Here is a 576,716-nt window from a genome sequence, read left to right on the forward strand (position 1 = left end):
CCCGAGCTGTGGTTACAGGGTGGTCCTCATGCCCAGAATGCTTTAGGTTTTTGATTTTCATGCTCATTTCCTTGTACTGCCCTAAGCATTTTTCTTTTCTTTGTTTTGTTTGCCTGTTTTAGCTTGTACTGTAAAGGCACATAGGAATAGAAACAGTATAGGTGACAATCTTTCTCTTGGTGATTATTGTCTAAGAATAATGAGAAATGCCATGTTTCATCAGCTAAGTCAAGTCTTCTTGGAAACTTCTCTTACCTTACACTGCTTTTCATCTTTCCAATCAGAAACCATTGTACCCCAATTCCCAAATTCTTATATCCCAATCCAGCTGCCTGCACACTATCACCTATAGGCAAAACACATCTTCTATTTTCGCATGCCTCAGTATTTCTTGCATAAATGTTATGTTCTGGTTCGTGTACCTTGTACAGAACACTCCCTTGTTTGCCCACCATTGCTTTCTCTCTCATTTCTTCCCTGTATTAGCTTCTCAAAACTCATCTCCCATCCTTCCTTTCTTCCTCCCTCCCGTCTGTTTCCAGCTAAGGAAAGCTTTTGGGACCTCTGTTTCTAGATTTTCTCACCTGCCTTCTCTCTTCTTTACAACTGGTGAATCAATGTGCTCAGCTTTAGTATTTCTTGGTGTCAATAGTTGCTTTCCAAAAGGCCCTCAGATGCCCACTTAAGAACTACTTCAGTTTTCCACCCTAAACTAAAGTTTTACTGGGCCACCCTGATCTGACGGTGCTGCCATGTTCTGCCCGTTCCACCCCAGGGAATGCTTTGGTGTCCCCACCTATGCCCCATTCCTGCCTGGCATCACTCTTGGCTTCCCATCCACACTTCAGCCTTCCCCCCCACAAACCCCAGTGCTGTACTCCTGAAGAAACACAGCTTTTCTAGCATTTCTTCTGTAAATGTATTTGCTGAAGGATCACAGGTGGTTCTTGTGGTAGAGGAAGTCCAATCTGTCTTCATTTGACATAGGCAGGAAGGAGCAAAGCAGGCAGACCTCTAGAGCTTTGACAGCTTTGTAGTAGCCCAAAATCTTCCTCTTATCTCCACAACAATTGTAAAAACGACACTGCTCTGGTAAGCCAGATGTATTTATTTTCAGTATGAATAAATGTACATTTCCTAACCTTCTTTTCAGAAGCAGCTGAACTATCTAGTCTGGTGCTTCTCTCCACCAAAAGTGCTTGCTTGCAGCAATATTCACATAGCAAATTCAGCCTGAACAACTGTCTTTTAGCAAGTACATTACCTTGGGAATGCACTCACAGTGTCAGACAACCTTGCCAAGCATCGATAATACCAGGTCAGCCCAGAATACACGTTTTGAATAGCTGGGACAGCTTGTCTTTGTACACACCGATGGGTACAGATAAGGCAGGAGACAGGACAGGGAGAAAAGGAGTGTCCCATACAAACATCTGGAGACAGGGTGGACTCCAAGGACCTCATTGTCATCTTCAAAAGCGGTAAAATAATGTCTGCTAAGCTGTAATTGTTGCGTGCTTCAGCGTTTCCCTCTCTCTGCCCTGGGCTGGTTGCACCTCCTCGTCCAGCGCTTTGCTCAAGGCAGCTCCGCAGGCTCCCATCCGCGGCGAGCCTCCACCCGAACCGGCCGCTAACGCCCTGAGCGGGGTGACCACAGCTTTTGTGTTGTGGCATCCCCTGCACAGAACAGCTCAGCACTGAGCACCTTCCCTTGGAGCCTCTGCCATTGTTCTGTGTGCCACTGCTCTCCCAGCGCCAGCAGGGACCGGCTGATCCTGGCAGGGCAGCTCTGAGTGGGGACCATTTCCCTGTCGCCAGGCTGGCTTCTTGCACTGTGCTCTAACACTCCCTGCTTTTTCGCTCGCCTACCAGCAACGACGGGAATGAGACATCTGTAATTGTTCTGCCCTTGGCAGGTGGAAAACTGCTGCTAATCTAGGCCTTAATTAATTTTTTTTTTTTGCCTTCTTAGGCATAAGTAGTATATGGAGAAAAGTTACAGTGGGTTTTCAGATAGGAAAATGGATGTCCTTTAACCACTTTACAGGGAAAAAGAGAAAAAATAAATTATTTTTCATCAGTGGTTAATTAGTATACAGCCATTATCTGTAGCAGCTCCAATGCTTTTCACCATGTCTGGATGTCACCAGAAAATCTGGTATCAGACTGATGTGTATCTGTGTGGGCATACATGTTGTGCAGCAAAGACTTAACATTAACAGGATAAGAATATTTAGATAACGTAAGTTTGAAAACAGAAAATATGGCTGTTGCCTTGTAGAGAACCTTTTAACTCTCTTTTGTTTACTTTCTTCACTCATATTTGGCACAGCTATACTCTACTTGGCAGGCAAGTGTAAGAATTCTGCAGTGCATTTAGAGGATAGTAGAGAAAAAAAAATAACTTCTTACATGGGTGAGGTTTTCACTTATTATAAACTGGTCAGTGTTTCCTCTACCATCACACACCACCTCCTTTTTGTGCATGTCTGCCCTTGCCAGACTGCCTGCCCTGGGATGAACCTTTACCAGACTGCAGCTAGAATTCACTAACTAGCACCTGTAAAGTTGGTAGCAGCAGAGCTGCTAGCATTGTTAGTTTCCTAGAATATTTTTCGGGCTACTTCATGTCATCCAAAGCGACTGTATTCTGGTGATCAAAGTCCAGCAGGCGAGGATATAAATAAACACGGTTCACAAACACTGTCATTTCTCTTATCAAACTACTCTGAATGTTCAGGAGGGTAGTGGGTACAGTACAGTCAACAGACCCCACAGATGCAGCACTGACCTTTCATTTTCTAGCTGTGGAAACTGTGCTTTGGCATTACTCAGGTCTTAGAAGAAAGATGTATAGACTTGATTGGTCGTGCTTTCTCAAATATATTATTAGCATACCCTCTTCTAAAAAGTCTGTCATTGTCTTTACATAAGCATATATTTAATTTTACTCTGCAGTAATAATACATATTTGCTAGTGTGATAATTAATGAGGAAGTAACAGATTTGCACTTGCCTATACAAACACTATTTTCCCATGTTGTACATAAGCACTAAGATATGTATTATTACTAGGGTTTCTTGCAGTTTGTGTCTATCCCTCTCTGTAACACAAAAATCTCATTTATCCAGTCTCAATACATTTTCAATCTGCCCTTCATATGCTTTCTCAAAATTGACATTATGTGGAAAGAGAGGAAACGTGGTATCTCAACTTCGTGTAGGACTTCAGATTTTAAAAATATGCTCCTTTACATAAAGAAGTTAATGAATAAGGCAAATGGAAGTATCAAAATAATTACCTAGTTAAAAATTGATGCAGAAACTACTAGTCCTTTATTAAGTTCTATTAGTCTGTTTCTTTTACAGGAAACTCTCTTTTTAACTTTGCTGAATGTTTTCCAATAGTATTAAAAGTAGTATCCAAGTATCAAAATACCCAGCATTTAGTCCTGCTATTTTGTACCATGTTAATTTTCAGTAGCAATCATTTTTTGCCATGTTCCTCTATAGGGGAGAAGAGCTATCAGGTGCATTTGTGGAGAGTTGACAATCTGATAATGGCTTTTTTTTTTTTTTCTTTAAATGTCATCACATTAGTCTCCTCTCAGTATAAAAGTCTGTAAAACACAATAAGCTGCAGGACACTAATACACTAATTTCTCAGGTATTTTCCCCCTCATCCTTTTCCATTTCTCTGTAAATACACACTTCGATGCAGCTGGACAAGTGTAGTGTTTAGTAAATAGAACAACACAAAGGCCAATATGTCAATAAAACTATTTAGAACAGGAAACTAATGGTGAAACTATTACTGATCATTTTGAGAGCTGAGCAGCACCATGTTAGTACCATAGTAACTGAGTTTAGAAACAGTGCATTCCCTTCAGTTGTGGATTTAGTTAAACTCTGGGTGTTTTTTAAGAATTTCTGTAAACTTCCTCATTTTCTGATCCCTCTACTAGTTTCAGGCAAATTTGACAAAGAAGATTGTAATACAGCATTAAGCTTCGTATCTGACACAAAAAGCTCCACTAAGTAAAAAAAAAACCGAGAAAAGTGTCTGAACACTTCCCTGTAGTGTGGGAAAAGCAGGGAGAAGATGATGTTCAAACAAACCAATTGGGACAAGGTCCAGGCCACACAGCAGCTATGCACCAGCCTGTCCAGTCAAGTCTGCTCATGTGCAGCTTCTGCCCAGCCACAGCACACAACACCTCTTTCCATCCCACAGGTGAAATGGGGAGGGGAAGAGGAGGGAAAACAATGGCATTGGAATATTGGGAAGGAAGAAACGGTAAGGATTACCATATTGCAGACATTTAAGGAAGTAGAAGAGATGGAGACTGAAGCACTGGGGAAGACAATACACACAACTCAGCACAAGACCAGCTTACTGAAAACTTGGCTTTATTTGGTTAACAGCTTACAGAATTGTACAAAATTCATCACACCTCAGCAGATTGCCTGCATACCTAGGGAGAAAGGGAATGGCCCAGATCAGAAGAGGGAGAGCCTGCCCTGCAGAAGTTATCACTGACAAAGCTGCCTGAAAAGGCTGCAAAATGTTCCAGTAAATTCCCTACTTCAGGATTTTTGTGCAACACCCAACACAGCAATGCATGCCTCTGAGGTACCACCCTGTTGAGGGGCAGAAGGGATACTAATGAGCTGTGACAGTGGAGGTGACACCACCACAGTCCAGCAACTTCCCTGTGGTATCTAGCAGGCACACTGATGGGCCACACTTCACATTTAACTTCATAAACAGTACATAGAATATCTTCCCACTAGTTTGTCCTACTTTTCTTGTTTTAGCCAGGGTGGGTCAAAACACACACCACATTAGTAACAAGGTTTGTCATTCAGTTCCTTATCTTGCATCTCATTATTTCTTTGGCAACAGGAGTTACAGCATTTCCTTTATAAATCAGATATGCTGGAGGGATTGCTAGCCAACATCCATGGCACAGGTTACTGACAGCCAAAGCAAGCCCTTCATGTCCAGGGAAGGGTCTGGGAGGCTGAGAGCCTGTGGAAGTCTGGTCAGCATCTATGGCAGAGAACAGGAATAAAAGCAGAAACAGCTCCTTGCTGTGCAGCAGCATTACCACAGACAAACTCACAGCAGTGGGGTAAATTGCTCTCCCCCAGCTCCACCATCAGATGCCAGGCCTGCCCACCCCTAACCCTGCATCAGAGATGTCCTAGGTTAGAGGCTTATTTTAAAAACTTACATAGCATTGGAAAGATCAGTCTATGCATACCTGAAATGACTGCATTCTCAGCCTGTTGATTTTTTATACAACAATCTGTATATTATCATTTTACTCTTGTTGAGTACTTTTCACAGCTTTAAGAAAAAATATCATGCTGTTGAGTTACTAGATGGCTGATAAAAATTGCTAATTTGAGTTCTAGAATATTTTCAACTATGCTGAGGTTCCTTGCTTTACGGAATCAAATTACAAATTTGTAAGCATGATAATTCAGCAGACTATCATTTCATTATGGAAGAATTAGAAGCCTGTTTCAAAGTTTTATTAATTCAAGTCATAAAAAAGTTACAGCAACTTCAAATATGTACAAACTGTCATAAAAACGCTGTGTTCAGTTATACAGGAGACAGTCTCGTTATAACATGGCTACAAAATCATTACTTTCAATAAAACCCACAAGGGTAAAATAACCATTTAGGTATGTATGCTCCAAAACCCTAGTAACAGCAGTTGTCAACTCATTTCACCATTATAAAAAAAAAAAAAAACTAAATCAGGGAGCAATAGTTAAGTTTCACTTGAGTAAGATGGGGCATTTAACTCTCAAAAAATAGTAAAAGTAGTTGAATGGTTACCAGTCGTGGTTGTTAAGAGTTTTAACATTCAATAAGTGAGCACAATTACCTCCCTTTCAGGAGGAAAGCTTTAAGAGTTAAGATTCATGCCGCCAATGTTTTTTGTTGTCTTCTGGCTTGTCTTCAGTTGATTCAGTTAAGCATTCAGTCCTCTATGCATTTCATTCATTTCCTTCACCTGGAGGGGAGGAGGTAGAGGGAGATCAACATCTAAACTTTAAGACTCAATAAATCATTGGGATTTAACCCAGATTTCAGCCCAGATTTTCATTAGCAAATGGATTTGATGCAACACTAACAGAACCAACCATGACAAACCCACCAGATTAAAAAAAAAAAAAAGCAAAAGCACTAATTAGGGTACATGCAGGAAGCAGACAATACTATTTAGCTACAACATTGTTTGGATTCCTTCACAAAAGGCTCCACACTTGGTGTGAAGTATCATTTGCTATTCCATTGGAAAGCAGCTCCTCAATGGAAACTGCAAGATTCATGCAAATACCTCAGTAAAGAGCTTGTCACAGAACAAGACTATCAGCACTTCCTGTGGATTGCACAGCCCTTTGCTATACATATGTAAAATAGAATTTGCAGTAAAACCGTACCCCACCTCCTCAGCCCTGGGAAAAGCAGCAGATCACCAGCTGCCTTTGAAACTAGTGCAAAACTACACAGAGGTGAAAACTAGCTACAGAATTTGAATATTTTCAGTCTCCTTGAACACATCTGAAACACCCAAAGAGAGCTTTTAACCTACAGCAAACTTTAGGATTTTCTGGATTCTGGTTAACCTCCACCCCACATATGTACCACGAACAGAAATAATTACCTCAGCTTTCACGTACTTCCCTTTCCTCCTCCTTGTGAGGACCTGTAAGAGAAAAACACAATATTTTTTAGAGTCTTGATAAACAAGTAACTTCATCTGTTTTTGACTTGAAAAACAGAAATTCAAAGCTGTCCATTCCCCATCCTTCCAAAGTGAGGTAGGTAGATACAAAAGAGGTTGTCATTCTCAACTGCTTTAAACCAGGAAGCACTTTGTTCACCTCTGTGAATTGTTCCCAGTACTTGTTTTCCGGGTGACACCCTTCAGTTGTAACCTGAAACAGTGACAGTGTCCCCATCACCAGTTCCCCACCTCCAAAGGCTGAAGAAGCAAGCCAATTTACAAAGGAAGACTTTCCGTCAGAGTCCAAACTCTGTATGTCCAAAACATGTATGCTGTTACTTCCCAAATAGTACCACAGCACTGTTCTGCTTGCCAGCTTTTCTAGAACTTACCAGAACAACAATTGCAGACACTATTGCTATTACTACCACTACAATGACAGCAATAAGGCCGGGAGTCAGAGACTTCATAGAAAACTCTGGTGCTATCTCATCAACATAGTAGACCACTGTCTTCTCAAGCTTCACCGGTTCGTTGTCAATACTGATGTTTAGCCCCACGTTATTATGAAAGATGGATTGACCTTTTACCTAAAACATAGGAAAAGAGAGACTTGCCACTTCACATTGTAGCAGGCACTTAGCTTGTCACAAGAATAATTCAGCCTTGCTTCAGCCAGACTCCCGAATGCAAAGCAAGACACCCACCCAGCCTCTGGCAGACAGACTTAGACTGACACAAGTGACACACTTACATCTTTTTCAAAGTAGTAGGCCACATCAGCTATATCCACATCTTCAGACGATTTTTCTAAGGAATTTTGCTTCAAATCAATAGTAATGTAAGGCTTTTCATACTGCAATAAAAATATAGTCTGTTATTAAGAAGGAGGTACTTTAAATCCAACTATCAAATATTCACAAAAACATTATGATCCAGTTTATGAACTTGCATACTAGATCAAGGTTATGGTTTTTAAACTCAAGCCAACTGTTTACAGTAGGATTCAAATTCCACTTTTTAAGTGAAGCAAAGGAGTTATCTACAGACTAAGGAGAGCAGTATAGTTTCTCAGCATTTCTGTTCAGATACAGCTATTTGCTAACTGCTCACTGTTTTGAGAGCTTCTACTAGAACTCTTGCTGTACTGCATTAGTCAAATCAGAGTTTTCATAGTTACTCACAACAAAAGAAAGTTCTGATACTTTACTAAACATTATGTGCCTCTTACCAGAACATTGGTTATGTAGCGGCCTTTCAGCAGATAACGACTGGTGATAGTCTCATTGAAAAACCTGCAAGGATATGGAAGCCGTAGCTGTTAAAAACAGTATTATTTCACACAGATCATCTGAGAAGTAGAGAAGACCAGTGTAATTGTTTTCTCCAGCAGTCTCTGTGGTGGGTGAACCTCAGCTAACAGCTAAATCCTCACCTAGTCTCTCACTCACTTCCCCCTAACACGATTGGGAAAAGAATCAAAGGGCAAAAGCAAGGGAAAAAAAAAACCCTGTCATCAGTTAAAATAAAGAGTCTGGTAAGTGAAAGGGCTGGGTGGGGGAAATATAAAACCTCAAGTGATCAGTCATCACTGGCAGATCAATGTCCAGCCAACCTCTGAGCAATAGCTACTTGGGAGAAGACTTTCCCCCAGATTTATTGCTGAACAAGTCATTACACAGTATAGGCTACCTGTTCTGTTAATTCAGGTCATCCCTGTCTCCTTCCCAGCCTCTTGCCCATCTCCACCCTACTCACTGGGGCAGCACAGTGAGAGTCTGAGAAGGCCTTAACATTATTTAAGTGTTGTTCAGTAGCAGCTAAAACACTAGTGAATTAATCAACACCATTTTGGTCACTGGTCTAAAACGCAGCACCACACCAACTGCTACTGAGAAAATTAACTCTGCCCCAACCAAACCCACTCTCTTCATACTAGAGTTCAATTAACTCCTAACAGTGAAGATACACTTACTGTAAAATAAACACCTGTGTTAGACAAAAGAGTTTCACCAGTCTGAAGAGTTCAGAAGAGCTAGAGGGCAGCAGCTTTTGTTCTGGAAAGGAGGTGATCTAATAGCTACAAGTAGGGTTTTGTTTTAACAAAATGAAAAAAAAAAAAAAAAAGCCTAAACTCTCATTTTCCTCTTGCTGCTTCTTTGCAGTCCTGCCATTTTTGTCAGTTTGCTTTTCTAACAGTTTCACCTATTACCTTCCATTTCTTTTAGTATATTGATTTGGGGGGGGGACTAGCAATCAATTTTAAATGGAAGGGAATGTCTTTAGCAGTTAATTTGTTTCCAGTACAAATTAAAGCAGTTCTATGGAGAATCTGCAGCCTGAAATGTCTTACAAACGAGTTCACAGGTCTGACACCTTTAGCAACTGATCAGAAATACACTAGATATCTAGTAGGACATGCATACACTACCATGACATGTTACTATCATCACTTACCTCTTTAAAGATTCAGCATTCAGAGGAGTATCTCTCTCAGCATGTTTCATCTCAATGATGATCCACCTGAAGTACAATGAATATTCTTGAAGTTCACAGATATAAAACATACCAAAAAATCTAACCCCAGGCTAAAAAATCAGAACAATGAGACAAAATCAAAGCAAAGCCTCTTCCAAGCCCATTCAAAGTATCCTTATTTCTGTAGAAGAATACCCAGCAGTAACCCAAATGTTGATTGCTCCATCTTCATTCATCCCTAGTGCATCACTCACACAAGGCAGCCTTATACAGGAATGTTTTCATGTCACAGCACACCCTGTTGAAAGACTTACGTCGTTCTGACTAATTGATTGCACTTCAAGTCTGTATCATGTTTGTCAGTTCTTCTAACTCCAGCTGTATTCACACACCAACAGGTGGTTCCATTGCACTGCTTCGCTTTGAAAGCGCCACTATTTTCACACTCAGGATCATAAAGGCCATCAGTATCTTCAAATGCATCTTTTGGTTTCTCACGACGACCAGATTTTGAGCCCATCACTTCTGCTTTCATCAACAGGCATTTTGAAGTCACTAAAAATAACCAGAAAGTCACGTTATGCATCATCAGACCACACATGTCCAAAACAGAGCTCCGAGTCAGTACAAACACAAGGTCACATCAGCAGCAACCAGATAGTACATAAAATTAATACAATGGGGGTATGTCAGCCTCTCAAGGCAAAAGCCTAACAAGTCCAACCTTAGGACTTAAGAGCTTCCATTTCTCACAGCTAGAGGCTTGTTCCCAGCTTAGCTGAGCTTGAGCCCAGAGTGAAATCTTGTCACAAGGCTCTTTCCCCTTTAGATTGGTAGGAAAAGTGAGGATATGTGCTTGCAAGGAAGCTAAACATTCATCTTCAAGAAATTCTTGCCACAGGATAACAGATATTGAAGAGGAGGCGTGAGCCTACATCGGTACAAGCAGGGAAACCTTAAACGCTTATCTTCCAAGACCTTGGCGACAAGGAAGAAGAACTCCTTCCTCTCCCCCATTATTTGCCTGGAACTAATCGGTCATTCTCACATATTCCCCAGCACTCTGCGGGTACATCTCATTTCCACCCACCCGGCCGTGCCCTTTTACTCACGGGTATTACAGTCCACGATGGCGCCGGAGCCGATGGCGTCGCAGCGGCATTGACCACTTTCCATCCTGCAGTTGGTGACACGCTTGTTCTTCAGGCAGACACACGCTGTAAGGGAAACACAGCCGTGAGCCGGGCACCGGGGGGCACCGGGGACAGGGAGCCGGGCACCGGGGGGCACCAACACCCGCGCTCCGCCTCCGGTCAGGATGGACAAAGCCGCCTCTCACCGGCCGGGCGTGGCGTGCCCGCGGCCGCCGCTTCCCCCCCGCCACCGCCCTCGCTCGCTTCCCGAACGCGGGACGAGGGCTCCCTGCGCAGCCCTGGGGGTCCCCTCGAGGCGCGGACAAAGAGGCGCGATTTGGGCCGGCCGCTCCTGTCCCCTCCGAGCCCAAGGCGAAAGGGTGGGGGAGAATGGTCTCGCCATTTGGCGGCTCAGGGCGCCCAGCAGAGCGGCCCTACGGAGAGCGGGGGACGGGAAGGGGTCCCGGGGAGGGGGAGCTCGGTCAGGAGCGAGGAGGCCAGAGGGGTGCGGGCACTCACAGTTCTGGGCAGCGGCGGCAGCGCAGAGCAGCAGCAGCAGGAGCGCAGCCCCGCAGAGCGGCTTCATGGCTGGGGCGGGCGGTGGGGCGCGGACAGGCCGGGGGAAAAGTCCTCGGGGACGCGGGCAGAGAGGGAGCGGTGCGTGCGCGGCAGCGGCGGCGGAGCGGTGTGAGCCGCCCGACAGGTTCCGCAGGTGGTGGCGGCCGCGCCGCGCCCTCCCGGCTCCGGTTACACCTGGGACGCGCGGGGGGAGCGGCGGCAGCTCCTCCCCCGGGCCCGCCGGGCGCGCTCTTAAACCACCGCCGCCCCCTCCTCCCCCCGCACCTGGGCGAAACTGGATGGGGAAGGGCGGGACCCGCTCCCGGCCCGGCCCCGACAGCGCATCTGCTGCGGAAGGGGGAGGGGGAGCGGCGGTGCGAGGAGCGTCCCGAGGCGCGGCCGTGCCCGCTCTTTACCTGGGCTGTGAAACCGAGCCGGCTGTGAAACCGCCCCGCCTGGGCGGAGGGGCGGCGGGCTGGGGCCGCGGCGGGGAGCCGGGGGACAGCTGCCCCCGCCGTCGAGGGGAAAGTGTTAGTCACCGTCGGGAGCTCCCGGGTGTGTTTGCCCCGTGACACACGGGCAGGGGGAGCAGGGTCCCCGTCCCTCCCGGCTCGGGGCTTCCCGCGCCCGCCGCCGACCTTCGGAGCGCCGGGGCAGTCCCGAGGTCTTCGCCCTGGCCTGGGATCCCCGGGCTCTTCCCTCGGGACAGGCGGAGAGTGTTTTCACTCTGCTCTTGGCGAGCTGAGAGCAAGCAGGGAATACTCACACTTTATAGTGAACTTTGTTCGCATCCGGGGCTGCCGTGTGAGCTACTGTGTAGCTGTGCTTGACATAAATTCTGTACTGTGCTTGACATAAATTCTGATAATTCCTCAGTAAACTGAAAAACAGAACGCTTACCTGTGCAGAATGAACACTTTTGTAAGGACCTTTACTGATTATGTGTTTTGTTTTTATTTTCGGTTTCCGTTCCTTTCCAGAATACATAGTAGATGTCTCTACCTCAGGGTTACTCTGAAGATTCGCTCCTGGCGCTACAGTATCCTCATTTCCTCGCTCAGGAAAAAGTAGTCCTGAGTGCTTTGTCTCTGAGAAGCGCAGCTTTGTGGGAACCTACAAAATGGGAGGTAGTGCCAGAGCCTGCCAGGTTGCCGAGGAGGAAACACGGGAAAGCCGGCTGCAGGTTTTAAGATGGCTTTCCAAAGTGTAAAAGCAATGCCAAAATGGAAGACAAAAGATAGGTATGGTACACCGGAAATGCTTGATGAACCTTGAGTTTATTTATTCAGTTAAAAAATCTGCACAGATCTTTCTAAAAGATATATTAGCACCCTAGAAAAACAAGTTCTTTTAGTACGGGATAAGACCAGAATGACATTCTGCTCAAAGACTTGAAGCTTATTCTTACCAGTTTGCTGTACAATAAAAACATGTTCCTGCTTTTGTACTTGCAGACATTAAGTGCAGACAGTAAGTGCAACTGAAAACTTTTTATGTTCGGAGGGAAGTTGCAGTTGAACTATCATAGTGTTTTTTTCTCTGTGCACAGCTGTGTTTGTGTTGTACCCGGTTTTTACCTCTATGTTGTTTTTGTCTCTAGTGCCCTGCTGCTGACTCAGATGGGTCCAAGTTAAAGGACTGCTCCTTGGATTTGCCCGTGGTACAGTCACAATCAGCTTTGCGGCATTTTTCTTGATTCTTTTTGTGGTTTTTGCACAGTTTCTGATTGATAAGTATATTCTTCTGATACACTTGTCAGAGACTCAGAAGGAAAGCCTGGCCTAGCAGTATGAAAACTTGAGAAGACTAAAGTCTCAGATATGGATTTCTTGCATCACTTTCATCAAGTGATGGCATTTTCCAGGAAGCTGACTAGGAGCAATAAGCTCAAAAATGCCTGCCTTCCTATAAACCTCTTATTCCATGTTAAAGTACTGGTTGGTTTGAGATGAGAGGAGCTCTCTTGTCATTATCAAATTGCCAAGCTGACCTACGTAAGCCTTGATAATGACCAATAAATTTTATGATGGGCTTTTGCCTTTATTTTATTTATTTTAATGTGTAAATGTTGAAGAATAGAACAGGCTGTGTACGTCTAGTCCTCTTTCTTCTCCTGATCCGTGTTCTGGGTAGGTAAACCCCTGTGCCTAGTTTTACAAATCCAAGCAGTCTTGAAATCTTGGAGTGACTGCTACTGAAAGTTGCCCTGCTTCTCCACAACCAGCTTCAAATATCACATAGATATCTTGTCAAAAAATAGCTATAACCTTTAGTATCTAGGGACTGAATTGTCTTAGGGTATTTGTGTGGACTAGTGCCTCTCACAGTGTGTTTTGGCACTGTCGTGTTGTGACATGTAGCAAAATGTGAGTAAGCGCCTGTAGAAAGTACTGTGATAACTCTTTTGCAAACACAGGTGCATCATGCTACTTTTTTGTGGTGTAGCATTTAATTTGGCTCCAGTTTGCAGGGGCTAAAAAGGACCTGCTACCTGTGATCTCAACAGATTTCTAAATGTGAAGAAATTATTGTTGAAGTGTTGCTCATTGTTTTTGAAGGAGAGGTGCTTTACATGAGGTCATTCACCAGTAAGGCAGTGGAAATGAGGGACCATTCACAGCAGAGTTAATCTTACCCTCTTTCCAGGTTATTTTGCGGGCAGCTTCTCAGTAGAAACAAAGCCAGTGGAGCAGACATGAGGCTAAACAGGTACAAGGGCCTGAGTGTTGAAGTTTTACACAGGTACCTTGGTGTCTGGGGGGTTGGAAGTGTCATTTCTGTACTTTTTGTGATGCTTGTACCCCTTTGTGCTGAAATACATGATGTATTCAATGGCTATTTTATATTAAAATTCCTCAGCATACAGCTGTATAGGTAAAGCCTTGCCTATTGGTTATAAACAGCATAATTTTATCAACGGTTGGAGATACCCCCTCTTATCAAACAGCTGACTGCTGATTAGGCAGTGCAGTGTAGGCTAGTTGTGGTTTACTCTTATTAAAGCATAATTACAGCTCAGACAAATTGTAATTTAAATGCTACAAGTGCATTACTGGCACTACTATATAGCAAAAAGAAAAAGAAGTTTTGGTCACCAAATTCTAAATTAAGGAAGTATGTAAGCTTACTTTAGGAAAACTCATGTGATCATGTATTTTTCTACTTTTGCTCTGTAATTTACATTGGATCCAGAACTATTTGTAGAATAAAGTATTAGTTCACTAAAACACTCAAGAGGCATTGACTCCAGGGGAAGATTTTCTATTGACTTGAGTGAATTGTGAATCAGATCCAAGGAGATAAATCCAGCTCTTTCTGAAGCCAGTAAGAATTAGCGTGATATTGGGATATGATGTGAGGTCATTTCCAGGTCTTCACTAGGAATTAGGTAAGTGGGCTTTGTGAAACTCCCAAGGGACAGAATCTGCTTTCAGGGAAAGTCGCAAGGATGTCTGAGTCACTCCCGAAGTATCAGGAAATGATGCGAGGTGGGGCTGTGACATGCACTGTGGTCAGCAGATCAGAGAGTTGAGTGGAGAGAGCATGATCAATGCCACTGGGGTATTTGGCAATCTCTGTCTAACTGGGATTCTTCAGAGGCTGCAAGCCTGATTGGTTTTGGGTGTACCCTCCTAAAGATAACCAATCTCATCCCTAGAAAATAGGTCATGTATGATACCAAATTGTGAAGCATAGTCTTATTAGTCTTTTTCTAACAAAATTAATGACTTTTGAAAATTTATAACTTTTAACAGGTTAAGGCTGACAAAAATAGAAACAACCAGAGACATTGATGCTCAAAAGTGCCAGCAGGTATTTTGGACAGCAGACATAGCTACATATATCATTATATTATAGACTTGCTCAGGATCTTTTTATTAGGTCAGCTTCAGAATGTTTGCATTCAACTTCTTTTGTCAAGCTTCATTATCTGCATTGAATGAAACCTTAAAAGAACTGTAGGAAGAGGACAATATTGAGAAATTGTGTGCAGTACCTTGTCCACTATGTGTTTCTGAAGATTCCATGTTGTCACAAATTGACACATACTGCTGCTCAAAGGACTGATAAAACTGGTGCTTCTGTGTATTTTATTTTTCCTGCCTGTTTGAAAACCACCAGAAAACAGGTAAGTCTTGTTACACTGATTTGAATAATGAGAACATTTGGAGTCCTGGAGAACTTAAATGTCTTGGCAGGCAAGAGGTGGTCAAGTATAGAGCCAATAAAAAAAAATAAATGAGCAGTCATGCCTTTATGCTAGACTAACTACTGCCAAACACTGTAAAAAAACAAAAAAACCCCAAAAAACCAAAAAAACAAAACCAGAATAAAAAGCTATTTTAGACATTTGGGTCTTTTTGATCTGTTTCTAGATCATGACTTATTTTTTTTAATAATAACATAGTGTTTGTGCATTTTGACAAAACTATCATGCGCACTGAAGATGGAAATTAGTTCAGAGGCAGTGGCAATCTCCACAAACCTGTCCTTGGCTTCAGAAGCCCACAACTTGGGTCTCTACCAGGTTGGAGACCTTTGAAAGTAAGAGTAGCTATGAAGAGGCACAGAGCTGTTGGTTCATAATTTCATAAAACTAGACAGGGTGTAGCCACAGGAGAGAAGTGCTCATGCAATTAATGTATGTTCTATTTGTGTCTTTGAGGATTATAGAAACCAACCTGTCTGATATGTTGTGGCATCCTCACCTCTCTGCCAGGGTTTAGTCTTACCTCTAGAGGGTGGGGTCAGTAACAGGTTTGTCACCCTCATCTTTACACACCTGAAAATGCATCTCCATGGCTCTAATGCTGATAGCATTTTTAGAACATCTATTGTCAGCATTCAAAGCTGCTTAAAATAAACAGCATTAGACGTAAAAACTAATAACTTCTCATCCAGACTACTGCCTTCAAATTTCATACTGTGCCTAATCCCTCAAATTTGTAGCATTTGGAAGGGCTCAGAAGAAAACATGAAATCACAAGTTGTAGTAAAAGAAGCTCTGTTTACATTAAAATTGTTTCAGTTTTGGCATCCAAGATATTCCCCGCCCCCTTTAGCTATTCTCTGTGAAAGAAGATACAGACGGAACTTTGTCAAAACGCTTGTTGAAAACTGTTTGAGAGAGCCCTAAGTTGTTTTTAACATGCTTTTTATCGTGTGACAACATCTCTGGGCTGTAGGCAGAATTGAAGCAGATGGTTATACAGACAGAGAGTTGTCCTGTCTCTCAGTGTGGTGTTATCAGAAGGCACATTGACAAAATCTGCCACTGAATTTGCTTGTGCTGGACTTGTGCAGTTGCTACGGGGCTGTGAGGGTGTGGATTTGCAGTTTGTCAGGTAACCGCCTGTAGCAACCCGCGGACACGGCTGTACCTGGCAGCGAGCAGAAGCCATGTATTCCTCAGCAAAAACAGGGTCACAGCATGCACACAGCACGCAGTTTCCAGGGAGCAGTTAACATGCTGTAAATCCCCACCCACTCTTGCTTCACTCTAATTTGTGTGCATAGTCATACCCCAAGCAAAGGTGAATAAATACACCCATGAGCTGGGCAGGAAAGTCTCATCCCACAAACGCCGACACAGGGGACAGCAGAGTGGGGTTCAAAGAGATGGGCATGCCATTAGTGGTTTTGCTTTTTTTGTCCCTCGCTGAAATAAATTGCTTTTGTGTTGTGATTGCTTTCATAGTTCATGAATTTCCCTTATTTGTTTCAGTTAGCCATAGCTGTTACCAAAGTTCATCTCTTTCTCTTTGCACTTTAATTTACAGCTCTTGTACTAGTCATTTTATTGCTTCAACCTCTGAGAGAGAGAACTTTTACAACTTGTGATTACTGAACTTAGTGAAACAAGAAAGCTTTTTGACCTGTTGTGGAGTAATTACAGACTCCATTGCTTCTTGGGAGGGGCATTCAATGTTTAACAAACTCTGGCAATTCTAATTTAACTGTGTGGAGCCTGGACCATTGGATGGGAGTTAAAAAAAGTAAATACTGGACTTTTTCCAGGTCACATTTTAACTTGTCTGGTTTTAGTCTCTAAAGGGCTGTCCTTGAAGTTCTGCCTTCCCACTACTGAACTTGATGCTGCTCCTTTCCTAGCAGTACAAGAGCATGTGAGCCAAATTATTTGCATATGAAAACAATTTCCTCTTGCTTCAGGAATTATAGCTACACTACTTTGGATTAATCCTTTCATGAGGTGAGTCTTTTGAGTGCCATGCCATGCAAATATGGCTCTTGACAACAGAAAAATTGTCCTAATTACCACTATTGTTTCATATTATAGGAGCTGTAGTCATGGACAAAGACTCAATTGTGTTCAATAGTATAAAAACAGAGAATAAATAGATACTGTGCTTGAAAGAGTTTGTGACCTGAATTATGTGACCAGTAAACTTTGAAACTGGAAAACAAGGTGAGAAAAGTTGGTGAAATTTACACATTTTGCCCAATTATAGAATCATAAGCTAACTAGCTTAAAGTTTGAAGGCTCCCACCTATTCTTTAGCCACTCAAACAGCTACTGTTTAGGAAACTTGCCTTCAGGAAAATAATTAGTATGCTATTTTGAAAGCACCACTGATTTCTACTTTTGATGTCTTTAGATAATAATATAAGATATATTTCCTGGATAATGGGTTCCTTGGATGTTTTGTAGTTAGTATATTAATGTGTATGTAAACATTACATCAGTGAGGCAAAGCATTTGTGCTATTTGCCAGATGGAATAAAACACTTTTTAGCTAATGCCATTTTATAAAATTGATTTCTTAGGTCAAATTCTTGAAACTTTCTCTGTTCAGCTACATTTTCACCTGGAAGATTTTGGAAGTCTGGTGTTTGTTAGTTCTTTCTGAGAGGAAAGAGGAGTAAAGGGAAAAGTGGAAAGTTCCCATTTTCCAGTGTGAACGTAGGCAATCCAGTCCCTGTGCGCATGGGCAGCGCCCTGGGCACAGTTGTACACGCGTGCTCCTTGCTCCTGCACCTGCCTCTTGGGAAGCCTGCTGCTCTTGGCATCGGGAACAAATGGCTCCAGGGCCATGGAGGTAGAGAAGAGGTCCTTTTTATTAGGGCTCTTTGCACAATTCAGCATGAAGAAACAGCATGGGCACAACAGGGTAACAGATATAGCTATGGTTATTGAATACTTGCAAATCCAAAATGCAATCTTCAGTGGCTAAAAAAGACTTAGAATATGGCAGATGATGTCAGAAGATTCAAAAAAGACTTAGAGGAAAACGCTGCAGATAATTTCCTTTCCCTTTAATGTAAAATATGCATGGCTAGTTTTGAGTTACTGATGTTGACAGATTTCATTCAACTTTTGTGACATGATGGTGAAGACCTAATGTAGTCTATCTCATCTATTTATTTTTACAGAGAAACTGGAACTCTCCAGATCAGACTACCTTGTTTCATACAACCAGTGCACAGGTGCCAATCCTTAAAAATAAATCTTAAAGGCTTCCCCTGTCTGTTTTGAATTAGTTAAGTTCATACAGGATATATGTCAGTCTATTTACAGTAGGAATGAACAAGTTCAAACTCATGCCCCAGGCACTTTATGGAGATTTGTTGCTGCAGAGTGCTTGGCTGTTTTGAAGTATGCAGGAGCAGCATGTTTAAACATGCACTGTGTTTGCTGGCAGCCTCCACTTTCCTTCACCATTTGCTCTATTAGTCTAGTCGTTACACTTCTTGTTCACTGCATAATTTCCAAATAATTTTTTTCCTCCTAGCTCCTGAATTTCTCAGTACCTAAGAATAACTACAGCTGTTTTGGGACTTAAATATTAGAAAACACTGCTGTATGCCTAGATGTTCTTTTCTAGTAAACAAAGCTGGAAACAATTTTCTTGCCCATTCATCCATCAGTGACATACACTTAAGTGGCACTGAGCCATTTTTAATTTTAATCATACTGTAACATTTGTCAAAAGCAAGGATTTAACTGCAAGGCACCTTTCCAGTATCCTTGCTTACTACCCCCAATAGCAAACTGGTAAGCTGTGTTCAGTCTGTTATGCTTAGTCCTAGTCGAGGCACCATGATGCCCTAAAAATTTGTTTCACACAAATCATCTAAATCTTTTCTCTCTCTTCCCACATATAAAACAGGTTTCTGGTGACAGATGTGGGTTCAGGCAGTTCATCTGTTCCACTTTAACTTACTTTAATTTACTTCTGTGACTTGCTACACCCTTTACTCTGAAAGAATTAACCTCACATCCAAAGTGTACTTTTCAGATGTTTCAGTTTCACTATGGGTCTTTAGCTCTCAATCCATGAGCCTTTCATTTAGAATGTATTTGATTGAGAGGCCAGGTTCGTCCAGCAGGGACAGCAGCCATCTCTACTGATGGGCAGAGAGACTTTTTTTTCCTATTTCATGCGCTGTAGGAAGTAGGAAAAACCTCTAACTGAAAAATACATATTTTATTGTGGATAATGATCCGTATTTAAAAGAATCAATGGTGGTTCTTCATGACTTTGTTTGAAAAGAAATACCAGATGTTTTACCTATGGTGTATTATCTTAGGCAAAACAAAGTTCATTGTAAAGGATAGCAGAGGCCAAAGACATCTCAAAAATGCCAAAATCTGAAAAAAAATATTTATATATATATATATATCCTAAATGTGATTTATAAAAATACTATCCCAGTGTTTTTCCTCAGTGATGCTTCCTAATCTATCTGTAAACAACTCATTCACTGAAAAATTTTAAGTTCTTTTTTCATTTAAAGGTATCAAACTGCTCTGCAGCTGCCTTTTTGGACCAAATTCTGGATAGCTATATAACTATATATATATATCATATAATGGAGTTCCAGTGTATAGATGGAATTATTTTTTTCCTCCAGAAATAAGATTTTGTAAGGAATCCCAGGTTTTTCAAGCCCATGTCTTAGTAATTTTATTCATATAAATCTTATATAAAATAGAAAAAAATTATACACAAATTTATATAAAAGTGATTTATGGATCTGTATATTAAAAATGTAATTTAAAACTTTGATTACATATAGAAATGAAGAGTGGTTAAACAGATTTAATGACCACCTACAGGAAGGGTTAGGAAAGAGGTACGACATGAACAACGCTGCATTGTCTCGGTTCTAGTCGCTGGTGGTGAAACAGCGCTCCCTGATGCCCAACAAGCGACTTGGAAGTCCAAAAGCTCCTTTCTTCCCGATATTCTTGGATGACTTGTTCAACAGCCTTCTGAAAACTGTGGTTAATAAAAAGCAAAGTTGAGAACCAGTTAATTCCTCTGTCTCATTCAGAAGACTTAGAGTCAGGTAAAGTTCTGTTTCCTTGTTGGGTTCAGGGATCAGCCCTTCCATGTTGATGTTTTTCCTTAATGCTTCCAAGCCGAATCCTTGAGTCATCCCCATCTCAGTCCTACCTCAGGCTGCAGAGTCCTGCAAGGAAAGAAAGGTAGAGTTGTAGAGATTTTCACAGCTCTCTCTCTCTCACAAAAGTTCAATTTCCTCAAGAGTCTGATCCAATGTTGTGCAATGAGTCTGAATCAGAGCAGAGACCTGAGTCCTGGCAGGTTGAGGGAAGTACACTGGTGGAAGAGTCACAATACCTGTTCAATAACTTGATTGTGACAGATTTTTGAGTGAAAAAATTAAATCTTTTAGTATTTTGTTGCAGAACCACCAGCCCAAAAATTATATTAGAAGTGGGAGACCTACAGGAAGCCCCGTGTGGATAAAGATTGACATTGTAAGTCACTTTTTATTGTAAAGGTGTAAAGAATAAGGAAGCATGCATGTCACAATTATCATTGCAGCTTCATGTTTTGCAATAGGGAAAAAAAAAGAAGATTTTTTTCTGGTCTTAAAGATTCAGATGGTTATATGGAAGTTTATGTAACTTGCCATTCCTCTGTTTTTCACAGGTATCAAATGAACAGTAGTTAATTGATGAGTACTTTGAATTCCTTAGATGAAAAGTTATATGGGAAAAAGTGAACAATTAATGCAGGGTAACTCAGTGCGAATATGCGTCCAAGAAGACAGAACCTCAAAGAAACAGACTTTTTCCCTGCTGCTGTACTTGGTATTATCTCCACCCTGCTGCCAAGTTTCCTGATTTCAGCCTGTTCCATACAGAGATGTTGTTAGTTGGTACATTTACCACTTAGTATGTTTTTTTTATCTCTGTCCCTGATCAGAAACTTAGCATGATCTTTCCCTAAATATGCTCACTAACTCAGAGCATGTAAATAATTCAGCAAATTATTAATAGAGGATGAGGAAGGTGTAAAGAGGTCTCTCTTATTACCATAACAAATAAGGCCAGGTACACTCTAATTGACCTGCACAGGGGGAAACAATGAAAATGAATGTATGTCTTGCCATCTTCTTAGGAGAAATCTTTAGCTCTTATAAGAAAAGGCAACAGTAGGATTTCACACTGAATCTTACTAGCAAAGGTTGTTGTTTTTTCTTTCCATTCTTGTTACATTTCAATAGACTGGCTTAGACTAATTACATACTACTACTTGTATTAATTGCCTCTGTGGAAAGGTAGCAGTAGGGTATCCTGCACCTATATGTTTAATGATCTCTAGAGTCAGGTATCTCTCCTCCTTCGTGTCCCACGTCTCCTGGGGAGACATTCATCATCCTGGGGAGATGTTTCAGTCATAGAATGATTTGGGTTTCAAAGGACCTTAAAGACCGTCTCGTTCCAACCCCCAGCCATGGGCAGGGACACCTTTCACTAGACCAGTTTGCTCAGAGCTCCATCCGTCCTGGTCTTGAACACTTCCAGGGATGAGGCATCCACAGCTGCTCTGGGAAACTTGTCACTACTCTCACACTAAAGAATTTCTACCTAATGTCTAATCCAAGCCCATTCCCCCTTATCCTGTCACTGCATCCCCTTATAAAAAGCCAGGGGAGGGAGCGACCAAGCAAGCAACAAGCAAGCAGCTGAGAGACCCCAGCCAGGTTTGAGACCGGCCCACGGACGAGGCGAGCAGGGGCCGACACCGCCATGCCCAGCTGCCGCCGTGCCCCGCTCCCATTGGCTGCCGCGGCCTGGGCGGCAACGGGCGGGAGGAGAGAGCGTTCGATTGGTCGAAGCGGGTGCCCCGCGCACGCTGATTGGCGGGAGGCGCCACTCGAGGTGCGGAGGCGTGAGGGGGAGGCCGCTGAGGAGGGCGGGGAGGAGCGGGCGCGGGCGGCTTTGGGCTGTGGCGCCGGGAGCCAAAACCACAGCCTCGCCTCAGGGGCCTTTCGCGTCCGTGCGGCAGCCGCCCCGGGGCTGGGGAGCCTCGTAGGCTGCTGTGAGCTAGCTTATCCCTGCCGAGAGACCTACTGAAGGCGTAAATACATTTAATCCCGCCAAAAATAACCTTCCTCACTCTCCATTTGGTATCCCCTTAAATTTTGCGGTTACAAACACCCCAGGTCTGTTTCCTTGTTTGTGCCTTCAGGGTTTGTCCAGCTTGAGGGATAAGTTTAATTCCCAATGGCAACTTGGAGCTCAAGACTTGATTTTAATGTTACACTGCTCAATCACAGTTCTGCTGCATTAATTCTATTAACATACCTTTTTAAAAAAGACACAGTCACAAATTGGAGGGGAAGAACATAGGTTTCTTTTGATAGGTCTAAGTGTGTGGAGCTACAAGGACCTGACAAACAGCAACCTTTCCTGGAAAGTCTCTTTTCCCATTTTCCAAAGTTGACTGGAAAAAGCAAAATTGAAGGCTCCTTCTACTGGATTAAAAAACAAAAACAAACAAAAAAAAGCACCTTATAAGGTTTGAACTAAATGAAAGAACTCTAGGCTGTCTTAGGGCATTAGATTAAGATCATCAGTACTGATAAAATTAATTTTCTATCATCTGACATACAAGCTCTACTGAAACATTTCATGTGAACAAAAGAAATGTACTAGTGCTGAAACTGACTATTTTTGTAGTTAATTTCTTCTTATTTTTTTAACAGGAACCTTTGCTTAGCGAAATGAAACACAATCTGGTGTGTCAGACACCTCCCACTGTCACTGTTCATGTAAAATCGAGTGCATCCAGATCACATCAGCAAAAAAAACTTACTAGACTAAAGCGACCTGCTTTCAAAGACCATCAAGAAAATTGTGAAAAAGGGGTTCCTAGTCAGAAATATAAATGTCCAAAGGGACCGTGTCTAGTTATACAGCGTCAGGAAATGACAGCTTTCTTTAAATTATTTGGTAGGTTAAGAATGTGAGATATGAATGAATTGACTGAACACAATGTTTTCAAAGCTCAGTAATTTTGAGAATGCTTTTCATATCTAAACTAATAGCAATTCTTTATCAAAATGTTTTGTTGTTATATTTTGGTATATGTATATTTAATGCTTAAGTTGAAAATACAAGGACTACCAAACTGATGAAAAATATCTTTTGTAAATTACAAATGAAACCAAGGTGCTTTCCTACTTTTTATTTTATGATAATTTTCCTTCCTATTTTCTCTTATATTTCAACAAATACATGTAAAACAATGTGCATCTTGTATTACATACAGCTTTAAAAAAGGGCTCCTTGTCTCTTAAATGTGTTATTTACTGTGGGAATAAACTTCTGGGGTGAGAAGTGGAATGGGAAGTTGATCTAAGGAGCTGGAACATCTTTATTTCTCTTTCATATAAAATTTTGCATTTATTTAATTTAGCAAAGACATTAAGTAATAGTGGAAGATTACAGCTGGTTTTTACTTGACCCTTAAATACAGAAGTGAATGAGAGTTCGTTTGTGGTAGCTACTGTACATGGCCATGGACGATGAAGCACTGACCAAAAATAAGCAAGTATTGCCCTATAAAGGCTGCCATGTAATCAAAGTGCAGGATCTCAGCTGTCTGTAGGTCCTCTGAAATAATGGTGTGCTATCACCTGGAAGCATGTAACACAGGAAGAAATTATGCAAATAGAAAAAAATACTGGTTATTTTTCACTTTCACCTGCTGTTGCTGTTACTGAGAATGAATGTAATGCAGTCACCAGATTTTCCACCTTGCCTTATTGGTAGAGCTGTTGTCTTTTGTGATGTAAGCTTTTTTCATATCTGACCTCTCCTCTGCCTCAATTCCTCTGTTCCCTCCTGCTGGGTCTAGCTTTTTTTCTTTTATTTGGCTTAATGAAAGACCATCTGTTATTTATTTATAAATACCTTCTAACATAAACAGTTTTGGTGTTTGAAATGCTACAGCTTTCTCTTGTTATAGATGATGATCTAATCCAAGACTTCCTTTGGATGGACTGTTGCTGTGAAATTGCAGACAAGGTAAGTGTATTTCCTTCTTAGTTAATAAATATACATTGAATAAGAAATCTGCCCTTAATTACTTGATACTTTAATGCAATACAGAACACCATCTTTTTCTAATAGTTTCACATGGCAGTTTCAAGAAACTTAATTCATGCTTTCCTCATTGTTGAAAATGATGAAAATATCTTGGTGTGAGACGTGTAAATCAATTTAGGAAGTACTATGCCTAAATAACACATTGATACTTTATTTTACATTTTAAAACAGTATCTCTTGGCAATGACTTTCGTTTATTTCAAGAGAGCTAACTTCACACCAAGTGAGCATACCAGAATCAATTTCTTTGTGGCTCTGTAAGTACTTTAAAATTATCTAGTTTTATTAGGAAAAACTTTGCATTATTTCTTTATGACACTGATAATTATGTGATGAGACTTCCTTGAGGGAGTATCTAAACCTGATCTAGGGGGTGGCACCCCTAGGGGATGGCAGAGGGGGCTGGGACTAGCTGGTCTTTAAAGTCCCTTCCAACTCAAACCATTCTGTGGTTCTATGACAATCTACATACAGTACATAAATAGTGCAAATTCACCATTCCTCCTGTGATGGAACCAAGCTTGAGCAGCAGACAGGGGTTGCTTGCATTGGTGTAATGATACAGAAAGTGGCATTCTGCCTACCAAACTGAATCTGGGAGCTTTTTAAAGCTTTACAAGAAATATATGCAGGACACAGCAACATATATGTGGCTCACAGGTGCTCGTATAAAACCTTATTTCATATCTCTGCCAGCCTTTAAGGCATTTGTATCAAAACATTTAACCCTGACAGGCATCTCAGGAGTAACTTGTTATTAAAGTTTATGTCAACATGATTTAAATCAACTGTAAAAACATTGCTAGAGAATTTCTGAAAACTCTTTTTAACAATTATAAAATGCCTATATTATACTTTGAATCAACAATCCATCTTTACCAGGCCTACCTGACCCTCTGTATTAGGCTATACCTGCAGAGGGTTCTGTGTTTTCTGTTACAATGTTATGGTGCTCTGGTCATCTTTTCCTGTAACATCACTTCTCAGATGCTCTGATTTGCACACTACTGCAGGGGCAAAGGTGTCTGCTCCTTCTCCTGTCACTGATACTGGGGGTGACACCCACAGAGCACAGAAGAGGGAGCCCTCTGACTCCAATGAAGGGGGAAAAGCCAGGCCAGAACAGTGAAAGGATTAGAAGGGGACAAAGGGTCTGGTGAGACTGGACTAGAGAGAATACTGGGGTCAGAAGCAAGTGAGAAAACTGGGGAGGAGACTAAAAGTCCTAATTTTTTCAAGTGTGTTTAGTATCAGGCTTCAGAGGAAGTAAACATTTTCACGTTGTCTGAGAAGACAACCCAGAACTAAAAGCAACAGATCTGTCAACAAAGGGAAGAACAGAGACATTAAAAAAAGTAATTTAAGTTTTTCATTTATAACTGAAGCTAGACCTGTATTTAGCTGTTTGCTCCTAATTTAATGTGAGCAATGTAATTTTCCAAGCATAGCTAAAACCCTTAAAATATAAAAAGGTAAAGTTTAAGATTTCACAGGTTAGTTTTAAGCCTTATTTAAAGAATCAAACAGAAACTGTTCATTTTAGTTCAAGGGTTTCTTGCCAGCTTGGAGAAATGTGTCAGAATGTGTTAGATAAAAACTCTAGGGTAAAATAATTTTTATAAAAGCTTAGGCTTTTTTACCCAAAGGATGCCTATGGAACTAATTAAGAAAATACTGTGTTCCAGAGAGAAGGCTGTATTTTGTTAGTGTTTTTTCCTCACAATACTAGGAAAAAAGAACCACTGCAATATGTCTGTTATTTTATGTTAGAAATCATTATAGTATAGTAGTTTAAGATTGTAAATATTCAAACATAAACATATAAATATATATTTGAAGGTATCTGGCAAACACAGTTGAAGAAGACAATGAAGAAGCAAAGTATGACATTTTCCCTTGGGCTTTGGGCAAAGCCTGGAGAAAGCTCTTCCCTGATTTCTTAAATTTAAGAGATCAGCTGTGGAGTAGAATTGACTACAGGGCTATTGTAAGCAGACGCTGCTGTGAAGAGGTAGGGAGGGAGATTTCATATTGTAGATGCTGAAATCACAACAATTAACACCAGCTAGCACTTTAACTCTGTACAGTTTCTTCCCTAAAGTAACCAGACAATCCATGGGAAAGCAAAGATGCTGTTAAAATGTAATGGTCCATTTATCCTCCATGATATTTTTTCCTTCTCCATTTGAAATACATTGTTTGAAATTATGTTTTTTAAGTAAACTAAAAATTTTCTATTGCATTACTATTAAAAGTGAAGTTTCTATTGGCCAGAATCTGCTTCATGCAAGTATTTATTTTAAATCTACCTTCATTTGTTTCACTTCATCTACTTTAGAAATAATTTTGTGTGCTTTACAATTTATAAGGAAAACATATATTCCTCACTTTTCAGGTGAAGTGTTTACCTGGAAAAACCCTTGTCATGCTTTAAGTACATAGTGTTTACTTCCAGATGGTGGAAAAAATTTACTCTCTAGGCCCATTTCTGGGGATGAGATTAGATGCTATGGGAAAAGCACAAGGAACAAGGCCAAGTGCAGGATGCTTTTCCTTGCATACCCTCCCCGCTTCCCACTGTCATTATTTCAGTGATGATGAGCTCTGTCAGCTGATGTTCAGTCACTGGCTGAAGACGTCACCTTGTGTCCAACATGTTTGTGATGACTCATGTGAACATACAGGGCTGGAAGCTGGGATGTTTCCACACCTGACTGGTATCGGGATTACTTACTCCTGCCTAAGGGAGCAAACTTTGCAATGGGACAGTCTGAGACAGATAAGAGATGATGCCCATGTCAGCTACATGAATTCCCTGCCACACACTTATTGGATCTCTTGTTTTTAGCCATATGTTTTCCCATTATTTTTACTCTTCCTGATCCCATGGCTGTTCCCACAGGTGATGGCCATTGCTCCAACACATTACATCTGGCAGCGAGAGCGCTCTGAGCACCACAGTGGAGCTCTGAGGAATTACAACAATGAAGTGCAGCTGCCCCGAGGACCCAGCGCTACTCCTACAGACTGCCAGCTCTGCGGTAAGAAAGGCAGATTTGTACGACTCGGATTATCATCCTCCTCCTCATCTACTGACACCTTGGAGATGATGGAATTACGTTCATCCCAAAAATTGAAGGACACCTTTTCAAATGAAAAAATGCTCATCGACTCTCCTTCTAACAAAGCCCAAGGTATGGTTTAATGTTGTGGATAATTTTCCATTAGTTCAGGCAATGAGGGGCCGTATTTGCCCTTCAGAGTGCTGAAGGGACAGCTGTCTCTCCTTCTCACACATGCAGGTACCTTGGCAGAACTGTGCTTTTACCCTCACAGATTAATTTTCATTTTCACATATTGTATCTTGACTTCCTGGAAGTACCAATTGCTTTACATTTAGTCTCTTCATATTACTTTCATCTGCTACTACTAGATTTTGGGTTGCATTCCAGTCTATTTAGGCATTTATTACTACTCTTCCATTATAAATGAAATTGAGAGTCCTGATTAAACACTTATGATTTGCTGGAACAATAAAAATACTGGTGTGTATAGAGTGCAACCAGGCAACCTGCAGCATGAGTGCTGGAAGGGGACCAAAGCTCTGCCTGTCAACAACTGTTTTGATTTTGAAATAAGCACAGCTTTATCAAGTGAACACATTAACTGAATTTCAGTATCTCTTAAAGGTATGCTTTAAGAACTTTGTTCTTAGAAAAACCTATAGTCAGCAGTTGGAAGCCAGCAAGTATACATTTCAAAAGGCAGCCTTTGATCCCTTATTTTCTTACTAGAATTTTTTTCTCCTTATTTCTGGTAGACTGTCAGAGCCAGTCCAGCAAAAGGCAACCATGGAGCACCCTGAATCAAGATAAATCCATGGACTGGTTTACATGCAATGGAGAATGAAATGCACCTGATAAGACAGAAACAGATACTGTGATCTGCAGAACAGTCTGGGCTGCATCACAACACCAGATGTGAGGATTCACTTCAAATTTTTCCCTTTACATAGCGGGATAAGGGAATTTCAAACTTGTTGCAAGGTAGAAATCGGAGTACTCATTACTCAAGAGTTACACAATTTGCAAAATGTAGCATCTGCTTTGTTATGTTTTATTTTATTCTGATACAATACACAAATTAGAAGCTATGGAGGCAGCAGCATCAAGAAAGCAGTGGTCGAAACTTTCTCAGCTTGGTAAGGAATGCTAATTAAAAAACAAAAGTTACTACTTTAGTATTTCATTACACAACAATTATTTTATTATTATACGTTTTATTGTTTTATTATATAGGTACATAACAAATGCTAGTACAAAAAAAACCCAAACCAACAACAAACAAAAAACCCCCAAACCAAAAACAACAAAAAATAGGTTTCTTTGAAATAAAAATACCCCTAAACATTTAAGATAAACTTTTTCCAAATGTCTCACCTGAATGAGCTTCCTGACAGTGGGCTGGTCGGGCAATGTAAGGCACAGAGTGGTTTGTTTCACCAGCATCACTGAGTGATTCTGTGACAAGGACATTTTTTTTTTTTTACTTCATTCCCACAAGTTAAAGACCTACATGCAGACTACAGTAGACAAAGTGCATGTGATATTTTTCCCTGACGTTTTCTTTTTTTTGTTGTCACCTATCGTTATATTCAGAACTCTTTGCTCTAGTATGCATTTTGCAGATCTGTATACTGTATATTTATTTACACCTGTCATATAAATATATATATATATGGCATAATTTTTTGATTTGCCAAAATAGCTTAATTTTAAAACAGATCACACTGGCCACCATTTCTCCTAAGTCCATCAGGGTCCTCTAAAGCAGCTATAAGATGACTATAAAGAACTGAATTGTCTTAAAACTCAAAAATTTGAAAACAGTAGTAGAAGAGCAGTCATTCTTTTTTGCAAATTGAAATTTATTTTCTATTTAGCCCAGATTTTAAATATGATATTTAAACTTAAATAACAATTAATAGTCTTTTTTAAACCTGACAAGGTGTATCCTGTCTAAAACCTTGCCTATTCTCAGCTGACCTAAGAAAAAACACTGCCTTCTCCTACCCTGGATTATCAAAATGCAGTAATAGAGTATCTCATCAGCAGTAAAGTTCTTACCATTGTATTTGCTTTCTTTAAGAACTGCTTGATCCTGAGTGTGGATTTCTTTGTATTCATTTTGAGGTGATTCTTCAATATTTTCTTGAGTTTCCACCATTTGGCTTGATTTATAATGCTTGAGTTTAGCAGGGAGTACTGACCAGCTTCTGTGAGTTACCTCAATTATCCTTTCACACAAAAAAGGAAGTTTGCAGCTCCGTATTCTGTCTAAAAGCTCAATGACCTGTGTGATACTTTTGAAGAAATGCAAACAAAAAGTAGTATTTTGAAAACTCAAATCACAAAATCTCAGCTCTACTGACTTTGGCACATTCTTTCCCTTTGAAGTTACACAGGTCCTTCAGTTTTAGGGTAAAGGAGCAACCTGACTATTGCATTGGAGAACAGTACGGTTACTTTGAGGATGCCGTAAGCCCAAACTTCACTGACCAGAATGAGAACACTCCCCAGGTAGATGCCAAAGGATTTGGCCAAGTGTAATTTATACTGAGTACAGCTCCCAAAGAAAGTTACATGGGGAAAAAACCCAACTTTGTTAACCATTTCATTAATGCTGGGTGTGTATTTCAGAAGATACTTGGTTTTGTGCCAAGGCCAGGTAATGCCTGCATAAAGGTGCCAGAAAGAAACACTTACTTTGCTAAGTACACAGCACACACCCCACCTTGTTTGAGGCTTGGGTGTACAACAGGCAGAGCACACTGAGGGTTCAGCATATCCAAAACTACCTGCAAGAAAAAAAAATATATTAATGTTTACTGGGAAAACATATGTACATCTATCAGTGTAATACACAACATTGGGAAGAAAAAAGGTTATGGAAAAGAGATGCATACAACCACTTTTATTGCTGTCTCTCAAAACCTGAGGTGCACACTTACGCAAAATGAAACCCTCTCTACTTCCAAATGAATTTCTGTTGAAACAGCAACTAGCATTTGACCAACTAAATAGGTCTGTAGGAAGTTAAGCCTCCCAGTAATTAAATCCCATAATCCTGACAGTAAAAAAAAAATTTAGACAACTACATTTACTAACACATTTGAATACGTATTTCTCAAATGTGAAAAAAAAAAAAAAGAAGATTGTTCAAATGCATAAAAAGAGCACATTATCATCACAATGTCTAACTTGTCAGTTTCAAAATTAAAAAAACTGTCTTTGGCAATTTATCCATCTTCTGCTAGGAAGCTAATCAGATTGTAGAACAATGGGATATACAATATCTGATCCCTTCTGCAGGACGGTTACTTAAAATGTTTTTTGCAATGGTATTTTTATGCTATGTATTATATTCCTTTGCTTGTACCAATTTAAAAATTGGTATTTGTTTAAGCATTTCGTAAATAAGTAGTTCTAAGTAATTTGTCAGCTCGACAGAGAAGAGTGATTAACATGAAGCTGTTTTCCCCAGCATGACTCCTTTTTTAGGAACTCTAGATACAAAGAAGCAGAACAGGCTAGCAAGACACAGCATATTCAAAATTACAAAGTAGTTACATTGTGCATTCTATATAGCTGATAGCAAAGTGGTCACACAGTTACGTATTTAATAAGGTTTTGTATTCTTCTAAAATTTAATGCTGGAAATATGTACCTCATAAAAGTATCAGTTTCTCAAAATGAGTTGGTCTTCGCTTACAAGACAGGAGTAATTAATTGTAGCACTTCTATAGTACAGCTTTATCAGTGTTTCATTTGACAACCTGTAACTGAAACCTTGAAAACATTTGTATCTGACAAAAAATTACAATGTTTCTTTCACTGATGAGGAAGTGGATTATTATTTCTCATGTTACATTTCATATGGGAATCCTGTTGTGAGTGTGAGCACAAGATGTTTCCATTTGTGGAGAAAAGACGTGTCAAATGGGGGAGTTGTTTGGATTCACTCACTGCATCAAGTGTTACAGATTTCATATCTGCAGCAGCTGTTGAAATGTCTTTAAGAATGAACTCCACGTTATCTGGCCATTCGTCCACGTGTCCTATTTCCCATGCAGAACGCCAGCGCCTGTAATTCTTCTTAGCTAAACTATGATGATCATCTCTGATTTCATAACTTAGAACACGTCCTTTGGGCCCAACTGAAAACAAACAGAAGACACTCCACTCACCACTTTACACTGCTGTTTTAAAGACTTGGGAAAAACAAAACAAAACAAAAGCAAAACCCAGTCTATAACATAAGTACACCTTTCCATCTCCACTTTAGGAAATTATATCATATGAAACAATCAATGACAATCTATGTTTCCTTTAAATTTAAAACAAACATATGCAGAAAAAGTGCTGTGTTAGTATTCTTCTGCTAGAGCAGCCAGAGGTACCAGCTGAGAATGCTGCACCAGTGCTCATGGCTCACAGGCTAAGGAAACCTGCTCACTGACCTCAGCCCCACAGAGAAGTTTTCCAGCGTACTCTTTGATTTACCCATGTTTGTGTAATTTTCCTGTTACTGTCTGCAACAGTAATAAATTATTAAGTCTATATTTACTATTCTAAAATTTACCGTGAGTCCAATGTACAATGTTTCTCAAAAAGGAAGCATTTCCAGGCTGTGCAGGCAGACAGCAATGCACTGCTGTATTATTCCATATTTGTATTACTCCAATTCTTCAAGCCTATTCCACCACTCGCTCCTGTCTCCCTGCTACTTTGGAATGGCTGCAGGGAGCTTTCAGAAAGCAGCAGCTCCCTGGGTGAGTTCTGTGCCTTTCTAAGCCATTTCACTTTGCAGTCACCAGGCTCCTTCCCTCACCTATGTGATCCCACTGTGAATCCATTCAGACCACTGAGTAAAAGACGAGATGAATTTCCGAACAGTCGCTCCTTGATCCTGCATAAGAAAAAGGCTAGAACCAGCTTGTAAGAAGAAATGGAAGGTTTCAGCATGTTACCTTTGATCACCTGAATCAGTTGTAGAGTCACAGTGCCAACTCCTTGTTACTTCAGATTATCATTTAGAAACATCAGAAAAATAAAATTCTTCACACTGGGGGTGTCAGTCATACCCCCACTCATTCAAAGTAATTCCTTCTTTTTGAAACTGCTTTTTTTTAAAATAACAACAAGGTGAAATAGCTAAGCAAAACTTAATTACTGTGAAACTACAGTATGTCAAGTTTGCAGACATCGTATTTTCCAGTTCTCAAAGATTTTAAAGTCATGGCAAATACCACTCTCTTAACTTTATCCTGTTTCATGTCAGTAGTTTCTGGGAATGATTAAAGAAAGAATGGAAAAGAAAACATCAAATTAATAACAAGAGATGAATGAAATCTGTTAAATCAACAAGAATTTTGGAAATTAAATAATTCCATGCACATTGGTAATGTGTCCACTAGGTCTGAATTCCAGCATTTACCCACATAGCAGCTGTTTTCCTTGTTGGGTATCACTGGTGTGTATTTAATGGTGGCAAAATCAGCCACCATTAGGAAACAGCAAATCAAATTTATTTACTTCTGTCTCAGCACCGAAGTATGTTCAGCTGTGACTAAAAGTGGCTGTATTTGGTGCCAATTTAAATTCAATAAATTTGAAAATATCAATGCAATTTCAAAGCTTTTTCCCACTCCTCAAAATAGAGCTGATCTGGCACGCAACAACTGAATTCTTCCCCTGGACAGGGTTAACAGCCTGGTAATGCCAATGATTTTACCAGCTTGGCCCATTTACAGCTGAATTAAAGTGTTGGACAAGATTGAAAAATGAGAAGAATAATTGGCAAGTTCAGGTGTGCTTATAGAAAACAGCAGAATACCTAAGGCAGAAAAATCAGTTGCTGTATTTAGTGAGAGCTAACTTTTGCCTTAGCCAGTTACAGGTATTCCATCTCTTTGGGTTTTGGGTCTTCCTGTAGGGCAAGGTGAGGAAAGCTAATGACTCCTACTTTCCCTTTCTCTAAATGAAAAGAGAAGCACTGATATTTATCTTCTGTTTGGTCAGCTTCTAGCTCCTACAGCAGCAATGGTTGCTTTGAGGATAATCCCACATTAGTTTCAAAATCCCAATGGAATTAAAAACCCTAAACACTAGTTTATTCCATAAAAATGATAAGAAGAAACCAAGCAATAGCAATAATAGGAGGTAGGAGAGAGGGAGCACAGGTACAACTGCTGACCTTGAAATTTGGGCCCAAAATATCAAGACCAGCTGCAGTTGAGAGATCTTAAGGCATGGCTGAAACGGAGCTTTCTGTGAGGCCTTCAATAACCACTTACACTACAGCCCCCTAAGCACAGTCAGAATGGTTTGAATATAACTCTCTCTCAAGTCAACGAACTACATGTGAACGTGTGAACTGCAGTAAAGATTTTATGAGCTGAGTAGTAAGGACCATAAGAAAGCCATAAGCATCTAGACAAAAAAAAAAAAGCCTTCCAAGTTGTGGTAAAGAAATAAATTCTGTGTTGTCTAAAGCCAGTTTCTCACCTGCTCTTGACAGAAACAAGCTCATTGCACCCGACCCGCTACCACTTTCCAACACGGTGTCTCCTGGGTGGATATCCATCATCATTAATATAGCGCTTATATCCTGCGAGTGAGAAAAACGCGGCACATTACTATTGGCGAAAAATTAAAGGTGAGATTCGGCCAGCGACCTCCCAGCCCCGGCCGATACCTTGGGGTAGGCGATGGTGGGTCCCCGCGGCATGAGGAGTACGTATTCGTCCAGCGAGGGCCGCCTCAGCAGCAGCCGCGCCCCGCCCGACGCGAGCAGCACCTGTCCAGGCAGCTGCCCGATGATGTCGCGGTGGGGCAGGACACCGCCGGGGCTGCTCAGCACCGCCTCCGCCGCCAGCCGGCACAGCAGCTTCAGCGTCGTGTTGTGCTTCCTCCGCACCACCGCCAGCGCCAGCTCCCCGGCGCGGAAAGGGCCAGAACGGGGACACACCGCCTCAACCCGCGCTTGACAGGAGGCGGCCGCCGCCACCTGCTCCTTCTTCTCCTCCTCGGGGGGAGCCTGAGGAGGCGGCACTGCCGCCGCTGCGCACCGCGCCACCGCCGCCGCTTCCTCGGGCGGCAGCAGCCGCCTCAGCCGCTCCAGCGGCGACAGTGAAGTCTCCCATGCCCGCCTCCGAGGCTTCCCGTCGGCAGGAAAAGATGAGGAGGAGGAGGATGAGGAGGAGGAGGGGGAGGAGGAGGAGGAGGGGGCGGCCGCCCGCCGCAGCGCGCGCCAGGCTCTCATGGAGCGGCCGGAGGCGGGAAAAGGGGGCGCGCCTCGCGGTCGCGACTATCGCCACGCGCGCCTGCGCCGCCCGCCCCGATGACGCCGCACGACGTCATCGGGGCGGGCGGCGCAGGCGCGCGTGGCGAGCACGCGGGCGGTGCATGCGCCGCGCGGGGCGGGCCGGGCAGAGCCGAGGGGAGCGCGCGCCATGGCGGGCCCTCCGTGCGCCTTCTCCCCCCGCGGGTGCCGCTTGTTCGCTTCGTGCGGGCCCGATGGGCGGCTGCGCGTGTGGGACACGGCCGGTAGCCGCCTGCAGCACGAGTACGTGCCCTCCGCCCACCTCAGCGCCGCCTGCACATGCCTGGCCTGGGCCCCGGCGGGGGCGCGGCAGCCCCCCAGCAAGGTGCGTAAGGGGAGGGAGCGGGGACGCCGGGAGGACACGCGTGAGGGGTGGGATGGGGATGGGGATGGCGGCGACCCGAGCAGTCCTGACGCGTGGCCGCGGCCCGCTCGGCTTCACCCCGCCCTCCCGGCGCCATGTGGCCGGGCGGGCCGGGGAGCGGGGGCTCGGCGAGCGGGGTGAGGGTCCCGTGGGCTCCGCGGGGTTCGGGCACCGTCCCGTCCCGTCTCCCTATGGCCCCGGGGTTATGGGGTATGTCCACGTGTGTCGCGCTTCGGGATGAGGGGGCGCGGGGGGAGCCGCTCCCCCTCCCAGGATTGCGCTGCTGAAGGTAAATTTCACGTGTCGGTGGGGGAGGCGGCTCTGGAGGCTTTGTATTGTGTTTTTTTAAAACAAAAATTCGGCAGAAGCACTGACTGTTAAAAACCATTTGTCTCTCATTATCTGCGTGGAAGAAGCCTTCCTTGAAGGAGCGAGGTATGTTACTTGATGGCACGTCTTGCCGTAATTGAAAAGGTGATGCTACAGAGCAGGTCAGCTGCTGGGCACCCACTTAGTTCACCTTCCGATAAAGGTAGTACCTCTCCACACTTCCTTACCCTTGGAAGTACTCCCATGCAAGCTGCTACACTGTGATTCATCTTCCTGAGTCCAAGAATCTTCCAAGGTGTTCAGTAGTGCTACTCACAGCATTCACCAGGAGCGCTTGGATGTTCTCCACCTTGATCAAGTTTCAGTTAACATCAGCTCAGGTGAACACCAAACCTGAAAATATCTAGAATATATACTGAGGTACCTTTTGGTCCTCTTCATGCTGAAGTAATTCTTTAGCTGGAACATACCATTTCCTGAGAAAAAAGAGTGCAAAACCTGAATAAAGTATGTGAAAAGCACCCCCTTTATCATTAGAAATAAGGAGTGCTTTTTAAAGGGTGTCTTGGTATATCAGCAATTCAGTGTATTTGAGCTGCTGTTAAGGCTGTTTCAAAATGCTTAAAGCACAGATTATCAACCTGAAGGAGGCCAACATTGTTTTGCTCAGTTGAACAGCTTAGTCCCTGAACTTTGAAAACTCACAGGACATGCAAAGAATGAAGTAGAAAGAGTCAGTTTTAGATGGCCTGAACGTGTTCCTTTGTCATGTAACTTTGAAGTAAAAGGGATCTGTTCATGAGTTGCAAAGCTGTATAGTTTCTTTGCTCTTAAATTCACTGAAACTGCCATATGGAAATGGGCTTGATCTGTCCTGTGTGAAATAAAATTAAAGTAGATAGTAGATGCACTGTGCTGCTGTGGTACTGTAAGTGAAGCACAGGAAGTTTCTGAGGGGCTTTTAAAATTTTTTTTAATATAACCTTTTTTAAAGACACACTCCTAAGCCCCACAGGTCTTTGAATTTAACCTGGTTTGAGGTTATATGAAAATAACCATAGCTACCTCTCAGTGCTTTCTAGTTATTCCAGTAGTTTGAATCCTGTCCCCTGCTTGAAAGCTAGTCCTTTTTAAAATGGAGCTGGGAAACTTACTGTTTCTTGCAATAATTGTCCCATAAAGCCTTTATAGACTGAGTTGTAGAACTAAAATTGGGGTGGTTATGCCAAAAATATTTCATTAAATGTGTTTTTTCTGGCGTTATTTAGTCTTTTTGTTCCTGGAGAGTTGACATCTCTCTAGGCAGTTCGAGTATCTGGTGTTCAGGGTAGAACTCTGCTAGTAGGTAACTATAAATGGTGTTTGGCCAGATTGCACTTAAACTCAGTTTTGGACTGGTGCCATGTTAATGGAGGCCATGTGTTACAGGGGAATATTAAAAATCACATTTTGAACTGCAGGCTCTGGAATTGCTGATGCAGGGGGGTGGCTTTACTGGGATGCTCCCTGCCCACGTGCTTCCGGTGAAGTATCCATCACCTCCTGTTCCACAAGGTGCCTTGTGCAAGAGTGGACCTCCAACATTCGAAACACCTTCTTCCACTTCCTTCCTAACAAGCTGCAACTGCGCTGTCACCGTCAACTGTGAAGACCTTTAAGTTTCTCCCCATTTCAGTGTTCTAAGTGCTTTTTTTCATATGTGAGCAGCAGATTTCTGTTTAGAAAGTCTCAGTGGCTTATCAAGTCAAGGAAGAACATTATGGGAAAATGTATGCACAGTTCCTTTTCAAATGACATCTTTTAACCATCTCTACTAATTAAAATGTTGTGCTTTTTCAGGCAAAGTTGAAGAATTTCTAAATAAGCTTGAGTTTCCATAAATCTGCAAAATAAATCGAATGACAAGGAATCTGATACTTAGCCTGTCCTGCCCATGACAACAGAGTGATCTTCTGTTTAAGACCCTGATCCACAAGTGAATCCCACATGGATATTAAGTGCAGTTGTTATTCTCTCTGGGTACTAATCTAATGTAGGGTAGGGACATTAGGTTTTTTTTTTAAGTTCTTAGAGTTTTTTCAAATAATCTCAAACATTAACAGGTGTCTGAATTTGCTACTGGTATTTCTTGAGGCAGAACTTTCTGACAAAATGTTCCACTCAGATTGCTGATAAGGGGTGGGCAGTAAAGAAATGCACGTTGAAACAAATCTGGAGAAACCTTTATTGCCCCTTGCTTTCTCTTGACCTTGGAAATAACTGTATTTGTGAGAATTCTGTTGTGCCTTTGAGTTATTCCAAGGAAATTTGCCATAGCAAACTGATATGTAGGGTGAAAAAAAATTTAGTTGAAAGATTTATTCAGGGGAAGAGAATAAAAGTTTGGTTTTGCTTTGCAGCAGGGGTGTGTGGGGTAGCTAGTAAAACTGTTTAAAGAGATCGAAAAGTACCAGAAAACACATGAGTTGTACTTGCATTTCCATTCTGTGGCCTTTGTCTTTGCATGTCAGACAGCAGTTTCACTTAATTTCTTAATTATTAAAATATAATACTAAATTAATAAAAATAAATTCAGTTAATTCTCAGTTAATTGCCATTAGTTTTTCAGCATCTTTTTTTTTTATATTTTATAAATACTTTTATTTCCCAGGAAAGATAAAGCCTGCTTTTTTGCCTACTTGCAAAAAGCCCTAATTGTAATCTCTTTTCTGAAGAGTCTGCTTTTTATGTAAAAGTTAGCTTTACAGCAATTTTGTATTTCTTAGCCTAAACTAAAACACTATTCTTTGCAGAAGATGCTAGCTCTGTTAAATACAGAGCAGCAGAAAATCCTGCTTCAAAGAGACAAAGTATTTGTCCTTCACTATCAAACTTTTAGTTGTGGTGAAAACTGCCACATCCTGATTGTCATATTCCTGGACCTGAGTAGAAATTTCTTGTATTCACTGTGTCATGTCTGCTGTAAAGCAGATCAGCTACACTACATGGAACTTGAACAGAGTTGGTTTCTCACATTTTATTTGTCTCCTCAGGCTTCTTCAGGGTGCTTGTCAGTGCAAATAGATCTGTTGTATAGAGGAAGCATTAACATGTGTGTAATTTTTAAATTGGAGAGAATGCTTTTTACATCATGTTTATGATGTAACAAATGTAAGGAGACTTACCAGGGTCCAATTTAAAAACTATTCAGTGGCATTAGTGATTTTTTTTCACATCCTTGAACAGGTTTTTTATTTTTGCTTTTTTTGTGTGTGTGTGCGATTAGTGATTAACCCAGTGAGAATAAATATGATGACTTCTTCTGCCCTCTTTATTTTAGTTTCATGTGTTTAAGAACCAGTTTTATTCCTTCTCCCCTTCATAGTGATCTGCATTCTCAAGTTTTTGGTTAAGGGAAACAAAGTGAAATCCCTCCTTGAGGTGGCTGATGGCACTTGCAGAGCAGGAGAGTGAAGACTTATGAATTACCTGATCGTATGAGGACCCCCTGGTGCAGACAGCAGGTCTTGGGCAGAGCCCTTTCCTTTGAATCCCAGTCACTTCCCTCTGTGGAATGGGGTAGTACTTTCTTAAGATGCATTATGAATGCTTCAAATTTGCAAGACTCTTGATTACCTTTTGAGAAAAAATAAACTGATCAATCAAGTGTTTCCATTTTTTGGATGAAGTATTCTAAACATGTTACTCTTCTGTCTCTGGGACAGGAAACTTGTGAAAAACTTAAATGTGTTTTTTTCCACATGCATATGATTGGGATGGTAGCAAAATGGCCTCCACCAGGTGTTTCCAAGTGACTCATAGCAAGTTTGTTACCCTGTACACGGAGGTACAAGATGAGTTTCTAGGTACACTTCAGTGTTCATTTTGTGTCTTAGCGGTGTTTGTGCTGGCTGTCTCAAACTTCTCTTAAGGTTTTTCTTCCCTCTGCTTTAACACTGAGATTAGCCAGTCAGACTGATTAATTTCATGATTTCTCTCTTTTGGTTTTCCAGGATGGTCCCCAGAGGAAAAAACGGAAGTCTGAAGTTGGAGAAGTGGACAAGCAGTTAGATATCTTGGCTATTGGTACAGCAGTTGGTAGCATTTTGTTGTACAGCACAGTAAAAGGAGAATTACAGAGCAAGCTAGTAAGTAATGCATTCTTTAACACATACTACCAAATACTGTTTCAGTCAGTTTAGGCCTAAAAATCTTGGTTTCTAAGTTAGTGCAAAATTCTAATACCATCCATGGATTTTCTACTTTACATTAAAAATAACAGTAATGATGAAAATCCTCACTGGACAGTTAAATCCTTGATGGGACTGTCATACCCTCAGTTCCTGCATGGCATTGTGGGAGGGAAGGGCAGAGAACTCATCAGCACTTGGACGGCTGTCACACTGATGGACTCTGCTGTAAATTTACCTCCCTTGTGGAAGCTCTTGAGCTCTCTCAGCACATGATCTTTTTTGAATGATACAGTGTCTTTAATTTTGCCTTTCCAAGCTCCCAAGCACCTCTGTTTTAGTTGTGGGTTACATAACAAGCAAAATAAATCCATATGAATGTCTGTGCAATACTTTTGAGATACCTGGGTGTACTTTTGCTTCTAAACTCAAAGTTATTGGTAGGGTGATAAACACATGGATTTAGAGAAAGCAGTAATTTCTGAGAATTATGATGCATGCAAGTGACAGTAACTAACAAATATCAACTCTATTGTGTGGTAAAACTATGCTTGAAAAGTGTAGCTGTTTGTTTTAAAATACTCTTTTTCCATAGAAGACAGCAGGTTTTATGAACACTTCGTTTTTTACATAAAAGTTGAATTAAAAGATTATTCCTGTTAAAATAATACATACTTTAAGCTATTTTTACTGAACAGTATATCTTATTACAATGTAGTTTGTCTTGTTTAAAGCTCATTTGCAGCAGTACCTTTGGGAGTAATTTGAGCAGGTTGTTGCAATCCAAATAGTGAAATAGGCTCCATTAAGTATTTTCATAAATAATTTAAGGTTATATTTAGAGTTGCAGAGATTTTGGTTGTTAAGAGAAGTGATACTGCTTAAAGGGTCTTCTAGTCTGATAATATTGTGCTCCTGAATGCTGATACAAAAGGAAGACTACTCACCTCTGAGTGCCCTTAAGGAAGGAGGCACTTAGGTGACTTCAGCAAGACACCTGTGGCTATTCTGCTTTGAGCAGATTTCATACAGTTCACCTTGTTGGGCTGTGTGTATAAAAATAGCAGGCAAAACATTTTTTTTTTTTTCCTTAATTTTGAAGTGCTAGAAAAATTGTCGAAACAGAATATCAATATCCTCAGTTGGAAGGGATCATCACAGCCCAACTCCTCTCTGGTGGCATCCCACCCTGAAACTGAAGGAAGCATGCAGGTGTGTAGATGCTTGTGGTCAAAAAGGAATGACAGAAGGCACAGGCTCCACAAAAATCTACAAAATTTTATCAGTAAATTATACACTTGGCATGGAAATTGGTGTCTTCTAATATAAATGCATAGCAGTGGATTTTGAAGAAGGGGTAGGGCAAAAGAGAGAGAAAGAAAGGAATGAGGAAAGAAGAGTCCTGGCTCCAGCATCAAACAAACTGATGAGGTATCCAGTGTCTCGGGGCATCCATCACTCAAGCTTTGTGGGAGCACCTTTTTATAGACACCTGGAGCAAAGTTACCGTGTGCAGTTTGTTCTAGACCTTTCTGGAAATGGACTGGAGGGCTTTGCAGGGGAGATCTTGGGTGGTCTTGATCCCCCCCCTTCTGGGGGGTACCTTTTGTCAACAGTACATGCCCACTTCTTGAGTCTTTTCTGCACTTGTGCTGTGCTGATCACCTGGAGGCAGAATAAGGGTGGACCAGGGAAGTGGTGTCCTACCTTCATGTGGCCCCCTCCTCCAGCTACATCCTGTTCTTTCTCACACACTGTTCTTACCAACAGTCCTTGGTTGGTTACATGGCTGTCTGGCTATCAGTGTTTGAGACACACATGTTAAACTATCTTCTAGGCTTCTGCATGGCACAGGACAGTCCCAGGAATCACACCATGTGCCTGAGAGCATGGTCCAAATGCTTCTTGAACTCTGGCAGGCTTGGGGCTGTGACTGCTTCCTTGGGGAGGTTGTGCCCTGTGGATATTATTTTCATAATATCCACCCTAACTCTTCTCTCTCCCAGCACTTCTTCCTAATTCTTGCCATTCCCTTTGGTTCTGTCACTGTCCACAGGAGAAATCAGTGCCTGTCCCTCTGCTTCCCTGTGTGAGGAAGCTGTAGACAACATCTCCTCTTCTCTCGGCTGTATAAGCCAAGCCAAAATACTTACGTGTATGTACCAAAATATGAAATACCTTTAATTTATATATCTGTCATATATGTTCTTTAAAACCACACACACTCTTCAAGATGCCAGTGATTGGAATTTAGTTCTTGAAAGAGCACCTTGTTCACATTGTTGGTGTGGGGAAGACTCAGTCGTCAAGACTACTCCAGTGAGTTGACCCTCTGTTATCTTTTGTAGGATGGTGGTCACGACAGTAGAGTAAACTGTGTGAGATGGCATCAAGACAACTCCTGCTTGTATAGCTGTTCAGACGATAAACACATCGTGGAATGGAGCACACAGACCTGCAAAGTAAAGTGGTGAGTGTAGTGCTGCTTTTTGCTTGCTTTTTTTTACACTTGCTTTTGTGTATTTTCTTTCTTGCAGGTTTTGGAAATGCTGCATTCTGCTTTCCAGGCTTCATGCCCACAAAGTGACTGTTGGCTGTTATTTTTCTGAGGTCGGAAGTAGTTTTAAGGGATGAAAGCATGATTGTCATAGTTGGGTATCTTCCTCTGTGTATTGGAAAGGCTACATGAAATTGTTATGAGAGGGGTTTGGATCCCTTCATGCCAGCTTCTAGAGAGACTGAAATACTAAAAGACTTACTAAATTCTGAAAAATCTAAATTGTAGAAAAAAGTCCTTGAGCAGATGCTGGGTGATCTCATTCCAGTAAAACCTGCTGTTTGCACCCAGCTTTTCTCAAAAGGCCTTGCTGTGATGATAACCCACTTGGTTTCGCTTGCTGCTGATGTGCAGTGGGGACACTTCCACTTGGCTGTCTGAGCAGGCTGCTACCGTTAAAAGTAGTGTTGAGCAAAATTGAGCTTAGTGCAGAGTAGCAAAACATCTGCTGTAGGCATCTATTTTCTTTTGCAATGAAGTCAAATTGTTTTTAAACTTTAAAGAAGAAACAAAGTTTTCTGTTAACAATCTTCATTACCTTTCTTCAATAAAAGCCTACTGTATGATGGCTGATTGATTCTTCTCTTGATGTTCCTTTTTCTGTGACATTTCCCACTGTTGCACTCTTGGTTTTATTAAGGTTGGCATGGGCACTGCAGGCAGCCCATCATCAGTAGCCTCTTTGGTGTCCCTAGGCAAGAGATGCCTCCTTAGGCTGTATTATGTTGGGACCCTGTGTAAAGTAGCAGAAGGTGCTAAATCTCCCGCTAGCCTTCTCTATTAGAACTGAACACACCCAGTTCCCTCACCTTTCCCTCTTCCATTATGTGCTCTGGTCCTGAAGGTGCCTTCATGGCCCTCCGCTGGATTTACTCCGCCATGTCAGTGACTTTGTTGTCCTGTCCCACTGAAGGCAGTGCTTGGGTGGAGTTTCAAGAGTTGCACAGAGCCCAGGAGTCCCATTCCTTGACCTGCTGACAGCACTTGGCTAATGCAGATAATAGACAGCTCACCTCATTGTCACAAGGATTCCCTGCTTGCTTGTGCTAAGCTTTACTGTGAGGACTGCAAGTCCCTTTTCTGCAAAGCTACTTTCTAGTTATTTGTCCCCAACCTGTACCAGAGTTTTTCCATCTCACCTGCAGAATTTTACATTTTCCTCTTCAGCTTTGAGATTCTGACAGCCTGTTTCTTCTCAAGCCTGCTGAGATGCCCCTGAACAGCAGCCCTGTCCTCCAGGATATCAACTGCTCTCCCTAATTTGGGATTGAGTGTGAAGTTGTTATGTGTGCATTCTTTCCTGTTTTGAGATTATTAATGAAGACTAGGGCAGTTATGGAGGATATTAAATAGTATTGGGATGTTCTTAGAGGGAGTTACACCAGTGACCAGTGACTGGCCAGTGGCCGTCAGCTGGACTTCGTACCAGTGATCACAACTGTTTGAACTCAGCAGTGCAGCCAGATTTTACTCTCCCTAGAGACCATCTATTCAGACTATATAGCTCTAATTTGGCTGCAAGGATACTATGACAGACCTTGTCAGAAGCATTGCTGAAGTCAACTTAAATGTGTCTCCCCTCATCAACCAAGGCAATCTTATTAAGGCAATCAGGTTGGTTAAGCACGATTTGCTATTTGTAATTCTACACTGGATGTGCTCAGAACCTTTTTTACGTTAATAAGTGGTTTAAATTCTTAGTCATGGCCTTGTCTTTGGATGAGAATACATAATCTTGTCATACTCTCTGTGAAGTGCAATGTTGTTTTTCAGGTTTGAGGGCTGTAAAATGTTCAGCTTCTATCAAAAATGATCCTTGTTTTAGAAAATAGAAGAGGTATTGCTTGGGCACGTGAAAGTTATTTTGAAGTATTTCCAGGAAGGCTGTTTACAGTCAAACTGTGGTGTGTTGCAGGGTACTTCCTATCTGTAAAGGATTTGTGTTAGTGCTTTCCTTGCAATTTTGTCCTGTAAGAACCACATAAGTATCAATAAAGCACATTCAGGCTTTTCATGACAGCATCTTTTTTTTTTTTTTTTTTTTTTTTAAAGTACTGCTTTGAACTGTAGACCGTTAAGGTGAAGCTTATGATTGTCAGTGACATTCACAGACTTGGGAGGAGGGCCAGTAGCTGAATTGGCTTTGAAACTCAGAATTTTAGTGTTGAGAAGGCCTTTTTGAATGGCTTGGTAAATAGAGATGTCTTGAAAATGGTATGGCTCTTCTTGCCCTATTTTCAGAAGTAGAAAACTTTGAGAGGAATTCAGAATAAGCAAGTATTTAAAAAGAAGGCAACAGTTCACTATTGAATAGCTTCATATTTTTGAGTTGTGGTTTTCTTGTAAACTAATTTGAAGGCAAAGTCCAGAAGCAGAATAGTTTTGACCTCTTGACTACTTAAATCACTGGTTTTTAAATTTTGCCTTAAATTTTCCATCACAGTGGTTTTGAGATTATCCTGATGAATACTGTTTTTTCTATTTCTCCATCTTTCTCCTTTTGTACAAAAACTTTCCATCCAAATTCTAGTAAGTGGAAAGGCGACAATAGCAGTGTCACCTGTCTATGCATCAGTCCAGATGGAAAAATGCTGCTGTCAGCCGGTAGAACTATAAAACTGTGGGACTTGGAGACCAAAGAAGTCTACAGAGTAAGTAATTCTGTACCTCTGTTAAACTAGATGCAAAAAAATACCCTTCTTGATTGGTGACACTACCTATCTAGTGTTTCCTGATCAGACATCTAAAACATTTCACTGTGTGTGAGGATACAATTAGCAGTTTTGGGATTGCTGGACGTTTTTTGCTGTGATGGTACCCTAAGCTGTGGTTTCCATGTGCTGAGAATTGAATGAGAACATTAAATTTTTGTTTCTGAGCATGCTGCCAGCATCCTTTCCCAAGGCTGTAGGAGAAAGATGGATGCTGTTCTTTTTAATTGGGTCCCTGTCTGATACCCTTCTGTCAGGAGAACTCAGTTCACCACCGTATCAGTTACTGCTGGCATGGGTTTTAATATGAGTCCCTCCACAAAGCCTTCGAGTTTCCTTTCTAAACTTGGTGTAACTGATGGCATTATCAGTTTTGCTGTTGAAACAGTTGGAAGGCATAGGAGCAACTCCTTATTGTTCCCTGAGCAGGGCTCAGACATTGAGCAAATGGCCATGCTTTAGCTGATCCGTGAATGCTGCCGTGTTCTCTTGCCTGCTAGCAGACAGGACAGGGATAGTCTCTGAATCTCCTGTCAGGTGAGTGTGTACACATGTGCTGTTACTGCGGGCTTGCTGGCACATGGCAGCTACCATGTATGTCTGCATTCTGTAGTGACCAAAACCACTATATGCAAAAGTAGATTGAAGAGCCAATTTTTGGGGGGTGGCCTTGGGGGTGGTGTGTTGCCCAGATTCAGTGTCAGCAAACGTGTCCATTGTTAAAGATGAGAATGATCTAGTTCCATTGGAAAGGTTGAGGTGTAAAATTGGGGAGGCAGAGGGGAGTGCTTTGTGACAGTAACAGCAGTACTGATGGATGTGATTTCTTTTGCATGGATTTAGCCTCTGTGAATTTGCCTTTGATTCCCCCTTTAAGTTTTAAATGTTGCTAGGTATCTGGCAGGTTAGCAAAAAACCTCCTTGATGTACAGAAATGAAAGGAAGGTGATCACTAGTTAAAAACCACTGAGCTGTCCTTGTTGACTTAGTAACGCTTGAATCTTCCTAATGTTCTTTGTTAACTAATGTTTTGATTTTTGCCGTATGACTGCTTATGACAATCATGGAAAGATCTTGTTTCTTCTCTTAGCATTTCACAGGCCATGCTACATCAGTGTCATCATTAATGTTTACCACAGTGAAACCTATGAATGAAAGTAAACCCTTTGATGGAATTACAGGACTTTATTTCTTGTCTGGAGCCATACACGACCGATTATTGAGTGTGTGGTATGTAAGCTTTTCATAATTTGTGACTGTGATCAGTTTGTGCATAGACTCATCAAGTGATTGTGATTAGACAAGGTAAAGCAGAAGGGGCACTCTGGAAAAATGCAGTGATGATCTCTTTAATGGTGGTTTCGACTCACTGATTGTTGAGTGAAGACGAGATTTTCCTTGGCTGTGTCTGAGCATGCTTCCAGTTGCCATTTGTATCACTAGTGTCTGCGAGAACATAGTGTGTAATAAACTTCCTTGTTCCTTGCGCTTCTTCTAAGGTTTATTCAAAGTTTTCTTGCTCAGTTGCACTTGGGAGTTACTTTGCTCTTGGAAGTCAAAACATTTTCTAAACTGAAATTTCTGACTAAAATGTCAGTGTGGTGCTTTTGGATATGGTAGATACCACCACATTTACTAGTGATTTATAGGCTGTATAACGCTTTTCTGGTGCAGAGGATGCTTTTTGTACTGTGGTAAATAATTTGTACTTTTTGTGTCTTCCAGGCAGATCAGATCAGATAGGAAAGAAAAGAATGCTGTGATGTTTTTCACAGTAACAGATGAACCAACTTTTGTTGACCTGACTGTATCAGAAGTCAAAGAAGAGGTAGGAGCAATAGTTTATAAACAAATCTGTTCAACAATTTTCACTTAACACATCAGTTTCCTTTTAAGGGTGTAAAGAAAGAGGCTTGGTTTGCATTTGGGTTCTGTTATGCAGAGATGAGATCCAAATGCCAAATCATGGGTGTAAGGTTACGTATATTACAGGTGCATTTATAAAGCTGCTAGTTTGAAATGCGCCTTTTCAAAGCTACTGAGTGCAAACTCAGTGGGTTTTTTCAGAAATTTTGTTTGTGATGGTGGAAATGTCAGTTGCTTCCTATTTAGAGCAAGTTAGTAATCAAAATGGTTGTTAGAACTTGGCAGCAAAGAAAAACACAAAATGATTTCTAAAAATCTGGTTTGGGTGTGGTCCTGTTTTTTTTCTGATTTCAAGTGTTTCTGGCAGTATAACTTCATTTGGAAGTAAGTAGCCGTGAATGAGTTAAAGTAGCAGTGTACATTTGCCAAGTCTCTCAGTTTTAGCAAGCACAAGTTTTTCAAAGTAGTTGCCTTGTGAAAAATGTGTGAATGTGAAACATGTTCACAAACTGTTCCCATAATTATTTAAAACATTTTTCTCCTGCTGCTTTTAAATTCCATTTCTCAGAGCAGTATTTCATGCTATATTTTTCTAATATTTCCAGTTCCCTCTTCCTGCATGTATTGGAGAGTATTCTGTAATGTACCCCGTCATTTAGTTTCTCAGAGGAGTCATCTCAGTTTGTTTCCTCAAGCATATTCACAGCATCAGCACCTTTGCAGAGCTGTGCCTCCAGACATGGGCCTGCTACTGTGCAAATAGTTTAACTCAGGATATATTACTAGTGACACACTATAGTTGAGAGTTATCATACTAATCTTCTAACACTTGTACTGCATGTTCCTGAGTGATTACATCTTTGATCTTCCTTTCAGATTTAGTGTAATGTTCTTAAATACTGAAAAAATTCAAATTGTAGCCATACAACTGTCTCTTGATGTCTTGAACTTCCAGGAGGGTTTTCCTTTGATCTAATGAAACTCTCTTACTGTGCCTTCTTGCAGCCTGTGAAGTTAGCAGTTGTGTGCAGAGATGGGCAGTTGCATTTATTTGAACATATCTTGAATGGGTAAGTTAGGATTCATCTTGAGGGTGTCTTTGGGAAAGGTCTGGGGTTACTGCAAGGCAAAGCTCAGTTTTGTTATGCTGTTGCCATTTAGCTCTTGTATATTCTCATGAAAAAGGTTCCAGCTGCTTCTTTGTCCTGGGTTACTGGACACGTTTTTGAAGAACTCACTTGTTGGGGACTGTGTTGCACTTTGGTATCACGTGTGGCTTTAACCCAGGTTTTGTCTGTCTGTGCCTCATCTTAGCCATCCATAAAAGGTGTAAAATGGCTGAGTTTGTTGAGGACCTGCTAATGAAAGATGCTTAGATGTGCAAGATATTGAAGTGTTCAAGCTAAACATCTTGGAATTTTTTAATTTTTTTTCCAGTTATTGCAAAAAACCCTTAACATCAAACTGTACTATTCAGATAGCAACACCTGGGAATGATGGAGACTCCACACCGAAACCTGTCCCTATTCTAGCAGCTGCATTTTGCACAGACAAACAGTCTCTGCTGCTGGTGTATGGAAACACCTTACAGCCCGTCATAGAGAAAGTGGTATGTAAAACTTAACAGAGAGGGTTGGATTCTGTAATATGGACCGCATGCTGCTTTCAGTTGAAGAAATTTTTAAGTTAATTATTTTTATTTTTACTGTTTTGAAATGATATAACAATACAAAACATATTTCTTGTCCTTGGTTTGGGAGCTGTGACTGTTGCCCCAGAGCTGTTTGGAAAGGCGATTTGTATTCCATTTTTTCAGTTTGAGTACAGGTTGATGTCATTGCTGGCTGTTTCTTGCCATTTCAGCTGTCACTGAATTAGGCCATTGAAACTGGTTTTAATACAGTTCCAGTTTACCTGTGTAAATGTCCTTGGAGGGTATAGACATCTTGTAACAAAAGGCAGATATGCAAAGGAGCTGCTATTCTAGAGTGAAAAAAACTTAAATTCTAATTTATACCATTTGAATTTATTCTCATCTTTCAGTAACATAATGAATCATAGTGTGAAATATAGTGTGTCATAGTGTGAATGTCAAATATATTAACTGGTTTTGTTCTTGTCCTAGTCTTTGAACAGCAGTGAATCCCACATATGTTTGGTACGGGACATCCAGAAAGTGTTGTCACTTAAAACAGATGCTGCTCTAACAAAGGTGAGCTCTGCATGAAATGTGATTTTGTTGCTTCTCTTGTTTTACTTCAGAAATGAAGTAGGTAACATTCACTGGTCTCTTAAAATGAGATTGGATTTTTGGATGGACCTGTTCAGAGCTGCAGAGGTAGCTATAGATGTCCATAGCACTCTAGCAGTTGTGGGTAGAGTTCTTCATGGCTGCTTTGTGTGATGGCATGTGTGAGAGCACACAGTGGCCCTCTCTTAACTCAGTAGGTCTGCTTCAGAGACAGGACTCATTGGTGGGGTTTTTCTGTATAAGATCAGCCCTTCCCTTAGAGTCTGTTGCTTTGTACAACCTTTTTGACCCCAATAGTTTGAGGTGAATGTGGTGTGACATTGTATTAGAGTCTAAATAAAATGTAGTGGAACCTTGAGGGGCAAGTCCTTTTTGCTCTTTCTTCCTGTGTTCCTGCTCACAGGGACCTGGGAATGTGAGCTTGGCACTTGGAGGGCAGCAGTGTCCTCTCTTGCAGGATCCCCTGGGTGTTTAGAGAGTGGATGTCAAGTTCTTAATCATTGTGTATATTCAAGGTCTTGAAGATACGAAATGCTTGGAGCATCAGTGAAGTGAGCAGACAGCACTGTTTTCTGACCCTTTAGTTATCTACTGGATCTGGTGCTCTATCAGCCAGGCAGGGTTTTATGCTGATTCCCCAGTCTTAGAGCTGGTGGGTAGCAGGGCTGAACTGCAGGGACAGGTGCAGGGCCTCTGTGGCATGCAGTGATGATACCCATCTTGGTTTCGCTTTTTGCTGAATTCCAGTGAAGACGCATTTCTCTTGGCTGTCTGAGCATGCCGTGTGTGGAGAAGGTCAGAGATGTGTGGTGAGCAAAGGGGATAGTATTTTATCACCACTGGTGTTCTGTTATAAAATTCTTGATGCAGAAAATCAACTCTTTGGAAATTGGAAGTTGCTTTGCTCAGTGTAGTAGATTATACTTTTATCACTTCAGAGGTACTTAAAAAAATGGGCCTGGATAGAAAGTCCTATGGTTTAAAGCAGTGTTCTGGAAGTAGCAAAAAATGCATTTTTGATACTCTGGAAGTGGCATACTGCCCTACATTCTCTGTGAGCCAGGGGAGCATTTGGTTGTTAAATACAAAATTCCATCTCCTTTGTGTTCATTGAAGATGATACCATAGCTTGTTCAGTATAAACTAAGGTGTCTCTTTGTCACTGTGGTCACAGCCTAATTCAGACAACTGAGTGCTGTGTCTGAGCAATCCCTAGAAGAAAAGAGTTGGGATTGGAGGGAATAGTGACTACCTTTTGCTGTTACATTGTGCTGCTTTTCTTGGTCAGTTATTGCCTTCCAGTGGATGCTCAATTAATCTGCATGTGTGGTTTCTGGAGCTGACTGTTAGCACAGGTGATACCTATTGCCAACAAACATCCAAATATTTGCTGTTGAATACAAACAGTTCTGTTAATGTTAAGGCAAAAGCTTGTAAGAAAGGTGGTTCACAGGTGATTCCAAAGAGACCACTGCTTTAGTTAATTGTGAAAATTAGCTCTTTGTTTCTTGAGGTTATTCATTCTCTTAAATATTTGTCTGATTTGCCTAATTATGTCAAGAAAGTGGGTTGTGTCAGGCTGGTGAGAGTCTCAGAATAAATTATATTTTAAAGTGAAAGAAATCTCAAGATACTAGCAATTCATGTAAATGTGGTTTTCTCTGTGTACTAGGTAAAGACACCTGTTGTGAACTCGGACACCAAAGTTCTAGTGCCTGGCATTCCAGGACATAGTACAGCTGTCAAAACTCCAGCCTCGGGAAAGGAGAAAAAGAAAAACAAGAGGAAACCAGGAGAGACAGAGGTAATGGGCTCCTTCTTTCAAACTCAGTGAGAATGGAGAAACTAGAATTATAAATCATTGCTATACCTTCTTTAGGTGAACTTGAATTTGCTTTGTTTGCTGTGGAAGAAAGGTTAATGATACCATGGTTCTGTATGAAAGAGACTTAACCCTGCTCAAAACATTTCCTTCATTCAGGCCCTCTGTGCCTTACCTGTGGTTTTGCCAGGTTGTTGCACAACTTTGTCACACACTTGTTGCTGCCTATGCCAAGATGGATTAGTGCTTTTCAGCCAAAACTTCATCTGCTTTTGTTTTCTCATGCTGTCTTCTGTCAGTGCATTTAAAATACCCAAAATTTGTGTTCTTTTGCAGCAGAATTATCAGGAATGCTCAAAGTTGGGTACTTTGCTTTCAGCTGATATTTGTGAGAAAATGACACTAACGTAGCACTGCCCTTATTTCCCCTCTGTAGGAGAGCATTGAGGAGCGCCTTGGGGCATTGGATATTGATGTTAGCAAAGTCAAAACTCCAGGTGGCCTTCCCCAAACAGACAGCTTTGCCGTGCTGCTGGTTCAGGGCTTGGAAAGCAATGATGCAGAAATCTTAAATGTAAGTTTTGCAAGCTCAGTGTGTGCTGTTGGATCTGTTCACTTGGGCTGGTGGGAAGCCTTCCTGAAAGCTGGGAAGGCTTAACAGTTCAGAACCTGTTATTTCTCCCAGCTGCTTTTAGCTGATTTGCTGCTCAAGACAGTGCTAGTCTGAATTATAGTAGTGGTGTTACTTTTCTCTTTTTACCTGCCTTGCTTTCTGAGTCAGTCCCTGAACTTTGAGGCATTTTGTTTATGGTAAATCTGTTGTGTCACAGTTCAGATGTTTTACAAGTGATGCTACCAATGCAGCTGTGTTCCCTTTAGCTTAGACTGGAGCATAATCTGTGCTTAGTCTCCTGAGGGTACATTTTTCAAGCAGGTACTGTTTGAAAAATGGATTGATGACAAGTTTCATTTGAAAAGCTTGTCTTTGCATTTGGACTAGGAGGACATAATAGTGCTGGGGCAGGGAACTGTTAAGAATTTGATGCTGAATAGAAATTTCTTGTCACAAATGACTGGTGAAAGGCAGTTCTTTATGGAAGTCAAACAGAAAACATCAAGGGAGATTTTAATGTGTCTGCAATGCATCATTTCTAACATGGGGCAGGTGGGCTAGAGGCAATACCAGATTGTTTTAGATGAGTTTGAGTGTCTTGACTTTGTTAATTGTACCTGACTTAGAAAATTTTCTTTGCAAATCTTTTGCTCGTTATCCTCAGTGTACAAAAGTAGTGGAGTAGGAAGAGATTAACAGGCAGGAATTTCTGATTTTGCTGATTGTTCATACACCTGTTGAAGCTGAATTATTCTCTGATCTTTTTTTTTCATTCTAACAGAAAGTGCTTAACACAAGGAAAGAAAATATAGTAAAGAACACAGTAGCCAGAATGCCTATACATGCTGTCATTCCACTGCTCCATGAGGTAAGAGAGCCTGCGCTTGTACTGTCATACAAGCCACGTGTGATTTGCCTGCTAGCTACTAAAATCCAGGATATGTTTGAAATTGGTTTGGTGCCATAAGAGGACTGAAATGTTTCTTAATTTATCCTAGATACACTTTTATATTTTCTGGCTGAAGCTTAGCCAAAGGACCAAGTGTCACTGTCAAAGCTAGGAAGAGTATTAGATTATGTACTACTATCTTAAATGATTGTGTGGGAAAAGAAAGGGAAGAGATGAGGCAAAAGCTTGTTTAGTCCAAGGCAAACAATCACCATTACATCTTCTTTTCAGCTACTAACATGGATGATAATTTGAAGCATCAGTAAGTCCATTTGCTGTATTTTATCTTCAAACCTCACAAAGTAGTAATTTTAAAATGGATTTGGCTTCTGAATGGCTTATACAGTGATATTAAATATAACTCTATTTAGACAGAAATACTTTAATGATTAGCCTTGACTGGACATTACTTTTTTAAACCAAACATTGGTTAGTAGCTCTTGTTATGTGAATGATATTCTATTACATAAGTGAATGGTTCAGTTTCTTTTGTATTTTAATGTGCTGACCATAAATGCAATCAAATTTTTTTATTGAATTTTAATTACCTGATTTTAATTGAATTATGCAGATGGCCTGGTGCTCAAAGTTTGGTCTTATAGCACCTCCTTAGGCTTATGTTAATGAGATGCTGCGTTTCTTCCCTGGGACCTTTGCTGGGGAATCTAAGTGCAAGTGTTTAGCTCTATAATCCTAGTGGATGGTCAGACCTTTGTGTCTTCTCCCAAGCTTGTTGTGTGAAGTGGCCTTTACCTGATACTTCCTTCACTTATTTCCCCAACTTGTCCACCCTGTAACAACTGCTCTACTAAGCAGATAAACGGAGATGATAGAGGTTTCCTCCCACTTATTCCTGCCAGGTTTAAGCTTCAGTGGATATTTTGCATGTTAAGAGTTCCAGCTTGCTTGTAATACTGAAACCCAGGTTCTGCAAGTTACCAGCCTGTGTAGAGGGTGGTAGAGCCAGCATTGTAATTTTCTGGAGCCTGGCAGTGGTTGAGCCTAGAAAACCTCAAATGCCTGGAGAACTTTCTGCCCCAGTATTGGGGCTGTCAGGTGATCTCATGTTGGGGTTTTAAACTCATTGTATTTGTTACTTATTGCTGGTTTTTGTTGTTGTTCTTTTAGCTTACAAAGAGATTGCAGGGCAACCCATACAGGTAAGAGACAATTCAACTACAGTTCAATTCATCAAAAACTGTTCACATGTGTGTGTTATGGTCCCTCCTCCCATGTACGTGATAGATCTCCATTCTAACTGCAATTAAACTGCAGAATCTGGAGGTAATAACTCATCTCATTGAGAGTGGAAAGAGGAACTTAAAACACTTAAAACAGTGCTTTGTCAGGGTGGCTAAAGTGAAATTAAAAAGGGAAAAGGATACCTAAAATGAGGGTGTAACTCTCTGTATGTAACTGAAGGCCCCAGATGTTTACATTATGGATCTGGTCAATAAATAAAATAACTCTCAGGTGTAGAGCTAGTTTAATTATCAAATGTATTTAGACATCTCTTAATGTCTAATAACAGAACCAGCTTCCCCTCCTCCATCTTATGGTTGCCATAAGGACAGCTTTGTTGACATGGGCTGTGCTGAGTTATGGGGGTTAGATTGGTTTGGGTTTGACTTTATTTTTTCTAAATATAAATTCCCTCATTGTAAGTAGAGAAGAAAGTAGCATGCTTTGATCTTTTATTCATTGAGACCATCCATAAAAAATTTCAGAAGCATACCCTGAGCTTGCCTAGTTTAGTCCCTCACGGAAATGTCTGTTCCTTTCCTAATGAATAACTTGCATACTTCATATAGGTAGCCAAACTTTACATTTCCATCTGTAGGGAGCGTTTATCTTGCCCTCTAATTAAAAAAGATCACTTTATATAGAACTATTTAGCATCTAGAATGTAAAATGTGTGTCTCTCAGCCAGTACTTCTTGGATATAATTTATTTCTCTTTTCTAGTGCCTCACTAATGGTTCGATGGCTGAAGTCTGTTTTTACCCTACATGCATCCTACCTTTCCACAGTAAGTATATTTCATTCATGCCAATGCACTTAAGTAAAAGTACATTTAAATGCTTAAATAAACGTATTTTCTTCAGGAATCCTTTTCCTACTCTCTGCATATGGCAGTGCCGAAATCAATGTATAGAGAGCTTTGCTTACACCACTTGAGCTGAACTCACTGCACATTGCTGATAAATTGTTGGCCTCAGTCATTCCTGACATAATTATAGCCATCCCAAAGTCATACCAAAATAAGTTATGTCACACCTGTGAGAGGGAACAAAATTACTGCCAAGAGTAATCTAGCCTGTGTCACTAGATCTTATAGAACTGCTTTCTTTGTTCTTGTAATGCTCATATTGAGGCTGTCTTGGGCATGGCCAGATATATAGGGTAAGGGCTGTGCCAAAGTTGTCAGGATAAGAAGGAATGCTGTAGCTTCTGGATTGAAGTCTAGCCTTGCCTTAAAAGTGATGGATACAGCACTCTTGGTGGGTTAAGGAAAAGATGTTTGGGCAGTGTCTGTCCTTTCTGCCATTTGTTACAGGATTGCTGAGCAGCAGAACTTGCACACGTTGCTGAGGCTGCATTCAGACACCGGTGTATGTTCAGTTCCCACTTACACAGGTGCTCCACCCCTGCATGTGGCAGAGACTGGAAAGGAAAAGGAGTCTAAGAACCGCCATGCTTTAAACGTAGATGATACTTCTAAGCATGGCTAAGCGTTAATTGATCAGGCTGCAGGTGGTTCCTGTGAACCCTCAGTTCTCCATTCTGCCTAGGATAATGTAAGCAAGCATTGCTTGCTCCAAACAAAACAAAAGTAGTTTAAAAAACCAAAAACATTTGGGATGTGTTTGTTAACAGCTTCATTTTTCTTTCATTTGTTTCTTCTCTTAAGTTGCCAGACCTTATTCCTCAGCTGGGAATGCTGTACCAGTTGATGGAGAGCAGAGTAAAAACTTTGCAAAAGCTTTCCCGTCTGCATGGAAGACTCTTCATTCTTGTCACCCAGGTGAGCTTCAACTACATAACATGGGATGTGCGGGGGGGTACTGTTTGCAGACTTTGCTTCATCTTGGGATTGCATCTGATGTGATCTGTCCTGGGCGCTTTAATGCAGCTGCTGTTCAGGGACAATGATAACACTCAGAGCAGGCCATTAATTGACTGTCCTGTCAGTCCCTGCTCAATGGGACTGTTTTGTCCTGCCAGATATGTCTGCTCACCCACAGAGTTTTAAAGAGGAATAAATAGGAGGCACTGGGACACTTTGGAACAGATGCCTCTCTGATTTTACCTTGCCATTTTTACTTTTCTGGCTGTTAAACCAGCACTGTAAGTGAATTAATGTGTACTACCCTTAATGTAGATTTAATTTACATTGTTAGGAGTTTTGTTGTCTTTCAAGGTTGAAATATATGATTTAATCTAAGGCTAATCTGCAAATTCCATTCAGGTTGCAGCATCACAAACAGTTCAGGATGTACCCGAGGTTAATCAGACTGCAAAGCTGGTCTATGAGGATGGTAAGTGTTGTATGCTAAGTGTAGCTCAGCTCTTGAATTCACATGACAGCCTACACTTGATGGCTGTTCATCATGCACCTGTGCTTATCTACCAGCATACACTCTGCAGATAGAGGGGTTTTGTGAAATGTCCATGGCAGGAAAATCAGCGGAGAATGATGTAGACATCTTGTAGTTAGTTACTCCTTCCTTGCCTTCCTTTTATCTCCTTTAATTTCCTCCCAGCCTTGCTGTACAAATGAAGAAATCAGCAAATTAGAAGTTTGGTGTGCTGCTTTAACTTACCTGGCAACCTAAAATTTTTAGTGTTACCTGCCCTTGTGGTAAGGTAGATACAGTGAAGGCACTGCTATGTTTGAGTCAGCAGGACATCAGTGTAGGGGACGTCCATGTGTGTGAGTGCATACTTCCAGTTTGGCTTTTTTCCTGCTGCATCTTCACCCTGTGTATTGGTAATGGAAGTGACCTGGTCTTAACTGATGTTGGTTACCTCATCTCAAGGTAGAATCAGTTTTGGTATGGAAATAGAACAGCTTGAAGACTTGGCAGCATGTGGGACTGGACTTTGTTTGCACAATGATATTTTAAAGCCTGTTCCCCAGACTGAAAGATTGTTTTCTCTTTACAGACTCCTCGGAGGAGGAAGGCTCAGATGATGAGATGATTGCAGATAAAGACTCTGATGTAAGTGGAGTTGGACCAGATCTCCCATTTGCTTGTAGCAGAAATGGTGTGACTAACAAAGGTTCAAACATTTCTGTTTTATTTTTCCCCCAGGAAAACTGGGATGAAGATGAAGAAAAAGAGGAGCAATCTGATGAACAAGACATGACTGTTGAAAAGGAAATTAATGGTGATTCTGATTTGGAACCAGAAAATGAAAGTGAAGAAGAATAACAGCACGAAAGAGTAATTTAGTGGTTTGAACAAGTGGGCCACCAAGCTCTTTGATTCTGGATCCTGTTGCTGAAAGGTGCTGTATTTGCATATCAGGAGTGCAGAGCATTGCACAGCCTGTGTGCAGAGGCACCTGTGGGGCACTGCATTTCTGAATCCAGAATGTTTAACCGTGCCAGCCTTCTCTCGCCCTCCTTCCCTGCGCTTACTTAGAGAAACATTTCCTCCACCTCCTGGTCAGATTATGCCTGTCATGTGGACATGCATTTGTATCTCAAGTGAAATAAATCTGCCACCGCTGTTTGTGTGGGAAACTTGGTTCAGCTTTATATTGAATTTGTTTCAAATATTCAAGGATCAAAGACATCTGGTCTATACCTTCTTTCCATGCTTCAGTTAGCAATAGCAAGTGGGCATCCTTCTGATTTTTGTTTTTTAAAAAAGGAAACAGAAAAAAGAAAAAAAAAGATATTTTTGTAATATTTAAATTCTGTCCTGAAATTCTTTTCTCCCCCCCCTTTCATTGGCTTAGCCATACTTTGGCAATGTGTAAATGCCGACTCGACTTAAAAATGGATTTTTCCTTTTTTTTTTTTAACAAATTTGAACTCAAGACTTTTATATGTACAAATCAATGACTTTTCTTGTGCTTTAAAAGGACATTAGTACTATTACTGGCTCCTAATTCTGTTTTAATGGAGGCTGTATATAAATTTAATGCTAACCCAGAGGACAGACCATGTTGAATTGGGTGGGGAGAGGGGAGTGACACAAGGGAAGGAGAAGTTGAATACTTGTGAATACACAGCACAGAGCTATACCTTTCTTATGGATTTTTAATCTCAGTGGCAGAACAAGGACAGCTATTTGCTCAGCTAATGGAAGCTGAAGTGGTGCAAACACGTTTTTAAGAGCAAAACAAGGTAAAGGTTTGAGCCATTCACCACTATAATGTACAATAATATATTTGTCTATAAATGGAGCTGTTGCAACTAAATACCACCCTCTTTGTAAAGTGAATAAATATACATCTCTTTTACCAAATACCTGTCCTGTGGTGTTTGTTGAGAGAGACCTTAGGTAGCTTCAGGTGGTGGTTAAAGATGAAATGCTGCTTGTAGAAAGCGGATTTCTAGTGGAGGAGCAAAGCTCAGTCGTCACAGACTTCTTGTCTGCCTCTCTTTTAGTCGTCTCCATTGGTGTGTCCGCAGCTTGGCTTGCACTGGGGGTTGCAGCGCTGCCTGGAAGTGCAGGGAATCGTGTCATGGACAAAGCTGGAAGAGGCGTTCTTGGGTTTGAAGAGCTGGAGGTAGAAGGGCAGCAGGTGGAGGCTTTCACAGCCTTCAGAGGGTTTTAACTGACAGTAAATCAGTCTTACTACTGTATAAAGCTGGGCTTTGTTTTCAGTTCTGACATTCTGTGAAAATAAGTGCCAACACTTGTACATTGTCTGTACTCAAGCCACCAAATGAGGCTGAACTGATGTGTCAGTTTTTAAGGCAATCATCCTGTCACTGCATGCAGGCAGGCTTTGGGAAGCAGAAGCCCTGGACTGGGGTGAAAGCAAGCAGAGTATCCTGTTTGCACTGTTGGGGTGTGGGGAATGGTGGCATCAGGAACTTGCCACCACTGCCCCTTGTTACCTGTAAGGTTTGCATAGCCTCTGTCCATCATTGCTATGCACCAAAAACTTCCAGGAGTAGGGCTGGGAGAGAACATGGCAGCAGGAAAAGCAGGGGGATCTTAAGAGCGTTTTGTTCATTCTCGATTCTCACGGACATTTAGATTCTGTGAATCTGTTCCAATGCCGGCCAGCTGGTGGCAGGGGGTGAGTTCTGGTCTCTTGCTTTGGGGTTTGAACAGCCAGTTCACCCTGTCCTCAGCCCTCAAGCAGCTGCTCTGTGTGACACTGGCTGTAGCAGCTGCAAACAGTTGGGCTCCTTGGTCAAATACTGTCCTCATCTGAGCTGCTAAGTGACAATGCAGTTCACTTTCTAATCCTTAAAACTTTATCTGCAAAGCCAAGGTTTTAAGACAGTTGAGGACTAAACTGTGTGTCTCCTCCTTTGTCTAGAGAGGCTGGAAATGGGATAGGTCCTCCCTTCTAAGCTAATCATGGTAGTTTGGGAGCAATGAAGAGAATGAGGAGGACAGAACAGCTGCTCATTTGGAGCAGTGGAGGTTGGATGAGAATTTCTATGAAGTCCAGTGCAAACCTCTCCAGTTAACTAGCCAAGAAATCAATAGGATGGAAACCCTCAGGTGTAACTTCTGGTTTTATTTGCCCAGCTATTACCGTGTCTCATTTATAGGTGTGTGTTTAATGTCTGTCCAGGCACCACTGCAGGGCCTCTGGGATTTTTGTTCGATGTGTTTCATGCGGTGGCCTTCCCAGCTACAGAAGTAGATAAAGTGACTGGTAAGGAGCAATACCAGAGGTGGCCAGCGGGTGCCAGACCAGCTCCACAAAATTCCTTACATCACTGGACAGCAGGAACAACCTGTGACTCGCCTTTGAGGATGGCCTACGTGCATAGTTACTAAATGCACCCTGCTGTAAAGTGGGGTGGTTCATGTTCTTGCCTCTTGTTATGCTTCTGCTTCCAAAGGGACTTAGTACCTCACCAGCACTTGGGACAAGAAGTGTTTGTTGCCTCTCTTCTTAAGTATTTCAGTGTTCTGTGTGATTCTTAGACGTTTCATAGGGGAATAAGAGCTGCCTGTGTGGGACATGCACCTGTGTCTGTTAAACACTGTGTAGTGTCAGAGTTATGGATGTTCTGCTTTTGGCCTCCCTCTGTGCTGTGGGAAGTGATTTACTTGTTTTTAAAAAAAACCCAACAAAACAAACACGTTTTTGGGTTCATCCAAAATGACTTTTGCTGATGACTTCTCTGTCCCAAATCAAGTATCTCAATGACCTTGGTTAAGTAGAAACAAACAAAAGCAAAATGTGCTGTTGGAAAGGAGGATGACATGGAAAGGGAGAAAATAAGGAAAGGTTTAGGATGCACAACTAGTTCTTAAAGAATTCCTGATTCCTGGCAACATCAGCATGTAGATGTTTGAGAAATGCACCCAAAAACTATGGAGATGGCACACAGCCTGATAGCCAAGTTCTTGTTTGGGCTGTCTTGCAATGAAACATCAGCTTGGTACTGTATTCACCCTTCTTTGCATGGAAGAGAACTGCTTGGTTCTCACTTTCTGTGCAGTCTTGCCCTTTGCCCCTTTTGCTTTTGCATAAACCAAGATTAAGTCTTCTGGAAACTGATCTGTGGCCTTTGGGGTGTTGGTTCCCTGCTCCCTGAAAGGAGGGGACAGGAGAGAGAAGCTTAGTGCAGACTCTGTTTCCTTGCAGGAAAACTGGCATCACCAGGACTCTCTTCATGTCCACATCAACGAAAATATTGAAAATCTTCCTGCTCACAATTGGATGAGACTATTTGTGACTCTCCAAAAAGGTGGTGTAGAGCTGAGCCAAATCGGAATGATCTTAAACAGACTGTCTGGTACAGGAATGGATGACCCTTTCAGCTCCTTCAAGTTAAAAGTTCCTGCCATCAAATCAAGGCTTCTGCCCTTAGTGAATCTGGCTTTCTGGAAAGGGGGGCTAATAGAGAAGGTTGGTAGACTCTGCTTTTGCTGGAGCTGCAGTGTGATTTCTGTAATGCAAAAAATCCCATGGTGTGAACTCCGGAATTGCAGGAGCATGGGCAGTTGTAGTGATTGTTTCATCTGACTGCCAGAACATGTAAGTTGGAAGGAGCTTGGGTCCCCTCCAAACCCGTGGTTCTCTGAAGCCTATGCTGTGTTCAGACTCCTCAAAATAAGGTGTACAGCTGAAATGGAGTTTGTAGCTACAATTAAATATTTGGGAAAGGGGTACATTTCATGAAGGAAGCTAATAGGACGAAGGGAGGGCTGTTCTGGAAAATGTGAGCTCTGGTGGATTCTTCAAGCTAAATTGCCTTTAAATAAAAGGAGTTTCAAAGTGAAAGTTCTTGTTCTACAGTTCCCTGCTTCCAGTGAAATATGCTTATGGGGAAGATTTTTCCCTTTCTCTGTAAATCAATTACTCTCCAAGGTAATTCCACAGAAGATTCCCTTTGTAAGGCACTGAAACCTTTGCTTGCTTGTTGCTTCATGAAGGGGTCTGATAACCGTTTTGGTGCTTCCAAGGGCTGTCTCATCCCCTTTCCCAGTTTCATAAATTCTGACTTGGTTTGCCATTCTTTGCTCATTCAAGATGGTTTTTTAATGTGTAGTGCTGTGCATCTGCTCAGCACCCAGCGTGCTTGTGAGTGCACAGTGGGATTTGGGCACGCATCCCTGGATCTTCCAAAGGTGCCTGCTGGAAGCATGATAAGCCAGTCTGAGGCATGGTGTGCTGAACCTGTAAAAGTTAGGTATAATTAGCCTTTGCATTTCTGTACAATTAATGTCTGAGTAAAACAGCACTAGGTGGCACCCAGGTCCTTTTTGGTGCTTCCAAAATGTTGCCAGTAGGAAACTCCACTGTGCATGCTAGTGGGACAATGAATGTCCTCTAGTGTCATGGGCAGGCCCATCCTTTGTCTCCTCACCATGGGCCAGACCCACAGCCCTCACTGGTCTTTGTGGGTCATCTCCTTTTAGTCCCACCATCTTTAAGGAAAAGTTATTTTGGTGTTGGTGTAAGATGACTCTTAGCTCAGAAGTGGGGTATTTTGCTCCCCTGGAAGCTTGAAGTTTAAATGAGATTCAATTCAACTTAGAAATTATATATTTGTGGAAAGACAAAATGTATTTTGAGCAGACTAATAGTTTCATGCACAGAAGAGAGAGGGGAGTGAAATGAATGATAAGGGAGGGGAAAATTGAAGAAATGTTGAAGGGTTTTGGCTCTTTTTATTGTGGAGAGGCTGAAGCATTTTAACAGAATTTAAGCTCACCTTTTCTTTAGAATTGTTTGGTTTTAAAGTGCCTTTAATATGTTAATTTTATCTCTTTTAGGTACTCACAAAAGAATCCCCAGTTTTGGGCATTATGTCAGTTTTGTCTCTTGGTGTTTTTGTTGCTGTAGTATTTGTTTTTAAATGCAAACCCATTGAATTCATCCATCTTGAATTCAGACTTCAGCCTGAACATTTTGTTTCCCTCTCAGTCCTGGCCAGGAGAGCTGCTGAGGTTTGGTACAGTGGAGTAAAGCAGCAGTGTGAGTGAAATCCTGCTCCAGAGCCACTCAGCAGATGTTCAGGAGTGCTCTGGGAAGCAGTGGTTTTCCCAGGACTTGTCAAAGTCCAGCATTTAAAGAGGGATGGATTGATAGCAAGGCTGCAACCCAAACTATTTTGAAAAGGTGACCAAATTCCAGATTGCTTCTGTTATTCAGCCAGGCTACAAAATACCTCAAGTACCCTCCCAAAGAGGGAATCTAAATTTTGGCGACTGGGAGAAATAAAATGATTGTCAAGGCAGGTTCTTCTTCTTGTCTTTCAGTCTGCAGTTCCAAGGCGTTGATTGCTTTGCAGAATGGTGGAGGACATGCAGAAGACATAAATCTGCTGTAGTATTCCTGCTCCATCCATGCTGCCTGGGACCTGTTCCCAGGCCTTGGTGGGCCATCACATGGACAAGCCTCAGTGTGTGCTCCTTTGAATGTGACCCTTTTTCTCACCCTGCATGGGTTCTCTGTGGGAAAGGATGCTGCAGTGTTCTGGAAATGTCGGAATGGCAACAAAAAAAAGGACAAACCTTCATGATCACTTTTTAAGTAAGGCAGAGATAGCGTTTCTGGAGTTCAACAGCACGCAGGGGCCATGAAGGATGCCATACAGTCCTTGTGAGAAGATGTGGAAATGGAAGATAAATAAGTACACTTTGTGCTTCCCAACTTGTTTGTACAGTGTGTTTTTCTGGTGCAGGAAGCTTTGCTGGTGTGAGCAGAATCTCATCTTTCATTGATTCCTTTTTTTAGGTGTACTTTCAGTTTTCATGGCTTCTAAAAGCACTTCCCAAGAGCACCAAACTCTTATTCCTCTCAGCATAATTTTATTTGTCAGACCTGTTGGCTATCACCTCTCACTTGTCAGAGTCAAATAAACAGAACTGTTTCAAAAAAACAGCATTCAAAGAGCTAGTGCTCTGTTATCTTGGCGAGAGGGAAGGTTTGCAGGGTTTCGCCTACTCCAGTCTGAACTTCAACATTCTGCATGTCTATACTCTCAAAGGTTTAAAGGCTGATTTCATGGGGAACAATTCTAGCTTAGTATGTGAAGAGTGGAAAAGCTGACAGAGTGGGTGGGAGCTGTGTGTGTTTTTGCAAGAAATCTGCGTTCAATAGAGATGGTGGGGAAACAAAACTGATCCACCGTGCAAGTTCAACTCTGTTGTGTGCCTCAAGGGAAGAACTCAAGAGCAGCCCTGTACTTTCCTTTTAGAAACAGCAATTCAGCTGCAAACGAGAAGCCTTAGAACAGCTGCAGCTCTCTTCCCATGCTTTCCAGACCCTGCTAAAGGCAGCCTCCTGGAGTTATCAGTGTTTTATGCTGGTGTCTCTTGCCTTTCTTTGTATTGGAGCTATCTTGTAGCAACCAGAGTGGGCTGTGTGAAGTCTGGTCCCTGCCATGTTTCTCTTGGAACTGACATGGAGATGCTTCATTGTTCATCTCTCTTGTCAATCCAGTGGAGCAATGTCATCCATGGTGGTTGACTCCGGCCAGCTACAAGCTGCCCACCCAGCTGCTCTCTTGCTCCTCCTCCTCCTCCTCAATGGGACAGCAGGGGAGGAAGACGGAAAAAAGCTCATGGGCTGAGGTAACGACAGGGAGATCACACCCCAATTCCCTTTAGAACTGTGGCAGGACTGGCCCTGACCAGCATGGGCCTCTTCTTACAGAAGCCCTGCTGTGCCACCCACCTCTGCCCATGGAGGGTGGACCTGGTTGTGGAGCTGTGACTTTCAGCTGCCAGCACTGTGTAGGAAGCCTGAGCACGTATTTATAGATCAGCTCCTGGCTGAGGGCTGGGCAAGCTGGGGTTCTGGTGCAGACTGCTGCATGACCATGGTAGCCATTCCTATTCCTGTATTATTTATCACCTCAGGGCCTTTGAGAGCTTTGCAAAGCTTCCCAATCATCATTTATATTTTCAGGGGGAGATAGTGCCCTGTCAGAAACTGAGGTTCACTTACTCAAAATCTGTGGCCTGCAGAGGTCCTAAACATTTTTTCTGGCCTTAGGATTTGTACTTCTCTGCAGGCCAGGCAATGAATTGGCAGCAAAGCTGGCCCAGCTTCTGCAGACTTCCACTTTTCATGCCCCTCTTTGGCTTTGTTCACTTTTGGACAGTGGAAGTGAATGTAATAGGGAAACATAGTGTTTTCTGTCAGGTCAGTGAGCCAAACCACCACAAGGTTTCATCAGCCAGCTCCAATGTGTTGCGTGCTCACATCTGGAGGCTCTTTTATTGTTTTCCTCCCTGTAAGCACTACAGTTTGCTGCAGAGACAGACTACTATTACTCCTTTGCCTCTTTGTGACCTCCAGCTCGCCCAAGGCAGATGCTGCCAGCTGGCTGGTACTGACTGGAACATCAGTATTTTGTCATGTGCTGGGTCCTCTTGGCACCATGGTGTGGGGTTCTGAGCATCAGGGCAGATGCACCACTGCTCTGCAGGCATCAGCCCATGGACACTTAGGCTCTCTAGGGACTTCAGTGCCTCTGGAGTTAGGTGATACCTTGTAACCTGGGTGAATGGAGGCTTTAAACGTGTCAGGGATGCCTGAATGGCGGACCTAGGCCCTGAAAAAGACAGAGGTGCTAACTGCTGTAAAGAGCAGGGAACTGTTGTATTTTAAGGCTCCTAAAGCAGTAAGAACAGTACCGGTACTTGAGTGGAATAAATAGAAGAGTAATAAAATGGACAATCAAACTAGTCACTTTGGAGGATATGCTCATGCTTTTGCATGATGTACCCTGTACCTCATGCTCTTGTCATTCATCATGAAACATTTCAATACAAAACTCACTTCTTGTGTTACATCTGAATGAAATTGCTTCAGATCATTGAGAATTCTGCTGTCAGAACAAGACAAAACCTTTTGTATGCTCATTTGCAAGTTGTCCTGGATTTCTGCAGGAAATCCTTTGTGAAAAGCTGCTGTAGGCAGTGTTTGGAGTTGGTTTTACGGCCTTTATGAAAGATGTGTGGAACAGTATGCAGGGCTCTCCTAGCAGAAAGCGCCTGGCCAGCAATCATATTTAGTAGTCCCCTGTGATGGCTTCAAACAGCAACAACCCCAAGGCTGCTGAGAGGAAGGCCCAGAGGAAGACAAACCCAGTATTTCTGAGGGAAATTACTTGACACCAAACCAACCTGAGTTGTCAAACAGCTGACCTGACATTTCCAGCCATGGGCCAAAGGGGAAAGCTTTCAGTGTGTTTGGGCAAGGCCGGGTTATGCTCAAGGCAAAGGTGTGTCAGTGCACTTGGCTCCTTCTCTCCTCCTTGTGTCTGGCACACTCCGGAGCCCACAGCTCCTGCAGAAACCATCACAGCACTCAGCGGGAGCAGCCTTGTGTCCAGTCCTCACAGGGAGCTGTGGTGTCCAGCACTCCACCTCACTGGAATGAGGAACTGTTGCAGCCCCTTTAGAAGGAGCTGAGGAGGTTTGGCCTTCAGATCAGCTCCTTCCCACCTCTTGATTTGCTGCCCTGGCCAAGCTGCTGCTTGTGGCAGCACTTGTTTCACAGCTGAGAGCCCTGCTCTGCTGGCGTGCAGCCATTGCAGGAGCTTTTGCTAGGGACATTGAGCCTTTCAGATCCTCCTAAGGAAAGCTCGGGGCAGAATTTGTCAAAAGAGCATTGCCTGGGTGATGCTTTTAACATTGTCTTTTCTCTGTGCTCCTTGCCTCACACAGTAAATATTTTAGGAAGCAAGATTGCTGCTCCAGAAATTTCTCAAATCAGTCAGTTTGACAGTAGGGGAACAAAGATTTGGGATGTGTAATCTCACTTTAATTCATTGTACAGAAAGTTACAGGAACACTTCTTGTGATCTGTGTGTCTAACCTAAGTGACCTTGCCACCAAGAACTTAGAAAAGTGGGGAGAGATGGAATCGGTAGCACAAGGATCTGCAGTGTGATTCTCCCGCAGGCCTGAGGTCCCTGATTTGATTTACTGGGTGCTAATGATCCTAAGAAGCTGAAAATTCCAGATAATTAATTTCTGTTTGATGAAACCAGCAGAAGGGTGACAAGGCATTGAGTTCCTGCCTACTGAAACATCACCAGAGTCTGAAGCTGTTCAGGTGCAGCTGTGTTTGGTTTTCCTTCAGAAAGTGATTTTGTAACACCTTTTTTTCACTCAGCAGTGGATGGCTGCCACTGGCCTCCTCTGTACCAAGAACGGCCCCAGCTCATTTTCCATGTTCCAACCAGCACAGGCAGAAGGTGAATCCTGCACATCCAGGGCTCCCCCAGACTGCAGGCATATTGCTTTGCCATGGTCATTCCAGCTGCAGGGGTCTCATTGCAAGTGAGAAAGAGGTACATAGCTTTACTTTTGGTGTTTTCCATATCACTTAGCTGGCCTCCATTAGGTTCTGTGTGCTGAATTTAGGCAATAAATTCTTTGGGCACCATGAGGGGAGGTGCCATAAGTAATGCCCTTCCTGGTGCCACTGTACAACAGGCTTGTTTGGAGGTAGAACTGCCTGGGAGAGATAAAAACTGGAAGCATGTGGAAGCTGGCCTACTGTAAGCCAATGGCAGAGGCAGATATAGGATGCACTAATTTCTGGTATTTAACTTTCACTTGGTCATTTTTAATACCTTAGGCAAGAGGGCATGGTCCTCCTCATGTAGGAGATGAACTTAACCAGCCAAGAATTGCCATTGAGATATTTCCTAGCTATTGTTCCTATGAAATGAGACCTAGGAAGACAGACCTGACTCCGTGCTTTCTGTACGAGTCCCACTGGCAATGGGTCCCACAGAGAGCTCTGGCTGGAACACAGGAGAATGGGAGAGTTGATCGTCTTTGGAGAAAGGGGCAGGCAACTCGGGAGGACTCTAAGTGTCATGAGGTTATGCAGAGACAAAAATTAGAAGGGACAAAGCCAAAGTTTAATCTGGCTACTGCAGTGAAATCATAGAACCACAGAATGATTTAGATTGGAAAGGGCTTGAAAGATCCTATACTTCCAAACCCCTGGCTGCGGGCAGGGACACCTTCCACTAGACCAGGTTGCTCAGGACGCCTTTCAAACTGGCCTTGAATGCTTCCAGGCTTGAGGTGTCCACAGCTTCTCTGGGTAACCTGTTCCCAGTGCCTCACCAGCTTCACAGGACAGAATTTGTTCCTAGAAACCTGCAAAAGAGAATAAAAATATTTCTGTAAATACATCAGCAACAAAAGGAGGGCTAAGGAGAATTTCTGCCTTCTATTGGATGTGGGGGGAAACATAGAACAAAGGATGAGGAAAAGACTGAAGTACTTAATGCCTTCTGTGTACCAGTCTTTAAAAGTAAGATCAGTTGTTCTCCAGGTACCCAGCTCTGTGAGCTGGAAGACAGGGTAAGGAGCAGAATGAACCGCCCCTAATCCAAAGGGAAATAGTAACTTACTGTGCCACTTAGACACAAGATAGTCTATGGGTCCGGATGGGATCCACTCAGGAATACTGAGTGGCTGGTGGATGTGCTCATCAAGCCACTTTCAGTCATTGCTCATCAGTCTTGGTTAGCTGGGGAGGTCCCAGGTGTCTGGAAGATAGCAGGTAGGACACCCATCGACAAGAAGGGTCAGAAGGAGGATCTGAGGAAATCTACAGGCTTGTCAGTATGAACCCAGTGACAGGGAAGGTTATGGAGGAGATCACCTTGAGTGCCATCCCACAGCACATGCAGGAAAACCTGGGCAGTGGAGCCAGCCCACAAGGTTTTATGGAAGGCAGGTCCTGCTTGGCCAAGCTGATCTCAGATGACAAGGTGACCCTCTCAGTGGATGAGGGAAAAGCTGAGGATATTGCCTGCTCAACTTTAGTAAAGCCTTTGACAGTGTTTCCCACAGCATTCTCTTGGAGGAACTGGCTACTCTTGGCTTGGACAAGTGCACTCGTACCTGGGTAAAAACTGTCAGGATGGGCAGGCCCAGAGACTGGTGGAATTCAATGGAATTAAATCCAGCTGGTGCCTGGTCACAAGTGGTATTCTCCAGGGCTCAGGACTGGGGCCAGTTGTGTTCATATCTTTATCAGTGATGTGGAGGAGAGGATCAAGGGCACCTCAGGCAGTTTGCAGACAACCCACTGCTGGGTGGGAGTGTTGATCTGCTGGAGGGCAGAAGGTCTCTGCAGAGAGATCTGGACAGGCTGGATCATGGGCTGAGGCCACTTGTTTGAGGTTCAACAAGGTGAAGTGCCCTGTCCTGCTTTTGGGCCACAACAACCCCATGGAAGGCTAGAGGCTGGGGGCAGCGTGGCTGGAAAGCCGCCCAGCAGAAAAGGACCTGGGGGTGCTGGTTGGCAGTGGCTGAAGGTGAGCCTGCGCATGCCCAGGTGGCCTGGAAGGCCAATAGCATCCCTTCCTGGGATATGCTGCAGTGGTGGCCTTGGCAGGGTTAGCGGTCTCAGGTTATTGGGGGGGGACTCATTATGATCTTCAAAGTCTTTTCCAGTGGAAACAGTTCTACAATTCTAAACCTCCACTCCTTGTTTTGAAGGATGCAGTCCCAAATACACTTGCATTAGCGTTTTTAAGGAATTTAGCATCTACTTTTCCTTGAGAGTAATAGGAGTCAGGCTTTAAATGCTCTTGAAACACCTTTATTCCTTGATCTTAAGCTGTGTGTTTTAACTGAGGTGCTTTTGCCAAGAAAGGTTGGCTCAGAGGATAAATGCAGGCATTTTAGCTGCAATGGCACTTGGTTCATCTGCTTTTCTGCTTCCTTTTCCCATGAGTAGCAGATTTGGGAGTATTTGTCTTGTGCTTTGAGTTCTGGCTCAGACTTGCTCATGAATGTGTTGTAAAATCTTATCTATTCCTTTCTACTGAAAAAATCTTGCAGACTGGTGGGAATTGCTAGAGACAAGGCTTACAAACCAGTCCCCAGTATGATCAGCCCAGTGTCCCTGCTAAAGTCCAGTTATGCTTGTATTAAGGAGCGAACTATTGTAATTCTCCTGCCCCTCCCTTTTTTGGTTTTTTTTTTTTTATGGCTCTTGGGGCAAGTCCTGTGTGCCATTCCAACTCTCTGTTATCAAATGTGTGAAGTGATGTTGCTGCTGTAGCAGCAGCCTGAGTTGAGCGGGAGCAACTCCAAAGCACGGGGACCCACAGCAGTGGGCACGGTGAGAGACTTGCCTCTGCTGCCGTGGCCATCCAGCCGTGGGGAGAGCAGCTGCTGGGGCTTCCCCCGTTCTGCCGAGAGCAGTCTGCCTCCACCATGTGCACTGTGTGGCCATGATTTTGCCTGAATGTGGAAAAGGCATCGTTTGAACGTATTTTGATGTTGGCCACCATCACCTGACTGGAGCAGTTTGGTAGGCAGGACGCCCTGTGGGCAGGGCCATGGCCGGGATGGGTGGCTGTCACATGCACTTGGCAGTGTTACTTTTCCAGGCAGGCTCCTGATACAGCTGTGGGGGAAGGCACCAGCAGCTGTTTCAGGCCCAGCGAGCAGCAGCACATGGAGGAGACCCTCATCTGCCAAGAGCCCTCCACCCCTTTACTCCCCCCATGGCAGCGCAAGGTGATTCTGCCGCAGGTGAAGGGCTGCAGCAGACTGGAGACGCCTTCAGCCAGGACTTGTTGCAATCTCGTTCCTGCAGCTGTGCCTGGAGGATGTTGGCCCGCAGAGGCAGTGCAGATGCCCAGGAATGCTGCTCGGCTCAGGGAGGCAGAGTGTGTACAAAAGCCGCATTCAAAGCGCTGATCGCGAGACCCTGGTGCTGCTGAATACTGGGGGCATCTAATGCAGACTGCAAAGCTTCTTTGAATAGATTGAATAATTTTGCTAATGCAGTAAAAGGGGTAAGAGCCACTGGACCCTTGGCTCAGGCTTACTTCTGCTAAATCCTGGGCATGGCCCCTTTGGAATGATTTCTTTATTACTGATATGCAGCTGGAATACTGAATGCAGCTAGGGAGAAGTATTGCTTAGTAATTTAGGTGACATTTTTGCTGGATAAATTCTGGACTAGAAATGAGCTATACCATTAAACCTTACCTGTCACTCTTTTATTATTGACCTGACTGTTCTAGAGGGGATTAAGAATCCTGATTTAAGAAAGGTATTCTTTTTTTTACTGCTTGGCTGCAACATTATTTTATTCTCTGTGAAGCCATGTAAAGAATGATTAGTTCTCTGAGTTCCAACAGCTGCTGGAGAGTATTTCAGAATGACCTGCCCTATGCTATTTCCATTAAGAAAATTTTGAATTGTTAGGAACTGCCAAGATCAGAAATGTTTTGAGGCAGGTCATGTTTATGTTTGGTTTGGGTGTCTCTGCAGCAAAGAAAGCAGAGAATAAACTCCTGGAACAATGAAGCAGAGCAAAAGTGGAACATTTAGATGGCTATCTGTTCCTGCATATACAGGCTCCCTGAGTACTTGGGACATCTAATAGGAGTGCAGAGCTTCTTTTACTTCTAACGTGGCATGCCATTGTTCATGTGCCAGCACATGAACAATGTGCTTCACTGTTGTGAAGAGAAATAAAAAATCCCAAAAGTGCAAAACCCAACCCAGAACTGAGTGGGAATTACAGAAATAAAGGCCTTGAAAAGCAGCTTAGGAAAGCATCTACTTCCTAGACAGTGTGAAGCCCTCCGGCCTAGCCTGGCTGGGCCCAGGGCTGGCTGTCCTTGGGAAGGGAAAGGGATGGAGTTGGGGTGGGGGTTTTGTAGCCATGGAAACAGAACCGTGGGCGAGCGCATCACAAAGGGGCAGCCACGCGCTGGGGTTGTGACGGTTGTGGTTGACACGGACACAGCGGCAGGAGACGCGTCTGGCTCTGCCTCTCTGTGCCGACTGCTGGCGATTGGAGTCACGAGACCTTGCTCTACGGCTGGGTACCAAGCTCCATTCGCTGTCTACTCGGAGACCGTTCTCAAATTCAAACCCAGATACTTCTGCGAGGCAGAAGCACGGGTTCAAACATGAACTTCACTGGAAGAGGAAAGAGCACTGAAGGAAAAGGTGGGGAAAGAAAGGAGCTGAAAGGTCTGAGCTAAATGGGAGAAAGTTCCATCAGATTTCAGGGAAAACTGGTCCATGGTGGTCAGTTCTGGCTCTGTGTCAGAGTAGGTGGCTGACAGCTACAGATGACCACGCAAGGATGCCCATGGCATCACAACATTCTGTCATTAGTTTACTCTGTTTCTCCTTTCTGACAGTAGCCAAATCATTCATCCTGTCAGCCAAGACAGAGATTGTGGCCACAGCTGACCACAAATTGGACATGGCCATGAGATGCAAATCCTGTTTCTATGTGTGGGCCTGCCTGCTTGCTGAGAGGTCTTTCTGGTTTGCAGAAAGAGCTTTCACAATTGTGTGGATCTTTACAGGGTGTTCACAGAAGCCAAAAGAAGGAATCTTTTTTACCCTCTTATCATTGGACCCTTCCCCCTTTCTCTTCTGACTTGTTAACTCAATACTGTTAAGAGGAATTAAACGCATGCCAGTTTCATGAAAAATAAAGTAATCTTCTGATTAATTAAAAAGCCTTTTTACCCATGGTGCGTGACCCATTAGATGGGTTGACTGTAAAGGTGGGATTCCTGAGCCTCTGCCACTCCCAAGGACCTTCCCTCCCCTGCCTGACTGCGAGGATGGTGTGTGGAACCATGGAGGTCTCGGCTCCCGGCCGGCTCAGGGGGCCTTGGCCCAGGAGCCCCGGCAGAGGCAGCGGAGCAGCGCTGACCCCAGGGTCACTGCCAGGGAGGACAAGGTGAAGGCTGAGCACAGCTCAACCTCACACAGAGGTAAGGTGGGAGCTGGGCTGCTCTCTGGCAGGAGGAAGGGTCTTGTGCCAGCCTAGAGAGCCTGTGCTCATCCCCAGGGAACAGTTCTGCCCTGCATGTGCCCCCTGCAATGAGCTGTGCTGCTGCCAGTGCCCCGTGTAGCTGTAGGGCTGCTCAGCTGTGGGGCAGGGCCAGGAGCAGGAGGCTGCATGTGCAGCTGAGCCATGGCTGCAAAGCCCAGGGCTCTGGGCTCCCTGCTGTCCCAGGCCAGCCCAGAGGCCAGGCTGTTCCTGTGGTAGCTCTGTGCAAGTGGGGCAGGGTGTTCCCCTGGCCTGCCTCAAGGGGCTGCTGGCAGGAGCATGTTTCCTTGTGCAGCTATTTAGAAGTTTGCAGCTAGTCTGTCCCATGAAATATGTAGCTTCATGTGAGAAAAGAAGCCCATGCCTCAGTTAAAATTTAAAGAAAATTTAATAACAGACACTAGAGGACAAAGCCAATAAAGCAAAAAGAACAGCCCTGAACACTTAGGAGCAGCCAGAGGCACACAAGTCATCACATCAACACCTCTTTTATACAATTTTGGATGGGTATTGCATCAGCCAAACACACATTCATAAAAAATCATATATATTCAAACATTTTAACATAGTTCCTCCTCCGTCCCTCCCCATCAGAGCAGGTGCAGTCATTCTCCTGGTGGTCATCTGCTACAGGCTTTGCTTCTTTCATTGGTTAAATGTTAACATTATCACAGCACAACAGTCTGATTAAAAGAACTCTAAGCTTTAGCAAAACTTCTTTTACAAAAGTCAACATTACATAAACACATTGCATTTACTCCAACCTTTGTGAAAGCCAACACTGTAATATATTTATCACACATCAGATGCTTTAGGTTTGCACTGTGGCCTCTGTTACACTTTGTGTCTCCGTTTTGCAGGCCTGACTGGCTAGTCTACCATGATGTTTTCCCTGCACACATTCTGTGTTCCCTGACTCACAAAGTCCTTGCCTCCCATCCAGAAGAATTCTTTTTCCTCCAAGCTCAGCAAGAACCTGCCACATGTTTGAAGAGTATTTGAAGAACAGGATTTATGTGTTAGGCTTCATGGTTATAGATGATCATATGTTCCGTTATTTAGATGTAGTTCTGAATAAATGTGTTTCGAGTGTATCTTTTAAATTTTGATGATATATTTTTAATTGTATGTATTTTATTTTGATTATTTAAAAAAATTAAATAAAATAAATTTAAATAAACCAAGCAGACAATTTGAGACCAGGACCTGCTAGCCTAGAGGTTATCAGAGTGCAGCTCACTTGATGTGTCAGTGTCTCACCATATCCTTTCCTTGCTGGGCCTCTCTCTCTCTTGCCATCTTTTCTCTTTTTGCATAATTTGTGCTGCTCTTTATTATTTTGCATTACAATGGGACCACCTATTGATATGTTTGGGGGACAACGGACCCAAAAGGTCCTGTATAGTCTAATACATCCTAGATGTATTCTGTGCTCAAAAAAGTACTGAGCAAAGAAAGAGAAGTGTGCCCAAATCCCAGAGCTTTGCTCTTTTGCAATCTCCCAGAGACCTGGCTTAGATCTTGGATTCAATCACACTTTAACAAGTGAAAAGAGGACATGAGAAAAGATCCACAGCTTTGGAAGTCATCTGTATTTACCCAGGACAGCAGTTCAACAGTGCTGTTTGCAACTTGTTTGCAGAAGGATGAGTGAACTGTGGGGCCAATAACAGGTGACAAGAGTTTCTCAAATCTATTTATACTCCAGCCTGGGTGCCATTCAGCCCAGGGGTATGGGAGTATTTGTTACCATGGACCAGTGCTTGCCAGTGTAATGAATTCCTGCATAGCTAGAACAAGCAATTCTGGATTCAGCTCCAGCTCTTGATGGGCTGCATGATCATTGACAATGCTGCCTTTCCAGAAATTATTTTGCTGATTCCTTTCATAGTCTTTTGAAGCTTTTAAAAGTCACATTTCAATTTGCTCTGCCTTAAAGAAAAACACTTCTGGGCCCAGTGCAAACTGGAACCTTTTGAGTTACAAACTCCTCATGGTTGCCAGCTTCTGGTGTTACAGAAGAAAATGCATGAGAATGTGTCAAGTAGGTTTTCTGAAGGAAAAACTCTATGTCACATGACTGTGTGTTTGCTTAGCTATGGGTCTAGTCCTGGCCTAGTAAAGCCCAGGCAAGGTGGAAAGTTGCAGGGAAAACTAGTCTGTGAGCTTATGGGGTTGCCATCACCAGCAGAGTGAACGTGTCCTTCAGGGATTTCTCTGGAGACAAAATGAGGGACCAGTTCCCTCTTGCAATATTCTCTCAGTTCTTTCTAAAATATCCTAGAAAAGGCAGTGAAACTTCACATCTCCTTGCACACCCACTGTTTGAATAGGGGCATTTTTGTCCCTCCTCAAAGTCATTGCTCTTGCACACCACAAACATGAACATCCATCCACAAACGGGAATGATGTATGGTCCTCCTGCTGGTGCTTCAGAGTTCTGGTAAGTGCTTGGCTTACAAAACTAAAGTCAGGTATTGCTTGGGTCTTGGCTCAGTTTTGTGCAAGTTTAGAAGGAAAAGAAAATCTGAGATAAGAAGCTTAGGATAATTGGACACATTGGCTGCCGTGTTAGCTTTCTGCCTACTTTTTTGTAGTACTGGCTTCTCATCCCCGAATGAGTGAATGGGAAGTAGTCACCCCCAGAGCTGTTGCTTTGTACTTATGGAGCGTGTCAGACTTATGGGAATTATCATCCAAAGAGAAGAGAAACTCACACAGGTCCTAGTCTCCTTTTTGCTGCAAGGAGTCTAAGTTAAACCTATTAACAGACTCTTAAAATTATTAAGAATTTATTTAAGAGGCTTTAAGAGCTATTAAGCTTATTTGATGACTACTTTTCTATTTTTACTGTTTTGTAAATAGCCTTTGAAAAGGTCACAATCTTCATTTAGTGTTGGGGGAAGACAGGTTGCAGAGCCACTCATCAGTCCAGGAAAACTGGGAATACACCAAGCATCTAAATGCCTGCTGCAGTCCTTTGCTGTGGTGTTTGCAGTGGCTGTTCTTCTGTGGAAAAGCTTAATACAGTTATTTGGCTGTCAAGGGAACTCTGTGGGGCTGGAAATAGGACATCTTATACTTGCCTGGGGTAGCAGAGCTCAGAGGTGCAGTGCATGCTTTCTTCATCTCTTGGCTCTTGGTGGGATAAATAGTTCTGAAGTACTGAGTTTTCAACATAAAGAACATAGTATTTCTTGTGGGTTTTAAAAAATTGTCAGTGGTATATTCTACATTCTTTCTTCCTTTTGTACCTTAGAGGGTTTTTGCTTTGTATTTTTTTTGCACCCTATTTCAAGATGTTGTTGAAATGTTATTTGGAATAATATGAAATCTGTTTAAGATTCATAATTAGGTAACTACTTACCAGGAGTCCTTTCTAACTAGATGCTCAACTGCTGAGCACTGTGGTAGTAAGGGTGTCCTTGATGCTCCCTGTTTCCTGACTTACTCACATGAGAAATCATGCTATGAGAGCCTACTTGCAATCCAGGTCACTTACAATAGTTAACATGTGCATGTATATGTATGTGTTTTCCCTGAAATATAAAGGTAAAAGGATCTGCATGGATATCTAGTTATTGATGAGACATTCACTATTCAAAAAGATCCAAAAGATGCATTGCCTTGTGCCCTGGTTGTCCATGTTAACTATATTTACTATCAAAGACACACAGAGCTTCCAAGAGGAGTAAAACATTCCAAAACTAAGGCCATTGTATTGTACTGGCAGGATGAATTTCTAGTTTGGCTGTTAGAGATATTAAACTTCTACTAATTGTGATGGGGGTAAGGCTGCAATGGTCCCATAAGGTTGGCAGAGTCACACTTAAAAGCCAAGCAGCTGGTAAATTTTTTTGGGTTAGATTTTAACTGCAGAATCATCTCTGCCTTGCCACACATCTGTGTGTCTGCTGGAATGCCTGGAAAGTTTTGTTCACAGCTTTATAGCTACTGCTCTGGGGAAGGATGGTCTTTGTTAGCATCCTCAGGCTTTGACTTGGGTTCACTCATATCCTAAGGAGCCAATGGTTCAGTAGTATTAATGAATGAAGGGCAGCCTGCTGCACTGAAAGCTTTCAGTTTCTCCTTAATTGCTGTACAATCAATCTGTGTCTTGAGGAAATCTTTACTAAAGCAGGAGGGAATAGATATGGAGTAAGATAGACATATCACCCCTTTTTCCTTTGAAATAACCTTGAGAAAGGGTGTGTTCTATACAGTCCTACTTCAGAAATTCTCACACTATTACTTAATGCAATCACAGAGTTGTATGTTAGTAAAGAAAAAGAATAAAGGAAGAGACTTAAGAGGCCAGATTTTGAAAATCAGAATGTCACTGAGAGGAGAACAATTAGGGGCTGTGAGGACTGTAGGTAATTTTGTGCTTGAAGTGGTGGAACAGGTTAGGTGCAGGGCAGGTATATGTGAGATGAATGGAAGTGGGATCAGAGGGATAATGTGATCCTGGGCCTTGATCACCTTGCCCTGCTGAGCATCTACTGTCTCTATCTGCACATGTTTTCTTTTGACATTAACATTTTCATTTTTCATCCAAAAAAGGCTGTGGGTGAGAAATGAGAAAATGAGGTCTCCCCTCAGTCTTTTCTTCTCCAGGCTATCTGAGGTAGTTCTTGAAGTCAGAAAAAAGAAACTGGAGTGTGAGTAGTGCCTTAGTGTCCTAGTCATCTCAGATGCCAAGGGAATGAAATGACAACCCCCTTAAGGGTCTGAGATTTGAGCAGCGTCATTGGAAACAAGGGCAGCTGCCAACTTTTTAAAGGTCTACAGATCAAGTGCAGCACAGAGCTGTTTGTTGTCTGCTCTTTTCACAGCTATGAAGAAGCCCTGGCTGGAAACCTGATCCTGCTTCACTCTGTGCTCAATCCCTCTGCAATCTGACTCCACTGCAGCGAGTACAATCCGATTTTTACCCTTAGGACCAAGCCACTGCCCCCTGAGTTAGCTGTGATTTTACACAGCAACTCAACTGAACTGCATACAAGACTGCCAAGTAGCTCAGGCTTAAATCAGGGCAGGGGAGAGGTGAAAGTGCAGCTGACCTATGCTCTGGTCTGTCAGTGCCCAGGCTGGATCTTGTAGCCTAAAAAAAGACATTATTTGCTGAATGGAAATGCAATTTAAGTTAATTGATGTACCAGCGAAACACAAAACAAGACAAGCTTGTTCTGGGGTGGGGGAAGAGGAAGCAAATGGACTTTTTATAGTTCAGGGCACTAGTTAGTGCACTAAGGAATACATCAATAGTATACCATTGGGCTAAGATTGAAACTGGTTGCATACAGAATATGGGAGATCAAACTCATACCTTGTATACAAAACCTCTGCTTTATTTACATCAGTAAAAAATAAATGTTAAAGTTGAGCCTGGTCTTATAAAACAGATGTGTTCCAGAAATGTCGTATTTGTGAAAAACTGAACTGTTGACTAAAAAACCTGTTAAAAAATTATTTTTTTAAAAAAAAATGGTGAGGCAAACTATCATTTCCTGAATACTAGAGTTACTCTCAACTTCATGCTTGCAATACAAATCAAAGGTAAACATATTTTTTGTAAGAGTCCTGTACATTACTGGACTAAAGAGAATTTCTTAATGACATGTAATCATGAGTTCATGTTACAAACTTGCAGATGTCTCCCCCAGAAGCTGTGTCTTGCATACAATGAATGAGCAGATTGCTGCAGCATCCTTTGGGCAGCATCAGAATCCTTCAGCAGCTACAGTCTTTAGGTGGGACTGTGTTTGCCAGGAGCCTCCTGATGACCAGAGCCTCAGTCAGAGCCGGGAGGGATGAGGTGCTAGGATGCCAGCTCATGTGCACATCTCCAAGGGAGCCTGGCTTTGGGCAAAGATGCGTTGGCTGACTCCATGTCCAGAGAGCACACATGGGAGGAGGTTTCCAGCTTGACTGCTCAAGTGTTTCCCCATGTGCTGCTGTAGCAGAATCTGCTGCTTGAGGGATGTAAAGAAATACTTTCTTTTATTCCCCATCAGGGGTGCTGAGAAGTTCCAGCATGAAGCCAGAAAGAGTTGAACTGATTGTAGTTGCTGAGGAGAAGCTGTCCTCCCACTCTGCTCTGTTTTCCTCTGCAAAGCTGCATTTAGGCATGCAAAGTGCCAATTTCCTGCTGTCACGTTTCTGGTTTGCTTCTATTCAGGAGGGGTTACTGCCAGCAGAAAAAACCAACCCAAAATGCATGCATGCAAAAATGCATCTGTATTCTTACCCAGGGGGGAGAGGATTGCATTTCTGATGAGGGTGAGGACTAACTTGCAGAGTTACAGCTCACTACTGGTGAGTTTTCTGTATCCCCCTGGTGATTTTCCAGCTTGACAGGGGATGGTGCATCTGCCTTTATGATTACACAGGGGTTTGGTTGATGTCTGTATGGGTATGGCTGCTTGGCCTCTTTAAGCTCACAAATCCCTGACCATCTAAAGTATCTATTCACTGCGAGCTGCTTCTCTGTATTCAAACCCACACTTTAAACATAATAATTAAGGTTTCCTCTGGTGCAAAATGATGCTGTACTTGGTGAAAGATGCTTGTGGTTAAGGCACGGGACTAAAGCTCAGGAATTCAGTATCCAGAGAGAAACCCTTGTACTGGAGAGGGTGAAGCTCTGTTCCCCCATCATGCAGGTGGGCAGGAAAGGTAAAAATGCTGTGTGAAGGTGAAGTTTCCAGACACCACCTTGATGAAAACTGTAGGAAAAATTTAAACTATTCCTAACAAAGTATGATACAAATGGCTTTGGTTTTTTTTTATTGTTTTTTCTTTTTTTTTTAAATGAATCTTATTCTGTACTAAAGTTGTAGATGAAAACATGTCAAATGTAATTAAACTACATTAATTAAAAGTTGCATCTTAGCCATGATGATATATGTTAGGTGAGGAAGATCCAGTAATTTATGAGACCTTATTCCAGTGAATGCTGTAAAAGCTTAGGATTAATTCACTGTAAATAACTTGTGTTTTTATTAACAAGAATCTGTTTAGACTATCCAGTGAAATTGCAATAAATACTCTCAAACTGCATAAATCAGAAAAAAAAAATCAAAACAAACTTTTTCAGGGAGAACAGGATTGTCTATGGTGGCATTTTTTTCTTTTACAAAAAGAAAAAGAAAAAGAAGAAACCCAAACAAAACCTCCAAATGCGTCCTTAGATGCCTTGTGATTTATAATGTTGTTTGGTTGGGCTATTGCAAAACTACTCTAATCAGGATTAAGCCTTGTACCCTGGAAACTAGAAGTGATGAGATTATCTGGTAATCAAAGGTGATTTAGAAGATCAAAGGCTTTTTTGAGGAAGTAAGATCCCTAATTTTTTTCCTTCAAAAGGGGTTGCTTTAACTTGTATATGACACTATTCTCTCCCTGCATGTTGATAAACACCTAGTAAAAATGTGGCTTTGATGAAGCCACGGATGTTTAGTTGCAGTAACACTCAATTGGTTCAGGGTTTTACCTCCCTCCTAGAAAAGTCACAGCAGCCCTTTTTACATAGACTGTGATGCCTACTGAATAAATAACAAGCTGAATAATGATAATTTGTGTTAGCTTTTTAAACTCTTGTCTAAACTGGGGAAAAAAGGACTTGGCTATAGGTCCCGTCTTCATCTACCAAATTTGCCTCAGACTCACCCAGCAACAAAGTGTTTTGTTTGCTCCATGCACATCTCTGAGCAAAACCATGGAATGAAAGGAGAAGAAGCCGGCGGGTATTTCATTGGATTGTGGAGCCCAGTTTGGGGTTTTTGATGCAACGCCATCATATAGTTTCCTTGCAAGAGAAGGTGAAGCTGTGTTTTGGAGACTTGGGTAAGGCTGTTTCCTCCCTCCAGGGCCTCTGGCCTTTCTTGTGGCTCTGGGGGTGCTTCTGCTGTCAGTCTCTCTGCAGCCCCTGGCCCACGACATAGAGCTCGGGGTGGGATGCAGATCTGTTGGACTCTTTGTTTTCAGGAACGCCAGAGCTGCTCCAAGAGCCACCTGCTTTTCTAAGGCTCTTCTCCAAGCTGCAGAAGGAAAGATGCTTAAGAGGCTAATGAATAGTGACTTTTTAAAACAGCACTGATTAGACCACGTTAACCCACAAAGCACAAATGCTGCACGATAACCCGTCATTCCCTGCCACCTCCTGAACACACGCTCCTTATGTGCACCATCCAGATTTTACTCTTGTCATGCTAAATGCACTGTACTCTTCCCTCCTAGACCTCTCTTGGGCAGAAAACATTTTGTATGTTTAACAGAGGATCAGTGTGAGACTGGGTTTCCTTGCAGATAGGGGAAGATTTGAGTGAAAAGTTTTGTTTCAGACTGCTGAAGGAAAGGAAAGGTCTTGCCTCTGATGTGCATCTGCTTAGCCTGGTAACAGTGATCTCTGAGCACACCAGCATGACTGTGGGAGGGGAATTCTGGCATTATAAATCTTCTACTCTCACTCTGGTGACAGGACCACTTAGACACAGAAAGTGTAAATGGTCTTCTTGAGGTTGCAGGAGGGCTTATTTGGGCTACTTGCTTTGATCCATTCTCAACTGCTCATTGAACAGTATGTTAAAGACATAGCATTTTATCTTCTCTCTCTGCTCTACCACTTGGAAGAGGAAGTCTCTCAAATGAAATATTATTTTGTTAAGGTGCATACACAGAAACTGTGTTACAGATTAACAGAATTTCTATGAGCAGACCAACTGTACATGTTGTGCCTTACTGAAATGCCATACAGTGCTGATTGCTGTCAAATGACCAGTCTTAGAAACCAGCCAAGTTATCTCAGTCTATCCAAGCACGGGCTGTTCAAATAGGAACCAGCTGAACTGACTTGAGAACTGAAGTTCTTGTCAGGTACCCTAAGACTAAATGCAAAAGCTCCAGCTCCAGCCCTAGTTAGGGCTACTAATGTTTTAAGTCCTGATACTCCTTACAACATGGGATGGGCAGAAGACATGCTTGGAAAAAAGAGTGGGTTTTGCCTTCCAGGGGAGCAATGAGTGTGCAGGTGACACACGAATCTGTGCCCAATGCTGACATTTAATGCCCATCAATGCCAGCGTGCAAAACAAGATGGAAGTTGCCTCTTTTTAGTGTGTGTCTCTGTTAAAAGGGGGTGTGTGGGAGAGGCAACTCAGCTGCCTCTTTTTGCTTGTACAAGCTTTGCCAGATTATCTTTGGCAACCCACTTCTCAGCAAGCGGATGTTTTAATTTGGTATGGGAAAAGTGGGGGGATGTATCTCTTACATCCCTGAGTTTGTGAGCATGGGAGAAACTGGATAACTCACTGGCCTTCAGAATGTTTTACCTATAAAAGATAGTGTCTCAGGTTTGACTCGGTGTCCTCTCCCTTCTACTAATGAAGCTGCTAATAACACAGAAAAATAACACAGGAAAACACCACACAGGCCAAAAAAAGGCATTGTTATATTTGGAAAGAAGCAGCAAAGCAAGGGACAGAATGAAGGAAAGGAGACTGACAGCTGTGTGATAATGGCTTGTGAATTTGAGACCTGATGCAAACATCGCTGGAATGAGGAGGTTTAGGTTTAGACATTTAGAGATTTTCCTCTGTCAGCTGGATGAATTACAAAGCAAAGAAAGTCCTGGCTGTTTAATGAACTTGGGGGAGATAGATGGATCAGAGTGTGGTGCTTTGTCTATTAGGGCACCTGCTAAAAGTGTGGGGCTCAGCATCTGCACAGGGTGATGTGGTGCTCACAGCTGTGGCACCCATCCCAGTCCTGAGGAGGAGGAGAGGACCTGCAGTGATGTGAAGAGCTCTCAGAGCTTTTTGGTCCTTCTCTGCTCATTGGCACATTGGCTGCGGTGTTCATTTTAGGCCATTCAGTGCAAGGTCCATAAAATATACTCCAGGCAGTTTATTTTGGCTGTAAGAAAACACATAGTTGTGTATTGCATCTTAAATCAGTGTGTGTGGTAATTAATGGCCTAAATTTGCCTTTTGCTTATGTTGATATAAATTTGGCATAACTGACTAGTACTACTGGTGATGTTCACTGGGATAAATGATAAGCTGAAGTTGAGCCAGGATATATTTCGTTCTTCCAAAATACTTGTAGATCATGATGCTAGAATATATGACTTTTTTCATGAAAGTGATGATTTTATTTACAGTTTTTTTTATATTACTCACTATAGTCTGACAGACTATGATAGAAAGATAATACATCCCATTGAAGTATAAATTAGCTAGCAATTTATAATAGACTGATTTTAAAATGCATCCATAAAACTGCTGGGGCTTTTGTCTTGTAAGGTTTTACATAAAATCTCTTTTGAAAACATTTATTTCTGCTGGAAGGCACCAGAGTAGACAAAGCTAACTTCACACAGGACATAAAAATCCAGAAAACCCAGCAACACTGCACAGAAATTTTAGGAAATATTCAAATGTCAGACTACAATGCAATATTAGAACTGGGAATGCAAAATGGTTTTCATTTCCCAGTGTTTTTTACATGTTTTGTTCAACGTGTTCCTCTACTGCCAGCATGGGATACTCAGTCCTTATTCTGTCTTTGGGCTAGAAATGCCTGGACATCTGTCTTCAGTGCCCATAACAATTCCTGTGCTCACAATGCCCTGCGTGCTTGTGCACCTACGAGTGCCATTTCATCCTGCTGGGGTTGACCTTGCAATCCCTATCCCTCCTCATGGGAATGAGTCATGTGACTGCAGCTCTTCTGGGGCAAGAGCAAAAATAAATACTGCTCATGTGTGGAAAGGTCACTGGAGAAGCTTAAAGCTTAATTGACTTACACATGCTAAGATGCTAAGAAACTAGAATAACAACACTGTACTTCCAGGCTGTTACACATCTTTGAGTATTCCCAAATCCTCACTTCTATTTCCTGGCTGGTTTTATGATTTTTTTTTTTCTTAGGTGATAGACAAAATTTAAAACTAAGCCCATTTTTTTAATAAGAGGCCACCACTTTTTGCAAACATGGAACTGGCATGTGTTGATGTTTCGATTTTTTTTTCAGAGCAAGGACTCTCCAGTAGCCATAGGATGCTTTTCCTCTTTGAAAACTGGGCTTGGACCTAGCAGACTTGACATCAGCACCTAGGTCTGAGAGTGTGCACAGGAAGCTCAAAATTCCAGTCTATAATTATGGCCACACAGATCCTTGCCTACATACTATCTGTCTCTCATTCTTGGCAGCTGACTTGAAACATTCTCCCACAGCTTTCAGATGAACAATTTATACTGAATTAGAAGCTGATAATAGAACAACACCCCTCCTCTTGGCTCAAGACTATCTTCTCATAAATATTTATGTTTATAACCTGAGGGCTACTTCAAAGCTTCTAAGAATTGAAAGTGGATGCCATTAGTCCCCACAGAAATAAGGGGAGTTCTGTGCCATGAAACCAATACTGAGTTTTCCCCAGGGTGCCTGTTACAGCTTTTGTGTAAGGGTAAGGCTTGAGCAAGCCACGGAAAGTTAACTCTTCCTTTTGTTCAGACTGGTAGTCTACTGAAATCTGAGGCAAGAAAACAGAACAGATTATTTCAGTTGGAAGGGACCGACAGTGATCATACAGTGCTATCTTTAGGCAGGGCACTTTTCTGGGAAACCTCTCAACAACATTAAATCAGAAGTTTAGAAAGCCAACACGGCACTATAGGTCCGCTTTTCTGGCATGAAGTTCCTTACCTTGCTTGGTTAAGTGCGGGTTCACTGCCAGCTGTTAGAGGAGCTGGAAGATGAGGCTGGACCCCTGGTCGGCGGTCAGAGAAACTTCTCCTGACGAACGGCTGAGGATTGGTGGTGCTCAGGGACAGCTTCCTGGTCCGGTCTCCGGGCTGCCGGAACAGCAGACTGCCCTTTTGGGAATGTGATGCAGCTTCAGGCTGGCTGGTCACCTCAGCAGTGCATTTGCTGGGTACCACTGGAGGTCTAGCTTCGAATAAGGAAGAGGTGGCTGGGCAAAATATGGAACGGACATTGCTGCCTCTCTTGGAGGAGGAGAGCTGGTGCTCTTCCCCAGCATCCAGCCCAGCTCTTGGTCCCTTGTAGGAGCGAGATGGGGAGGCTGGTGGGGAGGGGGTGGTGGGGAATGGAGTGGGGGAGCCCACCAGCCGCTGGGCTGCTGGTGAGCTTTGCTTGTGCCCCACAGGAGGGCTGAGTGGTTTTCGCTGTGGTGGCGGAGAGGGCAGCTTCTTCTGCAAAGGTGGGCTGGGCATCCTGGGGCTAGAGGGGGGACTGGGTTTCCTCTGCATGGTGGGTGAGCTTGGCTGTGTGTTGCTAAAAGCCTGCAGAGAATGTCTGTGATGCACTGGGGGACTGAAAAGCCGCTTCTCAGTTGGTGAAGAAGGAGGAGTTCTTGTTGGGGAGACCCTCCTGGCAAACAGTGAGCCTTTTTCATTGCTCCGGAGCGGATCAGGAGAGCCGTGCTTCTGACATGGCACTGAATGCCCAGGTGGGTTGGGCCCCTTGCTCTCTGAGCTGTTGCTGTGTGGGTCTGAAACCCCACTGGGATTTCGAAGAGGAATAATTTTATGGGTTTGCTTGTATAAATCCGCAGCCTCTTTCCTCTGGGTTGCTAATATCTCCTCCTGACTAGGGATGTGCACGCTGGTAGGGTTCAGCTCCAGAGAGTACCTGTGAAGTTTCTCATCCCCTGGCCTGGTATTCCTTAGACCTTTATTAGTCACAGCACTGGGGCTGCTGATATTTTTGCTTGGCAGTAAGTCGATGGACTGAAGGGAGGCTTTCATTTTTGGGGAAACTTGTGATCTCTTAGCAGCATGCAATTCTGGTTTGGTGGTCTTTTTGGCATCTTCTGAAGAATTTCCTTCTATTCTTGCAGTATCTTCAGGCTCGGATAAATTTTCAGAAGAAGTGTCCATTAACATTTCAGGTGGTGGTGGTGGCAGGTTCTCTGTGTCTTCATCAGGCTCTTCCTTTGTGTCCTTCTTGCTTAATTCTGCAGGTGGTGCAGGAAGAAAGGCATTTGGAAAGCTAGAAGAAACATCATTGGTGTTTGTGTCTTCTACTGGTGAAATACGATGCTTGAGATTTAAAGGTGCCAGGCTTCTCTGAAAGGGAGTGGTGGGTGGCATGGCTGGAAGTCCAAATTTTCGGATGCACTTTATTGGTCCTAAGGATCTTAGAGGTGTAGCTTTTGCAAGATCATCAGTAGGACTGAAGGTTTCAATCAATTTTTTGACAGACTGCCGGGGAGTACAGCTGCTGCCACTCCACATTTGTGCTCCAGGAGGCTCATTTTCTTTGCCTCCTGATGTCTCCTGGGTAGGCACAGTAGCTCTTACAGGCTTCCTGACCCTCTTGTCATTCAGTGGAAGGACAGGATTTTGATCAGATGTGAACAAAGGGACTTTATCCTGGTTAGGCAGGATGCTGAAATTCTTTGAGAGGCCTGCCTTCAGCTTGCGGGAGGACCTAGATGTAATTTGCTCATCCTGCAAAGAAGGTGCTATTCTTGATTTCCAAAGCTCCAGGTTGTTAGCTATATCCTTTCCATACAACATTTCCAGCCTTTTGCTGAGCTCCTTTTGAGTCCTCTGAAGCTCTAGAAGTGTTGGGTCCTCTGCCTGGCTTCTGAGGGACTCCTCTGACCTGGAGCGTCGCTGTTTCCCAAACCTTCTCTGTCTGCCTGTTGCCGTACTGGGCCTTTTTGCAAGGACTGCTCTTCCACTCTCATCCTCTATCCATTCTCTATGCCTGGATTTAGCTGGGACAAACTTGATTTTTTCACTGATGGCATCTTTCATCTTCAAAATGATTTCTTCTGTGTCTGCATTCTCTGTCCTTTTGATGGACTGCCTTTGAATGTTATCAGTGAGTGCAGGTGAAGACAGGGACCTTGGCAGAGCATCCTTCCCCATTTCTGATAAACTTGTGCTGTCGTCATCCTCCCCCAGCGTGCTCTCTTCTTCATCGTCATCATCCTCATCCTCATCAGAAGGAAAATCTGTTGATTCGCAGATTTTGAAATGTTCACCTTCCTGAGTAGAATCAGACTGCAAGGAGTTGTAGGAATGGCTTTTGCTCAAGTTTGCATATTGGGGCATGGTAGAAGTGCCTTCTGCTACTCCACCCTGACAAGAAGTCGCTTCCCTACTTTGCACGGACGAATGAAACACGTCTTTAAAACGCCTTTCAAGAGCACAGCCACGAGATGCAGCTGTGCCCACTGATGCTGTCCCACCTTTCACACGCTCTGCTGCTCCGGCATGCTTTCGGGATGGATGTCTGTGCGCACAGGAATCACTTGGATGTCCTCCATGCTGGCCCAGAGCACTGAACTCTTTGAGGGATTCGTTGTCCACACCAATGCCACTGTCCTCAGAACAGAGAGTCCTGTCATCACCGTGGGACTTAGAGGGTCCCACAGTTGAGGCTTCGAGCAGCTTTACTGTCCGTAGCAGGTGCTCATCGAAGCTTTGCTTTGCTTTCAGTTTGCCTTCCAAGTTGCTTGCAGCAGACTGTAGGTAGCTGCACGTCTCCTGCAGGGCGTTGGATGTGAGGGAGGCCAGCATCCCACTCACCACCTGCATTTTGTTGACTGTATATTGCAGCAGCTGCTGCAGAAGATCAGGGTGCTCCTTCAAATTGTCCTTTTCTGCTGGCCATGCCAGATTCCCACCTACATCTTTGAGAAGATTTTCCCCATCATTGGCAATTTCCTCCAAGAGCTGGTTGATTTCATCAAAGCGAAGCACAAGGAAGCTGATCATCTGCTGTAGGAAGAGCTGAGTTTGGGTGGCCTGGTTGGCCATGTGCAGAATAGTTTCATACTTGGAGAGGTTGGGATGTAAGTAGGCGTACGCACTCTGGTGAGCCTTGACGAGCAGTTCTGGGAAGTCCACCTTCTCCTCTGTCTCAGACAGGGCCAGAATGGACTTTTCCTTACTTTTGTTGGGCTGACCTTGCTTTGCCAGCTTATGGGTTTTCTTCTTCTTTCCTTTCTTTGGGATTTGCTTTGCATTGCTTTCATTCTTGTCATCCCAGATGAAAGCCGATGCTTCTGATTCGCAGGAGGTTTGCTTTCTGATCTCTATGGACTCGGTGATGTGCTTTTGAGACTCAATCAGTTCAGACATAACAGCTTCAGCATCTGTGGCTGTCCTCTCAATTTTCTGCTCTTCCCTGGAAATCTGAGAATCTGAATGAGCCTTGGAAAATAACTGCAAATTATCATTTTTGTCCAGCTCTGACAGTCTATCCTCCTCCTCCTCTTCTTCCAGGTAGTCCTTCCTATGAATCCCATACTCATCAATATTGTAGCAAGATGAACCTTTAACCAGCAGAGGGATTCCTTTATCTCTTGAATCAATAGGCAAAACACTTTTGGGTTTATTCAAAGACTTAAGACCACTTCTTGCAGCAGTATCAGCAGTCTCACTGTGAGAAGGTGTGCAGCCCATCTTTTCTTCGTCTTTATTTTTGATCAAAAATCCAGAAGAACTAGGGAAAACACAAGTAAAAATCAAACTCACTGTGTCATCCTGAGCTGTGGACTGGCCTGTTTCTCAGGAGTTTTCCAGCATGATCCCAGTTTTGTTGTCAGTTTCCTTTGCTGTTCGTCTTAAAATCCCATGTGCTTATTGCATAGGATCTGCTGTTGAAGTTGTTCCCTGTTCCATTGTACATTCCCACTTGGGTTTTCTTCTTTGATTCAAAAAGAAGAGTGTGAGAGTGAGCTCGGCTGGATTTAGAGCTAATGGATTAAAATCACTTGCGTACCTCATTTCTGCCGTGACAGATGTCCTCTGCAAATAAGATTTTAAGCTCATTAGGGTAAGCAGGCTCCAGCCAGTCAGCAATAGTGTTGTATTTATAAAGGCAGATTTTTTTTCTGCATATTTGGGGGCAGAAGGACTTGGTACCTGTCCCTGCTTTTTTCCCTTGTTGCAAAAACATAACATGCAATTGAATGGAGAGATCCAAAGGAAGAGGCTGTATTTGAAGCCTTTTTGGAGGGAGACTATTTGAACATGGCATGCAGGCATCATTAGATACTCCTTAACTATGAGAAAGGTGACCTTGACCATGGATGTACCCGCTGGAGAGAAAAAGACAGGAAATCAAATGGGCCAGAAATGCTTGTTAAGACTTCTGCCTTGAGAGTCTTCAAAATTTTCCCCTACTTGCAGGTGACAAGCTGCTCATGACAAGCTTTTTCCTTCTAAGACTTCCAAAAAAGATTTTGGTTTTTTTTCCTTCCTCTCAGGTGATCAGTCTCGAAAATTATTTTTTTTCCCTTCTAGATAGTTTCCCAACCTGATAATCCTAACTGCACAACAACAGTATTTGAATTAAGTGATTCAGTAAAATAAGTTTTGCATATCTTGTTAGGACAGCATCTGAATCTAGTGGATCCAACATTTAGTGGATGTTTATCCAACATCAAAACATCTAGTGGATGTTTATTTTCAAATTCAAATTAAAAGTTAAATGAAAGTTAATTTTTTTCCGTTGTCTGAGTATCTTGAGATAAAATCTGACTTCACAAAAGTGACTTGCTTACCTTAATTTCTTTTTCATTTGCCAGGGTTTAGTTCTCTTAAATTCAAGGGTTTGTGGGCTAAAACTCTAAGGAAAAAAAACCAAACTAATAAATTTAAAAAAATATAGACCCATATCTGAAACAGAAAAGGGAAGGGAAATAAAAATCTGTTGTTTGAATCACTTCTAAGGTCAGGATGGTATAATACTACTCTGAAAGAGAAACTAGGAAAGCCAAAATAGGAATTGGATGAGGCAGAAGATACTTGTCTTTTCCACATATTTATTTATTATGAAAGTTGGCATGTGGATGGCAACTACTCCCAGCTTCCCTCTTCACTAGTCAGACTGGCCTAAATGGATTTGATTTTTAATTTCCAGACACAACTTTTATACTGAAAGTGGCCCTTGCTCTGTGTTGTGGGGGTTCCAGAAAACAGTGGCCAACTCCAAAGCTGACTAGAAGCCTACAGCTCCTCTCTAGCAATTTCCACCTGCGTGGTCATGTGTATCTTGCCCAATTCCCAAAAATCTTTACGTGCTGCCAAGCCTATGAAACATTCTCAGACTTTAAGTAACTTCTTACATGATTGATTCCTCAGGGCTGGACTGCAATCTGCGTGGGAAGTTGTTATTCTCTGTAGCCCTATTGTTCAAATCTTTTTATCTTTTCAGCAGAGACAGCAAAATTACCTTGTTTTACAGGGAAGAAGGCGCTACAGTGATTCCCAGGATGATTTTTCAAACTCCATGTGCTTTCTCCAAAATCATTTTTCAGGAACACATACTTAATATTCATGATGACAGAGTAATTTCCCACAAGGCTTTTCTGGGAAGCATCAGGTAATAACCTCCTGGCTCTGCTTCTGGCCAGTCATTTAGCTCAGGCTCTGGCTGCTTCAGTGTCTCACCACAATGTGTTTTCTACAGAACTGTCCCAACACTTTTTGTATTCCATTTCAGGCATGTATCTGAGGTGTTCAAAGTGGAGAAGTGGAGCAGATTGAGGCAGCTGATTCATCCTGGTGATGCTAATGGTCAGGATGCTGTAGTCCTCCTCAGTCTAGGAAAATGCAGGAGAACAAGCAAATAGATACCCCTCTTCTGCTTACAGACTTGAGAGACGTCTCTATGTACCCCCCAAGTATTTGTGCTATGAAATCTCTGGTGTCTTTTTTCCAAAAAGCAGCTCCAACAACATTGTTCACACTGGGAATTTGAACAATTAACTCTTTGTGAGTTGGTCATCATATTTAGGAAGTTCTTTTTCTTCCCTTTGCCTTTGATCGGTCATGTTACTTTTGTTCGAATTTTTGTTCTGCTTATTTTCACACCATGCATTAACCTCTTACAGGAAATAAATGTACTGTTAAAAATACAAAATCCTGGTTCATGATTATGAATTATGCAGTCATTCGTTATTTTAAATACTAATAGTAAACCAATACACATTTTATTATTTATTTATCACTAGATCCAGACTCATATAAAATGTGTTTTAACAAGGACTCTGTTTTATCCTAGCTTTCATTGCTGTCTGCGTGTATACGCAATATGACTATTTTATTAGCTTCTGTGAGATCTTTGATGTGCCCGTTTCCAAACACTCATGTAGCTGTATTTTTCTTACCAATACTCTTATTACCAAGTAGGTATATATTCCTTTGTACTTCTGAGGCACTTCAGAAAAATCCCAATGCTTTACATCATGAAAAATTATAAGGAAAATACTTTATCTCATGATCATAAAACAGAAGAGAGGATAAAATAGGCAATGCACATGAATGATTATGCCAAGTCTTAAAAATCTAAGGTTCGTATTTGTGGAAGACAGCTCACTGAGGAATTATGGAGAACTTGAGTGATAACAACAATTTTAAAGAGTTATTTTACTCTCAAAGAAATGCCCTGTTTTCTTCTTTTGTGTGAACAAGTTGAATATGACCTGGGAGCTGTTCATATTGTTGGCCTAGATAGCATTAAGTAAATAATAAATAGTCTCTTTTTTTCCAGCTTTTCCTGCAGAGCTGACACTAATTTGGGATAGAGAGTAGGTTCTCTCCTTTCTGAAATCACTAGCAGAGATACATGTGAAGCTTCATTTTGTTTCCCCTGTGGAGATCTATTGACAATGGTAAAGAATAGAAATACCATGGTTTGAAGGAAATGTAGTTGCAAATAATTGAATAGAATCAGTGAGTCTATACAGAGCCTTTACTAGTGGTGATGATGCAAGTGAAAAACAAAATTCCTCTTGATTCTGGGCCAGTGATAAACTCAGAATTGGCTTTTTAAATTTTTTTTTTTCATTTTTTTATTATTCTAACTTCTGAGTGAAGTGGTTCAGTCTGATTGCATGAGGCAATAAATGTGACCCCAATGCTTTCAAAAAACTGTTTTGCAAAAACACCTGGATTTTTTAAACAGCAGAAGGAAAAGGAAAAAAAGTTGGAAACAGCTAGAAAACTGGTTTCCCCCTCCAGCAAAATTACTTTATAAAGGAATTGATGAAGGAAGAAATAAAGTAGAAGAATAAAGACAGTAATTTGGGGGGATTTGTCTGCACAGGGCTATTGGTACACTCAGGTGACCCAAAGGGGTCAAGAAGAGTTGTATGACTAGTGTCAGCAGGAGTTTTGTGAGATATATTTACATTTCTCTGTTATTTCTGGAATGTGTGTTCTGGTCAGTTAGTCACAGTTTCTCTTTGCTAGGCATTCCATCAGTATTTTAGGTGCTTGGTATCTGCCCCAACCAAGGCATTCACTGCTGGGTTCAGTGCGTAAGACAGCGACTGCCAAAAGACAAGAGTTAGGACAAAGAACAGTGTGAAACAGCTTTAAGTTTTAAGCATAGATTTCCAGAGCTATGCAAATCTAGAAAATAAAAAGGAAAGGGCTCCACTGGCCTTGGCAACTGTTAATTAGTTCACAGGAGTGAAAGCAGGTTTGTGGTTGTGGAGCAATTTCAAGGTGAGTTCCTTTCAGGTGAGGGACTGGCAGTTTAACTGGTTGGCAAGGGCTTCAGCACTTTCTAATGGAAGGCAATAGTATTGATTTTGGATCTATAAGTGAGGTCCATGAATTTGTATTCCAGAAAAATATCCCAAGATGCTATAGAAAAGAGTGCAGCTATTTAGCCTTACGCCTTTTCTACTTCCCAATGAGCTCTCTTACCTAAAAACTGAGGTAAACACAGGATTCCTCCTCCTGGCTTTCTCTCAGGGAGTGTCTCCAACCACAATTTGTGTGCACACTCACTGTCAGAGCCTCCCTGCTGCCCTAAGCCTTGCTCCAGAGTAGCTCTACTTGAAGCTGCAATGTCTTCCTAAGCCATTTTAATGATTGCTTTCCTCTGCTACGTAAATCTGTGAGGATGAACAGCTTAGTAATGCTCTATTTCTGCCCAAAGGAGAAACAAAAACTGAAATAATATTTCAGTTGAAACTGGCTTGTTGCTCACAAGCATTGTTTTCCCGTCTTCCTCCCAAGGTGGCCAGAGCTGGTGCAGCCCATTGTTTTGAGTTCTCCAGGTGCTCAGCAGCCTTGCTGCCCATGGCAGCACCAAATGAGTCAGACAGGATAGGCTGAACAGGCTTTTTATTTTCACTCACATCCTGGCTTGTAGGACTGACTGAAAAAGACAATGTGCTAAGTTACAGAAAGTGGTTTAAATATGTATTCTTTGAAAATTTCCATTACAGGGTCCAGAGGTGGAAGTCCAGACAGGCAAGGGGTTTTGTCTGGCAGTGACATCCAGTCTCCTCTGTAGCTGCAGCACTCAGGACTCACTTTGAGCTAAGATGTTTGGGGTTCTGCCATTGCTGGCCTGATCAGGACATTCTAGAACCTGAGATGCTTTGTTAGGTCCTTGCTTTCATTATCTAGCATAAAAAATAATCACAGTTTTGTCCTCATATTCAACTCCACCTTTGAATTCACACCCCATTTTCTGTGGTTTATGGCAGATGGCAACTACATCCTTTTTCTCCGCTTTCATTCTGCTGCATCAAACAAGCCATGCTCTGGTTACCTCCTAAAAGAGACTGCTCTTTTCCTTGGCTGTGCTGACAAACTCTCTCTAGACACACTGGATTTAATTGCTGCTCGCTGAAGAAGGCAGCTCACACCGAAATGTGATCCCTCAAGGCGATGGCCAGACCTGCTGGCATGAACACTTCACTTCCCTGCCACAACTCTCCATTTACACATCCTAAGTAAGTGATTTTTGTGCCATTGCTTCATTTTGGTAATGATGCTCCTTGTGTAGCTGTCTTGCATTGTTCGGTTCCTCAGTCACTTCCATACAATGACCCCATACCTCACTCTTATACCAGTTCATTCCTTTCTAACAGCAATTCTTTCCTTTTTGCTTTTTTTAATCTCATTGGTTTGCTGTTTTTTGTTTCTTTTAAAAAAAAAAAAAAATTAAAGGAAAATATGAAACAAAGACTAGTTCCAAGGATAATATCCCAGGATGTCATCGGTAGCCTCCCTCAGCTCAGGACTTTGCATTTATCACTACTTAACACTGTTTCCCCTTGTGTTTGTGCTTTGTCTTCATTGAAGTTCCCCTAAATTCTAGTCTTCTCCAGAACTGCTAATAATTCCATTCTAGGCTCTACACTAAAGTCTGTTATTCAGCATCAGCAATAAAACATTTCCTTTGCCCAGAGCACCAAGAATCTCAAAAAAGGCAAACGTCGACTGCCAGTACAAAACTCACACTTAATCTTGCTTTCATGATTGACTTTTTATAGAGTTTGAACCTAAGTAGCTTTGAGATCAAAATAGCGGCCTGCATTTTCCTGGAACATTTTTTTCTTTGCCGTTTCCATGGTATGGAACATTCTAAGAAGTGGAAGAATTTCCTTTTTCGTAGCCATCTGTTACCACGTTCACTTTCACAACTGCAATTCAATGCTCTCTCCTTCTTTCAGTTTTGGAGTCTCTGGGAACTGAGAGAATTTGCAAGTCTTGACCTTTCCAGCACTTCACTTGAGGAAATTTCTACTTACCATTACTATTATTTGTCCTGCCCCCATCCCTTTTAATATCATCACTGGAAAAACACCACCAGAAAACCTGACTGTAAACACCAGTTATGTTTATTTAATAGTGACCCACGTAGAGCATAAAAATATAGCTGGACTTGGCTGAGGTTTTATCCAGGTCAAATTCCCTTCATGCAGCCTGGGCTCAAATACGAAGCTGGGTTTATTACCGTAGGCGTTTCCCGGAGAGCGCCAATCTTTGGATTTAACTCCTCATTAGATTTTACACCATGGGACGGGCATCCTTTGAAAACCCTTATGGGGAGCCGCTCCTTTCGTTCCTCCACCTGGCTACTGAGACAACCAGCAGTCCCGACAGCCGAACCGAGTGCTGAACCATGCCAGGCTGTGCGGCCGCTCCCACCGCCGATCCCATCCCCGCATCCCGCAGGTGCGCGCGCCCCGCGCCCCTTCCCGCCGCGGGGGGCGTGGCCGGAGGGACGGAGCCCGCCCATTGGCCGGAGGCGTAGGAAGGGGCGTGGTTTACCCGCGATGGGCGGGGCCTGAGCCTCGCTCGGCTCTCTGTGCTGCGGGCTGGCGCGGGAGGCCCGGGCGGCGGGCGCTGCGCTCGGCCGAGAGCAGGTAGGGCTGGGGCAGGGCTGCCGCTTCCCGGGGGTCTCCCGGCGCTTCCCGGGGCTCTCCCGGCGCTCTCCATCCTCCCTCGGCGCGTAGTGGGGGCCGCCGTGGCGGCGCAGGGACCGGCGCAGCGGGCGGGCCGCGGCTGGCCTGGCCCCCCCCGCCCGGCTGCGGCACACGGGCAGGGGGGACGGGCGCGGCCCGGGCGGTGTCACCGCGGCTCCGGGAGGGTCTGCTCTGGTCCCTCCCCGTGAGAGAGAGAGGAGCTGGGGAGGTGGCCAGGGAGAATCTGCCTGGAGAGTGCGGGACCTGAGCTCCCTGGAACTTCCAGCTTGTCAAAGCGCTTGGCCGGTGGAGGTCACAAAGGTGCGGGACTGGAGCATCTTTCTTATGAGGAGAGACTGTGGGAGCTGGGCCTTTGTAGTCCGGAGAAGGCAGACGGAGTCTTATTAATGCATGTAAATATCTCAAAGTGCCAAGGGGATGGTGCCAGACTCTTTTCAGTGGTGCCCAGTGTCAGGACGAGGAGCAATGTCTGTAAACTAAAACACAAGAAGTTCCACCTCAGCATGAGGAGGAATTTCTTTACATTGAAGATGGCAGAGCACTGGCACAGCTGCCCAGGGAAGTTAAGGACTCTCCATCCCTGGAGACATTCAAACCCCACCTGGACACGTTCCTGTGTCACCTGCTGCAGGTGACTCTGCCTTGGCAGGGGTTGGACTGGATGATTTCCAGAGGTCCCTTCCAACCCTGACAATTCAGTGAATCTGTGAAAACACTGCCATGTTGAAAGAGGGCCGTGCAAACCATCCAGATTATGGTTTTACCTACATGTGTATAGCATGTCTATCACTCGTGCTGTGTGTTCTGGGGTGGGCAGGCGGTGTATATGCAAGAAACTTGTTCTCTGAACTTTATTTTTCTTGAGCAAATCTAAGTACATGATAAGGAGTCCATTATACATAGTTGTCAAAAATAGCATCACATTTGTGGCAGGTTCAGCTATCAAAGTCAAGAGCAACTGTATGTTGTGGCTTGAAGTGCTTTAGCATTTGTGAGTTCTTACAGCACTTGCAGAAAAGCTTTGTGCTTTAACACAAGTTACAAACTAAAGTACCTGAAAAAGTTGGGTCCTCTGTTATGGAACTTTTTTTATGTGTATATGCAGAGCTACCGTGCATTCCTGTGTAATGTGTGGATATCAAGAAATCTGTAGTTGCTGTTCAGTTTTGTCAACAAAAGGGTGTGTGCATCTGATGAGTCTTTGACTTTTTTTCCCTGATATTTCTGTGTTTTTGTTTTCAGATATAATTCAGTTGGAAGAACATATGGCTGGCAAATAGTAAGTATGATAGTCTCTGCTGTGCTAAACTGTGCTCCGTGGTTGTTTGGCAGTGCTGTGAACAGAAAAATTCTCTTTTCTTTCATGTAATTTCTCTAATAGTTTCTGCTCTTAAGCTCTTTTACTAATACAGGAAAGTTACTGCTCTTTTGGAAGGCCTCCCATTCCACTGCACCAGGACTTTCCAGATGAATCTTGGTGGAAAGTATGTGTTGGGTATTGTTAATACCTCAGGCAGTTTTGATATTGCTTACAACAGAAGTCATCATGAGGATGGTGTGGTGATGCCTTTTTACTTCCTTTGAAATACTTTCCAGCCTTTTCCTTTCCCTTTGCCTTTCCAGGGGTGGTGTATGTGTGTGATGTTAGCTAGCTGGGAAGCTTTTTCACCTGAGCTGGCAGCCTCTGGAGGTGGCAGTGGGTGCAGAATGTGTTGTCTTGACATTGTGTGGTTCAGTGCAGTGTCACGTGCTACATTTCTAGAGCCAGGTGAAAACCCTGCACTGTGAGGATGTGCACACTTCCACTGGAGGTGTTGGCACTCCTGTGGACATATAAATTCATTCTTTATGGAGTTGGGTCAGCATCTGCATTGTCGCCTCTGGGTCCTTGTGCCACCTACCTGACAGCATGGGTTGTTTCCCTGCCTGCTTTGCTTTGGCAGAATACAGATGGTGTTCTTGTCTCTGGTCCTGCAGAATAAAAGATGCCCTGGCTACTTGCACAGGTTATGTTGTGTTTGGTCTGCTTTTCTCTGTGCCACGAACACTCTTTCTTGTATTAATTTTGAAACGTCTCCGTTGATTTCAAGTTCCAACAGCTTACGTTGTCCTACTTCACAAAATCTCACCTTTTCCTGCTGCCATCTGCTCTGTCAGGTCTGGCTACTTTTCACTGTGTTTCCTCTGTTCCTTCAGCGTAGGGCTGTGCAAAAAGCTTTTAATTTCTTTTGTGTCTTTTTCTAGCTTAAGAGGCTCAGCTAATATGTCTTCTTTACTCATATACTCCTTTGTGCATTTAATGAGAGCTTTGAGGTGCTGCCTGTGACAAACTTCTGAATTCATGTGTGTTACAAAGCTTTGTTTTATTTTGCCGTAGCCTCTAAAGAAATATCAGATGGTAGCAGATTTATTTCACTGTTGCACTTCAAAAGCAATTTAATTAGGTATTTGCAGCTTAAGGGACTTTCTAGTCTGTCACACAAGAAAGCTGTTGTCATCTTTATGACAGCTATTAAGCCATTGAAATGTAAACTCTTAACTTTTCCTGACTGTAAGAAAATATTAATTGAAATAATTAGAGATATTTTTGGCCTTGTTGAATGAAAGAACATGTAAGCCAATGCAATTTGATAATGCTGTGGGGAAAAAATAGTCATGTCCTTCCAGTGGCCTCCTCCTTGATCTTCATGCCAGAACAGGAGTTTGTACAGCTGTATAAGACTAAGGAAATGAACTAGTTGGGAGAAAAATGAGCATTTTTCACATGGATTTTTATTTCCAACTTGAGCACAAGGTGAACTGTGTATGATGGGCAGGAAAAGGAGGCTTTAATTTATTTACTTCAGGATTAGCATCTGTAATGCACTGCTAAAATTTCTTTTATATTAGCATGTAGATTGTGAGGTCCCAAGTACTGTGACAGATTTATTTGGGGAAATACCAGACTGAATCTATGCATATAGCTTGTTGTGGGTTAGATACAAAACCCAAAATAAGTCTTTTTTTTAGTTTTTCATATTTACTTGGGTATAAATTAAATATAATAAAAACAAACATTCCTTGAAGCTCCACAACGTCTTTCTGTCAAGCCGGCTGGCTAAACAAATTCCTGAGAAAAGAGCACTATATAGTAATCTCCAGAATTATATAATCTCCAGAATACTGAACAACCTACAAAAATGTAGGTTGTTTAGTAGAAATGTTGCTTTTACCCCAAGTGTTTAATAATGATCATTCAAGATGCAGGATTTCAATTTTTCAACAGAGATGTAGCCTCTGATGGTGCAATCATGTCTGTTTCTCTTAAGAAAAGTGATTTTTTTGTTATTTGTTAATGAATTTGCCTGATAAAATGTCTTACAAGTGGTAGCCATCTATCCTCTGATCTTAACCTGTGAACCATAACTAGGATGTAACTTGGGCTGGTGGTTAAATTTTGTCACTATAACTCTACAACCATTTAGTCTTGGTTCTCTCTCCTAGATTGCTGTAAGGCCTGGGAAGTTGGCTGGAAACAACACGAGGGTGAAGGTTACAACGCTGTGGTAAGTGTGCTATTTTAAAACATCGAGGAGAAGAGCTGGGAAAGGAGCTGATATGGAATCGTGAGTCCAGGAGTGAATCACTTGGTGATGAATTGTCTGCAGCTGTGTGTGGGAAGATGAAAGAGCTGAGAATTTAAAAAGAGGCAGCAGTAGCTGGCAGCATGTTCTTGTTCATGGTGAAGGGAGGGAATGTGCATGCAGAGTATGAGGGCAGGTACTTGATGCTTTACATTTCCATAAAGCTGTGAAACACACTAATCCATTTATCCTCAGTGTGTGTTTGCTAATTAGAGAATTAATATTTTCTTTACTGCTCAAGTGGGAAATTGGGGAGAAATATGATGTTTTCCATTAGTTATGTGCAGGTTTAGTGGTAGAACTCCAAACTAGAAGCTGGCTAATCTTGACAGCATGATAACCATTAATAACCTTTATGAGCTTGGTTAATTTATTAGTTTGTAAGAATGTAATGGCAGTAATAGGTTGTTTGCAGATTTAAAATTTTAGTCTCATTGCATATTATATCTTACTATGACAGAACCAATCCAAAGTTTTTCCAATGAGGTTATTTATTGATTTTTGTCCTCCTAAAGTAACTTTCTAGAAGATGACCATAGAGGATCTCCCAGAATCTTCCTTCGAAGGAGGTTCCCTTATTGGAAGAGAACAATTCTTATTCCCAAACTCTGAAACGTCTGTTACTTTTTCAGTTGCTGCAGCACCAATGCCTTCAGACTGTGGTATGTACTTTAAACAAAAAATGAATTTGTGATCAGCAGAAAATAAATTTGAATAATAAATTTTAAGAAAAGCTGTCAACTCTTAGTTATTTCTTTGCAGAAAAAGCTTTCTTATTAAATGGATTCTCTGTTAAATGAAAGATGAAGACCCATGGTTTTTGCATTTTTCTTATTGCATACACTATAAATTATATCTTTTCCTTTATATAGTAATGTGCATGTGTGGTCATATTTGTAGTTCTTTCACATCTCAATGTGGAATTGGATATTGTGTTAAAATGTAAAATTGGAGTAAATAAGGGAAGTTAATCTACACCACATTTAAAACATCTTGAGTTACACTTTTTCTTATGTAAATGATGTACTAGAAGAGGATATTTCTGTTGGAAGTGTACATTTTTGTAGTGGTAAGGACCATAAAGTGAGCAGTAGAAAATTAGTATCAGTGTCAGGTATCACTGATATCTGTCAGAATAATGTTTGTCTTCAGTAACTGTCTTCACATGTATAAATTATGATAAAATTTCTAACAGTATATAATGTGTCAAAATGTCACCATAGGTAAGGAGCTTTACTGATAGCTACAATTACAATGCCTTTGAATTTAATCCCTCCACCTGTGTTTCCCATGCATTGATCAGAGCAATCAGCTGCATTCAGGAAAAAAAAATTATAAATATATGCAATGTTCTGTCTTTGACAGACTCAGTATTCTTGAGACCCATTTTATAAGTTAGCTCAGGTTGGGAGTGTAAGTGTTCCATATGATATATTTCAGTACATGAACATGTGTTCTAGCATGGTTTGGCCCTGTTCTCATCACTTATGTCTCCTAGTCTGCTCTAAGTACTGCCATGATTTATTCCACTCTGCTTTCTTATCCATTAGATAAAGTTTCAAGTTGCCTTCTTTAAATATTGTTTTGTTGTGGTATCTTCTAATAACTCTATGATTTCACTGCTGTCTGTTGTACCTGGCTTCTGCCTACTCATTTAATAAAAAAAAATCCTTTTATAGGAGATTGCTATGTAACACTAACATTGCTGATCTGGGTGAAGGAAGTTAAACCATTACAGAGAGAGATTCTCAGTCTTTACATTCAGTGCATTTATTTTTCCTTAATGCAGTTGAGCACTGTAATTAATACTTGGGAAAGAGAGGGGGAGAACGTAATATTTTAAAGTATCCACATACCATTGCCATCCCTTCATGGGATTCATTGCTTCAGCATATTTTCTGTAGCATTGCTTTGGTTTGCAAAGACTACAGCTGATCACCTGTTAAGCACTTAGGGTGGTTGTTATTAATACTTGATACAGTCTCACATTTTTTTCCTACCATGCTGATTGTAAGAGTTGATCTCTGATAGACAATTTGGATCAGGTTTGTGGCTAGAAATCTTCCTGGCAGAGTAAGAACTGTGAATATCGTGCAGGGTCATTAATCTTGTAGCCTAGTTGTCTTCATAGCTTTCATCTGTAGATCAACTGTGGTTTATGTGGAAGGTAAATATTGGTGGTAAATCTGGAGATGTGTTGATACATGGGATGTAGGGAAGAAGCACACTTCATGTAGTGCTGGGAGATAAAGGATTTGGGTTTTTTTTATATGCTAGGTGCAAATAAAAATTCATGTTAAATGTCAGTGAAGTTGTCCTCCTTTTCCATTCTTGTTGGATCAGGGCAATGCAGTTTGAGGAACTCTAAATAACCAGGAAGCAAACTCTATGTGTGCTTTTATCTGTTAATCCAATCTAGAGGTCAGGTATGCTGGTTTTGGGGAAAGGTTGGGATGATTCACCCAGGGGTGGTTTATGTCATGTCACACACCCAGCTGGCTTATGGTATTTGTTGCTTAACTTGTCTGTCCTGTCTGAGAGTGGTGAATCTGTGAGGGATGTGAGCTGAGTTGTGCATTTATCCAAAACCTGTTTAAAAGGCAACTCCCTGATAGCTGCAGCAGGGGTAAAAGTTAAGTGTATGGCATGATTCATTTGCTGATGGCAGTGAACTCTGCTTCCATTCCCTCTCCTCATAGCCATTGCTATCCAGATTCTTTCATATAATTTTCCAGAGTTGTAAGAAATTCCGCAGATTTAAAATAGAGGATGTGTATAACATACACATACACCTGTGAGTAATGTGATGTATACTTTTATAATAAGGTGTGTGTTATATACAGTTTGGGTTGCCTGAAAGAACATGAGGCTTAAAATCCTTAAAAGTGTCTTTTTTTTTTTTCTGGTCTTGGTTTGGTGCCTTAATTTTTGAAGGTGTTTGTTTCCTGCAGCTGCCACCAGCTGGGATTGATGCATTCATAAAACACTGAAAATAGCAGAGGTCACAGAATGTCTTCCTGATTAGAGTGTGTATGTTTATATTTTAGTATGTTCTATGTAAATTGTGATGGAGGAAGAAGAAGGAAGACATTTTCTCTTTGCTATTCTTTGCCCCTGAGTTTGAAAAACTAGATGAGTGTTAAATGCCAAGATTTTACATAAGGATTCTTCTTCTTTAAACAGAGTTTTCCTTCTTCGATCCAAATGATGCAGCATGCCAAGAAATACTCTTCGACCCCAAAACATCAGTTTCTGAATTGTTTGCTATCTTAAGGCAGTGGGTTCCACAGGTTCAGCAAAATATTGATATTATTGGGAATGAGGTGAGATACAAATGAAGATCCTTGAGTGCTCTCAATGTTAAATACTGTCTTGATAGTGAATAAAGCCGTTTAATTCAGAAGCAGAATTAATCATAAATGCAGATACAGTTTCTGCCTCTTATCAGGTAGTGACTGATCATACCTTGTATTCTACATGTTGTCAGCTTTTATTTGGAAAAAGAAAGATTGATGGATAAAATTCAGTACATTTGCAGAGATGGTATAAACAACGTTTCTCTCAAGACAATTGTGTTGAGTGAGACCCTTCACGTTGGTGTTTCAGTTTCCTACTTAGCAGTAATCCCAAACTCCCAATATATGAAGTTACTGTTGAAGCTTGACCTTAAGGGCAATCTTTCCTAGGCACAAAATATGTTTCTAGTATTTCCATCCTACTTATTTTTCTTCTGGACATGTGGGGTTTTCTGGACATGTGGGGAAGTGTAGTGAAGATAAACCCTACCATATTATAACTGGGGGCTTCCTTTGAGAGATGTGTGGGAGTGAGGTGGGTAATTGTTGAGAGATCAAAGAACAAGGGAAGAGCTTCATAAATCATCTTCCTATGCAGTTAACTGCTTAACTTTTTAGCATGTGAAGTACATGTTAGAAGGAGCAATATAAAGAATTTTTTTAATCTGTAAATAATGAAGGTTCATTATGATGCTGTTTATTACATTTGTGTATGTTGCTCTGTTTTGCAATTAGAGTTTTTTCTGGCAGGCTTCTTTGTTACTAGCCATTGCAATGAATCTAGGAGTCAATATATCTGAAATAACTTAGGAAATAGCAGTGATGTCAGAGATATGCCAGAGCTAAAATGTACTTGTTTTCCACTTGCCTGTCAGATCATTAAAAGGGGTTGCAATGTGAATGACAGAGATGGACTGACTGATATGACCCTCCTGCATTATACTTGCAAATCAGGGGCTCATGGCATTGGTGAGTAAAAAAAAAAGTCAGAGATGTAAAAACCTGATTGACTCACATAAGCTTATCCTACTGACTGTTACAGAATTTTTCCTTACAGTAGATTTTTTTTTTTTTTGTGTTTGCTTTTCTTTCTTCTAGTGGCCATAAGCAAGGAAAGTGCAGAACTGCAGCAATAGCCATGGGGAGCAAGAGTTAGTAGTTCTAGGTATTAGAGACAGTGGTGCCAGCTTAAACAGATACTTCATGTAGCAAAGGCAGTTTCAGACTGGTGCAAACTGCAAGTTCGCTGTAGTTTTTGGTGTAGTTTTCTTACAGCAGAACATTTAGGTGTCTGGCTGTTCTCTTTGTTTTGTTTCTTTCACCCTGTTCATGTCAGAAGAGAACAATAGACTTCGTTTGCCTTATTATGGTCATAAATACTGGAAATGAGAGCACATTTAACTCTGTTTGAACACCCCTATTAACTTTTCTATATTGTGTTACTTCTTCATTGACCTGGGCTCACTTCTCCTCTGAGTTTGAGAGAAGTCTGGCATAGGTCGTCTTCCCTGGTGTTGGCAGATCTTTTAACATAAAATTCAGCATTGTGACGTGCAATTCTTTTTCTTCCATCAGATACTAAAACTTCTGGATTTGATGGCTGACCCAGTACTTATATTAGTGAAAAACAGATGGTGTTATTAAACACTAGAGATCTCAGCTCTTTATGATAAAGGGCAAAGATTTTTGTATCCTAATCCTAAAAAGAAAGGCATAGTTATAGTTCTGTTGTGAGCTTGAAGGGCCTAATGTACATTTTGTATTACACATAGACATGTGTGTTTTTTCAGGTAAAAAAAAAAAAAAATCGCTAATACGTTCTTTACAAAAATTACCCTGCAGGTGATGTTGAAACTGCTGTAAAATTTGCAACACAGCTTATTGATTTGGGTGCTGACAGCAGCTTACGCAGCCGCTGGACAAATATGAATGCCTTGCATTATGCTGCCTATTTTGATGTTCCAGAACTGATTAGTGTTATTTTGAAAAATGCAAAGCCAAAAGGTAAGCATTGTGACCTTTGTTTCATGTAGTTGTCCATATTTTGTACATTCTAAGCTGATATATAGTGGTCTGTAAGTGTGGTGTTCACTTATCCATGATACATAAATAATTTTATATTCTTCTATTCAGCCTCATTGGTTCATTTTTCTCTTAACCTATTTTTAGTGGTTTACTGTACTGTTTCTATTGCTGGTTTTTAAATTTAAGCTTTGTACTTCTATTGTACAAGGGAATAGAAGTTTCAAATAGACTGGAAAGCAAACAGGTTAATCTTAAATTATTGAGAACTAAAAGAATGTTTACAGAAAACCAAAGATACAACTATTCCAGTAAAATCTTGTGGTGTTTAAGGTTGCTTAAACATTGAGAAGAATATTTGAAATGTAGGGAGAAGGTTAAAGGAATAGTGGAGATTTGGCAATTTCATGTGGCAAACCTGTGACTGTGACAATTTCGACATGCTCTTTTTCCCCATTTCTGAGCTGTTTAGAAGGTTTAAGGAACAATTTGACTTTAGTGTTCGGTGTAAATAGGTAACACCTTTTGCAAAGATACTGTGAAGTATTGGTAATTGGAGCCCTACGTATACTAATGCAAATACAGAAATGGTGTTAAACCAGAACTGTGTTTCTAATTTGGTCAGGACAGCAAAACCAGTAAGCATCTTTATCACTAAAATTGTACAAATGTGAATTTGTTTGACTGAGCAGCCTTCTGATTGCCTCAGTTTGCAAAAGGATTTTTAATCTAGGGACTCTGTCTTAACAGTTTGAAAAGCTGGTAGGTTTTTGGAGTATCCAGGGCTTGCTTACCACATCTTGAATCTCCATGCAAGTAGTTGTTAGGCAGTGCTGTTACTGGTGTGACTTGCTTGGGAGGTGACGAGTGTGGTTTGGTAACAAAAGACAAAATCACAGTACAGTAAAGTCCACATCGCATTTCAATAGCCTGGCGTCCATAACTTGCATCAGCAGTTTTTAGGTCTGCTTTCAGACCTTATTTGCATTTGGTGTTCTCCTCCTGTGCAGTTCCTACAGAAGGGTTGGGATTTTGCTCAGATTTCCAAGGAAACCACTCTGGTTAAATGTCTCGGCAGTTGGCAATTCTTGGATAAGCAGCTGATGTTCTTTACCTCAGGAAATAGATAAAATTATTTGCCCTGTGATATGGAAACAATGGATAGTCTGAGTTAATAAAATAATTTAAGCTTCATACTTCATCAGGGAGTTTGCAGAGAAGGACGAACATACATAGAAGGCGAACATGCTTTGGATGGATCCATAACTGAACTGGAGAAAAAATGGTTGTTAATATATTAATAGCTTTTCAAGACAGCGGTATGCTGGCTCTGAGACACCCATTGTGAAGCACAGGGGTTTCCTTTTGATTTAGTGCTAAACTACTTTCTTTACAACACTTCATAGTTCACTTCTTCATACAGATTTACTTCTCAGTTGTTACAGGAGAGAGCTAGTTTGATCTTGGATTTTTAGAGGTTTTTAAATACAAAAATTGTATATTATTTTTTTCTAGATAGTTTGGGGGTAGTTACCAGGTAACATTTGCTATTTGTCTTTTTTTCTGTCACCTCTGCTCTGCCCACAAGAGAACTGTTCAAAAAATCGAAGTATGAAATTTGCAAGTCTGAGGAAGTCACACAGTCTAACTCAAAAAAAACGAACCACGCATTTTGTTTTTCAAAATAGAAATACATGCAACTGTTGCTGGCTCAGTAGCTGATGCTACTGGCTAGTATTTCTGCAAATTGGCTCCTATGTGTGCAGAAGATGTTTGGCTGTAAACTTCCATGGAAGTTTCAGTGGCTGTATACAGCTCCTCAGCTTCTAGCTAGTTTTAAACTGGTAATGTCTCCTGACCTTTGGTATATAAAGTGTACATCTGCATACGTAGCTCTCATTATGACTGAGGCATGTGAATGCAGTCTTTTTTCACATTTTTGTTCAATCAGTGCAGTTGCAAAACTCTTAAATTCTGATTGCAAATTTGTTACCTTTGCTATTTATAAATTGAGGCAATTTTATTAGTATGTATGAACTCAGCATGTCTATACAGACATATATAACTCTGTATCTTCTATATATATATATATTGATGTTTCACTTGTTCATTTAGTGTAACTATATAAGGATTTTGATGAAGTTGGGATATACTTTGTTTATGGCATTGTGAGAAGGGCTAGTGTTTTTTGGGATGGAGACTAATACTGGAAATTATGAGGAGATTTTTCAGCCCTGAGGTGGAAAGTTTTATGTTCCTCACTGGTATTTCAAATTGGAATGTGATTGCTAATACTTGTGGTCTTTTGGTTTGTGTATGAAATCAACTGGTATTTTTAATTAACAGTCCCATATCTAATTGACTCAAAATGACATCTCTCTTGTATAATTTAAGAGAGGAGCCTCAGACTAAACAGACATTTAAACTCCAATCTTCTAGAACAGTGATAACTTCATAGCAGATTGAAAGATAAATTGGGAACAACTGATAGAAATATATATTGTGCTAAATCGCTTCCAGTCAAATGCGGTGCTCCATTTTCCAAACTGCCAGTGTGAGACCCTTCAGAGTGCAATTCCTTGAAAACAAAGAAATTATAACAATCACCAGCTCTTACTTCATTCTTGGCCATTAGTAATTAAATCAATGTAAAGCAGATGCATAATCAGTTTTCCCTTGCCCTACTGCATGCTCACAAAGGAAAACAACTGTTTGAAGATGCATCTCATTTTAACGTTTGACGCCTAGAAGCAATAAAATATAAATGTTTCTGAAACATTAAAACTTTAATTTACTTGCAAAGCTGAAGTTACTCACTTGTTAATCTTGGCACAGTAGCAGCAATTTTGCAGTTGAGCCATCAGTATTAAAAAGTGAGTGAAAGTACATGCTCATCTTCCAGGTTGGTTCATGGTATGAATAAACAGATGCAAATAAGGTTGATATTCTATGTAGAATTACTTCTCATATGCATTTGGTACATAAATAATGGTGTGTCTGTGTAAATGCTAACATAAACTATAAAAATGAATGTCCTCGCAAGGAATCTGTAGTGGGAAATGTTCGTGTAAGAGACTTGCATACCTCACATGTGATGTTTAATTGCAGATGTGGATGCCACCTGTAGTGATTTTGATTTTGGAACAGCTTTGCATATTGCTGCATTTAACCTATGCACAGGAGCTGTCAAGTGTTTACTGGAACATGGAGCAAATCCTGCCTTTAGGGTAAGGAGTTAGGTTGTAGATTCACCAGAAGGTGAAAAAAGTACCTGGAAAAACTGAACAGTCTGTCCAGGATTTTGATTAGCTAAAAGTGTGCTACGTGGAGTGAGAGTGCCTCAGAAAAAGATACTTGCAACTCATAGTGGATGATTTTGTGTGCTTTGTCTTACTTGTGTGTTGAAGTTTGTATTTTTGTGTCATGGTCTAGTTCATTAGTTCAAATAACTTTCAGGAGATTTGTTGTCTGTTGTTTAAGCTTTCATTTATTAATACTCCTGGGTGTCTTGCAACAGCTGAGACCCATGGCAGTGGGGGATCTTTTCAGAAATGGAGGAGTGCAGTCCTTGCCCTCCAGAAATGCAGTATTGTGCTTAGCATTGAGCCTGGTGTTAGCATGAGTAACTGAGAATGCATAAACATCACCTGCTCTGCTTAGTAACCTAATAATAAGCATAGGTTATAGTGCAAAGTGTTGCTATATGTGTCTAGCCACTATCTGGGGTTTTGACTGTGTTTTCTGTTTGATTTTGTATTTGTTGTTTTGTGTGGGGTTTTTTTGGTTTGTTTTTTTTTTAGGGGGAGGGCTTGGAAGGTTTTCTTATTTTAGCAAAACCAGTATCTCAGTTCTCCTTTTTCAAATGTGGAGGGTTATTTTAAATGAGAAATCATAGTTGTTTTAAGGGTACTCAAAAGTCATTATTTTATGTAGTACTGTTTGTGTGAAATCTTCTGAAACATTATTGTCCATACAGTTCATGATATTCAATCTAGATCTCTTAAAAAATGATGGGTTTCTTCTTTGTCCCTTTATTCAGTCTGAATGTATGTGTCTCAAGTTCTCTGTCAGCTGTATGTTTAGGAGCCTGTTGTCACAGTGAACGCTGCTTTGTAGTTGCATAAGCATTCTGAGCTGGCAGAGGTGGCTGTGTCCTTGAGAAGAGAAATCCTGGGCTTCCCCTGAGCTTCCACTTTGCCTTCTTGCCACTGCTCTGCCCCTGCTTTATGTTGGCACAGAGGTTTGCAAGGCACCTTGTGGGCTGAATTGTGGGACTGATGTGACCAAAATAATCTCTAATGTCATGACTACAAACTCAAACTCCCCAATCAACTTTAACCCAGCCATATCCTGTTTTTAAGGTAGTGTGATTTTTACTTACAGAGTAATTGGAGATTTTTAAGGAATGGTGGGTGTTGAATTGCTCAAACCTGCAATAAAGTTTTGACTAGAGACAGTGTGTAGAGTTTGATTATTTGGGAATAGCAGTGTAAATTCTGAGTAAGGATTATACTTTTCTAGCTCTGAGATGGATTGAGAGCAGGCTCAGGAAACAATGAACTTCTAGTTTGTTTTGAAGGGACTAAAACAAGTACAGTCGTACTCTGCATCGTTCCTTCTGGTAATGTCTGAGTCCAGGGGCTCAGTTGAGAAGAAATTTGGAGGACTGAGACGATAATTTTTCCGCAGACATTGTGAAAATGGGCAGACAGCCGAAGCTCCACGCCAATGGCTTTGCTAAAGAGTGTAGACAGAACTGTCCCTGGAGCAGCCTGACAGTACCTGCTGTCTGAGCAACTGGCCTGGAGTTGAGGTTAACTCCAGGGGAGCTGGTACTCCAACAACTTGTCCTGTCGTGTAGGAATCACAGTCACGGCTCTTTGGGAAGGGGGCTTGTTTTGGAAAGGACTCTGTCTTTAATTCATCTCTTGTAGGATGGTCTGTGTCTAAATAAATCTGAACAGATTTATTCAGGTACTCATGTGAGCCATCACATTTGCATATTCTATATATGCAACATACATTAATTAAATTAATCTCTTACATTTGGAATAAGCATCACCAAGGAGCAAGCTATATGCTGGGTAAAGATAGAATCTTTGGGAGGAGTTGGCATTTTGGTATTGGCATTACAGACCAGAAGTCTGCCTTGCTTTCCTAACTCTTTGTTCAGGTACACAGATACAAGTGTTTTGTTTCAGGTATTCTGAGTCCTAATAATGTTCTTAAATTTGAAAACATTGGCTACTTGTTGGTTTCTAAAATGAGATGTTGTCATGCTAGCTGATCTATTGAAGGATGTTTTGGCGAACTTATTTGAAAATGTGGATTTTTTCATAGCTGTTTATATTCTAGGAAAAATACCTAATAAAGAGGATTAAACACTTCATAAAATGCTGTGGTTTCACCTGATCAGATTTGTCTTGTAATAACATTAAATCCTGTGCTATGTTATGTTTCTACAGAATGACAAAGGGCAGATTCCAGCAGATGTGGTTCCTGATCCTGTAGATATGCCGCTGGAAATGGCAGACGCAGCAGCCAGTGCCAAGGAAATCAAGCAGATCCTGCTGGATGCAGTGCCTCTCGCGTGTGACATCTCCAAAGCCATGATTCCAACCTACGACCACGTCACTGGCAGGGCCATGCTTTTATCACTTGGCTTGAAGCTGGGAGATCGTGTTGTTATTGCAGGACAGAAGGTATGGCCACCAACCTGGCACTACTGCCATAATTCCTGCAGAGTCCATTCATTTACCACTTTTGAGACATACCTCAATTTGGGGGTCTGAAATGCTTTCTGGAAGGTGTGACATCTGGATCGCAGCAAGGAACTGGTTATGGAAAGTAATAAGCTGAAGAGTTGTGTGATAAAGTCATTATTATGAAAAGCAGTTTTGACAGGCATAGGCTGCATTTTGTGTCTTTAAATGATTAACAGTCTCCTATAGTACATCAGCATGGTTCAGCTTTTATTAATGTTTTGGGTGTCACATCAAAGTGATGGTAAAACTCATCAATTTGTGAGTTGCCCAGCTTTGTTAGGAGTGTGCATTTGTGAAGTACTCCTGGTAGTTTCCAGAAGGCAGGGAAAAAACCCTTCAGTTCTGCTTAGCCTAGAGTAACCCAATTTCACTGGTGCAATGCAGCTAAAATCTTTGAAGCAGTGCTGTGCCAACAAGGTTGTTACATGGTTCTGTGGAAATATAAGGATGTAGCTAATAGAGGCCCAGCTCAAATGTGAATAGCTTTTTAAAAGCTACCATGATAGCCACCTTTCTAAAAATATATTTGAAAACTGTAACATTAATATTGCATTTGGTATTCAGACTTCTTATTTGCTCTGATGGCAAGGGATCTAAGTGCTAGAACTCTTTTAAAGAAGTTCTTTTTTCCTGGTAAATATTGAAAGCATTTGTGAGAAAAAATTTATATTTGAATAGCTTTTGCTTTAATAGCTTTCCTAATATAACTTCAGACTTGTAACTGTCACAACTGAAATGTTCTAAAGTGATCTCCAGCAAGAGTGTGAAGCAGCTTCCATTGTGTATTTTAATTTGGTGTATTCTTGAAATTGGGTCAGGGAAAGCAAAGGAATCACTAGCTATGCAGAAAGCATTTTAACTGAAGTATGTACAGAAAGCCACTTATTCTTTAAAGACAGAAGTTTCTTTATCAGAAATCACAGTGGCAGCAAGGGGAGATAATGTAAGTGCAAGTTAATGGAAGCTTTAGAGCAAGAAAGTGATGAAATTGGTGTTCTTGTGTATCTTTCCTCTAAGTATGGTCCACAGAATGGTTCATGCTGTAACGTGCTCATTGTGTGTGGATAGAGCTGCCTGGGTTTGGCTACTTTTAGTCTTCTAATTGATTATGCTGTTGCAGTTTTTTTTAAGTTGTTGGAAGCTGTTTTTGTACTGCCAAAGGCCAGCAGGGCTTTGCCACTAGCTTATTTTTCTTTAAGGGAGCCAAATCTGTTCTAGAGCAGGTGGGAAGAAGGAATGTGATTGTTCTTTTTGAACTTCCATTTCCATGACAGCTTTCCTCCCTTCCTTCCTTTGTGTGCGAAGAGCTGTTGTGCATTACTCCCACATTGCTTCCCACCCCTTTTCCCCATTTGCCTGAATGGAGAAGCTGTTCTCAGCCCTGCCTTCCCCTCCCCCTCGATACTCGTAAATTCCTGCAGGGTGGAGCAAAAGTGACAGGATGATGAAAATGGTGCCCTGTTTTTAACCTTCTCCTGGATCCGTTCTCATTCTGGAATATGGAAGCTGGGATGAGGGCGCTTGGAACAGCAGCATTTTTTGGAGCTATATTTACAGGTTCCTGTTGTCTTTCCTGCTTCTGGAGTCTCTTAATATGTCAACTTTAATGAAATTTGAAAGCCAAGCACAGCAGATGCCAGAGGGAGAATGGATTCCTCTCTTGACTCCTACTGCTGTCATTCCAGTTGTCTTACAGGGGAGGAAGCTGTGTAAGCAGGTGTTTATGTGTACGTGATTTGGGGCCCCACAGCTCCACCAGCTCCTGCTCTGCTAGACTGAGTGTCCATTTAGATCACATCTGATGAAATGGGAGTGCAGGGACACCAGCAACAGGGAGAAAACTGCTCCTGCCCTGTCTCATGTGAGGGAGGTCCCCTGCTTGTTGCTTGCACAGGTCCTAGGGCAAGATTGGAGGCACAGTTTTTCAATCTCCGACCTCTGTTTTAGGATGCTGGTTGATCTCTCTGCTCAGTAAGTGTCCTTAGCTGGTGCCTGGAAAGTAAGTGGAGAAATTGTAGGAATCTCTGGGGCTGCTTGGCCAAACTTCCCCTGGCTGAATTGGATCCCTGTGTCAGTAGCTAACAGGTCTCAGTCTAGATTAGTGTGACATACCTGCCTATAACAATCAAGTTTAAAGGAGATCTTCAGCACAAGAGAAGAGGCTCTGGGTCATGTTTATTTCTTTACAGACATTAGGAAAGAGTAGCTAGAAGGTTTTATAGTAAAAAAAATAAATTTCTATCTGTTTACTCCGAGGGCTGGATTAAACAGTGGAGTCATAGTGTAAAATGAACTAATATTAAGGTCACATGAGATGAGGAAAATGGAGCAACTGAAAGATCAAAGGTTTTTATTACTAAAACTAATTTAAAAATCAAATATGAAAAGGAATTTAAATCAATGTTAAATGCATCTCTTGTAGTTATTCCTCCCCTGTTTGGTTGAAGCGTGTGCGTTTATAATGTATATTTGTGGAGAATGACGTCCACCAGCAAGGCTGGTCTGTCTTGGTAGTCTTCATATGCTTATCTGTTAAGAGTTTATATATATATTGAAGCAACAGCAAATGTTTAAAACATTTGCTGGCTTTTAAAATTTTGTTTAATCATAAGGAGGGAATAGAAGAGCTACGAATCTTTTCCAAAGAAAAAATTAATTATGCTCTGAAGTTTGCCCTGGAACCTTTGCCAGTTACATATATACGCACATACTTGTATGTATATGTTTATGTGCACACAGATTTATTTAATCAAATATTTCTATGGAACCTCCAGGAAGATACCTAGCCCTGATTCTGGAATTCTTGTTGTATAAACAGTGAAAGTAAAACCTTTCATTGGGCGTGTGCTCCTGTACCATGACCTGGAGCTGTGTTTACAGTGGTCCTTACTGTCTAATTCATGTCTGTTGTGACATCTGTCATAACCATGGCTGCTGTTTAATGCAAAATACAGAAGGACTAAGATCTTCTGGAAAATGTATTGAGTGATGTAGTGAAAGGTAGGAATGTGAATAAGTGAGGGAAATGATGTTTGCATTTTTGTGATGAAAAGCTTGGAGATGACTTGCTGTCTCTTTCATAACTGATACTATTTTCTCGTGAACAAAACTTGTTTAACAAACCCATTCTGTGTTGATGCTTTCTCTCCTAGGTTGGTACCTTAAGATTTTGTGGCACAACGGAATTTGCCAGTGGCCAGTGGGCTGGTGTAGAACTGGATGAACCAGAAGGAAAGAACAATGGAAGTGTTGGAAAAGTCCAGTACTTCAAGTGTGCACCAAAACGTGGTATAGCCTTTATTTCTTTTTCCTTCAATTTTTAAACCCCAAAATTTTGAAGAGTACTGGTAAATATGAACCATTTGGGAGGATAAAAACAGGTAGCAGATTCTGTTGCTTTTACTTGTAGTGCTTTGTTTGATTTATTGGCTCTTTAGCTGGTCCTCAAGTTTTGACTGCAACTATTTGCAAAATGACTGAAACAGCCAACCAGTCAAAATTTCCTTGAAGCTGAGATTTCCTGGTTTTTCACCTATACTGTTGAAACTACTTGTTTGTACTGTAGCAATAATAGCCATGTTTCTTTACCTGCTTAGTCTTCCTTGGTAAAATACTCGTGCTTGTAGTTGTTTTCTAACTTAGAGCTTGAGGTATTTTAATTGAGGTGCCATGGCCACACAGGACATACAAAGGTGTTGTGTTTTTGTAGTGTGGGAGACTGAGCATTACTGTTAGGACAAAAAGGGGATTCTAATTGATAATTCTAATTGAGTGTTTCCAACTTACTCTGTCCAAGTTGCTTGAAAAGGATTTTATTTTCACTGTCCACTTGAGCTTGTCCTTCCTACCCTGCAAGTGCTTTCTCAGCATAGGAGGTTATGATGGCTAAAAAAAACCTCTGAATTAATTGATGTGAGAGACAGTAGCTGCAGAGTTTTACTACTTTTCCATTATCCATGGTTTTTTGTTGGCACATGCAATTTTCTCTCCAGGTATCTTTGCACCTCTTTCCAAAATAAGCAAGGCTTCTGATCACAAAAAAAGCTCCGTACGAAGCTCTTCCGTGCGGTCTTCACCTTTGGTCAAATCCAAGAAAGTAGATGTGACACACATAACTTCCAAAGTGAATTCTGGTGAGTGTTTCCTTGCATGTTGACACAGGATGGAGAGATACTTATCTTCAAGGATTAGTAAATCTTGGTATTAAAATAATTGTTTGGAACCAATTCATAACCTGGGATGAGGTGATAAGGTATTTATTAACTCCACATTGTTGTGGTTGGAAGTTCATTGGCCACTGGAAGTGGTACTGGAAGGATGTTGTGTGTAGCTCTGGAGTAATTATGGTGATTTGATGTACTGTGACAGTTTCTACTCTTTACATACTCTATAAAGAAAACCTCTCACCACAACATTTATTCTCGAGCCATTAAAGTAATTTCTAATTGGCTGTGATAAAGTTAAGTGTCTTAACTCAATGAGGTTCCATTTACTAAGATGTTCCTGGAGAATTTGCAAGGAATGAAAATCTAGTAAATAATCTGTACACCTGTATGCCTAGAAATTGAAGAGATTTATTATCTGGCAACATGATAAAGGAACTATTTAACTCATTGTGTTTTATCTGCTAATTAAATTATCTGAGTAAAACCAATGCCAAATTAGAAGAAAAAGTTTGTCCTTATAATAAGGCCTCAGTCTACAGACTGGAGTTAAGGGCTCAGTCTCTGGCTCTGGTTTAGTTTCTTAGTAATTTGGTCGAATTACTTAATCCTTCTGTGTAAGTTCCCTCCCTGTGGAGGGAATGATCCATGTTTTCTAACTGTTCAGGTTCCAAGTTGATTGGAGAACAGGCTCTTCACTGCTGTGTGCAGTGCTGACCATGCATAATTGGGCCCCCTGTGCTTGGCTGCCTTTGTAATAATGTCATTAAATATTGTATTGGCATTTCTTCTGCCTTTTGAGCCCTGTTTAGGTGACTCACACTAAGGCAGCACAGCTTAAGAGATGGAAGAGAACTCACATTCTCATTGAATTTCCCCAAGCACCCTAAACCACTGCACACTTTACCCTTAATATGCAGGGTGTAGAAACCATGCAGCAAGCTGGTGCCAGGAAAATACGCATATTGACAGCTTTATGGATTACTTATATAACTTTTCTCTGCATAGATTGAGGGGGGAGTAAGTTTTAAGTGTCTGTATTTACAATTAGCACAAGATTCAAGCTATTTATAAATGGGCATCTTACATGAAAAGCTTCTTGGGATAAGCAGTTTGTTAGGAGTATTGCTCAGTAGCAGATCCAAGTTGACTTCTGTTCAATATTTTCAAGTGTTTGATTCACTTTGCTGTGAACTGTTTGTAACCCATTAAACTATAATAGGAGGGACTTTTCCTTTGTCTGGAATGAAGCTGTCTGTGACAGTTTAGTCATAATCCACCTTTTCTGTCCCAAAGGTGCCGTTGTGTCTTTGTAAAATCTAAACTTTTGATACCTTGCTTTAAAGTAGAAATCAGAGTGAGTTAAGCATCATATACCCAGGAGAGCATACATCCACTGGAAGCTGCTGTGTGCAGGGAGTCCTTGCACAGAATTCCATTGGAATTAATGGAATTAATCAGCCTGGCTGATTGGCTGGCTGGACTTGGGGAAGGACAAAGCTGCAGAGGCAGAACTTTGGTTTGCAATGTTTATGTGCATCACCAGGTCATGTTTCTTTCCTTTAAACTTCTTCCCTGCAGTACATTGGTTTGTAATGATTCAAGAAAAATTAATATGCTTTTTATAGATAAGGTTATAAGCTGAAAAGTAAAATATAATATTGTATAGGGATTTTGAAATTCTATTTGGTTCTGCTGCATTTGAGTAATCTGTCAGATTGATGAGAAAAGATCTTTTTCAAGTTTATAGGAAAAGGATTACTGAGATAAAATTAAGAAATGTGTTATCAGTCACAAACTGCTAGTTTTTTGATCTGATGCCTTAATGGCTAAGCCATAAAATTTTGGGAAATACACTACACTCACAAACTAGTTCAGTCCCTGTGGCTGAATTACACTGAGAGATGTAGTTAAATAAAAAAGATGTGATTTTTCTTTCATGACAAGGAGAGATTATATCATAGATGAGCTTGTTCTTCATTGAGTTAGGGTAGGAAACTGTCAGAAATGCAAAATGACTCTTTGCAAATTGTAACTTGGGTGAGAGTACAAGTTCCTATACACATCTCAACCTTGCTGCTCTGACAGGCTCTTAAAAATCATATTGGCATGCTTACTTCATTATTTGTAGTATGAATGACGATTTGATCTCAAATCTCTTTCAAAACATTGATGTGTAATCTTTAAAGCAGAAATTGTGAAATTAATACTGGTGAATAGTGGACCTGTTAAAGTGGATGTTATAGATATGAATGTTTGAAAGATTTAAATAAAACTCCTTCAATATAAAAATAGTATTTTATAGACCATTTGTTTGTTTGGCAAGACAGTTTGGACTGGTTTAATATGTTAAGGTTTAGTTTAGTATCTGTGCTTATCCATCAAAACAATTCTGCAGTTCTCGTTTTGTCTGTTTATCAAGTGTCTAAGGAACTGTACAGTTTTATCCATTTTTTCTTGCATCCAGCAATCCGCAAATGTGTCAAATTTTTTTTGTCCATGACTTGCCTGTAAAATTATTGTTACTTGTTAGGATGTGTATGTTTAATTGTATGTGTTCTTTTTATAGGCCTAAATATGGCAAAAAGAGACAGTGCTTCTGAAAACAACTTTCTGACTGCTAACAGGGGAAAAACTGTACCTGCAAAAGATGGTAATGAAATAATTTAGAATTTTTTTATTTAACATCTTAAGAAAAATTCTGTGTATGGTAGAGGCAGTATTATTGTTGCCCTACCTCTGTAAAAGCCCTGTATCTACACTATAGAAATAGTTGTCATGCTTGTTTAATTCAAGTCCCAAGCAGGCTGTAGGTATTTAATTTTCCAGGAGCAAAGTAACTTGTGTGGATGTTTGCCTGGTGTTCTGTGTTGGTTTGGTAACCACTTCTGTCTGAATACTTGGGCAAGAACATAGAAAAGCCCTTAAAACTGCCTCTTAGTAAATGATCTGCAGAGGAACTGCAGAATTACCAGCTGAGGTTTCGGAGGAAGACTTTTTGCCTGGTATTGTTGCTGCCTAGATTGTAATATTCTGTTGGCATTTTTTTTTTCTCTCCTCTGTCTGTATGTTTATGCTTCTGTAATAAAGTGTTACCATCCAAAAGTGCTTAACAGTCTTGGCATTGTATCATGGTAGACTCACAATAACAGGCTTCATATATAAAAAATGAAAATAGCTTTTGAAGGGTGTCTTTTGCATGTGAATCATTCTCTGCAATTACCTCGTTTCACAATTGGATAACAACTTCTACCACAGCAGTACTTTGCTGAACTTGAAACACAGAGGGACTTCACTTTCAGCTGTCTCAAACTCTAAAAGTTGTGTCTCCTTTGAGGTTTTGGCTATAAAATCATACTTTAAGTGTTGGTAAAAGCAGTGTTTCTTTGGAATAATTTCAAGTGTGAATTTGAATATGCCTTCTTTAAGTCACAGAATCACAGAATAGTTTGACTTGGAAGGGATGTTAAAGATCATCAAAGAGCACACACAGCTTCTCTGGGTAACCTGTTCCAGGGTCTCCCACCCTGACAGTAAAGAATTTCTTCCTAATATCTGATCTAGGCCTCTTTTATGTCAGTCTGAAGCCTCTACCCCTTGTCCTGTCACTGTTTCCACTCATGAAAAGTCTGTCCATCTTTCTTGGAGGCCCCCCCTAGGCACTGAAAGGCCCCAATGGGGCTTCTTTGGGGCTGACCAACCCCAAATCTCTCAGCCTTTCCATATAGAAGAGGTGCTTCATCTTTCTAAACATCTTCATGGCTTCCTTTGGATTTGCTCCAGCAGGTCTGTGAAGGAAAGCTTCTTTTTATATCTTCTGTGAGTGAACAGTTGTGAATTCAGAGGGAATTCAGAAAAGACAACAACTGGATTTTTAAAATGGGACTTAGGAATAGAGACCTGAAATTTGTGATTGGTTTGTTATTAAAAAGACAGAAGATGAAAGGCATGAAACTGGAAGCTTTGGAATACAAGGGATAGTATAACCCACTCTGCATGTGTAGTGAGAGTAAAAATCCTTGTTCTAAGCCGATGGTGATATGTTTGGGGGGAAAAACCCTAGAGATAATTATGTGGTGAAATACACTGCTGAGGAAGTGTTGAGATCTCTCTGGTCGGAGAGAGAGAGGTTTTTAAGAGCAGGCCAAATACTCACCTGTCAGGAGTGTTATAACAAATAATTGCTTTGCCTGAAGGAAAACTAATCAATTATATGGCCTGCTGAAGTTCTTTCTGCTTTTCCTTCTCCTATCCTGTGATTTCCCACAAAATGAAGTATCTTGATGACAGGTTTAGTTGGAGCAGTTTTTGTTGCATCCCTGTATAAATGGTGATCTGTCCTCCAGTGAATCCATCCCTGGACTGGCTTCTAAATAAGGATTTGTAGCATGTGTTTGCAAATGCACATGTGTGTTTATACATTGGACATGGAGTTGAAGTTAGCCTGTTTAGTCACTATTTAGTCAGTAATTTGCCTTTTCTTCATTGTAGCGTCTCTGCACTGCGTATCTCTTCAGATTTCTGTCCTTAGTTTTTGTTTGGAACCACTGCCTTTGCCTTTCCTCAGTTCTTTACTGTTTTGCAAAATTGGATAATTAAATTACATTGAACAAACTAACCCTGCGTTGATATCAAGCTGTTCGTGAAAACTAATGGTTTAAGCTTCTCAAAAGTCTTGATAAGCAATATTATCTTAATTTTTCACATTGATAAGCTGAGGCGTAGATGTGTCTTGCTGTACCCTGCCCCATTTTGGGCAGAAGGGGTTAAGAAAGGGAAGAAGAGGAAGAGCCTTGAAAAAGAAGCACGAAAGATAAACATAAGTCTGATTGGTCAGTTTAGACTTTAGGGTTTGCAAATGGAGGTAAGTGATTTATTTCCCATTCTTGTTTTATAGTACAGATTTTAATATTAATACAGTATGTAATAGAATATAGTAGGCTTTAATCCAGGCAATTATTCACTCACATATCACCTTCCTTCCACTTTTCATCAAATCTTTAGTAGGTTGGATGCTGAAAGGCTGGTGGTATGATCTCTTATTACTAAAGCTTATGTATTTTAATAAATATGCTTGGGACTCTTTAGATGAACTTTGATAGAATAATAAAGATGGGCTTTTGGAGACGTCTTCTAGCACACAGCTATCACCATATTCCCAAGGCAGGGTCATGTGAACCTGTGTCATTCCTGACAGGTGTTTGTGCAGATGCTGCATAACAAGTTCTAACTTTGATTTTTTACTTAGTATTTTGCCCTCCATGGAGAGCAGGTAACTTCCACATTACAAAAGCTTTCTTTTCTGCTTAATCTTGTCATTTTCCGAAATACAATCCCTGAAGGGCAACTTTCATTTATGTCTTCAGGTTTTCCTGGGTACAGCAGCTCTTCCTCTTCTACTACCTCCTTGGAAGGCAAACGGAATTACTCCAAGAAGAGGAACTCAACGAGCAGCAGTAAAAAGGCCCTGACTAGAGTGTCTTCTGCCTCATCTAAGATTAGTGCTGGTATGGTCTGTTGTACTGGGGTGTATTTTCACAGTTCACTGCTGCATTACGTACTGCTGTAGAACTACTTGTGTTGTTTCAGAATCTGAGATAGTTCGAGAAAGACACTTGTGAAGTAGTTTCACCATAAACCTAAGTATGGCAACTTTGAGATTTTTGTAACATCTTCAAGATGTAAAGTGTTTTTATAGTTGGTCACTGTACCTTTTCAGAGCAGAAAAAAGGCTGTAGTCCAGGTTTTATGCTGGCACAAAGCACATTTTTGTCTAAGCAAAATTTGTGTTGCCATGTGTTGAAGGTAGGCTGCGTTAGAGATAAATACTCCGTTCACTAATCAGTTGGCTTGCTTTTGAAAACTTTCTTAAAGATTTAATCTCACTAATTTCAGATCTTGTTCTTCTCTTGACCAGGGCTGTATAGCTCCCCAACCATGAGGAAAAATGCTCTTGAGGGAGAAATCCAGGTTGGAGACAGAGTACTGGTGGTGGGACAGAGAACAGGCACTGTTAGATTTTGTGGGACAACAAAATTTGCACCAGGTATGTGCAATACTCTGTGTATGTTGTCAAATCAGTGTGGAGTAGCTTACATGTGAGCACATGAATGGAAATCCATCTTTTCCCTCACTCCTTCCAAAAGAATTTTAAATTTGAATTGGTTTGTTTTCCAATTTCTTTCTTTCTCTCTCTCTCTCCCCCTCTCTCTCTCCCCCTCTCCCTCTTATGTTTCTCTGAATATTTTTTACTTTAATACAACTATGAGGAAAAGATAATGGTTTAAAATGTGACTTTTACTTGTCCACTATCATGATTTAAGTAGGAGAGTTACTTTGGTGTAAATATTACAGAATCACAGAATATTCTGAGTTAGAAGGGACCCACAAGGATCACAGAGTCCAACTTCTTAAAGTTTTCTGAAAATCCTCAGTTTAGTCTTCAGAGGGGTATGTAGTTTGAGATCACATGTATTTACTCTTTACTTTCTGTATTGAGGCTTTTTGACACAGCTTATCTCTTGCAATAGTGGAACTCTTACGTCATGTACCAGTCTAATTTCTTGACTTATTGGCATCTTTAAGAGGGTAATTGTGAACATTAAAATTTTAACTAACAAACATTTAGATCACAAGATCAATAAAGTTACAAATACCTCAGAAAGCCCCAACCCCTACCACCATTTCTCATCCTTGTCCCTTTCAGCTTCTCCCTTCCCCTTGCTAGAAAGCCCTTTGCAGTGAAAGCAAATGCTGTCAAAGGCAGCCAGTTGTTCTACATTGTGGAAATTAATTTCTGAATCCTATATTGTAACCAAATTTATCTGCTCTATGGCCCTATCTGTAACCTTACTGCAAGAGCGATGCAGAAGCAGTTGGCAAGTGTTGGTGTGAGCAGTGGTCTGGGTGAGGGCTGTGTTTTTGGTAGGTGATTGGCAATACTCCGTGGTGACACTGGGTGGCATCAGCATTTAAAAAACCCCGTCAGGCTGCAAGGCCGTGGTACAAGCTCTGTACTTGTTTCATGCCTGCCCTGTTCCCCAGCTGTACTGTAGGCAGCCCTTGCTCAGGTACTGCAGTTACCTGAGGGACACTTCAATGTCATCACTCTTTGTATTGTTGCTGAAAAGGTGATCAGTGAGAAAAGGACTGTTTCCCACATACACTGACAACTGTGAAATCAGAAAGCTGTTTGACAGTGTTAAGTCTTCTCCCTCTCTGCTTTAAATCAGGAACATAATTTTTTAGAGGAAAACATGCTATTGTAAGAAGTGAAGATGGAAAGATGACAAATCATCACCACTTGCTAACCCAGTAGTTTATAGAAAATGTAACAGATGCAAGTTTAAGTGTTTCAGTTCTAATGTGTATCAAAGCTCTGGAAGTTATCCAAGGTTTGTTCCTTTTGCTGCAATGCAGATCTTTATTTAATTCTAAGAATGGGAAGGGGAGAACTTCTGATATATGGAGCCCTTCTAATTCATAAGCTGTCATTCTTGAGTTTCTTGAGCTGATAATTAGAATTACAGTTTTATCCAGTGCCTTAGTACCAAGTGACTTGAAATAAATTCTGAATCTTCTGGGGATGGATAGCATAAGGACTACTAATGGAGTATGAAATTTAGCACCTTTATGTAATTAGTTCTCATTTATCACAGGTTATGAATGATCAAACTCATTAATATCTTGCTGCCTATTCAGTGTTCTGTACAAGATTAATTGATGGCCAGTTCCAATTCTTGCACCCTTCTCTTGACACCACACTACCAGCTTTGCAATTTGTATTAATTATAACTTGCTAGATGGAGAGAAAGAATGAATTAATATCAAAATTTTAATTTTACTGTTGATGATCTCAGATGAGGCATAAACCATGTGGTCAGAGGACTGAAGAGGGAAATGTGAAACAGCAGCGCTGTTCTTTGCTATCTCCTTGTTGTCCAATAGCCAGTTATGCTCAGTAACATTCTATTTGACTTTAGTATATATATACACACACAAATATATTTCTCAAATGTTTTACTTTTTTTGTATTAATTAAAATAATTTTATTGAAAGCATATAAAAATGCTGAGATAATTATAATTATTAGGGTGTAATTTCCGCATAATTTCATAGATAGCTATTTTATAATATTCATATTTACTATTAGCATATTTTCTGACTAGAAACCATTTTCCTTGATGTGGGTGAATGCCACCTGTGCCAGTGGTCTAGATGAAGAAAAGCCTGTAATGTTTTGTTCAAAATGCCCTGATTTTACTGTTTTGCAATGTAGGGTTCTGGTGTGGAATTGAATTGGACAAGCCCCATGGGAAGAATGATGGCTCTGTGGGAGGAGTGCAGTACTTCAGTTGCCTTCCCAGATACGGCATATTTGCACCCCCATCTCGTGTACAGAGGTGAGCACTGAAGCTCTTGCCATGTTTGGGTTGCCAAATGATTTCTTAATACATTTCTAGTGTGAAACAAAATTTTGAACAGATACAGAAGATGCAAATATTTTCTTCTTCAAACTTCAAATGGAAGTTTGTAACCTCCATTAAAAACCTGGTGGTATTAAATCAGCTATTTGAAAACAGGGTGTAAAACTGGAAATGCATCTCCTCCTGTTTCTCTTGCACCTCCCCGGCGTATTTTTATTCTAGGGCCTCTGATAGTCTGTGTTCATTAAACCTTACTTTCATAACCCAGTCCTGATGTGTTGTGCTAAATTCAGTCATAAAAATAAATTGCCCTTGGACATGAGTGGAAATTCTCTTTTTGTCCCAGCTAACCACAGAGGATCCAAAGCATGCTTTGTAGTCGCCGCTTGCTTATAGTCTCTTCCTTAGGTTCCAGGAAGAGCATCCAAGGAGTTCTGTGCTCTTTCCTCCTATATTTGTTTGTAGTTACTCTGCCAGACATGATCTTGCTTTTATTTCTCTGAATAAGCCAGCTCAGGCAAACTGTTAGGAACTTTCCTCAGAATCATACCTGCTGTCTCAATGAGTGAGAGGCAAGTAACTCAGATACACTGACTTGCTCCAGGCACTTTTTGCACAGCAGCCTGAGTGCAGCAGGAATGCTGGTGTCTCTTGGGAGGCAGATGGAGAAGGAGAGAATCAAAACCTCATCAATATTTGACAAGAAGCCAGTAGGTTTGTTCAGAGTTGAGTTGAAATGACATCTTTGTGTTCTTGCTTTTCAGACTAACAGGTTCTCTGGATTCTCTCACAGAGACTTCATGGAGTAAAGTAACTCACACTTTTCCAGGTAGGAGTGTGAGGAATTTGGGCGAGGCAGCCCCTGCAGGCCCCGTTCTGCAGCCAGAACCATCTGCACAAAGCCAACTTCTCCAAAAGCACAAGAGATTTTCAGGGACCCCAAATTCCAACCAATAGTCTGGCTGTTCCTTTCCTAAAAACGTAGCCTGCAGAAGGAACTGTGGAGTACTATATTGTTCTTAACACTCTACCGGCAGAAAGAATTATGTCAAATACGATTGCTGGCAGCCATCCCTTGCAGCTAATATTGCAGTCTAATCAGAGAGAAAGGGAAATGGAACCTGCTCCTTAATACAAATTGAGATTGATGAAGGGATCAGTAGGGGGACGTCCCTGTGAAATTACTAGAACCTGTGACATACTTGAAGTAGTTGGTTTTCTTTTCCTCTACTTAAGCTTTTTGTGAAATGACCTTCAAATTACGCTTGTTTGGTTTGTTTGATTTCTCTTCCCTATGAAAAGCCAAACATATTATAGGCATATATGTTCATGAGAAGTTTCATTGTTTAATTTCCAAATTAGAGGGGAGAATGTGCAGCAAATGTAGTGGAAGCAGTATAAAAGAAAACACAAGGAGTATGTGTTCATAAAGGTGTTTTTTTTTCTTAAGAAGTCCTACACAGCTTATTAATCTTTCCACTCAGGTTTTAGACGCAGTCTAAGCACTACTTCTGCATCTTCACAAAAGGAGATAAACAGAAGAAATGCCTTTGTTAGGTGAGTGTTAAGAGTTTCAAGTGTTTGGGTGAGCTGGCTGTTAGCTTGCTCAAAAAAAACTCTTCTTGCTTATAGGATGTCTAGAGCTTTGCATGTTCATTTTTTTTCATTCCAAAATGGACCAGTAGCACACTGTTTTTCCATGGGCTTCCAGGACTACAGTCCTAGAATTCAGGTTGGCATTGAAATTGTTTTCCAATCATTCATCACTGCATATTCTCCAAATTCTTGTATTTTCACACAACTGGGTGAAGTTCAGAGGTTTTTGTAAAGGACTTGACTTTGTTCTGGTGATTCTGACTGACACCTGTATGTTAAAAGTTGTTTTGGTTAAACTGTTTTAAGCCCCAAATAAAATGTTTTGTATGGCTTTATTTACCAGTACTATCACCTGCTGTAAATACTGTAGATCCTAGCACTGGGGAAGGAAATTGCTTTTCCAATACTTCAGTGTGCTGAGTGTAGCAGCCTGTTACTGCTACTTCATGGTTTGTTAGTGACACCAGATTGAACCCAGTTTTTCTAAAAAGGGATTTGAGAGTGTGTTTTTTCCTCCATGCACTTCCTTGAATTACAGATTTGCCCTGTATGTTTTATAACAAAAAAAAAAAAAAAAGACTTTTTTTTTGTTGCCTTTCTTTTCTCCCTAGATCCAAGAGCTCTGTGTTGCGGCGCAGCTGGAGCAGCAGCACTACGGCTCCCTCTGAGGGGCCTGTGAAGCTGCACGAGGGCTCCCAGGTTCTCCTGACCAGCTCCAATGAAATGGGCACCATCAGGTACATCGGCCCCACAGACTTTGCCCCAGGGGTCTGGCTGGGGCTGGAGCTCCGCAGCGCCAAGGGAAAGAACGACGGCTCCGTGGGGGAAAAGCGCTACTTCACCTGCAAGCTGAACCACGGCGTCCTGGTGCGCCCCAGCAGGGTCACCTACCGTGGGATCAACGGGGCAAAGCTGGTGGATGATATTTGCTGAGCCACACTGTGCTCACAGAGTGGGGAAGGAGTCTCTTAAAGCACAAAACAACCCTGCCTAGTAAGCAAACTTATTTTGGAATCTTTAAATCTGCATTTGTGTTTTACGTATATAAGTATATATGTATGTGTATGTATATAATATATATATATTTTATATAAAAATATATATATATAAAAATAGAGAGATAAAAAAAAGAGTTCAGTCATGTTAAGAAGTAAAACCACTGTTGAGTTTATCTTACCTTAATGACCCTTGCCTGGAAGGTTATTAAAGCATTTTGGGTTTAAGATGCTGCCTCATTTGAAAACTGTTCCAGTTGGAGAACAGAGTGTCTGTTCTTCTCTAAACTTCTCTAAAGTTTCTGTGTGGTTCATGGAGGGGTTTTCTCCATGTAGCAATGAACTGGAAATGCTTGTGCATTGCCCATGGAGGTGGTTGCTGGGTGACATTATCTGGTTCCTGGGCACTTTGTCAATTCTAATACCAGCAGCTAGCAATGAGAAGGAAGAAAAAAAAAAAAAAGCCAAACCCTCTCCCCTTTTTCAAACAATTGTGGAGTATTTTTGCATTTTTTCATTTGGATCTCTCTTCTTTCCCCCCCTCCTCTTCTCCTCTCCATAAAGCAAAAGGGCTGATAAATGCAAAGATTTGCCCCTCTCCTAGTGAAGAGCAGCAATTAAATAAAAAGCCTTTAAAAAGCACAAATATGCTGCATGTCAGTCTGTACAGTAACAAGCACTTTTTGCTCTGCATTTGTAGAAGGAGCCACATACAAGATGCACTCTTTAAAATAATGCACTTTGCACTCTTCTGGAGAGCTTTCCCTCACTTTTAGAGATTGCTTTTTTTGTTTGGGGTGCTGCAGGCAATGAGTATCACTGCTGTAAAATGTAAATAAACCCAGAGTGGAATACATAATACCGTTGTCATAAATACTAAGTCTGTATAAATACAGCAAGGTAATTTCTGCCAATGGTATGGAACCAATACAGGGTATTCAAGCAAGCTGTTGCCATGGTTTGATTAGTTTGTGATACATGTTTCTTTTTGTTTGCTTTGGAACAGTTTCCAGTATAAATTTTTTGTGAGATCTTACAATGAATTAAGGATAATTTTGGGTACAGCATTGTAATGGGCCTTATGTGACATCATTTGTGTATCAGCCTTTTAGAACAGCTCATCTTTTGTCCATGTTTTAAACATAGAATGTATTTTAATTGCTCAGCATATGTAGACATTATCTTAACTGGATGGGTGTGTGTTCCAGAACAGTCATTTTACTCTTAAATGATTTGCTTGCTCTTGCCTACTTGAACAAGTGACACTTTAAATAGTAATATCCTATTTTTAGACAGAATCCTGCTGGTGTAACCTTCTTTTAAATGTTGCTGTAGCTATTTTTCCTGACCTGTATTTAAAATAATGCCTATTGTATTCTAACTTATGGGAATTTTTAATTTAATATAAAAGCTGTAAATTTTGAATGTAAAAAATTAATGCTTTACATTTAGAGATGCAGATATTCAGTGCCGTAATGAACTTTAGTTTGTCTAATATCTGTTTCCTGCTGGTATTAATAAAATTAAACCCTGTTAAATAGTACAGCAAAAAGAATTTTCTGTGTGTTATTACAGAATGTACAGAAGGACAGCTCTTACTTCTTCTGTACAAATGAAGAGCAGGAGTTCAGCATGGAACAGCAGCTGCCAACTGTGAACCAGAAGCTTTTCTCTCTTCTGGTTGTTCAGCACAGAACTGCCGGTTCCAAACAAAGCCTTTGCATGTTCTGTCACAGCGTGCTGCTCCCGGGCGGGCAGTGGAGTTTCTGTGAGGAGACACTCATTATCAGGAATGCTCTTTTTTTCCTGCCTAACCAAATGGAATGGGTGGAACTGCTTTATCTGAGGGGTAGCTGGAGCTCTCCTGGAGGTGGGTATGGGAAGAAGAGTGTGGGTGAGGCAGCTCGTTAAGAGTCAAACCACTTCTGTGTGGTCTGTCTTGCACAGATGATTCAGCATGAGCTTGTTTTTCCTGCAGGGGTGTCAGGCTGCTCCTTCCACAGCTCTCCAGCTCCACACAGTGCAGCTGGAAGCAGGGTCTTGGCCTGGGCCTCACTGAAGCTGCCTGATGGGTGCAGGAGAGGGCACAGATACCATCTGGCAGTGGTTTATTGTGCTCTGCCTTCCATTTCAGCGTCAGCCAGCAGCACATCTCTCCTGGAAGCTCTGGCTACTGTAATTGGTTTGTGCGCTGTAGGTTAGAGGAGCAAGTCTCACTGTTATCAGGTTGGGGCTATTTTGGTAGCTCTCAGCATCTTCTGCCAGGAAGCAAGCACTGTAAATTTATGCTTAAAAATAAGAAGTAAATCAGTCCATTCCAGAAAGGATTACTGATGGCTCTCTTCAAGATGATGCTGGGAAGGGATTTGTCCTTTCCTAAACCCAAGGTAAGTTGCCATAATCCTTTACTCCAACTCTTGAAGGAGGACACCGTGTCATAAAAAAAATTCTGAAAATGAGTGGCAGTGAAGTTTGAAATTAGGTGCTGTGCAGAGGACTGTACTATCACAGCCCCTGACTGGTTAGAAAAAAAGCCAAACGATCCTCAAAGTCCCAATAAACTACATAAATAAAACATTATCTGTAGCTTATAAATAAATAAACAGATGGTCCTCAGCAAGTCTGTGCTCTCTGTGCAGGCTCAGAGGCCGGTCCTTGTCCCACAGTATGTCTCAGGTCCCAGTACAGAAAATGTCCTTCCTCAGTACTCTGCAATTAAATCTTTCAAACTTTCTTGAACACTGGCTGGAGAGACCCACAGGTGCATGTAACAGGAGGATGAGAATTTTCTTGAGGTGTCTGAGGATGAGGAATTAATTTCTAGGGAGTTCAGCTCAGCTGGATTCAGTGACTGTGTTGCAGATGGTGACAGTAATGGTTTTCCAGGCAGGGAGCCTGCGCTTTCAGAGAGCTGCTGGTCAGCAACATTTGAGACACATGGATCCAAGGCTGGCTCTGCAGATCTGCAAGATCTGGCAAGTTAACTCTGTTACCTGTGAGAGGTGGCAAATCCAGCATTTCTGTCATGGCTTTGTCAGAGTTTGCAGAAGCCTTGACAAGGGCCAGGTGGAAAATGAAACTGTCCATGAAAGCCACATAGCAGAGTACCCACCTGCATCCTTTTCCCTGGCTGGCTGCAGACAGACAGCTCTGGAAGAAAGGGGAATTAGAGCAGAGATTTCCAGCCAGTGCCAGATCCAAACCAGGCTGTGGTGGCTGGCTGCTGACCAGCCCTGTTCCTGGAAGAGCATAGGAGAGCTCCTTCTTGAGTTAAGGCAGGGAAGAAAACAAAGGAGGGAGGGGAGAGGTGCCTACTGGAAAAGTCTTGTTAACCAAACCACAGCACTATCCTGCAGTAGAATGAGCACGTGAAGGAGAAAGTTTATAATTCAAGGAGGATTCAAGTTTATAATTTCAAGGAGGATTTCTTGAGAATGCAGCTACCTGGGCCATAGCAGTGGTATGGGACAGGATAAAAAGTGAGTGTTTCAGGGCAGGAGCTACCTCCTTGTCGCAAGATTCAATACTGCCATTTTCAATATTGAAAATGTATTAAAATACAGCTTATAGGTAGACCTACCCTCAGTCCAGACTCAAAGGCTTAGATATATACATTTAGAAAAACACCCAAATGCTATCTTCAGCCATATCCTTCGTTCTCTTTTCATACTGGCCAGTTTGCTGTGGGTAAAAGCCTGCCTTCCTTGTGACAGAGGGAAGGGCACCTTCCCCCATAAAAAATACTTGGTGTGCAGCATCTGCAATGTGAAGTCTGGAACAGCTGCTGCGAGCCCAAAAGGTGGCTTGGGGTACCACCAAACGTGCTCCTTAGGGTGTTCATCACTTTAATACCTCTGCAATTTTGCCAAATAAAAATGGATGTCCAGAGACCTCCCTCTGATGTTGATCCAATCATTGCACAGCCCAACACGGAGAAATCCAGCTACTGTCACTTTATTTGTCTTCATGCCTTGTGGTTCACTACACTTGTTTACAATACAAATACACTATTCAATACAAAATACTCAATGACCATATATTAGTATTTTTCTTCATAGTATCCCTGAAGTGCACAGGCCCTTCCTTTATAAACAATGTTGCATAAACGGCTGTACATGAGACAGACACTCCTCTAATGAAGCTCGGTACTAAAAGAAGCCAGATGTGGACACTTGGGACGTTTCCCTGTGGTGGGTTTAATTCTGGGACAGACAAATGGCGATGTCTGTGCTGCTGTGGAAGGCTGTTTTATGCTATTCCCTTGTCAAGGTTCTCATGGCCCAGAAGCCAGGTGCAGTACCAGGAGCAGATGTGCAAAGTGGCACCTGTCATTCCCTGTTCCAGCCCTCCTGTGCCTTGCTGGGGCTGCTCCCGCCGAGCCAGTGCAGGGGAACCGGAGCACCCACGGTCCAACACCGCTGTCTGAGACAGACTTGGCCAAATTACCACAGCCCTGGGGCTTCCCACCCACGGTCCCTGCACCTCCTCTGGCTGTGGCCAAGCCCCTCTCCCACCCTGCTCCCTCACTGCGCCTCAGGGCAGCAGAACCACCCTCGCTCCTGCCCTCGCTTCATTCCCAGGCACATGGTGGAGAAACAAGGTTCAGGGGCACAAAGGGAAGATGATGGGACAACTGGAAAGGTAGAGACAGGCATCCCAACCTAGTTTACCTCCAGCAACTCACGGAATCAGAAACCTACTTATCTTCTATAGGAAACCAGGTAACATCCAGATGGAAATAAGCCATTTTCAGAGCATAAGAGGGGTAGCACAGGGTTTTTTCCCTGCTGTCCTTTACGTCCTGTAGATCATACTGCTTCCTGCTTTTCCACTGCAGAATGAGGAAGACATAAGTGAGAACTTCATTATTACCAACACAAAATATTAATGGTCTTAAAACAAGTTCCTTAAAAATAGACAGTGTGTCAATAAACTATAATTTAAAAAATAAGTCATAGACAAAAATGGGTAAGAGGGTTAAAATAACTTGAATTTGTTTTTCTCCTAGCATGGAGGGGTTTGATAGAGGAATTTGGGATTTACGGACTGTTTTGGTCTGGTGAGCCCATGGTGACTTAAATCCCTTCTGGTCCCTGCAGCTCTGAGTACTGAACAGGTGAATTGTCCTAGACACACAAATTAAAATTTCTGGTTCATGCTCATGGCAACTGCAGCCTGAACACAAGAAACAGAGCACCCTTTGGTTCAAGCACTTAATGGTAGTATTTGTTTTCTAAGAAAGAGGACAGGCTCCAGTTCTTGTTTCTAAGAGAGAAGATTTGATTAGCACCAATATTTACAGAACAGGTTTTGCAATCTGGGGTGCAGTGCTTGGGCAGCACACAGGGATACCAAACTAAATGCTTGCTGTGGAAGAGTCAGAAATGCTATGGTTTTAACATTAAAAATAAACCCAAACTGGATTGCTGAATTCCAAGAGTTAAGAGAGAGGGATGAAAAAAAAACCCAACCCAATAATACAAACAAACCTCAAAACTCCAACCAACCAAGAGAATCAAAACCATTAAAGAACCCACAACAAAGCATTTTGCACTGGAGACACTGGAGGGAAGCTCACTTAGAAGCAGCTGCCAGTGTTGAACAGTATTTATCTCAGTGCACTGTACTGGAGAATACTGCTGTCTCAGTGCAGAGCAGACTGGAGAATTTCGGCAGTAATTCACTATTTCCCCAGTCAGAATTCTCTCTTGACATATTCCTTTGGTAAGAAGAAGGAAAGTGTTTAGCTCCTTCAATTTTTACAACTCCCATTCTGTTAGAGTATTTCAGTGGAAATTCTATGATCAAATAACTGCACAGCACAAGCCCAGAGCAGCAACCACACTCTCACCATGGCTGGGAGAGCCTGCCTTTCACACCTACAGACTTGAAATCCTCTCTTGTTGCTTGTGCTTTTTAAGTTTCTTTAGAAATGCCACCTTTAACATCATAACCTGGCAGCTTATCTGCATTTGTGCAGCATTGAAGCTGCTGTCCCAGATCCAAGAATTAAAAATTTCAGCTAGTCAAAGATCATTAACTTAGCAACTTTTTGTTCTTGTGCATTCTTTTGAAAACACTCATCAGTAAACAGGTCAGCTTCTGCCCTCAGTAACTTTGTAAGGCAGCAAAAACTCAGTGTTTTTTGTTGGCTTGCAAAGAAAAGCCAAAGAAAAGAACGAGGAGGTTCAGCTCTTCTGAAAATGAGAAAGCTGGAATACTTAAATGAAAACGCTACTAGTACATTATTCACATACATTATATGTGAATAATGTACTAGTGTAATAAATTGTTCAGATAGTGCTTGCCTCCTGAATTAATCAGCTTTCTTGAGACTCGAGAAACAACCCCACTGAGTTTACTGAGCTAGAGAGAGAGACTGGTGTGACACTAACACAGTCCTAAGCTAGAGAGAATCCCTCCCCAGTGGCTATTTCACAGCAAGAGATGTGAGCCTAATAACCTTGGAGATGACAAATACCCTCTTAGCAGAGCCTAAAGAAGCCTGTAAGTATAACCCTTGTTATCTCCCCTAACCCATGCAGCAGCAGTGGGATGGATCTCTAGCAGATGAACATGAAATTCAGAGCAGCCCCGGAACCAAGATTCCCAACACATGAGCGCAGCCCATTAACCAGTCACCACATCTGCTTTTGGCTTTGGTCTAAAAAAAGGATTTAATTCTGTGTATCAGAGACATCAGAAAGGCAGATTAAGAGAGCACACTAATGCACCCCCTGCAATGTGTTTTTTACGTGGGGGGTGGCCCAAGCCAAATCCTCCAATTTCAGTCTGCCCATCCCAAATTTTAGGATATACAGGGACTCTGGTTTGTTCCCTTATGAAGACATGAAGCTTACCTCAATGTTTGGATCCAGGGCCAGACTCTGGGTCACGTCACTGAAACGAAGAGTCTCAGACTGAAGAACACCTTCCCATTCCTTTGCTGATGCTCCAGTACTCCCATTTCTATGGAAATAAGCACCCCTTTTTTGGATAGTGTTCATGCTAAAACAGCTCCTCCCAACCCTAAGGTGAAGTTACTAATGCACATCTTTACACATGAATTATTTCCTACATCTATGTTTTGACAATACACTTAACTGGAATATTTTTCATGCACAGGGTGTACAAAGTGAGTCAATGGAGTTTTTGTCCTTAAACCACTATCATACATGTATTTTGTCGAAGGAAAAAGGGCTCTAAACCCTTCAATACAGAGAGTATCTGGCTTCCAGACAGTGGCACGATGCAGTCTTCTGCCTTTATGGTGTTGTTTGTACAGGGTATGTCAAAGGCTATTTCAAACCTTCAGTGTATGAAGGTGGCTGTCCATTTTCAGGGCATGGTGAAAGTCTCTCTCATGATCATGGTCCTTTAAAGCTTCACCTTGATTCCACTTGACACTCACATGTTCCTGATGAAGGGCATTCCTTCTTTTGTAGGACAGAAGGAATTTTAAAGGGTTTTACTCGGTTCTGGTGCTTAAGCATAGGTAAACAAAAACAAACCAAAGAAAACCCCAGCCAAACAATGCCTGCCCCCTGAATGCCTCATAGTATCTACACCCCATCCTCTGCCTCCTCTCCTCTCCCCTTCAAGTGATGCAGTGTGACCAGGGTTTTTCCATTGCCCTGCCAGCACCCCCACAACACTGTGCATTCAAGGACTTTCAAAGACTGGACTGTAGCTGGAACAAGACTTGAGAACGTGCCATCGTGTCACCATTCAGTGCTGTCGTATTTTTATTTTTTGGTTTGGCTAGAGGACGCTCTTCCCAAACCCACTACAAGCTCTGCCAGCAGCAGGAGACCTCCAAGTCTTCCACAGCAACGACAAGTTTGGCACGGAAAAGCCCAGACATGAAAAACACTCATGGCAGTGAGCCGCGGCTTGACACGGAAGCAGAGGACGCACAACTGGGAAAAGCTCACAGGAAGGGCATGACGACAACCATGCGGATGAGTTGATGCAACAGCAGCTGGGCCTTGCAGTTAACAACAGTTCCCTGCATCCTCCCTCCCCCTTGTTCCTTTGACTCTACTGGGGCTCCGGTGGTTTGAAGCCTCTTGGGTTAGTAGAAATTACAGCGTCAAGGGTGGCACTTTTGGAGCAAGTTTACACAAAATAGGAGGTGATGCTGTCAGATGCCTTGCTCGTGGTGTGTTGGGTAACAGGACATCTCTTCAAGGCTCAGGGGCCACAGGGGGGGAAAAGTCAAGAGAGGGTGGAGGGCTCTCAGGGCCCCTGCTGAGTTATGTGGCTCTTGTTTCTAAGGACAGGGTCCTCGTAACTGCTAGCGCAAGGTGGTGTGGAGTTTTCCAAGGGTAAGCCCTGCTGTTGGTATCCGTAGTTGACGTTCCCACAGGGGAAGTGGCGGAGCCTAAAGAGAGGCACTTCTTTAACACTTGCAGTTAGGGAAGATGGCTCTAAGAGCAGGGAGGAGCCTGGCAGCCTGCCAGTCACAATGTTGGGCCCCACAGTACAGTTTCCTTCCTGTCCCAAATTCTCCCTCTCGGGCCTCTCCTTCTCCAGCAGAGAACTGTTTTTGCTGGCCTGCTTCTCTGCAAACCAGGAACCGTAGGTTGGATTCCAGAGGTTGGTGGGCTTGTTTCTGGAGCCCCGGCTTTTGTGAAGCTCGGAAGGGGGATTGGACTGAGCATAGGCCATGTTGATGTGTCCTCCCCCTGTGGCTGACTGCACCTTCCCCGGCACTGGCTGTTCCAAGGCTCCCACTTTCCCTAGAGATTTTCCAGCAGTGATGGCTGACGGCAGGGGTGGTGGAGATGGCAGGGTTTGCTTATCATCCTTTCTGTCTTGGTGTGTTGAGACCAAGAGAGGAGGAATTCCTTCTGGATCGTCAGGGCGCATCGCCACCTTCTCCTCCTCCTCAGCCGATGGGCCGTATTCTACCGGCAAGGCCGTGTTGATGACATCGGGGTCCTGGGATCAGAGGAAAACAATCAAAGATCAAAGGGAGCAATGGGAATTGCTCAAAGTCTGCAGCCACCAGACATTGAATGACACATCTAGCAGCTGTCATGCTGTGATCTCTACACATGCCACCACCCAGAGCTCACATTCCATGAGGAGGGGATGCAGACAAAGTACAGTTAGGTGTGAGACTCAACAGGATATCCTTAAAATCCAACTCTTTAAAAGAAAGTAACCCTTAAACTCACCATAGAACAGCGGAGGCACAAAACCAATGAAAAGCATTTTTTATGTCCAGCAAAATTTCCTGTGGGAATGTTTTTTGGAATCTATATCCTCTCAGAGTTCATAACACTCTCAGATAATATTGAGAAAGTTGGAGCCATGTAAGTATTGCTATTGCCTCCACACAACAAGGGAGGAATGGGAATGCAGAGTGAAGACAATACTGTCAGACCCTTGAAGCCCAAATCCATAGGGACTGCGGCTCTGAGCTAGTTAAGCAGTTTTGAAAATTAAACTGAGAGAAAATGTGGTGATCCTGGCAACCTTTACTTATTGCTATATGGCATGGCAAGCTACAGATAGCAGAAAAAAATGCCTCCCAATCCCAGGATCCAATCACACACAAAAAACAGATCAAGCTTCCCAAATAGCAAGGGAAAGCAAACCGACTGAAGCGAACAACAGTGACATCATACAAGAGGAGCCTGCACTGATGCAGGTAGGAGAACATTTTCCAGACTGCTCTATTCCTCACAAGCTAAAGTGGTGGTAAAAAAATAAGTAAATCAGATTTTGGCCTGGAAATCCAGCCACATCTTTTCCCTGTTGCCCAACCTAAGAATCCCCATTCCTTTAGCCTAGCCATCTCTACCTGCCTTCTCCAGTGCTGTCAGATTCAAAAAAAATGCCAACAGCTGCTGAAACCACCTGCAAAGGGTGCTCTGAGCTGGGGCCAGTTCTGTGCAGTGCTGACTATGCTTTAAGGGCTGGAGTGGCTGGGATGAGGAATGTGAAAGCAGTGTAGGTGCTGGCCTGTCTTTGCTCTTTTGCTTGTTGGAATCTATGCCTCTGTAAGCAGAATCAGTGCTACAGTGTGCTCTTTGTAAAGCTGCGTAAGCCTTTGTCAGCCTGTGTCTTTCAGCAGCAAAAGACAAAAAGGGTCAAGCACCTGATGAGGTCAATATCCCAGCCAGGGTCCCAGGCTGACACTAGTCTCCCTGGACTGCTGACTGCAGTATTGCAGTGCTGCCTCCTCATCTCTTGTCTAGAGACAAGACAAGCTTGTCTGGCTTGTCTAGACAGCTCCTCAAGAAGAACCCTCTCCACCCCCGCATTCGAGGTGAATGAACAGCGATACCTGAGTGCAGTACTCAATCCTCTCCAGGATTATGGCAAAGTTTGGCCGGTCTTCAGGCTGGTGCTGCCAACACTGGGTCATAATGCGGTAGCTGGAAGGGCAGAACAGGAGGCATTCATGAACGGCAGATCCCATGGGATGTGACAGCTCATGGCAGCTTAGGAATCACAGACAGACATTCATCACCATTCTCACTTCTAACAAATAAGAGTTCTCTGCCTTCCCTGGAGTTAGGCAACTGATGCACTGGTAGCCACTGGAATGTGACCACCAGTGGGGTGAAATCCACAGTCTTTCAGAGAAATTACTCATCCACCTGAAATCCCTTGGACAATATACTAAAGGTAGGCAGGGCTACAAGATAAAGGAGCCCAGTTTTCCCTGCCTGTGAACAGTCTGATGCATTGAAGTTTCACAGCTAACCTAAGATAGAGAAATATTGTGTCACTTTTACAAAAAAAGCAGTGGCCAGGACTTCTCAAATGGGCCCTGAATTACTCTCCAAAACAACAGAAAATTTAAATATTAGAGAAATCACTGGCACTAAAGTTTAATAAAGCAAATTAGCCATGATTAGGTCAATCTTAAAAGTCATTGACTTTTGAGTAGAGAAAAAGCATTTGAAACAGAAACTTAGTTGCATGAATATATGAAAATTATAAATCTCATACACAGGGCCAGGGCAGTTTTTAGGTGGATCCATCCTTCCTCCATTGGTGACAAACTCCAGAACCTCCTGGTTGCTTTTGCTGGGGTAGGGCATATATCCCAAAGAGAATATCTCCCACAGTAATACACCAAAGGACCTGAGTACAGAAGCAAAGGAAAATGAAGTGAGGGATACTGGAATGACCATCAGCAGTGGGCAATGCCCTTAGGTTCAATACTATCAGCATTGCTCTTTGCAACCTTTGATCAGGCAGCTGGTGGAAATCCTGATGTAGGATTCAGACATAAATAAGCTGCACAGTTGTAACAGTGAACTTTAAAACTTTTAACAAATACCAGTAGCTGACTGTTAGGTGAGTGAAGCCTGTGATGTAGGCAGGTAAATATGGCTGCTTTACCCTTGTACTCAGCACTGCTAAGCTGGAGGTAACAAAAGTTTCCTTTTCTGAGACTGACCACTGCTGGAGACAGGAGTTATGACAAACTTTTCCTCTGGAATAGCTACCCTGCATGAAATATCACACTGGTGAATCCCCACTGATGCTCTGAGGTCCACAGGCCCCACCTGTGAATCAGAGTACAATAAAAACACTCCCTAGCAAACACAGCCCTGGGCCTGGGTGCTGTGGCCTACAAAGCCCTAGGGATAGTGGCTGGGACAGGACCTGCTGGGACTGTTCCTCCAAAGCATTCACCTGGTCAGTGGAAACCACGAGCTCATTGGTTAAAATCATAGAAGAGATGTGCAGCGATGGGAAACTCCTCTGCCTGGTGCTGAGACAGGCAGAGCTCAGCTGTACAAGAGTGTGGACCTGGTCCCTCTGCCAGGGCTTGTTCAGGAGCTGTATCCTGGCCACCAGCCCCTTGCCCCTCCACAGGCTCCCTGAGCTCTTGCCTCCTGCTCACCTGATTTTCCTCCCCACCTCTGGCCACTCTGGAACTCCAAGTGCTGCTGTAGGCCAGGAGAAAGGCAAACCCCAGAATGTATGACACCCTTCTCCCTGACTGATAGGATGGATCGTGCCTGTAGCCTCCCATGCTGCTTTCCTCAGTGTGGGACTAATGCCTTCCTCCCTGGAGCAGCACCTGCATCTGCTTTGATCTCCCTTCCCTGCTTGCTCATCTGCCCTGCAGCACCCACCTCTGCACAGGTCTGACCTTTCTGCTCCCTTGTCTCAAACACTGCTGGCTCTGAAAGACCCAGCTTATCTTTTTAGTATGGCAGTAGTGAACAAGAACGTGTGATTTTTACAAAGCATTGACAGTTTACAAAAGAGGTTACAACAGAGACAGACAGGACAGCGGAGGAAAGGAAGCGCACCATGTGTCTGTTTTTGATGTAAATATCCCTTCCATGAAAGCCTCAGGAGGCATCCATTTGACAGGCAACATTGCACACCCACCCTTACGATAGTAGCTGGCTCTGCAAAGAATAAACAAAACAAAAGAGTCAGCCAAGAATTCAGAAAATTCCATTAATATGGGATTCTTGTAATTACAAATATTAAAATTATGAGCCAGAAGAGAGACTAATTTAGGTGGAACAATCTAAGTGCTGAAATGACCTGTTTCTTCTCATAAAAGTAGTGGAAAAGAGCAAACCATGGAAGTGCAGTTTAATCTACATCACTTCAGGCCTGATCTGGTAAACCAGTTATCCTCATCCTCCTAGGGAATTACAAACAGAGTAACTGCTGCTGGCAGAGCCTCCTCCTGCCCTTTTCAACCACAGCAAGATCTCCTCATCTCACACATAGTCGGTCATCTTGGGCATACCCAGCAAGAAAAACTAAACCTATGCTATACATACCCAGTCTAAAGCACTGAAGTAAAATCCAAACCCCTTTGTAGGAGCTTGTTGAGGAGGATGCCAGGTTATTACAGTTAGGACAGTAGCACAAAAATGTTCCTGAGACAGGAGTTACAAGAGTCCTTTAAAGTCATTGACATTTAAAATAAAACCTGAAAGCCCCAAATCGCATCCTGGCAGTTGCAGGGGGCTGTTCATGCAAGCTGGTATCACTGATCATAACTGCACAGCCTGAGCATCCAAAGGATGTTCCTGGACCAAGAAATGCATGCAGGCTTCAAAGGCCCCTTTGAAAACTCAGCACCAAAGTGTTCATCTTGGCAGTCAGTTCTGCCAATTGTGTGAGGGTGACAGATGCTACTTTGTCCCAGCAGAGCTCCATCTGACAGTGGGACAGCATGGGGGCTCTTTGTGCAGGAAAAAAGCCCAAGAAGCTCTGTTTCACTTGGGTTTTTGAAGGTAGCACTCTGTTTGCATCACCTCAGGCTGTGATACTGTCAGAACTCAAGCTAAGCAGAGCCAAGCCTGGCTTAGTAATTGCACAGGAGAATCCCCAAGCAGGAAAAAAAGAGGGCAAGGCACTGGAATAAACTGTGTGGGTGACTGAGCACAAGGCATTCCTTCTTCCAAATCAGGGCAAATCAATTCCTCAGCACAGCAGGGTATGGAGCTGCACTTCTAGAGGTGCTCTATGGAAGATGAGACATCAAACTGCAGCCCTGACTGCTTATGGTCATTAAAGATTTTTTGGCACTTCTTGCAAAGAGCAGAGGTATTTAACCCCATGTCCTGGCTGAATTCCAGTTTGGGTGATTACATTTTTCTGACTTTCTTCTGCACCTTCCTCCTTTAGCTGCAGTAAATTGAGGAGATTTACTGATGCCACCGAACCAAAGGTGCAGGGGTAGCGTCAAGGAGAGAGATTAAACTCAGAATGATTTGGGATCACAAAACAAAAGGGCACATCAATGCCATTCAGTGTGGAGAAGGTAAGGAATAGAAACTGAGGACAGGGTCTAAGAGGGAGGAAAAACACCTTCCATGACCATTAGACTGATGGCAGGAGAAAACTGTCAGGAGTGGGAAAAGTCTCCAGGACAGTTTAAGGTGAACACGAGGAAGGCATCAGCTGGGATTCACCAGGATGGGACCTCTCCACTCTCACCTCACCAAGGTTACACAGAGCAGCACAAGAGCCTGCACAAACACTGCTCCTCCCTCATTTCAGTGACCTCCCACTTGCAGGTACCCAGGACTTGGCTCTGCTACCTGTATATATCCCGGGCCATTCCAAAGTCTCCAATCTTAGCCACTCTCCCAGGCCCTCGACAGGTAAGGAGGCAGTTTCTGGCAGCAATATCCCTAAAAGGAAAGGGAAGAAAAGAAACAGAAAGAGAAGAACCACTTAATCATTTGACAGTTTTGCAAGTCAAGAAGAAAACAAAAAGTAGTACCTACTTTCCTGAGCTGCAGAGAACCTAGAACAGCCAGAAAAGTCAGTGTTTATGGATAATTGCAATGTCCCCAATTCCAATCTATCCCCACAGCAGGAACAGTTTTGTTGTTTAACATTTTCTCTTTAAACTTCACATAACATTTCTAGTTGAAAGAGTAGGCCTCCTGTAATCCTCCCTTCACTCCAGGAGCTATTTTTATGTCTCTAAGGAGTGCAAGAAGAGGAGCTGATTTCAGCTAGTCCCAACATCAAGGTGTCTAGGGAATGATCCACTGATCTGTTCCTACTGTGCTTGTTGTCAGAAGGCTGTTGTACTGCCAGAGACAGGTAGAACAACAACGTGCAGGTGTTGCTCTGAATACTCTGAAGCTGTGGGCTTGAATCTGTGTATGCAGGTAAAACTCCAAGCTCCACCTCTGCTGGGCTGGAGTAAACTTTGAGGTCTGAGTAACACAATGGCACAACTTGTGTGTGACTATTAGAACTGTGATCTGCTACCTCTCTACCCATCTCTACCCAGCAGGCAGATTTTAGATGCTTGCCAAACACCCTGTTTTGCAGGAGCAATGATCACCTGATGTTGCCCTTGTGGCTGGGCTTGTACAGATGTTCTTTGGGAGAAAGAAGAAAAAGCTTCCAAAATGAGCAGACAGGCACTAAATAAAATTCATTACAGGGAGAGCTTTAAAGACTTCTGTCACAAGATGTTGTCCATTTGCAGAGTAGCCAAATAGGCTACTGAGACAGGGCTCAGGATCTCTGGCAAAACTACAGAACTTTGTCAGCCTGATTTATAGCAGCTCTTCTATTGTTTCTATGACCCTGATTTTGTCTACCTTGTTGAAAGGTATCCAGCCACTAGAGTGCAGCAGGACATAAACATACAGCGCAGGGCATTACGAGCCCCTGCTGGTCTGTCTGCAAGCCCTGCCCAGGCTGTGCTCACCCACCTGTGGATGAAGTGGTTTTCCTCCAGGTACTGACACCCACAAGCAATGTCACGGGCCACGTGCAGCAAGTCCAGCATGGAAAGGGAGGAGGGCTGATTCTGCCAAAAGACAAGGGACACACATGGGTTAAAAGCAGAAACATGGTGCGAGACATTGCTGATACAGCGCTGGGAGCTCTCCAGCAAGTGATGTACCTCTGATGTTACCACACAAAGGGATTAGGGAAATGCACAAGAGAGAGTTCATTCCCATGAGCTGTGAAAGGATGTGCAGACACAACGTTATACAGATCCCAGAGACAGAATCAGAACAGACAGAATCAGCTGGATCTGACTTTCCAGCTCCATTGGGATGTCCCTGTAAGAATTTCCCCCAGTTCTCATGGCAGATTCTTCTGAATTTTCAGCATGATTTTTGAACTCTGTAGCCTGAACTGTTCTTCCCTGAGTTTCTTTGTATTATTGCCAGCTCCTCTCTAAAGTCACCTTGAACCACGGGAATGACATTTTGTATAATGGCATGAGTCACATTTGCTCTTTCCCTCCTCCACATCTGTGTAGGTTTTATCTTGCCCCTTAGAGCACTGGCACAGTTTTGTGTAGCCAATGGCTGTGGAAGACTAAGGCTGCCAACTCCTTGTTCCTGTCCCTCTGATGGAGTCCACAGCCCTTGCCAGGAGGAGCCAGATGCTTTAGTGGAAAGGACAGGATTTGCACTGGCACTTCTCAGCCCCTGAAGCCAAGCCATCAGCTGCTGCCCCAAGGTGTGAATCAGTGATGCCCGAGGTGTGAATCAGTGATTCCTGTGGTGAGATTCAGTGATCCCTGTGGCCAGTCCTATGGGAGAGCAGGAAAGTGCTGCTGCCAGTGGAGTGATGAGAAACAACTGGGCGGCAGTGACTGCTCATGCTGCGACAACCATTACATAGCTAAATGTTTATCAGCCTTAGTTACTGGATCACACAAGCTCATCACACTCCTTAGTGCTCTCTTCGGACACCAACCAATCAGCCAAAGTCCCCAAAGGGCACAGCTGCCCTTGGGGCTCTCACACTGGTGCACAAATCAGCATCGCTTCTCCAGTGACAGGGACTGCTGGCTCTCCAACCCATCTGTTGTAATGAAACGTGTCTCCAGATGGATGCAATGCTGTGCTGGCCATCTCTGATCTAAACCACTGCAAACTGGGACTGGAAACAAGTCCAGGCTATGCAGCAGCCAGTAGCTAAACAGTGGTCATAGGCTGATAAAACTAAAATACAATAAACTAACAAACAAACAAACAACAACAACAAAAACCTCCAAACCCAAACGTAAAAAAAACCCAATAAACAATTTAATGTCCTCTGAAGATATTAGGAAAAAAAAATCTGGCCTTAATAATTGACTGATGAAATAATTGAAAAATGGTGCATCTCTGTGTGAACAAAGCCTGTTTTGTTCAATGCAGGGCCATAAACCAAAATGTGATCTTGTTCCACCTGCCCATATTTTATTATTTACACAATATAGTTCATTGCATATATATACTTCACCGATTTTTTAAAACACTGGACTCCATCACCCCTTATATACTTTCCTCTTTACAGAATATCTATTTTCTGCAAACATAAAGCAGCTCTTTCCCTGCCATTTTGTGGGGAAGGGGGAATAATCTCTTTTACCTCTGTGAGTTAGTGACTCACCAGCTAAACAAGACGGCTACAGTAAGAAAGAATGCATGTCTTCTTTTTCCCTTGCAGGGCATAACCAAGGGGAAATTAATATCTCAATCTACCCATTCCCTGCTCTTTCAAGCCAGGGTCAGAAACCTGAAGTGAAAGAAAACTGAGTAAAAAGCCCAATTCTTTACTCTACAATCGATTTCAGACTCAAGCTATACTGCAAAACAGTCAGTAGGTTGAAGCCACAAGCTGATTTGAACTGTATAGCTTTTTTCTCTTTTGCCTTTTCTTTTTTTTTTTTTTTCTTTTCTTTCCTTTCCCTCCTTGGATGAATTCCTTCCACCTTTTATTTGGCTAAATACAATCCTAAAACAGATGTGACTGCCCAGCCAAGGACAATTTAGCCATGTAATTTGTTTGAAAAATGGAGGTTTGGGATTCATTTTGCAAGGGGGCAGCCTTGAGACACACCAAAGGATTCGCTTTACAGCTTTTGCTCCCCAGATGAATGGATGATGCCAGCTGCAATGCTCTGCTGCTCAGGGCAGTGGGCATGCTGGAAGCACTGGTGTGACACCTCCCAGGTGAGGCTGAATCTTGCTAGAGGTGAATGAAATTCTGTGTATTGTTCAGTGTAATCACTGCTCTGTGCAACAGGCTGCACAGCACAAAGGAGGGGAATCATTTATCCGTCTACGATTTCTCTCCCAGAGCTGGGCTTTGATTGCTGTGCTGTGTGTGAGAAAGATCAGCACTGAACCTCCCAAAATGGACAATTCTGCAATGTTCACACTGAGCTAAGGCTCTGATTTCAGGTGTCTCTGAATGTACCAGGTTGCCTCTCTGCAGATGAGGGGGAAGAGGTAATCCTGTAATAGATGTGAAACTCTATTAGAAATGGAACAGAGAAAGCCTTCAGGGCTGTCAGCCATGGACTCATGGGGAATTATGAGTCTGAACCTTATGGAGTCGACCTGGATGGTATAAATCGACATATTCCACTAGAATCACTGGTATTGTGTCAGTGATGTTGGATGGATATATGATCATTCTTGCTTAGAGTCCAGAAAAATCATTATGTGTTGGCTGAACTGAAACTTCATTTTTTACATGAAGAACATAGATAAACAACAGTGCTGACAGCATCTCCATCTCTCATTAAGGTGTATCCCGTGTTCTGATACCTCCTGCAGTTGCTTTAGCTTTCATTTCATGTCCCTTGCAATGCCTTAAGTCCCCCCTTCACCTTCTCCTTCACCATTCCCTCTGCTCCCTTTCCTGCTTTCCAATGTCCAAGTGCACAGCAGCATGCTGCATGTGTATTGTTCCAAGCCACACAGGTCACAGCTGGCCAGTGGCAACTGGTGATCTCTCCAGCATGGTGCTTTCTTTTTCCATAAGCCCTGGAATTAGTGCCAAGTTAATGCCTTTCACACCTCTGTTAAGTCTATCCAAACCTAGCAAATGAATTTGATGTTTGTTATGGGCAAGGCAGTGCAAAGAGCAACTGGGGCATGAAGGTAGAGACTGAATATGTAAATCTCTTTTTTGTGATTAGGCTGAAAGCAAAAGTAGGTGGGAAAGACAAGGTAGTAAAAGAAATTAGCTGGAAAGTACAAAAGTGTAAAGAAAATAAGGGGAAAGGCAGTAATTTATATGGTGCTTACTGCAGAGTGAGAAGTGCACCTCTGCCACCCAGTCAGTCAGATAGGGCTTGTGTGTTCAATTAATTCCTTTTGGAAGCAAAGCTCATCAAAGCCTCTTTACTCTGCACTGTCCCTTGTCTTTTCCTTCCTTTAACAGCCCTGAAAAGCTAGACATCCAGCCTGCTATGCCTACCTTCTGCCTGTCTTCCCTGAATGAGCAATAGGAGGAACAAAGCAGCTCAGGGTTCATTAGGAGCAGTGCAAAGACACATCCACTAGCACTGAGCCTTGTATGTACAGAGGCTCTGTCACATCTCAAGTGTATGCAGAGGTAAATCCACTTCCAGGGTGGGATCCCATACTTCACAGAGCACAGTGCCCTGCACACATCTCACTTCCCATCAGTCACAGTCTCCTTGCCTTGTAGTTTGTGAGCCAGCAGAGGCTGATTTCTCAGCACTCACAGGTGCCATTGGCCCCTCAGAAGCTGCCCCAGCAGCCAGATAATGAATTACCCTGTCATTCTTGCCAGGCAGACACCACATGGGATGGCTGCAGAAGCAGGGCAAGGCAAGGGGAAAGAAGGTATTAGAATGGAGCAAAATTGTGTGGATCTGTGTCTGCACAGAGTCAGGCTGTCCACGTTCACCCAGCTGGTAAAGAGGGAATGAAAACTGCTTTTCTGAATCAGTTCCAGCTTGCAGCTAGCCATCTGCATTTGAAGCTCTCAGCCTTCCCAAAGTGTGGAAGAAATGGGACAAAGCAGAAAACAGAGGCATCAATCTGAGGTCTGTTTCTTTCCTGGGAACAAGTTAAATGCAGAAACCAGGGAGAATATTCAAGCTGAAGGGAACAGGCCTTGTGCATGGCGATTGTTATGGTCAGTCTCAGGTAACCTCCAACAGTTCAGGAAAGACAAGAAAAGAAGAGGACTAGAAGGGGCAACTGTGAGGGCAGAAAGAGAAATACTAAGGAAGCAATGGAGTGAATCATCAGCCCCTTCTGACATGGGCTTTCACAGGGGTTGCACAGAGCTACTGCTGGCAGGAACAGAAGGCATGGTAAGGAAGAACTCATGACTGAGGTAGGGCCAAACAGATAAAAACTCCTCAGATCAGAAGGCTCCTATGACTTCATGCTGTCAAGATTAAGGGCTCTTTCTTCTACAAAAGCAGCTGGCTCATTTTACTGCAAGCAGGTAAAAAATTCCTGCTGTGCAGGACTAGTGTTCTTGGTAGTTCCTCACAAGATCTGTACCATCACTGAGCTGGCTTCTCTAATTTAAGCAGCCAAACCCCATAGTGCTTCACCTGCCCCTTCACACACCTTGCACAGCCTGGACTGGCAGTTTTGAACAAAGCACTTACCTGGCAGCAGATCTTGTCCGTGCCCTGGCTGAGACCACGCTGCAGAACATGAATTTCCTCATGCACCCACCATGCACCAAGTTCAGCCCATTTATAGGAGCATCTCTAGGTGCTTCAGAAAAACAACCTGTATTTATGAAGTCTGCTTGCTCAGATTTCAGACTTTCCTTTCTGGGTATTTAGCCTCCTTATCCAGGAAGGAGCCAGTTTATTGCAACCTATTCAAGACCGCAGTGCTTCTGAGTATCACAGACCATTTTATATGTCTGAAAAGCATACTGCATGGAAAAATAAAAAAGTTGATCTGTTTCCAGACCCCTCAAGGAATAATCCTACTGATATCTGTTAGAGCGAATTTGTGTCTTTCTTGTAGTGATGAAATGCAGCATTTTGTCCTCCGTCGAACTTAGAGACAAAGTATGAAACTGGATCCTGGTCTTAAACTTCAGCAATATCTCTGTGACTTTCTGACCCAGGGACTCAGAGAAAACTTTGTTCTTCCACAATACTGAATTCTCTCTAGAAATCATAATTTGCTTCTTCCACATTTCTAGCTGACTGTCTCTTTCTATTGATGATGATTTCAGTGGGGAAAATCTTTAAAACTCTGGACTAAAGATATTTTCTATTAAGCTGACAGCTCCAGGCCGGATTGTCTCCTTGCCTGTGCCAAATTTGAACTGACAGATATCCACAGAACTGCATCTGATCAGCAGTTTAAATAATGGATTTTTTTTTTAATATTCCTAGCTCAATGTTTTTCCCCAGCCTGCCCCCAGCTGGTGAGAGGAAGGTAAGAGTTGAGTTTAACATTTTATTAGACTTTGCTTTTGCTCTTTCTTTAGGTAGTATCTGCGATGTTATCTAGCAAAGTCCAGGGATACCCCAGCAGCATGTGTTTTCTATCCTCCTGGCTCCTGCCTCCACAGTCGTCTTACAGCAAGAGAAATTTTGTGAGAATCTAAAATACTGGGAAATAGAATCCACATAGATCAGCTCTTTTGTAGCTAAGTGTTTGCCTTGTGGCAGCAGCCCTCTAAATAAAATAGAATTTACTCTTTCCTTACTGGTCTAGGCCGTGTCTCCCTCAGGAAGGATTTCAGGTCTCCTCCAGCCATGAGCTCCAGCAGGATGAAGCGGGGCAGGGCCTGCAAGCTCACCCCGATACAGCGCACGATGTTCTGGTGGTTGAACTTGCTGTGGAGACAGGGACACCCAGTTGTGAAGTAACTTAACTTTGACCCAAAAAGCACAGTAGCAGAAAACATTCAAACCTTTTTGCTGCATGATATGTTGTTGTTGTTGTTTTTCCCTCCCCAGGAAATAACAAATCTCAAAGGTAAGACAACTGGATAAAACTAAAGCACCCTTGTACTCTGTGTCTGTCTGGATAGTGCAGAGACAGACAGAGGTGGGGAATCAGTGGCTTTTGGCTGCTTTTCCTCTCCCTGTTTTCTACATTCTTTTTGGGTTATGGCAAGACTTGTGGGGCAGAGGAAACAGAACATGATAACAGAGAAAAGTCTGTTCTTAATTTTCCCATCCAAGAGGCAGAAGATGGGCTAGGGCAATGTTGTTCTAAGTAACACACTGACATGGGGATCTGCTTGTGGGGGATGTTTCCTGGGGTTTAGTCTGTAATACTTCCTTATTTCCCTGCCTCTCAAATATGATGGGAAGGTAGTTCCATGGATTCTGGGATTCAGACACTGAAACATGACATGATAGCAGCAAAGTCAATGCCATCTGTTAGTTTTGACTAGTCAAATCCAAATTCCTAAGGTATGTTCTCCTCTCTAGGAGAAATAAAAAAAAAAAAGATCTTATTATCCATTCTAACATCTGGGCTTTAAGTTTCTCACTTTGGGTAACAAAAACCAATGTGGATCCTTTTGAAAAATTTAACCTTTACTCATTTGGTGCCTCTTCATTTGTAATTGGAACAGAAAAGGATGGTAATTCCTATTCTTTTTGTGCTAAAACTACTGTATTGATGTGCTGAGAGGACATCACCTATGAAGAGCCCTTTTTTCTTTATTTTGTTGGGCTTTTCAAGCCTACACAAGTGGTGATCATATGATTCATACACACCTAATAATGAGAGCTTCCATGAGGAAGTCAAGCTCATCTTGCTCTGAACACACTTCTGGTAATGTCTGGAAAAGAAAGAACAGGTTGACAAGGAGAACATACTTCAGTTCACAGATTAGAACACCTGGCACTAACAATGTCTGCAGCAATCCTTCTTTCTCAAAAGAAACCTCACTCTAAGACAGCCATTAGAGCATTGCTAAACTAGACTGTGAAGCCTGTGGAAAGGCAAATATCAGAACTCCTGGCCCACCAATGCCACTGTCATTCTCCTCCCAGCAAAGGAAATAGCCCAGAGTGCACAGAAAAGTGTTCAACATATGGGACTCTGCTGTACAGAGGATGAGGAATGAGATCCTCTTCCTAAGTTCTCCGCAGTTCAATGATCTTACTTTCCAGCAAGACTGGGATCTATAACCAGCAGCAGAACTGTGCTGCCATGTAATCTCTAACAGAAAGCAAGCCAGCTAGACTGCTGAAGGCCTGGAGAACTCTACCAGGGTCTCTTAGGATTTAGCTTCACACCCAATGCATATCCATCCGGTAAGGGAGTGGTGATATCCCTGGAAAACCAGCCATCTCCTACTTGCAGGGTCTTTGATATATGTGCCAGCAGCTTTTGGCCCTGTGAAGACTTTTGGCCTCTGACTCACAAGGCTTTGGACAGATTACCAGCCAGGTGGATGGAGAGGATGGACAGAGGATGGATTTAGCTCAGTCCTACGGTCTACTGTGGCTCTATGGGAAATCTTTGCCCGTTTACTATTCACAGCCCTCTTTTAGTAGTCTCACGTAGCCATATGCTACAAGCTGTACCATTGCTGTGATGGATTAAAGTGTTGCAACACAGCACCAACATTTCTAGCCATGTCCTTCAGGACTTATAGCAACGCTTCACTCGTCTTCATTGTTATAATGCATTGGGACTCTTGTGAAAGGTGCATGAAATCATCATGATAACTCATACACTGTCACTTACTTTCACAGCCACCTGCAAGGGAGTGGGGTCGCTGGGGATCCCTGTCACCTGACCTTCATATACCTCACCAAAGGCTCCGTGGCCCAAACCCCTGGACAGACCAGAGAAGACAAGAAGGTTTTACTACAGAGAACACACATTATAACACTGAGGACACAGCTCACAGAACGGGCTCACAATTTTCATGGCAGTGTAACAGAAAGAACTGGATATGGACAATATGCAGGGAACCAGACCTCGGCGAGGTCTTTCATGGACCTACATTTTATTTAATTGGAAGGGAAAGCAATCCATGGAAGTGAACATTCCCCAGTGAAATCGAGCTTCTGGCATTGCAGCACGTAACAGAGAGCACTCATCTATGGCTTTGGTATCAGTGCTCAGTGGGGGGTGCTCCAAAACAGACCAATAAAGAAAGGACTTTAGTCTTGGTGTTTACACACCCTAAACACATTAACAGTTCCCCTGATATTTCTGCATCACCATTAAACAAAACATTGAGAAAGAAACTAGGAGGCACAATGATTCTCAAAAGAACTGAATTCTACACCAAATAACTTTTCCTGATTTATTGTGTGATTCTGGGCAAGTACCTTAGCCAGTAAATGGTGATGACAGTGCTTTGTAAAGCACTCAGCTCTAGGAATTTGTGCTGAGAATTGTTTCTGGCAGTGATCATATTATGAAACTTACAGTTTTATTTTGAATAAGATTACAAGAAAAAGAAAGGAATAAGAGTAATCATACAATAGATCTTGTCCCATGTTTTTGTGATACAGATTTTACATACCTGTATATTAAGTCCTCACTCTCTTAATGTTAAGTCAGCTAGTACAACAATAGCTATTTCACATCAGTGGCCTGTCATAATCACATGGTGAAATGTAGCAGAGGATGAGGCTACACCCCAAGTCCTGAGTCCCTCTTAACCCTGCATGGGCTGCACATTGGGCAGTAGTATTTCCAGCCTCTAAGAGGCATTCCTGCATCTCAATCTGGAGAAAAGGCTCTCAATAAAGCTCTCTGCTACAGCATGCACTCTCCTGTTAGAGCCAGGTTTGGACTGAGAGCTGCATTGATTCTGTTCTCTGCTGCATCAGTGGACTGCTTTTGCATGGGCTGTTGTCCTCCCGTCCATATGAACAAGGAAGAACAATCTGCTCTGCTGTTCCATAAGTTCTGTCTGTAGTTTTGTCAGGATAGAACCAGTCTGGGCAGTGAAACCACACTGAGGACTCATGTTGCCTGTGACTCAACCACTTTGTGTAATAAGATTTTGTTAGGTGTTAGCCGGAGACACCATTCTTGGCTCTGCCTGACCAACCTATTACAAACTGAGGGGATAAACCAGATCTTTATAGCTCATAACTCACGGCCTTCCAAAAAGTCCACTTTCCCTCCCCTTGCCAATTCCCAGCTGTATCCTCTGCTATCTGCTTTCCACACTTCAAAAATCCTTTCAAAGTCCAAGTGACAAAGGAAGCAGCAGCACAGGGTACACTGGAAACCCCCAGGTGCAGTCCAGCAAGATGTGCAGGTGAGGGGGAACAAGATAAGAGACAGCAAAACATTGCAGACTGCTTAGACTGCTCTGAGCATAATTTTTTTTCAGCACCTTAAGCTTCCTGGTTTTCCAAGGACTCCTGCTTCCACTTTTTGTTTTTTTGTGTAACACTGCATGGTGCCAGGGTACTGTCACATTCACAAGTATCCTGCAGTAGAGCAAAGTGTGCAACAACTCTGAATTTTCAAGTTTTTCTTAGGAGACACTTTTAAGCTTTCCAGAAGTTCTCATGTAGAAGTGATTATCTTGCTGGCTTTTTATCCATGTCTTTTTACTACTGTCTGGCATTTTCAAATCCATTGCTTTCCTTGCTATTGCACTTAAGGATGTCATTGTCTTTACCAAAGATCCCATCAAAGATATAAAAGAGCCTCCTACAAGCTTCAGTCATCCCAGAATTTCATCAGCTCATGGCCATGGGCCATTCACTGCATAGCCTGTAAAAGATGTCACTGAATTACTGGTGATGGCTATTCAGTTCTCCTGACAATCCCAGGAGATGAACACGGCACCTCTAGAAGGTCAAGGTTGAAACTTGCCAAAAATGCCAAAATCTAGTCCCTGCCACACAAGCCTAATTACTGCAGCTTTACATTGTATGAAAAGGGGTATGAACCTCAAAGTACACAAGAATTTGCATGTGCCTGTACAAAGCTGTGTGTTCACACCTCTCTAGGAGAGCGAGGATATGTGGGTGTACAACGTGAACACTGATGGGGAAGGCAAAGATGAATTTACCGGATGAGGGAGATGTTTTTTCGAGGCACCTCTTTAAGGTCACTAATGGATGTGGTCTTTCCTGCAAAGCAGTAGTTGGGGTTGTAGTCTGTCATGATGGTGGAGGTACGCAGCTTGCTCAGTTTGTATTCTGGGCTCTGCAGCTCCATCTGCATGGCTTGCAGCTCCTGGTGCTTGCGGCGATACACTAAACACGGAGAACACAGTTAACTACGTACAGAGACTGGATTTGGGATTTTGGTGCTTCTCACTGGGGTTTGCCATGGTGTGGCCAGACTGCAGGGAATCAAACCAGCCAGTGACACTGGTATATTTCTGTATGTCAAAAAATTACAGATAGAAAATCGGATCTGAAGATACCGAGGAACCTTTGATTTACACATCTTATGAAGAAATAGACTTGCTCATGGACCGTCTGGAAAAAGTAAAATTAATTTCACCTGGAGATTTCAGAGTTCACAGTTCTGATTATTTTGTTTTGCTCTATTTAGTTTTACCAGACCTTCCAAATACAACTCCAGTTTGAGATTTGAGGAAGCTGGGTCATAACCAACTTTCTTCACACAGAAGAGACTAAGGTCTGAAATAAATTATTGCATCATATTGCTCAAAATGGATAGCCTACGCAGTTTCCTCAGAATAACACATTGTACATAAAAATTAGCTAATTTTCTAAAATTTCCTCTGTTTCTAAACTACAGAGTAGGACTACATTTGAAGTCAGTTTATGGTGTGCTATATTCCTTGCACTGCTTCACTGATATCTCTGCAACGCCATTAAAAACCACACCTTGAAAGAAGACATCCTGAGGATATTCCTTGAAATAGTAACTGACATTGCAGGATTTTTTCCAAAAGAAGATGACAATCATGAGCAGGTTAAATCACTATTGATTTCTGTGGGAGCTGGATTGAGCCCAAAGACTGTGACAGTAATAGTTATTGCATCTTCTCCAGCAGATGTTGCTCAGGGGAAAAATTTAAGGGGTAAACATGAACTTGCAAAGGCAGATGGATGTAATGACCTATCCACAAATCCTTTCTGTCCTCCATTTTCCTCCTCATTGCCTTTGCTTTGATTTTTTAAATCGTTGCCCTTTCCTGAGATGGAAATGATAGGCTTGTTGGATGGAAAGAGGATTACTCTTCCACTCCTGAGAAGTATTTAGTCATTGTAAAAAGGCACTGTCAGGACAGACATCATAGATGTAGGACCATGTGTGTGCAACTGATAACTCCTGAAATTCTTAAAACTGAAACAGCTGGGCAAATCTAATTTCCTGCTCTAGGTTCATCCCTCTCCTCCCCCAGACCATAAACAGTGTGGACAAAGAAAGGTGGCAAAATCATAGTTTGAATCCCTGAGTGCTCTTCATTGATTCAAATGTATTCTGCTTGCACCAAAAGCAGCCAAGTGATTGTTTAAAATAAGAACATGAAAAGATGAAAAATACCTTTCAGAATTTCAAATAAAAATGCCAAGAATACCCACATCCTACTAAGTGGGCAGTTTGTGAAAGGGGAACCTACGTGACAGTTTAAGCTTAAATGTCATATATTAAGAGGTGAAATCTGTACATGGGCACACAAATAAAGAAGCTTTTAGGCATTAAACAGCACCAGATCTCACAAAACCAGAAGCAGCTGTATTCTGGCAGCTCCACAGTAGAATACAAACAATGTCTCTTTTGAGATGCAGTCAGCAACTGAAGCCTCCTCGAATTGGTCATCGTGGTTAGAAACAACTACAGAAATCTGAAGTTAAGATGTGTGTGGGAAGGTGTCATTAAATACAGCAGTAGCTGAAAACCTGAATCCTTTTGCCTCTCAGGGCCCAATTATCCCTGGCTCAGATCCAGCCCTCATATGAAAATATCTTTTGCAGAGAAAAACTCACCTATCATGATTCCTGAAAAAGCCAAAATTAAAGCAGCCACCAACGCTGAAGTCACTACAGACAAGACCAAGGAGAAAGGGAGACGAACCACTGGCTCAGCTGCAACAAAAAGGAGAAGGAATTACATGTTTGAAATTATCTTCCAGGAGCCATTTTTTGCAATCAAATTTTTTTCTGCTCTTCTTTCCAGTTACTAATCTGCTGCTCCTGTAGTGTAGGAGCAACCTCTGGCACAACCAGTTCTCAGGATCTGTGACTTCTCATACCTCATTGTTTCACTTTCCTCAATTAATATAGAGCCACTAAAACAGATTATTTGTTATCAATGAATTAACATGTGAATTCCCTGGGTGTGAAAACAAGACAATAAAAAAGAGGGGCAGGAAGTTGGGGGGGTGGAAAGAACATTACATTGTCAGGGTTAAAGTGCTGCTATCAATGCCAAATCACACCAAAAGCAGGAGGAGGACTGCAATATATCATCTCCTAAATGCATGTAATTCAGGCAGAAAAGCCTGATAACAGTGTAGTGAAGCTGCATCCTCATGTGGGATCATGCTATTAAGGTTTACTTCACCTTGACAAAATAACCATACTTTTTACCCATCTTACAGGCAGGAATGGTAGAAACACAACAATTTTCCCATGCCAGTGACAAAGCTGAAAGCAGGATCCCAAACCCCTGGGGTGACCTGCCCTCACTGCTGCATGAAAGTATGAAGCAAACCTAGTAATGGAGCTCTGTGCACCTGGTTTTGAAAGAAAGGCAAGTACAGGCACTGTATTTGGTCTTTCTCAGAGAAATTTTGCACAGAATTTGTCATGGTTTCTGAAGTTTTAGCTTAAATGTCCAAATCCACAAGAATCATATTTTTCTTCACCTTGCACTTTTTTCTTTTTTTTTCTTTAGAGTACTGGGCTGGAATTTAAGTTCAGCTGAGAAAATCCTTTCAGCAAGCAAACTTTCAGGATTTCAGAGCGGACTTTGAACACCAGCACAAGTAGGTACAAACTCTGACTCTGCTCAGACTTGCCCAGTATGCCAAACACATACTGTAGAGCAAAGCAGCACTGCTGCTCAGTGCCCCAGTTCTCAGGGCTGATGAGGCTATATCCTGGCAAAATGGCTCTGCAGCACACACCAGCAGGAAAGAAGGCAACATTCAACTGCAGCCAGGTTTAAGAAAGATTAGGGTACACTTTCAGGACATCTTACAGTCCAAACTACAGCTTTTGGCCATGCATTTTCTGTTCCACATGTTAGCAGTACCCCACACACCTACTTACCTGTGCAAGAGACACCATCCTCTGCCAACTCTGTGCCTGGCTCACAAAAGCAAATGACTTTTTGAGTCTCAAGATCAACATGGCACTCGTCCATCTCACAGTGACTGCAGTTAAGGTGCAGCCTAATTTCCACCTCTCCATGCCCCTCTGTCACTAGGGAGTGGATGAAGAAGCTGAGTTAATCGCTGTAAAGACCATTATTAAAATTTCCTTGGGCTCACCCTTTTCTTTCCCAGCCTTTATGCCCTCCAAGATCAATCACTGCAATATCTTCAAAACTTTCTGGCTGAATCTACCAGGCTAGAGCGCATCTGTATTTGAAAATAATTCTGGCTGTTCTAAAGCAAACATTTTTTTTTTTAACAAGTCGATTTTTTGTGGTTTTCTGAACACATTGCAAACATATTAAAGACACTGACTTCTGGGAAAACACAGGTTGGAGTGGCAGTATTTATCACTCCCACGCACTGCTGGGCAGCACCTGGATATTTTACCAAGGGATGCTCTAAGGAACTTGCTTGTTAGTGAATAGTCAGGTGTTTTGTCTGTTTCTTTCCTAAAGTATCTGAGCTGTGAGATTCTGTTATCACTTTCCTTGTCCAAAATGATTCTGTAGGCTGGTAGACTGTACTGCTGGGAGTGTTTCCTAATAGGCCTGATGCTTCCTCTCCCTGTTTTTTTGCTGCTACTTCTGTCTATCCTCTGCTATACTTTATATACTGTACTTTCTATACTTTCTGCCTCCTCATGTTCATGACACTGAGCTGTACTCCAACAGGTTGTAAGGGGTCCTACTCTTTTTAAAATTAAATAAGCCCATGAGAAGACTTCTGACCAATATGAATACCTTTAAGTGCTGGAGTGTATAAAGTACCAATTGGATTAATAAAGGACACACCATCCTCCCCATCCATCTCTGGGTCATTGTCCACTGCAGCATTGCCACCTATGTCAAACCAGAAGTTACCTTAACAGACTGAGGCTCATAAAACAATAAAACACAGATAAATATGGCAACATGCATGAATTCAGCACATTTAGGGAGGCATCCGAATGAAAAAAGAGAAAAATCAAAGCATTGAATATATAGGGAATATTTAGCAAGTTGTGGCATGAACTACTGGACTTTAGTACATCAATTTAATAATAGAAGCTTGTGACAATAAATTAATTAGCTCTGTTTAGGTAGACTGTTGCAAACTAAGGTACGAACTTCATCTTTAACCATTTGGATGCTGTGAAACATACTAGCCCTTCTTAAAATTTATGTAGCCAAGGGACTGGAAAGGGCCAGTACTCCAGGGCTAAGTTAGTACCCTTGCTGATCAAGGTATGTACTGTATCAGCAGGGGGAATGAATAATCTGATATCCTTCCTCTCCTTTGCACCCTTGAAGCAGGGTGGTCCACCAGAAGTGGGAATTGAAGGAATTTATTAATTGCTCTTTTGCATCTGAGCATATAGAACATACCAGAAGCAAAGTATGAGCAATACGTAAGAAATATTAGAAACACAGTATAGGCCATATATTTTGTACTTCAAGCATGCAATGATTCCCTCACCCCACCCAAAAATAGCTTTTTCCCTTTAATTGTCTTCAGTGAAATAAAAAAATGTCATGTGAGTCATTCTGTTGGAAAAAGAAGCATTACACAGGAACATTGGTACAAAACATGCACTTAATCATTTAAACTCATTACTTCCTCTCAAGATTTCTAGTCTACTATTTACTTAATTTAAGCTGTGGAGAACCAGGGGTTAAACAGTCCACCACAGTGCAGATGGCTGCAGAAACTATGTGGCCCAGGAGACTATGGGTTAGTAGAGATCTTGAATCTGGCCCACACCAGTTGTAATCAACATAATGCCATCTGACAGCTGCCCTGAGACACAGAGGCACATGAAATTAGCTCCTTGCTGTCTGAAGTCATATTAAGAGGGGTGCTGGCTGGTAGCCTGAGCCTCTTCCCCCAGAGACCACCTGTGCAGGACCAAGGCCCTCCCACAGCAGGGCAGGGGAGAAGCCGCGTCTTTCCCCGGCATAAAGCCTGGCTGCCAGTCTCCAGGACCAAAGTCCTCCAGACACAGGTGCTGGCAACGGGAGCACATAGCTGTGGCTCCTCCTTCTCCAGCACTGTCACCCCAACATGAAAGGCTCAGGAATCACAGCAGGATCTTAATGTCACATTTTGCAGAGCGCAAAGCCAGGGTTGCAGCTGGAGGACTGGCATCTGGCTCTTTGCTCAAAGACTAAATGCCATCAGTTCATCTAGTGCTAAAAAAGCAACACACAGACATACTAGTACATAACAATCAAATATGCTAGCTACAGGAGAGTTATCATCAGCATTTTGCTGATCATTAGCACTAAAGGAGGGGAAGGGACACCTTGAACACGAAGCCACTTTACCTATATATCCTCCGCCTCCTCCACCTGAGGAGCACCCCCCTCCACCCCCTCCGAAACCCCCTCTTGTCTCCCACCCCCACTTCTTCATGGCCTGGGGGCAGGATCTTCCTCCAGTAGCACCTTCCAGCAAGGATTTTCCTGACCACAGGAAGGAAGTGTTATCATTCCAGCCACCTCCACCACCTGCAGTTGAGAGAAGAGAAAAAGCACAGCCAGGGGTTACTTTTTGTGTAAAAAACACCGCAGGGATCTGCAGCACAAGCATCCATTCAAAACACAGAAAATCATCATCTGCACCTCTTTTCACCTACCATACAAGGGCGGGCATTTTCTATTGTAAATGTAAAAATATATCCCTACCTACCCTCCAACCAGTCCTTTCTGGTTTACAGAGCCTTCCCCTTCTCTTTGACTAAAACACTTTTGGAAAAAAACAATGTCGGTTCTAAAGTAGAACAAACCAAATTTATTGAAAGGGGTGTAAAAACATATCCCACTCCTGCGCTCTACACAACACTTGTGACTCACTTTCAGCTCTGCTGGTTGCTCAGTCCAAGGTCTCTTCACAGAGACTTCTACACATGGTGCAATTATGCTCTTTCTGCATAAGACAGAGAAACTCAGTACATCCACATGCCACAAAACAGTGCAGGGAGCAGGACAGCCACATTGGCACTGCAAACTCCCACATCAAATGAGAGGTACTGCATTATTTTGGGAGAATGTTGCCATTGCTATGGCTATACCATCTCTGACACCCTTATTTATGCCAAGTATCTAGCACTGTAAGTAGCTTCTATTTCCATCTGTTATAATCCTCTGTTCCCCCTGAACTGTATTTTCATGAGTTTTGCCTCACCTTCTTGTGAGGAGGAGGAATCTGGGAGTACCACATATTCACAAAGGTTTTCTTAAAAGGAATAAAATTTCCTTACCTGCAGCTCCTGAATTTCCATTCAACCCTGGAATAGAGGAATCATTCTCCAGTCTTTCTGGATGAAATGTGTCCGTTTTGGCCCTGTAGGCCCTGCCACCACCCCCTGCTGCAATTATCAAGGGGACTGGCTCTCCGTTCTCCATCTTAACAAATTCAGAAATAAAGGCAATGTTCAAACTGAGTCAGACATATAAATGGATGTTCAGCCACATGATAGTTACTGCAGGTTGCACCAAGCAGGCATCTAGGGCTGCTCAGCACTGCACACTCTCATTGCATTATTTATGCACCCACACCCAGAAAATTAATGAATAGAAAAATCAAGAATAGTCCTACAAAGTTCTGCTACAGGAAACAGCAGTGTCAGTAGCTCTATGAATTTTATCTGCCATGGTGTTGGCTCTTAGAAAGCCTGTAATGTCCCATGTGGTGACTCATACCAAATTAAACAGCTAAGGAGCACTGCTCTGCACGGTGTCTCCTGTGGCAAAGGACTGCCTGAAACCAGTGTTTGGAATAAGTACTGTCTCAGCTAGCACAGGACAGGAAACATCAGTGGTCCATAGCTACAGCATACTGGCAAAAACATACTGGCTATCCTCAACTTTCCTTGTCAGGCCAAATGTATAGCTCAAGTCTCACATTCTACAATGACAGAGTCGAAGTCAGTCCTGCAGAATTTACCCTTTGCTGTAGAACTATGCTTCAGCATCTCAGTTTTTATTGTAAAAAAACCAACCCACTTCAACCCATTATGTTTGCAAGGGATACTCCAAGGCACTGAAGCAAGTGTGGCTATATTGCACAGCAGTTCAAAGAAGTGTGAAGGGCAAACCCAGATCCCTACATTTCTCAAGTGGAAATTAGGGATACCTGGAGGTCGCTCTGTGGACCCTCTCCCTGAGGTGTATAAAGGACTTTTCAGAGGCAGGTGGCAGGATGTGTTGATGCTGAAGGTGTACCTTACCTTAAATATGTAAGTGGCACCACCCCCGCCTCCACCTCCTCCTGCCCATTCATTGACACTTCTGTTCACACGAATCTCTTCTTCGATCACGTTGTTCTCTCCAATGCAGACTTTCTGGATAACATCATTAGTCTGCAAACAGAAGACCAGGTCTGAATTCAGGTAAGAAACCTCCATTCTCTTGTACACATGGAGGCCTCATGAACCCTTCACCATCCCAAAGCAAGAAATTATCCTCCAGTGATACAACATGACCAGAATCAAGTGAATGCTCTTCTAGAAGAATCTGGCTTTTTGCTTCAACCTTTACCAGAACAATTTGTTGCCATTTTTAACTGAATTATTTTGAAACAAGCTCAGTGCTGATACCTATTATCACATAAAACAGCTCCATAAACTTCTAACATACAAAATTTAGCAGAATTTGCTGTAAATATCTCCCAGCATTAACAGTCTGTATTTCACAAGTGGAGGAAGAGAGTAACTTGGTAAGGATGTGTCTTGTCCAATGTCACCTGACAGCCAAATGCAGAGACAGAGAGAACCCAAGTTTTGTTACTTCATTTCCAGTCCCCCTTTGGTTGGGGCCAAGCAGCCAATGTGCTGTTGATTTTAGTAGCAATTTTACTGCAACTACCAGTACCTACCAAAACAGCAGCAATCCCACCTTTGATTGCAATATTCACCTGATGTTAGTAAAAGTACCTCACAAAAAATCCTCCACATTTCCTGCTTAGCATTTTTTCCCTTCCATCAATTATAACCAAACATGGTAAACTTTCTATATTAGGCTAATCCCTGCATTCACTAATTAATTTAAATCACAACATTAAACCACCATTTATACCTACTCAGGACTGTGACCTAACTCTTGTTTTGGTTTAAAACTGGAGCACTAAAGTGTATGACAAGCAGGACCTTGCTGTGAGTGTTTTCAAGTTGCAAACTTTGCTTCTAGCTTATTTTACTTTGCAAGACACTTTGTCTCAGTAACACTACCTTGTTACATTGCACACATAATGCACACTGAACTTACTAAACCAACACTTTTAGGGGAAAATGCACAAACCTTTGTTATAGTAGGACTGACCATCTGCTTCCTTCTACTTTCATATATGTATTTTCTTTTGGAAGAAGAACCTGATAAAAGCATGTTCAAATTCCAAATTGTTCTGCTGACCACAAAGTATCTTCTCAGTTGTGCCAGTGAACGAGTGGCATTCATTTTGTGTGTGCAGACTTGCTTAAAGAACTTACAGTCCTCCTTTCCCTGTTTTTTCTGCTCTCCTTAATTGATTTGGAGTTGGGTGGGAATGATTAATAAAATGACAAAGTCAATGACCCAAAGGAACCACTAGATTACAAAAAAATATAATCCTTCATGGCAAAGACATAACTGATTACAATCCAATCTAGTAAAAGTCCCCTCTATGAGTCAATGCAATCTCTTTGCCTCAATGAAAGAATTACATTAGCACTCAATAAATTCTCACTAAGATTACAGTGGCCTGCAATTTAATGAGTTCATATATTACCCTCAGCAGGAATGTCCTAGTTAAAGACATTGGATGGACGTTTGAGTTAGGCCATTTCTCATTTCAAAAAGGCTTGGTATTAATGGTTTGTTTGTAGATATGTGTAATTCTAGTTTTAACATTATTTACTTTAGCAGCCAGCCTTGAGAACCCCTCTAACTTGTCTATATCCTTCAACCTTTCTCTGCTCTAGCAGACTCGTAAGCTTTCATCTCTTGGATACCAGCCATTATCAGCTGAGAAATGCACATCATTTAAATGTCCAGCTCAAACCTGTAGGTGAAATTTCATCAGATAGTGCTTAGTTTGCTCCATGAGGGTTTTTTATTCCCACATCCTCCTCCAAAGAATACTAAACTATTAATAAACTACTGTGCACACAAATAGTGCCCATTTTCCTGTCATTTGCAGCAAGGGTTTGCTAGTAACATAAAAATCAGGACTGACCCAACAATGATTGGTTTGTCTTTCCTATTCCCATATGGAGAATAACCAAGCAAGCCCTGTGACATGGGTATCTTGAGAGGTGCAGAGTCTGTGATAATGGCAGGGCTGGCCTTAACAGTGGAACAAGGCCAAAATCCTGCAAAGTCAGCCTTGAAGACTGATCTCCAGAGGAACGGAAGGCAGGGTTGTCTTTTGTCTCCACACCCCAACAGAGGTGCTCTGAGATATTCAGATCAGTCAGGAACCTGTTATGCATTATCAATGGGGCCAACATGTTGAAAAGGAGCAAGCACAGGGACATGGTGCTTCATGTTCTCATGCTCTCCCAGTAAAAATGTACCTATTCCTTGACTTCTATAGCCCCACACCCCTTGAGGACAACATTATTCTGTGTGAAAAGACAGAACTCCATGGATTGCTAGAAGGGATGAAGGCAAAAAAGAACTGCAATCACTTACACTAGGACAAGCATCTTCTCCTTGCTGTCCCACCAAGATATACAGTGTATCATCCTTCTGGAGATCAAAAATTCCCAGCACAGACACTCCGTGGGATCGCACCATGGTGTTCTTCCCTCCTTTCCCACCTGCAGCTCCATAGCCTGAGATGCTGCAGAAAAAAGAAAACGAGAGGCTGCCACCTGAGTTGTCTCAGGCGGGTGGGAGGAAGTACAAACGGCTTCTGAGCACTGAGAATTGTGCACATCTGAGCATGGTGTCACAAAGACCAGCTCTGAAGACCTGACATTCTAAATAAATCTAAACCCAAAGCCTGAAGAATGTTTTTTCTGCTCTGTTTGAATCTGTGAGCTTGGGTAGCTACTAAACAGATTCTTTCACATTGATTATTGGGCAAACACTGCTGAGAACAGAGTGAGCAAGTCCTTATAGTTTCCAGCTTTAATATATGAAACACATCTTGTTTCCCAGAAGGCACATCTTTGAGAAGTTTGCAGCAAGGAAGAGAAGGAACAGAAACAGGAGAACTGGTAAAAACAGGACATATGGCTAAAGAGAACATTAAGCATGAGGCTGACAGAGGGAGATTTGAGAAAGCAGACAGCATAACTGGTCTTAGTAATATGGACCAGATGGAAAACAGCTCTCTTATTCCCAGGACCAGAGGAATACAGAAAGAAAAGTAGATGGAGGTGACACTACCTGCAGTAAACAAGGAAGGCAAAAGCCCCCTGGCCAAACTCATGGTGGTCAGGAACATCTCACTGTCTCCAGCCAGGAGTGGGCAGGTTACACACAGGCTGCTGCAGTCTCAGTAAAGGCTCTGGGATTTTTATTTCAAACAGTCAAGACTGAGAGGTGCTTACTGTTACCAGTGTACCCAAAAATGTGGCCGTAACTCTGTATTTCTCAGCTCCTCCCTCTCCCTTTCTAACAATGGACATACTTAAAGCAGCTTCCAGCAAAGGATTTCAAAGCACTTTTTAGAGATCATGATAAAACACACAGTTGTGCTGCAAAAAATCACAGAGTTACTCAACTTTCTGAGCAGGTGAATGACAGTGCAGCAGCTCAGTTTAGACCTGAAATAAGCAGGTAATTCTCCACTGACATTAGTAGCTTTCCATCTGTTTCTGTAAGAGCAAAATTCCACCTGGAGCATGTAACCAGAGACTACAGAACTCAGAACTCAAAAACTGCTTCCTGCCAGGCACAGCTTAGGTGCTCTGCTTTAACATCTCCTTTCCTCCAGCACCTGGCTGCTATCTGCCCAGCACAGTCCTGCCTGCAAACAGGCAGTGTCTCATAAAGCACATTAGATCCTGGCAATGTGACATGATTATGTTCATGCCACAGATGATAACCAAAGCAATCAGTCCTCAGTTAGGCTGTACCAGAGCCAGCAGAAAAAGTGATGGACACAGCACTGGGCCACCCTGAACAGATGCTGCATGAATCTGAAGACTGAGTTGATTTGCTGTAGAATTTTGCAATGGCTAATGAGGTCCACTACCAGGCACAGTAAGCTGGCAGGGCTAATTGGCTGCCAGTAGGAGCCATACTTTTCCGTGTAAGAACAGATTTTGCATACAAGCAGTGATGTCACAAAGTTCAGGAAACCCAGTCTGGCCTCATTCAAAGGCTGAAGACAAATAAAACCCAGTATATTCAGGTAACAGTGATTCCCTATTCAAAATGGGTGTCACTATTTGAACACTTATCTTGACTTCAAACTTTAAGAGGATCCCTGTCTTTAGGAACACCTTTCTTTTACAGAAGGAAGGAAGACTTTTAACCATATTGGCCCTGAAGAAGGGTTCAGCCCATCCTGAGCAAGAACACAGGGTACCTTCCACTGCCTTCCTTCTTTTCTGTTACTATGACACCTGTGGGATCTTAAAAAGAAGCCCACACCTTCAGGAAGGGTCAGGATGCGCAGAGTGCAAACCAGGCTGCGCAAACCAGGGTTGGAGAAAAACATGCAACCCAACATCCAGGTTATGGGAAACACTGGAGCTAGTCTTGAGAGTATGAGAAAATGCTGTGCCTAGGTTGGCTGACTCAGAATGACATTTTTTTTGAGCACCACTGGGCTGTGTTCTTGTGCCACCTTACATGATGGGACCTTAGAGAAGAGAGGACAGTGCAAGCGACCACAAATGAGGCACTCAGCAAAATGGACCTAAACCTCTTCCTTTAAAAATGGAGAGAAGTCAGATAAAGGATAGTAATGTGTAATTTATTACAATCCACTTCTCTCATACTTGGTCATAAGACCTAGATGACCAGACCTTCTGAATGCTTAGAAGGAAATCTGAAACAAAAAATATTCTTTCATAATGTTTAACTTCATTGTTACACAATGTGAAGTCCCATGGGAGTGAACCAGATATCAAATGTGGGCACTACTCACACCTTCACAGGTGGTGAGGTTTTCTGGGTGTGGTTGGTTTGTGCTGGCAGAGTTTTGTGCAAAATTGAGCTGTCTGTATTTTAGTAATGCATATTCTGCCTCATGTTCAGAAAATCGATATCCTTCTTGAGCAATTACCAGGAGTGTACATTACACGGTGTAAAACACACTGATATGGCAGAGCAACAGCCTTCTTGAGAGCCCAGCAGCCAGCAGAAGGGTTTTCTCCCTGGTCAGGTGTTTCAGCAGTGCCCATCAGGAAAACTTACAGGACCCACACCGCAGCAGGACTGCGGGGCAGAGCTAAACACAGGCAGTAAGTCCAGACTCTGGGAAGCCCTGGAATTGATATTGTAACTTGACATTTTCCTAGGGCTATGCTATGCTGGCGGACTCTGCTGCCCCTTCAGCAGACCAGAATCAGGAAGATGTCAAGTTAAGTTAAGCCCACAATTGCCTCCTGCTTTCCCCAGGCTGTGAATTTTCTACCATAGCCTTAAGAGGTGCAGAAAAGAATGTCATCCCTTTATATGTATGTTATGCACAACATTATACATCTATTATCTATACAGAACCTAGAAGTCTGCTAGGTCATTTATAGGACTTAAATAGACAGGTCATCCCTGCAGGGCCCAGGGTTTGTACTGAGCAGCAAAAAAATCAGCCTACAGCTGCACAGGAATTCTGGCTCTTCTTGGACTCTGATATTAAAGAAATGACAGTGCTTTTGGGCTGTTTTGCCTGTTCATTTTTGGGCTGTACTTTATAACCATATTTACTGGATGCTGGTTCTGAAAAATTCTATTCACCTCAGGCAACTCCTTGTTGATAGCTGGGTAAAATACCATTAATGCTTTTTGCATCACCATCAATCCTTGTAGGAATAGGCACTCAGGCAGAACTTGTGCCTAGCCAAGCCAGTTTCTCAAAACTGCTTTGCCCTAGACCTCTATTAGAGACTGACATCTAGCCTCAACATTAACATTCTTTTTCAATATAAAGGAAAGAAAAAAAAAAAAATGGGATCAGAGAATTGTAACTGAAATTTGTTCAAAGCCTTTAATGGAATATTTTGCTTTGAAATCCAAGATACCATCATTGCTTTCAATATGGAATGCTGCATAAAAAACCATCACTAGACTGGTTCAAACTGACAGTTCTGCTTACAAAATGATGCATGTAATGGCTTCATGTTACCATTCAGATACAGTGAACTACACTTTGATTGTACTTCTTTCCTCAGCAAGAGCAAAAAGAAAAAATGGTTGGTAAAAATCTGATTAAGTAGCATTGAACCATATCTGATCACCTCTCTTTGAAAATAACTCCAAGGGGAATTTAAATGTTAGAACCCTCAGTATCACAGAGCCTACCATTTAGGTGGCTGGCTTCCAAAATCAATTCTACTGTGGTAAGCCAGGCTTACAAGCTCAACTTGCTGTGTCTAGATTCAAAAAAGTGAAGATGCTGAGCAGAGGTTGATGCAAGCTGTCCTGTAAGAAATGCTGACACATGATTGTGCTTTCCACACCAAGTGAGGGGTGGGAAAACTCATTCTGTTCCCAGGGCTCAATGAATGACAAATGGGAAACGTATTCCTCTTGGTCTGGGGAGGTGAAAATGCTTCACTTGCAACTACTGATAGAGCTCTCCCAACCTGTAACCATTAGGCTAAAGATCTGCCTGCCTCAGAAAGTTTCTTCTCTCTCGCCAAAAAAGTTACATCTTCCAGGGAATAAATCTGAGAAGGGAGAGGCTGGAAATTACAGGCTCAGGGATAAGTAAAACCCCAGTAGATGTGGCCAAACCTCTGAATGTAACACTTAAAGATGCCTAGCGTGTATCTGCAGCTTGGGTAGTTTCGAACACAGATACATCACGACCGTCAGAGACAGCTCCCTTACCTGTATGTGTTGGTTGCTGGTACTCTCCAGATCTGAATGCCTTGGAGAATGCCTTCAGCTCCCACCACCACTCTGAGCTTGGAGTTCCTGTAGGCATCATTGCACTGGCTCTGTGTGGGGCCATAGGGTCCACTGGCACCACAGGTTGTGAACAACCACTGATCTGAAAGGAGGACACATGCCAAGCATGACCCCAACATCCAAAGACCAAGTAGTTCTTCTGCTCTTCAGCTTCTCTGCTTCTTGGACCAAGAGCAGAACCTGGCCCTGAGGTTTTTACCCAAACAAATACCCACAGAATTCTTTTAAAAGTCTTATAGTTCTGGGTATCTAAGTATTTCACGGTTTTTCATCAACATCTCCAGAAATCTGTCACAATAATAAACATAGTTCTACTTTTCCTAGTGCTCAAAAAGGCAAATAGCACAGAGTAGAGAAAAATCCAAGAGTCCTCCCAGTTTCAAGATCTGCTCTCAGGGCTGTTAAGTGTTCATTTGTAATCTCAAGGCTGGTGCATTTCAGCCCTTTCAGTTTCTAGAGACATTTGGTTATTGAATTTATTTTAAATTGGAAAGTAGCTGTTAATGAGATAAAAACCTGTAAATAAAACACCATCACAGTGATTAAAACATAACAATAGATTAATTGCATTTTGAATAATTATTTGCTCATAGGAGACTCAAATTAAGCTCCTGAAAGCAAACCACCTGACTGTAAAACAAGCATCCAGCTCTGCATTTTCTAGGCCCGATCTGTGGGTGTAAATCAGTGCCTCCCTATTACAGCCATTTCCATCAATTGGAAGAACTAATCCAGTACAAATAGATTTCTAGAAAAGACTTTGCTAATTTGTTTCTCAAAAAAGTCTTATTTTTAAAATTTGAATTTGAATACATGACAAAAATTTGAATACTGTGACAATTATGTCCTTTTCCTTAAAGATTTATTTTAGGGGCACTGCAGTCCCAAGACCACAATGTTTTTGTAAAACTCACCTTGTCCTATTTTCTAGTATATCAGGAAATACTTAATACATAATCAGAACTAAGATTTAGATGCTTAATAAGCAGACAAAGCATTTTTTGTGAACATGACATGATTTATCAAACATACTTATTAATAATCTAATATACACAATCTAATAAACTCCATTAGGTAGTTCTACTGCCATTAAAGATAAAAGATTTGCAATTCATCTGGAGTGTTTTCTACAAATTATGTTGGTCCAGCTAGCCTTCCATATGGCCCTCTCTAAGGGCACCATTCCTCCACCAGCTTTCACAAAAGCAGCACCACGCATGCAGATTCCTCCAGTGGTGATACTAATTAAATCAGACAGGGCATTAATTGGGCTCAATGTCCAGGCCTCAATGATCCTTGCAGATCCCCTCCAACTTAGGGTGTTCTATGATTAGCTTGACCTGCTTCTTGGAATTCAGAGCTATTGTCTAAGCTGATGTGGTCTAGAAGAGATGGTCTGCATGTGCCTGGATGAGCACGGCCAAAAGTTCTACCATTACTATAACTGGAGAGGTTCACCCTCCAGAAATATGAGAAAACACATTAGTTTCGCCAGAAAAAATGTCTGAATTACCTTTTCACAAACTAATCCTGAAGATGAGCTAAATTCCTTCTTACAAAAAAAGTTCAGTGAATGAAATGGATCAAAGAATTTGACAGAACTTTAAGAAATAAAATAACCAGTATTTCTGAAAAATGTTGATAATACAGCATTGTGCAAAGCTACCACTCTGTAAGAAAACTTCCCAATCTAAGCACTGTTGAGAAAATAATCCTTATTGAAAAATCTACACCACCCCTCCTCAAAAATCCCCTGCAAGGGTCCTCTACAGATTTTGTCACTGTTACTTGTTTCATTTGCATACTAATTTCACTTATTTCTCCAATCCTTCTTCAGTGGGTGGCAGTATGAAATCTTAAAATTATTAGACAGCAAATGGAAGAATTTCCCTCTCCTCCTTTGCTTCTGATGTACCCTCCAAAAGCCCCCAAAACAACAGGTAAGAGGGTAAATGTGCCTCAGGAAGAAAGGTCTAGAAGTTAGTAAAGCAAAATGCTTCAGTAGCTTTGAACAGTCTGGCACCAGAAGTTACTTGTTTATCCTTGCAAAACCCACCCCAAACCCAAAGGAAAATCTCACACTAACTGGAAGATGAGAGACTCATTCTGTCACCTATCACAGTGATTTAACACTGCAATACCCCAGTGGGCTTAGCCACCTGCACTGAAACATATGTTTAGTAAAGCAGGCAGGTAAGTGGAACAGTACAAAGCCACTTGTATGTCTCCAGTGAAATATCAAACATGTTCCCAAAGGTAGATGCAGGTGACCTTCAAGGGTACAATAAGCCCAAAACATGAGAGAATCAAAATGGGAAACTGGAAGTGATAAACCTAGGACAGACCACAGCATGTGCAGACAGCTGCTATGGTTAAGCTTCACATTTCTGATTTAGCCCCCTGAAATAAAACTCGTTCCTTAGATATCTGCCAACCTGACCTTGGCAAACTTATCTCCAGATGATTCCACATGTAATACACAGCACAGCTGGACCTGAAACTGGCAGCCCTTGGCTCCCACTGGGTTTTAGGGACTAGGGATCAGTGAAGTACATCTTATTCCAAAATGCTTAGAAATGGCTCTATGGTTCATCGAAACCCCTGGTGGAACAGGAGAATGGCCTTCTGCTGTAGACCCTATGCTTTCAGACTCTGAACTGAAGCAACCAGAATGGCTTTTGTATTTTCTGCCTTTAGGGCAGACTAGAGGGGGCTCACTTCCAGTGCAGAGGCAGTATCAGAGTAAAGGCAAACACTGCTGGCAATTTGAGATTGGTCAATCTGCACTAAGATTTTATAATCTGGTTTTTCAGAGCTTGACAGGGTGGGGAATTAAAAATCACAGATATCTATCTTATGCCAGGGAGTACAATGGAAGGAACCTGGAGATGACTGAGTACAGGAGATGGTATCTTGGATTTTTAAGGTAGTCCTGCTGTAATGGATGGTGGTGTATACAAGATTGTCTGTAAAGCCTCCCAGGTTGTGCAGCTACTGCAGCCAGTGCTAGCAAGAATATCTATTTGCTTTATTCGGTAGATGGTAGACAAGAACAGGAAAACATGTGTTTCAGAACTAGCAGAGCTGGGTAGGGATCTTTGCCCAACACATTGCAGGAGGAAGTCTGGCCCAAGTGAAGTCCATGGAGAGACTGCACCTGATTTAAACCAGCAGGGATTTTAATAAAACCTACAGCCAGGTGTTGCACGATCTCCTCATTTGTCATTGCTGCTCTGATGTGCAAACAGCCCTACTCCTGTTTATAAATACTGGAAGCCAGTCCAACATGGAACAGTTTTTTCATCTGAATTTTTTGTCTTTGTCACTATATTAAATGGGATATAATATGACACAGGGAGAAGTTGCCCCTCATTTCAAGATAATTAGGACAGCTGGATCTTAGTTACAATTCTGGATACAGACTAAAACCCCCACACTTCCCCCCTTACACGTTTCACAAAACCAACCCTCAGTGTGCAGATGTAACAGCAGCCCAAGATCTGAAACCACTAACCCAGTAGCAAAACAGAGTACTGCCTGCCTTAACTCACCACTGCTTTTTTAAAAGTAAGATTTCACTCCCTTTAAAGTATTGATTTTCTCTTGATTCTAGAAATGACTGCAGCATGTCTTATGAGCTTGGAGATAGCATTTCTACAGGTTGCTGCATGCCACAGCAGTTTACAGTAATTCAGTTTGAAACATTATTTTGATCTCCAAAGACTAAAGCAGCAGCACTGAATCGAAAATCCTTAAGTAGCTTGGTGAGAAGCATAGATTTTTTCCATCTGTGAATAACTGTGGTCTGTTGCATAGTGCACAGCACATCCCTCCTTCCTTCTGCAGTGTGTGGCAGGATAACACTGCCAGCATCTCACACACCGGGGGAAGAGCAGCAGGATCTCCAGGCTAAACCTCCCCCAAAAACTAGCAGATTGTGGAATTCTGCCCAGCTTCACACAGGGTACATGTACCCAGTGGCCAGAAACAGCTGAGCATTCCCATGACAAAAAACAACAGGTAGTTTAATGTGGGGTCCCATATATTCTGCCATTGGTAGCTACAAGATGCTACCCAGGTTCAAAAAATGGAAATCTCTGTTTAAGTTGGGGGGGGGAAAGGAGGAGATCACAGTGAGATTCAGGTTGGGATGCTTCATTTCAGTGAATAATTTATCCATCAGTTCAATTTGATAAAATCCTCCCTTTTAAAAGAAACATGGCAGAGGAAACATTAAGTTTCTGCCTGCTCACCCACTCACTTGCCCTCCTGCTCCCTGGCAAGCTCCCCAATACATTGGCAAGGTCCCAGAAACAGCATTTTGCAAAAAATGTCTTTTTGGCTCTATTAAAACAATTGAAAAAAAAAATTCTTCCTTCATAACTTTTCTTTCCATAATGAATTCACTGACTGATATATTTACACACACAGTCGCTCATCCTTTTGCACAGCAGAAATTCTAGGTTTCACACAGTTTGTCTAGATACATGAAATGCACAGCAATCAAGGTGCTGGATTTCAGCCACAGCCAAAGGGGAGTGATGTCCTGCTCTTGGAAAACAAAATGAACAAAACCCCACAAGACTTAAAATGACTAATTTGTTTGAAGCTCTGATACTACTTGCGGCCTGAGGCACTGCTGCTGCAGGCACTGTTGCAAATAACAACCAGCAACACCGAAGAGAAAACCATGGAGCAAAGCCTAAGGCACATTTGTACTTCTAACACAGAAAGCAATTTCATTGGCACATGTACAACACACAAACTGCATGCCACAAAACAGACAAGAGGCATTTTGGCTATGCCTCAAGGGCCTAAATGTATTAACTGGCATTTGTCAAATCAAGCTGGTTTGAACCTAGTTTAAGCTCATTGCCAACCAAAACTTTAGTGATTTGAGCAAATTGCCAACCAAGCACCATGGTACTTGGCTTATTTTGGAACCTAGAGTAACATGTCACTGAAATGCATCAGTGCTTTCAAACAATATGTAGACAGTTTGTGTAATTTGCTGTGACGACCTCTATTCAGACCAAAAGTCTATTCCTACTTCCAATAGAGTAAAAATCCACATTAATAAGGGCTACAAATTTTCATGTTTCAGGGCCATAAGAACCCCAGTGGCTAAACTTTTGGATGTAGTTAATTCTTCCTCAGAGAGTTCATTTTACCTCTTCCTCTCAGGCAGATGTCATCAAACTTGATGCCATGAACAAGTGGAATGTTTGCTTCACCTGTTTGTAAAAACTTCCATAAGCTTCCCTTGCCTGGCAATATTTGGCTAATATGGGAAATCAGAGGCTTACGGAAAACTGCCCACTGTAATCTTGACTAACATCTGGCTGCCACTGGCACCATGGGTTGTGTGGAGAGCTGTAGATTTCACTCAGTGCATGAGCAAACTCAGTTATGCATTACCAATAATTCCAGGGCTGGTCCATGCTGGAAGCCTGTAGGCAAAATACACTACAAGCATATATAAGAAACATGATCAGTGAGGTAAGGATTTCAATTTTGCTCTGGGTTCTGCAGTTTAACAGTGTTCTGTGAGCAGTAATTGGAGATTATTACCTTTCCCAGGATTGAATTTGCCAGAGATTAATGGGGCAGAGGGTTGAAAGATGAGGGTAAATGGCAAAACTAGGTTGTGCTCACAATCACAGTCCCATACCTGTTAAGTGTGTCTACAAAATGGTATTAAGGGGATATAAAATGATCATAGAAATTAGTGGGTCTTGCCAGCAATACGAGAACCAGTTACTGAGGTATGGCTAGACTAAGAGAGATTGGCTTTTCCACTCTTTCTGGAGTTATTATTTCTGTCTTTATTTTCTAAATGAGGGCAGCAATGAAAGACTTGGATGTCTTTCAGTTCAACAGGAAGAGCATCTACAGTGATGACAAATGCATGCTAGATCCATCCTGAGTAACATTTCAAAGAAATACTCAAAAGCTTCACTCATGCTTTAGATTTTTCTTAAGTGTTTATAAATAGGGAACACTATTGGGCATTCTTGTAAGAAATTGTGGTCAGTGTAAGAGGGTGAGAGCACCACTGACTTTGGACAGCAATGACAACACCTTGTTTTTTCCCACACTCTGAAACCAGGCACTAACAAAGCAGCATGAAGAAAACTAATTTCTTTTGCCTTTTATGTTTCACAAAGGATCTTCCATAAAGGGTGTTAAGTGATACATGCTACCAACTTTTTGGAATTTCTTTTTGTTCATAATTACAAAGGATGGTAGAAACGCATGTTAGATAACAAAGACCAAGTTGGATGGAAGTGGGAAAATTATTTAAAAACATTTTCTGAGGTTTACAGCAGTTTCTGTACAATTTAAACCCCTATTCTTAAGAGTGAGCAGCTTTGAAATGTAGGTCTGAAACCTGTGAATTGCTCTGTTTATTTCAAGTGCATGATTAACTCTAGAGAGCAATTATGCCAATTCAACTTTGCTAGGTTTTATCTGGTTGCATGCTGATTTTCAGTATTGCACAGTTGCTATTTTCAATCCTACAGAGAAAGCAAGTGTAAACACTGCAATAAAGAAATTCATACCTACATATTGTGAGATCCCACTGTTGTGTCCGAACATCTCCATCACTGTTCAGAATGTTACTTTTCTTGTGAGGGAGGGCACTGGGCTGTTATTCACTGTGTTAATTGGTGCATAATACAAAAATACAATTCTGCAGATACCTTTATTGCATTATACCAACAGTTCAGTTAGTATAATTGCACACAAAGAACAACCAAATGTAATTTTCTTTTACTTAATACTTGCTCCACTGTCCCTTTCAGCTCCTTCATCTGATTAACTAATGTGACTGAGAGTTCTTCCGAGAAACAGCTGTGGAAGTACTCAAAACAGGACTCTCCCTGATGGAAAACACAAAATCTGTGCAACCACTAAATGCTGTGGGGAAGAGACTGGGGGAAAGCAGGAACCCAGTCTGGGTGAGAAAGTGATTTGATGGCAGTTTCCATGCAAGAAACCAGGGCTGCACAATGGCTGGTGGATATGCAGAGCAGAAGGGATAAAACAATGCAAGATTTGAGGGGAAAAAGGGTTAAAGTTTTTGCACATTTCACAACGCACCATTTTTGTACTGTGTGCCCTGACACAAATAAGTTATCAGTGGGACAGAAGAGAAGCTGAAACATCAAAAGAGAGGCTATCCTCATGGTATTTAAAGCCTATTCAGAAGCACCAGAAATCTTTAATTAAAGCTTGATTGCTCTGTGTCTTGTTATCTCCTTTTGCCTACTGAGAATCCTATTTTGTCTCCTTCAGCTTCTGTGATAGTAATTTGTTTACCTCGAGTTCCTCATTATTGCTCACTGTATCTTTATATGCCCGAATTTCCCATATTCTAGCCTTGTGTATAAAAGGAAATTGCATTGGTTTGATATAAATTGACTTTTTAATTGGTAGTTGAATGATAGTATGGCTTGAGAAGCTTTCAGTTTTACTCAAACTAATACCTAACCAATTTAAAACCAAAGCCAAAGTAAGTCTGGGTTTACAACAGAATAAAGAGCACTCAGCTTTTTGTACACATTTAACCATCTCAATGAAAAATCCTGATTCCATTAAGGCTGTTTCAATGTTCTGGCATATGCAGACCTTGTTACAATTGTTTTTCCGGGCTTCTTCTAGAATCAAGTTTCACCTGCAACCTTTCAGCAAGTAGCTGGTATTCCAGCAAATAACACATCATTAGTTAATTGAAAAGGAAAGCATTTGCAGTGCCCTGTGAACATCTATCTAATGGCCACCTTGCACTGCAAGCAACTGTGTGATTTGAAAACCACAGGAATTTTTCTGTGCTGGTCATCACGAAATTTGAGAGAGTAACAGCACCACATTAGTTGTAGACATTTCAGGTCTTATTCTACCCAGCATGTTCATTATCCCAGGTGTGACACTACAGTGGGTAACACATTTCTAGAAGCTTTAGGATATTTGATAGTGTGGCTGTATTGGGTGTTTTGAATCTCATGACTCAGATGTGCATGACCTGGAGGTGCTCTGACCATGACCAACAGCGGCAAGCCTGAAGAAGCAAGTTGGTAGGTACCTGGCCTGAGAACAGAGAGGACAGGGGGGCTGGAGGTGCCAACCACCACTTCTGCTGAAAATGGATCTCCAAGCACAAGCAAAAACAGCAGGTGTGTACAAGAGGTAGTGCTCAGGTACAAAGGAGCAAGTGGAGGGCCCATGCCCTTGAAAACAACTGAGCTTCCTTGGATTTAATGTTGTGTAAACACAGTGCTACCTGTCTTGCAGACTAGCTCCTGCTGCGAAGGCTGAGTTGGCTTGGGGACTTAGGGAGGGCATTTTATTATCCTGTTGGCTCATCAGCTTTAGGAACACAGCTCTTAGTTTTAGTAAGATTTCTTAAAAAGGAAATATTATAGTATGTGATCCATCACACAAGTCAAAGATCCTATTAACTGTAATTACTTTTAGCTGAGCTCATGTTGGTCAGTGCAGTCTTTGGGACTTCAGGGTGGTGCTGATGCTGTTGGTTCACTCACACAACAGTAAATATGTGCCCATCAAAGGAAAGGCCTTGACAGACTCAGCCTGAGGTTTCTTAAATGCATTACGGGATGCAGAAAGAAACAAGATTAAAGCCGGGTAAAACGCATAGCCCAGGGACCAAACAAGCATTTGCAGTGTTTCCTGACAGCAAGCTGGGGCTCAGCAGCACAAAGGAAAAAGGGGATTTGGTGCTGCAGAGACCCTCAGAAATGCAATGACTTTCACTGCTAGAAGCTGCCACTCAGCTTCTCTGTTTCTGCCCTGTCTACTCTGAGGGCACAAGGGGACAAAATTGCTGTAGGAGTAATTTCAAACCCCAAGGGCTAGAGACAATTTTAGACAGCATATGAACAAGACCAAGGATACAACCCAGAAAATAGGCAAGCTGTTTTAGATTGGAGTTGCCTTGAATTTTCACCCCAAGGTCATCACAAATTATTTTAATTGCTCGAAGTACCTCAGTGACCTTCTCTTCTACTCTCATGCAATCTGATTCCCTTTATTTCTACTATCCAAGCCTTTCTTTAAATTGAATTCCTCAGATAGGACAGGGAGCAGAAGAGCTAGATGGTGTCAGGTCTAGCAAGGAGTAGAAAATAACAAAATTCTCAAAAAAATTTGCAGTCAGGATTTCTAGCCCACGCATGCTTTACATTAACTTTGCATCTAAAATAGAATGTTTTTTTCCTGTTGCTAAAACAGTAGGTACTCTGGAAGGAAATGTACAGCTGCCTTGGGAAACTACATCACCACCTACAGAAAGTCAGGCAGAAATCCATAATCTACACCTGCCTACGGATCCTACCATGAGCTCGTTGACCCAAGGGCAATACTGAGAGCACTTAAAAGACAACTCTGCTTACAGGCAGGAAACAGAGATACAGATATTGAAGGGAGGACTTCAAAGGATCTTCAAAGAGAACATATAAAGGCACTTTTGTAAATTATACCTTTGTGACAGCCTAAGCTCACACACAACATCTGTAATAGAGCTAAACACAACCTTTATTGCTGAAGTGCAGCCTCACCCAGCCCAGCATCCTCTCACACGGGCTCATTGCCTCTGTCTCGCTCCCTCAAGGCTCCTGACAGTGCTTCTGCATCTTTCTTGCTGTATGATGCTCAGGACATAAAATATCAGTAAACTCCATGTGATGGCAACTCAGCTGACCCTGCAGGCTGTCCCCTCAGCCTCTGCTGCCAGAGCTCACCTCCCAGGAGAGCTCAGGCAGCAGCAGCAGCTGCCCTGCTGTGGCAGCACTGAGGGGGCTCATGGATCCAGCTTTTCAGGGAGACTGAAGGTTGTGTAGGGTTTTTTGGCCACACTGCCCAGACTGCTGTCAGCATCAGACCTAACACCATTAGTTCGTGCACCTCAACAGAACACTGCAGGCAGCAAAGTGAAATACAGCCTAGAAAAGAACAGATGCAAAAGAACTCTTCTTAGGCAGAAGAGTGGGAGAGAAGGAGGCAGCAGGAACAAATCCCTAGGCTTACTGACAGAGCAAAGGAGGCATATATCAACCCTGCTCTCTAACTTAAGAGGGGTGGTATTTCAAATTGGCAGGTAAGTAGCTGGCCCCAAGTGAGGAGAAACAGCTGCACATAGTGCTGAGGTTTGCAGCTGTAACAAGAGCTTGTCTCTCCTGCAGCTACCCCTCACTTCCATGGTCAGCCCTGCTGCCCCAGGTAGGCTGGAGGTTGTGGCTGCTTGAACCAGTTCAGGAAGAGAGGCTGGCAAAGAGGAGGGAAGGAAGCAGAATCAAACAGAAATGCACCTTTGAGGCCCAAACCAAATATTGTGAATATGTGGGAAAGCCTGGGAGAGGAAAGAGGGAAACATTTGGGAGACAGCAATGGGAGGGTGAAGGCAGGGAAGGGAACTCTTGCATCTATCTGGCCCACACCATTACAGTTAGACTGGAAAGAGGAGCTGAAGGGTAGGGGAGAATAAAGTAACATGAACATACAAGACTGACATTTCATAAGTCCAATGCTGTACTGTTTCAAATGGACAATGAATATTTACTGAAAAAGTGAGGCTCTGTTAGTTCAAACCAAGTCTGTGTTAACTAGAATTGGGTGTTCAGGTAACAAATGCTAAACTCAGTCAATTTGGACACTTCACTTTGATTTCTGCCAATGACACCAAACACACTTATCTTACAGTTTAAATCCACATTTTACTTCAAGCAGCCCCCTCTGGTTCTTCCACCAGCTTGCAGTCTGTTACAGTTAAATCCAGGTTACAGCTAGCAGCCAAAGGTAATTACTTTCTAATGCATGTTTTGTTTTATTTGTAAGGGACTTGGGAAAAGCTCTAAACAATGGCTTTGGGGAAAAAAATTGCATTCAGACACATCTAAATGATATCTGTGCTAGTTGGATGTCTCTCCTATCTGATGATGCTTCTCAGACTTGATATTTACCTGCTGGATCAGAAAAGGGGGCACTGCTGAGCTGGAGATTTCCCAGGAGCTTTTGTTCCCATCCAAACTTCTTCTGGCCACCTCTACTGATGAGTAAATTGCTTGAGTCTGGAGCAGTACCTCGAGGTGTCTTCTCTCCACTGACTAGAAAACAAGAAATCTCAGGTTGGTTTATGGCTGAGGGGGACTGAGTCAGTATGTAATCCAAAACTGAAGCTAAAATAAGGGCTGCAGACTTCTGTGCTGAGAGTAAGAGCCTGCAGTCACAGGATATAACATTATTAAAAGAAATTGGCAGATTTACTTCCCATTGTTGGCATGGAACTGAGACAAAAGGAAAATAAACAGGAATAAGGGGTAGGCAAAACATTAAGTGAATGAAGACACAAAGCAGAAATGCAGAATAAAATCTTTACCGGTAAACTATTATGAAATTTTTTAGCCAGTAAAAGTATGAGGAATTTTCTTTAATTCTATCCTAATTTTAAGGTCTCTTTGAATACTGGAACTTGAGGTATATTGTACTTATGCACAGAAATCAAGAGGTATTACTGCATAATACTCATTATGAGAGACTCATGCCCCAGGCAATGCAAATTAACGTAACACAGAGCAGATGAAACATTCTGACTGCAGAAGTGGTTTGGAGGTTTTCAGTCTGAGCAGGGCTACAGAGGTCACAGCTTCAAGTGCAGGAGAAGAAAGGACACACTTAAATTCTGGTGCTCAGCCCAAGGCAGAAGTTTAATTTGTTCAGAGCAGCAATTCTCCAGCCCTCATGTAAGTTGTTGGTCTGAGGTACAGAGTAACAGATCATTGAACACATTTACAAATTAAGCAATTCACTATGCATGAGATTATGAAAGATGAGTCAGACACAAACGCTTAATAAAAGTCTACATGTGGCATCAGAGGTATAGACTGGGCATGTTCTAGAGGCCAGTCAGTCACAAAGCCAGGATCAGAATCCAAATTTTTCCCCAGAGCAGTAGAGTGTGAAGATCCTAGTTTCTGATTCAGACTTAAATGCATGTCAGTCTAAATAAAATAACCTTGTTCTAATTTAACTGGAGTATTGTGCCCAATGTTATTGCAAAGTTAGTGTCAATCACAGGATGCCTGTCTTTTCCCAGGCAGTGTCCAACTGTCATTCATTTTGATAACTGTCACACAGCAAACCAGGTCATGTGGAAATCTGTAATCACAGACTGGCTTCTGCATCAGCCTGCCTGGATGGGTGATGGTTCTGCCTCAGCTGGAAGCTGATCTCCCACACCCTGTGTCTCACTACCCACTTATGCCAAACTGGGAACCCATTCCCCGCTCGGCTCCACCAGTAAGGGGTGCACCTGAATGGCGTCCTCTGCCTGAGCACAGTCATTTCTGACACAGACCTTTACCTTTAAGGAGTCTTTTGAAGATGATGATACCCAGCCCATTCCCCACAGTTTCCAAATTTCAATTACATGGCAAATAAAAGACTAGTTGCTTGCACAAAAAAGGAAAACTTACTTGTTAAATAACAGTCCAGACTAAGGGAGACATTGTCAAAAGCAATAATGGCATCAGAACCTTCTTCCCATGATGCGGTGATCTGAAACCAAAACCTGCACAAATTAGAAAAAATGGGATTAAATTCTGCTAAAGAACATGAAATTGAGAGCTCTTCACAATTAAAACAGTTTTTGAATGGTGGAGAAAAACTTTGCACATATAAAAATATTAACTCGATAGAGAAAGTATCGTCACTCCTAACAAGGAAAGATGATCTGAGGAGGGGAGAGAGGAGATATACAGTAATATAGGTGGACAGAATAAGAGAATATTGCCCCTCTTCCCTCCAAACAAATAGCCTGAAGGAAGCAGAAGAGTGCATGTGTGTTGTCATAAAACGAAGTCCCCTTGATTCTGGCACAAAAATACCCCCAACCAAACAAATAGACCCCTAAGTGATTTTATTTTCCCAAGCCATTTACACCCTAAAGCGTTAAGAAAAATAAGTAGGCAGGGCTCCTGAATTTGGAGCTCCTAAAAGGAGCTAGCAATCAAAGGCTGGAACCATTTTAGAAAGTATTTGGTGTTGATGCACTCTGTAGGAAGCAAAGGATATCTAACAGCCCTGGCAGTCACAAAATAGAGGAACTGACACTGGGTAGTCCACAGGAAGAGCAGAACTTATTATCTCCTTATAGAAACTGAGGAGGTTTGCCTTAAATCACTTCCTGATTTAAGGAAAGCTGTCTTTTGCCAGGAAGTTATGCCACTCTTACCTTTCCAGAAGAAAGATCCCTATAAATTCACCCTCAGTGATATTAAAAGTCAACAGGAAGAGCAAAAATTACCCACAATGAAATACTTCAAATCTGACAGTATATTGACCATGTGTTAATTTTGTGTACTCATGGATTTAGGTTTCCTCTTAGCTTAGCAAGTTCATGTTCTCTCAATGCATATCTGCCACATAAAATCATAATACTCTGCTTAGGAAAGAGAACAATTTCTGAAAGCAGCCAACCATAGCTCAGCAGTCAGATACAATGCTCAGAGGTTGCATCAAGACTATAAAAACATGAAACTATCACATGATGTAGAACAAGCTGCAAGTGAATACAAAATATTATTTAAACCTAATTCTCTGTTGTAGCTTGATGTTTTATGCCAGCAGAAGTTAAACCATTTGTGGGTCTCTTTAATGTAGATCTATTGCTGGTGCTTCCTGCTCTTTTAGAGATAAATGTTCAGACAGAATGTGGATTCTTGCAGGTGTTTCAGTTTAGACAAGAAAATTATGACAGAACAAGTTATTTTTGAGGAGCAGCACTATTTATTTCGAAAGGCTTTAGAAATGCTGTCTCTTCCTTACAGCAAGGATCTAAACACCTGCAGAATTTTTTTCTTCTCACAGACTCTAGTCCTTCCTGCATGTCACTGGGTGTAAAATATTTTTTCTCAGCTTTGTGTATGTTAGCATTCTTACATTAGTCCTGGTGATTCCTATTGCTTTTAAATACTACCTCTCCTTTACCAGCAGGCCAACCTCAAAACCAAAATTTCAGTGAAGTTGCCATAGTCATGTTCATATTTGCTGTGGGACAGCATATTCCTGTGTTTTCAATGTAGATTTTGACTGAGCTCCCTCTGTCAACAAATGTAACCAACTTCCACGTTGATCTCAAGCACACGGCAGCTTTCTAGAGGGGACAGTGAGGTCTGACAAAAGCTAAAACAGGCCCCAGAGATATGTGTGACCTTGAGGATATGTAGATTGGAGTGTCATGGTCTTCTACAACTGGTATTCTTGCTAAGCTACAGGTGAGGACAGCGTCAGAAAAGCTGACACAACCAAAGCAAAAACCTCATAACAGAAATAAACTCCTGTCAGCCTCCCAAAGGTGCAAAGGGTTTATAACAGACCACAACCCATTCACTACAGAAAAGATTTATATAGTTACTATGTTCCTCCTCCTCCTTTATTTCTGGTAAAAAAAGCAACCATGTTCCGACACTGAAATTTCTCATTCCTTGGAGATATGCATTGTACATATGGAGATTTCTTCAAAACGGACTTTTATGTTCTAAAGACACGAGCAGCTGCCGTGAAAGAGCAGGTGACTGACACAAATAATAGTGGATATGGTGAAGAAAGAGCATCCCTAGCATCAAAGGAAACTCCAAATTGCAAGACACAATTTTCCTTGCTAAATGATCCACCTTTATCACCTCAAAAGGTGGCAGCACCAACCATACAAGCCTGAATATCACAAAAGCATATTTTTATCCTTCCCAAATCCATAAAAAGGGCAACTTCAGTCTGATGCTGACAGCAGTCTCACAGTTCTTAGCTGGGATACCTGAAAGCCCTTGTGGATATGTCCAGGAAGAGAACACAAGGGAACATAAAATCCTTGGATATTAAACTGGCTTCTGACTGAATTTTGCCCTCCCCCTGCCTCCCTCCTTCATTTGCTCTACAGCTGATATCCCACAACATTTCAAGCGCAATTACAAGCTCTAGCATAAACATAAGCTGTTCAGTTTGAGAAATGCCATACAAGACTTAAACAAAAGCTGTTGGACAGACACAGTGGGCTCTGATCTTTCTCCTGCAAGTCACAGTGCCAGCAGCAGAGATGACTGAACTGTGGTCCTAAAGCACCAGAGGTCACATTCTGCTGTATAATGGAGAACCAGCACCTACCTCAGGCTGTAAAATACTGACTCAGCAGAAGCTTCTCCTTCCCTGTTGTGGGCTGCTGAAATGCCCAGGAAGAGGTAGGGGTGGAACCTTAGCAAATCAGTGCACTGCACACAGTGACCACTGGTGATGCATGGAAGGGACCAGGTCTGGTGCATTTGAGCCTCAGTCTATTTCCTCAGGATGCACACTAAACACCACTTGGAAACAGGGACTCTTTGATGTCAATTTATGTTTGTAAGGTGTTAAACTGAGGCTGCAAAATTAATTACAAAGACAAATAAGCAATTCCACTCTGTCAGCTTTTCCCTCCAGTACTGCAGACTTTATCTCAGGCAGCATAAGAGACAGATACTTTTGCAAGGACTACAATGCACCTTCTTTCTGCCTCTAGGCAATGAAGCACTTCTAAAAATATCTTCAGGCAATTTCCTTGGCAGAACCTAAGGTTCATGCCCCAAGGTGTTATGCTTTGATGCACTTTTCATGTCGTGCCTCTTCAGTCAATAAAGGGTTGTTCTTAGGAGAATTATCAAATGTTCAGCTCCTAGGACCTTGAAGGCATGATACAAACCAGTATTTCTGTTGTTGAAGGGAGTGCTGTGTAATGTGCCCATATCAGAACACAATAGGTTGCTTTTTATTTATAGTTCACTCAAGTTAAGAGACAGCCTTGCTGATTTCACTTGCTGGACCACTGGGACCACAACTCTTGAGAAATTTTCACAAGTTCACCAGGGATGAAAAGAAATTACAGAAATGCCTCCAAAATACGAAAATTCTGTGAATGATAAACAGTATTAGGACCATCAGTGCTGCTTTGGTTGCCTATTAATCTTATTTTTTGCTAACATGAAAGCAGTTTCAGTACAAACCTTCTCTTGAGACCTGCATTTCTGCAACAAATAGTTCATCATTTTATCTGCTCTAGTTTAATGCCACTATTAATTTAGAAATATGATGTCTTTCAAATTCCATTGAAACAAGATCATCAGTTAACCAACATTTCAATCATTAGCTTTGGTGGCTTTAGCTTAATGGGCTAATTAAGGAAAATTTAATCAAAACTCAAGATGGAAATGTCACACATCAGTGAGATGGAAAAAACTCCACAGACAAACTCATTCCCTTGCTCCCTCTTTTTTTTTTTTTTTCCTTTCTGTTTGATCCCTGAAATCAATGAAATAATGAAATAACTCCCTCTGACTTTGGTGGGAGCTGATAATGAAGCAGCAATGTTACTGCAGTGACTCAGAACAATGCTGGAGGTGACAATGTCTCACGGGTGTTTGTGCACAGATCAAAGAGGAGTGATGCTGACTGCACACCCACTATCTCCACTGGCCCCAGCACAGATACTGGTCCACAGCCATGCACACACACCCACTGCAAACACTGATGCTGCAGTGAATGGTTAGGAAAGAATATTCCTGAAGGCAATTTTACAGGAGCAGCCAAATTACTGCTGGCAAGTTTGTCACGACTTTGTTGCTTAATAAATCCCAGCAGCTTCTTCACATGGAAGCCAGATCCTCATCAGATAAATGTGTGTTTGTAAGCTAGATTTCTTCATAGGAATGAAGGTATGGCAGCCATGAAACACTTTAATGACTTGGATATTAGAAAATTATGACTTGAGGACTGGTGGAAATTACTTCTTAACTGCATCCTTTTGCCCTACTCAACCTGGAATGCAGCTAGAAAGAGGATTCCTTAGATGTATGACAATTGGGAAGTACAAGTTACATCCTGTAGAGCTGAGTGTTAGCTGAGCTGCAAAAGCAAACATACAAAGGCCTTTAAAAAAGAAATTCTGTTTGAGGCAAATAGGAAATGCTGTACCAGGGGGACACCCTCCCCTCCTTGTTTCAATCTCCTCTCTGGGGAACATCAGCTCCTCTGTTTGAAGGATACAAATTTTACATAAATTCAAAAACTGCTCAAGGGTGACCACTGCTCAAATATTTCAGTCACAAATAAGAAACGGTACAAAATGAAATTCTTTTGGTTTGTACCTTTGGCCCCATGTGTGAAATATCAATCCAGATGTGCAGTTCTTTGAAAGCGTATTTTTACTCAGTTAAATCTGACCAAAACAGGACACCAAAGCTTCTAGTCTGTAACCTTCCCATTCCTCATGTGTTTTGAATCTTGGGTTTTATTTCAGTGTGGTCAGTGTTTGAGTTTGAGTTTAACTCAGTTTGTCTCATCACCCTGCGTTTTCTGTTCAGCTCCTTCTTTTTGATTACTTTTTTTTTCTTGATTCTCACAGAAGGCTGGTTCTCCCCCAAAATATTTGGGGCTTGTTAGAGAGGGAAATGCAGAACTAAAAGTGTGAAAATATATTTATAGTTATGTTGGTATAGCCTCCATGAGGACAAACTCTTTTGCTCACATCACCTATCTCTAGATCTTCATTGCATGTAAATGTTAGGTTTTGCACATATTTTATCTTTTCCTGATGAAAGGGAAATAAAAAACCCATTCTTATTGCATTGAAAACCTCTGCAAGCTGATTTTGTGCAAATGCTGCAGCTCTGTCCCTTCAGTAACTACTCTGAATTTCACCTAAATATTGTCCCTGGCTCCTACAGACATTCAGGTTTTCATTATCCAGACTCAGGCAGCTGCCTTCATGCCATTAATTTAGAAAGGCTCATAATAATTATTTTTTTTTCTTTTTATCATAAAAGACAGGGATTATTAACCAAGATTGAACGTTAATCTCCTCTGTACTCAATCCCCCATGCAGTGACACGAACACAGCATGTCTGTACGTACAGATCTCATTTCATAACTGGGAATGTTTTGCCTCTGATGGAGCTGATTTCTCTCTCTACCTAGCTCAAATAATTATGGCTGAACCTGCTTGAGACCGAGGTAGTCACAGAATGGAGAAATTTCAGGTCACTAACCCTTATTACATTTGGGTTCCCATTAACTTCTCTGTTAGAAATGATGCATTGTTAGCTCACTTCACAAAGGAATGCTTACTATTTGGGATAAAAGACACATTTAGATGAAATTAGGTGATTTGGAGAAATATAAGCATGTTAACCAAACTCAGTTAGAGGCAGAATTACCATGCAGGAAGTTACTTAATAGCTAGTAATAAAGATTAAGATTCAAAGGTGTTGTTAAAGACAACCATGCATGTACAAAATCTGTCACAGGCACTCTGCACACTCTGTCACCAAAACCCTCTTTTCAGATGCACAGAACAACATTTTCAGAATAATTCTTTCAGAAGGAGGACAGTCACAGACAGACATAATTAATGCTAGAGAGCAGAAGAGCAGTGATCTGGTTGTTAAGGTCTCACTGCTTTTAACAAAACAATGTGTGGCCACCTCGGGGCAGCACAGCCTAGGCTTGTTGGGTGGATTCAAGACAGACTGAAGAGATCTGGGGGCAGATTGAGCAGTTAATGTATATGTGGTAATGTGTAGGCAGACATATGACTAGCTAGGGTCCCCGTTTCTTCTTAGAGAATGGGTAGAAAATTTAGGAATAACATGAGATAAACAGGCCCCTGGGTTAAAAATATTGCCAAGAGCCTTCCTTTTCCTTTTCTTTCCAAATGGGAAACCTGACGCTCAGAAACTTATAAATAAATTCTGAAAAGAGTGAGAGGGAAAGACAGAGCATTGCAGGAAAAATTCCTGCACAAGAAGAGTGTTTAGCCACAGCTGGTGGAGACACAGGGGTATGAAATGAGACTTCTTTTTACTGCTGCAGTGAGTGAGAGGGTCCCCAGGTGCTGTGGCTGCCTCTGAGACCGGAGCTGCTGAGGGAGCCAGACAGAACAGACAATCTCACTCCCAAGGACCAAAAGAGAATCTCACATGGATGTGGAAACCCAAACCTAATGAGAGCCAGTGTAGTTTGTAAAAATCCAGCAAGTCAGAAAAATTGGAATAGGTAATGAAGGCAGTCAAAACAAAATAGAAAGTGTAGTTGTTGGGACTTGAATTCTGACTTCTTGCAACAGAATATGACCCTCTGAGGTAACTGCTGTCTGTAGGTATTTCTGCTTTCTTCCTCAGCAAGCTCTCATCCTTACCCAGCCTTCCAGGTAAGTCACCTCACTGATCCCTTCCAACATAATAAAATTCTCAGTCAGTGCTCAGGAGAAGGTCACCAGCAAGAAAATAATTTTGAAGCCCTCTGAGTACTATGGGACCAAAAGAAAATTGGTTTTTCACTTCCTGAACATGCTTCCCTGCTAGAAGGACATGGCCTGGCCTTGCTACCAGTGACAAGGCAAATGGTACTGATATTAATGACTGAAAATTTAATTTCTAGGGACCTCAAGTAAACTCCTCCTATTCCATCCTCCATCTGGCCACTACTAATAAAGACTGGCTAAAAATTTAGATGTTGTAATGCCAAAAAAATTTAAGAAGAAAGGAAACCAAAGAAACCTTTCTAACCAGTAAACACATTTAAATTCCTTTTATATTTCTACAGTCTTCTTCTGTCATGGGACTGCACTGAGGTGGGACCGGCTACTATTAATATTAGCCAATTTTACCAAATTCCCCTTACAGAGGTTAAAGTGAAATATTTTCAACGAAAAGGAAAGGGTTAGCAGAGAATATAGGCCTTAAAAAATCATAGCTGGGCTGGTCTGGCTCACATGGAATCCACTTCCAAGCAACTTCAGCCAGGTGGTAGAGGGACCCAGAGAACTTTTAGTCTACTTCCTGCTCTACATGGCTGGTCTCAGCTTCATCAAGGGAGCAAAAATTGAGATTTAGAATCTGTTTCCTAAAGCATTAATTTTCCAGTCAGGCTTCAGCCTATTAGAGTTAATCCTTTTCCACCTCTCACACTGCGTAGCAAACAGTTGCTAAGTGTTGGTGATAATGAACATCAGCCTATAGCAAGCTCCAGAGAATCACTTAGCTACATGTGATTGTATTTTATCTATGTACTGTACCTTGACCACACTGTTTAACTAACACAATGTCTAAATATTAGCTACACAAATCACTCATCTTCAATTACATCAGGCTTATGTTTGCTCTTGCTGCCACATTCACACAACATTATCATTACTAAAATTTAAATTCACATGTACTAACTAAAAGAAAATATATAAAAAAAGCAAGCTCAAACTACCAACTACAATATAGTTTTCAAGACTGTTTCCTACTTGCATTTCTGTGAAGTTAAAAATGAACAGCCCTTGACAGACTTATCACTTTTCACTGGAAAACAAATTTTCCATCAAGGAAAACAATCTTACAATAAAGTGGTTCTCTATTCCACTCTCAATCCAAATGTTGCAGTATTGCACTAATGTGTAAATCCCAGTAAGTAAAATTAACCATTTCTCTATCTTTCACTAATCTGTGCAGATTATTTGATTTGATTAAAAGATAATGAATCTTTTAGAAAGAGACAAGTGGCTCTACAGGGGATAACAAATCACAGCAAGGATTGCTCATTCATGTTGAGTACATCTCACTGGCAACTTAAAACGCAGTGCCTCTGTTTCCTTTTGCCTCTGGTAGGCACAACCTGTTCCTCCAACAGCTTAAGGAGCTCTTGGCCACAGCTGTCCTCTTTAATGACACATCCTTGACCAGGCTCTTGGCCCTTCCTCCCCCATGCACAGGGATCCTGAGCATTTGTAACTGGGTTACAACTCTGTTATCGACACAACATGAGCTCTCAGGATTGTTCTGCTAACATCTTCCAGAGCAAAAGCAGGTAGATAACCTCAGGACGATGTAAAGTGCCAGCACTACTTCAGCCTCTTCCAAGTCCATGCAGAAGAGGTAAGACCTCACACAGGGTGAAATTGTGTTTGCACGTGTCCAAGGTTGCCCAGGCTAACACAGAGCTAGAATTCTACTGTCCCTCAGTCACAATTTAACTTCTTTGTCTTACTCCTCCCTCTTTTCTGTTATTGCCAATTCACCTGAAATGTTCTAGCTGTGATTTTCTGCCAAAGTATAATTTCTCCCAACAGCCTGAGGCATATCAAACATTTAAGAAATGTCTGTTTCTAAAGATAGAGCTGATCTAATTTCTTGGAAGTCTTCCTAATGATTGTTTGAAGTGCTGTAAGCCAAACATGGAAATTATGGCTAAGCAGCTTTTAAACAAGCATGCTTTTGAGCAGTTTTAGAGCATATTATCTTGTTATTAATAACACTTTCCATTCAGTTTCCCAGTCACAATGGAATGTGCTTTAATTTTGTGTGAAACTGGTACACTGGTGTGCTTTACTTGAGAGCTTTACTTCTGTAAGGTGATTGAAACTTTCAGCTCCTCCTGTAGGAATATCTGCAATATCGTGGTTCTAACACAGACCCTCACAGCTTCTGACACAGGAACCAATTAGAAAAAGACAGACACAGCAAGCTTTCTGCAGCACCATCACTGTGTTCACATCAATTAACTACTTCTTACAGTTCAATAAAACTGTCATTTACCTCCATTTATATACTGGAGTCTCACTAGTACCATTTTGGTGTATACTTCCATAGAATTCCTTCCTAATCTGTACAGCAGTCCATATTTCCTAAGAAACAGGTTTTGAGATGGTAAGAAAGATGCTGGCAGTATTTTCAAGTCTTACAGGAGAGAGACTTGGAAATATGATCTTTCTTCCCAGGAAAGAAGCCTTTCTTCCCAGGAAGGACTGGTTTCAATTAAATCAATCTTAGAAGAAAAATTCATTAACATAGCACAGTTTCTGTGAATAAATAAGGACAAAAACTTTTCAAGAGACACCAAAACTTCAAAGTGTTCCATGCTTATGTCCTAACCTACAACAAACTCCATTCCTTCAGGGAACCCATCTGTCTTTCTCTGTAAGCAATGGGGAAGTAAGCGTGTCAGCACCTTATACATAATAGTCAGCACCGTGTTATCAGCTGAATCCATGATTTCTCATGAACCACTGCTAGCCTGACTCCTAAGATCAAAGTGTTCTCTGCCTGACTCTGCAACCAGAGAGAATTTAAAGGAAAGCAATAGTACAAGGGTACAGAATAATTCAGGTACAAAACATTCCCCTGGCAACATTAGGAAATAAATCACATAAATAATAATGGCAAAATATACCATTCTTCAAAGGAAACACAGCTGAAGGGAATGAAGCAACCAGGTATTTTTACAAATGGTGCTTCACCAGTGACTGCACAATAAGCTTAATGCTGGCATTTTTTACACCTTTGACGCACTCATATTAATTATACATTCAGGACCAAAGCATTGGCAATGTCCTTGTATTTGCAGCCTACATGCATCCCCAAGTGCCAGGAAGATAAAAGACATATTCATATAATGTTTGTTCAAAGTTCTTAGAAGACAAACTACCCCTTAATGAAATCCGTTAGTTCTAGGGCACAGGTTTCCAAAAAGACAAGGGACACCAGTGTTCACAACACAGATGGTAGATGCAGATCTTGCAGCCTAAGGGCCAGGGCAGCAGGAGGTGAAATATGTCTGTGCCTTCTCTGGAAACATCACACGTTAAAAGTAAACAATGAACAAGAGTATTCCCTTAAACATCACTGGCAAGAAACAGCTAAAACAACACTCTAAATAAGCATATGCTACCAGATAAACCTTCTGTGCTTCAAGCCAGAACAGAGCCATGATTGGCACAGCCCTTTATCAAGGTGAGCTTCTGCTAGAGCTAACAGAAAGATGTTCAGATGGATCCCTGTCTGATTTTGCAGCAGGCTCTTTTCCTACCTCTTCACCCTCAGATCTAGACACATAGAACACCAGGGGCTTTGATACCCAGAAAAAATATCTATGGAGCTTACATCCAACTCTCACAAACCATGAGAGAGCACTAAACATGCAACATAGAACAGCATGCAAAGAGAGTGGTTCCCAGTCAATGAAAAGGAGACACAAGTTTAAGCACCTTGCTGTAGACTACCCATGGAATCAGTTTTTGAACCAAAACTCAGACTCGGGAATTGCAAAACTGTGTGCTTTGCCCAAAATACTCAGTTATTCCCCTTGCCTGCTTCTAACAGAAGATGCCTCACAGAGGACAAAGCACTTCTACCCGAGGGAACAGCTTCCAGGAGCAATGCTGGCCATATTCATTGCCAGGTAGCTAGTGCTGACAGGATTGATCATCATGCAGGAGAATGAGGAGACTCATACCTATCCAGTATGTCTGGGAGAGGTAAGATCATCCACTGCCATATTCCCAAACCTTCGCTGTTCTCTGAATGCCAGAACATCCAGCTCTGCTCCTTTCCTGTCTTGTTCTCCACCAGCATCAGGGATACATTTCCCAGCAAGACACCATGGATGAGCCATGACATTCGTAGCTAGAAGAAATAGAACATATGAGATTAAGCATCACAAACGTTATTCAAAAGTGAACAAAGTTCTCAATTCTTCTTTCCTTGCTTTCCAATTACCAAAAAGGTGATTCTCCCATACTTAAACTCATGTCATCCCTATAGGAAACTCCACAGATATGGAAGCCTGTGATACTTAGTATATGCTATTAAACATTGAAATGACTGGCCTTTTTTTTTTTTCAGTCTAAACAGTCTGTTTTAGCTTTCACATATGAGACTAATTTTACAGGGATAAGATTGTACCTCTGTTTTGAGCAGTACAAAGACTACACACCCCTAAGATGCCACCTAAGAGATTCACGTAAAGACTAACAACTTATTCAGTAATAAACTTTTATATTCCAGCAGCAGTAGCAGCAAAAAACACAGGGAGAAGACTGCAATAAGCAGGCATCACTAGTAATCACATCCTCATCCCCCAGATACTCTTCACAAAAATCAGTTTTTACTTTCCATCCAAGTTTCTACAGATTTTTCAATCAAAGCTCAGTAATAATTTGGTGGGGTTTTTATTAATTAAAATACTGCAGGGAACCATTTTTCTAACATTTTTGTTATGATAATGTAATTGAATCAATTTCTATGCATTTATCCCTGTATATAAAATTATTTCATGTAGTTTTCTCATTTTATGACTTTCTCTCTCTCACTGTATAAAAAGAAAAACAATTCCTTCCACATTAGGCTAGCTTCACAATCCATACTATATGAATATAGTCTTATTTTCTTGGGAAAAAGATGAGGAGCTAGCCTTTGTTGATAAAGATCATAAGTAAAATACCACATATATTGTATTCAGGAGCTGGGTTTCATCTCAATAACCAATAGAGGTGAGAATGCTGAAAGAATGAGTTTATTAAAGCTACATTAACGATGGATGTTTTGGACACAAGAAAGTGTTCAGCACAGTATCTAGTATCCATACATATTAAATAAAGCACTCTATTTTTTAGCACTTCAAAGCCACAACCAAAGTCAGGAGGCTCGGAATTAAGTTTGTATTTTACAAAGGAACACCTGATAACATTACTTCCTTGCATTGATAGCACAGAACATCCATATCCATTTCTCAGCATAAAACAAAACTGATAAATTTTGCTTGCTGTTCCTATGTCATGGTGTAAGTTTGCTCTGGCAGCCAAATCAGATGTAGGCATCAAAATGACAGAAGTGTTGCTATTATTCCTAGTTTATGATCACAATTTTGGAGTGGGTGGAACAAAATTCTGGATATCCATTGTATTAATTATCAGTACTGAATTTGGGTAAACACTACAGCTCATCTGCCTGTCTCCAAAGTTACAAAGAAAAAAGTGTCTTTGTACTGAAAAACTGACAGAGACTGAATAATCTAGATGGGGGTCTTCTCTTTCTTCAGTCGAAAAATTACTGGATTTGCCTGGAATCAATTGTACTGTATAACCCAAGGATTGATAGATGTACAAACAGATATGACAGTTTGTGTTTGCGAAACCATTTTGTTACATTACTTTGGCCATACACCCAAAATTGATGTGTAGGATTTTGAGTGGTTCAGCAAACCATCACAGGTGCCCACAGCACTTCTGGGGACAAGCTGGTCAAGCCTGGACACTGGTCAAGCCTAATTTCCAGTTCACTCCTACCCCAGTTCCAGGATAGGATTCATGGAGTCCCATGGCTATTTCCACAGTCAGAAAGTGGAAATCACAGCAGCAAGTGTGAGAATTTTCACCTCCCAGACACTACAGAGAAAAAGCAGTTGAGCAGGATGGCCAGGAGCTATTTCAGATTCACAACATGATGGCCATGGAGGCAGCTGAGGAGGGCTGAGCTCATACCCAGCAACCAGAACCAGCACTGGTGAGAGAGGCTGCTGACAAATGTTTGTGGTGTAGGAGGCTAATGCTTTCAAACTTGGTGTCTGCATGGTTACTCCTAACAGGTGACAATCAAGATGAAAGAACTTGTTGGGTATTCTATATTTTCAAATGCCTACAAAGTGAGGCCTTTTTTTGTGTGAATTTAGGTGAAAATTTGTACCTTTCTGACCCAATAACGTAATTTCCCTGGAGAGAAAACTGATCAGGACTAAACTATTTGTTCAAATAAGTTTGGAATACCGGTAGACATTTAAAACCTTCCACTTATACCAGGGAAAGCAACACCTCTTACTGAGAGTCCACACGTCCTCTTTTAGGACTTAAGTGCCAACTCCCTGTGCAATCCACTATGTGACATTTTTAAATACAGGTGAGTTGGAACTTCACTGTGCCATTTTGATAGTTTAAAATTTGAGAGGTAAAGCTCCCACTAGGCAGAGGCTTTGAGACTTCTGTCTCTTCTGGAGACCTGCCAGAAAGTAAGAGGCAACATCTACATGGTCAGAAGTGAGGGAAGAACAAGCCTTTGATAGCTGTTAACGTAACACTAGAGCAAAAGCTGAAGCAACTGATGAATTGGAATGAATGCCTTTGCACACATGTCAGCTGTTTGAAGGAAAGAAGTAGCTGGCAATAGATGTGGGAGATCAGCTCATTGGCAAAGTGCAATATGCAAACTCTAATGAACTGGCTCTGAGTGAATCGACTGGCACTGTGTCCAAATGGGCATTTTTGGCTGTGATTTCCATGGTTTCTAATCCTCACAGCAGGGCAGTCCAGGTCTTTTCACACCTGCTGAAGTGAACCAGAGCAGATGATGAGCTGGATACCATAGTAAAGACTTCTGAATGGGGCTGGCATTCATTCGGTTGAATACAGCATCAATGATGGCAGATGGCACTACACACACAGTGCACCCTGCAAGCAGAGCAGTGGCACATTTGGAAAAATCTAAAGCTGGGCTGTTGGTGGAATACCCCAACATTATGCATCAAACATCTCCCTCCGTGTTAAACTAGCAGTAAAATATTCAGAAGCTAGAAACATCACTGAGAAATTAATTAAGCATAGAAGGTAAGCACTGGCTCAATGGCACCTTGCTTTCTGGCTTTAGAACCCACCAGAGCTGGTGATCAGCTGTTCATATGCAAACCCACTGACTCAGTAAATGAAATGGTCTAAACTGATCTGGGGAAAATTAACAGGAGGGAGAGCCCATGGTAAATACACAGCATATTGAGGCAAAACTCAGGTTGGATGGCTACATGCACTGTACTGCGAGCACCATCTGGAAAGATGCCTTCTGAGCATCCCCTTAGCCTCTGAGTTGGTGGAGTTTCTGAACTGACGAACAGGAGACTCAATTCATCCCAGAAAGAAAAAAAAACAACCCAAAAACTAATTCTTATCAATATCAACAGGGCTTGTCGGGTGAAGAAAAACAAGGAAGGTAGATTTTCCAGCACAAGCCTCATAACTTCACCACCACTTGAGAACTGAGACTTCCATTTTACTTCCTTTTGCAAAAAAAGAGAAATAAAATACCAAGAACCTTCTGGGTGAAGTTTGAACTTGCTGACACCTCTGAATCTACTTTAATGGCTAGAAACATTCCAGCATAAACTATCTCCGAGATGCCTGACCGAGGACCAATGACACACACTTGCAGCAGCATAAATAAAACATTCTGCAGTGACACCCTGGAGAGCTGCTGTTTCTTTTTCCTCCCTTTCTGCATGGCAATGATGCTGACTATTAGCATTATGGTCCTACCTGGCAGGAATAGATAGATACTTGGCTGTCTTTAACACAAGTGAAAAAGAAACTGGAAAATAAAAACATACTTCAACCAGGACTTGGAGTAAAGTAGTTTTAAGAAAACAGAGAAGAATCTACAGGCATTTTGCTCCCAAGGAACTGCAGTAGTTGGATCTCACTGGTGGCTCTCTTGGCCAGCAACACCTCAACTCTAGAACACAGGTTTTCATCTTCTCAGACAGCACATTACTTAGTAGTGATGCCCCCAAGTCCTTGCTCCTTCCCTCCATGATGCTTGCTCAAAGGAATTGCCCAAAATTTGCCTGACAAGGAACAGTGGATTCTTGAAATGCAGACATTTAGTCTCCTGAAAAATGTTACTGTTTCCTTGGGTCTTCTTCACTGGAAGGGAAACAGTAGAAATTGTTTTCAGCGGTGAATGCGCTGACCCAGTGAATGTAACTCAGGTATTAAAGAAGCTTGGAAAACATTTCATTATTGACGAGACGCTGAAGCTGCAAGCTGGAATATGATTTGCACAAAATTAGGCAATAGCTGCAGACACTTTTGCCAAGTCTCAGTAAGATTTGTACATGAATATGAGCTACCTTTGACATGTGAAGTTTATCACACTGATGATATTTTTTTTTCTTACTAGAAATGAGAAATGGTTGCACACAACAGTACAAGCAAAGACATCTATTAGTAGTGTTCAGCAATTCAGACTTGGACTCTTATGAATAATAAAGAGGATCAAAAGGTCTTGTTTCTGGTTTTTGGCCAGATCTACAACAATGCATGATCAGGCTCTCTTGAAGTCTGCAGACTATTCTGCTTTAGATGAGGACTCAGGTGTATAAGCAAAAACCTTTTGTAAATTATAGAATTCTAATTAACTGATCTGATTATGTAGCTTTAAAATACCCAGGCAGGCTCATGTTTATAGGAACAGATTCTCCCACTATTTATTCTCACATTATTTCTTTATTTCAGAAAATGGACAAAGAGAAAAATAAAAGCAATAACAAAAGAGAAAGTGTTCAGAATTCTGATGTCAGAGTACTGTGGAATGACCAGCATTCAAGAGACTTCAGATGCTATAGATCCTCTGATCCTGTGACACAAAAGCCAGTTGGGAAAGGGAGCAAGAGAAGACACATGACAGTGAATAAGCTGTACAAATTTTAAAAACAACATTTTAAAATAAAAAAGTATGCTAAGAATATTCTGCCAAATAAAGCACATGAAAGGCTGAGCTAGAGGCATATCTGTGTTGCATTTTTCATGCTCGTAAATTTTCAGTGTCAATGTTATTACCATGTATGCTTCTAAGTTATTTAAAGCTCAAGGAGTAGAGGAGAAAAGGAGACAATGCAGGTGTAAGCATGGGGCTCAGAAGGCACTCAAGGAATGATTTATATTATTGACTTACATGCCTTGAAAATATGCAGCACTTCTGCATAGAAAAGAGAACTGAATTAATAAACAGAGAGGATGAAAACATCTTTATATCTGTAAATCTGACTGAGAAGGCAAACTTCAACTATACTGTTGTACATCAATATGTTATATTTATTTTCAAGCAAGAGTACATTTACATTCAAAAAGTAATTTCAGGTGTTAAAGAAATCTGGCCCAGTTTAGTACTAACTTACATAACATAATGGTGGCTTTCAACAAACAGCTAGTTGAAATGTCAAAATAGAATCAGAAAAATATTTTCATTATTTTAAACACAGCCAAAAGCACAAAACACATTTACTATCATAGGAATCTGTTTTCACTGTTTCCCAGCACAACTATACCCTTTAAAAAGTTTGACCTAGGGCCTACCAGGAAAATGAATTAATCTGGTTCCTAATCACAAAGCAGTCCCTCTTGCAGAGTCACCTTACTCTGAGGAGATGCATGCAATAACATTTAAGGCTAATTTCAAATTCACCCCATGCAGGCAACAGCAGCTCTGCTGTTACTCTCCTTCTCTGTAACAGCCCACACCAGAGCTGCACGCTGGGCTTTTACTTATCAGGCGTGGCGCTGAGATACTGTCACAGATTCCCTTGAGCTGAGCAAAGCACAGCCTGTCTAAAAATCGTTCTCCAGACTGCTCATGTTTCTGGAGTGACTTCCAAGCAGAAGGAGTAGTAACAACCCACCACAAAATGAAATCTTGCAGGATAGATGCAAGACTGCAGCCCAGGCAGGTACAACTGTACCAGCCTCTTGGATGTCTTGATGAGACATGAAACCCACAAACATGTGTGTTTCTTATGACCTACAGGTACCACAACATCCTTCAAGGCCTGAGGATGCAGACATCAGGGAACATCTCTAAAAAAAGGAAGGAAAAGCCAATCAGCACATGTGACTGCACCTGTACAGCAATAATGCTGGACTGAGGGAGATGGGATTGCTTTGTCTAGACAGGGGGGTCAAAACTGAGTCTCCAGCTTTCACACAAAGGTGAGTAATCCCTGGGCACCTGCAACACTTCTGTCAGCTCTCTGACTTCTTTGTGAAGTACTGAGAAGAAGGTAGCCATGATAGTTTGGAAACTGTGCCCACCTAGGGGCTATCAACTGTGGTAAAGCAATTAGTTTTGCCATGGTGGTGTCTGAGATGACAGCACTTCCCTTGGATTTAATTGCAATGTTGTTTCCTAGGTTCCCAAACACCAGTACAGCTTCTAATGACATGCATATGGATTTCTTCTTCAAAATGAGGAAATGCCTATCCATCCCATGCTCCTCTTTGCCCTGTCAGCCTTGCACATGCCAATTGATTCCCACTTAGAGGAGGGGAATCTCAGTGTGACAGAAGGGAAAGTAAAGCTGTGCTTTACTGCTCAAGCTCTAAAAATTCTGCCTTTAAATCAGGCCACTATTTGGCTTAATTCTTTGTACTTCATGTGCATTCCTATGCTCAATTACATCTGCTTTACTTCCAGTGAACTTTTATGTGTGGGTTAAAAGGTTTTCACTCTTGATTATTGTGACTGTTTGGTTCCAGAAGCATTTCCTGAGCTTTTTGTTGCATCTCCCCTCTCTGGCTACTTCAGGGTAACGAAGCATCACTTCACGGACTATGTGAACCACTTCCTGCACTCACCCAAGATTTAGTAGAAGTACCACAGCTTCCCTCTTCAATAAAGAGTGGGTTTTAAACACAGACTTAAAGGGGTCAATAAGCAAAGGGCTCTACTGAAAGTGCAACGTGAAAAAGATAACAAAGGCTGTCTGGACTGCAAACAAGAGAGATTCTTTGAAGCCAGGATACTCCAGCCAAGATTTAATAAAACAACAAAAGAAAAGAGAAAAACTAACTGAACCAAGAATAAAGCGCAGCATCACAAACGGACTACTCTGACCTGCCAAAAGCACTGAAGAACAAAGAAAATGAAAATATAAGGCTGCTCAAAACAAATAGGAGTGAAGTGCAATACAAAGCTGTACACAAAGTGCAAGGCACATTAGGGCCAATCCCAAAAGTGTGGGAAAGTACAGGCTATGTTTATTACAGTATCTCCTGTGTGCATTTTTATCTTTTTCCCATCTTTTGATGCATGTGGGGCAGTGCAGAGTAGGTGAGGCTGATGTTTCCTTTCCTGAGTTAACAAGGAGCCTCCCACAGGGCATGGAAAGGGCAGCACTGCATGCTCCTGGTGACTGAGCTCAGGCTGCAGCGAGCACAGAGATGAGTGTCACACCAGTCCCATGCTCAGTGACAGCTCATGTGCCAAGCTCATCCATGCTGTGGTGTCTCCAAGTGCTAACACCAACACCACTGCAAACAGCTGCCCGGAACTCAGCAGAGAAGGTCTTTGGACCAGGCTGGTCAGTCACCTCCTTTTCCAGTCTGCCACAGTGAAAGATTAAACGGCCAGGCTCAGGCAGGAAAAACAAGCTTAAAGCATTAGAAACTCATTGTGGCTAGCACCCATTGTGGACTGCTTGGCTGTTTCCTTATCAGCTTTGCATCCTGGTTTCATGGACATCCTGGCCAACCCCCAGAATCCTCCAGCCTGGTAAACAGCACTGTGTCAGGTAATATTCCTCATGCTGAGGCTGAAGTAATTAATTCCTATGAACACCTCAGGCTAAAAAGCAGGGTATCAGCTCCTGCTGTGGTGGGTATGATTGGTCTAACATGACTGGATAAAAGAAAATTAGGGGATAAGTGGAAAAAATAATAACTTGGTTGAACAGCAGGTGCCCCAGATCTTCCAGGTAGCAGGGGAGAAGAAAGGGGAGTCAAGCTGATCAAACCGAGGATGTTTGCTGACCTTCTTGTTGCTCTCAGGAAAGCAAGAAGATATCTAAAGGATCATAAGAGCTGGATCAAATACACGAGGAAGGGCAGATTTATGGCTGGATCTGATGGTGGAAGAATAAATGGGTCTAATTCACACACACACTTGCTGAGATTCCTTTGCCACATGAATTTTGAGTATTTTCTGTGGGATTTCAGCTGCCAGAGAATCTGTCCCAGTTGTGACATGCCAGGTAAAGCTGTCAGCAGTGACAGGTAAAAGAAAACTCATCTTTTAGTGCCTGAACTTGAGCCAGTTCAATCAAGAAGTGGTTGAAGGTGAATAAATACAGGACAGAATTATAGTATTTTCACAACCTCTTTTCTGACTATAATTTCACTATTAGGAGGTTTGTTGGCACCTGTTGGAGAAATAAGTGCATAGGGAGGCATATCTCCTTTCTCCTCTTCTGTTGTGTTGAGAAGTGGAATTAAATTATTCTGTGCACAGACAGATTGTTCCAGTAAAATAGAATTTGAAGCCACCAGGGACCCACTGAGAAGAGAAGCTTTTACACTATATGAAAAGGCAAGAGACAAAACCCTTGCCAAAACCCCTTCACTCTTTATTACCGACAGCTGCAACGCTGGATGCGTCCGGATGCCTTTTAAGTGCCAAGGGGAGTGACGGAGGTGGGATGGCATGTGAGCAGATGAAATACACAGCAGCCTCTCCCCCGAAGGCAAGTTTAATTATTTGCAGTGTTGTATACACAAGAAAAAAATACACAGATATTGGGAAATCATTCACTGTGATTCCTGTGTCAGGTGGATTATGAAAAACACTTGCTCTTGCTGGTCCATGGCAGAGCAAGGTCTTAAAATATTCAGAACCTGCATACGCCTTTGTCACAGATGGGAGGAAAAATAAGGTAGAATATATTTCAAAGAGAGAGAACATGAATATATCAAGAGAGCAAAACCAGAGGCGCTTTGCTGTATGAACAGAGATATCCAACAGAAGTGAAACAAACCAAACTTTAAGGAAAAGAAACACCTCCATCTGTGTAGTTTCATTCCTGAGAACTTTCCAGCACATCCCCTCTTGTTCTTTCTGCATTTTAAGATCACTGGAACAGATTCTTTTGTCTGTTCAGTGCTCAACCAACAAACAGCTGCACTTTGTTAGTATCAGTTTTCCTAAATCCCTCTGCTCCAGGATCCAGAAGCTAATGTGAGATTTCTGAGTGACCATGAAGATGTGAAATGCTTTAACTCACTAGGTGTGGTTCAAGGCCATAAGTCAGAAATAAATCTTACCAATGATTCTACAGTCTGTGAAGATACAGAATAAGAAGATGCAGACAGGTCACCATTCTGAAGGTGCACTTTAAGGGTTAAATACAACTGACTCAGAAATGAGGACCACGAGCAAGGTTGTTTGGCAAGCCTTGATGTACTTGCTTAAGCTGATGTCTTATGACTATCAATAGCTTTTCTGCTTGAATATGAACCTGGCTCCATGCTGGATTAATTTCTCTCTTCTGCTGCTAACTTCAGCACTCCCATGAAGGAGACCTGCACGAGGACTGGTAGGTTTGAAGTGCAGCAGCGTGAAGAGCTGCCAGCCCAAATCCCAGCTGTGCTAGAGAAAGCATGCACTGCCTTTTCTGAATGGCTATGGGGCAGTCCTGAAGCCTGTTCTGTCTTGGATGTTGCAAATATAATGCTTGTTCACGCAGTAAGATTCCTCCTCTCTGTGTTTATGTGAGGCTGGCTGCCCTTCTCTTACAGAATGCACACCTAATTATGAAGACTGTAACACATCATGTGATGCAATGAGGACAGGATATGATAGGTTTTTCAAAGCATATTTTGTGGCATTCAAGCAGATAACCATATTTTTCCCCTGCACAGTGGGCATAAATAGTTATATTTTAAAGAAAATAAAATCAGAGGTAGTGGTTGCCTTGCTACTGACCTAGTACCTATATTTGAAAACCTGAGTCAAACACACAGAAAGAGCTCTGTAAATTGTACAAGAAAAGAAAACATTATGACTTGCCTCACAGGGAGAGTTCCTTAAAGGAGCTGGAAATGCCGTGCTGGTCATGACAGTCTTTGCTACTGCTGGTGCCTTGCTGGTGTTAAGGAGGAGTGCACAACCTGGATGAAAGAGAAGGAAGAAGGTCAAACTGCAGCACTCACCTTTGTGTTTCAGGATTTGTGAAACCTGCCCCAAGCCTATGGTTAGCTCGCTCCTACCATGGCAGAATTCCAGGGAGCAGAAGGCTTTTTCCATCTTTTAGGGATGCAGCTTCACCTACCTAACTAACATACTCAGTAAGCACACTTAGGGAATCTGTGTACCTTACCCCACTGCTACCTTCTGTTGCTCCATGACTTCAAATCCATCCTCCTTGCAGGGGCAAATAATAAAGTGTATCTTTTATGAACAAAAAGTAACTTGGAAGAAAATAATTTATCTTGACCAAACCTAAACAAAAGTACAGCTATAACTCTTTGCTTCTTGAATAATTTGTTGTAAACAGGAGGAACAAGGGCAGTATTGGGTTTTCTCTCAAAAGAGAACTGAAAAAAACCAACTTCAACAGTTTGTATGAGAAGGATTAGAAATGACTAGCATTTAGGTAGGAGAACCAAGTACATAGTAGTTGTACATTAAAGTGCAACTCAAGGGATCATGAAGCAAAGAGAAGAAAAATTAGGATGTGAGCAGAGGAAAAAAGCAGCAGTACAGAGAAATGGAGAAAGTAAATAAGAAAATCAGAAAGCTAAAACCAGATCAGTATGGTAGAGGGTCAGGCAGATGAACATTTGGTATGAATGTTTTTAGAAGGGGTCAAGATCTGTATCAGGTGTCAGTGGTGGAGATTGAAGTACCACTTTGTACCCTCAAGACATAAAGGGAGCAGGACAGTCTATTGCTCAAAGCACTTAGAGTGGAAAAATTGCATTTGAGAGTAGAAAGTTGGGATTTGTTTCACTTGAGGCTGAATATGTAATTACACAGGAAAACTTGTCTCGTGTTTCATTCCCTCTCCTCACCACGTGTGCATCATTTTTGCACTCCGTTGTTTATGCTCTACACTTACTGTTTACTCTCACACACCTTCTATAGACGGGAAACGGTTGTGTTCTGGGCTGCCAATCCGCCATGGAGAAGGATGGGATGCAGAGGAGCCTGGCATCCAGCCACAATCCCCTTCTTCAAAGGAACAGTAAAAGCCAGAGGGAAGCTTTCCTGAAAGAGGGAAAGACACACAGACAGAAGAAGCTAGGTGAGCTGAGGAGGCAGCTCCTGGCCTCACACAGGAGCTGCAGTGACTATTTCAGCCGGGTTTTCCAAGGGCATGTGGGTACTCCCAGCTCCTCAGGGCTTTCGTGTGGAATCTGTTCATGACTGGCCAGGGGGAGGGAGGAGCAGGGGGAAACAACCCCCAGACTGTGGCTAAGTGACTCCCCACCCACCTTGACCTGAGTGAGAGGACACATCTTACTACACACCTTGGGGTCTCCTAAATACCTGGGCTCCCAGCTCTGCAGGTGTCAGCTCGCTCAAGGTTACATCTCAGAGATGACTTTCCTAGTCACTGCTTCTGCAGCCCCACAGAGGGAAATGTTGGAGAGGGAAAAATTCCCTACAAGATTCCCTGCCTTAAAGCCCGGGTTTCTACTCAGCCCAGCTCAGCAATGTGATCTCTCTGTGAGCACTGGTGTGGCCTCAGGTAAAGCACTGAATCCTTTTGTGCCTCAGTTTTTTCACCTGTGAGTTTCTTCCATGAGATGAATGGCTGAAAAGAGGATAGTTTATTTCAATCCATCCTTTGAGGCTTTGAAGCCTGCTCATTCTGTCACTAGCTTAGGATTTCAGTTTCCAGCTCCAAACAATAGAGCTCCATTAGCTTTTTACTTTGAAATTTGCCAGTTTTAAAGCAATAGTAGTCTCATTCAAAGAAGGCAATCTCATGCCTTCCATTTACTGCTCTACCTACAACTGCAAGTTCTTCTTACAAAGGGTGCAAAGTATTGTTCCTTTTGCTCCAAGAGAGGAGGATACATGAAATCTGTTTAAAATTGTAAGATAAAAATGAAATTTCATCTGCAAACACATATCCAGGATTTTTTTATTTTATTTTTACTTTTAGCTGCTTGATAAAATCGGAATAAAAATTACTTCGCTTACACACAGTAGGATAGACCACAACTTCTAAAGCAAGAGAATCTTCTGGTCAAGTGATACAAGTAATTCCATTAGTTCCTCTATGAGAAGAGGAGGCTCTTGAACATATATTTTGTTGTGAATATTAATTTCTTTCCCCCCTGAAATTATATATCTATAAAGTTTCTGTCAAACAATGAGGCACCAGTATTCAAGCTCCAGATCATTCAAAATGTTTAAGTACCAGCAGATCCCCCTGGCTGAGATTGCAGATCAATTAAATACCTGCTCACAGGGCCCCAGCTTTGGCTCACACACCTCAAAAGGCAATTGACTGTCATTGGCACAGGCATGTGGTCCTTGATGTACCCAGAGAAAACACAACCATGGAACACAACTGCATCATCTAGACCACAAACATTTGATTTTCTGGGACCCTGAATCACAACTCACTTGTCAGATGGAAAGGAAAAAATCCTCTGTCTCTAGGTTTTTAGTAGGGCTAGTTTTGGACCTGGAACCTGACATTGAGGCAAGAACCAAATTTTAGCGGTATTTTGTGCAAGCATCTAAACCTATAATGAAAAAATCAAAACATGTACTGAAGTTAGAGCTTTTTCAAGTTTTCCCTTTTAAAAATCTCTAAATTCATTCAGCCTGGTCTTTAAATGTGAAGCTGTTACTCAGAGAGTTACTTCCCTGTGTTTCACCCCTCTGCAGAACTTGATTATGTTTCATTGTGCAGCCTGAGGCCTGGATACAAAGAAAATGACAAATTATAACGTGCCCTGAATTCCCACTGAAACATCTTGGCTCAGTGTCCAACTGAATTCATGTCATGGCCATTTGCTATCTAGGATGATGTAAACAAGCCAGAGCAGCAGGAAGAGTCATCTAAGTAGCAATCCCTGCCTGAAGGCCAGGAAAAGCTCACTGTCGATGAACAAGTAAAGGCATAAATAAGAAGCTATTACTTTCACAGAATATTTCATTCCCTTTTCCCAAATTAATGTTTTATGAGTTTTCAGATGTCTCATGCCCTGGATGCATTTTCTTTGCTGCTCTTTCTTACCTTGAATATGTACAGCACCTGTGACTCCATGTGTTGGTACTCCACAGAGACCTCTTTGGCTACCACTTCTCTCCAACCTGCTCTTCTCCATTTCATGTGTTTGTGATTGAAACTCACATTAGCACAGACACTGCACTGATGAGGGGAAACTGGTCTGACTTTATAGGAAAATCAAGGAAATGAGGGGACACGGGTTACTTCTACTGAAGCCTGCCATTTTGGATATTAATACCATCAACAGGAACCTCAGAAGATTTAGGCCTTGGTAAGATTAAGATACAACTCGTGAGTAAAGATGGATAACAGAGTAGTCCAGTAAAACTGAAGCACTCTGAGAATATAAGAGTAATGTGAACAAGAATGCAAATGTTCTTTTATGTGGGTAAGGAAGTAGGGAAAAGCTGTCAGATGTTAAACTTGTTCTTAACCAAATATGTTCAAGCCTTCAGAATTAAATACCTTTGAAGAAAAACCTAAGTAAGTTCTTTTTCTTTAACTCAGTTTTTTCATCCATTAATAGCAAGAGAATTAGTAACTGATACAATTTATGAAGCAGATGGAGTCATCTCTTGCTTCCAAACTAGGTGTAAATCAGTCAGATAACTACAGTTTAAACTTCTGGGTGAAATTCCAAACTGGTATTATAAAGAACAAAAACGTTAAAGACTACTCTGTATGTATGGACCTTTATCAAGTTTAAGAGGAATTCTCAGAAGCCAAACAGTTCAGCTACTCAATTTAAAGAATCACATGAATCTTAAACATGAGTTTGTTTCAATGATTGCTTCTATGCTAGCAAAGCTGGCCAGCCAAATTCTACCAGAAATGAAGCATAAAAAGAGAAAATACTTTTCAACAGTCAGCAGAGTTATCCTTTAATGGCAGATGGCTTTGCTGAGCTCAAAACTGCCAGAGGTTAGAATTTGTTTCTGTAAGTACAGCTTTTGATAAAGAAAGAAGGAGAAGGATTAGTGTATGCAAGACAGGAACCTTAAGAGTGTAGCATGGCGTGGCAACAGTTTGCTGCTTCATCATTTTGCTTGCAGGAAGACTCTGCTGGGCTGTATATGGATAAAAACGAATCCCACAATTTCTTCACACATTTTTGCCTGGAAAGCAAGCTGGCCCCTATAGAACTGATTATCTGTGCTGTTTCGGCCACTCATCTGTGTTATCAGAAAATGAAACTTTATAGGTTCCTATTCTAGCTGCCTTTTGACTGATGTGTGCCTGCAGTCCTCCAGCCACGTAGCACAGCCTGAGGCCCTCCTTTCAGGAATCAGACTCTTGTCTTTCTAATCTCACCTGCTAAGGTGTTTAACATCCTTAAATATTCAATGAAGCAGAGTGAAATTTACCCTATAACCCAATGATTATGAGATTTATTTGAAAGATAAAGAGGACATTACTTCCTGTTCCAGCTAAAATTCATATAATATGGAAGTGCAACCTCATGAGAGACTTGGTTAACCATTTTCTCCTGAACTAGACCAGAATTCCAGACCACAAGCTTGGAAGCTCCTTATGGGAATAGAAAATATGGGTTCAAATTTGCAGAAAAAACAGTCCTGGTTTAATTGTGTCCTAAGTGAATCCTATAATTTCTGGGTCACTAAATAATAAATATACTACTGTCACCTCCATTATTTAAAATGTTACATTTTTAAAATATATCCATTACTTATCTAGCATGCTTGGTCTGATAAACCAATATTTTCCAAGAATGAATTGTTTTTTGTGAATTTGTCACAGAAAGTGTAATAGTTTTGGACTAGTCAGAATTATATGTATTCCTTCTCAGTAAAGTTTTAACTTTTGCCCTGACTTGCTGCCCTGCAATGAAAGATTATTGAACCAAAATCGTAGATACTGTTAACTAAAAAGAGAAGTACAAAACTGCTAAAACAAATTCAACCTTTCTGTAAAACAGAGCCCTGCCCATCTGTGTTAGTAAATAATTTGAGTTTTCATGTCTGTCTTGTACCACACAAAGTATGTAACATGTGATTACTACAATAAGAGAATGTATGTTGGGGTTCTCTACCCCATATGTTCTATCCATATGTTGAGTGATTTGGTAAACTACTTATATAGAATTTGCTGCTTAGCATTAATAGATAAGTTTGCTGATGCCTAAGGCACAAGCTGTGAACTTTCACCAGATACGCTGAACTTTCCACTCAGTCAAATATGAGAAAACCCTAGAGCTGGTTCAAGACAGAAGATAAGGAATTCATTAACAGAAGCTGCAACCTTAGAAATAAGAAACATCCTACCTAGAGGCAAGCAAGGTACACAATGAAGAATGGGAAGAGCTCCCAGAGCTTCATACAGGGGACAACTGGCTCAAACAGTCCCATGAAGGCTGGGAAATTTAGATTGTTTGACTATAATCAACTCTTTGTTCAAGGTCCCTCTTTGGAGGCACCCAGCTCCAGCTATTACACCATCTTAAAAAGTACTTTTATAGAGGAATCTGTCTTTCAATTTATGAGCTCAGCAGAAACCAAGAGTCAAAGCCTGCCATGATGGCTGGCACGTGTAGTTTTTGTACCTGGAAAGGCATGAATTTACTAGCTGAGCCACACCACCAGTGCTACCTGAAGTATTAATGTGTGCCTAAAAGTGTGCTCTGCAAAGTAATTTCTAGTGTGGCACTTCCATCAAGCTGGTGAATCCGTATGTCTGATCCCAGGTCAACACACACGCGCAGTTCGCATCTCATCCCACATCTGCCTCTTTGAAGCTGTCTTTTACTCCTGCAAGAAAATCTGATTATGACTCAAACAGCAACATGCTTTTCTCTAGGGGTCATCCCTCTCTGATTTTACAATTCCTACACAGACTAATTGGTTGCAAAGCAGAACAAGCACCATGACGTTTCATTGGCCATTAATAAGAAGTGTTAGCAAACAGCAGGCTGTAGAGAGATCTTTTCCAGCTGAGATAGGAACAAAATTAAAATTATTAGGGAAAAAAATTAAAATAATAAAAAAACCAATTAGTACTTGTAAAGCTAAAAGACTGTGAAAGGCAAAAACTCCAACACCTCCTTGAAGCTCAAAGAGAGAAGCCTTTGATAATGGCATTTTTAAAATCTCTCGCCTCACTTTTGAGCATAGCTCATCTTTTTCTGACAGCTCTTTTGTGTAAGCAGAACCATTTGGGAAACCCTTTTCTCTGGTTGATAAATCTGAATCACTTTTTACCACACTTGCACAAAGCAGATGAAAATATCCATGTTGCTCAGGAGTAAAATGACAACTAAAATGCTGAAAGATGACATATGTTTTGTGTTAGGCTGCCATGCAGATATATGTGACACCTCAAACATTAGATCACTTCTCTGTTTTGTGTAAGAAACCTTATGCCAACAATATTCAGCACTGTAAAGAAGGAAAAGCAGAAGGATCTGCCATAGAACTGAGCAGGCTTGTAGGTGGATAAGCAGGAATATCCACAGCCTGGGCTCTTGCTCAGGCAAGCCATGCTTTTTTATTACTTGAGTGGAAGACAGTGATTTTTGGACCTTTTGGCTGGAAGTAAGATCTCTCATTTCCAGTACCTATGGGTGAATGCAAGCCATTTGGTCTCCTTAAGCTGGGAGTCATGCTCTGCTAAACAGCTAGCTAAATATTTTCTGTTTTTTACATTTTCTCACTTACATTCTCAGTACATTCCTTTGCCAGCACAGCTGCAAGTGCCATATTGCCTTGTGAAAACAGCTACAGATGAATGGAGGGAGAAAAGACAACCAGACCAAGACTTGTGGGTAACATATTCCAGAGAGGCAATGGCTGCTTTTCCACTGGGCTCGCCATGGGGTACAGGGTGGCAGCAAGGGGCAAAAGTAGAGCCACCCTCCTGATACATGAATATGAAAAACAAACCTGCCACAAGTGCAACCAATATCTGAAACAGGCAAGCATGTTCCTCTAGGCCTGCCCAATCCCATGGTGGTATTTAGTTTGCATCCATGATCGGTACAGCTCCACCTTGTGAACTCTGCTCTTCCCCTGGCACAGACAGGATTACTCCCACAAGGCAGAGCCATTTATGGCACACAGGCACCAGAGTGTGTCTGAACATACCGTTGAGGGTAAATAATGTTTCTCTACTTCCAATGAAATGAAAATGCATTCAACCTTATTTAATTATAGAGTAGAACACAATAGAAATGCCATTATGAGGTTTTAGAGTTCTATTTTAAAGGTCTTAGATGGAAATAAGGTTTTAATGTTACTAATATGAAGCATTATTGGTTTTAAGAAGCTGCAAGTCCACAGTGCTGACATTGTTCCTGTGAATTTAACGTCCACTGAGTGTGTCATTAAAGAATATAATTTCAAATTGTAACAATGTCTAAAATGATGGAGAAGCATGTAATTTCAAGCTTTTAACTAGTTTCCTAGATGATCCCAGGTCAAACCAATGTTCTCCACACCAATAAAGTCTGCATTTTATTTCTTTATTAGCAAAAAAGAAGTGAAATCCGCTAGAAGGTGTATATCACTACTCGTGTTAAGTTCTTGCTAGAAACAGCAAACCTGTTTTTTACATATCACATCAACACAATTCTATTGTAACAGCCCACAGGCTATATCAGCTGTGGCACAAACACTTTGAATAATGAACTCTCAATATTTATTTTTCTTGATATATTTGCCCTGTAGACAACCATACAGCTGAAAACCCACCACTGCTACCTATTTGTAGGCTGGCACATGGGAGGATGCTGGAGGCAGAATGTACAGAGGTACAGAAAAAGTGATAAGGCACCCTCAGGATAGTTAAAGGAAGGTCCTAAGGTATCTGAGTTCCACAGCACATTTTTGAAAGTACTCAGGCACAACAAGTTCTGAGAAAACTTAGGCTGCTATCTATCTTCTGCTGTATGTTATTGGACTATTGACTCCTGAAGAGAGGGTAGAAAACCAGAGGAATTACAAAGACACAGGAGTTGGTCAAAGACAAGCTACTGGCTCTACTCATTTTTCATCTTAGAAGTTTTCTCTTTCCTCTCCCCCTCTGCCACATGCTGTACTGCATTTTGATTAAAGGCTCTAGCCAACTGCACATTTCATAATTCTGTAAGGCATCTAGCTATTCAGGCTATACTTCCTTTGCATTTTTGATCAGGACACTGGAAGTGATGAAGCACTGAGAGCATGTTAAGAAGCTGCTGCAGAACTGATGGAAGTGAGCCCAGAAATATCAAATGGTGCACTCCAGGCAGACACCCAGAGAAACAGCATCTGTTTTGGGGGACACAGATCTTTTGATAGCACCAAATGAATCTGTTAGTGCTAAAGTCTCAGACATTAAAGTCAAACCAATCAATTCTTGTGGAAAAGGAAGGTACAACCTGGGGGTTAGGATTTACTCACTGCACATATCTCCCTCATCTTCTCCCTCAGCGCAGTCCTGGATGAAGTCACACGCCTGCCCCAGCCTGATCACTGTTCCATTCCAGCAGCTGAAGGAACCCTCCAGAGCCATCTTTGAGAGAGAAGCAGATCCTAGAGAATAAGAAAAAAACAACAAAAACACTTCGGATAACCAAATTTCCTTCCTTTCAACCAACAGGTCATAGCATTGTACATAACACTGAAGGGATGAATACCTTGTAAAATCTCAATTCAATACTTACTTGCTAGTTGTTTTTCTGACCTATTTAATTTTGTCAAATGTCTAATGGTCCACCTAATACAGAATTTCAGTTCTCCAGGCCTTTCTGGTGCTATAATATGGAAGGCAGCCTTGACCCCTGGAGGGCTTAAATTCTGCAGCCTGCTCTGGTACTTCTCAAGAACAACACAATACACTTTAGGTTTTTAATTGTGTGTGAATTTATTGCTGCACTGACAGTCCTGAAGGCTGATATCCTCTCTGTCTAACTCAGGAGTAACAAGGCTACAGGACCTAGAAAGAGCACCAGCTTTCATCATGCTCTCCTGGCAACATGCATTACCTTTGCTTTGGGTGCATTGTGTTGTCATATTTTCTGTAGGAGAGAAAACAGTTCAATCTCTACTTGTAATTTTCTTTCTCTTCCATGCCTACTCCTGCTGCTGCATCCTGCTCTTCCTTGAGTCAGGGAGCCCACAGCAGACTACATCTACCAAGAGTCACCAGTTCATTTTATCTGTGCTAAGCAGCAAAAGACATCCAGCAATGTGCAAAAGAGATATCTATTATGAAATGGGGTCACCAAACATTACAATTAGAGGTCAGTATGATCCACTCAGAAATGATCCTGAGTACTTTTGCCTAAGAACCATCCTTTTCTGGAGGCACTTGATTCCCTTGACAGCTGAGAAGTCAGATATCAAGTAGCCTAACAGGTATAATTTTCCTTACTGTAGGAATTCTCTCATCCCAAGTCCTTTGTGATGATACTGAGGACAAGGCCTTCTTTTTTTAATTTTTTTCTTTTTTTTAAGAGGCCCATGCTCTAGATTAGATGCCTGAAGGAGGCAATTAGTTCAGTAATGTCCTGAAGTCAGTGTGAATGGAGGAGTCTAAGCTTGAAAAATGCCAGAGCTCCTTCCACAAAAATCTGAGTGTGGATGCAGTCCCCTGCTGTTCAGGACACCTTCCTGAATCTGCCAAGACATGCTTCCAGTCACTGCTGGAAGACAAGGCTGGAAGAATGAAGAGATGTGTGCTGTGAATTCCCCATTGCAGCAATAACTGCCCTGTCTTGTATTAAATGGGTAAATGCTCCAGATCAAACCAAAGCCTCTGGGCAGAGAGAGCCATTGTTTGCCTAACTCATCCATGCTCACTAAACAGTGCAGCTACATCATGTTCTCTGGTACTACAGGGAGTTGGAAATCACTGGCGATTCAATTAGATGTGCACTTGATATTTTTATTTATATTGCCTGCCAAAACTAAAAATTAATGAAGCATGTAGGAAAACAACCACTATTTCTCTTCCAGCTTATTTTATGGTGCAAATCATTCAGGAGTGCGGGGAATACATGCCAAACTTTATTAATAAAGGATGACAGATCCTGAAAAGGGTGCTCTGTGTTATTGTCAGGTCGATTTTTTTCTCTTCCTTAAAGCAATTCTGGCTTGCCACATATAGGCTGCACAACACCCTTGTATTCCAGTCCAGGTCAAGACATGACTACAGAGAAGAAGCTTTGAAGGAAAAATAGACCAAGTAACTCGTAGCTGGCTGCTGACATTTTCTGTGGGCTCCTTGGTGAGGGAGTTTAGGCAGTGAGATGGTATCGCTCTTGGCTTTGCTGAACTTCCTACAGAAAATGAACCCTCAGAGACAGCGCTGAGAGCCTTCCCTATGTGAGGTGAAAAGCTCTTCACATGGCACAAACCAGACACTTGGGGCTCAGGTCAGTGTGCAAATGGGCACCACAAAGCTGTAAGAAGGGACTCTGGTAACTCAGTAGGTGATCCCTTCTCCTAGGGGTGTGCAATTAGCCCGAACAGCACCCTGTTGTTGGAAGTACCACCTGAAGAAAAGTTAGGAGATATAGCCCCAGAGCACTTCCATGAGTTAGCAACATCATAACACTCTTAAGAGATCCTGAAGTTCTACTGAAATTCAGAGTACTCTTGTCTCTCTGAATTATCCCACAGATGGTTTTGAGCCCCATGTTCAGCACCAGCTTTCATGTCCCACTCAGTTTATCTGCCATCTTTTCAGCAATGTCCGTGTTTTACTTCAGCAGCTGCAGAGATACACAGAGATTCAGAGGAGTGGTTATTGTAGGCAATGGGGTTGCTCTGTTTACTCAATTCATTATAACTTTTTAAAGGCACTCACTTTTCCAAGCACACGACTGCATTAACACTAATTATAATGGAACCAAGGCATTCAAGAGAACCTACTTGTCTTCCCAGGTGTTTGTTGTTGCAGCCTAGGGGCACAAATCTCCTGAAGCCAGCTGACTGTAGTATTTGAAATATGTCAGTTGCAACTGGGAATCAGGCAATTCCAGGAGCTATTTCTCCAAAACAAAGCAGCAGATTTGCATGCTCATTCATCTCTTTGGAGACGGGGCTTGAATTAGCTCAGATTTGCATTAGAGCAATATATACGTGCTCCTTGTATAGGTTAGAGAACACAAATAGCAAAGCTGCAGCCCAGGGAACGGCTGGGCTCTGTTACAGTGCATGATTTATTCCCATCTTGTTTGCTTGCTTACTGTGAGCACAAAGGCAAAATGAATTGGAGAAAGAAGATGATTAACTAGTAAAACAAACAGATAACCAAAAAAAGCCCAAATACAAATAATCCTTTTAATGGGCCACTTAATGCAGATGTTTGCATCCAAGCTCAAGGAAACTCAAATTTTAATTAAAATACTTTGCAAGAAAAACAGACGTTTGATCTTTTCAGTTCCCAGACTCAATTACTCCTGGCAAAGTGAACCAGAATGACCTGGATCGCTGAGTGAAGTGGCCTCCACTCACACACAGAAAATACCTTAGGAAAGGAAAATGAATGGTATCAAATAAGTATCAGAGTAAAATTTGTGGGAGACATCCGTTATATTTACAGCAGTGTTTATGTAGCCAGTGGCATCCATAAATTACAGCAGTAATTAAGCTGTACCACGGCTGGCTTGGAGGCTTATAAATCATTATTTAAACAGGAGCACTAAATAAATGGCATTTCAGGCTCTAAATTGAAAGTAGAAACAACTCCTTGGGGAACTAGTGCCGACTTGGTACCTCACAGGTTCTGCTTCTCAACACAATGCAGTCCTGGCAGTGTTCAAATCCAGTACCAGACCCTGGACACAAATGACAGCCTGGGATCTTTACAGCCCATGCTTTTGGACCTGGTTTCCATAGATCAGGATGGAAAGAGGAAAATCATGTGGCTTAGCTTATGCAGGATCAGCAACTTACTGCTCGCACTGTGGGACCCAAGGGGATGTATTTCAATTCTCAACAGATTTTCTCTGACTTGGGTTTCCTCTTCACTCGTTCCCTGTCCCCTGACCAGCAGACAAATCACAGTGTGCTGGCAAGCTCTGGCAAGTCTGTCTCTGAGGAATCCTGGCCAGAAAGATCGTGGTGTTTGAGCACTGCAAGATGGGAAACTTCACCTTCCTGCTACCACACTTGGTCAGGTGGGATGGAAGAAATTCTTGGAGGCATCTACAAAAATATCTCTTATCTGGCAAACTGGCTACACTGTTAATTATCATGCAGGGTTTAATGAAGCTGAACATAATTATACCTTCACATGCTACATTCAACTTCTTAGACCATAATTTTTAATTCTACCAAAAGCTTTTGGGACAAACACAGTCAGGTGAAGCACTCCTGCTGAGCACATATTAAAACAGAAGAGCTTAATAAGACAGTGCTTGGTTGCTATTTAAAAATTGTCTCATTTGTACTCTGCAAAAAATTCCAAAGATCTGGGATAAATGTACAGCCTTGTCACATTTTACCAGCAAGCAGCTTCTCTCTGGGCTGTCCTTGATGACACTGTACAGAGCTGAGTTTATTTCAGTGGTTCTCAAGGCAAGACCCTATATGCCCACAATGTGAAAAATGTCCATTTTTAATTGCATACGTGTAGCAAAAAATACCTACCAATGGAAGTCCACCGTGTTTATCTAACCATATGTGTTATCTCTCAAAACAGAGAGTTTCTTACTATTTGATTTTATCTCTTAAAAGATGTTTTCCAATGGGTTAGTGCTGCAGCGTACTATCCCTCCACTGAATGTCACTAAAAATCTGGGATTGTATAAACTTGTTGATGATGTGTCACAAGTATTTGTCATTAACTTCTCAGTTTCACCTGCCCCTCCTTTGGCTTGAGTCCAAAGCTTTGACTCAGATATTTACAAAAACTGCATGGGGGAGTGAAAGGTTGTGTGAAAACAGAAAATTTGCTGTCTAGCTATAAAAGAATAGTGAGAATTTGGGGGAGTTTCTGATTATTGATTTTTCCATGACTTGCCATTTCTGATGGCTCCGTATTTCCTCGTTCTTTATCTCCAGTCCTCCAGCAGCACAGACATTTAAAGGCTGCTGGCTCCCTTTGTGCTGAGGATAGCCATATTCCAGGACAAAGTAAATTTGCTATTGATACAAGTCACTAAAACTCACACTTTCACCATTAGAGAACTTGGAAGGTATGAAATAAAGAAGGAAAGAAAGTGAGAGAAATGAAAGGTGAGTTCATATTTGAGGGGAGTGAAGCCATGCTTAGCAAATGGCCATTGAACTCCACATGATACAGGGCAGATCACATAAATCACAACTTTCACAGCAAGCTACACTGCTCTCATTTTCCAGCCACCCACCCCAGGACACCTGTATCCAGACCAGCAAGGAACCCAAGTAGTTGCAGCTGCAAATGAGACCAGTGAGAGAAATACTTGGAAAACACATTGTCTTCAAAAAATGCTTTGAAGGAAAGGCTGGATTCCATGTTTCTAACCAGGCAGTCAAAATTGGTCAACACTTCATAATTTCTGACTTTAATATTTGTAACAGCATTGTTATTGTTACTGTCATTGCCTAAGGTTGCAAGTGAAGCTGCATTTGTAAGAGGAAGTGTTCTCTTTTTTATTAGACTGCCTGCTACAGGCAGAAAAAAAAGCCCATGTTTGTAGTAAATGCCTGAAAGTTCACCCATTTTTCCAGTTACATAAACTGCCTTTTATCTTCTCACTTCACTTCCTAAACATAAATGGGAATAAAGTCATCACAAGAGCTCTGTGATGTTCATTTCATTAACATTTGTTGGAACTAAGATGCTATGATAACAGGCATAAAAAACCTGTAAGGAAATTATTTACTCTGTCTTCACAGTGCAGCTTGAATAATTTACAGTATAAAATGAACACACCTTTGATGAAGGCAGGACAGAGGGCAGCAAATAACTTCCCACTGAGAGAGCACCCCCTGCCCTGCACACTAAGGGTGCAGCATTCCCACAGTTAGCTACAACAAGAAGAGAAAACTTGCTCATTAGAGCAATGTAGAGACAGAATTTTCATCTCAAAGACAATGTCAGCATTTCAAAATGTATCTAACCAGAAAATAAAAAGGCCCAAAATTCTCGCAGAACAAAAAATTAAAAAAATTCTAGGTTAGAAAACTGACTTTAGAGGTTCTAACACATGAATAATACTGTCATAAACCTCAGAAATTTGAAAACACTTGAATTAGGACAAAAATAAAATGTTGGGCAGGAAACTCAAGAGTAAGAGGGAACTTATGTTTTGGAAGGCACTCATGCCAATAATTCAGCCAGCTCAGTTCTAATGTGCTTTCCCTCTCTGCTGCTTCAGAGTCAGGATGCTGTGTTCAGTATACAAATTTTAAACATCTGCTCCTTCAGCATTGCCTACTGCCAGCAGGATTGCTTACACAGAAGAGAGCTCTCAGCACACCTGAGGAGCTATCACTTGCTCACTGCCACATTTCAGTACCAAGAATCCTCTCCAGAATTGTGCAGCATTCAGACTATCCAGACCCTCTGTGTTCTCTTAGAAATGTTTTTGACCAGGTCTAGTTGGTTTTCCTACCTTTTGACTGAATAACTTCCCAACAGTAGTGCTGGTTGCAACTTCCCTGAATTTACAGAGAAAAATAGCTTCCTTAAAAAACTGTAATGAAATAAGAATGTGGAAAGAGAAAGTTAGATGGATTTCACACTTTCTCAATTTTCAATTAGGAAAGTTGGCTGAGCGTCTTCATTGTTCCTGAGACAACAAAAAATCATTGAGTGCAGTAAATGACATGATAATGTTTTCCCCTATTAATCTTGCACAAAGTCTAGCTGCTTCTTTGTTTCTTTTTTTTTTTTTTTTTTTGTTAGGGCTCATGGTAACACACATTATTTACTAGTCAATAGCAGCTCCAACTGCACATCCAAAAAATAACAGTAAACAAGTAAACAGCAGCAGTGAACTTTATAATGAAAGTGTGATTTTCCATCATACAGTGATACCTATGTATTCTGTGGTATCTACTAAATTGAAAAGGGCAAAAAGAGATGGAAAGTACTTATTATATGAAATGCTGTGCATACATAGTCATTGGACCTTTTTAAAATTTCTTCTAACACAGAAGATCTTTAAGGCTTTCATCCATAAACGTGAACATTCTGACTTAGAATAATCCAGTGGGATAGAGTAATTTTATTAAAATTCCAAATCTCATTTCTCCTGGTTGCTTTTCATTGTCTTGTTTCAATATCAGGTTGCATTTACGGTTTGTTTCCCTTTTCTCTTGGGTACAATTGCATCTTTCTAGGTACCATTGCATCTTTGTGAGATTAAAAAAACACAGAAACCCCTCTCTGCTAGGTTTCATATTTCTCCTAAAACAAGTGAATACTCTGTATTTGTAACAGTAAGGAACTGGTTAAAAGAAAAAAAAAAAAACCCAACAAAAAACCTCCACAGAAACAAAAGTCAAAAAACTCTTCTCTGTGACTTCCTGTGAATTCTTCGAAATTCATACCTTGTAGAGGGAAAATAAAAATGTCCAACTCCTATTATTACCTTTGCTATTCCCATCAGATTTTTCTGTGTCTGAATGGGCTTGGAGACCAGCTCTTATCAGGGAGCAATCTTTTCCATGGGAAACACCAGCAGACTGATGGCTGGCTAGCTGAAGGATGAATGCTGCCTGCTGCATGCGGCGGGCGCTGACACAATCATGAGGTGGTTAAGATCTCTAAGCTTATTTACAGGCAACAGGAGCAGATTTAGCACAGGTCCTACCTCAGCATCAGACACAGAACTGAATGTGAAATAAAACAAGGCTGCTGGAGAAAAGACACAGAAATTGCACTTCCAAACCTCATGTGTGCCTCTTGGGGAAAGTGTAAGAGCTGATCAGATAGGAAATACATGTAATTTTCCACCTTTTGCTTCTTAGGAGGCTTAGTTCAAATCCATTTTCAATTATTAAAGTAAGTGTTATCTTTGCCTCTTCCAGTTCTGCAGTTCCAAGCACAACCAACACTGCCACTATACACAGTGGATTTTATTCAATCCTTGGTTCTTAAAAAGAGCAGAGCAAGATAACCACAAACATCAATAACATTTTAAAGATGAGGAAACTGAGGTACTTGTCAACCAATTTCAATCACATAAATGAGCCTGTAAATTGCCCAAACCACACAATCTCTCTGACTCCTGCTGCTTCCTGTACCAGTTGGACTGAAGATACCCAGATTCAAGGAAAAAGAAGAGACTGGAGAATATTTCCATGGCTCATCGTGAGCTGATTCTACACAGGTCAGATATAACCTCTCTCTCAACCCTGCAACAGCAGCATCTCAGCAAGCTCTCTTTTAGCATTGCCAATCCTGTTAACAAGAGAGGTATATTCATATGCCTGGTCACGAAAAACACAAATAAAGGTATGAGACTTAACTGTATTCAAACAGTATTTTAGATAGGAATAAGATTTTTCATTTCTAAAATGCAATTCTCTTTCTGTAACTTTTTAAAGCAGTCTCTCTGCTTTAGCTATCAGTAGAATTAAGGTTTTTGCCTTACTACAGATGGGTTGCTGGGGGTGGCAGGTAGAATATCACAAACCAGCACAACCCTCAGCATGCACTTGTGGTTCCTCTCAGCAGAGTGCAGGGACATCCTCACACCACAGCCAATCCCTTACTGTGCAAAGCAGTTGCCCCACAGTGGAAGACCAATTTTTGTTCCAGGTGGAAGCAGGAGCTTGCCTGGGGAAGCAAGTTTCCTGTTGTTCCCCTTTCCACTGTGCCAACTTCTGCAATTGCGGGAAGGCAACAAGTTGTCATCAAGCAGCTGATTTCCACTTTGTTTGACAAGTGAGCAACGATACCTCAAACCCACAAATAATAAGCGAAATTAAATTGCACCTGAACACTTGCTGCAAGGGAGAGCAGTAGCTACACACAACAGGTTTGTCACTGGAACAGACTTCATGTGCATGGATGCTTCCAGCTTTTATTTCTGGGGAAGCAAAAGGAAACTCTCGGTGTCACCCTACCGCCACACACCGCTGAACACCAGGAAGTTGTGGATGCAGTGACTCACGGGCGACTCTTCCAGCTGGATGCACCAACAACTGCCAACATCTCAGTGCTCTGAAGCCAGTCCAGAGGGATGGAGGGCCAGCACAGTTCTGTGCACTTGTGTTCCAGGCTGTGCTTCAAGGCCTTGCTACGCTTGAATGACATTGTCCCAGGAGCAAAGCTGCTGAAGGTCAATGGTCCTCAACATCAAAAACGAGCCTGGAGAAGGACTCCTTCCTGGAATCCACATCTCTGCCCAAGGACGGCTATTAATGTTTGAACGTGCACGAAACTTACGAAAATTGGAAATGCTTACTGAAAAAATTGATGTCAGTGAATGACAAAGTGATTAGCTCTGTGAAAGCCAAGGTACAGACTGAAGATATCAGGGAAAAATGGAAAGGATAATGTTGCAATTCAAACATTACCACCTGGTTTCAGGTGGACTCTCTACTCTCTTGTGACATGCTGAAAGACTCTTTGATTAATGCCTTGGAAAGTGAGATAATTTTCTAAAAGTATAAGGAGATACAGAGAGGATTGCAAGCATTGACCAATATCAGTACAGAGAATAACCATGCCCTTGAGAGGTCTGTGGGCTGCCAGCCACAGCAGAGCAGTTAGACTAATAGTGGAATAGTTAAATAATATTAAAATGGCTTTTGAACTTATTTTAAATACAGTGATAGGAATTCTGGCAAACAATTGCTATGAATAAAGACAGATCAAGGAGACAAACCATGTCTTCTCCCTCTCTCTCTGACTCTAGGTTTTATCTAAGACCTTTACCCTTCAATGAATAAATTGTGCAATCAACTCTCAGGAGATTTTATACAATTACTCAGAATGAGCAGTCATTTTCCTAGCAATTCTCATTTTAAAATTCAGCACCTTAAAGCATATACCTACCCCAAATATCCCTTTATTTCCTCTTTGTCAATAAGCTTTCTGTTCGGTGCAAGCTCCCCTTCAAGATTTTTCCGACTCATTTTCCCCCCATTTCACTGATTCAGTTGGCCATTAATTAATCACTTAATTACTGTCAGTACAGGTATTAAATTCTCACAAACTTGCTACTGCTGTTATTATGTAAAATGCTCCTCCCAGCTGGGTAGGTTTCAGCAAAGCATAACACCTTGTTGACTTTAGATAAATCTATTTATAAAATGCAAATGTATCTCTCCCTGGCAGGCAAATCCTTTATAACAGCTCAACAATTCGTTATACAAAATAAAGAATTAGGAGGACACGCAGCTCTTCATCAAGTCCTAGCAAACATAAACATTTTGGTAAAAAGCAAGTGATAAAAAGAGTATATGTAATGGTAGCCCTATGGCAAAGTAAATGGGGTTAATCTGGTCTTGTGGCAGGCAGGGTAGTAGAGCACCCTGGAATACCCAGCCAGGCATACACAGTATTACAAATGACTGGCAATCAGAAAATAATTAGGGGTACCAGGAACTATGAAAAGAGAAATAGAAACCAATTTACCAGTTATAGGAAGCAATGAAATTATGTATACACTCCACCAAATATCTACTGGGTCATGGTGCAGTTTCAAAGATGGTATTGGCAAAAAACACCACCAGTTTAGGAGAGGGTTATAGTAAGCAAGCTGTACTGGACAGGACTTACTTGACAGTACAAAGTGCACAAATGTACTGAATAAGAAAAAAAAAGAACCATCAAGCTTTTATTTGGCCATAAACTAGACTAGGGGAGACCTAGAAGCTACTTTACATGTGTCTTGAAGCCACTTTACACATTTGATCTTGAAGTATCAATTTAAAAGACCAAATAACCATTAGCATTAATTTTTGTACAATTTCATTAGGAATTCTCTCTGGCAGTGGCTATCTGGACAAGGGCAGCCACTCTTCCTGTTTCTTACTCTGCCCCACTGGTCACTGTGTTTGTACTTCCATTCACCTTAAGCTGCCCATGGTCCTCTCTGTGCTATAGTAAAGTTATACTGAGTGCAAAGGTTTTAAATGTCCACTATATATTTTTTACAAAGAGAATAGTTAAAATGCTTGACTTCCAGCTCTCCCAGGGCTTTAACTTAATGGGATGTGGATGCAGTTCACCAGCCATAAAGAATGTCACTGGCTTACATCACTGCAGTATCTCAAAGACAGGAAGGCAACTCGTAGGACACAGGGAATCTTCATAAAGAAAGTTTACTGAAATACCAGCAACAAAATCAACTGCCCTACTCCTTAAAGCAGTAGAAATGCCTTGCCTCCTTTTCCAGGATCTCTTGAGAGACAGCAGTGGGACTCTTATGCAGCTGCAGTTACAGCAAAGGCTCTGAACACCACTTGGACCATGCCCTTCCTTCCCATCCCACAGGTCATTACTTCTGCTTTTTAGTGAGCAATATAATTTTAAACAGTCTGTCAATGAGGTATCACAAAGATGATAAAAGAGCCTTGCCCTAGCATCTAATGTGGATAAAATCAATGATCCAAGGTGCCATGGGTGGTGTCAGAGTCAGAAAGCTCAGAGGCCTCTGGGCCCTCAGCAGCTGCATTCTCTGTTCAGCAGAGCAGTAGGGCAGCTAAGGGAACAGAGACCTGGCAAAGGCAGGGTGCCAAATCCAAGTTATCCCTTTATTTATCCAAGTTATCCAAGTCATTCAGGCTATTCTTGCAAATAAAAAGCCTGGTATCTTTTCCCCAGTACTCCATGAAATGAAGGAAGAATTAAATAATCGAGGACTGAGCACCAAACAGCCCAAACACAGCAGCCCAGCATCATTTCTTGGGGTCCTCCAAACCAGACTCCATCTGTGTGTGCAGGAGCCTTGCCCTACCAGCAAATCACCTCCAGAAATGCTGCCTATCAAATCAGGAATCTCATGGTCAGGATTTCCAAAATGGTTCTTCTGTTGTGACCTTGGATGAGAGTCTTTGCTTGACAAAGACCTTGAATAAGTCTCTTTTTGCTGTGACAGAAAAAAACCCTAAAAAACCATTTTGTGGGGAATATGTGGCCTTGCTACTTTTTAGAATAGCGTAATTTTTTTCATAGAAAAAAAAGTCTCATTTTTAAGAGCTATCTAAAATGAAAATGTTCCCTGTAGAGGAAAATGTTTGCTCAGCAGTACTTCAAAAGATTTTATTTGACCTGAAATAAAACATTAGTTAGTTCAGGAAACTTGCTACTGTTCAAATTTTTTTTCCAGTTCATATATTTCATGCTTTCTTTTCGCCTTTTAACATGATTTCCAATGAAAAAAAACTCCTAGAATCCAGGGAAAAGGTGTGAAAACTTGATTTCTCCCATTAACTTTTTTGTTTTGTTTTGCCAAAACACATATTAAGTTTGCACTTTGAATAGCTTTGTCCCTCCAGGTTGCTTTTTTAACAAGCTAGAATAAAAATGAACATGCTGTTTACTCTGTGTAGCACCATGGAGGCTCTCAAGTGGAAGGTGATACTAAGTGTGTCACCAAATGCTAATCACAAGCACAGAGGGTGACAGAATTACTGGAGTCTCTGGCACATGCTAATGCAGCATCTGTCTGAGAAAGCTCTGGGTCATTTCAGCTTGGTCCTGTCCCCTGAAATCCCCCCACTCAGAGCACCAAAGAGACAACTTTTTTACCAAATTAGCACTGACAGGGCTGACAACGTTCTCTCCATTTGGCACACATCAAACCATGCAAATATTAGCAAAACTCAGGTTTAGCTGAGGGAACCTCAGATGTGGAAAGCAGCAAAAAACCAGTCATGAAGCCTGCACAGTCTCACGTGAGCACTGTAGAGTTATTACACTGCTATTTCCATCTCAATGAGAAGCAGCATGGAAAACAGTTAAAGTAAACTCAACATTAAAAATTTCACTGACAATTAAGATGACAGATTAAACTGATCTACATGCAATCTGCAAACTGATCTGGCATTCACTGATTAATGCAGTAAATTAGATACTAACATCTCTCATGCAATGTTATAAATCACTACCTTCACTCAGCAATGCATATTTGGTGTCAAACAATTTTTGATGCTGGCTAAGTTATTAAATTTTCTGTAGATGAAGCACTGAATATCTGTTACAGTTTTAGGATGAGATTATGAAAAGACACTTTCAATTTCTGATCAAGGAACTTTATAATATTAGAACTGCTCAGATTTCCAAAATTCAAGTGGGAATTGCTTTTCATTGTAGTGGAAAACAGCGAAAGAAACCTAACAGCACCAAGTCTGGACCCAAACATCTTTTAAGTGGACACACACTGGAAGGTAGAGAGATAATTTAAAACACAATTTACATCTCAAAAATGGTGTTTTCATGAAACACCCATCTCTGAATCTTACAGATACTTGGTAAAATACAGAGCTCCTTCTTGAAGAAATTGCAGCAAGAAATTCCACAGAAAGGCCCTGAGATCTGAGTATTTGTCCCAGCTACTGCAAACAAGGCAGAGTCTGTCTCTTATGCTTTTCTATGGATGTTATTCACTGTGAGTCAACAGACCCCAAGTATTTTCAAATACACTGTCACGAATTCACCATGTGAGGGTATCCCCCTCCACAAATTCCTGGCAGTGCAAGGCTCCAGCCTTAGCAACAACACTTCAGCTCACAGCTGTCAGCATTGCTGAGTTAAAGCAGACAGTGGTGAGATCCTGGAGTTATTTGTAGCTGTGGTACAGGTAAGTCCCTCTGGTTGCAGGTAGGCATCCTTCCCCAGCTGCATTGGCAGGAGAGGTTATTGCCTCCATCTGTTCACTGCTGCTTTCCCTCCTGATCCGCTGATCAAGCAGCATGTGCAAGTACTCCCTAATTTATTTCAGGCAAAGTCAGACAGGTGACACCAATACAACAATTCTTACCTACTCAAGGATTTTATGTGACCCTCTCATTTCCAAGTGACAGCTGCTTTCTGGGCTATGTTGAAGCTTCTCCCAAACTCATGTGACCCACTAGAAGTCTGTTCTCAGTTCCTTTTAAAAACCATCATTCTAATCTGTGAGATAATTCTGATACATGATAAAGTTCTTACTAGCCCATGCAAAGCAGTTTGTGGGAGAGAGAGTATTTCCCTTTTTTAAAGGGGGTATACTGTGGACCATCAGGCTGCTAACTCCTGTTACTTTTGCAGCGTTGGGAAAACTCAAACCCAGCTTGGTCTTTATCTGAGGTATTCAGATCAAGTCTGCTTCTAAACCAAGGAGAATGGGAAAAAAGAAAATGCAAGTATGGTAAAGCTCTGAGGAAACTGTCTCGATTTAGAACTGCACAAGAGGGACCTCTCTTTAACTCAAAGATGGAAATAAAGGGATTGGGTTATGTACAGAAAATTATTAAAGCTTTTTTTTTTTTAGTATTTAATATTATTAAAGCAGAATGGTGATGTAACAAAAAACCCCAAAGTACACCACACTTGGTACAATTTTCTCTTCAGTAAATACTTTAGTTTAAATTTTTCTGGTAAAGAAGAAACAGTGATTACATTAATATAATGGAACAGAAATTCCCTGGCATGCATCTTAACAGTGCATCATGCCTAAGAAGTCCTGTCAGTTGAAATTTAGTCTAGAACTCAATGATCACCAGGAACAGGATCTGAAATTACCTACTCCTGAATGTAACAAGATATCCTTTCAGAAGCAGGCTGAATTAAGGTTCAAGACAAATGCTGCATATAATATAGATCTTAACCTCATTTAGAAGCAATGTTGTTTAAGGCTGTATTAAGGGATTGAGTTACTGCTTTTGCTTAAACAGAAGTGACAGAGTCATTCACAAGGGTAATAAAAATAAACAAGATAATGCAATAGAAGGAATTGCGCCTCCTGGTAAGGAAGTAAGTGAAAAATTAATGTGGATCTTCTATTACCACTCTTTGGAAGCAGCATGGGATCCAATCTCCAATTGCAACTCAATTTAAGTAGATTTTTTCAAAAAGCCTTCATTGAGGCTTCAAATATGATCTGCAGGACTCCATTATGAGGCTCTGGGTTGTAGCTCTGCTGCTACCAACAACCACTTTACTGTTCACATACCACTTCTGTATCTGAATGTTCTTCCTTGTGAAAGAACAGTGGGTTTTGTTTTTTAAAAATATGTCTTCTTTTCTAGACCCATTCATAAAATATCTAGAGAGGTTGAAAAACACAGGGCTCATTTCTGGTTTATAATTCACACAGGTTTCTCCAGTGCAGAGAAGCTTCTAGGTCTGACTGGAAGTACCCTATAAAAGCTGCATGAATGAAGCTTGTTTTGGTAATGTTGGTTTTGTTAAGTATGCCTGGATTGAACTATTAATCTTGCACTCAACAGCCATTTAATTTTCTTTTTCAGGGTTTATTCTAACAGACTCTGAATAAACTCCTGCAAAATAATTACTCTAAAATGATTGATCTGGCATGGTAACCAGTGAGTGTTGAGAATGTTCAATAGAGAATCTGTTTGTTAAAGATTCCTTGCCTGACCCTATTCATTCACAAGTGAGGAATTGGTGGGCAGACTTTATAGATTACAGATATTAAAGCACCCACTGGCTTTAAAAGGATAGTGCTGTTAGAAATCCCAGACAACAATTCTTCAACCAAAGCATTGTCCCCTTTCTGACACTCTGATGATGCGATGATGTTAAAGGTGGAATGAATTGCCCTCTGAAGTGCCTCTTTTTCTCTCTGTTGACTACAGAGGGACCCTAGAGACCAGCTTTGACATGATGCCTAACTTTCAGATATCTGAAGTCACAAAAGATGAATACCATCTTGTCTAACTTCATACAACAAAGCACCTGAATGTCTGAACTAAATCTTGCCTAGGGAGATTGAATCTTGTGGTATTGTGAATTAGATGACTGGTTTATTATACAGATTTTATTCCCTGACAGTTCAGTTGAGGTCTAGACTGAGAACTGCAAACTGAATTAGCTTTGCAAGTTGGAGTTTAGGGGAAGACTTTTTTTTCCTTCTATCTACTGAAAATATTTTCTGGCCTTTGTTCAAATACTGAAAAAAGCAGGCAGCATCAGCAGAAAGTAGATGCTAAAAAAAGTAGATGTAGAAAGTAGGTGCTAAAAAAAGGGTCACCTATCTGCTAAGATAAAGAAATAGGGAGAAAGGGACAAGTCCATTGCTTGGCTCTGTAAACTGGATAAGAAACTGTCTTCATTTAATTGAAACTACTGTTTTGAGATGGTATAGCAATATGAATAAATGGAAACTGTAGTAAACTACTCTGCAGTCTTTACAGAATAGTATCATGGTGGGCTTGCACTGCAGGAAGAGTTATTTTGCATGACTGATTAACATTTGGTGGCATCTGCCTAGTCATGATACTTAAGTTTCATTTCAGAAATTACCCTAATTGTCCAGGAAAGGAAGGCACTGTTTACTTGAAAATCAAAAGAAAGTAATATGAACCAGGGAGAAATGTTCTGAGAAAGACAACTGTAATGCATTACTGCTGGTGCCTGGTACTGCCAGGAACAGAAGCAGCAAGAAGCAGCACATTTATTATAATTTGAGGGGAGCTACATGATGCCACAAATTAGTCCACATTCTACAAATCAACAATTAAGATGAAGACTACTTGCTACAATATAAACTTATAATGGAATAAAAATTACCCTGAAGGTTTTGTGATTAGATTAGACAGGCAGGGAAAGAGGAGAAGTAGGCTTGTCCAAATGAGAGGAATTGCCTGATTTCACTTGGGAACAGAGAATGCTAGAGGTGCCCCAAACATGAAGTTGGAAAAAAACAGAAGACAAACACCATAAACATGGAAGACCACGGCAAAGCACTCTGTTCAAACATTAGCAGTGCAAACATTTCTTGGGGTAGAACTTTTCCAACAGGAAAACAACAGAACAGGAAAGGTTACTTGCATTTCAAGTTGTCTTAAGCAGTTATTAATTAAAAAAATTGGTATAACTGTACATAATACATATAGTTGCAAATCCTGTGTCAGCTCCAGCCTCCTCTACCTACAGTGAAAGAACAGCTGCAACTTAAACATAACTCTTTCCTTGGCTGCGAAGAGATGAGCAGTGATGAAGAAACTGAAGTCCAAATCAGCAACATTGCCATCAAACCTCTTGTTAGGCTCCAACTTTTTTGAAAGCTTTGATAAATATATAGGGGCAGATTTTCAGCTGATGCAAACAGTTGAGGCTCCAACAATTACTGGGATGACGTGCAATGTCCTTTAGTAATTTCACTGGCAGAAACTCCTCTCAAGTAGCTGCATACTTCCTTTGCTTGGGGAAATAGCTGCCATGCAAAAAAATACTTCCTTTACTTGGCTGCTAAGCCACTTGGCAATTTTTGTAGACAGGTGAGTAATTTTGTTATTGTTTTGTTACTGATGTGTAGGACAAGAGTACACAGGAGGGCTGAGTTAACACTGTTGCCAAAACTTTGCACTTAATGTTTCTGATCTTATAGCAACTGCTTTCTTTTTGTTATGGTTTCATTAACTGATGTTCATGAACAAGTCTGCATACAGTTATTCAACGAGGTGCTTAAAGAGGCAACAGTGTTTTTGTGTCTTTTTAGAAATCAATAGCAACACTGATATTATTGACATGTGATAATTATTTTTTTTTTTAACCTCATAACCTGATGCTGAATTTATGCTGTTGTTACTTACAGCTGTAAATGATGTTTTAAATATCCAGTCCATCATTTGGGTTTAAGTGCAAGGAATATTCTGTAGTCTCCAAGAAATCATTTACTCTGAACTGTGGTGCAGCCAATTCCACCAAAATAGCTTAGATCCCAGTATGGCACAACCCATCACAGAAACAGATGGATTGCTTCTCAACTCTCAAAGATTTTAAGTATCCAAAGAGCAGCATTGTTCATCTGTATTCACATCAAATGAAAGATCTACCACTGATGATATTTTTGGAACATGATAAATGTTTCTTACAGAGTTGACTAAATTATATTTCCTTGTAGATCTGAAAAACATTTCCAAACCTCTGCTTATGCTTACAAATTCACTCATACTCCATCATGTTCCATGAGCAGTACACTTCAGTCTGGAATTGGACCCAGGATGCAGCAGACTCATTTAATTGCTTGCAACCTCCCAGTTATAGAAAACTTCAGCAGGCAGTAATTTTAAAAAGCGAGGGAGGGGAAAAGGTATGTTCTTAAAATTTCTTTCATGTAATAAAAACTGACTGCAATTTAAGATCTTGCCATCCATGTGTGACTCCTGGATCAATAAGGCTTGCTAGCAGGCCTTTCAAAGGCTCAATTCATAAAAAGCCCTGTACACCTCATTTATGGAGGCACTTGGTAAAGCTGCCTCCCTTCTCATCCTCATGATGGAAGGCATGCCTCAGTGCCAGGCAGTAATGATGGCATTTTTGAGAACTCCTAGGGGACTAAGGAGTGTGATTCCCATTAATTTGTGCTCCTAAGTCACTTGGCAGCTTTTAAACATTCCTCTCTCTCCCCACGTTCTTCACAACTTCAGAGTAAAAAAATTACAACATACAGGCTTAATGATACTGACAGAGACTCTGATGGGCAGCCACTGGTTGTGAGTTTCCAAATACAGCATAAGGGACTTTCATGTGTTGAAAGGGCACTCACTGCTTTTCAGAAAATTCAGTCCCCCTCTACAGATTCGTAAACTTTTCAGGGGACAAAACCCCCAGTGCAGTAGTTTTATTCAGTTGTCATTTCTATTTACGGATTATGAATTTAATTTGGAATTACAAGGTCGAGGCTTTTTTGTTTCAGTTTTTCTATTTCAGACCGTCACTGTATCCATCAGTGTTGGCACCAAGGTGTCACACCTCTCCCATGCTACAGTGCAGGATTGTAAAAAAAAGTCAGTGGGTTGATTTTGCAATTGGTTTGCTCAGAAAGCTGACCACAGTAGACCTGGCAGAAGCAAAACAGCAGGACAAGCAACCAGGGCTCCTGAGCCAGAAAGGGGAAGGTTTTGGACAAAAAGAGGGAAGAGCTGTACAGGGTCTTATAGCCCATCTGGGCAGATTTACAGCGAGACCTCTCAGACACAGAAACCAAAATGGACTTGAACATTTCAGAGCATAAGCCCTGAGGTATTTAAGTGCCCTGAGCCAAAAATCTAAAGGACTCTACCCTGTGAAGAAAGAGGAGGTATTACACTTTCTTTCAATCTTGTATGCATTGCTCTACTACAGAGAAGTGGTAACCACCGTTTACAATTGTGACACTTAAGCAGGCTTTTAAAAAAATAAGATCATTGTTTTTGGCATTATTCCATTTTCAAGCAAACACAGAATATCTTCTTTCCTTATTGTGCCATCTTCTCCTCATTCTTGTTCCTCATCTTCCAAATCTTTGCTCATTAATGCCTCTGGTGCTCTGGTGAGATGTGCCACATAAAGGGACTAGTTTCCATCTGAACAGCCTACATATTTATCTTTGCTTTTGATAATTTTAAATGCTAATGGATTAATTCTTGTGCATTTCATTAAATTTTGACAATTCACTGCATTTTCCTCACTTGGTTTCTTTGCTGGTTCAACAGATTATCCACCTAGTTAGTTCAGACTGGCTGATTGAGTGACAATCTGATTAAGCTTGGTTGCTCTAGTTAATTAATTAGATTGTAAATGTTTCTTCCAATCACTTTCTAACTGGTCAAACTTTTTAATCATTTCCACCATCTAGACCAATTATTCCTGCCTGATATCCTGTCATTTGCTTTCAGCATTAGCAGTTTATCACCATCTCTCCCTTCCTCATCTCTCCCTCTCTCTATTACCTAAAGGGATCCTACAAGAAAGGTGGACAGACACTTTTCACAGGAGCATGTAGTGACAGGACAAGAGGTAATGGCTTCAAACAGAGAGAGGATGTTCAGATTGGATATGAGGAAGAAATTCTTCACTGTGGTGGGGCGCATGAACAGGTTGCCCAGAGGAGCTGTGGATGCCCCATCCCTGGAAGTGCTCAAGGCCAGGCTGGATGGGGCCCTGAGTAACCTGGTCTAGTGGGAAGTGTCCCCCTCCATGGCAGGGAGGTTGGAATTAGATTATCTTTAAGTTCCCTTCCACTCCAAACCATTCTGGGATTCTATGTTTCTCTTCCTTTGCTGACTCAGTCTGACTCATTTCCTTTCTGCTCCATCATCTCCCTCTCCTGTTCTGACTTTCTAAGCTTCCCCACTATCTCTCACTTCTTCACAAAGACCACTGCAATTCTTCACAAACATGAATCAAGCTGCATAGTCAGGTCTTAATAACTCCAAACACCAGTCCTATTTAAACCAACAAAATTTTCCTACAGCTAATAGGGAACTTCATGGATATAAAACAAAACTCAGAGCAAAACTATCCCTGACTCTTTCTTTTGCAAAATCAAGGATCTCCATGCCCTCTGCTACAGGCTAGCAGTCTTTTGGGGTTTATTAGGGAGAGAAAAAGGTACAGTGAGACTGTCATCTACTTACACAGTGGAGTCAGATTGCATAAATCTTTGAATCTGGAGTAATACTGGCTGAAAATCATTGGGTCATCTGTAAATCATCATTGTCCTTCCCATTTCTCAAGTGATAATAGCAAATCCTATGATTGTTTTAATAAATCCAAGTAGTTAAAACATCACAAGAAGTAAGTGGCAGCAATTAATAGTAATAAAAATAAGTTCAATTTGGGGAAAGCAGATTACAGAGTTCATTTTCTTTCACCGAATCAATGGCTCCCCTGTTGAAATAAGCCTTAATTAAAGGAGAAGGTCAGGATAAAAATCATATACAGCATTAAAAAGATAATGTATTGGCCAATTCTTCAAGGTGTTAAAAAGTACTTAAGACCCACAAGTGCCAACATTTGCAGTGTCTCTTGAGCAGCTCCTAGTACTTCTTATGAGCAGGTCCTTCTCTTCAGACTGTTACGACATTGGATTTTAAAGGCTGAGGTTTCTCAATTCTGTTTAACCCAAGTCACCTAACCTTTTCTGAGTTAGGATAAACCTGCTCACTCTGGTAAGGCACACCTATTTGGAGCTGCTGTGGCAGATTCAAGCCTTCCCACCTTCTGCAAGAAAACAGATATCTATTTTAAAGATGAGTTTTAAGTGCACTGTAAAACATTTCTTTGTATCTCCCTCCTCCATATCTTACAACCTCAAATATATGGCCAGCTGATTACTAAATAAAACAATAGGACTCTCTGTCCCATTCATCACCAAACTGGCATGGCAGACTTATGAAACCCAAATTCTCTAAATATTCAGGTTTGCTTCCCCCCTGCTGCTCCTTTGATGAGCACATGAAGGTTCTAAATAGATTGAATTATTCAACATCACCACCACTGTCTAAATCTGGCTCTGCAAGAAGTAGGTGTTCACAGCCAGTAACAGAAAAGCATAATCACTAATTCATTACTGCAAGAAGCTACTCTACCACTAATTGAGTTACTGTGGCTCTTCTGGAAGCAATATTAAAACTAAATTTGCTTAATTTTTTTTTATTCCTAGTGTTACAATAACTTCATTTTAAAAAGATGAAAGTGAAAACAAAGATAAGCCCCATAACAAGTTCATTAAATTTATTTTACTTAAATTGGCACAAACCACAAGTGAAATAACTTTCACTTTAGAATGACTTTTAAATTATTTAACTTCACTACAGCCACCACCCTCATCTGCAAAGCAGTATTTTCTCCAACACAAGATCTCTACAGGATTAAAACACAAGCAGGTTAGAGATAGTTTTTGGCACTCAAGCTGAAGCCAGAATAATCAGTCACAGCTCAGGAGGCAGCAGAGGTGAATGGGGAAGAAGGTGGTTGCCAAAACATTTGGAAGCAAATATTCTTAAAATAGTAAGGCTTTTCTAGATGCCTGCTTAGTGTAATTGGACCCACCAACTGAACTGTATAAATAGCATAGGCCACTCAATGGAAAATGCAGCCAATCTGCCTAATTTTATTTTTTTAAAATGAAGAAACATTATAAACGTACTGAATAATTCTGCTGATTTCAATTAGCTCTGGACCATTTCTCTGGCTTGGTAAGGTTCTTAACCATGGCATTAATGACAAAGGAAACTATCTAGCTTCTTTTACACAAAAATTACCTGGATAAGACAAGTAATATTATGGTAAATATTAATCCTAAGCCTCAGATAGAGATGTCTACTTCTGAAATTATGACTACTTTTCTTTTTTAAATCATGTTTATTTTTCAGTTTTATAACAATGACAAAATACTGACTGTTCATTTTTCTGTTCAGCTGTTTCCCTGACTTTTGGGACAGAGGTCAATCTCCAGACCGTATAAGATGACATGACTCACTCTTCTAAAGGTTCATACCTTTTCTCCTCCATCACATAAATACAACCAAGCAAATAATGAAATATAAACGATGGTCACAATTAATCTATTGGTTTGATAAAACTTCTGTAAATATCTTGCAATTCTCCCCAAATGAAAATTATTTAAATGCTATATAATATATTTTTTTTCAATTAATTATTAACTTCATGTTTCATGTGGGGCTTCAATTTAAAATGTATGTTTTAATTATTTTTACAGTGAGAAAACACAGTTGCCAGGGCAGGGTGTGGTAGTCCCTGGAGGTTTTCAAGATGCAACTGGTCAGGGTTCTAGATAATCTCACCTAGACTCCCTTTCACACGAAAGGTTGTGCCAGATTCTCTTTTGAGGTTCCTCCCAACCTGGCCTGTTCTGTGAATCTCTCTCATATGCTGATATAATCTCAGTTTTCTGTTGGGAAGAGGTTAACTTTTCTAGGCAGTTTTCCAATAGGAAGCATCAAGAATTCATTTTGAAAAGGGGCTCACTGGTATTTCATTAAGTTCAGTTAACCACAACATCCTGTCATCGAATTAATTTATAAGACAAACTGCAAAAAAGAGAGTGTGTGGGAAAACTGAAATGATACATATCCAGGTTTTGTCCGAATGCACAGAAATATCATTGTAGTAATGATTCAGATGCATAAGCAATCCTGTCTGGAGAAAGCCCTTATTGATCTCCTGCAGCTGATCCATAAATCTGTTGGTAGAATATTTATCAAGGGGAATCATGAAAAATTCTAACTGGCAGCTGGTCATATTTCTTCAGACGCATTGTAAGCCTGTATTTTTATTCTTCCTTTGCTATCTCTTCTTTCAGTAAAATCACCTCCTGATCTTCAGAATTTTTCCATTCCTGAGAGGTCCTGTGCTTTAGATCAAAGATTTTGCCTTTAGTAGAACCTTAACTCCAACTTTCAGAAATTTGCATACATATTACAGCCATCAGATCATTACAGAACTCACTGCCTACCAGCTCAGAAGGTAATGTGTGTTTCTGTGTACTTTCAGTATCTACTGAAAAAAGGCTATTGCTGAGTGGACAGGAGCATTAACTTAATCAACAACACATAGTCTCTCCCCTCTCCAAAATAAATGGCTTTATGTTGCTTACTGAGCTTGAAAACTTGAAAGCTAAGTGCTTCCTCTTGGACAGGCTGAGTGTCTGAAATAACTGCTTTTAACAGCCCTGGAGCATCATTAAACCTTGAAGACATTTCAGAAGCATTTGGTCTCCACGCCCCTTAGGTAAAAATTTACTTAGAATTGGTAAATTGAACACTGCTAAGTAAAACAATGCCTTGTCATTTACTTGTGCCTACTAATAAGTGCTTTAATTAAGACTTTTGGAAATAACTTAGCAAATTAATTAATTTACAACTGCAATAAAAAAATCAGTAAGAAACCCATTAAATATCATAAATAAGTCAATACATTACTTAGGAAATGAACTCTATTTTTATTACTAGAAATTACCATCAACTATAAAATGCCACTGTACCAATTACTTTACTTGTATAAGTAACCATTTCTTAACTGGTGTTATTAAATTAATGTATTAATGTATTACTTCTCTGCAACTTTTTTTTTTTTTTTTGCTTTGGCTACTACATTTATTTAAATAGTAAGTTGTAAGAAAGAGAATTAGGCAATCAATAGCTTAGGGTTTACACACTGACAAACACAATTTGCTTCACATTTAAGTCAGTAATTGAAAGTCAATTGGTTGTAGCAGTCCAGGCAATGTTACCTGTTAGTTGTCCTGAGACAAAACCTATAGAAGTACAAGCAGTCTTTGTATTGACTGTAGGGGCTCTTGGACCAGACTCGAATCCTAAGGTTGAGACAAAACTGTAAGAGCTTTCCTTCTATTATGGGAATGGGGAAACGTGAAGCTATTCAAGTGACAACTAGAATTTTTAAATTTTGAATTTTGTAAAAATTCGAATTTTATCAGCATCAGAATCTACTTAAGTTTTTAATTTTAATTTCCCATTCAATCCCATATAAACTGTTATTTCTTCCAGTTCAGATGATTTTTTTTCTATGCAAAATCTTTTCTATGATTAAAGAACTCAAAATAAAATAAATATAGAATCACCAACATGCAAAAGCAAATTCCAACCACAAGCTTCGACCTTCTTCAAGCCCTTGTGGTTCTTCACCCAGAGGGTGTCTGGGCACTGGAACAGGCTCCCCAGGGCAGTGTCACAGCACCAAGGCTGACAGAGCTCAAGAAGGGTTTGGACAATGCTCTCAGGCACATGGTGTGACCCTTGGGGTATTCTGTGCAGGGCTGGGATTTGGATTCAGTGATCCTCATGGGCACCTTCCAGCTCAGCATATTCTGTGATTCCTTCTATATCTGCACCTATGGAAATGGTAGCTTAACTTCCTAAGATTGTATGCACACCTTAATTTATTTTTAAATTGTGCTTATGGTCTTCAAAAGGCTTAGAAAAATCAGTTTCTATTTCTCAGATGTTTCTTTCTCAAATTCACCCATGTTTTATGTGCTTCAGTGGCATTAAAGTATCCAAGTAGCTAAGCTGCCCAAAGGCTTCTAACAGCTGCAGAAAAATTAGATTTAGATTAATCTTTTCTTATTGCTTTCCCTATTTTCTCCAAGCTTAAGGTGTCACCCTCAGCTGCTCATCACCACCTCTTTGCTTGCAGAAGTACACTGTCACATCTTCAGCTGTGCACAAAAGGCTTAGTGACCTAAACCAACTGAAAATAAGAGAACAAGTGGTTTTGCTCTCTGGTGGTATTGTTCTTACACTGTGTCCTATAAGCTGGGCAGAGGAGTAGCTGTTTGCTACAAACCTGCAGGCAAAATGGGAGATTTGTTCCTTCTTTTGCTCAGAATGTATCTTAATGGCCTCAGCACTTGACATCTTTCATCTGCACAGCAGTGCCTGGTATCAGTAAGAACTCACAGTCCAGCACCTCCGGCTCGCCCTTGAGTGCTCCCAGGAGGAGTTCCTGTGCCCGCAGTCTGTTGCACTGAATTCCCAAAGCACCGTGGATTACTTGTGTCCTTAACACCAGCAGCAGAACAGGCACCTGCTGTCTGAACATGCCTTTGCTTCCAGCACAATGTCAGGCGGCTCCTTGTTGGAGCTTAGAGAGCACCTTTATGTACAAACAGTGCAATAAATCCTTTAATACAACTGGCCTTTGTGGAGAGCAAGGTAAATGACCAAAATAATGTATGATCTGCAGCACATTTCCCTGTCCTAGAGAGGTAGAAAAGAAGGACATGCAGCTCAACTCAGCACTACTCCAAATAAATAAAATGGACAAAAAGTAATGTGTTAAGAGCTATAAGTAGTAATATTCTTCACTGACATGCCACCTAAAGATTTCAGTATGATTCACAGAGTCCATAAAACTGGTAGAACTAATATGCAGCTGCTTCTGGCACAGAGCACTGAATTTACATACTTGGATTGATTACATAGCTTGTATTTAAAAAAGTAACCCCCATTTAAGGTTGCCCATTATTAAAATTCCACACATTACATGGAGCTATTAGGGGCTGCTCAGCAATAACTGCTTTGGTACGTTGCCAAAGAAAGGCATACTTTATTAGAATCAAGTTTTCCGCAGTTGTTTAAAAAACAACTCTGAAATTTGTAACCATGAACATAAAAAAAGATGGCTTGCAAGATGTCTGTCTAGGAACCCTCATCTGTTCTACTTTCTGCTTCAGAAAAGTGAAGTTGTCAGGATATGCATCTGGCAAGCCAGGATGAATACTGCTTCTTTTCTCCCAAAATTAAATTTTCATAGCTATTCTTTCCAAATGGGGAAAAAAACCCCAAACCAAAACAACAAACTTGTTTTTAACTTTTTGAAATAAATTTTAATGCAACATTGAAAAAAGATCCTTTCCTGAGAGGGACCCTATTTTATTTTTTTAAAATTTAAAATATTTATTTGACAAGAACCTTTCCTTCTGTGGTGTCTGCAGCAGTCAGAAATTGTGCTTCTCTGCAAAAAGGCATCAAAGTACTATGAGCTAGAAACAATAAAATACTCTGTTACCTGAACTGCAGTTCTTCATGGCAAAGGAATCCACTGCTGCCACGCTCTTGTTCCCATTAGGAATATACTCCAGTGAGATCCGAAATGGTTTCTCCAGGTGTCCAACTCTCCTTTGGAGCAACACCCATCTGGTCTCATCATACAGCAAGAGGAAAGAACAAAGGAGAAGAGCTGTAAGAAAGGCTACTTTACAAGGACCAAACCCCCCAAATGAGCAGCTCCACTTATGGCTGGTCACACTGTGCCTCCTACCCCAGTCCTTACTTCCCCCACAGTGCCTCATGGTCAGGGCCTTTCCCTGCCATGGATTTTGCAAGAGCAAGATTCTAAGCACCAAGATTTCCACCCGGCTACGATGTGGAAACCCAACTAAACAGTAGCTTATTGCTCTCTTCTGTCACACTTCTGTGCCCCCAGATGTCTGCCTGCTGTTTGAAGGAAGCTTAACTCTCTGTGCAAAGCAATCTGTGAAATCTGTAGCGCTCATGCACACCCCCTTTAAATATCATTCCTGAGTCTCACCAAAAAGCCTCTTAGTCACTCAGGAAATAAGACAGTCTCCAGGGCTGTACAATAACTGTAATTCCCAGCACTGCATCACTGGTTGAGGTAACACGTTTTGCCTCTAAAGCAGTTGGCCAGAACATCTCCCTGTGCACGAAGCGCCACATCTAAAATATGCCATTTCTCCTCCTCCACTTCCTGTCCCCCTTTTCCTACTTACCTCCCTCCCAAATGACAAAAATTCCCAGCAAGTAAATCAAGGAAGTGAATTAGCAGCCCTGGATATTAACAGCCACACTATAAGAGTGTTTCAACTTAGTCTGCTTTTTTCCAAGAGTAAATGAGAACAAAAAGCCTGCATAAGCTTAGTTTATTCCCTGAGATGCTAGAAGACATCAATCTTGGCTGTCTTTACTGTCCACCTCCTCCTCTCTGATCAGCTGGGTCTGCTGCTTTACCTGAAATAACTTCCAGCCAGAGATCACAAGAACTATTCCTAGACCCCTGATTCCAATTCTGTATCCTGCAAGATATGTCTAGAGGTAGACAGTAAAAATACAAGTATCTATCTTTTTGCCACTGTACTGGAATTCTGCAAGGAAAATGTTGAGGAATTAAATACTTGTACAATAACATGGCCTGGGGCCCATCTCTCTTTTCATCCTTGGCCACAGGCTGCCAGTAAAACTGTTTGATACCGTTTGTGAAGGGCTGCTTTCCCAAGAGGCATGTGTTACCTCAGCAGTGATGTGGATCCCATCCCCTGTCTCACTTGTTTATCAGGAACTGCTCACTAACCATAAATGTGATCAGAGACAAGAGATTCTGTAAAGCCACTCAGCCACTACTAATTCATTTTTTCACATTTCTCTTCTATTACAGGAAGAATTCAGCACCAAGGAAAAAGTCTCTTTGTAGCATACTGTAAGTGGTCAGCTGGAGTCCAACCAACCAACAGGGCCTAACAAAGCCTGTTAGGAAATACAGCTCCAGTTGTAACTATTGAAAGATGAGAACAAAAACTTATTGTGTTTCCTTAAGTTTTTAAATAGTATTAGGAATTTTAGAGGAAGACTTTAAATACTTCTAGTTGTCAGAATTTTTTCATTGCCCTTTGACAAAACCTCACATTTTTTAGTGCTCTTACAAAAAGATTTCCTTGTCAAGTAAGTGTCCCCATCACCTCCCTGGGTTTGTGCTTGAATGTGAGCTGTGAAAAAGAACACATTTCTTTGGGGAAGGAAACCCTCAGGAACACATCTTCTGAGCACAAGAAGCTACACAGTTTATCTGGCATCTCTTTCTCCAGAAGCATGCCAAAATGTGGATGTTATGAAGTTAAGACACCCACCTGGAAAGGAAATATAACAACATGTGTGTGTGACTTTTGCACCAGTGGACCATCATTTGTGCCTGTTATGAGCATGGATCAATCCCAAACTGCAGACCCTACACTGTGACAAAAGCTAGGAGACTTTCCTTGGTTCCAGGGGCAGATATGTTGTTTATCTCCTCAGGGACACAGTGGTGTCATTATGCCCCTCTGAACTAAACAAAACTCCCAGCAGGCAAGGAAGCTGCTGGCAGGTACAAGAAGGACCTAAAGAGAAGTCCTAAGCAAGGGCTGCAGAAGGACCCTGCTTTGGCAGCTATTGCAGTTCAACACGCAACTCAGAAAAGCAAATGCAGCTTTTTAATGATTTACTAGGTGCCTTCCTCCCTCTTTCTCCATTGAGAAGAGTGAAAATAAACTGCTAAATTTCATTTTTTGTTTACAATTATTTTCATTTCCACATCTCATCTTCCACCTTCTGTGCTTTAGGCTCCTACTTGAGAGGAGGATGTTTGCATCCTTGCTCTTTTTCTATCCCACTCCCCCAAGAGATAAATCTGCTTTTGTAGAAATTAAATAGAATAAAGCATTGAGAGTATTTTAAATGCCTAGCTTCTGCGTGAGTTATTTCTTCTGATGTCATCTCAACTTAGGTATATTATAAGGATTAGAGGATACGAATTTCCCTACAAATAGAACCAAAACCAACCCTAGATTAATTTTGATTATGAAATACAAAAGCATCTGTATGTCATGAAAATTGTTTTCCTCAGCTTCAGAAGACTGATGGATTTTAATTCCAAGTACGCGGTGGCTCTCAACAATGATTTCCATTTCTGTGCTACTGCTAACCCTCTGGATAAATGTGCCAGGAGTTTTAGGAATTGCTTTTTTGAGTTACTGGTGCAATAACTTTAGTTTGAGATTCTCAGGCCTCTCATAGTTTACCACAGAAACTTTATTAACTCCCAGAGCTGTTGCCAAGCAGGTGTTTTATATCACCACAACACAAGACTGGAAAAGGCAGACTCACTCAAGCCCAGATTCATTACAAAGTATATTCAAACTTTCCTGTACAAATTCCTACAATATGTTGCTTGAGATTCAGATATTCATATGAAAAAAATACCAAGTATCAGCCTCTTACTTTGGAGACAAAGATGGCATCGATTGGTGGCTTTATCAGGGATACTAAAAATAGCTCCAGGGTCAGCAGAGGCACCTGTGGGCAAATTTGGATAGGAATCAGTTCTGCCATCATTCTGTGGCAGATCTGGGACTCTGCCCTGCAGACCTATGCAACACAGTGTATTACAGAGACCCATACTCATTTGCACATCCTGCACTATATATAGGCTGTCTGGCAGCAGGATCAGCAAGATCTACTTCAGCGTAACCAATATGTATTAGATGTTAATTTGTAGTAGCTTTATTAAATTTCTATCAGTGGCCTACATGTTATGAATCTAATTTTAGAAAGCATTTTATAGCAAGGTAACAGAAAACTACTTCAGTCATCTTTTGGGAGAGATGGGGAAACACTATGTATGGAACTGCCTCATACTGGAGTCATACTTCACCAACCTGACAGGTTTCTGTGCTGAGATGATAGGCTTGCTTGAGGAGGAGAGCAGTGGATGTTATCCTTATTTTGATATAATGTTGCTTATCTTTGCTTTGGTAAGGTTTCCAGTACTGTCTCCCATCCCATGGTGGCTGACTGATGGAAGCACAGACTGTGAGTGGGCAGTGAAGTGGACTGGCTTGGAGGGATATCATCAATGTACCAAGTCCAGCTGTGAGCCAGTCACTTGGGATACACATCTGGTTTTATAGTGTTTTCTGTCTTCACTAATGATCTGGATCATGGGACAGGCTGCACTATCAACCAGCATCCAGCAAGTCTGGGAGAAGCACTTGATACACAGGACAGTTGGGCTGCCACGGAGAGAGGTCTTGACAGGCTGGAAATTTGGGTCAACAGGAACCTCATGAAGTTCAAGAAAAAGAAATGCAAAGCACTGTGTCTGCAGAGGAACAACCTCATGCTGTGCTGGAGCACAGGCCAGAGAGTGGCTTTGCAGAAGACAACCTGTGGGTCCTGGTGTACAAAATACTGAGGCTAAGCTAGAAATATGTCCCCAGTGACAAGAAAGGACAATAGTTTTTCAGGCTGCACTGGGAACCACAGATCAAAGGGGCAATTCTTCCTCACTGTTCAGCACTGGAGAGACACTTCTGGAGGACCGGGTCCAGTGCAGCACTCTGCAGCACAAGACTTACAGAAGTGAGCCCAGAAAATAGCCACAGAGATGATTTAGGGACTGAAGCATCTGACATAAAAGAGGAGGCTGAGACAATTGGGATTCCTTAGCCTGGAGAAGAGAAGGATCTTATCAGTGTTGATATGTTGTGGGTGAATGAAAAGGAGACAGATTTGGACAGGGGTATCCAATGAAAGGACAACAGAAAGGCAGAAGGCACTTGGACTGTAAGACCAGAAAATTCATTAAAACACAAGAGAAAGCTTACTTGCTTTAAGGGTGACTGAATAGTGGAACAAGTTGCCCAGAAACCTCTGGAATCTGTGTTTATAGATATTTAAAGTAGGAGTGGATATAGGTCTGAGTAACATGCTTTAGCTCACCCTACATCAAGAAGGGAAGTTGGACTACTCAATCTCAGTGGTTCCTTCCAACCTCAACCATTCTGCATTTGTGAAACATAGGCCCCAAAAGCAAACAACAGCAGGTAACAGATTACTCCTGTTATCCTCTGCATGACCTCCAAGCACTCTACAGAGTGATAAATCAGCCCAGTAAGCTGACAACTGCAAGGATAAAGGCATCACTTATTGCACCCAGAGCTATCATCACACAGCCTTCAACATCATGGCCTATTTCTACCACAACAGTGACCATAATAACCATGATGATCTCTCTGGATACTGCCTCAAGCAATAAAAAAATCTGCAGCTTAACATTTTAATTCAAACCTTTATGCTGCAAAGCAACACACTAATAATGTTGTACTGTTTAGGCACTGCTCAATGTCTTGTTACAAGTCAGATCCATCAGGTCTTTCACTGAAGCTGCAGTAAAAAAGAAATTGGCTCAGATATCTATAATCTGCAATATACATCAGTTTAGACAGAATCCAGTAACACTGTGGTCTTCAGGGACAGAGTAACCCAAAATCCTAGATACAAATATTTTCAGATTTTAGAGAAGTTCAGACTGGATAAGTCACCTAGAAATAATTAGTTGCTTAAAGAAAGCCTGGGCAACACTCAGAGTTTCTCTCAGAAGGCTCTTCTCCAAAGCAGAAAATGCTGTTGACAGAACCTGAGCCCAGGTTTACACAGGACAGCAAGTGCTAAATTTTCAAATGCCTTTATCATACTCAGTCCTTAATGTGAAGGTGTGCTAGAGACAACCTTTGGCCTCTCCCAGACCTGCAAGTATGAGGTGCTAAATGTCAAGCAAGCCAAAGTACTTCTCTGTAACCTAGCTTTACTTAAGCCCCTCATCCATGGCTCAGTTGGCCAGGCTCTAGGTTTCAGAAGCCACAATCCAGTTGTCATGGAAACTTGAGAGGTAGTTTAGACACTCTGGTTGTTCATGCAGCATGTAGCTTCAGAAGGAACACTTTCCTGATTAATTCTAATCAATATACTAATGCTTTGGATGCCATTTTGCATGCTCCTCTGGGTAATGCCAACACTGATTAATTGCAAGTGCAAGTCAGGATGATCTCTTAGAGGCAGTGCATTAAAAAAAAAGAAGTGCTAGAACTCTCAAGTAAAGTCTCAAGCCGGAATACTTGCAATCCTGCCTTTGTCTGCCTTCATGGCTAAATGATTTTGGATCCAATTAACACTCACATACCCTTTTATCCTATTAAAGAGGGGTTTCAAAATGCTTGATTGCAGCAAGCTTTGGGACTCTGGTTTTGACATCCCATGTACAGCAATCATCTTTGTGATCATTCCCCAGACTTCCAGCTAATTCTGGAAGGTAGAATTAATTTCTGTGCTGTCAGCCAGCCTGACACCTATGCTGCCACCTGTGTCACCACCTATGTGTCTTCAGTGGAGTGCAGTTTGCACTGGCCCAAAGGCAGGAGTTAAGTTTCACCCAAAATACTGTCCTAGCTTTGACAGACCCACTGCTTTCTCGCTTCTAGAGAAAATTTGGAAGCAAGTCTTCAATTTACAAGAAAAATATGGAAATTATTAGCAAAAAACCCTAAAGAACCAATGCTAAAATCCTATTAAATCAGGGCTAACTGCACTTGAACTGTGTTGTGGGGAATGAAAAGCTGCATGGGCCCTCCAAGGGTCATGAATCAGCTCATGTACTCCCAATAATTAATAGTAGGCTGAGGGAACGCAGGAACTTCCAACTCTCTCCTCTCCTTGAGGAAAAAGTTCCGTGAATTCAAGCTGTATTCTATTCTCTCATCTCCACTTTCCCAGAACAAAAATTGTGGAACTTAACAGACTCCTCACAGCTAGATTGAGTGACAGTGTCATTTTATTTCTTCAGGTCCAGGCTCTCATCTAAAATACTCCTGTTGCTACCAGTACTTATCATGGTATGGCTGTGAGGAAAATGCAGTGCATCTTAGCAAAGGCTTTGATTTTATCTTTTTGGTAAAAGGTTCTGCAAACTTTCGGGAATTATGAAATTAAATAGAAATAATAGCAGCTATGTCAGAGTATTTCACATCAAAATCTGCCCACAGCAGCGAAAATATTAGAAGCTGATTTTTGAGAATGAAACCTAGTTAAGAGTGGAATTAAAATTAGTGCTAGGAGCCCAAAAGAGAATTTTTTCTCTTTAATGGAAAAATAGGGTAAAGAACATAACTTTTTTTCATCCTGCATGCCCCTGCATAATTATGCAGAAGTTTATAATATGTTTTAATCTTGCCTCCATAATGCTTCAGACTTTCCTTTGCTTCAACAATTAATGGGCACTGCAAAAAGGAAGAACCAGATTAGACCTTTTCAAGCTCCAGCCAAAAGAAAATGAAAAAAAGGTTTTCAAGAGAATGCCAATAAAATTTATAGAGACAGAGGAGTAAAAGTAAAATAACCAATAGGTTATTTTATAGGTTTATATGTTAATAACCTATAGGTTATTTTAGCCTATAATAAAATATATAAAAACTACAAATAAACCTATAAGGTATAAAGTATTTATATAACCTATAAATAAACCTATAGGTAAACACTTTTCTCATTAATTCAAACAATATAATATATTGTCTTGTAATTATTTTTAATTATCAACTTTAAAGTAATTTCAGTTTACTGACCTTAAAATGACTTAAATGACACCAGGTCCAGAATGATGATATGAAGCATGATGATACAGTCTTGAAAAATGGCAACAAATAAAAATACTGTACACTAATGCAAGACATTATTTAGCATTAAAGGATGAGACTCTTGATGTGCAACACACAAAATTTGCAAAGTTAATTCCACCGGTCATTGATAATTTTACTTTCTAAGAGCAAGAAAAATGGAAAACCATGACTTTTTAAGAGAAAATGTTATCTATTTTCCTCTATTGATTTAATGCTGATTGTTTTTCTACCCTTTTCTTTGGCCTTTTGCATAAGCAAGATGTAACTGGTAGGTTAAATACAGTCGAGACCTTTATTAGTGTCATTGGATCAGACCTTTAACATCCCTGTGAGTGGTTTTGAGAGTGCTTCCCCACCCTTTCCTCAAAATGCCTTTAGAAGATGCTTTCACAGAGGTTTTGCCATTAAAATAACAAAATTTTTAAAAAATGCAATTATTTTCTTTCCTAATACTCTTTTAGTGCTTTAAAGACGAAACTAAAACCACTGTCACCGCTCTCCAAGAAAATATGCTGTAATTGTGCTTGATTTGACCAATAAGTCAGGCATTGAGTAATTACCTTGCCTAGGGCAGGAGACTAACAAGATTTTTACTCCAAAATGCAATGATACCCCCTCCTCGTGAGTGGTGGGAAGGAGGTTAAATCTATCCTCTTTCTAGAATTGCAGTGTTGGGCTCCTTTTTACAGCTGCTCTACTGAGACTTGTACAGCTGGGAAGATATTGCAATATGGAAGAAACTGCTTTAGGCTTCAGTGAAACAAGTTGCCCATGAAGGATACTTTTTTTCATGTTCTACTTATTCCTGGCCAACAATGGAAGTTTGCAATTAAGCCACTACAGTTTTTAATTGGTAGTAGTCTCTTCTCCTGTGCAGAGAGCTTGCTACACAACCACAGCACATGGGAAAATACTCTACATGGGAAAAAAACTTTTTAAATGGCAGAAGATAGAACCTACAGAAAAATAATCTGTCCTTGTTAACTTCCACAGAGTTAAAATATTATTTTTTAATTGCTTTCCTGAATGTCTCTTAGAAAAATCACTGTTACAAAGATTTTGCCTTCCTAACCTGTTTAAAGAAACTCCATGCTCTGAAAATGTGAAGACTTATAGTTGAGCTCTGTGATGAGTTGAAAAGGTAACTGGCTGAAGAGCTGCCCACTCACAATTAAACCCTATTCTTGTGCTTACAAATGAGAAACTTTTAATGGAATTTAATACTGACTCAGCCCTGGAACAAAGAGCAGAGAAACGGCAGAGGGATTCAAAGTCAGACGATGAATTTATGCTGTATGGTGGAGAGTAAACCTCTTTCCAAGAGAGTAATCAACTTTCCCCTGGAAGGTAACCCACTGAATAAATGGCAGGGCTATTATTAATTCAGCTAATATTTTCAAAAAGTCTGTGGAATGAGTAATCCAAGTTTTTTACAGGATAATTTTTGTTACTGACTATTCCAAAATGTAAACTTAGTGCTCCAGACATGTTGGAAACTCATCAAATAAAAATGCTATTGTACAAGAGTGGTTGAGACATGAGAAAGCATTGTTGATTTTTTAAGTGACAGAACCAGTTATTTTAATTTGCTACTTCATCACATCCAATAAACAGTTCTGATGCTTTTTGTGTGAGCTCCCCATGGACATGACATGGCTAATCACTCTAGTAAGAGACTTCTGCAATTGCAAGTACAGTAGAGCTCAACAACTTGTTCAGAGGAATGTGTCCATCTAGCCCTGAAGTTTTCTTTACATTCCCCAGTTAAACTATGCACAATGGATCTTTCTTCTGCCTCTTGAGCAGTACATAGAGGCACTCCTGGGATGCTAAAATTAGTTATCACATCTAAGATGTAGCACCAAAACATGTGAAAATAATAGCTCTGCAGACTTTTCTGGTGCACAGGGGCTCTTTAGTGTCACCTCTTCTTGTATCCCTCTCCCTGTTTCATATCAGCTTCATTACACCTGCTTTAACAAAACTAACGCTGCCAAAAAATGAAATTTCATTGTATGAAACCAAGTTGCAACATGTAAGCACAGGCAATCCCAGGAACACTGAGCATTCATACAAACCATGATATCTTTAGGTGGTTATACAGACCTCACAGCATCTTAGCAAAGCAATCAAACACCTCATTTTTCAGGTGGGTGGAAAGGAGGCACAGCAAGGTTATGTGATTCATTTAGTCAGCAGCTAGATAGACCTAGGATCAGAGATAAAAGTTTCTCATTCTTATTCCTACGTCCTAATCCACTGCATCATGCTGCTTCTGATGAGGGTAATTAAATTTCATGCTTCAGGGAGTAACTTAATTGTCTTTGAGGATCAGAAGGAAACTCCATCCTTTCAACACTATGTACAACATTGCTCAGGTGTGCCAAAAAAGTAGTTTTCATTTTTTATTTAAATATTGAAAGTAAAACAATCTAATCCTAATTACAGGCAAATATAGTCAAGGCTTCCAAAAGACAGAATGTCTTTTCAAAAGGAAGAGTAGTGGAAAAATACTCTGAAATGACTTAGTTTTCAACATCTGTGTCTGGGAGACCAATTAAACCAGGATTTTTACCTCCTCATTACACTCACCAATGGCTTTTCATGGTACAGGTAAAGGGAAGTAGGAATACTGTATCTGCTCACCACCTATCTAGTGGAAATAAAGCCATGAAAGATTTTAGGTTCAAAGTTAGGTTCAAAGAGTGAGTGAGAGAGAAGATTTTACTTAAGAGAAGAGCTGTGCTTAACTGTGTATCCTTTACGAATATCTAGCAGCTGTAATTACCTAGACTTGAAAAATCAGATATCAATACAGCTGAAGAAAGATTAAAGACTAGATGAAGAACTGTTTGAATCATTAGGCTCAGAAGGATTTACAGACCATCTACTCCAGCCATTCCCTCCCACTACAAGACAGTCTAAGAGGCTCCTAAAACCCGTTTCATCAGGTCAAACCCTATAAAAAGCTGTTTGGTTAGAAAGAAAAAAATAGCCTGGCTGGGTATTAGAGATTCCCAGAAACAAAAAAGGCTGGCAGATAATCCTCAGCAAATACCACCTTTCCCACAACTTCAGCTGTTTCCAGTCTTTGCCTGCAGCACAAAGGTAGCATATGGTTGCACTGGGCAGAGCACGTGCCATATGAGATGCAAAATAGATAAGTAAATAAAAATAAAACATGATGCAGAACAAGGAGAAGTGAAATGCTTCCCATATAACAATACCGAGGATATCTATGCACAAGCAATGTGAGGGGCAACATGAAATTGCAGGTGTGACAAAAAAAGATGCATTTACTGATGGAAAACTTCCTCTTCCAATTTGCTTCCTTCAAACACAGTCATTGGAAAGAAATGCATCATTAGGAAGGATGTGAATCAGGAAATATGAGACTTGGAATGCAGAAAGGTTTTGTCCATTACCCCTTATGTAGCAGGTATTGTTACCCTGTTGGGGAAGAGGCCTTTGAATTGTATGAATCAATTTTGAATGGAGAAGGAAGTTAAAATAAAAGAGAGAGTGACTAAAACAGTCACTTTGTCAGTGTCCTTTTTAAAGACAAAGAACTTGGGTGGCCAGTGTCTGCTCTTCAGAGCAAATGATACTTCAGAAGTCAGACAGATCATACCACTTAACAACTGAAATGTCAACTTTAAAGAGACAGAAATGCCACCAAATTGAGGTTTGCACAGCTTTCAACATGGCAGCAGTCAGTTAGCAATGTCCAGCACTGACAACAATGTCTACCCCATCTTATCATGTTTGCAATATATACACCAGTAACTTCTGCTGGTCCAAAAACACTACCAAGAGTCAAGTCTAGTTTTTCTACATATGGTGAGACTGTTCCTGTCCGACTGATCTAAATTTCCTGCATTTAGCATTAGGTATTTCTGAAACAGAACCAGAGCAAGCCACGCTGAACATCCAGAAGGGAAGTCAGGAGCAGCCAACTGCATCTGTCACTGTCTGCAGATACGAGTTTAAGACACTGTCTCAGCTTCCCAGAACCTGAAGCATGGAGATGTTTTATTTAGCTCAGCATACATTTGCCTGTTAGTCTCAACATTTGGCACACACACTTCCTTTGAGCATAAATAAGAAAAGTCTTGATAAGAAACAAGCATAGAAAACAGACTCCACAAGATGTTCCAGTAAAATATACTGGCTCCTCACAATCAAATAAAAAGGTTCCTAAACCGTAAAGCACATTATGAAATTGAAGGTATTTTTGAGCAGTGATTTTAAAAACACATGAAAACATGATGACTGTCTTTAATGTTTACTGATAAATAAAATACCTAGGAGCCTTTTCATGCATTCCCAAAATAGCAGTCCTGACAATGCTGTTCATCTCAATATTGCATTAAGTTGTTTATCAAATTCAAGTAGTCCTTTTTTCTAACAACATCAGGAATGGCAATTCAATAATGTTTTCTGGGATAGCTCTGCCATGCACTGCAGCATCCTGGAAATCTCAGAAGCACAGAAATGTGCTCTTAGCCTCAAAGACTAAGTCGTACTTACAAGCTCGCTTGTATTGGGCAAAGGCTGGAAAGAAAATCATTCCACAATTCCCTCACAGGGCAAAAATGAGGAAAAAGGTCCTTGCCATGATATTTCAGTGTGACTTTAGAAACACTGTGACATTTCTATGAACATTGGTATAAAAAGGTATTCTTGGTGCCTGAGGGTATTGTAAGGCTTGATTAAGTTAATACCCAGCTCAGTGCTAAAGGCCAAACAAATTCAGGCACTATTCCTACCCTCTGACTTAAACCCTGTTTTCAATATAACATGTAAATTAAACTCTGAACAAGGAGGATATTTTCTGTGTGAACCTGCAACAACCCTTGAGCACTTCAGACAAATAAGGCTGCAGGTATGCAAAATATCCACATGCAAGGGTACATATTGTCAGGCCACCTATGGGTAGCAAAAATTAGGGAGCAACATCAAGACTGATTTTCTTAACATTAATTACCTGCTTCTATGCCACATCAAGAGGATTTTTCAATGTACTTTTTTCTAGAATTATTTTCTTGCTGTTTTTCCTCTCCTGCACAGAATATAACCATAATCCAAGTTCTGCAGGCTTACAGTAAGTTCTGCAGGAAATACAGTAAAATTTCCACTCTTTCCTCCCTCACTGCTTTTCTACATGGGTTGCCTACTTCAAAGTAGGATTTTGCCTTTTTCATCAAAATTTAGTTTTATTGGCTCTCAAAATCCCACAATAACCTCTAATTTTCCCTAACAGGCATAACCACAAAGCTCTCAGGCTCCATATCCACCAAGAACAATCAATACTGTTCAGTAACAACAAAGCTATGGACCACAGCAGCCCCTACCTCTGCCTAGCTCAAAGATTTTATGCAGTTTCATCTTGTTCTTGGGTGAATCATCTCCTGAGGAATTAAAGAGTCCAAATCCAAATGCTCCTGCACCCTTTTTGCTTGGGTAAATTGCCTCAGGATACACAGAATTCTGGTCACCAGGAGGTTAAAGCTGCCTCAGTCCATAGGATATGCTGAGAAGATGGAAGGCTGATGGAAGGCTAATGGAGGCTGATGGAAGATGAAATTATGCTAAAGCTCCATCAGAGCAGTCAGATGATTGTGCTTTAGTCTATAACCCCATTTCTGCCCCAGCCCTACTGAATCTATCCATATATTCAGTATGCCACTCTCAGCTTCATACCAGCTTCGCCATTAGCCCACACTGGGATGACTTTCCACTAATTAAGTGGAATTCATCTGACATGATGACTAAACTCTCCTTTTCCAGATAGCAATTCAGAACTGAGCTGAATGCAATGATAAGGAAAAATGGTGGGTAAAGGAAGGTATACAGAGAAAGACCATAGGTATGCTTCAAATTCTATTGGCTGCATGAAGTTTTCAAATTTTATCAAGAACTTCAGCGGAAACTTAGCCTGGTCACTGCTGTCCCAAGGCAAGAGAGAAAGGAGGGGCTGCAGAATAACCTCTGGCCTGGGGTGAATTAGTGCCAGGCCCTCCCCATGCTCTGCTCATTTACAGCACAATTCCAAGGGCACTTCTCTGTGTGAGCTAATTTAAAAATCAGTGCAGAATGTAAAAATAATGACCTTTTGGCCTAGTAATATTTTACATTCACTTTCAGTTTAAGTCATTGAGAATAATAGAGAATTAGGACATCTGGTCTTGTAGGTAAAGTGAATTTAGTCCAAAGACCACTATGGCCTCGGAGCAGCCTTCTTATCAGCTCCTCCCATTTTCTTCCCTCTTTGAAAACTGAGACAGCACACTAAAAGCTGTGGCAAATGTTCTTCAGTGGTTCTATCTAGCAAGTGGCTGTGTTTGAGATTCATATCTACAGAAAAGGCCCGGAACATGCCACAGATCCATCAACATTTCAGAAGGTGAATGAATAAAGTACTTAGAAAGCAGAGCAGCTGTTTCAATTATAGCATTAGCAGCCCAAGCCCTAAGCACTCAGTGCTCCTGGAAGCCCAAGGGTGGGTAGGGAACAGAGCCATCTCTACGGATTATAATTAAAAGACCAAGGCCAATTGCACATTCAGAACAAACAGGCAGCAAATGCTTTGGTTGCAGTTGGTCATTTTCTGTTTCAGCCTTCCAGATTTCTGTTTTTGCTTTGCAAATGTGAACAAACCCCTTTCAGAGTATGCCAAGTACAAGTAACTCCAACAATCCCATGCTGCTGTTTATATGTTTGGCAGTTTCTACTGCATGGAGGGGGAAAAGAAAATAATTCGGGCATCTCCTTTCCCCTTCTACTTTCACAGGGACAAGTTTATATCCTGAGGCCCTTAGTGGCTGAAAAATATTCATTTCCAAGCAGGTAATGTCCCATGTAAATCACCACCCCACTGCAATAAAAGAAATGGTGAATCTATATTTCATATTTCACACCTCCTTATGCAAACTGTGTAAATTCAAGAACTTGCCTTATAACTTCTTTTAGTTAGACATCTAAGCTCTCAGACAGCAATGATTATACAGAAAATAATGGAATTGGCTCAAAAGCACACAGAGATTCTTCCCTGGGGAATTTCTGTTCAACCACACACCACTGAGTGGACAAAGAAAGTGAATTCAATTTTACTAAACTCTGATTGAACAAAAAAATCAGGTTTATTCCTCTGACCATACTGATACATATAAGCATAATATAGTTGCTTCTGGAACAAGACCTGCAAACGTTACTATTGCATAAGGAAATCTCCTGAGCTTGAATAAAAAGTGTCAGGGAAAGACATTCTGATGTTGTCAATACACCACTAAATAAAGCTTCAAGAATTATTATGAAAGAGGTGAAGCGAAGACGCAACACACAGGAGTATACCACAAGAGTCTGCTAAAGGCTCCCAGAAACTGCAGCCTGAGATCAAAGCAGTGAATGTGGCAACCTGTGAGAGCAGCAACACTCTTTCCAGGATGGATGGAGGGGGCAAGACCCCCTCTGCCAGAAGCCCTGAACTCAGTTTCCATAAACATCCCACTTCAGGTAACTCAGACATGAATTGTGCCTGTAGAAGAGAGATTTCTCAACCCTACAGGAGGATTACTTGCTGATACTTTGATGAGAGGGTGTTAGATGAATAGCCTAGATAATGGACTGGAGCAACTGACATACAAGGAGAGGCTGGGATTGCTTAGCCTGGAGAAGGTTCTTATCACTATGTCCTAATACCCTGTTTTGGCTCTGCCTTGAGCAATAGGGCTGGACTAAACGATTTCCAGAGGTGCCCTTCAACCTCAGTCATTCTGTGATCCTGCACAGGTAGAAGATGTTCCACTGGCTAAAGATCTCTGTCTTCACTATTGATTTCTTTAACAAAGCATACTGAATTACTGGTGCTCCCAGATCAATGCTACTGGAGGGTCAAGAGTGGCCACATCTTCAATTTTTCCTTCTCAGCTACAGACTCAGAGCTTCACTCGAATGAACTTAACGTGCATTGAAACAGGATACATGAATAAGAAAATGCATATTATTAATTTATTGAAGTAATCTGTGCTTTGTTCCTGTTGATGAAGGGCTTGAAAATGCAAAGAGCTAGAAGAACGTGAATAGCTATTAATGAAGTCTCTGTCAAATGTTTCAGAACTTTTTCTCCTCTGAAACCAATTTCAGAGTGAAAGAATAATTTTCCTGTAAAATGTGCAAAAGTTAGTAAGTCTCAAGAAGTTTCTCCCTGGAGGGATGCCCTTCAGACCCTGTTAGACATCCTGCTCTGTGCTTGGTTTATCTTTGTTGTTTTTTTAATTTTTTTTTTCTGGTCACAATTCTCTACAAACAGAACAGGAAGGAAGGAGAAAAGGTTATTTCTTCTTGTTACTGTGTGCTAGCAAAGGGCAACATTCAAAACTCTGAAATGTATACAGGTAAACAGAGCACTAGAGAGCATGGGCAATTCATATCCAGGCTAGAAAACTCATCTCTTGGTGAGTGAGTCAAAGAGCAGGAACCAGGAAGAAGGATAGAGGGGGAGAGGGAAAAGAACAGCAAGCAAGGAATGAGGCAGAGTACAGACAGCATGTGGATAAGAGAAAGTCAGCCAAAATATATGCAACAGGACTAGCTGTCTCTGAAACAGAATCACAGAATATGCTGAGTTTAGAAGGGAACCACCAGGTTCATTGAGCCCAGCTCCTGGCCTTGCACAGAACACTCCAAGGGTCACACCAAGTGCTTGAGAGTGTTGTCCAAATGTTTCTTGAGCTCTGTCAGCCTTGGTGCTGTGACACTGCCCTGGGGAGCCTGTTCCAGTGCCCAGCCACCCTCTGGGTGAAGAACCTTTTCCTAATATCCAATGTAAATCTCTCCTGACACAACTTCAGGCCATTCCCTTGGGTCTTGTCACTGGTCACCGTGGAGAAGAGATCAGTGCCTGCCTCTCTTCTGCCCCTCCAAAGGAACTTGTAACTGCAATGAGGTTTCCCCTCAGTCTCCTCCAGGCTGAACAGACCAAGTGACCTCATACTGCTTCTCCCCAAGGCCCTTCATCTTTGTGGCTGTCCTCTGGACGCCCTGTAATGGTTTAATGTCTTTTTCATATTGTGGTGCCCAAAAATGCTCACAGGTCTCAAGACGAGGCCACATCAGTGCAGAGCAGAGCAGGACAATCCCTTCCCTTGGCCAGCTGGCACAATGCCCCAGAAGCAGCCAGGCCTGTGAGCACATTCTCACTGCAGTTGTAGTTTGTGGTTTACATGAGCTGGGAAAACAGGTGTTCTTTGAACCCTCCTGTTCAATAGTCCAAAACAACAGCCTTGTGTGAGGCAAACAAACCAGTGCATTTAAATACTTAAACGCCAGTATGGATGGACTCTTTCACTAGGTAAACTCCTGCCTCAGCCTTGTTTTGTTTTCCTTCAGCCCTTGGGATGTCAGGGTACAGCCACGAGCCAAAAGCAAAGAAACACTCTGTGTGCTATTCAATATTCTCTAAAGGACACCATGCAATCTGTGAAACATTTCAGCAAGAAAGCCACTGAAAAAAAAAAATGGAGTGATTTTTCTAGGGTGGTAAACTGAGCTGCACAAATTACAGTCCAGAGGAGACCTCAGCTGTTGTTCTTTTCCCAGTATAATCTTTATGAATAATTGTGTACTTACAAACCTCACAGAAATATCTGGTAATATCAGAAAGAACATATAACTGAAACTTAAAGGTGTGAATCAGAAAGCCTATCTAAAAATGCCTGAGGAAAAAAAATACTATAAAAGAGTTTTAATAGTGACTTTCAACGTAATTTACTGGGAAATGAGGAGATGAAGATGAGGACTCATGAGAAAGGAAAAAGAAGAAAGAATGGGGACAGGGTAAAGACAGCAGATTAAAGACAGGACAGCTTCCTGAAATAAGCAATCTCTGTACAAATGGGTGAGACTAGTGAACTTCAGTACATTTGCAGAGAGGAAAAAAAAAATTCCATTACAGCAGTGAGACCAGAAAGGCACAGACTAATGCCCCAGCTCTTACAATCTTACTGATTTTTCCCAGTCTTATGTTCCTAACTTCAAGTCATATGTGTTACTCAGGCAAAAGCTGATGGTGATCAAAAGCTATTAGAACCAAACAGCCTTTTAAGTTCAAAGAGTTCAGCAGGGTCAAAGCCTTATCCCCCTCTTCTTTTTATTTCTTCTTTTTTTTTTTTTCTTCTGAAATTGTCAAGTCTCTAGATTACCATCCCTGATATCTCAGAGGTTATCACCTCTAAGGGCAAACTGAAATTCAGTGATGGACTATTGCTTCAGTAGCATCTTTGAATTCTACTGAAAGACATCAGCTAAATATAAAAAAAAAAACACCTCTATTTTTATGCAAATAATTACAAAATTGATTGGAGTTCAATAATCACTCATCTCTAAACTTATCCTAAATAAAAAATGATGTCAATATGAGGATTATGCATCAACAATGAAGTCAAGATGTCAACAGAAAGGTGTGTAGGGGCCAGGGCAGCTGGAGTGAAAAGAAGTCAGCTGAGGCATGGAGAAAAGGAAAACTTCTAGGGGCAGGAACACAAGACAGACACAGACCTAACTGTGATAGACAAGGATGCTCTATTTGTATTTACATGATGTCTGCTGAAGTAAAAAAGCTGATGATTCACATTTTCACCCTTTAGCTATTCCTTCTCCATTTCAGGGTGAGGCTATCTTGAATGTTCCACTGGGAATCTGTGCAGACTGTGAAACCTAAATCCTTTTCTTGCTACTAAAATTCTTCCTGTAGTTTGTGGATTAAACATACTGGCAGGAAGACATTGCAGGAAGACATCTCTGAATAAATGGGACAGTCTCCAAAGAGGCTAGTTCCACTTAATGAATTTGTACCAGCTAAAAAAAAATACCAGAAGGATTCTAAATGTCTGCAGCCTTTGGAATCATGCCTGAGGAGTAATGAAAATGGGCAGGACTCTGCTCCTGATGAGATCTAGGGTTACCACCAGCTATGCTCTACTGCACCAGCCACCGTGAGTGGAGTAATGAGAAACTCAGCAAGTATTTGTACAGGTTTTCCATCAAGGTTCAGATTCCTATCTAAATTATTCTTTTTCATCTGAATAGATTTGCCTACCCTTAGCTCTCATGCAAAGACATTTTCTTGATGGGGCCTTTGAGTGCCATGACACGGTTTTCTCTTAAGTTGTTTTTCTTATGCACATTTTCTTCATCTCTCTTCACTTGCACAGAGCAGAGCTCTTGATCTGAATCATTTATATTCCACAGAGGTGTGGGAATAATCCATAAAAGCAACAGGTGGCCTGAACAGCACTTTGAGCTGTTCTTCCAGCCAAAGCTGCTAAAAAAGTGTGCACAAACTGACATTGTACAGCAGCTGTGTCCAGCCTGTGCTAGACACTACAACTTGAAACATTCAGCAAAACAGGCCAGCAGCAAAACTTTACACATAATTGAAAAGTTTTCCTTTAACAAGCCCACTCCTGACCCGCTAAGGATTCCACTGACCAACTACTGGGGAAAGGATTCCAACAGCATTACTCAGCCTCACAGTCTGGTGTGAAATTAGAGACTTCACCATTACCAAAAGAACTCTGTCTTTCAATCAATCACATTAAAAGTCTCAGCTGCAGATACATTCTTCTTTTCAGGGGACAACGAAGGAAAGTTGAGCTGAGACTCTTCTGGCAGTGCAGATGTCTCTCTAAAGAAGACACAGTCTAGATGGAAGAAGGAATTCTTATCTTCCAAAGCATGTGAAAACACATGAAAATAATATTGGGACACCAAGAAAAGATGTAGGAAACAGAATAATTTTTCACCAGAACTTCTCTATTTAGAACTCCATCACTGCTTATAAGAGAATGAAAAGCAGGTATATTCAGGAAAAGGGAAAATCTGAAAGAAAAGCAAAATTGCATGTCACAAACAGCTATTCAGAGACTCCTGACACATGAGGATTCCTGGGTTCCAAAAATTTATATTAAGGAGCAAAAAAAGAAGCCTTGAATCTCAGCTTTGGAAACGACAAAGAAAATTAAAATAAGTAAAATGATACCTCAGTGGACATTTAGCATTATTTAGCTAGTTCCTTTGGATTCTTTAGGAGTCAAATGAGATCTAGTAATTATTTTTTTTTTATTTTTATTTTTTTTGTACTGGAAAAAACAGATGAGTAATATAGGTACGTTCCTACAAAAAACTTCAAAATAATTTCCCAGAAAAAAACTTCCAAAAAGGCAAATCATGAAACTGGCAAAAACTGTTTTATATCCCCTAAATCAGAAATGCCATTAGATGAGTATACTCTATTGCATTATAAACAATAATAGTTTCTAGTAATATTGTTATGGCAAGAGTTCCCATCCAACACTGAGCTTTACAAATCACTTTCTTATAGCAACACCATGATATGCTCTTTGAAAATGTTATGTTGCTGGTAGCTTTGTGATGCAATTTATTCATATATGAATTCTGGCCAGCAAGCAGACTTTGCTCTCTTTGATTTTTCCAGCATCACTTCTCAAGGGAAAACAAACTGCTTCCTGAGGCAAGGGCATTTGTACTTTGATCAAAGTTCTGTGAAAAGATAATTTTCAACATATTGTTTGAGCCTGCCTCTGCTCAAGAACCCATGCTGTAGGATAAAAAGCAATTTTCTGAGCATAAATTCAGGCTTCAGATCATCGACTTCTCCTTTAACAAAAAACTGATGTGGAAAGCCTCAGTAGCATTTGCTAACTTTCCAAGATTGTACTCATTGTACTTAAAATGTGCAAGTGTTGAGACCACTGCATTATTTCAATAGATAATGCACAAATATTTCAGTAATTGAAGACTAAATGTATGTGTCCTGTCCTTCTGGGTGACTTACTCAGTGAATGATGGAAATGTTAAATTGTTTAATTTGTTAAAGACTACAAAAAGTGACAGAACAAAATACTGAAAAATATGAAGTTTCTATTTACCACAACATCATTTGGAAGATTAAGAAATTGCATTGTCAGTTTCCAGTCAAATACATACAACAAGCAAATGATAGTGATTTCACAGCTACATCAAAAGACATCTTAAATGATCTTCAAAATGAGGAGACGGAAGAAGTGGGTGACAAGAATTAATTTCTATTAAGAACGTGGTAATACCTCAATGCTCTAACTAAGTCAGAGCTCCTGTGTGGGAGCCTTGGTAGAGCCACTGTGAGGACACACCTGCTCCAAAGCACTTGAACTATTTGGAGGAGCTGAGGAAAGGCTGCAGGCCTCCATTCTCTCACAGTCCATTACTGTCAGAAAACAGGTACTGGCATTGCTACTTCTCACATTTTCATCAACCAATCTGTTCCAATTTGAAAACCTATTCATACTGATGCTTCTATTTCCCCAAGTTTTTGTGGGTTTTTTTTGAAAGAAGAAAATAATTTGCAAAGTTCCACTTTGATAAAGCTTTGTGTGTTTAAGTTCTGGTACAATATTCTCAGCCCATTGTGGTCACCTTTACCTTTGCTGTGTGAGGCTGACATGCCTTGCTGTGTTATCTTCAGAGCAATTGTGGGCTAGAGGCAGAACTGCAAATGTTTGCTCACTGCCCAGCGGCCTGACCTACCCAGGACCTTTACAGCAACTTCCCAAGAAGCAGAAAGCAAGGCTGGTATCCAGCATCTCTTGATTCCTTGGCCTATCCACCAACACTGCAAACAAAAGCACCAAGTACTGTCAGGTGTGAGGGAGATTGCTGAGATCTGGGCACCAAACACAGGCTTCTCAAAAGCAGCCACTGAAAAGTGATTGAATTTCACCCCAGGCAAAATTGGGGATGAACACACACCTGCTTCACTGGGACAACAGTCAAGCAAGCTTTCCTACCACCTGGGTCTGGGAAGAGTTATGCCAAGAACACCAACTCATTTCAAAATAAACTGAAGGGACTTTGACAAAAATAATTTTTGATCTGTGCAACAAATGACCAAGTGATCAAAATATTTCAGTTTTCTTCACACAAAGAATACATTATTTCAATTTGCTGTTCAACTTGTGCTTACCCTAAGCTAGTTCTTCAGGAGACAGCACACCAGCTGATCTTGAACTTCACCAAAACACCCATTGTTTTAGGCTGTCAGGTTGTATTCTTACTCTGTCAGTGTTTTCTGTACTACTGCATTTGAATTTTCCTATTAAGTTGTAGTTTTTAAAATTTAGATATACCAGTAAAGAACTGTTATTGCTACTCCCATATCTTTAAGTGAGAGCCCTTTAATTTCAAAATTTGAATAATTCGGAGGGAAGAGGTTTACATTTTCCATTTCAAGGGAAGTTCCTGCCTTCTTTAATAGACAACTGTCTTTTCAAACCAAGACACCCATGATCAACCAAGTCAACCCATTAACTGCAGTACCTCATGTATCTATATGGCACTTAAGCATCCACCCACACACCAAAAAAATCAACATTGGTCACAGTCTTGACACATAAAATCCCTCAAGATCATTTGCAAACTATGACTTCCAATAGCAGCATCTTGGAGCTCATTAAGACACTTAAGAATCTGATTTTTCCAGCTCATGCCAAAACGCTCTTGTGCACTGAAGCACCACATGATGTTACTTAACATGGCTGAAACAGCAAAGTGCTCACAGGACATTAACTAGCTCCAATTGATCTGGTGTCCCAACCTGTGCCTGACACGACTGTGTGCTTTCTTTTAAACCTTTTCTGTGAGAAAGCACTTGCAGGAAATCTAGAGCCAGTCCTGTAAACATCTCTCTCCATCAGGTTCCCACATAATTAAATACCAGAGAGGGCACCCGCTGGGCATGTTTCCCCCCATACAGTTCTGTGTTCAAAAAGCCTTCTGCTGTTAATCAGCACTGATTACCAATCTCTTTGGCAGTAATTGGTGTTTCAGGCTACAAACCACAGCTCTGGGAGTCATACAAAGTTTCAGCAGAGAGTGTGACCTCTAATAATCCTGGCAAAATCCGGTCTGATGCATGCGAATCCACCCCAACACAACAGTTAGTTAATGCTCACAATACTGTAATTTGACAGAATGGAAGCAAATGTTGTCACTTTACAAAGCATTAGAACATGTCTTTCTGTAACACATCTTGCTTAAAACCTCAGGGCAGCGAACTAAAACCAGAAATGTGACGTTTTCAGTGTCAAACTCAGTTAGTGAGTGAATGTGCTGGCAAACACAGTGCTCAAAGCCATTGATTGGGCAATGCCTCTCTGCTCTTTCCAAGTTTTGATTACTTCATGAGATTTTTACATCTTTTCTTCCCTCAGAATAAACAGCATATGTTGAAGAACTCTTAAAAATAATCTTTCCTTCAAGGGAAACAGTTTTCCCTCTAGTGAAAATGTATTGTTACTTTCAGTTTCATTGTGAAACAGGAAAAACAAAGAACTGAAAAATGCAATGGAGATGATGTGGATTTAAGGGAAAGATCTCCCACAGTACAGCAAGAACATAATACAGTAAAATAAAAGTGGTTGTTACTGGATTTTTAGATTTTTGGAGCAAGAGGATGGGACTGAATGTTTACCTTCTTTTCCCAATTCTGCCAGCAGCCATAAAGCCAAATGCTCAATTGGTATTTTATGTTCTAAGAAGAAGGCTGGAGAAATATGCTGCACAAATTAAATACCTTAGGGAGGTTACACTAGAAGAGAAGATCTTAGTTTATAAACAAATATTTAAATTAATCATGTTAACAGATGCATTTCTACTTACTGTTTGTGAATGTAATAGCTCAGTGTTAGGGAGAATTGGAAATAAAAACAATTACATATAGCTCTAATTCAGCATTTTGCTTTTTGAGTGACTGTGAACATGAATCAGTGCTCTTACTGAGGAGGGGGAAGCCAGAAACTGTTTTGACCATATCCCTTCCAACACAGACATGAAATTATGCTAATTTTTTGTCCAAAATGAATTTATTCTATACAACTACACCCAGGCTGCTTGAGATCCCAAAGATGCTGGTAGTAAGGGTCCTTCAAAAATTTATCTTGCCCAAAACTCTGCAGCTGAATGCCAAGAGCAGCCTGGCTAAAGAGATGCACGCTTGAGTTGAAACACTTTTTTCTGGTTAGAAGGTCAAATGAAAATCCCACCTCAACCATCAGCATGAGGTCACTCCAAAATGCACTTGTCTGTGATACATGCTTCCATATAACATGAAAAACACACAAGGAAAAAGCAAGCAAGAGGATAAGGCAGACCCTGTTGATTGGGAAATTCACTTGGAGCTCCCCAGTTGCTGGCTTAGCCAGCATTCAATATTGGTTACTCAGAGCTGGTTCCAAGACTCACAGCATAGGCTGTGAGAGCTCTAAAATGCAAGCTGAATTTTGCCCCATCAAACCACACAGACTGTAACTCGTGAAAATGCTGCTGGTTGTCAGAAGCAGCTCTCTTATTTCTGTTCCTCTTCAGTGTTTTCCTGCTCTTCACTTTCCCCAGTGCTTGACAGTGTGATGAAAAGAAGTGGATCAACACTTTGGTACAATCAGACATTAATATTGTCTTCCAACTTCGTTACTTTTTATTTAAATATAATTATGGCTTTGCTGTTGTCATGCTCTTCGTCCAACAGCCAAAAGTTTGAAAGCAAAAGTTTGGTCACTGATTCGTCTTTCTATGAGGAACAGAGAAAATACAGGTTTTTATTCAAGGATTTTGCTTTGTTTCTTTCTTCTCTCATGCCTGTCTTTCATTACAAGAAGATCAGGCCTTTCCTTGTGCTGGAAGACTCATTAGATGGTAGGTTATCACTCCACAAAAGCCATAACCTTTCTGTAAAAGCAGCCCTGAGGGAACATTAAGTCTGCAAGACACAACACTTATTTTCAATTCCTGAGAAACAAGGTTTAGAAAAGAATCACTTTGCAAAAATGGTCTGGCTATTCATTTGGAGGCTGAAGAAGCTACAGCTCTGGAACTGTGATAAGGAGACTCCTCCAGACCAAAAGATAAAGAAAAATTTGGTTTTATGATAAATACAATCCTATCCCTTCCTTTATAAAGTGTCAGGATGGAAGGGTGGGAAAATGAAATTCCTCTTTAAAACACTGAATATAGGCCACACATTTTCTGCACTCATCACCTTTGTAAAGCTGAGCTAATTCTATGCCTGCTGTGATCCCTGGGTGCTGCTGAGGTGATGCAATGAAGGGAGAGAACCTCCCAGAGACCAGGAGGGAGTTGTTGTCAACATGGCAGTGACAAAAAGCCTGATGCCAAAGGGGTCATTGGAAGAGAGACTCCAGCAGCAACATTAGCTTTGGCAACCACAGGGAAGCCCTGGGAAGGAAGAACAGCTCTCAGGAGAGCTTTGGATTCTCTTCACACCACATGTCCCTGTAGCATCTCCAAATTTGTGTGGGACAGAGATGATACCCAATGCTCACTCTCCTCAATTTGTGGATCCAGTTCAGGTTCTGTAGCTCTGAAGAGGACCAGGCCAAGAGTACACCCCACATATTTTGTCAGTTATTCGTTCTCTGCTTATGTCCTTTCCCTAAGTTCCACAGGTCACTGTGCAGACACAGGTGAAATGAGGAGACATTAAAGATGGGGGTTGTGAAACAGAGTGATGATTTCAATCTCCTTCTGAGCTTTTACCACACAGAGTGATACTCATTATTTCAGCATTTGCTCAAGTTTGTATTACTTTCTTGCTGCTCTTGCCATTCTCTCCTGAAAATTGTGCTGGACAATTTCAAGCATATGTTCTTCTGGACTTCACACAATGTGCCTTGAGCAAGTCTGCAATGAAAGCCCTAAAATTTCTCTACATGTAATGATGTGAGAACTAGAAGGTCTAGCCTACTTTGTAGGATTTTGTAAAGTATAGAGAGAAAATGATCTTATTCATTCTCCTTCTGAACTTTTCAACCCCTGAGAAAATGATTCTGCATCCAGCCTAAACAGAAGTGAAATGTTTCAGCTGCTTTGATTACAGAACCATGTTGTCTGGGAAACACAGGCTTAGAGAAGGTATAGATCAGTTTCTCTTAGGATATCATTAAACTCCTTTTGCATGACAGACTTGAGTACCAGGAAAGAATAGTTTCCACAGGCAGCACAGGGAAATTCAGAAACTGATCTAAACACAAAGAAAGCCCAGAGGCTGTCAAAACCAGTGCAATTTATACCACCACTTGACCTTCTCCTTCAACATGTTAGCAAAATCTAAATTGCTGGATTCTCCCATGTGGAGTGCTCTACTTTAACACCCTTGGATTCTTTGGTATCATCATGAAGTTGCCAGTGAAGCAAACATTACCAACTGATAACAAGTTAAGACAAAAAGAAAAGGAATACAAGGAACATGGGATAGGGGATTACTATATTTATAGGTCAGAGTAATCTGTCCTCTGCCACAGATGACACCTTCATCAATTCTTTGCACACACAAACAAAAAATTCATCCCCAGTTATATATATTGAGGTGGACTGCACTGTCTCTGATATCAGCCTTTTCCTGCTGATAGATTTGATCTTGCTCAGAGCACCAGAATTCTGGGAAAGTGCTGAGAGTTGTTTCACTCCACCAAGAGTTCTGAAAGGATCAGGACATACAGGCCACAGGGTAAGACTTAGAACAGCATTTGGGTGGTCAAAATTATCACTCGTTTCCAAAAAATAAGGCAGGATTTGTTAATGCTGATCTATTTCAGACTTTTTAAAACTCTCCATTTCTTTGTTTGTCTAGAAAAACTCTAGATGACAGAATACGGGTAAGGCAGAACTTCCAACAGTACAAATTAGCTCATAGTAATATAGGATCAGCATGTACGCTCCTGGGATGTGCAAATTTCCTCAGTAGCCCCTTGTTGTGGTTTAAAACCAGTAACTAAAAAATTTCTATTCCTTTTAAGTGCTACACCATGACACCCCTAGATAAACCAGGGCTTGGGATTTTAGTGCCAAAATGCTGGAAAATCCTGCTTTGGAAGTGTTCAAGTAAATAGTAGCAGCACAGAATTTAAAACTTGAGGAAAAATTACAGACACCTCCAAAATGACTCAATTTTGCAGTCCTAAATGTATAGGGAAAGATTTAATCTAATCTAAACTCTAAACATGTCTTCTGTTTCTATTGTTGAAATCTTAAACATTGAATAAAGGCTTCCAGTTTGGCCTCACCATGCATTAAACATGACAGATTTTGCTTTCAATCATGCCAACTTTAAAAAAAAAGGTCAACAACCATAAGAATTTCAGCCTGGGTTTAGAGTTTTTTAACAACATTCAAAGCAATGACAGAACAGCTTAAAAATACAAAAAATATTATCTCCCCTAAACTGAAAAATCACACTATGGAAACAGAATAAAAAATTATTAACATGATTTGTTCTCCCTGTCATTTATGAGACTTGTTTTTCCACATTTAAGAAAGAAAAGATAAGATCTTAGAAGCAAAATCTGTTTTATTCCAAGTAGTTTAGGTGGGTGTTTTGCCTATGCAGAAGCTGTAGCATTTAGCATATAAACAGAAACTCCTTCCACACAGCTCTAGGAAAATCAGGAATTGCTTCAGAGAAAAATCTCATATAGTTCTGAATATCTTCTCTTTCAAGATATTTAATGGCTTTCCTCTCTTTCAAGATATTTAATGACTTTCACACTTATGCTTAAAGCAGAATGATCACAGTCAGGTCAGTGCATTTTTTCATAAGGACAAAGAATTAGCTACTCACCATACCAGCAGTTGATTTCATGTGAAGGAAAAGGTAAGTAACCATTTTCATGAAATCAAACCATGAGTTACAATGCTGAAATGGAACAGTTCACAGATGTGATCTCAATCAGTCAATTTAAAAAATAAAAGGAAAATTATAGAGGTATAAGAGATGTCCCTGGTACTTCCTCAAGTCCTGTCTACTGAAGTGCTGCTCAAATGAACTCTACAATACAGCCAGCCAAGATTTTAATAAAAACCAATCTATTTTCAAGAAATGCTGTTCTGTTTAAACAAGAGCTTTTCCTATGAACATTATTGTTCAGGTGGAAAATTTAGATTCCAGAAGAATCTGTTCTGAAGAAGAAATTCCCTTTCTCCATCACACACACAAAAAAAAAAACCTCAACAAAAAACCCCACAAAAACCAAACAAACCCCAAAAAACCCCAATAAAATGTAAGTGTGGAAGGATAAAGTCATTTGATGAGATGTCATTTCTGCCATGCCTGCATTCACCAGAATCTATTAACAAAAATCTTAAAATAACTATGAATATAGATACTACTTTCCAACAATCTCCTAAATTTCAATTTTTTTGAATTTTTGAACTCCCATGGCAGTTTTTTCCATGATAAGTAGTTGTTTCAGGCCAAGCAGATACACAAAAAAAAATCCCAGGTTAATTATTTTTTCATACATCCATACCTCATACTTACCTACTACTCCTCAAACAAGATTTTAAAAACACTCCTTTCTGCCAGGTATGCTTCTAAAACTGTCTCTTTATATGCCTCTAAATGCTTTGGGCTACACAAAAAGAGGCCCATAATTTATAAAGATAATAGACTTTTGTATTAGTCTAAACAAACTACAGGTAGTCAAAAAAAGGTATCCAATATTTTTTAAAGCTTCCACAAACTTTTTTATTTTTTCTGTCAAAATCCAGTATTTCACAAAACCTCAGAGTATCAAATTTTCTGACTAGCTTTAATAAAAACTACAACTTTTAGCTCCAGAATATGCTTTTGTCTTCCTCTGGAAACAGTGCACTAAGATGAAACCTCCACAGTGATCCCTTTCTTTCAGCAGACAAAGTTTAAGAAGATTGTATGTTCTTCTGATCTTTCAGGTACTTAGCAGTACGAGGCAGAGACTGCCTTCAGATCTTGTGAACCAAAGCCTGTCTCCTGCAAAACAGAACTGAGCCACCAGTAGGATACAGCTTAACCATGGCACAACTCACAAAGGCAGGCCAGCCTCACACAGGGAGGACCTTGAACTGCTGGGTGACAAAGCAGTGACAGCTCTGCTCTCGTTTTCATGAGTGACAGCTGTGGGAAATGCTGCTGCAGTGGTCAGGCCAGCACCCTGCCCAGCAGAGCTGAGCCATGCACCGACTCCCAGGCTCAGGACTCCATCGCATTCAGAGTCTTGCTTCCACCCTGGCAAAGCCCTCCTCAGCTTCTTAAAGGCTGGGCATGCTCACAAACCCTGCTCATGGGCTATTTCTGTGTGCATTGGGTACTCCCCTTTGCTTTCTTTAGGACTGGTTGAGCCACAAGTGACCAAACCTTCACTGGTGTGCTGAAGATTATGTCCATTTTTTGAGAAGTTTGAAGAAATGTCACTTGATCCAAAGGTTGGGCATTTGGCTACAGAATGCCCTCAATTCAGGAGAGCACCAGATGCAATGACCTGCTCGTGGAGTTCTCCACTGAGGCCCGCTGCACCAAGAGCCTAAAACTGACATACCAGTGCTTTTACATTCCTTCATAACAGGCTAAAGAGCACTCAAAAGAGAGAACTTGAGATATAGCTGCAGTTAATTGAAAGACAAATTCAGAGAGGGGTAAATACCTGGTACAGAGAGAGAATGGAATGCGTAAGACATGCTTCAAATTAAATGTCACTGCATAAATGAAATGAGAAACTGGAGATCTACTTTTTGTCTAAACTGTTCTTTTGTTGCATTCTCAAGGTTACCATTTATCCTTTTTCATTAGACCAACAACATCACCAACTGCGTTGAGGTTCTAATAATCATTGCATAAACCAAGAGAATTAATCTGAGATATGCAGAACTTGGTTTCATCAAGGCAAACCCAGGGAGACTTCAGTTAATTGTATACATGATTTGTATATTTGCACCCAGAGAACTTGGGAACAAAAGACGTCATATGCTTTTTTCTCCCGCGATATACTAACACTGCACCTAATTCTGAACATTTCACAGAAACAGAAAACCCACAATCACTTCTTATGCATTATACATACATACTTGTAGGTATTTGTGTGCACAGGGGCTCTTCCGGATGCAAGAGAAAAGGTGATGAACTCTCCACACAAAATACAAAAATAGCATCAGTAGCACAGTTAAAGAGCTATGCACAATTTTCCATAGCTGATGATTAGTTGATTTAAGAGACAGTGAGTTGGAAAATTAATCTTTTTCAAATTTATAATATGAACATAAACAAGAGCAAGTACTTTACTAAGCTGTTCTACAGATGTGGAAATAATCATCAGTTTAGTATCAGGATTTTATAATCTATTTTATGCCAGGATAAGCACAAGTAGGTTTTGTTGCTCTTTTCCTTTTCTTCTGCCAGGGGAAAAAACAAAAAAAAAGATAACTTTTACATACCACAACTGACTAGAATTCAAGCACTGAAGTTTAATTCCTGAGCATCTTCTCTATTAGTAAGAGTAAAGAAATGGAGGAGTGATGAGGCTCTCAGGTGGGACCTCTGGAGGTTGGTTATTTGAACATCTGATATGAATTCAAGTGACAAATCCTGAAGAAAGAAACTCTTATTTCCAAGAATTTCTGCTAGCTATTCCGAAGCATCACAAGCAAACCCCTAATTCTTTCACTAAGGTAACTCTATTGATGTGGAAAAGGAATAAAATAATAGCTTGCGCAAATGAAGAGAAAAGTAGCAAATCGTTTGATTAACCTCAATTCCTACTATTTTTCCTCTTAAACAGCAGGTAGTGAACAAATAGCTACACAAACTTTCAGAAGGAAGTCAAGACAGAACAGAAACTACCACTACCCAGTGAACCTGATCCTTACTGATCATTTCCAAAGGATGATCAGAAAGGAACTCATGGTCAAACCGCACAACATTTTGAGAAAGTATCTTTGATAAAACAATTCAAACAGTTCAGAACTTGCTACAGTTTGGCTTGATCCCCAAAACATTTCCCATAACACCAGTAGCTTAAAATACATCACAGCTTCAAGGTTTAAAGCAAAGATTTCTGAGAAGTGTGTAAATGCGTGCGAATGTTTCTGCTTGTAAAATGGAGATGGAGCTTTCTGGAGAAACTCTTCCAAATCCTAGCTTAGAGCTCTTCAATCCCTAGTCACAGAAACACCAAAGTAAAACTTTACTTTCTCTAAAAAGAGGTCAGCTACAAACCCTGAATTCCTGCAAAATTTGGGTTTGCACTCAAGTATCTTACATCTGACCCAGCCCAGTCTGGTCCCCTTCAGCCGTGACAGGTCACAGTTACAATTAATGTACCACGAGGTACACCACCAGACATGGATATTGCCCTAGCAGAAGTTACTGTGTAAGTTATTCTAAGTTCATCACCTCTCATAATCAGCTGGCAAGAATAAATCCAATCCTAAGTGGGCTGAGGTGTGTAAAGGACCCCTGAACAGACAGGACTCCAACACTTCACTCTGACAGTGACAGCAGCAGCTGCTGTACATCACCACTTCCCAAAGCTGTGGGGAACCACATCTTCAGAAATCTCCCCCCCTACTTCTTCCCTCTTCCTTAATTAAATTGCAAAAAGTAAATAAGAAATACAGCACATGGAACATTTTGATGTCCCTCAATGAATCTATTGGTCATTTTAAGGCAGTACTAAGATATTTTAAATCAAGGTCTTTGCTCCAGGCTCTGCACATCTTCAGTCAATATGGATTTGTAGGTCACTTTACACAAGGACAGAGCCCAGAAATATACAGCAGGAGTCCAACTTTTAACCAGATTCAGATTATTTGTCTAAAAAAATACATTTCAACAGTACAAACTGAATCTGAAATAACAAATATTGTGCCTGGGTTTTGGCAGTTAAACTAAAAAATAAAGCTAAAATTTGCTCTGAGGTTTATGAAGGAACTTAAACCCTTTTCCTGAAAAAACTTAAGATGTTTGATTATTAAATGCTGATGGAGAAAAAAATTAAATTAAATTTTAAAGGGAGTTGTAACAGTAAACAGTAAACAATGCTATTAGACAGTTTTATATGATCCACACCTTGTTTAGTTCTAATTCAAGGAAAAAATAAAAAATAAAATCTAAGAAACAAGAGATGGGCTAACTGGGGTAAAATATTCCATTTATGGGAGAGCTAGATATTTTTGTGAGAATATTATGCATCTGCATAAGGTAGTGAAATGACGATGCTGAATTTTGGTCAACCTTACTGGAAGGAGAGGGTATGTAATACCCAGCAGGAACAACCCTCAGTTTATATCACTTATAATCCAGTTAACAATAAATTAGGCTTGACCAAAACCATAATAAAGCATTTCCTATAAATGAGATTTTAAAATGTTTACTCTGTAATCTCCAAGGAGCCACTAAAAATCACTGCTGTTGCAGGCCCTGCTAAAACCTGTCCAGTTCAGTAAACCATATTATTCTGTGTATGGGGAGAACTACACCACTCTGAAAGTAATTTTTGCCTTGGGGATAATTAAATGCATATTGTACCTTAAAGTTACAGCACCAGGAAGCTTTAGTATATTGAGCTACTTTAATTAGAAAGCATTTTACATATTTCTTGGCCCCAGTTTTTTGTCTTAAACATGCTGGTGAAAAATGTTAGGATGGCTAAAATTCCTATTTTTTACTTTGCTTAAGGCACTATTTATAAACATTACAATGAATCAGGCCACTGCAGCCACAACTTCTCACTTACAGACTGGGGAAGAGTTTCTACTTAGACTTCACTTCAAAGCAAGCCCTTTAATCCTTGTGTTTTAGAGGATTTTGCTGCACACTAAATACTCAGTCAAGGCATGCCAGGGACACAGGAGCAACAGGACGGGAGGAAAAAAATTAACTTTTTGTTCTGATTAAGTTCCCTCTCAAGGGACAGTGTGAAACTCTATCATGACTATGCAACCCAACAGTCTGGATTAGATGGATCTTTTTAGAAATCTGAATGTTTCTGCATTATTAATGGGATGTAGTAATATTAAACGAAACAGGGAGGTAAAGACATCTGGGGTATGCATACAAAAAAAAAAAAGGAATATGAAAGTGTGCTGGAATCAATTTCCAACCTCACAGGTAAGCACAGACCACAGCCTTCCCCTCCAAGCTAGGTACTCTGTTCACATTAACATGGCTTGATTCACATCACTTCCCCTTCATCCTCCTTTTACAGAAAACATCTATTAAAAAACAGAATCAAAGTCTATTTCTGGAATGCTTATCAGAGAAGCCACTTGGGACTCCTGACCATAAGCAAAGAGTGCAAATAAACTGTTGAAATGACATTTTAAATTAGGTACCAATTTGGCTTTATGTCCTGGGATGTATACAAAATATTACCTATAAAGGCAGCAGAATGTAGTGCAGGTAAGGACAGGCATGTCCATCAGAGCCCAAGGAAGCAGCCCCAGGCTGACAGGGCATGGTTACAGCAGGAAAGCAGGGCACAGAAATGATACGCTGCCCATTCCACTGCTAAGCTGACCATAAATATGTTGAGACCATTTTGAGACTACCAAGGCTAAGCACCCCAGAAAGCTGTGCTCATTCTTCCTCTGCCCTACTGTTGCAAATTCCTAAATCACAAAGATAGCTGCTCTGAATTAAACACAGCCACTGAATTTTAGGAAGGCTGAAAAGAACGATAGATTGCAATTTATATGCTGCACAATACCTTCAGTTTAATTGGACATGTGTACTTGATGTTTCTTTCAAATCAGCTCTAACTGTAGATGGATTCAAATGGCCAGACATCTGATCAGAATGCAAATTAAAATACAATCAAAGAATATGAGATGTTCACATTGATTGTACAGATTTGACCCATTAAAGGGGAATTCAGAACCTTTCAATAACCTGATACTGATGTGTTCAAGTGGTTGGATCTAAGATTTTGAAACCTGGTGACTACCTCCAGCAATTTCTGAAGGAGAAAAAAATTGCTATTGAAGAGACAACTAAATAAAAAACATAGGTAAAGATAAGCAGAGACTTTTGAAAGGAGAACCAGTTTAAAACACACTCAGACTTGGTGTTGTCATTCAGGCATGTAGAGCCATAGGAAATTGCCTTTGCTCTTTGTGCCTTGGTTTCTGGTGTGTGCAGAAGTTGACTAAGATGGTTCTTAAACTTTATACTATTGTGGTACCTAGACACAAACTTACCATTTCATGGATATTTGGAGGGAAGGAAAGCCCAACACTTCCTGTTAGTTTTAAATCACACACCATTTGTGTTTATAACCAGAGTCAGCAGATTTTTAGATAGTTTGCTCAGGCATTACAGCCTGAACCAGGCTGCATTGTGAGACAGGAGATACTACACTAAATGAAAAAGCAAAGGTTTTGCTGACGCTGTAGTCTAATACCACATTAAAGGTACTAAGCAAAGAATACTTTCATATCAGAATGGTGTATTTCATGTATCACATTTAGTACCACATCTCCTTGATTGCAGAGGTTGACATGGAATTTTCTGTCTCCTGGAAATTCGATGGGATCCTGGGAATTATATGTTCAGTTATTTTTAAAATTAAATACAGAAAGTGTAAAACACTGTACAGTTAGAAACTATAAAGAGTGTAAGTGCTGCAAAATGCAGAGAACAGTAGAATAAGCCTAACTTTGCTTTCCTCTGCTATTAAAAGAAAACAAGTTTAACTCAGTCTTGATCAAAGAATAAACACATTTATCATGCCTGTGTTAAAAAAACCCCAGCCAAACAAAAAAACCCAAGAGGATCAAAAAGGCTGCATCTCATTGAGAGACTAATTGCTTTTCAACATTTCCTTGAACTCTGAACCATGTAAATGGACAGATAGCTGGAAAACAAAACGCAAGTTTTCCTTAAATTCCTAAGTCTGTACACAGCCCAGAAAACAACCATAAACCTCAGCCTAATCACTGAACCATTTGAATTAGTAGTATTGCTATTGCCACAGCACCTTCAAGAAACAGCTCTGTATTAAGACACTACACTCCTCCTCCCCCATTCCCCCAGACTTCTGGGATGGAGATGGAGAAGGATCACCACTTTCATCAAGTCTTTATGCGTGTACCTGCCTTATGCACCGGCACAGAGATGAAGCACACCGAGCCAGAACGCGAGATTAGGTCTTGGCAGACGAGGCCATGTGCCAGCAGCAGCAGGAATGACACGCTGGGCTGCGCTGTGGCAGTGACGCGTGGCACACGGTGTGACCACCATGGTGTGTGCGCTCCAAGAGGAGCGGCCAGCCCAGCAGCCAGGGGGTACAAACACCGCCTTACTGGCCATTTAGCGTCTCTGGATTTCCAGCAGAAAACACAATGAGTGGGCACTAAGTACAAATGGTTTCTGTTACAGGGAGGAAATACTGTGCTTGATCCCGTGATCCATTTCAGCCAGGCTCATTTGTACCCAAAACACAGCCCTTGGGCTACGAGCAAGACAGATCCTGAATGTGAAAGTGTGCAGCTACTGAGTGACACTTTCTGTACACAGCTACTTACTAATAATTTAGAAAAGTGGATGTAATAGGTGTGTAGTCATCTACATCTCCAAAGTGCTCTGCCTCACCATGAATTCATTACAAATCTTCCCGTATTTGATGTCTTTCTCAATGTCAAATAACTAGTTATCTTTAAATGTTTCTGGTCATCATCTCTTAGGGAAAAAACATTTAAAAATATGAGGTAAGGTTTGAAAAGCTTGAGGTAAATTAACAGCACTTGCCAGTAGTATCCATTTAAAGCCAGATGCATGATTTATGAATACGAAGGACTGGAAATATGACTAATAAAAATAAAATTTTATACAAAAGGTATGCTTAAAATAGCTTGTGGTCTACTTAAGTGTATTAGGTACAGAAAATAAAGAATCTGAGCAGATAATAATATACAAGAACCCAAACCAGAGCCTTGCTCTCCCACTAACAATTATAAATTAACAGATATTTTAAGGCAATATGATTATTAACCTCCAGCTCAAGAAGGCATTAGTTACAGATGGGGTAACTTCTGCCCATCCTTATTCCAGAGCTGCAAATCCAAATGTGCTAGTGGAGCATGTGAAAGATAATATACTTCTTAAAAAGCCAGTGTGAGAACTCACTTTGCTTTCATTTAAGGTCCCAAACCTGACCACTTCTGTAATGACATGAGCTAGAAAAACAAAACTGCCATCACCCCTAGAAACATGTTTGCAGCAGAAGTCAGTACAAAGGGCACTGATTTACAGCTCTGGAGCACCTGTAGTTAAAGCATTTCCCCAAGGCTGTTTAGGAAAAAGCACAGCCAAATCAAGGTAGTCCCTCCCTGAGTCACGGCTAGTGCCACCAGTCCTGCCTGTGGGGACCAGGAGATCACTGATATTGTGGCATTTACCCAGCAGAGTTTGGTATATTCAATATGGCAACCTTTGACTTACTTTTGAAGGTAATTGAGGCTGGAGAAAGCATTTATCCTGTAAACAGCTCCCTTCAGATGGCAAGTTGTTCAGGCAATTCTCCTCAAATATGCTTTTGTGATGGGAATCCACACCGTATGAATCTCAATTCAATTGCACCATGGGATCATGCTGGATGAAGAATACCAGGATTCCAATGAGCAGTAAGGGAAAAACATTTATCCCCAGCAGATCAAGCTGTTGAGGATTTGATAAAACACAATGACTCCTTCTCCTTCACAATGACATGCTGACCCTGTGGATATTTTCTCCCTGTCTCCATCCTCACAGATCACTCCTGTTGATAGAATTGCAATATATGGGGGTAGGAGGGAACATAAATACAGAGCCAGCAGCACTGGTATCACATTGAAGCTGATCAATAAGAGCACGGAGCTTCTGGCATTTTTGTTTTGTTTTCTTGGGGTTTTTTATTTTCACTCTCTAACTGAAGTTGCACAGAAGGCAGGGAAACAATAACTTTCCTCTCCTGCAGCAGGTTTGTTTCTGGAATTGGATAGTCTGGGTAATTCCCAGTTAAGCCGTGACACAAATCAAATGCAATAATTCCCACGAGAGTCCTGGCCCAGCCACGCTCTCAGGGAACAAGCACATCTACACCTCAGAGGTGGCTTCACCTGCTCTGGCCACAGCCACATCATATGCAAGCTGCTCCTTGGTGCCACCAGCCCTCCTTGTGCAGAGTTCTGCCCCCTTGGCTGGGTGTCCTGGGGACATTGGTGCTGTGCCACACATGGCACCCACCCCCAGAGCAGTGGCAGCCCTGGTACCAGCAGCCAGCCAGGACCCAGAACATCCGTCTGTCCCTTCCCAGCACATGGAGGTCAGCACTAATGCACAGCACCAGGAAGATACTTGGACGGGCATAGGAGGAGTAGGAATTGTAAGAATGAAAGACTTGGCAACAATTTTTCCAGCTAATTTCTACCTTCCAGTACTAATTGCTTTCATTTCACATGCAGGTCGATTTGTCCTGGGCTGGGTCACTCTGACATTGCTGGCAGGAGCCCTGACCTTGCTGTGTGTCCCGATGTTCCACACGACAGGAAAAGGTGTGTGTAAGAGACAGGGGGCCCAGCATGTGCAGCACCAGAGTGCTGGGGCAGCAGTGTGATGTCAATGCAAGCAGGTCTGGAATGTGAGGTTCACTTTTGGGCAGGATTACACCATCCTTATTTCCTTGAGAATGCTGACATTTCACAAATACCATCTCTCAAATGCATTCAGTGGATTAGGAAAAGAGCATATTATAGTTAATTATGTTATCCTGAAAATATAATCAGACTTCAATTTCAGCATCTTCTATTTAATCAAAGCATGCAAACAGCAATAAAAATGTCCTTCTCATTAAACTGAGAAGTCTCTTTTCCTTCCAGAGCTACTAATGCCCAAGTCTATTTTGAAATATTTTAACAAGACAGAATTGTACTGTGTAACTGGAAAAATGAAACTTAATATTTATATACCTAAAGCAGTAATAAATAAGCCTGCATAAGCTTAGACTGTGCTCTGGAAGCACAGTGTGTGTTTTTCTAAATGCATATCACCTGAGCATTAGGTGTGTCAGAATATTGACCCCCCCCCCCCCAGCTCTGCCTCTATCACACAGCCACTGCAAAATATGTGGGAAAGACAGAAAAAACCAGCAATACTTAAATGCAGTAAATAACTTTTACAGCACGATTAACTGAATCAAGATCAATCTTTCCTGATCTCTGCAAGAAATTAAATTCCCTGCATCCCTGGTATTAGATAAACCCAAATTCAAAGATCTCACAGAAAAGGAGAAATTCACTTTTGAATATTGATTTGCTAAAGATAATAAAGGACCAAATGTAAGCTGCCTAAGCTGCAATGTGTAGTTTCAGACATGACCTTAACTTTTCTGACAGTTCACAGGAATTCTGATCCTGAAAATTATCAATATGAGGCCCATCAAGAGTATACAACATTTAGTAGAACACAGCTGGGGATGAGAAACAGAGCTTTAGCTGAAATGAAGAGATGAAAATCAGAGATCAGAGTTCCATTGTCAGAAAATAGAATCATAAAAATGTTAGTTGGAAGTCATTAAGTCCAACTGACTCTAAGCTGATGTGCACCAGGCCCTTTCCAGGGATGGGAATGGGCTTGATGAGATACAAAGAACCCCATTTTCTTGCTTTTCCAAAAAACTGATACAACACTGGCTATTTTCAGTCATCAAAAATGTGCCAGCCTCCTTCCTAGTCACCATATTTTGTCATAAACATTGTGTACTAAATGCACAAACACATCAGCCTACTTTTTCAGGCCCCTTGGGGACATCTAGGACATGGATTTGATCACATTCACATCTGTAAAGAGTCCCTGACTTGTTGCTGCTCTAATGTTGGCTGCACATTTCCTTCCCAAGCTGTAAGAATATGCAAACAGATCTCAGATCAGGCTTTGCTCATGAAGACTCAAGTTAGAAAGAACATCCTTTACTTTTGGCTTTTCTTTTTCATAACAGACAAACATTTCTGCTGAATTTCCTTCTTCTAGTGGAGTACCTTCTTGTTAGCGCTGATGTTTGCTACTCATTCATCTCCAGCTGGGCTTTGATATGATTTAGCAAGAATTACTTAGGTCAGCTTTTTCACAAATGCCCACTATTTTGGGTTTATAATTTGACCTGAAGGTAAGAACTGACATGAGCTTAGGATATATATTATATAATATATACTAGGGTATAACCTGGGGGATCTCTGTGGGGAACTTAAGCCCTTGGAATGGGCAATGGATAGTGAGGCTGGAGCCTCTGGAAGTGATGTGGAAATCCCCTGTGGCATTGCTAGCTGGCCAACCAAAAAACTCAGGCAGACTTAGCAGATGCAAAGACATGGCTTAAAGCACCACAAGAGAATGAGTTCTGTGAGACAAAGAAAGTCCTAACTAAGGTCTTATTTCAAAACCACACATGAGTGCTTGATCATTTCCAAAAGACACAGCAGTCAAATGTTTATACTTCAGATGGTCCGACACCCAAATATTTTTCAACAAGGTCCTTCCTGATGGATCTCCAGGCTAAGGAAATTGAGATAAATACTTGCTTTAGGATCATCCAGTAGTTCAACAGCTGAGCTGGATGCAGCCCTTTGTTCTCCTTGCTGCTTAGTTAATGACACTGGAATTCATTGTTTGTATGCACAGTGGAGGGCACAATATATTATTACAAAAAGAAGAATTGCTAAGAAAGCAAGAAATATTTGCACGTTAAGGACATACTATAAAGTGAGACCACGAATTCTGTAGCTCTTCATGGAGACACAGTCAGCAAAAACCACCCCAAAATAAAAAGCAATTGTGACCCTGGAGTGATATAAATCTGTGATATAGCATGTACACATCTAATATTACAAACAAGCTCAAAAGTAAGGAGTCAGGTCCCAGTCAGTCAGTCAGAACATGCTAACAAGCAGCAAGAGCTACTTGAATTTAATTCAGTGTGTTAAATGGATCTCAGGAGGGGCCTATGAGTCAGATCCTTTTGCAGGGGAATCTCACATGAGGATCTGAAAGTTGGTGGCATCAGCACTGTGACAAAAGTTGTATGGCACAGAGAGGGTAACACATGTATGGAGAGATCAGATTATTGTCAATCAAGCAGCAACTGGGGAGAGAGGGGGCAGCAGTGCATACAGAAATGCTCTAGTGAGTCATATTGGGAGAAAGGGAGAAGATTAAGCTGTTAACTCACTTGCAGACACTTACTCACTCCTCATAAAATCAGCACACAGCTATAATAGTTGTCACAAATAGTTGTCAAAGCGTTCTTCTACAGTAATGGTGATTATTCATACTTCCAAACATTATAAGCTGCAAGGCAAGTAAAGCTAATGAACAAGCTGTCAGTTGTAACACATGGCATCCAAACTACCTGGTCAGAAAAGGATTAGATCTTTGTAATAGCACCTAATGTTAAAATTATTAAGAAGGATTTGTTAACAAGACACTATTGGGACTCCTGTAAGCAACTTGACATGACCTGGCAATGTGCACTTGCAGCCCAGAATCCACCTGTATCCTGGGCTGCACCAAAAGCAGCTGGGCAAGGAAGGGCACCCTGCCTCTCTACTCTGTCCTTGTGAGAGCCTTCCTGGAGTGCTGCACCCAGCTCTGGGACCCCAACATGAGAAGGATGTGGACCTGTTGAAATGAGTCCAGAGGAGGTCACTAAAATGATCAAAGGGCAGGAGCACCTCTCCTGTGAGGAAAGGCAGAGAGACTTGGAGTGTTCAGCCTGGAGGAGAAGGCTGTGGGGACACCTTAATAGGTCTCCACTACCTGGAGGGGACTACAAGAAAACTTGCAAAGGAGTGATAGGACAAGGGGAATGGCTTTAGAGTGACAGAGGGTAGATTAAGATTAGATATTAGGAAGAAATTCTTTACTGTGAGGGTGGTGTGACACTGGCACAGGCTGCCCAGAGAAGCAGTGGATGTTCCATCCCTGGAAGTGTTCAGGGTCAGGTTGGATGGGGCTCTGAGCAGCCTGGTCTAGTGGGGAAGTGTCCCTGCCCATGGCAGAGGGGTTAGAACTAGATGGTCCATGAGGTCCCCTCCAACACAAACTGTGTTTTGAGTCTATGATTCTTATTTCTGACTAAAGGTCTTTCCACCTGAAAATGAAAATGTAATGGAAAAAAACTGATAGAAACATACTGACCTTAGTTATATGCTATCTCAAAAAAGTGTTCATTTCATGGTGGAATTCCCATTTCATTTGGAAATTCTGCTTCTTCAGAAAGAAGGATCAATACTCACCTCACCCCAAACACCACTACAAAGGAAAAATACCAGCAAGGACCCAGACAGAACAATGATGATACTCATAGGGGAACAAGTGGTCCAAGCTGTGGATCTACCATGTGCAGCAGAATATATTCCAGGCTGTTCTGCAGGACAGAAGAGAGGGGCCTGACAAGGAAACAGACACCTACCCTGTGAAAAGGTGTTGGATTTCTTTCAACATAAAACAATTAAAATTTTTGAAAAAAGAACTAATTACACAAAAAAAAACCCCAACTTCCTAACATATTTTTTTCTTAACCTATTCTTTCAAAGCCTAAAGCAGCTATAGAAAATACTGGATTTAAAAAAAGAAAGGGATAAAATGTAGTATGTAGAAAAGCAGATAATTCAACATCAACAAAGTTTTTTGAAGTGCTTATTCCATTCCTATAAACTGAATATTAGCCCAAGAAAGGTCTGATTTAACCTAATTCCTAATCATAATAGTTCTCAAAGCCAAAGGTCAGCTTTTATGTTTGGGTCAGCTATCATGTTTGGCCAACTCTCCAAGTCCACATGTAAAAACAGGGCAAGACATATTACACATGAACTCAATCCCCCCAGTCTGTGTGCTTGGATCCATCACAAGATGTGATGCAGCCTGCAGAATGTGATACAGAAGGCTGAATGCCCCACAAGCTGCTGTGTGTATTTCTGATGGAATGCCATAGGGGAGATCTGTAAACTGTACTCTAGAAACAACAAAGGAAATAGTAAAAAGGAAGGATACCTAATTTTGCAGATTCCAAGTGAACATGTCTGTACTGATTCAGTCAGGAGCAAGGAATGAATGAATGAATTTTCAAAGACCACTTGAGATCTGATAAAAATGTATGTAACTTAAGGACACAAAAGTTTTCAACACCAGCACTCTGTGCTGAGAAAATTCAACTTACGCTGAAGTATCACACTGAACTTGATAGTGCATAATGGTGTGTGAAGAGCTAAAGAACAAAAAGAGAGCTCAGCAGATTCCAAAATTTCATTCTTTACAACTGTGCCTCTGCACCACGGGTGCTGCTTATCTTTCCAGAACAGGGCTTTCCTAACACTTGTCCTACTCAAGGAAACCTGGTTTGATCTCCCACTTACATTAACAATTTCTGAGAGAGATTAATGTTGATAGCTGTAATAATAAGTACAGATCTGGATTCATCATAGAGTCTTTATAGCAGGACACTCTACTCTCAGAATGTTTGGGATTGGGCTCTTAGATACTAATTCATTTTGTTATTCTGAGAGGGGGAAAAAAAAGGCTCCCTGTGATAAGAGAAGGAGGAGCACAAAACAGAACAACAGGAACACAGGACTAGGCAGTGTCTGGCAGGTCTCCAGTCTGACCTAACCTTCCTTCAGCTGTAAAATTGTCAGGTATTAATATCTTTTATATCTAATATCTAATGACCTTCTTTTGATACAAGGCATAACAGCCAAGGTTATGAACAGGGCAAAGCCAGGCACATTCCATCCAGCAGGTCAAGTGAATCTCTCCAACTAATAGGGAAATATTCTACCCAGGTTACACACTGGCTGGTGCTGGCAACTAGTGCTAGGCTTGGCAAGAGCCCACCACTACCACCACCACTGATAGCTAGTTCACAGGATAATACTGTAGCAAGAGAGATAAGTGATAATAATAATGAAATATGAAGTTGTCACAGGTGTGTCTTCCAGCCTCTTCTAGGCTGTATGAAGGCAGAAAACACCTCAAGTCTCAGTGGTGGTATAGACTGCTACACTCCCTCTGTCAGAATTGAAAATTTTGCAATCTCTCCAAACTTTAAGCTTTGCCCAACATGCACAATTTAGAGCAGGTTTCATTTCACACAGACAAATGTCTCTGTCAGTTTTTCCAGTGAACTCTGGAAGGCATTTTAAGATATCTTACATTCTCTGGGCCACAGTCTAACCTGAACACAGAATTGATTCCATCTATGACTCTATTTTATCAGGCTAAAGCCATGAAAATCCCTTGCTAAAATTTTGCTTTTAGTGCTTAGACAGCTGAGGGATGGGATCCCAATTATGACCCAATTATGTGATAGGAAAACAGTGCTCACAGAGAACAATAACAACAACAAAGCAAATTAAAAAAAAAATAAATAATGTAACCAGTGTGATGACAAACTCTACAAGGTTCAGAGCAAGCGTTCAGCAGGACATAGGTTCAAAAATTAAGAATTCTAACACCACACACAGCAGTGACTCAAGACTGCAGGGCTCTGAATACAGAGCTGTGATGAATCTCTTAACATTTCTTCCAATCAGCTATCTGTGGGACAACAGAAAAGATGTCATAAAAAACTTATTATTTGATAAAGTCTAGCAGATTTTTACTTGAAAGCTGTTGCTGAAGGGCAAAGCATTAAATTATATATGGCTAAACCATGTCATGTATTATTAGCATAACTTCTTTGTTCCTCTAGCAGTTTGTCTTTCTGCCTTAGGGAACTTCTCACACTCTCTTCCCCAATATCCAAGATAAAGCCTGTTTGCAGTCAGTATTCAGAGTACTTAAAATCAACATTTATAGCCACAATTTACTTGTCTGCTTGAAACTGATTGCTTGAAATTTACTTTCTGAAATTTCAGTCAGAAGATACAAATTTCAAAGGACATCTGGGCACAATTTCCCTTTTTTAATTAAAAAATAAAGGAGGTGGGGGTGGGAGTAACATTTACTTGCTGAGATACTTCCACATGTTTCTTTCACCAAACTTGTACGCAACACATTGCATATGTTAAAACAAAAACATGTAAAAATACTCCATAGACGCAGCCCCCGATTCTAAATATTTCAAAGACTATTAGAAACACAAAGTAGAAACACAAATTGTGATAAAGCTTGGCTGAACTTCTGGCTGCTGATTTAGGATCTGACTGAAAGACTGGTAAACTCCATGGAGAGATGCCTGATCAAGAGGGCTTGAAATAGACTCTGAAAAATCTTGATGTTACTTTGTTGAAGACACGCACCATAAGATACCCAGTTATCTAAGCATTAAGACACTCATGCTTCACTTAATTGCTGCTATACTCACCTGATGACACCCTTCCAGTTGCCAGCTTTTTTTTTTTTACACACATGGATGAATCCAGCATTATGGCACCCATACTTGCAAGTTTTCATTTATGTGAGAAAGCAACAAGAATGTTTTCTGCAGGCATTTGATCTTTTAAAGTCAATTTGATTTGATTCAGACTGAACCTGCTCCATGTGTGTTTCCCACAAATATTATTATAGGCATTTAGTACTACAAATGGTCATGGAAGAGAAATATTAATATACAACACAGTATTCATAACAAGTCCACTTTCATCTCTCCTCTTTCTTAGGAATTGTGAACAGTACAGGAAAAACATAACTTGCAAACACTAGAGATAGAGAAGGAAATAAAGGAGGAAATACAAAAACCTTTTCTATTATCTTCTGAGTTGAGCTGCTTTATTTCTAGTCAGCTGGACACTGATAAGCATGTGTGTAACACACTGTAAATTATATATTGGCCAGTCATGTTTCCTCTACAAAATGACACAGTTTTGTCACGGTATGTCTTCAGTGCAGTGTTAATTAAGATGCCCTCATCTACACCTGAGCTGCAAGATTAACCTGCCTCAGATGGGCAAATCAACACTTCAGTTACTCATTCTGCAACTGTGCCTCACTCTCACCTCCCAGAACTTTTAAGGCTTGTGTCCTGACAGCATACATGACTGCAAGTAAATTGAGGGCTCAGATCCTCTGCCAGGCACTTGTAAAGAGGAAAGCAGCTCTTTTTGAGTCATTTTGAGTACAGAGGCAGGATATCTGTGGGTGCCACTGTGGCTTGCAATCTCAGTGGAAGAAAATGGAAAATTAACTACTTTCATTTAATTAGAAAGCCTTTCACTGGTTTGCTAGAACCATTTCTGGATAGCAATAAAGTAATTCACAAATCTCTTTCAACAAGAAGCATTTTGAAAAGGCATTCATAATGCTATAATATCTTTAAGAAGTTAATGATACTGTTAGCCTGAGTTTAACGTAAATATAAATGCATTGCTGATATGGATTAGACATCCTACTGTCTTGATGCAGCATCATTAAGGCACAAATATGAGCAGTACATGAGATTAAAAATGTCAGTGTTATGCAATGTTCCTTTGGGGCCTTCTCAAAGGCAACTATGTCCAGCATCCCACCCTGCCAGGCCACAACAAAGGTGAGCAGGGTAAGACACTGCAGTGTCTCCAGAAAGCAGTAATTATAAAAGTAGCATTAAATCAATGTTTTCTGCATACTTTGGTTTGCTTCTTTTGGTTTCTGCTAACACCAGCCTGGCTCATCTCTAAGTTCAGAGTGATTTGTCGAAGTGTACAGGTGCTACTTCCACCCCATTTAATCTCAGGCCAGCTTCATGGCAAACTGAAGGACCAAAAAATAAAACATAGCTTCTTTCTTCTGCCTTTTATATAAGCTAATGCAGAAATTGTGAAGAGGACCCAGCTCCCTCTAGATTCCATTTTTTTGATGCTTAATAGGGCAAACAAAGAAGTATGTCTGGAGCAACTGTTGTCTCTAACACACTTTTCGATTTACATACCCAGAAACTAATGTACCAATAAAAATATTTTTCTCTCTCTCACTTTTACACATACTTCAAGTTAAATTTCAAAGTGCAAGTACGGATCAATCACTTCATTCACAAATCAGAAAATGGAAGCTGATCTATGCAGTAAGAGCCAACAAGACATAACTCAGAGAGAAGGGCTGGAGAATGTTTCCTGACACCATAAAGGGTAGAAGAGGTAGGAACATTCTCCCTCTAGAAAGGAGGCTGGAGGAAGAGAATTCTAACAACTAGCTTTCTGCTGGCAACATTAATATAGAAACACTCAGTGATGTTTCAAAACATCTTCCAAAATTTTGTAAAGACAACGGTGACCTCCTGTGCAAGGTCACAAAATTAATTAGAAACTAAGTGGGTAGTGAAGATGACCAGTTTTCCAAACACAGACCCTCCTAAGTGGAGAGAGGGGAGTGCATGAAACAAAGCATTTAATTAATTCAAAAAATTTAGGCATGGCAGAAAACCCACTATTTGCACAAAATACTGTTATTTGGTAATACTCAACCTCTGCAACAGGATGTCTTCACATCAAAAAAAAAAAGTCAATACTGGGAGAAACAGTTATAACAATATGGGATATGACTCCTTACTAGATACATCCAACAAGTCTCATTTTCACACTACAATACTTCTGTCTAGGCACAGTGAAAGTGAAGAGATTCAAATATTCAGCCACCACCAGTGTATCCTGAACTACACGTGTAAGTCCATCAAGCGTCCTAGGTACAAGAAACTTATTATTCTATTCAAGTACTACATTAAATTTATAGGCCAGAACTGACATAGCCAGATGCATAAAATCTTAATTCTGCTTACAGAAGAAACACTAACTCTGTCTTCTTTCCCTTTTCCTGTAATACACACAATTCTCGTTTGAAACAATAGCTGAATATGCAATAATAATTTGCAATGTGAAATACTGTTAATGTGTTTCCTCAGAGAGTTCCTGTTCCAGAACATAGCAGAAACTATTTTTATTGCTCAAGTTTTCATTACAGAGATGCCACAGCACATATATCTTTTGTCTACCATGTACAGCATGTGACAAGCTAATGACAAGGTTCTTTTCCTGCCCATCCCCTCAGCCCCCTCCTTGTTTTTTTTTCTATCACCAGTGCACTAATATTTAGACAGATTTACACTTTGGAGCAAATAGTAAATGACTGGGAAGTTGTTACAATTTCTCTTTCTCATTCTGATTAATGAGCTGGAGGAACACTCCCTCCCTTCCTTCTCCTTCTGTAGTAGAAAACATATTGAGCTTACGCATCAAATAATTTTGTACCTGCATTTCCTAAAAGATGGATGACACTGGCATAACAATGATGGCTTTTCCAAGAGGGAATAAGGATCCACAAAGTCACCCTTCAGCAGTCATTCCAGGGTGAAGGATTAAGAACATACTGTATCACACTCAGCAAGTCTCTCTCTCACACACACAAACTACCTACACAAGCAATGCCCAGCGCTATCAACCAAAAATCTTTCATTCTTCAGAAAGCCAAGCGAATAAGAGAAAAAAACTCCATAATTTTTTAGGGGGTGGGAAAGAAAAAGCTCGCTCCTGTATATGGTATAATGGATATATGAGGGAGAGACAACAAGGAAGAAACCCAGGAATACCACATTCAGGAAAGAGCAAGCATCAGACAGAGCTCACTAGGAGCTGAAAGTGGCCCCAAAACAAGACCAAGAGGCTTCTAGGCCACACGAGCTGTGAACACAGTTTTTTGTGGGGTTTGAAGTCTCTCATTTTCAGGAATATGAGACTTTCAAATCAACAGGATGATCCAAACCTTTGATATCACTGCCAGATTTTCTTCCTCCCAAAGGCAACCTGTGGATCTTCAACTCTAAATAACTATTGTGTTCAAAAGGGTAACTGTATAAAAAGACAGCCAATATAGTCTATGTTTTTGCCCCTCAAGAAGATCCTGAACTTTCCAATAGGATGGTTAAAATACATTTCAGAGGCAAAAGGCATCAAAATCAGTTTTACACCTAAAAGCTGAAAAAATTCACTTACCCAAACAACTCCCATTAGGGCTGTCACAGGCAAGGAACAGAAAATAAAATACTTTCTGATGGATAACTGAGGAAAAGCTGAGTAAAGAATGACAATAACCTGCAGAATTTATTACCATGTCTCACTGTGCCAATACTGAACATTTACATTACAGTGAATGCTGTTTGTAAAACAAACTCTATTATCAGTCAGCAGATAATAGCTGAGCATGATCACGGCGTAAATTATTACAGAAGCCTACAAGCAGAAGTGATTACGAAAAAGTCAATATTGGGAGAAACAGTTATATCAGTTCCAGAAAAAAAACCCCAAGTGGATAAAAGGCAACAAATTTCAGATTTGAAATCTAGCAATGTGACAGACAGCTTGTTTTCCACTCAATAATTAATTACCTTGTTCTACACTAGCAGGGTTTTTCTTCACAAAGTAACTTTACTCTTCAGTCTGAGAAAACATGGGACCCTTCGGCTCTGCTACTACACTTCATTAAGTTCTATAAGCCCAAACAATTTGTAAAGCAGGAGCACATTTTTGTCATCTTTAAAGCAAACAAAAATAAGGATATTCATTTATCAGCATGCTTTACATACGTGACCTGCAATGTTTGAGTAGATTCATCATTCAACTGCATTCTGCACTTTCTTATGAAGCCATGCTGCTGAGCAGCGCACTCAAAAACACTGAGAATGACACTCCAGTGCTATGATTCCTTGAGTAAAGAGTTTTCCCAGCAGCATTCTGATGATGCTCTGCAATTCATGTCATGCTACTTCCATGACATGCTACTGAGTGGCTGGAGAAGAGGCACTGTCTCACGGGAATAAAGAACAATCCCTGTGAAAATTGAACAGTGCTAAGAAGGCACTTGGGGTCAGTCCAAGAAACCAATATGGGAAAAACACCAAGTTTTTTCATGGGAAAAGTCCTGATTTTATGGAAGACACGTTTTCTGAATAAAAGAAGTAATGCAATTGTCCTAAATGATTTCTGTTTTTTTTCAGCTGGACACAATGTGCTTTCATTCCCACTTTTATCCCCTTCGTGAAATCCCTGAAACTCTGCCATGTATTAGGGGTTTCAATCTTTTGAAATACCAGTTTTGTTCCCAAGTCCTTCTTCACAGGAAGGGGAAAGCTTGTTTCACTGGCTTGCAAGATCTCTTTCAGAATCTAGGAATGCAGAACTTGTTTCATGTTCTGGAGCTAAAATGCTGTTTATCCACTGCAGTTGAGCCCGTGGCTCTGTCAGAAATGGAACACTAATAAGACATTCACTCAAGGAAAAAAAAAAAGCGAAACCCAAGTGAAAAACACTCTTCAGGTTGATGTTGGAGGCAAATAACTCAACTACAAAAAGCCATCAGGATTTTGCAATTTTAATTTTTCTGCTCATTGAAGCTTTCTATTTTCAGGCAATTAAAACCAGGCATCAAAGGCACATGAAATTGGGATGGGGTAGTGATTAATTTGCGGAAAAAAAACGTTCACAATTTAGTTAGACAGACAGAAATCAGGCATCCATATCTCAGGAATGGGGAGTATTAATGCACTAAGGAGAGCTGAGAGGAGCATGGGGAAGAGGAGATGGAAACAGTACATGTAGTGCCTGTCCCATGGAGGGTAGAAATACGTCTGCCAAGTGCTGCTCATGATGAGGACCTGGGGACAGATGTAGATCTAGAATAGTCTAGCCTATGAACAATTATTTATTCCTCTTAACTTTGCCCCTACAAATGTGTCTGTATTGCAACAAATGCAAAATCTAGATTTTGTGCTCATGCTGAAATTCAGTGGATTAATGCCCATTTTCCAAACAGCGTTGGGCCACTCAGATGAGGCAGAGGAGATGCACATTAAAATCTCCACTAGAATCCTTTGACTGTGAAAACCCAGACATCAACATTATCTCTCTCCACCAAAACCTGCAGTCGTCTGGTATAAAAAAAAATTAAAAAATCATAGATGCAGTTCCACTCAGTCACACATCTACTGAACACCAAGTTCATTAACGATCTGCTAGAACACCTCTTAAATTCTTGACTGTGTCCACCTGTAAAGTGCCACCTCCTTCAGCTGGGTTCTCAGCGTTATTAAGAGTCCTTCAGACCACTTGATGAAAGCATTGCTGGAGAGCAATAGAATCGCTTGCTTTATTTGTATGGCCATTGCTGTAAAAATTCACTCAGGCCAGTTTACAAACTCTAAGAAGCTGATGTTCGTGCTCTCTTGGCTGACATTTTCTTACACAAGCAGCCACTGAATTGCACAAAGAAAGGTGTCCAGTGCACACCCTGGGCTGCAACTGGCAGCACCAGAGCTGAGCACACAAAATCAGCTGCTCAGTGTTTCCCTGTGCTGGTCTGGGCTGAGGTAGAGCTAATTTTCTTCACAGTTAAATCATGATACTCCCCCAGCTTATGGAACCAGAATTTGTTATGAAGAAATATATCCAAGTCAAAGACAAGCAGGACAGGAACACACGAGAGGGAGTGAAGATGAAGTGAGAGACAACATGAGACCTGTTGAAGATTTGGAAACCTGCTTAGAAGAAGAGCCTGGAATACAAAACTAGAATGGAAAAGTGTTGAGATAGAGGGAACTGGAGAAGTGATCCCTGGAAATATTGAGAATAGATAAAAGAGCTGATAGGAAGACACAAATTCTGTTGGCCAATACCACACCAATCCCTCCATTTTTTAATTATTAAGGAAAGAGGTCAGTAAAATCCTATAGGATATTTTTCCTCCCTGCTTCGTAATAGAATAGTTGTGGAAGGCAATAAGTAAAAAGAAGGCAGGATGTTCTTGAAAAGAATATTATATTGACAGTGGTCTGATTGTCGATAAACATTGAAGTTGATGGTATCTCATTGTCTGAGAGCAGCTGTTTCACTGACAGCTGTAACTGCCTTGATACCAGCAATAAAAATGCCCTATCTAAAACAGAAACTAAGAGCAGACAATGCCCTTTCAAAGAGACCACATACATGTCCCAGGCCTGACCAGGAAAAATTGCCTAAAGGGATGAAAGGAGCTCAAGTTCCCAGAGAACAGACTTTATAAAAAAGGGAAATCAACTTGTGTCAGATTTAATTTAGAGACCACTAAGAAATGGGCATCTGAACAGCTCATCTGGCATGAAATAATAACAAATTGCAATCATCATGGTTTTGGTATAGATCTGAGATGTCAAAAGCATTAGCCCACACTTCCCAAACCGCAGTCTCCTGAAAGAGAGGCATTTAGAGAAGAAAGGGGCAGAGATGCAAAAAACCACAGTTGCTAGATTTGAGAACACACTTAAACTAAGACAATATCCAGAGAGATCATCTCATGGTTTCATTTTCTGATGTGGCAGTAAATTTAGTTAGGCACACTTAGGATGTTTTAACATCCTAAAAATAATCAGGTTGTCCATTGCGCTTAATCTACCGATAACAATTATCTAACTAAAATTATCTTGACATCTCTGAGCAAGCACATTGCACAGGGAAACTTCTACACTTTGGAATTTTCTTCTGCTGAAGAAAATCAGATTATTTTGTTCCTTATTAAAAAGTATTTCAATGCAAATATTTTGATAAAATCTCCCCCTTAGCGTAAATTTGTTCTATTATAAAGGCATCATAATAACTGGTCACTGATCTGAATATGAGTGGCTGTTGACTTAGTCTCATTTATTCTACTGCTTGTATTCCTTGCTAGATAAAGCAGAGTCATAAAAACTTCATTGCCTTGTGAAAAATTTAGACTTGTGCCAATCTTCTGCAATCTTATCCTCATGTGAAGTTCACCAAGGATGACAGACGTGCTGCTGGTTCAAGTCCTAGTTTGGAACATCTTTACCTTCTCCAAAGGAACTTTATTATGCATCTTTGTGGCCTCAATCCATCAGCATGAATGGCACTCCAAGCCAGGGATGATTAGGAAAAACTCCAATTACATTCAGCAGACAGACTTCATTGCTGCTATTCCCAACAGAAAATCATATTTAGTCAGCCTGATCTAAGACACAACAGATACTGTAAGGTTATGGATTGATGTTTATAAAAAGCTGGTAACTGCTCTTGACGACTCAGAGAACTCAATGTCTGTAAAGTAAAACATATGAACACAACCCTTTGAGGAAAAAAAAAAAAAAAAAAAAAGGAAGGTCCAGCACTTCCAAATCTTCCAAATGTGGTGGGGAGGGCTGTTCATTTCTCCAGACAAGATACCAAAACGCTACTGTGCAAGCCATGAATGTTCATGGCTTCCCTATACTGAAGAATAGTCAAGCACAGCACAGGGAAAGCCTTCTACAAAAGTGCGAAAGTGAAGAAATAACTTGATTCAAGCACTATTTAAAATAGATCTGACAAGGCTGTCTGAAACCTGTGCCTTTGGTGTTGGTGTCAACCCCAAAGCCCATGTTTTTGCTAGAGTAGCTGCTGACAATAATGGTTTGCACTGCAAGTACAAGAAAGAGCTCTTGAAAAAGTATTTTATTAAAGGAATATAATTTCTACTGTACTAGATGTGTGCTATAGAAAGCAATAAAATTCAAAACAAAACAAAGGTAGGTATTTGACAGAAAAATGCTTTCAGGCAGGAGCAATACTATTTAACAAATATGGTACACGAGTTTTAAATTAAAATCTCTGCAAAGTGCTTCACACTGGTGTCATACAGCTCACTCATCACTGTATCCCTGTGGAAAGTCATGCAGTGCTTTTCTCAATCACTGAAAAGAATTTCAGGCTGCTGCCTCTGCCACTGCAGCACGCATCAGAATCTAAATAATTTCTAAGCCTTCATTCAATTTCCCATGTGGGAATTTCTTGAGAATTAGCTTCTTAATTCCTGTTGAATAAGCCTTTGATTTTTTAATATGCAGAAGCAAATTGTAAGTTAGAGGTCAAGTTTATCAGAGCTGTCTTTTTTCTTGTGTGTAAAACACATAATTTACCCACAGTTGAGAATAATAGGCAACATTTTTGGTGAGCGGCAATACAGACAGTGCTCTTTCAAGTGAGGGTACAAAGCTGCCCCACAAAACTTGAACCCTGTGCTGCAAGTCATGGAACACCACCAAGAATTTCAGGGGGATAGCCAAGACCCTGACTTAGAATGCGGAATCAACTGCATTCCCACTACAGGAACCCTTTTAGCAGGTGGATGGTTCAAGGACATGATTTTCAAGTCTTGCAAAGTTATCAGCACCTAGTTAATTTTTCTCCGAAATTGAAAGCAGGAATATTACCTTGTAAATCTTCTACAGTACTTCCTACAGCAGGGTAGATTTGCCTTGGATAAGAAAGAGATTCTGAAGCATTAGCAGGGAAAGCCCCAAGGAAATTGCACACAATGACAAAGCCATGCTCCAAAATGGGACAGCGACAGAGGAGGTTGCACAGAACTCAGAAGGATTTTAAGGTCAAAAGTAAGTAGGAGATACAGAAAGCAATTATACCACAGGCTTGTTATAAAACTTGGCCAGCAGCAGAATGACAGAGAGCTTAGCTGGAGGGGAGTGAAAAATAACTAGAAACAAGGCTGGCAATATTAATTGCCTAGTGTCTGGAAACAAATGTCGGAAGCATTTGGCTATGGGCAAAGTTACTTGGACACAGCAAAGGATCCTAAAAGACTGTTGCAATTTCATATAGCAGAAAGGACACCTAAACAAAGGAAAAGACAACAAACTGAAGTGCTTGTGCAGCTTGGGAAAACGAGGCTGGGTGGTGTGTGGATGTGTGGCAGGTGCTTTGCTTGTTTAGGTTTTCAATTCTTCCTGACATGTCCAAACTGATAGGAAGTGCATCATGGACTAACATCAACATGAGGTTGTGAAGATTAGTTTAGGATGACTTTAAAAATTGAAGTAGAAGCCTCTGTGTAGAGAAAAAAAAAAAATACAAGATCTATAAAACAAGGAAACAAGAATGAGAGAATGGGGGGGAAAAAGCCAACCCACACTTTAGAAAGTGAGAATAACATAACAACCAGAAAAGAGGAACCTGAAAATAATTCTGAAGGATACAAGGTACAAAAGTTTAGGATGACAAATCTTTCTGCCCAGGATTTGGACAGTATAAAAGTTGGATTAGGTTGCTCAGAGAGGTCTGAATAAATTTTTTTAGCCATGTAAGAAATAATTTATATTAAGGAATCTTTGGTTTCAAGGAAGAAATATCCAAAGCAGGTGAACAAAGGGTGGCTGAACTCAGTGTGGTCAGTTTGGCATCATTCCTACAGAGTCAGATGTGCCAGACTCTGAGGTTTCTTGGACAGAACTAGCTTCCCAGGGCTGAAGGTGACCAACAGGTCCTGTGATTATTTGGGAAGCCGCAAGGATCCTTGTGCCAAGGCATACTAGGAATCCAGCTCCCCACCCCAGTTCTCCTACACTACAGTGTGTTCAGCACTATGTTCAAAGCAGTAGAGAATGCTATTCCACTTGGTAAAAAGTGAGCCTTTATCCTGAACAATATACTTCTCTTTTTTCTTTTTTTTTTTTTTCCATTCTCTACATAATAAGTAATGTGTTTCAGTAGTAAGCAAAATTTTCATGCCTGACATGCACTTCTCATTTTCTACTTTATTTCAACTTTAAAATTACATCCTCCACTGTTTCATCATTGTAATTGGAGCTATACTACACAACTTTGGTCTTCCCATTTGCATGAATCTGGCAAATATTGATAAAAGGCAGCACTGCCTTTTATAACTGTCTGATAACATATACTACAAGAAAATAAAGACCACCTTCCCCTCACATTGCCTCAAACTGATTTTCCATCAGTTTGATTGGGACTATGACCAACTGCTAAAAAAGTAATTGCAATTGCTCACTACTGAATTAAGCTGGTTGGCTTTGGCTGGTCCAAGAGGTCATAGGATACTGTTCCTTCACAATATTATCTGCCACAACAGTGAATAACACTCAAAATTCAGTTTCTGGTAATATTAATATATCATTAATAGTAACAAATAGTTCACTTCCATATAGACGGAAGAAGAAATGAGGTGCTACAGCCCAATCTCAACTGACGGTACAGCAAACCTTTCCAGAGCCCTTTGAAGACACTGCTTTGTTGACTTAAGGCTACATAGAAAAATAAGGCATGCTCTAAAGTGAAAAACAATCTCCAAAAAGGACCTATGTTTATCTTAAGCAATAATAGAGCACTTCAGCAGCAGCAAAACCATGAAGACTTTTAAAACAGAAGTGTACAGACATTTACTTCACCCTAGGGTGAAAGTGACTATTTGAGCCACATAATCTTGTGCCCAAGTGGAATGAGAAAATGGTCTACAAATGTACAGACATTCCTATATCAGGTTCATACTATTGCCTAAAACTTTGCAGTGCTGTATTTTACCTTACAGATCCTGAATGATTTTAATTTAAGTCTCCCCAGCAGTATGAGATTCAACAATACTAGGTGCTGGAGCCTACACTTAGACCACAACAACGGCACTGCAGGCTGGAGGCAGAGTGTCTGGAAAACTGCCCAGCCAAAAAGGACCTGAGGGTGCTGATTGATAGCACTGAAAATGAGCCAGAGTATGTCCAGGTGGCCAAGGATATCCTGACCTGGATCAGCAAGAGTGTGGCCAGAAGGACCAGGGCAGTATTGTCCTCCTGTAGTTGACACCGGCGAGGCCACACCTCAAATCCTGTGTCCAGCTCCTCACTGCAGGAAACACATGGAGGTGCTGGAGTGTATCCAGAAAAGGACAATGGAACTGGTGAAGAGTCTGGAGCACAAGTCCTGTGAGGAGCCGCTGAGGGAGCTGGGGGTGTTTATCCTGGAGAAGAGGCTCAGGGGAGACCTTATCACTCTCTACAACTCCCTGAAAGGAAAGTAGCCAGGTGGGGATCAGCCTCTCATCCCAGGCAACCAGTGATGGGATGAGAGGACAATCTCAAACTGCACCAGGAGAGGCTAAGGCTGGACATTATGAGGAGTTCCTTTATAGAAAGGATGACTAGACATTGGAATGGGCTGTCCACAGAGGTGATGGAGTCACCATCTCTGGAGGTGTTCAGGAAAACACTGGACATAGCACTTGGTGCCATGGTCTAGTTGACACCCCTGGTGGTATTTGGACAAAGATTGGACTTCATGATCTCAGAGATCTTTTCCAGCCTAATTGATTCTGTGATGCTGCACAAACTGGATTTTGTAGATAGCAATGAAATCCTCAAGGTGCCGTGACCGACAGTTAAAGCTTTCCTCAGATCTTGACTTGAGGTACTGGAAGAACCAAAGGTTTACTAGGTGGAGAAGAAAATATTTTTTCCACATGCAAGCATTTGCTATCAAAGATATCAAACTGATTCTTCCTAGGTATCAAATAGAGTATCCTTTAAAAGAGAAAGGGGGAAAAGCAACTCCAACTTTGTCATTGCTTTTCTTTCCTCTTTTTTCCCTTCCTTTGCACTTATTTTCACAGACTGAAAGGGACTAAAAGTTGGCTAGTGGGTAATAGCACAGAAAATGTTTAAGTGCTAATTTTCTGTCTAGAACAATTCAAGTTATCTATCTAAAATTAAGGATTAGTGGTGCCTGGCCATCAGGGTGAGAGAGCTTAGTTTCTAACGAATCCATAAATCCAAATTATTTTCCTGGATTACCTGAATTTCTCAAATACATAGTTTGAACTGAATCACTTAAACTCCTGATTTAGAATTCTCTGAGAGTAAAAATACCCTGTAAATTTTGAGACATATTTTGATGCTAAAAGTAAGTTTAAATGTCTCAAATACACACTAAGACTTTGGTCTTCATTCTTTTTATGTCTCAGCCCAGGCATTTAGAAAAAAAAGGCTTGAATTTAATGAAATTTTTCAAGGCAAAGGGGAAAAAAATAAAGTTAAATAAATCAAACAAACCTTCCCCATCCACACAAAAAGAATATAAAACAAACAAAAAAATCCTTCTGTGTAGCTCCTGGTCTCTGAGACAGGCTACTGAAGCTACTGGTAAGAAAGAAAGAAAAGGAACAAGACTAGTACAAGAAATAACCTTCAGATTTCAAACCCCAAGGTCAAGTGTGACAGATGCTACTGATTCTTTCATATATTTTCCTTGACATCTATCAATGCAATCAATCTTGAGTGAAGTTGTAGATGCCAGAAAGGGAATAGCCTATCATGATTTGCAGCAACCTTCAGAACCAGGTGAACTTACTCTGTTGGAAGTGCTCTGTGCACCAGTATTCATATACCTACCAAAGTACTGGCTAGTGAAATATTAGTGTTTTATGACTTCCTTTCTCATGCCTGTTCACATTTCATGTTTTATTTAAGAAACACCTTCGACTTCACATATTTGCACAAAAGTCTTCAGATCAATCTCGAGCTTGGTGACGAGGGAGGTCTACAATAAAAGACCATATTGAAATTAGGTGTCACTTGCTATGTTCTTATAAAAATCTTGGTTTGATATACAGTATATAATACTGCAGCTCACCATTAACAGTGGAAGTAGAGGTGCGAAGTAACACATGATAATTTTGTGCTTGCCCAATTTTAATTTCTACAAAATACACAGATTTAAAGAAATGAAAATCAATCCTTCATTACAAACGCTAGCTTTGCTGACAAGATTTCCTTGATTTTCTTTGTGCTTTCTCCACTCCAGCACGCTTACAATCTTACTTGTTTTATAATTATAAATTTAACACATGGGAAAAAATTATGAGAAGTGAAATTAAATCAGTGGCCACAGTGACAGTCTGACAAGCACCTAGAAGTCAACATTCAAACTGGCAGCAATTCTGCTTTGCTAAATTACCAATATGCAACATAAACATACTTGTTATCTCCTCACCTACAGAAAGAGAAAATGGGAACCCCATTAAATATCAAGAAAGGAATGTATACAGCACCATGGGAACAGAAAAACCTCAAAAGATAGTACCCACATGTGGTGTCATTTGAGACAAATCAGAGAGTGCTGTGCTCCATGGCAGGAATTATAGCAACTCTTCTGCCAGTACAAAGGATCAATAGCAGTGCACTGGTTCTCTCCCTGTATCATCTGCGGGTGCTTATAAAACCCAACACAATTGCAAGAGATGTCAGAAGAGACTAACCACATCACAAACATCCACAGACTCAGAGCAGTGAGAAACACTTCCATGCAACACATCTAACTCTAATAGAGCACAGTGACGTATTGTTCCACATAAAGGAGTCCTACTGATTTTTTAGGAGTTAAGTTAGGAAGGTCTAACCAAAGGTGCTCAAAACCCACAGAGCTTAAATTGGAGTAAAACCTTTCTCCTCTTTAAAAATAATAATAATTTTTAAAAGTTAACAATTCTGCTCAACTGATAAATAAGGACATAGTTACCTTCTGAGTAGCAAGCATTCTTGTAAATAGTGTATATAAAAGTCATGACTGTATTTGGCAGAGTTTCTGTCTACCACAAAATAACTATTCCTTTGCCAGCCTCTGGTTTTCATCACTCAAGAACCATTCCCAGCCATCACTTCTGCCATTCTGTTCCTGGTGTATGTTCCATCTGCCCCACCCTACCGCAGTGCAATGCATCTTAGCTTAGCCACCTTTCTTCCTGCATGCAATACACCAACTGCAGTGAAATATGTAGGTAAGAAAATAAAACAAGCAGGTGTCTTCCACACAACGATTTCTGTAACCCCTCTTGCTCATTATGGAACTCGTACAACTCTAGTCCACAGGCTGTGGCTGGTTTTTTTCTAAGGAATAAGACCAGAGGAGCAAACAGAACACCCATAGTTCTGCCTTGAGTCTTTATGCATAATAACACCTAGTAATTTACACACAAAGACAGCAAGGGTGAGCTCTGGTAACAAATAAATATTTGGGTGTCATGCTGTCTTCACCTAATACAGTTTCATAGCTTTACATATATTCTACTTAAAATCAGCCTCAAGTGCTGTCAACCAAAACCTTGGCTTGCCTGGTTTCACCCTGAATGAAACAGTAATATCTGACAGCATCCACTTTTTTCTCTAGTAAATGTGGGTGAACTGTAAAGACCTTGTAAGGTCTTAATATATGTAATTCAGGTTATACAATTTTAAAAATAAAAAAAAAAAAGTAAAGAAGATATTAGTGCTGTGCATGGTTCAATATCTGAGAAAATCCACCCTGGAATTAACTTATTGCTTTATCACCCCTCAGATGCATTTTTTTTAACAAAAACACATTCTTCCTGTGATGAGCTTGATTTCAAACAACAGCATGGACTCACTACTGCACATACAAAGTCTCTGGCAGCTACACACACTTTACACCTCTTGTTTGCAAAGCAATATATTATAAAGCATACAGAATCAAAGAAGTGTCATCTGTGAAACTTTAAAGTGTTTTTATTTCTAGCACAGACTCATCATTGAAGAATTCAATTACTTTGTGCCTAGAGCTAAAATCCTTATAAAATTCTAGAAATTATTTGGTTATAGCATGGTCAAAGAACTCATTATAAAAGAACACAATTGTTTGCAATTTCCAAGACAAAATAAAATATTGAACAGAAGAGATTTCCACTGTAGGACTGATAGTTCATTTAAGAACTCCATTGAATTATTCTTGACTTTGGATCAGCTATACTGGATTCCTATTTAAGGGAAAAAAGACGCTTTAAAAAGTGAGATTTACATGTTTTGTTATCAGAGCTGGAATAGCTGATATTATCCCTCCAAACAAAGGAGGGGCACTCCAATTCTGGAATGAAGATTCAGGGCAAATTGTGACAAATTGCTACCTCCTCATCTGTGGCTGTGGGAAGCTATTTAACCATCCCCATGTGACATTTATGTGGGCACAGTAGCAGAGTTTTTCTGCATTGCTGAGCCGAGAGAAGAGTTACTGCCTCTTGCAGTGGAGGGACAGGACTAAAGGAGGAGGGGAAAATGAACCAGCTGGTTGCTCCAACTGGAATTTTCCATCACACAAAGTATCAAGGAGTCAGACATACAAACCCATGAAAGACACAGGCACATCCTCAGCCCTCCACACACCACAGAGATGCTGTTGGGCAGCAAGCTGCACTTCTGGCAAGTGTATGGGACTGTCAAGCTATAACCAAAGCCACCTTCTGTAAAAGCACAAACCTTCTTTACTGTGGTGACGATCTCCATCTGCAGCACACAGCTGAGCCATCCATGTCATCTCCAGCAGACGGCAAAGGTAGGAATTTGTTACTATACTTAAAGTAATCTTTCCCTTCCCTTTAAGGCTCCTTACATTTGGCACTTGCCTGTGCTCCTGGTGAGTTCTGCCCACCCACAGATCCGAGCTGCAGCTCCTCCACGCAGCAGACCAGAGCATTTTACACACAGCAATATTCCCCGTGAGTGCCAAGGAGCAGTGGCAGTGCCAACGCAGGAGGTACTTTGCACAAAGCATGTTTATTAGCTGTGACACAGAACACAGCATTTGCAAAGAGCTAAGGAAGAAGACAGCTGCTGTGGCTCCTCTAATTACCTCTCCCCAGACATCAACAGCAATTTACAATTTGGATGATGTTGCTGGAACTAAGTATGATCTAGATCCACACTCAAGCTCTCCTCCTCGCTTTTATAGGCCATGTGTTATATGAGAATTACAACTATTCAAACTGTTTCTATGAGTTAGGTTATCTCCTGCAAGGCTTTTTATTGCACATTCTCCTTTTGCTACTGGAAGATACAGAATTTGCTGTAGACAGTAATCAGATAATCACATCTTGTTACAAGTACAAGCCAGCAGGACTTGCTATTAGAAACTCTCTAATCTATCACATCAAAACAAAGAACATTTGAGATGTTTGGTAAAAATTATGCTGCTTAACACATTTCACAACAAAGGTAAGAAATAAAAATTTTAAATAGTCAATATACAGAGCAGGTAGAACATTAGGCTCACATATATCCAAATTAAATTCCAAGTTACTCTACTCCTACAGCATCTTGAAATATTTACTCTGTTCATCTCCTGCTGTTTTGCTGCTAACAAAAATTTAAAAGAATACACAGGAAGTCAGACAAATTAAAACATCATCAAGATTAATTGCACAAAGAGGATAAAACATTTCAAACAGTTGCACCCCTGAAAGATCAAAAGCTTTCCTCCCCTGCTAGTACTTCTGAATAGCTTTATGGGTAAAAAGACCAGAAGTGAAGACAAAACTGAAAATGTATGCAGGCACATGAAACTGCAAAGACTCAGTAGATATTCTAAGCCCAATAGTATACATGGGTTAAGAAGTAGTAAAAAGCAATCGCACAGAGAGAATTAGGCAGAAAAGCTTTAACCCGAGGATGAGTATCCACGCTCTATCTGTACCTGCAAGCACTGAGAATAAATGTGGTGTTGACTTAGAGACTCAATTACATGGATTCAGAAGTTTGCTAATGCTTTGTATAATAAAATAAACACCAATCTCCACCTTCTATGATATTTTAGACCCATGCAAGACAAACATCTTCTCAGTGGAGTGTCCTGCTCCTCTCAGATGTGCAGCATGCATTTTGTGGCTCTACTGCTACACAATCGAGTGATTTTTCTCAATTCAAGCTGTGAGTCAAACAAGGGAATGAGACTTACCCATGTTTCTCTGGACTCTCCTCTGATAGGATTTCGCTGCTGCTCTCATCAATGGGATGGACACGAGCAATATATTCTCCACTCTGTACAGTCTGGTAAGACTTGTACACAGCCACTTGAACTACACATTGATCACTGTTGCTCCTCAGCCAAGGGCTCAGGATGGTGGGGCTCGGCCTCTCTGATGCATTGAGAAACAGAAAAGAACCTAGGACAGAGGATGCAACAAGAAAGCTTTAAAAATTAGAAAAACCCCAAAGCCTCCTAGATTGCAGATGAATACTTTCAAGTTTTATGTCTCAGTTCATTCTCCAGCACTTCCATAACGCACAGCTTATCTCAAAGATTATACTCACAAAGATTATATTTGCCAATTAGTTTGGAAGGTTTGCCCATTTTGTATTAAATAATTTATTAAGAGTAAAGCAACACTACAACTCACCTCTGAATAGCCCAAAACAAATATTACATTTAGATTTAACCCCCAGAAGAAAAAGCTCACACAGGTGATTAAGGAGTTTTCAGTTTATATTCTTGACTGTAACCTCTCAGGTCTGGTTCAGACTCAAATATATTAGCATTGGTTCAGTTGGATCCTGATTTGACAGCTCTGGTGTATACATATTTATTTATAATACCCAAATAATACACAAATTCAATAGCTTTTCTTATGCTCATCTATAAACAGAAGACTGCAGCGATTTTAAGTCTAATATTAGAGACAGAATAAAGGTCTGACACAGTTTCATTTCTTCAGCAATTCATTCTAATGTATTAATTTTATATTCAGCTAATCCACATTAAACATTTCATTATTATCCACTACATTGACTCCCTCGACCTAATTCTATTTCAATACAATCTGAGGCTTACCCAGTGGGACAGAGGTAATGTATTTTCATCCCATTGCTGCTCATTTCAGGTGAGTCAAATGACTCCCTTTCGGCACCTGACTAATTAATCAATTTGTCCACAGAACAAGCACGCTGGGGCCTGTAGTTGGCAAATGAAAGGGACCAACCCTCGAAGCAAGGAAAAGTATGATATTCCACAAATTCTAGCAAGACTGGTCAGGTAATGAAATCTCATTGTCTTGATTACCTGGAGCATCCATTAATACAGCCTGTCTGTTAATACTGAAAATATGCAGATCTGATGAAGGGTTTAATTTCATTGAGAGAGAAATTAAGGCTCAACAGGGCTGTAATTGAAACTTCTTTTTAAATGTGCATGAATTTTAGCCAGAGCAGAAGCTTGTTTTTGAAAATGCCAAGGTTGCAGCTTCAGAGAAATGATCTCCTACATCACTGAGCATGGCTTATATGATATCCAGGGTGTCTAAGAAATACTGTTGAGGAGCTAAAAATGAGTTCTTCTTGTTTTCACCTCAGTTTGTAAACTCTGGAGCAGGAGGTGCAAAGCAGCCACTCTGAGCTCCTGCAGCAGTTCACCTTCACAAGGCATCTGGTGAATTTGATTATTTGATTGCTCTCATTTCTCTCCACTGAACTGAGAGTCAAGAGCTCAGATTTTAATAGCTCACTGTCAGATGCTGGTTTAGAACATGGGAATTGCACTTGTGTTCACACATGTCCCTTTGGAAAAGTCTGATTTGGCAAACCATGTCAGGTCACATGAAGAAAAAAAGAAAAAATAATGAAAGGGTTACAAATGAAAACTGGATTACTATCAAACACTGTTTCCCTCAGATACATTTGTCATAAACAACATTTTTGACATATTTGTCAAAAACAGTGTTCTTGACATTTACACCACATTAATGACATATCTAAAACTAGAAAACATCTGTACTGAAAGAAACATGAAGAAATACATGAAGTACAGCCTGCTCAGATGTCAAGGTTTTCAGAGAAGAGTGAAAGGCAGTCACAGCTATTTTTTTCTTAATAGCAAGATTCCTATATCTAAATAATAATCTTCAACACAGTTGCTAATTGAATTGTTTGATGAGCTTAAACAGTTTTTGTCAGTTATTTTTGTTGGTCAGTAAAAGAGAAAAAAACCCAACAAAATAAAATCCAGCTAAATGTATCATCCTTCCCTGTCTCTCCCTTTTGTTACAAACAAAAGAGAATTAGAGCAGTAAATCTTGTGGTTTTAATTTTACCATCCCCATAAGAACAATGAAATCTCTGACATGAAAGGGAGCAAAGAGATTTCTGCTGGTGGCAGAAAGACACTAAGTGTTGCAATAATTGCTGATGGTAACTTGCCAGGTGCAAGAGCCATTTGCACATCTTACTGCCTTGCAACAGGGAGTCAGATTTTAAAAATAACAAACAAAGGCGGTTCTCATTCCTTCTTCTCTTGCAGTGGTTCTAAATCAAGGGAGCTGCCAAGGATAGTTCCTCTTATGCCCTGACTTGAGGTCAGGATTGAAACATCAATGAAGTCCAGTAGTAGACCAAGGTGGTTGCTACAACAAATCTGTGAGACAGTCACGAATCTCCTTTGTTCTGACTTCTTTATTTCTACTCTCTGTCTGCAGGGCTCACACTGTGCAGTTGCAGCTTATTACTCATCACATGGCCAGTTGTACCTACTGATTTATATTGCTAAAAGGAGCACAGTTTTGCCACGGTGGGGTTACCCCAGCACACTCTCCCAGGATGCTGCTCCCAGGAGGAACAGCTCCACATCAGCTGCTGTGAAGTGGTGCCTAGGAAATCATTACAGAGGACATGGCTCCATAATGGATTACACTGCATTGCCTCACCACCAACACAGTCTTGTCAGAAATGTCCTCCCTCCCAGTGCATCCTTTTGGGGAGATCACCTACCCGAGCAAATACTACAGCTATGAGAGATTGCACTTTTTTATATATATACATGTTTATTTTATCTTAAAAGAGGACAGAATAAACACAACTTTGTTCTTGTTTTTGAAAGCTCAGCTACCTCATGGGTAACTTCCCTGTCTGCAGCAGTGTTCTCTTTTTGCTCTTACTGCTCTTTTAGTTTTTAAGTGCCAAGCAAGGAACTATCAGAGCATCATTTAAATCTGGTGTTATGGGAACCGTTTCCAAAGTTGAAATGCAGATACTTGCTTTAACACCACAGACATTTTCTTATACAGCAGAATTTGTAGATTCTGGGATTATCCACAGCACCCACAAAGGAATAATTAACGTATCTGATGTGAGAAAAGATAAGTTTTGAACACAAATCCCTATGCTTGTCCTTTCCCTCAAAAGCACAATCTCTCAGGCACTGCTTGACACTGTTTCCTGTGATGCTCCCCCACAGGATCAGTATGACCAGCATTTCCAGGATCAGCATAGAGACTGCTTCTTAGAGTTAAGGGATCACCTGGAGATCCGTTACACATCTGTGCCAAGGGATACAAAAATATTCTATTTCACAGCAAGAGACTTTCTCATCAAAACCAGAAGCTACCTGTTCACCTGTATTTCCCCAGAGTGGAAATCCATGTGGCATGCTTTGAAATCATTCTGTAGACTGTAGGACTCTAAGGTTCCAGCTAGAATTTTGTTGCAGTTATTTTCTCCTATTGGCTTGCAGCTCAAATAAGACTTTTGGAATCCCCCTGGGTGACTAGCTAGAGAAAGCACTGTAGCTTCCACCAAACTTCTGCTGCTATTTAGATACCAGGGGATATAAGCTGAGATGGAAGGCCCCATCATGGTTCACACTGCCAGTGTCACATTCAGGACTCTGAAGGGTCTGTTACCTATCACAATGATTACCACCAATGAGTCATTGCAGGAGTCTTTTGCTACAGGTTTTAAATTGGACCATGGTTGCCCAATGTAACACTGATATTGAAGAGAGGCAGTTAAAATAATGAAATTGTAACTAGATATACACCCACAGATCCAGGCACTTAGCACTTCTGGAGTCCTGAGCTCATTCATCATCACACAGAACCCAAGGTTTGCAGAGGGAACAGCAGTCAGTATTTTGCCCCCAGTACACCCTGTTTCTATTACATGGCAGAAAACCTACTAGCTGATACTGCTCTGTGGTGTTCCAGAAAGTGCTGGTCTAAATGCAAATACATTATTTTTCATATTCCCTCTAAACACTCACATACTGTGTGACAAACCTACCAATAATATTCAGCTTCTAATGATAATTTTTCCCTGCCTTTTAAATAGCTGCAGTCATAAGGCAATGGTGTTACTCATCCTCATATGTTGTGCTTGATAACATCTCTGGCAACTTTCTGTCACTTCAGACAAACACACATGAAAAGATATTTATGCTTTAAGCACAGTTGATTATTGCAGTTGACATAAAAGGAATATTACAAGACAAATTAATATATCCTGCATGAAAAATTGCTGTTGATCCTCTGGAAACTTGTTTACAACATTTTAACATTCATGTCACACAAAGGGAAGGACGGTTTTTCAGCTTAGTAGCAAGATGTTTTTGAGGTGATGAAGACATCTTCAAGTTCTACTGTTCAGGACTAATGAGGTAACAGATTATTTATAAACAAGAAAATTGATGTTAAAGTACCATGCACGCACAGACACACTATGAACAAAGCACCTGTCCAAAAAAGTTTCCAAATGAAGAAATACAAACTGGTAAGCCTACAACTTAAACCCACATCAGCAACCAAGCCCATTCCCACAGTCTCTGGCTCAACATCCTTATCTGACATGGATGCACAAACCACCTGAAACTCATGCCAGTGAATGCTGAGGCAACCCTGAGGTGCTCTCAACACAGAGCCATTCCTTTGGCCCTAGGAACAGGGTAAATTGGGAATCATATTGCAAGCCCTTTGAAAACCTGGTCATCTGACAGCTAACCAATAGCTTTGAATGTACCCTGCTAACTGCTCATATCCTAAATCCTTCCTGGTCAGTCTTGGGGGAAAAGCACAGACAGAGCCAGGTCAGGTTCTTCTGCTCAACAACCTTGTGATGCTCAGCAAGGTCAGTGCAACCCCATTGCATCCTTGGACCTTTCTGAGCCAGCAGCCCAGGAAAGATGGGTGCAGCCCAAAAATACAGCAGCCTGAGAAGTCACATTGGGAAATAAGGGTCCTCAGCAAAGTTTTCACAGCAAAAAACAGCAAACAGCTCTTCTGGGGCAAATATATGGAAGCAACTCCTCAACTTGCAGCTGAGCTCTAGAATTTCCAGCATGTGATGGGGCTGACCTACTAAAGAGCAGCTCTGTGGAGAGGGACCAGGGAGCCTTGGTGGGTGACAAGCTGACTGTGAGCCAGCAGTGTGTCTGTCCTTGCTGCCAGGAGGGCCAATGGGATCCTGGAACTCATTGGGAAGAGTGAGGGCAGCAGGGAAGTGGAGCTGATCCTGCCCCTCTACTTGGCCCTAGCAAAGCCACATCTGGAGTTCTGTGTCCCGTTCTGGGCTCTTTAGTACAAGACAGACACAGAGCTGCTGGAGAGGGTCCAACAGAGGCCACAAAGACAATGAGAGGTTTCTCTCTGCTGTGAGAAGAGACTGCAGGATCTGGGCCTGTTTAGTGTGGAGAGGGGATGGCATCAACGCATGTAGATATCTCAAAGTGCCAAGGGGATGGTGCCAGACTCTTTTCAGTTGCACCCAGTGCCAGGACGAGGAGCAGTGTCTGTAAACTAAAACACAAGAAGTTCCACCTCAGCATGAGGAAGAATTTCTTTACATTGAAGGTGGCAGAACACTGGCACAGCTGCCCAGTAAGGTTATGGAGTTTCCCTCCCTGGAGACATTCAAATCCCACCTGGGGTTGCTCCTCTGTCACCTGCTGCAGGTGACCCTACACTGGTAGAGGGGTTCCTCTACTGAGATCTCCTCCAACCCTAAAAATTCTGTGATTCTGTGAAAAGCAAGACTCAAAATACAACTAGGCTGACATAATCTGATCACACTTATAAAGCAGCAATTTAACAATCTTTGCAAAACTGATAGATTGTTATTCTGAACATAAACTCTATCTTCCTACTAAAAGGATTTTATTACCTTTCACGTACAAGTTCAATACTCTACCAGATTAAATTAGAGCTGTAAAAACTATTAACAGTCAACGTCTGTTGGGGACTGTACAGTAGAAAAAAATTATTTAAATCAAGTTTTATAGTCTTGAGAGATGCTGACTGGAGAGAACATTTCCACTAGTATCACAAAACATCCCACAGAGCTGGTCTTTGCATTCTTCATTTCACACTTGACTTTCAAATTAACTATTCAAGCAAAACTCTCGTAGCAGGAGCTCAATAGTTGGCAAAAGCCATGAAAGAACTGGGCACTATCTGAGTGACAACATTAAAGAAAAGATTCTGTTATACTTTTTCTGGGCTTATATACACAGATTTCCTAATTGCCTCATCAAGGCTCCAAAATGTGCTGAATGCGAAGAATGTGAATGGTCTCCAGCGCTGAGTGCAATGTGACTGCATAAGCACCAGAAGATTTGCAACCTGCTATACTTGCATCTGACTTAAAATTCATGAAGGTAACAGCCTTTGAATTATTACAAAATTTGGAGCTGAACAATTCTTAACAATCTAATTATGGTAATTGGATGATATCTTACCTCTTTGGGAGTCAATCAGAGCTCCTGCCATTAGCTGAAATAGAACAGGGATTTCACTTCTAATACTGAGCAGAAGTGTGAGCACATTTCTCTGGGTGATGCAAGAGCAATTCAGAAGCACTAATGAATTCATACTAACTCTGGTGGGCATGTCATACATTTTACAAATGGACAAGTTAGGGCAGACATTAAACAACTGCAAACAGCATGCAGCCAAGATTGGTATCAGAGCTGAGATCTGCAAGTCAAAACTCTTCAAAAATTATGTTGTGTTTCAAGAGTTTTTCATTTCCTAAGTATAAAGGGGAAGGCAAATAACCCATCAAAGCAAAATAAAATAAAATTTTGTCCTGGTACTAAGGCATCAAGCAAACTTGATTTACCCTATATGATTTCTCTTAAATTCTCAATGGCTTCACTCATATAAAACCTTGTCCCTCAAACAACTAGTGTTCACTGTCACCCTTGGGAACTGCAGCAGTGTTATAGAAATGTGACTTGAAGTTGGGAAAGACAGGAGTCCTTCATTTTCTCACACTCCAGTCTAAGAATTTTCTTTATTATTTTAACTATTCTTGGAGGCAACCTTGAAGCCTTACACACAGAGGAAGGAATTTCCTAGCAGTGACCTTCACACAATTCTTTCACAGATTTCCCCTGTCACTTCCCTATGCTCAGGTGCAGTGTGTGAGCTGAAGTCCAAATGAACACCCTTTAAAGATTTATTACTATTTATCAGTTTAAATTCCAATAATCCCTAGCATAGTCATATGGAAAAGCTGGATCTCATCACAGTACTCTTTAGACAATAAAAGATGTTTTTCTCACAAAGCAGTTTAGATCTAGTTTTTCAAAAGGAAAGTCGGATGGAAGAAGAAGAAGAAAACAATTAAAAGCTCCAGGTATTGCCTTCTGTAACAGGAGCTAGAGCCAGATGCTGTTACAGCCCAATTCCTAAATGACTCAGCAACGTTTGCTCCCAGCTAAAAAGCACTGAACTGAAAAAAAGTAGTTAGTTAATTAAAAACTTAAAATTCAATGCTGAAATTAAAATCTTTCCTAGAGAATGACAGAAGAGTCTTTAAATAATTCAGCCTTGCACAGATGATTAACCAACATGCATCTTCTCTTTTGCTGCCGACAGAGGTGAACGGCAAGTTGCTTTTGAGATGCCTGTTCTGAGACTAGAGGATGGGAAAATTTTCTGTCATCATGAGCAAGACAGAACTAAAGGGAAAGCTAAGAGGAAGCTGGTCCTGTCAGTAAAAACAGAGGCAGAATGCCTGCTCAGGAGCTCAGTGTGTGCAGTGGTTTAGGGGAGGGTGTGAAAGGAAGCCCTAGTACTGTGCCTCTAGTTGCTGTTTTGCCCTCGAGTGTGCTTATTCGATTACACTCAGGAGGCTGGATGCTTAAAAATTAAGTTCAGCAACACTGTGACGCACAAGTACCTGAATAGAAATGTGCCTGGAACAGTGTTGCAGCCACTCACAGTCCAGTAACGTCAGAGACCACGTTAAACAAGTGGTTAGTACAGCAAGTTAGTCCTCTGTGGAACTAGAAAGCCACAAGAGAAGGCACCTAATTAAATCTGTGGTGTAGCACGCCTCCTTTTGCATTCTCTGTCAGGATTAAACTCATCACACAGAAGCTGCCATTATGTCAGCTTTAAGTGCACAAGAGTCATAACTCAGACCATTGAAGAACCATGACATTGGTCCACAGATAACATAAATAAGATAAATCATTACAAGATGATGCATTTTAATGTCTCATACATTTCAATTTGTTGTTGTCATCATCTTCTCCACATACATGCATGAACATCCATGTACACAGCGCCAGGAGTCTATTAGCTGGCCAGCTGTCACCATAAGTAGAGGGAAATGTGATGATCCTATCCAGAGCTTGTTAAATGCCTCATAGCATAAAGCATCTGTCACCAAATCCCTGCCTGTCCTAAGGCTCAGCCATCCTTCCTCCATCTCTAGCTCACACCACTTCCATTCACCTGCCTGTCAGTAACTCAGGTGTCACTTCTGCATGCCAGTTTTCTTGGGAGACCCCTTTTCACCCATCTTTTATCCCTAGAGCTTCCTCATGCTTTTTGTGCTTTCCTAGGTCATCACTGAAAGGATGAAAAGGGAGGAAAGTGCCTTGGCACACCAGTTACAGGATGGAAAAAAAAATGCAGAAGGCAGAAACCTTTTGAGGACTCCCTGCTCTACTGTAAAAGCTGTCCTGGCTGCTGGTTTTCCTTCTGCTGACTCAAAAACCCCACTTGACATTCACATGTAAGAAAAAAAGCAAGCTTCACCCATATACCAGTTGCAAATGAGCAGACACATGAGGGAACAACAACCTTTCCTCTAGGTCTGACACTAAGTCAGAATTTCTCTGAATGTTGATAGACATGCTGGAAAAATGCTGAGGCAATCAGTGACAGAAGAGGATTCCACCAGCTTACACAGTTTCTGTTCCCTGGGCCTTCAATAACTTATGTGCTCTCCAACAACACAGTTAAACTTCACACTTAAGATCGCATTCTATAAATTCAAAACATTGCAGAAACATTAAAGGATTAAACCTCAGGATGCTAAAAATCCCTTTTCCGAATTGGAAAAGAAAATACAAAAGTGGGGGGCTTGCCTCAATGTGGTAAAATCAAGCATCACACAGAATTAGTAGTCTAAACTGCTCAATTGGCAACAACCTTATTTATGATGGCAACATTTATTTGAAAGAACTAGTTTCATCTGCTTCTTGCTGTTAACTCTTTAATTAAAACTTTACCTAATCTGCCTTTCAGGAAAAATAAAAATCTGCCTTTTCTATTCTGCAGACAGTGGCACAGGTGAAGGAGGGACTATAGTTCAGATGAAGGCTACATGTACTGGTGGGATGAGATCTCAGTAGACTGGACTCCAGCTATCTGTTCTCGATTCTGGCCTCTCAAAGACCTTCCAGCACAAAGAATCAAACAGCTTGTCCACTGCTGTCACTGCTTTAAAATGAGATCACTGAAACACAGGAAGTGGAAGGTCCTTCCACTATGGGTCTCTGTCCAATGTCCTGCCCTGAGCAGAACCATCACTGACACTAGATGAGGACACTTACAACTTCATTCAGCCAAGTCTCAAAAGTCTCCAGGCGTGGAGATTTCACAGTCTCTCTGGTCAACCTGTTCCAGCACTGCACTCTGCTCCTGGTGAATCTGTGAAATCAAACCTGGACCTCCCAAATGGGAAGCTGCTGCCACCACCCTCTGTGTCTCCTCTGCTATGATGGAGAAGTATTTGGCTTTGCCTTCTTTGTATCTCTTTGCTGGGTGGTTGTGGACACCTCCAGCTCATCTCTCAGACACCTCTCCCCAGCCAAAAGAAGCCCAGCTCCCTCCGCTTCTCTGAGGGGGTGCATCCTGTATCCCCCTGAACACACGGCAGCCCCACTGGGCCCTGCCAATTTCCCCACATCCCCTTGACCTGGGAAGGGGAGCCAAGGCCAGATGCAGCAATCCAGGTGTGGCCTCACCACCACTGACCGGTCCTGAACAAGCAACTTCCCATGGCTTCCTCCTATCTTATTTTGGATGGCTGCCTACCCTATTTGTTATGGGTTGGGTCCTCCACAACCTGCAGGTCCTCTTCAGCAGGACTACTCAAGGCCACCACTTCCCAGCCTGGGGAATAGGACACTGCACTAGCAAATCCTGGTGTAAGAGTAGAGCTAATTACTTCTGATGGCTCCACAAGGCTCCTGTTAAGCCATTCCTCAAGTTTTCCAAGTCCCCGTTGGAGCAAAGTTTTGCCGTTCACTGCATCAGCAGAGTCCCCTCTCCTTTCAGCTGTGGATCATCTACAAATTTGACCAGTGTCTCATTTTCTAGGTCATGGCTGAGAATACTGATCACTACCTGCCCCAGTTCTGACTCTCACAATCCTTACTGCCCTTTCCTTGAACCTAGGCTGTTATATGCCAAGGTCTGGGGGTTGCCTTGGCCTGTAAAGGAAAAGAAAGGCACGTTCACAGTATCATCTGTCGATAAAATTGCTTTAACATGTACCAAGGAAGACTAGTGGATTATTTAAAACACTTTATTCCCCCACAGGACCTAGGAAACTCATTGAAGGCCAGACCTCTTTACAGAGAGTACTTTAGAGAGCCACTGCACCAGAGTCCAGCAGAATGAGGGAAAAGACAGCTGGCAGCTACAAAGAGACAGACAGTGACAGCAGCACACAAGGAAACAAAGAGGAGCTTCAGTCATGTCAACAGTGACCGCTGAAGCTCAAAATATTTTTGCTGCAATGCCAAACCATAAATTCTGTGCCTTGTCTCCTCAGTTGGCTTTTCTTATTGTGATTGCACTGTGATTCACTTGAAAATTACATTTCTGCTGAGGAAGAGCCGTTTTTTCTTTACTTGTTCTGCAAACTGCCTATCACACTTTTGGGCTCTGAATACTGTGAACTGACTGAAATAATAAGGACACTACTTTTTCCAGCAGTGAAAGAGCTGGAAAAAGTCTCCACTCTTCATGCAAGCAAATACCCATGGGGCTTCAATGTGGGTTTCACACGAGTACAAGTTGTAGAAGTTCAAGCTCTAGATGCACATTATGGATGAAAAACTGTACAGTTCTTTTGCTCTAAAAACAAAAAGCACAGCCACAGGGAATCTGCCCACTGAACAGGGCATGCCAATCATCTCATATGTTGCAATCCTACCTTCAGCATGACTTATAAATCAATTTCTCAAGAGAGAAATATTTATTTTTAAAAAACAAAAAATTTTGACAGCACAAAGCCTAACTATAATGAAGGAACGTTACATGAAATTCAATTAAACAGGACTAACCATGATACATCATATGAGTTTTCTTCTTCCAAAAAGAGTACTTAAATGTCTCTGAAATGTCACCACAGCCCTAACTAAGCATTTCTGGCTCAAAAAACAAACTGCCATAAAGATTTTCAGGGGAAAGGTGGGTCGAGGTGTATCTGCAAAGATGTACAAAGCTCTTCCAACCAACTGCATTCACTTTTCAGCCTTACTGAAACTATCTAATGAGAAAAAAAAAATCAAGTAGTCAGACTTATCATTCTGTTGGCATCCTGAACAAATTACCTTTAGCTCATTGACATTCTAATTTTCTAGAAACAGGCATAGTTATGCTAGAAAGGTTATGACTTGTGTATTTATCTTGGTTACAATTATTCTATGCTCTTTTCACTTCCATAAGATATAGCATAAATGAGAAATCCCATTTTATTTGGTTTTTTTTTAAGCTGCAGAATGAAAGACCTACTGTCTTATTAAAAGACTGTCTCTCCACTCTAGTTTTAGCCTGGAGATAACAGAACAAGGAATGGATAGCAGGGTAAATTGGAAATGGATTGTGGCTCATAACATGGATTTTACACAGCCCAGAATGACACTCAGGAGTTTAGAAGCTGGCTCTGCCTGACAGAGAGATTGTAGCTGATGGTTTCAGTGAGTCCCCACCACAAAGCCATTACCATTATCAGTACCATAGTGAGACATCTCAGTGGTAAGCTGGTGTAAATGAAGCTTTTGTGGTTCCTGTACTGCAGATACACAGTGGATTTTGACCTCAGTGCTGTCTCGTTCTATCCGCACTAAGCCCAAAGTGCCTCCCAGTGCTTATCCAGTGGAGCAAAACCCCAGTGAGTGTTATTTCTGGATAGCACATGCAGGAGGTACAGAAGTGATTCAGAAGCCCAAAGAGATCCGGCATATGAGTGGGGACAGCTTGCCTTAATACAACTATCCTTGCCCTCCCCTTCCCACTCTGGTGGCAGATGACTTTTCTGCTAGTGAAGAACAAGTGGAAACACTTCATTTCACAAAGTGATGCATTATGGTAACTGGTGCAGTATTTTATGCAACATGGTACAGATAGATTTCAAAAGTAAGCTGAGTGAATCTAAGGTACTTCTGGGAAATCACCCATGTTGTCCTTAAATTCACAATGGTCACTGGTGCTCCACAGGACAGCAAGGAAAGATGCTTAGGCCTCAGTTTTAATAAGGCTGCTTTTAAAGGCCCACAGTATAAAACACCATATTAATAAGAGAGGAGAGATCTTACCTGTTATTTCACTTTTATACCATTCACATAATTTGCCTCCATTTTGCATTCCACCTGTGGGTCACTTTTCTTTTCATGATTGTGCTGTCTTCCTTTTCTAATTGGAGGCATTAGCTCAAGGCTGCCAAATCTTGTGGCAAGGGATGTTATTTAAAACCAGACAAGATTCAGCTTTCTTTGACTTCAAACAAAACCTTATGACCGCCTGTCAAATGATCCAAGGTTCAACAGACCCATGATTTTTTGAAAGCATCACTTCTGGCCTTAAATCAGCCTGGCAGCCTTCTTTTAAGGGTGGAAAATAAACTCCCCTAGGAATAAGCTAGTGGAGGCAGCAGACATGTAAGCTGTAACACAACAGTGAAGAGCAGAGAATTCTCCTATTTCCAGTGACATCCAGCCACATAGGATTTACTGCTATGGCTTTTCTATAGCCCAAGCCCTACACAGAGTGAATGTGCTATGGACTGTTATGAAGTGGTTGGCAGAGACTCCATAAAGGTTACAGGAGATACCCAAGCTTCATTCAATAATGCTCCCTCCCTCTCTGCCTTTTAGATAAAAATAAATATTGCAAGGTCATATGCAGCAGAAATACACTGCTGACAGCACATCACTATGGAGGCTCTAATAAGCCCATAGGTGTTTGTGCATATATGTCATATCTGACAGCATGCACTCTCACAGTTCCTGCAGGCAGCATTTTTCATCCCAACTGGCAAGGTTTTAATGGCTTTTCTATTAAACTGGCTGGTTTGATTTTTAAAAAAAAGGAAAAAAAACCATGTCTTTTCTGTTCATTACAAACATGGGACTGATATGGAGGGAACATGGCAGAGACTTGTAGACTGAGAAATCTTTCAGACCATTTCCATCTTTGTAGATGAGCTATCAGGGTATTTAATTTAGTTGAGTCTCACTCTGGATGTAGCCCTTGTTTTAGATATGGTTGATAGTTTTTTCCCTTTAGGAGAAATGTGTAAAAGGAAGCAAACAAAACTGCTGAAAGAGAAAAACTGCGTTCTTTTTGCAGCCTTCAGCACTGAACAACTATGGAGTTTTACTGAATTTAATTGTTCAGAGGAATCCCATTTTTCCCACTAAATATAATTATACGCCTACCAATGTGACTCTCACATTGCGAGGAAAGGTACAGTAACCACTTTAAACTTTTGGCGTTCTTGTAGGAAAATTAACTGATTTGGAACTCTAAACAGAAGAAGATGGAGACAAGAAGAACGCTGGTGAGGTGCATAAAGCCAGCATCCTCTCTCCAAAGCTACAATTCAGCATTCGAGCACAGACGAATGAGATGTGCAATCTTCAAACCTTTGTGATTTGAGACACTTGATGTTCAAACCTCTATCAGGAACTAAACACCCTAATATGAAAGCAAAAAATGACAGGCCTTACTTACAGTGACCATCTCTTGCTATCCTTTATACACTGGTCCCTTCCAAACTGAACACTTAAAAATGTGTCTGTGAGTTTTCACGCAATTTTTCAATTTGCATAGACAATAGAACTAAAATCAGTATAAGCACTGGATGTCTTATTTAGGATGTTTAAATAAGACCTGCTAATCCTACCAGTTCTTTCTGCAGTGACCCTTTCAAGCACTGTTTCTAAGACAAAGGCTTTCACATGCAGTGGATACTCCAAGGATGGTTGCTGATGTCAAGTTTGAATGGTAAATAAAGTTTTCATTACTGCTTGTCTAGTGAGTGTGAGAGGCATTATTTGAAAAAATACATAGTACATTTGACTGATTTTGCAAATCCACAAATGCTTTCAGGGTGATTCTGAAACAAATTTATAGAATCATAGAGTGGTTTGGGTTGGAAAGGACCTTCAAGATCACCCAGTTCCAATACACCTGCCATGGGCAGAGACATCTTCCACTGGATCAGGGTGCTCAAAATCCCAATCAACCTGGACTTGAATGCTTCCAGGAATGGGACACTCACAGCTTCTCTGGACAACCTGTGCCAGTGCGTCACCACCCTCATAGGGAAGAATTTAAATAACTACTAAATCTCCATCTGCTCTCTGTCAATTTAAAACCATTACCACTCATCCTACCACTACTGTACCTGAAAAAGTCTCTCTCCATCTGCTCTGTAGGCCCCCTTTAAGAACTGGGAGGCTGCTATAATGTCTCCCAGAGCCTAATCATGAATAATGTTGTACATATGCTTTTCTCCTTCAAAATGCTGCATAAGTTTTACCACTTTTGAAAGTTTCAAATACAAATCACAGAATGCTTCTAAATGAAAGACTATCTTCATTTGGAAATGGCAGACAACTAGAGCTTGGTAACCCACTTTATATCACTGCACAGCCCACAAAGACAAGAAAAGGCTCTTTTGAGGAAATACTGACCTGGTACAGCTAAATGGAAATCAGATACCACCTTGTATTAAGGTAAAAGCATCTAGTTTGTAGTAAATGAAGTGTACAAGACCCAAACCACACCAAATAGGGTGGTGAAAAATGATATATAAAGCCATAAAAAACAACTTCCATGGTCCTATACAGTTCTGTCTGCAACCCTTGAAAAGAGAGCAATATACTGAAAACACAACTTGATGCTATTGCTTGAAATATTAAAGTGTGTTCAAGGGTTTGATAACAGCCTGCTATTTGCAGATTTTAACACCTTGTGTGGGGAAGGCGAAGGCTGATCAAGGATCATGCTTCATAAACAATTGGAACATAAACCATTTTGAAATATAGCAGCACTCAAAAGAGCCAAAATATTTCATATTTTCTAGGAGAGTTAAGTACTGGGTGAAGCTAGCACCGCCTACACTATACACTACACATACAGAATAGTCTTGGCTTCACAGAAATAATAGTGGCAATTTGTTCCTTGGCCTCTAGACTTCCAGCAGGGCTGTCAATTTATGACAGAGGCTTTCTGGCACGTGGATACCTACCCAGTCAGAAACAGAGTTGTAGCTGCCATTTATTTCACAAAGACTCACCCTAAAACCTTCAGAGCTGGGTAAAGTTGGCCTTTATAATTTAGATACTTTTAATGTAGTACCCTTCCTCCCTAGTCAGCTACTTAAAAAAAAATCAAATCATATCTGCCTTTCCATTTTGTCAATGATGTACCCTCTCTTGGGTGCTGACACTTCCTTCAATTTTGCAGTTATTATTTCAGATAGCTTACAAAGATCTGTCCTGCCTTAGCACTCAGCATATCAGGTGAGACTTAGGATGATCTCAATTATAAAAGAACTGTCATTTTTGGGAGAAAATGCTCTAATGTCTGTCATAGTTCCTTTGCATGATAGTCCAGTTGAAACTAAAACCTTTATAGAGTGAGAAAACAAAGATACTTCTAGCCCAACATTTATTCTCCTATGGCTAGAAAATTACCTACTTCAATCATCAATAAAATCAGTCTTTATCTTCTATAAGCAAGGGAACTATTTCTTTTTCCCTCTTTTAACATTCACAAAGTACCAAGCCTAGTGGCTACATCACTCCTCCTATGCACATAGCACTTACTACAAGGAGAGAACAAGAAAATCCCACCTAGAGAATGTGTGGGTACTAGTTCTGATTGCTTCTCCTGTTCCTTGAAAAGGTAGTTTCTAAATATATATATATAAATTTAATCTTCCTAATTTCCCTATAGTTTGAAAGAAGAAATCTGTGTTTTTTCATGAAAGCAAATAATGTTTTCCAGTCAGCTCTGCTTACATCTCACCACACATGGAAAGGCGACTGCCTTGTGCTGCCTCAATAACAAGCCAATTACAAACTATCTTAAAAATATGGCCTCTTATAAAATTACACTGTAGTTAATGAAGCACAGATACTGCCCCTAAAATGGAAAGAAAACCAAAAAAACAAAACCCAACAATCCAGAAACCTGTCTATTAGATGTGGTAATAATCTGGCCATGAAATGATAAAGGTTTGACAACCCATAAATTGCAAGCATTCAGTTTGGCTGTTGGGAAATTGCTTGCATACAAGTCACCTCAAATCCAATAACGTTTCCTGAAAGTTTGATTATAAGTGAGATTATAACTCTATTATATTAATCACTGCAGGAGAAGCAGACAAAAAAACCCATGCCAGACAACACCCTAATTGAGAACAATAAGAAAGATGAATAACATATGGTGGTTCGCATAGGTGCCGTGGCACTATAATTGCTAAATTTAATTAAAGGGAAAAGAAGTTGAAGATTCTGTTACTGCTGTGATTTGCATATTGCAGTTCAAATAAGAAGGCCTTTAAAAAACTAGACTGTACTGAAATCAATCCCACAACAATAACAGCAAAAAAGGCAGAACACTTTTGGATAATAAATGCCAATATGAATTTGCAGTGAATATGCATACATGACAAGAGAATTGTTCATAAAAGACACAATAAATATTTTGCATTTCTGCAGCACTTTTCATCTGAGCCTTAAAATGTGATTCATAACAGATTAATTTTCACATAAGCAAATGTCACATAGGGATTTAATTTACTTGCCCAGAAAGGCAGCACATTTTAAGAAAAGACCAGCAAGCTTTTATTGGTATCAGGTAACCCCATGAAATAGGATAACAAATGAAGTGGCTCTTACCCAGCCAAGTCACATCTAAAGATAGAGGAACATAGCCCCATTTCAAGACCTCAGTTGGTATCCACAACCATCTTTTACCAGAATATGTCTGCTGGTTAGGCAGAAGAAACAAGACTCTTTTGCACTCTCATAAAAGTTAGATTACAAATCCTCAGGAAGGGGGAATACCCTTGCACCTCATTGCATTGTCCTCACTGGCAAATACCTCATACACTGCCTTACAGAGTGGCACATTTTGCCCTGGGGAGAAAGATGGAAATGAAATAAAAATGTTACTTCACTGATCATTCAAGAAAGCACCACTGTGACTGCCCAATTGTTCTTCAGAAGTGTAACCACCTACAAAATCAACAGAGCAGCTGAACAGACATGGAAGTGTCTGTCACACAGACATAAACATGTAACCTCTCTGGGGACTGCCCAGCTGAATTACAAAGGTAGTAAGGCAGCGATGAGAGGATGCAAGACAAGTACCTACAGAGCAAGACAGGATCAAAATCACAAAAATTTGCACTTATTCTAAGCAGAAGCACAAGACACTAAAATTTTGTTTGTTGGTGGGCTCGTTTCTCAAAACATTCATTTTTAGTGTTTTGTTAAGCTAAGTTTTCTAAAGCCTAAACAAAAGAATGCCTTAAAATAAATTAGGATTAAGCAAACCACAGTCATTAGCAGGCTAAACAGCAATATGCTTCCAGGGCACTGTGCTGCCTCCAGCCAAACCTCATTATCCTTTTGAACCCCAGTTAGAGAATAAATGGATTGACCTATTTATTTCATGTCTAAATTTTATTAGAGGATTAACTTATTTATTTAGCATTCGGCAGTGGCAGTAGCAAAGGTATTTGCATCCTGTGAAGTGGTCTAGGAGAGGTAAAGGGGATGACTGAATGAACTTTGTTGATGAAACTGGATGGGCAAATTCCTGCAATCAATGTCACTTCCTGTATATATCTCTCTGCTCCAGTGACAAGCACCCAGCAGCTTCCTTGATGGCCTTACACACTCTTTGTTATATCACTGATATTTAATTTGTGATTTTCTTATCTCCAGTTCTAGTATTTTTCCACCTGTGAACACTGGTTTCTCTTTAGCTACTTCTCTGCTTGAGCAAGTCTTTCTGATACTCATCATCTCTACCAGCATCTAAATCCTGCTTGCCACCATGATCCCCCAGTTTCCTCCCTCTCTCCCTTCTTTGGGATTCAGCCATGAAATCAAAGTTGAATCAGATAGCAGACATACACGTTGTCATCAGATTAAATTTATTGCAGCTGCATGTTACATTGCTTGTAATGATGGAAACTGAAGGGGAAAAAGAGAAAACATCATGAAATATCAGACAACTGCCCAAATTTATCTCTGGGACCAGGCTATGCTGCAAGCCTAATAAATGCATAACAAAGTGTGTAGAAGCCAAGGCCATAACTCAAAAAAGATCTGGCTACCATTACAGCAATCTCAGCAGCAAACACAACCTTTGAGGAAGTAGAGCTATAAAGTTCAGGTCTCTGCCTCCAACACTCTGTGGTCTTTGGTGAAACTTTTCTTTTTGTCCCCATATTTCATTTGTAAAAATCAGAACTAGGCTTTCTTTAAAAATTTTATACAACAAGAAAACAATGAAAGGCAATCAGAAGTATTTCCTGATAAATAAATGCAATCCTGTAATAAAAATAAATAAATACTTGGCCTCATCCGAACAGCACTGAAATTTTCCATTGCAGCACCTGGGGTTTGTAGTCTTCTCATTAGCTTCAGGAAACTTTGAGATAACCTTTTTCATTTAATCTTCTACAATAGAAGTGTTTTTGTAAACGACCTTACCTTTACCAGATACGCTGATCCTGGAAACCACTACTCTACAAATTATATGAATCATTAAATAGCCATCTGATGTACCAGCAGATCAGGCAAGTCTTCTGTTCCATTTTAAATACAGATGGTCTTTGTAGCACTCCTTATCAAGGCATTTCTAAGATGCACATTGCCATAACCGAGTAACGTAGGAATATTCTATTAATCTAGCCATGAATAATCTGCAAATAGATGGAAAGTTCTACAAACAGGTTTTTTTCCCCTGGAAATTATTTGAAGTTTTCTTTGTGTGCAATACAGATTGCTCTTCAACTGCTTAGGAAGTATGTGTTTTAGAGAAGTCATTCTTAATTCACTGTTTGAACTTTTATGTTTGCACTGAAATGCAAACACACCCTCTGACTGGATGAGCATTAACACTTAAGAGATAACACTGACTGACAGCAGCACTTCTGTGCTAACCAAGAAAATATAAAAGATGCAGCTCACTCTTAAGAAGAGTCAAACAAAAGGAGACAATTAAGCCATAATAGAAATAAGCTATTTCAAATAGAACTATTTAGATGAGCAATCAACATGCTTAAGATGGTGTTTGTAAAAGCATTCAATTCTACATTTGTCAGGCAAGACATTTCTCATTACATCATGGCCATCTTATTACTGGAGACTTCTTCTTTACCAGAGTCAGGGTGAAAAACACTGATCTGATCCTGCACAACAGGCTTTCCTGAAAAATCCTCCTTACCAGTATCCTCTCATACAAAGCTCTCCATGATCTGCTACAGATTTGGTCCCGTGAGTCAGCTGTGAGCTACAAGTTTTTATCATTCTCACAGTTCCTTGGGCAGGGTAGCAGGGTGGGGGGGGGTTGGTGCATTTTTCTCTTACATCAAAGGAAATGACAGTTTTTGTAAACTCTTATCCTGTATTTTTGGCAAGAGATTGGAATAAATTCAGTATTTGTAGCAAATTTCCCAGCTCCAAGTATGAAAAATCAGTGATTTTTTTAGAACACATATATAGGTCAACATTTTAGAATGTATCCCAACATATCACCAAAGCTACCACAATGTGAATCTCCTCTAAGGACTGACTTACAGGGTAGCTCAGAATCCTTGGTTTCACTGCTGAAACCACCAACAGGGGTGGCCAATTAGTGCCAGCTCCTGTGGACAGTGCTTTGATGGAAAAGAGAGTTCTCCAACACATTTCCCACTGACCATCAAACGTCCTGCAGACAGCAATGACTTCCAGCACCTGGTGACTGGCTGAATCTGAACCAAGTCTGAAAAGGTCCCACACCCATTACAGATCTCCTGTCTCACTGGTACTGTTGATTGATGCAAAGACAGAGAGTTGTTCCTATCAGCCTGCTGTTCCCAAGCACACCTGTGCTGGAGGGGGGCAAAGAGCACTACTCCAAACACTTTGTTTTGTTTCAAGTTCCCCACTTGGGACTTGATGGAGGCATCAAACAGAAGTCTTGGCCCATTCCATAAATCAGATTTTGCCTAAGTAGCTAATGTCAGCCTTGTGGGGAGGGGAGGAAGGAGATGAAGTGTTCATTTTCAAAGACCAGCACGTGGTTTGTGCTCCAAAAGCATTTGAAAGACTATAAATCAAGGCAGAATATGAACCGGCAGAGCTAATTCACTGCCTCACTGTTTTATTTCAGTTGCATCTTTCTCAAACTCCTCAGCCAGGTAACATGGCCTTTCCTTGAAAGTTACACAACAAATCAAATAAGTGGGTGCTGGGAAGCAAAGAAGAGAGGAGGAGAGGTAAAATTTATTACTGCCTAAAAGGGAAGGTGACTCATAAGAGAGTGGTATTAGCAAAGTGACAGTATGAGACGAAGAGGGAGCGCTTTGAACTCCTTCTAACGATCTAATGACTAATATAATCCATTAAGAAAAGCAAGGGCAAGATCTTTTTCACTGATTAACGTTGTACCTTATCCATGTTTTTAATAAAAAAATGTAATCTATACTGCTCCTCAACTATCTGCATATTTAATTAAAATGCTGAAAGCTTTCAGAAAGCATTTATTTTACTCCATCAGATGAAATAGTGAAGTATCCTACCCTTCACCATGGATCTGGTAGAAGTAGAATAAAGCAAGAAGGAAGGAAAAGAAGGAAGAACTGTATCATAATTAATACAAGAACATCTGTTGGCTTAGTAACATACCTTTAAAGTATGGTGTTTGAAACCCCTAGATAAATACTACAAGAATTTAACACTAATATTTTATGAAGCAGATGTTTTCTTAAAGCCAGAAATAATATAAAATAACAGAAAATATTAAAATTCTGCTCTTGGACTTCAGTGATGAATAAACAAATGTAATTTACTTTTAGGGGAATAAATGAACCTCATACAAACAAACACAATATGTTAAAAATACGCCAACAGGCCAAAGTCCACACTCACCCTTTACTCTAAAATTGTATATAAATTGTTAACACCCTTAAACTGAAATTAAAGAGCAGACTCATTTGATGTCTTTCAAAATATTCTGCAGTCACTTAAAACTGGGTATTCTGCTATCTGAGCTTCTGCTACAGCAGTCTACTGCTAGAAGGCACACTCCAGTGTGAGAGCAGCCAAGGCTCTGCTGCGCACTGAAGAAATACCTTTCCTGCTCTGACCGACCCACTGCAGTCATGCATTTTAAAAGCACAATACATTATTAAAATAAATTCAAATCAAATGAGCAGCTGAGCTATTTCTGGTTCAAAACAGGAGGCAGAGGCCCAGATCACATTTCACGTGGTTGCAGCTGAACTGCTTCATCATAGTCTTGACCACTTTTAAAAATGGAAGCCTCTTGCCAAAACAGTGTTCAGCTGACTGACTCGAATGGTGGCAGCCCAAAAGCCCTGTTCACACACAACCCGTCCTTTGGATTCTTGGCCACTGGAAAACCAACATATTCAGCGCTGATTCAGGAGACAGCTGCAGCAGCTGCAATCATAGGGGTTTTTTAAGGTGACAAAGCAGGTATAGGGGGTACAAAAAAAAAGCGCTTGCTAATTGTTTGCTACTGTTTCAACATTTCACCAGTGGCTGCTTATTATTCATAGATATTGTGTTTGTACATGCAGACCACTGTGACTTTGCACAGCTTTCAGCAAATCATTACTCATTGAACACTTGACTTTTTTGTCCCTTTTGGGTTCTTTTCAACACAATTGACCTACTCTGGGGTAACACTGGCATATTCTAAAAGACAAGGCTAGAGGAGTTATCTAAAATATTAGAGATTTTACATTTAATAACTCTTAGAATAACAGCATTTCAAGAGAAACTCTGCATTAAACCAGTATTTTTAAAGGATTGAAGAGGTGATCCTGACATCCTGAACACCGGAGTATCAACATGGGACAAGTTAAATAGCTTCAGAGCTGAGAAATGAGTTTTACAACATGACAGAGAGAAGTTGGGTACTAAGAAAATATTTTTACAAGAGAGAAGATAGTGAACCTTGCTGTATAATATACACTGAGACAAATACAATGGGCAACAAAGACTTCAATTCTCATAAACGTAGGGTAACCATAAATAAATCACTGATAAATAAAAAGGATAGTACAAGCAACTTATACCAAAACAAAGCTCAGAGTCAAATGACATGCAGGAAGAAAATCATGGCAATGGTGGCTGTATGAAGACACTTGTTTTGGCAGTGACACAGAAAAGGTTTTGTCATGACATCAGATGGCCAGCTGAACTTGGCACTGCAGTCAGGCACTGCCACCAGCTGTGGGAGGCCCAACCTGTGCTGCTCTGACATCACAACTGAGCTGGACTTGGAGCACAGGCAGAAATTTCAGGGAGCTGGCACCTGGCTACAGCTCTCAGTACCACTGACATGGCTTTGGGTCAGGCTGTAAAAGGAAGCAGAGCTTGGAAGAAGTCTGACTACAACCATGTAGGCCTTTTATACAGATTCTTGACCTTGGCGTCTTTTAAAGCAGTCCTTTCATATGATAAATAATAAACATTTTTTGCCAAGTAATTAATTAATTTTCAGGATAACTACTGTATAAAGGATAAACTGGACATGACCTTTCTATCCTCAAAATCCTTTTCCTATATTTCAGTATCTTGAAATTCCCACATAAATTACAAGTGCAGTCTACTGTCTTTATCAGAAACTTGATTTTTTCATCCTCTCTCTTCAAACAATTGAAACAATGAAAAATTTTGTCAAAGTTTATGTGCTTTACACACTGCCACTCAACACAGCAATCAAAGCAAATGGTAGTCATTTCTCATCAAGGTGTCTTTTTAATAAATAACTTACTGGAATCAATACAAAGATTACTAGATCAATTTCTATCCACTACTAGGTCAGATAATCTAATGGTTTCCTTTGGCCTTAAAATCTATTAACCAGTTTGTTTTCCACAGATGATCAAACATGACTCCAAGAACAGTCTATCACCCTGCACAAGGCAAGGGCAGGGCAAGCTACCTTAGTAGGGAAGTGCTGCCTTTCTGCTGCTGCACGTGATGGGATTCATTTAATTTTTTCCTATCCACCATCTTTAACTACTGGTAACATTTTTAAGAATCTCATGCAATAAACCAAATGTCAAGACAATCATGGCTCAAAAGCCTTTCCCAAGCTTAAAACAACAGCCTGCAAATGTGATCTCTCTGGAGGCTGACTTGAACATGCTCCAAGTGCTCCTCCAGCAATGAGTAAGGCTCCTACTTCAACTCTCAGGCTTTATGGACCTCCCAGCCTAAGGAGGCAGGACTATGAGACTACAAAGGCAAGTGATTTTTAAACCTGCATTGTGGGAAAGGAAATAAAAACTAACAAACAAAACCCCAAACATACAACACAACAAGAAAACACAGCAAATAGGATTCACTCCTAAAAGGAACTTTGAAGAATGTCCTCCTCATTAAGAAAACCCTAACAATCATCCCAAAAGATTTTAAACCACAGCACTGCTTTGATTTCTTTATATGATCATATCTGTAGCAGCACAGTATGGGAGAGAAGTCTCACAGCTCAGTCTTATTTAAAACTCTGTGCAGTCCCACCAACCCTGTGAAGCCTGGCTGGGTGCTGGCTGGCAACAGCTTGCCAGAGAATCCCCACTTCTGGGAAAAGAACACTCTGAAGCAATACTGGCCAGATTTATAAGAACTCGAGTCATTGAGCAGTGTGCTACTTCCAGACTGAAAACAAACCATTAGAAAAATACAGAGAAAAATTAAGGAACAATAAATTATTTCCCAAAAAAAATGTAATATTGCATGAGTTCTCTGTGTCTTAAAACAATGCTGATGAAAAGATTTTTGCTGTTTTTCCAAGTTTAGTTTTGTAATATGCCTACCATGCTAGCACATACATTCTTACTTTGAGGGGTGAGCTGAAATACAGAGCTAAAAATGTGACTGTGATTTGCTGGGCAGGACTACAAATAGAAGAGTATCTTTCTGAATTAGTAATAAAAACTTGTCTAATCATTCCCTGTAATAACATTCCCTCAGTAAAGTATACAGAATCCTTTAAGAAAAGACCACTTCTCTTTTGAAAAAGGATATGTTTTTAAAGTATTTTAATGTCATTACTCTCAGAAACTATCCACCTATCTAAACTATAGAAGACTATTGTAAATTTTTATTCAGTTGCAAATACAGTTCTACTCAAGAAGAGGTAATTGCCATTATAAGCATAAAAAAAGGAACAATGTTGAATTCACTACAGAAAAAAGAGAACCAGGTACAGAGACTGAGCAGGAGACTGCTTGGAAGTCCCCATGATGCCCCAGGACAGTCCAAAGCAGGACTTATCCGTCAGTGAAACTATTTGAGCCAACTGAAACATGTGATCTTGTGGAAACCAGGATGCTTCCCATGCTTAAATGTTCCACTGAGAAGGCATCTCTACCAGGCATGGGATTGCTAGTCAAAAAAAGGGGGAGAAAAGGTTTTTTCCCCCCCTCTGCTTTTAGGATAATTTAATCATACACATTTCTTTAGTGAAGAAAAACTACAAGTCAATCCATGCCCTGTGAAATGCACCAGTCAATGGCATTTCTATCAATGACTGCTATGAAACCCCATGCTGAGAAAAAAGGTTTTTCTGTGAAACCCTGAGTGATATTTGTGCAAGGAATGCTTTGTGGAATTAAACAAGCAAACAAAACCCTAACAATTTGGTCTGCAGGATGTAGATTGCACTGCCTAAACAAGTTTCACCTCCATCAAAAATAAAGCAATGTGACTGACAGCTTCTCTTGAATCTCCAATAAAGAATTTGTTAAGTTTCTGTCATTTTATATTGATTTCATATAAAATAATTTAGAATCCTTCTCTTGCTGTAGCATTTAAGTTTATACATCATACACAGAAGTTACATGGTGGGTTTTTCAGGAGGTAACTGAGGACATGAAAGGTAAGAATAGTTGCAAGCAGAAAAGTTTCTGTTCTAAGTATAAACCCTAAGCCCTTTCAGTCATTCAAACCAATTGTTTTTTATACTGATTTCCTGAAAAGGCAATGATTCAAACCCAGACATTTTTTACTTCAGATTTTAGAATCTAAGATTCTCAGGGTCTCCTCACTCTAACTCCAAGCCCTGGCCTATTGTTTTATTGAAAATACAACATAATTTCCAAGATATTTTAAGTACAAAAGGACAGTAGGCCAAGGTTTTACGCCTAAACATGTGTCTCTTTGTATATATCCTAAAGCACACCAGCAAAGGTTCCTGAGAAAGAGTTGTGATAAGGGTTCATTTGCAGTCACTCCCTCATTTTATGCCACTGAAGGGAGAGGGCTCGCCCCATTTTCCGTTTTCACTGCCCTGACCTTTGCAAATCCATGTCTCTTGTGCTAAAGGCTATTTCCCCTGCAATAAATGTCCCTGTCACCACAGCTGCTCAGCCCCCTGACAACGCTGCTCCATGCTGCGGCAGTGGATACAACAGTCCACTGGTTGGGATTCCAGTCATCCTCCTGCTCTGGCTCTCCAGCCTTCCTCCTTTCCTTGAGCAGCTCTGGAGAAGTGCAGTTTGGTCTCACATGAGAGCAAGGAAATCAGTTGTCACCTTCTCTGGTTTTTATCATTTATAAAACTTATTATTTAGGTAAATCCACACGCATTTATGTTTTTAAACTGAATTTCAGGGAAAGTGAGAATACATTTTCCAGTCAATTGACTACCATACCAACAACACAGTCTCTTTGCAGATAAAACTTTGCTCTTGTAGAATTTGGCTTTGTATCAACTTAGACTGTAAATTGCAAACTAATGAATTTGTATTGGCAGAGGAAAATGTTTCTGCTTTTACAGACTACAGCATTTACTAGTAAACAAGATTACTAGGAACAATTCCCAGTTTCCCCAGCAACTTAGTTACTTGTCTCTTACAAGGCTCATTGCTGATTCATTCCTCTCTGTGGTCCCAGTGTAAAATCATAGCAACTGAATGCCCAGTTTTGTGAGTCCTGACATTCTGAGAAGAATATACCCAAGTGCTGGGCACAGAAGCTGGTTTTACCTTGATGCCACCAGGGGTATAGATTCCTGCTTTAGAACCACCCCCCAGAACTTTTGCATGTCCTTTCAATCACTAAGATGAAAACAAGATAATCACAACAAAATAATTACTTATCTTGTCAGCCCTCCAGCCATCTCCCCGTTTTGTAAAGCCACGGAGGAAACCTTAAGTTGTGAAGCCAGAATTACTGCACGAGTGGGAATCTGTCTACAGCTATGCAGCAGCAGCCTTGCCATAGAGTTCCTTGTCCCTCCCCCTCATCAGTGCCTTCCAAGTGCATTTTTTTCAGGATCATGGGAAGACACTTGTTTAACTTCCTAAGAGCTCAGCTCCCCAAGACAGTTGTGTAACTTAAAAACTCCTTACACCTGTCTCTGATCTTTCCCAATTACAAACAAATTTTGTGTAGCAGTCAGAAATATACAGTCAATTATAAAATGTTATAATAGCTGCATAATCAGCATGACCTGCTAAACCCACGTTGTTGATAAAAAGTAATTAATGGTCTTTATCTGCATCCTTTGAAAGTTGGTGAATAAAGATGATCTAAGAGTAATATGGTATTTTACCCAAGAAGTGAATTAAGCCACACTATTTACAATAAAAACCGTCTCAAGAACCACAGATTTTAAGTATATTCATACACATTAAATTATTATGATAACTTTTAGGAGATTTGCTAAGGCTCATTCAAAATGGAAGCACAAATCACTTGGCAAACTATGGAAGAAGACCATCATATCAGAGAAATGACTTGTTCAGATTAAAAAGTCCCATTTGTATCAAACTTCCTAATTATAATCTGACAAGGTTTAAAGAAAACCCATAAATAAATAGCACACATCTGCTATAAACAGCTTTTTTTACAGGCTGTTAAATACATAACAGTGTCCAGGTATCTCAAGGCCATAGAGATAAAGGAGAGTCAGGTTCTGAAAACTTCTGAAAAAATAATTCAATAAATCCAGTATTCCTTTCTGTCTGTTTTTAAACTAACAAGGTAATTTTCTGTAGGTTAAATTGATCAGTACTAACACTAGGATGAAGTGAAGTGTAGCCATTTAAATGTATCAGTTTGAAACATGATAAAAGGAAAACCTTTAACAGAACACACTATTAGCTCCTGGTACTCATTGCAAAGAAGTATTGAAGGCAATTAAAGCTGGCATTAAAAAAGAAAAAGAAAATGAAAAACTAAAAGATCCATCTTTTTATTGAGATCAAACATGAACAAGGCTGGAAGTTGGTTTAGGTGCTTATTCCATATCTACACATTAGAGTACTCCTTGCACCAGTCCATCAAAGGATATGATACAGTACCAGTATCTGCAAAAACATCTAATACATGCTGAAATTCTGGTTTCATGGCATGGGAGCTCTCACCTTCAGTCTCAAACAAAGTTAGAAACGTTATCATTGTCATTCTCAAATTATGTCCTCCCGAAGGGTTAGTTCATCATTAACTACATTAACTACTGGATGTCATCATTAACTACATTAACTACTGGATGTCATCATTAACTACATTAACTACTGGATGTCATCATTAACTACAACCTCTTAAAAATTAGCACCTGTAGGAAACTCTGGTTTGATTCCTAACAATTCACAGGGGCAGGTGAGTAATTTTAAAAATCTTCTCTATCAGACACCTAAACAAATTCTTGCAACAACCAAAACATAAAATCAAATCTAGATCTTTTCATGCTTTGATGAAATCCTGTATGAGAGAAATTTCCTAAGACTAAGAAGTGCTGATCCCCAAATTTTCATACACTTCTAGAGAAAAGCATGAATGCCTACCAAATAGAGCTAATATATTTCACATTTGCATGTTCTTGTCTCAAGTTAAACACAGGAAAGGAAAATTAAATTTAAAAGGACCATGCTATCTCATTTCAGGACTTGTAGCCAGGTTTGACAGTGCAAACTGCATGATAAGTATTCCTTTTTGGAAGTCTATCTCAGTTTTTATGTCACATACAATATGATTGGTTGACATGAACGAACTCCAAAGATGTTAAAGGAAGCTACTGCTATTTTCTTTTGGTTAAAGGAAAGTTGAACTTGCCATATATTGGCTGTAACAGATGAAATTCTCTTTAACTTTGCTATTTCCATTAATCTCATTAAGGTGATGAATGACAGAGTAACACCTGCCTTAGAGAGATCCCATGCAAGTTTCTGTGCCTTTTACACCATAAAAACCAGTGAGGTAGAAGCTTCTGCACACAAGAACTCACAAACTCCTTGCTCTAAGGACAAGTACTGCTCAAAACACACCAGAAGAAGACACATTCCTCTTTTACAGAAGATGGTAACATGTTTAACTCTGAGGAGCTCTTTCAGAATATAAGTAAAAAATTTAAAAAAAAAATAAAACAACAAACCCCAACAGCAAAACAAAACTACTCAGATTTAATTTAGCTGAAAATCTCTAGGACATAGAAAATACAATGGAGTAATTGCATGAAGTCTGTGGGTGCCAGGTTCCGATGTTTATCAACCCATTTTCAGGCACTAATATAGCAAATGATGATGGCTGAGTACATGAACTATACTAGCAGAGCCCTTGATTTTACTTGTTCTTGTCTTCAAAAGGTCCTTTTCACAAGTTTCTTTTAAGGAAAATATCTTCTTCCATGTACAAAATTAATTTTATCAGACCAAAGGATGTTTATAGAAGCCCATTTACATTTTTCAGTTGTCTCGATACAACTTTTAAAAAGAGTAAAAAAAAATTATTTAATTTAATATATATAATATAGTATTTAATATAAATCAGCTACCATAATTTAATTATGTCCACAATGTTAAGGATAACTTGTAATTGTAAGAATTGCTCACTCAGGATAATTACTTCTGTCAACATTTTGACTTTTTTAAGGACAAAAATACATTTTCTAGAGGATTTCAATTTTTCTTAGCTGACATCTTCACAGGGATTAAATTTTTTAAGTGGATAGCCCTCAATAAAAGCTAATACATTCCAAAGAGAATTTGAATGAGTTTCTGCTCAAGCATTCAGAGAAAAACCAGCTGAAGTAAAATGCTATAACATGGAATAGTTTTTTCTTTCTGCCTGTTTTGTAGCTCATGCCAGTCTGCCATTGATGAGCTATGTGGCTTTCTGTCCTGCTTACTGCACATTCACACATCAGTTAACACTATGAGTAGTAAATACCTAACTACTTTGCGATTGTAGGACAAATGAACAATAAAAACTTCATCTTCAGTGATCACTTGAAAGTGACACTCAAAAACTTTCTGGGCTGAAAGCACAGAACTCCACACAGGACACCAGCTACAAACACTGTTAGAGCTGGCATGGGCTGCACAAATTTTTACTGTGATTTTAAGGTACTTTACCCAGTTAAAATGTAAATCATAGAGCAGCCCAGAGTGGGAGAGGTCTCAGAAAATCATCTGGTCTGACCTTCCATGGAAAGAGAAAAAGAAAGGAGCCCAGAAGAGATTATCTAACCCCCATCCGGTCCCATCTTGAAAACACCCAGCAGTGGGGAAGTTCTTCCAGCCAATGATTGTTACCATAAAAAATTTTTTTGCTCACTTTTTTATGAAACTTCTCCCAGCACAACTTGTTTCTGTTGCCCCTTTTTCTGTGGCTTCTAGTGAAGTGCTCTCTTTGTAGCTGGCCTGTAAGTACCGGAATACTGCAGTGAGGTTCTCTCTGAATCTTCTCCTCTCCTGAGAGGAAAGACCTAACTGCTTCAGTCCTCCCTCATAGGGTGGGTTCTCCAGCTCTTTGATCATCAATATTATGCTCTTTGTAAAGAAATCAGGTCTATATTTTTGCATATGGGTATGCATTTCTAATTTCAGGGGAGGTCAGAGAAGTTCTTGTCCCTGTGAAGAGCACCATTAAAACCATATTAAAGCGTTGAAAACTTGATTCTGTTCTTTCTTTGACTTTGTTCACTACTCAGCAAAATGCCTTCTTGTTAATTATCGACTTCATCATCGAGGGACAGTTTAATCACAAGACTGTCTGCAGTTCAGGCTATCACAGCAGTACTAGCAGGGAATTTTGCACTGCACATAATTGGCCAGGTAATTAGAATACAAAATCCTTAATTGCTCAGTTACCAAACATAAACGGTGCAGCAGACAGTGCTTGACTGGCAGAGGACTTGGGGGAACCAAGACATCTGCCAAGTGCCACTTTTTGTTCCTTCACAGCAGAGCACAGCAAGCAGCATGGGTGGCTTACTGAGCCCCTGTTCTCCTGTGGGGTGTGGGAAGGCCTTTCATTCAGAGGTGTAAAAAGAAATTCAGCAGACACTCTACTTCAGGATATCCAAATCTACTTGAAAATAAAACCATAAACCCAGGACTTTTGAAAGGCAGAGGAAACCCAGCATCCTGTCAACAACGGCAAGTCAGAGCCCCTACCCTGGCATGGAACAGCACCACTGCCCAAACTGACAGCTCTCTGGTACGGCACAGGCTGCTGTCTTAGGCTGGGAACTCAGTACAGGATCTGTATGGTCTGAGCTGGAGATTTTCAGCACATCATTCTATAAATGGATGGGTGCAGCATCAGCCTGCTCTAATATCTGTGTTATGGATAATTCAGAAGTTACACCACTGTTGGGATATCACAGCAAGGGGTACACATAACAATAACACCAGTTCTTCCATTTGTTGATGGCCAGTGTGAAGTACTACATCAAAACTATCTAGATTACCAGCCCCCTTCACTGGAAGGCTAATTCACAGCCCTTATATTTCATTATCTTTGTCTTATTTCCATGCTAAAAGCATTTGTGTCCTGCGTTTATTTGTTCACATGTTTCTTGGTCAGAACAAGAACCTTCAGAGATTTGCCTTTCTTCAAATATATTTATAAACATCAGCATCAACTTCTCACATCAGTAGACTGAAAAGGGCTATTTTGTAATCTCACCTGCTGTGGCAAGACTCATTCTAGGGGCTTTTTTCAACATCTATTCCATTTTACATTTCCTTTTTTCTAAAACAGAGCAAGGTAGACTAGTATGCAGCACTCTGCATTAGGCTCTGTTACTGTTTTATGCAATGGCAATAGAACATTCTTCTCTCTTCCATAAAAATCTTCCCCAGCCTCATAGCTCACTGCTGTGGAAATTAACAGACACTCTACTCTCTTACAGCTTCCACTTTCAGCCAATAATCCCTGCTTGGAACACAAATTCTTACTCTGCTCCATGAACAATATTTTTCATTTTCTGCTACAGTTATTGCCTCCAGGATTCCAGTCCTAAAGGCATCACATTCTTCCTTACTTTATTCCACTATTATATTAGCAATGCCTTTCAAACCCATGTGGTCACATTTATTCCACTGCTTCTGTGTTTCCTCCACCATCTAGAGGCAATGACTCAAATTCTTCTATCAGTTGGTCCAACAATCCTATGTCTTTCTCACTGCTCCTCCTTCAGGAGTTTCTCTCTTCAGCTTGTAAGAAATACACAGTTGCCCACATATGCTTTCCAAAGGCAACCACAATTTTTTTGTATAGGAACAATATAAGACATCTCCAGCCATAGAATAGAACTGATGAAAATTATTTGGCTTTTAAGAGAAGGAAGCTAATTCAGGGCATCATTTGGTTTTTAAGAGAAAGAAACTAATTCAGGGCATTTACTACTTGTCCACGCTCCTAAATTAAACCTTCCTTAAAAGAATAAAAATAACAGTGTGAAATTCTTACAAGCCCTTCAAGAAAGCTGCTTTCTGGGTGAAAACAAAGGAAAGTTTTGCAAGAAGCAGCTAATTCAATTGCTTGTTGCCTTAGTGCCCTGGTTATGTTAAACCTGCACAATATGATTCTGATTGGAAGGAGTAATCATGAGCCAGACAACCATTAGGCAAACTCAATAATGTTTATATTATTCAGATATAATCAGAACCTACTTGTTCTTATTTTAAGGTGTCTGAAAAGCACAGTGCTTATAGCAGGGGGCTTAGCAGCCCCTTCTTATATTGCAAAGCACAAAAGAAAATCTTGGGCTCTCCATTTCTTTGTAGATTTGATTCAACATAACACACTTTGCTGCAGTGAAGGAAACCCAGCAGTAAATGCATCTTTGTATTCGTAATTTAACTAATACACCTCTGTAAAAATACACCTCTGTATTTTAAGGTTCCTAAGGCCCTTAGCTACAGTCTCTACTAAAGAAAAAAAAAAAAAAAAAGAACAGAGACTCCAGATTAAAAAAATTCCATTTTTACTGGACTCTAATAGACTCTGGAAATCCCTAATGATAATCTCAACCCTACAAAACTCAATAATTCTTCCAATTCTTTTTCTACTTTCATAAATAAACCACATGCTACTCCCAGTCTAAATGACTATCCATTCTTGCCTCAAGGACAAATGACTAAGACACTCTTCTTATATTTGAAGTACTTGGCCTGCTTAAAAAACCCATGTGATGTGAAAAACTGTACCTACTTCACTGAGTATTTTGTACTTTGCAAAGTTACCATCTCTTCTTTTTTCTGCTATAGCTAAGAATTCATACCAGCAGGATAAACTAAAATAATTTATCATTAATCCCCAGCCCTCCAAGTCTTTACTGACTCTGGCATATTCTATTTTGACTTCAATTCAGTGACTAAAAGTATTTATTTTGAAGTAAGATTCACAACTAGCCAAGGCAAATGCTAGTAAACCCAAGGCCTGTATCATGATCCTGAGTCAAGAAAATGGGAAATAAGAAATAGAAGTTTAATCCAGAGATGAGTTAGGATTTAACTCTTCTCTGAAATCACTGCAGCAAGACCACTCTTAATGCATTTAGCAACAATTAATTCTCAAAGCCAAAACAGCTGCACATTGCTGATGCTCTCCAGATGCAAGGTAAGGAATTAAATCATGGGATAATTCAATTGGAAAATTGCTTGTAATTATGGAGAATGCAGCGTCTGCTTGACTCCTTGTGGTGATTGGTAGTTGCTTTAAGAATAGTGAGGTAGTCTGTGCAATGCATGGAGAATACAAATAAGTAGCTGTGTTATGAGAAATCTCATTTAGTTTCACAAAGATATGGTTTTAACATGATTAAAACTGTATTTGCTGACATTAATGATAATCCATTTTCACTGTCCCATTACTGCCAACGGCCTGCACAGAGCAGCAATATTCACTGATAGCACCTTCCCTCTGAAGGAACTCCGAGTACTTTGCCAACATGCAGAACACGATCCCACTGTAAACAAGGACCCAAATAGGTTGGTGTGTCCCACCTCATTTAAAATACGTACATGCAAACAGCCTTGTTCTAACAAGTCATTTAAATCACCGAAGCCACAAGGCTGACAACTGCTGGAAATGAAGAACGGTGTTCCTTCACTTCAAATATTAAAATTCCCAGTAGTAACACAGGAGAAGGTTGCCATAAGGTCTAGTCAGAGACTCTCTAGTACTGACAGCATGAAAAAACCCAAAATAAACTGGTCTTTTGGACTGACAGCTACCAGTGGAGAAAAAGAGCCATCTCGTCATCGCCAAACTGAGCACATGTACTCTGAAAATAACAGGATGATGCAGGGTTTTCCAGTCTTTTGTAGAATAATTTTACCAGAACTGATCCTAATTGGCATTACAACATGTGACAGAGTCTGCTCACTATTTTAAAGTTGGCAAACTGAAAGACAAAATGGCTGCTGTGTGTGATCACATTCCTCCAGAGTCAGTGATTGAATGGGAAAGCCACCTAGAAATACTAATTTTCTGTTTCATAGTTTAACCATTAAAGCACACAGCTCTCAGTATATAAAACTCCAGTTATGGCAGCACTGGTTACTATGACATTACATTACCTCTGCTTTAGCTACTGAAATGTTTGCCTGAGTTTTTTCTTTCCTTTTTACTTTAGAAAGCTTTAACAGAAAAACCATTAGGGAACAAGAGATCAATTATTTACAAGTTGCTTCACAAATCAATCATTCAGTATAAAGCTAAAGTTGTTATTTTTAGCCGTATTAACTACACAATAATTAAAATTGATTACCAAGTCACAACCCCTCATTAAGTTGCTGTCAATTGAGGGAAAAATTCCTCAAAAGTAATTTTTTTTCTTTAAAGTGGTTGTAAAAAGATTCCCATCAATTAAAGAGACATCTGGTAATATGGAAAAGGTGATAAATTATCTCCTTTTCTCAGTGGTAGTACTTTGTAGGCCAAAGGTAGTGCAGAAGAAAAATTCTTATGGTCTTACCTTGTCCTGAAAAGAACAAACAGCCTTGTGTGGGGCCACATCGACCCAATCCTGCAGAGACAAGCCTTGTATTTCAATCTAACCAAGACTAACCAATTTCTGTAAGTATTTGGGCAATCATAAGAAATAGAGAAGTTCTCTGCATGTTTTATTGCGGCAAAAACCACCAGAAAACAAAAAAACAAGCTAAAAGATCTGCTGCTGTGCTTGCTCTCATACCTTCAGCAAGGCTTCCAGTGACATAACGCACATTTTTATCACCTTGTGACAGTGTCAGGCTTTAAAAATCATCCCAGGCTTTAACCCAACAGTAAGAAACTGGGCACATCTTCAGCAATTTCACAAACAGGCTTATTGAAAACGGGGGCTAGCAAAATGCCACTTCCTGAAGTCTGTACCCCTTTATCCAGCAATCCCAGTGATACATTCAAAGGACAGTATCTGATAACAATCAGAGGAGGGGAACAGAGCAGGAAGGTGCCTTTTAGAAAACATTTTTTTAAGAAAAATCAGGGAAAAAAATACTATCCCCAGCAAACACAACCCACACACAAGTAAACAAGGGGCTTTGATTACATTTGGGAGTGAAGGAGGCTAATCTGCAGTTCACTCAAGTTTCTGCAGTTCGTATTACCAACAGTTGTAGCAACAAGGAATTGTTCAGTAACTCAGTCTCATTTTTTAAAAGTTTAGCTTGCTGGTTAAAGTAGTGTACTAAGTAACCAATCAAGTAACCACAAAATCTGCTAATTTTTGTAAGTTGTTTAGGTCATTCCCCATACAATGCCCATTACCAGCTTCACACTCAGGGTCAGTTTTGGTGCCCCACTCTCTGGAAGAGTTAATGGATATAGTATCGACTGAAGCCCAGGGCAATCAACTTGTTGCTGCAACGAAGGACATTTCACCTGCCCACCCACAAAGCACTCTGAAATGGATAATTTCATTCAGATAAAATAGAAAACCCCAAAAGCAGAATCTCTGCTTTTTATCTCTGCTGTGCCTCTTTTCCATACAGCAAATTCCTGTATTCCCTAATTCAGGGACATCCCAGCCAAACTCCTCCATGCCAAAAAAGCTCTTCCCCCAAGCTAAGCAGTGCTTTACACCCAGGTGAGGTCCCTCAGCTGTTTGGAGCTCAGTTATTTCAATTACACTTTGTCACTCACTCTATAATGACAGTACAGCTCAACCATCACTCAAGCATGGACTCTATTCCAGTATATTCTTACGACTGCCCTTACCTGTCCACACAGACACCTTCCCCTGTAAATCAGGGCAAAGAAATGAAAGCTCTCAGCTTCACACAGCACTCATCTGTTACACAAACATTCATCTAAGCACATAATCAAATGCACAATACCAATATTATTGGAAGCATATTAGCTCTTACATGATTTTGCAAGGGTGTTTCTCCTCACTGCAAGGAAAACCTGAACACCAATTCCCAACATTTCACCTGCAGTGAAACACCCCTTAGTCATGGCAAAGGCCCACTGTAGAACAGAACAGGAGATGTAGTGTTAATGGAAACCAACATTCCATTTCTAAATAGCATTTTAGCTTCTAGTTCTTGAGTGTTCCTTAATTTTAAGGCAGTTGGGAGTAATATTGCTGAATCCAAACACACCAAATATTCCAGTAGTCTCCATATTCAGTTCAGCCCAACACATAACAAAAATCACCTCTTGGACAGCAAACACCTGCCATTAACCATGTGTTTTGCAAGATGACCACAGAGAGAACTTGCTGGAACAAGTCAAGCACCAACCTTGAAAAGGCCTGGAGTGTATTTTAATCATCCCTTGCTTCAAAGCCATTACAATTATCACTGGATTTTTTCAGTGGAACCGGGATCCAGATTTTCTGTTCTCTAATTAGGTGATCAAATTCTTCAAAGATAAAAATTCCTTCTACTCCTTAATCACCTTTCTCCATTGACAGATCAGACAACCAGCTACATATGCTACACTGGCAGTCATACTTTAATAAATGTCCTTAAAGAAACATGCTATTGAAAATGTTAATTGTTGCTGTTCACTCAGCTGTTGCCACCAACTGCAAATGGCCTAACACCTTTATGAAGCAGTTGATTTCAGACCCCATTCTTGCTTAACAGATAGTCCTTTGCCTTGGTTAGTCATTGAGAAAGTCATTATTATGGGTGTAAGACACAGCTTCTGAATTGTTATATAATGTTTTGTAATACCTTCTCATATTCTTGCTTTTTACCCTTAATTAATGATAAAACAAATATTAACTATGCAAGCTATCCAGTTCCTCAGAAATCTTGATTTCCTAATAACATGATAACATTGAATATATTGCCCTGAGACAACTGGATAGGTAAACCAATGACTACAGAAATAAAATAGCTTTCCCTACTGTGCTGTGGGTACTGAGGCCACCAATATGATCTTTTCTCCCAGTCTAAGAAAGTTCAGTTTGTAAAATTCCAAGCTGTGTGTCACAGCAAACTTTCACCTCTAGTGAAGTGACCTTGTTGACATGTAGGATCAACTCACACAGAGCCTGCCCTATCAATACCTGGCAGTCTGAAAACCTGTAATTTTTTAGGGCAGTCAAATACAAAACAACCTCTGTCTCCTCCTCAAATACTTCCACACCTTCAGGAAAAATATAGAGAGTGGAATTAAACCTGCATCCTAATGATGTTTTAACACAGGCTTTTTGTTTCTTCCATGCTCTGAATAAAAACCTTGAAAACAGAACATCCTTGAACCTTCGGCTCAAAATCAATACTGGAGCTCTGCAGCTTGGGTTTTTCTCTGATAAACAAACCTACTGCGACAGGTGAAAAGGAATTGTGATCTAACCTTTATTGTGCTGTTTAAGTGCCTTGCAAAGCTCCAAATTACTGCCAGAGATGCCTACCTGTGGTACACAGCAAAATGCTTCCCTTCAGTGCCTGACCTTTCCACTTCCCCACTGGAAGCACAGGAGTACAGCACCATGTCCTCCACTAAAAGCAACACACAAGGTGAATTATTGTAGTTCAGTCCTTCATCAGGTTTATATTTTAACACGGGCAATGGCAAGTAACAAATCTGCTTTTGCTGTATGATCATATTTTCAAATGTGGAGAAATCTACTCATCTTTTTTACACATGTTTACACAAGGTAATTTAGAAAGACAGCCTCTCCCAGAAGAGCAGTTAGATCTGCTTACAGACATAGAATAGAAGAAAGAAAAAATGCAGAACAATGGCTAAAAGCCCACTATTACATTTCTTAAATTCTTAAGGAAATGCCATTTAGAAGTAAGTGGTCCTCGCTTCTCTCATCTCTGTTGTGTCACTGAAGCATTCAGCTAACAAGGCTGGCTTTCATTTGACTTTACAACTACTAGGAACCATTAATGTGAATTAGAAATGCTTTTTTAAAAAACACAGTATTTTCATTTTAACAAAAGACAGTGACTCATATTTAACTTTTATAAAATCCTGTTTAGTTGAGGAAGGTGAAAGATGAAGGCAAGCATTTCCAAATTACTTGCATTTGACAGATGAGAAAGCCTGAGCTGTTGAGACTAAAGAGACTCACAGGGACAAGAGAAAGTGATATCTTTACCACAAGCAGGATGCACAATTTAATTTATTGCATACAAAAGAAGGGTTGCTCAACACAGGAACAGGGTCTAGGATTGGAGGTCCCAAATCAACAAGGAGATACTGTGGTATGGTCCCCAGCAGAGTTATAAGATGGAGGGCCATGTTCTACTGCTCCCCTCAGCTCACAGTCTCTGGCACAGCCCATCTGAAGAGTGAGAGAACATCTGGGGAAGTCCAGCCATCAGTTTTCTTCCCTCTCCTGCTTTCCCAGTATGGCCATTCTCATCCTCATGCATTATACCATCTATTTAATCACTGTGCTCTCAAAACAAACAAAGAAAACAGATGAAACTTCAGGGATAGCTTCTAGCTCATAATTGAAAGGATGATTATTCATTAGAATCTAGGCAAGTTGCTTGGGGCCGCCAAAACAAGCATTGCATGGTATTATGGAATTTATTTTTTAAAGATAGAAAACAGAATTCTCATTCAGTATCTTGTCTTTATCTCTTCAACATTCTTTGATTATTTTGAGTGGGATAAAATAAGCATGCTGACTTTAAGCTACTATACAAGAAAACAACTAAGCTCAGAGGTTCCACCCCCTTCAAGGTAAACACAAACAAAACTACTTTGGTGAGCTTTAATATTAATAATTTCTATAAGATTTACTCTCTGAAGGCACAGCTAGAGGAATATTTCTTGCAACACCTCTGAATTAGTACATGTAATTGTGAGAAAAATGAGATATTACAAAAGCATTGGTATCAACATAACCTTTACAGAATTACATCTAAAAAAACTTGAAATTAATCAGAAAGCCAGGGACAGGAATATTAAAAAAAAAATCAATCCTCTCTTTACCCAAATTTACAAAAATGGTTAAACTGTACTTGGATTTAGCTTTATCCACACAGATTCTGACTGAATCATATTTTTCTCTACCACAGTTCTAAATTAACAATTTCTTATCTCTGATTAATTAGCTGGACTTTGTTCTTGGCAAGAGTCACAGCAGTAAAACCTCTTAGCTTTTAAAGTTCTGTGACTCTCTTTTAATGTCTTCACTCAAGCTCATGTGTGTAAGGTATGTACTGTAATACAACAGACTATCACTGCGAAGAAGTATAACAGCAAAAACACTGCAGTTCTTGCCAATTTGATGATGTTTTTAACATAATCTCACAGAAGAGTTGTGTAGGAAATCCCTCATGATAACATCTATTTATTACCAGTGGAGCAAGCCAACTTCATGAAGAGAACACTGGGGACCAACAGCCCCAACAATTGTTAGTAGTGGTTAAGGTGCAAGGGACAAAAGTTTGCACAGCAGGGAACACAACTCACCTTGGGCTACTGATTTAACCACACGGGGCTTTAGTTTCTCTCTGACAACAGAGAGAAACCCTTCTTCCAACTCTTCAAAACTGTACAAAGTGCCTTTTTTAGCAGGGCATTCTCAGAGCCTGCTAGGTGAAGTGGAGAAGCACAGGTTATTGTAGTATTTGGCAATGGATATAGTGAGATCATGCTTGGTAAGGATTGCCAAAATGCAGCCAAGGGGCTGCCAGGCTCACAGGGTACTGTGATACTTTACCATACACTATATTTTTATGTACACTATATTTTTATGTACAGAGCCATATGTGTGAGCTGTCATTGGCATGGTAAAAAAAATAAATACAGAAATCAGAAGAATCAGGTAGGCTAGAAAGAAATCAAAACTACCAAATAACTTACTCATCCACTGAAGATCTTTCTTAGCATAAATATGAGTTTTCCATGTTTAAAAAGTTCAATTTAAAAACCCTCTGAACACAACATGTACCTGGACATACACAAGCATTTTGTGATAAAGGGCATTGTCCCTACACTACAGAGGGAAAATAATTACGTATGTGTGTTAATCCAGTAGTCTTTTTCCTATAAAAAGGTCAAACACAGCCAAGAGCAGGACACACTTCCCTCCAGCTGTCTTTTTAATACGCCTCTCATCTTGCCAAGGAGAAACTGTCATTGGGAGTGAGAAAGAGACCATTTTACAACCCATTTATTCTTCATTGTCTCTGCCTTTTCTGGATATACTTGTTGGAGTACATTAGTCACAGGTATGCAGCAAGCCATTAGAGCATACTAACATCTGATGCACACTGAAACTAATTTTTCTTCTTCAGCTGTGGGAAACAGACTGCTGGATGTTGCATGCAAGTCTTCACTGAATTAAAGAATGAACAAACAAGATTTCTAAAATCAACAAACCCACGTGCTTCTCCCCAGTCTGTATAAATACATACCTACTCTATAAACAAACATACTGTCCTACAGCGAGACAATAATTTGCCTCTTTAGAGCGGGCTCATTAAAGGGAAATAATTTTGCAATGACAAAGCACAAGTGTAGTCTTAATGAGAAGAGCAAGCTGCAAAATGCTAGGAACACCTGGTCCATTTTTTGTACTGACAGAGCATGAGCTAGAATCTGATGCTTATAAAAAGGCTGTATTTTTCCTTCTCCACAGCCCAGTGGACTCTGGATGCAAGTTTGGTTTGCATTTAGTGTCTTTATGTTGCATAAATTCCTATGGGTATGTGCTGTAACATTTGAAACCTTTATGTTGCCAAACTGAGTCTCAAAATCTAAATCTCATCTAGAACAGCCAGTACTATGTGCTGTAAATAATATTTTTAATTCTAAACCCCCTCTTTGTATACAAATAACTTAGTAGTCATCCCTACAAATCCATAAATCTCTCATTCACAGCAAGACTGAGGAATAATTTTCAGTCTGTGTTACTTCCAGACCTCACTAAATTCTTCTACTCTTTCACTTGTGGTATGTAGCTGATCCTTCAACTCACACACAACAATTATTTCCACTGAGACACTGACTAAATATTAAAGAGGAAAATAACTAATAGGAAACTGAATCCCACTTGAACTAAATTAAAATACATAAGTACAAAAGTTCACAAATCTTCATGAGATACCTACGGTATATATTTGTTATATAAATAATAAAACTAGGGTGACATCATATCATAGCAGTATCTTTTTAAGGACTATTCATCTATCTGGATTGAAGCAGGATGATCCATGCTCTTCTCCAGCATTAGAGAGAAGGATGCAATACACATTCAGGTCTGCCAGTTTTTTGTCAGAATATGTGACAGGCTCAACAACATATTTCCCCCAATAGAAATTCTCCTGAGAAAACAATTCTTGGTTTGTTGTTTCTTTTACCAGGTCTAAGGTGTCAAGATCTCAAACTCCATGTAATGATTTACTAAAAACAAAATACCTCTGATATCTTGTTCTAAAGACATATAAGATGGATCAATTCCATGAGATCAAGGCATATCCTCAAACCAGTATAAGAATTAATGTAAAGGGAAAACTTTTGTCTGCCTAGTGTGAGCCCAGCTACTCTCCTTACTCTATTCTTTCACCTGGTAAATACCTTTACCTAAGAGATTTTTTTTTAATAATTTTTTTTTAGTGTGTGTGTAATTTTAACTGATATAAATATTTTTTCTGCTTGAGTTTTACATGAAAAATAACTTATCACCGACTTACTTCCTGCAAGTCCACACTCATTTATACTCTACTGTTTTGTTAATAAAGTGATAATCTGAAACAAAATATTATTTATTATCTTTTATTATCTGCCTCATTCTTCTTTGTCTGAGGAATCATAAATTAAAGTCAACAACCATTTTATAATCCTGCAGTTCATTATCTTCCATTTGCTGATATACTCAGTGCCTTAGCCTTGCTCCATTTCTTTAGTAATAATTACAAAAATTAAAACCACATTAACACAATATGCAGATACTTCTTGTTTTAGAACTTACATAAGAGCCTTTCAACTAATCAATGGCTGGTTAAGGCACTGTCCTCATTCATCTCCCACATCCCCTGCCATCTTTCATGAAAATTTAATCTACATTTTCCATTAAGAAGTCATCTCAACTGGAGTACACATTTGTAGGGTGGCTTATTACTTTTTTGATTTTTATTCAGAATGGTGGTCATACCTCCACAACTTATCTCTTCATCTGAAAATTTATCAAGCAGCTGCATATTTTCCTGGTCCTGAAATCTTCAAATTGCAGAAGCAGAAATTCACTTATTTGATCTAGAATCACAAGATTTAAAAGAGGAGCAGGCAACCTGCTTGCATAACCATAGTCAGGAACAGTAAAGACTCTAATCTTTCCCATTTAAAACTGCATTTATGGTTAGAAACAGATCACTCTGACATTTGATCACACCTGGACTCAGTTTGCATGCAGTTATTTTGGGTTCAGCTGCTACTGAACTGGTCCTGCCTCCTTAAATACAAAGGATTAATTTTGTAGCAGTCATTCTCTTTCTTCCTTGTAAGATTTGACTCAGAACGAAGCCCCAGCTGTGGTCTCAGATCGGGGACCACAACTGCTGCCCGCCAAAGTCCCTGGGCAGCACAGCATTGCAGGAAGCTGAGCCAGTGCTTCTCAGGAGGAAGGAAAACACCAGCACTGCAGTTAGGTAATGGGAGAGGTCAATGCTGAAAAGTCCCACTTGCTGATGCTTAAACCATCCCTTATGGATGTCAAACTCAGTGCTGTGTCCCAGAGCCGCCCCCCACAGTACAGAAAACTCTGGGTTTGACTCAAGAGTTGAAAGGCGCAGAATTTATAGCTGGTTTGACCTATTTCAGGTTTATCAGAGAGGCAAGTGACTCTCTACCTTGAGCATGACAAAAACATAGATCCACACAGCTGAAAGCGAAACTTCCTTGGTCTACAAATTCCTTCTAACCACAGACTGGGTTGTCTCACCTGCCTCCTTAGGAAATACTGCCACAGTTCCAAGATCTCCAGCTGCCCATGTTTCATTACGATAGACTGCAGTGCATTTGCTGGTATAATATATTATGAAGGGTCATGAATAATTAAAAATTAATCACACTTGTCAAAATAAATAAATGCATTCGGTGATGCAGAATGCTTGAATTTTTTATAGCATCTTTTTGCTTATTCATGAATTAAAAGAAGTCTAGTAATCCACAATGGATTGCCTACTCATTACAGTATGTATAGGCCCAATTCAGATCCCAGCAGTGGAGGTTTTCCTGTCAGTCTTTAGCACATCAGTGGAATTTTAACCTTAAATCTCTGACCCTGCAGAAAATTACATAAGTTAAGCTAAGAAATGTAAATAACTCCAGCAGATCTTCAGGGGCCTAGCTGGCAGATACACCAGTGATTCACTCACTGGTCTGCTTACAAGATGGGGGGAATGAAGAAGAGTGAAGCTTTTTAGCACAAATTTAAAAAAAAACCCAAACTTTGATAGCCTCCCCAGTCTACGTTTCTATAGGCAAACAGTTCTGCACTTCTTCCTACAAATACTCGGTATTTTTGCATGGTTTGACAGCGTTCCCAAGGCTTTAACAGAAGAGCAAATAATAGTAAATACTTAAATAGCAACTTTCCTCTAACTCTCTAAATTGGTCTAAAACTGTTAATGCATTTCTATCCTTTTTCAAAGGAAATCCAAGCCTGGTCTGGGAGGTGAATGAGGAACACACCAACACACCAGGCCTATCAGACCAAAGATCCATTAATTTTAAACATTTGGCTCTGAGAACAAAGAGCTGGAAACAGAAAATGAAAAAGATTGCATGAACAGGGAGAGCAAACAGCTGTCCCTCACCACCCCTAGCCTTCAGGGACCAGTCATACACCTGAAAAGGTTCTGTAGAGAATTTAGTAGCTGTAACTATTTCTCTTTCCTGCACATATCCTGTCAATTTGCACATCCACAGAAGGTTCCAGCAACAATGATACCCTGGGAAGAAAGTTTCACTGTTTGTAAAATACTGAGAGATCTCCTTTTGTTTTGCCTGACATCTAATAATTTTGCTTGATGCTATCCAATACTGTATTAGAAGAAATATCAAATATTCCTTCTGTACTCATCCTTTCAGAGCTTCACAAACCCTTGGGAGTTTATAAAGCTTTATATATACTTTATAAAGATTTTATAAATTTCTGATTTCTATACAAGCCTGCATATATTCCTATAGATGCCTCTTGCAGGCAGGGCAGCCCTAGTCATTTTAAGTGTTCCTAGAAGACATTCAGTATATACTTGATCATCTTTGTTTCCATTCTTTTAAAAACTTTCCCAACTGTACTAAAAGATTTTTGATGCATGGGATCTAGAACAGAAGACTGAGTTCTACATACAGCTGCCCCACACATTCATACTATAGCATACTGTTCCTTTCCTCCACTCCCTTCCCAGTAAGCCCCCAAATCACATTTATTTTGTAACTGCTACTGAGGTGATGCTTCCACAGCTCTAGTCTTACCCTTAAATCAGCTTAAGTGACAGTAACCAGCTCAAAATCTGTCTGCATATATGCCAAGCTCTGATTGTCTCTCCCACCACCTCAATTCAAATAACCTGCACTAAATTTCACCTGCCACTATTAGCTGGTTAAGCATCCCTTTTCAATTCCTTGCAAACTAGACCTTCAATCTTTTACCCTGAATAATTTAGTATCAAACTCTTCCACCTCACCATCTATTCCTATCCAGGAGATCAATGATTTGTGTGACACTACATGCTGAACATGCCAAGTGAGTGGATTGCTCAGCTGTGACTGCAACCAGATGCTGAGACGCCAGGAGCTGGCTCTTCCCCTAGGATGCTCAATCCATGCCGACTTCTGATTTCTTGACACTGAGCTGTATCATGCGGCTGAGGCAGGAGCAGAAATACAGAAATTCTTCCAATGTGTCTCTTTGGGAGAGATACCAATGATTTTCTACTGAACATTTTACAGAAACCCATGTGAAGCCTAATGAATCATACCAGAGGCATTTGTCTCTATCAATGTCTTGCCATGACTTGATAACCAAGTGACAAGGATGAGCTAAACCATCCCAAAATCTAGTTAAGCTATCTGTTTATCTCTATGCATTTCTGTCTGCAAAGGAGATGAAATGAGATTGAGATAATTGCAAGTACAATTTGCAGGAAACAGTGGGGGTTGGAACTACTGTGCTTAATTATTTCAGATTGAAACAGACCACACAACTATCTGTGCCAAACAGCTGTAATTAAAGTGATTTAAAATAGAGAGATGCTAGCTCCAAGTGTTGATTTTCAAATGAGTCTTTATACATGCAAGAGTTACAGTCATCGATGAGTTGCAGACCTACAGCTCTGAGAAAAAAAATTACCACTATGTCCAACAAGCCTGGTAATTTAAAAAAAACAAACCCACACATACATAAGCAAATAAACCATACAAAATAATCCACCCTAATGCCCCACAAATCTAAATCCACCTCAATCAATTTGACACTGGTTACTTGCCCCTCAGAACAGAAGAAAACAGCAGGACACAAGCTGTAGCCTAAATTGCCTATATTCCAGATGAGAAACCCCAACCTTTGGGCTTAGAAATAGAATTTTAACCCAATAGGCAATTGAAAATCAACAGCCAATACCACCTTTGGTTTTGGGCTACAGGGCCAGCCAACAGACTCCCCTTTTTCTGCTTTGATAGATATATAAAACTGAGTTAGACAAAGGTATAATTTTACTGAAGAGGATCCAAAAGAATTATACATTGACAACACGTAGCACCATGGGGACCCAGCCAGGCTCTTTACCTGGAACTATACAGGTAAATTAATAAACAATACAGGAACAAAATAGGAACAATAAATTGTAAAAACAATTTACTTCCTTGTGGGTTTTTCCATCTTTTCCCCCCACTCCAGGAAAATGGCAGCTATTCTTCTCAATTCAAAACAAGGTTTTAACTCCTAAATTTCAGGGGCAGCCAGCTTGCACTAGAATTTAAGAAAAAGAAGAAGAAATTCTGATTTATCTCAAACATTCCCTGAACTGTACCTTTGTAGGAAGAAATTTAATATGTGTGTAGATGTTCATTGATGCAGAAATTAGAAGATATTTGCATGCAGCACAAATGTTGTCCATCTGCTTTACACACGACACAGAGCACACCAAAATGACTTGGTCTGCTGATGAATCAATGGGCCTTAAAAATTAATTTATAATGGCTATCTGGGGAAAAGTACTATACTATTGGTATGGATGAGAAAACAGAATATGAATGAAAGCAGCACAGAAAATTTCCTCAATATCTGCCTGAACATAAGAACTGTCACCAGCAGTCATACTGCAGCTCTGCAAAGTCAAATTCTGTCTCTCTGGCTCCTAAGAAAAGAATCCTTTCACTTGCAGCCTTTTGTGTAGGAGGCTTCTTGACTCTAAACAGACTATTGAATTAAACATCCAGTGATGAATGTATTCTGCAAGAATTCATCTGATCTTTCTTTAAACTTACACACACTTCTGGCCCCACAACATTAATTCATGTATTTTTATTAGCACCATTTATCCAGGTACTACATGAAAAATGTCTCAGCTTCCTTGTTCTAAACCCAGAACCCACAAAATTCACAGCTGCTTTCCAGTGCTCTTCAATCTGTTTTTTAAAGACCTCTAACCCCTGCCATCAGAGATTGAACAGAGAATCTTTGTCTGTTTAATTTTTCCTACTATGGAAACTGTTCCATATTCCTTCAAATTTTTGTTGTCCTTCCTGAGACCTTTTTGTTTTCCTGGACAAAGTTTGTACTCTAACCCCCCAACCTTCATTCCTGTAGGTCTATTCTCATCAACACCACCTTCCAGAGAGAAGTTCCAAGCAGATGTCACTAACAGCTGAAGGGATGTTAAGAGTTTCTGTTTTTTCAGGATTAAAAGAGCACATATATATCTAAAAATCTTTTCAGAACTTACAATCTTAATGAAATATGCTGCTGTTCAAAGATATGATCATAGGCAGGAAAAGTAATTTCAATAAACCACATTTTTTTCCAAGAAAAGCAAAAATTCTGTTGCACTCCCATCTTTTGAGACCTCCTAGTTCTCTTTAGAGACAGGATCTTTTTTCTGATATTAAGGACAAAGCCCATCTTTGTTTTCTTACCAAACAGAGAACCTAAGCCCTGGACAAAAGGATATTGCCTAAAATAGTCTGCAAACACACAAGTGGTAAACAGGACCTCGAGCAAAGATAAGGCCAGACTCTGCCAAACACTGAATGACCTTAAACACAGGCACCATAGTACAGTTTTCATCCAAATATCACCCAAGGCATGGGCCAGCCCAACGCAGATTTTACACAAGACTGAATTTGATACTTTGCTTCCTAGATATACGATGGAGCTTGCCTTTGGGTGAAAACACATCTTCTCTGTAGAATGACTCCCTTTTGATTGTCACTTTGTTTTCACTCCTTGTCTGTTGAAGCAAAGGGATTATAGCTATCTTCAGCACTTCAGGAGGACGTGTGTGTTTGGGCAGGGCTTTGGGCTTTTCTCTTATGGTTATTTTAGAGGGTGGAAGCAAAGGTGTTTTTATTTTAAAACTAACCACTACTGACAGCATTACAGAGTTGTATTCATCTTACCTTTGGATGTGCTCTCAGAGTGATCTCTCTCTGGCCCATCTGGGAGGTTTAGCTGTGAGATTTCTTCTGCATTCAGTCTGACCCAGGCAATGTTGGGGGTTTCCTGATCTTTTGAGGTAAAGGAATATTCCAGCTCGCAAGGTGATTCAAAGTTGCAGTCAAATACTGGAAAAAGAAAATGGACACAGAACTTGCCAGGTTAATTAAATCCAAGGTCTTCTGTGCTCAAAAGTAAGTATACATACAGATGCATGCACGTTCATTTTATAATATTTTATATTCCTTAATTATAATTTTATAATTAATTTTGTAAGTTAGAGCTTTATTTTTTCCATAATGAGGTAAAAAGAAATAATAGGGAATTCTGTAAAGAGGCAGGCAAAAATGGACCTGAAATGGGCCACACAGAGAGGTTCATTATGGAGGCAGCAGCAAATCAAAAGGAAAGCCCAAGAGCCAGTAATTCCCCTTTAGGACAGGCCAAAGGGCAGCTCAGGCTAAAATGGGGAAAGGCATCATCTGGAATGAAAGGAAAATAGCTTAGTCAATGGATGAAATGGGACAGAAAGCCAATCTCCTCTGGGATGCAGTTTCAAATTCAACCAGGACCATTAGAGTGCAAAGACTCCTAACGTGATTCACATCATCCATGTGAGCACAGAACTCTTAGCAAAGAGAGTCATCTATCCTGGGCATATGGAATGTGCTGGAAGCCACAGGGTCTGTACCCCAGGAGGTGACATTCTGAACCCCAGGGTTTGAAACTTTCCTGAGACAACAGAAGCAGCAGAAACCTGACTTGCTGCTGCAGAACTTCAGCCTCCAGGCAGCACAGCCAGCAACTGCCTCCAACAAAGATTTCTCTTTTTTGATATGTTTCCCTAGAGAAACATATCAAGAGGAGTTGTACCCTGCTGGTACAACTATGATTCACTTCCCAGTGGCCAGTTTACCATCACACCATAGTTCAAGTTACTTAACACGACATGCAGTGACAACCTGCAAGGATTTTACTTTTAATTGCCAAGATTATAAAATTTTCTGGAATGCCCAGTATACATTTGCTTTTGTCACCACACTCAGCACTCAGCACGATATTCAGTAAGAGAAAGAAATTATTTTAGAACTAACTCAGTGTTCCTGAACAGGCTAGATCCATTTGAAAAAGCCAAAGGAAAAAAAATACAGCTGCTCCTTGGAGTATTCTGCGCTGTCTTTCTGTCTTGACATACTATGCAGGTGAAACAAATAATCTGAATTGACATTACTAAAATTAACTGATTTTTTTAAGCTTCAATTACATTCCCTGTTAAACATCTAATTTCTTCTTTGTGTGCACAGATTTATGTAGTTCATTTTCCTATTCTCCTGGTGATAAAATATTTTCTAATCTGAAGGTTAATACTGTTGCCCTCTTGCTATACTTTTCTCAGCTAATTTCCCTTTTTAACAGCAAGCTGGAAGGAACAGAGTCTTTTTTCCAGTTTATATTTGATTTTCTTAATCAAATGCTTTATCATTCACTCAGCATTTTAAATACTTCACAACACCAGGGAAACAATATAACATAAGTAGCCCATTTACACCACAGTAACAAGGATTACACACATTTCCTTGAATCCAAATGAACAAGCCCCTACTCTCTTCAAGCCTCTAAGTTATCAATATAAATTTCATGATACATGAAGCATACTTCAATTTAGGCAGTGGGGAACTGTGGATATATTCATGCAATTTACTACTGCAATATCATATCCAAACCTCAGACCACTTATTTCTAGTCCCTTAGATGGTCTTAAAAGAGCAAAACAAAAAGAAAAGAAACAAATCCAAAACACAAACACCAAAATTTTTTTGAACTGAAGTGTTAGGAATATGTTGAACTTTGTACCTAAGCCCAGATGGACAAAAGAGCAACCAAACACTCACCTATAGGTCACAGAACATATATGATCTTTACTAGTCACTGGGAACACCTTGAGCAGTATGTGTTTTAAGGCACTGTAAAAAAAAACTATGGAGGGAAGAAGCACAGCTCATACAAGGATTTTTTGACGCAAGTCTCTGGATGACAAATGGGAAAGCCCAGGCCAAGGACCGCACATAGCAAGAGCAGTCATTTCAAACCAACTACTTCGTTCTTTGTGCACTTCTCTTCCTGATCAATCTCGTATTTTCTTTGGTTTTCCAGCAGTTGCTGCTTGCTTCCCCTCCTCTCCTGCGCAGCTGCTGGGAAGAGAAGCCTTTGTGCTCTCTAACCCTCTTGACCCAAGCAGAGAGGCCATGGATACCCACCAGCCACTCTCATTCTCCTCCTCCAGTCCTCCTGACTGCCTGACTGTGGTGCCACAAGCACTCAACAGCCAGCTCTGCTCCCAGCTTTGGTCTCAGTGTCCAGAATCCCCACCTCAGAAGAGAGCCATCAATCAGCTGTGCAGCCCTTAACACAGCAGGCCTCTGACCTACAACGGGTACAACTTAATTGGGGTAAGTGATTAAATACCAGTCACTGCTCATAACCAGTGTTATGACCCCTGCAGACAGCTAAAGCCTCTGCCTGAAGTGGGGAAAGAAAAGGAAGAAAAGGCAAGCAGCAATGCCATTTCCTTTCCTTGCAATGAATGGCCTACAGAGAGTGGGCATGATCTAACATGCCTGCTGTGCTCACACTGAATATCCTTCACAACAGGTTGTTCCTTGGAAGAGAGCGAGACTATTTAGCTCACACATCCCACAGTGTCCATGATTCAGTGGAAACACACTTGCAACTTTTACATGATTCAATAGTCCCCTCACATCACCAGAATATTGGTACTTTTTATAAGCTCTTATTTAAATTAATCCTGTATGAGACACAAATTTCAGTGCTATTATCCTATTCAGTACAAAGGAATGATGACAAAGAAATGCTATCTGATGCAACACAGAAAAATCTATGCAAACAGCATCCAGTCTTCCAAGGCTAACATTAACTTCCTACCCTCAGGCTTTCCTTCTTTCACAATGTCCTTCACTATTGACAATGTAATATACCTCATAAAAAAAGAATTATATAGTTTTTTCCTCGCTGAGAAGCTGGTCTTGGTATGTTAGCTATTACAAGACCACATAAGCCACACTTGCAAATATAAAACCCACATAATACTTGAATTGCTGTCACAAATCACCTGCCATTTTTTACACCTCTGCATAAAAAAATAATGTTTCTCTTTCCTTTTTCACTTTTGTCTTAACATTTAAAGGCTGCACTAAGTTTATTGTTTTCTTGCCCAGTTAAGCACAGAAAGCAGTAGCCATGTGCTTTTGGAAGCTGGATAAGGGCCATTCTGCCTTTTTTTTCCTACTGAAAAACTAAACATTGCAGGAAAGGCAATTAAAACTAGCACAACTTCTAGTGGTTATTTTTTTTTAAACCACTATCAATATAAATTGACTAGATACAGAGCTATTGGACCTGAATACTGTGCTTAGTCAGTAAAATGGTGTGATTTTTTGTGATTTCTGATGATTTTCTAAAAGAAATGTCAGAGATTTAAACCAAGTACAGGCATTTATGTCAGAACTATATTGACACTGCAGATCCCAAATGCTCTATAGGAGTTTTAAGTTCCATATAGAAAAAAATAATAAAGTCTCTTCTTAAATAATAAATAAAAAAAAATCCCAAAACAGAACAAACAACTCTTTGTCCAACAATCTCTTTTATCTGTAACTGCTGGGCATGAGAGAGGCAGAACAGATAATTTATTAGAAACCTATTTCATCATCAGTATGCCTTTAAAGAAGAAACAAAAGTGATGCTTAAATCAAAATAAGATAAAAACCTGTTTAAGAAAGGCTGTAGACATAAATCAGTTCAGCTTTTGGTATGTAAAATGATACAGAATATTAACCACAGACTGAAAAGCCAATCAAGCTACTATTCAATTAAAAAGACACTGGAATCTGTGCATGTCTGATTATGTTAGAGTCTTGTGAGTGTTTCAATTTATTTATTTTTATCAACGCACCTAACAACAATTTGTGTTCAGATAACTAAAATATCTGGCAACCACATCTGTTTCAATTAAACTGATTAGAGTTTCTAATAAACAAATGCCTTAAAATAGTAGCATAAGTAGTGTAAGTAATACACAGTATTCTAAACACAGTAATCAGTGGAAAGTATTATTTTACATTGTATCAGGTCAAATAATGGATCGTTCACTTTTAGGTCATCTTAGTGTAACCACACATCACAGAAACACACCTTATTTAGAACAAAAATGACCTAATACTGGAGATTTTTAAAAAAACTCATCCTGTTAAGAAACTACTCTGTGTATCTTTTTTTCAGCTGCCCAACAAAAATGTAGGTTTATTTGGTCTAAACCACTTCTTCTTTCAACCACAAAAATCTTACCAGCAGGTAGTTTCCTCTTAGTCTGCTCCTATCTAGTTCTACACGTGTCTGACTTTAAAAGGTCCTTTTCCCTCCTGCTCTGCTGACTCTTACAAATCACTCCTCCTCAATTACTCTCAGCTGGGCACACCTTTGAAAGGGGGTGGTTGCTTTCTCACTGCACTACCACGGCCAAGGGAGCAGGGAAAGTTCTCTGTTCTCAGCAGGACCAGCTTAGTGAGGTACATCCTCTCTGGCACCTCATCAGCTTGCACATGACTAATTTATACAACATCTACAGACAAATGCACAATGTAAAGGTCACTCACACTGATCAAGTCAGGACCACAATCTCCCTCAAGAACTCTCAGCAGCAACAATCACAGCAGCAGTGTTGAAACAGATAAAATATTCTTGCACAGGATGTCTTTTTTCAATGCAAATATTGACAGATACTCCTTGTGGAGGAGACATAATTTAAATTGTGTAGTAGAGATCTGCTCTGCTGAGTGAGCTTTGAGACCTCCATCAATACCCACTAACCTCTATTTTACTCATGTTATAAGGCCTATAAGCTTTTAATTTATGACAGGGAAATGACAAATTGATTTTCCAGTTATTAATCCTAGTGACAAAGCCAGTTCCTAAAGCCTTCCTATTCCCTCTGAGTACAAAAGGGCACAGGGCATTCAATCTAAGGGTTTCAACTGCCTCATCAGGCCTTTCTGAATTTCTATTCACCAGGGTGCACATGTGGGGTGCCACAAAGAAGCCTGCAGTGATAAGTATTTCTCCCTGAAAGTAGAACGTAAATAGGAGACACTGTTCTCTCTGTCTGTCAGCTGAACACCCAGAAGGACCCAAATACAGGCCAGGCCCTTGGAAGTAAGCATTTCTTACTGGCACAAAGAAGAGATGAAACTTCTTGCAAATGAATTCCTGGTGCGATATTTCAGCTGTGCAACTGGAGTTACAGCAGCAATTTAAAATAAGGGAATCTACCACAGAATGGAAGGGCACAGCAAAAAAGCCCAAAGGGAAAGGGAAAAGGCGTTGGAAGTCACACAAATTCAAGAGCAAAAACAATTGCAGGGTTTAACTGCCTTGCTCCTGCTGAGCAAGCAAGTCTAAAGGGACACTTTCACCTCTTTCGTCCATTGCCTAGCCCTGAGAAAGGGCAGACTGCGCATTTTAAGGGATGCTTAAGTGACATGTATCCCTGCCAGGCACCCTGGGTCATACTGCCCTTAGCAAATGCCCCTGCCAACAATCACTGCTCCTTGGGCTGCTGCTCCAGGAGCTGGCAAATGTGAGAGCAGCAGCATGGCCTGACAGGGGACGTGGGGAACTGGGGAGGCACTCGGGGACAGCCCCCCAGCACTGCTCCGTCCAGCACAGCTTTGGGGTCCATACCATCTGATGGAGCTCAGTCACCTGCAAGTGCAGCAGTGAGATCAGCTGGGCACCGTGCCAGCTCCTCTCCCTGCCCTGAGACACAGCCTGTGCTCACCAGGGACCTCCTTTTAATTTCAAACTACTTAGCACAAGTTAGCTTATCGCTCTCTGTGTCCTTCCTCCTCACCAGCAGGTCTCTGAGCACAATGCCCTGACCTTGAAAATACTGACAGGGCTGCTGCTGTACCCTCGCAGGGCATCAAGGGCTCTTCAGAGCTTGCTGCCTGTAAGGAAGGGTTCAGTGGGGCCAGTTTCTCCCCAGCACCCAGGAGTTGTGGCTGTTGGGAAGGGTCAAGGCTGGTAGCGCCAGCACTGCTCATCCCTTCGATGCCCACCTTGAAGGAAAACCACACAGGTTTCCTTTGGAAGGGGCTTTAAGGTTAGATTGCATTTTGAAGAAAAAGTTTTAGAGGAGCAACACCCTGGGGAATATCCCAGCAACAACCTTGGAAGGGGGCTTGGGCCTGGATGCCCAGCACAGAGCAAGCTGCCTGCCTCCCTGTGGAGCCCAGAGCTCTCCTCATGCCAGATGCATTTAAATTAATCCTCTGGGGAGTGAGCCACGATGGATGGGCCACTGCTTAGAGAAAACAGCAATAATGCAGCTATTCATTTATTTGTTAAGAGAATCGTAAAAATGACAGCATCTACTTTATATCCACCCAGCCCCTCAGCGTGCACCAGGGACTGAATCACCAAAATCTCTGACAGCTGCTTTGTTCAGTGAAAATCAAACTACAAAGAAAGGGCCAGGACTCCTTCATCAATCAATTATAAGCACAGTCTTTCAAGACAGCTACAGAGAGAGGTGTGAGAAAGGGGTGTTGGGAGAACAACTAGCAACAGCTCTCGTTTTCATTCCTCCTGCTCCAAGAAGTGTCAGAGCTCATTCTCCACACAAGAAATATTTGTCCACCAAGTCTCCCATGTATGCAGCAAAAAAACAATACATGAAAGTGCATTTCTAATGCCAGTTCTGGCCAAAAAAATGAAGTACTGACTAACAGCAGTCAGTTGTTAGAAAACATGCTCTAGCTGGCACAAAACAGTAGCTGGATGAACTGTCATATTTTGTCAATTCATACAAGGAACCTCTTGCATGAATTTCAAAAGATCTCTAGAGAAAATGAATACTTGAGAGATGTGGAGAAAAGACATTTGTTGTCTTACTGTGTGTTATTTTATTATTGAAAAATGTTGAGCTGTCACAGACATATTATCTGCAGATGAAAGATGATATAAGGAAAAAGAAAGTTAAAATTTCTCCTTAATAAGGCTTTTTCTTCCTTCTTGCTTAACACAGCCTTTGGTTTAGCTAGGCAGATGCTGCACTTCCTGACTTTCCTCCTTTTGGATTTCAACACCACTGCACATAGCCAAAATACCATCTAATTGTTAAGCAAGAATTCCTGCAAATGTATACGTGGTCACAGCATCTTCTATTTTATATGGAGCAAATCTATTAATGTGGTGTGAGTAACTGCTGTTAACTGAAGCCTTGCCCTATTCCATCCATAATGCTATTTCCAAACTACATTAGAATATTTGTAAGATTGCAAAAAGGATGTGTTTGAATGAAGATGATACATCACTTTCCCAGTATCTTTACTCAGAAAACATTGATTCAGTTTTCCTCTGGGATGAAGTAGCATCCTCCTTGTTCCTCTCCTGACTTTATCTCACCTCCAAACAGGATCTTGCTGTAACTGTAATCTGTTTGTGTCCATCTCACTGTGCCATGCTGGGCCGAGAATCACAACAGCTTTATCATTCTGCAGATGTCAGTAGTAGTCTGATTTGTTGTAGAATAATCAAGCAAGTAGTCATGGGATGCTAACTGTAACATGAATACATCTGGCTGGTGCCCTCTTTCTCTCCATCTTCCCTTTCATTCAATGTTCAGACTCACTGAGTTTCATGGCAGCAGTGTCTATCTGGTACCCAACTGACATGAATGAAATGGTGCATAGGACCTACCAGGGAAAAAAATTAATCATCTGACAGCTTGCTGAGCAGCTGCCATACCACTGAGCATCAAATAATGCAGCAAGAATGACCCCAAATTATCCCACAGTAAAATTACTTGGGCTATTTTTATTTTTTTAAGTTGGCAAACCAAATTCAGGAAATTAGGAACTCATCACAGACGACATTCCATTAGAAAGTGTTAAAAAAACCCTAACAACCCTGTCAAATTAGTTTTCTGAAGACACAGAGTTGAGTGAAATTATTAATAAGTTGTTAATTGAGGCCATCCTGTGGATTAGGCTTTTAGTACCTATTAAATCAAAGATGTGAATAATTATGCATTCTTGTAGGTGTGTGTTCCTCCTCTGCTGAACTCACCTTTTCTAGATGTTTTTAAGCATAATAGTGACTAGGTAGCCAAATTTGCTCTCATCCTGAGTTTTAGTCCCAGATGACTTTGCCATCCAAACACCACCATTTCCTAAGTTTTAGGGTGGCAAAAAAAAGTCTATGAACTATATAACCTGAGAGGGGTACTTCAGTACTTGGCCCAATGCTGGTTCAGAGCAGCCAAGGAGTTCAGCTGCTGCTGGACAAAGTGTCAAAGAGACACAAAGCCAGCAGTAATATAAGAACAGTTAAAAAGAAAAAACCAACTCCAACAGTCCAGCATGGCAACCTTAGGCCTGTTATTCACATGAAATGTGTTCTTCTTTCAAAGCAGAGTTTCAGTGAGTAGAATTGCATTTGAATTTTGCTCCAATCAATAGCACTTTCTGCAGCTGCCACCACACCCTGCCGGGATCACGCTCCAGGTGCAGGGTTGTTGGCTGGCCCAGGGAGATGGAGAGGATGGGGCAAAGAGGGATGTGTTAAGTGCATGAAGGTCCAGAGGGGCAGCTGTCATCTGGAACCCCTATTACACAAGCTTATAAGATTTTATGTAGTGGACAATTGATTTCTTATAGAATACCTGTACAGAAGAGAAAATTAACATTCAACCAGGCAGGACAAAAAATGAAATATGTGGCTGGGTGCAGTTAATCATGTAAGCCTCAGGACAGAGATCCATCAGATCTGCAAATGGAAGATTAATATGCTACCATAAGTCCACATATGCAGAATGCATTAAAATTTGTTCTGGCCACAGGAAATAGTCTGAGTGTACCTCATGAGAACAAAAGGATATAAAAAATTTGGAGATTTAAAGTCTCTTCCTGCCTCACAGGTTGAATTCCCAGATAATTTTGACTTCACATGCAGTTTTTATTCTTTTTCTGAAAGGCAGGTGGATCTTGCATCTCTGAGATGACTGATGATTAATCAATGCTTGGATTGAGGCAAATCTAAAAAAATCTCTAGACAAAACAGAAAAAAAGTCTTGTGAATGCACCACTCAAGTGTCTTCTTGTGCCAGCGATTATCTTTTGGGATTCAAAGATATCATCAGGCACTGTTCCTGCCAGAACTACCAGAGAGAGTCTGTCAGAATTTTTAATTCTGAGCAAAAGAGAAGAGAACTTAGTTTGGCAGAGGAAGAAAGACACCATGTATCAATTTACTCACTCTTTCAATCAGAGATTTCTCCGACAGCAGAACACAGAGAAAGTGTAATTAAGACAACTAATATTGCCCCACTCCAGCAATGTCAGCCAGTTAATTAGATGGGCCCCATCAGATGATTAGGCAAACGAAGTTTTGATAGAAGTTTTATTGAGTACTTGGTAATCAGTCATGCTGGGAGCAGTAAGGAAGGCTGACAGAAAAAGAAATCACTCTAGTAGTAAAAGGCCACTGGGTTTTGTTTCTGCTTATGATTTATTGTGTGATTTTGGATTAACTACTAATCAGAAGGCTGGGTCCTGGGACAAGAGTACTCACCTAGAGCTTGGATGGTCTAACTTTGTCTTCTTCCTCACTCTGCTGAGTCCCTGCATGACCTTCACAGAGCCATGTAGATCCAGGGCCACTAATCAGCCACTGAAAAGAACTGTCCACCCTGTCATGGACAGAGCAGCTCTGAACAGAAATCCAGCTCTCTGAGAAGTTTGCTAATAAACCAAGTTTACTTAGTTTGATAAAGAAGTTTACTAATAAAATTATAGCCACTAAGCCAGTGGCTTTAAGTTGAAGGTATGCAGAGTAATAGAAGTTTCAAGAAGCATCCTCTTTATTCTTGGGCTACGCCTACAGGCTCTGCTGCACATACACACATCAGTCTTCTGCGGGCTGCAAATCTCAAGTGGCAGGAAGTGTCTATACAGCGATGCTATGGGATGTTCCAGCCTGAAATGTGTGCCTTCCAGGGCTACTACCCTTTAATTAAATTAAATTAAATTAAAATAAAGATTTCTACCCTTATCTTAAATTTTTGTAAATGTTATATTGGAAAGCTAGAAAAAGCAAATTATTCCTGCCTCTCTTCAAGATTCTCCAGATATTTCAAGGTGCATGTCCTAAATTACACTTACTGAGGAAGAAAACAGTTTAGACTTGTCCCAAGTGAATATTGTACTTTGTGTAACACCTCATCAAATTCCTGCCTTTCCTTGCAAAACAGATGGTTGGAATACGGTAGGATTTAGTCTTGTGCAATCAGCTAAAATCATCATAAATCATTTCTGCTGAGATGCAGTACATTTATCTCCATGTGATGCTGTCAGATGGAATCAGTGCTCTTAGGTTTTAAGAACAAAGCCTTCCCTTAGAATAGTATTATTGAGAAACTGAAAGAGTTTAGGAAGAAGTAATAAAGGATAAATTAAAAACCATTCTTGCAACTTCTGAGAAAACCAAGTAAGGGAAAAAAGATTGTACTACTGTTGCTTCCAAAATGAAATTGGTGTGTCCTCATCACTCAAGCAGATACAACAGCTAGGAGCAGATATTGTATGCCAGTGGAAAGAATATATATTGCACACATAAAAGGCTGCAACATAAATTTGAAGAAATATGGGGCTCCTTCATATAGGTAGGTCAAACTTTTCCCTCAAGCAGATAATTACAGGCTTGGGGTGAGTAAATCTTATTAGCCTCTCAGCACCTTATCTCCCTGCGTAGAGACTGGTAGTAGATATATAGTAGATATATTCTACTGCAGTCACTTTCTGGATTGCATGTTAGATATTGCCTTGCGCAGTCCAGACCCAGCTAAGGCCATCGTACTTCACAGTGGAATGGCCATGGATAGGTCATACCAGAGAACAGATAAAAACACATTCCCAGGTTTTTGAAGGGATAGGTGTTAGAAAAGGAGATGGAAAGCAGAAAGTTCAGTACACATCTCCTCTCTTTGTGATATTGGCGAATTTCTACATACCACTCAAATACTACAGTCTGGGCCCTTGATTTAGAGGGAGCAGGGCAGGCTGGGGCAGCCCAGGTCACCAGGCACCTCCATAGAGATAGAAATGACCTCAGGCTGGGCTGGGCTCAAATCCTGGGCCCTTGGGCATGGTGGGGGAAGTCCCAGGGGCATCTGGTAAGGGGTACTAAGGCTTACTAGTGCCCTCAAATGCTGCCAGTATGGATATTTTACCATGAAACATTTGACTTGTGTTGCTTTACTCTAGTATTACACCAAAACCTATGGCAGGGAGTTTCAGCCTCTTGAGGATAACATATTCATGGTACTCACTGTGTCGTCCTCTGTGGGAATAGAAAGGGGATGTATCTCTCATGACCCAGGTCAAGTTCCAAGCAGAGTAATGAGGAGGAAGAGAAGCGCTCCTTGCTGTGTGATCCGAAGGGCTCAGACCTTTCATAAAAATAAAAAAAAGCCAAGAAAAGCCCATTAGGTATTATGAAGCTGTTTGCATGCTACACATCAAGTGCAAAGAGCTTAAGAAGCTTTATTGACCATATGCAATGAGGGTTCAACTACTCCTTGGTTGGTTCTTCCTTCCTGATACGCACATGCACAGGGACACAGGAGAGTCGTTGCTCTACAGCGCAAAATCATCTTGAAAATTTGTCAAGTTTCATCTCACACTGATTCTAAGTTCTCTTTGACCTTTCACTCCCCCAGTTTGGTTTGTGTTTTTTGAAGTTCTGCTAGCATAAGGAGATCTCGTACATGGAACAGGCAAACGTACCAAACTTGGGTTTTCAACAACCCAACACATCTCAAAGGTGCTTTTCATGATCCAAATACTACAGTGACCCAGAACAGGTGAGCTCTGTACAAACCTGCACTAACTCTGCAAGACCATGATGACATTAGAGGTGTAACGAGAAACAGTGTCTGAAATGACACACAAGATCAATGAGCAAAGTGAAATTCTGCAAGCTTTGAAAGTATACATTTTCCCTGTGAATGTTTTATTTAGATTTTCTGAAGATATCAGGAACCTGGTCTCATTTTTTGAGATCCTCAGATGAAAGGTAGGATTTAAATGTGTAGGAATACAGGCAGGAAAAACTTGTGTTTGGGAGATTTGCTTGATGGGGAAAAAAAAAACAAACCTCTGGATTTCTGATTTATTTGCAGAAGCCATAAAAAAAGGACACTTTTATGAGAATAACAGCAAACAAAGTAAATAGCCAAAGTCTTGGGGAAAACACTGCTTTGATTTTGTAAAAAATTCTATTTCCCATTTCCACCAAAGAAAAACTGGAAAATTTCAGAGGGACTTGTCAGAAGCTTAAACACCCAGTGTTAGTTGTGCCCTATCTCGTTCTCAGTGCAATCTCATTTTTAGCACACTCTTGTAACTGAGCTATACTGTAGCACAACCAAGAGAAAAATAACCACTCTTATGTAAAAGCTGTAACTCTTACTCCTTGCTTAGAGTAATAATCTTCAAGATAAAAATGGACTTCACACTGTATTGTAAGACATTCTTGAGTGGCAAAAAATGAGTATCCCTAATGGCTCAATTAAACCTGGTCTCTATACTAAGTTAAAGTGCCATAACTAAATACCCCCTGTTGTGGTCTAGAATGTGGCTACACAGAAGATTGGACCAGAGATTTGTGAAGGGAGGTAGCAAACCTGGTGTTCTGCCTGCAGCTGTCATTGATGAAGTGATAGGTAACCGTGGAATAATCTTTATATTGGCATTTCCTCCCTAACATCAAGACACGTCTTCCAGTAGCCCCTGATAAAGCTGGCTGTGCAAAATAATGCCAGGTTTTATTACAACAGTTATAATAGCTGCTAAAAGCAGATTTTTTTCCCCCCTACAAATGTGGTTCACTTTGATGCTACTATAAAATAATAAATAAAAGAAGCATATTTTTTTAAAAAGATCCCCTGAAATAGGCTGGTTTTCAAAGCCGTGTGTGTTTTGCCTGGTGTGAGATGTCCGACCAATATCAATATTCCTGTTATATAACATCTGTACCTAGTGAGTCTCCAAAAGAGGGGATGATTGGATATCCTGTTCCCAGATCATAGATCTCAAACAAGAACTCTGGGGCTCCTTTGCCCCAAACAGACCCAAATGCATGCAGATGTCACTCATTTAGTGCTACCAGAGAGACAAGACCTTGTGCTGCATTCCTTTGAAAACTTCACAAAAACCTTAAAAACTGACCTGCTTCCCACCTCTGTTCCCATGGCAAAATAATCTGGGAGGAAGCCACTGAGGTGCATTTCTCTCCCTAATGCTTCAGTCACAGAATTTAAAATTAAATCTCTTCAACTACCCTGACCAGCCTTACCTGGGAATCACTACCATGGGAATCAGCACCACAGCAATCAGCTGCAGTATTCCAAATTCCCTGGCAATTCTCACATTCCAAAAAAATGCCTCTCCGTATTGCATTCTTCAGAAATCCTGCCTATCTTCAGCCTCAGCTAAGTGGAAATGTTCCCTCTGGAGCCAATATATCCAGTAAATTGAGATAAAAAATAAGGTTGAACATCTGAGCAGAGAAGACAAGACAGTCCAGGCACCTGAACCTTCCCCCAGCAGCAAGAGGTCAATAAGAGATAATACAAAAAATTGAAAGTTTTTCCTCTATTTTTAAAGAATGGAATAGATTCAGTTCAATTCATTTTAACCTTAGAACTATTTTAGCCCATGTTCTTTGGGGTTAATTTTGGAACTTCATCTCAAATGATTTGCTTGGGCTGTTGGTCTGAACTTGAGGACAAGAAGATTGTATCAGAAGTTATGAATCTTTCCCAATTAAGTTATCTTCTGCAAAAGATGCTGGGTAAAAGGTTTTTGTATAGCCAAGAGGCCACTCTTCACAGTGAGGAATGATTTGATTTAAGCATCAGGTTTAGGCTAGGAAAAGGAGAGACCTTTCCTCTTCCACCTTCAGGGCATTTCACATTGAGAAAGATAATAATGGGAGACCATTTCAGCTAAGTAAATGCTTCTTGTGCAGCAAGGGTAATGCAAATGTAGACCACGCTCTAGCCCTTTTACAAAATAAAGAGGTTTTTACATCTCCAAAATAATTCAATTTAAGCCAAAAGACACTGAGAAAATTTGTCTCCTTGTTTTTAGATATGCTAACGTGCAATTCCAGTTGTTTGTATCAGGGTACTCTGTCACTTGTCAAAAGTAACCCTAACCTTTAAAAAAAAAATTAATGGATTGGCAACTGGAAGCTGACAACTCCATTTTTAGGAGCCAGACATATGGCGAAGTACAAGAGAGGTTTCTTTGATATTCCTGCCTGAAGACATATCCAGGACCAAATCCTGGCCCTAGGTGCTCCATCACAGCAAGAAACATGCACATGAAGAGAACATTTGACATTTCTGTTTTTTAAACTTGTGCAAAGGTATCTCCTTAGGGGATGTGAAATTCAGTCAGTTCAACAGGAGTCTTGAAAAAAAAAATATAGCAAATGGCTCATGTGTGATGAACTCAAGCCTTAAGACTACAAATTCATTAAATAAAATATGTATTATTTTAATGAAAAATACCTCTTTAATGCAGCAACCCTTCATGTTCACACACGGCACAACAAGAAAAGCTTTCTACGTGGGTCATTTTTAAACAAACAGAATTTCCTCCCTTTTTTGTCTTCTCTGGAAGAAGGGATATCCCCAGAAATTAACATATGTAATTTTATAAAGGTTCATGTAGTTCAGAAATGTAAATGAATTTTTACCAAAACACTCAAGCTTTCTTTAACCAAAAAATGCTCTGCCACATAACCGAATATTGCTTATTGCTCCCTTTGGATATTACTTGATTACTCAGCTCTCTCACTGTGCTGAGCTGCATTATTTGCAGTTTCTCAGCGGTAAATCTGAGGTGACAGACCAGCATGTACCTGTCCTCTAGATTCCAGAGTTGCAACAGATGTGTAAGATAATAACTGAGATCAACATGTACTTTCAGCTACATCTACATCTAAAAAATATCTCAAAATCTCTCATGTTTGTTTGTGTGGAAATCAAAAGTCAACATTAGTATTATTTGTGACTCTAATTTATAACAGCCATCAATAGAGTAGTTCCTAGTAATTATTACAATAATGTGTTGAGAAACAGCCACCACTATGATCTGGACTTTCCAATCTCTGGGAAAGCCTGACATTTCAGAAAAGGTTATTCCAGTTCTAAGAAAAAGGCAGCGATTTTCCATGGAAAGGATATTACGACATTAAAATCTGGATTTTCCAGTCTCTGGGAAAGCCTGACATTTCAGAAAAGGTTACTCCACTTCTAAGTAAAAGGTAGCAATTTTCCACAGAAAGGATAATGTGCAGTTATCTTTCCACTATTAAGAAAAGAAGGACTAAACTACTCAGAACCAAGGAAACTTCATTTGATTAAAACAAAAATCTTACAGAGAACTGGCTGCCCTAGGTAAGGAAACCTCTGCAGATTTCTCCTATGAACCAGAGGCAGGCCAAACGCATCCTCGGGAAGAGGCAGATCCAGCTGCAGGATCCTGAAGCCAAACCCCCCCCAGTCTTGCAAAAGAACTGTCAGGACCCTGCCTTTAGTAAGCCTTGGCTAGCTGTGATCAGCAGGATGTTTGGGCTTGCCTCTGTTCAGCTGGAAGTGTAAACTCTGGAGGACTTGATGAAGGATTGCTGAGCTCCTAGCTTCACAGAAGTTCTTGGTTTTATTTTTTGGAGTGTATCTTTCCATCCCTGACTAGAAAAGATCTTCTGAGAATCCCCTCTCAAGTTCACAATTGATCCTCACAATCATGCTAACAGTACTCACACCACTTAGAAGTTTTCACTTTTCCCCTCTTCCCATCTACAAACATACTCAGTCATCCATGAAAGTGCAAAAAACACACTATATAGAGGTGATCAAGCAACACCAAACCCAACAAACACCCCAAGTAAATGCTTTGTGCATAATCCATACACTCAACCATGCTCATAAAAATCATTGTCTAAATGAAATTTAGCAGTAAAATTCAAGTTCTGTTTATGGTCCTGATAGAAAACAAGACAGAGGCCAAGGTCTTGGCATACAGTTTCTTGCTCTGAGCTGCTGCTGAGCTTTTGTTACATTAATACGTAGATGTACTCCACGTTTTTTTTTCACTAACCTTTTCTAAGTATGAAAATGTTCACTGACTGTCTGTCAAGTTTATCTTTTTCAGATGGAAAATATATTTAATAATGCATTATGTTACAATGATTTTATGTCATATTGAAAGCCTGATGAGTGCAAATAAACTATAGTGTGTGTGTGTCACGAAAACTGTGCTGGATTGCTACAGAGAGGGAATTTGTATTTAGTGGGCTATAGCAGACCTGTGGATAGTGATTTCAGTCTGTATGAGGCACAGGAGTGATCAACAATGCTGACTGGCAGGTGCTTGATGAGTAAATTTGGGAATAGCATACACTTCCTGTACATAAAGCACATGTCTCTAACAAAACTGTATTAACCACTGGATTATCCTTCTGACCCTGACTACTTTTTCTTTTCCTTTGCAAGCCTTGTTAAAAATTTTCTTTTAAACCCTTTCTGTTAGCCATGTACTTCTTCCCATCTCTTTTTCAACTGGAATATTTACTTTTTATTGACAAAAGCCAAATGCATCATATCTGATTAATCAGAATATAGGTACTTCACAGCTCCATTCTTTTTCTACCGACAAGGCAGTTCCTCTGCCAAAAATGGCCCATAAACATTTATTGATGCAAAGAGAGTCTGTGCTAAGTCTGGGAGATGTGGCCTGATCTGTGGACTTTGGATCTGGAGGAAGAGGAACACGAAACACCCAAATTGCAATTTGATCAAGACATTGCAATAGGGAAATATTAACTAGGTATAATGTGCTGCTGCTCATTGCAGGAAAATAAATAATCCACATTTCCCATACAAAGAGCATTAAAATAAACCAGTTAAGATGACCAAGCTTATAATAACTAATAGAGGTAAAAATGTACTGTCATCTAGAGCGTACTAGTGCATCTCAGGTGCTCTGCAGCTGCCGAAGACCTGCCCACAAAACAGCCATGATTCACTGAAAAAGGGCCTCAATTACAGACCAGGCTAGGAATGGCTTAACGTTGTTACTCATCTGTGTGCGCACAAGAAACCTTTAAAAAATCCAACTGCAGGCTGAGTTTTGCTGTAATAATCTTTTACAGCACAATTAAGCACCTCTGTGGGCAACACAGAGAAAACAAAGGACTGAGTGTTAGTAATTGAACTGCTCTTAACTCTGGTTCAGAGCCTCAAAGCTGAGCCTGCTGACAGGATTGCGTCAAGAGATGAGCTCCTCTGGCTTGCCTTGCCTGCAGCTTAGCTAAACAGGGGAGGAAAGCCCTGCAGCAGCAAAGCTCCATGTGCAAACACATCTTCTGAATTTCAAATTCAGAATTCTTTGTATCAGCTTTTAGACAATTTAGAATTTTGGAAAAGAAGTATTGGGGTTGTGATTTTGTAGGACTGTGGTATTTCAATGCAGGGCAATACTTCTCCCTGTCTTTGGACTGATAACAAATGCATCTGAATAGTTGACCAGATACGCAGTGAAAATCAAAAGGTATAATGTTTAGCTGTTTCCTTGCAGCACAGACAAACCTCCAGACACTGCAAACAGTAGGAAAATGCCAGGTAGAAATCTGCAGAATTGGTAACCTCTCTACTCAGGCACACCAAAGTACTTCAGGTTGCAGATATCTGAGTTTTTCCTGTACATGTGGAAATAAAGTGACCCTTCCACTGTCATCTGGGATATGTGTGTGCTGTAGCTTAGAAAAACTTCCAAAGGAACAACTGAGAGACAGAATTAATGTTTGGTATGTGCGTCAACATTAGATAGTTCCCTGCATTCATGGTCATTGGGAGCCTGCTGCACTGGCCCCCTCCTTTAAGTGTTCTTCATCCAAAGGATTTTTGAGAAGTTGCTCATCAGTATGATTATTGCATATATATATATATATATAAAGATTTAAATTTTAAAAATTACATATATATATATATATATAAAAATATATATATATATACCATACCAAAATGATCAAAATTATCACTATGCTGGTATATCTGCTATACCAGTATGGTTCTCATCTTTCAGACCTGGTGTCCTGATCCCACACATTGCCAGTGTTCATCTCTTTGCATGTCTCGTACTACCCCTCTGCACTCTTTACTTTCTCCTACTCTGTACCCAGCTAACGTAACCTCTAGAACCACAGTGGCCAGACTTTCAAGCAAAAGAAATAGTTGTTTTGACAGTGTTTTAATAATTCATTACACACACTGACTTCAAACCATTTAGTGCCTTCACCTTGGGTTTCTGCATAGGTACACAGACACACAGTTGGAGTCTCATCAGATCCGCACACTTCCTATATAATTTTAAATAGGGAGATTAAAGAAATAGAAAGAAACAAACCCCTGCTCTTTATACACGTAAAATCTTTTTTTGTGCTACATTGACTGCATTCTAAATCAGAATACACACACAGACTTACACCACTAAACAGTTATCACTTTAACACAACTGCAGATATTTAGATATTCAGTGGCCCACAGCCCCTGCAAATTTTAATACAAGCTCATATTTTTCTCAACATCTGCATTTTGAATCTGTGTCTCATGCTTTAAGATGTGGCATTCAGTGCTTACTTATTTTCATCTCTATATTTCTTGTCAGTGGACAAAAACACATGCAAAAATTCCTCAAATATTTAAATGCTGGGGAAATGAGTATTTGAAGGTTTTGCAGATCTGAATCTTTGGTAAGCAGGAAGGCTTTCACCAACAGAGCAGGCAGCCTGCATCACCTTTTAAATACTTCTTTGATCAGGATGAAAAAGGTAGTAAATCACTTCTCCTCCCACACTTTCATGCCATGTCAGTACCTCTGGCTCTGGAGACACTCGTAACGAAGTTTAGGGAACATTTATTTTTCCTTCCATACACAGCATCTAAATGCCTCCATCCTCTGTCAAAGCCATCCACAGTCACACATGACCTGAGCGTTTACAACCCTCTCTCTGACTGCACTGCAGCATTGAGCTTGGATAGCAGGGAGACAGGAAACACAGTTCAGTTTCACACAACTATTGCATATCAAGGGAAAACCAAACTTTTATTCACAGCAGTTTGAAAGTCCAAGTTCAGCCTGAATTAATTTGCTAAGTGTCTTTGCTTTGCTCCATCCGATTTGTCTGGATTTGCCTGGGAACCCTCATTCCCTGTAGCCCATAATACTGCTACATATACTTCTTTCCTTGTGGAAAAATAAATAAAATAAAATAAAATTTTAATATAGCTTTTTGAAGGTGTGCACCATCCCTTTTCCCTCTTCCTCAAAGAGCATAGGACTATGTCCAGAACAGCCTTTGGCATAAACCCACCTTAGGTGCAAGCTGGCTGTGTTTTGCTGCCTGGAACCATTCAATAATGCCAGCTGCAAATGGCAGGCAGTAAATACTGGGTATTTGGTAGAAAGCAACAGCAGCAGCATAAGTCAGCCTTATTTTTCCTTGTTATTATCATTATTACTATTATTGCTTATGTGAAAGGAGGGGAATTCTATGCTTAATGCACAAGTACATGTGCAAGTTAATGCTGGCAAAAGGCTCAGTAATGGCTCTTCATATAGAAATACAAATCTAGGGGCTTCTTTTTTTTTAATCAGGCATCCCCACCCCTTCACATTTAAAATAGGCCACAAAGAAAGGAAATAAAATACAGCAACTTTGGTTAAAAACTGGAGATTTTCTGTATAATAGAGGCAGAAATCATGAAGTGACATTTCCCATAGAAACTTTCCCTCAGCTGTATCATGAAGACAGAGGAAACACCTGTAGAAAGGTCACTAGAGCTGCAGAGACCTTGTTCACTTTTAATACATGGAATAGTTCTGAAATCTTTGAATCCAAATATGGCATTTTAAAAGCAGAGACTTTTAAATTATGCCTATCATATCAAAACATAAGATGAATGCTCAGAGGAATCAGATGAAGCCCTACATGTGTACAACAGACACAAACTGTGAAGAAGTGGCAGTTAGGAATTTCCTGCCATTTGCATGGCCAAACCCATTTATTTCCTGCATTAGGCACTTCTGTGAAGCTATAGTGTTGCAGAGTTGCAACAAAAGTGCAGGGTGTTTTGGTATCAGAGAAAATACAAGATACTTGTTATTGGTAGGCAAGCTGCATTATTTCTAGAAATAGAAAAAGGGTGTGATGACTATTTCAATCTAAAGCACAGCTGTCTTGGCAGGAACAATAAAAACTACTTCATATTCTCTTTACTGGGAAGGATGCCAATGTGCTTATATTGTCTATTTTCACTGCAGCATTTAATTTTGCTTAAGGTAAAGGACAGCATCTCTGACTACATCTGTGGGGTATTTAGATGTGAAAGTACTGCTCAAGGAAGTTCTGTAAGTGCTGCCAAAATGAAAGCCATAAAGCATCTGAGTGAGGCATCAGAAACTCCTGTCTTCACTCACACAGACATCTCTAAATTGACTATGAGTAAAGATTGTAAAAGTGAAATCTCTTGTCATTCAGTTTTTCAGGTTCTGAATTAAAATAAGAAGCAGTATCTCTGAAGATACCCTGGATTCTGTAGGATGTTTTGGGTTCCTTGGCACAATTTTGTTCTGTGTAGCTGCTGTCCAAAGATCTTAACAGATAACTGATCCTCAGCACTCCCGAAGGAGAGGTGAGTGATGTAAAGCAGCTGATGCTGCCAGCCACCGCTAACCCCTGCTGGATGGCACCAGAGCAGCTCATATGTGACACAGAAGCTCCAGCTCAAGGTACCACCCCTGTGTATGGAGCAGATGGCCAAGAGGCTCTCTGCTGATGCAAATTATGCTGCCCTGAAGTTCTACTCAGGCTTGTATTTGGCCTCTGGTATAAAGTTCAAATTAAAAGAAACTGTTCAAATACCCAACAAGACACAGTCTAAGGTGAGTAGGAAGAGGTAAGTTACCATTATCTGCTTGTCACACAGAGGAAGAGCTTTCTGGTGTCTCTCTTGCATATTCCTACATGCTGCTACAGCCTTCCTTTTGGGGAAGGAACTGGTGAGGTGGGCTGGGCTGAACAGATGCCCATATGCCCATAAAATAATTAGAAGACATAAACTACGCAGATAGAAAATGGACATATAAATTACATACCTCTCGTGTGTAAGGATACTAAGAAACTATGGGATTAAATAATAACCTGCTCAAATTCACACTGCAAAGCAGTAGTAGATTTTAGAAAACAATACAACCTTTACAGTTTCCTTGTTCCCAGAAATCCCTGCTTCTGGTGGTCCAGCCCTGTCTCTGTCCAATGACTTCACCTTACCTTGTGAAAGGGGATGCTGAGCACTTGGAACAGAGACAGGGTGTGGATGGGACCGTGAGCTACACAAAAATAAAACAAAATAGCTGCACAGAAGTGTCGAGAAGGACAGGCAGATACTTTATGTGGGTTTTTTGTTTTTCATTACCTCCAGGTTTATGTCTGTCTAAATCCTTCCCTGCAACAGGAGAAATAGCTTTGCTTTTCTTCCCCCCAGAACCTGCAGTGTTCAAATAAGAATTTCCCAAAGTGATTACCAAAAGGCCTGTAAGAGAAATGATTACAAATAGCTGAGTTAACTGCTGCAGACGGCCTCATCAGTCATCATAATGCGATCTCAGCACCAGGGTCATCAGGACAGGCAACTTGTCATGACAGATGACACCTCTTCAGGAAGACTTCCTCCCATGACTTTTCCACAAGAAAACCTCCTGGGATGAGGTGCTTGCAAATAGTGGTCCTCAAGCAATAATCGAGGAGGAATCATCACCAGCTGCCCTTATGAGCTGGTTCCATGATGGGGTTTGTTGGATTTTTTTAGTCTCTGAGTGTGGAATGTTTTATCTGCGTGCACGTCTTGAAATCAAAGTAGTTTTGGCAGTTGCTCTAAAGGTGAATTTAGAGATGATGATAAGAGAGACAAATTAAGAGACAGGAGACCTGAAAAGGCTGAGGCAGCAGTGTGAACCTCCTGCTACTTTTCCACTGCCGGCTCCAAATGCTGCAAAGCAATTTGTAATCTATGCCTCATTTTCCACATCTAGGAAAGAAAGAGTATCTACTCTACCGTATGTCTGCTATGGAAACTGCTAAGCTGAATTTATTTGAGTTACACTGTGATGAACACCTTCTGTGATGAACACCACACTAACATCCATTATAAATAAAGGCAAATTTTTCATCTCATATATACTGTTTTGTGAACTGGATCTCAAGAGCTAATTCCATTTCCACCTCATTTTATCTACAATGGGATCTAAGATAAATTTTGTAGTTTCTTCTTTTGCCTTTTTATTCTGCTACTAAAATGGAAGTAATGATGCTATCCTGGTTTAGGGCAAAATTGGGAAGAAACCTCCAAATGGGGTCCCTATAGAAAGCAAATTCAAGTGGTCCCTCCCCCAGCTGGTTTGGGAAAAGATTTCCTTGGAGAAAAGTGTGAAAAACCTGTTTATTTAACAAGCAAAGTATTCACAAGCATAAAAAATGTATAATATTAAACAATAAAACCTCTTGCTGTTCTGAAGAGAAGGCAAATTCAGAAAGTCCTTTTTGTTGGGTGTAGCTCAGCTCGCTCAGTCTCTCATCACTCCCTGCAGCACCAGAATGCAGCATCCCAGGCCCTGATGGGTCACAGGTGTGAGCTCCTGGTGTTTTTCTGTGTTTTCAGTCCCGAGTAGGTTTGAACAGTTCCAAGAAAAAGATAAACCACGGTCCAGAGCAACTTCTCTGCCTCAACTAGCTAAAAAGCTAACTAAAAGCAAAGGAGAGCTCTGTCCTGCTGCCTATCCGTGCTGCAGACAACACAGTCCACAGCAGGATGTGGAGGAGTGAGTGCAGTTTCTGCAAACAAACTCCGTGCTTCCTATTCCCCCCTTCGCACTCAGAACCAGACTTAGAGGTACAGAACTTAATATCCAGCATAAACTGAACAGATGACTGGGATACATAAAGTCATCTCAGGACAGATGCTCACTGGGTTTGGAAATCTTTGAATAAGAGGCAGTAAATATTTTTATGAAGAAATATTTAAGCAAGGTTTTCAAAGTACAATTTCCCTAAACCTCTACTGTCCTGCTCCTCACACACATCTCTGTCACAGTGAAGAGGCAAACTCTTTGCAATGAACAGTTTGCTTGTGAAATCTGGCACTTGTTGTCTGTTTGCAAATAGTTCATGGGCAGAATGCAGTTGATGAATACTTTGAAATTACTCAAATATTTACTGGGAACAGATTTCAGCCCTTGGGGTTTTCTGTTTGTTTGCTTTGTGTGGTACTCCAGTCATGCACCAGTTGGTCTTTCAAATGACTGTGGTACACAATAGGTGCTGGATCTGAAAAAACATTACGAATTTCTGCTTTGCAGGAAACTCCGTGATTTCTTTTTGTTTCCAATCCATGTGTTGGAATGAGCAAGAATAAAAGTAAAATTTCCTCAAAATAAAATCTTATATAGAAAAACAGCTGGGGACCGAATGCTTCTGTGTAAAGGAATTAAAATTAAAGTGTTTCATGTCAATTTTACAGTAAAATATACCATAGTATAGTTGCAAATGAAGTAAATTATAGCGCTGCTTCATCATAGTAAGGCCAAAATACTTCATTTTGATTTTCTCTCAGACTGAAAAAGACCTTGGCATTTTGTGTAAATTGACATATTCCCATAGGAAGTCTAGTTTTCAAAATGATATTTCTTGATGGAAAATCTGCCATTGGAAAACAACTTAAGTAATTCTAATTCCTCTGCATCTGACACGATAAGAGTTTGCTATTCTGCTGCCAGAGCATCTCTCTGAGAGTCCCCTGACAGGAACTTTGAACTGGAAAAGCCACTCAGAAAAACACTCGTGGAGATTCAACGAGGTATTTCAGAAAAATTAGTAAAGAGCAAAACAGAATGAGCACAGCTATGGTAAACTCATAATTAATTAAAATTCTAAAACATCTCTATTGGCAACAAACTTCAGGTGGAAATTTATTTTTATTGACAGAGAGGGAACTGCATGTCAGAGGCAGCACAACAACTGTGGGAATTACAACAGACTGGATCCCCACCAGAATGATGCACTGCTCCTTATATCCATACTCTTCTAATAGCACTGTCAGGCAGTTTCAGGATGGAAAACACATCTTTTCCTTTCCTTTGCAAGAAAATACTGGCCTTTCTGTTTTGCAGCTGCCCATGCCTGCAGTCACAGTCACACCTTTGGCTGTCTTGCAGTGCAAGCAGCTGATCCATCACTGAGGGCATTAAGCTGAAGGCACTGTGGAGCCTCTCTGCAAGTTTGAATCTCATCAGGGAGGTAAGAGCATTCAGACTTTTATAATTACTGGTTTCAAATTAGATGTCTTTTGAACTAATCAGTTTTCCAAACTTCTTCCCAGCCCTGCCTAACATCCCTCTGTCAATGGTAGTATATAAGTATGCATCAGATGAGGATTTGGGGTATTTTAAAAGTTCTTGTCATACAGCTTAGCAAGTAGAGATAAACAGGAACCAGTATTACCTTAGCAGTCAGCCCTTCAGAGCTTGCTATTGAACTGACTATGTATTAGCCAGGACTACAGCTTGATACATTCTGGGAAGCTATGAAATTACATGAGGAATTAAGCACTTGTACTAAGTAACTTGTTATTAAATTCTGTTGTAGAGACTTATCCTATCTTAAAAGATTTGCTGTGTGCCACAACACTGTCTCAGAGCATCCTCCCCCCACTAATCTGTGAGCTGTGGCGGTGACTGTGTGGGCTCTAGACATGAACAGAGACTGCCCTGCATTGCACATGGCAAGAGGCACCTCAGGCTCAGCCCACTCAGATGATGTGTTAGAGTCACAAAGCTGTATTCATTTCTCTCTAAGAAGTACTTTGTGAGGATAAGCAACCTTCTTTCTTTCTTTCCCATTTACTAAAAGAAAGCCAGGCAAAAAGAAAACCAGGGAGCATGCTTTTCTCCCATGTTAATTTGATCTCAGGAAAGACCTAGTTCAGCAGGGTGTCTTAAGTCTGTGAAGACAAATAGGTAATAGAGAAAGACACCACCATGCCCCAGATGCATTGCAATGTGCAGAGTGAGGATATGAATAACTCTTAAAAGCTTTTGAATTATACAGATGTGACCAGAAGATGTAAAAAAACAGATTTTTAAGGGGATTTTTACCACCAGCTCACTAACTTCACTGCCTGCCCACAACTCTAATTCAGTTGGTGGTCAGGGTCTTGTTACCCCACATATTTTAATACTGAGGCCTCTCATCCAGGCTCTCCTCAGTGTATATCTGTTACCCCTTGAAATGTCCCTAAGCCGTTGTGTCTTCCTGCTCTTTGATGGCCTACAGCCAATCTGCTGGATGGCTAGAAGCAGTCTTCAGGAATCCAGAATATCTGCTTCAGTGTTGCCTTATTTCTTACCTTCCTCTACTTGAGGAAAAGTAGGAGGAACAGGCTCTCTCTCTCCCTGCCTTCTATTTTTATTTTCTATATACCTGCTCCTGACCCATGGCTGAGCTGAGGAGGCATAGGATTACTTGTGCCACTGGGTGTGCCATCTACTTTCTTGGCTCTGGCTACCAGAGGTAGCACTGGATCTGAGAGGAGGTCTCCCCCGGCATTTTACAGGAGCCAGGAGCTTCTCACCAGGGAAAGTATTACTCTGGAACATCTGAAGGCCACTGAAGGGATGGGAGGGTATAGGAACAGCCTGATTCTCAGAGTGAGGAGCTGAGTATGTTCTTCTGTGGATGAAATCTGCCTCTGTTCAGCTCCTGTAGAGTTTTCTATTAGTAGTCACCATCTCAGATGCTTCTGCTCCCTGAGAACCTACAATCTAATATTTATCAGGGAAATAACTTGCCCAGTCTGTCCTTATTACATTGCTAAAAATAGTAATTAACCTGTTTTTCTGCTCCTCACTATCTCCGGAGTACACCTGCATACACAGGGTTGATCAGAATCCAGCTCACTACTCACAGGAATTAGCATCATTATCTCCTTGTACAGGCTGCCTGAGCTGCAAATTCACTTTCGTGGCTCTAGGATTTAATCTGCTGGTAGCTCTTCTGCTTTCTGACCATCACATCCTGGGCTGCATGTGGGAACATCAAGAACTTTCCTCCTTCCTCTCTGTTCCCTATTCTGAAATGCAGCCTGTTCTGCTTTCTCAGGGCACTGGCCTCTGTGTCCACAGCAGCACCCAACCTGCTTCATCATTACCAGCTAGGGCAGGAAGCTTCCTACACTGCATCCACTAAAAGTGAATCTAATTCAAACTCTCCTGCATGCTGAGGTACACAGTATCAAAATCCAGGCTGGAGCCCTGCTGGGAGGTACCTGTATCACCTCACCTTCAGTAACTGCAGAGTATGATGCCAATCCTGTTGTAGTCTAAAAAGGATTTATCGCATAGACCATTGACAGGTCAATCACGGTGCTGTAATCAAAATACAAACTGCTACTTTTAAGTCTGTCTTTTTTGAAAACTTGACATCACACAATCAGAACTGGGATGAAATGGGTGAGATTGCTCAGAATTTCTCCTTAACTTTTTAAGATAATACAGCTTTTTGCTTTTTTTTTTCTGTTTTTTCCTCTTTTCCAGGCAATGTTAGTTTTCCAGTAACATAGACTCAAGCTGTATTTTTTACCAGTCACAGAAACAGATCATAATGCTGCAGGCACAAAGGTTCTCCATTTTTTTCCACACAGTTTTGCAGGTGTTGGAGGTCAGTATTCAAATGACTGCTTCCTTACCTAAACTGAATGAGACCTTCACAGCTTTTAATGTAATTCTATGGCACAGGAGTCAGCTGTGTAAAAATATTACAATGGGGATTTATATTAATGCAGGAACAGTACTCAGATGGACAATGAAAAATACATTCATTTCCTAACCTTCAAAGACATCCTGGGGTCAGAAATGTGACATTAGAATGTACCCAGCAGCAACCCCTCTGTAAACTAAAATAATGGCCTCAGTAAAACTGGTGCAGTCCCAGTGCTTCCAGTGGTCAGGGTAGGTTACTCACCAGAAGCTGTGTTAACAGCACCATTATTGACAGCACTCAGGTGCTGAGAGCCTCTGTGCTGTGCCAGCTATTATTTTCAGGGGATATAGTACAGGAAAGCAGAGATTCCAGTTTGCTCAAAGCAGAATTGGTTCTGCAATGCTAATAGAAGTAAAAAGCAATAAAAGCCATCATGTTGTCACTACCAGATTTTATATGTGTCTGAACGTACACGGGGAGTTACTCTATTGATTAAATTAGGACCTTTTTTGAATAGTCATTCTCTAGAGTAGAATAGCATTTTAAGATTGGTAGTGAATTACATTCATTTGGGGAGTTCATCAGGATGCTTTGGCATTCACAACTTTAGCATGCTCCAGTCCTGCAGTAAGAGCTAAATATCCTACAACGTCTGCCTGCATGGTTGGTTGGAAGTGGAAGCAAAAGTCAGCACAATCCACAGCTATTGTGGGCTCAAAAGCCGAAGATTGTGCTAATATGTAAAGCCCCTCTGCACTGGGTAAGCATCAGGGATATCCTTTACTGAAGAAATACAAGAAAATCCTCTGTGTGGTTAAAGAATTACCTCTACTAGTATCTTACTAGTGGCTAAGCTCCAGGCAGTACAGAACTAGCAAAAAACCTAAACCCAAATGAGACACAACCTTATAGCATCCTCTGGCAGAGTCAGAGAAACAAAGTTTCCTCTGTCAATATATTGATTTTTCCAGACTTGTCTCTTTTTTTTTTTTTTTTTACAACAAATATTCTTTGGAACTTAACTTCAAACTGAAATGGCAGCACGTAGGGAGGGATGTACTATTTTTCTGCTTTTCTGTTTGTAGCTGAAGAAAGTTTTGATCTCCAAGAATACGTGATCTAATGGAGCTAGAGAAGTTTACTCGCTGCTGAACACAGACAGGAGAGGTTTGCAGGCCAGCCAATTTCCTTAAGGAAAACTCTCCTTGCAAAACATCTATAAAGCCTTATTAAACTCACCAAAATTAGTGGAATTACATGGAAGAATGGATAGAAGTCCTTGGTGCTTAGATTTACTTTTCAATTTAAAATAAGTTTTATTTTAAAATCAAGAATGTGGATGACAGTGAACTGAGGGGAGCAGCTGCCGTGCCAGAGGGCAGGGCTGCCATCCAGAGGGACAATGCCAGGCCAGGGAAATGGGCCAGTGGGAACCTTGTGGTATCCAGCTGGGACAAATATGGAGCCCCACACCAGTGTGGTACAGGCTGGGCACTGCCTGGCTGGGCAGCAGCACTGTCAAAATTCACTGCTGGCCCTGCTTTAAGCAGGAAGCTGGACTAGAGACCTTCCATGCTCCCTTCCAACCTGAATTGCTCTAAGATTCTATGAAAATACTAGTTGTGAGCCACGGCACATTTTCAAGATGACTTAGAGGACTGATGAGTTTTCATTTAAGAAAATTATGGCTTCTGATGGCTTGGCAGAAATGCTTTCCATCAGTGAAAGCACAAAAGAAAATTCAGCTTGCATAAATCCCAGCAGGTCAGCACCAAACATTTTGCCTACAGATATATTTTCTGGCTTCCCTGGGTAGTTTGATGCACTCAATAGCTTCATTTTGCAGATGGAGCAGTAGATAGTCGGTTTAAGTGACCTGCTCATTCTTGTACAGATTCCATATCAGAACCCAGAGCAAAAAGGCATGATTTGCTCTTATTTTTTACCAGAAACTCACCTTCTAAGCATTTTGGAAACATTCTGAATGCTTTGTATAGTGCCTAGTACCTTTGTATTACACCTATAATGTTTTAAAGACAACTTCTTGGTGCTTCTTTAAAGAAAATAATGCTGTATAATTCACTACTGAGAACAGCAGAAACTCAAAGCTCAGTACTGAGTTCTAAAACAAAAAATAAACAGAATTTCTTCTTTTTAATTTTTGTTTTTCGTTCTCTTTGTGTTCTAGGAAACTGGCCTAATAATGCCTCAGTAATTCCATAAGTACAGCTTAATCTTAAACAATAACAACAAATGAGTTTCATTTGATCTGTTCAAACACAGAGCGTGTTTAACAAAAGCGCCAAGGGCAGCTAGTGTTAGAGAGATATTGGCAGAAGCTGTTTCCTCAGTTATAGAAAGGAGCAAAGGAGGCCATTTTTAGCATTTGCTGAGGCAGTTGCATCAGATTAACTTTAGATCAATGAGTTGCTTGATTATTCTGCTTCACTCTCGAGTCTCTTTCAAGGCTTCTCTTTACCAACCAGCAAAATAAAGACAGAAATTAAACCACTCTCCTAGTCTTTATTTTCACTCACAAATAAGGTATTTTTCAAAAGCGACTCCATGTCATCTGCAGCAAGGCAGAGGTGCCAAACTGTCCCTGGATGTCACTAATTACCTAGTGATGCAGTGGGTACCCAGAAGCATTTTCAGAGGGGCTTTGAAACTTTGTCTCCACTGTGTTGTGACTATGTCCTATGTGAGAAAGAGGAAAAATAGTAGAAGACTCCTATTTTTGGTTACACGACTCCGTCTCCTCAGTTCTAAGCTATCCTTTTAACTTGCTTCCCTCCTTCTCCTTTCCCCCCACGCTACCCCATCTCTGGCTCATGAGTCATTTGGAGGAACTGCAAAACACTACAACTGCATGCATTTCCTGCTGGCCCTGCTTGTGCCCAGCAGAGATTGGAAAAAGGCAGACTGAGGAGCTCAGACCTTTAGCTGGCATAAGGAGAGCTGCACGCTTGCGATCACATCGAGGGGCACCAGCTTTTGCTTACAACAAACTGTCTGCACAAAGATTCCTAAAACTGCCTTTCCAGAGCTCCTTAGCTCTGCTCTAGCCTTCCTGACTCTGTGTTGCTGACTGATTCTGCTCAGATTCAGCTGCCTTTAGACTCAGTATTGCCCTACCTGAGATCTTCTAGGGGGGTGAAAGAGGTGCTTCCTTCACATCCACAGTCCATGGGAGTCACCCTTGGTCATAGCCAGGATTGGATCAGCCTCTGGAACAGAAGGCTTCTAGGAAAGCCTTTCCTCTGAACACTGAACACAGCTAAGTCTCTGCCATCAGAACACTGTGAGACTGTCAAATTTTTGCCCTCTGATTTTAGTGATATTTTAAAATGAATACTACCGTAGAAAAATTCCAGGCTTCACTTGACTGTCTTAAAAAAAAATTATAGGAATATTTTGAAAGCTTATCTTCAATAAAACTACCTTTAGAACAACCTCCTGCAGTATATAAGACTTCTGTATCTTCAGTGAGTAGAAGAATCATTTTGTATCATTATTTTTTGAAGAAGCTATGCCTGTTCCAGAGATGAGGTCTGCTTAGTCATTACTCCTCTACCTTTCTGTGGCAGTCTGGCTATGCCCAGAAGCAGAACTTAAACCATCTCCAGTTTGATTCTTTTTCAGCTTTGGTTTGTTGAATGCTTAAAACAAGATATACCATCTCTTTCTGGACTGACATCAGATTCTTAATAAGAGTGCTCTGGAATTTCTCTCTATCTGGCAAACTCCTCTGTCCTTTCAGTTGCACAAAGTAATGGAATTTGTAGCCATATAAATGCATTAGTGTTGGGCAATGTGATGAACAGGCTTGTGTATTTGTACTGCAAATGAGCATCATAATGTTTCACTGCCTGCAAGTGAGGAGCCACTGCTACAGTCTTTTGCTCATCCCTGTATACAATATATCCACTACTCCTAAGGGTGTGAAAAATAGTTCGCCAAACCCAGAGATACAGTAAAGCGACAGTTAACAACCTGATTTTTTAAAAGGTAATAAAGAAAAAAATCCAATTTCATAGAATCTTACTGTTCAATGTGAACTTAGGCAAGGTAAACTCATCTCTTCGTAGACAAACTTGCTTAAGGACTTAGGAACAAGACTCCTGCAGTTATTGTATCCCAAATTTTGTCTTTCACTTCTGTTTCTGCCTGTGGTGACCTTCTATAGATCATGTAACCATCTAAACTTTGTTCCTCTTTTGGTATTTTGTGTCACCATTTCAGCCTGTGAAAGCTAAAGAGGCCATGCTAAACCTACTTTTTTCTTACACTACTTGATATGCGTATGCACATAATGTCTTAATTTAGAAACTAGAATGTAGCAAAGCATTTAAAAATATCTGAACATACAGATTTACTATCATCAGAAAAGTAATATTTTATAAGTGTATTAACAGACAAAAGCCAAAAGGCTGTTAAGTAGAGATGGATGAACTGGAGCAGATGCAAAAACACGTAGCAACATGCTGCTACTGCTTTAACCAAACTCATAGTATCATTGCATCACAGCACATTCTTGATGTTTCTCCTCCCCCTCCCCTTGATCACCTCTCACTGCACGTGAAAATTTGGACTCCAGACTACCAGTAATCTTGCACAAACTTCAACTCATATGGGAGCCATGCTTCTTTTTCTGGCTGAGGTGTGGCTTTTCAGAGGAATCCAGAGTTGGCTTTGTACATGCCACAGAGATTCCCTTGAAGCAGTGCACAGTACAGTGGTTTTGTTTCACCATGTAACTAACATGGACTTAGTCCTCATATGCTTTGCATCCATTGGTTACATTCTCCTTTTCATTATTTGGGTGTCACTCACATAGAAAGGGCTCACAGCCAGCTCCTCACCAGATTCCCAGAAGCTGTTATATAGGATTCCTCATACAAAATATGGCATAGGGGTAGCACTTGGACATTTTCTCCAGTCTTGTAGTTACATTTATGCAGCTAAGCTCTTCTGGAAAACTCGAAGTTTCTTAGGATCTCACTTGTTTGGACTGGAAGCTGAGCAGTAAAGATTTCCTTGAAGGAAAATGCAGCACAAACATTCAAGGGCATGTTAACACATGAGAGCCAGAAAACAAAACAGTTATATGGAAGTATTGTTTACCTTCCCAAAGTTGTTTTAGCTTGAACAAATATCATAAAGAAAGAAAAGCAATAAAACTGAAGTGTGTAGGTCAGAAAGCTCCAGCTAAAGTGTTGGATAGGAAAAGAATGAAGACTTATATAAAAATCAAAGGCTTATAGATTATTCCCTTTACTCAGGGATATTAGGGAAATAATTAAATCTTCTAGTTTCCAAGTGTAGTGATTAATTAGAAAAAAGGGATTTTCATGCGTTTTACCGCTTCTTTAAACCACTTAGATGGTGGAAGAGGGCTAGAAACCTAGCAGGTTTTCCTATCTCTTAAACTGACAAGATCCATTCAAGTGTCTGGTTTTCTGGTGTTCTGAAGGAGATGTGATCTTGCTCTGAAAGCCCACCCTGCCTTGTCTGCATGCCCCACATCAGACAGGAAGGAACACAGAGGCTGAGCTGCTGGGGTTCTCCCAGGTGAATATTCCCTCTTTCAGCACGTTTCAAGTAGTTCTGCATGGCTTTCTCACGGTCCTGTAACCACCAGCAGGTTAAGAACATTCCCTCTCCTCTGCCTGCAAGATATCATGGAGACCTGCTTGAAGGAACCTCATACTTCCTACAATCAGACACAGCCCCACGGTCACTCCTCTGTAAGCTGTTCAAAGCTCTGTTGGACGCCAACTCTGTCCACCAAAGGAACCAGACCTGATTTGTTCTCTTCCCAACAAACATGCAATTTTCCTCAGGTTTCTTGAGCATCTCTCTTCCTTTTACAGATCCAGTTTTGGCTACAGCAGGCACAGTAGCATGCAAGCTCAATGCTCCCCAGTGCCCTAGAGGACTCAAAGCTATTGCCACAGCAACAAAAGGAATTTGTTTGGATTTCTGGCATCCTTAAAATTGAGCTTGTCTGCAGCCAAGGGGTGTCCTGGTGGCAGCTCTCACTGAAAACCACATTAGATCAACTTGGCCCTAAACAAAATGTATTAATAACAGATAGAGAAGAAAGAACAAAACAGGTGAGCTGAGAGACACAGTAGCTCCCATCAGAGCTGCTTCCCTGTGTCATTCCATATACACACAAAAATAAAGAGAAATTTAAAATGAAGACTTATTTCTGTGTGTCTGTTTAAGAGGTTTCCTCTGCTTCCAAAGACTCCCACTAGTAAGAGAAGTATGGAGGCTCAGCAAGTGTGTGTGCCAAAATTAGTGTTTTCCAACATTTTACTGGAAGAAGGACTGTGAGATTTTTCTAAAGATTTTGAGTGGTAGAAAGAATACTTTCTGTGAACATAATAAATGGCTCAACCTTGAAATCCAATGGTTTTTACCAGAAATTTCACTGATACTAAGCACTAAGCTTGATTTGAAAACAGAAAGCCAGTATGAACATTTAATGTATACAGTAGACAACATTTTGGTTCTTGGTAGATTTACAGCTTTCCTGATAATAACACATACATGAAGTGGGCAAAAATAACTTTAGGAATTATCTCGCCCCACAGGAAAAAAAAACAAAAAAACACCATTTTATTCTGAGCACAGCTGCTCCAGTCTGTTCCAGAGCCTGACAAGCAGTGTTCTGAGCCTCAGATCTGATAGCTATTCACAACAGAAGGAATTTGAGTAGTTGAATTTCATTTCTGATTATTAACAACTAATATATTTTTCCCTCACTATTAACCCAGTCATGCCACTTCCCTCAATCATGCTTCTATGTATTGCCAACAAGTTATTTTCTCAATCCTTGAGAAATTTGAAAAAAAAAATACATATATGTATGTAATACATATGCACACACTCGCAATTCAGCTGACTGACTGTAGGTAAAAATCAGTTCTTTTTGGCATGCAATCAAAGCACTGACTTTTGCCATTTTTCATATAATTTTTTTTTCAAATCTTTCACACTCATTGCAATAGAAAAAATTGGTTCTTAGACCAAGAACCAATGCTTTCAGATTTCAAAAGGATATTCAAGTTTAACATTTAAAAGTTAATTCTTCCTTGACAATGATTAGAATTTCCATTAAAACAAAAATTATTATTAGCATTCTGTAACCCTTTGTAAACGGGTCCATTGTTCAAATAAACTGACCTCTGCAGCAATTGACTTTAACATTGCTCAAAAGCTTGACAGTCAATTATCTTCTGATCTTCCTTCAACGGGCCTTGTGGCTGGAATAACCAATCTGTCAGATGGAAGGTGAGTATAATAGTGTCTCACAGGCATTGCTTCCCTACTTGTGACATAAACACACTGCTGTAGAATAAGTCAAGGAATTCTGCCTCAATCCCACTGAAGCATCCCCAAAAAGCAATGATGCATCAAGAAGCTGTTCCCCCTAGTGAGTATCTCTGGATACAAAGTGAGCACCATGATGAAAAGCAATGGGTCGAACACAACGTCATCCACTGCTCAGTGAAACCATCAGACTGGTACTGGACTGTGCCTCCAGCAAATATCATAACTCTTTATTGTGTAGGACATGGATTTTGGTGTGCTGCAGGAAGATGTAATTCTCTCTCTCTCTCTCTCTCTCTCTCTTTTCCTTCCAGTCAATCTGATCCCCCTGGGGCTGTGGGACCTGGTGCTGGTAGAAGTTTGCAACATGTTTGATACACCTCTTCCCTCTCTCTGGCTTCCAAAGTACAATCTGCCTTCCCCACACACTCACATAAGACATGAGCTCTCCATCACTCTGCCTGGGTAAGCCAAGAAGAGCCCTTAGCACAGCACCACCACTTTCCCCCAGGGAGACGTGCACATGGCTGGATGAATATTATGGATACTGGAATATTTTTGGTGCCTGAGATTCTGCCACTGTTTGCTACCCTGGTCATTTATAATCACCACACTGTGATGACTTTAATACACCACCTTTGCCCAGTGCCAATTCAAAGTTTTAAAAGATACTTACCATTAAATCTAGAATAGTGAGGGGTTTCTTTTAAGCAAACAAAAAAAAAATCTTCTGCAAATGAACCTCTGAACTTAAGGCTTAAAGGGTGGTATAATTTCTAATATCACAGACTACAATGTCAAACAACAGAAATATTCATTCATTGCTAACAAAGTAAAACTCCTCTTCATCCAGTATTTCAAACCCAAGAGAAACTACTCTTATCCCTGGGACACAGCCTGCTTCAGTAGAGACTATGCATCTTTACAGCACAGGCTGTCACAAACTAGTCTCCCTAGATATACAAACCCAGTGTAGTCTTTGTCCAGGTCTCTTGTGGAGGAAAATACAGACAGTATCTTGGGAACTGGAGAGCAGCAAGGAAGAATAAAAGCCCAAATTGATTGAAAAGACAGGCAAGAAAGCATGGGGAAGAAAGATGAAGAACAGCTGGCCAAGGAGCAGGAAGGCACATTATACTGGTGGTAAATCCTGCACTGCAGTTCATAACTCCTGTGATTCCTTAGCCCCACTGAGGTTTAGGGAAGCCCTACAAGTAGCCCTGTATGAGCCAGCAGAAAACTGCTGCAACCTTCACTACACATCTAACTTTTAGTTATTCCCATATGAGGGTGCTCCTGAGCTATAGCAGCTCACATATGTGCACACATTCAGTGCAGTGCTCACACATGGCAGCTCACAGACGATGCCAAGACCTGAAATTTCAAGCATATAAAAATAATCATTGATAAGCAAAGGTAATTTCCGATGGACAGAAAAATAAGATGAAGTGAATAAAAGATTACCACAGTAGAATGAAAGCATTTGAAATTAATAAAAGAGTTAAGCTATAGATTAACTGCCTTGATGTTTCATGGTACCTCTTCTTCTGACATTTAAAACATGCTTAAGATTATCGTGAATGTCAAAAGTAAATATATACCAAGGACAACCACCACAGGACACATCAGCAATTTGTCTACTATTACTGAACTTACTAACCATGTGCAACAGAACAACTATGAATAATGTCTATAAAATAAACAATCCTCAAAGGACTGGCCACCTCATTTTTCAGGGCTGTCTGGTCTACACAAGGGTCTGAAGCATTTCATTAAGAGCTGAGACCTCCTGTGTGTCCCTGGTCTGGAGGCAGCACTTGGGAGGGCTGGGACAGCTGCTCATTAGCTGGGTTGGTTCAGCAGTGTGACACAGTTTAGGATCAAGTCTATAGGACTATCCCCAAATTTACCTGAATGTTCTTTCACGTGCAAGTTTGAGGGTGCTCACCTGCCTTTTTCCCTTTTCTACAGGTCAGAATTGAATACCTCTAACTGGTGATTAGATTTTATAATTCTGTGGAATCTCAACTCCAAGAAACTCAGTCCCCTTAGTGTCATTATATTTAGCAAAATAATATTATGCCTCTTGCAAAGGTGAAGAAGTGCCCATCCTGGACCACAAGTCAGCCAATGCCAACAGGGGACAGGCAAATTATGAAAGAGCCCATTAGCTACTCCAGGGAAACATTAATGTCTTTCATCACTTGCACACAGCAAACTCTAAGCAAAATGGCCACATTAGCGTGACTGTGGACAGCGGACTGTAACAGGGACAGAACTCTCAAAGTGTGCTGCACATATTTATTATGATGAGTGATCAATTGTAGAATATGGGGAATGTGCATCTTCTTTGAGATAAGCTCTGCTTTCCAGCTGGAGACATAGCAGCAGGTTTAGATGAAAATGAGATCAGAGAAAAACACTATAAAGTAAGATTACTTTACTTAACGCTTCAGTAGACTATCACTACCAATTAGCAAGCTCCCACTTCATCTTGGCCATGTCTTCCATTACTAAGAGTTCCCAGAGGAAGTAATTTTGTAAGAGAGCACCAGAAGGGAGGGTATCAGATAGCCAGCTCCAGCAAGTGTGCATAATTTATTAGGATCCTAGAAGACAGAGCTTTGAAAAAACTTTGAAGCTTTCTGTAAAGTCCCACCACAGGGGAGGAGAATTATATTGGTTGCCTCTACAAGCATTCCCTGTTTCTGTCATGACCTGACCAATCACCTCCAGCCAAGATCAGCTCCATTTTTCTACATGTGGTCTGAAAACAAAGAAAAATATATTCCCTCCCCCAGAAATTTTCTTTTTGGACCGAACAAAGCCACAGGAGATGTGCATTGGCAGGGAGAGGGCTGGATCCTGCTGCACAGGTATTTTGAAGACACTTGCCAAGCAAATAGCCAGGCTCATCATGCAGGTATGAGTGTGGTGCTACATGTATCAGCACCAGGGGTGTGAGAGCAAGGTTTTCATGACTTCTAATCTGCAAAAGCCTCTTGGAAGTTTTTTGAGGAAACTAGGATGTGAAGCACAGGCTGCCAAGTGAGTCCTGCTTGGGGGAATTTATACTTGGGTTTTTTACCTGTGATTTCATATGCAACATTACACCTTGTGTTGCAATGGCTGGGTATGCATTCCCTTCTACTAGGAACTGTTTTCTATTTTAGGGCCTGAAAGTCATTGTTTCAATGGTAAAAGTGGAAGATGAATTGCTGGAAATGTGCTAGGAAAAAAGGCAAAGCCATTTGTTTGACGAAAGTAGGAAAAACTTCAGCTCTAAAAAGGCTCAAAAAGAGAAAATCCTGTAACACACAGGTGATGTAGATAAAGTTATTGTCAAACTGAGCACATTGTTCGCTTCTTCATGGCTTGGTTGTGATCTGAACCTCTCTTGTATCCTACCTTTGGATGAAGGAAGGGAACACACTGCATAAGCGCTACGTGGCAGGTCTGCAGAAAGCAGACCTGGATGGCTGACAATTAAGCAGGAAAGAAGTTTCTTTCTCATTGTTTATTCTTTATAAGTATTAAAACCTTGATTTTTCAATGCCTCTCTGGAAACTAAATGGGCCTTCAAGGAGGACCATCAGACAACTAAAAGGTGTTTTTTATTTGTATGTTTTTAATAGCACAAATAAAGAATCTCTGGCAACCTATGACAGGGTGACAAATAGGCAACTGTTGCAATTGTTATTAGCCCATCTGTGGAGTGCTCTGAGGGGAAAAAAGCACGAGACAGAAGAGAAAAAAAGTACCCTGTCATAATTTAGATTCATAAACACAGAAAATATGAACACGTTTCGTTGTAGTGTGTAGCCTCTAGTGCCAGGGACCTTGGCTCATAATAATTTAAACAGCCAACAATATAAGATTTATGGAAATAATTTAGCACATCTTAAACAAGAAGTCTGGCTTACCCATCTCATATGTGTGTAGACCTAACACTTGAAAAAAACAAGGCCGGTAACAAAAGTCCCTGGTATATTTACCAGAATCTTAAAAGGGTATTACTGCCTTAACTTAGGTCTCAGCTACACTGCCTTGCCAATCTTAATATGAATATTTTATAGGTATACAGCAACATGCCTGTAGATGGTGATTTTCCAGGCCCAATTAGCAAAAACACATGGAAAGACAAATAGAGTTGTGAATAGAGTTTTCAGTGACCCCTGAGTTACCACAAACCCAGGGAACACTAAATGCCAACAAATGAGTGACCAGCACAGTACGTAGCTGTATCAGTGCTGAAGCTGATGCACAAGAAAATGGAAGCTCATGAGGGAACATGCATTTGGAAAATCTTGGAGAGGGAAAGAATTTGGTCTAGCTGCTGGGGTAGACCAGAGCTAGTTCTGGGTTTGGGTGCTTTTGTTTGTTTGTTTGTTTATTCTTAATGGGAAGATAAAAGTAAGAATAAATTTTCAAAAATCCTTTCTTGTTCAGGAAAACAGAAGATTTCCAAAATCTCAAGTGCACACACTTATCTGACATGAAATAACACCTGGGAGCAAACTATGTCATTAATTCATTGACATAGCTTTAGATCTAATCTGAGTGCTTTTCCATAGTACTGGGCCCTACATTTCACCCAGTTGCCCTCTTTTTAAGCCCTATCTTTTCTGTTTAAAACAGAACTTCAAGAGGAGGCATCCAGTTGTGACCTGAAGGGGAAGGATTTGAAGTTATACTTTGTTTCAATACTTCATTACCCCTCCCCCTTGACAGAAATCTGTGTTTCACATTGGGATTTGTCACTGCACACACAGGTCCTTTTCCTAGCTCACTTTGTTGGATTAACACCCATAACTGCTGCCAGAAGGAGAAAAACAGGATATAAAGTCTCATAAAGTGACATCTTGATCTTTTCCTAAAGGGGCCAAGCACTTTAATTCTCTCACACTAAAGCATTCCCATCAGCTATTAAATAACTTTTCAGGCTTTTCTTCATTGTAGTACAGGTCAGGCAAAGGGAATGGATGACTAAATATGACCTTCAGGTGAGAGCATTCAAGCAGGAAATGGGTTACTGAGGTTCTGCTTCAAAGAATATTCAATAGTTATACACAGAGCAAAATAGCTTCCAGAGAAGAAGTTGAGAGAGAGAGGGACAGTGCCTGGCCAGCTGAGATTATCACAAAAATGGATTTAGAGGTCACCTGAACTTCTAACGCCTGGTATTTTCATCTGCTGCCTCCCCAGTACAAATTTGTTCATTTTTGCATAAACCCAACTTTTAATTTATGTTCTGCATTTACTTTCAGTCCTTTCACTCTTACACTGCTCTGGAACCTCATTATTGACCTGCTTGTGTGTATATAAAAAGCTTGAGTCTGGAGATCATTTGGATCCCTGCTATATTGTATGAGCCAAGGGCACACTTTTCAATAATGCATGAAGTTGCAGCACTTGCTCCTGTGCTCAGAAATGCAAAAAGGATGTCTTTTAAATGGCTTGCAATGTGACAGAGACAAGTGAAAAGCGAGTTCAGTAAATATCGGCCTGTCTCACGGCAGAAGTTCACCTCTCTATAAGGATTCAGATGCAAATAAAATGTTACATCCAAGTCCCACTCATGTAAATTTAGGTTAGGTACTGTGCTCTGAATTTCATGTAGGACTTTTTTAACACAGTCAAATGTCCTTATACATACTAAAACAGCTCTTACTCAGAATTCATTTAATAAATTTAAGGGTCTGACTAGACAGATGTAGTATGGGAGGATAAACTAGCATGTGGATTTACAATGCAATAGTCACTCCAGAATTCCTGTGCACATCTTATCCAGTAGTTCTATAGGTAATAGTCTACTCTTTCTGAACACACCTTGCCAGTGGGATACATCAGATTTCTCACCCTTCTGCAATCACTTGATGCCAAATAGAGGCAGAGTTAGTTCCAGGATGTCTGTACTGGTTTCAGCCAAGATAGGGTTAATTAACCACGATATGGTTAATTTTTTGCCATAGGAGGGGGCATGGCTAGGATATGGAAGTCATTCAATACCAACTCACCTCCTTGCCAAGGGTGGGGAATGGGACTTTCTTCCAGGGAGGAGTTCCTTCTGGTTGAGCAAGAGTGGTGCTGGCCCTGAGCCAGAGGGAATGCTTGGGTGATGCTGGTTCCAAGCCTTGAGACTGGTCAGGGTGGTGTGGCTGTGGTCAGGTCGAGCTCTTGGTGAGCATTTTTGCATGTGAATCACTCCCTCTTCTTTACACTTCTGTTATTAACATTGTTGCTGTTACTGTTTTCTTAACTCATTGCTATTTCTGGTAAATTGTTCTTACCTCAACCCATGATCTTTGCCTTTTGTGCCTTCAGTCCTCCTCTCCAGCTCAGTGCAGGGGGGCAGGGAGAGGGGAAGAGGGAGCATGCAACCAGTAAAGCCTAAATTGGGGAGCACTAAACTGGAGAGCACCATTCCTGAACCACAACAACATCTAAACACATCCACGTGGACATGTCCTAAACATCAGTTTCAGATGCAGAATACAGAACCCAGGGCACATTATTATGTATCTCTAGAAGCTGGTCAGAGAAACTTGAAGAAGCTGCTACTCCTCCATGCCAGAATGGTTTCTGTAGCTAATGGAAAGTTCTGGTTCTTCAGTCCTGCTGTCCCTGGTTCAAGTCTCTTGCATGAACACTGTACCTCATGCTAATGGCACGTGGTACACTAGAAACAAAAATCACTCCTATTAAAACGTATTATGACAGCATAGTCTTTGTAAGAGAAAAAGCAGATGGGCTGGAAAACATGTAGCTAAGGTAAACTTTTATGTCTGTTATGATCATGAAATTTTATGAAAATTTCCTGGGAATTTTGTTCACGATTGTCGTAAACAACAAAAGTTGTGAGGACCTTGGTTTCTTTAGGTGTGTATCAATCCCTTAAGGCTGACCCAGAGTCTTAAAACAGGAATTAAATATCTGGTTAACTCTAAGATCAGGTCAGTTTTGCACATAAACAATTTAATTCCTCTGTGACGAGGCAAGTAAAATCAGCTGTCCAAGATTTTTTTATTCTGAAGTTGCTAATGTGATTATTGAATAGTTGATTTTATGATAAGGGAAGGGAGGGACAGAGAGATGACAGGACCAACCCAAAAACCATCCATTCCTTTTTCCCAGATGGCAAAAATACTCAGGAAGGAAGAATTCGTGTGGGATTTCAGCAATTTATTTTTATTGGTTTTGTGTAATCCACTGCACACTGGGCACACATTCAACCTCAGCTCTCCTTTTAAAAGGTATTTCTGCAGAAGCTTGAAGGAAAGAAACTCACACCTAGCTTGAAATGTCATGTTTTCTTCAACCAAGGTCTCTGATGGAAACATGAAGATTCTGTGGGTAAGAAAGCATTGGTTATCCTGCTGCTAAATGAGTTCAGTTCACATCCATCATAATGAAAGTAATTTGATTTAATGCAGCATTAATGCAGAGACAAAAGGTACAGGAGAATCTATTGTTGTTAAGTGATTCATTGATTTCCCACCAGGGTGTTAGCATTTTAATTTATTTATTTGTTGCATGTTAAATGAGCAAAGTAAATATGCATGCTATGTTTTGCTCAACTCCTACTGCTTGCAGGAGCAGTGTCAGCAATATGCCCTGCTTGCATTTGGCTCATTGCAGCAGCTTCTCTGGAGTAAAAGTCAAACACAGCACTCAAAGTCAATGGCTGAAAAGTCAGATGACTCAATTCACACTGAGCTCTTTACAAATGCTCTGGAGCTTAGCTGTGCTGAGCACCCACCAATAAAAAAAAAGCTGAAACACTCCAAAAGATAGGACCCCAGAGATGAAATTTCCTTTTCAATGCCATGACTTTGCAAAATGCTGCATCCTCATCCCACGTGAGATAATGACACATAGCCCTGTTTCTTTAGCAGAGTTTACACCTGGCAGTGCTTCAATGCACGTTGCTTGACAGAGCTCACCTTGCTACTGCTTCAATCTACTTCATGCATAAGAGCACTAAGCTTGCTGTTCACCTTATCTTGCTCTTTGTCTCATTTACAAAATTTGCAATTAGTTTACAATTTCTCCAGATCTCCGATGCAAAGTTAGGTAGAAAGAATTTTCTGGAAAATCCTGTGTAATAACATTTGCTTTGTGCAACATCTTGTTACCACAAAGTGCTAAATTTACTTAATATGGCCATTATTATGTAGTGCTTTGTTATACATATCATATGGATAAAATAAAATACCTCAAACACACCTTAAACTGTGCTGGATCAATACAATAATTTTGTAACATTATAGAATCTATGACTAAGACTTACACTGAGTCAAGTGCAATGTCATTTGAGTCTGTTTCATCTGTATTTTCATAGTTTGGCAAAGGAAAGAAAAAGATCAAAGATAGGTGGGCAAAGGGAAAATAAATATCTGTTTAAGGTCAGATAATGGGTATGCCATGAGAAGAAGTGCCTGGTAAGGGTGTAATTTATAGGCTGCTGCTGAGGGCTCAGACATGGTGTGAAGATGGACTGTGACCTCCAGTCTGCCCAGCTCAAAGATGGGAAGGCCCAGGGAATGTCACAGCCCAGGCACTGGGGCAGCTTTACATTTGCTCACCATCTCAATCAATACACAATTATTTTATGATAAATTCAACTGCTTTAGGGGGAGGGAGGAAGGGAGTGCTGAAATATGCCCAGCAGTCTGGCGGAAAGAGTGTGTCACTGACAGAAGTGTCCCAAATCCAGCAGAGATGAGAACATGGGTCTACTGGATGAATGTCTCTGCTCATACCAGAGAGAAGCAAAGCTCCTTGGTTTCTACATTTTGTGAATCTCAACAGCAGGATGCAATGCACCACCATTTTTCATTTTTATTTCATTTTTCATTTTATTAAACTGTTTACCAACATCCCTCCTCCTCCCTATCAACAACTTCAGTAGTTGAAAACCCATTTTTTGGCTAAGCAGCTGTTCTCTTCAATCAAAATGATGCAGAGCACATACACTCCTGCAGCAAGGGACTTTTTAAAAAAGCCCTGCTCACTTCATTATTTGGTCTTCCAAGTAAGTCCTTCAAATAAGTGTGCTGATACAGCTATGGTGAGAGCCAGAAGGACAAAGGCAGGAAGGAGTGGACGTGGTGAAAATCAAACTGCTTTTGCTACTAGAGAAACCACAGAGTGAAACCTTCATGCCTGGCAAGGTCGTCAAGAGATCAGAAGGGGCTTTTTAGTGACAACTGATTGTTTCAGGGCTTTTATTTTCTACACTTGCTAAATTGTATATCTGCACTTAGCACAAAATTTGAGGAATGTTTCCAATGAGGGTGAAGGAAACAGAAGATTAACAAGGCAGATTTGCACTTGTGAAAGAACCTTCAGTCGAACAGCAATTTTTATATTGATGAATGCTCAGTCTCCTCAGTTCTTTCTTAATAGAAGAATAAAACAAATCTACCATGATCTATTCACCAAATCATCAGGCAAAGCTTCCACACAACCAAGGCAAATTTCAACACTGCTTTAGCAGGCAATTTCACCCGGAGGTGAAAAATTCCTAGAACAGCTTAACCAATATTATGCAAAAACTATGTTGTATTTACCAAGTGCCAATTCTGAGTCTACCACCATAGCATCTAAGCAAACAAGATCAGGACCTTGCAATTATTAAAAGGATTGGTTTTGTCTCCTCTCTGCAAGCCCTGGGTTTTACAATGGCCTTCAAAATAGCATTTCAATTTAATGCCATTTTCATTTTAAATATAGAATAACCCTTTCTTTGCCATAAGAATAAAGGATTAGAACATACACTTTGCTTGTGTATTGATATAACACTAAAGAATATGTAATAAGTCTTTATTTTCTGTCTTTGTAGCCACATTGAGTTTTTCTATTGTGTGGTCAGGTTGTACCAAGAAGAAAGATCATCTATTGTTAACAGTAACATTACAATGCACTGTAGAAGGGAAATAGTTCTAATGTTAAAGGAACAGGCTGTGATTTTGGCTGAGATTCTGGAGACGTGACTAGTTTTATGAAATGATACCTGGAAGGTGTATTTAGGCCTGTGGAAATACGTGACCGAGTTATGTTTTACTGGACTCACAGTCCTGGGCAATTCAGTCACACCAGGATTCTCTATCACGATCAGGAAGGCAGTGTCTGGTACCTGTGGAGTAGAAGCTATACATAGGCTGTTGAAAGCAGTGGTGATGACTGCATACATGACTGAACCGTGGTGGAATCCTGCCACAGCAGCCACTCAGAGTGTGAGCCATCCATCTTCCTTAATCTCCCCATATGCACTTCCCTCTTCTGGATTCTACCGTTCATATTTATTCAGCATTTTGGGATTGCTTTATTTTCACCCATCCTATGCAGTTACTTGGAGGAACTTACTGTGCTGCTACCAAATTGAAAATAAAGCCAGGATTTTGGATCACAGCCTGCATGACCCACCAGACATTGTAATTCAGAGAAAGCTCTGTTGGATCAGATTGAAAGACGAGGCAGAATCTGAACACTAATAAAATGTTTCCAAGATGAGCCAGTTGGATTTGGAGGCATATAACCCACAACACTGCTCACAACCTTTTCAGTCATTTCCATCTGCTGATCAGAGCCAGACACCAGTTGCACGAGATGCTACTCAAAGTCAAAACCACTCTAGCACCATGCTTAGGTGTGCACAGTGCTGTGCAAGTGCACACTGCACATAGAATCAGGCCCACTGCATGTCATTAAGTAATGTTTCATTGAAGTTTCATTGGCATTGTGCAATGCTCTTGATAGGTTTGACAAATTACATCTTAATTTCTGTCTCAGATTAAAAAAGCAAGAGTGATCTCTCTAGAAATATAAACCTCTGGAATTGAACTTGCAAGAAATAGCAATACAAGGCTTTTCTCCTGCATAAATCCTCTCCATTTTCCAATTTAGCCCCTACGTCATTACTAAACCTCAATATGAGATAAGCAGCAAGTCATTGTCACCATTGCACATGGAAGGAAAACCCAACTGATAAGAAGGCTCAGACCAGTAGTAGACAAGAGACTGAATGGAAAACCCTTGTCAGACTAACAATTTCTCCTCAGAATTAATGGAATGACATCCTGAAAGCATGATAGTCTTGGCCATCTTAGGGTGGCTATTAAAGAAAATCTCTTGGAGAACAAGTCACCAGAATGGGCCTATATTCTCCACTTATCTGTACCGCAGGTCAGAGACGTTCACAAGTGCTTCTCAAATAGGAAAAAAATGGGTTCATCCAAAAGCTCTAAACCAGAAAGTTGCAATTTTTGTTCCAGTCACTATTTAAGACAGTGAGGCCATCAAATACACCCAATGAGGGAAGCAAAGCACTGTTTATCAGTACAAAATGCTGGTCAACATGAGGAGAACAGCAAGACCTGTAAAATGCAGGGGAGTAGAATTGGCTCACCCACACAAATGCAGCAATAAAACCAGAGAAGTCATGCATTTCTCTGAATTACAGTCAGATAGTTCAGCAGATAATCTGCAATATTGTCAGTTCATAAAAAGATGGAATTTTTGGCCAAATAATTCTCTTTGCTTCAATGGGCTCATTGTTCATGAAAACTTCTCAGTTACTTTTTTAAAAAAAAAAAAACCTGAAAGTGGGCACAGGAGCAAGCTATTTGAATCCTGGATAGAGTAAAATATTCAAGTGTTTTAGAAGTGTCCAGAGAGCAGAATTTTAAAGAAGCTGATTATTGCTTCAGCAAGTTACACGCAAGTGAAAGTATATCACAAATGGGACAGGTCAGCCTTTTTGAAGGAAATGGATATTGCTTTTTAAAAGCGTATCAAAGACCTCTTGCAGGCAGGCGATATTTGTCTGGTGCAAGATGTCTGTCTGCAGGCACTCAGGTCTCCTACAAGAGATGCCTGGAGGTTAGAAACAATGCTGGTGGGACAAAATGCCCACTGATTTAAAAGAGCTCTTTGGGAAAGTGCCCACTGACACCTACACAAAAGCCAGGGTCTGCAGCACCAGTATATTAAGAGTACCATCTCCAAGGGCAGCAATACAGGTACACAAAAATAAAATAAAATAAAAATAAAAAATAAAAAAGAAATTTTAAAAAAAAAGAAAATAAAAGAAAAAGCTATTTCCATGTTGAGTTGATCCCTCTCCAAGGCCAACTTCCAGGCACAGGTTTGCCAGCCAAATTCCTGTTAAGTGATCAGCACCATGCTAAGACCAGCCCTTGCTTCTTACCAGGCAAAGGGCCTGGATGTCTTTGCTGCCTCCCACTTTCTAAAAAATTTTTAAAAATTTAAAAAAGAAAACTGTGGGAAATGTCCTATCCATTCCTAGCCTCAGCATGGAGGAATGATACAGAGCTCTCTCTCCAAAAATGCTTTCTAGCATTGATACTTCCAAATCTTGTTTTGAAATAGAAGCATAAGCAATCAAATATTTGTTAAAAAAAATTTCTTCTTTTCCAGTAACAGATGAGGAGCTACACAGAAGAAGAGATATTGAAATTTCACTTTCTTAGCATTTTATCTTTCATTCCTTTCAATGAAAAGGAACAAAGCAATCAAATATTCTCTGCAGTTCTTGTAAGCTCAGCATCTAACCAAGATACCAGCATGCAAACCAGGACTGACAGAAAAAAAAGCAAAACTCACTTGTCTTATTTCACTAGGGAAATAAATGATGAAGTAATACACAAAATAGATGGTTAAAAGTAATTATACTTACATAGCACAGTGCTTAAAGACACCCATTTTTCCCCTCTAAAGAAACAGAAACTAGATTTTCAAAACACTTGTACAGCTGATATTTGGTAGTGTCACTCAAGTGAGTATGAAAGCAGGCTTTTCTCATAAATATATTATTTTTATCTTGAGAGAATTCCATGCAAATGAAGTAAACGGGCAAAAATGGGCAGGTGAATGGAGTGGGACCCTGAGCATCCTGGTCTAGTGGAAGGTGTCCCTGCCTGTTGTGGGGGACTTGAAACAAGATGATCTTTAAGGTCCCTTCCAACACAGACCATTTTGTGATTCTGTGATTCTGTGACTAGAAGGTGAGAATATGAACCATCTGCTTAAGAGCGGAACTCAATGATCCTTGTGGGTCCCTTCCAACTCAGAATATTCTGTGATTCTGTGAGAAAAGGAGGGAGGAGAGAAAGGAGAGACAGGGATGGGGTGAAAGAGGAGAAATTAAGGAGGACACAAGGAGGGCTAAGCTAGCCAGCTAGCTTCAGTAAAGTCAAATAACCCTGAATTAAGTGCTAAGCAGTAATAGCAAGTGCATATGGGGATCTGGATGTATTAATGTATGTTTGGAACAGAAATAGAAAGAACAAAATAGATCATATTTCAAGGAAGGAGAGAACTGGGGAATGAGAAGAGCTAGGAAGTAATATAGTATTTTTTCCCATTACTATAGGACCAAATCTAGAGGCTGTATATCAGCGAAGGAGGCAGTTAGAATATTACAGAATGGATATAAAATCTGTAAAATATATGCAGCATTATTCAAAATGTATTTTCAAGCAGAACAGTAACTGAGTATCTCCTGGCTCTGGCTGTAATACCAGGGTTTAGACAAAGCGTGCTGGGGAGCTAACCAAAAGGAAATGGAGAAATGCCCAGCATGTTTCAAGGACTAACAGGAATGTCATCAGCAAATAACAACAATAAAGGCCAACAAATGATGCCACAGCAAAGCTATTTACAACCGTTGTCACATCCCAGAAATGCCCAAATATGATGCAGTCTTGTGGCTTTCCAAACGTTCCAGATCCGCTCCATATAACAGCTATAACCTCCTCTCATGCCTTCTTCCCTCCACACTGTCCTCTCTTCAGCTTTCCCAAAATTTGATTTCATTAGGGAAATACAAACAAACAAAAAACAACTAAAATGAGAATAAAGGTTTGGCCCAAGCAATCTCCTTATCTTTGTGCTCCACAGCTCATGTCTCACCTCAGGATTTCATCAAGAGGAGCGTTATGTCCTGCCTCCCCTCAACTGCAGTCTCCAGAGTGGAATTAATAACTCAACTTCAGGACTTATTTAGCACTTCCCTGCAGGACCAGCCCCAGTTAATAAAGGTGGTGCACAGAAACATAGATACTTAGTCCTGAGCCTACAGAAGACAATATATTGCAAGTCTTATTTTCTTCCTCAACTAAGCCATACTGTGCAGCCAACTTCTCCCATGTTGACGAGTGCTTTACTTTGCATGTAGCTGTTCTGAGATTGGTGTGCAAAGTATTAATTTATCACCCTTGCATGAGCTGCCATCAGGCCCTGCAGGTAACCTCTCAGAAAACACCCTTATAAGCACAAATTCCTCAAGAAGAAAACCTCTCTCAGCCAAAAACAACCAACACATCGGGGTATGAGCTGTACCTTTACCTTCTCCCAGCTATTTAGGTTGTGCAATGAGGGCTTGTATCATCTGCATACATACTATGTCCCTCTGCCAGCCCACCTCAGAACAGCTAAGAAATTACTTATAGGGAAATGTTATGGAACTACCTAGAGACAAAGCTGGATTTGATGCTATGATGAGGTACTCAGGAAAGTAAAGATCAACAGGAAAATGGTAATTCCACTGTGAAATCAAACAGTTTTACCTTTACAGTTTTACCTTTACACCAAGGCAGTGAAATGAATATACAACCAGAGGGGGAAATGTTCATTCACAAAGAATAAAACAGTTTTTTGGAAACCACACACACACTTGCCCAAGCCACATAAACTGTGATTTTTAACCTAACATAACTGTGCTTGGAGAAATGATATCACCTGGTTCCCCAGTCTCGACACTTCACCAATTTCAAACCTACATCTTTTTGATTCTTGGGTAAACTGCCATTTTCCCCTCACAAACCCATGGACAAGCCCTGGGCTCTTTCCAATCTTATGTCAGCAGCAGCAGCAGCAGCAGCAGCAGCACCCAATAGCTTGTGCTGTCTACGCAGGGCAAAGCACTCATCAGAGAGCTCCCCACGGGACAAACAGAGCTTCCTGGTACCACGTCCAATGCAAGCATCTCTAGACGACAACTTCTGCATGGCATCTCTGAACAAGCGCCTAGCACTGCCCTCCCCACTCCTCCACATGAGGGAAATGGGTATAAATGAGCTCTTGGAGAGTCTGGCAGGCACCTCCAGCCCTGGTGCCAAGCCTTGAAGAGAAAAGCAAACCAAATGCAACCAACTTGAGAAATGGCAGAGCTGGCCAGCAGCTTAGCAATGAGAGGAGGAGTTATGACAAAGATCAGTGAAATGCAAGGTGCAGGGAAAACTGCAGCACTACTTACACAGCAGAGCTGTGTTCTCAGCGCCTTTGGATAAGCCACATTGCATGGTTCAAGCAGCCAACAAGTTGGCAGTGCATTGACTTAAAGCCTGGTGATTTGAGGGACTACTGCTGTGGGTATTAGTTTGGCAATCACTCTTCTGATGTGCTGAGAGCAAGTAATTCCATTTCTCATGAAGGAAAAGAAGACCTGCAGGAAAGACCACCTGCAGTGCCTGTTCGGAGCAAAGTGCCACTGAATTCCATGCTTCTTCATGCTGCTGATCCAAAATAAAAATATCTGAAGGAATGTGTGGTTGCATGTTGCCTTTTGCCATTTACACACACGGTATACATGTAACACTGGGAGCTGCTCTTACTCGCTCAGCTTCTAGTAGAAAGGAAGAAGCCAACTACCTTGGCAATTTTAGCCCAGACTAGCATTAACAATCAACCTTAATGAGCTCTGGGTAAATATTTCAGCACTTCAGCACTCATTAGTGAACTCCCAGTCACAGTGTGTGGAATCTGCAGGTACCACAACAGCTACAGGCTAAGGCACACACAGGCTGTTCTGGCTTCAAAGCAGCTCTCAGTATCCAGCCACCACATGCTGCAAAGCCCACCCGAAGGGCAAGGTGCAAGGTAGCTACATGGGACTTCCCAAAGCAGCAGCCTGAGAGGAACACTGACGGCTCGAAGAACTCTACCATTTGAAATGACAAGTCTGTCCCATCACCCCTGGAAGACAGAATATGGCAAGTGACAGGAATATGACAGTTACTTTCGTTCAATCTATGTGAGTTTCAAATTATGGCTGTCAACTGGATTCACTGCACAGCTTATGTGCAAACATAAGCTGGATGCATTGGCATAATAAGTGGCCAATCAATAACAGTGAAAGGACAGATTAATAAAAGTTGCTTCTGTCAGAGGACAAATTGAGGACATCAGAAAAGATGAAATTCTGTGAATACAATTGCTTCCTGAGAATAGTAACATTCAGCTCTTGTTCTGATTAGATGGAATTGGTTCAGATGAGCATCAAAAACTTCTGAATGCTTTTCTAAAACTGCTGAGGCTTGTCAAAAATACACTGCACCAATGCCAGAAAAAGACAACAAAGCAAAACACCAAAAACTCTCAAACCAATTCTGAAAGGATACATGGGATTTTGCAGTCGTCCTTATCTGCCCCATTTGTGCCTTCCAAGTTTTCTTATCTGCTCAGTAAATTTGTATCACAGAGTATCTTCAAACTCTGAATAGGTTTGGATGAGTAAGCTGTACACTGCTTTGCCTCATGCAACTCTGAGAAAAATAGCCAGTCAGTCAAGCCCTGATTCTAAATTCTTTACTGTGGACAGAGATGATGATATATAGGATGGAAAAAACCCACAACCTGATTTTTCTAAAAGCTGCCTGAGCTCGCCACATCAGCAGCTAGGAAAAAAAAATCGTGTTCTGCCTTGTAGTGCTGAAGAAATTTGATGGATTAGTCACTCACTGAGAACTGATATAGAGTACCAAATTACTGTATTGGACATTCCTCAGACCACAATGAATTGTATTAAAATATATAAATGTCATCATTCAGAAGGTAGCTCTCTGGCGATGTTCTTAAAGAAACAAGACTGTGATGTTCCCAGCTGCCTCAGTATTTAGGCACATGTGTGCATGTGAATAAAATTACCATCTGAGTCTTCTCTGAGACATTTCTTTATCCTAGTGCCCTGGCAATCCATGTACTCCTCATGAAAGCAAATAACATGTTAGTGGTTGTCCTTCATCTGCTCAACACACAAAATGTGCCCAAGCAGAATTTGGAAAGCAAGAGAAGAAGAAATATGTTTTGCCTTTAGAGACAGAAGTTATACCCATGGAGAACTGGACATTAATAAAGGAATACTGCCTAAACAGTCATGCTATTCCAAATGTCTATGCCCTTCAACCAGGTGTCACTGAAATGATCAACTACTTGTCACCTTATTCTGTCTTCTGTCCACATGCAACAAAGTTGGTGTGCTGAGTGAGCTAAACAGCTGCTAACAGGAGCATAGGGCCTGGGGAAACAGTCAAAATCGTTTCTGACACTTCCAACCTCAGAATGTGAGAATTTTCTGGTGGCTCTCTGAATCTCCCTCCCTCACATAAAGAAAGGTAATACTTCCTTCTTCGAGAGTGAAACCTCATTGAATTTACACCCAACAGCAAAAGATGGAATTCAAAACAACATATAATATGCAGCATGGGGATGCTATGCTGAAAACATTTTTACACACCTTCTGAGGTAAAAGAGAGCTTCCATGCCTGGGATTTGAAGGCACCATAGCACTCACATACAGAAGTGCAGAGCCAGTGCTGTAGGATGAAGGCCACAAGAAAATAGCCCAGAAACAGCCAGAAATACACTCCTGCCCCTCTCCCATCCCAGAGCTCATGAAACTTCCTGCACTTCCAAATGCACTTTCAAGAGCCAGGCACATAATCCATAGACTGAGAACAGTTACCAAACTTGAATCGAAGACTTAAGTATTTTTAATATTGATTACTATCCATTAAAGGATTTCAAATCACTTTAGTTAAAAAGGTAGCTTTTACCATCAGTCCCAGGTTACAGGCAGAGGGGTTAGGGAAACTGGTCCATGTATATCAGCCTGCAAATTGCAGATTTGGTCAGAGTGCCCTCAGGCCACTTAAGATCATCCTGAATGACATTTTTCTCTCCTAATTTGCCTTGTTTCTTCAGTATAATCTAGCTTCCCCCAAAACCCAAGATTACTGCTATTGCCTGCTTCATTAATTAGAAAGAACAAAGAAAGAAAAGCCACAAAGCTTTTAAAATGAAAATTAGAAGCACCAAGGGGTAGAATTTTGGTCCAGTCTTTCTACCATTCCTTCCTAAGTCTTTCCATCATCCTTCTCTAAGCCTACACCATCATTTATTGCAAGATTCTGGTTAGAACAATGTTTTTCTTCTGAAAAAACAAGGTTTTCATGGAGTGAAAAATTTCAGTACTGTTTTCCGAATGAAAGTGAATTACTTTTTTCACTGAGATTTTGTGTGAAAAACAGAAAACTATTTCCTGACACCTCTAAATTATGCCATTAGATACTATAGAGGCTGTTTCAGTCTTTAACTGAAACAAAGCACAGAATTTTGTTTCTGTCCAGCAATCTCTCAGCTGAGACTCTCCTCTATATTCATTACAGCATTTTTCTGTCCTCCTCTCTGCCACAAGGCACATGTAACTGCAAGTCAGCAGCAAAGGTTTTTTTACATAAATCTCCTAAGTCAGTGATGGTACCATATGACCAGAGATACAGCACCTATATTTGGTAGAGTTGGGTGATCAAGACATACAGACCTGTTAGCTTTACCCTGCCAGAATTCAAGGCTGAACATTTTCTGAAGTGCAAAGGATTTTGGGTGGGTATTGAGGGGATGAATAGAAAACGGGTTGAAAGGTATCTTGGGTTTAGCAAAAGCTGGCAGATCCTACACCGGTATTTGTTAAGGTAATTGGTTTTCTAAACAAGAGCAGTGCATTTCATTCCTCCTGCACAGCCAAAATATTTGAGGCAGCACCATGGAGGGAATCTGTGAGACTGGAAAAGCTGAAGGTTAGTGAGGAAGCTGGGAGAAAAACAAGGGAGCAGCTAAAAGCAAAGCAATGATAACCAGCTGTCCTGAAAGGGGAACTCACCACAAGAGGTCTTCAGACCATACCTGCAAATATTGCTGGATACAAATTCTGTAGCTGCTTTCCAGACTACACTGAAACAACTGTATATTAGAGAGCTGTACAGAGTGTTGGGGAAACTACCTGCACACAGAAAGGGACTATTTCTGTGTTATTCACAATGACAGCAGCTCACCCTTCTGGGAAGAGAAGGAGGAACATAGAGCCTCAAATGAAAAACTGGATACCTGGATAGATGTACCAGACTATGTAGACAGTGCCCATGTTGACATACATTTAGTGATTAACAGTAATTATCAGCCAACAATGATCAGCCAAAATGAAACATAAGACATATCTGAGCTGTCAGTCTGAGTATAGGTCTGCTCTAGTGCATTCCAGCAGGATGAGTTGGGCTTGGACCACATGCATGGCTATTAGTGTGGACAGAAAAATGGAAGAGGACCAACTATGAAATACAGGGTGAAAAGGTAGAGGAGACTTTTAATATGTCTGGAGATAAATAACAGGGAAAAACAGTCATTAAAGCCAAGCAGTGTTATTGGCATATAAGCAAATAAATACAAATTGATGCTCAGAAAGTACACCTGGAAACAAAACTTCTGAACAGCAGAAGAACAAGGTCCAGCAGTAACCTTTTTGCAGTAATAATTGGAAGCAGGAAAGGAATCTTGGCTACTTTGAAAAGTGTTTTTTAAATATTAACTCCTTACAACTGAAACTGTGGGGAAGCAAACATGATAACCCGGTATATAACATTCCTCCTACATTGGTTTTGGAGATCCTTCTTTGTCTTTTTACAGAGCATCTCTTCTTTGTCATGAAAGACAAGAGGGTGGTTAGAGTCCAGTCTTAGCAACGTTCCCTTTGGCCATTGAAATAGTTAATTGCAATCTTATAATTTCCAGTCTTGGAAGGTTCTGAAGCCCTTCAGCTCACATGAAGAGGAATAGCATCCAGAGTAATTGATGCAAGGTTCTTCTCGTAAGAGCCTTCCTCTTAGTACATCTCCAAGAGAAACACCATCTATTTAGCACACACCTGAAAAACACTGAACTGTAACAGACACTCTGCACATCTTTCCCTCATTTTTGGTCTTTTACAGTGTATCTAGTATTGCTGTAAATGTACTTGGACCTGCACAGAACAGCACACGCAAGCAACCAAATAGCAAACCAAGCAAAAGGAAGACAGTAGAGTTCAAATGCTGTCATTCCTGTCCATAGTGAACTAGGTAGCAGTGTGTTTTGAGTTTTCTTACAGGTTGTGAAAGGGAAGAAGGAAAAGCTGGGGAAAATGCAGTCAAACATTTTAATATCATTATTACATGAGGTTAATCCTGGGCATGTGTTGTGACTTATCCCCAGCCAGAAGCCAAGCCCCACACAGCAGGACTGGGGAGAGAGTTGGAAGGGTAAAAGCTGGAAGACTCATGGGTTGAGACAAAGTCAGTTCAATACAGAAAGCAAAAGCCACACACACAGGCAAAGCAAAACAAGGGAATAGTTCACTGCTTCCCCTGGGCAGGCAGGTGTGCAGTCACCTCCAGGAGAGCAGTAATGTAATGAAATGCTGACATGGGAAGACAAATGTGATCACTCAAAATGTCTCCCCTTCCTTCCTCCAGCTTTATATGACATGACATGATGCCATATGGCTTGGAATATCCTTGTGGTCAGTTGGGGCCACCTGTTCCAGCTGTGTCTCCTCCTGTGAACCCCAGTCTCCTTGCCAGTGTGACAGTACAAACAGGAGAAAAGGCCTTGGATCTGTGTAAGCCCCGCTCAGCAATAACAAAAGCATCTCTATCATCATCACTGTGTTCAGCACAAATCAAAAACACATCCCCATACCAGCCACTGTGAGGAAAATTAGCTTTATCCCAGCCAAACCCAGCACAGCCTGTATTGAAAATGTCATAAAGCATCAATGGTCAATTACTGTTTTTTTATCCTGGCATAAATTGGGACAAACTACTCTAAGATGGCACAGAGACAAATTCCAGCAAGCAAAGACTGCAGAAAATTGTCTGCACAGCCAGATACCCCCTGATTCTTAGCAGCTCAGTAGTTCTGTGGTAAGGGAACTACAGACCAGAAACTGACACTGCTGCTGTAAGGGTCAGTCTTGCCTGCACTAAGGGTCACAGCAGCAGCTGAAAACTGTTGCCTCTCAGGATCTGTTCTTGCACTCAGTGAAGGAAGGAGGTGTCCTGGACAAGTTGCTGCATAGAGACAGATTCAAGGTATGTATTAGAAAATACCAAGCAGTGGGAGGAGACAATACCTGTATCTACCTGAGCCACAGTTCAATGGGCAGGATGGCACAAGGATAAACAGACCACAGAGGGAGAATCCAGCACTGCCACTGTTCCTGCTGTCACCAGAAGCCCATGTGAGGCTCTCTGACAAAGCTGGTGCACAGCTCTATAGAAAGCAGGAGCCCTGGAGTGCCAGGAAAACATGGGATTTGTGCTGTGGTTTAAAAATTAGCCAGAGAAAGTGTGTGCTGTTTGCTGAGAAAAGGGAAAATACCATATTATACTTGTGCATAAGGTTCAGTTCCCCACCACAGGATCTGATGATCTCTTGTTAGGGATCTGATGAGCTCCTGGACTCTGTGAGTCCAGACAGCCACACAGTACAGGCTGAACTTTCCTAATGTTTATTTAAGGTTTTGAAGATGGGAATACCATTAGTTCCACATGGTTACTGCAAAGGTAAGTGCCTGAAAAGACTGTGAAGTACCCAGATGTTATGATAATAATAACTTAGAGTGACAGAAGCTTCCTTTTCAACATGTGCTTGATAATTGCTAGATAACGGAAGGATCTACCCGAGGCCCACTTCATTTCTGAGAAAAGCAAGGTGAAAAAGGGAGATCTTTGAGATAATTGAAGCACACTAAACTACCCTAATTATCCATATTTCTGTTCAGTACTTTCCATCCTCCCACAACCAACTCCTGCTTGCTCAGGCAGTTATCATTGCAGGAAATAAACAAGATCTCAACCATACAGTCCCTACTTGTATTCCGTCAGCTGCAATGAAACGCAGGCTGAGGAAGGAGGAGAAATATTGAGAATCAGCAGACAGTATCCATTAACCTCTTCAACAAAGAACATCAGACACTGGGTTTTATTAGGCTGAGTAGGACAGCTTAAGAATTGGTACGCCTTCCTGAAAAATTTAGTTAGACTGTGACCAACAGCCCTAATGTATTTATTCAACAACGACTAAATTAGCCAGTGCTGCGTTCTAGAAAGATTTTGGGCTTGTTCATAGTTCCCTGAAAATACCATCTTAGCACCCAACAGAAGTCAAAAAGGCAACTTCAGAAAATATTTTTTTGTACAAATGCAGGAAATGTCATGACTTTACAATTCTGGTCCCATTTTCCTCTCTGATATGCCTTCCTCTTCCCTCATTATCAACACAGACATGAAAGGACTAGAATCACAGAATGAGCTGAGTTGGAAGGGACCCACAAGGACCACTGAGTCCAATTCCTGTCCCTGCACACAACACTCCATGAGTCACTTCATGTACCTGAGAGTGTTGTCCAAATGCTTCTTGAACTCTGTCAGGCTTGGTGCTGTGACACTGCCCTGGGGAGCCTGTTCCAGTGAAACTAGGAAAGCTTCAGGCATCAATAGCCAAGAAAAATGATCAGCCAAATGGCATACCTGGAGAACTTCAACAGGCTAGAATTCATCATCCTGGAAAAGAAATAACTTCATGGACTGAAGTGGTTTATAATAAGGGAATATGAAATTATGACTTGCAGAGAATGTATAATTATTTTTTATAAGTCAAAACCTAATTTATAGTAATGTCATCCAAAAACTTTTAAACAGCAATTGTTTCTCAAATGATGAATTTGTTATTAAATAGTGACACTCTGGTCCAAAAATTCTATAGAAGTACAAAGAAAAGTTCCAAAAGAAATGAGAAAAAAAATGCCTTAGACGAAAAAGCTATTCAACAAGAGGGTGCTGGTGGTATTTCCACCTTAAGAATTTCCTGTGCTACAAACTACTGAAAATTTGGGCACAATAATAGCAAGGAATGCACCACTTTAAATATGCTCTGTTCTTACACTCTTTTTAAATATATATATATATAATTTTTTATTTTTTTTTTTTTTAGTTATGATCATTGTCAGAGTAACAGGTTTCTGGTCTGATCTGGTATAAACATTCAGCATTTGGCTGGTGTCATCCATTTTTGGAAGCTAGCAGGGATGATTACACTCACTTATTCCATAAAACCAATGAATGTTACAGAGCTACACCATCAAACCTCTGCCTCAGTGTCAGATTTGTAGTACAGCTACTACTTGGAGGATGTTGTTACAAGGCTGCAAATGATACGAGTCACCAACTGCTTTGTGGATTGCTGCCTTAGCTAGTTATCATTCAAAGTCTTTATCTCATTTCTGAATTGGTATTACTCAGACATTAGGCTATTTTACTCCAGCCATACAACTTGTATCAGCAAGAACAACTGAAGAAGTCTCCAGCATTGCTTGTACAATTAATAAGATCAGAAAGTACAATGACATTTTTCCAAATGAAAGACCCCGTTCACACATGATCCTTTTTATTTTTAAATCACAGTATGCAGCTGTGTAACTGCTATTCTGCCAGGTGAATTTAAATATTAAGAGAATGCTGAAAATAAGAATAATGGGAGGCAGGGTATTTTTAAGGTTTTAAGGCTTGTGGCTGAATTATCCCAGGAGGGAAAACAAAACATGACAAGACACCGAAGTGTGTTGGCTTATCTATCAGTTCATCCAAATGATAAGACTACACAATCTTTGCTGCTTGCTTTCGTTTGTGCTTGTATGTCATGGTTTTAGCATTCATAAGATCATTCAGGCTTACAGAAGCCTCATGCAATATTAAAATGTTTATGCAACCCCTTTCTGTGCTTTAAGCAGCAACAAGTTCTGAGTGTGCAGAGAACAAGAAAAAATAGGTTCCACATCTCAGAAGAAAACCCTACTGCCATCAAACAATGATCTCTGAGCCACATTATGATTAACCAGAACTGTAATTTTTACCTCAATTAGCACCATTTGCATTCTACCACTTCCTCTACTGATATGTGTTTTGGAATTTCTCTGTGGGCTCAGATGCATCAATAAGCTAAAGACCACGCTTTTATTTCAAAAAGTGTCTCTTCAAAATAATTTAGTTTCTACAAGTAAAGCAGTCAAGTTGTATATCACGAAACAAAGATTAAGATACCTAAAAAAAGCATGACACTTTGGTCTACGTGGCAATTTAGAGAACCACTTGCTGCTTAATGAGATGTAAGTGCCGTAAGCAGCAAGCTTCGGAGGATGTGGGGAAGATCTCCCCTTCATGGTACCTTGGCTTAGCAGCATGAATTGTTTCATGGCAAACTATCATGAGCAGAGTAAAAAAAGGGAAATAAAAACTAAGAGGAAAAAGGCAGGAAAGGGTCCTGCTTTGTATGAAGGGACTCCAATGTTGAGGGCCAGTTTGCTTGGATGTGCAGCTGGAATGGGACTGTTTCAGACTCACAGAGAGCTGAGAAAGAGAACATGGGACAAGCAGAGCTCTACCCTTGTAGTCTCTGGAGGTTTCCTGCCAATGTCTGTACTCCTCACATACCCTCTTGGAATCTTGAACCACAATCCAGATGGAAGCAGCAGACCTTCATCCCATGCAGTTTTCATCAGCACATTACTTCTCTGGTCCTCTCTGCTGCAGAAATGCTCCGTTTATGCAGTGTGCAAAGCTCAAGCCTTGGTTTCCAGCTCACATCTGGCTCTCACAGTTAGCTGCATTTTTGGCCAGAGTAAAAAAGTCAAGCTTAGTCATAGGCTTGGGTTATGTGCACAATGACCCCATTTGCTCACCACTGATACCACTGAGCAGCATACTTTATCTACATGGTGAAGCTGGATCCTGATACCAGTCTGGATGATAACCAAGAAATTCTTTACCTTCATTTCCATCAGCTCTTTTAATGATGTTTCCTCATTAACTGTGAAGTTGAACATCTTACTATTGTTGTCTGTGAAAGATTTGGAACTCAGATAAAGCCAAGCTGAAAAATTCATGATCTGCCCTTTGTTTGACCATCCCTCACACAGCTGCTGTCATGCTTGACTGGGATCCCCCTGATGAGCATGGTGAGCTGTATATGCACTAGCAAAGGCCCTGCAGGATGCCCTGGGTTGAACAGCAGTTCTCAAAATGGCACTTTAACAAGTGCCAGAAGATTGTTTAATCCCCTGCTACCACCTTCAGAGATAATGACACGGAGACTTCAACTGCTTTCTTTTCTTTTACTATTTTTTAAATTACCCTGAAAAGGTTTTATTATTTAGAACAGCAGGGTTTGCATCCTTCACTAACGGTGTGGAAAGCATGTGTTTTCAAACCCCCTAATGGATGTTCCTGTTACAAATAACACATTCAAACATGATTTCTGAAGACCATCCCGTGCCATCTGAGCAGCCCTGTACTCAGTACCGTGCTGCCTGCTCTGAGCCAGCCCATAACCTCAAGAACCTGAGGTTCCCACACTGCACAGTTAAACACAGCTTTCTACTCACTCATTTTAAGCCAGACATTTCCCAGCAATACACAGCCCAACATGCATTGGTTGTTTGATGAATTCCATGTATCAACCAGCCAGGATTATTGATCCTTTTTAACTTGTTTACTTTCAGAGATTCTCAAAAGTGATTCTTTTCTGAAAGAGTTTGAAGGCACTAGGTTTCACAAAAGGAGAGAAAATGAAAGGCTTGACAAGACTCTATGCAGCATTCATTCAGTCTAACAAAAGAGCTTCAGAAAACTAACACCTATAAATATCTAGCAGTGTTTCCCCCTTGTTTCTAGGCAGAGTATTGGCTCATTTAAATCACAGACAATGAAAAACAGTCTAAATACATTCCTCTATTACCACCTCATCTGCTTGCTCTAAACCCACAACAAAAAACACTGAACTGCTCCCTCCAGAAAGATTTGCTGTTTTCTCATTCTTTTTTTTTCCTGCTTTCCCCTGCCCTAACTTGCTCAACTCTTCTCTCTTCAGATTAATGTTATGTGAGGAATTGAATTCTCAGTTTTGCTGCAGAACTGGGAGAGCATGTGTGTGGCAGGGAGAGGAAGTCACTGTGGGAAAGAGGGTACAATGATTTTGCATCTGATATCCCTTGATCTGGTCCAAGACTACAGCTCACCTGAGACCTGCTTCCTAGGAAAGTGTCCTATAACCATGGAGCTGCAAGGCCTTATCAGGGGGACTGCCTTCTCTTTCTCCTGCTGGAGCTGTCCCTTTTTGCACAAAAGGTCTGAATGTTTGTGGCCCATCCAATGGAGAGAAAATGATGCAGTGACTTCCTGGAGATACATCTCACCTGGCACTGGAGTGCCAGCTCTTGCTGAAACCAGTATTCAAGAGTACTCTGCACAGATTGGAGCAGCATCTGACAGACATGCAGACAGTCCTGCCTCTCCCACTGAATGAAGCACTACTTGATGGCTTTGTTCTCTTCTGTGATGAGGGAGTTGCATATTCAAACCCCTTCAGACAGAGAAAAAAACTAAACCCCAACCTTCTACACCATGAGTGAGCCCTCTAATCAGTTTGTTAAATACATAAAAGAAAGCCACTGGCCATTTTAATAAACCTAACTCCTGATATGTTTTTACTACTACAACTAATAAGTTAATATGTCCAGAATGTGTAAGTGGTCCCAAGGAAAAATAGATTTCTTTCTTGATCAAAGAAATTATTCTGCAGATATACAACCAACAGTGAGGTATCATTTGACAGTGACTTCTCTAGGGCAAGGATGAATGAACTGTTCTCTTTACCCAATGCTGAACAACAGTGGATCTGGGACCTTGTATGGTCCTCAGGCAAAATGTTCAAGAATAGAATTAACAATATTTATTTCATCATTTTACACCCAAACAATTAGAACATTATCAGATAAAACTCCCAATCAATGCACAAGGCACTAGGAAGTGTTTTTAACAGAAATTGGTACAGTGAAACCCTCCCAGCCCCTGTGAAGTGCTGTGACCACAGTTCACATGTGTGAATTGCCCCAGTGGCTGGAACCTCTGTGAGCATCTCACTTGGAGATGCCTCAAATAGCTTGAGAGGATGTGGCAGTGCTGCACATATGGTCCCCAATCTACCAGATAGCAGTTTGGGGCTCTCAGTCTTTAACTGAATTGCCTCAGTGGGATTTATGTGGAATGTACATGCCTGGGAATCTTTGTGGTTCCAAGCCCAGAAAAGTCTAAATTGTATTAGCATAAATTAATAATAATTAATAAATACTGCATGACTGTTTGTATTTCTAGTTGGAAGGCATTTGCCCATTCAGGTACCTTCCTGTCTTCCTGCCTGCCTTCCTTCCTGCCTTCCTTCCTGCCTTCCTTCCTGCCTTCCTGCCTTCCTGCCTGCCTTCCTGCCTGCCTTCCTGCCTTCCTGCCTGCCTTCCTGCCTGACTTCATTCTCGCAGCATTTCAATCAAGGTGTTCAAAATATAGCCTTGCGAATTCAAACTCATCTTGAAAATCAGAGAGAAAGAAAAAAGAGAAAGCCCACAAGAACAGTTTTCTCAATCAAACAAATTCAGCTCTATTTTAGTCTTTTTACGTTTAAAACAAAATACATCAGAATGGTAAATATCTTGTCTGCTTTCTAAAAGCTAGAAAATCAAATATCTTCCACTGGTGAATTTGTCATGTTTGATTTGAAAAGCACTGATTTTTCTCTTGTGCATTTCATTTCCAAATGAATATATACAATGTAAATGAATTTATATAATATATACAGCCTCCTTTCAAAGGGGGCCATTTGTCAATGGTACATTAGCTGAGCTCTAAGCTGCTAGCACAACTGACACAAAAATAGAGCAACTGCAAGATAAAACTATAGGCAGCTCATTGCGGATGCTGAAACCTGTTAATGGCATATTAGGAATTTACAGAGGATATACTGCAACATTTTCAGGCACCATGGGACCACAATATACACGTGTGTAAGCATCTAAAGCCTCCTCTTCAAAATGCTATTTACTTCTTTGAATGCTTAAGAAAATTTTTTGAGTAGGGGCCCACTCCTCTCATTTTTTCCCTGCTCTTTTACAGGAAGGAACAGACTGAAAAAAAAAAAAAAACAAACCTGGGAAGAGTTAAGAACATTTTCCACTACCTCACATAAAACTGTAAATCAAAATTCTGCTTAAAAGATCTGACTAAACCAGGTGTGATTCCAGCCTGGAAACGTTGCTACAGCAGCTCACAGCCACAACAGCTGAAGCAAGTCAATCTGCTGCTCGTTGCTGCAGTCCAGCTCCTGCAGCGCACTAAACCCTCTGGGCCAGGCAAACTCACGGATTGTTGATATCCCTGGCTGAGAAGCACCACGGACAGTGTAGCTGAGCTGATGCCAGCCCCACAGGGGAGTTCACTTCTCCAAATATTCACAGGCAAGCATTCAAGTTCATATGTTTTCAAAAGCTTGTGATTTTAAACCCGAGTTATTGGAGACTGGGTTTGCTCTGCTTTACTTGCTCCTTTCCTTCCACCTCGCCACATGAAGAAGAGATGGCTTTTCCAGAAAAACTGAAGTCCTGTTAATTCCAAGAGTGGAGGGCTGTTCTGTGGTTTTGGTTTTATTTTTTTTTCCAAGAAAAGACAGCAAATACTGTAAGGCTTGCTGTAAAATTGCAGGAGTTGGCAAAAGTGCAGCTGTAATTATAAAGGGCTGTTATTCTCTTCTGTATGAAGTTGCAGAATATTTATATATGGGTGGCATCCATCAGCTAGAAGCCAACAGAGCAGTCACTCCAGTACCCATCCGTGGGCCAGAACAGGGCCAGGTAGTGCAGGCAGCCCACCAGCCACACTGGAAGTGATGCCAAAATGAATTTTGTTTTTATATAGTCTTCACATATATTTATAGCTCTGTAGACTGTTATTATATAGTTATATAGTTGCCTAACTTCAGTACTTTTCCTGTTAAGACAAACAAATTCCTGAAGGCCTGTTCTAATCTTGCTTCTTATGGGAATTAAGGACAAGACACCTTCCCAAGACACTTTCCCATGTAATTGACATCAACAACTAGCAGGACAGGGGCTTCAGAAGGGGTTGAACCAAGAGGGGGAATTACTTCATTACCTGTGTTTCGAATTGGGGATTCTTGTTAATTATGCTAATTCACTAAACTTATAAAACCGTATTTGCCCTATGTCGTGTGAGCATCTTTAACGTGTATTTCAGCATGTTGTGCACCTGGAGGAACCCTTCATTAAATGGTAACTGCATTTTATCACCTAACCTTGTTTGGCTCCTGATTTTAGGGCTCAAAAGACAACAGCAGCACCAGTGCCTGACAATTTGGGGACCTTTTCCCAAGGCACCATCTCCAGCACTGACATGGTGATGATCCAGTTTTGCTCATGAACGCTGGTGCTGCAACAGCCCAGAACACAGCAGGTTTTAGCTGTATGGATCACAAGACTGAGTGGGGAAGATCAAGTATTGACATAAATTATATTTGTCATTTGACACTGTAAAATTATTTTGGTTTTCTTATCTTTTGCATACCATCTATGAATATTTTCAAGAGTGCAATGCTTTCTTGATGAAATAAAGGCAGTAATATCATGATTAAGCTGTTCCTCTATGTGATAAAAGTAAGACAGCTACGGTTCAAAGTTGAGATATGTTTTAGCTGGTATTAGCTTTGGAGAGACTGTACCATGGTGTTGCCATATATTTAAGTGTGTAGTTGGTTGACACCTAGGATTTTATGGCTTACAAAGAACTTTTATTCTCTTTGAGCACACAAGAAAAGAAGGTACTACAGCACATTGAGATTCCTAGAAAGTAGGATCTGAATTACAATGAGATGTATCTATCTAATCAAGAGCACATCTTAATATCCTAATTATAGAGTCTCAGCAGTTGGATGAAATATGAGATATTGAGAACCACTGACCAAGCAATTTTAAAGGTTGGTCTAACATTTTTTGTATTCCTCAAGGGGGGAGAGAACAAGTACTTTACTTTTCTGAGGAATAATGAAGTCAGGCTAAAAGCAGTGATCTTGACTGATTAATACCTAATTGCCAAATAAATCTGTGTAGCTGTATAAACAAATGCTCACTTCACTCCTATACAGGCTTTCAGTACACTGGAGAGTTCCTCTAACCTGGTTCTGATTACCTTTGGGTGACAAATATAATCCTATGGAAACAGATCTCTAGCCTGACCTTGGTTTTGATTCCTTGGAGGAAATCTTCCACATTAATGTACTAACCTGTGTTATATGTTCTGAAACTGTACCTGCTGGGCATTTCTGGTCAGCAGAAAATGGTACTGGTTTAGTGATAGTAATCCTCAAGGCTGAACTTCTTCTTACAGATAATATTAGATGCCTCCTCCAACTAATTTGTTTTAAATTTAAATAATTTACATACCATCGTGTGTAACTGAGAAGAGCCCATTAATAATCTCTACCTAGACAAAAATAGACACATAAATAGAAAAGCATCTTCTGAGCCAGTTTCCAACCACTCAGACTTCAGACTATCAAGTGGGGCATCAGGGGAATCACGAGACAGTGCTGAAGAAAACCTTATGTTCAAGGTGATGGGAAGCTCATAGGAGAGACAAGGGGACAATTTTCCCCCTCACATTCCTTCTCTACTCATTTGCAAATTTCTCATTCATTTCCTATGCCAGAAAGAAAATCAGAGGAAGGAAAGGGGGGGAAAAAATGAGTATTATATTACTAGGAAAATACAGTCCTCAGAGGAGACAGCAGTAAATAATACCTGAAATAATTGCTTTTATTTTATTAAAAAACAACTGTGACTGAGGGAACAAGAAATTCAGCTATGCTGTTATTTATTACCTATACCTAAAGTAAAGGGGGGAAATATACAGAAGATAAAAATAAATACATGTCTTATGTCCAAACTATTTCATGTAGGTGAGTCCAGGCCTTGATCTGTCACAGGACTAAAAGTTGTTGATTGCTATTCCCAGCAGTCTCCCGAAGCTGTGCTGTTTAACGGTGTGAACACTCATGCGAAGCAAAACAGTATCCAGGTGTGGGCTGCGTGACAAAGCCTTGCTTTACACACTGATCAGAAATTTTGTACACATTTGTACTAAATTTCACCCACTGGATCGCAGAGAAAGGGATCCATGGAGATCCATTTTAATGTGCTAATAGTCTCATTACCTGCCCATTTCAGCCAGGAACATTATACACTTATTTGGGCTCGGAATTTCAGAACAAATCCTTGATTAAGAGCCAACTCATAACCTTTAATTAATTAGCAGACATCCAAGCACAACATCCTTGAACTTTCAGGAGAATTAGCGTAAGAGATCCAAGCAATTAGTTAGTGCATTTCAGAATCAGACAAGACAAGAGTGCATAGCAGAGAAAAAAACCTATTTCTGAAGAGATAACAAGATTTAATCCCTATTCCATGAAAAAAAAAAAAAAAATAAAAAAAGGAAAGAAAATCAGTTGTAAATGTACTTGTTCTAATTTACTTAACAACTCCTTCTCAACATCTAAGGTGTTCTGTGCCTTTTGAATTTTTGCTAAATAATCAAAGCACTGTTTTCTGAACTGTAGTGGACTTGGCAGTTCAGATCAACTCCAAGAGACTCTCATCCAGATTTCCTCAGTCACCTCTCAGCAGAGGGTGCAGTAGAACCTCGCTGGTGAATTTCATCACGCCATCTCCCCCACCAAATTCTGGCAGAACCACTGGATCCATGAGATCAGATGACCTTGTGGTGGTGCAATTAAGAGTAGCAACAGGAAAGTCATCTTTACAAAGCCTCACTAAGTAATCTGAGAAAAATCACTTAGCCATAGTCTACACATTTATATAATCCACCTACCTAATAGAAATGTAATGAGGATTAATTAATTTTTCAAGTGTTTTGAGATCCTTGAGTTAAAGCAGTTGCTTTTTCTTGCAGTACTTTAACCCTGGCTCAAAAGTGACCAATCACAGGACATGAACAAACCAAAATGTCCAAGAAGTATTCAAATCTCAGAAGAAAATTAATCAATTCAATGTTGGAAGAGCTGGATTTCAGCCATATTTTATCCAATCTGAAATGAGAGAGAAAAATAACAGGTTCCATCCCCATTCTAGGTCACTTCTAGTGAAATTTTACAACATCTGTTGATGCTAAATACTTCAGACTAGAAGAATCCATTTAAGGCTATTTTCTGCAAGCCCATACTATTCTCCAGGGTTACCGCTTAGATGTATTTAAGCCAAGCCCCCGTCAGAACACTGTTTCATGCCCAGAATGGAAAAGAGGGTGAAGACCAAGATCTCACTGCTATTTGAAATCTATAATGTCACTGAGCTGCCAGATTATGACATATTTAAATTCCATTTGCTATCCATGGCCTGGCATTAGTTCAACAGAAAACAGCAAATCCGTTTGAACTCAAATTTGATTGATGAAAATTTCTACACAGTTTATTATCTGGCATGTTTTTGTGACACAGACCTGACTTTTAATTCTTTCCCTGCATGGTTTTCGGGAGTCCTAGTAATTTGCTTCCACCAAAATCTTCTAGGCATGGAAAAAAACCTCTTTCCCACCTTTCTCAAATTTTGGTTTTATGTATTACTTTTCAGAAGTAGGTTTTAATGTAAAATTGTAGAAGTATTTAAGAAAATTGTTTGTTTAATTCACCCTAAATATCTAACAGAATTTTAGTAACCCCCTTTTTCTGGTGAGGCCCTAATCTAAATTTTTAATCATATGCAAATGAAAAGAAACTTATCTGTTGAGAAAAATTCCTAAGTTCCTCATATGACAGCTAAGCTTCCCAAAACAGTAGAATGGTGTACTGGTTTTCACATCAGTTTCAAATTAAACTCCAAATAAGCCACTTCTTTCCCTTACACTGTCTACCAAGGAAGGGACTAAAAGGGAGATTATGGGTTGAGATAACAGTTTACTAAAAACCCAGAGCAATGGGATAAGATGCGCACAAGAGTGATATTAATAGCAGAAGTATACAACAGAAGAGAAGGTGTTTTACCACAAAAAGGTATTCACCACCGGGAACAAAAACAAGGTGGTGAATGTTTGCTGCAAGACATGTCCATGGGCTTTTCCCAGACAAAGACAATATCTCCACCGTTCCTGCAATGCAGCGGGATATGGGAACTAAGGCAATATGGGCAGGGGAGTTCCCACAGATAATGTTTTTCTCCCCCAGCCAAAAATAATAAAGAACAGGAAGGAAAAACCCTCCTGGAATTTAGATTTTCTGAACAGGGGTCGTGCTGCAGTCCGTCTGAGCTGCTGACGTCGTTGTGCTGCTGCTTTGAAGTCTCTGCCACCTGTGGGTTCTGCCACTTTTCCTACTGCTCTTTTCAGCTGGGCTCAGCTGGACTCACCCCCTCTACCAGTCCATTCCCAGTTTGCAGCTTCCCCCTAGCACTGTTGTTCCAGCACCATGGTTGATGGTGATGCTGCTGTCCCCTTCAGCAGCAAAGGTCCATGGCTGTGGTCTGGAGAGGATGGGAGAAGGGATGACCGCCGGGGCAGAGGAGACACCGAGTCTGCAAAGGTTGATGCTGATGCCTTCCCAGAATAAGCCAAAATGATCAAATTCCTAAAGGGCGCTCCAGCTTTTCCCTGCTGAAACCATGTGCCCAGCAATGATGTGGGTGGCATAGAACAACCTGGTCACACCCACACAGTTCTGAACACCACCCCTCTCTGTAACTGGGACAATGGGAAGAAAATAATGCCTTTGGAGCAGCTTGCAGAAAGCAGAGCTGAAACACACACAGGAGCACACATTCAAGCACCTGCATAGGCTGCTTATCTTTGCATGCACAGGGAGCCTGGGCTGCCCGTATGTCTTTTGTTGACACAACTTCATTTGTCATTTTTGTAATAAATCATACTGAACCAAATTCTTCATGTCTCCTTAATCCCAGTTTAGGCTGGGATCACAGTGTAGATGTGCAAGCAGAAAGAAGGATATATGATCTGTAGTGGAGAGTGGGTGAAGACAGTTTTCATTTCAACAATTTAGGGGATTTTTCTCTTCATGTTGAAATGTTACGTAGATATCTCTGTGGACTTTTCCTTCATCTGAGGGAATTCCTCAGCCATCCTCTGGTTAGCCATAATACCTTTCATTCTGTACTGCGTAGAGTCAAATTTCTCCATAATTCTGTTTACCTTGACAAAAATCTCATAACACTTCAAAAGACTACTGTTTTATAGGCACCACAGACAGCTGGACACAGGGTTTTTTGATGGCTTACTTAGGAGCATACCACAGGGCAGTTGCAGACTCACAGGCCTTTCTTTGAGAAAATGACATAAAACCTGATCAGATTTTTTTTCCCCTTGGCCTGACCTTCAAAAATGATCTCCAAATTGTCACAAGATCAAGAAGACCTCAGTAGACAATTAATGAATGCAATTATCTACTGGTATGATTAGGTGTCTTCCACATGTAGAACGAGGGGCCTCATTCAGAAGCTGTTTAAGTAATAAAGAAGGCAGTGTACCCAATCCAGGGGCTGCATTTGTTCATCTTTTCTCAGAGGTAGAGGTGGTATTTGAAAAAAGCCATTTCACCAAAGAAGGAGAAAAAAAAAATGATACAGAAGCATTCATCGTCATTCGGAACATCACAGAACTTTCAGGATGTCTAAATATATATCAAATGAGAAAGATGTATCTCTTGTTCGTGAATAAAGAACATTTTAGAGAGTTCAGGGAAAAAACCCCAAAACATGGCCATAGTTATGCAAGCCAGGATAAATAAACAAACAAACTAAAACAAGGACACCCAAAACGAAGAGTCTCCTATTGGGAGACAGACTTAGCCCTGACTTCAAGAGGATCTGTAAAAGTTTGTCTTAAATGGCTGTCAATTCCAACCTCTAGAGCTTCAACCTATTTTAGTCCATGTGTATGTGCTTCAATTAAAAAAAATAAAGCCAACAGAGACCAGAGGCAAATGTTTGATTGCATTCTGCACAGTATTTGTATCAAACACAAGCCACAATAGGATATTAGGATGATAATTTTATACATTATAATGTCCATATGCATACAAATACGCATCCCTTAAGAATTTCTTTACTTCTGTTGATACTTTGGAAATTATTCATCTGTTTAATGAATTATACACTGAATTTATACATTAATGCCTAATACTTATGCCCAAATAATTTCTGGACTAATATATTATTTAAAACCATGTAGGAAGATTAGAAACTGGGTTAATTTACTAGTATCTAGCTTAGGGCTCCAATTTTCTTAAAGACAAATTCAGTACATGAACAGGCAGTAGGACTGTGAGGACAGAAAGTTTCAGATGTTCCAGTTATTAGGGCTGTTTAATAGATTATCTATATAAAATGGAGATTACAGCATAAATCAGACTTCAAATAGTAAACTAAGAACTGCAGACAAAAAGCTCCTGATAAGCAATTCATGAAGCTTTGACTTCCCCAAAAGGATTAATGTTATGTGAGATAGAAAGAAGCAACATCCATGGCTGTAGTGACCTTTCAGATCTCTGCTCTTAGACACAACAGAAGCTGTCCATAGTCTCATGGCAAACGTGGTCTCAGTTCTAACTCAGCAAAACTGGAAGCAGCACTTTGTGTAAGTTACATGCAGCTCACCCTGGCATGTGGCATATACATAAAAATCACTGAGGAAACAGGTTATGTCACTGCAGTTGAAAGCTGCAATTCTCAGAAAACTCTATCAGATGGAAGCCCAGCTACTTTTTCTAAACCAGACTTGAATTGATTTTAATCTCATTATTTGTACATGTCCTTAAAAAATATGGTTTTTTACACTTTCACTTAAGTTAAAAGACACACACAAAACAAAGCAAATATTAGGGATTGATTAGATTGATGCTGTCAAATTAATTGGCTCCATCTCAATTACATTTTTCTAAAATAGATACAGATCAACTTTTGAAGATCTAACACTTGGTGTGTGATGGGGAAATTTGGCATATAGTTAATATGAGTTTTTCAGATTTTACTTCTTGTTGAACAAGCAATTTCTTTTAATCAATACATTGTTTTAAAATTGCTGCCAACCTTTTGGAAGACCAAAGGTGGCAAAACTGTTCTTAGTGTTTCATTTATATCTTGCAAGCAGTGAGATTTTGCCATTGCTGACATTGCCCAGCAGTCCTTCTATTGCAACAGGAACTCCATCTTTCCCAGCTCAAAGAGAATACAGGGACTTGGCTATCAATTTCTTTAGAATTTAAGTTTTCCCATAATAAAATACCTTAATATGCTTTTTTTTTTTTGAGAGAGAGAGAGAGCGTGAGAGAGGATAAGATGTCCTAGCTGAAACACTACTCAAAAAGAGTTTTTGGCAGATGATCAGCATGGAGAAATCTCTTTTCTTATGCTTTAAAGGCTGAAAATTATAAGCAATCAAAGGATATTAAAAATGGAAAGTTTTGGGCAACATTTTCTGTAGGTACTGTGCTCTGGGCTCCAATAATATTAGAGTGCTGCAAGATGGCTCTTCAAAACACTGCATCTAAATTAATCCTTTCAGTAGCTTTTACACCACGCCTTTTTGGTACGTGATATGTTTTATACCATCCCATGTACTAAAGTGTGGCATCAGCAGTTCCATGCTTGGTATTAATTCAGGACTTACTACTGCATTTCCACAATATGGATATGGCATTGGGCACTTACACAGACCCTCAATTATTTCCACATCTTTTCAAGGAAAAATGTCTTCCCTTGGGCTGACTATTCAGAAACAGTTGTAGAGATGACAACCACCAGCTCCAAGGGGAGATAATCAACTTTAAAGTGAGGTCGATGAACCACTGAACAGATTCACTCATGACTGTTGCATGAAAGGAACTCTTGCTACCTCAGAATTTCACATGATTGCACCACATCTTATATCTTTTTCAAATATATTCTGAAGTTTCACAAGCTCTGCATGTTAGGACACTGCAACACAAAAGGAGCAGGGAAAGGCTTATTCCAGCATTTGCTGCACTGGCAAACATAAATATTTTGAATTCAGCTGTCCTTAAGTGCGTAAAAGGTAGAGACCATGAAACAGAAATCAATGGTCATGGTTCATATACTACTTGATGTTTTACTTTTTCCAGGGCTTTGATTATAGGATGCAGCACAGAATGAGCAGATGTGCATCTCCTGCTTTATGCTACTTTTTCTGTTTTGCTGCCTTTCCTGTTTCCTGACCTCCTTTTCCTAGGGGAAAGAAGGTGAATTTCTGCAGGGAGGTGGTGTGGTCAACATGTTTCTTTTTTTCTGCATGCTTCTTGTGTTCCAGATGAATAATTAAAGTCAGGAAAAAACCTGCATGGTGTGAGCTGAAGTCCAGGCTAGATCCAGGATCATTACAATTGACTGATAGTGGCCAAGTGGTGTACTCGGTATTTAACACCGGGTGAGTGAAAAGTGTAACAGGCAATTGATCCCCCAAGAGCATCACACCATGGCTTGCACTCTCCAGAGTAATCTCAGCATAGTTCAGGGACTGTGTGAACTAAAGGTGACTCAACTCCTTGCTGCTACTAAAGACAGTCCTATAAAAGCAAGAATGAAGTCTCAGACACAAGAGCTGGTCATACCACCACTAGTGTTACAGCTCTGCAAATCGAGTCCAGGATTTAGGAACTTCGAGTGCCTCAGAGCTCTTGAAAGCTATCTTCTGTGCTATGTGATCAATCGTACTGAGAAAACTGAATGGCCAATATGAGCATTTTGCAAACTTCCCAGGCAAAGAAATATATCCGCTACTTTTTGGACTACTGTTTTTGAGTATAATGCACGCAGTCACCAGTGATCTGGAAATACAGTAATTTGTTAGAACTATATGCAGAGTTTTATTCAATTTAGAAAGAAAGGGGAATATGAGCAAAGGGGAGTGAAAGAATATTTTATTGAAAACAATGCTCCAGATGCATCCAGAACAGTCATCCGGGAGATATATAAAACCATTACATATGGAATAGAGTTTTTGTGTTTCTCCCAAAGAAAGTAAAAATACAATATAACTTATAATTAGTACAAACAAAAACGAGGTTAAATTCACAGTCATATATTGCCAGAATGATTCTAACAGGCTGAATGGAAAAGCTTATGTAGGCAGAATTTCAGCTAGCAGAAAATATAAGATATTTATCTGAGTTACAAGACAGCAAGAATGACAGAACTACTAAATTCACATGCAGGTTTCTAAAATTAATTTTTGTTTGTAGAATGAACTGCCAGATTACCAACATAGACTCCTACATACTTTGGAACCACATAATTCTGTCATATAATGTTGTTCTTATTCTCTTACAGAAAAAAACCCCTAATTTTTTGTTGCTTCACATATAATATTTTAGTGTTTCACACTGATTAGGTGAATTTTTGACTACGGGACCTTCCCAGTGGAAACACTGAGCGGGGTGGGAGGGTGGGGGAGATGAACCACAAGATAATTTACGTAAGTGCCTTGCAATTATTTCTCCTTACTTATGCATGCAGCTGGCTCTATTTTTAGCCATGCCAGTGTTCTGTGCACACGAGCACTAAGGGTATCTGTCACTCCATGTGTCAGGCCTTTAACATTCTCACCCACCTGCCTGCGAATCACCAGCAGCAACCAAAGAGAAGCAGTCAGGCTTGTGGCCACCTGCCATTCATCAGCGCTGTCAGGACATGGCTGCTGCCTCTTCATATTTCTCTCATGTCGAGACTTTCTTTGCACTGTCTTCAAAACACCAGGTCGATTTGCTCTTTTCTGCCAAGTTACTCTATGAACTTCCAATTTACCAGCAAACTAAGCTGCCTCATTTTTGAAAACACAGTCAAACAAATGTAAGCTGTCAGTTAAAAACAAGCTGAATTAGTGAAAAAAATAATCACAGTTGTGTTTATATTAATTAAATTAAATAATTATATACTAAAACTCAGCTTGAATTTCCTCTCAAATGACACTGCTGCACTTTTTCTCACTTCCTGGCAAAGATTTTAATTTTTATACTAATTCTTTGTCTAGATAGATACTGAGGAAATGCTGTGTTTATCCAGACATTCAGAGCATGGGGGAACCTTATCCTTGGTAGAAAATAATAATCCTGTTTTGCCAGTGCTACGTGGAGATGCTCAGGAAAATCAGAATCATTCCTCAAATACATGACACCACTTAGAAAACTCTGCCCACCACAGCACAAGGAGATATCACAGCCATAAAATACAAGCGTGGTAAATCTGTTCCAATAAGCCCTGGCTCTATCATCTCCACCAAACAGGAAAGAAACAAAAACTCAGACACTGTCATTCCCACCTGGCAGTCCACCAAGTCACCCCTGTGCTACCACATATGTTCCCAGTGTCTTTACATAGATACTTTACATATTCACGAAGTCCTGCCCACCTCCTGCAGCTTCTTTGGGACAAAATATCTCATACAAACACTGTTCTCCTGGCCTCAGTATGAAGAATGGTCACAATGACTCAATATGAAACTGTGGAGAATGCTTAATAGTCCAGAAGGGTTAGATATGCCTAAGATAATTCAAATAATGGTTTGTTTCTTAATGGGAAACCCTATAAACCATTTAGCCAGAAACCACGGTCTTTTCACTTGGAATTTCTATGTATGGACTTGAGGGTTTTGGCATTTACAGCATTGCCCATGCTATTTAGCCAGAAGTACCCTGTATTTGGGAGATGAACTTGCATGACAGTCTAATTCTCACCAGCAGCAAGGCAGCACTTCTACCTTCTCTCCACTACTCCTCTCCTCTTCTGCCTTTTCCCCCAAAAAGAAATGGTAACACAAGTGGCAAAATGGGAGTTTTGTCCCTTATCATGGAAGCTTGTTTTAATTTCAAATACCATTGTTACTTGCATTTAAAATACGGTATGTGTGAAGCTATGAAATCAACTTCTAATTTGTTCTAAAACTGACACATAGTCAAGACTGAATGCAATAAAACACAATAGGTCTTCTGACTGCACTTAATTATCAGCATGGGCCCCAACCATGTAGTAGACATTAGATAGGACACTAAAACCAGCATTTTATTTGGTACCACATGTAACAAAAGTGATTTCACTTAATTTTGAATTTTTTTCTTGCAATGCTGCTGTGAAAGGTGTTCCACCTGCCTTTGGTATTCTACCCTAAAGAGAAACATGGGGAAGAGAAAAAGATTTGGTTTTATCACACAATAAATAGTTAAAACCATGCATGCACCACATAGGCAAATAATTCCTATGGTATTCACCACTGAAAGTCATTCATTGACATGAACAAATTTAAGGGGTTGCAGGAAAACAGTACACAGACTCCTCAAACACCTTGCTCTAGCAGCTATTTTTGAAGCAAACTATATAGGCTATTAGAGTTCAGTAGATTATGAAACCATGCAAAATCCACTCATTCATGGAGATAAGATTTATCGAATCACTATTCCCCCTGTTCTTTTAAGATATTTCATAATGACACTGACAGATGAAAGACTTGCATGCCTGGCTCCATAGCCCAGAACACTGCCAATACTCCAAAATTTATCAAAATGACAATTCAAAGCTATTTTCCCCTAGTTATTATAGAAGGGTCAGTTGGATTTTACACAACTCATCTTAAGTGATTGATGAAAGTCACTGTTGCCTTCCAGGTATGCAATGCTGGAATCCTAGACACATCTCAGGATGCAAAACATGCTTTATAAAAGTTATTGATAAAGCACGGGCCTCAGGGAGGCACCATTACTTTCTGTTAATAACAATAGACACATTCTACTCCTGTAAAATGTGTGTGTATCTGAAAGGATGTTTGAGGAGGAAACATGAGCGGGGCTGGTTACGGGTGGAGGTTGCACAAGTTGGAGAAGCATTCAATATTACGGTGTTACAAAGAATTCAGGCTGTCAAAACGCAATGATATACATCTTACTAGATTAATTTTTCTCTAAAGATCAGAAAATAATAGACTGGTTTGGTTGGAAGATATCTAGTTTCAGCCTCACTGTCATGGGCGGGGATATACTTCGCTGGGCCAGGTTGCTCAGACCTGGCCTTGAACAATTCTAGGCATGGGGCATCCACAGCTTCTCTGCGCAACCTGTGCCAGTGCCTCACCACTTCTTCCTAATATCTAACCTAAACTTCCTCTTTTTCAGCTTGAAGCCATTCCTCCTTGTCTCGTACATGTTCTTGTACATAGTTTCTCTCCATCTTTCTTGTTTTGGACTGGAAGCATATTTATAAAAAGAACACTGTTTGAAAAGATTTTGGCCATATGCAATATAGAAGGTAACATCTGAAGCCACTGGAATCCTCTCTTCCAAACCCTCTCTACAGTATCAAAAAGGCCAAATCTCCTTTCCTGAGATTTTCTCTCTTCTCTTAATAGAGTCAAGGCCCAAGTAGAATGAAGGCCATGGTTAATCATGCCAGCCCAGCTCAAGAGAGGAAAAGCAGTGCTTGTACTTCCACGCCCTGACTTGCTAATGCCCCACTCTGATCCAAAGAGGCAAAGGTCTGCAACTGAGCTGGAAGCCACCATTCCCAGCAATGCTAATACCATGCAGCTGAAGAGAAAGAGCAGTTTCTTAGGTTATTTGTTGGAGGCTTTTGTTTGGGTTTTTTGTGGGATTTTTTGTTTGCTGGTTCATTTTTAGCATACAGCCAAGAGTAAATTTTGCAAAGAAATTAGCTATCTTTCTCAATTTCTTGAAGCTAATCCAAATGCAGGGCATTTCTTGTCTCTGAGAGTCTTTGTCACCTATATTATTAGCAGATGTCTGTTCAAAAAATCCACAAACCACTTTACAAACAGCAGAAAGCCCTGAGGTCAATTCTACCTACTTTTCTGAGATACATAATCTTCAGAATTAATTTCATTTTTTCATTATAATTTTGGGATCTTTTTTGATGCCGAAACTGTTACTTTCTTTTCTTTCCTGGGAGGAACTGCATTTTTAATCAGGCTTCCCAGAAAGAGCTTTGCTGATCTTAATGTGAAAAGAAATCTGTGAAAAAAAATATGCCTGGGAAATATTACTTCAGAATGACAGAGTTTATTTGACAGCACAGAAGATGAAAAGGCTTGGGTCCTTAAATTCTCTCTTCTCTACAGACCACAGAAGAGTGTTTGGAAAGCTGAACAGTGAAATACAGTTATGCCTAGAGACTGCTTGGCATCTCCTGCACATCACAGGAACATCTGGAGAGATGAAATTAGAGCACAAGCAGCTGCAATGCCCCCACTTGCTAATCTGAACTGTTTCATTGTCACCTTGTGCTCCCTCACTGACTGCTGCATCTACTGAGTGACCTGAATTTTATAAATCAATTCTCAACTGTGTTGCATTATCATAGAAATATTAGACAGCAGTAGGTTCACTGATCTGTTAACAGAGCAGGCAGGTGTCAATGGGATGACCTGCTGTCTGTTGAGTGAGCCAAATATTTGTCCTGTGTAACAAGCAGACACCCAGGCCGTGCCCAAAAGCAGTTAGGGAACTCATGCATGACTTGGGATTTGACAATCTTGTCAAAAATCTGTCAGCTCCCTAATGAGAGGCACTGCTTTACTCTGCTCATGTGCGTGGTGAGCAACCACGTATGCAGAGTACCATAAATCTGAGCCTAATATTCCAAGCAGATATACTCAGCTTGCTGGCATTCACAAAAAGACAGAATTATACAGCTAAGAACACATATCACAGGGTAACACAGCACAGCTCAAGCTGCCCTAAAAAGGCCTGGCCAAATTCTATTTGATGATGTCTGCAGCCACAGAATCACAGAATGGTTGAGGGTGGAGGGGAGTTCTGAACCTGTTTAGGAATTGCAAAGACAAAACTTTTTTAAATTCTTGGTGTGCCAAGAAGCTTCTCTGCAGCTCCTAATCAAACTGCAACAGTACAGATGTTTGCATTTCACCCTTCTTATCCAGATAGGGAGGAAATCCATGATGTTCAGGCCCTGCTCAGCTGACACTCTATTACAGACAGAGTTTTGACGGGGGCATGAGGGCTGCAGCGACCCGGGGGAGCTCACTGCCACCCATTGTCACCCGTGGCCAAGCACTGACCTGGCAGGCACCAGGCTGTGACTCACTGCTGGGTTTCACTGCGGTAGAAGCATGCATTCAACAGCACTAACAAGCAAATCACATCAGACACCAAAAAGGGAGAAGAAAAGAACAAAGTGAACTCCATGAAGTGTTCCAACATCAAAGAAGAGGAGGTTAGAATCCCTCATCTTCCCTGCAGTATCAGAGATGGTTCCCAATGACTCAGATTACAGAACAACCCATTCAGCACAACGCCTCAGGGAGAAAGCCAAATTCACTTCTATTCCATTTTTCCTTCAGCAACATCACAAGGTTCATCAATATCATTATTTTATTGAAAAATGAGAATCATGAAGGACCATGGAACTGCTACAAAACTTCACTTTCCACATCTCTCAACTCTAGCAATTTGACATTTTCTTAGGTGTCGGTCTTGTGTTGACCTCCTCAGAAGCTCCAAATATAAACAGTTTTAAAAACTATATTTCAAGAAGAATGGTTAACAGGTGAAATCTTAATTGTTTAATTCATTAGTGGATATCTTTAGTTATTGAATAGCACAGAAATAAGCATGAACACTAGTAAAAAATGTAGTCCTTCACTACTGAGACATCAGTTTAAAAAAACTGTTAAAAGTAACTCTTCATTTTAGGGATGATTTGTGGCTGACTGTGAAAGAGTGAAACTGCCCTTACCTCTCTCCACTTCAAAGGGTAAAGCTGCCGGCCACATTTGCCATTTAGCCAGCAAAACAGTTGACAAGTCAGTATTTCATCACCTTTCTGTGGAACTCCCTTAGGTTTACCACAGATTTAGTGCTACTCAGAGGACCTGCACACACCACATTTATGAAGTGCCTTTATGAGAAAAGCTATTTGTTCAGAATGCAATATAAAAAAAAAGAACTTGGGAAGGAACCTGCAGAGGAAGTTGCATCAAGGCAGACCCGTGTATGATCAAGTCATGATGCTGTCAGGCACAGCAAGGCACAACTTCCACTGTAATGAGCCTTTTTGGAAGAAGAGGCTGTTTTGGGAAAGGACTCCTGTTTGCTGTAGTACAGAATCATAACACAGAACCTAGCTTGCTCAGATAGGAAAAAAAGGCCTTAACAGAGAAGCCTATGGCAAAAACAAACAAATGAATTTTCCTGGAAAATAAAGCTGATCTGGTCTCTGCATTTAAGGCATCTGAGATTCAGATCGTTAGAACTGAACTCACCTCTCTGCTGCACCTGCTCCAGCTTTGGCTCTGATCCAGGAGGCTTTTACCTGCAACATTTTACAAGAGGTGAATTGCAAAACAGAGCCTCCATGGAACTGCAGCTCCAGAAGTTAAGCACCTTCCCTGTCCTTGGGTGTGGAACTGAAGGGAACATCTGAAACTCCGTGTGTGTGACTCCAAAATCTGAACCAACAATAGATGCTACAGAGGCAAGACATACCTGTGTTTTATCCAGAGAAAACAGAACTGCTTCTGGACCTCGCAGGACTGTTCTCAAGAAACACTATGATTGTTTCAGGATAATGGAAGTGCCCATGAGGCTCTGGAGAGAGGCTATAAAAAAGCAGTGACCAGGGCTGGGAGGTCAGTGATAAGGCTTTAGATAATTCCACATTCTCAAAGCTGCCCTGAAAGTCAGGCTTTTATTTCTAGGCTAGAGACATATGTGGAGCAGCTCAAAAACTGCCACATAAAACTTACCTTCTTATGGCAATCCCAAGACAGAATCCAAGTTTTTACTAAGATGGCTCACAGTGTACCCACATGAGAAAAAAAGTCTTGGTCTTGCCATGAAACCAAAATTATGAATAAAACAGATGTGTCCCAGGATATTACTTCACAGAAACAATCAATGGACCAGTTTAGAGACTAGGAAAGAAAATTTCTGAATTATTCTAGCTTGAACTAACACAAGAGATTAAAGACACTTCCATGTTAGTTGTAAACTAGTTTGGATAAAAGTTTTCTTTCAGGTACTTTGCCTGTTCTTCTTTCTGGTAATTCTGCTGACATGACTTTAATACAATCTAGTCTGACCTTCCTATTATTTTTCCTTCCCTTGAGCATTTTAATCTGATCCCCATTCTACCATCCTCAAGTGCTTCCGGAGACAGAGATGAGAGTGATGATAAAAGACATGTTAAGCGACAAGACTTCAGCTCTTTATCTTTGCAGATGGGTTTGACTATCATAGCTACATTGGAAAGGATTTTAGAGGTAGGATCAAGATATTTTTTATCCCCTCTGGAGTAAAAATCACGTTCTCCTTTCAGATGGACATCTCAATTTAGTTGTCTTCTTTTTCTTTTTTTAAGAAAGGATATTGCCTCATTTCCCCTTCCCAATCCCTATTTTAAAAATAACTTATTTTCAAACTTTTAAGTGACAAAAGTGTGTTTGAAATAATTTTAGTATCATATACTGAGAACTTTTTCATGGGGCAGAAAGGGCAAATCTGTTAACCTTTTCAATTTCAAGTTTAGGATACCACGCAAAAGTGCCTTACTGTGAAGGCATGACCACAGTAGCATAGGCAGAATGAAAAAGGTGTTCACCCTCAGTTTGGAGACCTGCCTGGTCTGCTTGTTCTGTGCAGCACATTGGCGTAAATCAAACATAATTTCATTTTAATAAAGGTGAGAAACTTGAAACTAGGTCTTCAAGGATGCAATGCTTAATGAACAATGGATGCAAAATGTTTTAAGAGGTGCCTATTAGAACTCCCATTTCTTTAGGGATATTCTAGTAACCCTAACAAACACCTTTCTCCTGTCAGTGAATTCTGGAGAGCTGTTTTCCCCTTTGCTTACAGTAGGATGCTCTCATGCCACCATTCCCCTTATTTGGTTGATGCTTCCCTGTGTTAATTCAACTCAAAACCCAGACATACGATGCCAAAGGTCTAAGAGTGGGATACAGCAGGAATTTTGATGTTCAATGGCTAACACACACGCTGCAGTGCAATGGTTGTGTCCAAAGCCCCTTCCACAAAACCATAAGAATGCAAGAACAAGAGTTTTTAGTATCTCCCATGCTCCTTTGACCTGCGTAAAGACAGCCAGACACTACTGCTCCAACCACTAAACTGAGTACCAAGGACTTCTATTGCATTTCCACCCAGACTAAGTGCTGACAAAAAATGCCAGGTTGAAAATAAGTTCTGTTTTTTATCTTCTGACACAAAACATGAGGTGTGCTCTGTCTCCCTGTGCACTCACAGCAAACGGCCCAATGGCAAAGAGCAGAAAATGGGGCTCTTGCCCAGTCTTTCTGTACCTGAGAGCAGGAGAGGGGAGCAAATGCACAATGGGGAGATGTCATTAGCTTCAGTAAGCTTAGGATCAACCCCTTATGCCTCCACTCAAACTCTAGTCCAAAGCCTTCAAGAAAACCTGAAAGTTATAAGTGCTCAGAGGAGAAACCCCTGACTATGCTACAGCCTAAATCTGGGACATGTCTCCACTCAGTTTGATCACTCTTATGGGATGACAGTCATTGCTTTCTCCACAGGACACTATACTTCAAAGCAAAGTAATGTACTGCCTTCAGTTACACTAATGCAATCTCCTCTGATTTATTCCTTCTACCATTTCAGTCAACATCCCAGCGAGTCATCTACTTACCAGCTGCACATCTGCTTGACAGCTTTAGGGATCTTTCTCAAGCAATAAGTCCTGAATGTCTTTCCAGGGTCTTATGCTTCAGCTCTTTACTGTTTAGAGGATATTGCTCTATTTATCCTCAGCTTCATAGTCCCCTTAATGTTTATCTACCAGCACTGCCATCTTTCAAGCCACTGTACTAACAGATAAGGCCTTCGGCACCTGATTACTGGTCCAGTTATTATTTGCTGTTTGTCCTCTATATTTAGATGTATTTTACATGTTTGCTGGCTTCATTTCCACATACTATTATCCTTGTCAGAGACAAAGAATAACAGTTGCAGTCATAACAATGATCCTGCAGCCAGCTCCACTAACATTTTGCTAATTCTGCTCCCTGTTCATACTCCTTTAGTCATGATATTCAGATTTAATCATGGCTTTCAATGTAAAATGGAAGAGATGGATGAACTACACTTTCATCTGCTGGATTTTTTTTTATTATTTGAGTATGGAGATATTTGTTTTCTTTTAAACTTGCTATTTCTTCTAATAATAAGATAATTACTATCTAATTGAAAGCAAGTTGAGTTTTTTTCCAATTAGTTTTCACTTGCGTGATTTGTCTAAGGTCATTTCTCCACAGGAAAATGGTTGTAAAATAAACCCTGCAGTGCTCAGACCTAGCTACATTCTACTGCAGCCTTATCCTGCTTTTCTTATTGGCTTGCACTGCTTAGAACAAAAAGAAATTCCTAGTTTTCCTTCAACATCCCTATCCCCCACTTGACAGACATCCCTTGGACAATCTGTTCCCTTGGTGCACAAGTGTACTCACTTGCAGGTGAAGTGGGGACTTGTAGTGTACTTTTCTTGCAGCTCTTTGGTGTTCCCTGCCTAGGAAGGGTCTCTACAAAGGCACAGAGGGAACCTGACTGTCCAAATCCTCAAGACTCGATCTAGTGTGGCATTGTCTATTTTCAAGCTGGAACTGTCTTTCATTACACTAAAGGTCTCCCTTCCCATTAATCTTGTTGAGCAGCTCTCCTCTCCGAGCTCTGCTGCTCACAATTTGTGATTCCTTATTGTTGAGCATCCATCACACGTAAAATAAGTTCTAAGCACCCCATTACTCACATATTTAGAGATGTCAAAGCAAGGCCTCTGTGTAGCTCCCATAGCACTTTAGAATTCCCTTCTGCTTTGCCATCAAAAAGGTAAAAAGGACATAAGCAGACAGCATCTTATTTGAACTTACTGGGGAGGTAGATTTTGTTATACAGAAAGTTATGAGGAGAAGCAAGGCAAAAAAGGCAACTGCATAATACAGCTACAGTTAATGATGCATGAACATCACAAAGTTCAGCAGAGCCATGACCCAGTCCCTGGTCCTTCAGGTGACTTTTTCAGTGCCAATACAATAGGAGAACTTTCTTTGAAGACCCTGTATGGAAACTAAAGTGAATTTCCTTTCTCATATTGTAATTTATATTTAGACTGCTGTGCACAGCATTTAAAGACCTAGAAACCAGAGTTTTCTTCAGCTCAGCCTTGTCTTCAGTTTGGTTTAGGGACCATCTCCATTCATTTTTATGACGTATACATACGACTATATCCTGAATCAAGGATTCAAGATACATACAACTAAAACCTGAAATAACAAGGAAACTGGGAAACTTCTGGGGAAAAATTCACTAATATGGGATGTCTAAAGAAGTTTTATACATTTAAGAGCTTCCATTATTGGAATATGACTTAGAGAAAGCTGTTGAGCTCATGTCTAAAAACTTTGCATTCTCACACTCATTATTAAAAAGGAAAGCGTGATAGTCGTTCTCCAGGGTCTATCCAGTAAGATTCCTTTCCCCAGCATAGGATTGCTGCAGCTCATTCATGCACTCATTCATTCATTCATTCTGCAATTGCACAAACAGACTCTGTAAACAAAAACTCTTCACCAGCAAACTCCCACTGTGCCAGCAATATTAAGTGGCAAGAATATGAACACCCTGCAGAGAAGCAGAGGCAAACACTTCATTGATGCTTCTCTTTCCTCTTATCAGTATAGTTGATCCTGCTTTACAACCAATGTAAAAAGATAGGTTACAGTGGTAATAAATCTCAATACATTAAGTCTCTGTACAGACTGGTTGTTGAAGGCTTAATATCAGTCATAATTATTATCCATAAAATGTTATTGAATCAGATCTTAAAAGTTAATGCTGCTTTGTTTCAAGAGATAAAGGACAGTAGGCTGGTAAGGGAAAGAAGGAAACGTTGAGCTTTTGATCAACCTTTGTGTGATTTAAAACCTTAATCACAAAAAGGACTCAGCACTTCAAATACTATCCCAAATCCTATGAGCTGGCCTAAGCAGAGCCCAGTGGCAAGAATGATTACTCAGAGGGTGTTTTATCTTTGATCTTGATACCAGCACCCAGATGGAGGATGTTACTCTTTTCTTGAACTGAGGCCTGGTGAATGCTGCCCTTTTAAGACAGATTGAAATGTGGATTTACTAGGTAAGGGCTTTCATAAAGCCACAGCATCCCATGTTCCATTTGAGGCCCTGCTGCTCACAGCATCACCTGCATTCACGGGTGTTTGCCTTCACAGCCCTCACATCAATACAAGATGCAAAGCTGGTGCCCTGACAGAAGGCATCAGGCCACCAGACAATGGAGCACATAAGCTGCCCTAACATTTACAGCTAATAAAGATTGCTTTCTTTCCTATCCACAAAAACAGAGGATCTGGATAGGCTGGACTGATGGGCCCAGACGAAGTGTATGAGGGTCAGCAAGGTAAAGTGCCAGGTCACAACAACCCCTGCAGTGCTGCATTGCAGAAGTGAGGCTAGAAACCTGTCCAGAGGAAAAGGACCTGTTCCACAGGTGGCCAAGAAGGCCAATGGCACGTGGCCTGTATGAGCAGGAGTGTGGCCAGCAGGACTGGGGCAGTGACTGTCCCCCTGTACTGGGCGGTGGTGAGGCCACACCTCGGGTGCTGTGTCCAGCTCTGGGCCCCTCACCACAGGAAACACTGAGGGGCTGGAGAGACTCCAGAGAAGGGCAGTGGAGCTGGGGAAAGGTCTGGAGCACAAGCCTGATGGGGAGCAGCTGGGGGAGCTGGGGGGCTCAGCCTGGAGAAGAAGCAGCTCAGGGGTGATCTTCTCACTCTCTACAACCACCTGAGAGTGTAGCCAGGTAAGGGTCAGTCTCTTCTCCAAGGTAACAACTGACAGATCAAGAGGAAATGTCCTTAAATTGTGCCAGGGGAGGTTTAGATTGGATATTAGTAAAACTTTTTTTCACTGATAGGATTATCAAGCATTAGAACTGGCTGCCCAGGGAACGGTGGAATCACCATCCCTGAAAATGTCAAAAAAAATGTGTAGATGTGGTGTTTAGGAACATGGTTTAGTGGTGGACTTGGCAGTCCTGGGTTAACAGCTGGGCTTGGTAATCTTAGAAGTCTTTTCCAACTTACACAGTTCTGTGATTTTATTCAACTTTCAGCACTCACAATACCACTAATGCAGCTCTGCCTTACCCTTTTCATAGTAGAATACTGCAAAAATCTGAAGCCATTACTCATCTCTACAAAAATCCAGAAGAAGAAAGGTTCAACATAACAGCTGGGAAGGAGCAAAATGGACCAGCATGTGTCATCCCCTTCAAAACGCACAGTTCTTCCCAGCCAGGAGACCTTGGCTCCCATGTAAAACAAGGCTCATCTCCTCCCCTGGTTATTTAGCAAATACTAATCATGTTATGGACACCCCAGTGTCCTGTAAAGTGAGGAAAGATTTTTAAGGTTCACCACGGGCTGTAGATCTTTGAGAACAAAGAAGTGTGTTCTGACTTATGTGCCAATTCTCAGCCAGCCCCAAGTAGATTCACTCCCTGCCTCTGTAATGCACCTGTTTTGCAAAGCAACCATTAAATTTGGAAGCTTTATAGAATGCAACATTTTTCAAATCTAAAAAGTATGCCAAAGAAATCATGCAGAAGGGTAATAGAAAATACTTGCAGGGAGACCTATTCTAAATCGTCTACACATAGATAAGGCACCAAATTCTTTTCCTTAAAGATTTTATTAACCTTTTGCTGATGGAAGGGGATTACTGATTGAGAGCTAGATGAGGTCAGTGCAGCAATTATATTTTGAAAGCTCTTCAAACAAGGCTCTTGTACAATGCAAGAAAAAATTGACAAAATGAATTGTTACTTAAAACGAGTCTTTTAGAAGAATAATTAACCTATAATAACTATTCTGCCCTCCTCTCCAGCCCTGAAAAGTAATCCTTTCTCATTAGTTTCAAGTTTAATTAGCATCAATAATGAAACAGCCCTTGGAAATAACCATTGCATCACAGTCTGTAATGCTGACATACATTGCCCTACAAAGGGTAAGGCCACAGGGTGAAATCTGAAGATAGGGAGAAGCACACCAGATCACTGATAATCCCAAAACCTAGAAAAAAACAGTATTGCAAAAAGTGTGGAATGTGACAAAAAAGATTTATTTAAAGAGGAGTATCACAAACATGGTGTGGAGCAGAAGAGACTCCGGTAGCTTTGCCAATAACTGCTGCAGTATTTCCAGCAAGCTAATGAGCCTCTCAACTCCAATTTCTTGTTCTTTCTTGGCCCTTTGACTGAAGCAAAGAGAGAGACTTCCCTGTATAGTATATTCTATATGAGAAAATTCTATCAGCACTCGCAGTCTAACATAATCAAATAATGCTTTTCCCATCTCTGGCTTCTATGATCTCTCAGTAAAATAGATACAATAATGCTTAGCATTGTCACCAGGGTGATAGGGCTTAAAGTAGCTTGAGAATCCAACATGAAAGAGGCTATAAAAAGCCCAGACACTGATGCATCTGAGATAACTTTTTACTCAATGGGCCAGTAGAAACAGCAGGCAAATGCCAATGTAAAAGTTGCAATTAGAGGTCTGCTGCAACTTGCAGACCTCTGAAGCATCACCACATACAGATATTCAGCTGCATGTCACAAACACTACAGCAACTGCGTTCAGAAGAACCACACCAGCTTTCAAAACTGAGCTGGAAAGAAAATTTTAATAACATAAAATTTTTAGAAGGAGTACCATATATGAAAAGCACCATTTCCAGTATGTCTACAGACTAGAATTTTCTCTTCCTGACATCAAGAAATATACAGCACAAGAATCCACACATGGACATCTCCCTCTGTACTCCCACCCTCGCACTGCAGGATCCTGCTTTTACCCCCTGCACTCACCACCCAAGTGTTCTCTGCTCTTCACCTTAGAGAGCCACCTTCTCTCCCTTTGCCCAGCTTGTAACTTGAAGATAGAGTCAAGGTTTTCTTTCATCACAAAGTTTTGTAAGATATAAGACCAGTGAGAGTTGCTTGTCAGTAAGGAAATGGAGAAAAGCTTGCAGAAAGAGCCTCTTTCTTCACAGTGCATTACTGCAGGGAAGTCCCAGTCTGAAATGGATTCAGCATATGCCCTTGTTTGAGGAGTTCTTCTGTCTTGATGTAAACATTGAAATACCAGTGGAAAGTCCTGGGACTTGAAAACTGAGCTGAAGAGTTCTAAAGGTGATGAGACAAGTTGCAAAGGGGATGCCCCACATTTATAGAACCATCTACTTAGAAAGTTTCAGTGCCATCTGTAATCCAGGAAAAATTAGGTAATCCACTAAAATTTTAAACAACCTCAAATCCCCCATTCCATGCAAATGTCCAATAGCTTAAGCAAAAAGCCATAAAGGATAAACCTTCTCCCACTGCCTCCACAACGTTCTCCCTTCCCAACCAGGACAGACAGTGCTTGGTTTGCTCAGCAGTCCCCACTAGCCAGCAGCAGCCAACACCTGCAGTTCCTCACTGCAAATGGAGATGGTGCCCAGCTGCTGCTGCTGCCAAAAGCACATGGGCAGCTGGCCACAGCCTATCTCGTTCTCACTTTTCCTGAGGGTACAAATAATCTTGGTCAAAAACTCACAAAGTAATCAAAATCTAAATTTGACTGTTTGGCTTCAGGACAGGTGGTGTTTTAACAATCAAAGGCAGGGCTCAACATTTTTAAAAATGAAAGAGAAGCTGATTTTCTTGTAGCATCAATCAAAACTCTAAGTTTGCTATCACTGAAATGAAGGAAATAGCAGTCCTTTGACTTTTAGCAGTGCAGAGATGGGAATAAATCAATATGATATACTGGTTCTTTTAGCTTTTCCCTTAAAAAGCTGAGAGTTCGGACTGCACCTTACTGCCTTTATTCAGGTACTTAGAAAATAAAAGCGTTATTAAGCCACAAAAAAAGCACCATCTACCAACAGAGTTGAAAAGCAGTCAAAACTACCCTTGCTTTGCAAAGGAAGCAACCGCCACAAAGGGAAGTATTTCATGTCACACGAGATGTCAATGGCAGAGCTGTGTACTGCAAGATAATTAAGTTGGAAGTCAAACTAGAACTCAGTTCTTGCAGCTACCTACTGAAGGTCTTTGGCCAAAGAAACGCCTGTTGTTAGAAACTTGTCTGAAGTCAGTTTGAAGCCAGCCACCAGCTCTGTCTACTGGATACACTTAGAACACTTCAACCACATCACAGATCCTACTTTACTAACAAGGGAAGCTGATTCTCCTTCACTACAACTGACAGAGTTCACAGCTTCTGCAAGTAGAGATATCTAAGTCCTACCTATGCTGTCACAGGGAGTTTCTGAGCAGCCATCCTAAGCAGGATAGTGACAACCATGAAGATACTCAGCCATCTCAGTCATAAATCAAAATACTCATGTAAATTAGACTTTAGTCTCAAAATCTGTTTCTTGCCTAAATATTTAAACATATAAATAACCTCTAGCCATTCTAGCTTGTCATTTTAAGCTTTCTGACATTTATTGTTCGCAAGAAAAGAAAGGTCAGACTTATCAAATCTGCATTTATGCTTCCATGACATTTTTCTCCAACCAAATCTTTCTGAATTAAAGAAGCAGGACAAATGTGGCACATTTCATAAAGGACCTTTCTCAGCCCTGCACTGCAGTCTCATCAACCATGTTGAGCTCAGAAGTTTGCTTCCCAGGAAACAGATGTTGTTGCTCAGTGGATAAAAGAGATGTAAAAAGCAGGCAACCTGAACTTGTGTTTGCTATTAGGTAAATTGCTTACACCAAAAACATAGATCTCCTAGTCTCAGTACTCCAGTTCTGAGTAGCCCGAGAAGTTGCCTTGGTGTGAGAATTAGACAGGCACAGTGTGGAACTTGCTGCTGTTTGGGAAGCAACTTGGATTCTCAAAACATCATCACTCCAAGGGAGTTAGCACTGATGTATCCAAGAGGTGGGATCTTCTTTATTAAGACAAGGCTCACTTAGTTGGGAACTTTGTAAGTGTTAAATCCTGCCAGTCTCCCTTCAACTCCTCTACTTCTTTTGGCTAATTCACATTGTCACAAACACATATTTTGCTTCCTATCATGTAATGTTTGGGTGAGATGTGCAGTGAACCAAATGACCAGATTGCTTCAGGATCCAATTCACTCAGACACTGCAAAATCGCCTTTGATTTTGAAGAATGACTCTGCTTTTGTATAATAAAGCACTTAAGTTTCCCTGTGCACTTCTTTACTATAGGTATTTATTCCCTGTTTTTAAGAATGTAGAAATAAAAGCACAGACAGTTTAGAGAAAACATATTTTTTCAATGTGCCATAAATGTTCATTCAAACATAATAAATTGTTACTTGTGCCCCTTTTGGTGTTTGTTTATGGCTATTTTACTGAACATGCTTATGAAAAAGAACATTCATAAGAACAATGAGCCTAAAAGTAAACAGAATTTGCAGAAAACAGACCTAGAAATCATAAACATGTTGTGCATAATCCTGGCTCCCAGTGAGGATCAGCAACACCACATAACTCTGGGAAAACAAAACCACGTGATCACATCACACTTTCTGTGAACCACTCAAAGACTGAGCATAATTTCTAAAATTACCTGTCAAATAATCAGCAACAAATTTGCAAATGCCGGTGGCTTTACTGTGAAAGCCTCATGGCTTTGCAAGCCAAATTTTTGTGGTCAACATGGAAACAGTGGATAAGGCACGATAAGTCTAAAGAGTCATAAACTATGAGTTCTTTCAAGTTTTCTTAGTGCTGATGGAATAGGAAAGTGACTTGGATAAGAACAGGTAGGACAGCAATAGGATCAAGGATCATACTGCCAACAAAGCCAGGCAAACCCCATCACTGGACAGTTGGTTTCCACTTCACAAAGCACTTTCAGCTCAAGAAGAGGCACTGTGCACTGACTAATTTCACATTTCTGGAGAGCATCAATGACTGGAGGTCTAGAGGGAAGTGCTACACACCTGGTAAGGCAGGAAAGTCTGGGAAAGATGCTTCTAAGCACACTCATGATTCACTGATTTCACAACTGGTAATCCACATGCAGCCCACTGGTACCATTGACAATGCAAGGGTAGAACAGGAAAGCCTTGATTTGTACTAGTTCACTTCTAGAGTAAACTCAAGTGTAACTCATGCTATCCTTAAGCTTCAGACTGGCAAAGCTGGCCTGATAGATGAGGCAAAGCACAAAACCCCAGCAAAGAGCAAAATCACTTGAAATACAGGAAAAAGCCTTTCAGCAGCCCGATGGCAATGCCCAAGTCTTATCCACCAAGTTCTGCCACTGCTTTATAAGAGTAAGATCAGATCTCAGGTGTAGCACACAGCTGAGGGTGAGAGAAAACCAGAGAGCAAATGCAAAGTGACCAGTATCTTTCACTAGTTTTCTGCTCAGTATGACACGACTTCAAACACTTTCCTTTGAAGGCAGTAAAACAAAACCAGAATATAATGAAAAATATAACTAAGGGACCTTGATTAAATGCTGGTAACCTCTAAAATAAGCAGAAATAATTCTGTGGACTTCACCAGTCAAATTCCAGCTTGGAGTTCTGATATTCATTTACAAAATGTCCACTTTCAAAACTACATTTTTATCTAGTCTGGAACTCTTTTCTAATCTTTAGGCAAAGGGTTCCTCCTGCAAATGAGTTCAGGTGTATAGTAGCAGACCCCTAAAGATGTAAAGCCTAATTGCCTCAGCATTATAATAGCATTGGTATGTAGTGAATGCAGACAGTTTCAGGGAGAATACACGTGGCAAGTTAATAAAATTTTAGATGAAGGCCACAGTGCAGGACTAATATTTCGCTTAGCCAGAGGATGAAAAGTTATGCATTGCTATTTAAAAAATATAATTGGAATGTTAAATCTATTTCATGAATGAAAGTACACTGACCTTTAGAGGGAAGAATGACTCATTTTCAACCCTGTATGCCCCTTCTTAACATATGCTTCCCACCTTTGCATATGTAAGTAGCAATTAGTTTTCATGGGAAGTTATTTTATGGCCATTTCAGCTAATTAAATTTCCTGGGTAAACTCACAAGAAACTTATTTAGCAACACTTGTGGCTCAGGTGCCCTATAGTGAGAGAACCGGTTACCTGTGAGGTTAGCATGAAGAAAATCCACATACCAGTGCAGGTTTAGGATGGAAGGGCTCTTGGATTATTTCCCCCAAGAAAGCTCAATAATGTGTCCAGAGTACACTGCTACAGAGACCCACTGTGGTTCAACACCACACAGTGAATCCTGTAAGAGCAGAACTGAAGTCGGTCTTCTGAAAATCTCCTGACATTAATGTTCACACTGTCTGTTCAGTTCTCCATGGCAATGTACTGGTTTTCATTAAATACTTTTGGGAAAGGTTTCCCTGGAGGCAGAGTTTCCAGTCAAAACCATAGAAAATGACAGCAAAGTCAACAGCAACCAGGTAGTTGAGAGGTTCACCTTAAATACAGATCTGCAGCTCTGCACTCCTGCCCAAGCTTCTTTCTTCCTTCCTCTGTATTTCTTATTGTGCCTCTTTCATACAGAAAAAATTCAAATTAATTTGATTTTTTTTTTTTTTTGGTCCCAGAGAAGCACTGGGAGAAGGCTAAAAAGACAGTATTCAGTCTGAATGCACTTCAAAGAGAGGAAAACTCTCTTGTACCCAATCTTGAAAAGGCCAAGCTGACAAAGAAATGGTAGAAGGGCTGAGGACCACAGTTTCTCTAAATGGAAGCTTCCTCTTGCAGGATGCTCTGTTCCCACAATGATGAGTGTGAGAGAAATCTGGCATCAAGAATATTTGCAGAAGAGCCCTGTAGAAATTCCTGTGAACTTTATGGCTTGTCTGCTGAACAACAGTACATCCGTTACTAATTGTTCAGTAACAGACTGAGACAAAGTGCTTTACACTTTGTACAAACATGCTGCTAAAAAAGGAAAATATTCACTCTAGTTAAATTTATCTTTGAGCCAGCAAATGAAACTATAACTTAAAGAGAATAAGGCATTATTTTCAAGACTCTGTTGTCACCTCTAAGGTCAGTGGGAATTCATACCCTTGGCCATTTTTTTCTCATCCTAAAATATAATTCATTCTCCATTCACGTGGAGGATAATATGGTGAAAACAATTTAGCAAGGCAGTTATACATTTTTCTGGGAAGTACTGCAACCCTGGACATCTCCAGCAGACAAGAGGGGAAAAAAAAAGCCCAGCATGCCAACATAAGTGAAGCAGCTTTCCATTGTTGATGGGAGGATTGTGTTGTTTGAAATCCATTTCCAATTAGCTTAAGCAATGAAGGAAAGGCTCAGTTGCCTTAGGAAGGGCTTTAGTTAAGCCCCGTGCACATTAGCTGCAATGGTGTCAATAACTGCTGGAATCTGACAGGCTGGTGGACGCTGCTCGTGCTGTTATCACTGTGTCAGCACATCCTGCTGTCGGCAGGGCTGCAAAGCACAAATTTAAGGCTGGCAGTGACACACGGTGTTCACATAGGCAGCACCTTAGCAAAGCAGGAGGAACGGATTTCCTAATGTTGTTAAACAAACCCACGTTACAAAAGCAGGGCAAAGCCAGGAACAGTGTAACTATGTTAAGGTGTCACTGCTGGGAAAGCAGAGGTGCAATTCAGATAGAGACCAGGATTTTTACAGGAGACTATGAACAGCTGCAAGAAGTTACCATTTCAATATAGGTAAAGAAGGTCCATATTCCTTCCCTCTGCTCCTCCTTTTCCTGCATCCTCTGTGATTGAATTTCCATGACTCTGTTGCAGTAAGAACAGCAGAGCTTTCTCTCCAACATGATTTTACAGGGGCAGAGCTTCCTACTGATCTGGAAAAACATGCATTTCTCCTCAACAGTGAGACAACAGACAAAATAAAGCCTGTGAGTTTTACTAGCTTTGGTTAAAGCTCCATCTGCATTGTATTCAGATCAGAGAAGCTGTTAGTTCTTAAGTATACCCTTCCCTCAGGTTCAAAACACACCTTCATCCTGTAAGAAGACAGATTCATGTCCTCCAGCTCCATCATTGCTGTAAGTACATGAGTAAAGATGGCATTCAAAACTAAGGCTTCACTGCCCGAGGAGATCTGTAAATCGAAACAAGTGCTAATCACAACCAATTCCCTGAACAGAAAGAAAAGGAGACAGTAGGTTTTGGTGTCTTTAATTTTTAATTAGTCCTTCTTTATGGTAATGTAACAAGGCAAAACCTGCTGGAAGGTGGGGGTGTGTTGGCCTCACCTAGCCACCTTGCGGTGGACAGCACCTCTGCATTATCCCTGCCAGATCCAACACAGGACGAGCTAACCTGGATACCTCACTTCAGCCACAGCTGCATGACTTTCACACAGCCTACCCTGACAGACGGCTCTGGTTATCTTTTCAGGCAGCAAGGAAGGAGATGGGTTCCATTTGTAGTTCTTCAGATGGCTATCCCATCTTTTCAGATGAGCATTAGAAATCAGTTGCCCCAACTTTGTATTCAAAGCCCAGCAGTGACTTCTCTCTCTTCTTGTGATTTAAGTGTATTCTGTGGCCCATTAAGTAGGTGGCTACTCAGGGACACACCATTGACTTCTACGAAGCTTCATAAAAGGTACCTGACTCAACTCACTGTGACAAACTATTTGGACCTGCAGCCCTCTAGGCATTATATTCTTCTAGTAGGAAAGGCTGAATCACAGCTTCTGTTAAAGATACAATGCACACACAGAATGGAAATTTCTCTTGTTCATTGGCCCAAAACAGAGTCCTGATTTGAGATAAAGGAGATGCCCCAAACCGTGACTGCCAATCACTGCCCACCAGAATCAAAATTCTAATTCTAAGGTTCTCTCTTCACACAAATACCAGTGCTGCATGAGCGTCCTCAGATGTACAACTTCTTATACTGTATCTGATACAGTGCAGTTCACTAAGGATCCTTTGGGGTTTTAAAATGCCAATCAGCCCTTATCTTTTATGTTTAAAGAAGAGTAATAATATTAATAGCCAGTAATAGAGATAGCAGCATTAATGTACAAAATCGAGAGCCAGACCCAGCTTTGGAGATGTTTCTGCTGTTCCCTGGTCTGCTTGCACATAACCTTGAAAATACTTGCAGCACTTTGAGAAATCATCCCTTTTTAGGATGACATTTTTTTAAGTTTCAAAAAACCTATCTTGCTGTCCTTCGACTAATGACACTTTAACCTTCTAGGTCTTGCTTGCGGCTTTCTAGCACATAGGAACTCTTGGCGTTCCGTCAAAATCCCTCATCACTTGCGAAATAGTCCTCCTGGCCCCACCAAAGCCCCTCGATACATCTCGCACCGGTAAAGCGCAGCCCTCAGGGACAAGTCGCGAGGGGAAGGCGCGACTGCTCGGGGGAGCTGCGCTTCCCGCATCCGGTCCCGCGTCCCAGTGTCCGGGACGGAGCGGGGCGCTGGACGCGCGTCCCGGCGGGGAGAGCGCACCGCCCCGCGGGACACGGCGGGATCTGCGCGGGAGCGGGCGAGGGGCGCTGCCCGGCGCGGTGCGCGGCATGCAACGCACGGCTCACCTGCCGCGGAGACGTGGAAGAGGAGGCGGGGGCGGGCGGCGCGGATGGCCGCCGACAGCCCTCGCTCGCTGCCCGGGAGGGCGCCGCGGCGCTCGGGCATCAGCCGCACCCGCAGCCGCCCGTCGCCGGCGCGGAGCCACCAGGCGAAGAGCTCGGTGAGGTTGAACTCCAGGTGCGCCCCGCCGGAGCCCGGCGGCGGCGCGCCGGCGCAGCCGTCCCGCACGGTGCCCTCGCCCACCTCCAGCACCAGCTGCTTGGCGCGCCGCAGCCGCCGCCCGGCCGCGGAGGGCGCGGCGGGGGTGCCGGGCGGTTCGGCCCGCGGCAGCGCCCCGCGGGCGGCGCGGAGCAGGGGCGCGCAGTCCAGGCGCAAGCGGCACCGCACCGCGGCGCGCCCCGGCGGCCCCAGCACCAGCTCCCGCACGTAGGTGCGAAACAGCGAGGGCACGACGAAGTCCATCGCCAGGCTCCTCCTTTGAAGCCGCGAGAGGCCGGGGGCGTCCCGCGGTCCCGCCGCTCCAGGGGCCAAGCTCAAGGCGAGGCAAGCGACGGCCAGAAGGCGGGCGGGCAGCCTTCCCCCAGCCATCACCCGGCGGGGGGCCGGCAGCGCCCCGTCCTGCGCTCCGGCGGGCAGCGCGATGCCGGCGCGGGGCTGCGCGGGGGGGGCTCGGGGCCGCCGCCGGCCGCTCCGCCCGGGGCCGCCGCGGCGCGGGCTTTGCCGGCTCCAACTACCCGCCACAACGCAGGCATTACCCTGCGAGCGCTGACGTCACGCCCCAGCGCGCCCCCCAGCAGCCAATGGCGTCTCCGGTAGCCCTCATTATGCAAATGACCGGGGGCGGGGCGGGCGGAGCGTTCATTGAGGAAAAAATGGCCCGGCGGCCGCGGGAGCCGGGCCGGGGTGCGCGGCCCCCGGGACCGGGCTGGCACCGCGCGGGAACGGGAACGGGAACGGGAACGGGGGCGGTCTGCGGGCGCTGGCTGCCTGCAGGGAGAGACCCAGCGCTCTGGCAAGAGCACGGCTGGAGCCGCACCTCCACATGGCCCGGAGGGGCTGGGGGCGGGCAGCGAGCGCCGAGCCCGGCTGCCACCCCCGTGTGGTGAGGGGCTCTGGGGTCCCGTTCCCCGCCTCTTCTCTCTGTGCAGGCAATGACATGCCCGCTTTTCTTCCTTGCTTCCCTTTCCTTCTCCTTCTCTTTCTTTCCCTTCCCTTACCCTTTCTTTCCCTTTCCTTTCCTCTGTCCTTCCTCCCCATCCTTCCTTTTCCTCTTTTCCTTTCCTTTCTTCCCTTTCCTTCCTGGCTTCCTTCCTTACCTCCTTAAAGATTGACGTCCATAAAACAACCCTGCATGTCTTCCCCTGTAGAGAAAGGAAAAAAAAAAAATATGAGAAGCGAGAAGCAGAGGGGGAGAAATCTTAGAGTATAAGTCATTCTAAAAAACTGATCAAAATTCTTCCATTTCTGCATGAACACAACAGCCTTAAGAAAGGTTCATGCAACAATTTCCCCTTTTTTACTCTTCATAAATACAATATAATTACTGTAATTACATTAGTGCTGTGCCTTAGGATAGCTAATCATAACTCATTCATATTTCTGGAAGTTGCCTATATGAATTAATGACTTATTATTATCTCTTTAGTTTGATACTTAATGCATGTATATTTTTATAATCCAGGTACTTTAACTATATAATCATTAGAGTGCAATTATTCTGTCGTGCAGTTATTCTTGTGCTTATATCAAATTAATGTTAATATACAGATATTGTGGAGCAGAACCACAGTGTAATGCCTCCATAATTGTAATGCCACAGAGTGTAATTGCAGGCGCGATGCTAGAAAAGGGAACCATGATCTTTCCTCTACAGAAGTGTTGAGGAAGGAACTTCAGGGCAATTGCTGAAGGATTAGTTAAATAATAGAGTTAATACAAAAAAAGCCACTTCTGTGCTGTGTTTAGCCTCATACAGATGAACTAATTCAAAGCCCACCCATGAGGCTGGCATTTCTCTGGCTGCAAATGCTTTGGACATACCCTTGCTTTCCCCCAGCTCTTCTTATTGCAGAGTGCACTAGATTAACTTGCTCAACATGTGAAACCTAATCCTTTACTTTTCAGTTTTAATGGCTTTGGGTCTCAGTCTTGTCGTGACTGACCAGTAGGGTGCCATCCCTGGCTCTGGGACAGGGCAGAGATGCCCTGGCACAAGTCTCAGCACCTTAGTGCTGGATGAACCAGTGTCCATCCCAACACTGACACCAGGGTTGTCCCCAGGGCGACGTCAGGGAGGCCACCTGCAGCTCACTGCTTGCCTCTCCTCTCTGCAGCCCAGCACCTCCCTGCACCCACAACTCTGCTTGGCCCTGGGCCAGCTGTGGGTGCTGAACAGCAGGAAGGAGGCAGTGGCAGAGAAAGACAAGGAAGAGAAGGAGCAGTTGGAAGGTAGTGATGAGAATGGGACCTCCATCATCCTCATCTGGCTCACCAGCTCCAGTGCAGTGCTGCTTCTGGGTTAGTTGTGATGCTACACCCCATGGTAGGGCAGGAGAGGTTCCCAGCCATGCGCACACCACTCTGGGAATGATCTCTGCCTCCCCTGGCAGGGAGTTGATGGGGGCATTTCCATGCCCTACATCCCGTGGTCACCTTTTGGTCCCCAGCAGGTAAGGGTAAAAGCTGCTGTTCTGGCAGCTCAGAGGAAGCTATGGCTCAGGCAGCACCTCTGTCCTGTCCCTACCACCTTTGTCCTGCCCCTGTGTCCTTTCCCACGGGGCAGAGCTGTGCAGGCACATCTGCCCTTGGGCTGGGGGAGCAGCAGGGCCTGGTGCTGGTTCTCTCTTTCTGCAGCTCCCAGGCACTGAAGGAGCTGTGGGTAGGAACACACAGGGGTAGGCTGGGAGATGTTCCAGGAGCAGCTGGGCAGGGGGACATGGCTCCCCACATAGGCAAAGGTGCCCCTGTTTGGGGGCAGTGTTGGGCAGAGCTGCCTAAGAAGAGAGAAGAGGCAACTGGGGGCTGATCCAGCTCTCTCCCTGCCCCTTTCCACTGCACAGGAGTGCCCAAGTGACCTATCTGCCAAGCATCTAACCCCTGGAGAAGGAGGTGAGCTGCTGCCATGCAGTGCCTCTGCTCTGGGCTCTGTCCCTGAGCTCTGCTCCCCCAGCTGAGCAGCAGAAGCATCACTGCTCCCCTTCTTCCTCTCCTTGTCTTTTACCCATTGAGTGACAAAAGTCTGGAGAGACTGAGGTTGAGGACCTGGCAAAGGTAGGAACGGCTGCCCTGTGGAGTGAACTTGTGTGGGAGGGAGGAAGGGTCTGTGGTGCCTCTCAGCAAGCAGAGGGATTGGAGAGCCACCAGGAACACCAGCATGTCCTTGCCAGTGGCACTGGGTGAAATGCTGTTTTGCAGGGCAGAGAGCCCAGGAGGGCAGAGATTCTGAGCTCTGCTATGCTTAGGCTGCTGGGGCTGGGTGGCAGCTCCCCACTGCCCTTTCTGTTGCAGGGCTGCTCTGTGAGGCTGATCCCAAGCAAGGGCCTCCAATGGCCCTGTCTGGCAATGAAGGACAACTTTGCTACTTACCAGGTGAGTTTTGGAAGGAAAGGCAAGCTTGTGCTCTGGCTGAGCTGTGCTCATTTGTCCTGTGAGTGTCACCATGCAGGTGTGGGACCCCAAGGGAGGACATCACCTGGATGAGCAAGGATGCCCGTTGAGTGGTAGCCACTGGGTAAAGTTCTGGGGGACAGAGAACCTCCTCTACTGCCCAGGGCTTGGAGGAAGGCAGGGCAAGGGCTGGGACAGGCTGTCCCAGTGACACACCAGCTTTCAAGAGTCTCTGAGCCAAAATCACAGCTCCAGCTGCCAGCTCCCTGCCTGTTCTGTCACATCGCTCAGCACAGCGATGTCCACAGATGGACTTTTGGGATCTGTGGAGGTCCTGTAGTCCAACTGCCCTCCTTGAGCAGGCTCATCCAGAACAAGCTGCCCAGGACAGTTCATCCACTGGTAGCTAAAGGGATTTCTTTCAAAGGAGAACATTTGTCTTCCTCCATCCTTTGTATTTACCAGTGAGCTGAAGTTGAGTGGTTGCTTTATTTCCACATCAGTGTATTAACAGCTGGAGTGTAAAAGAACCAAAGGAGACACTTGCAAAGGTCTTTGAGTTCCTGCATCTTTTGTAAAAAGAGCAGGTTTCTAACTATCACTTCTCCTTTAGTCATGGCATTGCTCAGAATCAGCAATTAAAGCACTCATTCAAAATTGAAAGCTGTTCTTTCTCTTGCCTTCTCTGCCTTAATTCCAGCATCTTGGTGGTGGAAAGTTGGCACAGCAGGCTTGACAGAGACATTCCCACAACTTGGCCAGTGTGCACCAAGGAGAATCTGTCTTCAGCCACCGTGGTCATGTCCAGGGAAAACAGCTTGTGTTCCTGACCAGGCCCTTGAAGGGAGAAAAGAGCAGTAATGCAGACACAGCATTTATCCCCAGCCCAGGGCAGCAGCTACTCAAACCAGCCCACCATGACTGTCTGTGCTGCTGGACCTGCGGGGGTTGTTAGGGCACACAGGATTCAACCTGAATTACCTCCATGAAACACAGCTGTCAGGAGCCTCAGTGCACGAGAACACAGGAGCTGGTCCTGGAAATCACTGACCCCAGACATGGAAAGCTTTCAGCAACTGTGCCTATCCTAGAATAGACTGTGCCATGTGCATTCATTTCTCTTAAAAACTGTTCTCCTAGAAAAAGAGGGTTTCTCCTGAAAAAGACTTTTCCTGGGGAAGAAGCACCAGGGAGGGTTTTACAGGGAAGAAAACTTCACATAGCTCAGGGAACAAGATGTACCAGGTTTTTCTTGTTTGTTTGTTTGTTTGTTTTGGTGGGTTTTGTTGTTGCTGTTGGTATTGTTGTTGTTGTTTAATTAAAGAAGAGGGTCATGGCAAGGAGGGCCATGATGTTTGTTATAAATTCTCACCAGGCTGAACAAAGACACCAGGCCATCGGTCAGGGAACTCTTGTTCTTTACTGTGTAGTCATTCAACTGCTGCAGCAGCAGCAGCCCACTATTGAGACTCAAAAGGTGTTGTCTAACAAGCACTTAAATTTGTACAGTAGACTTCCACGTGTGGTGGCTAACAAGCCTTTAATTTTGTACTGTACACTTCAATAAACTTTCAAGTTCTCAAAAGAAACTTCTCAAAGGTGCTGGCTCACAAGTCACAACACACTTCTACAAGCTCCCCACTTCCACAACAAACAGTATGGAGTATGGAATAGAAAATGACAGCTGTGCTTTGCCCAAGCAAAGCAAGGGAGAAGAGAAATTAAGGTGGAGAGAATAAAACAGAGAATATCATCAGTACATGTAGATGGTCCAGAGCTGGGACAAACAATGAGAGTGAAAGAAAGAGAGGGGAAAAAAGAGAGTGAGGGGCTCTGACCCACTTCCTTTCATGGTTAACCTAGTGCAGGTCTCTTAACTAAACCAGATTTTTCTCACCCTTTTGTTCACACAGGCACAGCCAGTTCTTGGAACCTTCCTCCAGGGAGGGAGTCCAGGATGAGGCCTGAGCACAAGTCTTCAGGCAGAGCAGGAAATTGGCTCAGTTCAGCATTGCCCCACCTCCACAGGACCCTCTCTTCTAATCACAGCTTTCCTGCCACAACACAGTCAGTGCTACTTCACTAGTCCACAACTGGAAACAAAATGAAGTGCATACAAGTGCTGTAACATACAATCCAGTTCAGAAGGATTTCAAATCGATCTGTATGCTTCTATTCCTTTGAGCTCAGATTGCTTACTGGAAATAAATGCTAAGTGGACTGAATTAATCCTGTGTTCCTGTCTTTTCATTCCACCTCTTCTTCTACTCTAGTGGATAGCGTTATAAATGTGCACAACCCTGGACTGGGAACTACATCCTCAAATCTGCCCTCTTCACCATGTTCTTTTGGACTCTCATACTCTGACAGTCTCATGTGCTACTGAAAATGTCTATTATTGCAGATTATTGTATGCTGGCCACAGGAAATGTTCTAAAAATCTCAACAATCAGTCTCTTATGGGCTTTTTTTCCTGCTTGCACAGATCAATTAGATTTTCATCAAATGAAGCTGCTGCTGTGGGACTTCTACAGGTTTCAGTTCTCAGTATTTTCCTCTGGGATTCAGTCAATTTGAGCCTAATGCTTAGGCTCATTTCAGTGATTAGTAAGTCTCCTATTGAGTGTAACTGGGTAGACCCTGGGCACAGTTCAGATTTTCAACAAATGTACAGAATAATTTGTTACAGATAATGTTGCAGAACAATTTAATTGATTCCTTTATGCTCACCATCTTGCTGAGATAGACCATGTCTTCTCAAATTTACTCTATTTTGGAAATTATACAGGCACCTCATTGACCTCTCTCTTAACTAGGAAGTTAGAGCTGGCCTCAGTGATAAGTCAGGCTGGCATGACTGGAGCCTTTGCTCTCTGATCTTTTCTGAGAATTAGATAAAAAATGTATGGTGGTATACTGCAGCCTTCTTCCACACTCCCCTTTCATATTTCTGGGTGATATTGCCTAGAGTGGAATCAGCCACTCTAATCTTCTCAGGCTCTTCCTTCTCTACTATATTTGCCCCCCAAAAAAAGCTTTTGATCAGGAGAAGGTATTATGATGTGCCTGACTTCAGCACATGGGAATTTGTTTCTGGTCAATGTTACCGTGCAGGTGCTGTACAGACCCAAAGGGTTCTGCCACCTGTAGAGGGGATGTTCCCTTGGGAACAATATGGAAAAAGCCCTGAAGTGCCTGGAGACAAGACAGTGGGAGGGTGATCTTTGCCTGCATTTGGGTGGTGATGCAGCCTTGCATGCCTAAGGCAGTCATGGCACTCAGTGAAATAATCTGCATGTGCTTGATGAGCAAAAATAAAATAAGTAGGGTACTGAGACTAGTGGCAGCTAACAGACTGTTATTTCCCTCTCCCAAGGAAATTAAGTAGTGTATCAAAGCATGTAGATGTGTACTTTTCCTACTGTATTACTTTGTTTCATTCCCACAAACCACAAGAAAGTTAGAGCTGAAAACTGAAATGGTCTTTATTGATGGACTTTAAATGGCACAGGAGCAGCTGTTAATACTTTGAAAGAGGAAGAAGTGAAAATGGGCCCTATAATGCATGAAGAGTGGCAAAGAAATCAATGAGGGATCTCCAATGGTTGAGTTGTTGGCCTGCTTTTTTATCTCCTTTTTTTAATTGGTCTTTAACAGGGAGAATGGTTTGGACAATCGGAAAGGAATAGAAGCCTGGCCAATACAGCTGCTAATGAAGGCCAGGTAAGGAAATACTTTGTTCAACTCTGTGATAGGTTGGGATCAGCAGATCTGGACAATATGCTTCCTAGGTTTTTAATTTAGCTAATGAATTGACTCTGTCGCTGGCAATTAATTTTGAAAAGTGGAGGAAAACCAAGGTAGTCTCAAAGGATGTGGGGGGATTAAATACAGTGCTAACCTTTACTGTGGAGGGGAAAAGTCACATTGGTAGGTCTGCATTTCAGCATCAGCAAAAAAAAGTGAAAGAGAACAAGTCAGACAGGGGACTTCCGTGGAAGCACAGTGGGGTGTGAGAGGTGAGGGTGTGACACCCATGGAAGGCACGTTCTGCTGATAAAATACTCACAAACCTCAAGCTATAAGATATTCATAGCAGGAAAAATGTATTACCTGTTTGGGATCTAATTTCTACTGTTTAAATGTTGGAAAAGACAGTAAATTTCACATATCCTCATTCTAGGAAACCTTTGCCAGAAATATTACTGGGGTAGTAGACCTGAACAATACCATGCAGCCTCAAAATCAGTCAGAAGACTCTCGGAAATGGAGTACTGTGTGTGAAAGATGGGTTTATAATAGACTGAGCAAGCATCAGAAATTGCTTTGCTCTAGCACTTCTGCTTGTACTTAGCTGAGAGTATAAACAGTCAACTCCTTAGGCAACACTGCTTTGGGAAGGCTTCACCACAGCCAGATGTGGAGATCTTGATTTGGACAGGCATATTAGAGTGTCACCAAAGCAAGAGAAAAATACTGTTGAGGAACAAAGCCAAGGTATCTACAAGGAGATCATGTGTAGGAGCAATGTTTTTCAGCTAATTTTTGAAAAGAAATAGGGACTACCGAGTATCAGCAGTCCTGGTGGTGTAAAGGGAGATGCCATTTATGTTTTCCCTCTCCCACTGAATTCCCACTACAAGTCATCTGTACTCTGGGTGTGATGTTACATCCAAGGTGCTGTGGCAAGGCCTCAAGGCAAAATGTCTGTACACAATGATTTCAAAGAGACAGCTGAGGATGAGGACTATTTCTAGATAAAATTTTCAGTCTCTAGACATGTCAGCTTGAAAGGAAGAATACAGAGGGAGCTGGCAATGGGGTTGGTGTTGTACATTTTTTGGGGGGCTGTGTAGGAAGAGAGTGAACTTTAAGGAGAAGCAGCCGTAGTACCTCCGTGTAGTGCTGTAAGCCTACTGAGCTAAACTGCCTGACAGACACCTTAGGCCACCAGGATCCAGCTGCCAGCCCAGCCTGTACCTTGGTAGATCTTCCCTCTCTAGAGTTAGGCTGAACAAGTGCTGATCAATTAGCATCCAATCCATGAAAGTCATGGGCTGAATTCCTTACTCACTGCCTTGCTGATCACAGTCCAGAGCTTGTAACTGAGGCGCCAGACCTGGAAGCCTGTAAATATCCACTGTACTGACTTCAATGAAGCTACTTTGGATTTACACTAATGAGGCAGAAAGTAGATTGTGGCTCTTGCTCATCACTTTGTAATCACTCTGGCTCCCTGAGACAAAGGCAGTGAATCAACAATGCTCATTATTTCATTTACTGCTTTGCTTAAGCCACCTGCCCTTTCTTTAGCTATTGAGTGTTTCTAAAGTAGCCTTCCATTTGCTAAGATAAAGCATAATAGCCTCTTTTATTACCTTGGATTTTTGTCTTCCTCCTCATGTCAATTAGTGTTTGCATTTTAACAGAGATCCTGCCTGAAAGCTTCTATCCTCTAATGTCACAATTAGTGTTTCTTTCTGTTGGACCAATTATAGGTGATAATGTTACTATTTGACAGTGTTTGTGTTCTAATTAAGTGCCTGATTGCAAATTTGGTTCTCCATTCCAGCCAAGCTGCTTCTTTTTCATAGGTTATTCCCTAGCCACAGCTATCTACAAATCCCTGGAATTATGCATGGAAAATAAAAATAGATGAGTCACCACTTGTATGAAATATTTTCTCACTTTCATCCAGATTCATCTTCCCTCTTTTGTTATTGAGTACCCTGAGTATTTTTTCTTATTTGGTGAGAATCTTTATCAAGGACAGAGCATGCCACAGATAAAAGCAGAATGGAGCTTCTGAATGACAAGTTTAATCCATCACTTAAAGCTCTTGCTTTCAAGTGTCAGCCATGAACCACTGATTGTTAGTATCACCCAGCACCAGGGTGCATCAGTACAACTGTTTTGCCCATTAAGAAAAACAAACAAATCAATGCTGAGTGTCAGGTTATAAAATGGGAAACCCCATCCGATAAAGCATGTTTGGGGACAAAAATGGAGTAAGATAAATTACTGTGTTTATAATGGGGGAAATGCCATTCTCATTGAAATATATATATCTTATTTCATCTGTTATTTAGCACTATGTAGAACAGCATGGGGACATTTGAGAGCATTACCTGTCCTGTAATTCTGTTTGCCCCATCTTGCATAAATGAAGGGATCTACTCCTAAATCTGCACCAGTTTGCAAGCCTTTGGATACTGATGTGCACAATGAGCTCATGAAGCTCATGTGTAAGAACAGGGCATGCTTGAAGCTGGCAAACAGCACGTTTGTGCAGAGTGTGTTGTGATTTTCATACCTTATAGGATCCAACACATCACCAATGGAGTGTGATTTTTTTCCTGATCACCTGAATGAGCAATACACAGGCACAAATACAATCTTGCCTTGCTTCAGTGCCCTCAAGTGAATTGTGCTCACAAGAGGGAAAAGGCCAATTTTATGGCATTTGAAGTGGTGGTTGAAATTTTAAAAGCAGTCAAGCTATCTAAAACATTCCTGTTTCACAGATACCAAAGGACCTTGCAGTGGAATTCTGTATCTGGGAAGGAGTTTCTCCAAGAGGACTCAGCTGATCACATTAATTCAAAAGAGTTATATTGTGAAATGGAAAATGTCCCAGCATCATGTAACATCCCTGTGTGGAGTCTGGTCCTGTACTGACTAACACAAACTGCAGTTCATGGGAACAGAGCTTCACTGGAAAGCTCTTGGTGGGGCTTTGCTTTTGCACTGCCAAGAACTCACGATGCAGCTCCCAGCTGGGTCCTGCCTTCTCCCAAAGACATTTATCTGAACAGACTGCAGAACTAGTGAAGCTTTGGACACAGGATCCCTGTCTCTGGACCCTGCAGAGGAAGAGCTACCTGTCGCTCAGCTTCCCTGAGTTACCAGATCTGGTACTAAATCACTTTATAGCTTAGAGGATTTTCCCGGTAGGTGCTCTGGATTTATAATACATTTCTTTAGGGTTTTAGTTGAACATATGGCTAAAACATACAGATATGCTTATGGAAAGATTTAGAAGCACTATCTCCTTTTACTTTCAGCACAAGGAAATAATAAAATACTGTGCACATTTCTCTGCCTCCTTTCCCTTACTGCTCTCATAGGTTCTCAGGTGTTTGATATGCTCAGGATTCCTCTTGAGGTCATGGCTTTTCCTCTGAAACACAGAACCTGCCTCCCTTGTGTAGCTATATCCCTTCTCCCTTAGCTAGTCCCCCTCTCAAGAAGGACATGCTGCCTTCTTCCTTCCTGTCCAGATTTCATATGCCTGAAATTCTTCTGCATTTTGTACAGGTCATTGTGCTTTGTGGCTTTCAAGGCTTCTACTGACTTTGAACTACCTGTCTGGGATGTGAACAGCTGACTCTGTGTCCATGCTACACTGGAATGAATTTCACATAAATCCCAGGTATTCATGCTTTTGCTGTTTCAGAGCATTAGCCAGACCACCTTCTTAGTACACAGACATGTTCCCCAAAAAATTGCTGTTGAATAAGGGCTTTCTACTTTTCAGGCTCATGGCTTGACACCTCAGTGGGGTTTGAAACAATTTTTGAATTCCTTATAGATGTTAGGGCTCCCATATCTCATTCTCTGGAAATGGAATAAGTTCACTGGAGGTCTTTGGATTATTATGTTAGGAACAGAGGTCACATCTTAACTTATTGCAAATGGAGTGAAAAAGACCTTTTCTGAAAAGTGACCTTAAATTTAGCTGGTGTATACAACCGACCATTTAGTTTGATTTTTGTTGTGTTATCACAGAAGCAAGATTTTTCCCATTTCAAAGCAAAAAATACTCACAGTTATTTACCTTCTCTCTGTGAGGCTAATTTAATGCTGAGTCAAGCATTGTGAGAGAAATAATGAACAGTACGTGCATATGCAAGAAACTTTAGGGAGTGAACTTCTCAGTCTGCTGATAAGGTGGCATTAGGTCTGACAGCAGAATCAGCAAAGTGCTTTAAAAATGATGATCAGCCTACTGCACTTAGGAGTTGCTTTTCCTCATTAATTTTCAAATGTACTCCTTCTCCCCAAAATGTAGTAACAGCCCAAGAGAGGGTGACTGTAGGGTCCGCCTCAGCTGTTGGCAGGGAGCAAGGCATGGTAATGTAAAGAAATCTTGTAGAATAAGTAGTGATATTTTCTTTCTGTGTGACAGATCCATCAAATTTCCATTTGCCTTTTCTCCAAACTTTTTAGATTGGATAAAAAGGGCAGTAACACTTAACTGCAGAAGATTTTCTTTCATTTCTGAAAAATGTATTGCTGTTGCAGGCACATTTGGAACATGTTTGTGGTACTCAGTAGTGACTGCAGTGCCTAACTTCAAATGGGAAAATGTTGGCTGGGGGCCTAATTTTTGTACGCAATGAACAAATGTCTTTGCCATTAGCTTCAGTGAGATTGTTGCTCAGCATCTGTGAGGTGCTGCTCTGCACTCCCAGATGTTGCTGATGTCAGCTTTAGACACCCTGCCAAACACAGGAGGGTTTTTTATTAAAAAGCCCCAAAATTATGGAATGACCTCATAGTAAATATAATATTTAATTTCATTGTAAATTCAGAAAAAAATCAAAGCTCTGTATATTGCAGAGTGTAATGGAAACTGTCCTCGGGAGTTCTCTTCACATACCTGCCAATTTTAATGAAGCAGTTTGTTTTAGATAAATTAGAGATATATTATCTTCCAGGGGAGATAATAGGTTGAAGAAGCCAGAGATCTTTTTCACTGTTTCTCTTGGTGCAGCATGGCTATGAAGCCCCACTGGGCTAATTTGGTATTGTTTCACAGGTGCTTTGACATATATACAGGAGGTGCTGTGCTAACAGGGTCACAGATCTCCAAGACAAAGCTGAGGAAGATCAGCAGCTCTCGTGCTTAAAGCACTGGTGATTCTGAGAACTGAAGGAAGACCATGTGGTTCTGGAATAATATATGATAAAGGAACCCTACCCTCATCCTTAGATTACAAATCCTTTCTTCTTGGCTTAAGTTTCTTCTGCTTGGGTGTCTACAAAAATGAAACTCACTGCCTGTGCACCACGTGAACCAAGGCTTACTGAAGTTTGAGAGGTCCTGAGGTACATCTGCCAGGCACTATTATTTGCTTGAAGTAGTATTTTGTTAATATCTTGAAGGCTTACAGAAGTCTCTAAAATCATTAATTGAGACATGCAGACATATCTGTAATTGATTCTGATTTTCAAATAGATACAGATGCTAGAAGTTGGAAAATTGCGCATCCTTCCTCTGCAGTAATTCCTAGGAAGTCAGTGATGCCCTCTGGTCCTCTGTTCCTATGGCAAACAAAATGATAGGCCATAAAACAAATATCAAATTTATAGATCTTTCAGGTAATGGAAAAAAAGTCCATTTAATAGAGAACTGAGTCTTTTCAAGAAAATGCTGCAGCTTTGTATGATGATATTCTTAGTGATTAAAGAGGGTGCTTTATAAAAGCTGCATAATCAGGCTGCTATTCTGTCTAAAATGACCCTTTTAGTCATCTTTCTATTCCATGGGAAGCTTTAATACTAACAAGCATAAACAAGATAGGGTAAACCTTGAATTTACTGTTATTAATAGGTTTCAATCTGCTGCAATATCATCCCATGTCTCTTCAGGCAATTAAAGTTGTTTCTTGCTTTTAAAGGAGCTTTAATGGGTGCAGCCAATGGACCATCTATTATCATGAATGAACTCAGTTACTATCTTAGTCACGATCAATATTTGCTTACACCAAGTTAGGAAAAATACTGAAAGCTTAGAGAGTGGTTAAATGGCTGCTGAAGTTAAAACAGCAGGAAAGCCTGAGAGCATTGAGAAATGTACCCTTAAATAAGTGCAGTTTGTCTTGATATTTCTGTAGTCATCCAGGAAATAAGTGCTGATGATCATCTTTTCTGACACTGGCACTGCAAATTTGCATCAAGGATATAAAGAATTACTAAATCTCTCAATGGGGAAAGGTTAAAAAATTAACTCATTATTTCCCTGATATGATGAAGAATGTGTTCTAAGAAGCAAATTCACTATAAAATGCTCTGCAAATAAGCAGACAAGCAGACAAACATTCATGTTCATGCATGTTACTGGCCTAAGTGGGAAAGCCCCTGGTGGACAGCGTCTCTGGGCTGAGGCCAACCAGCTCTGTACAAACTTAGCAGAGGAATATTGTGCCCCATTGGGGTGGCTTTGGTTTCCCTGCAGAGCACAGGCAGCATGCTGGGGCCAGAAGGATCAGGAGTCTCAGAAGGGGATGAGGAGCAAATTTCATCAGAACCACATCAACAGCCTCCCACAGGAGTCAGCTTCATCATCCCATCTGATGACTTAATCACTCCAGAGGGAAGATATTTGGTGATTCCAGTGTTGGAAGGGGAGTCCAAAGTTTCTGAACTCCATGTTACTTCTTCTCTGATTGAGTCACTTAACATTTCTGTTTCAGTTTCCAGTTTTAAAAACTGGTTTAATGCTCTGGGAATTGAAAGGCAGATAGGAAGAAAGAAACTGAAAGAGTAGGAGAAGCTATCAAAAGAAGTTCCAGGCTTTTGGACTTCCTTTCCCTTTCCCTTTCCCTTTCCCTTTCCCTTTCCCTTTCCCTTTCCCTTTCCCTTTCCCTTTCCCTTTCCCTTTCCCTTTCCCTTTCCCTTTCCCTTTCCCTTTCCCTTTCCCTTTCCCTTTCCCTTTCCCTTTCCTTTTTTTTTCATGAGAGAGCCTGAAAACCTCCACCATTTCCAGGTTTTACTGTCTTAGATGATTAAGGTTGCCTTTGCTTTAGCAAACCCATGAAAGGCTGACCTATATTTCAAACCAGGTTAGGATACAATTAATTTCTTTCGGCCCTGCTTGGAAGATATCCCAGAGTATCCACAGAGCCTGCCAAGCAAGCCATCAACAAAAGATTACAGATTCCTGATGGAGAGGTTTGTTTATGGTCTATTCCCTACATTGTGATAGAATCATTCTGGCCAGGTGAAAGGAAGGCAAGAGTTTCCAATTAATCATTTACACTTCACAAATGAATCGTTAAAGTAACAATGGGTCAGTCATTTATTCTTACTGAATCTTAATTATCTGTCTTGAAAATGAGCTGAGATCGCTGGTGTATACATGGCATACAGTTGAGAAACTGTTGCAAGTACTAATTTGTATCGTACTTTGCAAAGATGTGAAAGGTTTTGCTGAATTCAAAGGGTGATAAAACTGATGTAAGAAAAATACACCCAGGTCTATTAAAAAAGAAGTTGTGGCTCCCCCAAAACCCCTCAGATATCAGCTTTAGGCACAGATAAGTATGATCCCAGAAGATTGTTCTGTAGGTCCTCTGAGAGTGACTGACAGCCCTGAGGATAAAGAACACTGGTCAAACCATAACATGAAAAAGTGGTTTTATTTATTCAGACCTGAAACAAACAGGTAAACAAAGGATAACAGTTTTCCAGTATGAAATACTCCCTTATTCCCCACTTCCATTTCCTCTCATCAATCATTTCAACCAAATAAAATGTCACGTTGGTTTTAGGTTGGTTTTCTTTGTCCTTCTATTTCAAAACATAAGTGTAAATATTTTAGTGAAGCATTCTCCTTTGGGGAACAGCAAACAAACAATTTTAGCCTTCAGTCAGAAATGTCTGTTGATAACAAATCACTTATTAACATCCCCATTTTTCAAGAAGTCGTATATTCAAACAGAAAAGTGTCCAACCCCAAACTGGCAGCTGCCCTCCAGCCTCTTGAAGAATGAGATCTGTTCCCTCTTTTCCAAACATTTAGCATGAAGAAGAGGTCCAATTCTATGTAATCTATGCATCAAACTTGAATACAACCAGTGTGAATTTATTTTTTTTTTGCAGGTCAGTTCAAAGTTTGGCCATGCAGAATGCTCACACAGTTCATTAGAAGTGTTGGGAGCTTCTTAGATATTTCTTAACAACACTCAGTATTCAGCCTAACTCTACTGAATACCTGAATAGGCATCCAAGCACAAAAACAAGAAAATCCAGTTGAAACAAAACCTAACTCTATTTTAATCACATGTTGAATTGCACCATTTCAGTGCATCCCTTCCTGATTGCTTTATAATATTGACAATAACAAAAGACAACCAAAAACCTCCTAACAACAACAGCAACAGAAGAAAACCTGCTTCCCTACACAGTTATTTCTCTTACTATCCCAAATAAATGATTGCACACTTTGCTAATGTATTTGCTTGTTTTAAAGCAATTTAAGCTCTGTTGCATTCTAGACTTGCTTTTCTTAGGCTCTAATCCAGAGAGGTGCAGAGCAAGCTCAGCTGCCTCCTGAAGCTGAGACGAGGCCCTTGGAGACTAGGGCTTATGAGACTGTTTAATTTCCACTCACTTCAGACTTACAAGTCTTTGTTTTTCATCTTTCTCTAAAGTTACTTTAATTAAAACAAAACAAGTCAGAAAACCCCACATTTCTCCAAAGCAAGGTCCAAAATAGCCTTGTCTCTTTGTGTTTGCTCACTAGGTCCTCCTAGGAGTTGGGCTTCCAATTTAAGAGCACGTTGTATTCATGTGAAGGGAGAATGGAAATTTCCACTCTGAGAATTTTCCTTAGAATGTTTCTGTTGGGAACTGTTCTGCATAAAAGAACAAATTTGCCACGGAAGAAAGTGCAACTTTCATCTTCCTTACACACATATTCTTTGACATCCAAGCAAATCACAGAGAAATAATATGTTGTCAATGTTGAAAAGCTATGCTTCTATCCCAGTGTCAGATGACAGGGAGCTGGGAGTGAGGCAGAGTGGTGAAAAGCCAGCTTGAATCTCAGGTGCATCAGGCCAGGCTTTGTTGGTGGACACAGGGAAACACCACCTACAGCACTGGTAAGGCCTCGCTTCTGATACCACAGTTCCTGCCACCTCTGTTCCAAGCAGAGAAACTGGAGGTAGCAGGGGTGAAGAGAAAGAGTTCTTTCCTCAGCAACATAAGATCTACCTTACAAAAAGGGAAAAAAGAACTTGGTTTGTTTGACCTGGTGAAACAAGACTGGAGATGGGAGAAAATACCTCTGTATAGATATATCAAGGATTAAATATTGGGGAGGGAGGAGAATTACTTAACCTAAAGGATAATGCTGGAACAAGATCAAATGGAAATAAATTGGTCATGACTAAATTTAGACTGGAAATTGGGGAAGGTTTCCAACCATTGGAAGAATGACATCCTGGAATAGCCTTTCAAATAGAGTAGTGATGGGTAGAAACTTCAATTTAAACTTGTGATATGAGTCCTTGAATCACCAAGTGGGTTTCAAAAACACAGGTGTTGCTACATTATATGTTTACATAAAATTTATTCCATGCCTGGAGCTTCTACTGATTACCTGCCAGGGACAGAAAGAATTTTTTCCATTTCATACATAATTTTTGTTTCTAAGGTTGTACTGGTTTTGGCTGGGATGGAGTTAATTTTCTGCTTCATAGCTTATGAGTGCTGTTTTGGATTTAGGATGAGGATAATACTGATAACACACTGATGTTTTAGTTGTTGCTAGGAAGGCTTACTCTAAAACTCAAGGACTTTAAAGTTTCCCATGCTCTGCCAGTGAGAAGAACAAGAAGCTGGGAGGGAGAACAACCAGGAGAGCTGACAAAAACTGGCCACAGGGATATTCCACAACACTGAACGTCATGCTCAGTGCATAAACTGGGGGAAGTCGGCCAGGAGGGACCAATTTCTGCCAAGGGATGAGCTGGGCACTGGTCAAGGGGTGGTGAGCATTTATGTTGTCATCACTTGTTTCTCCTGGGTTTTATCTCTCTCTGCTTCTCCTTTCCATTATTATTATTGTTGTCATTATTGTTGGTGGTATTATTATAATTGTTATTACTATTTGTTATTATTATGCTTTTTATTATGTTTTATTATTTGTTTCAATTATTGTCGAAATCCCCCAAAATTGAGGATTTTTATTTCAATTATTAAACTGCTCCTAACTCACAAAGTTTACATATTTTTTTCCAGTTCCCCACCCTGTGGAGGACAGGTGGAGCGAGTGAGCAGCTGTGTGGTGCTCAGCTACCTGCTGAGGTTAAAGTAAATGACATTAGCTTTTTTTCCTTCTTTGCCCTGAAATATGAGGAGGAAGCAGAGGTAGATGCACAGATATTCTTCAAGGTATTAAAAGCTTCCAGGTGGCTTTGATGATATAGTTGTCCACATACCTGGGTTTCTACTGATCTTATGTCAAGGAGTAATTTTCTCCTAGTTCATTTTTCACTCAGGGGCATAGGCTTGTGCTCCACCTAAGACCACCTGAAAATTCAATCTAACATATCCTGAACATTATTATATGCAAAATATTATTGACAAAGTCAATATTGCTTCCTGCTTATCCTAGATGATGGCTGCAGCTGGAAAACTTTGATGACAGTCTAAGACTCCTGATAGGGCATGAAAACTATTCTGTATTGGGTAAAGGCTGGTGGATTAAGACCTAGCAGTCATTTCACAGTTCTCAGCTGACTAATTGGGATATGGGTCGTTCTGTGAGTCTTGCTTTGAAACACAAAGGGTGGTAAAGTGATATTGCTGTTGTTACAAGAATGCCTCTTGTCCAGCATTCATTTTATCTTCCTTGTCTTATGGCCAAAGAGCAACATGTCACATTGTGTGCTGCCATTTCCTGTTCCTTGCATCCAACCTGAATCAAAATCCCTGAGGGTTTTTATCATGGTGAGACATGGAAAGAATCAGTATTCTGTCAAGGCAGTAACCATTCTGCATCATCACTGCATAGTCAACCAGGCACTTCCCCTCCAAGATCAGCTGTGAAGGGCAAAGGAAGCCCACATCCATACCTTAGGGTCAGTTTTCCATAGTCTTTTCCTTTCCATACTTGCCAGCATTTTGTAAGGCTGCCAGCCTCATTTTCCAACCCAATACCATCATGCTGAAGCTTCTTGCAAGGCAGAGTTTTAAAATCTGCCTAGACAGAATTCTGTCCTGCCACTCCCTCTGAAGAAACTTTGATGGGCCTTAGTCCATTCTGAATACTACCACCAGCCTCTCCTTCCATCTAACCCGACCTGCGTCAGGATCTGACATGAAAGACCATTTCCATCCTACAACCTGTCTGTGCTGTCTGTGGCCTCCTATAGCTCATCACTGGTCATTTGTCTTCCTGACCTGCTAATTCTACAGGGCCAGCTGGCTCCCAGGTCCATGCTCTGGTGCAATATCCCTGTAGCCCATGAAGTCCATGAGAGTCAGAGTTGATCTTAGCATTTACAATTGGGAATGCTGTAAATGAAACCTTTACTCTTTCCTCTGTGTATCCAAGGAGAAAGTCTACTTGGTCTGCAGATAGCCTTGATCCTGAGGATTCTTTTAACCCCATTGTCTGCACTACAGGCACATATCTTAGTAAGCAAAGGTTAAAGGATTAAGTCTTTAAATTCTGTCCATCATGCAAAGTCAATCTCTCAATCACTTTACAGAAACCAGTAATGTAGCTTTTGAGATAAATAAGAGCAGGAAGACAGAAGTAAGGGAGAAGGGAGGAGTTTTCAGCTGGGACTTGGAATGAGATGGAAAACCACCAAAGCAAAAAAATAGTGTTGAGCCTGTTTCAGAAGACAGGAGGCATAGAGGAGTTGCTCATCCCATCTCTGGTCAGATTGTATGAATGGACAGAGAAAAGCAAAACTGGATGAAATTAAATGGCATTACATGTAGGAAAAAGAAAAATTAAAAAAAAAGGCTTCTCTGCACTGGATGCAATGAATCTGTAGAATATGCTACAGAGAAAGTCAAAGAGCTAAGTAATAAGGCTGAATTTTTATAAGAGTTTGGTCAATGTGGGATTATTAATAACATGCAGACCATTGTCAGGTAACTTAGAGGTGATCAGATTTCAAAGCTTCCTAGGGTAAACCAGCAAGATATCCCTAACTTTGGGATATAATGCTCTAACAAAATCCCACCACTAACTGGGGAGCATTACAGGAGTGTGGTCCCATCTGCAAGAACCGAATAGTGATCCCTGCTGGAGAACAGACACTTGCCACACTGACCACTGCTTATGCTGTTTCTCTGTGACCTTGGTGCTATTTATACTTGTAAATTATGCTTTTCCTCTTCATCTGGGTATACAAATCTGAGTATTTCTTCCTTTATATAGTCAGGGAAACAGTGAAGTGTTGTGCCTCCCTAACCACACTCCTGCAAGATTACTGAAGGTCAAAGCTGGGATAACCAGCATTTACTTCATGCAGGTTTGCTATTATCTGAGCAGTTCAATTAAGATGAGGCTGAAAGGAAAGCAGCTGGGGCTTTAAAAGCTCTCTGCTCTCAACAAGCCCATCTTCGTGCCCCATATGTTTTATCTGCTTCCCTCCTGCTCTCAGAGAGTCCTGGGATTGCCCAAAAATGTATTCAATATATTGAGACTTTCAGTTACTGCACAGACACACACACACTCACAAACACACTGCCTTTCCTGACATGAATCTTTGCAATGTTCCAAATATTTAGCAGGTTGGAATAACCAGGAACAGCAAAAATTACAATAATTTCATTTGGTAATAAATAAGCATAATTTTTAGGATAGGATAGGGAAATTCCTTCTCTCCCTTTTTAACCTGGTCATCCAAGCCATTCTATGATACGATATGACATGATATGATGTGATATGATACAATTAATTCATTACAAGGACATTCTCTACTCTCACATTCTCTGCTCTTTCATCTGCATTTGGCTACCCCCAAGACCTGATGCAAAGCAATCCTGCCACATTTCTGCAAGATTCCTGGCTGAACACTCCTGACATGCACAGGCAGCGCTGGGCTCAGTGGGAATGGCAGTGGAACAGCCACACGCCAGCTGGTGAGGGCACTGCAGCATTGGTGACCAGCTTGGAATAAAAGCACAGGAGTTAAAGTATTTATTCAGGAACTGAGGGAAGAGGGCTCATTAGAAACGTACCTAGAAAGAAATACGAGTTTGGGTAGTGGGCACAGAAAAATTACTCCTGCCTATGCTGAAGCCATCTCCAATGGCACAAAAAATGCAAAACTCACACGCCCTAAAAACAGAAAGAGAGAAACACCAGGAGGATGAGTGGAAGGGTGCTGGGTGAGTCAGAGGTCAATGAAGCAGGGAAACAGGAGCATACCCTGCTGGTGTGGAGTGTGTGTGAGGGCTGAGGGACACAAGTATTCTGCAAGCATCCTTCATTACTAGCTGGAAGCACAGGTGAGAAACATGAGAGGTTTCCTATTATGTGCTTATTTCAATTGCTACCTCTTTGCATCCAGGACTGGCAGGGTTAAAAGCTACAAATCACATTCTGTCTCACTCTAACTGGGCTAAACTCTAAGGAGTCTAACTCTTCACTTAAAAAGACAAAACCAATTGCTGACAACCTTCTTCAAGAACAAAAAGACCAGCTTGGTAATGAGGATCTAAGAGGTGACCATTCTATCATAAGAGACATACCATCCCACTGTCCATTTAAATGTCTCCTTTAATAGCCATATTTTTGTCTATGAAGAGTACAATATTTATTCTTACTGTCCAAAGTGTTGCCCCAAGGATTTTAATGGTTATACTAATTTTATTCCATGTAATGGAGATGTCCTTTAAATGGGAAATGAGGAATTATACAATCTGGATAATATGCTCTACTGTGGTCTTCCCATTTGGCTTGGAAGCAAATATAGAACCAATTCCAGAACGTATGTTTTGGAAGAGAGGGAAACTTTTATCTATTTGCCACTCTAGTTAGGTTCCCTTTACTAATTTGGCTTCCTTGCCCAGAAACAGGACAAAAATTCATCCATGGGAGAAAATTCCTCAATGCAAACTAACAAAACAACCATAAAAAGGGGTCTTGTTTTATGACACGCTCCATTGGAATTGCAGCATTCTGCCTATGTGGGCATATTTTCTAACACATTATGCAGAAACAAGTCAGGGAAGATGCTGAGGATTGTAATTTTCTAATTTAATTCTGCCATTTCCAGTAATGGAAAGCCATACTATGGCTATTTATCTTCATAAGTGACAGATGCATTTCATTAAAACTTCCTTAAATAATTTCTCATGGCACTTGAAGGAGGAAAATAAGGAGTGAAAAGATATCTGTTTTGTAAGCACACACACATCGAGGTTCTGAGAGATGTTAAACACGCAAATGATCTATGACTGCATTAAAGAGGTCAAGTAAAAAGACATTTGTCTGGTGCTTTTTTGCAGTGTTGATGCCTGTTGAACTCATTGTGAAGCAATCTGACATTGACTGTTGCTGGATGAAAATATGCTAATAATATCCCCATACACGGATATAATGAGTGCCACTTGGGAGAATCCCAAAGCTCGGCGTAATGCTGTGACAGGCAGATGCTTCCCTTCCAAATACTGCTGAAATGCTGCCATGTAGGAGCAGGAGGATGCAGCAGCTGCAGAGCAAGTGACTCTGCAGAATAATTTGGCCAAGAAGTGAAGAACTTTCTATTCAGTTGAAACTGTGTTTAAATAAGCAGTGTTCCAGGGCAGGTGAATATTCACCTAATTTTCTTTCTGTGCCAGGCAACTGATAGTGGTGCAGTAAAATCTCTTTCCAAGAAATCTGCATCATGTACTGATGCACCTCTAAAGGGTGTTCCATGTAAAGTTCTAGCCCAGATCTTTGCATATAGGTTTTGGATGGAAATAATGAAGCCATTGCAGAGGAAGAACTGTGGGTGAGATCATGTACCATTTTTCTGTTGTCCTCATACTCCAAATAGCTCAGGGAAGCCTCAAGGCTTGCAGTAGTTCCTAGAGGGTCATAAGGTCAAGGAAGATCACCAGTGCATCTGCATTTTCCTCATCCATTCAGTAAACCCATGTAGAAGGGAATGGGATGTAGAGGTAGCACTGTCATTGTCTGCTCCTCAGTTTCCCACTTAGAGAAACTTTTTAACTTAGAGGGTTAGCAAAGAGGACAGAGTGGCAAAGAGAGCCTTGCCCAAACTCCTGCTTCACAAGCCTATCATCCAGTCTAGCAACTACTGCCCAACAGTGCTAGCAAAAAGGTCAGTGGCTAGGTGAGCTGTTAAGAAAGAATTCACCTCTAGATCAAGGAGGAGAGAATTTCCATATGCTAGTGGTCTGGATGGATAAGTTTTCGTGGTCTGTAACAATGCTGTTTTTACTCCAGGGTCCCCTTGTTAAGTCCCCAGAGCTGTCAAGCAAGCTGGAAGAGTGCCTGCAGCACCTGTTGCCATCCCCCTGGCACTCAATAGACCCCTGTGTATTTGGTTTCATCACCTTTCCCTCACTTTACATTTGCTCTCAGCAATGAAACCCAAGGGAATCAGCTATTCAGGAAACACTGCCCTCTCTTTGGTTTGTGAACCTTGCAGTCCTTTCTCACTCTTAATCCAAACCACTGACTGAATGAACATGCTCCATTTGCTATTCTTTCCCAGTGGAGTTCATTGACAAAGATGTCTTGATGAGTAGTAGAGCAGTGTAAAAAAGTATGGACTAGATAGGTGGTATTCTTTCTACACTTACTGAAGAAATGCTAAGTCTGTGATGAAAAACAGTCACCTTCTTACCAGGAACATTAGCCAATGAGCCAAAAGTTGCTTCTGCCAGCATGCTTAGATAATGTGGCTTCCGTGAGTGGTCTGGGTGCTTTTCATCCAAATGGCAGATCCACCTGGTGTACAGCAGTACCCAGGACTTGGTAGGAAAGCCACACTTTGGGCCAGTGTCTGCGTCCTCCCTCCAGCCAAACTGCAGCCTGCTATGACTGTCAGGGCACCCACTGACAATATCCTGTGTACTTCATCAGGAATCCACCTCCTTTCAAAACATTCTAAAGGTATTTTATTTCATGGTCATTCTCAAGTTGCCTGAACCAGTCTACCAGTCAGCACCAGGCCTTTCAGATAAAGGCCTCAACCAGTGGTACGAGTTCAGCATGAAAACTGGGGCAAGCACACATAAAACCTTCCTTTCCTCTTCCTCCACTGCTCCTGAAGTCAGTCTTTATTTCCATATTATGGCAATGCTGTATGAGAAGGTGAGGCAGAGCTCCTGCATGCCCCTTTCCTTGCTCTGTTGAGTCACTGTGGCTCTGGCTGGCCCTGGCTGCAGGTGGGTGAGAATACCTATTTTGGCAGACAGGACCAGTGTATAGGAAGTCACAGAGAAACAGCTCAGGGGAGCTTGGCTCGCAGCAGGAGCTGATGTCAGCTCATCAATAATACCAGGCTTCAGAGGGGGCTGAGCTTTCTTACTCATGCTCTGGTGTTCAGAGCGTGACTCAACTCATTCCCAATGCACGGCACTGGAGGGCCACATGGAAAGTCTTTCATCTGCGGCATTTTGGCTGGGCCGTCACCACCTCTTCCTTTCCCCTTATGTTTCCATCCAGGTGATTAGTTAGGACTGACACTCAGTGCTGCTGTGGAATGGCTCAATGGTTACCAAAAAAGCAGAAGTTCAAGGGGAAAAGTAAAAATTTCCCTTGAAGTTAATCACTGGCCCCACTGTGGAACTCATCAAACTTTGAGGAAGTAATTGGAGCTATTTGCACTTGTGGAAAATGAGAAAGACAAAAGTACAGGAAATTGCTTGTTGTTTTGCTCTCAGTGTCACAGCTATGATTACTCTCTTTTGGATGAGATTCCCTCAGAAGAAGTGGCTTCCAGCTAAAGGATAAAGAGACTAGTCAGAATTTGTTTCGTTTGTTTGCTTTGAAAAATCCTTTTCATGCTTTCTCTGATCCTTAAAGACAATCTTGGTACATGCAAGAAATACCCCCTGGAAAATGAGGTGCTGTAAGTGTAAATCCTCTGCCAGCTTCACCTTTCAGATATTTAAAAGCAAGGACAGTGAACTGGAGCTCTTAGTGGATCCAAGCCACACGAGAAAGAACATTTTTGGTCTGAAATTTTTCTTACACGTAAAAAGGAAACTTTGTAACAGAATTGACACCTGTGCACTCTGGCTGAGTGTTTGGAACTGAGACTTCAGTAAGGTTGACCATCAGATGAGGCACATGCAGAAAACACAATAAATAGTCTGTCCTGAGCATCAGGTCTCTGACTCTGAGGGGACAGACTGGTCCATCCTCCCAGGTGATGGATCCCCAAGGTGGCCTGTGATCCCTCTGAACACATCCACAGCCCATATTTCCTGGAACTCTCCTTAGAAATCAGTGTAGCAACAGTCTCTTCCAAGACCAAATTCCCTAACTGGATACCACAACAATGGAACTGTGAAGAGAATAGGTCTTTCTGTGAACTACTTCCATTTGACCAAGGCTTGCCAAGGGTTTAGCTTGACATCTCTACCTTGATTTCCATATAATTGCTGTGAATTGCCTCCCTCCTGAGATACAGGTTTATGCAGCAGCACTTAACACTGACCTAAGGAAATTCTGAGTACTTCAGGAAACTCCATGTCCATGAAAACACCTCCTGCCAGCCCTTCCGAGGCCTGGCAGGGTCTGGCAACAATGAAATGCCTGGTAATACACTAGACCAGATCTTCATCTGGCATAAACCGGTGTGGTAGCATCATTTTCAGGCCATTTGTAACTGGAAATCAACATGACTAGGAGTGTCATCCACGAGGACAATGTCAAAGCTGTATTTCTCTTTTTCTTGCTTATTCCTTGGTTATGGTATTATCACTGTCATGGACCCATGGCATTCCTTTGTCTCATTGCAAGGATACAGAACTTGAGTCAATTTGGAGTACACAACACACAGACTTGTGACTGTATATTATAATAGCTGTCATTGTATCAGGTTAATACTGTTGGATAGATTTTTTTCTTTTCCAAAACTGAGTTTTTACATCTGCAGAAAAGCAAGGGAACAACCAACAAAGAAAATGAATGGTCCTTTTTTGGTTTTTCGGTTGCATAATTTTAATGAGATTTAAATTCTTAATTCCACTGGAGTTGGCCCTAAACAAGTGATGTACTCTTCCAAATGCTATGGGGATAAGAGCTATGTAGCAACTGAAATATTTAATCAGAAGCTGAAATAAACCTTAGCAGCATGTCCAAGCCATTTTACATTAAAGTGAATGACAGCACCTCAAACTAGTAATAGAAGCACAAAAGTGATCACAAGGACTCACACAGAGTCATAGAATGGCCTAGGTTGCAGGGATAAGCAGGGATGCAAACCACTAGACCAGGTTGCTAAAAGCCCTATTCAACCTGGCCTTGAGCACTTCTAGGGATGGGGCATCCACAGCTTCTCTGAGAAACCTGAACCAGTATCTCACTGTGCTCACAGTAAACAATTTCTTCCTAACATTTCATCTAAATCTCTCCTCTATTAGTTTAAAACTGTTCCCCCTTGTCCTATCATTATCTACCCATATAAAAAGTTTCTCACTCACTTTTTAAAAAGCCCTCTTTAAGCAGGGAAAGGCCACCGTGAGGCTTCTCTGGAGCCTGGTCTTTTCCACTAAACACCGTCAACTCTCTCAGCACTTCTCATAGGAGAAGTGATCCAGCCCTCCAACCATCTTCCTGGCCCTTCTCTGGAGCCATTCCTGCAGGTTCACATCTTGTGTTGAGGACCCCAGGCCTTGATGCAGCACTCCCGATGGTGACATGTGCAGAATCACCTTCCAGGATGAGTTTGGCTTTCTGGATTGGGAGTACACACTGCTGACTCATGTACAGCTTTTCATCTACAAGAGCCCCCAAATCCTTCTCTGCAGGCTGCTCTCAAAGAGTTCTTCCTGTCTGTCCTCATGTCTGGGATTGCCCCTAACCATAAAGTGCAGCATCTTGCACTTGGACTTGTTGAATCTCATTAGTTTCTCATGAGCCAATGTGATTAGCCTGAATTATTTTTTTTTAATTTTTTTTTTTTAAGTTATGATACTATTTTTAATATGTGGGAAATAAATAAATCCATCCCTGTAATAATGTTGCACTGGGTTCTGACATTTTCTGATTATCAGGAGAATTAATATTCACATGGATTTGTCAGATGACACATGAGAAAATGCAAAGTAAGGGGGCAAACATGACACAAATGTAGCAATTAAGTCTTGCTTTCATTTGTGCCATGCCAGACTCTTGGTAGAAACCACTTTTGGACATTCACTAGGGTATATAAGATAAGAATATTATACTATGATTTGCCTTTTAAGGCCTACCATTACCAGTGATGTTTTAAGGGTATCCATGAGGATATACACATAATGTCTACAATGATGATGATAATTATGTATGTGGAAACAGCTCCTCTGAAATCTGCATGCGCATGATTTAAATGGCCAGCTCTGTTCCTGGGTTTTGTGTCTTCCTTCCTTCATCTATAATCTTTTCTTTTAAGACATTCATTGGATATAATTGATGGAGTTAATGCTTTTGTTTTCACCTTTGCAGGGCCCATTTTCAGAAGTCATCTTATCACTCTCTCATTCACTGTCCTTGCCCTCCCTCTTCCTTCTTGCTCTGTTATATCAGACTCCATTCTTCCTCCAATTGCTCTGCACAACCTTGCATTCTGCACATTGACCTTTCATATGCTGCCATTTGGATCACCAGCTCTAGCCATTACATTAGCAACACACAATTACACCCTCAAGGTAGACTCAAGTGCAGATCCTACCTCTACATAAATACCTTAATGAATGGAAAGGTGCTGATGTATGTTTGAAGTATGTTTTCAGCTCACGTACGACAGAAGGATTCTGCAGAGATGTGAAACCATGGGTAGTGATGGGAGCATTTCCCAAATGTTTCTGTTCTGCCACAGTGCCCTCTGTATGGTGCTGCTCTTTGAAGTGCCCAAGCATTGTATTTTTTTTCTAGAAGTTATTGCCAAATCCACACCCAGATGTCATAGCAGGGCAGGGCTGTCATTAATAGTGAGCTCAGATGGGCAGCTCTTGCTTGGTCTGAGCACCTTCAAAAAAATGTTCTTGGTGGCTTAATTGGTCATTTTTGCTTTTGATAAGAATATCCATCCTGATATGCTGTAGTTTTGTGATATCTGTTGCTGTTTGGGAATGTGATGCAGACATTAAAATACCCACACTTTTCCCCTGTTCTTTTATTTTGCATTCAGAATTCAACATACATTTTTCTGTGAACATACAACATCAGAACTAAAGCAATTCTGGCCACCCTTCCAACAAAAGAGCAATCTGACAATGAAAGATGCCAAATCTGGCAGATGAAAGAATCTGCCCCATGGCTATGTGGGTAATAAACATAGAGCTACATGGGTCATGATCTAATGTCTTTGTTATGTCTTACAGTTGTGACAAATTGAGCAATATGTGAAGTTACATGGTCAGTTGTGTTTATCCCAACAGAACCCATATTGTCAGCATGCTTAGGTTTTGCTGCCATTAATCCTTTCAAGCCCAGCAAAAAGGCTATGCATACTTGAAGTCCATCTCTCTGAAAGCTGCCTCAGCCAGAGGCTGCATGTGCTTGCCAGCTGATCAAAGATCCACTGAGGTAGCCACTGATCAAACCAGCAGCTCCCCTCCTACTACATGGTGTCATGATCTAATGTCTTTGTTATGTCTTACAGTTGTGACAAATTGAGCAATATGTGAAGTGGTGGTTTTCAATCCATTCAAGGTATTGTTTGTACAGAATATCACAACTAAAATTTCTTCTCACTCCACAGACCACTAAGAATGAATTTTCTTCCTTCAAGGAAGAATTTTGCTGTGAGAAGAGATGGGAACTGGACAAAAGGAACAGTGTGAGGCTATCCCATACCATCTCTGTGGACAAAGAGTTATCAGTCTGCACAGTATCTCTCAAAGGCCCTGCTGGGCATGTGATATTGGCTGTACATTTGGCCTAGAGAAGAATCTCACCAAGATTCCAATATCAATTCAAATATCCATAGTTCACCAAAATAACCATCAGGTATTTTTTTACATAAAAGCATTTAATATTGCTCTTATATTCTTCTCTAATTTGACTTTGCAAGTGGTACCTCCTCCAATTTACAGAAATCTTGTTTTAGCTTTGTTTACAAAAAAAATTCCTTCTAAGATGGGTAAGTGTGAAAAAAATCTGTGGCACGAGTGGTCGGTGTGTTTAATTAGCCAGTTCAAAAGAAGTGAGGAAAAGAGACCACTTCTGCAAGATCCCAGATGGAAACCAACTTGTTTCCAGTGCAGCTGCTTCCTTCCAGCATATTCTAGGCTATGCCTGAATTTGATATGATAACTTCAGTGAAATCCGAAGTGAAGTGATGGAATAAATAAGTGTGTGGTGAAAGAAAGGGAATTTAGCCTCCTTATGCACTCCTTATAGCAATGCTTAATCAAACCTTGTCCCTCACAGAAAAGTTTCATCACTGAGAGTATCCTGATGAGGGGAGCTGCTGGTTTGATCAGTGGCTACCTCGGTGGATCTTTGATCAGCTGGCAAGCACATGCAGCCTATGGCTGAGGCAGCTTTCAGAGAGATGGACTTCAAGTATGCAAAGCCTTTTTGCTGGGCTTGAAAGGATTAATGGCAGCAAAACCTAAGCATGCTGACAATATGGGTTCTGTTGGGATAAACACAACTGGAACTCTGCAATGATTTTTGAATTGGGAGAATATGGCATTTATTTGTATATATGTGCAGAAGGAGAGAGAGAGATAGCCATTGCACAAACATTTAGAAGTTTAGATCAATTTCATCATCCAAGAATTTAAGTCAAATTAATTCACCTCTTTTTTCCTAATTAATTAGACAAGTCTGCTTGCTGGACCAGCAGGACAATAAGACAGTCCATAGCTGAGGAAATGATTTCTAAGCCATTTTATCCCACTGCTACCAGAGTTTGACCTTTTTCCCCTTTGCCTGCAGGGTCACAGTGTCACACAGGCAGGGACACTGCTGCTGGTACAGGATCTCCATGAATCCCCTCCCTCCAGCCCATGCTGCACTGCTCTAGCACCATCCTCAATAGCCAAGCCACAAATCTGGGATTAGCCACTGATTTACAGAAGAATGCAATGCCATGGCATAACCCAGGCCATCAGGGAAGTCTGAATGCATTTGGGACAACCATTTATGACTGGCAAAAAGGGGAAAAAAAGAGAAAAGAGAGAGGAGGAAATTGCTGGTTTTGATTTTGACATTTTCCAATATAAATCCTTTTATTTTTCATCCCAGTGGGATGTTTCAAGGCTAAATTCAGTCACACTTACTTTTCAAAAGCTAAAACAAATGAGTCTCCCTGCAAGACAGAACTGAATTCAGTTCAAAGCTAAAGCCTCTTGGTTAGATTTCCCTCTGGGTCAACTCAGACAGACACAAATTTTCTTGCTTTGCCCATGCTGCTGCAGAACAAAGAATAAACTGTCTGCACAGTTCAGCCATTACAATATGTTTCCACATTTAGCCTGCTCAAGGAGCAGGTGCTGGTTGGAAGCACAGCGCTCACAACCAGCATATGTCCCCAGTGACACACTTTTAATGCAGAACATAAAAATATACAATAAAAATATTTATGCAAAAATTGAAGAATGGGATGTGAGCTTTCAGCAGACAATTCTGTTTTCAGTGGGATAAGCAATTTTTCATATGCTTTGTCAAATTTTAGCCTAATTAAAAGAACAAGTAGGTAACTACTGATAGTATACATGGATAAATTAGAGCAATAATCTAGTCACCTATCCCAAATCTATCCAGAAATTTATGAGGACTTTGACGAGGTGCAGATGGGCCCCTTACAACAGAGACCATAATGAGGCCAGAAGACTCAGGATTAGAATTTTTTACACGTCCTATGAAATTTTTTAACTCAGGGCCAGTGTTGTTCAGTTGCAGTAAGAGGCATGCAGAGTGGTAGAAAAACCCATCACCTCGTGCATGTCGCTCTTACATACTCTTAATGACTTGTTTAATCCTCTGTGCTCTGCTGTCACATTTTTTTCTTTTACCTCCTGCAAACTGACCTCTCTTTGTCTGGCTTCACTTGTCATACTTCAGTATTTCAGTCACAACAACCCCGTTCAGCACAACAGGCTGAACTTTTCCAGTGGTTGGGAAAGTGGTTTGAAAACTGCCCAGCAGAAAAGGACCTGGAGGTGCTGGTTGACAGCACTGAACATGAGCCAGTGTGTGCCCAGCTGTCCAGGAAGGCCAATGGCATCCTGGCCTGTATCAGCAAGAGAGTGGCCAGCAGGAGCAGGGCAGTGACTGTCCCCCTGTACTCAGCACTGGTGAGGCCACACCTCAAGTCATGTCGAGTTCTGGGCCCCTCACTGCAAGAAGGACATTGAGGTTCTGGAGAGACTCCACAGAAGGGCTGTGGAGCTGGGAAAGGGTTTGGGGCACAAGTCTAATGAGGAGCAGCTGAGGAAGATGGGGGTGTTCAGCCTGGAAAAAAAGAGGCTCAGGGATGACATTATCACTCTCCATAACCACCTGAAAAGAGGCTGTAGCCAAGTGGGTGTCAGCCTCTTCTCCCAGGCAACCAGTGGAAATGGCCTCGAGTTGTGCCAGGAGAGGTTCCCTTTGGATATCAGGAAGAATTCTTCCACTGAAAGGGGGGGTTAGACATTGGAAATGCTGCCTATGGAGGTTGTGGAGTCACCCACCACACTGTCTTGTGAAACCTGCTTACATCACTTCCACAGATATTCACTTTCTTCCATCCTTGATGGTCAAGGCCGGGTTGGTTCCCTATGATTACATAAAAAAGGATGATGGAGAGCAGTTAAATTAAACAACAAAACTAACTGAAAAGGCCATCCTTTTCTAAGTACAATGTTGTACCTTTCTGACTCACATTCTGGCTTCCTCCCATTGCCGTTCCCTCAAGATGAAAAATCCATGCTGGATCCTAAGACCTGGGCATTGTCTGACATCTTTGCATCAGGAAACTCTAGCAGTGTTTGCTCCCTCATGCTCTAGCTCATCTGCTCCCTGATGTTTGATCCAGGCCTCCCACACTCATCAAGATATAGGAGGCTCAGTACCTTGGAGGCCAGAATGGTAAGAAACACAAATCCCTGCTGAGAACGCAGGAGATGTGAGTCAGCATGAGCAAGACCCAGATTACTGTGAACAACACCCCAGCTGAGCAATAGCAACTTAATCATAATCAGAGAGTCAGTATTGTGCTCTTACCAAAACAGTCAACATCTCCATTTTCCAGGATCCATAGGAATACTGTGCTGTTTAATAGTTTGCACTCTGGCTGCCAAAAAATCACCATTCTTTTTGCTGTTTGTAGACTCAAAAATTGGCATATTTTCTCAAAAAAAAAAAAAGTACAATATTTTAACTTGTGATTTCAGTCAGTAAATATGCTATCACCTGCTTAACATGTCACTTTCACTTTGGAATGTCATAGTTATCAATCACAGGCTGTCTCTTGCTGTATGAATAAGAGAACTGAAGCAGCACCAGCTCTTTTCACATCCTGAATTTTATTGAAACAGAGGAGGAGATCCACATATAACCTCTGCTTCAACCATTGCTTGCTTGCCTGTGCACATTAGAAATGCAGAGATCTTTCCACAGATCAAATTTAGATGTTTAGAACAGCTGTTCACTTCTCTAGCAAGAGTCATAGGTGCCTTTACATGTGACAGGAAGATGCAGAGTTCCTTGTTTATAATAAAAAGAGCGGCCTTCACTCTTCCTGTAACTCCATTTGAGACATTATTAGACTTCATCTTATGTCAAAAAGAAAGTCTGAAATGAAATGAAATCACCGTAGAGCCATACACCACACTGCTGAGGCACAGCAAAAGTAAGCTAAATTCACTATTGCAGCTGCCAGAGTGAATTTGTCTGTTTTTATTGGTATATGACTCAGCTTTAATATTTTTCTAAGACAGTTCTTGATTGTCTTATAGACAAATAAGAAACATTAATAACACAGAAGAGTTGGTCACTTCCTTCCAAGCACCCTAGTAAACATATTCTGGGCATAAAGGAAGACAAAAGAAACCAGAGAATCCAAATGTTCTTCTTTGGGATGGAATACTCCTAACCTTTTTGCCCTGGACAGATTTTCTCATTAATGAGAAAGCATTACTCAGGAAGAAGAGTACAAAAGGTAGAAGTACTGAGTTCCTGTACTAGGCTGGACTATTGCCTATAGGGATCTTCAGTATCTCTTCCCACAGCATCAGTTTCTTTTTGGAGCACAAAATACAATTTTTTTTCCTACAGCACATGCACAGTAAGGCCTTATCAAACTTTCAGTGAAGTACGTGGTGATTCTAGGATGAGAATATAAATGATAGCTCTCACTCCCAAAACAGTTTGGCACCAGAGGAAGAAGTCTCCTGAAGCTTCTGGAATGGAATGGGAAAGAAAAAGAAGAAAGGAGAAGAATTGATCTGCCCTTAGATAACAGTTTCACAGATGTTCTCACATCTCCTAACTTTACATTTATGTAATGTTGCACACTGGCAATACGAGGTTTTTCTTGGTGAGCAGCACCTTTATTTATTGCTGCTGAATTAATTTTCCTTTAAGAAATAAAGTTCTTTAACTGCTGCTATTATTGGTCTGCTCTCTCCATTTTCTTACAGCTTTGAAGTAAATCTTGCCACCGCTTCTTTCTCCTGAAGTGATTCAGGGCATGTGCTTTGGATCACAGGGCTGCAAAGTGTCATTTGGTCTCTTTTAACTGTAACCACAGACAACAAAGGCGGCAGCTGTCTTTGCCATGACTGCTGGATTTTGTAGATGTCTGAAAACAAGCCATAAGTGAAATATCTGTGACATTCTGCATTTGTGATACCATTGCAGACGGGAGCATTTCCATTTCTTTAGGCTAAACCCTACTCCCTCCTTCAAGAGTTTGACATCAGTCTCCGTTTGCTATCGCTCCCATCCTGAGGGGCTGTGTGCAAGACAGGGATGTTTATTAGGCAGAGTTAATTCCTTTCAGGCTCCTTCTATGAGTGGCTGTGACTGACAGAGGTGGGTGCTGTTTGCAAGTGTCAGTGGAGCATGACCCCGAGTTAATACACTGAAGGATGAGAGAAAAGAAGATTCATTCAGCATCTGAACTCTGTGCTGAGATTAGCCAGAAGTACAGAGCACGTACAAATCGCTGTTTTGTCAGCACAGCATTTGGTGGAGTTTTTAAATATTTCAGCTATTCTAAGCCTTCATCCTCGAGGCCAGGGCAACTAAAAAAAGAGGATGATCAAAATAGCATTTCCGATCCAAATGTCATTGTTTTAGATACGAAGAGTTTGGACCTGGATGCTTAAAGCAATGCACGGCAGCCACAGCCTCAGGTTTGATGTGAAAGGACCTGCAATAACATGCACAGAGCTGTTTACAAGACTCAGAGAAGAAACCACAGAATATGTAGCTTTTCAGTGGTAGATGCCTGTTCAACTCCAGCCTGGTGAGGAGAAATTGGAAGTTACAAGGATCTCCACATTTTGTCTGTCTGCTTGTGCTAATTGCTCTCATTTCAGTTGCCTGTGGCCATAAGTTGGTCTTCCAGATGCCATCTCTGCATCTGGTATTAACAGAGCACTCAGGGGCCACATAGGCCATGGGAGGTGACCTTTCCTCTTATCCAAGCAGTTCTGTCCAGATCTGAGTCTGTCTAGGGGCACTGTCTGCATTAGTGTTCAGGGCATAGATCTTATCTGTACTTTGCTGAAACATTAGAAGGTTGGGGAAAGCCCCTGGAGAATAGCAGTTCTGGGGGGTTTTATGTGATTTCTTCACAGCTGTATAGTTGGTCCTTTCTCAGATTTTAAAAAACAACAGAGCTGTTAGCAGAGGTATTGGAAGAAATATGGTTTCCCTCTCTCCTCTGAAGGAGTTCTGAGTTCCAGCAGTAACTAATACCAGAGGCAGGACTGTAGAGAAGATATCAAATCTCTTTCTATCTGTGCTTCCTATTGTTGATTCTGACAACTACATCCATTTAGGGTCAGATTCTATCACACATTGCTGCTTTGAAGCCAGCAGACAATAAATGCAGAATTTAGAGCATAATAACTCCAGTACTTTCAGAGCAAAGAATCCTCTGTTCACTTCTCCTCACTGCCTGTCTCCCTCACGCATGGTTCTCCTGACTTTGTATCTGACCCTGTGCACAAAAACCTCTGCGTCATCTATTTCTCTTGCAGTCCCAACTGAAGTGGCTTCTTCTATTTCCATTGCCATCTATCAGGTTTTTGAGTACCTTAAAACAGCAAGATCAAAACTGGTCCTGTGTTTTCTCAAAGGTGATCAAATGCTAGGAAAATGATTACTACCTTCTCCTATTGCCCTTCTTCTACCTCCCCCCTTACAGCTGCCACAGGGAAACAGACACACACAAAATCTTTTGTGAAGGCACCAATATCTATCTGGGGGCTGCTGCAGCCCATTAAACCTAACACACAGAGATTTTGGGGTTGCTTTCTGTTAACAAACTTTGGGGGTTTGTTACTAACCAGCACCAGTAGCTCTTAAGAAAAAGACAGGTTTTGCTGAAGCCTACTGCTTTTTTAATAGAGTAATATACAAGCAGATACAGTTTAGATTACCAAATTATTGGCAGCACTTTGGTGCAAGGTCTGGCTTTTTCCCTCAGTAACCCACACCGTCTGCTGACCCAACCCAGAGCTGACTGCAGCTGAAATTGATACAAAAAGTACCCCAGCTGATATTGGCCAGTTTGTCACTCTCAGTTTTCTTTTTCTTCCATTCATCTGCTCTGCCCTCTCAAATGTTTTTTCTCTGCTAATCACATGGCTCACTTACCATGTGAAGAAGTAACAAGAAGAGGAAGGAGAGGCAGCTGTACTAACAGTTATGCAGAATTATGTATTATGTATTTCTGTGTCATAACTTGGCAGGCCCTTGCTTGAACAATGTGCTTTTGTCACTATGTGCTGCTCTCTCCATTTTCTTGAGAGGTGGGTCAGTGTCATTTGCTTGCGAAGATGTGCGCACAAGGAAGACTCATTCTTGCCTCTGAAAGGATGTGTTGGCCAAACTGCCGGTGAACAGCAGAGTTGAGTCAGCAGAGCAAAATTATAATTAAAAAAAAAAAAAGAAAAGGAAGGGGGGAAAAAAAAAGAAAAGGAAAAATAATAGCAGCCATCATTTCCTAGAGAGTTCTGCAAGCTTGCTGGAAGACTCTTTATAGCCTTGCAAATGCTGTGAGTGGTGAGCAGGCAGCTGCCACTAAACGGTGCAAATGGGAGAACTGCGGGAACTCACCATCTTTCCACAGCGTCAGGACTGGAAAACACCCAGAGCCTGCCACTCGGACGTGATAAATCAGACTCGCTCTGCCACCTCCTGGCCATGCCAAACACCGACTAGAATTTAATGTGCTAATCAGGCTACTTTACATCTTCTTTTCTGGTCAGGGGCCTGACCTAAGGTTCGCTGAGGTGACCAGGCTGTAACCTCAGCCTGGAAAGCATATGCAGACTGAATGGATAAAGCCTTTGGGACCATAAATATGAAACAAAATCTTTGCTGTGACCTTCACACACATATATTTTAAAACACAATGAAAACATTAGAATTCTTTCATGCCTGCTTCCCATACAAATGTGTTGTAGAGTTTCTCACCTTACAGTGGTGGGGAGATCACTGCCTCTCAAGGTATTCCTGATGTTGCAATTGTCACACCTTATCCTCCCAAACATTCAGGAATTTCTGCCTCTTTATTCCTCTGTGGAGAGGAAGTTCGTATGTGTGCAAACAAGGACTACATACTTGGGATGTTTTTAATATGGGACTATAATATGGAAAAAGGGTTCTAGTTAATATTCTTTTTATTTCTCCTAGCTTGCAATGTCTGGTAATATTTCCTATTAATGTTGGTAAAAGGATGGAGATAGATATTGACTTTCATCTCTGAATTCTAGAATTCTAGCTTTACTGCTCCATAAACTGCTCCAAGAGAATAATAATAACATGATGTCATGATTTATAAGCCAAATATAATCTTTTACATTTTTATACAGTTTCAAATAGCATTTGTTTTCAGTTTCATTTTATCTGAACTTCCATTCAACGCAAAGTTATAGAATATCTCAAGAAGTTGTAGCCTAAGGACATATAACATTTGGCAATATGAGTCTGCTAGTAAAGAGGGAATGTGGGTTTCAAGCTCTTCTTGCTCCAAGTCTGCCCTTCGGTCATCACTTTGCAGCCCCCCATTATTCCACATTAATTAAGGACTCTGCCCACTGAATAAAATTGAAAACGTAAACCCAGACAAAAGCAAGAGTGACTACATTTTGAAACCCACATCACCTTCACTCTGCAGCAGAGTAACATCAATTTCATCTGGTAGGAACACACTCTTTCCTTGATTTACTTGTGTGTGAACAAGTGATGTATTTTTAATGAGATTTATTTTCATGACAGGAACCTCATTGACAATTTGCATTAAAGACAAGCTAAATGAGCTGTTCAAGAGTAGAACAAGCTTTCTCACATTTGTTTCCTTTAATTAACCCATATAGGATGTTAATTTTGGATTAAGTCCTGCCTTACACCATCTATGAGATCAAAGTTTTCCTTAAATAAAACCTTTCATCACCCTATTTTCTTCATGTTAACCCTTTGAGGACATAACTCGCAGAGAAAAATTAGAAGGACATTTGTTTTAATGCAGTAAAAAAGACAGTGATTCTTTTTTTCTGTTTTGTCCCAAATAAAACATCAATTGTTAAAATTTCCAGCTGGACAGAAATTTGTATTTCCAGACAGGTTTACTTTAAGTACGTAGTCATTTACTGGAATTACCAAGTCACTTCCCATGTTAATTGAAAAGAAATTATATTATATGAAACCCTAGTGACCTCCAAATGGAACTGAAACCTATTAGGTCTGAAGAACAGATCTGTACCACATGTGCTAATAAGTAATTGGTAGCAGTAGACATCCATTATCATCCATAGGGATCAGTTGCATGAGGTAGAAACTCAATCAACAAATTTGAGGGATGTAGGGAGGTGATGAAGGAGGGACATCCTTCATCACCAGATAATACAGCTACTTGCCAACAAATAAACATGGACATTCAAGAAAGCCTTGGGTTGTTCCAGTGTTGGATGAGAAATAACAGACATAAGAAACTGTATGGATGCTGGTTCTTCTTTCTCTCTGCTTACTCTCCTTCCTCACAGCTGCTTCCTCCCTATAATATTAAGTCCAAGTTTCCAACTTTCACTCCTGTTGCCCCTGCTCCCCACTCCACACCCTGCAGTGCTCCGTGGTCCAGAGGAGAAGGTGCCAGCCCCAGATTGCAGCATGGAGATGCACACAGGCAGATGAGTTGGCAGGGAGAAGCTGGAGGGTGCTCACTGCAGATGTCACAGACAGGGATTCAGCTGCCAAGAGAACAAGCTTCTACTGAGGGTGTTCAAACTAAAATTAGTCAGAGTTTATCGTTTAGCCAAGATATGTTTTCCTGGAGACAGTGAAAGGGGCTTACTTGATACCAAAAAATGCCTTTCTATGATGCCTGGAAAAGTAAGCATTCCAAGCCACAGTATTGTAAGATTTTTCACCAGGAAAACATAATTGCCATAGTCTAATTTTTATGTGTGATTGAACAACTTCAGATAAAATTTTACAAAGTGTGGCTGACATAAGCTGCAGGAAAGGGTGCCTAGAAAGACAGCATTAATAAACTTTTTAAATACCACTGCAGTGTCAGCCTTCTAGCACAGTACCGAAAAGCCCAGTCACATCTCATGACAGTAATGGAAATATCCCTTACCATCATTCCTAGAGCAGGAAGCATGAGAGAGGCATCTTGAATCTCTTTCTTGACTCCAGGAGTTACACCAGAGAAAAATTAAGGAACAAAGCATAATATACACCTTACCCAAAGGATGCAAAGTTTAGGCCTGGACACTGATTTGGAACAGGGAATCTCTGTGCTGTGAAACTGCCAGCACAGCCCTGGCTCTGGTTAGCTGCCATTCTTCCAGACAATGCCTGTGCATGGTTTGGGGGCTGACAAAGGCTGCAGATTATTCCCAACAGGCAGTTTGGATGTAGATACCTTGCTATGGAGGCTGCATGAGTTTAGCTGTGTCTTGCCAGGAGTTTACCAGGTGTTCACTAACATGTTTACTAGCCATTTGTTTACTACCTTACCAGTTTGTTTACAAGCAGAGAGAGGTTCAAACAGGCTCATAACTCCAAAGAATGACTGGTGTTCACCCAGGGAGATAGTGCACCTGTAGCTTACTCCCCGACACTTAATTCCCCTTCCATTTATCATCAAAGAAATGGGCCAGTGGTGCTCAGATTGTTAAACTTGTCAAGCCAGGCAGTCAAACTTCCTGTTGGGAACAACAGCATTTAAAATTACATCAAAATAATTAGGAGGAAGGTAATTTTTATACCCATAGCAGGAGACCAAAAAGACACCATATCAAGCACATTTTGTCAGGAGACAGAGGCAAGGATCATTACTTGGAGGATTCAATGAATGTTGTTAGAAACTGCACTTTTCCCCACCTCATTCTTACTATTACATCTTGGCTAAGTGCTAAGAACTATTTCTGAGGAAGAGGTTATGGATGCTGGCAGACAGGAGACAGATATGATCACAAGTTTGAACCTGAAGAACATTATATGCCAGATATAAAAAAGAAAAAAAAAAAAGAAAAAAAAAAAGAACTTTTGGAGCAAGTGAGAAAAGATCAGAATTAACTAGCATGGCAAAGTAACAACTGCAAAGGCAAAAATTGCAGAAGATGTTTTTGAATTGCGTGCAAGAATCCAAGCATCACAAGGGGAACAACAGTTAGAAATGGAATCATTTTAAAATGACCCAGAGCAAAGCAAAGACATATTAAGGAACCTTTACAAATAGGTAGAGAATAATTTCTCTTAGGAGAGTAGTGAAAAAATTACTTAAATCAGTGCCATCCAGAAATGAATTAAAATCAGTGAGTTCCAGTCCAGAGGGAAACTTTAAAGCTAGATTTTGGAAAGCAAATACAGTTCAGTCTGTCATCATTCCCTTTGAATCCAGTGATATAACTGGTGCTGGAACTCTGTAAACCTGTAAGGAGGAACATAAACCCATCACTGATGATAATTTAAGGCATATGATTAAAGAAGGAAGGAAGGAAAAAGATTGCCTCACTGATGCCATCAGTCACAAATCAGCCAGGCCTAACTCAAAGCTGCAAACCTTGAGAACCTGACAAGCTTGCAAAAATGCACCAAAAGATTCTTCTGACAGATACTGCAGCCCCCTTCCATTAGGAAAGTTTTAAGGCCTACTGCAGAAACAATGGAATTGGGAATAGGTAAAAAAAAAAAAAAAAAAAAAAAGAAGTGGCCAAGAATGAACAATGCTGTTCTGAGAATAGAAACAAAAAACAAAGTATATTCCTGTGTTTAGATCATTCAATTGAGAGCTGTGTGGACTAACCTAGTGGGAGGTAACATAAGCCTGCAGCCAGCTCCAAGAGCTAATACAGTATTGAAATTTTGAAATGCAAATCTTGAGGAGCAATTATGCAAAAACTCTTACTAGGCAAGTTTTTGGGGAAACCTTAAAAATAAATTGTAAAGAATCACATGAAGCAGCACTGTGTAGGATAGCGATTGCTATGCCAGGGGAAAGAAATGAAAGGAATGTGCTAAGAATGTCATCTCTGACATTCACAGTGTTGTGAAACACTGAAGTCCCCCAGAGCATGAAGTGAGAGCTAACAGAGCACTGTAACCACCAGTACAGGCACCCATCCCTTCCTATAGGAAGAGATGGGCATTACAGGCACAAGCTGGGAGAACACCCTGGCCTACAGGAGAGAGCAGGGTCAGTCCCAGAGTGTCTGGAGGTTTGAACTCTCACAGCTACACAACACACCACCAAAAACAAACAGGGCACACCACATACCTGATTTTGCTTAGGAATATCAATCAATCCCTCTCTTCAGACATCTTCAGCAAGTTAAGTGAAATGGATTCCCAGTAAAGACCTGCAAGTAGTAACCAACCAGGAGCCTGACATTTGTTTGCTCAAAAGAAGCATTCTGCTTTTTAAATTCCTATAGCAATGTGGCTTCTTGTAATGAACAAGCACCCTCAAGTTCTTCTCTGCACCTTGATCCACTCAGAGGAGAATTTATAATTTATCTTTACAGTTAAAATTAAAATTTATCTTTGCAACTGGAGTAGATTACTGTGCTCAACAGGCTGCTGAAATGTCTGCCATTTGGTCATTACCAAAAAAAAAAAAACAAACCCAGGAATGGAGTCCAGTGAGCCCTTTCTTTATGCCTACACCCAATATTCTCTATGGGCTGCCTGTTCCAAGCTTGCAGAAGTGTAGCCTGCATTGCTCCCAGCAACAGTATGAAGAGCAGCCAGGACAGTAACATCAGCCCAGGTGCCTTCTGGACAGGAGAATCACAGAAACAGGAGAGCAAGAACCTTGTCTTTGATCAGTTGCTGCTGTGTGCTTTTGAAGATGGTCCCCTCAGACAAGGTGATTTGACAATTCTGGCAGGCTGCCTGTGATCCCAGCCTGTGCTCTGTCTGTATTAGAGAGGCACTATCCAAGCTTGTCTCCAGAATCTCAGCCACACGGCCCCCCTGCAGCAGGGCACAAGTAAGGAACAGTGGGATCACATACTACACACAGAAGCAGGGAGCAGGAAACTTGGTTCCTTTGTACTGCACGTGCCATTGATCTCAGAGACAAAAGGACCTACCGTTTCTCCAGCACCTTGGGTTCATGTGTGGGAAGCAGGGGAAACACTGCTCACCTTCCTTTGAAGAACACTTTGACTGTGATGGGAACCAAGAGGACAATGCTGTGGCTAAATAGATGCAAACCTCCTTCCCAGCGCTAGATTGATGCAGCATAAAATACACAGTTGTAAAGTCCGTAACCTCCTGAACTAGCACAGTATAAGGTTAGAGGCACCACCTTAACTGAGCTCCCTCACAGTGTGTGTGTGCATCACAGCACATCTCTGATGACATGATTATCTATGGCTTCTAAAATAATACAATATTAGGCAGTTTTGTTCTACAGCCTTATTTATTACTTCTGAGTCCGTTGTCTCTACTTAATCTTTTCTTGCTTGGAAGAACATCTCTCCATCAGTGAATCAGCATCTCCAGAGAGGAAACGAAATGGAGACACGTTCATAATATACAGCAAATCGCTGTCTTAACACTCAGTTAATGTTCCACAGTGGATTAAGAATTATTGTCCTAGTATTTCAGCTTAGTCCAGATTTAGTGCCCCTTTGGAAGAATTAAGGACTAGATGAAACAGTGCATGTAAAGCTACTTTCTAGAGCAATACAGGAGCATGTCACCAAGGCAGGTATATGAAAATCAAGGAGCTGTTACAAAGTGGTTCCCTGTTCACAAAAATTCAAGTAAGGGGAGAAAAATCCATTTGGATACCAAATGAAATTACAGTGGTATTGGTGGAAAGCAAACAAAGATAAGCTGGTTGAACAAAATTATTTTACTGTGTGCAGTCATAGACAGAAATATGACTCGTGCCTCCACGGTCTGTGTGTTGTTACAGATCATCTGGTTTGGTACTGCCTGGAATGGTCACAAGAGACTTTACAGCAGCTGACGCACAAGTCCTAAACTTTTACTCACAAAAGACTCCCCTGAGGCGGAGGTCTTCAGTGAGGATCTAAATTTGAGAGTGATTTTCTCTAAAATTCCTGCCTCTATCCAAGGAATATTCCTGCAGCTCCATATCTGCCCACTGCTCTCCCTTTACTTTCTCTGATGTGCTCTTGCAGGTTTGTGGTGACTAAGAGTTGTTGAACTGTGTGTGTTTTGATGGGATCTGAACTGTAAAACCAGGAAGAAAAGTCCCTGTGAAGGTTCCTGTGATCCTCACTCTTCCTGCAATTTCAAATATCAGCTGTACCACCATGAGCTCACACATCTGACTCACTGCTTCTAATCTATTTTCCTCAACTCAGTTTTGCTTTGGCAATATTGCCACCCCCACGTCTCTTGGTGACTGAACACTGAGCAAATTAAATCTTGATCTTTCTCTTTGACTGCTTCCTCTTGTTCTCTCAGTTTTTGTAACTGAGATGCTGCCATATCCCTTTTCCTTTAGGTGAAGTAGCCAGACAACTTTGATTGCTCACAATACTCTTTTGTACATTTGGCTATACCTAAACACAAACGATTTTTCTTCTGCAGTGTTTCTAAGACCCAGGACAGATCATATCCTTGACTACTTTATCTTCAGCAGGATGTTATCTTGTCTGGTTTTGGCCTCCCTGAGACTGCAGCCAACCCAAACCACAGCTTCCAGATTGACCTCATGCCCTGCATAATGATGGTGGCATTATTATTATTATTATTATTAATAATAATAATAATAATAATTTTTTCCCCTCCTCATCCTCCATTTCCCCAACAGCATTATTTTCTGCTCATTTCTGCTTCCTGCAGTGCCTTTCTCAACCTGTTTGTCTGTTTCTGACATTTCTTTTGCTGTTCTTCCCTCCATTCTGACAGCAATTCTTACTCTGAGCACCAAGTACGACTTGTTTGTCACTCTGTCCTCTTTCTTTCTCTCATGCTGCCATAATATGAGTGACTTTTTTTTTTTTTACCTGGCAGATCAATGACTCTCCGTGTGCCAGTAGAGCCATCTCTGTCCCAGGAGCCAAAGCACAATGTCACATATTACCCCATCTTTATTCAAATCCCTCTTCAAAACCTATTTCCCTTTAAGACAGAGTGACATCACAAAACCAGAATAACCAAAAACCACTGTGCCATTGGGCTTGATAAGAGAACTATAGCCAGGCATTTCTTCCTTGTGCTGCTAAATAAAATCCATTCCATAACACAGAGAGATGATAAATGGTATTACTGAGCATGGCATGAAATGCCAAGACTGAGAAGGAAACCTCAAGGTTTTAAGATCATTCTAAACTCATCATTTCTTCACTGAATAATACAATGTCTACATTGAACTGTACTGTTGAATTCACCACTTCTAGCTTCATTCATCAGCCATTTTATGCACCCATTCCTAGGAAAAATACATGGGGCTGCTGGAATACATGACACATTTCCTACTGACCCTGTGCAAGTCAAGCATTGTCACAGGCTTACATGCTGCAGTGTCTCAATCTCCAACCTATTTCTATAGATTAGCTCTTTACTAATGCAGTAATTCCATTTGTTGTCAGCTCCTCCATTTCTCTACATTTGTTACAGTAAACAGATATGAGATATTAACTTGAAACATTCAGGAGCTATCCCATTATTAGACTGTCTCCTTCTAGTTGGGCTAAGAGGAAAATTAAGGGAATGCAGTTTACTTACAACACTTATGTGGGGTTTCTTTCCAGAGTTCCAGGAATACTCAAGGCTCAAAATGTCTTACGTGACCACATCAGAAGTTTTCTTTGAGTTCATTCCTGATATTAGCAAGAGTGCCCTCCCTTCAAAGGTCCCTCATGTTGCTGCTCAGTGCAAGTCATGCTATTTGGTCATGGGGCTGCCCTTGACCAGAACACAGGCTCATGAGTGCCTTTATTGAAGGTGTACATGGCTGGGCCTGGGGATGAAAATAGGAATAGGATGTTTGTGCTGCTATACGAGCAAAACTCAATCATCCATGCTTTCTGCTCTTCATTTTCCATATCTGCCCATGGCTCATGGCAGTCCAGGAAAATGGAGGGACATTCTTCCCTGTTGGGGAGGTAGATAATGCTGCCAGTGTGAAAGAATGAAGTGGACTCTTATGAGCTGTCTGGCCTGTGTTTTCCACTCTCAGTTCTGTGATTCATCTAATTAAGGTACACAGCCTGAAAAACAAGAGGAAATTTGGAACTTCTGCTCATTAGCTGAGCATGAATGGGATTTTTTTTCCCCCTCTTGACTGTCTTCATTTTATCTGCCGCAGTTCTTCATGACTCAGACTCCAGAAGGGCTTATGATTGTGTGGGTTGCCTCTGGCAAAGGCAAGGAGCTTGAAAGCAAGTGTCTGTCTGTCTGACTTTTACTTGTCTCTGAAAACAAACACTGAAAAGCCTATTCCCTGAGCGACTGACCCAGCTGCTGTGTCTTCCCTGCTTGTTGGGGTACAAAATGATTAATCTCCTTCTACACAGTTCAGTACTTAAAGCATATGCAAAGGGGACACAAGGGCTTTCATATTAAGCAGGGATAAAAAAAGACTTATTTTACTCTTAATGAAGAAATAATTTCCTTAAGAACAAAAAGCTCCTCACAGCCAGTGCTTATAAATTGCTTAATTGGAAATACACATAACAGTCCTATGAGGATTATCAGAGTGCTTCTAGCTGGAATTAGAGTCAGGAAAGAAAAGTTATTTTAGAGATACTAATAAAACAGGAGGTTGTAAAGGCTTCTGGGATATATACAGATGTTTTATTTTAGGCTTTGCATATAAAGCTGAATTTTAACCAATTTGTTATTGGTTTGCAAGCTCTGCTGATTAGCCTTGAAGCAGAGAGGAGTGAAAATAACAGAAGAGACCCCCAGATCAGAGAATGATAGCCCCAAAAAGACAGACTGGAGTTTTTTTTAGCTGAGACTTCAGGCTATTGGGCCAGCTACCACTGTCTAGGTATTTGATGTTCCATAAATGTCCCAGAAACAGAACTAAAGACGTATTTGTCAGTACCTTTCCTGATAGGTATCAAGCTCCTCAGCTTTTCTTTGCTTTTTGCCAGAGATGCTCAGTGCACAGACAGGCTCCTTGCCTGGCTGCAGTGGATGTGCTTCCTGCCCCAGCTACCCTTCTCCTAGGAAAGTGGGAAATGGTGGCTCTCACAGCTCCACCACCGCTTACTCCTCTGTCCAATGAGCTTTTCTGCACAGGAGCAGTGATCCAACAGGGCTGCATCACATCCCTGGATTTTATGTACTTTGATAAGCACAGATACTGAGCCTCTCAGCTGCCCATGGCCAACTAAGTCACCACAACTTCTCCTTTCCCTTGGAGACAGCAGAGAGGATGAAAAATGTCTGCCTGCTCATCTCTGCCCAGAGAGCCCACATGCCCTATGTGAAAAAATTTGTTTCTCCTTGTAGATCTTTGTCTAGAGCCCAGCTCCAGGGTCAACTTCCATGGCACCTGAAGCCTTTCCATTGCTAAATAAACCCCAAATCTTTCTTTGGTGGTTGATAATAAAGGCACCTGCACCATCTTCCTGCAGTTGGGTTTGCATATTTGGGTTTGGTTTGGACACCGCATCCAAAAGATCCGCTGTAGGATCACCAGACAGGCACGGGCAAGGGGAAGCCAACAGCACTGGGGTCATCTCACAATCCTGGGGTCCCCTCACAGGAGCAGGGTCATCTTACAGCCCTGGAGCCACCTGGTCATCCACAAAAACAGGATTTGTGGGCAACAAGCCTATAATTACACACTTGAGAGAGACACCGATTATCTCAGGGTTGCACAAGCCTGGATGCTCAGTGGTATTCCACAAATCAAGCACACAAGCTATCAAAACCTTCTGCTGTTTATACATTTTAGCAGACAAATGAATTTGTGTTCATTGGCTACAAGTTACATAGCTCTCATGTTAATCAGTATTCTAGCTTCTACTTACTAATGATTCTCTTGCTTCTGCTGCTAATTAGTCCCATACTCAGTCTTTCTCTTCTTTTGGGTCAGTGGGTTTCTTGAGTCCATGGCTGCGAGTTGGTTGTCACCATCTCCCTCTGCCAGAATTACATTTTACCCAGTTGGAGCTGGTTCAGCACAGTTGCTGAGCTGTCTTTATTAGTTTCTTCCTTATCTTTGGGCTCCTGCCAAATATCGTCACCATCCATAAATTCTGTATTCTTTGTGTCCACTCTCAGCTGCACATCCTTCTCCCCAGGCTCTGTCAATCCCCCACCCCGAGGTCGGATCACTGAAACACCTGGAGCCCTAAACCTTAACAAGGCAGCTCCCCCACCACGTAATTTGTCTTTCCAACACCTGGACATCACTCAGGGATTGCTCGTTAGCTGCTGTTCCTAAAATCTCCTTTCCTGCTGATTAGTTTGGCAAGCACACGACGATCGAACACCAGAGAAGGTAATTTTTTAAGAACAATTTGGCATATTCCGGGCTTTGCAGCACCTCACGGTCCCGCGGCCCTCAGGGCCTCCGCGGTCCCTCACGGAGGCAGCCGAAGGGAGGTGGCGCCACCTGGCGGCCGCTGGCGGCGCGGCGGCCCAGGCCTGGCCGGGGCCCGCTCAGGAGCCGCCTGAAAGCAGCTGGAAAGTAAGAAAAATCGTCAAAAAAAAAAAACCAAAAAAAAAACCAAAAAAAAACCACAAAAAAAAAGATAGTGATAGCCGGTGGCACCTGCACAGGTGTAAGGAGCTGTTTTTACTTCTCCGGAGCTCAGGCAGCCAACAAGGCAGGACACACTTGGGAGAAGGGAAGGTGGCTGGTAACTCCTTTTTATCCCTATTCCATCCTGCCCAGCTGAGTTTCCTTATTTTATGAGTTACCATCTCTATTTTCTCTTCTAATAAACGGTGGTATTTGAGTTCAAAAGCCCCACATGGCTCATATCCTGCTGATGCTGAGGAGAGGAGGAAGAAAAGGTGTCCCTTTGGAAGATGGATCCACTTCAAAGTTGTGGTGATTTGAGGGCTGACTGTCACAACACAGGGAGCCATGGCAGTGAAGCTGACAATAGCTGAGCAAAACTGGCTTTTCAGGCAACACTGTGGGAATGAAGGAAAAAAAAAAAACAACAACAATGTTTTAAGCATTTGAAATGTAAAACTTACACACAGGGCTTTCATTTTAAAATACATTTATTTTATTTTTTTTTTCCTCTTCCTTTTAGCTGGTGAGAGCATATTCATTAGCAGCTCTGCCAGGTCGAACAGTTTCTAGATTTGATTTAGGTTGGTATAAAGGTCCACACGAAGTAAAAGCAGTAGCTACTAAAAAGTAAAGCTGAAGTTGCCTATTTAAAGCCTGACCTGATCCTAAAGGCAAAGAGTTGCCTGCCTGAGTCTTAGAGGAGTTGCACTGACAGGTAGCTGGGCAAAACCTGCCAGGCTGGCACCAGTAGGGAACTGGGATGTTAGTCATGGATTCCTGCCTGGCTGAGGCAGGGGCTTTACACTCCAAAAATAAGTAAGACTCATGAAGGGCCTTTTTCACATCAGCTGTGGTGCTTGCATGTGTGTTCATGCTGTGTATCATGTGCAGTCATTTTACAGCTTGAAATTTGTGTGTTCATGTCCTCCAAGGCAGTAGGGGAAAAGACTCAGGCTATGATAGAGGGGACTCCCAGGTCTAAATATCTGCAAAAGGGAAATAAGAAAGGGCATGGACAGGTCTAGGTTTGGACTTTGTTATGTTAGTGATCCTTTTTAATTAAGGGGATGATGATCATGTGTGTCAGGGGAGAGCTGAGACATTTTGAAACCTGGTTCATGCTTTCCAAAGAACACAAAGCACCAATCTGCTGCTAGAACTGTTAATTCTGCAAAAGAAGAGCTGGGTAATTTTGTGGGAAAGCTACTCGCAGCTTCTCTGATCGCAAATTTGGGTTACTTGCCATACCTTACGCTTTCCTGAAGCTCACCAGATCTGAGTGAGCCTAAGCAAGTGTGTTAATTTCTGAGTGTTTAGGGAACACACCTCTAAGCAGAAACCTATTTTAGGCAGAGCTCCTTCTTCCCATCATTTTGGCTTTCTTTTCATGAAATCCCAAATTATACATGGAATGTAATTTTATCTCTGTCTGTCACCATGCTTGGCTCTGCAGTCTGGTAGAGAAGTAAGCCAAAGCCTGTAGCTATCAGTGAAACTCTGTGCTACCCATGGGAGGAGTCCCATAAAAAAACCCTATTTGATCAAGCAATCACCTCTATCGGTGGGAAGTTTAGTGTCTGCAAATATATGCATCACGGCTGAAAATAGTATCTCACTACAATCTGTAAACTCAGAAGAGTCTGCTTACAGTGTCAGTCTCCAACACCTTCCAGGCAGAACAGAGATTTTTGTCCTATAGTTGCTCATTTTCAGCTTCAGTCAAAGCCTCAAAATTAGAAGACACTTTTAAAGAAATTCCATCTGGAATTCCCCTGCAATCTCAAGGCAATGTGTTTTACAGAATCACAGAACCAAAGAATATTCTGAGTTGGAATGGAACCACAAGAATCATTGAGTCCAACTCCTGATTCTGCACAGGACAGTTCCAAGACTCACACCATGGGCCATTACTTCTGTAAGCAGATTTGCACAATCCATAAAAATCTTTAGGTCCTTCTAATGGATGAAGCTTTTTAATTCTGCCATCTCCTGTCAGAACAGATTTTACTGCAAAGTTTACCTTCAAAGAAATTGAATTGTTTGTAAATTCCTTACCTCACTCAAAAGGACAGAGGATAGAGAGATCTGGTGAACATAATGTACTTGGATTCTCAAAAACCTGTGGGCAAGATGCCACACCAAAGATTATTAAAGAAATGAAGCTGCTGTGGGATCACAGGAGTTGTTTCATACAGTGAAAGCTATAGGTTACAGAATGGCACAGGGCGAGTAAGAGTCAGCAGTGGGGTGTCCTGGAGATTGGTGCAAGAACCAGTTTGTTTAGTATATAACCTGTGGCTGGAGAAAGGAGTGAGCAGTGATAGCTCTGTGGTCACAGTGCTACTGGAGTTTTCCAAGTATCCAAACACCACACAGAGGCATCTGAAGGACCCCACTAAACTGAGTAGGAAAAAAAAGTGGCAGGTGGGCTTGGGTGCAGATAAATGTAAACTGCTGCTGTAGGAAGTCAGGGATGTGACTGTATCAAAAGGCTCAGAAAAGAACTGGACAAATTTGGGACACTGGGTCAAGAGATTAATAATCTGAAGGACTAAGGGTATAGCCTCCAACATCCCCAATCCAACAGCTGTGGGAACTGAGGGAATTAAGCAGGAAATGTATTGCTGAAAGACAGGCAAAGGTGTTTACCTGGCTTCTCCCATTGCCAGTGCTGGAGACATGGCATGATGCTGGGAGCACCCAGCACCATGGGCTTTGCGTTCCTATTTTGACAAAAATTCTGGTACAAGAAAATCTGAACAAAGACTTTCAGCTATCAAAAGAAGTGGAGGGTTTTTTTATAATATTTTGATTATTTTTCAGTGCTTTAACACTGTTAAAAATAAAAAGTGAAGTATTACATTATAAAAATTTTACTATTCTTCAAGAATTATCATGATTGATCTGAATCTGTTTTCTTCCTTGTAAAACTGGTTTTGATATTTTGAATTTTCATTTTGAATTAGAACTGAAGTGTATTTTGCAATATTGTTGGTTTTGGTAGAATAGAAACATCAATTCCCAGTCAGCTCTAGTGATTATTTCCTTTTCTAATGCTTGTCAGACTCTTCTTGATCATCCTGCCATTCTCTGTGACCCTGAAGACAAGCTCCATGGGAAAGTGGCAGGAGGTGGTTTCTGTGTTTCTCATAGCTTGTACTGTGGCTTGGGATTCTCCAGACTATTTTCCCTATTTCTGTTCAGCTGTGGGATCTGCTTCCCACAAGGCATCTTGCCATACCGCCTCTCCCAACCCTTTTCTTCCCTTCCTTCATCCCAGGTCTTCTTGTGTGAGTCTGACAACTCAGTGATAATAATTCCTCCTCCTCACTGTTCTCCATGGGGATCTGCGTGGGTGGGCAGAGCTGGTGTAGAGAGCACAGCTTTCTTATCTCTACGAACTCATGAAATTCTCCAAAAGCCTTCCCACCAGAGATAAACTTCTCCTTCACAGGAGATCCATAGAAAAATACACACACATTTTACTAGAGCTGGAACTGGAAAATTATGATTGATTTTCCAGATCAAGCACAGCTTAGGAGACACCCCCAGAGAAATCTGGCTTCTTGGCTTCAGAGCAGCTTCCAAAGTGCTGGAGACAAAGGCAGGAATCTTGGGAGCTGGAGCCTGGTGGCCAACCATGTCACCAGCTGCGAGTGGTGGTGCAGCAGAAGGCAGAGCATGCTCCCCCAAGGTGTTGCTGCTGTGCTGGCCAGGCAGACACGGGACAGTGTGGGACATGCTAAACCTGTCAGCTGCTTTTGGGGTGACTCACTCAGGGAGGTGCACCCAAGTAACTGAGGCGTGGGCAGGATTTCGCTCAACGCATCATCTGCTTGTGACAGTGCTTCCCCCCACACAAGGGAATATACCCTTTAAATTTCTCTATTTAAATCCCTGTCTTGCTGCCTGCTGGTGTGTGGGCTCCAACTAACTACAGTTGTAAAAAAACCCAATACCTACATGAGACTGGCTCTGAGGGATGCGTCAGCCTGGGGCTCCCTAATGGTCAGCCCCAGGAGAGCTGCCAGGGCACGAGAGAAACTGAATCAGATTCCCTTTCTCAAACACAGGAAACATGGAAGCAAATAAGCCAGAAAACTACATCTTTGGGGACCACATTCTTGTGGAGAAGCAGTTAGAGATAAATCTCCTGCTATGAAGGCGAGGGCATAGTCTTGATCTTCTTTCAATGAGATCAGTAAAACTTCCCTCTCTGCATTCTTCCATGAAACCAGTAACTTACTATGCAAGCACAGGCTCAAAGGAGTTACCATTTGGTTACAGCTTGCATGTACTAGTGTGCCTTGAGGAGATCTGTGGGTACAGTTGGTGCTGGAAGTCTACATCATCATTTCATAATCCTTATCATCCAAACCAGCTACCTATCACCTGAAACACTTTGGTTAGCTGTTTTTATCAGAGCAGAGGAGGATCTGGATGGTTCAGGTTTTGGCACAGAATCTGGTGGATCCTTACCCCATGGAGAACACAGAGGGTGAGAGGTGCACATCTGCCTGAAGACCTTCAGCTGAGCCTACAGGAGAGTTGGTGCTGGAAGCTTTGCCAGGGCATCTTCCTGTAGAGAGGAACACCTGAGGAAGGAAAGGAGCTTGTTGATGGTGCACAAACCAGAGAAGTAAAGCAGGCTACCAGCACTCTTTTGTTCATGGAAAACAGCTGGAGAAGCTGAACTCAAACCTAAAAAATTTAAATCTCTGAAACCAATTACCATTCAAGCCCTGTTGTGCCCCTCCTTTCAGCATATCTGTGAAGTGTGGGCTCACCTCATCACTTGGGGTCATCCTCTGACACAACTTACAGTCAGCTGATGTAAGCCTGTGAAGGGAAATATTATCCTCAGATCACATTTTTTTGAGATAATGGCTCAGCAGTCAGAATGAAATCATCAAACAGTAAGATGAACAAAAGCAACAAATACTCATGTGTCATTTTGACTAATCAGCTAATAAAAGACACATCAATTTTATATTGAAAGTTTATTATATTAATACAATCAGATTAAATTATTTTCACAGCTAGTGTACCTAATTATATCAGGCTATGTATATATAGTTTATTCCACCACATTACAATCTTTTTATCTTTAATCATGCAGTGAGTAATGTGGAAACACAAAGATTTTTTCCACCCCTAAAAAGGAGAAACCAAAATTACAAAAGCATGGTTTTGTAAGAAAATTGTATCATACAATGTACATTCATTTGTACTTGGGCATGGCAACATTAAGTCTTAATAAGTGAACAGCAGCATCTGTCACTGCCATGCTGATTCCAAAAATGCCAAGAGAACTGGGAACAGGGAAATGCCACTGATGTTAGAGACGGGAAAAAAAATATTTATATATATATATACTCAGAGTACAAAAAAATGTAAAAAAAAAAATTCAGGTATTAATTGTGACATTTATTTGTATGTTGAAGTCAGAGTTATGGAGCCTTGAAGAACACAAGTGCACAAATTGTTTGTTTTCCTTTAGACCAACAAAGATCAGTAGTGATGGAACTGACTTAAAAAGTGTTGCTTCAGGTGTAGGGAGGTGTAATTGAGGTCAGAATCTGGGCTGTTCTTCCTGCTAATGATGCTGCAGAAATAGACAGAAGCATAGGGTTAGGAAGCCATAGGTAGCTGAATTTTTCTGGCAGCCCAGAAAAAAAGAAAGACAAAGACATTTTAAGAGATTTAAGAGATTTTATTTTTTTCAAAAAATGTGTTCTAGAATAAAGTGTGGCCAGCATCACAAACCCTTTGCTGGATGATTGTAGTTGCCAGCAAGCAGAAGCCCTTGTGATTGGTGTTCGGGGATAAAACACCCATTTCAAGAGCAAAATTGCTGCCTCTTTACAAGAGAAGAAATGTCCTTACCTGTCAGCAGCACAGGGCCTGGGACACACACATTGACCTCGTGAAAAGCCATCACTCGCTGCTGGTACGAGGAGTGCAGCGGGTGGGAGCTGCCAGTCGGTTACGGGATTGCCAGGAGAGGGCAGGCGCTCATGTGTGTGTGTGACAAGAGAGCAGGCAGCACTCACGTGTGTGTGTGACAAGAGAGCAGGCAGACACTCACGTGTGTGTGTGACAAGAGAGCAGGCAGACACTCGTGTGTGTGACAAGAGAGCAGGCAGCACTCACACACGTGCGCACACTCACCTGTGTGTTTTCACTCACTCACTCACTCGCTCACTCACTCCCCCCACTGTGCTCACTGAAGAGCTTCTCACCAAAACCAAAGGCTCACACATGCAGACAATTCAGATCCTTACAATGCTACTCCTCAAAATTTAAATTAAAGAGATATAACCTGCAGAACCAACCTAAATCCAAAGATCAGAAGACTTTACCCTCTCCCCGTTTCTCTTGTGTTTATTCTTTTTCCCAAGTTCAGAAATACAGATCTGAGTGACACTTACTCAGTATGCAGATATGCAGAATGTAAACATCACCACACAGCACCCAGCACCCTTTTTGATTAACAAAGTCACCAACATATTTGCCATGCAAGCATAGGGATTTTTCAAGACTGTCAGGTTGCAGGAAGTCTGCAAAATAATTTGAATTCACTTTTGCTAATGACCTGGATTGGAAAGAATGGAAAGAAAAAAACAATACAGACAGGGCTGAGGTAGATTTGGCCATATCTGATGTAATGTCACTGTACAGCAGGAAGACAAATAGGATCTCACAGTAACAGGCAGATGACCACAACATAAGCAAACAGGGTCTAGGGAGAAGATTCCCCCATTCCAGCAGGAGTGCCCATCCTGCAATCACATTGCTACACGCAATAGAGTTGTCACCACAGTGCTAATGACCCTAAACTGTGGCCCAGTGGGACTGCACATAGAAGGCTTGATCTCTTGCTAAAACGGTCAGGAAAAGGAGAAATGAGGGGGCTGTGGAGTGATCTTTCTGTGTGGGTATCTGCCTGTTACACTCTGGGCTGGACACACTGGAATTTTTACATGTTGGCCAACAGTGGACCAGCAGCTTTCTTCCAGGCTGGGACACAAGTCACAGGAACGTCCCAGAAAGAAACTATTCAAGACAATTCATCTTCTATCCTCTTTCTTGGCAGGTGGATTGAGGGGAGCCTCCCACATGGACAAATGCATGGACACAAGCATCCTGCTATCTGCTAGAAATCAACCCATAAAGCCTGAAGTGCCTGATTCCTGACCTCTGCATTGATCCACAGCTATTGCAACCAACAAGAGACCCCTGCACCATTTTACACTCACAGTGGGCTGCTCTGGCTCTCTGAGTACAGCCTCCTGACTTAATAGAAAGCGCTTTCCATTAATGCCAGCAGTCCCTACCTGCCTCCTCGGATCTGTAAGATGAACAATCCGCCTGTCCTCCTCCTGTCTTTTCTGAAACTCTTCACAGCACTGAAACACATGGTTTCCAGCCAGTGCAATAGCACTGGATGATTTCCATTTCCTCCTTTCCTGGGATCTCTGCTCCCGGGGCCTAATTACTATTCTAATAATATCCTTCACCAGCCTCCTCCGCCTCTCACCCACCGACATCCGGATGAGATACCGCAGTGCTGCTGGGGACAAACCCAGTCCTGCTCTTTGGACTCCCGGGGTGCCACAGGGGCCGTGCTCTGCACAGTCACTCTGGGCAGCCATGGGCAGCGAGAGTCTGCTCTGTCTTCTGCCTCCAGCTCCGGGTTTTCGGGTTTTCGGGGGAGTATGTGCCAGTGCTGGGGAGCCTGAGGGCTTGGCAGAAGCAGCTGAGCCGCTGTTTATAATGCAAATCTGCCTTGGGCTCTGCTTTGCTTCCCAAGCTGTGACAGCCTCTGTCTGCAGCACGGGCTGTCGGGCGAGCAGGCTTCTCTCAAAACCCTCACCCAACGCTGACCCTGCATTTCTCCATTCGCAGCCTTCCCCATCGAACGAGGAGGAATACACACAGATGGAGAAGGACATTCGAGTCCCCAGGGGCAGGGGTGGAGAGACGCTGCAGCACCAGACGTGGGATTTCAGGAGAAGGGTTAACCCCTTCATGGCCTGCTTGCCACTTTTGGGGCTGGGCTGACATTTTCTCCACCTCACAAGCAAGCCTGCTCATTCACCTGGCCTAGAGCAGGTGGCCCCGGAACTAAGGTCCTCCCACGGCCTGTGGGAAGAGATGGCTGGGAGGAGCATCCCAGTGTCTCAGAAAGGATGTTCCAGGTGGCTGTGAACGGCAGGTTCTGCAGCCTCACAGTAAACCTCCACCTGGCCATGGCTGGCATTGCCAGTGTCCTGGCACACAGGAGGTAGCCCATGCAGAGGGAAAATAAATAGAAGTGCTCCCTGTGCTGATGGAAAGAAGGGTGCAGGTCTAGCACAGCCTCCTTGGCACAGGCAGGGAATTAGCCAGATGAGACACAAGTCATTTTTGCACAAAGCAATTGAGATTTCACTATACATCTTTCTTAGCTGCTGCCTGTGGAAAGCAGTTCGTGCCCCACAGCTTTGGGCTCCAAATCCAGCTGAAGAGGAGAGTGAGTTCTTCACTGCTGCCCAGTGCAGACAGGGGAAGTGAGTTACGCTACTTCAGCAGAACAGAGGGTAGCACTTACAAGGAGGAGGGAACACTGGTGTCCAAAATAAGGGATGTCCCCCAAAGGGAGCTGGGATTCTGCCATCTCTGTTGATGCTGAGAACAGCCAGGAGAGCAGGATCAGTGCCTTGAGCAGAGAGGGAAGCATGAGCTACTCAGAAGGCTGCCCAGCCCCAGCCCCGCTTCCTGCAAACTCACCTTGCCTGCAGTGGCCAGTCAGTGGGAACATTTTGTAATTTCCAGGATAAGGATTTCTGTCTGGACCTGGGTTGCAAAAATACTCCAATGGACAACAAGTAACAACTTTTAACAGCAGAACATCATACCCCAGCTTAGGACAACTAACGAAGGGCTCTGAGACCCACAGGGAAATCAAGTTAGCGAGCTACATCTCCTGTAGAGATATGTTCTAAAACACAAGGAGAAATAATATCACTTGTGAAAGACAGGGCAGCCACTGTCCCTGCTCTAGTTGTCATTTGTTTACTGGACAGCAGGGTAAATTGTTCCTTCCCCATTGCACAAGTCTGTAGAGGCATCAGGGCTGGGATTGCCTTTAACCCCCTCGCTCCCAAGTGAGCCTGGATGCTTTCCATTAGCTATTCTGTGGATCTTTATCTCATCCCACAGGAGTATACATGCACTGCCCCTCTCTGAACTCATGCCCTCCACACCATGACCTGCTGCAAAGTAACTCGATAGGATGAGTTAGCCTGCAGGAACTGCCTCTGCACCCCTGCAGCATCAATCATGCAGTTTGTGGTTATTACTAATGATGCTTGAACACTGTTAGAAAGGAAACCTGATGTTTGAACCTTGTTGGTAGGGGATGGTATTTCTCCCAGCTCTAGCAGTGACACCATTTAAAAATCCCACTGGGTACATAGTTCCTTTTAAGCCAGGTGCATTACACGGGATATAGTTATCATATTGGGAATTCAGATACACTGATACCAGCTGACAACTAAGAAACCAAACATAACACAGTCTCAACTACAGTTAACCCTTCACATGCACAACAAAACAGAAAACAAGGAAGGCTTTTGCCTTTAAAAGTGCCGTGCCTGCAATCAGTTAGAAAAGACATTTAAAATCTTGTCACAAAATATTGGATTTTCCAGCATAGCCTAATAGGTTAAGTACTAAAATCACACTAAAATGCAGAGGGTGGTGGATGACCAGCTCCTCTAAGTTGCCTTGGAAAATCCAAGACCTATCAAATAAAGTCAAGGAAAAACATTTACCACATTTTTTGCTGGTAGCTTTTTGCCATAGGATGGTAAGGGCTTTAGTGCCTGAGGTATAGGTAGTTCCTGGATGCTTTTAGGGAAGTGGGAAGGGGGAAGAGTCTGGAGAATAGTTTGCATAGCTTGCAGATATAAAGAAGCAGGTGTGTTCCCCACCAGGCTGTTGAATTTGTCTTCTCCCAGCAAAGCTGTCCAGTGATCTGGATGCTCCTGCAGAACTTTCCGCATCTTGAACTGTGGGTTGGGCATGAAGAGCAAGAGGTAGTCGAGGCAGAGCTTCTTTGATGCGACATTGACTTTGGAGTCCCACATCTGCTCCAGGATGACGTCCAGCGGGGTAAGCCCTTTACTGTCCTCTATCCTGGGAGATGCTCCATTCCCGAGGAGGATGAGGACCGTCTCTGACCTCAGCAGTTCGCAGGCAAGGTGCAGGGGTGTTTTCCCATCTTCCAGATGAAAGCAGCCAGCCCTATTGATATAGGAGTTCAAGCTGGGGAGCTTGTGTGCAATTTTGATGATCAGTCCCAAGATGTCTCTCCTGTCATATGTGACCGCCATGGCCAAGTGAGGAGCAGAGGACGGGCAATAGCAGAAGTGCTCCCCAGGCACCTTGAGAGCCTCCTCTGGAAAATGAGACAGCAGATACTGAGCATAAGGCAGGTGATTATGCACCACTGCATAGAGAAGGGCTTCTGAAGGTGAGTAGGTTCGTAGGCTGGCATTTTCCTCCCAGTAAAAATACTCCATAGTTCTCATGTCTTCCAGCATCCACACAGGCTTGTGATCTCTCACAGCCTGGTAGAACATATAGGATAAGAACTTGCAGTGCCTGCTCTGATCATCCTGCAGGCTGGCCTGGTTACTGGCCATGGCTCAGCAAATAAAGAACAGCTCCACGTAAAATCACTCCAGACTGTAAGATTGGTGCACTTGGAATGCTGATCCCGATGCTGCTGCAACCTTCAGGCTGTCATTGCTGCCTGGACTGCACTAGCTGGAACGCATGGGCTGATCATCTCCACCCATTCATTGTTTTTCCCCTCACTGCAGTGGTTTTGTTTAGGTAAGCACAATCCCACAGGATCAGTTAACCCGTGCCATGCAAGCAGATGGTTGGTGAGTACATCCTGCTCTGCGCGTGGCACAGGTTACTGAAACGCTGTCAGACTGCCAGTGATTTTATACACACACAGCCACAGAGAACAGAGGGAGAGACTAAAATTAGCTTGAGAGGTGAGGCAGATTTCTGTCTGCATTTCATGTCTAACCAGATCAGCTCATACACTGCAGCAAGTGGAATAGCAATATTCCGCTATTTTTTTTCATGTCACTCACACACACAGAGCTCATTATATAGTAAAAAATATGTAGCAGTGTAAAATACTCCAGAGCTGATAACAGGCACGATTCCATGCTCAGGAAATCAAGGGATTGGTAGTGGTAGCACTAGGAAAGGATCCCTATTTTATAAATAATGGTATGGCTGGCCACTTAGGAGACACTGATGTTAATGGATTGCCTATAAGGCATTAGTGATGTTGAAGATGCCAGCATTAATCTCTGCAGAGAAAAGAGTCAAACGGTGTGTGCAGTAATGTTGCCCAGAGTCATAAAGCAGATTGCTCAGTTTAAATGCCTGCCTTTGTTTAGCAAGGAAATACCTGGAGTGCCTCTGCTGCACAGCAAGGGCATAAACAAAAGGTTAATGTCCAAACCCCACTGGCATCTGGGGAGCTTTGATCTAAGCATTTCTCAGATGTCCTGCTTTGGGACTCTGGTCAGAGCCAGCAGCAATGGAGGGAAGTGGAATTAGGCAATCAGATTTGTGCAATGTCTGGGTAAAACACAGAGGACCAAGGCCTACAGGTTTGAGGGGAAAGTTCCTATTGGATGACGCAGAAGGATCTGGCCAAAATTAAATTCACAGAAAAGAAATGAACTAAGACTCCTTTATGGCAAGATGTGCTTAAGGAGGGAGGATTTCCATGCATCTTATAAATCAACAGATTGCCATAAAATGGTATCTCACCATTTTGGTAGGAAAACGGGGTTTCCCTTTGAGGGAAAATACAGCAAATCAAGAAATCCTTATTTTCATTTCACAAGAAGACAAACATATAGTAAGTATATTCAAACTAGACAGAATTTAAGTATCAGATCTCCAAATGTTGTTTGGAGTCATCCAAAGAGAAAACCAAAGCCACTCACAAAACTGGGTCTAGATCTTGCCCATCTTCCAAAGCATTATGCTTTGGATGATGTAGATGTTAAGATAAGGCTCTCCAGGGAAGTGCTCACACCACCCAGCCTGTCAGAGTTCAAGGAGCATCTGGACCACGCTCTTAGTCATACAAATTAGTTTTAGGTTGTCCTTGATAGTGGACTTGGTGCAGACACATAGAAATCAAGAGAAAAATGTTCTGCAAGTATCTCCAACTGAGATGGAAGCCAAAACCCCAGAATTAGAAATGGCCAAAAGGCTTCTAGCAAATCACCTCTACAGCACAAGTCCAGGATATCCAGAATGTGAAAACATCTGTAATTACACGGTACCTTGTAATTACAGTTTACACTATAATTCTGCCTAGGAAATCCAATCCAAAACTAGGAGAGTCCCTCATGTGGTTTGCTCACCTCTTTATGGTTCCAAATGGCACAGGTCTGTCTGCTCTGGTGGCTCTTGGTCTTGGCCTCTTCTCTTTTTCTCCAGGAGTTTAGAAAAGATGGTGCTACGGGCACCTTTGATTTTGGTGGCAATGCATTGGTACTGAATTTTATTGTAAGCATAATACATCCATAAAACATTATAGAACCATTAGAAGTGGAAGACATTGATGTGGAAAGCTTCACTTTCCTGAAGCGAACTAGAAGAAGACTAGGAGTTTGGAAGTTTCAATTTATTTCTTTGAAATAAATCTGTAGCTAAAAATAATGTCTCCTAATTCATAAGGTGTTTGTTGTGGCTTTCCTCTTTGACAAAGTGCAGTCTAGAAGAGGAATAGAATCAGTGTTGACTCATAGAGAGAGCATCAAGGAACAGGTTTGAAGGGAAAAACTGAAGAACAAAAGCTGATTTTACCCAAAACACCATTTACCTTTTCATCTGAAGCTGAGAAGCTCTTTAGATCTCTCCTGGGCTGATGCATTTTTCACATTTGATGGTGACTCCAGCTTATAAAGAATTTGGTTATTTTGAACTTGTGAGAAATACAGAATGTTTCTGAGCTATTCAGAAACCTTTTTACTGTGTAATGCTCAAAATATTGTTTCTGAGCAAAAGGGAAACATACCTTATATATAAAGACAAGAATTGAATGTTACTAGAACCAAAATCTTAGCATGCTAGTAAAAAAAACATTATTAGTCCAGGTCAAATGCAGAAAAATAAATAATACTCCTATCAGCAAAGAGTTTCAATAGCAATACTAATAATTAAAAAATAATTTGAAGCCTTATGCACGCTTCTTATCTGCTATCCATATTCCTAGTGTTATGTTCCCCCTGTCCTGCCCCCTCATCTAAATCCTAAGGTTGGTGTTTTCATTCTGATGGTGGTGTTACAGGAAGTCATCATCATCATCTGCAGTTGTTCTGTGGGAGGAATGTGGTGTTGATGGTGATGGTTTCTTCTTCCTCACTCCAGATTCTCCTGGGGGGTCAGTTTTATGATTTACATACTTTTACACCTGCTTTTTTCTTCATTAGATTGCAACTCCATTTCACATCCATATTCACAATACTGATTATATACATGTAAGATATTATTTATTTGTCATCTTTTCTACCCCTGAAACCATTCTCATCCAGCTCTGTATCTGCATTTCTTTAGCTGTCCATAGGTGAGTGGTTTGTAGCTGTGAGTGCTCCAGAGTCAGGCCTGTGCCTCATCTCTTACCATCCCACTGGGCCTGCAGCCCCCCACACTGCACCTCTTGCTTCCACTTCACAGCAACTCTGCTGTCACACCAAGCCCATGATGACCTCTGTTAGCTCCAGCTTATGAAATTGGAGTTGTGAACACCTCATAGTGCACAGAAGAGCTGGTATAAAACTATGGTTCTACCATGCAGTGCTAGTGAAAGTAAACCAAATCAGCCATAGGCACCTGGGTAGAAAGAGGAAAGTGTCCCTACAGCTTGGTTTGCTGCGAGCAGAAGGTACTGTATGGTAGTCCAGGCAAAGCAAGTTTGGCAGATCTCAGTCCTGAGCCTTTGCAAGCTCAGTACAGAACCTGCATACTGTTGAGGTGATCTGAGCTCACATGGATCCCATGTCTACTAGAGCTTGTGGCAAGGCTGCTCTTCCCTTAAAGGAGAGAAATTTCTTGCTCCCACCAGGCAGTGAAATGACAAACACAAAAGCCCCACTTCCAATTTATTCCCAGTCCTAGTGATCAAAAGCTGCTGTTGGTTTTGTCTTTTTCCAGAAGGTGTCTTCACTCACTCTTGTCCCCACAGTTCTTCTCATTGCTCTCTGTAATTCCGTACAGAGAGACAAGAGGAAGAAATTACAGGGAAAGGCTGCTAAGCCTAAGCCCCACTCTCAGCATGCACAGATCTGAGTGTGCCTCCTCCTCTTGCTTTGTCCACTTTTAAATTCAGGGTATAGACAGAGCCCTTGATATAGGAAACATTTCCAGCATATCTGGGTTTTGACAGGGAGCAGACCTTTTAGAAGCAACATGACAGTGTGTTGGCCACCAAGAGCAGTCAGTGCAGCAGGAGCATGGTGACAGCAATGCCAGACAATGAGCTACCCTGCTTATGGCAAAACAGAGCCTGCTGCAAATGTGAGAGCATCTCCACAGCTGTGAAAGCAGGGAAGTGTACAACTGAAGATGGATCCTCAAACAGAATCTTCTGTGTCTCCAGTGTCACAGGATAATTTATAGAGACAGCTTAATTTATAGAATACCTGACAGGTGCCTATCTGTACTCCAGGTGAAAGCTAATTGATTTTTTTTTGGAGCCACACTCCTCTCTTGGGCACATGTAACCCCAGTGTGTGTTGCTGCATGGCACTGGACAGCTGCAAAATCATGCCACAGCTGTCTGGTTGTCACTGTGTGACCTGAGTGTCAGAGACCTGTAGCATAATACTAGCTGTAGCCCCTGTCTCTGAGGTACAAGCTCCCTTACCTTCAGATGAGGGATGTGGGTATTGAGTCTTTCCAAAAGCCATCTTCCTCCTAAGCCTCAGCAACCCCTCTGTTTGGGGTCTGAACAAACAAGAGGGATGGGTGCTGAGGTCTCAAGTTGGACTGGGCTGAGGACAAAGAGTGGGCCAGGAGATGGGTCAGGAGCACGACCCAGAGGAGGTGGCAGAATTGAGAAGTGAACTTCATCAGAACACTGGAGAAAACAGAGCAATGAGGTGCAACCAGTGCTGTCCTGTATTCTGAAAAGGGCCCTCATGGATATGTGCCAAATAAACTGTTTGGCTATTGAGTTCTCCATTTTCAGGGAAACTCATGTGACAGACAGTGGGATTGCCATAGCCTGAAGACTGTCAAGTGCTGCAGGCTGGTCAAGGCAGAATCCTGACCACCACAAATGAAATGCTTTTCCTCTGTCAGCTCCCAGGGAGTGATTGCCCATTTCCAAAGGCAAGCACTCAGTAAACACTGGGCTAACTCCAAAGGAAGGATAACGATGTTTCCAAATCTCACTGAACGTCATACGCGTCTTCGAATGTGGGTTAGATCAAGCAGTATGTTCATGTCTCGAGAATGAGATGTCAACCCAGTTTAATCAGCTATAAAAACAACAAGGCTGTTTTTATTCCATTTTTTGAAAATGCTTTTGAGACCTGATTGCACAGAGCCTGCATGCCAAGAATCCCAGTGTCTCCCATTTCTGTAAACCCATTTGTTTCAGTTCCCAATTCCTATCCTAATCTGAGGCTACATCTCTCCAAGGCAGTACATAAATAGACAGATTACCATGCCTCTTCCAGAAAGTAACCTGTCAGCTGAGTTCTGTTTAAAGAACAAAAAAAGCCCCTGCAGACAGTCTGTGCCTACAGACACATTGAGCCAGATGCTGTTTTTCCAGGGAAAGGCAGAGACTGTGAAACAGTTTTATATCATTGGATGCTTTCCTTCCTCGTGATGATTACGGGTGTCGGTGCCCTGTTTCACCACACCCCTATGTAAATGTCAAGGCTGTCAACTGCTGAGAAAGCATTCAGGAAGGCATGAATACATTTAGTTTCCAATACTGACAAAAAGCAATGCTTTTTTACACGAACCATAATTAACCTCTGCAATTCAGTGCTATGTGATATCAGAGAGGCTAAATGTTTGTCAGTCTCCAAAGCAAGCTTTTTTTTTTTCTGTAAATTAAGGACTTTGTGCATATGCAGGAGCTGACACTACACCAACACTGCAAATCCAAGGTCCTACCACCATGCTGATGGGCAAATAAATAAAAAACTCCAGCTGTGCCATTCCTAACAAAATTATGACAATTTGTCTGAACCTTCAAAGTTGCTTTTGTGCCACATTGCTATTGCAAACAAGAGCTGCACAGAAAGTTAACTTCTGGGTTAACTTTTTTTAAAATTTTTGTGGGGGAAATGTCAGTGTCACGAGACTGAGCTGCTCTGCAGGATGTATCAGTTTCATTGCATCTGTCAACAAAACTCATGGTCCAAAAAGGCATCAACATATTTTTTAAATTATTTTTATTGAATCCACTACAAAAGAAAAATCTGGGCAGTGAGCAGCTCTGTAAAACCCCACAGTCTGCAACTCATGAGCCCATAATTAACTACTGAAGGTCACTGAAAACAATCTTCAGCCCCACTGTAATTACAAAATTATTTGTCAGGGAAGCCTTTGCAGTATTTTCTGAGATCTCAGAGACTGAGAGAGATTTCAAAGTTCATTCAGTCATCAAGAGTGCCAGTTCCTCTGGCCTGCATTTTATTGTCTCACAGACAAAATACTTCATCCAGAGCCAAAGACAATCACTCATCACTGTTCTCCACTTTTTCCAGTAGTTTTATCTGCAAAGGATTTTTGATCTGGGAGAAGTGCACGGTCTGATCAACAATAAGCTTTTCAGAACTGCCTGAAAATCATATTTGCCCAAGTAAGTTTCCTCTGGACTTTATTATTACTAATGCTTTGTTCAAAGAATTGTATTTGAAAAGTGGATTCCCTGAACAGGGCACTTGTGATGACTCAGACAGTGACAAATTGCTTCTACTGTCACATATAATGAGTTCATATCCTTGCTAACCTGCAGCTGGTCACCATTTTCCTCCATCTTCATGGTTCAATGTATATGTGAATTCAGCCACTGAGAATTCACTCAAGAGCAGAAGAATTATTAGCAAAAGAAAAACAGGAAATTCTGTAAGGCTGCTTAAAGGAGGAGCATTTTAGTGCCCTACAAATGCTTTGAGCACTTTTAGATTCCCATTAAGTCCACTGAGGTGGTGTTTGCTTGGAGTGTGAGCTTCCTGTCGGAGAGCTGCCTCAGTGCTCCTTCATCAGCACCCAGGGGAAAAACATCCTGGACACATCTGAGCTTTGTGACCATACAAATACTATCAAAACCAGAAACCCTGAAACAGCTGCTAGTGCCAAACAGCCCTTAATGACATCCCAGCCAACAGTGGCTGAATTGAACACCAAAGGAGAATTTAAAGATCTTCACAAAGTCACTATTTTGCTCGCTGGAGCCTCTTGCTCATATATTTGGTTGATTCAGTACAGAAAAATAAATTCTATTTGTGACTAATTAAAGAGAATTAAATATTCATCAGTAATGCTCCAAAGGATTTTGGACTGCCTCAGCATAATTCAAGATTTAAGTTAATGACTCCTATATTTTATTTAAAAAGCGTCTTCTGCCCATCATGAGCAAAACTGTCCCCTTTTGATAAAGTTGGTAATTGGTGATGAGGAAAGAATTTGTACTACAAACAAAAGTGAAAGGTAGAGAGAAATCAGCTGAACTTTCAGATCACTGAAATTTAGAAGGATGGCTTAAATTTTTAATATATCTGTCAGTTGAATGCTGGGGTTTTTTTACAATGATTTTGGGTTTGTTTTAGTGTTTTTATTTTCTTTAAGGGAAAATTTAAGAAGTTGAAGCTCTTTCCCTCTATACTGTGAAGAGTGCACAAACTCATGTTTACAAGCAGCTTTCTGGATGACTCATCAGACTGCCTTTGGAAACACTCATTCACTAGCTTGAATGCATTTGGAAACACTCATTCAAGATATCAACAGCAAGGTACTGAAATCAAACAAAATAGTCAGTCTGGCCCTCTTCTTAATGGCATATGAGATAATTTGAAGAAGAAGAGTTACACCACTGGTAGAAAAATTCCTCTGGGTGCCACCCTAATAATAATGCAGGCTAATGAAGGGCCATGGCCCATATCCATCTTCTGGGACTGCCAGCTCCCCTCTCCTCAGCAGCACATGCTGTCACAGTTGTCTTGTGTGTAGCACACTGAGCATGGTTTCTCCCCTCCTCCTCTTGCTCTAAGGCTTTGTCTTTCTGCACCAAGTTGTGGTCAGTGAATTAAAATCCAGGCTCTAGTGGCCAGGAGTTAGACTGGAGGGATGCTGCTTTCCCTGACAAGGATCATGGTGAAATTAATCAGATACAGGAGGTGCCTTCCTTGTTTTGCCTGGCAGCGATGTTGACAATGACAGACAATTCATGGGGGGCTGGTGCCCTGAAATGTAACATCTTGTGCCATTTGAGATGGGATAAGGACACGAGACACCTGCACAGAGCTGCTAGAAGGAGCTAGTGAAGCTCCTTACCACTCCACAAAAGTAGCTGGAGACCAGGGAAAAATAACCTGGAGCTCCTAAGTACCAATGTCAGACACCTCAAGTGATTTCACATGCTTCAGCAGCCACCCTGTGTGACAAGAGGGGGGACTCCTCCCCCACGCCAGAGCTGTTGCTTCAGGAGGGGAGGGTGGCACTGTGCTGTGCCCACACCTCATCTCCTGAAGGCTGGATCAGCAGCAGGCACTGCTTGTTCAGTGCCACTGGAGTCTTCAGTGGAAGAACTAGAACATTTTTATGGAAATGCTTCTCCTATGAGTTGTTCCAGAAAAACCTGAGATGAGATCTGATCCTGTCAGGGCTAAAGAACAATCAGTGTTTCTATGACAACCTCTCTCTGGTCCTTTTACCTCCAGGGCTGCTGTGGAGCCCAGGGATCCCCTACCACAATCCTGCCGTGCCAAGTCACAGGGACAATCCACGGGATCAGGCTTGTTCCCACCAGAGCATTTGGGAAGTGCTGACAAATGCCCTGAGTAAGGTTCCCAGACAGCCTTTGCTCCTGACACCCCACAGCTCTGTCAGGGAGGTGACAACAGAGCCAGGACTCTTCGTTCTCCCAGCAGCCTGGATAAACTCTGGCAGCAGCTAGGGATCAGCAGGAGCCTTGATGCTGGCAAGATGAAATGTTGTTCAACCCTAAACGATATTTGAATTTGGAGATTTAAATCTTGATCTGGGATCTGAAAATAGCCTGAAAATAGAATAATCTTTATGAAACAGAAATTCATTCTCCCAGCCAGCCCCAGTTGTCAAGACTCACTCCTTCTCAAAATGAGACCATCTGTCATGGAAACAGGCATCTAACTTTAACCCAGATTTGAAACTGCTGGCTTGGAAGTTTGTAAATAAATCCCAGCAACACCCCAACTGTTCTTGGGCTCACACTGAGGGGCCACATCTGCTCAAAGTGAAAAAAAATCTGAATTTATATGAGTCACACATCAAACTCATTCTATGTTAAGATTCTGTAAAAGCAATGCCAAAAAAAAAGCTGTCGCTGTGCCAGCAATACCATGTTTACATAAAAGCCTGTCAAATACAGCCCTAAAACACTACATAAATAGGTGGAAATATTGAATGTGTTGCTGCACGATAAAATCCAAGTGTTAAACTATTACAGGTGTCTAATGGACATTATCTTCCTCATCCTCTTCATCAGGCAGAGGCATCATCTTCCTGACAGTCACAGCTTCTGGAGCAGAAGGTGGCTGTCATAAGTGAGCCTGCTCTGCAGCTGGAGCTGTCCTCTCCCAACACAGCCCTGCTTGTCTGCTGTCCTGTTTGACAGCTCAGTGTTACAGCAGAATCTGTAAGCTGTAAAAAGTTGGTGCCACTATACATCAGGCCCAGTCACTAAGCTGGTTCCCTCTCTGTATGTTGGCATTTCAGAGCCTTCATGATTTTTGACATGTAACTTCCTCTGAGAGTGAAGAACTGCTTTTCACCCTACTTTACAAATTGGAAACCAAGGTGGACACAGAGTTAGTGATTTCCTCCAGTAACAGAGGCAGACAGTGTTTTATCTCTTCCCATTGTATTACATTTTTTGACATGTTGTGAATCTTTCTGGCTACCTCAGATTCACACAAGAGATGGGACCAATATATAATTTGAGCATTTTAGTGTCTCTTTGACCTTCCCTAGCACCTGATGAATGAACAGGGAGTTCTGGAGTCCAGGCTAAAAGACTGTGAAATATGCTACCCCTTCTCCATGACTGGACTTAAAATTTGTGTGCGTACAGCTCACATGCTCAGGCTTGTTCTTCACCGGATATCAAGTCAGGAAAAGCTTTTCTTGTAATCAGCTGGGTAGAAACTGTTGGATGATTTCTTCACTTTTGAGGGGGTTTTCCCTTACATAATATAAATGATGCCACACTTTGCATTTTGGGAAAATCTTGATTCACATTTGCGACCATCCTGGATGCTGCATTAGGATCATTTTCCCTGCTAATAGCTGTGATTGCCTTTCTTGGATTCTCCCACTAGAGGGTCTCCCTCACTTCCTTTAATCCCTTTTGCAAACATTCACTGCTGATCTCATCAGCCTGTAAATTCCCTTCCTTCTTACCATTGCTCATCAACAACTAGATATTGATAGAAGTCTCTGATTTATCCCAGAGGTCACTGCTGTCATCAGTTTTCTGAATTTCCAAGCAAGCAATCTTCATCTTTTCTCCCACACAGGCAGTGTGTTCAGGGCAGTGAAGAGGAAATCCCCATTGCTGTCTCTAAGACTGGCTCATTTTCCTCTTCCAGATCCCTACTTTAAACTGTGTTTCACTGTCATGGCTGGAAAAAGCACCCACAGAGTGCTGGCTGCTGATGTGCTGGCACTGCTGCCTCTCACATCACCCACCTGCTCTCACAGCACACTCTTTCCTCTCAGCACATCTAGGGCTATTGTCAGGCTGCAGGTGCTCTGGGGGCAGGTCTGTCATTCACTCTGTGCTCATGCAACACCTAAAATGGGGTTATCCTGGTGGATACATCAGGTTATTGGGAACACACAGCAAACTGCCCCTTGCTTTGACTGGCCTGGTGCCTTCCCACTCCTAACCTAATGCCTGCTCTCAGAAACCTCTCTAATCCCCTGGCAAGCTTTCCTCATCCTTTTTCTTGGCACTCTTCTCACTTTATGGACCAAATTGCTTTGACCATGTTGTTCTGCCCATGGTGTCTCAGCACATCTCTGGCACAACCATGCGTCCAGCCCTTGTAACTTTGCCTAGGAAAAAACCTGGGTGGGCACATGGCTGGGGGGCAACACTGTAAAAGGAAAATTCTCTTCCCAAAATTGAAACCAAGTTTGAGAAGCAGGCTTGAAAAAATTTAATTGACAGTTTAATCATTTGTATTTATTTATGTTTTTATTGAGTTTCTCTCTATGGACAATAGAAGAGCAGAAATGTGTCTGCTCACCTGTCTATATTCTGCTTAAGATTCTGTTCCATGATCTTGATGTAGTTTGAGCTACAATATATCTGGTTTTTTAGAATGTCATCCTATTCACTCTGCAAAATCTTGTCTGGGTAGATTTCATGGAGCTTCTTGGATTTATACATGATAATCCCACTTGACTAAAAAACCTGGTACTCCATACATGCACACTCACACTGTCCCATAGCTGCTGTTTAGCATCCTGTGTTCCTGCATACCCATGATAACATGAGTCCTAATGCTGTATAAAATACACAACATGCAGCCAGTGCTTTCTGGAAAGTCTCAGAGTCGTTGTACACAGGCTGTTCTATTCACAAACATATGCTTCCCAGAAACTGCAGTTTAGGACATGTGCTGTCTGTCATTGCCAGGGAAATCCCTAAAGGCAAACTCAAGAGTACATATGGTAAATTCTCCCATTACACCTTACTTTCAGGAGTTTAGGGAATTGTGTGATGCATGGACAAGCAGACACATGGATTCCACACCTTGGAAGAAGTGGCATCCTGGGTAGATGATCTTTAATGTGTATTTCAGTGTTTTTCCTCTGCACTTCCTCTATAATTGGAAAGTGTCAATTATTTTATCTGTTTACAGTTTTCCAATACAACCTCTAGCAAACGCAAAATCAGTTAAGCTCTGAAAATCAGCCGCTAAACACTAAAATCTGTTCTGTCAGCTGGCAGCAAACAAGCAGAAAAGCACTTCTTGATGAGTGCCCGGTCTTTGAGAGGCAGCCTGAGAATGAATCACCCTTTGCATGCCTCGCTATTCAAATGTACCCCTGCAGGGTCCGCACATGGAATAAAGATGGAAAAGTCTCCTCATGTCCGAGCACCCACAAGGTGGTGCCATTCAATAATCTTAGGAGAAGAGCCACCGCCGAGGCATTGCGGAGGAAAAAACAAGATTACGAATTACGATTTATTGCACAAGAAACTCTGCTTTCTAAATCGTAGGCCAAATATCACCCGAACATCAACTTGCACTCAGTCAATCCAAATGATCATATCAAGGATTCTGGCTTCTGCCTTGTGTCTCCTTCAGCCTCTTTCCTGATGCAGGGTCGTGTCCACCTCTGTATGCAGCCCTAGGAACTTTCCTCTATATGGGGTGGCTCTGCTGCACAAAAAACCTCAGGTCCGGACTGCCTCCCTGTCAGCACACCCGTGTGTTAAACAGAGACCACCTTTAACCTCATGGCCCCAGAATAAGCAGCTCAGTTTGCTTTGGATGGTTAACAAGCATGGGGAAAGTCCCTGGCAAGGGTTACTGTCAGCCCTCCTGATAATTCCTGTTCCCATACAGAGGCTGTTTGTTCTTCCTACACCATCATCTGCTGCTCACAGGACACACACTGTCCTCCCTCGGTGATAGACTCAGGATAACTGTGTCAACAGAGTGAAGAGTGGGAGCCCCTTGTTTTGGTATTAGCAAGACATCACCAGCTATACTCCACATCAGTTTTCCCACTCCATGGAGATTGGCCAGCTTATTTTCCAGCAAGCCTTGGATGAACAGAACATTTTGACATTTTGAAGACTTGGAGGCTTCTTGCCTATGTCAGATTCAGAGGAGCAGCTTAGAAGTGCACCACTCCCTCAGCCCCTGCCTGAACCCCTTGTTCTAGCAAAGATATTCTGGAGACTGGGGTTAGTTTCTGTAGGGTTCAGCTGGTTGTTCCTAACCTGCAGGCTCTCTCTTTCCCTTCAGGACTTGTTCTTTGCTGAATGTCAAACTGCCTACAAGATCAGTGACTTTGAAATCATGTAAACAGCATATGTTGAGCAGACATCAAAATAGTTGCTTGAGGTGCATACTGACTGTCCTCATAAACACAAGCACCAGATTAGCAGAGCAAGAAGCTAAAACAATCTTTCAGAAAGAATTATAGCTCTTTTTTGCAGATCTTTAACAGATTAAGTTGTTCTTTTTTCCCCAGTCAACTTCATCAGCAGCACTATTCAGAATCCTAATAAAATTCAGATGATAATACATCTGGGGGTCTTGAGAGCACCTCTGCCTGTGGCTGTTCTTGACTTTATGGCCTGGAGGAATGCAGAGGAAAATTGTATTAACCTGTCTTTCAAAGGCAAGGAATTAAACTTGTTAGCATTGTGGTCTAAACTGTGTCAGTAAGTCCTATGTTTACCATTAAGCAATTGTCAGAACAACACAGGTAAATGAGCAGGAAAAGAGTTGTTTATGGCCTCAGTTACTCCTAGTTGCTGTTCACTGGTGGAGTGCAATAAAGACAAAGGAGAAGGAAACAATGGGAGACAATCTCCAAAGGTGATGCTCAAATGAAGTGTGAGGAGTCACAGCTTCAGGAAATAAAGGGAGAGAAAAGCAGAATGTAGCATTTGTCTTCCTCATGAATTTTTGTCCTCTTTTGTTATCACTTGCATAGAGATCTATAAAATCAAGAAGGGCAGGGGCCTGATAAATGGTTCATTGTGCTTTCTTGTATGAGAACAAGAAATGAAACTAGCAATTAGCAAGCTCTCCACAAGCAAGAGGAAGTAGTCCTTCACACACTGTGCAAGAAAGCCGTAAAACTCCTTGCTGATTTTAAGATTTTAGATTCAAACCTTTACAGAGGTTCAAAAAGCAACTGGACAACTTCATGGGTAAAAAGAACCCATGAGTGCCTTCGACAGCAGCTCCTCCTTCAGAAAGCCTGTATGTGCTCCTGGGGAGGAGGACAGCCAGCTCTGACAGAAGTTACTTATTCCAGACTGCCTGGTGGTGGGGAGGCTGTACCTGGGTTGTGTTCCAGCCTTGGTTTCCCTTCCCAGGTCAAGGGGATGTGGGAAAACTGGCAGGGCCCAGTGGGGCTGCCGTGTGTTCAGGGGGCTACAGGATGCACCCCCTCAGAGAAGTGGAGGGAACTGGGCTTCTTTTGCCTGGAGAGAGGTGTCTGAGAGGTGAGCTGGAGGTGTCCACAACCACCCAGCAAAGACTCACAAACAGCAAATACTTTTCAGGAGCAGCGGGCAATACAAGGAGTGGTATCCAAGGTTTGCTGTTTGGAAGAGCCAGGACTTGAGGAAAGACATTTGCACTAGGAGACCTGCAGAGGGGACTTTCAGCCAATATTTCCATGACTTGATGAGCACCAGTTTCAAAACTGAACACCAAAACTGCATTTTGCAGATCCCCCCAAAAAAAGTGGTGGGAGCTTTCTGAGGCAAAATCTGGAGACAATATATCTGATACAGGAGCACCTCTTTCTTGTTATCCCCTGATTTGTACTGAAACCATTACAGGTTTCCAGTGAGAGAGTCTGTTATTCATTCACCTCACTGAAAGGCCCATTCTCAGTGTCGCTGGGATGACTCTGTTCTTTGTACTGTAACAGAAGTGATGCAGTCACATCATGTTCCAATAAAGAGGCCCTGACCTCCAACAGTAGCTCCATGTGAAAGAAATGAGCACCTGCTAGGAAGCTGAGCGCCTGTCATCCCAGCCTCCCTGGTGAGGCATTCACAGGCTATTTTGGACCTCAACTGCAAGTCCACTTTCAGTTCTGCATGACTGAACTTGTCAAGCTGTGGTCCTAAAACACAGTACTAACATTTTGTTCATAAAACACAGGGATGCCAATCAGAGTACCCAATCCTCTAAGCTGTGCCCGAGACACAGACCCAGAGCAAAATGGCCAAGATGCTCTCAAACAGTTTTCATGGCAGAGGAAAAACTTGAGCACAGCATGGCTGGGGGCTAAAAGTGAACATGAGAGTGGCACGTCAGCCTACACACTGCCAGCTTTTGTTCAGGCATTTGGACTTCCTGATTAGGATTTTAACAGAGAACAGCAAGTGAGATTTGGGGTTATGCTGAGGGAGTTCCTCCCAGCCATGGAGAGCATCATGAGACTCTCTTTGCTAAGGAAAGTATAAGGGAGTAAAGAGAAAAGCAATGATATGGAGAGCTTGGGAATGAATGTTTGTAAGATCAAGGATATACTGTGGAAAGAGAAGATCTTTGTTGCTTGATTAAAAAGAGACCATCAAAGGAGATACCTACTGAAGGAATAACACCAGTCTCTTGTAGACCTCTTGTTGGGGCAAATAAGCCCTGCTGAGTGTATAGGGAATTTCCCCTCAACTTATACAGAGCCCTTCTGTGTTTCATGCATTCTTCAGCCTCACTGCTAGGGCTAAAAAAAAACCAACAAAACTTGTCTGTAATGGCTTGGTGGTTATTTTATGGAATCCTGTCAATTATCCACTAGAAAATATCTTCTGTTCCCTTTGCTCTCTGTTAGGATGGGGCCTATTTCTGTCTGAAGTGTCTCAACCAACTTCAGATAAGGGTGTCCTGGAGATTAAATACTTCATAACCCTGGAATGTCCCAGAGCTTTCCTTCTGTACCTTCCTCAGCCTGAGATGTTAGAATATGGGAAAGGCAGGGAGCTTTTCAGAGGAAAATATTAATGGAAATTATAGGGAAATTGGGAAATCTGCCCCTACTTCTATCCACACTGGTACAGGATAACTTTTGTTATATTTAATAGAGAGTGTTTTAGCCAGGTTTTACATTACTTAGTATTTATATTGTTTGAAATTACTCTTCATTGCTCTGGGATCCTGCTGTGAGGAAGTTGCCTTGGTATTATTCTTTATTTGGATTAATCTCATGAGGACAGATAAGCTCAAGTTAAACAGTCTGCACACAGAATTTTAAGATGTGATGACTTTGGACCTGAGGCTCCCCAGGCCAAGTAGCCCTGCTCTAGATCAAATGTTAAATTTCCTTAATGTCCCATGATGCTCAAATCTGAAGGCTTTGAACTTACTTCCACATTAACATGTCATTTCTCCTTATTACAGCTCTCCTGTGCTAGTGCAGAAACTCTAATGGAGGAGCCACAGGCTACCACTTGCAGCTGCAGTCCTGCTGTTTGAGCACCAATCCATCAGACAGCAGTGGAACATCACCTCTCATATTCTGGACAGGCAGGCTCTTCAGAATGTTTTCCAAGAAAATTATCTGCATAGAGCTCTGTAAAAATCTAATTCTGCCCCATTAACCAATAGCTTATAACTGGCCCAGAAAAAAACCCCAGGTATAATAGCCCTGTGACAAATGGGGTAGCACTTAGTCAATTCATTTATGTATCTACTAAATGGATGCTTCAAACCCAAGAGCCTCACCTCTTAACCTTCCTGGTTAATGTTGCCAGATGACATGCCAAATGTATCCATTTATAAAAGCACATTAAATTTAGAGAGGGAAAATATCTGGTCATCTTGGTTAAACAGGATTGTTTCATAAAGAATAATACTGAAATTGTATTAACGAAGCTTCAAGACTGTTCTGACATTAAAAGGACTGATAATCATTCTCCATTTTGCTATAACCAACTTGCTTATTAACTGTGTCTCAGCTCAGGACTCTGGTTTTGTACTGGGCTTCCCACTGTGCAAAAATAAAAGAGAAAGGTGACCCATGTGCCAGCAACCCAACCCAATGTGATAAAACACAACAGAGATGCTCCTCACAGGTCAGCCATGCTCAAAGTCAAGAGTCAGAACAGAGGTCTGTGCTTGGCAGTGTATTTAAGGCATGCCAACAGTCTCATTCTCACTGCATTTTCCACAGAGCTTGTGACAAATAATTTTAGGAAGGAATTTATAGGATGACCTTGAGGGTGATGTCATGGTGTTTAAACAGAGGGACTCCCTTGCTGCATGGTGCAGTGTGGAAAAAACACCTTATCAATGAGAGTGTTGTGCTTTGCTAAATGGAGACACTTGAGCTGCACGAAAAGAGGCCACAAAAGGCCTTCAAGGAGCAAAGGTAAGAAAGAAATTTGGGGCTGGTGCTGCTGACAGAAGAGTTAGGCAAAGCAGTGGCAGGAGGTGGTGATGGTGCTGGGGTGGTGTGGTTACCCCCTTTTTCCCTCCTCTGCACTCTGCCCTCTCTGCTTTTGCAGTGTCTCACCCAAGTGGCCCCCACTCTCTGTCAAATATGTCCAACAGACTGTTCTGCTGAGCGGCCTCTTTGATGGGCTCTGATGTTTCCAGCCCAGCTGGGACTCTGCACACCCTCTGCACTGGTTTCCATCACCACATACAGGAGCACAAAGGAGCAAAGACATGTAGGGATGAAGAGTAGATCAGTTAACTTGCTGTGGCTATGCAAAACTCCAGGGGTGTTGCAAAGAGTCTGGAAGTGCAGCTCTCTCAAACTGTCCTGTATTGTAGCCTCTCTGCTCCGTAGCTTCTCATTAGCATGTCAGAAATATGTAAAGAGCTGGAATCAGGAGTGATCTCCATCCTGAATATATTGGGAAAGTAGGACATTCAAAATGATTGATGCTGTAAGATTTACAACACAGAAAGTCACTGGGACATAAGAAAGCAGCTCCTGAAAACATGGACAGTTGTAATCAAAGTGAGAGGCTGGATACATTTCAGGGAGGATGCAGCTCAGAGAATGAGAATAGAATATCCATTAGAAAGAAAATATATCACAGATTTTATCTTTGACTAGGAAGACTGTTGAATCTGCCATTTGAGCTATTTAAAACATGCTTAGGATGATCCTGAAGTATTTGCTCCTGCCTTAGCCTAAGAGGTAGACATTGGTGATCTCTTGAGCTGGCTTCTGACTCTTTATTATCTGAGTCTCTGGTATCAAATACTGCTTTTCTGTGTCAACAACCTGTCACAGAGATAATGCACTGGACTATTTTTTTTCTCCTGGGAGTCTTATTACCTTGTGGCACCTGATGCCACCAAATCATCTTAATTGCAGTCTCCCGTGGGGATTTGTGGTCAGCCATTCGAATGCAAGCTGCCCTCACCAAGCTAACATGGACAAATATTTACCTGCAGCAGAGCACAGGCAGCTGTAGCTGCAGGCTCCTCTTTATTTATAGAGGAGCCTGCAGCTACAGTCTGCCTGTCTTTGGTCACCTGCTCAGAGCTGAGGTTAACACATGAGTAAGCAGTAACCTCCTAAAGGCAAAACTGCATTTGCAGAGATTGCTTTATCCCAGTCACCGCTATGGACGGATATGAAGTAATCCCTACGGACATGTGAAGGCTAAGCCTGCTTATCTGATGGTGCAAGGTCAGACAGAGGGACTGACAGGAGCATGTGTTTATAGTAACAGCTCTGATTGCTCTGAAAAAAGACATCCCTCAAAGGGTTTCCTCAAAAGACTGTCAGGTTAAAACACAAACTCTTGAGAAAATTAGGACTTTAATAATATATCATCTCCTATTTAGATACTTTGAATCACTCAAAAAATAGCTACGAGATACTTTCTTAGAGAGCCCAAGTTTATTAGATGTCACCTTGCAGGGTTAAGCCGATTAGCACAATGGTTAGGGAGGAAACTCTCCCCACCAGGCACAGTTATAGTAGCCAAGGTAGCCAAGGTCTTACCCAGCCTCCGTGGTTAGGCACAAGCTGTGGTGGACCCACAGCCAAGCATGGGCTGACAGGCTAAGCCAGCACTCTGGTCCAGTTGGCTCCAGTCTTTCCCAATTAAAGAGCTGGGTTATCCCTGCCTTCTCCTGCGTCAAGCCACTCGTCTCTCTGCAGAGGGAAGTGCACACTGTTCTGTGGTCAAATTTGGCTGACACTAGCCAATGGGCTCCAGATTTGCTGAGGAGCAGTCAAAGGGGAAACAGATGGAAAAGCAGCGTGAGAACATAAGCTTTGTTTCCTTAGCCAAGCTAAAATGTTCTTCTTGGTTTAGAATAGCAAATACAGCCTCACATGTGCACAGCAACTACTTTTGCTACAGCCTTTTGTCTCTCCTGGCTACAAAGCCATGGAAGCCCTGTGAAATACTGCCATACCCACCATTATTAGCTATGCCAACAAAGTATCTCAAAGAGCAGAATCTAAATTAATATCTCATTGACCCAAAGTAGGTTTGGTTCCCCTCTGTGTGCTGGCTCCTGTCAGTCCCATGGAAATTCACCAGAGAATCCAGCCTTTGGAGCAGAGCTAGTTGATCAGTAAGCCAAGAACTGTATGCAGAAAAATTCCCCAGTTCACAGCAGCTTGTAAGGTGAAGTGGGCTCTTTGGGAGAAGAAAGGGGTGGTAGATGCTGGAAGAGAAAGGCAGTCAAGGCAAGCAGGGAGCACATTTTGGAGCCAGCTGATGAGCTTCCCATTCAAAAAAATAACCCTAGGCTTAAAAGCTGTGCATTTCTGTGTTACACCATAGAATTCAGGTCTTAAGAGGGTACTTCAAAACAGCTGCTTTTCTGGTTTGCATAAGCAGTATCCTGGCTCATCCCTACAGTGACTTACACATGTACTTGTCCTGGAATATCCATAGTCCTCCCTGTCCTCAGCACAGCTGCTTTCCAGTCTGGGGCAGAGCAAGTTTCATGGGCCCAGAGGGGGTGAGGAACTAGTGTGGTGCAATGAGAGGTTTGTCAGAGCAGGAGCAGTCCTGTGACCTCCTGACAAGCAAGGCAGCTTGGTCCATTCTTTCTCTCCTCTGTGCATGTGGAAGCAATGCAAATCTGGCATAACCCTGGCCTATATTATTCATCAGAAGTTTTTTATTCATCAAATCTCACTTGATGGTGAGATTTGGCAACCAGCCAGTTCCATGGGGTGCTGTCTTCTTACAGCCATCATCATTTCATCTTCCCTAACATCTGCAAATTACCCTCCTTCAAATCATGCCTTTTAACTCCTCTTTTCTGGGATTCCAGTGAGAACTGTGGTTCACTCAGCAGCCTCTGATGTGATCTGCCCTTACCTCATTTTGTGTTTTTTCCTTCTTTGTGCTTCCTTCTCTGAAATAAAGCATGCTAAATCTCAACATGAATTTTGAATACTGTTTAATCCCAATCTCTGTTGTTTCCAATTTTACGCCTGTACATACAAGCTACCGGTGGAGCCCAGTATGAAAGAAAATATCCCAGCATCTAGTTGGCAAATGCAGCATGCTCAGCTCTTTTCTCTAAATGCTGTTTCCCAGTGCTTTCTTCAGAGAATCAACCCTGATTAAATGTGCCGGTATTTTTCATTGCATTTGGAGGATCTGCAGATCCTTTTGAAAAGTGGAAGCATGAAAAAGTAAGTAGATAACCAAGAGCAGTTTAAGGTGGAAACTGCAATTGCAGTTGCAATGTTTAAACCCAGATCTAGGAAAGAGATATCTCAGTGACTCCTGCACCCTTTAATCCCTTTGCAAACAGCAGCTGATGGCATTTGGATAAACATCTTCTGGAAGTGTGAACGAGAGACACCACAGTCATATCTGAGTTCAAGACTTCTTCAGGGTTTCCCAAGCTTTACAGTCAGACACTCCCAGACTGCAAGACCTCTCCCTCAGATATTGCTGCTGCTGCTGTTGCTTCAAGCTTCTCACTGGATGGTGAGCCTTGAGTTGAGATGATTTTCACCAGCATGATTGTGGAGGTTACCAAACTGCACTGCCCAGGCTGCCTGGCTGGTGAGATGGTTCAGCTGGCCTTGGTGCAGCTCTTGAGCTGGCCCAAGTTGGCAGCCTCACGTTTTTCTGCTGGGCAGGCACCAGTCCTGCTCTGCAGCAGGAAGGTTTGAGAAGGCAGTGTAGGATCCACCTCATTAGCCCAATGTGAACCACCTTGGTTTGACAGCAGGACCCTATAACTCAAAAAGCTGGAAGTGTTTTGCACTTTTTTCCAAGGAAGTCCATATTTTCATATTTTAAATTGATCTCAGGTGCTTTTCACCATACAGAATGAAAATTAAAATAAAAAGCAACAAAACCAAAACAAAACAAAAAACCCAACTAAACTAAATCCAACAGTCTAAGGCTAATGTGAACAAAGAGCTCTCCTTTTGCCCCCTAAAATGGCACTTAATATTCTTCCTGTCCCTTGCCCAACAAGTGCTGTGTTTTCCTCATGGACCTTTTCTTGACCAGTGTGACACAAGCAGGTGAGAGAGGACTGAAGACTGCAGCCTCTTTTTGGAAATCAAATGAAAAGCCCTGCCAAAACCAGCAATGACTAATCCACTCACATAATTAGTTGTGGGACAGATGACAATGATTTTCAGAACCCAATACTCCCTGTGAACTGCTGTCCCTGAAAACACTTTTGTGTGGAAATTTGTCAGTGTGCCCTCCACATAGGTCCCAGATATCTCTGCTTCTTCCCTCTCCCATTTCAAACCAGTATCATCACTCTGTTTTCAAAGAGCATATTTTAAGCCCCTCTGAGAGGAAGAAAGGGCTAATGCTGGGAGATTTTTCCACTATACAGGTAACAGGAATTACAGCCTGCAGCTGGGATTGCTTCACTCAGATGGAACTGGCAATCATTCCCCACTGATGGTTTCTGCCAGTTAATTAAAAAATGCTGTCCCCCCCGCCTCCCCCTGAGAGGGCTGTCCACACAAGGTCTCCTGGCCCAAATTTTCCAGGTGGTTTAGTTCCACTGGTGGGATCATGATGGGGGCCACCAGCAGAGATGTCAACTCCAGACAAAATCAATCATGAGCTTGGGCTGAGAATCATTCCCCACTCAAAGTGAACTGGGATGGGAAAGAGAAATAAAGGGGGAAGGTCACATTCACTATAAAAATCTGCATCTAAAGATCAAATCCATTCCTAAGTGTCAGCACCAGCTTGACTTATTAAAGCTGAAATTATTTTCTGAGGTTAATTTTCCTTTCCTTGCTTGTGTTAGCAGATCCTGCCTAGCAACAGAGGTGACCTCTCGAGGTTGCTTCTAGCAGCGTTTCACGTGGCTCTGTTTGTTCACTGTCTGCAGCTCCTTCCCATCCAGACAGCCCAACGAGAATAGCCAGTTTCTCCTCAGTATTATCCTCCAATTGCTATGTGACAGCCCTGCTTTGTGGCATGTCAAGTTACAAACACTGTCAAGAAAGATTTAAATCCCACAGAAAACAATTAATCTTTAAATAAAAATAAGCATCTATGAATCATTCCTTTTAAAAATAAGCACTTATGAGAATTCACACTGTCTTGAGTAGTAAAAGCTTCTGTTTGACTCTAACAAAATCAGAGTAAATCTGTGACAGAAATGGCTGGATTCCTAAAGCTTTTCTTCCCTCCCCTTCAATAAGGGATAAAGCTCAGGCCTTTATGGTCCCAGACAACCCCTGTTTTCTCAGCTTCTCTTTTTCAAATCAGGTTGAGTTTAATCTAAACTCTTAATTATAGAGTGGATCCTAAAAGCTGCTAAAATAAGGTGCCAATTACGCACTGCTCCTCAGTGATCCAGGCGGTGAGTTAATCACTGCCCTCACATCTGGTCCAGCCCCTACTGCCTTGCAAATCCCTGCCTGCAGACTGCTCCCAGCTGGGAACAGATTAACCCCTTTCTCTCAAGCATCTGAACTGCTCTAAAGGCTATATCCAGGAGTATTCACAAACGCAAGCTGGCATGTTTCCCTTTCAGCTCCCAGGTCCCACTGAGGGCCTCAGAGGGCAGGAGCAAGGCTTAAAATAGGATAGATACGGAAAATGTCTGTGAACAAAGCTTGGAATTGATTTCCTACATGCCTGAGAGAGTGTAAGGCAGCGTGCAGTGTGTGCAGGATAGGTCCCAGAGAGCCTGCAGAGTCTGCAGTCACAGCAAGAACAGGGCACAGGAGAAGGAACCTGCACCTATTCAGCACATCTCTGCACGTGTTGCTTCGGTACTTTGAAGGGCTATTTATGCCTGACTTCTTTGCCTGGATGTAACCAATTCCTTTACCTCCCTTCTACTTTAATACATGAGTTTGTATAAAAAAGAGCAGTTGAGATGTGTTTCTACCATCACACAGAGCACTAAAGGTGATTTGCTTTTAAGACTAACAGCAAAGTCCTTGCATTTTGCCAGCTTTTTTCTTGGCGTAGACTCATCTGGGTGCCAGAGCAGAGACCTCCTCTCCTGTTCACCATAGCACAGATGGCCTCCTCTTCCCTCCTAAGCCACAGTTTTGCTACAGCTCCAACAGCTATACATAAAACTACCAGGAGAGCAATGTCAGGAAATTATGTCCTAGATTTGCCTTTGTACTTGACATAGGTTGATTTCTAGAAATGGGTAAAGACACCAGTGTTAGTTGGAAACTTGAGTCCTGCTCAGCTGGTAGGGAAAAACTCCTCGATGCTGTGTCTCTCAGTTTGAGAGCTGGTGTCATGAGCCAAAAATTGGTTTATAAACTGTCCTGTGTCACGCTGAGTATTTGTAATTCTACAACACTTTCCCAGAGAGGAGGGACTGCATAACTTAGCCCAGGCTTAAATGACTCCACAAAAAGCAAAGCAGTGGTGAATCAAGCTGTGCACAGCAAGGACAAACAGCCTGTCAGAAAAGTCCCAAATGCTGATTTACTTAAGGCAAAAAAACCATTAAGTTATGATATTGCAGTGCAATATGCATAAAAGGTCTCATTGGTAAGGTGGTCTCCTGCATCAACAAAGCAGCTCAGGATATTTTCAAGTGGTTTCTATACACAGTTATTTCAGCTCACTGTTTGCTCAGTTTGCTTACTTTAAACAGTGGTGACAAGATAAATATCTGGGTTCCATTTTACTGTGTTTCTCAGCTTTATTCCAACACTACCCAGACTATTGTGTTGAACAGCTGACTCGGAGCTGGAGCTTGCCCCTGCTTACATGCAAATGAATGATCAGATTTGTGGGTTTGGGGCAAAGAACTGGGGAACGCATTAAACAAACAAATTGCAGAGCAGTAATTTAATAGCTAGGACAGGGCTAAGTATCATCTGCCCTCAAGTATGATGAGTCAATTGTAGACAGAGCTATGTCACACAAAGAAAATCTCCCAGGCCACCCAAGATAAAAACCTGCAATTAAGGAAGTTTTGATTAACTTAAATCGATCATTTAACAAGCATCTCTTGTTCTGTCCCAGTCGTGTTAGCGCACCGGGAAAAAGAGGGGAGCGCCACGCAGTGAGTCACTGCACACGGACACCCACCCCTGTCCCGAGAGCCACCGTGTTCCCTTTGCAGCAGCAAACGACAGGCATTAGTGACAGTGAGCCAGCACAGATGCCACTATGTGGGCTGCCCGTGGAGGGCTGTGTGGCAACCTAACGTGGCTCATGTGTGCATCACTGTCCCCGAAGTTAGGGATGTGGGCAGGAGTGATGTGTCACACGCTATCAATAGCCACTAACAGCGCCTTCAGAACCCGGGGGTAATTAACAACCACAGAAAACTCACCTGCCCGACACATGGTTCAGCTCTCCTTTCAGTTACTTATCAGTTGCTCAAGTGAATTTGCCAGGGAAAGCAAGCTTTTCCTGGTATTTCAAACTGATTTGACCAATTTATTGTATTAATCCATTCATTGGCTCTGTAATTTTGTTTTCTTGCCCCTAGTTCTGAGCTGTTCCTTGTGTTTAATCAGCTCCTGTTTTTCATGTAAGTGTCACTGCATTTACCTTGTTTGCTTGCTATTTTGGGGGGAGTACAGCACTGGTCTATTCTTTTGGGAGCTACCCACAACAGGTATTCCAAACAGAAACACATTTTCTCGTGATTTACTCGGCCTGGGAGAAACCAGCTCCCCTTGCCCACAGGCAGTTACACTGTCTGCATTCTGTGAGTGTCTGAGTTTGCTTCTCAGCTTACGGTAGCAAGGGAAGAAAAAAAAAAACAACCCCCAGACAAAGCTGAAATCCCCAGCAGGTTTGACTATCAGATTTTATCTGTCAGGGGAGGAGAAGCATGGAAGGGCTCTGTGAGATCATTACTGAATTGATACTGGGAGACAGGAAAAGAGGAAGACACAGGTCAATTGAGTATCAAGTTTAAAAGCATCCCAATCCTTGTGATGTTCTTCTTCTTGAATTAATTTGTTCTCAACTATCTAAAATTGGATCTTCCCAAAGTGAGTTAGAAACTGCCAAGTGTCTGCATGATTTTTTGGGCAAAAATCTGCAAGGGATTGGAATGAGATCAGACCTGTTTCTCTTGCTAGCTGATCAGATTTGAACCTGAGATTCCGCCAGTCTGAGGTCAGTACATTTCCACAGAGAAAAGTCACACTAAATTATAATAGCTGAGTTTTTGAAAAACAAGAATAGGAAATTCCAATGTAAGTCCTGTACTGCAAGAAATTTAAATGAATCTGTTCCTATCACCCACTTCCTTGTGCCATTTTACCTCTAAAGTATAGTCATGACTCTGAGGGCACTCGAAGACCTTAATTGCACTGGCTGGCCTCACCAGCAGCTGTGTTTAGCTCTTGTGCCATCTCTGAGAGCTCGCCTGTGCTGTCTCTGCCTCCAGCTGCTGGCTTGCCTGCCCTCTGGGAACATCAGGCCATTGCTGTGCCCTGGCAAATACTCTGAAGGCTGTTTTCCATGTGGCTTTCAAGGGCTGAGTGGTTAATTAGTTCAGTCTAACGAGTCTTTCCAAACTAGATTGATTGGTCTAGATTTTAACAGGGTACCTGTGAAAGTTCATTTGTTTTTTGCTTGTTTAGAGGCTCGTGAAGAGGTGATCCCTCTATGTAGCCTCCCACATTCCAGGCTGAGGCTGCACTATGAGCTAAGTCCCTATGGCCTAAGTCTCTCTGAAATGAAAGGGAGTGAGGCACCTACATGATGCCTTTTGGAAATCTGTCTAAACACTGTAATAATAACAAATAGCTGTCACATTAGCAGATGCCTAGAAGCTTGACTAATAATGATGCAACAACAGTATGATGAAATACTCTTCCATGTTTTATTGGCAAGTTGCTGAGGTGCTTTTTTGCTTTGTTCCTGCTTTATGCCCCCTCAAAATGCATGGATTGTCCATCTCTTCCCCTAAAGACTTCCTCTTCAAGGACCTAGCCTGACATGCCCTCCATCCTGGTCCATATCAAGTGGTCGCTGCTGCAGCTCAGCTCCCTGCACTGTTGATGCCTTGTTGCCTGCCTGTGTTACACTTGTTGATGCATAATCATGTGTGAAGCCAAATATCCCCCTCATGTCACATCCTGCAAACCTAGGAAGGGACCTTGCTCACCTCTGTCAAATGTGAACAATCTGCATGTGGAGTCCCAGTGAAATGAGAAAACTGAATCAGGCATATTGTGGGTTGCTTACATGAGTCATGTGCTACAGTTTTGCGAGCCCACCTGAGTTTAAATCTGTAGTAATTCTTATTGTAATTCTTGTTCTCACCTGTTTCACTGGCTGATGAGTGACCCAGCTGCCTTTACTGGAAGTCCCTTGCTAGTGTAACTCAGAGCCTTGTGCAAGTGTAACTTGTGACTTGCCCTGCGCAAGGCAATGCGCATGTGATGAATAATTGCATTGCTCGCCATATAAGTAACTGACCGCATGAAAACCCTCAAGCACCCTTCCTTTGGGCTGTCATAGAAAATGGAGCCTGGAAAGCAAACAGATGGAAGACTCTTTTCCTTGTGCTCCTGGCCTAACCCTGACAGTCCCCCTCTGGCAGGACAAGGGGCTTCAGTTCATTTGCTTGTACTGTCTTATACACATAATTTTTATCTTTGTAGCAAGAACTGCATTGCTTACTCAGTTTAGCAAACTACTTGAGAATCTTTGTGCGCATGATACCGTGTGTTCTGATGTAAGACTACAGAGAGCTTCCTCCTTTTTGTTATTATTGTACCTGGAAAGGAAAGAAATCCTTTCTCACTTCTGTGGAGGTCTCAGAAATGCCCTGGAATAAACCATGGATCATCTTTCCTAGGCTGCCCCAGAGGCAAACACGTTACTGTTTACTCAGCTGTGCAGCTGGGCTCCAAGGGACAGCCCCCTCGCAGACCTCTGAAGCACTTGCTGAAGGGGAGCTGGGCGTTTTCTGTTTCCTCAGGGGTGGGCTCCTCTCACAGGCTTCACTTGCTGAAACACAATGTTCCTGCAGGGAGCAGTGCCACCCACGGGCCATGGCTGTCGGACAGAAACCAGATGTGAAGTCTCCCCTGTCAAGGTTTCTCCATCCTGGAGAATGGTGTTAAACACAGACACCCATCAGCTGAGTTCTCCTCCTGGTCTCACATGCATTGTACTTTCAGTTTGACTGTCTGACAATGGCCAAGGACCACAAAAGGATCACAAAACAAGTCTCTACCCCATCATTTCAGTGATATGGATGAAGCTGTTTATTGGGTAGATTTCCATAACCTGTCCCCTATCCTTCCATCTCCTGTCTCCTCTTTTTATGTAGGCCAAGTGTTTCTTCCCCCAGGCTCTGCTTACCTTTTTCACTCTGCTCCCTCTGAATTTAGCAACTTTGATAAACGTCTTTGGGTAGGTATCTGTGAACAAAAGGGAGTAGTAAGCCTACAGTGGAGCTGGCTGTTTTCCTTTAAACAGGCTCACCTTTGACACTCAGAAGTGTGCCTCCTAAGCAGGGGGTGGTGCTGTTAAAAGACTGAAAGCAGTACTGAATCAGCTTCAAGACCTTTGAGGAAATGCTGTGTTGACTGAGGCTGGGAAACTCCACCCAGAGCTCCAGGAACAGCGAATAGAAAAGACCAACAATACTACAAAGATTTCTTCTCACTCCCTGGTCTGTGAAGTGACAATTGTAACAAACCAGTTTCATTTCTTAGTAAGTGCAACCAAAAATTAAACAGCTATGGGAATTCATCTGGGCCTCAGGTGTGTGTACATTTATATATTCCCAAGTTAGTCGATTCTTCTGATTATATAAAAAACCCCAGCAACCCAGTACAGACATTAAAGTGTCCTGTTCTGTACAGGCTCTGAATGTCTCTGCATGGGGCCCTTTCTAGCCCAATCTGTCTTTGTTCTCACCCAGTGCTCACAAACAATAGGGACAGCCCAGACTGTCTGATGAAGTCCACGTGCATTGGAGTAGCCGCTCTCCGCTCTCCCTCCCGAACAGTTTATCTTCTGGTAGACAGCTGTTGTGATGTTTTTCTTTGCCAAGGGGATGGTTCCAGCTTTACCTTCTCAGCTGAGGATAAAAGCTCCCTTGAAATCACCTCCTATAAAATACAGGGGAGTTGGCAGCTGGCTCATTGCATCAGCTGGGTCAGTGGGTCACCACCCCATGGCATCTTCTCTCCACTCAAACACATGTGCATCAAACCAAGCCTTTGTGTGGAGGAAGTGGCATAATCAGATGGCTGTCATCCGTTAGTTGGACACCTGACAAAATCTCCTCCAAAGGAAAGTGATAACATATGTGATCGTGCAGAGCACTGCCAATGGACAGGATTTGTGAGACAGGACTTGCAGACTTAAACCTGAAAGTTCTCCTTATTTCAGTAACTGACCTTCACCGTGGAGGACCAAAAAGAGAAAAAAGAAATTAAAAACCCTGCAAGATCCTTGTCCCACAGTGATAGGTCTGTATCACCATCCCTCCTACTTAGCAACTTTGCTTTCTCTGCTAGGGCCTGGCAGTGAGGCTCTCTGCAACAGGGCCTGGCATCAGAGGGCTCTGTGTCCCAGACCTCCCTGAGCTGCCGTGTGCACAGCGACGACTCCTCGTTTCTGCAGGACACCGTCCTGCATTCCCTGGCACCAGGCCTGCTTACTGGCTCCATTCCTGATGTCTTAATAATGGCATGGAAATTCAAAGTCCCTCTTCAGACATTAAGTACTTTCTCTCATATGGCTCCTGGGTCTTTGGGGATTTACACTTAAATGCCTTTTTAAATCTAGCTACTAGGTATGGTGACAGGGTAATGAGACCAGCTCTGTCATTATGGAGAGAGAGGGTGTTCATTATGGAGGGACTGCTTCACCACTGACCTTCATCTTTTGATGCTGAGATTGATTTTGATGTACAAACAATTTCCCCTGGCAAAAAAATACAACCATCTGAAAAGTTCCTGTAAGAGTAGCACTTGTGCCTGTGTCAGCTTTCAGGTGAGCCAAAAAGCACTGCTTTTGTCTGCTTGTGATATCAAATGAAAGACAATTACTTTTTTGTGTGTTTCAGTCAGATTACCTTATGAGAATGAAGCTGCAGGCTGTACCATCTCCTCTGAAAAACACAGGCTATCAGTAGCCATTGCCAAATAACAAGAGCAGCTCGTGGGATGAACCCAGCCTTTGATGCGAGGCAAAGCTGAGAAGGCACAGAGGGGGCAGTGAGGAGTCACGCTGTCTCCCAGAGAGATCACAGCCTGTAAGCTTGGCTCTGTATTTCAGCTGCCTCCTCTCTGCTGCCAGAAATCCTGGGCATGGAAGGAACAGCAATGGAAAATCCCACTGCATCATTGTCCCACCTCAGGCATGCCTGGTTTGGTAGGCTTAACTTTGCCACACAGGAATCCACAAGTGTACCAAAAGATTATTAGCGGTTCTGGAGATGAAGCAGGAACACAAACCACTGAGCTGTAATTTTTTCTTTTTTAAAGGGAGAAGATGTGCACAAGCAGCCCCCAAGCCCTGACACTCATTCAGTGGGATGTAATCAGGTCCTGCTGAATTCCACTGAAGTTTTATCACAGGTTTTAATTAGATTAATATGTTGGTGGTTGAGTTTCACTACACAGTTCTGTCTGAGATTGTGATCATTCCTCAGTTACCCAATTCGCTCTGAAATGCTTCCTATAGAGCTGCTCACAGCACTGAAAAATGGCTTTAGATGGGTCAGATATTAAAGGTGGGTCTTACTAAGGCTGTTGGGTGTGGGCATATCCTCTTTCTCTGGAATTTCCATGCCATCATTAAGTTCCAGATCTAACACAGCCTTTTTTGCTCAGTAGTGCTGCAGAGAGGACTGGCTCCTCCAGAGTAATTTGAGCTATTGTGATATGAATCAGCTGTGGAAAAGGCCCAGGGTCTTCCCGAAACCTGGCATAAGAAATAAAGGAACAAACTGCTGACTGCACTGCATCTCCCTATGTCAGAGGAGAATTAATTAATGTTTTCAGGCTGCTTTGAAAATTAAAAGTGCCATGTGGTACAATACTGCTGATTCTGTTTTTCACCCTGTAGCTGACATGTAGCATGTCCCTTACAAGCTAATTGGAAATTGCTTTTGGTATTTTTAGTGTTTTTCAGCAGAGCTGCTACAGTCTGCTGCTTTGTTCTATTAAACGTGCCCTACCTCACCCTCCCATACCCCCACTTCCTCTAAGCTCCTCTGCTAGGGAAATAAAGACATCAGTCCCTGGCACCATCTGTCAAGCACAGGCTAATCCATTCTCTGCTTGTCTCATGGTCAATTTGGTTTCTCTCTGATTGGTACAGCTACTCTTCTTATTGCTGAGAATTTAATTCTATTCATAGGTTTGGGCTTTGCTTTGTTTTCATGGTAATATTATTGTGATGATTGCAATATTCAGACATACAACCCCTCCATATGTCCAGACTGGAGAAGGGTACTTAAGCAAACCTGCAACCTCCCAGTAAGGCAGGGAGCATCGCTCTGCCCCTTGTACAGAGGGAAAATGAGGCAGGAATGTGTGGGTGCCTCAGCAGCAGAGCTGAGCGGTGAGCTCACAGGGCCCCAGATAAGAACCAGTCACCACTGCTGACTAAAGCACCATTGCTTTGATTCTCTTTCTGCTCTGTTTTGGCTTTGTTTATGGTGATCTCCACAAGAGCTGCGCAGAGGTAAGACATGGACCCTTGTACAGCTCCTGTGACAAGGTGGAGCAGATCCACCAGGGACACAGCTCGTGGTTACCCAGAAAGGATCAGCAGCAGATCAGGTCAGCCTGTTAACAAAGGGGGCATGTTAGGCCAGTTATTTCCTCCATTTGCTGGTGGTAAAATGGGACCCCAGGCACAGTTTTATGGCTTCCTTCTAATATTCTCAGTACTTCTGCTGTCCCTGTGCCATTAACTAAGTGGTGATTGCTGTCTGATGGACTGCTCTTACACCTTTCACTCCCCTTCCATGATCAAAAGAGAGGCTGATGTGAGGCCACTGAGAAACATCAATGTTCAGTTCTGTTCAGGATCAGGCCAGAGTTGACCATACTGAAGAGATCTGATTTTCTGAAGGTCTGTCCAAAGCAAACAGCAGCTCCTAGCACATTGTTGCTGACCGGCCACTGACTGTCTACCCTAAAACAGGCTGTGTGTTCTCTTCTACCTCATCGTTTCTTCTCATAAAAGAATCCATGCAAAAGACACAGGCTGAAGAAAAGCTGGGTGTGTAAGCATGTCCAGTGTGCTGTACATGCACAGAGATGCCCCTTTGCCTTGGTGTGAAATGACAGAAGAATCCTGCTGAGTCATTCCTTCCTGCCATTACTGCAGCTCCTCTGATGATATCACATGCATAGACCCAGGAATGAAAATACTTTTTCTAGAACAGAAATCCTTAAAATGGCATGGCTTGCCCCATAGAAGGAAAACAATGCCTTTTTGCATCTTCTTTTCATAGCAAACAACTCAAAAGGATTTTTTTTTTCACTGTATTTTGTCCAAGACCACTATTTTCCAAGGACGCAGTCTGTGAGCCCTTAAAACTGGCAGGGAACTGATAGCACTTGCAAACAGTGGCCAAGAAGGGCCACACTGCCTCATTCTCCTCTGATCTTTCATCTCCACACTGGGCAGTGTTTAAGGTATCCCACAAAAATTTCAATGTGAATGGCCTGAAAGTCTGCAAGCAGCATGAGTCACAGCTTAACTGAGGTGGGGATGTAGACAAAAGTCATCTCTGTGCCTTTCCACACCTCCAACCCTCACAGGGCCCCAGAATGTGGTGAAGCTCACAGCCAGGGTAGGCCAAATCCCCTGGAATGCAGGTGCCTGGAGACAGGACTCCCCTTCCTCCCAGCCAGATCTATAGCAATGTGCTCTAGGGATGCAGGGAGGTGTTGGGTGTGTCAGGAAAATTAATCCACAAACGCCAGAGGTTTATGTCCAAAAAGGAGACAGAGGAATATTTTTACTTTATTCGAATAAAGGGAAAGGCCATGGGGCATTCCCCTGGGGTCTCTCAAATTTTTGGAGGACGCAGCCTCCTTTTTATCCTAATTTCCAGCTGCTTGTCCCTTCTCTCTTTCCCCATAGGCTGAGGTACTTGAGAGGTACAGACTTCCCGGAATGCCTGATACCTGGGATACCTTCCCCTCCCTCCCCCCCAGTGCATAATCCCTTCTTAATTCTTAACTCTTGTGGAATTCATAGTGCTCTTTCAGTGCCTCTTTCATCTTTTAGTGGAATTCATCCCATTGTTTCTGTTGTCTCTCACTGATAGCTGCATTTTATCAGCAGACCCGCAGCTTGTTTGTAAAGACAAACCCATCATTCCTCTCAGGTGTCTGTGGCATTCAGCTCCCCTAAGAGTGGGAATTTCTGCCAGGCTGTGAGGGAGGCAAGGGGGTCTGGGAGGCTGGTAGAGGGGGAGTGGAGGGCACCAAGCTCAGGGCAGAGGCTGCCAAGTGCCTGGGAAATGGAACTTGGAAATGGAACTTGGCAGGTGGGGAAGGGTTGAGCACTGCCATGAGGCTCCAGCTTTGGCTCTGATGCCGGCTTGAGGCCTGGCTCCATCTCCAGGTCTAGCCCTGACTCCAGCACCCCCAACACCTGAGCTGCAGCGCTGAGCACTGTCCTGGCCCCTGTCCTCAGCACTGGTGGGAGTACTGTGCCCAGGTCTGAGCCTCACATTTTAGAAAGGACATTGAGGTGCTGGAGTGTGGCCAGCAAAGGGCAACAAGGCTTGTGAAGGGTCTAGAAAACACATCTTGAGAGCGACGGCTGAGGGAGCTGAGGTTGTTCAGCCTGGAGGAGAGCCCATTGCTCTATACATTTATCTGAGAGGATGCTGTAGGGAGGTGGGGGCCGGTCTTCTCTGACGTGTCTGCTGTGACAGGACCAGAGGAAATGGTCTTAAACTGAGACAGCAGAGATTCAGATTAGACAGAAAAAAAATGTCATTGTTAGGGGGTTGAGGATTGGAATAGGTTGCCCAGGGAGGCCACCAGCCCTGAAGGTGCTCCAGAGGCTTCTGAAGGTGGTGCTGGGTGGTGTGGTTTAGTGGTTATGGGGTTACTGAGTGATTTATGGTAGTGCTGAGTGGACCATCGGACTAGATAATCTTAAACGCCTCTTCTAGCCCTGATGATTCTATGATTCTGTAATTTTTCTATGATTAACTCTATAATTCTGTGATTCCGTGACCCCGCGTGCCCCGCCGGGAGCGTCCGTGAGGCGACCCGGGGCGGGGCGGAGCGTGAGGCGCCAGGGGCGGAGCCTCCCCGCGGCGAGGGGGCGTGGCCTCTGCTCGCTGATTGACAGGCGGGGCGGGGCCACGGCGGGGCGGAGCCGCGCGGCCGATCCGGAGCGCCGGGGCCGTGGAGGGCGGGGGAGACAGCGGGCACGGATCCGCCGCCACCGCCGCTCTACAGCGCCAGGTAACCGGGCGGGGGCCGCGCCCGCCCCGCGGTACCCGGGGAGGCCGGGGCGGCTGGGGAGGGAGGTGGCGACTGCCGCTCCGCGCCGCGGCGCTGTGTCTGTCGGGCCGCGGCGGAGCCCCAGGCGAGCCGCTCCGGTCCGGTCCGGCGGCGGGCGCGGGGAGGGGCAGCGGGCGGCCCAGCCCGACCCGGTGCGTTACCCGGCGCCGCCACAAAGCACTGGCCTTCTCCCACCGCGTCCCCTTCTCTGTCAGCGTCTCTCAGCGCCGCCCAGCCTTCCCGGCGGGGGCCGGCACCGAGCACCCCCTCCCCGTCGCCGCCGACACAACTTCCTCCCCCGGCCCCGCACTGGGCAACTTTTCGGGCCAGTTCTTTTGCGGAGCCCCGGGCGGGTGGGCTCGGGGCCGGGCCCGTGCCCTGTGCGGGAGCGGGGACAGCTGGGGAGGGTGGGGGGCGGCGGTGGGCCCCGGGCACGGCCCTTCGGTGCGGCGGCGGCGGTGCCTCCCCGTCAGCTGTTTCCTGCTGTTTGTTGTCAGGGCTCCTGCGCTCCCGGCGGCGCCCGGCGGCGGCGCGGGGGGGCGGGACGGGCCGGGCCCGCCCCGGGTGGGTGCGCGCGCCCCCGTGACGGGGCGCGGGGCGGGGCGGGCCGGGGGCCGCCCCCGCGCGCGCGCGGCTTTGTGTGTGCGCGGCCCCGACACCGGCACCGCCCGCGGCGCCGCCCCCGGGCCCGGCCGCGGGGGTTGCGCGGGGGCTGAACCGCCCGGCCCTGTCGCACGGGGGGTGGCGGCGCCGCCTGACGCAGCGCCCCTCTCCCCGGGCGAAGGTGCCGCTTGCTGAGCGCTGGCCGGCGGAGCAGCCCCCTGTCCCCGCCGGACTGGTGCCTCCCCCGGGGAGCTGTCACAGATCCAGCCGTGGTGCTGTTTGCTTTGTGGAGGTGCTGGCGGCTCGCGAGGCAGCGAGGCACATTCGCCTGCTAGCGCTTAGGTTGGAGTTTTCCCTGTGGAAGTATGGATGCCCAGGGAGCAGAAATACTCTGCTGGCGCTTTTCCGCTCTGGGAAAGGTCTGAGTCGAAGCAGAAGGGAATGTGAAGACAGTTGTCTATCTGCTTCATTTGTTACTCTGTGCTCAGCCCTTAGCTGTAGAAAGTAGATGTAGATTAGATTAATCCAGCGTGTTTATTTAAGAATAAAGGCCGTGTTTTGGACTGATATCGTCGTGGAATTTAATACATTATTTGTCTTTGGTTTCTTTAAACAATAAACACGGGTTTAGGGTTAGATTGAGCGAATAACAAAGCAAGTACACACGGTCTTCTGAGAGAGAAACAGGGCAGGGCTCTTTCGAAAGTGGTGTCACAGAACAGCTCTTGATGTCAGCAACTAATGGCTGTAGATTAACCATTATCTTAACTAATGTTTATGACTGATGGCTGAAAGGGAGGGAACTTGCTCCCCCAGTTGTAAACATTCCCTCACGTGACTGTATGTAACTGCTGTATATATAATCTTATATTTTTTTATATAGAGCCTCATTCTGGATGCCTGAATTTAAGTTGTGTGTGTGACAAACGAAACTCAGTTTTTAAGTGCTGCTCTCTTTTTCTAAAGTAGTCTTTAAAAATATTATTTGGAGGCTTCAGTCATCTGCTACTTTCACTTCCGTTGTTACAGAAATACTTAGAGATGCAGAGCTTTTTGTTTGTGTATAGATTTTTATAGTGACAAGTGAGTTTCAAGTGTGGCTGCCAATTGTGTGTGAACAAATAAAACTGCATCTCAAGGCCCAGTAGAGAAGATGACAAGGATTTGTTGCTTGTCACAGACTGAGAGCTGTACACATGTTTATATATTTGTATTTAACATGGTAATCATCACAAGCTTGAAGGGATGTTGTCCAAGTCAGGTCATTGGTTCATGTTTGTTTACTAACGTCTGACCTGTGTTGAAATCTCTGGTTGCTCAGCTCTCACTGAAATACGTAATTCCCTTAAGCAACATTTAACTTAAAATTCACTAAATGTGTAGATTAAATGCCTGTATGCTGTGGATGTTTGTTAGCAAGGTGATCTCTAATTCTGGAGCCTTTACCTACATTTAGGACCTTTCTAGTTTATACAAAAGTCTCTTGGTGATGTGCACTTAGTGTGTTAGCACCCTTTCTGCCAGCTGGATGTTGCTGGTTTGGATGATGGTTGTCTTTACACCATTTCTTAAAAGGTTGTTTATTTGATTTCATTTTTAATGACTCATTAATTCAGTGATGTCTTTGGATGAAGTTTAGTATTATTTCAGCACTAAAATAAATGAAAACAGAAAATATGTTGTTTAGCATTCAGAAAATTGCAGAATGGATTCACAGACATAAGTTGTGAGTCTCAATTGCTTAAGTAGTATAAGAATAAATTTATTACAAAACAAGGTAATACAGCTTTCTTAAAAACAGTGGCATAATTAGGAAGGGGAAAGAAGGAAAATGAAGAGGAAAAGAAGCAGGGAGACAGGTCTAGTTGCTGGTTTTGGGCTCTGTATAGTGGTGTGAAAGAAAATTAATCTTGGTCTGATACCACTTGTAAACCAATACTTTTATATGTTATCTAGCACAAGTATTGTGAGGGTTTAAGTTACTCTGTGGAAGATACTGAGATGGGGGGGCTGTATGAGAAACAAGCACACCATCTGTGTGGCTCTGCTCTCTGTTAACGTGAAACAAAGTACCCTGGATTAGTGTTCGAGTGCACCAGTATGACATAAATACCAGTATCCCAGTGCTTGCCTTAGCTAGGAAAAAATCCAGTTTGCAATAGGAGATGATACTACTGCAACCTGCAATACTAAATTACACTGTTGCAACTTGCACAAGGGTGTTTTCATTCTGCAAGGCAGCCTCTTGTTGGCAGGTGCTGTGCCCTGCATCTGGGCACAGCTTCCGTTGCTTTGCCAAAGCCTCTTCTGTCATTGGACTGTATTAAGTTCCTTTTACTTAGTTTGCTACAGTAGCTGGATGGTTCTAATGAGCACAGTATGCTGTTCCAGTTCAGTTTCTCTCCACATTTGGCTACATGTGGTGGTTTCAATTCTGCATGTAGGCAGAGGCCAGGCCCTGTTTACTTGGACAGTCGCAGAAGTTGGTGGCGGACATTGAATCTTCAACCTCCTAAGAGACTGACGACATCTGTATTTTCGGATGCACCCCCACCTGTGAACAGGGAAACCTGGAAAGGTAAGGAGCAAGTTTTATTTTTTCCTTTATTGTTCTTTAACGTCTTGTACAGCTGTGCTAAGAATTCTCTTTCCTCTTTTGTCCACCTCTGAGATGAGAAGAGGAAGCTGAAGCCCAGTTCTTGAGATGCAGTGATGAAGTTTCAGCCTGGTTCCAGGGTAAGTTTGAGAATGTTCTAGTGTACTTAGGGGAATGCCTAAGTACCCTTTCTCAAAGGGTAGAGAATGCTTATTTGCTCAAAAAGGAAAATGCTATTAGTTTGTAAAATAGTGAAAGAGAGGTGGTCACAGTTTTTTGCCCTTTAACTAGCAGCTGTTCTCTGTTGTAGATGGGAATGCAGTAAATGATGCTGAAGCAACACTGAGGCTCCTCCTGTGAAATATCCACAGTCCAGTGTGTATAGAGAAAGCGCTTGCTGGCTCTCCCAAGTGTTGACGGTCCTGTGTCTTCAAGAGATGCATTCCAGGACAAGAAAACACTGACTGTTAGTTTTAAAGATGTCAATAAATAATTCTTTGTGTTACTTTTTCATTCTTTATTGTGGTGAAGGTAGGCAGGTGAGGTAGTAACAAATACCAACCAAAGTGGTGCTTCAGGTGGTTTTGGGTGTGTGTGCAGATAGTGGTCAAATTTAAGCTGCTGAATGTCAGCCCTTTGAGATGGTTGCTGAAATCAACACTGAAAGTATTGGGGAGTTTGGGAGCTACTGCTCTGGGAATGCACATTATAATGCTCAGCCACATTATGCCTGTATTTCCTGTCTGTCCATGCACTCACTGGGAGAGGCATGCAGGGAGGAAGTATTTTCACAGTGTGATTGAGAAGTGGTATCAAGCTGTCAGAATAATGTACTGTCAAAATCATGCACTGTCAGCAAGCCTGACCTGCTAGGTTATGTGAGCTATCATTGATTGCTTTCCTAAAGGTTCTCTCAGGAAGGTGGTCTGGGTGCTGAATAATGGCAGTGTCATCATCTCTCAGTTCGTAAAGTACCCCTCTCTTGGAACTGGGGAGATTTGACAAGTAGATACTTTATATCCCATTAAAGAAAGTAAATAAGCCTGCCTTTTACATTGCAGCTGTTAATTTCATAAAATGACTTGTGTTTGGTAATTTGAATGAAGGCAGGAGCACTAGAACTTCATCACTGATACATACCCAGTAAAGATTGCTTAGCTGATTTTAAAAGTGAAATCATGGGCCAAAAAAATCTGTTCTTTCCTCAGCATTTGGTTTTGTGAATAACCAAGATCCCTGTCCACTACTTCTGAAAATTCTGCTGGTAGCATGATGGAGAATTGGTGGGATACAGTAGTGTCACTTTCTGGAGCTGTAAGTAGCACTAGGGAACCTGTCTGGTTCTCTGGACCAGTAGAAGTTATTTTCTGTGTTTTTAAGTGTAAATGGTGAATGAATGGCCAAGTGCACTTACTGTATTTTCCTCCCCTGTTTAGAGGATCTTAAGCTTTAGAAATGCTTTTATGTTTCACAATTCTTCAGCTTCTCATTTAAGAGAGCCCTCCTGCTGCCTATCAAAGCTGCCTATAAGTGGCTTTTTCAGATCACTTATGCATGTGTGAACATAAATAGACACCCTCACCTTTTTGATTGGTAGTGAAACTATAGGGAAAAAAATCTGCTATTAACTTGGGTGACTTTGTACACACCACTTCATTTGTAAGGGGCAGGAGCTTGAGGGCAATGGAAAATTGCTTTCCCCTTGTTCTGTTGTGCTTCTGTTTTTTTCTTGTGTGCAGTAAGTATACCCTACAGGATTCAGCACCCTTACATAAGGAGAGAGGAGTCTTTATCCACAGCAAGTACCTTCTGATTTAGTCTTATAAGTGAATGCTATGTTTTTAGCTTGGAGGAAGAAAAAGGAACAGGAAAGCATAAAATGATTCCAAGTTGGAATTAGTTTCTCTATTTTACAGGAGAGGAAAAAGCAAAATTTGCATGTTAGGTTTTTTAGAGAATTCATTATAAAGTGTGGCATTTTAAGTCTGCATTACTAGCAGTCATTTTGTGATTTTTTTCCTACTTTTTACTACTGTGAGTAGTAACATAAAGACTAATGTAAAAGGCCTAGTTTTATAATTCTTCACTGGGCCCTTAGAAATTAATTGAATTCAACAATCAAAACTGAGGTCAGAGGTACCTGTTGCCTAGTGTGCATTTTGACTGAAGTCTACCAGGTGGTAGTTAGTGTAGAGGTTACATTTTCAAAGTTCGACATTAGTAACCTTATAGTATTTTAGCAGATTCTTAAAAAAACATACACAAAATCTGCATGGTTTTGACTGTTGGTGCTGACTGTAGAATTGAATTTTCTAAATTTTTTAATGTGTATTATTTCAAGAATGTGCATTTCCTTAGGCACTGTATTCTTAAAAAATGTGTTCTGGTACCAGTTGGTTTGTTAGATTCTATGACTTCAGGTTACTTTCAGCTCTTTAAGGAGACGTAAATAAGTGAGGATTTTAGGCCTTATATTACTAGGCAGATTTTTCAGCCTTACGTCTTTGAATATATTTATTTATGCATTTATTTTAATGTTTGAGATCTTTAGGATTCAGGACTTCAGTCCATGCCATAATGCCATATCCAAAAATAATACATTTGTATGTTGCTGTGACTTCTAACTTGGTTGTTAGAATTGCTCTTGTGCTCCCTTCTGAAGTATTTAATTTCCATTTTTAGCGTCTCTGGGCTACTGCTTTTCTGAGGGCACTGACATGAGTTATGATTTTAGGCAGGGGATGCATTTGATGCATTTAGGTGCATTTTTCAAAATGTCATGCTGTGCAGGATCAGTCTGTGTAAAGGATCTGTTCTGGACACCAAGCTCTGTGTTTGTGTTGCTTTTGGTGAGATAGGGATGGGTTGGATTTATGTGATGTTACCGTATAAAAATACTGACAGGGTGGGCATTATGTTTACTCTGAAAGAAATACCCCTTTGGAGGCTGATTCCACATTGCTGTAACTCGTGATCAGTTAATTGTTTTGATTCCACAATGTAATCAGCACAAAGATAACATTATCCAAAATTAGGAAGGATGGCACATGGACCTGGGCCAAGTGCCTTATTGGCATGTCTGTTACAATTGTCTTAATTGCTTGTGTTTGTGGTTTCTTCTGGCTGGAAACTTTGACTGATACTTGTTTATTCACACTTAACTGTCTGTTGATTTCCCTTCATTCTTTCACTAATCACATTTTAATTATTTTTTTTGCCTTTGCTTGCTGGGAAAGATAAAGGCATATTAGAAAGGTGTAAAGCTTAGAGAAGTCTAAATGAAAATGCTTTCTGTATTTTGAGTGGACTCACACTTCTAAGACTCAGATCTGTTTTATTTATCCTTTGAAGAGGAGAAATGGGTATTATATCACCTCTAAAAGGAGGAGTCATGACATTGCTTTTAATTTTTATGTATCCTTCAGATGGGATACAGAAGATAAAAAGTGATTTGAAAAATCTGCAGGTAAGGAACCTGAGCTAAAATCACTCTGTTCAATATTGGGAATCCTTTTTGTTGCCTCACATTGTAAGAAAACAAAGTGTGAAATAAAGCGATTGGAAAAAAATCATTATATCAGTGACTTCTGATTTTTAGATGTAAAAATGGTGTGTTAAGCTCTGTGTGTGCAGGTGCAAGTTTTAGTCCATTTGCTTTATGCTTGTCAAGAGTAGGCTTTAAAAAACTGATCCCCTAAAACTTGAAATGAGTTTAAATTAGGTGTTTGTGCTTCTTAATGGTGTTTGACTTAGAATATTCAATTAGATGATCACAAAATTAGATTGACTTCTCTGTGATGGGCACAGTCTCCTGCTCTGAAAATTAAAACCCACACAATTTTAATATTGCAATGTGTCAGATTCACTTTGTGTTGCTCTGCATGACAAAAGCAGAGACAATACATTTTTCTGATTTCACATCTGAAGCATAAATGGAGGTACATTTAACTTGTTTAGCTGTAGAAGTTTAGTCATAAAACTTGGGCAGTTGAAAGGGAAATAAAATCATAATTACATTCCTTTGTCATGTTATATTATCCTTCATGATTGAAGTTTTTGGCTATGTGTTCTGTGCCTACTCACTAGTTAACTTTGAGTAGTTGATGTTAGTTGGTGTGAAGTTGGTGAGACACTTCAATTTTCCTGTGCAGTGAAGAGGCTCATTTATCGGGCACTGCAGGTCATCTGCTATAAAGTTTTTAAGCTCTGGCTTTTTTCTCATTGGACTTGCTGAGGTATTTTAGTGACGAGGCTTTGGAAATACCTCAGATAAATAACACAGTATTTTGTTTTTGGATTAGACAACTTTAAACATTTGTATATAAAACTGTCTGCTGTGAAGACTGGGTGGGTTGTTTATTATGTGAAATAGCATCCAAACCTTTCCTATGTTGGTGTGTATATGCAACAAAGAAGTGTCGAGTCAAATATAGCAGCCAGGGTGCTATACCAGCATGCTGGGTGGTGGTGTTGTGTGATGGTGTGTCATAAATTGTGCAAAGCTATGGGGAAGTGACATAATAAATATGTATTATAAAGAGTGGGGGTGACTTGGGAAAATTAAGCTGTAATTGTCTTGGTGACTCAGTGTAATTCTCAGTGCTTCATTTCTTAGTGCTGACTAAGATGAGTGAGTTGTTGGGAATATACTGAAATAGAATTTCAGTATTGTATTAAAGGAAGTGGAAGCTTCTGAGTTTCAGAACTGTAGGAGCCAGTAGGGGGTCTGCAAGTTTGAACTGTATTTTAAAGGTTTCAGTTTGTGTTTTTCTCATTTAATGTAATTAGTTTGTATTTAAGTCATCTAATTGGTAAAGGGGTCACTTTGGGAAAGAACTTGTCTTGATGAGAGGGTAAAAGCAGACTGTAAGCTCAGGAATGACTTTGAGCATTCATTAGCTGAATTGAAGAATATTCTGCCATATATATGAGATGTTGGGGCTTTTAGTTTTTTTGATGTAATGCTTTCTTTACATGATGTTTCTTTTTGTTTCCAGGTCTTGAGTATAAACTTACATAAGTTCTAAAAATGGGAAGAATTTTTTTGGATCATATTGGTGGCACTCGCCTGTTCTCCTGTGCAAACTGCGACACGATCCTGACCAACCGCTCAGAGCTCATCTCCACTCGCTTTACAGGGGCAACAGGAAGGGCCTTTCTTTTTAACAAGGTGTGTAAGAAGCTGGAGGAACTGCTATTTACTTTAGAAAAATGAGTTTGTGGGATATGAATCTGTCCTGAAATTGAAAAAAAGTGTTGCATAATTACTATTTTAACTTTTCTTCAGTTGTCTTTGAAGTCAAATTTGACATTTACTGTTGATGGGAAACTTGCCTGAATTAGTTTTGTTTGCAATACAGAAAGTCTATAAAGAAGACTGTGTATATAGAGGCATTAGGCCAAAATTGATGGATTTTAACTAAAGAGACTTCTGTAATATGAACCTCAGATTCACTCTGAAAGTATCTAGTGTCTGTCAAAAGGTTCCAAAGGTGTTTTCACTTTTATGCAGTCAAAAAAAGAAAAAGTCTAGATAATATTTTGTTTAATTTCTGAAATACATTTAAGTTAACAGTGGTCTGGCAACCTAAGTTGCCACAATCAATCACAATCTTTTTTACAGGCAATAATACTCTGGTTTAGTTTAATAATTTTTAATTTATCAAGATTCAATAGATTGAAATACAGAAGTCATATTTTTTTAGTGAATTATAGGATTATTTATTAACCTTGAATAAAAACTTAACCATTAGATTAACTAAAAAATTGTGATTGTCCTTTGCTTTCTTGCAAAGTTCCTGGTCACGTAATTCTTGGTGTATTTTAGTTTTGATTTTGTCTTATAAGCCATTTGGCCGTGGGCAGAGTTGATAAAGGCATCAATAGTGTCTTAACTGTGTTTTGCTCTGGGACTTCTGGTATCCTGAATCTTGTCAGTAATGAGAGGTTTCTTCCTTATCCAGTAAGCTCTGGGTGCTGGAGTTCAGAATTTTTTTTATGTTAAGTATTGGGATTTAATTACAGCAGTGTGAGTTTTTGCATTTCTGCAGTCAGAAGCTATACATTTAAAGGACTCAGGTGCAAAGCTGAGAAAGCAGTGCAGTCCCATCTTTTAGAATCTCCATATCAGCAGCTTGGGTATAGTTCTGACATCAACTTTTCAATGAATTATGGTTTTGTGGTGCTGCAAAAGAAGTTAAAAGTATATTTTAAATTGCTGATACAGCATACAAAAAGGTGCATGTTTCATGTCTACATTCTCAGCCACAGACCCTGGCTCTTCGTTAGGTAATTATTTCAAAAGCACCACAAGATTTTTTAAAGAAGTACCTCTTCTAATATTTTGTTTCTGAGTTCTGGGACTTGGTGATCACATCAACTGCTAAAAATGGGTTACATACATTACAATTGGATTGATATAAATTAAGTAAATATAAACTATTTAATATTTATATTAATTATATAAATATAAATACGCTGTTCACTGGGAATTTCTCACCCAGAGTTGAACACAACCTTTGCATATTTTGTGATAGCAATCCGTGTCTCTCAGTTAAAATGTGAGGGTTTTACATTGCTGTGAAGCACATCTTTAAGGTGTTACAGTCTCACAAAGGAGACTTTTTACACTGCAGTTTTCAGTTTGTGTGCGGTTCCACAGGCTCTTCCCTTCTAACATGCTGATTGTCCAGGTTTCCTGGAGGCAGACTAATGCTTTGTGTTCCCTGTGCGCTGTGTGTTTGTCCCAGGTGGTAAATCTGCAGTACAGTGAAGTTCAGGACCGGGTCATGCTCACTGGCCGCCACATGGTCCGGGACGTGAGCTGCAAGAACTGCAACAGCAAACTGGGCTGGATCTATGAGTTTGCCACTGAAGACAGCCAGCGCTACAAGGAAGGCCGCGTTATCCTGGAAAGAGCCTTGGTCCGGGAGAGCGAAGGCTTCGAGGAGCATGTTCCATCCGACAATTCCTGAAGAGGCTCCAGTCTCTTCTCAGGTTCTCTTCAATTGAAACTCAAATATAATAAAATCAACAAAAAAAATCTGCTTACATACACTGTCACCTTAGCATCAGAGTCGGATTCATGGACTACAAAGTGGGAAAGATTGTGAGACTATTTCAGATGGAACCTTCCTTTCTTTATTCCTTTTATATTTTACTTTCCCTCCAGCAGCTGTTTGTAGAAAGAATGTTGTGCAGATGCTGTAACTTTTACTCTCTTTCATTTACATCTGTTAGATTTGAGATTGTATCTTAAAGTACAGTGGGCTAGAAGGAAAATATTTGCAGGATTTGTCTTTTGTTGGAGAGAAATTCAATGAGGTGTTTTTTTTTTTTTTTAGTTTGCACAAACTAATGTCAACATCAAGTTATTTTAAATCGACAGATGTTTTTTTAAAAGTATATTCCAACTTTTGGCTTAAGTTTTTAGTTAGGTTTTTGGTTTTTTTGGGCTTTTTTTTTTACCCAGCCTTTTCACCTGGTTTGCTAGTAAAAGTGAAGAGATCCGAATTTGTGCTGAGTGCTAAAGGTTCAGTGTTGGTACGGCTTGGGCTGGCCCATGTGCCATATTCTTGTTGAGGTTGATTGGTAGCACAGAGCCCATTATTTCTTGTCATTCTTGACCCAAAGATGTCACCATTCCTTGTTTATTTGTGAAGTCCCATTCACCACGTAAACTGGTGTTGATTGGAAACTATCCTTGAAATAGGGCAAAACTGCTTGGCTTTTTTTAACTTTAACAGATGTAACTTATGAGCATAGTAATAATATAAAGTAATAGCTGTCTGTTTAGTCTTGCATTGCTTATAAATCCAGCTGTGTTTGTAATGATAGGGATCCACTGAGAAACTACTGTTTCAGTAGTCATTTTTTTTCGTTTCTCTACTAATCTCATTAAGTTAGACAAGGAATTGCAAATCTTAATTCTTCTTCAAGTAGCTTTCTTTAAACCCAGAACTTCCTATGTTAAACACAGCTGCTGTGTAAAAGGAGAAGATTGCCAGCATGTTTGTTCATGCGTAGAGTTATGCAATCTGCATCTCTTGAAACAATTAACTTAAACAGCTTGTTTTCAAATGCTGCTTCTGGTGTTGAAACCTTTATCTTTCAACTTTGTTGAACTTTTTCATTGTGATGTTACGTTTTTATCTTTCTGGGCAGCAGTACATGTCAGCCTAGTAGTAACTAGTGACTTGGATTCCTGCTTTGTTCTTGTAGAGGTCAGCTCTGTTTAAAGCAGTGATCTTGCTTGCCTTTTTTAGCAAAAATGCTCTTCATTAACTTAATTCAAGGGTGCCCAAACACTTTCATTGTGTCTTAAGCCATAAGTCAAGATCTCAAGGGCTGAAATTTATTTGAATGTTAGATATGTATGATTTCTTACCCAAGATATGAGTTGGTTGTGGTTTTTTTTTCCTTATTGGATAAATTGTGGTCAACGTGAAATATGTTACCCACAGGCGTAGGAAAGGGGGGGAGCCCCACCCAGCCAAACAGATCTGGGTTCTGACCTTTCAGAATAACTTTTCTTCTCTAGCTACAGCTCCATATCTGAAACTAAGGTGTGGAGGATGGCTATGCAGAGTATTTTTCTTAATGTTTTTTTGGTTGCCAAGTGGCAAGTTGGACACCCCTGACTTGAATCTACTGCCTCTTTCATGTAAAGGTAGCTTTGTTCTAGAAATGTCACATAGAAAGAAAACAGAGTAGATCACATACCAGAGCTGTGCTTGAATCAAGCTGCTTAAACAATAGTGTACTTGTGCCTCAAATGAATCAGTTTTTGCACTGAGTACAGTAGTACCCCATTATCTTGTACTTCTGTCCTTCACAGACCCTGGAAGCGCCATTAGCATGGTTCTCTGCAGTACTTTTCTTGTACTTCTGACATTACAGTACAATAAAGTATGTTTTGTCCTGAACTGATCTTCGCTGTCCTTCTAGAATTATTGTCACAGAGTGTGTCAAATCACGTAACCCATCTTTCATTCCTTGTGTTAAGTTTCTGCAGCATAGTGACAAGAGTGGCAAGAGTTCTGTTGATTTTGGAAGGTGCCAAGTAGAGCTTCATGCAAACCACTTGGATACTTGAAAGCCGTCAATTTGCTTCTGTTAAAGAGAAAACAAGAAATGTCTCATTTAACGGAGTTCTGGGTGCCAAATGTCTTTCCATGACTTTGAAAAGACAGCAAGCTAAGCAAAAAATCCACCTGCAAGAAACTTGAAGTTTTGGCTTCTGAAATGGCTTGGGAATTAATGAATTGGGTATTATGTATCTGGACTTTTTCCTTTGTGTTCAGATGTTAGGCAGAAACCTGCTAGCAGCTGTTCAACTTCTAAAGCTGTAGCTGAAGAACTGAGATGAGAGGATCATTCTGTTGGTGTGATGGGGACTGGGGCTCTTACTCTAACTTACATTAAGACCATTTTGATAGAACGTTGTGAGATGATAAAAATTACTTTTCACAGAGCCTTTGATTTGATTTGAAAAACACATATGAGGTGAACTCTTAAAAATCCCATGAGACTTAAGACTCTGCAGCTTTAAAGCAGTAGACTTTGGCTTGCTGTTTTAGCTTACATGCTGTTCCCTACCATATCACTTTTGATGGCTCTGGGAGAGTTTAGTCTCCTATATTTTGGCTGCTCCTCCTTGAGACACTTGGTGTGTGAACACAGATAACTTATCTCTGGGGAACAAGGCCATTGGTTACAGCACTTCTAGAGACAGAGGAGACATTGCTATTTGGCATCAGCTGCAATTTTGTAGTAGTGGTGTAGTCTGGGATTCTCAAACAAGGGCTGGCACAGGAAAATGTGCCGCTACAGTGATCTTTTGCCAGGCACATGGTGGGGTCTGAGGTAAAGAAGGGAGCAAGGAAATTGCAGTGCACAACAGACTGCACTGTGCGTTCCTGGAGACCTCAGAATCTGCTCCTGGGCTGCAGCTTGGGCCAGCAGTGGTGCTGTGACATTTCAGTGACGTGAGTTGGATTGGAGTTCATGTCACCCGTGCTATGATCTCATCCTGTGGGTGTCCTCAAAACTGAAATACTTCCTTGCTACTGTTTCAGCAAAGCACAGCTTTGGGAAGTGGAAAGGATTGGATGGTGTGTTTGTGAAGTGTAAAAGCATTTTACTTATGCTCTCCAGGGATGTTTGAAGTGATGTACATGTCTCATGGCTCTATTAGGAAAAGTGGCCTTGCATGTGCCTCTGGGGTTGGCTGTGGTCACTGCTACAGTCTTATTCTTCCAGGGAAAGCTTGTCTCTGCTGATTTGAATCAAAGCTTTAGAAAAAAAAGTCAGCAGCAGGTCATCAGTGGATGAGCAGGTAAGGAACAGGTGAAGCTGCAGTTGAGGTCACAATTGCCAGGTACCGGTATGAGGTGGCTGGGAAGGCTCTGACATTGATGTGGGAAGAGGCAAGCTGGTTGATGAACCCTGTTTTAGATGAGAAACACAAGCTGTGATACTGCAGTACCATTCTGCAAAAGCCAGAAATGGTGTATTGTGTTTCTTTCTTTGGTCTGCCTTTACTTAGAACAGCAATAAATTTTAAAAATTCAGTGAAGTTTGCTTTCCTGTGGATCTCAAGGGCTTTTTAGACTTCTTGATGCCTGACAAGGATGAAATGCTTCTGTCTTTTTATTTTGCTTGGGCCACTGATAAGAATTGCTCTCCAATCCTGGTTTTTCAGGACTTAAAAAGACTAAGCTTTTTTTGAGTCTCCTCTCTTCATAGCCTGGAGTTAAAATTGCCCAAAAACTTCCAAGAGTGCTTTGAGTGGTGAGGAGGAGTATGACCTGATTGATAATGTTCCTGTGCAAGTTTTTTTGCAGTCTTTTTTGCATTTCTTGCAGGAAATATGGCCAAAGAAAGTGAGCTCCTGTCTGTTTCAGTACATGTTGTGTGGCAAAGACCTTCAACAGCTGATGACAAGCCTGGTTTCTGCAAGTGTGGAGCTCTTCCTGGTCTCATAGTTATTTCCTTCCCTACCTCTCTCTCATGTAAGAATTTCTGGTACATGTAGGAAAGTGCGAGGGCAGAAATCTCACATCTGCCTTCCAGCCTTTTGTTTACTGATAGTGTTGCTCTTACTTGAATGGATTTCTGTGATCTCAGTAAAACTCCTGCCAAGCTGTTGCTGTTTTTTTACTTAAAGGCTCTTCTGGCAGAATACTAGTGACTTTATCATCTCTCATCCCCAAGTCTAGGCAGAGGTTGTTTGGGAGTGTGCTTCACTGAACATTGTACTCTGGGGTCTAGGTGATGTGAAGGAAGACCTCATTCACACCTTTCCAGGATACTTCTATTGTTGTGCTGCATCTCTTTCCTTCTGATGCTATTTTAAGTGTGATTTGCTAAAGTTTGCATTGCAAGTCCTCCTTCTAAAAAGGAGGTGACAGCAGTCTGTGTCTCTTAAACACGGTGTTTCACTCTGAAGGACCTGAAATACTTGCAATTTGATACTGAGTGCTCTGTGTGCTGCTCAGTTGGAAGGGGTGGCTGTGTTCCTGTTTGACTTGCTCCTGCAAAAATGAGCCCCGGTGCTTGTCTAAGATATGGCCAGAAATCTCCCTGCAGTGGGAGTTAGGATATGGAGGAGAAACCCAGGTGAAAGTGTGTGCATGTGCATGTAAGCTTGTGCCTTTCCTTTTTGTCTTGTGTGGTTTCAGGGAAAGTGGAAATCACTTGGGCATTGCAGAGGATCTGAGGTCCCCTGATGAACAGAGGAGTGGGAAGTGCAGCACCAGGGCTTTTGTACAGGCTCTGTGTTGTGTCTGGATGAAGGCAGCTGGAAGATATTTGTCCTTTGAAGTAGGCTCTGTTTTTGTTCTCATTAGCTGAAGCATTTATTACTACAAGGAACTTGACTTTGTATAGAAGTGAAAGTAGAAAGAACAAAAGGCTATGGTAATAATTTGGATTTTCTAAGCATGAGGGGTAAATGGGAGAGAAGAAGAATGTTCAGATCTTGTATTTTGACTCTGCCCAGGACAGAGATGTGTGTTTGCCTGACATCAAGATCCAGTGCTGTTTCTCTCTGGGACTTGGGGATTTTTAGATACAGGATTTTGCTTTGTCCTTTTGTAAGTGTTTGATTTGACTGTTGTAAACATTTGCAGGTGTTTGAAACGGTAAATTGACTGGATTACAACAGACTGCATGCCATGGTTGTTTGCACTCTAATGGCAGACGTTGCAATAGATGTAGTTAGTGGAGTAGGGAGATCCCTTTTCTGCTAGTGGAACATAAGGTGGGATGGCTCATACAAGGCTGCTTAATCGAAGAATTGCCTGATGGCTTTCAGCTCTCTTTAGAGACAGTTATCCTCTGTCCCTGGAAGTTTGAAAACTGATATTCCAGGCACAGGTATATGGTGAGTATAAAATGAAGAGGACATTTATTATTTTCAGAGGTAGATCTTGGCACATGTGCGTGGTCAAAAAGGTGGGATGCTCTGAATTTAGTAGTGAGAACTCAGGTACATCCCGTGGACAGAGTGCAGAGAGCCTCTGTGGTTATGCTCCTGTTGGTATTTGGCCAGCAGATCTTTTCCCCCATCCTACCCATTTTTATTTTCTTTGGTCTGGTCTGTAGTGATTGTTGCACCTTGCAGAATTAGTGCAACTTAAGGAGACGGTCACTTCTACTATCCTGTACTCTACCAGTACAATGGATTAGTTGTTGCAGCTCAGAGGGATCCATGGATTGTCTATTCCATGTCTCCCTGCTGAGGAGGGATTAGCTTAGAGATGTACTCAATGAGAGTGCATTCTTCGGACAAAGTTCCTCAGCAGGATTTCTTACTGTAGCCAAAAGTACATTAGAGAGATACGATTTAGGTCACAAAAGTGGAACACTTGAAGAATGCCAGGTTTCAAATGGATTGGGTAGCACATGGTTATCCTGTCCCTGCATACGTGCAGCTCGGGGATGAAAGTGGCACGTGATCACAAGAGCAAGGATGGCACCATCATCACCCTTTTATATGGTATGCATTGAACTGGTAGCTACAGTCTCCATCCCACCATTCCTAAATCTGGACTGCTGGGCTTATTAATTTTGTTCTAAAGGCAATTTGAAAATGAACTTTCCAATGTGCATTTAAGTACAAAAACTAAAAGAAAATGAGATTATATTTGTAATTGCTGGCTTCTTCATGACTGGGATTTGAACTGGAAACCCCCTTTGGTGCAGTAATCATCACCACTTAAGCTCCAGGGCTGACTGCTGCTTAACCAGCAGCTGGAGGAAGATTTTTGGTGAAGAAAGATGAGCAGATGATAGATGAGGGCTTTAGATTTGATGTAAAGTCTCAGTATGGGACAGGGAATTTTATTTTCAGTTTGTACGCTAGTTCTGGTTTGGTTGAGGCAGTTGTGGTTTTTTGGTTTTGGTTGGGGTTTGTATTTTTCCCCTTCTGATACACAGAGATGGTGAATTTCCTGCTCCATGTAGGACTTTGCAGGAAGAAATGGGAAGATGAAAAATATGCTGTATTTCCTATCCAGGCTGCCTATCTGACTCTTGCTTCCAGGCTCCTGAGCTTGGGAAGGTTCCTGCTCCATGCATGCTCCCTGTCAAGGAGAGAACATCGCCATGATGCATGTGCCACGTTCCTGGGAAAGGGAGGAGCAGTGGGAGGCAGCTTTCCATCTCACCCTGCTCCATTTGCTCTGTCAAGCAGCAGGTAAGCTCAGGGCTCCTGGAAGCTTTGGCTGCCTGTCAAAGCAAACCAGAGGCACAGAAAAACAACAGCTTTTAGCACTCAGTCCAGTGCAAATTCAGGACCTAAAATTCTAGTGTTATTCCTAAAAATAGACACAAAGCCATTTCCCCCATAAAACTCACTTCAGCAGCATTGGTGTTTTTATGTCAAAAGGTTGAAGGAGAAGGTGGGGGATGCTTGCCACAGGAACTGAGGGCAGAGCAGAGGCAGAGAAGGATGCTCTGTCGGAGGTTTTGCCGTTTCTTGCCGGCAGTGTTGATGTTCAGATATCGGCTCCAGGTTCCTTGGGGAAGGTGATGCTTATCACTGGCTCCTTTACCTGGCTCCTTTTTGATCCCTTCTCTCCCTGTTCTCTGCAGCTCAGGGTGCTTTGTTCCTCCTGCAGTCTGTGCTTTCGCCGCTCATCACCTCCCCTCCGCTCCCTCCTTCCTGCCCCGCTCCTCTCCTCGCATCCCTGCTGGGATTTCAGCCGGTGGCCTCGTTCCTCCCCTCGGGCTCGGCCTCGCCGCGGCCGTGCGGTGAGCCAGGGACACGGAGGGGCTGCTGCCGGTCTGATTCACCGGGCTGGCACGCAAACAGCACACACAGCCCTGCCAGCACGCTGCTGGGGGTGAGGCAAAGTGGCACTGCATCAGAAATGGGGGTTTCATCCCGCCCCTGTGTGCTGCCAGGGAGGCGTGAAGAACACTCACAGACACACAGACACAGACAGACACACACACACACACCGATCCTGCTGTTCTCAGCTCAGCCCCGCTGGCACTGATGCTCAGCAGAGACAAGTCTGGAGAAGGCTCATCTCTGCTGCATGGGGCTGGCACCCAGGGATGTCCAAGGAGCTGAGATGGACACTGCACACCCCTCTGCAGACACAAAGGTAATGGCAAAAGGTGTCTACTGGAATGACAACCCTACCAGATTTCAAGGCCCAGCTCCAAAGTGTTGTGTCACAACCTTTTAACAAACTAATTAGACACCTTGTTTTAAAAGGGCAGAATCATGTAAATCCCCTGAGTCTAGTTTTCAGAAATGCCTGTTTCTAGAGGAACTATTTTAGAATACAATAACCTATCCTGATGCAGAACTCCAGCAGGGAAAACTTCAACTGTGTAATGCTTTGCAAGCAAAATCATAGCCAGCTGAAAAGAGCTGTGTGCTGGCAAGTGCCAAGCAGCCTTAATTTAGGAGCAGTTTTTTGCACAGACACTTCAGCTCAACAGAAAAGAGAGCCCAGCTGCCAGCAAGTGCATCAGTTTGGACAAGGGAATGAAAAACTAAATTTTTCCTTTCATCTACTATGCTTTGAGATGTCCTTTCAGGATGCATGCATACATCTGATTTTTCTTGTCTTCAATGGGAAGTGTTGTAAAATCTGTCAGAGGCATATGCTTTTGTCCATCTTTTAACATTATAAAATTGTTCATGGTATTGCCTTAGAGATGTCTTAGTTCAGTGACCTTTTCAAACCCTGATTAGCTGCCAAATAATCGGTCTTTGAAAGACTTTGGACCTGATTATTCTCTCCTTTACACTTTTTTTCCCTTGACATCAGTTTACTTCATTTGAGCTACTAATTCCCTGCAGGTTTGGTACAAGTAGAAATATATATATATCATATATAGAGAGAGGAATTATATATAAAAAAAATGAAATCATAGTACCTGGTGGATTTTGGTTTCACTTGATCTCATGCGCATGTGCTGAGATTACCAGTCTCCTGAATCACACTTGTAAGCACCTCTTCCCTAAAGAATACCTTCTTTATACATGCAAGTATTCTTTAGAGTGTTGTGTGAGTTTGCTGTTGCCTGTAAATTTTCTTCTCTGCTTCAGATAGAGGATCAGAATAAAACACTTGTTATAAAAACACTAAATCATTTCTTTCCGTTTTGTAAGCAGTACAATTCCAAATATTAATTCAGTTGTGCTTCATGGCAAGGCTTAGGCTGGTGCTGAATTCAAAAGCAATGAAATGGTGTCATTTTTCAGTTACCTTTCAGATTGATTCCTTTTAAGTCCCCTTAGATAAACAAATTTGGTCATCTGCCATCTTAATTTCTTCCCTGCCTTTGCTTCTGTCTTTTGTCTCCATCTGTTCATCACAAGCTGAACACTTCTTATCGTGACATCCTTTCAAACTGCCATCTTTTTTCTTGGAGACCTTTTGCTCACTGTTTTCCCACCCACTCTGACCTTCACCATCACATACTTTATTTTCTTGGCTTTGGCTATTTGTATATCTGTATTTGGCTATTTGTTGTATCCATTTTCTACCTTACCAAATCCATGTTATTTCTTGCTAGATCAAGTAGGGTTCAGAGCTCTTATTGACTCCTTTTCTTCTAGGTAGGATTGGTGCGAAAAGTGCTGGAGACTCAGACAAGGTTCCACTACAGACATTCCACCTGTCTATTTTGAAGCTGGTACTGGAAGTCTTTAAGATCAGTGTAGGGTCTTTCCATGGCTCCCTCAACAAATGCAGTACTTCTGACTAGAATGCTTTGATTGTATCTGATAACCATCCCCAGCTCACCTTTAATGAAATCCCAAGCTGCCCTGGCTGCAGCTGGTGGGCTGGGATAGAGGTGACAAAATTAATTTCCACAGAGGTGAAGCAAGCAGTTAAAGGGACCCCTGAATAGATGCCATTCATATACCCTGAATAAATACCATTATTTCCCTCCCTCAGCCTAGGAAACAAAAGTGAATGCTGCAGCTGGGCACTGCAGTGTGTATCCATAGACAGTGGATTGCCTTGCATACTCCTTTCACTATGTTTTTTTACAGGGGGATATTTTGTGCTCCTCTGATATTTTTTGTGACCAGACCTCAGAGGAGAGTGCCAGCCACTGTCAAATGTCTGCTACACATCTTGCTTCATGTGTGTGTGGGGTAAATCCATCTTCTCTGCAAAGCACCAATGTTCCCACACACTCATCAGCACTATATTAAAGATTCCTGCTGTTATAAAAAAACACTGTTGCACTCCCTTCCCAAAGCATCTGGGAACTGACCCTCATGGCATGGTATGAATCCAGCTCAGTGCCAGCTCACCTCCTGAGGGCATCTGCACATCCCTTCCCCCATCATCAGCTCTGCAGTGAGATGTGCCCGTTCTAATAGTCAAGGTCTGTGTTTCAGAAATATCAATGGCTGGGGATATACCACATGCCATACCTTAGCAACCCTGTATTTTAATGAGGAGCTATTTTCTGACAGCACAAGAGAGTCTGTGGGAGTTTTAACATCCAGGAATGTTGGGGAGTGAAACCTGAAGCAGAACTTGGCAGCCTGCAAATTATTTATTACCTGGGAGCAAAAGAAGTGTGGGCTGGACTTCCACTGAATTGCTGTGGCCTGGAGATGAGGTCCTGCCTGCTTTCTTGGCCTTTGCCAGATCTTCTCTGCCTAACTTTTAGCTGAGAGAACTGGGACCCCCTGTCCTTCCTGGGGAGAGCCTTTCTCTGAGGAGTGTACCTGGACCTTGAAAGCTTTTGCTGGAAAATTCTCATTTTATTTTCCTGGTTGGTCAAAGCTGCTAACAAAGACACTTTGATTTGTCCTCATAGAATAACTTCAGTCAATCTTCCCAAGGAGGCTGCTGTTGCAATTTGTGATTAAAGTGATTTATGATTCCAGCTCATCCTGATCTGGCTGAACTAGACATCTATGGGATTTGAAAGGGAAGCACTGTTTGTGACTGGCTTGAAGGATATATGATATCTGACTATAATCTTTAGGATAAAACATGTCCACATCACTTCAAGTTCTTAGGCCAGATCCTAAGTTTGCATGTTCCTTCTGAAATAAAACTTGGATCAGGTCCTTCCCAAGGCTGTGTTTAAGCACTGTTTATTACAACAACAAGCTTTGGGACAGACATTGTTTGTCTCATGTTAGTTGAAGTAGTATTTATAGGAAATCTGAAGCAACTTTATTTCCCCAGGATTCCACACAGAGAATGTCAGATTTGGAGCTTTCTAAAGGCAGCTGCCACCTTAAAATAGACTGGGAGAATTCCTATTGTTCAGGTGACATAATGAGGCTGAGATGCAAATGCAGAGGGAAGCAATAGCTGGTATGTTTTGACTGATTTTTTTTTTTTTTTTTTTTTTGGTGACATCTCTCTGTCTCTTTCTCCCCTTTCCTTAACAATAGATTTTATAGGGGAGATGGAGGAAGACCAGGGGCCAGCTCTGGCTGGAGAAGTTGGGATGTACAGCCTGCACAGAGGGTGAACGTGGCTTAACGCCTACATCTGACGGGAGCTGATTTAGACATTTCCTCCCGCTCTGCAGAGGGCTGCACTGCAGTATCAAACACTGGTGCCTCCCTCGATCCCCCTCCCCCTTTCCCAAAGGAGGAGAGGAGGAACAAGCAGCAGTCAATAGCTGGTGGCTGATACCTTCACTGTAGATGCAGAAGCACTGAATTGAGGTGAGGGTGTGTTCAGATATCCAGCACCAAGCCTGCCAGAGCTCTAGAAATGTTTGGACAACACTCTCAGGCACATGATTCTTGGGGAGTCCTGTGCAGGGTCCAGAGCTGGGCTTGATGATCCTTGTGTGTCCCCCCCAACTCAGCATATTCTCTGATCTTTGCAGACCATGAGCATTGCACTGTGGGGAGAGTGAGATGCTCTGTGTGTCATCCCACCAGCAGCTCGGCTGAGGAGCACAGGAAAACACATCGGTCAAGCTTCATTGAATCCAGGACACCCTCACAGATTGCCTGAGTGAATCAGCAGTTACCAGCACTGGGCTACATTTTGTTGCTGAAAAATCCTACTTGCATCTAGAGGAGTCAGAAGGATGGCAGGTGGTACAGCCCTAGGAATGAAGAGGCTTCAGGCCGATGTCCACTGCTGCCACCAGCTTTCCCCTATACCCCATTTTCCCTACAAGGTCATCTCACTTTCTGACTTTCAAATTACCACCACCCTGTGTGAAATAAGAGGGCTGTGAAAGAGGTAGAAGTTGTCTGTCAAAAGTACTATTTTGTCAACTAAAGAAGCCATGGCAACATAAAGCTACAGCACAGTTTCTATCACAAGACTAACTTGAGTCAGTCACTGCCTTTGAAACATCTGTGGTGTGGGCTAAAAGTAGACTTTTCTACCAGAATTGAAGGACATTGAAGGAGTCACAAAAAATAGCCTAAAATAGGGTGAGGAAAAGAGGATTATTAGATAAGGGCAGGGGGAGGAAGGAAGAACAGAAGAGTGCAAGAAGTGCCTCAAGTTTCCCTGCTTTTATTGGTGTTACTCTTTTTCAGCCAGACTGATGAGTTTACAGGATATGTTGAATGGTGACCTAGCAAGTGGAACCACTGTTGAGACTCTTGTTGCTAAGATTCTTAATAATAACAATGCTCCTGCCAGGAATTACCTGCAGCTGGGGAGTTACACCACTGCTTATTTCTGCAGGGACTGGGAACTTGTAGGAGCCGTACCTGGGGGGTTTTCCAGATGTGTACCAGTTCCCCTTTTGCCTTTGTTCTGTGTTACGCTAACTTCTGTCCTCCCTGCATTCCTGCTTGTTCTAGGAATGCATCTATCTGGAGACTGGAAATGTGAGAGCGCAATAGCAAGTTGATATCTTACCTGTGAAAATGCAAACATTAGTCCTAGAAGGACAAAGTTGCTTCTCTATGAGAGCGATTTGAAATATCTGAAAGAGCTGAGATGTAGCAGGGAATATTTTGGAATGACTTTGCGATGTGAGAAACAAAACAGGCCAGTTTGAAGCCTGCATGTATTATGGTAGCCTGCCCTTGGACACATCACACTTGTTTGGATGGCTAAACTGATTTTTATTAAAGAAAAACATTTCTACAGTGTTTTCCCTTTAATATCTCTGAGTGCTTTAATAGGCTTGGGAGATGCTCGGGAGCAATCAACACAGAAGCTGTCTGTGAATCTTGCAGCGTTTATTTCTATGAATGTAAACTTTTCTTACTCTCTTTTTATTCAGACATCAAAAGGAAAAGAACAAGACAAAGGGAAAGGCTGAGGCTTATGCAAAATACTTTTCTCTATCATTTTTGCTGAAGAAAAGGATAATTACCATTGCATGTAAATAATCTTTTTTCCCCTTGCCTATTCTAGACACACTTTCACCACTTCAGTGTAGTTAGGCATAAGGTACTGAGATGATTTATATGTCAGACCTAAGGACAATATTGTGGTTCACTGCTATTAGGCAGAAGGTACTGAAATCTCAGTTTACATTTCAGACCTAACAAAATTGTAATTGTATCATTTTTTTAACAGATGCTTTGATGTTGATTTGAAATTTGGGGACTATGACTTCAGATTTTGAAGTAAAAGGCCACCTAAGATAATGAGCAAAAAGACAGGAATAGAGTTAAAATATTAAGGGCCAGGTGTGCAGGGATGCTTTTAAGATGTGCCAGAAAGCCGAATTCCAAGGACAGGAAGGCAAGCTGGCACACAGAGGAATTTGGATGCTGAAACAAATTGATGACTGCTGTAATTAGGAGGAGTTTAAAAGCCCCCTTAAAAAGAAATTAAGGGTCTGCAGTGTTGGTAGGAGATCACTGTCTGAGGGATACACAGTGCCCTGAAGAAGGAGGAGAGGTTTATGTGCAGCCTTGAAGGAGGACAGAGAAATCACTGTGGTTCTGAACACAGGTGTGACTGTGCCAGGCTCACTGGGCTCAGAGCTCACACAGCCACATGAGCTCGGTGCTGCTGTTCCAGAGCTTGACTTGGGCAAGCTAGGGACAGGTTTGCAGGGGTGCAGTGAGCACAGAGATGTATGGGTACCTGCTTGCTCTGAAAATCAGGTTTTACTGTTCTCAGTCTAGCTGCTTTTGTAAATACTGACCTTGACAATTTTGGTTCCTTGTCCTGGTACAGGAGTGCTTGGAGATGCTCTTGTGAGAAGGAAATTTCTTCTTGTTTTTTCAAATTTTTTGATTAAAATCTCCTGGTTCCCTTTCCTCAAAGTGTATTCTCTTGTCTCCATAAGGAGTGTATGTAGCCTTGACTGGTGGGTCACCTTTTCATCACCTGTGGGACATAAACCTGTGGTGAAACTCCACTGATGCGGAGCTCAAGCAAAATGTGTGGTGGACCCTGAATGAAAAGATGTGTAAAAGTCAATGCCAAGGTAAAGCAAATATTTTCAAATCCCTTTCTTGACAGGCAAGAGTCTGACTAGTAGCCTGATAGACAGGAACAGTCTCTGGGCATGGCTGGTAGGGTGTGGCTCTCAGTGCTGGGCTGGCTGCACCAAGCAATGCTCCAGGGTGACTCTCCTGAGGGCTTGTGGCAACAGCAGGGATGAAACTTACTCATAGTGGGGAGTTAGGAATTTTATTTAAAGGTATTTATGCAGGCAGGTGTCAGATCTGTGGTGCAGCATCTGTGTCTCACAGCGTGAAGTCTGTGTCATCCATCTTCCTGAGGGACAAACCCCCCATCATAGCTGCCAGCAGCTCTGTGTTCCCATTTCATGGGCACTGCCCCTGCACCGTTAGTTGCCATGAAGAACTTCTGGAGGACTGTGGAAGTAGAAATGCTAGGGGGTAAATAGCTCCCTGGCTGAACCTCCACCCTGTCTCCTGAAGCAGTAATCACTGTGTAACCTCTGTGTTAAACCAGTTCCTGTGCTGAAGAAAGAATCCAGCCTGGCCACGAGTGGTCTGGCAGCCCTGTGTGTGTGACAGACGTGTATAATCTGTACCCCACTATTTGTCTTTCACACAGCACCTCTAAGGGAGGGTAAACCTTCTATCCTTCCTGCAAACAGCACTCACAGCAGCAGAACCTGTTTCTCTCCCATAGCTTTTGTAAATTAATGGCTGCTCTTCTGACCTGACCCAGAATTGTTCTCCAGTTATTCCCTGGTGCGATGGAGGAGCCAGCAGCTTTCTCTTTGTTTGAACAACATTCTACACATCCTAAAATACCTGAGATAGGATGCTCTGGGCTGCTAGTGTCAGAGAAGGGGCTGGTGCACACTGTTCTTCAGTATCTGTGAGGCTGTGCTTTGGAAATTGGGTATTTCACTGAATTAGCTGCCCTGTGAGCAGAGAGATCATTTCATCACTTGCTGAGCAAGTGGCAGCACTGCAGAAAAAGGCAAGAAGGCCTAGGCTTGATGGTGTAGCCTGGAAAGACAATGAAGGGAGACACTTAACTAGACCCAGTTCTCTGAGGTTATCTTTGGATGCTCATCTTTCTCACCATCATTATTTCAGCTTAGAAAATACTTCCCTTATGGAAGCCAATATTGTTTTATCACTACTTTTGCCATTTGTTGGCTAGAGAAACACAGCTAGTATGAGAAGACATTTAATTTATTGTTAGTCTACTTAAAAGTTTTACTTTAAAAAGTGTGCTCAGAGAGAACATGGAGTCATCAATTACAATGATGCTAAAAATGATAAACAATATCACCTAGAGTGTTAGAGAGAAAGGGTCAAAACTAACATATAAGAGCACTTTACTGCTGCAGCTTTCTCCGGGCTTTGCTCAGCCCTCCACTCCCAGGGTACCAGATTCAGAGGTGCTGTCTGTCCCCAGGAGAAGGGGGACAGCTGCAGGTGTCATGGGCCCAAAAAGTCCTTTGTTCCAGCAGCACAGTGACAATGGTGGGAAGATGATCATGGTGATTCTGCCTCCTCCTCTGCTGGAGTCCACCTGGCGCTGCTTCTACCCCGTCTTTAAGGCTCCCCTCGCAGTGCCCCATGGCCCTCAGAGCTGGGTGCATTGCACTGACCCAGGCAGAGCTGTGCACACCTTGCAGAGCTGCTCCTGGCCCTCCTGGCTGTTGTGAGTGATGTTTCCCAGCCCCAAGGTCACGTTCCTGTTGATGCAGCAGCTGCCTGGGGGGAGTAGTTCATAGCACTGGGGCTGCTGGGTCCCTGCATGTCCCAACCAAAGCAAGGTTCACAAACCTCTCTCTCAGGTTTTGCAGCATTAGTAAATGGCCTGAGGTGTTTCTGGCAGTGGCCAGGCTGTGTTTCATGTGCTGTTCATGGGGTGAACAGACCCCCTCTGCCAACCCATGGGTGTGAGCCGTCACACACGAGTCCAGCAAGGACATTGCAAACCCTCCTGTGGCTCAAGGCTCCTCATCAGGACCGAGCACCTGATCTTCTTGGAGGCATTTGCTCTTTCCTACCTGGTCTTGCCTCGTGTGGGTCTGAGGGTGGCCTGTAGCTCTTGACTTCAGTGCATGGCTGCTGCTTGGTTTATGTAATATTTTTTTTACAGCCAATTTAATAATTTGCACAATTTAACGAATTCTTGCAATTCCCAGGATTACACTTCTAGACTTGACAGCCTAGTTAAAAACACCAGTAGGTGATGGGAGTGCCAACAAGAAAGGATTTACACCAAGGATGATGGCCAGCATCTTTTATTGCTTTTTTTTTTTTGTAGTAAGAGCAACTTGCTCATTTTTGTGACATACTGCAAACCTTGCTTTGGTGCCTGTGAGACTACAGAAGTTGCAGGTAGATGCTTTAATCTGCAACAACTGATCAAAACCTAGCCCAAATGTACACAGTTCGAAAGTTTCTTTGTTCAATACACAGCTAAAAAGTTTCTAGCAATTTTAGTCCACTTCTAAAACTATTGTGTCATTAAAATCATGCATTTAAATTGAAGTTACATTAAACAGTCATGCATTACCAGACAGCTTAGACATACAGAGTTGATTTCTGGATTCTGGAGATACAAACACAGCTAGATCCTGTATAAGTGATTACATTCCCACTGGAAACCAAAGAGTACATTTCCTATTCACCTCTGGCTAGACCCAGTTCTTAACTGACTATCTTTCTGTAAGCAATTTGCATGTGTAAGTGCTTCTTGCTTGCTGGTGTCCCTCCAGAGAGGCAGCTAGGAGCACTCCACCTTGTTGGGCTGCTTGACAGGACCACTGTGCAGCTCTCATCTTAGGAAACCTGCTGTCAGTGTCTAAAGTCACCTCCTCATCTCCTCCATAACAAAATAAAATTTTTCATCAACACACTACATGTATCATCCATGTATGCAATTATTTGATATCCCCATCACTGGGGACCTTTAGCTTTCTAACTATGCCAGCACCATCAGTTTATACATAGGTGCTCTAAATTAAACTAAAAACTGTGCAAAGCTACACTAAGTGTATATATTTTTGAAATATAACTCACCCTACTAAAATTTTCTACACTTTATTTTTTCATCTTTGCTTCTCATAGTATTTCAAAATACTATGTTTTTCAGCCCTGTGTTTCCTGTTTCACATATACAGGCCTCTGTCAGTTGGGATCACTATCAATAACAGGAGCTATGCCCATACTCATCAAGGGAAACTAGATTTCTCTTATTTGGAGACGGTTATCACTTTAAAATGGATCAACATTTTCCTTGTCACCACAGTTTGTTAATTCTTTTCTCTTATTTGAGCTTCAGTAATAGCAACTGTTCTAAAAAAAGACTACATTTTTCCACACATCTGTGCATACATGATAATAAAGCAAAATAAAAGCAAGCAAGCACTAGGCATCATACAATAAACAGTATCCATAATTTGGAATTGTTACTTATTCTTCTGTGCTACCTATGGAAGACAAACAGCAAAGATTGTTATGAATAGTTATCTCAGTTAAACAAGGTAGAAAACATTTACACCCATACAACTTCTGATGATATTAAGGATCTAATAAATTGCATCTTCACATATTTTTATACAATTTATTAGGTTATGTTTTTAAACAGTTGCTCACCAGGCCTTCATCATAACTGCTTCAGCTGATTCCATATTATCTCTGTAACAGAAGAACTTTATATTTTAATTTAAAAATATTACATTATTGTGTGTATTTTACCATTTTAGGTGTTTTTAATTAATTTTTTTTACTTCTCTTTTTCTCCACTCTAAGAAAAAAATGCTGGTGTTAATGCACCAACCATGCATCACAGATTTAACTTTTTGCTTTCAAAGAGAATTCTGTCCCAAGTCAATTAGAATATTTTATCATTAATAACCATCCCCTCAAAACTTTATAGGTACATACATAATCTGCCACTTTTCCAGCTTGTAACTTTTTAAGCATTGGTAGCAATTAGTTCACATTCCTCTGTTTCAATCTTTTTTTTCCTTTTTTTTAGTACCACTCCTAAATTTCTCAGCTGCACATACTTCCACACCCTTATGTGAGAACACACTACTGAATTAAACAATACTAATTCTAAACATGAGCTGCTTCATTTTGTTGGTACCTCTTGAATTTGCTCTGCTTGTACCTCTTGGTTTCTCTGCTTTGCCTCTGACGACAGGCAGGTATTATTTTTTTTAAATGGTTGGCTTTTTTTCTAAATCCAAACCCTTTTGAATTGCCTACAGAAGACCCAAAAAGCAGATCTTATTCTTTCCTCCTTGCTTCACCCTCAGGGTTTATACCATGCTTGGGACTTCTGTAACCTTTCTTGCACATCCCTCCGCACCTAGAGCTCATTCCCAGTCCTACCGCTGCACATCACTGCTCACAAACACTGCAGCCCAGCTGGGATCACAGCTCCAGTGTTTTATCAGTCCTATAAGCCTTCTTTGCTCCCAAAACACCTTCTGCTAGTTTGGTCTGAGCAGTATTTGATCCCCCTGCCCAGACTCAGCGCAGCGGAGTGGGCGCTGGGGTGGCTGTGGCAGAGCTCAAGCAGCCTCTGCTTTTCTGCAGCCCGGACTTGTTCCTGCTGGAAAAGTCAACTTTTCCCTCTGTGTTTCTCCTGTGAAAATAAGCAAACCCTAAACCCCCTAACACTTCACTCCTCCTGCATTTCTCTCACCAGAGGAGCCCTCTCGGTGTGCACCGGAGGCGGTCTGGTGCCGCAGCTTTACGTGTGCCATGTATGATAATGATACCTGGTGGGCTCTGCTTCCCATGGCCCCCGGGTGTGGGAGCCTTCCCCAGTGATCCGCCTTTGGGCTGACCACGAGCCCGGGGAAGAGGGGCTCTGTCTGCCTCAGGCCATGACAGGGAGGGCAGGAGCCCCGGGCTCGCTTCCCTCTCTTCTCCGGCTGATGTCCAGCAGGCGATCCAACAAAACCCTGGTGGGAGCGTTATCCCAGCGGGCCATGTCCTCCCCCCGCCCCCGAAGCTCCCTCCAGATGTCCACTCGCATCGTGCTTAACTCCCTCCTGGCCATGGTGTTTTGTACCACGAATCGGGGGGCTGCACCGTACTGCCACTGCCTCCTGCCCTGCCACCTCCCTCTCCTCCCTTTTCCCGCGGAGGGGCTCTGGGGGGTCACAGCGGCAGAGGCGGGGGTCTGCGGCGCCTCTGGCTCCCGCATATCCCTGGGGTTTTCCCTTCCTCTCCCGTATCCCCCCACTCTGTCCTCCCTTGGCCAGACACCGCCTGCCGGCTGCTCTCTCCTCCCCGCGGTGCTCCTGGGTTTGAGCTGGCGAGGAGCTGGGCCAGGGCTGGCTGTTCCCTCCGTCATAACTTGTCCTGCCTGCGGCTGCACGTTCCTCTCACTGCCCTGCCCGGCTACTCCCCTCTCCCTTTTCCCAGCCACTGGAGCGCAGGGAAGTGAAACACGATTTGCTTTAAATCTTTCTGGCCTCTCAAAAACTACTGACTGTGGGCTTGCAAGCTTACACTCCCCTGTGGAGGGGCTGCCTTCTGGATGAACCCGCTCCTTTCCATCCCAGTGCTCATCATCCCTCTGAAGGGGTGATTTTGTAGGGGCCATGACAGCCCCGTGCTTCGCCTCTAATGCAGCTTTTAACTTTTCCATCTTGACCTCACAGTCCTGGTGGTCTGTGCTCCTGTCTTTCAGGGTCTGTATTTTTTGTACCAGTAATTGGATTGTTCTTTGTGCCTCCTCTACAGCTTTTGTACTGATGGCTACTTTTTCCTTCAATGCCTGATTTTCATTCAAAATGGCCTTTTTTTGTTCGCACACCTCTTGATACTGGAGAACACTTCGCACTTGTTCCATGGCCACAGCTCCTTCTCGAGTTATACCCTCCTCTAGTTTAAGCTGCTGAGCCTTTATTTCTTCTTTCAGTTTCTTGTTTTCCTCCTTCAGGTTCTGAATTTCTACCTGGGCTGCCTGTTTTTCTTCAGCTAAGCTTTTGGCAACTAACCACACTGCCCATGCTCCTGCACATTTTAAGGATTTTTGGGAGAAAAGTTTACACTTGGTCATTTCTTTTAATTTGGAAAACTCTAGATCAGCCTGCTGCATACTTCTGCAAGAGTTTGGACCCCAGGGGTTTTTTCCCCACTGAATAACCCAATTTTCCAGCTCTGACATCTTTTTGTCTTCCCTAAAAGTCTCTAGACTTTACAGAAAGGTCCGTTTACAATCTATAGCTCAAGCAGGTTGAAAGAAGATGGCAGAGCCACATCCAAATCTGGACTTGCTCCTCTGTTGTTTTTTCTAGTGTACTTCTTCCCTCCAGAAGGTTTTCTCAAACAAGAAGTCCCCTAAGCAGGGATTTCTAATTCATCTCTTCTCACAGACAAGGCAGAGAGCTTTCATTCCTCTGTTCAAAGATGGTTAGAGGCATCCCTTGAAGATTTCTCTTCCCTAAGCAGAAGGAAGAAGGCTCTCAAACCTTCTGGATTCCTCACTTCAGTACTTTCAACTAGTCTGTGTTGCCCCCAAAACCAGGTGTTATTCTTTCAGCAAGACACTTGAGGCTATGTGAACACAGAGTAGCCTTGTTGCTGGTTGTCTCTGACTGCCACAGGATGGCATCTGAAAAAAGGCTCTCTCAGAAGGGCTACTCACAAAAATGCCAGAAGGGCTCCCCAGAGGGCTGCTGCCTTCTCTGCTGGTTCTGTGCACCACAGCTTGTGCCCTTATGTGGGCTGGAGATACACATCTCGCACAGGTGCTGTTTGACTAATTCAGAGTTCTAACAGCCTGATCAAAGAGTGTCAATCAATCCACTTACAGTGCTGGATGATATTATCTAGACTATTAGAGGAAAAGGAGATAAAAGGGAAAAACAATCCCTTCTCAGTATCATCCCCCCGCCCTTGTCTGCTAGGCCTTTCCCCAGTTTATGCTCACCCCTCTGCTGCCCGAGGATGGCTGCAGGTGTCCTGGTACAAGTCCTTCACCTCCAAGGAGCACAATGCTGATGATGGAACACCTCTGCCTGCCTTTCCAGGGTGCTGCTGCTGGTGGGATTCTGCCTCCTCCTCCTCCTCTGCTGGAGTCCGCCCGGGGTGTCTGTGTGCTGCCTCCAGGCTCCCCTCGCCCTGCTCCTCTGCCCCCGCTGATGTTGGCACTGATCCTCCAGGCAGAGCCGTGCACACCTTGCAGAACAGCTCCTCACCCTCCTGCTGCCCGTGAGGGGAGTTTGCCAGCCCCAAGGCCACGTTCCCATGGATGCAGCAGCTGCCCATGGGGGAGTAGCTCGCAGCGCCGGGGCTGCCGCTATCACCCTGTGCCAGAGGTTTCAAGGCCCCACTGCCCTTCCCTACCTGTGATTTTCCTCCTGGCTAAGGGAGAGATTGCTGTGCTCCTGCTGCTCTGTAAAAATACAGCCAAGCCAAGCTGCTGGAGACCTTTTGGCACCCCTTGGACCAGGGGAAGTAAAATTGAGCACTGATGGGTGAGGTCCCTGAGTCCTTAGACAAAACTCTCCAAGAGTTTTCTCCAACCAAAACAGGGTTGGCCGACCTCATGGCCGGCCTCTGGCAGTGGCAAGACCATAGATCATAGGTTATGGGCATGCATTGCACCACCATCACCCTACTGCATTTCCCAAGAGTTCTGTGTTTTGCTACAACACCCGGAGAAGTAGAGGAGCAAAGGCCTTGTGCTTCACCCTGACCAAAAATACCATCACTGATGCTCCTCAGCATTTTCACCAGGAGCTGCAAGGAGAGCATTGGGCTCAATGGGATCATGGGTGATGGCCTGTCCTGCCCTATGGCCAAAGAAATCCATCAAGCAGTGCTGGCAGCAAGGGCAATAATCCTACATAGAATCATACATACAATCCCTCAAATAAGCAAAACCAGAGAAATATTTGAAGTTCAGCAGTTATTAAAACAAATAAATCCCTGCTCATAAACCCCACTGTCCCCACAGATCAATGCTTTGAGAGACATCTGAAGCTTTGTAAACTAGAAGAGGTAATAGGATTAAAGCTGCAATGTGACAAGACAGCTAATTTTTAATTATTTCTAACTCCTTTCTAATTTCTACTTCATCCTGAATATTTAAAAACCTTTCCAAATGTATTTCACAGGTTTCAATAACAACCTAGTAACTGGATGTGGCATTATAGCAATTTATAATCACCTCCCAAAATGGATCTAAATTAATCTTTCTACATCTCATTAGTTTAGCTATCAGAGATCTTTTACAAGATAATTGGCTTTCAGTGGCTTTAATTTAATTTAATTTATTAATATCTTACATTTATATTTCATAGATGCTGTTTTAATTATTGAACTGATACATCTCGGAAACATAATTCTTTTATACAGCATCAAACTTTTGCTTTTAGGGCTCTAGAGCCTTTTAAAGATATTTTAATGATAAATAATAAGTCCTTGTTTGTGTTTTCCTCTAGAGTGGATATCAATTTACTTTTGCCTTGGGTTCTCACAGAGGAAAATTAGATCTTATTTTGGAACATCCTGTTTTGCAGATGAGGCTGCCTTTATTGCTAAACCAAAGCTTGTTCCAACTTTGTAATGCTATAAAAGCACAAACAAGGGGAGGCAGAAGTGGCAGAAAGAATGGAATAAGGAATAAGGAGCCGATTCGTAGCTGGCAGGTATTTGTGTAAATTATTCAGCGGGCAGCAGAGTTCGGGAAGCTGAGTTTTCCCATGGTGTTGTGTCCCATGGCTGAGCTCTCCAGTGCTGGCAGCAGAACTGCCCTGCCTGGAGCTTCTCTTGCACCATCAGGTGCTTGCTCTTCCTGCACCCACACCACTAGCTGGGTCTGGGGGGCTCCCCACCATCCCCTTGGCTAATTAATCTGCAGCAACACAGTGTGTGGAGACTTCCTACCTGCCAAAAACTTTGGCTGAAATGTCCTCACCGAATCTGTGAGGACAGACAGACAAGCACACGGCACAACTGTCCCCAAGAACATCCTTCCTTCGGAAACCAGCCTAAAAATATGTTCCCTCCTAGAGCAGAATAGCAGCGTTGAAACATCTGACAGTAAATGTGATGATGATAATTGATGCTTAATGAATAATCCACGGCTGCTTTAATATTTAACTTCATAGAATACCTTTCATCCCCAGGAGCTAAACCAATTTATAAAAGGTGTACTCTTCCCCTGCAAGGCCTACAAGACCTGCAAGGTCTCAGGGGGACCAGCTACACGACTGGCCAGCACTGGGCAGGTTGCACAGCCCTGCAGCAGAGAGGTCCCTTTGTCCTGATCTGCTTGGAGTGAGGCCATCTGCAACACCTGGCTTGGGGAAATCCCAGACATGAGTAGAGACAGGGAGAACTCCTTGAGAGCAGCCCTGATGAGGACTTAGGGGTTCTCATGGATGCATCACAAGCAGCACTTTCAGTAGGTTGAGGGAGGGGATCCTGCCCCTCTACTCTGCCCTTGTGAGACCCCACCTGGAGTTCTGTGCCCAGCTCTGGGGTCCAGCAGAAGAGAGACATGAGAGAGAGAAGAGAGACTCTAAGAGACAGTCCAGCAGAAGGCCAGAAAGACGCTCAGAGGGCTGGAGCACCTCTGCTATGAAAACAGGCTGAGAGAGATGGGGCTGTTCAGTCTGGAGAAGGCTCTGAAGAGACCATAGAGCACCTTCAAGTACTTAAAGGGGACTTATTAAAAAAGGGAGAGTGATTTTTTAAATGGGCAGATTGGGATAGGACAAGGGGAGCAGTTGTAAACTTGAAGAGGAGTGATTTAGATTAGATGTGAGGAAGGAGTTCTTTGCTTAGAGGGTGGTGAGGCACTGGCACAGGTTTGCGAGAGAAGCTGTGGATGCCCCATCCCTGGAAGTTTTCAAGGCCAGGCTGGATGGGGCTCTGAGTAACCTGGTCTAGTGGAAGGTGTCCCTGTCCCTGACAAGAGTTTGGAACTAAGTGACCTTTAAGGCTCCCTCCAACCCAAACCATTCTACAGTTCTATGAATTTACCTCGGGCCTGTGACTGCCAGAGGCTGCAATCCAAGGCCTCACAGAGCTGAGCACTTCCAGTTCTCTGTGGGAACGAATCTCCACCCTCAACCGAGGGCCACTTTCCAGGTGTGAGCTGTGCTATTGAGCGCTGCCCACGGCGGCGCTCCGCTCGGACACAGCGCAGGAGCAGCCGAGGGGCCGCAGAAGCCGTCACCCCCCTCTCCCACCCGAACGTGGAGATGAGGAGGGGGCGATAAGCCCTTGCAGACCCCTCCACAGCTCCGTTTGACGGCGCACACCTCGGGCACACGATGGGAGCCGTGCTGCCCGGGCGGTGCGGTCCGGGCGGGCTGCGCTGGCTCCCTGCGCCGGGAGCGGCCGCGCTGCGGAGCCGCCGAGCTCGGCACGGGATGCGCAGCAAAAGCGGCCCAACACCCCCCTCTGGTGTCGGCAAACACTCCGCACGGCTCCCCGCACCGCAAAAACCCCGGCGGGCCACCCCCACAGCCGGCCGGGCTCATCTGTCCAGCTAAAGCGTAAAGCAAGTGTGTAGCAGAGGAGAGCAACAGCAGCGTCTGCTCGTGTCCTGGAAAATACCTGAAGCCTCTGGCCCTCGGGTAAAGCCAGGTCTGGCTTTAGACACGCGTGGATAAAAGTCATGGCAGTTTTTACTGAGTAACATCCCTTCCTCCCTGTCTTCAAAAGAAACAAGCTGCTTCTCTTCAAAGTTACTCTGCAACGCAGCTTCTGCCAAATTTGCTGTTGCAAGTCGTGACTTCTTTGGGCACACAGCTGGTCCTCTGGTGTTGGACTTTGTTTGCTGGGAGCCCATAAAAGAAGGCAGATGGGTTCCTGTTCTATTGTCATGTTGGCTTGAGCCAGTTCTACATAGTGGCCTTTTTTATTTTAGATACATTTCAACATTTTAAAATAACTTTATTTATAAAAGAACGCTGCAAGTCCTTCTTTCTGACCCCACTACAAGTGCCACATGTTGACTCTGCTTTTCCTTGTAAAACCTGCTGCAATGAGGACTTTTTGGATAATGCAGCCATTCGTGGCAGCACCCCTAAACCATGAGGGGTGTCTTCCAACTGCGGCATTCAAGGTCTGGGACGTGGCATCTCAGTGAGCCTTGAGGAGCTCCACTGAGCTCATGGAGCTGTTGCAGGTCAGGCTGGGACAATTTTCCCTTCTCCAGGAGGCTCCTGACATGGCTCATCCACAGTTCACGGCTTCTCCTTGATGGCTTGTTATTAAAACTGTACAAATACGAAATTCTTCCTCCTATTAATCAAATCAGAAAGAAGGTCAAGTGGGTTCATTTTAGATCAGTCAGAAGCGAACATTTCTGGTAGTTTGGTTTGCTCAGAAAAATGAAAGAACTTCCCTGAAAGAAGTCTGAAGCCAGCCAGGGCTTCTTTGTACTTGGATTTAGCCCTAATGTCTGAAGCACTGGTGTGACTGTCTGCTGACTTGGGGTGACATTTGCAAACATTCTCCTTTAGTCCAAACCAACCTTTATTTAGTGAGTAAATGATTGGTCCTGCCATGACCCCGAGCTCTATTCCTATACTAGCCAGAGATGCCCAAGTGTCACCCAGGGTCAGCTCGTGACTTTGGGATCATGTGCTCTTGCCCCAGACAGGCAGAAAGGCAAGTGTGTGATTTCTAGACAGCTAGGAGACTTCTCTTCCAAAAATACATGAAGAAATCCTCAGCTGCCACCCAGGTCTAGCTGTTCAGGAGCAGGGATGAGCAAGAGGTCCAGAACATGAGCCAAGGTCTGGATCTGCCCTTCTATGCTTCCACCACTGTAATGTGAGCATTTTTGTCTGTCCTGCCAAAAGGCAGGGCAAATAGTGTTCCTCATTGATTAAAAAAGGCAAATCAAGTTCCCATTAGATGCACTCCAGTTAGGGACTGGGACAGGGGTCTCACTGCCTTTGGAAGGTGAGATACATGAAATAATTTTTTTTTTAAAAATCTTCCTAACAGCCTGCTCTTGCTCCTCTCTACTAAATATATTCCCTGCAGCCAGACTCGAGTTCTGCATCCCATGACTCCTACTTCAGGGATCTTAAAATTCCTATTGATTTCAGTGAGATTGGGTTCAAGCTGCCGGACCTTGTCCCTGGGTGGCAGCTGTCCCTGTGTGCTGCAGCGGGCTCCCCAGCCCCCAGGACAGCATATTCCTGGCTGTACCAGAGCAGAGTACATTGTGTTTCGTCCTTGCAAAAGGTTGTTATAAATGGTTTCATTTCAAGGGAGCTCAATTAAATCTGGGAACTCTTGCAACAAGTTCACTCCTAATTGTGACTCGGAGACTTTTCAATAGTCAAAAGACAAACGGATGGTGAGGGAAAAGGCAAACAGCAGGCATTTCCATGCTGTCCTCTTTGCTGCTTATTATCTGTGCCCTGTCACGTACTGAGTACTTTGAGCACTTCACCTGTGACTTCCAAGACTGTCACATCTCTCTTCCTAAGTTTCCATGTCATTTAGGGAAGAAGCTGAGTACAATACTGGCCAAAGGAACTATCCCATCGTCTTTGGGAGACAAATTCTAAACACACACATTGCTGCACCTGAAACTGAAGCTTTTGAGCTCCTTCCTCAGGCCACAGGAGATCAGTCCTCACCAATGACTTCTAGCTAAGCACAGTAATGAAACCTGCAGGATATCAGTCTGGCAGATGCTTTTTAATGGGACCTGATTGTCCTGAGAGTGGCCTGGTTTCTTGGGGATTACAGCTTTCATCTCAGCTGAACGTGATCACCAAAGTCAGGTCAGTTCTCAGAGTGGGTGGTCTCTGTGCAAGCCAGTCCTCACAGCAAAAACCAGCACGTTGCTCCTTTTTCCCACTGCTGGCCCTGGCCCTGGGACTACCTTTCTGCAAGTCAAAGTAAGACCTTTACTTTCCTTTCCCCATTTTCTCCAGCTATAAAAATACACCTGTGGATAGGATTATCATAAACAACAATGTCATTAAATTGTGCCTTGGTCTTTGCTGCTTTGTTTTCAGTGACTCATACTGCAATTCTTGCAAATACAGGTCAAACAGGAGCCAGAATTCAGCAACTGCATTCCTAGCTCTTCCCCATCTTAAATGCTGACCCCCCTAAGGTGGTGGGAAGGACTCTCCTGTAGATGACCCAGAGACAAGAGGTCCCTCAGCATCTCCTCCTTCCATTGAAAGCAAAAGCAAACTGGTTGCTGGTTCTCTGGCAGCTTTAAGTGGTGGGTTTTGTCCTTTGGGAGCAGCCCCACATCGTGTTTCAGCAGCCCTGGTGCAAGGGCAAGGCTGGGCCAAGTAAGGAATTGGGCCAGTTTCCCCCCTCCTTGTCTTCCAAGCCCCTGTGCCACCGCACTCACGTGTTGTGTCTGGGAGTGGGTGACAGCTCACATAATGCAGACTGGCAGGTGACCACGGGAAATGCAGCCCAGGTCACGTCTCTGCAAGCCAGGCTCAGCCTAAGTCTCCCAAGATGCGTCACTAAGACTCTTAGGGCTAAATCCCTCCCCGCCTAAGTGCAGCCGGCAGCAACCCTGCAGCCGAGATGCGCTTGGCCCCCACTTGTGCCCAGATGAGGCCACAGCTCTCTGCGCTGGTAGCACAACTTGTCAAACTGCTTTTTTGTGAGCTCTCCTTAACCAGGGCTTAACCTTCCAGGAGCACAGAGCAGTGGAAAAGATTTTACCCTTCTGTACCAGAGAGCAAGGTGTGCAGCTGGGGAGCGAGACTCTGGCAGGCTGCCTGCACATTGTCAGGAGGTTGTGACCATCCAGCAGCTTTGAGGGGGCTGTGATCTGGGGAGTCTCACTTAGGAAAAACAGCTCTTGCACAGCAGGGCTTCACATCACCCTGGATGCAGTCAAGCACTTCTCTCTGCCTCTTGCAGGGATGAGGGATAGGAACTTCTCTTTGGCAGAGACGGGGTACAGCCTGCTTCCCCATGTGCCATGCCTTTGCTAGGGGCAGGCACTGACAAGGGGAAAGGCTGACCTTTGGGTGGTCATGCCCCATGGCAACTCTTTTACAAAAACAGCAGCACTATCCAAGCTTCTCTGCCATAACTGTCCCCACGTGTAACCAGCGCTGTCCTAACTCCACAGCTCTCAATTTTGCCAGTCAGGTCCCAGCCACCCATCCATCTTGCGTTCATCTCTCCCTGTTCCTGTCTTTCCTTCTCCCCTCCCCTCCTGTGAGCATTACTAAACTGATCTCACCAGTCCCCATTTGGATTTCCAGCTGGAGGCAGGTCCTCACACATGTCCTGGGCAGGCCTGTTTCTGCCCCATTCCCTTGCTCCCCACACCTAAGAGGCTTACTCCCTCCCAGAGCAGAGGCAGGACACCCCTGGCAAGGCAAGTGACAAGTGACAGCACCTCTCATACGATGGTGAGAGGGAGGCCTTAGCCTTTCTTTCCATGTGAGAAAAAGGTAGGAATAACATGCACATCCCCTCCAGACCGAGCAGACACCCTCACAGTATTGCCCTGCTGCCCACAGCAGCACTGGTGTAAGGAAGGGCCTTGTCTCACACAGACAGCAGCTTTGGAAACATTTAGTAATTAGTGCCGGAGACGGCAAAGCTGAGAGCACTCCTGAAACTGCTCATTAAATCCCCAGTTCCTTGGAGTCGAGTCTGGTGGAAGCCTGGTGGCTTCCCATGCATGGCAGGGACAGGCAGGGGTCCAGGCTGGCCCAGCTCCCTGCCTGCCCTCCTGCCCACACTCTGGCCACCACGCTCAGCCCTCCACCCTCTAGCGGGGTGCCTTGTCCCCACTCTGAGGAGCTGTGTCCTTTCAGGCTGGAGATGGCCATGTGGTCAGTGCCCACAGCTGCAGCATCTCCAGCTGGGTGGGTCCTGGGCTCTGTTCCCTCTCCTCGAGGATTTCTGCAGCAGTGGGCCATTTGCCTCTATGAAAAGGTTATACAAATGTTCTTTAATTATCTGGGGAAATAAGCGATCAAAGCCGTCCTTCAGAAGTTACAGCTGTAGGACACTGCCAAAGTGCCTGTGCTTGAGAGCAGCTGGATGGTGTCATGGCTACGAGGACATTGTTTCATGTTATTCAGAGGTGGGTTTGTCCCATCTGGAGAGAAAGAAGCAAAGGGAGGATCTGGCTACTGTCATCCACCTCCTATGGGGGGCTGATGAGAAGGTGGGGCCAGACCCTTCTTGGAGGCACATAGCAAGAGGCAACAGGCACAAACTGCAGGGGGAAGTTCTGGTTAGAGAGAAAGAAAAATGTTCACCATGGCGATAGTGAGGCCCTGGACCTGTTGCCTGGGGAGGTGGTGGGATCTCTGCTCTTATAGCTCACCTAGAGCAGCCCTCAGCTACCCACCCAACTTTTCAAGGTCAGCTTGGCTCCAAGCAGAGGCTGGACAGGAGGCCCTGGACCCATCCTTTCTGCCCAGAGCTGCTTTGTGATTCTGTCACCCATGTCCCCCACATCTATTTCTGCAATTAACCCTAGAGTTTACTCATGCACCACATCACAGAGCACTCATACCAACAGGGTCAATCCCTGGAACTCCCTAAAGCAGCTCCCCTTAAACCAGCCTCATGGCCTCAGCCTCCCCCACCTCCACAATTCCCCAAGCAGTCACAGTTCAGAGCAGACCTGGATTTATTAACATGGGGAAATCATGGGAATTTCAGGCAAGAGACTTTGGTCCATCTCATGGGTAAGCTTGTCAGCCAAGGTATCTGAATCTTGAGTTGCATGGAGGAGATGACAGCAGAAGATGGTTCGGGGACTTTGCCGTCTTGCTTCTGTGACACAGATGAATATGAGTGACTGAAGGACAGGTGCTGCTCTGTGCTGGGCCCAGCTGCATATAAAAAATACACTGTTCCATCCGTCTCCACATAATAAACACAGTCAAAAGGAACAAGGTGTGTCTCCAACTGTCTCCAAGGCTTTACATGGGCCAAGCTACATTTTTTTACCTTTTTACAACAAATGGAAGTAGAGCAGTGGGTTGGTTTCAGGAGAGAGAAAGGAGTGGGAGGCAGAATATCACATCCTATTTCCTCTTTTAAACACTTGGCAAGGGAGAGAACTTTCCATTCCCATCTGGCACAAGCAGACTAAACACAGGTTCCTTTCTGATAGCCATCTGCACTCTTCTGCTACCTTTTCCCATCAGTCTTCTGCAGACAAAATGCAAACCCACACACTATTTAAAGATTCTCAAATTCAGGGAGTGTAACAAAATGATCCCTTTTAGTTACCTTCTCTCCAAGTCACTGAGCTTCTAGTGCCAAGCCAAACAATAACCCGGTTAATCAACAGGCTCAGGACATGAAAGCAATTCTATTTCCTATTTGTGAATGCACAGATGTTGTTTATCTTAGATCTCCCCTTGTCGGTCCCCCAGGATTAAATCACAGGCCTTTAGGTGGAGCATGAGTGATTGCTTTTGTATTGAAGCAGCTCACAGCAAGGTTTGGCCTTGTACCTCCTGCTGTATCATCCTCCTTCCCATCTCCCTAATGCTGGATCTCTCTGCCGGCCCAAGGGCTCCCCACAAGAAGTGGGGTGTGTCGTGGTGTTTGGGGACATGGCTCCAGAAACACCTGCTGACACGGATTTGGGTTATCTCTGCAAGGACCTGCCTCTGGCACACCCTCAGGATGGTGGGGCTGATAGTTCTCAAGACCCAGGCGAGGTTGGGTCAACACTGGCGCTGATAAGGGAGATGGGCTTCCTTGCAGACGCAGATGTGGGGCCTGATTCCTGTGCAGCTCCATGTCCAGCCAGCCAGCCCTACTTTGCAAGACCAGCATGGTTTTGGCCAGGTCGGGGAACACCATGTTTCAAATGAGGTGCTGGTTTTGGTGTGGTGCTGCTATGAGAAAGCCATCCCTGGTCAGGGATCAGAGCCATCCCTTGCTCCCAGGCACCGCAGCTGAGCTGCAGGTTCTGACTTTGTCCAGCATAACCCAGGGAATCTGCTGGCTCCCTCTGTGAGCAGGCAGGCTTGGCCTCCATGTGTCCTATGGTGGTGAGACCGTCTGGTCCACAGTCAGGTGAGCGGGACAATTCCTCCTTCTTACAAACAGAGACACTCTGAAGGTCCAGGCACATTTGCCACTTATTGCCAGCTCCAGCCATCTCGCTCAGCCCTGTCAGAGGGGGCTGTTAGTTCTCCTGCCTGCTCGTGTAGCCTTTCATTTCAGGTGGAGGAGGCCATCCTCATCCTTCCCCACGCCTGTCAAACTGCTGCAGAGCCAGGCTGGCATGGCCTCATCTGCAAACCCTCCTGTAGGGGTGGCTGCACCATGGGGGTGTCAGCGATGCTCGTGCGGGGGGTCCGTGGAGCATTTTGAGAGGCTTCCCGTGGGACGAGTGCCACTTCCCGCAGCATCGGCTGTGACTGCGCTCTCAGCCTACTTCCTCGGCTGCCGAGTGCTCTTTTGCAGAGGGGAGAGCCACGGTGATAGTTTCCCATATTGCAGAAACGCACCGACTGCAAGACTAAGCTGCTGGTGTCTGAGGCTGTGTTTGGAGACACCTTCCCACCCACAAACCCTCTGCTGCCGTCTGCCTACCGAGAGGGAGTCCCCCCCGCAAGGCCGGCACGCAGGCTCGCTCCGCAGCTGCCAAGCGCCGAGCACGGCCCGTCCGTCTGTCCCTTGCCGAGGACAGACGGGTGCGCTCCTCCCGGGCCGCTCCCCGCTGCAGAGGATGCTGCAGGGCCGGCCGCTCCCGGCAGGGAGCGTGTCCCGCACGCCGCGGGAGCAGAGCGAGGGGCAGGGAGAGGGGCTGGAGAGCCGTGGATCGAGACCTCGGCAGCCGGCCGCTTTCCCTGCTCCCCCAGGCACGCTCTGGAATGCCTGACACCGGTCCAGAACGACTCGGGGACCTGGACGAGCATCAGCCCGTACCGCCGGTCCACGCTCTGGCCGCAGTTTGCTCCTAAGATGCTTTGTGCAGGAATTTCAGTGCCCAGGTTTCAGTGGCAGGAGGGGGGCCTATGGGCACAGGGTGGCATGGGGACACGGCGTGTCCTGGGTGCCCTCAGCAGCGGTCCCTGCAGCGGGGTAAAGGGGCTGGGCTTTCTCCTGGTGCAATTGCACTGAAGTCCATACAAGTAGAGAGAGGTGATCAGAGAATTTTTCTCTTCTTTAGTGGCACGACTGAGCTGTCTGATTACTATTTCTCAACAGTAGTGACAGATCTAAGATAAAGCCCATCCCTTCCCCTTCGGGCTGGCCAGACAATGCAGCTGCCGGAGGACAGGAGCCCCCAGGCTGCTTCTGACCATGGGAAGTACCCCGAGCTGTGTAAGACAAACTACAGTGACTCTTCCTGGGGCTTTGCTGGATGAAGGGTTTACACAGTCAAGACTGTCCCACTCTCATTTGTGTAACTGTATGGGATGTGGTGAGCTGGGGCCAGGATCCTTTCCCTGCTGATTTGGGAATGGTAGTAGTAGTGGTGGGTGAGGGGAAGAAGGACTCATCCTGCCACATGGTTATTCTGAGCAGTGGATCACAAACCAGGGATTGAGAAGTCTCACTGAGAGCAGGAAAACAAATCCCTGTTGGGGCAATGTTGCAGCCTTTGGAAAGGGAGGGAAGAGCTGGCACTGAGTGGGCACAGGACTTCAGAGCTGAGCTACTTTAGCTATTCATTCCTCAAGTCCCCAAAGAAGCAATTACTGCATCGATCCCTGTCTTAGTGAGCTCTCGGAGCAGAAGGCAAAAGGATAACTAGCCTCCACTCTTAAGTAGGAAGCTGAGGATTTTATGGGATTACTTCTTGCTCTTTGACGGATGTGGGTCCTGTTAGGTCAGAGCTAAGGTCGGTGCTCAGCACCGTGGTTTGATTTAACAGGCAACAGTAAGAAACTTTCATTGGGACAGGGATGGGACAGACTGATGACCACAAGGGACCGTGCTGGCTCTTGCATACCTGTGCACACACAGGACAGTGTGGAGATGAGCATTGCTGAGACCCCTGTGGTCAGAGTCCTCTCTCCCAAGTGCCTGGATTTGCTCCCCAAGCCTGGACTAACCACAAACCTGGAGGAGCTGGATGCCTGCCAGGAGCCAGGCCACTCAGCACATCCTGGTTCAAGTTGTCCTCTGCCCCTCATCTGCAGTGTGGCCATAGCTCTTCCTAAGTCTGGCTTTCATCCAACAAGTAGAATAGCTTGGAACTCTGCTGGGTGAGCAGCTATCCCCCTAAATCAGTACTAAATTTTCATCACTAATTTTCTGCCCTGGGTTCTTTCAACTCTTTTTAACAATGCTGACTCTGCTGGGGAAACTCCAGGGGCTGCCATGCCCCTGTTCATCCTCTCCCATGCTTTGTGGTGGGGACACAATGGTTTGCCTGCTCTTACAGCAGCCAGAGCTAAAGCACTGGCTCAGTTCTGTTGAGACAGATGTGCCTGACATCAAGAATGTTAGTCCTTTGGTGCAAAAACAGTGTTACCTGTGTAAAAGCTGCTCTGTGCTGTGACAGCAGTGGTCACAGCTTTAATTGCAGCACCAGAGCCAAACAAGTACAACAGCACAGAGGAGATGCTACAGAAGCAATAAATTCCCCCAGTCAGCTCCTGTGTTTTGGTGCCTTCTTGATGCTTGGATTTACATGTTGCCTCTCTCCCTCTTAGGCAGGGGATTTGTCTTTGTGTTTCTCATGCTCCCACTCTCTCCCTGATGCTTGCAAGAGACCTGCCAAAAAACTGGGAAGGGGTGATGTTGCCTCTAGGGTCTTCTCAGGGAACTACTCATCTGACCAACAGATTTTAAAAGGGAAATAAATACCAGTGTTAAAAAAAAAAAAAAAACTAAAAGAAAACCAAACAAAAACAAACAACAGAAAAACCCACATGCGGTTAAAAAACATACCCTGTTAAAAAAAATAAACTCTTCAATAAATAAAACTCTAAAATGATGAAAAGGGGAAAGGCAGTGATTGAGTAAAGGATTCAATTTTTTAAATGGAAGGTCTTCCATACGCCAATTCCAGCCAAAAGGCATTTCTGTTCCCTTGATAGAATATAAATATTAATCCAGACACTCGTTGTTCTCAATGTGTCCTTTTGTATTGGCATGATCTGGAGCCACATTGAGAGCTCACATCTTCTGCTGGCTTCCTGGAGGGTGCAGGGTGCTTGCTACAGCTCCAGAGAGTCCAGCAAGGACACATCCTCCTGCCCTGAATATCGGGCTATCCTGCTCATCCATGCTTTCTCAGAGTGGATCTCCTGCAGGTGCCATCAGGGTTTAGCAGAAGGATGGAGAAGACACCTCCTTTCACAGGAACCTGGAGGGGATGATGGCAAAACACCTGTACTATGTGAGGTCCACATCAAACCCCCTTCACTGGGTTTTTGAGGCCAATTCTCTTCTGCTTTGTGGAATTTTACCTTATTGCAAAATGTCTCTGAAATTCTGCTCCTCTGGTGAGAGCAGTGGGCAACAGAGAGGGCCAGGGAAGAGTCATGAAGAAGCCATGTGCCCAGGAAGACTGCAGGCTCTGTGGGAACATGTCCCAGGCAGGGCTGGGTGAAACAAGGACCAGGCATCAGGTGAAACACTGGCCAGGCTGGACATAGGCTAATGAGCTGTGTCCCCTCTAGCAATGGAGAGGAAAAGAGCAAAAGTCATGAAGAAACCAAGGTCATCCGTATTTTAGGTTTCTTGAGACAGAGAAGCTATGTCCTCTGTCCTTTCCTCCTATCACCAGCCCTTCCACTCTCCTCCTGGTTATCTACGGGAGCTGTCACCAACCAAGGAAAGGCCCCAGTTCAGAAAAGTCCTTAAGCATAAAGCTAATTATCAGGACAAGATTAAGGTTTTCACTGAATTGGGCCTGCAGAGCTCGATGGAAGCCAGCCGAGCCAGAGACTCCAGACTCGGCTTCGGCACGGCCCCTTCCTTCCTGCGGGGTCAGTGTAAAATAAAACCAGAGGCAACCTTGCAAAAGCAGATCCAATTCCCAGGCCCTTAGCAGGGTCTTTAAGCTCAAACCCCTCTACTCTGCCAGCTGTGTCCATCCTTTCTGCTTTTCAACACAGAGTATGAACCCCATTTTTCTTCTCTGCTCTCCAACTCCCTTCACAACCAGGCACACAGAGCAGGACAGCCAAACGTTGAGTGGCCTTTTCTTCTCAATCACTCTCTGAAAGTCACTCTGAAATGCGATGCTATGTGGAAAGTGGCTGGAAAGAATGACACTACGAAAGCCTATCTTTTTTCCAAGGAAATAAATAGATTGTATGCCACGAGCACAGAGAGGAGAGGAGAGGGTTTCTGCCAGGTCATGCACAGGTAGGGCCATGCAGGGACAGCCCAGAGTTTGTTTGAGCTGCAGTCACCATCTCTTAGGAAGATTTTGCTGGGCAGAGGCACACGGGACAGTCTGGTGGTGCCACCACCGTGGCAGCCTGCAGGTGGCAGCTGCTTCAGCTCGTCTGCAGCATCCCTGGGCATGCAAACTATGTGCAAGAGGGTCGTGAAATGTGGTGAAGCAAAACAAGCTACTGCGCATTGTGTGTGCAGGAACCCAGAACTGGGGAGAGGCTGACCACCTCTCAGCTGAGGAGGGGGGACTTTAATGCCCAAGATGCTGGTGGGATGTCAGGCAAGCCGGAGCTCGAGGCCTGGCTCCAACGTGGTTGCGGTGATGGCCTGGATTCAACTATTTCAAAGGGCACCGGACGGTCAAATCAAGCCCCAAATTTAAATTTGTTAAAATAACTTTTTGCAAAACATTAGGACAGAGAGAAATGTTTCCATGGTTTTGTTTTTAAATTCCAAGTGGGAAGAGTTTATTTTTTCACTAGGAAACTTTCCCCGTAGGATTCACAACGCTGGCCGGGAGACAAGAACCAGCGAGCTCCGCTCCCAAATGGAGGTGACCCTACGGGTGACCCTGTGCTGGTCACGTCGCCTCCTGCAGCCTCAGTTAGCCCTTGGAAAAGGGAGGTGGACACGTGCATGGCTGCAGAGGTGCTGGGATGCCAGCGTGGCCGGCTATGGTGTGGTCAGCCCGTGCCGAGCGGGATCTAAATCTGGACACGCGGTGTCTTGTATTTGCTTGCAATGAAAACTCTTACATTCCAAGCAGGTTAGGGGAAAATATGGGTCAATTACCAATCTCCTTGGCTCTGCTTATGCACAAGTGTCTTCCAGGGGGAGAGCCATGGTCTGTTCTTCACCACCACTCTGCTCCTGCTGGATTGCTGCTGATCCAGAATGTACGAGCTACCACTTGTTTACTCTCTGTTGGTTTATGCTGTCCTGAAAAGCAAAATATTGTAGAGATTTATAAAATTAACTGAAGATAATAAAAAAGGCATGGGGGCTCATCTGCTATCCCTCAGCTCAGTGCCCTGGAAAGCCCTTTATCCCAGCTGAGAGTCCAAGTGCTGCTGTTCCTGCCCCCAGGTAACCGGGGAGTCCCCAGTGTTTAACACAAAAATACACAGCTGTGAAACAGGGACTTTGGTGAACACTGAGATGAGGAAAGAAAGGGAAATCAGGGTAGGTTGAGCACCATTTACTAGAACTGGCTGAAAATAAAAGACAAAAAAATAGCAATTTGAAGTGCCCGTATCTTGCTCCTATCAAGGGAGCAGAGAAAGAGCACAGGGGTTCATTCTCATTTCTGATCAAAGACTTTGAGCTGATCCCATTTTATTCTTTACTCCAATATACTGCTCTGTGACTATTGGGCCACGGATGGCCATTTGCTTTGCTCTCTGAGAGAAGTGAGGACTTGGCATTTTTCATCCAACAAGTAGAATAGCTTGGGGCTCTGCTGGGTGAGCAGCTATCCCCCTAAATCAGTACTAAATTTTCATCACTAATTTTCTGGGATGTAATGAAAACAGATTTCTTGGACATGTGGTTTCCAAGGTGTCAGCTCAGCAGCTCAGGGGTTAATTTGGCTCCCTCAGTTTCAGCCTAGACATTGCTATAAAGGCTTATCCAAAGGGCAAAGCTTGTTCTTAGCAAGGTGGGAGCTGCAGGTACAACAATCCCTCCTTCTCACCTGTGCAGGCCCAGCTTTTCACACCTGATTAGGGCAAGCAAAGCAGAAGGAGCTGTTATAGGACAACTCCCTCGCATGGAGAATCCTCCCGAGGCTTATAACACATCTTCCATCCCTGGGATACCTGGATACCTCCAGCAAGGCTTCCCCCAAGGGCAGGGCCAAAGGTGCAGTGTTCCTGGCAGGCAGCTCACCCACGGAACCTCGCCCTGGTGGCATGGGCTGTGGAGCCACCCCGATGCAGGGAAGCAGCCAAGCGCTGCTGATGGGAATCACGGGAGGTGTGCCTTTGCTTTCAAAAGGGCTATTAACGCGCTTAGGGTTAATCACACGAATAAATCTCGCCGTGGCTTGGAGCCAAAGCCAGCAGTAAAAGCACCGATCCCCAGGCCTCCCGATGGGAATTGGCCAGGGCCAGGGCCCGTGTTCTCACCCAGTCGTTGGGAAGTAATCTGCGAGCTCAGCACAGAGACATCCAGGGATTTTGTTTGGTGTGGTCCCCAGCACACCCCCTGAAAGGCACTTATCCAGGTGGAAACGAGTATCTTCCTGTGCCAGCCAAGATGGCAAGGCAGTGCCCAGAGGACATGGGCAAAGGGCTGATCTGAGCTGCTTTTTCTCAGTGGTGGCTTCAGGAGCCATGGAGGATGGTTGGAGGGGAGGGTGAGCTCTAGTTCTGTCTCTTGACCTCCTTCAGGGACTTTGATGTATCAGAAATTATATACTTAAAGGAATGAGCTTCCCAAGGAGGGAAAAACCTTGAACTTCAAACCCTGCTGAGTGTAGGAAGACATTTAGAGAGACAAATCAGTGTGCCTGGTGCAAGAGTGACTGGGGGGCATGAGGGTTTTTCATTAGCTTTTATTTTGTACAGACACCACCAGGAAATCCATAGCAGGTGTATGTATATGTTTAAGGGATACAGGCAGGGTTGCTTCAGATGAAATGTCCCAGGGAATTGAACTACGTCCCCATCTCATGTCCCACATTATAGCTGGACATAGTGGGAGACGAAAGCATTTGGGGTGGACTGTCAAGTTCATTTTAGGAGACTTGACTGAAGCAGCACCCTGTCTTTCTCCTTGTCCCAGAGTGGTCTCCCAGCCTCTGCACATACCTGAGCTGGGTTGTTCAGCATCAAAAAAGCATTTTATAGGTCAAGTCTTTGCATTCTCTTAGTGCAGAAATCGGCAAAGACAGTCAATGTCAATGTGTGTGTCCCAGGGGATGCAGCAGGGAGAGGGGGTCTGGGTGGACAGGCCAGCAAAATAGAGGGAAGCTGTTTCCCCAGCACTTGGGAGACTTGGTTGTCCTCTTACTTCTCTCCCTGGCTCCAAACCTCATTATCAAGAGGCTCAAGGAGGGCAAAAGGACCATGTGCATCGAGTCCCCTCTGCTGCCACCCCCATTAACCTTGCAGAAGGTGACTGGTGGCCCTTTGCAGGGAGCTCACTCGCACCCACCTGAATTTCCACACACTTGCAAGGGCTCGACCGACTCCTTGTGATTCATTTTAATGTGGCACAAAGCAGCAGCTTGCTGAAGCCTGATGTGAAACACCCACATACGCTCGCATTATATAATATGAATCTAAGAAGATTAAATTATCTGGTCTGAAGAAAAGCATGCATGTCTGGATGCACACATTTATACACAGTCTGGAGGGTAGTTGGGTGGAGCTGAGGGCAAGGCATCCCTTCAGACATACTGAACTTGTGCTTTTTAGCACTTAAAAAATGGGGCAAATAGAGTCTATTTGCCCGTGCATAGACATATGTGTGAAGCACGGCAGCAGCTGCGTGTTCTGCGCTTGAAGGAAACACGAGAAGCGTTTGTAAATGTGTGCTCGCTTATCCACCGTGTTGGCAAAGTCTGAGCAGCAGAATGGAGCAACAGGTGGAATCCAAACAGTCCTGGCACCAAACTTCACTTCTCAGCATACGGGAAGATATCTCTCCCTGGGAAAGCAGACAGAGGGGGGAACTGTCCCCAAAATCCTTGTGCATCCCTCAGCAGCCTTGGAGGGCCCAGCCCATCCTATGGCCAAGAGCCCTGCCCTGCAGGCGTGTGCCTCGGGGCACAGCCCGTTCCTCAGGCTGCAGGACCACAAGCAGATCGATGCACAAAGTCGGGAGTCACGTTGAGCTTGGGGTGCCCAGGCCTTTCGCCCAAAGATGCATTTTGCCTTCCACGAGTTCCACGTTGGGAGGGGAATGCAGGAAAAGTACTTCACCGACAGCTGCCCCCGGTGCTCACGCTGACCGGTCAGAGAATGGATTTACCTTTCCCTCTCCTCCTGAGCCTTCCCGTCATTGATTCACATTGTTTTGCTAAATATAACTCGGCCTCTTGAAGCTGCTCACTCAGCTTTTACTCCAGCCAGAGGTGCGGGGCACGGAAGGTGCTGGCAGGAGCGGGGCTGGGCGGCCGCAGCCGCTTCTCCGGCACCTGCCGTCCCTGGCCGGGTCCCCGGCCACCCCCCGCCACCACCACCATGAAGGGGGTGGCTTTGAGACCCGCTTCGTGAGAGCCAGCCCCAGCCCCGGTGATGCTCGGGGTGCCGCCGGTGCGTCCCTCTGCGGCCGGCAGCAGAGCCGGGGGGCCGCGCCCCACCTCGGCCCGGGGTGAAACAGCGAGAACACATCTCTCTGCACTAGGAACGCCCGGGACGGGGTTGCCGCCGCCGCCGCCCCCCGCTCGTGGGGACGTGGGGACATGGGGACGCGGGGACAGACGGACAGACACCCCCATACCTCCCCCCGCAGGCGGCGCGCGCCGAGGCCATTCATGAAAAAGTTGACGTCAGGCGGGTGGGCGGGTCCTGGCCCGGGCCCCGCCCCCCGGGGCCATTTAAGGCGGCGCGCGGCGGGCTCGAGCCTCAGACGGGAGGCGGCGGCCGAAGCGTGAGGGTGCTTGGTCGGTCCCGGGCAACGCCGCGCATCGTCCCGCCCTGTCCCGCAGCGCCTGGGTGCCCCTCCCGCCACCCCCCGCCCCGGGCAGTCTCTGCTGGGACTTCATGTCTGTGCTGTGTCCCCTGCCCTGGTGAGTGGGCGCTTCCCGCGGGGGGCGGGCGGGGGCACGGCGGCTCCGCCGTCGCGGGGTGCTGCCGAGGCGGGGACGGTGCTTGTGGCCGAGCCCCTTCAGCCGCCCCGTGGCCCGGGAGGAGGCGAGGCGGCGGCACGGCGAGGGGCCCCGGGGAGCGAGCGGCTCAGGGACGGAGGCCGGTGGCGGTGGTTCCAACGGCGGGCGATGCGGGCCGGGCGGTAGCGGGATGGGCGAGCTGCGGGATGGACGAGCTGCGGGAGGGAGTTCGCTTCACTTTCTCGCCCTGGAAATGCCATTAAGGCTGTAAGAGCCGAGCTGGAATTGGCGCCGCACGCTCCGCTGGCGTACGAGTCCCCGAGGTTGTAAAATAAGTCAGCGGGATCTAAAGCACAGCGGCTTGAGAAATTAAAAAAAAGAAAAACTAAAACCCCCGCGCTTGCACTTCATTTACTCCGTGTTTTTTTACTTTTCCCCGTCCCCGCGGGGCAGAGCTGGAGGAAGCGGAGTTAAAAGCGGAGCGCTGCTGCCGGAGCGTCCCCGGGTGTGCTTGAGCTGGGCTCTTGGGGGGAGAGCCGGGGAGGTGCTCCGAGGGCATTGGATGTAGCTCCGGCTTACGAGGTACTGAGGTTTTTCCGCTGCCTTCCAAGGGGGGGCAGGAAGGAAGGGACCAGAAATAGACTGCCTACAGCCTCTGCTGCTCGCTTCGCCGCTTGAGTCGTGCTCAGTCCTGCCGGAGCCCCTCAGATCACTGGAATGCTGTCTTTTGTCTCTAGCTCTGATTATCTGAGATCCGCTGAAATGACTGAAGTGATGATGAACACCCCAGCCATGGATGAGATCGGGCTAAGCCCCCGCAAGGATGGGCTGTCGTATCAGGTGAGTGTTTTGCTGGCAGTTGAGGCACTAATCCCATGTGGAATTGCCTGGGCTAAACTGTAAGCTTTGTCTAACGTACCTTTCCATGGCCTGAGCTAACAGCAGGTCTTGCAGGAGTGAGAACTAGTCAACTGACTGGAATGTCAGTCAATGTCTGCTTGGCAGGAGATGGTTGTCTAAAGTACCACTTGCTATCAGTGCAGGTTGGCAGAGGATTTGCTTGTTTTGAAGTGCCCAAGCCCCTGCTCATTCGGCATTCTCGGGGCTCACTGGGAGATGGGTTAAAGGAGGATTCATGCCACTCACTGGGCTGAGAGGGCTCTCGAGATCTTTCTAACTCATCATACAGCTGATCTGCTGAGAGCAGGAGGATGCTGTTTATATGGTATCCACATCTTTTTGTTCTAGTTTTTGGTTTTCCTCCCTGATATGCCCATTTGAGAGGGTTAACAGTCATCTGTAAGATACAGTGAGACCAGACACAGCCTAAATGAGCCATGAAATGTCACTGGAGATATTGGTACCTGGAGGCATGAGTTGCATTTATTCTGAAACTTCTGAACAACGTAGTTAGCTATTAATGTCTAGATCAATGGCTAGGGTGAAGAAGTGGTCTTCAGCTAGATTGAGACTTAATCCTTTAGTCTCAACTTCCCTTTCATTTCCTTGCCTGTAGTTAATCAAAGCACAAGTTAGGCACCTTATCTTCCTAGCTCCATGGTTTGCTTCACTTCCAGGAGGCTCATTGATGAGATCTGACACAGATGCTGAGTGCTGGCAAATGACTTGCATCTGTTCTGTGCATCGGGTGACTCTTACGGCAGATCCAGATGCAGGCTTTGTCCTTTGCAGATGTTACACAACCTGCACAGAGGCACTTGCTCCAAGTGTGCATTCAGATGAGATGCTGTATGTTTGCATATTTGTGTCTGAAAAGGGAACTACAAGGCAGCAGCAGTGCACTGAAGCATGGAATTGACTGAACT

General features: G+C 41.9%; 10 protein-coding genes, 1 long non-coding RNA gene and 3 other non-coding genes across 25 annotated transcripts in view; 9 read left to right on the plus strand and 5 right to left on the minus strand.

Annotated features, from left to right (window-relative positions):
* Positions 1-4,393: 4,393 nt before the first annotated feature.
* On the minus strand, positions 4,394-11,126 carry EPCAM (epithelial cell adhesion molecule). Its single transcript, XM_005523267.3, has 9 exons — positions 10,880-11,126; positions 10,340-10,444; positions 9,542-9,782; positions 9,207-9,272; positions 7,981-8,044; positions 7,504-7,605; positions 7,142-7,339; positions 6,687-6,728; positions 4,394-6,032 (listed from the first exon to the last, which is right to left on the minus strand). Exons 1-9 carry the CDS (start codon positions 10,944-10,946, stop codon positions 5,991-5,993), a joined length of 927 nt encoding a protein of 308 aa, XP_005523324.1. The 5' UTR covers positions 10,947-11,126; the 3' UTR covers positions 4,394-5,990.
* Positions 11,127-11,213: 87 nt separating this feature from the next.
* Positions 11,214-13,128, plus strand: LOC148184584 (uncharacterized). Its single transcript, XR_015772294.1, has 3 exons — positions 11,214-11,292; positions 11,899-12,159; positions 12,519-13,128. It is a non-coding gene; the product is annotated as an uncharacterized LOC148184584 (long non-coding RNA).
* A 6,980-nt stretch (positions 13,129-20,108) lies between these two features.
* TRMT61B (tRNA methyltransferase 61B) lies at positions 20,109-34,637 on the minus strand. Of its 3 annotated transcripts, none has more exons than XM_088053741.1 (7): positions 34,062-34,637; positions 33,872-33,974; positions 31,331-31,521; positions 30,071-30,162; positions 29,432-29,667; positions 28,745-28,825; positions 20,109-20,353 (listed from the first exon to the last, which is right to left on the minus strand). In XM_088053741.1, the coding sequence occupies exons 1-7, from the start codon at positions 34,626-34,628 to the stop codon at positions 20,334-20,336; spliced, it is 1,290 nt and encodes a 429-aa protein (XP_087909867.1). In that variant the 5' UTR covers positions 34,629-34,637; the 3' UTR covers positions 20,109-20,333. The 3 variants fall into 3 exon arrangements, with proteins under 3 accessions (XP_087909867.1, XP_005523460.2, XP_087909866.1); XM_005523403.3 differs by lacking the exon at positions 20,109-20,353 and adding an exon at positions 28,390-28,516; XM_088053740.1 differs by lacking the exons at positions 20,109-20,353; positions 28,745-28,825 and having other exon boundaries at positions 28,836-29,667.
* On the plus strand, positions 22,919-28,327 carry SPDYA (speedy/RINGO cell cycle regulator family member A). Its single transcript, XM_005523268.3, has 6 exons — positions 22,919-23,147; positions 24,166-24,224; positions 24,477-24,562; positions 26,145-26,316; positions 27,208-27,499; positions 28,126-28,327. The coding sequence occupies exons 1-6, from the start codon at positions 22,919-22,921 to the stop codon at positions 28,212-28,214; spliced, it is 927 nt and encodes a 308-aa protein (XP_005523325.1). The 3' UTR covers positions 28,215-28,327.
* Positions 34,638-34,758: 121 nt separating the features above from the next.
* Positions 34,759-57,799, plus strand: WDR43 (WD repeat domain 43). Its single transcript, XM_005523269.3, has 18 exons — positions 34,759-35,013; positions 39,375-39,509; positions 41,900-42,021; positions 44,639-44,759; positions 45,910-46,049; positions 46,545-46,647; positions 47,691-47,755; positions 48,123-48,294; positions 48,811-48,897; positions 50,609-50,740; positions 51,195-51,332; positions 52,153-52,239; positions 53,449-53,480; positions 54,285-54,348; positions 55,231-55,344; positions 55,789-55,858; positions 56,487-56,542; positions 56,636-57,799. Exons 1-18 carry the CDS (start codon positions 34,819-34,821, stop codon positions 56,753-56,755), a joined length of 1,953 nt encoding a protein of 650 aa, XP_005523326.1. The 5' UTR covers positions 34,759-34,818; the 3' UTR covers positions 56,756-57,799.
* LOC148184585 (small nucleolar RNA SNORD53/SNORD92) lies at positions 42,416-42,493 on the plus strand. Its single transcript, XR_015772345.1, has one exon. It is a non-coding gene; the product is annotated as a small nucleolar RNA SNORD53/SNORD92 (small nucleolar RNA).
* LOC148184586 (small nucleolar RNA SNORD53/SNORD92) lies at positions 46,152-46,235 on the plus strand. The gene has a single exon (XR_015772346.1). It is a non-coding gene; the product is annotated as a small nucleolar RNA SNORD53/SNORD92 (small nucleolar RNA).
* Positions 49,637-49,715, plus strand: LOC148184587 (small nucleolar RNA SNORD53/SNORD92). Its single transcript, XR_015772343.1, has one exon. It is a non-coding gene; the product is annotated as a small nucleolar RNA SNORD53/SNORD92 (small nucleolar RNA).
* Positions 57,800-76,991: 19,192 nt separating the features above from the next.
* PCARE (photoreceptor cilium actin regulator) lies at positions 76,992-87,384 on the minus strand. Of its 2 annotated transcripts, none has more exons than XM_005523270.2 (2): positions 83,493-87,384; positions 76,992-79,825 (listed from the first exon to the last, which is right to left on the minus strand). In XM_005523270.2, exons 1-2 carry the CDS (start codon positions 87,227-87,229, stop codon positions 79,696-79,698), a joined length of 3,867 nt encoding a protein of 1,288 aa, XP_005523327.2. In that variant the 5' UTR covers positions 87,230-87,384; the 3' UTR covers positions 76,992-79,695. The 2 variants fall into 2 exon arrangements, with proteins under 2 accessions (XP_005523327.2, XP_087909999.1); XM_088053873.1 differs by lacking the exon at positions 76,992-79,825 and adding an exon at positions 81,144-81,698.
* Positions 87,385-93,859: 6,475 nt separating this feature from the next.
* On the plus strand, positions 93,860-125,446 carry CLIP4 (CAP-Gly domain containing linker protein family member 4). 4 transcript variants are annotated; one of them, XM_014252974.2, is made up of 18 exons: positions 93,860-93,945; positions 95,248-95,284; positions 97,489-97,764; positions 98,144-98,290; positions 100,812-100,951; positions 101,800-101,893; positions 102,767-102,928; positions 106,055-106,173; positions 108,412-108,648; positions 111,864-111,999; positions 112,704-112,844; positions 115,444-115,527; positions 118,241-118,381; positions 118,792-118,920; positions 121,153-121,276; positions 122,065-122,129; positions 122,785-122,857; positions 123,508-125,446. In XM_014252974.2, the coding sequence occupies exons 4-18, from the start codon at positions 98,158-98,160 to the stop codon at positions 123,827-123,829; spliced, it is 2,100 nt and encodes a 699-aa protein (XP_014108449.1). In that variant the 5' UTR covers positions 93,860-93,945; positions 95,248-95,284; positions 97,489-97,764; positions 98,144-98,157; the 3' UTR covers positions 123,830-125,446. The 4 variants fall into 4 exon arrangements, with proteins under 4 accessions (XP_014108449.1, XP_087909659.1, XP_014108450.1 ...); XM_088053533.1 differs by having other exon boundaries at positions 97,489-97,610; XM_014252975.2 differs by having other exon boundaries at positions 97,489-97,610; positions 111,864-111,996.
* A 2,928-nt stretch (positions 125,447-128,374) lies between these two features.
* ALK (ALK receptor tyrosine kinase) lies at positions 128,375-434,542 on the minus strand. 2 transcript variants are annotated; one of them, XM_088052596.1, is made up of 30 exons: positions 433,960-434,542; positions 351,387-351,506; positions 339,946-340,110; positions 292,060-292,267; positions 231,471-231,598; positions 205,493-205,624; positions 197,984-198,115; positions 196,916-197,016; positions 186,777-186,946; positions 175,952-176,046; positions 174,440-174,583; positions 163,377-163,539; positions 159,060-159,210; positions 156,620-156,751; positions 155,651-155,795; positions 154,716-154,898; positions 153,153-153,251; positions 152,306-152,458; positions 151,019-151,117; positions 149,122-149,308; positions 146,820-146,910; positions 145,841-145,905; positions 144,817-144,946; positions 139,074-139,171; positions 137,937-138,029; positions 136,179-136,280; positions 134,860-134,994; positions 134,189-134,279; positions 130,752-132,834; positions 128,375-128,722 (listed from the first exon to the last, which is right to left on the minus strand). In XM_088052596.1, the coding sequence occupies exons 1-29, from the start codon at positions 434,540-434,542 to the stop codon at positions 132,130-132,132; spliced, it is 4,800 nt and encodes a 1,599-aa protein (XP_087908722.1). In that variant the 3' UTR covers positions 128,375-128,722; positions 130,752-132,129. The 2 variants fall into 2 exon arrangements, with proteins under 2 accessions (XP_087908722.1, XP_087908723.1); XM_088052597.1 differs by lacking the exons at positions 155,651-155,795; positions 156,620-156,751; positions 159,060-159,210; ... (10 more) ...; positions 351,387-351,506; positions 433,960-434,542 and having other exon boundaries at positions 154,790-154,899.
* Positions 434,543-481,073: 46,531 nt separating this feature from the next.
* Positions 481,074-491,710, minus strand: LOC102105674 (ankyrin repeat domain-containing protein 9-like). 2 transcript variants are annotated; one of them, XM_088053147.1, is made up of 5 exons: positions 486,739-491,710; positions 485,640-485,691; positions 485,332-485,447; positions 482,908-482,971; positions 481,074-481,247 (listed from the first exon to the last, which is right to left on the minus strand). In XM_088053147.1, the coding sequence occupies exon 1, from the start codon at positions 491,541-491,543 to the stop codon at positions 490,653-490,655; it is 891 nt and encodes a 296-aa protein (XP_087909273.1). In that variant the 5' UTR covers positions 491,544-491,710; the 3' UTR covers positions 481,074-481,247; positions 482,908-482,971; positions 485,332-485,447; positions 485,640-485,691; positions 486,739-490,652. The 2 variants fall into 2 exon arrangements, with proteins under 2 accessions (XP_087909273.1, XP_087909274.1); XM_088053148.1 differs by lacking the exon at positions 482,908-482,971 and having other exon boundaries at positions 481,197-481,247.
* A 32,866-nt stretch (positions 491,711-524,576) lies between these two features.
* On the plus strand, positions 524,577-536,878 carry YPEL5 (yippee like 5). 4 transcript variants are annotated; one of them, XM_014252913.2, is made up of 7 exons: positions 524,577-524,712; positions 527,799-527,932; positions 528,026-528,090; positions 528,261-528,416; positions 529,159-529,264; positions 532,948-533,120; positions 534,700-536,878. In XM_014252913.2, the coding sequence occupies exons 6-7, from the start codon at positions 532,980-532,982 to the stop codon at positions 534,922-534,924; spliced, it is 366 nt and encodes a 121-aa protein (XP_014108388.1). In that variant the 5' UTR covers positions 524,577-524,712; positions 527,799-527,932; positions 528,026-528,090; positions 528,261-528,416; positions 529,159-529,264; positions 532,948-532,979; the 3' UTR covers positions 534,925-536,878. The 4 variants fall into 4 exon arrangements, with proteins under 4 accessions (XP_014108388.1, XP_014108389.1, XP_087909125.1 ...); XM_014252914.2 differs by lacking the exon at positions 529,159-529,264; XM_088052999.1 differs by lacking the exons at positions 528,261-528,416; positions 529,159-529,264.
* Positions 536,879-574,703: 37,825 nt separating this feature from the next.
* Positions 574,704-576,716, plus strand: part of LBH (LBH regulator of Wnt signaling pathway) — an 11,829-nt gene continuing 9,816 nt past the window's right edge. Inside the window, exons 1-2 of the mRNA XM_005523275.3 lie at positions 574,704-574,851; positions 575,628-575,730. Coding sequence (XP_005523332.1) covers positions 574,826-574,851; positions 575,628-575,730 — 129 coding nt within the window. The 5' untranslated portion in view covers positions 574,704-574,825. The remainder of the gene's footprint in view (positions 574,852-575,627; positions 575,731-576,716) is intronic.

The sequence above is a fragment of the Pseudopodoces humilis genome, chromosome 3 (assembly GCF_049639895.1).
Source record: "Pseudopodoces humilis isolate 2021_Gansu_Grassland_sample_001 chromosome 3, ASM4963989v1, whole genome shotgun sequence".
Lineage (NCBI taxonomy): Eukaryota > Metazoa > Chordata > Aves > Passeriformes > Paridae > Pseudopodoces > Pseudopodoces humilis.

Bases quoted from the DNA above. Each gene is read 5' to 3' on its own strand.
- EPCAM (XM_005523267.3), bottom strand. From the start codon at position 10,946: ATGAAGCCGCTCTGCGGGGCTGCGCTCCTGCTGCTGCTGCTCTGCGCT. The intron at 7,340-7,503 runs GTAAGTGTGTCA...CCTATGTTTTAG, and splicing joins CCTACTACTTTGAAAAAGAT to GTAAAAGGTCAATCCATCTT. The intron at 6,033-6,686 runs GTAATTATTTCT...CCTCCCCTCCAG, and splicing joins GGAAGTACGTGAAAGCTGAG to GTGAAGGAAATGAATGAAAT.
- SPDYA (XM_005523268.3), top strand. From the start codon at position 22,919: ATGAAACACAATCTGGTGTGTCAGACACCTCCCACTGTCACTGTTCAT. The intron at 24,225-24,476 runs GTAAGTGTATTT...ATTTTAAAACAG, and splicing joins GCTGTGAAATTGCAGACAAG to TATCTCTTGGCAATGACTTT. The intron at 27,500-28,125 runs GTATGGTTTAAT...TATTTCTGGTAG, and splicing joins TCCTTCTAACAAAGCCCAAG to ACTGTCAGAGCCAGTCCAGC.
- TRMT61B (XM_088053740.1), bottom strand. From the start codon at position 34,628: ATGAGAGCCTGGCGCGCGCTGCGGCGGGCGGCCGCCCCCTCCTCCTCC. The intron at 31,522-33,871 runs GTGAGAAACTGG...GTTTGTTTTCAG, and splicing joins CTTGTTTCTGTCAAGAGCAG to TTGGGCCCAAAGGACGTGTT. The intron at 30,163-31,330 runs GTGAGTGAATCC...TTTTTCTTGCAG, and splicing joins AATCTGTAACACTTGATGCA to GTAGTTTTGGATATGCTGAA.
- WDR43 (XM_005523269.3), top strand. From the start codon at position 34,819: ATGGCGGGCCCTCCGTGCGCCTTCTCCCCCCGCGGGTGCCGCTTGTTC. The intron at 46,648-47,690 runs GTAGGAGCAATA...GCCTTCTTGCAG, and splicing joins TATCAGAAGTCAAAGAAGAG to CCTGTGAAGTTAGCAGTTGT. The intron at 54,349-55,230 runs GTAAGTATATTT...TCTTCTCTTAAG, and splicing joins ATGCATCCTACCTTTCCACA to TTGCCAGACCTTATTCCTCA.
- PCARE (XM_005523270.2), bottom strand. From the start codon at position 87,229: ATGGGCTGCACACCTTCTCACAGTGAGACTGCTGATACTGCTGCAAGA. The intron at 79,826-83,492 runs GTAAGGAACTTC...TTCCTTCTGCAG, and splicing joins CCCGCACTTAACCAAGCAAG to CTTGGAGAAGAGCCTTAGAA.
- CLIP4 (XM_014252974.2), top strand. From the start codon at position 98,158: ATGACCATAGAGGATCTCCCAGAATCTTCCTTCGAAGGAGGTTCCCTT. The intron at 100,952-101,799 runs GTGAGATACAAA...CTTGCCTGTCAG, and splicing joins TTGATATTATTGGGAATGAG to ATCATTAAAAGGGGTTGCAA. The intron at 121,277-122,064 runs GTGAGCACTGAA...CTTGCTTTTCAG, and splicing joins CCCCCATCTCGTGTACAGAG to ACTAACAGGTTCTCTGGATT.
- ALK (XM_088052596.1), bottom strand. From the start codon at position 434,542: ATGGCTGGGGGAAGGCTGCCCGCCCGCCTTCTGGCCGTCGCTTGCCTC. The intron at 139,172-144,816 runs GTAAGGAAAGAG...GTCTTTTGGCAG, and splicing joins GGGAGACACGGCCTAGACCA to AATCAGCCCTCCTCCCTTTC. The intron at 138,030-139,073 runs GTGGGTGAGCAC...CTTTCCTTTTAG, and splicing joins GAAAACCACTTCATCCACAG to GGATATTGCTGCCAGAAACT.
- LOC102105674 (XM_088053147.1), bottom strand. From the start codon at position 491,543: ATGGCCAGTAACCAGGCCAGCCTGCAGGATGATCAGAGCAGGCACTGC.
- YPEL5 (XM_014252913.2), top strand. From the start codon at position 532,980: ATGGGAAGAATTTTTTTGGATCATATTGGTGGCACTCGCCTGTTCTCC. The intron at 533,121-534,699 runs GTGTGTAAGAAG...TGTTTGTCCCAG, and splicing joins GGGCCTTTCTTTTTAACAAG to GTGGTAAATCTGCAGTACAG.